We start from the raw sequence: 576,716 nt of genomic DNA, 5'->3' as shown, positions 1-576,716 counted from the left end.
TTCACAAATATGTTAAACTACTTAAAACCTATTAATTTTGTTCATATATAATTTATTTAATATTGTAAATCTGATTCTCGCGAATAACCTTTGGAAAATTAAAGATAAGAAGCTAAGCATATATATTCAGGGATTCTACAGTATTCACTGCCTTCCCTCGCTCAACCGTTTCCATATCTCTCTGTTGTTCCATTCTCCATCGTTTAGGTCTCTCTTACTCATGGCGTCATCTTCGTTCCTCCAGCATTTTCGGGGTCGTCCTCTTTTCCTCCTTCCTATTGGGCTCCATTCAGTTATTCTCTTTATCCATCTGCTGTCGCTAGTTTTTCTTACATGTCCATACCACATTAGTCTTTTTTGTTCTATATATGTTAGAATGTCTGTTTCTATTGATGTTCTTTACTTTATTTCGTCATTAGTTCTCCTATCCATTATTGTTACTCTGCAGCATCTTCGCAGGCATTCCATCTCTGTTGCTACTATCTTACCGCTGTTTTTCTTGTTTATGATCCAATTTTCAGCTCCATATGTCATAATACTTAGCACTAATGTTTTATAAATCTGTGATTTTGTCTTCATATTTAGGTATCTATCCCACCATACTGAGTTAACTTGTCGGATTGCTGTTCTTGTTTGTCCTAATCTTCGTGTAATTTCTTCCTCTGTTGTTGCCTTTTTTGTGATTATAAACCCCAATTATTTGAATTTATCCTTTCCTCTGATTGTTACGTTGTCATTCTTCTTTATGTCTTCTTTACTTGTAGATAGGTACTCTGTTTTCGCGAGGTTAACATCTAGGCCAGCCTTGGTAAATTCTTCTTGTAGTTTCTTCGAGAAGCTAAGCAACGAGTATAAAATAATTCCTGACCACAGTAAAATAAATACCCCACTAGCAGAGGAAGACAAAGAAACTGAGAGAATCTTAGGCAAAACTAGAATCACGGTTTTATACACGCATTTCTGTGGTGTTATTGGTTTTCAGTATCGATGTAAGATTCCGATCGTGAAATGTGTCGTAAGTGGGTTAATAAATAATTTACATAAAAATTATTTTATAACAGGGGAAATCTTTAAAAATACTTGGTCCTGATAAAGAAAAGTCACATGTGGATGCGTCACAAAACAATACACACTACCGAAAAATGAAGAACCCTACCTATCCAACTATAGATAATACAAAAATATTTCAGATGGACCAAAGCACGTAACGGGAAATATCCCATCGGAATAATTCAGCAATAGATCGCCTACAGATGCCTTAAACATGTTAAATACCTTGGTAAAAATAATGTCTTAAATTCATAGAAGGGGTAAATCAACAGAAGAAGAAGGCCCCGATAGGAGACATCAGAAGAAACAGATAAATAAGAAATAACTGTTTTTATTCTTTCAAATTACAAAAAAGGTAAACTGTAATGAATGGGTTGATAATGAAAAGACGCCTATCTTTTACCAGGAGGACTTGCCAAGAAAAAAATCAACAAGCAGAAGACCTACACAACAAACAGAAATGACAAACAAAGTAAAACAGTGAGAGAAAGAACTTACGAGGCACCTCACATGAAAATTGAACACGGAATCTCGGTGCAATGTCTATAGTTTGCCCCACAGGCAAAGCATAGAAGAGAAGAACCTAAAAAGCTGTCAACTTTGTGTAAGGCACTCTTAATGGATACATAGGGATGGGGAGTGTTAATAGATGCCCTATACTAAAATAAAAACTGTGGAAACCAGGTCTAAAGTCTGTGTACATTTACATACAACATTCACTTTTTCAATTTTAAAAAAAATTTTGCATATAATTTTGTAATTCATTCCTAATGTCTTTCGGTTTTTGCATTCTAACTATATTTTGTAAAATACCCTTTATATGATTTTACTGTAAATTTTTAAGATAATTATATTTCTGAGCAGTGATCGAGTAAACTCAAAAAGGAAAAAGGGAATGAATTCGGTTCGTATATCTACCTAATGAGGTATAAAAAAGTTTTAGTAGAGTCATCGAGAAGTATCATCTTCGATTACAGGAAATGTATCTTGCCATTAAATATCGTTTAGATCATTCGCAGAAACAAAGCCGGTGTTTATATTTCCTGATTTTTCAAGGTAATAAAACATTTTTGCTTAATAAAAGATAAAACTTTTGTTTGTATTGTTTTTTAAGTAATATGTTTTAAATTATATATTCGTAAATGTGTAATAAGAACATTGACTACCAAAATTTATTAACTTCACTGTTACCTTCATATACTTCACCCAAAGTGTCAATTCTTTACTCACATCCTTCTTTCAGTTTTTCAGCTAAGATATTCTTCTCTTCCCCATACTTCGTTTGCCTACCATAGCATGTAACATAATTAACAGATATTCTTATGTCAAAAACTAATTTCGCGATGGAATTGACTGTAATTAAGCAAATAGCAGTAAACAATGGACACAAAAAACAAATAATAAACAAAATTTTAACTGCAAACTGTACGACAAAGCCCTAAAATTAGTCTTTGCACCAGCAGAAAAAAACCCAATACCTTTAGATCGATTACATATACAGGCAAGATATCAACAAAAATAGCCAAACACATACAAAAACAAAAGGAAAAATAGTAGCTTTTAGAACAAACCATAACTTAAGCGAATATATTAAGAATAACAAGAGCCCAAAAGATCAAAGAAAAAACACCTACACAGTGGTGTATACAAACTTACAAGTGGTGACTATCCAAAAACTTACGTCGGTCAAACTCGTAGAATCTTTAACAAACGTATAGGAGAACACAAAAGGGTTTTGAGTAATAGAAAAACAGATTTTATGTACGCACTTCATCTTCTAGATCATAATCATTCTTTTAATGACCAATTTTAAAATCTCCATATTCAAAATAAACTTCTTAAGATATCTTTATAAGATGGAAATTAATTAATTTAAAAAATACAGATATACAGGCGCCAATGACTGTTGTGATAGATTGCTCTAAGGAAAAGCTAACCAAACAATACTAAACTATGTAGATGTTTACGGACTAAAGATCTTCACAAGAAAGCAGGGCCGCCGCTACCATGTATGCCAAGTGTGCATCGCACACGCTCGGTCAACAATAGGGGCATCCAAAAGCAGTCCACTGATGATAATACTTTTTTAAAACGAAAATAAATTCAAATAATTAAATAGTAATGATTCAGATAATTCTGTGAACTCTAATATTCCAAACAATAATAATTATTCAGTACGTGATAATACTCAAATGCGTTTCATTTATCATGTATACTTCTTTTTTTCATCCTAATCTAAAAAAAATGTCAGAAAATATTATTTATTGTATGAACTGCCGCCCTTTTGCAGGTACAGTCATAAAGAAGTTTCGGGAATACTTTTTAATTCAAAGCGGCTGGCGGCTTTCGAACTTCAGTTATTTGGGATTTCACACGTAAATACTTTACAAGAATTTAGGCAAGTGGTTATAAAGTTTCTGTTATAATATTGTTCCTATGGTTATGTTTATAGATGGGTTATTATGTCTTATGTTCAGTCTTAGTTAAAAATTCGATGAATTTAGACACGGTTTTGATTTTGTTTGTAAAATATAATAGTGTACCCGTTTCTTTTGCACAGTAGGTACTGTATTTCGAAGTAACGTCGAGAAAAAACATTGGGGCGCTGTTGTTGAAAGATTATTATCAATTGTAAAATTTTTATCTAAACAATGTTTAGCTTTTAGAGGATCATCCAATAAGTTATTTGAACCAAATAATGAAAATTATTTGCAGTTAGTTGAAATGATTTCTAAGTTTGACGCTGTATTATCAGAGCATCTTTGTCGTGTGGAATCCAAGAGTACAAATAAACCACATTATTTAGGATGGCAACATCAAAATGAATTGACTGTTTTATTGGCAAACTCTGTTCAGAGGACGTTATACTAAAACAAATTTGGGAATCTAAATATGTTTCTATCATATTAGAGTGTACCCCAGATATAACGCACGTAGAACAAATAACAATTGTAGTAAGATGTGTTTCAACTTCAACACCAGTTCAGATATTTGAATACTTCTTGGGCTTTGCTCCTGTAACTGACGTACCTGGACAAGGTCTGTTTGAAATTATAGAAAATAAACTGAATGAATTAAATATAAATATTAATAATTTGCGTGGACAGGGTTACGATCGTGGAGCCAATATGCGTGGTAAACACATTGGATTGCAGAAGAAAATCTTAGACAAATATCCTCGAGCATTTTTTATTCCCTGTTCTGCGCATAATTTATATCTGGTGGTGAATGATGCAGTAAAAATAAATTTTGAGTCAGTTGAATTTTTTAATACTGTACAGGAACTATATGTATTTTTTTCTTCTTCCAATATTAGATGGAACATTTTATTAAAGCACTTTCTAAAGTTGACATTAAAATTGTCAGACACGCGATGGGAGACAACAGAGACAGACAAAATGATAACACAAGAGATAAGAATACTAGGACTTTAGCAAAATCCCTTAAAAATAAAATTTGGAAATTCAAATTCATGTGTTCTGTTGTAGTGTGGCAAAATATTGTAAGTAAAATAAACGTGGTTAGCAAAATCCTTCAAAGCCCAAAATTTGACATAAAATCTTCACTTGATGCACTTGATAATTTAAAAAATATTACATAACCAAACGTTCTGATGAACATTTTCAAAATTTTGTAACCGAATCCAAAGAGATATCTACAAAAGCTAACATAGAAGAAGATTTCGCTAGCTTCTCTACCGAACGAATTAGAAGAAGAAAAGTGCATTTTGAGTATGAAGGAGCTGATGAACCTATATTATCTTCGGAATTGTCATTTAAAATAAATTTTTATTTTAAGATATAACAGCAATTGAAGAACGGTTCCAATTACTTCAACAGCACACAGACATTTTTAGTGTAATATATGGCATAACCAAAGTTAAAAACGATGATGAACTTAAAACCAATTATGAGAAAGTGAATCAAGCCCTTACAGACACAAACAGCTCAGAGACTGACATTAGTGCAACCGATTTATATGAAAAAATTAAAGCTATTCAACCATTTTTTTCCGCAAAAAATAGTCCTAGTGATATTCTTGAATATATTTACGAAAATCATCTTGTATCAACATTTCCCAACTTCACTATAATAGTAGGTATATTCCTAACTCTACCTGTTACCGTAGCTACGGGTGAGCGGTCGTTTTCAAAACTTAAGATTATTTAAATCTATTTGCGATCCTCAATGAAGCAAAATAGACTTTCTGCTTTAGCAATGTTATCTATAGAACATGAAGTGTGTGCGACATTGGACATTAAAGATATTGTCAAAAAGTTTTCCGAGACGAAAGCCCGAAAAGTGCGTTTTTAGTTTTTTTATGGGTTTACATATGTTTCTATTCATGGTTTATTTTAATTAAATTAACGTTTAAATTAGGATATTAGGATATACATATTCTGGACGTTGGATTATGGTTATTAAATTAGGATGGGATATTAGGATATTAGGATATACATTAGGATAATATTATTTACGTTGGTTCATGGAGATTAGTCTAAATGTACAAGTAAGTATTTATCTATTTACAAATTATTATTGTTATATTATGCATCTTCTGCACATTTCTTTAAATAATAGTATGTATGTCTAAAGTGTTGGAAGGGGGGCGGCAAATATTAAGTTGCACACGGGCGGCCAATACCTTAGCGGCGGCCCTGCAAGAAAGGATCTAGTACCAACGCCTCATGACCTATCTTTCACTTTTTTAACAACACAGACTTTACTGGCCGAGTTAAATTGAGGCTTTTCGCAGACGGGTGAGGAGGACAAAATAAAAATCAAATAATTCTTGCTAGATGCTCAAAACTTCTCAAACTATTTCAATACATAAAAGAGTATATCTTTTATGTATTGAAATAGTTTTACCAATCCGTGGATATTCGTTCATGTCGCCTGATAGGCAGAAAGAAAGCAAATTGAAAATCCTGACCAATATAAAGTAAAAACAGCAACTGTGTTAAATGCTGGTACTTACTGATTGCAACGTTTAAGATTGGCGAAGTGAGGCGTACAAAGTGTTTGAACCATTAAATCAATGGCATTTACCATTAAACCAATGACAATAACCAGGATTTTCGATTTATCCACGTACAGATCTCTTAAAATACCTAAAGTAACCATAGCAGACTTGAACTCTAACTTGACATCTCCTGATTCCGTTGGTTTGGCGAAGATGTTGATGTAAAACATTCTGGTGTTAAAACACTGCTTGAGATACACCACGAGCCTAATTTGATGAAAAATACTAATAAAAAATATGTTTTGGATCACTACAAATTTTTTTTAAAAAGTATGTGAATGTGAACAAACAGAGGAGTCATCAGAAACTATTGTGTAGAAAAAGACAGTTTTTCATGCTTCCTTTTTATTAAAAATGGTATTTTCTAAACTTTGTATCTTTTCATTAAAGACATTTATATTTTAAATGTTGTGCCTTTTAATTTACTTTTAAACATTAATAGGCATTATTATACAGACATCGCTCAAACTATAGTAAAAGCAAATTAGTTAATAAGTAAGTACTAAAAAATTGAGTGTTTGATAAGAAAAAACTTGCAAAATCTACGTTATAAAATCAACACTAGCAACCTCCAATACAAATAAAAATGGTCTGTCATTTAAAACCACGGTTCTATGCTTGAATTTTTAGCGAATCTTTTATTTTTATTGATTATAAACAGAATAAAAATCATAAACATTGTACATTTGGTTTTACCAACTCAAGTTTTCTTTTCACTATTTAGTAAAATTTTCTGCACATAGGTATCTATTATGTTTTTTGTATCTTTTCGTGATACCTAATAATCCTGGTTCGTTAAAATATACTAAATTATAGTAAAGGAAAGGAAAGATTGTAAAAACGTATATACAAAGAATATGCGTCTATGTTTTTTGGTATATAGAGTTATAGAGAAGAAAAATGTATTTAAGATTTGAATAGTAAAAATGCATAAACTGATTTTAATTTCCCATGAAGTTTTGTAATATCGTTGAAGTACGCTCATATACTGAATATATATCTTAATATGTAACATCCGATATGGTCTAGTGGCTAGGATACCTGGCTTTCACCCAGGAGGCTCGGGTTCGATTCCCGGTATCGGAATTACTTTTTGTTTTTTTAATTACCACTTTTTGTTTGAAAAATAATTGTTTTTACAATATTTTTTTTCACAAGAGAATAAATTTATTTACCCCAAATTTACTAAGAAAAAATATTAGTATTACACACTAATGATGCTTATCACATGTACAACATTAAAAAATTTAAATAAATCCATATTAATTTTGAAGACATTTTATCACTAATTAATATAGATTTTCAAATAATCAGAAAACTAGAAAACCAAAAGTTAATACTAGTTTTAATAGAAAATAATTTTATTACAGCTAGCGACATCTATTAGAAATTATTACAACGATAACCTAAAATTACAGGTTTCTGCAATGTAAAGAGAACACAGCGGACTAGAAAGGCAATCATCGTATTAATAAAAGCAAATGTAGAAATATTTTCTGGAGGAGAACATATTTTAGAAAATCTATTGAAGATGGCGGTGTCAAGACTGAAAAACATTATTTGTTATGAACCTATATTGCTATAAAAAAGGAATATTACTAATTAAATTCCTAGTAAGTTTACTATTTTTTTATTTTGAAGAAATTAATTGATCTGTTAACTCAATCAGAAATACATAGTTTATCCTTACAGACTCTTTAGTATTAGGCATATAATATGATTTTTCTGTAATAGAATATGCTGTGAAAACACAGATAGATGATTGTTAATCAAATGAGAGATTATATAGAGATACTGGAAATAGGATCCTCATTGACGATTAGAGCTAGACATTATATAGATTCTAGTGGAAGCCATTTCACCAATTTCAAAAACTATTTGAAGGGAGATTAAACACAAGGAGGAAAAAGTAAAGAAGGCAATTAAAAAACAGAAAGTTCATATGATTACAATTTTCAAGAGCAGATAGCATTCCTTATCAGCTCCAGAGATCAAATTTAGTACAAAAAGCAGATCTAGAGCACCATTTAAGGACCGAGAGGAAGAGAACTTAATAGTATTGAAAATACGAAACTGAAAAATCAAATTAAAGAAAATCAAAAGTAGTAAGAAATGGAGACTGATTTTGGAACAAGACAAAATCCATCATAATGGGCCGTAGAGCCAAAGTTGAATGATAAAGACGTAGGTATGTATATAGTACATGAAACAATCAAAGTTTCAAAACAATTTTATTTCCTTTCTTAATGTTAATATATTCCTGAACGTTTATGAATATGTAACAATAAAACACTGAAAACTTTGTTTTCAAAATTTCCACAACATTTTTTATAAAATCTTAACACTACAGCTGTTTCGGCTGATTGCCTTTCTCTAGTGATCTATTTTTGGAATGCCTTTACACTTTATAGTCTTTAATGAAATAGGTTGAGGAGGGGAGAACTATTTATCTGAAGTTATTCATTCAGAATTATATCTGTGTTTTTTAATTTGTTAATTTCCATAGATTCTAACAAGGATAGCTTAAGGCCTTTAGTTTGAATGTGAAGAATTTGAAATTCGTCCTTAGAAGAATGATTATGATCTAGAAGGTGAAGTGCGTATGTAGAATCTGTCTTTCTATTATTAAAAGCCCTTTTATGTTCTGCTATTCGTTTATTAAAATTTCTACCAGTTTGACCGATGTAAATTTTTGGGCAGTCGCCACATTTAAGTTTGTATACTGACCATATGACCAACTTGAGACAAACAGTTTTCCCCTCCTCAACTTATTTCATTAAAGACTATAAAGTGTAAACGCATGCCAAAATAGATCACTTGAGAAAGGCAATCAGCCGAAACAGCTGTAGTGTCAAGATTTTATAGTAAATGTTGTGGAAATTTTGAAAACAAAGTTTTTCAGTGTTTATTGTTACATAAAATGAATTTCCATCAAGTAACGGTCGAATCCATCAACTATTTTATGAATATATTTATTAGTGACTGCAGCTGAATATACCAACAATATAGGAGTAATAGGAGGTCGCAGAAACATCACCTACAATCTTATACACAATACATATGCAACACACAATCCACAAACACAAATCGACATGGCACAACTTATGTTACACAACCACAATTACGATACATATTACATAAACATATAACACAAAAAACACACAAAACATTCAGAATGTAATATTCCTAGGGTATAAACACCACCTTAAGATTTTTTCAGTCATATTCATTCTGTTGCCTATAAGATCGAGAGCAAGTATGTCAATTTTGAAAGGACATACATATTTTCGCAGAATTTTTTAAAATAATTTTTTTTTGACAACGATTTCCGAAATGGAAGTCGAAACGTCAAATATTAGTAAGTGGTTAAAAATTTGATTTCGTTAACTATATTATTAGAGAAAGATTTTCTTAATATTTAAGAGCGTAGGCGCAAAATTTCGGGCCAATGCTTTTTAAATGCAATCATTTTTTTTCGAATCCTGAGAAAACTAACAAATATTTTTAAAAAATGTAAACGCCGAATGAAAGATTACATTATTACCGAGGGCCGAAAGTCCCTTAGAATAAACAAAAAGTTTTTTTGAATGAAATATTTGAAATTAAAAATCACCTGTTCTTTTGCTTAGGTCTTGGTCTCTTTTTAGTGCTGTTATTTTTGTGAGAGTGAGAGTTTCTGCTCCGTATGTCATAATAGGAAGAACGCATTGGTCAAATGTCTTCCGTTTCATAGCTATCGGGATGTTGCTCTTAAAAATGTCTCTTAGTGAACCATACGCCGCCTAAGAAAGTGTTATTCGTCGTAGAAATTCACAGGTGTAATTATTATTGCTTATTCTGATTTCATGACCGAGATATATGTACTTTTTTGTTAATTCTGCATTTGGATCCAAATTTACCTAGTGCTGTTTCCTGTTCATCCTGCTTTAGACCAATCTAAAAATCTTGCGTTAAAGTCGGCGCATATAATCGTGTAGTGTGTTGGTGTTTCTTTCAGTGCCGTTGAGGTATCATCGTAGAATTCTTCAATCTGCTCATCGGGATGGTCCGTTGTTGGAGCATATACTTGAATAATCTTTATTTTATACCTTCGGTTTCATCATTCAATCTTCGCTTATTCACTGCTGGACATAGATCTCCCTCATAATTTTCCATCTATTTCGAACTTGTACCTCTTGCATCCAATTCCTATGACAACGTTTTAGATCGTCAGTCCAACGTGTTGGTGGACGACCTCTGCTTCGGTAGGCATCATCTCTTGGTCTCTGTTGCTGTCAACTGCATCAACCACTCCTGTTCTTTGTCATAGCTGGCGATTTTGGGATCTTGTCTCGTAGTGAAACGCCCAACATAGCACGCTCCATCGTCCTTTGACACACACGGATCTTTTGAACTGTTCTCCTTGTCATGGTCAACGTTTCCGCACCGTAAGTTAACACTGGCAAAACACACTGATTAAACGTTTTTCTTTTAAGGCATATTGGTATATCAGACGATTTGAAAATATGGTTCAGCTTGCCGAAGGCTGCCCAAGTCAGTCTTATACGACGGAGAAGCTCAACGGTTTGGTCATCTTTTCCTATGCGAATCTCATGACCTAGGTATTTATAGGCCATTACCTGGTCTATGGATCTTGTTCCTACACATATATCTTCGCTGACTACAAGATTTGTCATCATCTGGGTTTTAGATATATTTATTTTCATTCTCCCTTGTAGCGAGGAAAGGTAACTAATAATAATTACAAGAAGCAACGTTCGGTTTAGCTTAACGATTAAATAGGCTACTCTTGTGGATATGCTTCTTGTAATTATTATGTTATCTGCAAATCTTTTGTGTATAAAGTTAAAGAAACCGAATTTCCCGATTGATTCGGTTTCACTAACTATACTGTAAAATATATGCCCTGATTTTTTATGTTGTCAGGTTTTCTTCATGTCGCGTTACTTCAGTGACTCCAATGATATCCCATTTTACTTTTGACATCTCGATTTCCAATTCGGTGGCTTTTTCTTTAGTAAGAAAGCGTAAGGCGGGTTGGTGAGTTTTTAATTCAGCAGCTCATTGTGAGTACCGATCCTGTTTGAAGCCGCCCGTTCCAGGTCAGACGCTTCTAGGTTTGTGATCTTATACTATCCCTAAAGTATGTCTATTATAATAACTAAGCATATGATAGTTAAATAAAGCAGAGGTGATATGTTATTCGCTAGAGGTTTTCCTAAATGCGAAAAGTATTGATATAATTGATTAAATATGTCTACAGTTTTATTGAATGTGGAATTATGATATTGTAACTGATAAAATTTTACTCTCTTTTTGTATTTTATGAGTAGTTAAACTTTTGTTGTTGTTTTATGCCTTTGCTAATTTATTTAATAAATAATATTTCTTCTTTTTAGTAAAGCTAAATTTAAATATTAACTTTAGTACAAAACTTGAAATTTTATGAAATTTCATTCACAATATGATCTACGCCACTTTTAGTACGTCAGTAGGTATTTGAAACTAATGACACAACTAATTATTGAAATGACAATACCGTCTGTACGTTATTCCAAAAAAGTGCGAGTATTAGAAACTCCAGACTAATGATCAGAAAAGACGAAAGTTGGAGGTATAAAAGTCGATTTGAATGAATAACCTCGAAATAGACGTCTATGTTTAGATGCGGCCGCCATTTAGGCCGGTACATAAAGCTATGCGACTATTTAACAAAGTCTGACATTTACTTATTTTAAAAACTTTTTATGTGAAAGATTTATGTATTTGTTGTTTGTTTCGGTTTTTATGACTGCGGATACTCAATCCATTCGTTAATTTTTATGGCTATAATTATTGGTCATTATTTCCGCGTTAGCGAACATTTGTTTAATTGTTTAAAATTAATACAAGCATTTTTTAACTAGTTTGTTTGTAGATGTTGTAACAGGGATATTGGAGCTGACAAATGTGGCTACTTTTGCGCAAAAATCGACAACAGCACTCAAAATGAAAACTTTTATGATTTTTGTAAAACTTGGACACCGCAACTAGCGCATACGTAGATACAATATATTAACCTGCAGGAGATCGTCTTTCAGAAAACTCACACTTAAAGCAGATATAAATGTGCAGATATAAAGAAGCAATGAATATCAAATAAGGAATATCTCCACAAAACTAGGCCCTCTATTTGCAATGGCATATCCCAAGAAATATGAGAAGCTATCATGTACTGTATAAAAAGACCAAAGAACCTAAAGACAAATAATTCTATAAAGCGCAAACACTCAATAACAGACGAGACATTTGAAATCATTGATAATAAAAGAAATCTTTATCAAACTGGAATGAACAAAGAACGCGAAAAACCAATCTGTGAGACCTCAACAAATAAATGAAACCGGGGATGCATCGATGTGCATAGATGCACTGACTGGACACAAGCAGTTTTCATAAATGTAACAATTAAAAAAACCTTTTCTTTTAACTCACATGTTAGCAAGATAATGCTACAAATTATCAAACACTAAAAGATTTTTCTACAATATCAGAAGAGTAGGCTGGATTTGCTAAATCAGCAGAGTAGGGAAAGGAATCAATTGCCGTACACCTAAGCAACAATTTATTTTTTTTTTCCAAATCACAGAACTATGTCAAAATGGTCGTTCTTTTGGAGGTATTTGTGTAGATTATATGCAAAATCTGATGCTCCCGTGCATTCCAGTAAAGGAAACTTTTTACCTGCAACAATTTACTATCAATGTATTTAATATATACGATATGAAAACTGGAAAATCTTTCTTGTACCTATCAATCATGAAAATCATGAAGGGGTAGGAAGGAAATGTCCGAATGAGTTTTGTTCTTTTATTGTTGATATCATTATGAAACAGAAAATTCTATCTGCAGAGGTAAAACGTCTTCATATTTTCATGAATGGATGTCCGGGTCAAAAAAAAACCACACTACGGTAAGAATGTGTTCTGTTTTTGTTCAACTCTGGTATATTTCACACCGTGGATCAATACTTTCCTGTTCGTGGACATTCATATATGCCATGTGACCGCGATTTTGCTGTTATTAAGCGAAAATTAAAGAAATTTTACCGAATTTATACACCATTTCAGTATGTGGAACTAGTATTGTCATCGAGTCAGAAAAATAATTTTACCGTATTTTTGATTGAAAATAATAGACTCATAAAGGATTTTAAATGATGGTGGCCTAAATATTATAAAAAACGTGCTTATCCGTGGAAACTTCAAGCAGATGTACCAGAAGATCAAAAGCAAGCATTCACCATTGCATCGTTCAATCACTTTTCTTATTATAATACAACAAAAGCATATGTGATCGTACGTGACTTCATAGATGGTTTTACACAACATTCGTTTAAACTTTCAATAACAGATACTGTTTCTGGTTTTCCTGTAGAGAAAGCTTACTCTGACCAAAAAATTTGTATTAAAGACAAGAAAATGATATATTTAAGCAAGTTTAAGCCTTAAGTAGAAAGTGAAGAAGTAGAAGACTGTAAATAGTTTTATTCCGAAATTTTTGACTGGCCTACAACAGCAGTAGAGTACAAAGATGATTAGTAAAATTATTATTTTTTGTATACATTACTCTTTACGACAATTTCTTTCTATTGTTCTATTCAAAGTTTAATATGTAAAATATATTATTAAGTTGACATTGCGAAAATGTAGTTGTATTTTAGAAAATTTTCTAAAAATAGCAGTCATTTTAAAAACCACATATATCCATCGAATTTAATGGTGTTTTATGAAAAAAATATTATGTCAAAATCTGCAACATTTGATAGAAACCATTGCATATATTATGTACATTAGAAGCCAGCCACAATAATTGGTCTCTCAAACAATATATTGCGTTAAAACAGTTTTTTTCGTTTTTCTCAAAAGCACTACTACTGGGTACTGGATATATGTGGTTTTTAAAATGACCGATTCAAATGCATCAAACGCTATAAACTATGTATTGTAAAAATTTCATACAGCTGCATATTTTTAAATAGTCTTGATATCCGATCGCCACATTGATCCGGATGTAGCAGGTTATACTGTATTTGCAACAAGTACTGTATTACACGAAAGTTAAGGGGTATTACTGGACTGTGGTGAGTAGATACCATATACAAAAATAAATCACAAAAAGTGTATAAAAACGTGTAATTTTATGCAACTAATTGGCAATTACTCTATAAAGAACTGCTTACTATCGAAGTAGAAGATCCAAATCAACCACCCCCAGGAGCAAACAACAATACACCATTGGAGCCTCCATCAATTCAGGAAGTACGGTATGCAATAAAACACCTAAAAAATAATAAATCTCCAGGAAGTGATGGTATACCCGCGGAACTCATTAAATGTGGAGGTGCTACTCTGACTAATCATATATATAAAATCATACTGAGAGCCTGGAATGAGGAACAAATCCCAGAAGAGTGGTGTATTGGGATCGTTTGCCCGCTACACAAAAAGGGCGATGAATTAGAATGTAGAAACTATAGGGGAATAACCCTCCTTAATACAGCATACAAAATATTTTCGAGTATTTTATATGGTCGCCTGAGTGAATATTCAGAGGAGCTTCTTGGCGAATATCAAAGTGGTTTTAGGCCTGGTCGATCAACAACAGACCAGATCTTTGTGCTAAGGCAAATAAACCAATGAATTTAATATCGACACATACCATCTTTTCGTAGATTTTAAATCGGCCTATGATAGTGTCCTAAGAAATAAATTGTATGAAGCCATGGATGTATTCCACATCCCCGATAAACTGATAAGATTGGTTAAGGCTACAATGCGTAAAGTTGTTTGCAAAGTCCAAATACAGGGCGAACAATCACAGGCATTTGAAACGCATGTTGGGCTGCGACAGGGAGATGCGCTGGCGTGTCTCCTTTTCAACATAGCTTTAGAAAAGGCGGCCAGGGATGCCCAAATAGACAGCAGAGGAAATATTTTTAATAAATCATCCCAAATTTTGGCATATGCAGATGATGTTGATCTAGGTGCCCGCACAACACGCAAGCTAGAAGAAATGTATACCACCTTGTCGCACGCCTCAAAAAATATGGGCCTGCAAGTAAATGAAAATAAAACTAAGATAATGGCATCAACACCCAACAATAGAGCCAGAAACATCGGCCACCAACTCACGGTTGATAATTCTACCTTTGAAGTGGTGGACAAATTCACATACTTGGGCTCCCTGATCACCAAAGAGAACGTCATGACGGAAGAAATCAAGCGAAGAATAATCCTAGCAAACAAATGCTATTTTGGACTGAGTAGACATATGAGAAGCAGAAGCCAAAAAACAAAAATAACCATATACAAAACCCTTATACAACCAGTGTTGACATATGGGTCAGAGGCATGGACCATTTCCAAGGCAGATGAAAATCTCCTGCTTATATTTGAACGAAGGATCCTGAGAAGAATATTTGGTGGCATCTGTGAAAATGGTGTTTGGAGAAGGAGGTGCAACTACGAGATATATCACAGATATAAACATATATTTGGTGGTAAAGACGTAGTATCCTTTATAAAAATAGGAAGACTAAGATGGGCAGGACATCTGGCAAGATCACAGCAAAACAACCCTCCTAGAAGAATCCTTATGTCACAACCTGTGGGAAGTAGAAAAAGGGGTAGACCAAAACTCAGATGGAGGGATGGTGTAGATGAGGATGGTAGACAAATAGGCGCAGCAAACTGGCAACAGTTGGCAATGGATAGAACTGACTGGCGTAATAGACTTGGGAAGGTCGAGGCTCTTTTATAGGGCTGTAGCATCAATAATGATGATGATGAATTGGCAATTACAACCGTAAATTCCGTAAACAAAGCCCACAAATATAGTTTTTTAGACCGATCAGCACCACTACACAGTGAACATTTGCCATAGTTAACACAACGGAACCAAATTTCATTATTTTTGCCGAATTCTCAACATATCAGACATATCTCATTATTGTAGTTTCCTACCCCTTCCATAAATTCTTCAACATCATCTTCATCATCACAAACTGGTTTCACTTCCTCGTTTGGATCTGTAGAGTCAACAAAAACTTTTCTTTTGTGGGGTAACTTGGTGTTTTTAATTTTTCTACTTTTGTCTGCCTCGGAGGATTATTTTTTAACGACCTTTTTAGTGCCAGATTTTCCATCTCAATCTTCATAGGCGTTAAAATCAATATTTTTGAGTGCTTCTTATTTATCACTTTAGATTTTTGTTTTGACAGGCTAGAAAAAGTCTCTTGAGTAGGAAAGACCGTAGCAAAGTAGCAGAATTTTAAAATGTTTTGCAGGTATAGACAAATTTTCTTTGTCTTCAATAATTGAGGTGTTTTTGCCTATTTTGCTGAGTCCCGATGATCCGGCAATATTTGGAGGGAGTCCTTACAACATTCGTTAAAGGGAATCGTGTACTTGTGTTTTGAACTGTTTTGTGGGAAGTTGCTATTATTTTACTATTTAGTGGATGGGAATCACGTTCAATGCATCAATCGGAGAATATATCAGGGTTTAGAGGCACAATGCCAGCAGCTACAAACCCATTTTTACTGCATTGCCTATCTTCAAAAAATCTTTAGTAAAGAGGCCAGCAATACGAAAAGGCGTTGGTTTTTCATAATTATTAGCTTTCATAAAAAGGCCACATTCTTCGTAATGAGCAATTTCCAATGGCTCGAAAAATGTTAAATTCATCGTTTGAGTATGGTGAGAAGTGTGAGGTGGAGGTAGACAGCATTATAAATCTATTTTGGTGAGAGAAATTAAATATATCCAAAGAGACATGGCTGTAGTGATTGTCAAGGATGATGAAAACAAGATTATCAAATGTTGCTTTTGTGTGAAAGAGGAAGTGTATTAACCAAATGCGGAATAGTTCCTCTGTCATCCACCCAGACTTAGAGCAATTATAAATTAATCTCCCCTTGCTGGCGTCATACGTATTCGGAGAAAGATAAACATTGGAGGGATATACTGTCCAGTGGCACTCATACAGCAGCATACTATTATCGTTTTGCCTTGTTCCCAACTTTACAGCACCAACTTGGATTAGTCCTTTCTGAGCAAGGATTTTTCCTGGCTTATCTACCGTTGTTTTCCCTGTTTAGTCTACTTTAAATATTTAATGTGCAGCAAAAGAATACATCCAGATTAGGAAGTATTTACCTAATTTTGATTGTCATTTTCCTTTTTTTATTTTTTACATGTAGAGCGCATTTTGTTATATGGAAAATCAGTTGAGTTATCTGATTTTCCATGTAGTAATTCTCATCTGGGTTTTGGATATCTTTCGCTTGTCCGTATTTCTTACTCTGGTCGTCTTCACAGTATCCATCCGGTTCCGAGACTACATTGTTTCTTTGAGCAGTATTCGTTTATACTATTGGTAGATTGTTAACCTTATCAAGGTTGGTTAGGGTCTGAGTTCTTATATATATATAAAAGAGCGTAGGTATTTAAACTTTTTAAATTATTTAAATAATTTGTTATTGACTAATATGTTTTTTTGTTTATTCTTTAAAATTACAATAGCCTTTTTAGCTAATTCACGTCAGGACCATATTGTTCACCTTCTTGCTCTAATTTACTTATCAGGAGAAGTGAAGGATAACGACATTTGGAACAGTTTCGAGCTATTTTGAGTATGAGTGCTCCTAAAGAATTATTCAATCCATGAAAATGGCCAAACTATGATAATTAGTTAACACAATGTAGCCTCCAAAGAAGTAACTAGTAAGAACATCAACATAAACGTCCAAATTACAATAAACTATACATTTTTAGAAAGAGTGGAAAACATATACTACCTGTAATGCTATACCTACGAAATAAAAACTCGTATTCTAAAAGCGGGAAACACTTTTACCGATCTTCTCTGGAATCTTAGGGAAGATTCTCTGTAATCTATCTTTAGATGGATCAATGTTGTCGTCAACATCATAATTAAATAGGCATATTTAAAAGAAGTTTTCAAATTTCATATGATACCAAATGCCTTTTAGAAGAAGAAGGTATAGGTAGAAAATATAATTTAAACTTAGACGGAGAAAAACATAAGAACATAACAATAAACGTATGGAAAGCCAAAGAGAAGATAGAAATAAATGAAAACTGATCATGGAATAAACTAATATCCACAAGAGCGAAGACAAGAATGATGATGATGAAAAAAAATGATTTATAATTGTTTGAGCGCATTATTTGTTACCATTATTAATAATTTATATGTATTATAATACGTGTGAAGACACTACATATACATCTAGATCAATAATGCTCTTAAATTAAAGTCTGTCTATAATAAACAATTTTTTGTAAAGATAATAAAGTGAAGAGTTTACTTAGTAATGAAAAAATTACTCAACACATACCCTACACAAAATTAAAGCGGTTTCCTTAACATGATATTGATAAACTATACAATCTACAAATCTACTAAGTCAGATTCTGATCATTTAAACCAAGTCTGTTTCCAAGAAATACACTAAACTTTGCTCTGAAATTAACAGACCAAAAAATTGAACCGCTGACATATTTATATACCGTCTGTATTAAGAGCCGGACTAAATTAAATGAAATCTTATTTATATCGCTAGTGTGAAAAACATTAAACTTAAGAAAAGACGCGGGGAAAACTTCTTTGATCCACAATTTTTGGTATTATTTCTACCGAATAACGGAAAAAACAGAGTTTTGGTAAATACGACAAAAATACTCCTTCCGATAATGTTCGACTTTAGATATGTTTTATAAAAAACCGGTGAACTTATCTACAAACATGACAATTTTTGTTTTATTTGTGGCAGTTCTGAGAAGTTGGATGGAGCTCAAGTTAAACCATTCTCTCAGATTTCGCAACCAAGAGGTTCGCCTTCTTCCTTACTCTCTTTTACCATTTTACCTTCCATATTAACTATAGCAGTCTGTATCTTAATCCTCTCATAAGAAGTCCAAAATATTAGTTTTTTAACAGTTTAATAGTTTGAATTAGGACTTAGGTAAACGAGGAAAAAACCAAATATATGTTGGTTTTTAAAAACCCTCGAAATATCCAAGTTATAATTCAAATTAACAACCTTAATACCTTTTACAAGCCAAAGTCAAAGAGTCAAAGAATTTACATATCTTAGATCGCTAGTAAACGCTACAAACACGATAAGCGACGAAATAAAAAAACGCATAGCAATAGCAAATAGAACTGTTCACGGTCTCCAGAAACATTTGAAAAATAAAAATAAAAAACGTGCACTTAAGCTTAATATATACAGGACCTTAATAAGACCAGTTTGGATATATGGGGCTGAAACGTGGATCTTATCTTAAAATGATAAAAGACTTCTTGGTATTTTTGAGAGAAAAATTCTTAGAAAGATTTTTGAGGCCGTAAATGAAAATGGGCTATGGCGTCGAAGATACAACTTTGAACTATATCAGTTATACACCGATCCAGATATTGTGAAATTCGTTAAAGTGCAGAGACTTAGATTAACATTTTCAAAACCAGAGGGCACAAGAAGCAGAGGACGACCACGAATGAGATGGATTGATGATGTGGAAGAAGACCTACAGATTCTAGGAGTTAGAAGATGGAGGGAAGTTACCAGGAATCGACAGGAGTGGCGACTTCTTTGTGAGTAGGCCAAGATCCACAACGGATTGTCGAACCACTTATGAATAGTTTGAACAACTTCCTCATTTTTATTAACTCTGCAGAGGATTTCATTTATGATAACTCTGTCTATCCACTATACATGCAGTGTTTAAATTTCACATAAAATCGTCGAGTTCCATTTTCTAAAGAGAGATGTTCGTTTTTCTTGGAAGCACAGGTATTGTTCTGTAGATTTTAAGTTTAACGATAAGTTGTAAGTGATTATCGGGTTCTCGAAAACTTTAGTGAATCTATAAGTGTCGAAGCTTTTCCCTCGTAAGAGACAACACGTAAAAGTACTCCGTGAGAAATATTACTTTGGTTAAACTTCACCAATACTCCACCATTGGCTGCTAAAATATTGATCAGCGTTGAAACAAAACTTACCTCTTCGTACTTGGACAACCGAAGCTTCAGAGTTCGAATATTACAAGTCCTATCCGAACTCGGTACTCCGGAGGCTGGAGTGCCGCAGGGAACGGTCCTGTAATCCTTACTGTATACCATATAAGCCACTAATGTTCCAAAAACGTATGGAATACTATTCAGCCTTTATGCAGACGACATAGCGATTGCGGCCAAACACAGAAATGTCGGTATAGCGATCAACAACTTGCAAACAGCACGAAATAGCATTAAAGAATGGAGTATTTAGTGAAAAATTGCCATCAACTCCGAGAAAACGCAAGCGGTGTTCTTCAAAAAGAGAAGGGAGAACCCAGAGGATCAGCTGACAGTGCAAAACAATCCCATCGAATGGAAAAGGGATGCTAAATATCTGGGAGTCATAATAGACCAAGCATTGACGTTCAAAAAACACGTAGATATAGCGTTACAAAAAGCACCAAGAGCTAAAGCAGCAAAAAGAGGACTCTTAGCATCATACTGCCTATATTAACATATGCGTCTCTCTCTTAGGACATATCTGCAACATAAACAAAAAAAATGATACAAGCGGCCCACAACAGCATCCTACGCAAAGCAGTGAATGTAGATACGTCGCTGAACGTTTTTTGTTCACAGAACTTCTACAAGTAAGGTTGATTGACACGATGGTCGAAAAAGCCAGAGTTAAATTCGCTGAGTTGGAAAACCACCCAAGCCTATATTGCTAGAGATAATTAGCTACGCTGCATTCCATCGACGAAAGCACAAAGGTCCAGTGCAACAAACTCTGGCAAATACATAAATACTAGATAAGTTCATAGCTCTATCAACGAAGATATTCATGGAACTGTGTAATGACCACTAATAAGATTTTATTTTTTGAACAGTCTTCAAAAAAAATTATAAAAAACTTACCAATCTATCTATCTATCTATATAGCCCTTCCTGTCCAATTTTGGACATAGGCCTGCCTAATCTTCCTCCTTCCACGTCTCTCTATTGTAGGCAGTTTGTATCCTCTTCGGGCCTGCGTGATTCTTCAAGTCATCTGACCATCTCATTTGTGGCCTTCCTCTTTTTCGTTTGTAACTATATGGTCTTCAGTGTATAATCATCTTATTCCATCTGTCGTCTTTCTGTCTTATGATATGTCCAGCGAACTTCCACTTAAGTTTTGCTATCTGCGTTAATACATCGGTCACTTTTGTTTTGATCCAAGTATTTCTTTTCTTGTCTGATAGCCTGATGTTCAGCATTTGTCTTTCCATGACTCTTTGGGTATTTGCTATTTTTTCCATGTTTTCCTTTTGGGGGACTATACCCGTGTGGGGTATAGTCCCCCATCGGGTGCGTCCCCGGGTGGCCGATAGGGGAATGCCTTTCAGATATGGGTGGTACTGGGGAAATAAAATACCCGGCGTGGACCAAAAACTAGCAAAACAGTAGCGTCTGAGCGGACCTCTACCTGTCTGGCAAGCGAGGTGTTTTAATACCAAAAAACCCTCTTCTGGAAACGTGTCGAATTAAGAAACAAACGGAATAGGACCCCAGGTGGGTAGAGTTACTAACTCGGAATCCCACACCGGGAAACTGGTCCGCCTCAAGGATTCTGGGGGAGGCAAATATTCGACAAAAATAAATGTAGGAACGTATAACATCAGATCCATAAACGAAGACACTAAAATCGGCTACCAAACAAACGACAAAACCCCAAAACATGGACACGAAGGCACATCCTCAAGCATCGACTCGCTGAACTGGGGGTAGCAAAGAGGTACGGGATACACCTCCTAAAAGGTGAAAAAACGATAGAAAGGTATCAGCAGTAGATTAATGATTTCATAACAATGATCGATACTGAGTGCGAACCCATAACAAACCAGAAATGTGATGTATGTCAAGAAATCGTACAGCATGAAACAAATCAGTTTCTTTAAAACAGTGGCCTAAAAGCACACGTTGGTTCAGTGCCGAATGAGAGCAAAACAAAAGAAGAAAGGACATAATGCATATTACGACACTTGCATACGTAACAAAGAAAAATACATACAACGGTTGAATATTATCGGAAGCTTAGAGAAATTACAACACACTTATTTGTTAATAAAGAAATGTAAGAAATTACACTTACAAGAGAAATAAAAACAAGTTTATAATTAAGTATTTAAAGAACTTGAAGCCCTAAGAGAGTGCGATAAGAAACATTTATAGAAATATAAGCAGCTGATGAAAATAATTTACACCCAAATATGAAAAGATCGCGAAAAAGATAGTCCTAGAACCGCAAAAACCTAATGCCAATATGAAGAAGATAAAAAGGAAGTAAAAGATTTTATGGCTTACTCGTATTATCAGATATCAAAAATATTTTGATACCTTAATATACAAATATGATTAAAACAGTTATACTATGAAATGTTTTTATATAAAAATAAACATCTTGCACATGTGTAGTTTATTTTACTGGTATACCTAGTCGTTAAATTTATAATCCATTGGAAACTAGTTTATTTCAGAACCTAATTTACTTTTTTGATCGTAAAACAGCTAAATCAATATCGTTTTTTAATCAAAATTAATATTTCGACCGATCGCAGTTGTTTGGCACCTATTCAATCCATAAAAAATTAAATCGTTACGCCAAAAAATAGTAATAGTAAACAATATCGGAATCATAATAAAAAGTTAGTCTAGACTCACAACGTCGAAAATTCAATACAAATTTCCACTACCTTTTTACTGGCTATTTATAGGTTTTATCACTTTTATAATTAATTGTTTTATTACTCAAGAAGTGTACACTTTTTTCATTATTGTTGAGGTGAATTTCTTTGTGGAGATTGGAAATTTAACTGGGAATAAGCCACAATTAAAGGTTTAAATACGTTTATTGACGTTTCAATTTCCACTTCGGAAATCGTTCTCAAAATACAAACATTAGTGAAATTTAACATAGAAGACCAAACAGAAAAAAATATTTTTAGGTGAAATAGACAGATAAAATAGACTCGTTAATGTAATAATATACAGGTATCATACTCCATTATCCATATTTACCTTCACCCACTGCATTCTCATCCGCATCACCGATCAAATAAATGTCAAAAATATCAAGACATGATAAATACTTTTATTATAAATAAATTTAGCTCCACATAAAGCTACATGTGCTTTATTAATATATAAATATAAACTACGTATAATCATCATCAAAATATGGCTCAAGCATGTAACAGACATGTAAATAACATTAGAGAGAATATTCTATTAAAATATTGTTTCAATATCTCAATAAATAGCTGCAGCAATAACACTTTTTGGCGAAAAAAAGTTTAAAACTACTCTCCTGTAAAGGTATCTCCTGTAAATATTTTGTTTATTCATTCTGTATAAATCTGGTTTACCAAAGAACGTTACCTTCAATAATTCTAAGTCTTATTAACCCTGCACGAATGACAAATGGTGAGGATTATCCTTTCAAAACCAATAACGTAACATTCGAGCTGCGGTCACTTTTGAAATCGGTATTTTGAAGTTTCCGCCCATTGTAGTAATTTGTGAAAGGTGACAAATAGATGTCAAATATTTAAGCTCTTAATTCCTTTAAATAAAAAAACTTCTATTTATAAACTATTCAGGTGTTTAGTTTAGATGTGAATACTCTTTACTCAGGGTGTTATTTCAATTGAATGGTTAAGGCATTGAAAGAATAAATTGTCAATGAGATATTTGTGAATTTTAACAATGAAAGATATATGTGTTAAATCGTTTTCCGGATTTTAGTAAACAATTAATCACATTCACTAAACAGCTATATACAATTATCTCTATAGCGTTATGGTAAATGTTGATCAAACAATAAAGTTAACCAGTTTTATTCCTTTTTATTTGTTAATTTATTGAGTTAATTTGTAAATATCTGAGTTATATTTAGGTATTATCTTCATCTTGATTAAATTTTCAGGGTTCAAATTGCTCTGCATCTGTTTCTTGCATTTTGTTTAATCAACAGCTGGTCTACTTATTCTCAAATTTGTTTCCTGAGTTCATCAAGTATCTTGTCTCCAATAATATTAAACATATCTGGTTGCTTTCCATTAAATAAGTGTAATTTTACCACCAGCGACTTATTTTATTGTTATTATACTGTGTTTCTGTAATGCCATCAAGTCATCTGCTTGAAGCTGATGTAGTGTAATTTTAACCTCCAAAAACTACTGATCCATGTATCGCTTTAGATTCTCTTTAGAATGCTATTCCAACCACTCGTTCTTATAGCTTATACAACTTTCTTTTTAATTTTTCTATCAGCAATTATACCAACTCCATTCCTATTGTTACCTTTCCCAACCTACCAGACTTTCTATCCTTCACTTTAGTTCCTTGACCCATCCTTTCTACTTTCGTCCTAGGAGACAAGAAATTTAAACTTTTTTCTTTCAAGCTCGTTCACCAACTCTATACAAATAAATTTTAGACTTTTACGATTTTAATAGCCCATCGTAATTTTATTAACCGAACACATTAACTGCCGGGAGAAGCCATTGTTCATCTCATACACTGAGCTTACTGACACCACCAGAAGCACCGTTGCGTCTCATGTTACGTAATTTAAGCTACGTGATACACATAGCTTAATAGCATTTTTCGGTAGGTATTTGACGTGTAATTTGTGAATTTTCAATCATAAATAACTCCAAAAATATTGACTTTTCGAAACAACTCTAGCTAAAATTTTTGCCTTAAAATTTACTATTCTAGCGACTAACATGGTTTTTTTTTGATAAAATTTTTCCACCACTTAGTTGGGTGTTAACTCCCCAAAGGAAAAGCACCTATCGCCATAGCGTATAAAAAGAATTCTGAGCAGAAAACTGTTATATCCTGAAGTATATGCATCAATCATACTTTGTCTAATGAGATTACTGTACCATCCTTTGTTCGGTTGTACCTCAGGGTTCTCATTTAAGGCCATTATTATTCAGTTAATTTGTTAAAGATATTATTGGCAGTTTTCATCATGGAGTGGTACTCTTGTTTGTAAACGAGTTGAATATTTTTTTCTGTAATAAAGTCAAGTGAAGACGGTGACAAATTGTAAAATAATTTAAATTCCGAGTATCGGAATTGAACAGTAAAATTATTTTATTTAGATGAATTTAAATGGTTATTGGCATTTTTAATTTATTATATTTTGTCTTTTCTATTTAAGATTGTATCTTGTTCTTATTTTAAAATTTGTTGGTCAATAAATAAATAAATGTACCATAAATCATGTTACCGTATTGTCAAAAAGCTTGTCAGCCCAGTCAATATTTTCCTCTTACTACCAATAAAACTGTAAAGGCAAGAAACTTATATAAAATATCCTTATTTACAAACACTAGATATATTAGAAAGTTTGTCAAAAAGTTCCCATGCAATCAAACAATAGACAGCCCCAGTGATTTACCTATTAATAGAGAAGGTGTGAGAAATCTGAAATACCTGTCGAAAAATATGATTTCGGACAATGGAAATAGTAGATCGTGTTCCAAAAGCAAGGAAGCGGATTATCCTAATATACCTGCCCATTCAGAATTACAAAAAGTTGCTACAAGAGTATTTTGTGGTTCTTTTTATCGGGCACCGACACACAGGACCGGTCTGATCCGTCCGTGTGAATCGATTAATAGGTTACAAAAGATTTTGTTCGGTTCCTAGAAGGTTGACAATATTTATTTAATTATTTAATTACAAGAAGAAAAAAGATGGTAAATATTTATTTAATAAATTAATTACGAAATTCTCGGTAATTGAAACATACAAAAATTAAAATATAAAAAATAAAATTTTATCATTGTGAATATCAAAATGAGAGTACAAGTAGTACGACTTAGTACGATAATCTTCATCTGATCTATCTATTTTTAGATTACATTTAGTATAATATATGTTACTTACAATTTTAGATGCAAATAATTTTATTACAATAGTTCTTAATATACGTCATATAGGACTGATATTGGACCGAATACCTTTATTTGTGTGATATTAATGAGGCAATTAATTGGATACCCTGAAGTTTACATTTTACCTTGATTTGGATTAATTTTTCATATTGGAAGACAAGAAAGGAGAAAAAAGAAAAATTTGGAACCTTAGGAATAATGTGTGCAATAATAGCAATTGAATTATAAGGATTTATCGTTTGAGCTCATCATGTATTTACTGTAGGTATAGATGAAGAATAAAGGTCAATGGAACACCACTTTACAACATTAGATATGCGGACGATACTGTCATAATAGCAGACAACCTACAATATCTCCAAAAGCTAATGAACAAGATAGAACAAAATAATGATGAAAGCCTGACAATTAACGGTAAAACTTTAGAACAAGTTGAAAACTACAATGATCTTGGCACAATAATTAATCACACAAAATATTACTCCAAAGAAATCAAAGTTCGAATAAAGAAAGCACGAACAAACTTCAATAATATGAGAAAGGTATTTTGTGCAAGAGAACTGAAATTAGACTTGAGAGTTAGGCTGGCAAGGTGTAATATTTTCTCGACTCTGCTTTACGGGATAGCGTCGACTACTGAAAAGTTGAAAGCATTTGAGCATGTAATAAACAACGAAGTCATAAGAGGAGTCAACAAAAGAATGGAAATATTGGAAACCATCAAGATACGAAAGCTACAATACCTGGGCATGTTATGCGTAATGAAAGACACAACATACTTCAATTGATTATAAAAGGGAAAATTCAGTGCAGGAAGTGTAGGAAAGAGAAGAATCTCATGGTTGCGTAACTTGAGGGAATGGTACGTAATAACATCAATCGAACTATTCAGAGCGGCAGCATCTATGATCAGAATAGCCATCATGATTGCCAACTTCCGTCACAGAGATGGCACTTAAGAAGAAGGTAGATGAAGAGAGTCGAGCATATTTTACTATCGGAAACAATAATCACCGAATTCCAAATGGAATTAAAGTATTCAGATTTTTAACAACTTCTTATCTTAACTTTAGCTTTACTGAAAATATCAAACACCTTAAGTTGTGAGAATAATACCTCCAATACACGGAGAAAACGGGCTAGTATACAAGATAAGCTAAAGCGATAAAAAACTGCATGGAAAAAGACTTCAGTCTACAATATAACAAACGAGTTAAAACAAAGATATCGACTTCACAGAAAAAGTATAAGTACTAAAAAATAAGTAAATATAGTCACAGACGATTATCGAGAAACCCGTGACATGCAGGAATAGCTCACACTTCCCCAGAAGAAGATAAAAGAATAAAGTATACTAAAGCTGACCATAAAAGCGATTGTATATATAACAAAAATCTAAAATGCAATGCTCAGGTTGAAAAAACCTCCAAAGAGATAAAAGGAAGCCTAAGTAATCATGTATCATCGCTGTGATAAACACGATTGCTTAGACGGTAATATTTATTAGGTTCAAGGCATAGACTAACAGAAAGTGCTTAAAGTAATTAGTATTTTAATGGGAATAAGCCACAATTTTGAGAACGATTTCCGAAGTGAAATTTAGGCTTATTCCCATTAAAATAGTAATTACTTTGAGATGCCACAAGAAAATAGATTTAGAACAATAAACAGATAGTTCAAGGTACATATAGGAAAAGTCCTATCTAAGGGCTGAACAATGAAAGCCGAGTATCACAAGGAGCAGTGCTTCCTCCATTCCTATATACGTTCTACATTGCTGGCATATTATCTTCACCGGAAACCATACTCAGGCATAATGCAGATGACGCAGCAATAGCAGCGAGAAGTCTGAATCCTAACCTTGCAGGAAGATATTTACAAAATGCACTAGATCATCGGAAAGACTGGTGAATATATAGTGGAAAAATGAAGTAAACACGCATAAATCGCAGGATGTCATGTTCCAAAAAATTTCGGCATACCAGATCATTAATTGAGAATATTGGAACGGAAAAATGGAAAATCATTGAACCCACAGAACTAGAATTGAAATGGATATGACAAACTATGACGAGCACTTAGCCACAAGACATAGCTTAACATCAACTCATAGGGTACCAAGCTGCAGAATAGAGACAAAAAAGATCAACATGAGATAGCTACATACTAGGAAAAAAATTCTAAAGAGCGTTGGACTAGTCCTGGTGAAAATTAAACAAAAAACAGAAAAAAAATCAAAACACAAACTCAAAAAATATACACGAGGCATGTAAGGGCTCTCTATACTTGGCAATGCATGTCTCACCCTATTAATTTAACACTGCATCATTTACTAACAAATTTCGTTTACAGATCGTTTCCATTTCTAGACTAGGACTACAGAGGATCGCGATTCCTGACATTAACTGTGCAAGAACCTACTCTCAAAAAATGGAGCAGGAGTAAATGATGGTAACTAGTACGTAGCTGTTATACTATAGTATACTAGAGTGTAAAGTTACTTTTATTTTCTCGCCTGTGGTAAAATATTGAAGCTCAAGAGAAAGTTTTATCTATCGGTTAGCGTTGAGATATCCACTATTATACATATCTATGACACTAGTTCGGATTAAGAAAGGTCTTTGGACAAAAGCATTTGCGACTCAAATTTTAAAAAAATGTCTCGATCGTCAAAAAAAAAGCTTCGTCGACTACCAGAAAGCTGTCCATGCAGTCCAGTATGAAAAATTGTTGAAGGAACTGCTGAAAATAAAACTAGATGGAAAAGAGGTGTTTGACAGCGGTATCTCATGTCTCCATTTGCTGTTCAACTTGCACTTTGAATGCATATTCAAACAAACACTAGACGATGCCGAAATTGGTATAAAAATAAACGGTAAATATATTAACAATATTAGGTATGCAGACGATACCGTTCTGCCACAAAAAAGAATAGGAAACTTAAAAATTTAATACTACAAGTGAAACAATAGGAATGACAATAAATCTTCAAAAAACTAAAGTAGTGGTAACTCGCAAAACCGATGAACACTGTGGCATTGGCCTAAATATCACCCAGTTAGAACAAGTTCACCAATTTGGATACTTAAGATTAGTAATAAATGATAATCTAGATATAGAAATAAACACAAATAAAACAGGCCAGGAATATTTATAAGAAATTAAAGCAAATTATCTATAATCTAAAACTAAGCGTAGACATCCTAATTTGAGTTAGTAAGCCCTACGGTTTGTCAAGTCCTTCTATATGGAGTTGAAGCCTAAACATTAAAATTAAACACCATAAGACGGCTAGAAGCCTTTGAAAGGGAGCTTCACTGCAGAAGGTTTAGAAAAGAAATATTTCGTACCTAGGAGGCCATATCATAAAAAAAACGACAAATATAGCTTGCTACGAATAATAATTGAAGGGAAATAGAACGCAAAAGGGCAGTAAGCAGAAGAACAATGTCATGGTTTCGCAATATCAGAGCCTGGATAGGTATGACCGTTCAACAATATTAATAAGAGCGACCTATAATAGACAAGATTTTGATGTAGTGATCGCAAACCTCTAGAAATGGAGTGAATGAATAACACTATAAGAAGAAGAAGATATAAACTTTCATGCACTTTTTGTAAAAGTGTGTGAAACATTTTTTCTAGTTTTTCTTTGTCTGATATTAAAATAAAAGCATCGTTTGTGTATTTTAGGTGGTTTAACTTATTTTTGCCATTCCAGCATTTAAAAAAATCTTGTGCTATTTTCAGTCTTCTTCAAAGTGATATTTTGGACGTACGAGCCAGACCACTCCTGGAACCAATGTAGACTATATCTCTATTTCTGAAGAAAAAATATTCAGAAAGAATATTTGTAGAAATCATTGTAACTGTTGATATTGTTAAAGAATGTGATTTAGGCCATTGTGTCACGGGATTAAGAAGGTACTACTAGTACTAGTAGTACGACCTCCCTCGCTTAACGGTGAGCTGGGTGGGCCTACCGATCATTAGTTCGGTAGTACTTTGACGAAATCTTTTAAAGTGACATAAATGGAACGTAAATATGATGTTAAAATGGGTTTTTGTCAATGGAATGGTATTAAAAATTTGTGGCCCAAATATTGCAAAACGTAATGGGTTATTTGATAGTAGTGTTGGAATTCATTCGGTTTGTTTTGTTGTTTTTATCAATAACGATATAAAAGATGACTCCATAAGGTAATTATATTAAAAACATTGTTTATCAGATACAATTGACCTTGATAAAAAGTAAAAACAAAACATACTCTACAGCGTAAGATTATGAGGTGACTTTGAAAGAGTCGCTGTCGCGGCGAAAACTCCTTTTAGACAGAAAAGTGTTGACCTATTCTAGTGAAAAATAATTATATATTTTCTAGTATTGAGCGTTAATATCGATAAACATCGATATTAACGATCCGCCATGGGCGTAAAATAAGTTGATTGGGTGCGTGAAAATATAAAATATTCAATTGCAGACTGTCATAAATATTTGGTTTCGATAAATACAAAGAAAACTTGTAAACACGGAATAGACCATGCAAAGACTCCACAAATAAAATTTTAAAACAAATTTGAATGATATAGCTGACTTCATTTAAGAGACAATTTTTGAAACGACAAAATTAAACCAATCCCAAAAAAGCATCACTCATTAAAGAAATTCTAGAAAAGATCTTAAAATCATCATTAATAAGTATATTAAATAACAATGGGCATAAGTGGTATCCCTGAAGTATTCCTGAAATAATTTAAATTTGTCCCGATTGGTAGATTTTGTAACATTATTTTTGTAATTTATGTAGTTGATTAGATTTAATTTGGGTAGTATTTTAGTTTTTGGTAGCCTGAGTTCGACTGAAAATATAGCTCCGCAGTCACTCGACCAAAACACCATGCACGCCCAATACTTTGAGTTTATTTAACAATATATTATGATTCACCTTGTCGAATGTCTTGCAAAAATGAGTGTAAAAGCAATCCATTTAACTATCCGTTACCAAGATACTGGAAAGGAAATCCCCAAAGGGCAAAAAATATAATTTAGTAAACCTACGTCCCAGAACCTAAACTGCCCATCAATAAGAAAACCTGATATAATTAGTGTTAAAAAATCTGTAATAATATTTTCAAATAGTTTAATATTGATATTAATATTAGAAATACGCAGGTGATTGCAGAGATATTCTTGTATAGATTAATAAGAATTTTGCGAAAATAGTTGAAGACAGTACTAGAGGCATAGAAGAACAGTGGAACGAAATGAAGACATCTATTACCACAATTGCACGTGAATATCTAAAATCAAAAAGAGAAAAGGAGCAAGAATGGATGGCAGATAAAATATTGCAGATGATGGAAGAGCGAAGAAAATTAAAAGGTAGAAATGACAACGAAAACAAAAAGTTGCATAAGACTATACTTACTAAAGGAGATAAAAGGAGCAAAAGAAGCATGGCTGACGGAGAAATCTACGGAAGGTGAAACACTACAACGCAAACATAACGATTTCCATATGCACAAAAAAATTAAAGAGGTACAGAATACCAGAAAACAACGCAATACAGGCATAGTTGTAGACATTGAAGGCCAGATTTTGACTACAACTGAAGATAAATTACGAAGGTGGAAAGAATATATGCAAGAATTATTAGAAGATGTAGCACTAAGTCCGACTGCAATAAACAATCCCTACGGCCCAGAAATAACAAACGAAGAAGTAACTATGGCCATTAAGCGGATTAAAGATGGCAAATCACGAGGACCTGCTGAGGTGCATGGTTAAATTTTAAAGCTATTAGAGGCACACCAAATCACAGCTCTTACCAAACTATTCCACAACATCTACGAGACTGGTTACTTACCAAAAGACTGCCTACTATCAATATTCATTCCACTTCCTAAAAAAACAAGCGCTAGAAAATGTGAAGAACGTAGATTAATTAGTTTGATGAACCATGTACTTAAAGTTCTCGTTACTATCATTTACTCGCGCATATACACCAAAACACCTGAGTGAAGTACAATTTGGATTCCGAGCAGGACTCGGAAGAGTCCTGCTTCTTTGGACTTCTCTCCGAGTGCTTCGGAGAGAAGCACTTTTTAGTTTGATACAGAGAGCCAGAGATGCCAACTGCGATATGTATGCATGTTTCATTGATTTTGAGAAGGCATTTGATAAAGTCCCACATGGAAAACTAATCGATATCTAAAAACATCAGGACTCGACGGTAAGGATATAAGAGTGATCTCAAACTTATATCTTCAACAAAAAGCAACAGTACGATTAGAAATTGAACTGATCGAGATCTTCACAGTCGAAAAAGGAGTTAGACAGGGTTGCATATTGTCACCATCATTATTTAACATATACTCTGAAAACATCTTTACAGAGGCCTTGAACGAACCAGAAGATGGGATTGCTGTAAATGGCCAACTTATAAACAATATTAGATAAGCAGACGATATAGTATTGCTGGCAGATGGTGCGCGGGTGCTTTAAATGAAGATGGATATCGTTGTAGAAGCATGTAACAAATACGGGCTAAAACTAAATTGCAAGAAGACAAAAATAATGATCATTAGTAAGAACACCCACATAAACGCCCAAATTACAATAGGCGATACACCGTTAGAAGGAGTGGAAAAAATTGCTATTTAGGCTTCAATATTAAGGATAGTTGGGATCACAGCTACGAAATAAAAACTAGTATTGAAAAAGCCAGAAGCTCTTTCTGGCTGGCCAATCTTAGGAAACGGACTGCTCTAACGTCAACTGATCTATTTTGAGCTGCTGTGAATAGAATAAGATGGGTCAATGTGGTCACCAACATCAGACAGGCACATTTAGAAGAAGAATTGTAATAATGTATAAGTGTGTAATAATGAATAGATTAAGCACGACAGCATATTACTCTATAGTTGAGATGTATGATAAGAAATAAACTCCTTACATATTGAGTGCTTTTTGAAGATAAATGGGGGAGGGGGGAATAAAATAAAAAGGAGGATTAATTCAGTGGTAGTTTTTCACCAATTTTTACTAATTTTACCAAATATTTACCTAAATTTACTAATTTTTAAAATAAAAAGGGGGATTAATTCAGTGGTGGTTTCACCAATTTTTACTAATTTTACCAATTTTTGATAGCGTGCTTTTTATGAGGTTGCCAGTGCAGGCTGATCACCCAACCTTTAACCTTATTATAATCGTATCTCGACTTATTAAAGTGTTGGATGAATTACAACAAAACTTTTGCAGCTTGGAGACGTAAATAGCGGTCTTAAAGGGCCGTGATGATTATTGGTCGTATCTGTCCAGGTCTTCTCTTGTTACTGACTGTTTCGCGAAACCAACCTACCACTATGAATATTGCAGATTGTGTAACAACAATGTGTTATGCTCTGTCAACTCGAGTTACTTTGTTTTATTAGAGTGTACAATCCTTTGTTTTATTAGAGTGTCAACAGAAGCACTTCCCTCGAGTGTACGATGTCTTATTTCTCGTCCCCGGTTGTTAATTTTGTAATAAGCACATTAAACATTTTTATATGGACATTAAATCACCTCATAGTAAAATAAATAACAAAACTTCTTACTGAAATATAGCCCAATTGTATCTGTTTTCGTATTATTTCAAATTTTTACAAATTTTTAGGAGGTTCGAATTCCATGGGACTGGTTGAAATCTACATTTGTGCCTCTTTCCAAGAAATCGAATTCTAAGACGTGTAGTGAATATTGCCTTATAAGTTTAATGAGTCACACGCTTAAGGTATTCTTGCGTATTATCCATTCCAGAATACGAGCAAAATTAGAACACAGCATAAGTAAAACCCAGTTTGGTTTTACAAGCGGTTTTGGAACTCGAGAGCCGCTCTTTGCAATACAAGTCTTGATTCAAAAATGTCTGGATCAACAGAAAGATGTTTACGCCTGTTTTATCGACTATGAGAAAGCATTCGATACTATCGAACATCACAAACTCATAGAAATATTACATATTACAGGACTTGACACTAAGGACATCCAGATTATAAAAAATCTATATTGGAATCAAACAGCCCACATGAAGAATGGACATATGGTGAGTGAAAACGTAACCATTTCGAGAGGGATTAGACACGGCTATATTCTTCCGCCACTGCTTTTCAACCTGTACATGGAACAAATATTTCTAGAGGCACTGGAAGAGTACAACGAGGGCATCAAGATTAATGGCGTACCAATAAGTAATTTTCGGTATGCAGATGATACTGTTATACTGACCGATAACAGCGAAGATTTACAGATGATGATAAATAGAGTAAATACAACTGGCAACAAATTTGGACTGAAGATCAATAGAATGAAAACTAAATTTATGGTGATCAGTAAAAAGAACATTCGACCTGAATATTGAAGCCGAACGTATTGAAAGAGTACACCGATTTAAATATCTGGGATATACAGTAAATGATAAGTGGGACCCAGACGTAGAGATTAAGATCCGAATTGAAATAGCAAGATACAAATTCATCAAAATGAGAAAGCTCTTAAGCAACCGCCACCTAAGCGTTAACCTCCTATGGCGCACCACGAAATGCTACGTACTCTCTACGCTACTTAACGGAGTTGAAGGGTGGACGTTAACAGCAGCAACTATAAAGAAGTTAGCGGCTCTAGAAATGTGGCTGTATCGACGCATACTGAGAATACCTTGGACAGACAGAGTCACCAACACAGAGGTATTAAGACGAATGGGTAAAGAGGTGGAATTGTTAACAACTGTTAGAAGGAGGAAAGCGTCATACCTGGGCAATGTGTTCCGTAATGATAAGTACAGTCTGCTACAGCTTATCGTGGAAGGCAAGATTGAAGGTAGATGAGGTTTGGGCAGAAAAAAGAATTCCTGGCTGAGAAACTTAAGAGAATGGTTTCAAATACCAGAAGCTGAGAACATAATACATGCGGCACAAAACAGACAAACCTATCTTTTGATGGTCGCCAACCTCCGGTAGAATACGGCACATAAAAAAGAAGAAGGAGGTTAGGCAGAAACACTAAAAATATTTTCTTTTCAAATGTTTAATCAATGAAATTTGTAAAAAGTGTATACCTTAATTTTGCGACTCAGTGTATATTTCGAAATAACTAATTTCTAATTTTATTTGTGATTAATTATTAAAAATATATTAATTAAATATTATTGACCTTTTGCCAAAGCATCGATATAAACTTTACCCAGATTTAAAGTGCCATCCTTTCTTCTCACGTCAATTAACCGGAGTGTGATCCAGTGGCCTTTGTCTGGTGTCAACAAAACAAAACGGAGCGGCCGCCGCGACCGCCGCAACGAGGAAAAGAAGTAGAAGAAGCATACAAACACACAGTTTCGATATTCTAGATAGCCAAGTAGAAAATGGTCACGTTCTAATCCCAAAGAAAATATTTGTCCGGTATATTAGTAAGAAAGAGGTAGAGCGCCTTTAAAATTCCGAAAAAAATTGTTTGTATTCGACGAATATGCGTGAGAACTAATGTAAAGGAGCGGCTTCTGGCTCATCGTACAATTGTTTCAACGTTTTATAAAAATTTCGTATGAAATCATGTACAAAGAACTAACTTGACGAACCAGATTTGGAAGACACATAATAAATTGCATTTTTTGGACTTTTTGGGAGCTTGTTATCAGACCTCACATGTGTGAAATTATTTAGTTTTATAGGCTAATGGTTCACTGATATAAAGGTAATTAGCTGTGTACGTAAGGTACCAGTGAGACTGCTTCTTAAAAGACTTAAATCCAGCCCAAGAATTATAAAAGAGAAAAGTGATTTTAACAAATTTATTCTAAAATGGAAACAAAAAGATACGTAAATATATATGAAAGTAAAATAATAAGAAATACTACTAATACTAAAACTAATATAAATGCACGGAAACTAAAACCTCGAATTATTATATCTGATCTGAATCTGATCTTTTCTCTCTTCAGGTCTCTCTTCTTCTTATTGTGCCGTCTTCTAACGAAGATTGGTGATTACTTGTTTAAAGACTTCCCTATTTTTTGAAACGTTGGCATAATGGGTCGTTTTTTTCTTTTTCCACTATTATATGCCGCTTTTTAGGTCCATATTTCTAGAATTTTCTCGTTTGAAAGTACCATTTCCGGTCCATTTCCATTTTATGCCATTCACAGTTAGTTTTTTGTACCCTATCTTCACGTTTTTACCTTCAGATCTTAATTCCTTGCCTTTATTTACAATTTCCTGCCTCATGTGTCTTTCCTTTTCGGTCAGGTCATCGTTGATGATCTTTTCTCCAATAAAAAATCTAAGTTTTCTTTTTTCTTTCATTACTTTAATTTTTTCGCCATAATTCTTCATTGTTTTTTAGCTTCAGTGCAGATTCTATTTCGACATCCTCTTTTAGGTGCTTTTGTATAAAATCTTTTGCGTTATTTTTTAAGAGTGTTTCATCAGTTGCGACTATTGGTAGAACCGTAATTACTATGTAATTTCTTTTCATCTGTTTTTCAAGTCTTTCTACTTTGTTTTCAACCTGGGTTAATTTGTGTTTTGTTTCTTTCAATACTTACTTTATCTTTATATATTCTTTTTTCAGCGCCAGCATCTCTTCTCTATATTTCTTATTTTCAGTTCCCCCATTTCTTTCAGTTCCCCCATCATCTTCTTGAACATACTCATAACGTCGTCATTATGCCGAGAGACCCTAGCTATGAACAGGAAAATGAGTTTGAACATAAATAGCAAAACAAAAAATAAGAATACGTACCTAAATATTGCGACATGGAATGTACGAGGAGTATACGAGGAGGGAACATTAATTAACCTAATAGAAGAAATTAAAAAATATAAAATACACATCATAGCAATTCAAGAAACACATTTGACTGGAAACAACATCAAAAAGATTAGCCCATACACGTTTTATAGAAATGGTGGCGATAATAAGAATTTTGGAGTGGGTTTTCTGGTACATGAAGACGTGGAGCAGGTAAAACGATTTGTAGCAAAATCTGACAGAATTTGTGCAATTAGAATTAAAGGAAAAGAGAACATGACATCGATGATAAATATACATGATCCAACAGAAGAAAAAGGAGAAGAAGTGAAAGATGAATTTTATGAAAAATTAGAGTCATTGTCTGAAGAAATGCCCAGACAAGATATTAAAATTATTATAGGCGACGCCAATTCAAAGGTCGGAAGAGAAGATATATATATAAACCTAACAGGGGGTGTGAAAGCAAACATATGAATACAAATGATAATGGCCAGAGATTGATTACATCCGCAATTGAAAACGGGATGAAAATAATGAGTACGCATTTCAGGAGAAAAAATATATATAAAAGAACGTTGAAAATTCCGGGATCAAGTGGAACTAATTAAATAGACCATATCTTAATACAAGAGAAATTCGCCAATTTAATAACAAATAATGTGAAAACGTGCAGAGGAGCTGAGTTAATCTCATTGGAGTTTCTTATAACTTGTGGTATTCTCTTCCGTACATTACCATCAATTTCTTTCAGTTCCTTATGTAGGTTATGATTGTGTATAGTGTTTTATAATAAATTCTTCTATTTCTTTGCAATTTTTTTCCATCCAAAATTCTCTACCTTCCTTGATCTGCATTTCTCCAAGTTTCCTAAATGCTTGTAGACCCACTCTGACTATAATGAGTATTCCGATTATAACATCGAAGGCATATCTATTATTTAATTGGCACTCTTGGAAACCATATGCCCCAAACACAATTGTGACATTCTATGCATCTAAGAGACTCACTCGAAGAAGACCAAAACTACAGGGTACTGAAAGACCCCAGGCAGTATTGAAGAGTTATTTTGATTAGACTAGATCAATCAGTTCTCTTGGCCTCCTTGACGAATTCCAAAAAAAATCTAGATACTGATTGTAGAGCTAAATCATTGCGCTGTAACATCAATTTACAAACCCCAAGTGCGAGATCAAAATTCAGCTCGTCTAACAACTATAAAAACCGAAAAACTTGTTTATTATTGAGGATTTTAATAGCAACAGCAGTATTTGGGGATATGAAACGGATAATATGAATTAGGAACGATAGCCTATTTCTAAGCGACGCTGTGGCAGCTCAATATCAAAAATCTGCTCTTCTTTAAGTGATTATGATTGCCATTTATTCTGCCTTCGATCATAATTTCATCTTTATGTGATTTCAAAGCTTGTCAAATATTCTTCTTCTTCTTTAAGTTCCATCTTCTATCGAAGGTTGGAAAATCATCATTGCTATGCAGACGCTGTTGACTACTGCTCTAAAAAGTTCTGCACTACTGCATTCAAACCATTCCCTTAAGTTCTTAAGCCAGGATATTCTTCGCCTTCCCACATTTCGCTTTCCTCGGATTTTGCCTTGCATAATAAGTTGTAATAATGCTTATTTTTGTCCTCCCATCACGTCCTAAGTACTCAAGTTTTCGTCTTTTGATAGTAAATATTATTTCCGCCTTATTTCCTATCCTTCTAGTTACTTCCACGTTTGACATTCTTTGAATCCATGATATTCGTAGGATTCTTCTGTAACACCAAAATTCAAAGGCGGCAAACTTATTCAAATGGACTTGTTTTAGTGTCCACGCTTCCAAGCCATAAAGAAGAGTAGAGAACACGTAACATCTAAGCATTCCCAGGCGTAGTTCTAACCTTATATCCCGACAACAAAGAAACTTTTTAAGTTTAATGAATGATGTACGTGCTATTTCAATGCGTGTCCTAATTTCTTTGGTTTGGTCTACATCTGATCTTATCCATGTTCCTAAGTATTTATAGTTATTAACACTCTCAATTGCAGTATCTTCAATATTCAATTGGATATTTGCATGTGCAGATTTAGTCATGATCATGCATTTAGTTTTCTTTAAATTTATCTTCAGTCCGTACTCATGACAGCGTTCATTAAGGCGTTGCTTTACGTTCTGTAAATCATTGTTTTTATTCGTCCTTATTACTGTATCGTCTGCAAAACGTAAGTTATTAAAAACTTCTCCATTGAGAGATATACCTTCTATTGAGTCTGAGAGCCCTTTTTGAAATACCGCTTCACTGTAGACATTGAAAAGTAGTGGGGACAGCACGCAACCCTGGCGGACTCCTCTCTGTATTTTGATATTTTGGGTGTACTGGTTGTCAAAGCTTTTTATGTTGAACCTTATCAAATGTCTTTTCAAAGTCTACAAAACATAAGTACATGTCCTGATTCATGTCCATGCATCTCTGAGCCAGCACATTCAAGCCGAACAAAGCATCTCTTGTACTCATACCATTTCTAAAGCCAAATTGTGTGTCACTGCCAAATATTGTTTCACTATAAATGTTGCTAAAACGGAATGGTGACAGAACAAATTCCATTCTTCTTTTTACTAAGGTTTTCTGTTCCAGTATTTTTTCTATATAAGGCGGATGAAGGCTATTTAAGGGGGATGTAGACATTCAATAAGGTAGATATAGACTCAAAATCCAACCTAACTTACACAGACTACGAACGTCTATGAATCTTTCACTAAACATTTTAACGATTTCTTTAATACAACTCATCCCAACATACTATATATTTTTTTTTATATAAAAGCTTATAGATTTTACCACGGATACTTTTAAAATTACAATGTCTACATTAGAGTTCGAAAATACATAACCATAAAATAAAAAAACGTTAAAGTCTATTAGGGAAATAATAGTCCAATATATTTCAAATAGCTATATAATAAACCGTCTCTCCTATAGCAACCCTATAAAGTCCAAATAAGAGGTCAGTGATTCTTCCATAAAAATATTCTCTTTCCCCCGTTCTGCGCTTTTTCCGGACCAGTGGCCAATATTTAACGCTTTCCGAACGATATTGAGGATAAAAATTATCGCTTATCGTAAAAGTGTTTACCTTTTCCCTATGGAAAAGTCGTTGACCTGGCAAACTCAATTCAAACAGAGAATTGATAAAACCCAAGATGGACGATACGGATGCAAAAAGAATATATAGACAGAGGACAGATGTATAGTCATGGAACGAAGTCGAGTAAATTAAAAATGTTATTCACAGGAAAGAATAAATAATTGAGATATTTGTATTTCAATTATTTTGTTGATTATTATAGATTTAAATCTTGTGTAGGTAATTTTGTGTTAAGGTTTTTATAATTAGTTTAGTCGCCTTCGTTATTTCATTTGTCCAATCCTTCGTTTCATAAACTGTCAAGCAATTTTTTCGATCGCCTTTTGAGACCCACTTTGTAAACTAGGATTTTATTACTTTTGTCTCTAATACATCTAATCTTCTGCTTTTTTTATATATGTTCCCTGGCACCATCCAACACTGGACCAAACCTAATTAGATGGCAAACATTAAGCCACAATGGTTCTTCTCAGAACCAACACTGACTGTAGAGAGCCTAAATATAGAGGGCGTTACTACAACCAAAGAAGATCTCATGTTGGAATTCCAGGAAGACCTAACTGCAGCGAGACCAAACGACTCAGGTATGAAACTGATTACGGAGATAGCATACAATAACCATGGGACCGCGATATTTTTGAGAACTCAAACGATAAAACGAACGTAAACGGTAGAGATTATAACCATTGAGATTGTAAAATGCATTTTAACCTCGGAATATAAAATTCAAAACAAGCCTTTTATATTCTTACCCACACTTAAATTCAAATCACAACCCTGTTAGCTTATACCGGGAGACTTTAAGAGTGACAATTTGCTTTGGGGCTACGCAGATAAAGTCCCACATGAGAAAGTAATCAATATCCTAAAAACATCGGGACTCGATGGTAATGATATAAGACTGATCTCAAACTTATATCTCCAACAAAAAGCAACAGTAGGATTAGAAAATGTACTGTCCGAGATCTTCACAGTCGAAAAAGGAATTAGACAGGGTTGCATATTGTCCCCGCCATTATTTAACATACACTCTGAAAATATCTTTAGAGACCTTGGACGAATCAGAAGATGGGATTGCTGTAAATGGCCAACTTATAAACATAAATGTTAGATATGCAGAGGATACAGTGTTGCTGACAAATAGTGCGCAGGAGCTTTAAAGAATGATTGATAACGTTATAGAAACATGTAACAAATACGGCCTAAAACAAATTGCAAGAAGAACAAAATAATGATCATTAGTAAGAACACCCACATAAACGCCCAAATTATAATAGGCCATACACCGATAGAAAGGGTGGAAAAAATATGCTAGTTGGGCTGCAATATTAAGGATACTTGGGATCACAGCTACGAAATAAAAACTCGTATTGAAAAAGCCTTAGAAAGATTATCTGCAACTTATCTTTAAAGTATCAATATACGCATAAGAATTTTTAGATGTTACGTCTTTAGTGTTCTCCTCTATGGAGTAGAAAGCTGGAGCCTTACAGAAGATGCCATAAAACGATTAGAGGCATTTGAAATGTGGTGCTACCGACGCATATAGGGGGATTTGAACGATCTAGGCGGCCAAAATTATTTTTGTATTCTATTGTGTCTTAAAAAAGACTGTGTTACTAAGCCAAACGAATAACCTTTACGAAAAAAAAAATATTAACAAAAAATACTTTATTTGATTATTATGACTTTTATTACTATTATTTTAAAAATATTCCTACCCGATAAAACTTGGTATTATATAATATGTGTTTGATTGCTATTAATAACAGTATAATCAAACACTATTATCAAAAGGCAAATTTTCTTCTTCGCTTCCAGAAGAGTACCCAGCTGGGTTCGGATCAGCAGGATTCGCAAGATTTCAGATAGAAAACTACTTTTCTTTCTTTTTCTTATTTGCCTCCTACAACTTATCAAAGGGTCAGAACTCAAAAGTCCTCCTCCTCCTCTATCCTATATCCTTAGTAAGGATGTGGTGACATTCTTCTCTCTCCTGGGCGCGGTGTAGTGCCTCAGACAGAAAGTAACCGGTAGCGCACTTTATTTGGTCTGACCATGGGAGTGGCGATCTTCCTTGAGTTTTTTTACCATCTACCTTGCCTTCAACCACCAAACTCTCCATGCCTTCCATTCGTTTGGTAATGTGTCCAAAATACCTCAATATATTTTGGTTGATGATTATGGTAAGCCTAGTATTGATGTCGAGTTCTGTCAATATTGAGACATTTGTGCGATATGCTGTTCAGGGTATGCGCATCATTCTACGATATAACCACATTTCAAAGGCCATTATACGTCGTGAGTCAGACTTTTTAATGGTCCAGGTTTCTGTTTCTGACGCATAGGTAGCGATAGGAAAGATAAGTGTCCGTACTAGGCACAGTTTCGTGTTCCTGGTTATACCCGTATCTTTCCAGATTTTAGTAAGTTTGACCGTTGCTGATCTGGCCATTGTAAGGCGTCGACGTATCTCTTCTTTGCATCCACTATTGTTTGTGATAACAGAACTTAAGTAATTGAAACGGCTTACCACTTCAAACCCCGCTACGTTTCGTATTTCCGGCTGGTTATTTCTAATTAGGTCGATTATCATTATCTTGGTCTTCTGTACATTAATTTTAAGTCCATATTCACGACTAATAGTATCTAGTCTGTTCATGATGTATTCAAGGTAATTTGTTGATGATGCTAGTACTAAAGTGTCGTCAGCATAGCGGCCATTGCTGGTTTTTCGGCCTCCGACTGATATTCCTCCTTGCCATCCGTCGAATACAATGAGCATGATGTGTTCGCTATATATATTGAATAACGTGGTAGAGATGATACATCTTTGACGAACACCGGCTTTTAGTTTAAAATTCTCTGTGTTGCTGAAATACAGTTGTTCCAGTAGGTATATTAGATGTTCGGGGGTACCCATTTCTCTCAGTATTCCCCACATTTTATGCTACTTTACATTACACGACGAAGCATAAATATGTTTCCTCGTGTGCCTCTTTCAGGGACAAATCCACATTGTTCTTGTGGGATCTGTGGTAGAAATATTGATTTGAATATCTCGGTAATTATAGTTAGCAGAAGCTGATTAGCCAGTTTCAACATTACTTCAATTCCTATGACTCCCATTTCTTTAAGAGCTTCCGCCGTGATTCCGTCTTCTCGTTGAGATTTTCCAGTTTTTAATTTTTTTATTGCGGTTTTCTATTTCCGATTTTAAAATATGTGGTTTCCTTTTCGTCATTTATTTCTTCTGGATTCACGTCTTTATGGTCACTATGAAACAACATTTCACAATATTGTTTCCATGTCGCTGCTATGCCCTCTGGATTGGCGATGATCGTCCCCAAGTTATCTTTAATTATCTACGTTTGTGGTTTGAACACTTCAGTTAAGTATTTTACTTTGGCAAACAGTTCTCTGGATTCTTGACGGTCGGCGTGTTCTTGTAGTTGTTTGCATATTTCTTTAATATGATTATTTTTGTCTCTTATACTTGATGAAAAGTAAGCAATTGAAAATATCCATGTTGCAGTTTTCTTTTGAAAATTTTCATGCAAAATATTAGCGATAAGACCGGAAGGGTTTGTTACGCGCTTCTGCGGCTTCTTCGGTGAGCTGCCCAATTGGCAATAATGCATTTTTGATAATGATTGCACCATGCACGAGTATTTTGTGCAATGTAGGCGTCATGGGATGCCATGGGTAGAGATCAGTATATTAACGAGCAGTTTCTTTTGAGTAACTGTCGTATTGTTCATGATCAATTTTGTGGCCGCTTGAAATAGTCTCCAAAATGACTTTTAACCTGTACATTAATTCGTAACTAATACCCGTAATTTTTTATGCAATTTTGGGATCCTCGAAAAATCTTCGACTTGTGTTGTCGTCATTTGTATTACAGAAACTCGTCTTTGGCATGTCCAAGCAATCCAGATTCTTTATGGAACCTATCCTGGATTTTTTGTTTCCTTTCTTTTTCCAATTGTTTTTCAGCTTCTGTTTTTCTTGCTCTAAATTTTTTTTACTGGCAATTATTCGAGCTTAAATTCCAGCAGGCATATCAACGGTAAATAACATATCCATCTTTTGTCAAGTAATCGAAAAAATAGTTGAATGATCACAGGATATTAATCTCTTATTCGTAGTTCTAACTAAGGTTTACGACATAATCCGTTAAGTAAAATGTAAGTAATATCTCTTTATGGAGATATTACTTACATTTTAGAAGACTTTAATGCAAAAATTGGAGTAGGTACAGTTGAAAATAAAGTTGGACAGTTCGGATTAGGAACTGGAAACGAGAGAGGAGAAAGGCTCATAGAATTCTGCCAAAAAAAGAATATCATAATTGCCAATACTTGGTTTCAGCTTCCTAAGAGAAGACTATATACATGGATGTCTCCTTCACATACAGAACACCACACTGTCAGAAACCAGATAGACTTTATACTCGTAAATAGCAGATATAAAAACTCTATAACCGCAGTTAAAACTTATCCTGGAGCAAATGTTAACTCAGACCACAATCCGTTAGCTGCTGACGTGAAAATAAAATTTAAAAGAATTGAAATCAGAAAAGAAAAACCAAAAATTAATGTAAGAATGCTAAAAAACGAAGAAATAAAAACGAAATAAAAAATAATGTGAATGTTAATATGGCAAAAAGACTAACCGACAACAGACAAATTATGGATGTAAATAAAAAGTGGTATAATATAAAAAACACATTACTGAAACCAGCTCAAGAAAGTTTGATACAACATAGGTCAGATGCTAAAAAACACTGGATGACAGAAGAAATACTATATCCGTAGGGAGACGGCACTCTAAGAAGAAGAATTACTTTATAGGTGTAAGTATTAGCCACATTTTTAAATTACCAGTTAAAATAATACCCTTTAGTTTTCATTTTTAAATAATTATACTTATTTGTAGGTTTTTCACTGATGATCTGATAGGATAGAAAAATTTCCCTTTTAAATTTTAGTCTTTTATTTCTCTTTATTCTTATTTAAGTGCCGTCTCCCGATCGGAGATTGGATTCTCTTTATTATAGTCACATAAATAAAAATGTGGAAATGAACTTATCTGGTCTTGTACCTGCCACTTTGTTTTTTAAAGATCTACTCCTAGACTATTTTCAGCTTTCCTACTGATAAAGCTCCAGTCATTTCTGGAACTGTTTGCTGTTCATTTCTACTAGAAAATAGTTTGTGTCCGGTCAAGAAAGCATTATTTGTCAGAAGAGGAAATAGAGTTGTCAAGTTAGGACACTGAACCATATTTTCGGACAACGTGAAGTTAAAAAAAAAGCAACAGGAATAAAAGTAATGAATTGTAATAAATAAGGTTATATACGTATTATTTCATATATGGCATTAGTAAAAGAATATTAGGTCATACTATGTTTTTGTTATAATTGGTTTATTAATTTTATAGAAACTTTTGTATTTATATTTTGTTTCAAATTAGTTTTTTTGCAAAAGTATTCTGGTCAAATGCTGGCCAAGAATGGTGTACTATACTGCTTACTATATTACGAGGAGAAAAAAGAAACAATATTACGGGAAAATTTTTGCAAAAAATAGCGTTGAAATTAAATAAAAGAACACGAAATAAATGATACTGGAAAAAGACAGGAAGGCAATAAAAAATTATTTAGTAATAACCAATTTGACAGATTAAAATAAATTTTGAAATTTCACAAAACTGTATTTATCTTCCATTTTATGTTTTTCAACCAGAACATTCTTCTACGACGATTATTTTGTCTTTCTAGCTTTCTGTGTATTATATTTTGCAAAAATATGTATTATGCCCTTTATCCGAGGTCCAAGTATTTCCAGTCTCTTTTTTGATGCTGTCGCTACATAATACACATACTATTTTACGATAAACCTTAATTTTCGTACGTTTATATTGTTCTACTTAAAGAGTCCACTTCCCAGTCCTGCAGTCAGGTCATAAAATGTCTTCTTCTCATGTCTTTTTGCCTTCTTGAGAATAATAAAGGTTCAACGTGCATTCATTGCTTTAAACAGAAATATTTGACAATCAAATTAAATATCGAAAACAACCAAAATTAAAATCTTTAATAGGTGCATCAAAAGTATACTACTTTACGAGCAGAAACATGGAATAAGGATGAAACTATAACTAAAAAGCTTTTGTAAACAAATTCTTAAGAAAAGTCCTAAAAATATACTGATTCTACAGAATAATTAATACAGAATTATGGAAAAAAATAAAACAAACTAACATTTCTTCCAAACCCAAGGAAATAATGAAAATGGATGAGCCCTATCCTGAGGAAAGATCAAAACAACATAGTACGACAAGAATCTAAATAACAACCTGAGGGGAAAAGAAAGATAGGAAAACCAGACAATAGCTGGAAAAATCTTACCACCAAAAAATACAAAAAATTTGAATTGATGGGGTTAAGTCAACAACAGAGCAAAAAAAATAGAAGAGTGTGAAAGGAACTACTATAGAATTTATCCAAAGAGTGAACAAGAAAGAAGATGCGTCGACCGAGCCAACCAGGCATCTTACAATCTTACAATTTTGGTCAAGAAATTCACAAGTGCTCAATACTTCACAAGGAGGAATGTCACTACAAAAGAGAAATAGAGATAGATAGAGAGAGAGATAGAGAGGGATAGAGAGAGGAAGAAAGATGGCGTCTTATGTTTTGGGCCTATTGAGGTAAAGGAAACCTCCAACACGCTAGACGGATGATAAAGAAAACCTTACAACAAACTGGATACAGCTTGTTGGACACACAATCGTGTGATGATGATTAATCTATATCTCAGTAAGACCAAGTTCTATCTTCGTTCCAAATGCGGTTATGAATGATTTTCAGAAATATTTAAAAAAAAAAAATTATGATATATATACAGGGTGAGTATTCCATTGTTGTAAGACAGCCAAAAAACTTATTTAGAAAAAATGTAGGCAATAATATTTTACATACCTAGAAAATGTGAGATATTCTACAGGGTGATTAATAACTAGATGATATAGCAAACATGTAGTTTTCTAAATGGGACACCCTATATGTTTTTCATGTTTATATTCCTCTCATAATTCTTGTTATCATATTGGGCTTTGAGTATTTAACAAGTTTTAACCATTTTTATTTTGAAATCCCTATGAAATCAACACCATGTACGAGGCATGTTTTTTAAGTAAGTACCGTTTGGAGATTCCGCCGCCGCAGCGCTACGGTCGGCGTTCCGCGCATGAGCGCTGCTTACCTACATCTCTTGTCTACGCACTGACGCCATTACAGTCTGATTCTTCATTGTATACTTGTTTACTCCAGTGTTTAAGATACCTCCAACAATCGTGAGTCACGCTGATTGTGAAGTACGGGCTGTTATACGATGTCTTAGTACTAAAGGCGTAAAACCGATCGATATTCATCGTGAGATCGTTGAAGTTTACGGACAAAACATTATGAGTGATGGAATGGTAAGGAAATGGGTGAGAGCATTTAAAGATGGCCGCACAAATGGGCATGATGAAGAACGGAGTGGGCGTCCTTCGATCGTTAATGAAAATTTGGTGCAGAAAGTGGACGAAAAGGTGAGAGAAAACAGACGCTGTACAATTTCATCATTGTCCGACTGCTTTCCTCAGTATTCTCGTAGTGTTTTGTATCGCATTGTTACCGAGAACTTGAATTACCGGAAATTGTGTTCACGTTGGGTTCCAAAAATGTTGACGAATTTGCACAAAACCTAACGTTTAGGCAGTGCATTGACTTTCCTTGAGCGGTACCACAGTGAAGGTGAAGATTTTTTAGACCAAATTGTTACTGGTGACGAAACCTGGGTGGCCTACGTCACACCAGAATCGAAACAACAATCCATGGAATGGTGACATTAATCATCACCCAAAAGAGTGAAGTTTAAGCAAACAATTTCTGCCCGGAAAATTATGTGCACAGTTTTTTGGGACAGAAAAGGAGTATTACTAGTGGAGTTTCTGCCTCGTAATGAGACAATCAATGCAGCGTCTTATTGTGAGACATTGAAAAATCTGCGTCGTGCAATCCAGAACCAAAGACGTGGCAAGTTGAGTAAGGGTATCGTGTTGCTGCATGACAATGCCCGTCTACATGTGGCTAATCAGACCAAAGATCTCATCAAATCATTTAAATGGGAAACTCTAGATCATCCTCCATACAGCCCGGATCTGGCGCCCAGCGACTACCATTTGTTCCAGCACTTGAAGAAACACCTGGGCTGTCAGCGTCTTCAAGACGATAACGAAGTCAAAATATTTGTGATGCAGTGGTTAACAAGTCAGGCGGCAGAATTTTATCAGGAGGGTATTCAAAAACTGGTGCCACGTTATGACAAGTGCCTCAATATTCACGGAAATTATGTAGAAAAGTAGATTAAGGTACAGGCTTTCATGTAAAAATAAAATTATTGCCATATCTTTGCACGTCTTTTTTTAATTCCAAAACGGTACTTACTTAAAAAACACGCCTCTTATATAAAGAAGTCATACATAAACAATTATTTATTTTATATAATAAGGTAAACAATATATTGTAGTTTGTAAATAAGTTTAATTGAAATCATTGACTAAAATTTGTATACAGAGTGAACTACAAAACGAAATTACGATTTTCTCAATTTTTTTAAAAGGATCATCATGTATTTTATTTTTGGAAATATTGTATTTATGATACTTTTTTATGTTTATATAGAATTTTCTATACCTAAACCCATTATTTTCTGAGATATTTTTAGTTTTCTTCAAATTTCGGAAATACATTCCATTTTATGTAACAATAAAACACTGAAAACTTTGTTTTCAAAAATTTCCACAAAATTTATTATAAAAACTTATTACTACAGCTGTTTCGGCACAGTGCCTTTCTCAAGTGATCTATTTTTGGCATGCGTTTACACTGTATACTCTTTAATGAAATAGGTTGAGGAGAAGAGAACTGTTTGTCTCAAGTTGGTCATTCAGAATTATATCTGTGTTTTTTAATTTGTTAATTTCCATAGATTCTAACAAAGATAGCTTAAGGCCTTTATTTTGAGTGTTTTGAGTTTGAGCATTTTGAGTGAAGAATTTGAAATTCGTCATTAAAAAAATGATTATGATCTAGAAGGTGGAATGCGTAAGTAGAATCTGTTTTTCTATTAGTGAAAACAGTTTTATGTTCTGCTATTCGTTTATTAAAATTTCTACCAGTTTGACTGATGTAAGTTTTTGGACATCGGTCAAATTTATCTTATTTTTACCTTTTTACTTCTACCCGTATAATTCCCTCGAAACTTACACTTTGATTGCTTTTGGCAAATAAAATAATATAAATGTAAAAAGGAATAATAAAACAAAGAACATTCGCTAGTGTGGATTCAAAACGAACCAAAATTCAACCCTTATATTTTATTCATGCGAAATTTCAAACGTCCAAACCGTTGCAACATTCAAATGATCAAATAATCAATTCAAAACTTTATTTTCCACTTTTTATGTGAATAATCGTCAAATGTGACAACGTGCATTGTCCGTTTTTCGATAGAGATGCTAATTTTCGAACAATGTACTGGTATTGGAAAAACCGTAAATTGACGGAAAATGCGGGCGACGCGCCATGCCGGCACGCTTAACTAGTGGCGCCAGCACTGCTAGATACAACTAGACGCCCGACGTCGCGACGTAACATAGCTAGATAAGTATTGAGCGGCGTTGCCATAATGTAAAAAGTTTCTCCCAAATATAGTTATACATATTATGCACCCGTTTTGTAAGGAATAAAAGAGATTTTTAATTTTTTTTAGCTTAACCCTACAAAATTCGTCTGAGCTACTTACATATATCTATTGACGTATCCATTGTGTCCATAGTTTCACGTCCTTGATAATAAATGTTTTATTTATTCTATCGAGTCTCTTCTTTACGATCTCGTATATCTATTGTGACAAAGTTTTCTTTTTTTTTTTCAAATATATCTAGTAATATTAATATTAATTATATCTTACAAAATATATTAACCAATTTTAAATACTTGTATGAGGAAGGAAAAATAGTTAAGTTTGTTTGGGTTAAAGCTCATTGTGGGATCATCCACAATGAAAAAGTAGACATACTGTCATCGAATGCCATAGTCTATGGACTAGTACGCATTTCGATGCGCATCGCCCCGCCTCGAATTTTTCCATTGGCTCTTGACCTGGAAATCCCTATTTATCGCTCGAACAGCGCATATAAATATTGGCGATTTTCAGGTCAGCCAAGTCAGTCCCTCACGAGCTCTCCGAGAGCTTAGTGCTCTCAAGGCTCTGATTCCTGTATTTATTTTCCATACTCTGTGGCTGAGAATTGTTTCAACTTAACTTGATGTTTTTATTTGGACGAAGAAATTGTCATATAAGAAATAACTTGCCTTTTTCAAGGCAAGACACCGAAATATTTACAAGTCCATAACCCGAAAATGGACTTAAGTAGAGGAGCTCCCGAGGTGGTTAGACCCTTATTTGTTCCCCCGAGGTGACATGGCGCCCGACAACGTGGTTAAAATCCAAACACACGACCCAGCTCGAATTCACAGAAGGCAACACACCATTGACTTCAACATGGGTTGAATTCAAGAGAAGAATGGGGAGAACCACGTAGTATTAGAAAGCAATACTCTAACACTCCGACATCAAGGCCTTTTGCAGACCTGATGCCGTCGACGTGCAGATACCTTTGACGAGCCAGGCTTATTCGAAGTTAGAAGCCCCAGATGCCGATGGAAGTCCCGGAGTAGACCCAGTCATCGCCTACTACCGAAAGTGGTTGAACGACCACGTAGGCTTCGGCACACTGGTACTCTACGAAACCCCGTTGGATATGGCAGATGGGATCCGGACGACCGAAAAGAAGACGAGTCCGTTGGAGGAGTTGGCACACCGACCGAGGATGGACCTGTAGGAGCTTGAGATGCCGTCATCACCACCGATCTCCCCCTGTAAGTAGTGCGGTGTTGTGTGAATTTCTTTTTGAATATTTTACTTGTATTTTTATGCATATTTTCTTGTGTATTTTCACATTTGTATTTTTTTATCAATAAATATTTTTCCCAGCCGCAGAGTCTCCAGAGGAGGGGGATGTCATCGAATGCCATAGTCTATGGACTAGTACGCATTTCGATGCACATCGCCCCGCCTCGAATTTTTCCATTGCCTCTTGACCTGGAAATCCCTATTTATCGCTCGAACAGCGCATATAAATATTGGCGATTTTCAGGTCAGCCAAGTCAGTCCCTCACGAGCTCTCCGAGAGCTTAGTGCTCTCAAGGCTCTGATTCCTGTATTTATTTTCCATACTCTGTGGCTGAGAATTGTTTCAACTTAACTTGATGTTTTTATTTGGACGAAGAAATTGTCATATAAGAAATAACTTGCCTTTTTCAAGGCAAGACACCGAAATATTTACAAGTCCATAACCCGAAAATGGACTTAAGTAGAGGAGCTCCCGAGGTGGTTAGACCCTTATTTGTTCCCCCGAGGTGACATGGCGCCCGACAACGTGGTTAAAATCCAAACACACGACCCAGCTCGAATTCACAGAAGGCAACACACCATTGACTTCAACATGGGTTGAATTCAAGAGAAGAATGGGGAGAACCACGTAGTATTAGAAAGCAATACTCTAACACTCCGACATCAAGGCCTTTTGCAGACCTGATGCCGTCGACGTGCAGATACCTTTGACGAGCCAGGCTTATTCGAAGTTAGAAGCCCCAGATGCCGATGGAAGTCCCGGAGTAGACCCAGTCATCGCCTACTACCGAAAGTGGTTGAACGACCACGTAGGCTTCGGCACACTGGTACTCTACGAAACCCCGTTGGATATGGCAGATGGGATCCGGACGACCGAAAAGAAGACGAGTCCGTTGGAGGAGTTGGCACACCGACCGAGGATGGACCTGTAGGAGCTTGAGATGCCGTCATCACCACCGATCTCCCCCTGTAAGTAGTGCGGTGTTGTGTGAATTTCTTTTTGAATATTTTACTTGTATTTTTATGCATATTTTCTTGTGTATTTTCACATTTGTATTTTTTTATCAATAAATATTTTTCCCAGCCGCAGAGTCTCCAGAGGAGGGGGATGTCATCGAATGCCATAGTCTATGGACTAGTACGCATTTCGATGCACATCGCCCCGCCTCGAATTTTTCCATTGCCTCTTGACCTGGAAATCCCTATTTATCGCTCGAACAGCGCTTATAAATATTGGCGATTTTCAGGTCAGTCCCTCACGGGCTCTCCGAGAGCTTAGTGCTCTCAAGGCTCTGATTCCTGTATTTATTTTCCATACTCTGTGGCTGAGAATTGTTTCAACTTAACTTGATGTTTTTATTTCGACGAAGAAATTGTCATGTAAGAAATATCTTGCCTTTTTCAAGGCAAGACACCGAAATATTTACAAGTCCATAACCCGAAAATGGACTTAAGTAGAGGAGCTCCCGACGTATACTCCGAAGCCCTCTACAGAGCACCCGGGGATATCAGAAGGTGGTTAGACCCTTATTTGTTCCCCCGAGGTGACAATACTGGCCAAGGAAGCATTTGATTCCGATACTTTTGTAAATTATTCATTAGTTCCTGAAGACCTTTATATTATTTCAAAAAATATAATTAGGCAGGAATGGATGAATATGAATGATCATTCCACCAAGGAACTTTTTTATAAAGGCATTCAGTCGAAAATTCCTACCAAACCATGGTTCTGTAATTTTATAACAAAAAAAGATGCAATCAGAATTATCTGTAGAATTCGATTCAATCATTCCCTAGCACCATCTCACTTATTTAAATTAAAAATTGTAAATTCCCCAAACTGCGAGTGTGGAGAATATGGCACACTAGACCATATGATATTAAATTGTAGTAAAAATAGAATAAAGACCAAAAATTTTATGGAAACCATTATGAAAATAAAAATCTTAGTAAAACCCATCAACCTTTATGGGTTAATGGTTTCTAACAATTTATAAGTTTATAAGTTGCTGTATCAATACATAAGCAGTTTAAAAATAAGAATATGAAATTACAGTTTATAAAGACCAATGTATACCAAAATTTGTACATAAATGAAAAAAAAAATAATTAAACAATATTAATAAAAAAAAATACACAAAAAATATTGAAAATAATAATAATAAAAAAATAAATAAAAAAAAATAAAAAGAAATATTAAACAATATTAATAAAAAAAGATACACAAAAAATATTAAAAATAAAAAAAAATAAAATAAAAAAAAATAATAAATAAAAAAAAACACTGCTTGCGAATCTGGATAACACTGGAAAAACATAACTACTGGGCACTGGATGCATGGATACGAGACTGGATACCTACTACTAGAAAATTGTATACAAAATTGTATAAAATTAAAATTGTATAAAATTAAAATTGTAAAAAGAAATATATGATTTTTGTAAGTTTACCAATTGTATAATGTAGAATTTTTACTGTAGTTATATTGTTTTTAAAATATTAGTAATGTAAATTTTAAATATTAATAGATTTTATTTTAATCATTGTCAAGAATCACAGTCAAACATGGTTAGGTGAATGAAACCATAGGTTTCGCAGTCAATACCCCAAGCACACACACACAAAGTTTTCTTTTGTTTCACTTTTCTCTCGGATTTTGTTCTTCTTGTCTCATAAACTCTTTTGAACACAAAATAATACTTTGCTAAATCCTGCATATATGCACCATAAATGTTTAATTTAAATAACTTTGATTATAGGTTCTTGGTATAAGTTCTTCTTCTTCTTCTTCTTCTTTTTATATAGACATGTCTCTGTCTGTTTTCCAATGTGCCTCCAGTAAGTTGTCACTCCATCGTTTTCGTGGTCTTCCTACTGATCGTCTTCCTATTGGGGAACCGTCTTTTGCCGTCTTTACTACTCATTTGTTGTCATTCGGCTTATATGATCGTTCCATTCTTCTTTTCTATTTCTTACCCAGTTCTTGATGTTCTCCACCTTGCATCTACGTCGTATATCTGTACTTCTAGCTCTGTCCCATCCTTTTTATCCTCTTTGTGTCAGGGTCTTGTTTCTGCCGCCTATGTCATTATTGGTCTGATGACTCTTTTATAAATTCTGCCTTTCGTTTCTTTCCCGATATTTTTATTTCTCCATATTGTTTCATTCAGGCAGCCTGCGGCTCTGTTTGCTCTATTCACTTGATCTTCGACTTCACTTTCGAGCTTCCCGTAGCTACGTAATGTGATGCCTAGATATTTAAACTTCCTCACTTGTTCTATTATCCGACCTTCCAGCTCCAATCTACATCTTAGTAAATTTGCTGTTGTAACCATGCATTTTGTCTTTTTTGGGGAAATTAACATGTTAAATTTTCTGGCTGTTACATTAAATTGGTACAGCATATGTTGTAAATCATCTTCACTTTGAGAGAGTAGGGTTGCGTGGTCTGCATAGCAGATTATTTTAAGTTGTTTTTCTCATATTTAGTATCCTTTTTCAGTTCTTACTTTTTTTATTATTTCATCCATAATCAGGTTGAATAATAGAGGACTCAGGGAATCTCCCTGTCTTATTTCATTGTCAGCTTCAATAGGGTCGGTTAGTTCTTCTTCTACTTTTACTTTTATTGTGTTGTTTTGGTAGATATTTCCGATCGCTTTGATTATTCCTAGAGGTATTTTTCTTGCGTATAGTAAGTGGATAACGTGTTTTAATTTGACCCGGTCAAATACCTTATTAAGGTCCACGAAACATAGATAAGCCGGTTTTTTTGATTAGTTTTTATAGTTGTTTGGTCAGATCTGGTCCTTCGCACTTTAGATGTTCATTCGGTATTCTGTTCTCTCCTACTGATTTTTTTATTTTTTATGTTTCCTTTACCTCTTCTTCGTCAATATTTATTTCTTTGATGTTGTCATATCTAGTGTTGGTGGTTTATTATCGTCACATTTAGCAAATAGGGATCGAAAGTAGTCTACCCATGTTTCCTTCTGAATGTGTTTCGTTTTTATTAATTCGTTCATCTCTTTTCTTTGTCTTCTGATCATTCTCCATATTTCTTTTTGTGTTCCGTAGAAGTCGTGTACCATCTGTTTTGAGAAGCTCTCTCAGTGTTCCCTTTTTATTTGTCTAACTAAAGTACTCGTTTCATTCCTGATTCGTTTATAGTGGTTGTATGCCTGTTGTGTTTGTTGTGTTCTGTATTGTAAAAAGGCTTTCTTCTTTTCTTCACATTTTGTACATTTTGTCTTCACTTCCTCTCTAAATTCTGTTGCTGCCCTTATTATGTTATTTTTGAGTTTTTCCCAGCTTTCCTCGATGTTTTCGTTTTCAAAGTGGTTATCTGGTATCGTGGTGTAAGTTCTCACTGATTATTCGTTTCTTATCCTGTTTATGTTTTGTCTTTCCTGAAAAACTTTTCCTACTACAACAACAACATCATTGGTGCTACAGCCCTATAAAAGAGCCTCGACCTTCCCAAGTCTATTACGCCAGTCAGTTCTATCCATTGCCAACTGTTGCCAGTTTGCTGCGCCTATTTTTCTACCATTCTCATCTACACCATCCCTCCATCTGAGTTTTGGTCTACCCCTTTTTCTACTTCCCACAGGTTGTGACATAAGGATTCTTCTAGGAGGGTTGTTCTGCTGTGATCTTGCCAGATGTCTTCCCATCTTAGTCTTCCTATTTTTATAAAGGATACTACGTCTTTACTACCAAATATATGTTTATATCTGTGATATATCTCGTAGTTGTACCTCCTTCTCCAAACACCATTTTCACAGATGCCACCAAATATTCTTCTCAGGATCCTTCGTTCAAATATAAGCAGGATATTTTTATCTGCCTTGGAAATGATCCATGCCTCCGACCCATATATCAACACTGGTTGTATAAAGGTTTTTTATATGGTTATTTTTGTTTTTTGGCTTAAGTTTCTGCTTCTCATATGTCTACTCAGTCCAAAATAGCATTTGTTTGCTAGGACTTTTCCTACTGACTTTCCTTAAAAAATTCATTGCATTAGTATTGTATTTAGTATGGTATTTTATTTGTCTCGTTTAAGATTCTCCTGCATACCTTAATATTGACAGTGAGATACATTTGAAAACATGTAATATTAATTTCTTGTTAATTCCTGTTTTGATCAAAATGATTTTGCTAATTTTGCAGTTGACACTATTAATGAAGTTGGTATAATTGCTGATAGAGAAATAAAAGGTAAGTAAATAGTTGTTATAAGAACGAGTGATAAAGTAATGTCAGTGAAATTCCTATTTGATAAAGAAATATTTAATAATGTATACCTGTATACTCTACAAGTATGAAAGAAAACATTTTTATGGTCAATTAGGAGACATATTTAGAAATCTCGTATTTGAGTACAGACTCCTAGAGATGTTCTAAAGAAATACATGGAAGACCAGGCTTTGGAACTAGAAATGAACCTGGAGTTGATATGCTGAAATTAACAACAGATATGTTGATTGTTCACAAATTCTTTTAAAAGACAGAAAGTCATCACAAATAAAAGAAGAAAAAATTAGTCCTTCACAGATCACATCATGACAAGAAAACAAATATACGTGAATGTAAGGATTGCAAGGTAATAGTTGCAATACTGGCATAAAAGGAAGTCCTAATACAATTTGGAGGAATATGGTTATTACTAGAGATACTACTATTCACTCCTAGATCTCTAGTTTGCCCACTTCAGCATAGCTCAGCGTCACATGAGCGAAGTTGGATCTGCTGTGTTGTTTACAGTTTGTATATTTGTTATTCAAATTTTGCTCCCAATTTTGCTTATCCTTTTGCTTAACATTCTAACTGCATTGCTTATTAAAAATTCATACATCTTACTCCTATATTTAGATCTCTACCTGTTCCAGTCTCTCATGATTATTAGCTGTGAGTTTGTCTCTGTTATCTGATCAATTATTTCCTATAATGCTTCTTATAATTCGTCCATTGATTTTTCTTTAGTTTCTTTTACTGGGGCGTACACTAATATTAAGTTAATTATTTCTTAAAAAACCTTGATCACATATTTGGGCATTTCTTCAATTAGTTCAATTTCTTTCCCGTTTAAACAAGGTATGTTCGTATGATCATCTGTGGAGATAATATAAGTATAAAAAGAATAGAGAAAAAATAACCCTTTTATATATAATTCCGGAACGTCCATATGTAAGAATATTAATTCATTAATTGCCGTATCATAACATAAAAGTAGCATAAAAGGTATGTATACACATATCGCCTATATCTCGAAACTAAGTCGAGATGTAGGCGTAATTTAATTTTATTATTTAATATAAATAATAAAAAAAGATAATTTAAAAAGCCGTCCTGTAGGTGAAGATTACAGATATGTTGAATATTATTTAATAATCATTATTTATATTAAAGAAATATTAAAGAAAGACGTAATAAAATCGCCCACCGAAGACAAAACTACACCCCGAAGAAATAAAAATAAGGAAAAGATCTTTTTAATGTACTATGTGATTTCAGAACGTTGGTGACCATCATAGCTATCTTAATATTATTCACTGCCACTCTAAATAGTATGCTTGTATCAATATATTACCAATTTCGCAAGTTCTTTAACCATGAAGTCTTCCTTCGTCTCGTACCGCGTTTGCCTACTATGCCAGCATCAGCTGAAAGTTCAAACGAAAAAATCAATAAAGAAGAATTCAATCCTGATATAGACCAACCTCAATAGTACTCTATATCGACTATTGCGAGAGATGGGGTTTGTTTATAAAAAAAGAGGAAAGAAAGCAGTAATGATGGAACGTCCTGACAATGGAGGCATAAATTTCTTAGAAAAATACAGAATTATCGAAATCAAGGATACAATATTTTCTATTTGGATGAAAGTTGGGTAAATATCGGACATACAGTAAATAAGGTATGGATGGATTCAACCATAACCAGTTATAAGGATGCATTTTTAAAAGGCTTGACTACTGGTCTAAATGATCCAAAACAAAGAGGTCCGAGATTTGTCTTGTTACATTTTGGATCTGATAGAGGTTTTCTACCAAATTCAGAATGTAAATTTTTTAGCAAAAAAAAAGATTTTTTTTGTTAAAAATACACATTTAAAATACACAACAAAATTTCCCAAGAAGCTCCTGGAACAAACAACAAATTCAGGAATAGTTACGATAGGAGGATATATTTTATGAAGAAGATTATTTAAAGTCAGAACTATTGGATGTAGCAAACAGTTATGCAGATATATACGACAAGTATAACATCGAAACTTTGGTCGAGAAATACGGCGTAGAAGTATTATTTTACGATTGCCTCCCTATCACTGTGAGCTTAATACAATAGAGATGGTTTGGAGCCAAGTTAAACATTACGTTGCAGCCCGAAACACTGACTTTAAAAAAGATCGTGTACAACAACTCCATGAAACGTTTGCCAATGTCTCTGCTGAACAGTGACAAAATTATATACAGCATGTCATCAAAATTGAAAAAGAATTGTGGATAGCTGACAACCTACAAGAAGATATCCTACCGGTGATTATCACAGCCAACACCGTCAGTTCCAGTGAGGACGATTTTTCCGAAATGGAGTAGAGACCAGACACTGTTATTGTAAGTCTTATCTTTATTCATTAGGTAGCGTTTAGGCTAGATAAATTGTTATTCTTTTATTAGCGTAATTTTATTCTTTGGTGTATACACACTTTTCTTTGTAATAATTGTTGAGACTGGTAATAGTAATAATTGATCCAAGTTGGTATATATCCTGTCGGTATATAAATTAACAATTTAAATTTGTAGCCACTTCGGAGCTACGAATTTTTTTGTAGCAGTTTCCCTAGTAGACTTCGTTCTGTTGTTACACCCTGTATAATTTAGTAAAAAAGATTTCAAAGAAAATAGTTTTATTAAATTTTGTGTAATTTGCAAAATCTTGAAGTTGTAAATAATGTTATATTTACTTCTAATAAGATGGCATGATTTAATGTTATCGTACAGGAGGGCCAACGCGGTCCTGTATCACACCTGCAGACTATGAACGTGCCTAGCGGCCTAAGCGCCAACGTCGCTTCTCATAAGCACTGTACTGAAATCCTCTCGTGAATTTGGGTAGTCACTTTTAAGTAATTTTTGTTATAAAATTTACAAGCTCTAGATCTAATTGTGCTAATTTTAGTGTTCCGATGGTTCTAAGCTTATTTCTGTATTATTCGCTATTGTTGTTAAATTCCTCTACATTTTGATTCAACGTATTCTTAAATTATCTTATATCCTTGTTGTGATTTATCTTTAATATGGCTATAATCACTCGATGATCACTTTGTAGAAAAATTGTATTAACATCTGAAGATACCTGCAGACTATGGTATTTCATAGAGACTAAAGCTGCAGACTCCGTTGCAGAGAACCTGATACAGTCAACCATATCTTACCTGACTTCGAGGCATTACCAAGATTACCAAGTGACTCCAATACTTATAGAATATGGACAATGTAAAATCCAATAAATTTAATAGACGGACCTGGGACAGTTTGATCCCACGTTTATAATTAAATATTAAATAAAGTAAAACCTGTCGTGCTCGTCGTCTTTAAATATAATATATTAATATAACCCAGCAAAATTTAAATATACTCTAACATTGCATTACGTATTAAAATCCATAAATTGAATAGAACTCTTTATTAAATCTGGCAACGTTGGTCTATAACTCAGATAATTAAAAGAAACTAACGTAGGAAAGAAAAAGGATTACGTAACCTTTTTCATAGTAACAAAACGGCGCTATCGCCCGAAGAAATATGGGTGTCCCGAACCCTTAAAAAGCTTTTATTTGGCAATGAAATGATCATGGAAAAAAAGTTGTTGTTGCTGTCAGATTGAAAATTTTTATGGATACGAATGGGCAGGGAAGGAAATATTTTTCTTTGACTCTTTAATGATCTACCATAAACATTTTTAACGGACAACGGAAATTCTATTTTTTTAAGTTAACTTTAAATTCAAAATTCATAAAATAGTTGTTTTAACAAAAAATTACAAAAATTCAAGATATCTTTGAATTTGGGAATTTTTAAACTATCTTTCTCTATCACATACAGAGCTTTTTCTAGTGCGGGAACTGTTTGAGTCTGGAATAAAGTTTCTTGTGTAATAAGATATCGGATATATATTGCAGAGTTTAGCGACGATTATTACCAGAGAGAAAAATAAATTCAAAGATTACAATAGCTCCATGATGAACTAGAAGAAAATATTGATTTGGAAAGCGAGCCAGAATCAGACCACTGTAAATAAAGTGACCACAACACAGACACAGAAGAAAAATGGGAGACATGAATAAATGGAAACATAATTGGAGGAAGGATTGGGGCAGAACTCTTTTATTATGCAAAGGATGGGGTATCCTGGAGAAAACATGTGCCTCCAAAAAATGTTCAGGCAAGAAGTTCCAATTTAATTTTATACTTACCAGGTTCAAAAGGAAATGCTCGTGCAGTTGATCTTTAGAGTGTTGGAACACAACAGAACACACATTTCTAAACTAAGAAACAATTATGCAGATCCGAATGAAACCAGACCTACAGATACTTTGGAAATGAAGGCGTTAATTGGTCTATTATACCTAGCTCGGATTTTTAAACCAAACCGCCGACACTGCATAGAATTTTGGGCTACTGATAGAAAGGGCGAAGAGGTGTTTCGAGCTACTACGGCTAATAGGCGATTTGTATTCATGCTACGTTGCTTGTATTTTGATGACGTAAATACTAGAGAAGAACCATAGACAAACTTGCACCAATAAGAAACGTTTTTGAGAAATTTAATCAGAAATGAAAACTTAATTACGATCCTAGATCTAACTTAACATTAGACGAGATGCTTTTTGCATTACGTGGACGTTATGTACATTCCGAATAAGCCAGCCAAATATTACGTAAAAGTATTTTTCTTAGTGGACGCCAAATGTTTTTACACGGTAAATATGGAAGTATGAAGCTTAACAACCATTATCTGACAACGCTGTTCTTTGCAGATGATCAAGTACTAATTGCAAGCTGTGAAGAAGATGCAGATTATATGCTTAGAAAGCTCAAAGATGAATACGAAAAATGGGGGATGAGTATGAATATGTCTAAAACAGAATATATGCGAATAGGCAATGAAGACGAAGACCCGGATTTGGAAATTAGACAAATGAAAAGGTGCTACGAATACAAATATTTGGGAAGTATTATCTGCAGTAAAGGAACAACGGAACGAGATATAGACTATAGAGTGCAACAAGGCAGGAAGAGTGTTCAAATTCTGAATTCGATACTTTGGTCCAACAAAGCTACTATGAGAACTAAAATGACTATCTACAAAGTAATTGTAGAGCCCATTCTTACATATGGAGCAGAATGTTGGCAAATTACAGTAAAAGGAAAGAAAAAAGTTGACACGGTTGAAATGGACTACCTAATAAGAGCTTGCCGTATATTAAGAGTAGAACGTATACCTAATTCTGAAATTAGAAGAAAAACAGATAGAGTACATACAACTTCTGAAAGAATAGAAACTAGACAGTTAATATGGTATGGACATGTACAGAGGATGGACGACAACAGATGGCCAAAAAGAGCTATGGAATACAATCCAAGGAATAGAAGGAAACGAGGAAGACCAGCCAAGTCTTGGATACAAGGTGTTATGGAAACCATGAAAGATAGAGCCATTGATGAAGACACCTGGAGAGATAAAAAAAGATGGCGATCGAAATGCGGGAAGCGGCAGAAGCTGTAGGATCCCCGCTTATATATATATATATATATATATATATATATATAAATATGGAAGTATATGTTGGAGCTCAGCTTCCAGGGCTATATCACGTTAGTTCTAAAACGAGCGATTTAGTGGAAAGAATATGTGAGCCTGTGTTGGATCGCCTAGAAATATAACCACGGATAATTGGTTTACAAGTTACAATTACAATTGTTGGAACAATTCGAAAAAATAAAAGGGAGATTCCAAAGCAACTTCTTGATCCCAGAGGCCCACAGTATTGGTCTATATTTGCATTTTCCAAATCCATTACTTTGGTGTCGTATTTCTCAAAGAAAGTCGTGACGCTGTTATCATCTTTTCACTATGATCACTCAATTGATGAAGATTCTGGAGATGTCTGTTAGCCCAATATTATTACTTTTTATAACATTACAAAATAGGACGGTAACTCGGTCGATCAGAAATGTGCGGCTTATAACGTAGGCAGAAAGGCCCGAAGATGGCCAATGGTAATTTTTTATAATTTACTCAACATTTTGGAACGAAGATTGTTTCTAAAATCAATTAGCTTAGCCTTGACAACAGGGAACATGCTAACCAGAGCAAGAGACCCTCATTTACAAAGCAACATCAGAAATATCGCCCAAAAATTAAGTGAAGTACATGCAGATCCAGCGCCTCCGTGTCCAAATACACGAGGTCGTTGAGCCTATTGTCCAAATCGTAAAACGCGATATTTTTGTATCAAATGCCAAAAATGGCTATGCTTAGAGTAGGTTAAACCGATTTGTGAAGAGTGCAATGAAAAGTGAAATTAGGATTAGAATTTTTGTCAGTCAAAATAACTAAAACACTACCTGGAGCCGATGTCCCCTCAGATCATAACTTAATAATCAGTGACATAACACTCAAACTTAAAATAATAAAACGCCAACAACCGACTAACCGAATAAACACTGACTGTATTCAAAATAATAGTCATGAAATTACACAAGAGATAAAAAGGAAGTTCGAAAAATCGAAAGAAACACATAACGTCGAAGACCACTGGAATCATGTCAAAAGCATTGTGCAAGAAACAGCTAAAAAGAGATAAAAAGGAAGTTCGAAAAATCGAAAGAAACACATAACGTCGAAGACCACTGGAATCATGTCAAAAGCATTGTGCAAGAAACAGCTAAAAAGTATAAAACTATTAATAATCGCAACAACAATGGATGACTGATGAAATATTGGGACCAATAGAAAGCAGGCGAAAACAGAAAAATAAAAACACTGAAGAATACAATAAAATTCATAAAAAAAATCAGAAAGAAAATCCGGGATGCAAAGGAAAAATGGTACAGCAACAAATGTCTTAAAATAGAAGAGCTGCAGAAAAAGAATGACACGTTTAATATGTACAAAAAGGTGAAATAAATAACTGGAACATATAGATCAACTGCAAGTAGTTTACTTGATAAACAAGGGAATATTATAGTCAATGAACAAGACAAGATAAAACATAAATTCAAATCAAAAACATATCGACTGGTCCAAACACAACACTCGATGAAATGGAAAGAGCTATAAAGCTATCAAAGAATAGGAAAGCAACCAAGCGAAATAATCAAATTGATAAGGGTAAACATTATCTTCTAAGCCTCTTTAATAAAATATACGAAACAGGACATATACCAACAGACTGGCTACTGTCAACATTTGTAATGATACCGAAAAAATAAATGCCAAACAGCGTGGCGATCATCGCACTATCAGTCTGATGAGTCATGTACTGAAAATTTTTCTAAGAATACTGCACTCGAGAATTTACAACAAAATAGAAGTACAACTAAGTGAAACACAATTTTTTTCAGAAACAACCTCGGAACCAGAGAAGTACTCAATTTGCAGGTCATGGTTCAAATATGTAGGCATATAGAACAATCAGTACATATGTGTTTTATCGACTTCGAAAAGGCCTTTGACCGAGTAAACCATGATAAACTTATAGGTGTCTTGCAACAGGTGGGAATTGATGACCGAGACCTCCGTATTAACAAAAATTTGTATTGGCATCAATGTGTAAACATACGAGCTGGACACAACACGACGGAAGCAGTGGAAATACGACGTGGAGTGAGGCAAGGATGTATTCTATCGCCTATACTTTTTAATATCTACTCCGAATTTATTTTCAAAGAAGCCTTAGTTGAAGGTACAGGCATAAATCAACGGAATTAATGTCAACAATCTCAAATATGCAGACGACACGGTACTTATTGCCTCCAATGAGGAAGACCTGCAACGACTTATAAACAGGGTACCGAAGCATGTCATGAATATGGGCTAAAACTAAAAACCAACGAACATCAGAGCGTATGGAATAGAGTTGGAAAGAATCCACAATATTACCTACTTAAGTGCAAACGTTAACGATGACTGGGATATAAATAAAGAAATAAGAATACGCATTGAAAAAGCCAAAGATGCGTTCTATAAATTAAAGAAAATTCTAATTAATAGAGATATTACGTTAAACCTTAAAGTCAGATGAATACGCTGCTACATATTCTCCACATTGTTGTATGGTATGGAGAGCTGGATCCTTACAGAGACATTAATGAAAAAATTAGAGTATTGCGAAAAAGTTGAATTGATCGAATAAGAAATGAAATACTTTTACATCGAATGAAAAAGAGAAATAACAAAAACGATAAAAATTCCAAAGTTACAATATTTCGGTCATGTAATGAGACATATAAAGAGACTCATCCGAATTATCAACCACATATATGTAGAGGGCAACATCCCGGAAGAATGGCTTAAATCGATATTTTTACCTCTACCAAAAAACAACAATCCCAAATCATGTAATGACTATAGATTGATAAGCCTAATGTGCCACCCTTTAAAGATTCTCTTGAAAATTGTTCAAAACCGAATTTATAAGAAATGTGACGAGCAGATAGATGAAACTCAGTTTGGCTTCAGAGGAGGCATGGGTACAAGAGAGGCATTATTTGCGTTGACGGTACTCTTGCAGAAATGTCGGGAATATAACAAGAGTGCATATGTATGCTTCATAGACTTTGGGAAGGCCTTTGAAGTTAATAAATGAATTAAAAAACATCAATTTAGACAAAAAAGACATTGAGTTTATTAAGGCTATATACTGGAACCAAAAAGCAGTGGTAAAGGTGAACGATATAGAAACAAATAATATACCGATTGCAAGAGGGGTTAGGCAAGGATGCGTCTTGTCTCCGACGCTTTTCAACGTGTACTCACAGGTCATATTCAGAAAAGCCTTATGGGAAAGAAAAGAGGGAATAAGAATTGGTGGAGAAATCATAAACATCATGAGATTTGCAGATGACACGGTAATTATGGCTGAGAGTATAGAAGAACTACAAACTTTACTAGATGCAATAAATAGTGAATGCATTCAAATAGGACTTGACATCAACACAGATAAGACCAAATTTATGATAATATCAAGGAGTCCAATAAATAATGAACAACTAACTCTTGGTGGACAGCAAATAGAGAGAGTGACAAAATATAAATATCTGGGAGCTTACATCAACACAGAATTAGATCCAGACCAAGAGATCCGGGTACGAATAGAAATGGCAAGGGCAGCGTTCTTAAAATTCAAGCAATTGTTCTGTGACAAAAATCTGAATACTGCGCTGAGACTGAGATTTGTTGAATTTTACGTCTAGTCGCAACTATTGTACGGGATAGAAACATGGACACTAAAAGCGCAAATAGTTAAGAAGATTGAAGCCTTTGAACTTTGGATATACCGGAGAATGTTGAGAATTCCATGGACTGCCAGGGTCACCAATGAGGAAGTGCTGAGAAGGATGGGTCGAGACAAAAAATTGTTGAGAACGATAAAAGAACGCAAGACTGCATACCTTGGACACATACTGAGAAATAATAAATATAGTCTTCTACAGGGCATCATGCAGGGTGGAGTCGATGGCAAAAAGGGAATAGGTAGAAAGAGGAAGTCATGGCTGCGAAATATTCGAGACTGGACAAACATGACTGTAGACGAATTATTCCACGTTGCAGAAGACAGAGAAGCTTTTAAAAATGTGGTCGCCAACCTCCCTTAATGGGGACAGCATAGGAAGAAGAAGAATGAGACATCCAGAGAAGAATAACCTTTTAAACCTCATAATAAAGGGTAAGATCGCCGGAAGAAGAGGCCCAGGCCGACGAAGAATATCCTGGCTCTGAAATCTCCGAGAATGGTATCAAGAGACCAGCGCTAATTTATTTAGAGCCGCCGTAAACAAAGTTATTATTGCCAATATGATCGCCAACGTTCGATAATCGGACAGGGTACTGAAAGAAGAAGAATATAATAATATATCAATCGTTCGTTTGTATTTTATATGATATATTGGTTTGAAGTAATATTATCACATGTATATATTATTAATTGCTGTTGGTACATTAAAATTTTATGATAAAGGAAATTACAATAAGAACACAATGTTTTTAATTTTAGCTGGTAGAGATTGTTAAGTTATATTAAATTATCTCATTCTAAATTATGTCATAAAACATTTTTTTTTATTATTACTTTTGCATTGTATTAAAATTATAAATAATTTTTTAATCGAATTCCCACCTTTCAAATTAACACCTTTGGTATAAACGACAAAGCATCGGAGAATTTGGTTTAAATTTAATTTAGTTGCACAATGATTATTGTCTATATTTTGGGAAGTTTTTTGTTAACGATATCGTATACAGCTTGCTACGTCATAAATTCCGTAAGTATTCCTTTTATAAGATTTATTGCTTTTCAAAATACTCTCCATAAAATAGAGTAACACATTTTGTAACCGTCTTTAATCATGGTTCATTACAATATCAGTCATCTTCACAGATGAAGTCTTCTTCGGCCTTTGTCTCCTAATCCTTTCAAAAACTTACAACTTAGCTATTTTTGTATCACGTGACTACGTAACATATGCTCTATATTTTGGTATACATTGGCGATATACAACTTCTTCTTGTGATTCCTTTATCGGAGACTGGTTATCATCATAGATATCCGTACTTTATTTGAAGCTACTCTGAAGAGGTCTTAATGTTTCTTAGCCAGGAGATCCTTCTTCAGCCATTGTTTCCCTTATTTTTGATGTTTCCTTGTATTTCAGTATTACAGTTTTCCCGCTTTGGATTGTTTTAATGACTCCGCACTGTTTTGTAATCCTCTCAGTACTTCGGTTTTACTAACTCTTTAAATCCATTGTATTTTAGGCATCTGTCTATAGCACCACATCTCAAATGCTTCAAACTTCATTATTTGTTCTATTTTTGATGCCCAGCTGTTTATTTCATACAATAATATAATTGAAAAGGTAACATTTTATTTCCCTTATTCTCAATGTTATTCACAAATAAAAGCTTGCCTGGCAATTTCAATATGTTCTTATTTCTCTACTTTGTTCTTTGAACTCATTTACGCAAGAACCTAGATAATTGTAGTTGCCAATCCTTTCGTCTATTTTCCTTTCATTCTTTCCTTGTAGATGTCACTTTGTAATAATCATGAACTTAGTTTGCTTGATGTTCATTTCTAATCCGTACTAAATACTACACTCATTTGTTCTGTTTACTAAATATTGTAGTGTGTCTAGACTACTACTTTTCCGACTTCCAATCACCACTTAGTCCGGTTGTTCCATAGGTCTTCTTCTATGGCCCTTTATCTCAGTTCTTTATTTATTCCTTCGGTCCAACTTTTTCTCGGTCTACCTCGTTTTCTCTTTCCTTCTGTTGCCATTTTAATATTTCTTTGTATTTGTTGTTCATCCATTTTTTGTATGTGTCCGAACCAGATAAGTTGTTTTGTTGTGAGGTCATCTGTAATTGTTCGTTTGATTCCCAATATTTTTCTAATGCGTTTGTTGGTAATCCTTTCTCTTCTAGATCTTCCTGCGGCTCTTCTCCAAAAATCCATTTCCGTTGCTTTCAGCGTTGCCAGTGTTCTTTCTTTCAGTGGCCATACCTCACAGCTGTATAAAGTGATATTTTTTACTATAGTCTCATATATCCTCTTTTTATTTTCTTTGCTGATGGATTGGTTCCATAAAATGTTTAACGTATTATGGTTTTTCTCCCTGACGTATTTCTCTCTCTTATGGCTTTGTCTAATGTTCTATCTTGTGAAATTGTGATACTTATATTTGTAGTCACAGCAGTGCTTTATCGTGGTCTTATCGTCTAATATGAGATCTTTTTGTTCTACTCCAATGCACAGGTATTCGGTTTTCTTTTTATTTACTTCTAGACCCCATATATCATACTCTTCAATTAATTTTCGTGTCATATAGTTTAAATCGTCATAATCTTGAGCCATTATTACTTGATCGTCTGCAAAGTTGAGCGTATATGCCATAGTGTTGGTGAGCGGTATCCCCATTGTCCTGCATTTTTGTTTCCATCTTTTTAAAGCACTTTCGAAGTATATTTTAAATAAAGTGGGGGACAGACAACATCCTTGCTTTAATCTTTTTGATGTTATAAATCCTATTGGAGTTTGTGTCCCAGCTTTTATTTTTGTTATTGGTTGATTGTATGGCAGTGTGACGGCTTTTATTAATTCTATATTAATATTAGTGCTTTCCATTGATTGTCACAGCTTCTTCAGTGGAACGCTGTCGTAGGCTTTCGTAGGTCGACGAACAACATATAAATCTCTTGATTCCGTGCCATCTTTTTCTTCTATTATCTTTTCTTCTATTCTTATCCTTCTCTTTTCTAATATTAGACCTATTTTTTTTGTATTTCACTGTACCTTGTACCTTATAGAATCGCTATTTTTATATGATATGCGAAGGTCCATTAATTTTAGAATGTTTTCGGTTATCCAGCATTTGTTTTTGGTCTTCTCTTTTTTATTTATTATCGGTAACCTCTGCAATAAACGATTTGATTGTTGAATGAATCCTTTTTTGGGTTTTCATTGGTTTATAACAAGAATCTTAATCTATACATTCTTTGCATTTATAGATCACCTGATTCTTCCACGGAACCATTTTTTCAGAACCTGTTAAATTTGTTAGACGATCTGCCCAATAAAAGCAGAACGATTCTATGCGGTACTTGAATATTGAAGAGCGTCCACACAAAACTACACATGTCCAGTTAAAGTAGTTTTAAAATATGTTACAAAAACTGTTTCTTCTTCTTCTTCAAGTGCCCTGTCCGTTGCGAACGTTGGCTATTAACATGGCAATTCTGATCTTGTTTGCGGCGCTTCCCTGTTCCCATTTTTCATTTACGTTGGTGCCAAGGTACACATAAGATTCTACATGGTCAATTAGTATGTTACTTATCCGTAACTGTCGAGCAGGCTGTTGCTTCCTGCTTATCAGCATCCACTTTGTCTTCTTGAAGTTGAGGCTCAGGAGGTATTCCTCACTAACTGAATAAACTCTTTCCATTACCTGCTGTAATTCGGCTATGGTACTGGCATGGATCACCGTGTCGTCGGCATATCTTATATTGTTCGTTAACTCGCCGTTTATTTTTATGCCCTCATTTGCATTTTCCATACATTTGTTAAATATTTCTTCGGAATAAATATTGAATAGGAGTGGGGATAATATACACCTCTGACGGACACCTCTTTTGATCTGCACAATCTCTTTTGAAAACTGTTTGCACAATGGAAAGTAATTTTTACTTGACGAAATTGTCAGTAAGTATACTTACGTGCACACTGATTTGAATACAGTTGTAATTACTTTTTTTGTTTGATAAGGAATGAAAAATAGTTATTTTTAATTTGGACATGTGTGGTTTTGCTCAGACAGTATAGACATGTGCAGTTTTGACTGGACTGAGTGACGGCCATGTGTTATTTTGAACAGTTTATTGGTAAAATACACGAAATTGTTATTAGTATGCAGAAAATCAAAGAAAAATAAATCATTTTGTATTATAAAAATAAACAATAAACTTTATATATGAAGCTTTCCGCAGTCTACTTTCAAGCAATCGCTTGTCTCTTCTTCATCGACCTCTATTGTAGATAATTCTTCAAAATTCTGTATTGAATTTCCATAAACAATGTTTTTAAAAAATGTCAGCTCTGGTAGATCTTCCCATTTAATTTTTTTTTTTCATCGTTATTATACTGTTTTTCCAACAATTGCTGTACGTCTTTTTTTTTCTTTAGCAATTTCGTTTCCAATTGACAGCTGTGTTAAATTAAATGTACTTTCACTTTTGCCTCTTTTTACTAATCATTGATATGGATCTATTTGGATTTGAAATCTATAAAATTCGGAACCCCTGTACTTACCGGTTGTAGTATTGTTTTTTGTAGTAAACTTTTAGAGTTCAATGCGTTTAAAATTTTTTATTCCTGGAATTTTGTTGTACAGATCATCCGTTATGTTTTTTATATGGTATAAAAACCAATCCTTTCCTAACATCATAACATTTCCGATATTAGAGTAAACCTCATTGTATTCTTCCACACTTGTGATCAAGTCTTTGCGTTTCAATAGTTTCTCAACCCTTCCAAATGCGCGGTCTGCTGGAAGGTAGCTATGCCCTCGAATTGAAAAATGTATTATTATAGTTTTGACTAACGCAGGAGATTCTACAAGCCAGCAGGCCAAAATATGCATTATATACGAATTTTTATTTTGCCACCACAACCATCACAAAAAAACCGTATTTGCTCACAATTTGTTAAATCCAAAGAGCGTAAATGGTGTATTAAGGCTAATCCAACTTCAGTGGAACCTCGTTTGGCTGCGACTGGTCCCAGGTATAAAATGATGGATTTTGACTGTTCATTCCAACACAACAAAATGCGTAGAAGTTAATCTGCTGTAAGTAAAACACATCTTGGATTGGAGTTTTCGGAGGTGGATGGACCCGCTGTAAATCAAAAGCGAACGAAATGCTTTTTGGAGGAGATTCTTTCGCTAATTCGTAAAATGCATTAGCACGTAACTTATGAATTCGTAAATCGGTCAACGTTTTTGTTCTTTTTTCACCTGTTTCTTTATGTAAAGTGTGCTTTAAATTAAGACAAGTACCACATACATCGCAAGCTGGGGATTTAAAACCAATATTAAAGTTTTGGTAAAATACGTGTTTAAACATAGTAAGGCTCACTTTATAGTCGTCGTGCGCATTATTGTACAATTGAAAAAGTTTGGTAAAAAGAAGTTATGAAATTGGTAGTGACCACTATCTACTAGAAACCACATTCAAAAGCAAAAGAAAAGAAATAAAAGGAAATGAGAACATAAACAGAAAACACAAAGAAATAATAAAAATTTATAAACTAAGGGAAGAAACAACGAGAATAAGATACTCAGAAGGACTAGAGAAAGAGATGGATAATGAACATGAAATAACAGAAACAATAGAAGAAGAATGGGGAAAATTTAAAAATGCGATGATAAAAACAGCTAAATCAATATGTGGAACCACAAGAAATAACAACAGAGGAAAACGAACATCTTGGTGGAACGATGAAGTGAAAAGAGAAATAAAAGAAAAGAAGAAATTATAGAAAGAATACATCCAAGACAAAACACAACAAAAATATGAAAATTATAAGAGACAAAGAACAAAAGTTAAAGAGATAGTTAAGAAAGAGAAAAATAAAAGTTGGGAAAAATTCGGGGAAAAAATGGAAGAAAACAGCACAGAAAACGTAAAATTATTTTACAGAACACTGAAAAACCTAAGAAGCAACAAAGAAACGAAACTGAAACAAATAATGAACAAGGAAGGAACAATAATAAACGACGATAAGACAATAATGGAAAGATGGAGGGAACATTTTCAGCTGATACTGAATGGAAATCAAGCGAATACAATGGAGAAGGAAAGCCACAACAGGAGAGTATCCATGAGAAACACGGAAAATCCAGAAACTATAGAAAAAGAAGAACTGGAAGAAGCAATAAGAAAGATAAAGATTGGAAAAGCACCAGGAAGCGATGAAGTAGCACCAGAAATGATGAAATATATAGGAGTAAAAGCAAAAGAAAAATTGTTATACATATATAACCTAATATGGAAGAGAAAAGTAATACCCAGAGAATGGACAAATGCAGTAATTATACCTATATACAAGAAAAGAAACACAAGAGACTGTAGGAACTATAGAGGTATATCACTACTATGTGTAGCAGCAAAAGTATACGAAACCATAATAGAAAGGAAAATTAGAAAAGAAATAGAACATAAATTAGAGGATATACAAAGTGGATTCAGGAAAGGACACAACACACAAGACCATATATTCACCATGCAACAAGTAATAGAAAAAGCCTTAAAGAAAAATAAAGAAATACATCTGAGCTTTATAGACATGGAAAAAGCATTCGACTCAGTCAAAAGAAAAGATATATGGGAAAGCCTAAAGAAGAAACAAGTAAATGAAGAACTGATAGAAGCAACAAAGAGTATATACATGAAAACAACAAATACAGTAAGAATGTTAAATATACGGTCAGAACCATTTGAAACAACCCAAGGAGTTAGACAAGGGAGAAGTCTCAGCCCAGTACTATTCATAAATGTAATAGATGAGATAGTGAAAGAATGTAAGAAAACATTCAAGAAATACTGCATCGGTTGGAACAGAATGCAAATGATAAATGCTGAGATGTGTATATTTGCAGACGACATAGTATTAATTGCGGAAACTGCAGAAAAACTGAAATACAACTTAGAGAAATGAAACCTAGAAGCAAGCAAATACAACTTAAACGTAAACAAAGAGAAGACTCAAATAATGAAAATATCAAGGAAACAAGGGACGGAAGATCAAATAGAAGTAATGATAGACCAACAAAAAATAATACAGACAAATTCATACTAATACTTAGGAACAGTAATCAACAACAAAGGAGACATCGAGGATGATCTTAACAACAGAATGGAAAACACAGGAAAACTATTCCAAGCACTAAATAGAGGATTCCTTAATAACAAAGAAATATCAACAAAGACCAAGATGACAATATACAAAACAATATATAGACCTACAGTGACATATGGAGCAGAAAATTGGATATTAAACAAAAGACATCAGAGCAGAATTCAGGCAGCAGAGATGAAATACCTCAGACGAACGATAGGAGTAAAAAGAACTGATAGAATCAGAAATGAAGAAATAAGAGAAAGACTCAAAATCAAACCGATACTCGAGTCAATCAAAGAGAAAAAATTGGCATGGTTCGGACATCTAACCCGGATGGACAATAATAGACAAGTTAAAAGAGTGTGGGACGCCAAACCAATAGGGAAGAACAGAAGAGGAAGACCCATTAAAGAATGGAACAGTGACATCTCGCAGATACTACAGAGTAAGGGTAAGACTTGGCAGGAAGCAACACAGATGGCATCCAATAGGAAGGAATGGAGAAAGTTTGTTAAGAGCTAGGACACCTCAGAAGACTGTCAAATAGTGTAATGTAATGAATTGTATTTTAAACGGCCCAACACCGAAAGGTACAAATGGGTCTACTGATTAAGTAAGTAAGTGAAAAAGTTTGTTGATATTTAAGTCACACGCCAGATAAATTCGTGAAGGTTTCTTACGATTATAATGACTTTCAGTTGCTGGAATTGAAGCTATAAATTCTTTAACTTTGGTTTTTTGTCAACGTTTTTTAGTAAAATTCTATCCACACCACGTCTTTCTTTAGGTATCTGTCCTCTTTCGAGGAATCTGGTAACTGTGCGTAGTCGACCAGTAGAAATATTTAAAGCAGCCATAATAAACTTTTTACTTCACTATCTTACCTTCTGTACGGAAATAATAGAAGGCATGAAATGATTTAGGTTTTACAATATTTTCCTCTGTGTTATCCCTTGTACGTCTTCTCTGGGTGGACACACTGAGATAAAATGGCTCAATTTCTGGTCTTGATCAATTTTATTGGAATATCCATAAAGTTTTTCTCTCTGTATCTTAATTTCTTCTAGCGAAACTAAATTGCACTTTAAGTTTTTCTAGTTATGATTACAAGGACATTCGAATATCTTCATTCCAGTGTTATTGTAATGAAGACGCATATTAAAATTTAGCAATCGAATTGCTACAAATAGTTCTTGCCTTTTAGTCCTTTTCTTCTCTTCTTTTAAAATATCTCGGCTTGAACGTTTTCTAGAGCCAAAGTTAATTTGCCCCACAGTGCCCCTATTAATGCAGGACTAAGAGTATATACCAAGTTCACACTCTTAACAAACAATCCTCGAAAATTCAACGTTTAGGTAGGATTTTTTCTGCTCAGAACTTTCGTAAATTTCAAAATTTGTGCTTGACTTCTGGGTATCATTTTCTCTCTGTGGACGTGGACTATAATTTCAGTAATTTTTTAGATAAGCTTGTCTGTATTTTCAATAAGGCATTTCCTTTAATTACAATTAAGTGAAAACATCAAAAACCCTGGACTACCAAATATATCAGCATATCAGCCAAGAATATGCATATGTACATCAAGAAATTTACCACCAATGTTTTTGTCACTGAATATAGAATATCTTCAAGTACAGAGTAACCTATCTTAAACTTATTAAAACAGTTAAAAAAAATGTACTATGAGAATCGTCTGGAAAGCCCTAAAAATGTTGCAAAAGAAACTTGGTCCATAATAAACGATCTTCGTAATAAAACTAGCACAACTCAAATATTTTTTCTTATAAACCCTGAAAATCTAAATGAATATTTCGTTAATATAAGTAAAAATATAACATCAGCTATTTTGCCACAACGAGGTCCTATTTCCTATCTCCCCAATTCAAAAAAGGTCTCGAATTCATTCTTTATCAGTTGATAAATCTGAACTGATTCAAACAATCAATAGTAATGTGTTGGAAGTCCTGGTCTTACTAATTAACGATTCCTTTGAAAAAGATATAGTTCCAAAGTGCCTAAAGACAGCCATTAATATTTCTCTTCATAAGGGTGGTGAAAAGACTAATGTCTGCAACTATAGACCTATTGCGTTACTACCAGTTCTATCCAAAATTATTGAGAGACTTATAAAAGCCCGACTTATGTCGTTTCTCGTTGAAAACAACATTTTATCACAGAGTCAGTTCAGCGTTTGATCTAATAAATATACCAGCGATGCTATGTTTTCTGTACTCAATGAGGTCTATCAAGCACTAAACAATAATCTTTATACTGCCACCAGTGGCGGCTGGTGTGGTAAAATTTTGGGTAGGCCAAGCCAGCAAATTACATATAGCTATGTGTAATCAGTGGCGGATCCAGAGGGAGGGTTAACGGGGTCATGGGGGTCATGACCCCCCCCCTTAAAAATATTTGAAAACCCACTTATCCTATTGGTGGTATGACTAAAAGTGACCTTGCATCAGAGAAAAGTAATCACCCTCAAGATCCATGAGCTCCCCAAAAAAATTTCTGTAGCCGCCAGTGTGTGTAATACATATTTTTTTGTGTGTGAGAGTGGGAATCTTCTAAAGACCGTACCAGATGAATCGTACCTGGCGTGTGTTGGATTCAAAGTAAACGGAGTACATCTGAACGCAGTTCCCCTGGGGGCCTTGCCTTCGGATACATCCGTGTTACAATGCCTACCAACTAAACTTCAGTTCTTCTAGATAATGACGATTCCAATAGTGAAACAACAATGTCCAAATACTCACTATCAACATTACTATTACTACAACCTGGTAAAGCGTCAGAAAAACTCATTTTTATGTATCACTTATAAAACTATCTCACTATTCCAAGAAAAATTTAAAAAAATCAACCTTGATCGGACAAACAACTAGTGCAACTAGTAATAATAACAGATAACAGTGAAAATTGAACTAATGCTCGGCGACAATGTTGTTACATATAAGTTGGATACAATCAGGCGACATAGAAATCATGCAAATGTGATTTTTCTTTCGAATTTTACGAATTTTTTAAAATTTATTTGGGCAACCGTGCACTTGTTTGTAATTGTGTTGTTTGTTTAAAAATGTATTACAATTACAGATTATGTTACATATTTTTTTATCATAATTTAAAACAAAAATTTATATTACAATTCGATAATTACGTTACAAGTGACAACGATGGTCGACGTAGGCCCGATCGTCTGGTGCCTAAACAGCAAGCATAAACACGACAATATAAATCGTTGTCCGGCAAGCTGCTTAACTTCAAACGCTTTTTGTACGGGGATCTTATGTGAGCTGGGTCGGCCAGTTCCGATCGGGCCTATTAATGATATTTAAAATGCGTGAATACGATTCGATGTTTTCTGTGGGAATATAATAACATAGTTGCTTTAACGGACGCTAATGTATTGAGTGATTTAGTACATTTAAATGTTATTTACATGCAGTAACATAATTTTTGAATATATGTTTTTCAATTTTAAAGCTCTTAAAATTATTGGGTAGGCCCGGCCTATCCTGCCTACCCCCAAAAGCCGCCACTGACTGCCACTGTTTTTTGTGACTATGCCAAAGCTTTTGATTGTGTAAATCACGACATTTTGATAAAAAAAAACTAAACTTCTACGGAATTCGAGGTATTTCTTTGAATTGGTTAAAATCTTACTTGAAGAATAGGAAACAACTAGTTAGAGCAAATGATACTGACTCTAGTCACAAAAGCATTGTATGTGGAGTACCTCAAGGTTCAGTACTGGGTCCTCTAATTTTCTTTATCTTTATAAATGACATCATTAACTTAAAAATTGATGGAAAAATTTTTCTTTTTGCTGATAATACCAGTATTACCTGGGGAAACTCTAATATTGCAACTCTTCATGCAATTACAACTTCTGATCTACTTAAAATAAAAAATTGATCCGACTCTAATTTAATCTCTTTTAACGTGGATAAGATAGTAACATTATCCTATAAAGGAGCTCTTCAACCCTTGCTTCTTAATAACAGCCAGATCAGTATCGTTGAATCTGTAAAATTTCTTGGTATTTTTATAGACAGCTCATATCGATTTGTTAAGTAAGGAACTAGCGTCAGCCTGCTATGCAATAAGATCTGTTTCTAAGGAAATCAATTTAGCATCTTTAAAAATAACATACTTTTCTTTGTTCGATTCTCATCTTCGATATGGCCTTCCTTTTTGGGGTTCTAGTACAGCTGCTGAATCTAGTGTTATTTTTAAATTAAAGAGCAATACGGTTTCTTTTTGGCCGCAGTAGAATAACACATAGCAGAAGCTACTTCAAAAATCACGGGATTTGAACTATTCGCTCTCTATATATTCTAGAAACTGTTTGCTTAATTCTTAAACACCTACCTGTTTTTCCAGCAAAACCTAATCATGACTACTCCACCAGAAATTCAAGCTTTGATGTGTATTTACCAATCCCGTCCATTGAGTTAGTAAAGATATCTAAAAAATCTCCCTTTGCAACTTAAATCTACAACTTCCTTCCTTTCAAAAGCCTATATATCTTAAAGAGCATATTATTTGATGGAAGAGTATCTTAACGAATAACTAACAAATTACACTACATTTAGGTATAAGCTACAAAGTAATTTTATGTAATATATTTGGGTAACACATCTTCTTCTTCAAGTGCCATCTCCGCGGCTGAGGTCGGCAATCATCATAGCTATTCGGACTTTTGAGACGGCTGCTCTGAAAAGTTCATTTGATGTACATCCATACCACTCTCTCAGGTTGCGCAGCCGTGACATTCTACCGGGTAACACATGCAGCAGCTTAAACTTTGTATCTCACAATCTCACAATATCTGAATCGGTGTATAACTGATATAGTTCAAAGTTGTAGTGTGGTCATTTTCATTTACGGCCCCAAAAATCTTTCTAAGAATTTTTCTCTCAAAAATACCAAGAAGTCTTTTTCGTCATTTTGAGATAAGGTCCACGTTTCAGCCCATATATCAAAACCAGTTTTATTAAGGTCTTGTATGTCTTTTCGTTATTTATTATGTAATAAACTCTGTTTTATATAAAAATGTTTGATTTTAGGATCGGTATGGTTTGGGCTATATCAATTCAAACGAAGATGCAGAAACAAGTCCTTACAGCTTTTATGTGGAAAACAACACACCGTCACCTTATTTACTAGTAAACTATATGGTACCTTATGCACCAGTAAACTATGTGGTACCTAGTTATTTTCATAACTATATGTTTACTTCAGATTTGAGCGTGAATAGAAATGAACCCAAAACAAGCGCAGTTGTAGATGATAATAGCCACATTCTAGATGTTGCCAGAATCAACTATGACAAAAACCCAGAAAATCATAAAAAATTATACACGGCAAAAGATGACAATGCAGATAGTTTGAATGGAAAAGAGAAAAGATTTTTTATAAGACATAATCGGGGACCTTTGCTAATCAATGCAGATATATCATTTGTCCCGTCAGAAAATACAAATCATGAAAACTATCAAAAGAATTTAAGCAATGAGGAAGACACAGCAAATGGTATTAATAATACAACTAATGAAGGTATTCTTAAAAACACACCCAAAATTCTAGATAATCAAGCGAATGCTAACGAAGATTTGGCAAAAGATTCTGAAAATTATATAGATAAAGTACAGTCTGGCCTACAGTCCACGCAAGATGCTAAACTGCCCCAAACAATTGAACCTTTAGGCCATACACTCTCAACTAACGGTAAAGCAAGTACCGAGTTAGATAACAAAAACGAATCACAAGAAAAAAACTTTAAAAAAAAATCCGCAGCAAACAAAAGAGGTACTGGAAACATACTTTTAGGAGCACTAAGTTCAGTCGCTAAGTCAGTCCTCGGAGAGGATACATATGACGACATCGAAACTCTGTTTAAAAAGAGAAGTATCAGAAATTTAGTGGGGGTACTAGAAGATATTGAACAAGAATCAACTATAAATACTACACCTGCAGGTACACAACTAGATAATCCAGACAAATCCAAAGAAAGTATCCTTAAAGAAAAAGTTGTGACAAATCCGAGATCTATGGGAACATTAAGTAATCCAATTAAAAAGTTATGGAAAAAAATATTTAAAAAGAGAAGTTTTATTGATTTAATGAGGCAACTCAAAGACTTTGAAGAGAAATCTACTATAGATACCTTTCTACCAGATTCAGAGTTAGATAATCAGGATGAATCTCGAGTAAATAACCTCGAAGAAAAAGTCATGATCAATACAAGGGGTATTGGTTCATTCTTTATGGGCATATTCCAAACAATCGTCGACGCAATTGTAGGTGAAGGTGTACAAACAATATTTAACGATAGAAGTCTTACATATTTACTGAGGTTATTGAAAGACTTCGAAGAGGAATCTATTATAGATACCATTGTATCAGATGCAGATTTAAATAAACACGATAAATCTCATGTAAATAACCTTGAAAAAAATGTCATGATCAATACAAGGGGTATTGGTTCATTCTTTATGGGCATATGGAAATCAATCGTCGACGCAATTGTAGGTGAAGGTGTACAAATGATGAAAGACAGAAGTCTTACAGATTTACTGAGGTTATTGAAAGACTTCGAAGAGGAATCTATTATAGATACCATTGTATCAGATGCAGATTTAAATAAACACGATAAATCTCATGTAAATAACCTTGAAGAAAACGTCATGATCAATACAAGAGGTATTGGTTCATTCTTTATGGGCATATGGAAATCAATCGTCGACGCAATTGTAGGTGAAGGTGTACAAATGATGAAAGACAGAAGTCTTACAGATTTACTGAGGTTATTGAAAGACTTCGAAGAGGAATCTATTATAGATACCATTGTATCAGATGCAGATTTAAATAAACACGATAAATCTCATGTAAATAACCTTGAAAAAAATGTCATGATCAATACAAGGGGTATTGGTTCATTCTTTATGGGCATATGGAAATCAATCGTCGACGCAATTGTAGGTGAAGGTGTACAAATGATGAAAGACAGAAGTCTTACAGATTTACTGAGGTTATTGAAAGACTTTCAAGAGGAATCTATCATAGATACCATTGTATCAGATGCAGAGTTAGATAAACGTGATAAATCTCAAGAAAATAACCTTGAAGAAAAAGTCACGGTCAATACAAGGTTTATTTCACTATTTTCTATACTTCTATCATTCATCGGCTCAGGTGTAAGTGACCTTATAAATGCATTTAAAAAGAGAAGTGCTACAGATTTACTGAGGCTAGTGAAAGACTTCGAAGAAGAATCAACTATAGATAACATTCTATCAGGTACTGAGTTAAATAATCAGGATGAGTCTCAAGAAAATAACCTTGAAGAAAAAGTCACGGTCAATACAAGGTTTATTTCACTATTTTCTATACTTCTATCATTCATCGGCTCAGGTGTAAGTGACCTTATAAATGCATTTAAAAAGAGAAGTGCTATAGATTTACTGAGGCTAGTGAAAGACTTCGAAGAAGAATCCACTATAGATAACATTCTATCAGGTACTGAGTTAAATAATCAGGATGAGTCTCAAGAAAATAACTTTAAAAAAAAATCTACAGAATTGGGTACAAAGTTATATAATCAAGAAAGCACGATGGAAGAAATATCCACGACAGATACAAGGTCGATTCTAGGACTTATAGGTTTCACAGTAGCGAAGTTTTTAGTCGCAACATTCATTTCTGCAGCTGAGTCATATACGGGCAAAATGACGTATGAAGGTATTAAAGAATTAATTACTAAGAGTACACAAAGATCCACTATAAACACGACAAATCTAAGGTCTATTCTAGGAATTATAGGAGGAGCGTTCAAGGAAGTACTTAAGAACACAGCTGAGAGTGCTATCGGTCAGACGATATGGGAAGGGATTAAAAAAATATTTAAGAAAAGAACTCTTAGAACTTTAGTGAGAATATTAGACGACAGCGAAGTGAAACCCACGATAAACACAAGAATAAATAATGTACTTCCCATAGGTTGGATTCTACCACCATCTAGTTTTCTGACTGGAAGACCTGTGAAGTTCATAAAAGACACGAGTGTATATGAAACTAGCAATACTGATGATAACAAAAACTGGGAAGAGTTTGTCCTAAACAAACATTTTATAGATGAAAAAGGTTTATTCAATGTAGAAGTAAACTCGAATTCAAATGAACGCGAACATATGCTAAAGATAAAAGTCATCCATAAGTCCCCAGAAAAAATTTTTTTAGTAGATCTTGATAAATATATATATGATCTCTTCAAAACATTTAAAGATATATATAAACATTCCAAAAAAGAAAAGAAAACTGTTAGAACGAGGCGTAACCTGCAAAACAGAGATTCGGTTGGTCTACGTGACAATTTAGAACAGCTCAATGATCCTAACGATATCGATGATGACTTACAAGCATCTCTACAAAACAATTGTTATTATGGGAATGAAGACAATATTTTAGGAGAACCTTGTTTATATGAACCATTTAAAATTGACAATAATGTGCTACAGCAGATATTTTTTAATATACTGTATTTAAACAAACATATGGAAGAGTTAAATTGGTTTGAACGAAGGGAAATCAAACCATTATTCTTAAAATATATTCAAAGTTTGGCAAATACGTATTTGTCACCAGATATGAAAATCGATTTGCAAAATCTACGTAACTACATAACAGTAGGGTATTTAAATCATTTTTATTTTGGCATAGAAGAACCAACTGTTTTAGAAGTGATCCACGAATTGATGAACACTGTTAACAACATAATTTTCAAACATCAGAATGACAGAGAAATGTTGAAACTAATAAATGAACAGAATGAACAGAATGACAGACATGGGAATATTAATTTCGTTATAGTGAAACGTTTTAAATTCGGGAATAGTTCATTAATATTGAAAATTATATCTAGTTCTAAAGAACAACATACGGTGGATATAGAGCTTATCCATACATCAGCTGAACCACTTTCTACCAGGGAAGTTATAAATAAATATTTAAGACGCACCTTTAAAATATTTAAACACCCAAAAGAGCCTCTTCAAAAAATAAAGCAACTTATGAAAAATTTACTCGACAGTAAAAAACTTGATCAACTTACTAACTTTATAAAAAAGGATCCAGGCAATTCAAAGGCCAAATCTTCCAATAAAAATAAGGATAATGAGTTTAAAGAAAGTTCAAACAATGAAAATGAGGTTAAACCGTTTGAAGACTTTATTGATGACAAATGGCTGGACCTGGAAAGAGAAGAACACAACTTCTTCGGCGAAAACTCCATTGAAAACGAATCGTTTTTTACCACAGAAGATATGTCATATCGTGAAACAAACGTGAAACAAATACTTTCCAAAATACTGCCCACAAACACAATATTGAAGGATATTAATGTGTTCAAGCAAAAATACTTTGAGTCGCCTTTAAATGATAAAAAAAGAAAAAACAGTGTTGACTTATTAGAAAAAATGAAAAAAGCCTTGAAAAAACTACAATTTTATCTTGTTTTCGCGAAACAAAATTTGGTAGGTAAAGGACAACATTTGCTGTTTGAGCAAATCGATCAACTTCTGCGACTTCAAGAAAGTTATGCAGACAGTTTAGAAGATAGCATTGAACCTGACGATCATGAAGAAAATTTGTACAAATATTTACAGCGCTTTCGAAAGCCTCTCCAAGATTCCATACAAAACGATGCTGAACAGATACCAGACAATCTGGAAGATCAAGAACAAGTTGCACTTAGCGTGGACACACTAGATCAACTTCTCCAACTTCAAGGAAATTATCTGAATAGTTTAGACGATAGGTTTCAAGCAGTGGCACTCTTTAACGATAATTCTTTAAAACAACCGTTCCAAGAGGAGGTAAAAGGACCGCAGCACAATATGTTGAAAAATGTACTTTCTAAACTACAGCAAATAAATATGCTAATGAAGATTCTCAATGTAATAAAACAAAAACGTTTTCAATCACATTTAAAGGACGATGTTAGACACCATATTATTGACATATTCGGAAACATGAAGAGAGTTTTATCGGAATTAAAAACATATGTTGGAGAGGATAACTATATACCATTACCGAATGCCGATAACATACAAGACAATCTTGAAGGTAAACCAGAAGATCGAAAAAGTCAACAACAAAATCGAGTTGACGTTAATCAAATAGATAAACTTCTTCGTCTTCAAGAGAGCTATGCAGATAGTTTACAAGGAATATTTGAAGCCGAAGGAATTCATACCGAAAATATAGATAATGAAGATTTAAAAAGATCATTCAAAAATGAGAGCTCTATTGAAAAGCCTTCACAAAACAATAATAACACTCTACAAGATACGGAAGACCAAAAAGACAATCCAATCGACGTAAATATATTAGACCAACTCATTGGAGTCCAAGAACGTTATGTAGATAGGCTGTACGATATGTTTGAAGCCGAACAACTTTATGTTGAGAAACATACGATTAATGATTTAGAACAACAAACTTCCGGTCGAAAAGGAATACTTTCAACAAGAGAAAATATATTGGAACACATAATTCCGAAAGTGATATTCATAAACCATCAGTTAAACGATCTAAACGAGTTAAAACAAAAAGATCTGGTCACACCTATAAATGGAAATAATGCTGACACAATTACTGACTTACTAGAAAATATGAAAAATGTTTTAGAAGAACTAAAACAATACATGGGAGCTACAAAATACTCGTTCGACTCTCTAATAAGAGACAAAACTTTGGCAGATAATAACATAGATAACCAACAAACTCTGGAAGATCAGGCACAAAACCTATTGCAACTAGATAAAATAGACCAATTTATTCGAATTCAACTAAGTTACGCAGACAGTTTAGAAGATCTGATTCATGTCGAAGACCGTCAGAATGACGAAAATATGGACGAGGACTTAACAAAACGCCCCCAAGGAGGAAGTTTTGATAAGAACAATACGAAGTCTTTCGAAAACGATGTTAAATATTTACCATTAAATTTGCAAAATAAAGAAAAACATTTACGTGACCTGAAAGCAATAGATCAACTTCTGAAACTACAACACAGTTACTTAGATAGCTTAGACGATATGTTACAAGATGAAGAACTTGATCATGATAAAGGCAATGTAAAACAATTCTCCCAAAATGCAACCACTTACGATAATAAAATGTCTTTAGAAAAAGATGTTAAACAAAAACCCCGAAATATGGGAATTCAACAACCATATGTACTTGACGTAAATACGATAGATCAATATCTACGACTTCAAGACAACTATAACAGATTAGGTGATATATTCGCAGAAGTAGAATTAGATAATGAACAATATCATGACGATTTAACACAACCAGTTGAAGATATGAGTTCCCATAAAAAGGACGTCAAATTGCTACTTAGTCCTAAAGGAAAAATTTTAGTAAAAGATCAAGTATTAAAACAAATACTTTCAATGCTAACACAAATAAACCAATTACTAAACGATCCTAAATCATTTAAACAAAAAAAAGCTAAGACATCGCAGAAACATACACGATTAAGAAATGTTTTTTTTATATCAGAACACCAGAAAAAATCGACTTTAAAACATAATGCTGAAAAAAAGACACGAAGTTCAAAAGATAAAAAACTAAAAAATAACAAAAACCATAAATCGAAGCTCACAGCAAATAGCAATGACAATAAAACTTTAGAAGATGATGCTGAGAGAAAAACAAAAAGTGCACAAGATGAAAACATAGAAGATAACAGAAAATATAACTTAAAGCTGATTGAAAATCCCGATGACAATAAAACTTTAGAACATGACGCTGAGAAAAAAACACAAGATAAAAAAACAGAAGATAATAATAAAAATAAGTTGACGTTCGCTGCAAATGGCGATGACAATAAAACTTTAGAACATGATGTTGAGAAAAGAACACAAAGTGTAGAAGATGAAAAAATAGAGGATAACAAAAACGATAAACTGGAGCTCACTGCTAATAAAAATGACAATAAAACTTTAGAAGATGAAGCGGGGAGAAAAACACCAAATGCACAAGATGAAAAAATAGAAGACAATAGAAAATATAACTTAAAACTTATTGAAAATCCCGATGACAATAAAACTTTAGAACATGACGCTGAGAAAAAAACAGAAGATGCAGAAGATGAAAAAATTGAAGATAGCAAAAAAGATCAGTTAAAGTTCAGTGCAACAAGCAATGACACAACTTTAGAAGACGATGCTGAAAGGAGAACACAAAATGTAGAAGATGAAAAACTGAAAAATAACAAACAAGATGAAAAAATAGAAGTTAACACAAAACATAACCTGAAGTTAGCTACAAACAGCAATGACAATAAAACTTTCGAAGATGAAGCCGAAAATAAAACACAAAGTTTAGATGATAAAATAATAGAAGATAACGAAAAACATAAATTAAGGCTGATTGAAAATACCAACGACAGTAACACTTTAGAAAATATCGATGGTGGAAAACTGGAAAATCTAAAAAGCAAAGAATTAGAACAGAACAAAAAAGAAGAATTTATGGCAAATACTAATAAAACTAATACTTCTACAAATGGTGACGATGAAAAACAAGAAAATTTGGAAGACGAAGAAATACACCCTGGTGAAAAAGAGAATAATGTCGGTAATGCAAAACCAGAAAATCTAGAAAACGAAGAATTAGAACCCAATGAAAAAGATGAAGTTATACCCGCAACAAGTACCAATGACACTAATACTGCAAATAATGATGAAAATGGAACACAAGAAAGTCTTGACAAGGAAGAACCAGAACACAATGAAAAAGAAGAATTTATTAAAGATACTGATAAGACTAACACTTTTAAAAATGCTGACGATGAAAAACAAGAAAATTTAGAAGACGAAAAAATAGAACCTGAAGAACAGAAAGATAATGATGATGAAGGAACACCAGAAAATTTGGAAAACAAAGAATTAGAACATAATGGAAATGTGACGACTACTAATAACACTAACCCTGTACAGAATAATGATAACGGAGAACTAGGAAAATATGCTCTTAAAGATATTTATGAAAATCATGTAGAACAGCAAAAAGAAGATCAAGTTTTGCCCAAAACAAATAACAACAAAACTAACACTGTAGAGAACGATACTGAGAAAGAAGCTCAAAATGTAGAAGACCAAGAACTAGGAGATAATGAAAAATATAAAGTTGTACCTGAGGTAAACAACAAAGATGATATTGAGAAGAAACCACCAAATGTAGAAGATAAAGAACTAGAAGATAACAAAAGCGATAACTCTGTATCTACAGGAAATATCAATGGCACTGACACTTTAAAATATGATATGGCAAATAAACTACTAAACGACAAAGTAGTAGAAAAAAATATCAATGTTACAGATATTTTAGGAAACGATGCTGAAAAAAACCTTTACAACCTTGGGGACAAAGAACTTAAAGATGATAACCAAGATGAATTATTACAATGGAAAAGCGCAATTGCAGAAGAAATAACACCAAGCTCAAGAACTGCTCTTAAACCAAAAAGTAAAATTAGAAATATGCATGATAAAAAAAAGACTAAAAATAGAAATGGTAAGTTAAACAAAAATAAAAGCAAAGATGAAGATAAAGCCAAAAAAGGAAATGTAAGAAAGGAAAAACAAACGTATAAAGAGAATGGAAGAAAATTAAAAAATAAAAATAATACTAGTGTTCGAAGTAATATCGCTAAAACCAATCGCTTTATTATCCCCGTTAAATATAATGCAGACATAGGTCTTCCACCCCAGGTAGAGATAGAACACGATAACCCTTCCTCGGAACTTACAAATCTAGAAGATTCGGTAAATGTCCAATCGTCGGATGAGAATAAACTATCAGAAACGACAGTACTAAAACCAGAAATCCCAGTTACCCACACTGAGCCGCCACCACCAATCGAAAAAATATCGCAATCGACTGTGGCGCAAGAAAGTCAAACTACGGAGACGCAGAAACCACCTGATACAGTTGATTTCAAAATTTTTCGGGAAACTCAAAATGGGAACGAATCAACAAGTGATCATAAATAAAATAAGTGTTTCTACTAAGATAGAAGGTTATTTAAAAAGATGAACAACAGTGCTCTTTTGTGGTCATTAATTGTAGGAAGTAAACATCTATATATGAAAGAATATGTAAAATAAAGGAAATTACTTAGTTTATCTGACTTTTTTATCCTTTTCACATTCCTTATACCCTATAAGAGCGTCACAGACATATATTCATCTTTTTCCCATTTCTTCCAGTTTTATATCTTACAGCCGTCATTTCCTTCATCAATTGTGAGTAATGGATTTTCTAATTCAGTAAAAAGTCGGCAGATAGAAGAATAGATATTTGTACGTTAATATCTGAAAACAATAGAGGAATTCTTATAAACGATTAATGTAAATAGCCCAAAAATAGCAATTTTAGAACATAAGGTTTAGTTCTTTTGTTTACAAAGAAATTGGAGAAAGAATTAGAAAGTTTTTTTTTATTTCGAAAATATGTGTCTCAACAGCTAATGGTCATTTACACAGGTACAATTTACATTCCTGTTTACATGGTTAATACTTTGCATTGGGTACAAATTAGTTACAATACATTTTTTATAATACATTTTGTTTTAAATTAAATTGTATAACTTTGTGTTTTTTTAAAAATTTAATAAATTTTCATAGTTGCTGCTGTTTGAGATAAGTATGTCTTTTAAGTTGTTACCAAGATTGTATTTTCTTCTGGCCGCTAGGTAGTGTTGACAGTCAAGAAGTACATGTGTTACGGAAGTCGTGTGTAAGGCGTGTGTGTCCTATTCTCAATCTTCGAATGATAGATTTGTCCTTTCTTTTCATTGGTGGGAGCTGGTGGTAGAAAATGTTTGGTTGTAGAACGCTTAACTTGGTATTGCTTCTTTTCCAATGATCATTCCAAAGGTCCACTATTTTATGTTTGATTGTTCTTTTTAGATCTGATCATGTTTGGAAGTCTGTTGTTACGTTAAGAGAACATGCTTGTTTTGCTGCTTGATCAGCTTTTTCGTTACCTGGAATACCAACGTGTGATGGGACCCATAATATTGTTACTGTAATTCCATTAGTTTAAAGGCGATTACATATAGTCTGGATTTCTTGAACTATTGGGTGGATAGAATGTACGTTTCTTATGGACTGCATGGAGGACAGAGAGTCCGTACAGATTGCTATAGTTTTATCATCATTGAGTGGAGTTTTCACCGCTTGTAGTATTCCATATAGTTCAGCAGTATAAATACTGCAATTGCTGGAGAGTCGAAACAAGTTGACGGTGGTTGTAGTCGTTGTAACAGCACAGCCAACACCTTCTTCAGTCTTAGATGCATCTGAGTAAAGGATTTTATCGAAATTGCATTGATGTAGTATTTCATAGAATCTTTGTTTGATAACGGAAGGTGATATTTGATTCTTATTATATTTGGATAATTCGATATTGAAATTTGGAAGTTTACATATCCATGGAGGAGTTTGAGGGACCGTGAAAGGACTGGAATTAACATCTGTATAGTGGACGGTACCATTCTAAGATTATTAGTAATTGGTAATTGTCAGATCGTCAGGAGAAAAATGCTTGGACCTAAAGATTGCCGGTTTTAATTTTGAACGAGTCGGAGATTTGATTGGTGGAGAGAATCTCAACGAGTACTGTTTTGAAACATAGCTGTTGAAGAATTGGGACCGGTGGTTGATAACACAGTCAAGAAGAATTATTGGCGTCTGTTGGAAAACGTAGCAGAGCCCTAAAGGTTGGTCAACTTATTTGCGACATGAGAATGTTTGTTTATAGTGTATACCATATTTATTTTGAAAGCCATATTAATTTGTTAGTATTGGAAGATTATAGGACCATAAGCCTAATTAGCCATCTGCTGAAGCTGTTTTTAAAAGTCATCCACAAAAGAATTTACCGGAAATGCGAGGAACAAATTGCACCCAATCAGTTTGGATTTGTGAAATGCAGAGATGTCAGCTGTAATGTTTTTGAATGCCTGATTGACTACAAGAAGGCTTACGATAGGGTCAGGCATAAACAAATGATGGAAGTGCGGAAGAGGACAGGGATTGACGGAAAATACAACTCTGATATTCAATCCGTACTCGGAGCATATTTTTGAAGAAGCTCTAAAAGATATTGATCAAGGCATCTCAATAAGCGCCTTAATTCAATGTTGGTTAGGCCTATCGATTCCTCTGTGGATACGTTTTTACACAGGTAATGTGTGCCACAAAAAAGTTGGTCATTGGTGCAGTGTACTTTCCTCCACGGTCATTTGGGTCAGTATATAAGGAGCATTCCACCTGTATGTTGGACTTAGCGGATAGATTCAGTGATTGTGAATTCTGTATTTGTGGTGACTATAACCTACCTGAAGCATCCTGGGATAATCTTAGTAATGGTGTTACAGTTGAGTGTCTGCATCACTCTCCAGCAAATATTATTTGTACTTGCTACAATTTTCAAAATATGTCACAAGTAAATGCTTTGCCTAACCTTAATAATAAATTTTTAGATCTAGTTTTCTGTACTCAGAGGGATGCAGTTGTGTCTATTTCAACTGATATTCTATTGAATACTTCGCAACATCATTCAGCTTATACTATATTGTTACATAATATAGTATATATGCAGCCAATTTAAATTTTTCTTAAATATGATGTCTTCTATCATGATTTTAAAAAATGTAATATTCAAGTTTTAAATGAATATTTAGTCTCAATTCCTTGGATAAGGTATTAGATGTATCAGATTGAAATTGCTGCTATTGCTACTAGAAAATTGTTACCATATTTTATATGATGTTTGTTACTATCAGACGGTTTAAATTACTAAACTTTCCAGTTTGTTTTTCGCGAGAATTAATTGAGCTTGTCATACAGAAAAAAATAGCTCACAGGAATTTTAAAGCATCAGGCAACTCATATGAGGAATTTTCGGTGTTAAGGGAAAGATGTAAGAACAGAACATTGACAGAACAGCAAAAGATACTAAGTAGATGGACAGAACATTTTACGGAAAAGCTTGAAGGAGATCGAAGAGAGACGAACCCTGACATACCATTAGACCAAGCAGACAACGGAGAAAAGACTCCACCAACAATAATCGAGATTAGAGCAGCAGTAGACAAATTAAAGAATAATAAAGCACAGGGATCAGATCAAATATCATCGGAGTTACTGAAGAAAGGAGGAGACGCATTACAAAAAAAATACATGAATTGATAATAAAGATATGGTCGAATAAACAGGTACCAGCGGAGTGGAATAGCGGTATTATTGCATCATTACATAAAAAAGGAAATCAGTTAGAATGTGGAAACTACCGTGGAATCACGCTGTTGAACGCAGCATACAAAATAATGTCCAACGTCATTTATGAAAGACTTAGACCACACGCTGAAAAAATAGTTGGCACATACCAAAGTGGCTTCTGTAGACAGAAGTCATAAATAGAACAGATATTTGTTCTGCGACAGATCCTCGAAAAAACAAGTGAATATAACATCGACACACATCATCTCTTCATAGACTTTGAAAGCGCATATGACAATATAAACCGAGAATTCTTAATAAAAGCAATGAAAGAATTGAATATACCAACACAACTAATAGAACTCATAAAAGAATCTCTAAAAGTAGAAAGTAGAATCCGGAAACAAAATGAATTAATGGAAACAATAGATGTGAAAAAGGGACTACGCCTGGGAGACGCTCTATCATGCATCTTGTTCAACATCGTACTCGAGAAAATACCAAGGGAAACAACAGTCAATACACGAGGAACAATCATTAATAAAAGCGTGCAAATACTAGCATTTGCAGATGATGTTGACATAATCGCAAGATCAAGAAGAGAAATGATAGAGGCATACAACCAAATGGAACGAGCTGCACAAAAGTGCATGATCTTAAAGTGATCTTAAAATCAATCAGACCAATGCAAAATATATGCAGGTAAGTAAAAACTCAGAAATAAGGCAGCCACAAAATATAACAATAGGAGAATACAACATTGAGGGGGTAAAAAACTTTATATACTTGGGATCTCTTTGGGAAAAACTTTATATACATATATAAGGGCACAAAAGGACGGCTGCGTTGGATAGGACATGTAGAAAGAATGGAAGAAGGCGAAATACCAAACAACATATTCAAACAGATGCCAGTAGGAAAAAGAACAAGAGAAAGACCGAAGCTGAGATACTGAGAACAAATAGAAAATGATATAACAACCTTAAAAATAAAAAACTGGAGGAAAAAAGCACGAAACAGATCAAAATAGAGAAGAATCCTAGAACAGGCCAAGACTCAAAAAGGGTTGTCGAGTCAGTGATGATGATGAGGATGATGAAGAGAAAGATGTAAATCATTACAAGCAGTATGTTATAAGAACTATTTAGAGAATATTCAAGCAAATTTAATTGTTGTTTTTTTTTTTGTTATTTTCAGGTATGATACCTACCAAGTTTGTAAATTTTGTAAAAATAAATAAACCTTTGTTATTTTCATAGCAACTCAATTTAGTTATAAATACTCCCAATTTTTCGAATTCTATAGTGCTGTAAAAAATAACATATTACATAAATTTACACAAAATTATTGTTAAAATGATATAAAAACAGTAATATTTTACGATGTTTTGAAGACTAGATAATTTTAAGACATTTTTACCAATAACTATTATTAGAAATAATTTAAACATTAAGAAATATAATTTTATTCAAAAATTTTTAAATTGCTTTAAAATATTATTACATTTAGAATATTTGCTTTGATACTTACAATCTTTCTTCCTTAGCAAATATGACACCTTCTTTTTCTTTTTGGTTATTTTAAATTCGGTTCTTCCTCGGCTTCTTCTTCGTTCTGATGATCTTCCAGTTCTTTCAATACCTGGTTGATACTTTCTTTTGTTTTTTTTGGTTAGACGAGATTTAATTGTTGGATCGCTTATTTTTCTTCTTAAGCGTAAGTCTAAAAGCCTTTTGCCTAACATTAACAAAAATGTCTGTCTAAATATTGACATATCCAGTCAGAGTTGAGATGAACCCACATCACGAAAGCATTTACTGCTGCAATGTCAATATTTTTCTTAAACAGGTGTTTAAGGTGTTCTGTTGCAGGTGTATTCGGCAATCATTTGTCCAGTGGATCTACGGAACTATTTGTGGCATTATAATGCGTTATTATATCTGGGTTTTCTTCTGTCTTCGAAAACTGAGGAATGTTGGTGTTTGGAATAAAACTTCGGTTCACTTTTGGAACCTAGTACACCAATGTCACTTGCGACTGAAAACTAAAAACGGAAGAATAAATATCACGATTTCGAGCAGACATAATTTGCATCTCCGGAACGATTCACGTTTTATTTACTACCCTTCTTCCTTGGTTCGGAGTATTTCCTTGTTTCTCTTTGCAAGACACCAGACCAGATCTTCATCCCATATTTTACTGGTTTGATTTTCATGTAGACTATAAAAGGACATTTACTACGAAATTGCGTTTAATAGTTTTGCGTTTAACTTTACAGTAGCTTAACATCTTTATTCTGTACCTATTTCAGTAAACTAATTTTTGTATTGGGCTTTGTCCAAAATTGGGCTTAATTCTTGGAGAATATTTGCTAATACTGGATTGTGGTCAGTGTACATTAGCACTTAGATATGATTCCGTACTATTCTGTCTTTTGTGTGATATTTAAATACATATTATGTGTAACCAGGAAACTTCTCGTTTAACCCTCGTAAGTGGCGACGGGCATACTTGAAAAAATTCGAAATCGAGTTGATTTTTTAACATTAACCGAAGATAGCAAGTCATCGTACGGATGGTTTTATACAGTTGGTAAAAAAACGGTAGTTGTTTCCGTTTTTAGTCGGTGGATGTGTATCCGGTGAGGTGAGATGCACGGTGTCTATGTAGTGGATTTTTAAACAAAATTACGAATAAATCGGTTCAGGTTCAAAGTCGATGACAGCGGCGCTTCTGATGGGTTATATAGGGGATAAGGTGGAATATATTTCAAATATGTACAAATAAAGAAATGTAATCCCGTGTAAAAATGTAAAATTATATTTAAAATAACCATCAAATTTCATTGAAAAATTTTTACATATAAACTCCCTCTCTCTCTGTCTAAATAGCTTAAATTCACATTTCAAATTATTTAATTGTTCCCTCTCCTACTTACGTTTTTTCTAGGTAAATCGGAAAACTATTATAAGTCGGAAAACTATTATAAACCTTAATCAGTATTAATAATATTATGGTGCCTCATTATACATCTAACTATACTATCCTTTAGTCCATCCTATATTGACAAATTTATATCGCCTTACAATCGTTTCAAATAACACCTTAAATATTTTTTTCCTTCTTCTTCTTCGTGTGCATCCTTTAAGGACATTGATGATCACGGCCCATTTTACTCTGTCTGTAGCAGTTCTGAAGAGTTTCTTTCTTGTTTTTCCACTGCACTGCACTTTTAGAATTACAATATTTTTTACAAATGACGATCAAATAATTTTTACACCATAAGTGTCCTCTCCTGTGGGTCTTTCTGACCACTCGCTTATTACTGCTCGCATTCAATTTAGTTTAATACTGCCTTGCAAAAATAACAAGCTATACTGGGACCGCACTGTGCTCACAGACCAACCAGTAGCATAATAGACCGGATCTCATACTAGTTAATAAACTTAGCAGGCAAACAACACTTATTGATGTGGCGATGAGGAGACAATGGAAAATGGAAAGTACCCAGACAGTATCTATTATTCTATCTACTACTGGTGTTATTCCCAAAAATCTCCTAGCGAACGTAAAACAGCTGGGTTTAAATGGACATCTTTATAAGGCCTTTTAATGCAGAAAGCTGTACTACTCGCCGACGTCCAGATGTGTAGGAAAATTTTGGGAGATACTCCAGCAAACCAAGTCACCTAGGACTCGATAACACGGAAAGAGTCCTACCAGAGCTCAATCCTTTTGATACCGTAGGTATCTGGGATGAGTGAATTTTCTCCTTAGAGGCAGTGTGAGCCGTATGGCTAAATCAGGATTCTTTTGATATCGTAGGTATCTGGTATGGCTAAATCTGGATAATAATAATAATAATAATAATAGATGTGTACGAAAATTTTTGGGAGATACTCCAGCGTACCAAGTCACCTACGACTCGATAACATGTAAAGAGTCTCACCAGAACTCTATCGTTTTGATACCGTAGAAATCTGGGATGAGTGAATTTTCCCCTTAGAGGAAGTGTGTGCTGTATTTCTAAATCTAGATTACACAAACGCATAATACACGAGTCAACCCACGAAAACCCTTATAGAACTCAGGCGACAAATGAAAGGAGATAACACTACAAGCAAAGAAGCGATAAATCAAATAAATAAGATGATCACAAAGGCAATAAGAAAAGACATAAGAAACTACAATGTAGAAAAAACAATAGAGCAAAATAAGAACATAACAGTTTTGAAGAGGAGCGTAAAAAAGGGGGAAAATAGAAATTAACAAACTGAGAAACAGAACTGGAGAAGAAACAACGAACAGAGATGAAATATTAAGAATAGTCGAAGAGTTCTACACAGAGTTATATAGATCAAGAAAAAAAGATAACAATACGGAACCTCCAATTACAAAAAAAACTGGGGTATTAAACCAAGGATCAGATTTAATGCCCGATATAACAAAATCAGAAATCAACGAAGCCCTGAAGAAAATGAAAAATAATCGAACCCCGAGTGAAGACGGAATAGTATCAGAAGCACTAAAAATTGGAGGGGATGTATTACTTGAAAAAATTAAACAACTTTTCAATATCTGCCTTCACAGCGCCAATATTCCAACAGACTGGAACAACGCTACTATGATTATATTACACAAAGCAGGAGACAAAGCAAATTTAGACAATTACAGACCGATTAGCCTACTCAGCCATATATATATATATATATATATATATATATATATATATATATATATATATATATATATATATATATAAGTTGTTTACGCGAATACTAGTTAAGAGAATGGAAAGAAAATTAGAGACTTATCAACCAAGGGAACAGGCAGGATTCCGAAAAAGTTACGGAACAAATGACCATCTACAAAGTATAAAAACCCTAATAGAGAAAGCAGTGGAATACAATAAACCTCTAGTTTTAATATTTATCGATTTTCACAAAGCCTTTGACACATATATAGATATACTAAATTATTATACAAAATATACCTGCAGGCAACAACCACTGTCAGATTACATACTAACAGTAATCGCATAAAAATAGAACGGGGGGTTAAACAAGGAGACCCAATGTCACCTAAACTTTTTAATACGGTGCTAGAACATGCTTTTAAGAATTTGGATTGGATGACAAAGGGAATAAAAATAGATGGAGAATATCTAAACAACTTACGTTTCGCCGATGATATACTTATAATAGCTGAAGATCTAGGTATGGCAAGAGAGATGGTACAGGAACTCTTTGTGGCTACAGAAAGTGTAGGTTTAAATATAAATATCTCGAAAACAAAAATCATGACCAATTTGGTACCCAACCAAAACATCAGTATTGGTGGAAAAGAAATGGAACTCGTAGATAGATATAAATACCTGGGACATGAAATTATTATTGGCAGGGGTAACCAGACTCATGAACAGAAGAGAAGAATCGGCCTTGGGTGGACAGCATTTGGAAAACTGAGAGAAACTTTTAAAAGTGAGCTGCCCATATGCCTAAAGAGAAAGGTATTTGATCAGTGCGTCCTCCCAGTCTTGACGTACGGAGCAGAAACACTTACCTTAACAAAAGCAGCAGCTACCAAACTGAGAGTCATGCAGAGAAGAATGGAGTGGTCTATGTTAGGAATAACTCTGCGAGACAGAATAACCAACGAAGACATCAGGAGAAGAACCGGAGTGACTGACATCATCGAGAAGATAGCCAGACTAAAATGGAGATGGGCAGGACACATAGCCAGAATGACAGATGGGCGATGGACAAAGAGGTTATTGGAATGGAGGCCAAGGGAAGGCAAGAGAAGCGTCGGTCGACCACCTACAAGATGGACTGACGATTTAAGAAGACTCAATAAAAACTGGATGAGAGCGGCGCAAGATAGACGGGGTTGGAAATATGAGGAAGAAGCCTATGTTCAGCAGTGGACTCTTGAGGCTTAATGATGATAATACAGCCGATTGATATCCCGATGGTACTTACACCATCCCCATTCAATGTTTTTCAGCCACAAGCATGGCTTGCCTACAAGATGGAGGCCAAATAACTCAAACGTCAATTTTGAAAAAACATAACCTGCTAACAACTAGGCTTATACATTTTTCGCAGAATTTTTTTAAAATAGTCTTTTTCGTAAACGATTTCCGGAATGGAAATCGAAACGTCAAACAGTATCCAAAATGTAATTTTCATTGCAATCAATTTTAGCTTAATGTCATATAAACATAATATTTAAAATCCACAAGGAAACTAAGTTCCTGTAGCTGGCTGTATACCATGTATCACAAAAATTTATTAAAATCCTTTATAAAAGGTATATAATTAAAAAACCCAATCGGGCTATATCATAAAGACAAAACGTTTTCGGAATCCATATTCCATCATCAGTGTCTAGCTGTATATGTTTGAGCCACTAAATATCTGGGTAAAAACCCGTTAAAAGGTATAGGTTATAATATTTAAGATAGGAGAATAAATTCTTAATTGATTCATAATATTTTATTATATTATATAATATTTATTATATTACATTATATCATAACGCGAAATCATAACTCTCCGTCACTGATCGTACGGAGTAGTGGTCGTAGTAGGTGTTGCGTGTGCCAAAATAAAGGAAACCTCTCAGACAAATCATTTGTCGGAAAAAGTGGACCAGGGACTGAAATTACTTCTAATTCTACTTCAAACGGTTTGGATGCACTAAATTTTCTCAACTGATGATGCTTAAACTCGTTATACTACGGGACGCCGTAGAAAATAAACTTAAGATATTCGTTTAAATTTTAGTTGGAGATTTACATTCATAATTTTGATACAGTGGAATAAAACAATACAGATGGTACACAAATCAATCAATATACGCAGACATAAACAATACTTTTGTCTTTGTTGATGAAGGTAATCAACAAAGAAATATCTGAGTTTTGCTAAGTTGCCAACTAAAGTCCGTTTAGAGCCTAAGTATCCGGATCAGTAATCATTTATACAGGAAAATATACTATACAGGAAAATAACAGCCTAAAAGTTCTACGTAGAAAGCTAACGAATGGAAAATGCGAAATTCACAAATTAAGATCACAAATTAACTCTGCCTGGATTGGTGTGGGGTGAATTGAGTAGCTCTATAAGCAGCTCTATATGCAGCCGGTCCCAAACCCGGATAAAAGAGGAGGGATAGAGAAGTAACACCTCTAAAAAAACCAGGGTTCAGCTGACCCGACTGTGAGGCTGTTTCACCTGCCTGGGGTACAGGTGAAAACCGGTCAACGGTCTAGAGAGCAGAGGATGGCTGGAAAAGTCACAATGGTCGAGACGGCGGAAGAACCAACAGCGTCTGATCCAGAATGGGCGGCTGAAGAAAAGATCCTCCAAACGGGGTTTTTAGGAATTAGCAACCTAACACACAGAAAAACATAAGGGTAAGAAGAACGAAAATCACAAGATGAAAAAGCCAAATACGGAAACACATACTTGGGTGGAAATCCACACCTCTGATGAGCCCCAATGGATACGGGGAGGGGGCAATGTTGCGAAGAGTTGAGTTCGGAAGACCCACAAAGCTCAACCAAAAATCAAAACGAAGAAAAGATCATTCATATGTGCAACATGATAGAACATACAAGGATGGAACAAAAAGGCGACAGAAGTGATCAAGGAGTTTAAAAAAAGCAACATCGACATACTAGTAACAACAGAAACTAAAAAGAAAGGAAATGGAACGGAAACAATAGAAGACCATATCCACTGCTGGAGCGGAGTTAATAAAGAATGTATAGCAAAGGCAGGAGTGGGAATACTAATCAAAAATAAATGGAAGAGCAGGGTTAGAACATGGGAACCATTGAACAGGTGTATAGCTATAAATATCTGGGCCACGAAATTAAATTAGGAAGAGATAATCAAACAACGGAGGAGAATAGAACTGGCATGGGCGGCTTACGGAAAACTGAGAGAAGTCTTTAGATCAGATATTCCCATGTGCTTGAAAAGGAAGGTCTTTGATCAATGTGTACTCCCAGTTCTAACGTATGGAGCAGAAACATTGACCCTTACCAGAAAAGTAATCAATAAAATGCAAGTGGCACAAAGAGCGATGGAGAGGTCAATGCTGAATATATCCCTCAGAGACAGAGTATCAAATACAATAATTAGGAGAAAAACTGGTGTTTACTGACGCAGTTCAAAGGATTACAACATTGAAATGGAACTAGGCGGGGCATGTTGTTAGATTAAAAGATGGAAGGTGGACGAAGAAAATTCTGGAATGAAGACTTAGACACGATGCTTATCGTAATCGAGGACGTCCTCCAATAAGGTGGTCAGATGACATCAAGCGCATTCAGCACAACTGGATTCAGGGTGCTGAATGCGCTTGATGTCATCCTATGTCAGCCTATGTCCAGCAGTGGACTCAAAACGGCTGATGATGATACGTAGAAGGAGCTGTCAACCAGCAATGTATTAAACGTCTAATAATCAAGCAGAGTTACTTATAGAGAGGAAGAAGTAGAAGATAAAGTTTATGAACTGAAAAGTATATATTTATTCAGACAAGACAAGACAGACAATTCCGAATTCCAACATCGAAAAGATTATAATACCCATGTTCGTCCGTCTAAAGATCTGCTCTACTGGTAAGGATCGATCCCACCGTAAACCGATAATATCAACGGAAATAAGGGCTCGTGCGACAATCGTAGCGAATTACGATTACCAAGTAAAGTCCAGTGTTTTGAGCCGTTGCCACCTTTGACTAGAAAGGATACTTCCTCAGGGGCGTTCAGGCATAATCCCGCGGATGGTAGCTTCGCACCATTACCCGCTCGAGTAAGTGTCTCGAATGTCCGAACCTGCGGTTCCTCTCGTAATGAGCAGGATAACTATCGATGAGTTATCAGTAGGGTAAAACTAACCTGTCTCACAACGGTCTAAACCCAGCTCACGTTCCCTGTCTTTGGGTGAATAATCCAAAGCTTAGCGAACTCTGTTTTGCAATGATAGGAAGAGCCGACATCGAAGGATCAAAAAGCGACGGCGCTATGAACACTTGGCCCTCACAAGCCAGTTATCCCTGTAGTAACTTTTCTGACACCTCTTGCTGAAAACTCTTTAAGCCAAAAGCTTAAAGCATACTGAACATCAGGATCAAGCCAGCTTTAGCCCTACCTAGCTTTTGTTATTTTGTTCTACGCGAGGTATCTGTCCTCGTTGAGCTGACCTGCGTTATTCTTTGACAGATCTTAGTCAAACTTCCCGCCTGGCAGTGTCCTCGAAACGAATTAGGCTGGAGGTAAGTTGAGGCTCGAAACGAAGCATACGAACGCTAGCCGGATATCCGAAAGGTAAGACTTATTGGAACTACGAAACCGATAAACGGCACAACGCAAAGAAACGTCATTCCATGCCCTTGGCTCAAGAGTATCGTGACAGTCGTCGCATCCCTTTATAAAGGTACATAACCCTTTATAAAGGTACATACTTGACGACAAAACTTTTGTTTATTTAAAACACCGAAAAATCTTTGTGGAAAATTTTTAAAAACAGTAATTTTCAATTGTTTGTATTTTTGGTGCTTTATTTTCAGTAATTCATACCCAATGTAATCATGTACGTATCAGTAAGAGTGTACTAAAAAAGTGAAAATTTCGTGGAAACTAGTAATAACTTATAGCCTATACTAATCAAAAGTTAACGTTTTACGATTGTTTTATATTTAAAATTGGAACAACTGGCAGATTTTTACTGTTAGTAGTAAAATAGGTTTAAATCGTTTTTCACTAGGCCAGAACTTATATGCAACAAAAAGTTTCAATAAAGTCGTCGACAATAATCGTCTATTGATGCCAATTCATACACGGAAAGTTTGACGAATTCTGTTCCTTTCGCTGTTTATTTTTATATAGGTATTTGGCGTCTCAATCCATCAAAGCCATAGGAAAGCTCTTGCTGAAATTTGTAAATCTTTTTCATATATATATTGTTGTGATCTGCTTTATGATGTTTTATTATTAATTAACACTAATTTAATTAATCCAATTATTTAATTAATTAATTCACTAATTTATGCAGAGTCATACAATTACTATTAAAAATTCTCAGGGTGCCTTCCTAATTTTACTTTAATCAGTTTACTTTATATATCTCTTCTAGTGGGTTCAGTATCTCCTAGTTGCTCATAATCGGGATAGAACAGGAAACGAAACTAACATTAAAACAACATAAATATGCACACAAATTATTATTTATTTTCAATAAGCAATACGATGAATATTAATAAATAACTTTTGTGGGCAATTATCTTTCCCAACAAACTCCTATACTCTAAATTTAATTTTAATTACAAACTATCTATTGATCTGTTTTATAATAATATCTACTAAAAATTGACCATATAAAATATAATTTATTCACAAAAAAATAACTCTTTGAAACTTGGAATCTTAGTTCGTATGCTTATATTTGATTTTATCTTTAGAATATCTTTTTTCTAAAATATAGTTTTCTTTCATTCAAATTATTTGACTGACCTTCATTTTTTTACACCAATGATGTCTCCTCTCGATCAAACCACAGTTCCTTCCTTGATTGATTATGTCCGGCTACCATCAAATCTTTCCCGTTCTCAGCATCGATCCAAACCGCATACCAGCAAACTACTCCTCCGAAAACACAAGCCCAAGCCTCTTTTGACCGGTACTCTTTATTCACAAATTCCCCTATTCTTTCTCAATTATATATTATCTCGTGGACTATGCAGACTCAAAAAGAGGTATTAATCTTCTCGATTTTGATCTGCTCTCAGCTTCCACCCTTTTCACTAACAAACGAAAACACTGGTACTCAGATTGACTACACGAAAAAACCGTCTTCTCTTCTGGTCTGCCGGTAACATAATCATCTTTTCAATCCCCCTAGACAAACCTTCTCAACTCTCTCATTCCCATCATTCCTTTTTAACCAATCATAAGCATTCATCTTTCCCACTTATTTTCGATTTTAGAAAATTTCCAACATAATATTTAAAACAAATAAACTACTTTCACTCAAATTACTTTTCAGAAACCATTAACAATTTTGCCTTTTTCAACAGAAATAAGTTTCCAAATTCTTGTTATCTCATATCTAAATCTAATTCTTATTTACTTTCGAAAAATGCCCACCGCAAAATACAATTACAAGTTTATTCTTAAATCTATAAAATTATACGGGTTCCATTGTCCTTTCACTATTCACTCAGTCTTTCAAGGAAAAACTGTTCCGTCACGGAACAATGTCTTCTCTTATTCTAACTATTACAAATAAGTACAGGGTTGTATTTTAACTTATATGCCCGCGGTATATTAAAATAATAAAAAAACTCTTTATTCTATTTCTGATCGATAAACTGATCCATAACAATATATATATATATATATATATATATATATATATATATATATATTATATATATATATATATATGTATATATATATATATATATATATATATATATATATAATATATATATATATATATACAAACAACACAGTTTATTAGGGATGCAGTCAGAAAGTTTGGCCGGGATGTTATAGAAACACTCTTTTGACTTTTGGTCTTTGTCATTGAGTCGTTGAGATTATTTATATAAAGCTATGACACTCAACATTAATAACACACATATAAAATATAACATAAAATAATGAACAAAATACGTTTTAAAATTTCGTTAATGATAGTAAAACTTCGTTTGTGACATCTTTTAATGTTTGTTTTAATGGTGTGTTTTAACTCATCAGCTTCTCCTTCACATATGCAGAGGCCGTTAGAGACTATTTAGCTTTAATTTTTCGTTAACGTGTGATTAGTACACCAGGTACAATAAAATGGCCCGCTTGGCTACCCTACTTAACTCTCCTAGATTTTTGTTTTTGGGGGATGCTAAAGACCAATTTGTACAGGCATAAATTCGAGCGAGCCACTATAACGAATATATCAAAAATTTTGGGACCTACTGTTACCCATGCTTATGATATTTGGATCATCAGGAAAGCTTTTGAAGGCGCCCTAGACTGGTGGAAAAGTGAAATGGATCAAATATAATAGATTCAGAATAAGGGTAAGTCTGTAGAACGAATAAACGAAAGATATATGTGTCTTAAGTATTTTTATTTTTTAACTATGGTATACAACCAACCACTGGGATATGCCATTATAAACATGGGAATAACATGGGATATAACAACATTAAAACCGTCGTTCTGTTTCCCCTTTTACGTTGTCATTTTTAATTCCTTATTTGTATTTTTGTCTTATATAAATTTGAAGCGGTTATATTTTCTATTTATTATTATGTTTTTGGCATTTCAATTGTTTTCCTACAAACAGCAACTAGTCTACGGACCTATCAGGTATCAAAAACGTTGGACGTTTGCCCAAAAATTAACAAGTGCACCTTTACGACTTTTGGCAAGCTGCACGGTTTTTTCTTAATGTGTCGTTTTCGATTTTATGGCATAAAAAATGTAATTCGTTTTCCATAGCGGTCTGGTTGTCGACCAATATAAATTGGTTTTTGTTCAAAGGAAGAAATCCGAAGCCATAGGTTGCGTTCTGTTCACCGCGTTAGAGATGGGAGATTCATTTAATTTTTTAATTGTGTTTACGACTAACAAGTGAATGTCATACTTGCAGGTATTACAATATAATGTCATATATTATTGCCTTAGGAAATAATGACGGGAGATTAATGGTCCTTATTAAACAAACAAACCCAAAGTATCATTATCATACGCATAAAATTTATTGCATAATCATTATGTTGAGATCATGATTAATGTACAATTGTTAAGGCATGCACATATGCGAAATTATTAAAATAATTTTGAAGTTTTTTCTGAACAACAGAAGAAGATATAAACAACAGACTGAGACAAACAAGAAACTGTATAAGACAACTAAACTCAGTGTTGTGGGATAAGAACATTACGATAAAGACAAAAAAGAGAATATATAACACCCTGACAAGAAGTATCCTGACATATGGGTCCGAAAACTGGACAATAAACAAGAGAAATAGAGGTAGAATAAGAGCAGTAGAAATGGAGTTCCTGAGGAGAAGCTGTAGACTTACAAAAAGAGACAGAATTGAAAACGCAGAGATTAAGCGGAGAATGGGAGTGCAATCAGACATAATCGACTATATAGAGGAGAAGAGACTATCCTGGTACGGCCACGTCAGAAGAGCGGACAGAGGACGCTGGATAAACAAAATCACAGAATGGAGCCCGATTGGAAGAAGAAAGAGAGGAAGACCCCGAAGGTCATTCAGAGATGAAATCGACGAGGCTATGGAGAAAAGAACCCTGCGAGATGGAGACTGGAATGACAGGGAAAATTGGAGAAAACGGTTGAGTGAAGGAAGACTGTGAAAACTGTGGAAATCCTTAGTAGTAGTAGTATTTTGAAGTTTTAAGTTTGTATCAATATTGAACCGGATTCTAAGGTTCTTTAACCAAGATGTTCTTCTTCTTCCTGGACCCCGTTTTCCAAATATTTTTCCTTGCAGGATGGCTTGAAGAGAACATATCTGGATTCATTTCGCATAATATGTCCAAAGAATTCTAACTTTCGAGATTTGATGGTGCTCAGTACCTTTCGGTTCCTATTCATTCTTCTAAGGACCTCCTCATTTGTGACTCAGTCAGTCCACAGGGTCTTAAGTATTCTCCGATATAGCCACATCTCAAATGCTTCCAGATTTCTGCACATCTCTTCGTTCAAGGTCCACGATTCAACACCATAAAAAAAGACAGAGAAGACGTAGCATCTCAGCATTCTTATTTTTGTATCAAGAAAGAGGTTGTGACTCTTGAAGATGGCCCACATCCGATTGAAGGTGGATTTTGCTTTTCCGATACATGCTCTAATCTCCTGGTTGTTGGCCCATTCTTCATTTATTATTGTGCCGAAGTAGTTGTATTGCGTCACTCTTTCTACAAGGGATTGGTTGACGTAGAGTTGACATTCTGTTATCCTTTTCTTGCTTAGTATCATAAGCTTTGTCTTCTTAACGTTTATAATATGTCCATATTGTTCACTGTAATACGTGATTTTGTTCATAAGAACTTGTAGGTCTTCTAAGTTGTCCGCAAATACTATGGTGTCATGTGGCCGAAGATCGATTTTTACATGTTGTAAATTTGTTTTTTAATGCCGTCATGGGATGGAAATTTTCATCGATAAAGTAATTTTTATTTTCTAAAAAGAATGCTGTATAAAATGGCAGCACAAGCATTTTAAAAGAAAAAATAAGACGAGGACTCTTTTTATAAACTGTGGCTTGTCATTGGTTTATTTTTTTTTCGCAATATTATACGCAATATTATATTTTAAAAATCGCATTATTATACGCCGATTGGAACACTGCTGTAGAGCCAATGTGTGGTCGGCTTCAACGGCAACACTAGTATTGGCCCCAATCCCTTTGATGTGTATGCAAAAACCGACAGCCCACGGAAAACTCCCAACGTTGGAGCAAGTCATAAAAACGTTGGCGTCAACATTGGTTTCAACACAGTTTTGTCGGTATACACATTGGACAAACGGTGTTGGGGCCAACGTTGGCCTCCATGTGTGGAGCCGGCGTTAGTAGTGATACAATGTTGAGAAGAGTGTACAAGCTAAAAAGCTAAATACAATTATTGTTCTCGGATATGAAGGGATATGCCTTTCCTCATTTTGGTAATAAAAATGGATGTGCGATTTTGGATTTCTTATCGACTCAGCATCTCAATGATCTTAATGTGGAACTTCAAGGCAAAGGACAGTTTATTCACAATTCATTTAATAAAATTCAGGGATTTGAACACTAATTAAAATTGTAGAAACAGCATCTTTTGCAGAATAATGTGTCCCACTTTCTACATTAAAAAAATATTTTACTACGTCAATTTGCATTGGAAGGAGGACGATTTTTATGTAAAATTCATGCCCTCAAATGAAGCCACGTATTACCTCGCATCAACCCCTAGTTTTTTTTTAATAGCAACTGTGGTAGAGAGGCACATCATTTGAAAGGTAGTTTTTTTCTCTACGCGACACTTTATTTTTTTTTTTAATTTATGTAATAACTTTCGTAATTTTCGATTTAACTAATTTATTCGTTGAATATTAATAAAAGCCAGAAAACCATAAAATTTCAACAAATTATCACTTTTCCATATGAATTTTTTTTAAAAGATACTGAATCCTAATTATCTTGTTTAGTATTTACCAGGTTACCTTTTATTCGAGATCTGTCAACTACTGATTAATCAGAGATATTATTGTAAAGGCTTACAAAAATAGGATATTATAGTTGTTACGTTCTGCACATACGATGACCTCAATTTAACAATTGGAGTCATCAGAAAGAGAAGAGAAGACATTCTGTTCAATCCAGAACTGGCTGGTTTCTCCCTTGCGCATTGGGTATGTATATTAAAATAAAAATGAAAGCCAGAGGACAATATAAAACTTTATTTTAAAAAGAAGTAAAAGCAAACATAAATATACATAACAAAACATACAATTATAACTAAACAAGAGTTTATATACAAACTTAAATATAAGTTACTATGAAACGACACCAAAAGATAACCATTTAAGGGATTGAACACTGATGGCTCAAACAAAGCGGCAACTCCGACGTATTTAACAACTAAACGACAAACCTTCCATAGCAGCAAACATACTATACATAAAAAGATAACAGACAAATTTATAATATTACAAAAAAAAACCTGATTACGGATACATATATCAACGTTGTAAAAACAAATAATTAATACAATTATTATTACAAAATTCAGATGAAATATAATTGGTGTTAACAAAATACAAATATATATTATAGTAAAAGACACAAAACAAATGTAAAATGTTCAATTAAAAATGTTCAATCGCGATCGCGGCACAACTTTCTACATCTTCACAATCTTTCACAATTGTTCTAAGCAAATATGAAATCTATATACCAAGTAACGTATTTGATATATGCAGCAACATAGATAAATTATGTATTGTACCTTACCCAATGATATGATAGCACCACCGCTATCGCAAACGACGTCTTCAGTATAGTACACAGAAACCACAAAGTTGATAATGCCCATTCCACCCCAACTGCATTTAACGTCTGTCCCGGTCACAGGACCGATGCGGAGTGTCAGGTACTCTTAACCTAAAACGCATACACATCTGTATAATTTGAGAGATAAAACTCAACTCTGATTTTGTAGATGACGGAATTCCTTATCTCACAGTATCACACACACGTGTTATTTCGCGGATGTCTCGTTCTTGTAAATTAGTTCTTAAAACCGCTGTGCCCTTGTACACGCAATCTCGTTTAAAGATACTACGGGGAAAATCAAAACTAACAAAAACTCTGTTAATATTTAATAAACGTTTATATATCGTTGCGAAACTGCAACAATAGTGAAGACAGAATAGAATTAGTTAAGCTATAATATAGAAATAATCAGTGTGTTAGGGCTACTGCAAGGATGTTAATACGAACCACTCAGAAAAAACGTAAGTCACCAATCCATTAAACATTTAACTGATAAGTTTAAAGCTACAGGTAACGTTAACAAAACAAAGCACGAAGTAGACCGTTGAGAACGAAATGAAGCAGTTGAAGTGGAGGTATTAGGTCATTTACAAATGAATAATCGACAGTCTATCAGACAACTATCTCCTGCATCTGGTGTATCAGCATCTAGTGTTTATTGAATTATAAAATCCAAGACATTTGTCTTCAATTTCACAAAATATCAATAAATTATGCCTGGAAAAATTTTGGAAGTACATATGTTTGCGAACAATTATTTTCAATCATGAAATTAATCAAAAATGTCCACCAATAAAGATATTCAAGTAAATTCGTTTTTCTGTTCTTTTCTTGTTTGATTCTATTTTGCATTAAAATTTGTATATGAAAACTTTAGTTTAAATTTTTAGTTTGCAATAAATTTTGTATTTTTTGTTCTAATATTTATTATAAATAAAGTTTTGTAAAATATTAAAGTGTTACTTTAATTTTTAGAATTTTTAAAATTTAAATTGGCCTGTTTATTAAAAAGATTCCTCATCTTTGGCACAGATCGTTGTTCCTATATTCCTTTTAAGTCGTACAGGGAGTTAAACTTGATACGATTTTCATGTAATATTGCTTATAACTTGTTATAACCCATAAATTTCCAGTACAAAAGGTTACATCTTTACAGTGCTGTGATGGAGAAGTGGAGAAAACTTCAAATTTAAAATAAAATACAGGGTGTTTACATTAAAAGGTATATGCATTTTATCTGGCATGCTGTTATGAAATGGCGTGTAAGATTGTAACTAATTTTAAAATGTGGAGTTTAAAACTGTTTGCAATTTTTGTAAATAAAATATTTTTTTATCTGACTAATTAATTGTAACTCATACTAATTAATCACCCTGTATATTGGAGACAAAAAACAGAGTAAAACCAAGTATGCTTACATAGTTCTAGTCTTTAAAAGTGAAAAATTCTAATACACAAAATAAAACAAAATAAAATCATTCATGTAACCGTTCCATAGAACTTCAAATGTGTAACCGCTCGCGATTCCTTCCCACCTCAGCGGTGTTACCGGTAGTGTTCATAGGAGAATCAAGGAGGCGCCGCCTAATTTAAATTATTTATTGTTGTTACCTTGCCGGCAACGGTGTATTTATATAATCGTTTTAGCCGAAATTAACGAGTTTATAAATTTCTATTTAAAATCAAATATTTACTTTTCACGGAGATGATGTGTGTTCGACGCAGGTTCCAGCACAATGCAGATGAGTGTGCATTGGGTTTTTCGAGTTTCGCAACCCGCTGAAACTAAAATAGGGTTTGATATCATAGTATAATACATGTGTGTGCTCTAGTACAATCCAATATTCTTTGTCTTTGTCAATAATAACTTTGCAAACAAGATATATACCCCTTATTTATTGCTAAAGATTCTTCTTCTTTAAGTGTTGTCTCCCAATCGGAGGTTGGATATCATCATCACTATCTTTACTCTATCTACCGCAGCTCTGAAGAGTTCTATTGAGCTGCATCCCTCCTTCTTCCCACACTCCTTCCTCTTCATATCTTCTTTTTCTGTATTATCAATCTTAGCATTTCATATCGCTGTCTCCTCATTATGTGTCCCAGATATTATATTTTCTTATTTTTATTACCGGTTATTGGTATGGTAACCATTTAGTAGAATACCTTTTTCAGTTTCGTGCAAAGCTTCGATAAATATTCTTGTAAGAGTACAGATTGAAGATTAGAGGAGACAAAATACAGCCTTGCTTCACTCCACGCATGATTTTCACATAGTCAGTATGTTCATGTTCAACTCTCAGATTTGCTGTCTGATTCCAGTAAAGATTTCTAATTATTTTCAGATCTTGGTTAATTCCTGCTTCTTTTAGTATTTGCATCATCTTGGCGTGCTGTACTGGATCAAATGCTTTCTCGTAATCAACCAGACATGCGTATAGTCGCAGTTGACGTCTCTGCATCTCTGGAGTAAGACTTGTAGTGAGAACAAAGCCTCTCTAGTACCAACAGCAATTAGGAACCCGAACTGGTTGGGGTAAATTTGACTTTCACACAGCTTGTAGATTCTCTTATGAATTATCTTTAGGAACAATTTTAGGATGTTGTGTGATGAGCTCTGTGGGCGGGTTGTACGGCAGAATATTAAAGAAGAGGGTTGAAAGACAGATACAAGATATTGAAGAACAAGGCGGCTTTCGTACCGGGAGATCCTGCCTTGATAATATATTTATCCTACGACAAATAATTGAAAAGCGTGTCGAAAGAAGTAGAGAGACCCATTTGGTATTTATAGACCTTGAGAAAGCATATGATAGTGTCCCGTTAAAGAAAATGTTTGAGGTCCTCGAAAGGTCCGGATTGAATTCGACGTATATCCGAGCGATATATAAATTGTACGAAAATGCAGTTAGTTGTGTAAAAATTGGGACCAAAACCTCAAATGAATTTAAAGTCACTAAAGGCCTAAAGCAAGGATGCTGTTTGTCACTGACACTCTTTAAAATATACGTCCAAGAAGCATTGAGGAATTGGAGAAATAAATGTAGATTTATGGGCATCGAAGTGGGACAAGAATCTCTGTATACATTGTTGTTTGCAGATGATCAGGTGGTGGTTGCAACCGATGAGGAAGATATACATTATATGAATCGAAAATTATTTGAGGAATATGCGAAATGGGGGCTTACTGTAAACATAAGCAAAACAGAATATTTAAAAATTGGAGGAAATGCCACAGATCTGAGGCTTGAAAACGCAGTCATAAAAGGCTGCAACCAGTATAAATATCTAGGAAGCATCACATCAGCAGATGGCAGAGTTAAGATAGATGTACAAAACCGAAAAACCCAAGGGAAAAAATGCATCCCAATACTGAATTCATTACTGTGGTCTTCTAATAAAATAAAGATGCATATCAAACTTCGCGTATACAGAGCAATTGTAGAACCAATTACCACATATGGTGCCGAATGTTGGACGATGACAAAGAATGAACGAGATAAAGTAGACGTTGTGGAAATGGATTATTTTAGAAGGTCATGTCGAGTATCGAGAATGGAAAGAATCACGAATGAGGAAATACGAAACCGTACAGGAATTAGAGATACTCTTTCAGATAGAATATAAGGAAGGCAATTACAATGGTATGGTCACGTGATGAGAATGGAGGAGGAGCGGTAGCCAAAGAAAGCCTTAATGAAAGAAGGAAAAGGGGAAGACCACCAAATTCCTGGAGAAGAGAAATTACAAAAACAATGCAATCTAGAGGCTTAGAAGAGGGAGATTGGAGAGATAGGAAGATAGAGGCTGAAATGCGGGAAGCGGCAATCGCCGTAGGACCCACGTTATATGATGATGATGACAATTTTAGGAGATGAATCATGAGGCTTATAGTACGGTAATCTTCGTATTTTTTGGCTCCGGGTTTTTTTGGAAGTGCAATAAACTCAGATTTCAGCCATTCTGTTGGAATTTCTCCAGAGTTGTATATGTTGTTGAATATCTTGGCGATTATTGCTATTGATTCGTTGTCCATTAGTTTTATTAGTTCTGCTTATATATTATCAGGGCCTGCCGCTTTGCCATCCTTTAATTGTGATATTGCTGAACAAACTTCCTGCTGTAATATTCTTGGTCCACCATCTACCTCTTCTTTTAGCTCAAAGGTGTTGTCTCTTTGATCTTCAAATAGTTTTTCTAGATATTCTTTCCACGTTCTTATTTTACTCTGTTTGTCCAAGATCATGTTTTCGTCAGAAACAGTTATATTTTCTTTCTGCCTTTGTCTTAGTCCCCCTGTGAGTTATTTAACTTTCCTATGTACAATATGCGAAATGAATCCAGATATGCTCTCCTTCAAGCCATCCCGCAAGGAAAAATATTTGGAAAACGATGTCCGTGAAGAAGAAGAACATCTTGGTTAAAGAATCTCAGAATCTGGTTCAATACAACATCTGTGCAGCTATTCCGCGCTGCTGAGGATAAGATAAAGATTGCCATGATGATCGCCAACATTCGTAACGGATAGGCAGATCAAGAAGAAGATGTACATTGTGGCTGCAGAGTCTCAGTTTCTTCGCATCTTTCCCTTGCTTCTTTTTCTTTCGCTTCTCTGATTTTCGATCTTATTAATATATTTATGGTTTTATATTTGTCTGGGTCATTTTTGGCTTCTTTTCTCTCGTCCATTAGTTTCAGGATCTCATCTGTCATCCATGATTTTTTCTTCATTAATCTATCTGTCTTTAATTGTTTATCCTTTACATTTTGCACTATTTCTGTAATATGTTTGATCGTTTGTTCTTCGTTCGATTCGTCTCTAATTGCAGTCACTTGCTCGTATAACGTGGCTTGGACAGGGGATTGTGACAGTCTTATATTTTAGATTAAAGAGTTCAACCATTACATCAATAATATCTTTATCAATGAGTTCTAATAATTCGATGGGCACATCATTTGGTCTGGTAGCTTTGCCCTCTTTTGTGTTTTTGATGGCATAGATGTCTTCTTCCCGTAATATTGGTGGTCCGGTATCCTCTGTGGTTTCTAATGCTAGTTCTTTTCTTTCATCATTAAATAGCTTTTGGATGTAATTGGTCCAGTGACATAATCTTTTCTCCATACCAGTAATAATATCTCCTTTATCATTTTTAAGGATATTCGTTCTTGTGCTTTTTCTAGAACCTATCATTTCTTTGATTTTTTTTGTGTAAATTAACCCCTAACTGGTATGGCCGGGTCATTTTAGACCCCAAAAAAATTCGTCTGTGGCGTTGAGTACATTATTTAAACATAGTCGCTGCAGTTGACTTTGTACATTGTTGAGTCTTAGACGTCGATAGGGTCAAAATTGACCCCGCCATACCTTAAAAAGGCCAATTGTCAGTGATTTAGTTTTAAATGATTATGGCTAATTCAAGTGTCAGAACGAGACCCTTGACACAACAGGAGTTAGAAGACATAGCTGAACAGATTGGTGACAGCGATTTCGACATATCTGATGCAGAGACAATTGTTAGTGAGCATGATACTGACTCTGAAGCTGGTGATCAAAGTGACACTGGAAATAATAACGATCAAATCTTAGATACCGAATCGAGTAGTGGGGATGACAGTAGTGATAACGAACAGCAAAGTTACTATTACGGGAGAAATAGAAAAAAATGGTCAAAGCAAGCTCCTGCGTCGAGCCGAACTCGTGCAACAAATATCGTGTCACATGTAAAAAATAACCAGTTTGCAAACAAATTATGGAGATAACGCTTTAGAATACAGTACAATAAACCATGTTGACAAAATTGAAATGTTAGCATTTTTTGGTCTTCTGTATTTGGCAGGCGTGTTCAAATCAAACAATGAAGATATAAATTCTCTCTTTGCAACTGATGGTACTGGTCGTGATATATTCCGTTCCGTAATAACAGCAAAAAGGTTTAGTTTTTTACTGACATCTTTCAGATCTGACGATCCGCAAACTAGAGACCAGCGTATTGTAAATGGAGACAAGCTGGCAGCAATTTCTGAAATTTTTCACCATTTTGTAAATAACTGTCAAACTAATTATTCGTGTGGAGAATAGGTAACAGTGGATGAAATGCTCGTCGGTTTCCGTGGAAAATGTAAATTTAGAATGTATATAAAGAGTAAGCCTGAAAAATACGGACTCTTTGTCTTTTGTTTATACTGGAAAACAAGATGCAATACCTAATCCAAAAAAGCTATACATACCAACATTAAATGTTCTTTCGCTCACTGCACCAATAGTAAATTCCAATCGCAATGTAACTGGTGAGAACTGGTTTTCTTCACTAGAGCTTGTTGAAGAGCTACGCCGTTGTAAACTTACTTACGTTGGTACTATGCGGAAAAATAAAAGAGATTTGCCAACGGAGTTTTTACCGAATAATCAACGTCCGCTCTATTCATCTATTTTTGGATTTACTAAAGACGTGACCCTGGTGTCCTACGTACCGAAAAAAACCGATCCGTTTGTCTAGTGTCCAGTCTCCATCATAACAACAAAATATTGGAGACAACTAAGAAACTACCGGATATTATAGACTTTTACAACATTACCAAAGTTGGGGTGGATGTACTAGATCAAACTTGTGCCAACTACAAAGTAGGACGGCGTACTAGAAGATGGCCACAAGCTATTTGGTTTCGGATCATGGATGTTGCTGGTGTCAATGGACATGTTTTATATAACGCTGCTAATCCAGAATCTGGGTTGACACGGCAAAAATTCTTGATTGATTTAGGTAAACAGCTAATACACAATCACTTAGTTCGGCGTGCTGTTATAGTAAATATTCCCAGAGAATTGAGAAAACTTATTCGTCGAGTTGGCCACATCCCGGTAGACGACCAAAACCAGGCAAGGCAAAGAGCTCCTAAATGTGGGAGATGTTATATTTGCCCACGTAATGATAATAAACCATCACTTAGATGTAATAAGTGTGAAAAACATATATGCAAAAACCATTGTGTTACATCAAATTTTTGTAGTAGGTGTAATATTGAGTAGTTATCATCATGTTCATACTTGTTTGTTAAATTTTTTGTATATAAGTAAATATTTCTCATTTGGTTTTTGATCCTTTATTTCTTCTTCTTCAAGTGCCATCTCCGCGGCGGAGGTCGGCAATCATCATAGCTATTCGAACTTTTGAGACGGCTGCTCTGAAAAGTTCATTTGTACATCCGTACATCATTGGTACATCCGTACCACTCTCTCAGGTTGCGCAGCCATGACATTCTACGCCTCCCTATGCTTCTCTTTCCTTGGATCTTTCCCTGCGTGATCAGTTGGAGCAAGGTGTATTTCTCTCCACGTGTAATATGTCCGAGATATTCCAATTTTTTTGTTTTTATTGAATTTAAAATTTCCATTTCTTTGTTCATCCTTCTCAGAACCTCTTTGTTTGTGACGTGTTCTGTCCATGATATTTTCAGAATTCTTCTGTACACCCACAGCTCAAATGATTCCAGTTTTTTCATTGATGTAGCATTCAAGGTCCAAGATTCCATTCCATAAAATAAGGTCGAAAAAACATAGCACCTCGCCAACCTAACTCTTAGTTCCAGTTTTAAATCCCTGGTACATAGAACCAGGGATCCCCCATCCTTTATTTAAACATTATTTAATAAGAATTTATTACTTTTTGAAAATACACGTGTGTTTTTTCGTTTTTTTTTGAGATTTTTTACTTGGTTCCTTTTTTAAGTCAACCCCATATATTTCTTTCTAGCAGTAAGTGAATTTTTTGGTTTATGCAGTGTTATAATCATTAATATAATACTTTTTTATTATAATTTGCTTAATTTTTTGTTTATTTACACAAAAAAATCCAAAGGTCAAATATGAGCCCGCTATACTATTTTTTCTTGCCATACCAGTTAAGGGTTAAAGCTATTAGAATAAAAAAAATTTAATATTAAAACATCCAGTACAAATTACGACCACAACTACAAATAAATGCGTGATGATACAATTTGTTGTATGAAAACTTTGAAGTAAGTTATGAACTAATTATGTAACTCTAATTTGAATTCAACATTAAAATTATGACATCACACTTTGCATTTACATCGCTATTCAAATTACATGTACCTGTGTGAATTTTCATGCGCTTGTTGACTTCAGAAACTTTAATTGCTTTAAATGAAGTCGACACAGAAGTTTCACGAAAATATAAAATAATTTCTACGCAGACTTATGTGGACCACCCGAAAACATAATAATACTATCTAATAAAAAAAATTAATTAATAAACTCCAATTCGTCACGGTCTGTAAACCACCAAATGAAACTGTTATCGGTATTTTTATTTTAAACAAATCCATCGTTAATTGCTTTATTTGTGTATAAACTTTTGGTAAACCTTGTACACGAAAACGATGATGGCGCATCGCACTAATTAATTGGTCTGGCGCATTTGAAATGGCCTTCGGTTTTACAACATCACTAGAAAAACGTTTAAATTGTATCACACTTAGATTTGTTTCCCTAATGCCAGTACCGTACGCGGAAGATAATATCAACGGGAATAGAAAACATTTCACTTCAATTTCAAAACTCAAATGAATTTGTAAAAATCAAACACGCCTAGTCCAATTTTATCAAATTTGGGATATTTTTCTTTACTCTACTAGGAATGAAGGATTTTATTTGCAAAACTTGTAAGTCCTCTAATTTCTAATTTTGTATAAAAATCTGCCGAGAAAATGTCAGTTTGTTTTAAAATTAAGCCCAAACGTAGTTATTGAACAAGCACGCTTAAGTGCACCTCAACCTTCTTCTTCTTAGAGTGCCATATCCCTACGGAACGTTGGCGACTACCATGCTTATAATATTGTTATACTGATCTCGGTCTTGCGCTACGTGTAGCAATTGGTCCGCTGTCAAATCTGTCCACTGCCGCAAATTCCTCAACCAAGAGAGTTTCTTCCGTCCTATCCATTTCTTTCCTTCGATTTTACCGTTGAGAATTAGCTGAAGGAACTCATATCTTGGTCCTCTGATTATATGTCCAAGATATTCTAGTTTACACCTCTTAATAATATTTAAAAGAGTTCGTGGATGTCCCATTCTTCGAAGAACTTCTTCGTTTCTGGTTCTGCTAGTCCATGGAATTTTTAGTATCCTTCGATACAACCACATCTCAAACGCCTCAATTTTATTCATGATATCGGCGTTTAAAGTCGAAGTTTCACATCCATACAAAAGTACAGACCACACGCAACATCTTGTAAACTTTTCACGGATTTCCAAATTTAATGAGTTATTGGATAATAGAGGCTTGAATTTTTGAAATGAGTTTCTTGCCTGTTCAATTCTACATCGAATTTCGAAGGATGGATCCAGATTTTGGGTAATCCAACATCCAACAAATGGTATTTGAATCTCTGAACTCTCTGCAGCGGTTGTTGGTTTAATATCAGTTGGGTTGCGCCGATATCCACTTTACTGGTCACCATGTATTTAGTTTTATCAATATTTATCGACAGTCCCCAATTTGTGCATTCCATGTCAACTCTATTGATTAGCTCCTGCAGATCGTCGATGTTTTCAGCTAGAATCACAGTATCGTCGGCGTACCGTATATTGTTAATTATTTCTCCTCCTATGATAATTCCTTTTTGATCTTTTAAAGCTTCCCTAAATAGATTCTCAGAATACACGTTAAAGAGGGTGGGAGACAGTACACAGCCCTGTCTTACGCCTCGTTCAATACTGATTGGCTTTGATTCTCTGTTGTTGGTATTAATAATGGCTGTTTGGTTCCAGTAAAGTTTGGCAATAAGTTTGATGTCTTTCTCATCTAGTTGGATGCTCTGTAAGGCGGTAATTAGTCTGGTATACTGAACGCGAATAAATGCTTTTTCGAAATCAATGAAGCACATATATACGGGTTTTCTTACCTCTCAACATCGTTGAAGGAGTGTTTGCATAGAAAATAGTGCTTCTCTGGTTCCAAGGCATCTCCGGAACCCGAACTGATCTTGACTAATTATTTCTTCGCACTTGTTGTTAATTCGGTTTAGAAGAATATGCAACAGTATTTTAACGGCATGGCTCATTAAACTAATGAATCTACAATCGCTACATTTCTTAACGTTTGGTTTCTTAGGTAGAGGAATAAAGATCGATTTTAACCAATTCGATGGAATTTCACTGGTATCATATATTTGATTGAAAAGTACAGTGAGTTCTTTTTAATTGTCATTTGAGAGTAATTTTAGCCATTTGCTGTATATTTGATCTGGTCCACTGGCTTTGTTGTTTTTTCTTGGTGTATGGCTTTTTCCACTTCGGCTTTTAAGATTGATGGTCCTGTATTTGCACTTAAGTTAGGTAGTGATCCTCGATCATCCTTAAATAATGCTTTAATGTAGTTTTCCCATTCCTCCATTACTTCGTCTTCTAGGGATAGTGCATGACCTTCATTATTCGTTAATGTTATGGGTGTATTTCTTTTGTGTACTGTAACTTCTTTTATTTTCTTACCTTAACCAATCAGCGAATAATAATTGCCCTCCAACAAGGTTTCGTGTTTGCGCATCTTCTTCTTCTTCTTCAAGTACCCTCTTCGCTACGGAGTTTGGCAATCATCATTGCTATTCGTAATCAGTACTTTTTCTCTCTCATCACATGACCAAGATATTCCAACTTTCTTCTCTTGGTGGTGATCAACAGCTCCCGTTCTTTGTTCATTCTTCGAAGAACTACACTACCTATTTGTTATTTTGTCTGTCCAAGGTATTTTATCGGTATTGCTCTAGTTTATCGGTATTGCTCTTGTTTAAAGTCCAAGTCTCTACTCCGTACAGCATTATCGAGAAGATGTAGCATCTAACCAATCTCATTTTCAGGTTTAGGTTAATGTCATGACAGAATGTCCTTCATATTAACAAAAGCATTTATTTGCGCATCTACCGCCACATAACCTTTTTATTGCTGTTTACAGTGCCTTGTTTTATAAATAAAACTAATACAACGTTTTTATTAGTTTTCTTTTAAAACTAAAGCAAAAATAGAGAATAAATTAGGTACTGTAATTCCACGACATGCAAAGAAAAGAAGTAACGTAAAATTTAAAATAAAGAATGCACTGAAAATGAAGAAACGGTAAGTAATTTATGTAGTTTATTTTATACCCAATGTTAAAAAGAAGCAGAGTTATATAGACCAGCTATATGAGACATTATACGATGCTCCTACTGTTTTTTTGTTTTAGTTATTTTTATGCCAACCCATTTTCTTCTGCTTTCTGCTTTTTTTCCCCTGTTCAAGTCACCTACTTCCTGTAAGTCACTCTCAATCAACATTACAAGATCAGCCCCACTTCGCAGAATTCCATTGTTTGATCTCATATACTTAATTCTTCTTCTTCTTCTTGATGTGCCTATCCGTGACGAATGTTAGCGATCATCATAGCAATATTTATCTTATCTGCAGCAGCGCGGAAAAGCTGCACAGATGTTGTATTGAACCAGATTCTGAAGTTTTTTAACCAAGATGTTCTTCTTCTTCCTGACCTCGTTTTCCAAATATTTTTCCTTGCAGGATGGCTTGAAGGAGAGCATATCTGGATTCATTTCGCATAATATGTCCGAAGAACTGTAACCTTCGAGATTTGATGGTGGTCAGTACCTCTCGGTTCTTATTCATTCTTCTGAGGACCTCCTCATTTGTGATTCGGTCAGTTCACATGATCTTAAGCGTTCTCCGATATAGCCACATCTCAAATGCTTCCAGTTTTCTGCACATATCTTCGTTCAAGGTCCACGATTCAACACCATAAAAAAGGACAGAGAAGGCGTAGCATCGCAGCATTCTTACTTTTGTATCAAGAGAGAGGTTGTGACTCTTGAAGAAGGCCCCCATCCGATTGAAGGTGGATCTAGCTTTTCCGATGCGGGCTCTAATCTCCTTGTTGTTGGTCCATTCTTCATTTATTATGGTGCAGAGATAGTTGTAGTGTGTCACTCTTTCTACAGGGGATTGGTTGATGTAGAGTTGACCTTCTGTTATTCTTTTCTTGCTAATTCTACTCTGGCTAATCTTTTTTGTCTTCCTTTCTTCGTGGTAAAAAGAGTCAATCTCTTTATTTTAGAACTTTTCTTCGATATCTTCGATTTTTCTTTTATTGTACTATCTTTTTAACGCTCTTTTTAACGCGTTTTCTTTGTAGTTCTATATATCATTATCTTTGTTCTAGTTCGTTCACCTCTAGGCAGCTAGTTACCAATCATTTTTCTTTTGCATTTTAATTTTCTTTCCTATCTGGTTATCCACTGTTTTCTACATAGCCAAGTATCAGTTTCTTAAATAATGTTCTTTTGTCCATCATCTGTAATATTTCTTGGGTCATCCATTATTTATTCCTATTTATTTTTCTTGGGCTTATAACTGATTTTTCCAGCGTGAATCTAATGTTCTTCAAAGTATCCCAACCTGGCTGGTTATTTTTCTTAACAAGGAGTGAGTATCTGGTTTAATAAGTCTTTTTTGTTTGTATAACACCTGTACCGTGTTTGTATACTTCTGGTATACAATGTGTATGTTTGTATAATCTGGTCACAAATGACCAATTATCAGTTATTTTCTGACCTAATTTAATAAAAAGCAAATACTTAAATCTAATTACTTGCCCTATGGCTTACTTTTATTTTATCTATCAACGAATGCACTACAACTAACACGCAATAACACCACAGCACTATACTTTGCTTTTTACACTAAACTGTTACACATTTACACTAACTCAAATGGTTTTGTCCTCATGAGTCTTCTCTTTAGTTCAGTGTTATCAAGAAGCTGGATTGCCTAGACATTCACATAACTATGCAGCCTCTGCTCGTGACTTGCTGCTGTTCTCTTAGTTCTCTTAGTTCGGTCACAGTTTCCATAGCCAGATCCTGGTGGAGTTTGCTGTTACGGATATACCAAAGAGCATCAACAATGTTCCTCAATACTTTGTTTTGAAATCTCTGGATCACATGTAGATTACTAGCTTTGGTACAGCCCCAGAGTTGGCACCCATATACCCATACTGGCCTCAGTACTTGCTTGAATATGGGTAATTTATTATGAATGGATAATGTTGAATTTTTTCCATTCAGCCAATACAATTTCTTATATCTGATATCAAGCTCCCCTCTTTTCTTTTTGACATGGACTTTCTAGTGCAGTCTCGCGTCTAGGGTGATGCTTAAGTATTTTGCTGATGTTGCATAAAGAACTTGGGTATCATCTATTCTAACTGGGAAATGTTGTATTTTTTTATTTGTAAAGTTAATGTGCAGATTTAGTCTCATTTTATTTTATTCGCCATTTTCTGGTCCAGGTATGTATTTTATTTACTAATACTTGCAACTTATCAGTCGCTTTTTATCGCTGTATCATCCGCGAAGGTGGCAATAGTGTTTTGTTCTAGCTCCTCAATGTCACACCTATAAAATAGGTACAGGACCGGACCTAATCACTCCCTTATGGCACGCCAGCTTTGATCTCCCTTAAGTCGGTGTACACTTCTTGTTTTACTCTGAAATATATATTCGCAATGTATGATTCTAAGAGTTCTGAATAATGTTTAGGCATGAACGTTCTTAGTTTATAGTTTAAACCCTCATGCCAGACTTTATCAAACGCCTGTGCTACGTCCAAGAAGATTGTAGAGCAGACTTTCTTTTCTTCTAATGTTTTTTCCATTATATTTGTTATTCTGTGAACTATCTATGATCTATAGTGGAATGTTTATGTCTGAAGCCAAATAGATGATTTGGTATAAGATTTTTTCTTTCTATCATTGGTTTTAATCTTTTCAATAAAAGTTTTTCAAATAGTTTTGACATCGCCGGAAGGAGTAATATTAGTCGATAGGAGGTCACTTCATTAGGAGGTTTACCTGGTTTGGCGATCATAATGACTTCGGCTACTTTCCAGAGTCTGGGAACATATCTCAATCCAAAAGCAGCATTTATTAGGTGTGTCAGCTTAACTTTGGCTTTTCTTGGTAGATTTTTTAATAGTTCTCTTTTTGTGAGATCATATCCTGGAGCTTTCTTAGGATTTATATTCTCTTTTATCTCTATTAATACTTCTCTAAATTATGTCAACGTTATTCTTTCTTCGGTTTGGAATGGTTCTTCCAATCTAAGTTCTTCACCATAATTTTCGTTGGGTTTGAACGTGCTTTCTAAATGATCTGCAAATCGTTCTGCTTTCTGTTCGCCTAGCCCAGCTGCCTTTTTTAAACTTGATAGTAGGAGAATAAATAATTGATCTCTTCATTCGTTTTGTTCTCTGTGAATAAGTCTGTGATCTTAATCTTTTAATTGTTTTAATCGAAAATTTAGATTTCCCGCAACAGGGTTGTGTTCCGAGCCAACGACAGTAGGTACCGGGATATGTCCTTAACACCATAAATTCCATTTTTAAATATGTCTCGTAAAAAGGTTCATACAATAAAATAAGAAAAATGCAATAATTTGATCTTATCTTGAAAGTACTCGAATGCTAGCTACTAGTACTTTTATTAAGTGAAATATCGCAAGAAAACGATCAATTAAATGGACGAATCTTCAATTGAAGTATATATTTTACGCAGTTGCTGATATGGATATGTTACATGATATTGTGACCGCGATGATAGCTGAAGTCTAAAAACAGGTACTTTCAGGTCGACTATTGTAAATAAATACCTTTAATATATAAAGTAAACATAGATAACAATTTCATAACAAGTGCAGTTACACACGAGGTAATCTTTCAAACCAAATCATTTAGTAAAAAAACCGATAAACTAAAGTATTTCCGGGGAATGCCCCAAAAAACCCAATTAATCAGAGAATATATATCAGCTATCAGCTGACTCGATTGCTACGTGTAGTGATATCTCAGTCATCAGATTTGTTTAAAAGTGTATCTCGATTTTTTTATCTCGTCGGCGCCACCTACAACAATGCAAGACAGTGTGTTGATAAAATATATCCACAGTTCTTAGAAACGATTAAATGTAAGCTAAAGGTAAAGATTCCAATTTATAGGAACAATTTAATCTAAATTTAATAGGTACTGACAAGGAAAGCAAGAGTAGAGAACAAGAATAGGGTACATAGTCGGTGAATATGAACATTAGGAAAACCGAAACAAATTTGTATAGAAGAAAAATTAGTAATAACAAATACATGATTCCAATTACCTAAGACTTAATTACTTTATACCTGAAAATCGCTACTAGATAATAAAAACAATGTGATAAGGAAACAAATTGATCTCATTCAAATTAACAATAATACGCGTATAAGGGCACTCACAGGAGTCGATGTTCAATAATGTTTAAAATACAGTTGATTTGCGTTAATGCAAACCTTTGATCATTCGAACCTCTCTATAATTCAAAGTTATCACGAGTTCCCTACAAAATCTCTTTATATTTCGAACTAAATCAATATATTTTTATGCACTTGGTAATTCGAACGAAAAAAATCATTGCTATATAACACAACGACGCGTTAATTCGAACTCATCGGCGTCCAAAACTCGACAATTCAAAGTTGCAGAGAGGCGGAAAGATTGTACGTATCAACGGGCCTTTGTTTTTGTTATGATTAATTTGACTTCATATTTGACACACACTACTTCTCACGAATTAGTTTGTTTAGTTATTAGTTACTCTTTCGTTTGTATATAGATTAAAATTTTGTTAGACATGAGCCCTAGAAAGTATAAATGTTTGATGATTGCTGAAAAGAAGAAATTAATCCAAAAAGTAGAGGAAGGTGAGAAGAAAAGTGAAACCGCGATATTTCAAAGGTGTGCAATCGTTTCCTACGGATTATCGTGCTAACAAAAAAGCTTGGATGATGACAGAATTTTTTAACAATTGGCTTCTAACAGTTAATGGGGACATGAAACAGCAAAAGCGGAAAACTTTACTATTTTTAGACAATTGCACTGTCCACAACAGTCCTCCTACATTATCTAACGTACAACTTCCAAATTGCAACCATTGGACCAATAGATTATCCATAATTTTAAGGCGTTCTATCGCACCATAGCCTTAATGAGTCATGTCTTGAAATTGTTTTTAAAAGTAATTCACAATAGAATACATAAGAAATTAGATAAAGGCATAAGTAATAGACGAATGGGATTTAGAAAAGACTGGAAACAAGAGATGCACTATTTTCAGTAAGTGTTCTTTCGCAAAGATGCTTAGATATAAATCAGGAAGTATATGCCTGTTTTATTGATTTTGAGAAGACATTTGACAGAGTGCAGCATAATCGGCTTAAAGAAATGTTATTAAATAAAAACATAGACAGTAGAGACATTAGAATCATATGTAACCTCTATTGGAACCAAACAGCAAAAGTGAAAGTTGAAAATGAACTAACCGAGGATATCCAGATTCGCCGTGGGGTCCACCAAGGTTGTATTTTATCACCCTTGTTATTTAATTTATACAGTGAAGCCATCTCAGAATTAGTGCTTGCCGAAGTTAGTGAGGGTCTTATAATAAACGGTGAGCTACTTAATAACATAAGATATGCTGACGATACCGTCCTTCTGGCAGGAACACTAGAAGAACTGCAACACCTTGCTGAACAACTAAATATATATTGCAACAATTATGGACTAAAAATAAATTTGAAGAAATCCAAGTTCATGATATTTACAAAAGCACAAAACATCAAAGTTAAGCTAGTACTAGATAATACAGAAATTGAACAAATATCTTCGTACAATACCTTGGAGCATGGATCACAGAAGATACTGATCAGACACAGGAAATAAGATGCCGCATTGAAATTGCACGGTCAACTTTTAATAGAATGAGAAAACTTTTTTGTAATCGCGATATCAATATATCGCTCCGAATAAGAATGCTTCGATGTTATATTTTCTCTACCCTTTTGTATGGGGTTAAAGCTTGGACACTTAAAAAATCCAACATCAAAAACATGGAAGCATTCGAAATGTGGTGTTACCGACGTATTTTGAAAATATCATGGATGGATCGCAAAACAAACGAACAAATTCTCGAACAACTAGGAAAACAATGCGAAGTTTTAAATTCCATAAAAATCAGGAAATTGGAATATTTGGGGCACATCATGAGAGGTGAAAAATACGAACTACTAAGGAATATAATGCAGGATAAAATCAAAGGCAGAAGAAGCGTAGGAAGACGTAAAATCTCATGGCTACGCAATCTCCGTGAATGGTTTGGATGTAGTTTAATTTAACTATTCAGTCGCGTAACCAACAAAATTATAATTGCCAGAATGATTTCCAATCTCCGATAGGAGCGGTACTTGAAGAAGAAGATCGCAAAGAAATTGTTAAGCTTGTTTGAGAATCGCTCGACAAGCAGCAAACTGCAAATACCATGGTTCTGGCAGCTATTTTACTGATTGACATTTCAATGCCTGACAAGGCATTTCAAGTGGATGAAAATGTTGCTGTCTCAGGTTCACTAACCAATGGCGAAATTTTATCAGCGACAGATACGAATGAAAGAAGTAAAGATAAAGATGAGTACGATACATCAGAACCTTTGGCAGAGATGTCAGTTAAGGAAGCAAGATCCTCATTCGATACCTTACAAACCTTCTGTCTACAAAACGAAAGTGATGAAAAAGCATTTCAGGCATTTTTCTCTTAAAAAAAATTATTGAGCAGTCTGAGTAGCAGCAATGTGCTTTGAAGCAAACCAGTATAATACAGTTCTTTCGAAAGATTAATTCATTCACATTATGAATACATACATGTATATACACGAATGTACCTCTAAACTTTTGTTATCGTTATAGAATAGCAGTTAATAAATAATAATTGATCAACACAATAAAACTTTGTAAGTTATAAGTTCTATTTATTTTCTCTCACAAATTTCGAAACATTTGGTATTTCAAACACTCAATAATTCGTAATATTATAAGAGTCCCTGGAGTTTCGAATGAACAAGAGTCGACTGTATTACATAAATCCTTCCCAAACTACTGAAGAACCACTTGAGGACTTTAAAAATACGGAAGAACATGTACTGATAAGTATAATACACATACTAATAGAGGAAAAAGGAGGGAGTGTCTTGTGAAGTATTGACTGAAGAAACGGCTGAACTATATCCAGGATATATTAGAGGACTAAAAAACAGAACCATTAAACACTATCGAAGAGCCACAATAGACCTCTTAGGTCGAGTGGAAGGGTGGTTAAATGCCCAGTCACATTAAACCTAAGCTAACTTAACCCTTCTGAAGTTGAGAAAACTAGTTGAAAATTCTAGATTCAGAAATCAAAAAACTTATAAATAATATGCAATTGGAGAAGCGGCTGGCCCAGATAATATCTATAATGAAATGATCAAATTGCTAAGCGAAAAAAGGAGAATATGTAATACAGAAAATTCTGTCTTTTATCTATACAGTCCTTTTCTATTCAGTTTTAGACAGATGCTTTCTCTTGTCTCTTATCTATATAGTTGTGTTGCCACTCTTGTTGCAGCATTTCAAACGCGTTACCTCATCTCATTTGAGGTCTTCTTCTTCCCCTTTTCTTTGCTCGTGATTTCCAATTAAATATATCTAAATATACCCTATTATTAGCCCATGTTACAAATATAGATATCTTCTTTTCGTTTCCATTTTGGATATCCTTCCATTTTGGATATCCTTCTAGAGAGTGATCAATAGTTATTCTTTTGGTTTTACTCCGTATCCATCCTTTTTCCTTTGTGTCTTCCAATTATTTCCCAACATGGTTTTAGAGTTTTTTATTTTATCTAAATTGGATTTGTATATGCTTCTGCTTTTGCTACTACTACTCTTCCTTTTTGACGACCTTATAAATATGAAGACCAGTGTACAAACTATGCATTGCCACTGTTTATATAGTTTTTTCTTCTGCTTTATTTTTTCTTGAACTCTGACCACCACCAGGTCTCTTTATTCTCTAACTTCTTTACTGAGCTTCTTTATTACAAAACATAAATTATCGGAAATTTTAAATTTAAGAAGAAATTGTAGACAAAGTGATAAACTAATATAATTGTGTCTTTTTACATCGTTTATTACAAAAATAAATTGAATACTACACTAATAAAAATAAACCAACAAATCTAGATAAATTTTTTTTTTATTGTATATTGGCTTTGGCCATTGATTATAAACCACACCACTTTTTTTGATAAAATTCCGCTATAACTTCTCACAACACTAATCACAGATAATACACCTATAGGGTAAGTTCGGCCCTGACACTACTCCTATCTCCTCGCAAGTCAGAGAGAGAATGAGAAATCTCGATACGGTCTTCGAATGGCGCCATCTAGTTGTTGATACGTCTTTCGGTTACCACGAGGTGAGCTATCTAGGGTGTGGTATTTGTAATACAACAAAAATAATAAAAATTAAATTTCTGGAAATGAGATAGTTGCTAGATATGCATTTAAAAACATTCGAGGCACATTGGCAGGTTACAGGTATCGCAATGCGTATTAATTTTTTTCGCATTTTTACGAGCATAAACTGTATTTTGTTGCTGAAACATAGTCTTGTAGCATGGGCTGCACCTTTTTCTGGTAACCCTCTTTTGCCCCTCGTATTCTTTCAAGAAGTGTTTTATCTTGGAACTGGAGGGCCTTGATTGTATTGGAATTGGATTTAAATCTTGATAAACCAGAGCCTCGACGATATTTTCTTTGAATTCTATTATTCCCAATTTTTTGTTATTAATTTTGTTATACAGATGCAGAGCATTTACCATAGCTGTTAAAGTAACAAAATGAAAAACGAGTCGGTTATACCACTTGATGGTTCTTCTCACGTATGGTGCATAAGATGCCATCTGGTCAGATGTGTCGACAAAAGCTCTTCCTTTGTTGTAATCTATAACCATCGCTGGTTTATCAACTTTTTGTCCTCTGTGATTTACTGTAACTATAGAGTCGTCATGTTTGGTACTGAGCATAACAACATCTCTTTTATCTTTCCATTTGCAGACCCTTTCTCAATTTAGCTTTTACCACATCTGGGGGTTTTTTGCATTTTCTGTCTGACCTTAGGGTTCCTACTAAATGTGTTTGTCGTTGAATTAGACTATTAGACAACGAAATACTAGTGTACTAGTTATCGGTATATACAGTTCTACCTGCATCCAAAAGTCCCTCCATCAGTGTTGTGACAATTTTTTCGGCAACTGATATATCGTCCGCTCTTTCTTTGCCGGTGTAGACTTTAAACGACCATGTATAGCCTGCAGCAATACAGAGTTTGAAAACCTTTATCCCATACTTATGTCTTTTATTAGGAATATACTCTCGGAAATAAATACATCCTCGAAATGGTACGTTGCTTTCGTCTATACAAACTTCTTCTTCGGGAATATACGATTCTTTGAATTTCTTTTCTAATACGTTTAAAAATTTAGAGATTTTGTGGAGTCTTTCTTCCGGATCGATTGCTTGCTCATTGTTTGATAGATGAAACATCGCAAGTAACATCTCAAATCTATTTCGACTCACTATTTTTGGAATTCCATTTTCATAAATTCTTTTTTTGCTCCAGTAATCCCTCAATTTTGGCAAATTCATAAGTCCCATCCACAAGACAATGCCCAAAAACTTGCGCTTCTCTGTACGATCAGTGTCAACCCATTTACTAAGTCTTGGAGTTCCACTTCCTGCTGAGGTAGCTTCATTCGCAGTATTTCTTTGTGCAGCAAATCTATTGGTTTCTTCCACAAACAATGAGATAATTTCATCGTCTATGAAGTGTTCAAAGTAACTTATAGGAGAGGCTCCATGAAGTTTCTGGATTATATGTTCGGGTACACCGGTGTAAGCATAAAGAAAATTAAATTTCAATCTGTTCCCTGCCACTGGCTCCCAGTTGGTTTGGGGTATATTATCGGTAAAATGAACTACTTCAGCAACTTCGTTCTCGACACCAAATGCAGCTAATTCATCCTCACTTGAATCGGAGCTTCCTTCATCATATGAGTAATCTCGATCTGCAAAGGAGCCATCCTCGGAATAGTCTGCTGCTTCCACATCAGACAAATTTTCCAACTCCCAAAGTAGTTCTTCTTCTGTAAGTCCTCTTCTTGCCATTATTTTTAAAATCTGCAACCAAAGAAATAATGAAATGCGTGACCACTGGTGTACATTTGGTCCCACAATGTAAAATTACAACCTGGGATCGCGTGACCACCGGTGGGTCCTAAAAAAATCACAAAAAACAAAGCTGAAAAAAAAAGTGTTTAAAATACAATAATAAACATTTAAAAAGCGGGTTCCTAGAAAAAAAAAACACATTTTAAATATTTGGTCCCAGGGAGTAAACAACCAATTACAGCGTGGCGCTAAATGTGTTATGATGAATGATGTGAAATGAGTCGAATCAGTTTTTTTAGAAACCAGCTGTACATAGCTTGAATTAAAAAAATTATTGGGACGATTGGGTGTTTCTAGTCTTTTTCGTCTTTGTGGAGAGTTTCAGTAAACGCACAATATACAGCGTGATGTATTTAAAAAACCAAAGTAATAGCAGAAAAATGGTAAATCTGCCAACGTAACAAACATACAATTTTAAATCTTCATAATATTGCAAAATTGTTATGGTCCACTCTGTATAAACCTAATGGAAGAAGCTTAGGACCTTGGAAAGCTGATTTTGTGTTTTGTAGTAAACAATTAATTTTGCTAAGATGTAAGGATGGAAATGATCACGAAAGAAACAACAGAGACAAAGAATAGATATAGGGAGCAAAGACAAAAAGTAAAGAGGGTGCTGAGAGAAAAGAAGAGAAAACACATAGAAAATAAGCTAAAAGAAATAGAAGAGAATTACAGAAATAAAAAATTAAAAAACCTATATCAAGGTGCTAGAAACGAAAAAAAAGGTTTCCAACAAAAACCCATATTCGTTAAAAACAAAGCAGGAAATAATATAAGCGGGGAAGCAGAAATAGCCGAAAGATGGAAAGAGTATTTTGATGAATTACTAAATGGCAATAATAAGTCAAACCAAAGAGAATGTATGAAAGCAGAAGCAAGAATCGAACACTTAGAAGACATAGAAGATAATTCACTCAGCAAAGAACAAATCGAGGAAATCATAAAAAATCTGAAAAACAACAAATCCCCTGGAAGCGATAACATAACAGCAGAGATGATGAAATATGGTGGAAAACTGCTAAATAATTGGATATACAAGATCATAAAGGAGATATGGATAAAATAACGAATACCAGAAGATTGGAAGGAAGCCATTATTTGCCCATTACACAAAAAAGGAGACAAAACAGAATGCAGTAATTACAGAGGAGTAGCGTTACTAAATACCGTATATAAAATCCTATCAAAATCCATAAAAGATAACCTAGAAAAAGAAGTTGAAAATATAATAGGCGAATATCAGTGCGGATTTAGACGAGGGAGAAGCACAACGGACCAAGTATTCATAATCAGAGAATTACAAGCAGAAAGCTATGAACACAACTTACCAACGATAGCGCTATTCATCGACTTCCAGCAAGCATACGATAGAATAAAAAGGAAAGAATTAAAAGAGACCCTTGAGGAACTGGGAGTTAGCAGAAAGTTGCGTAACATGATACATCTTACTTTAGAGAATACAGAAAACAGAGTCAAAGTAAACAATCATGTATCGGACAAATTTATAGTAAACGAAGGATTAAGGCAGGGCGATCCTTTGTCATCATTACTCTTCAATTTATGCCTAGAAAAAATAATGCGAGAAGCGAAAATCAATAGAGAAGGACTCCTATATCATAAAAGACACCAAGTTTTGGCATTTGCGGATGATATAGTGTTGCTGGCAAGAGGAAAAAAAGAGCTACAGGAGATAGTACAGAGAATAGTAAAAGCAGCAAAGAAAATGGGACTTTACATAAATGAAACTAAAACAAAATGTATGCAGTGGACAGATGATCAGTTCAGGGATGGACAAAAGTTTAAAGTAGAAGTAGAAGAAAGATTATCATACGAATTCGAAATGGTAGAAAGATTTACATACCTAGGTACAATAATATCACGCAAACCTAACATTAAAGAAGAAATACAAGCTAGAATAATGGCAGGCAATAGAAGTGTACATGCTCTTAGTGGAATGTTGAAAAGCAAGTTTTTATCAAGAAAGGCAAAAATACATTTATACAAAACAACTATACAACCAATAGTAACGTACTGCAGTGAGACATGGACAATGACAAAAAATGAACAAAATTTACTGGAGATATGGGAAAGGAAAATCCTGAGGAAGATATATGGAGGAATAATAAGGGACGGTTTATGGATAAGAAGATCAAATGATGAGTTAAAGAAATTATATAATCAACCTAACATAATAGGAGTCATTAAGGCACAGAGACTAAGATGGCGAGGTCATCTAGAAAGGATGCCGAACACGAGGACTCCAAAAAGGGTACTGAACTACACTATAACTTTAAAAAAGAGAAAAGGAAGGCCAAAAAATAGATGGAATCAGGAGGTAGAAAAAGATATGGAAGAAATTGGACTAGAAGGCCAGAAAAGAAAAATGAATAACAAGAAGGAATGGAGAAAAATCACATATCGAGCCAGAGAAGATCTCAGTACATAAAGGAAAGCGAAAATGAAGAAAGAACAAACTTTTTAAGCCATGGGCCTCTAAGGCCTTTAGTGCTATTGTATATAAGATGTAATGTATTGTTCATATTTGTAAAACTCAATAGTTAAATTATTAAATATTAACTTATTATCATTACAAATATTCTTTTGCCCATTATTATAACACTTAACAAATATCGAAAATCATTTACTTTTAAGGTTTATATTATAAAAATACGATTTAATATTCTGCATATTATTTCTGTTGGAAAAGTTTCAGTATTTATTCGAAACACCCTGTATTTGTCAGTTTTATTTAAAACCTCATAATGCATATAGCGTTGCATTGACCGAACCGAACTACAATTATTCCAAAAGCCCAAGAAGCGAAGAAGGAGAAAAGAAGAAAGCATGTCGACGCCAAGCGTCTAGCTTTCCACTCGAGCAGCGGCAGGCAGGCAACGGCATCCGTTGGCGAATACACAGGCGTCGCGCCATCCTCGTAGCTCGTACTAGTCCGCAGCGAGTGGTGGGGCCAATCTCGATATCACAACTTCAGTGCAGCTTGAGCCATCCGACGAGCGACATAGCCATTGCCACACTTACACTAACACCAAATACACAGTTGCCGATTTTATTTCGACGTCGAAGTATTTCAAAGCGTCGCGCGCGTCTGTAGTGCGAGATTTAAATTTAAAAAAAGTGACAGTGTTTCTATTCTTTTCGGGATATGCCTGTGTGCTCTAATTAGTGATGTGATGTACAGAAAAGGATTCGTGAGGATTTTTAATTACTGGAAACATGAAGCAGCTCCGCATTATCTTATATTGGCACCTCGATATCAGATATCACCACAGTACGGACACTGGCTCTTAAACACACCATAAGCCAAAATCAAAACCAATCTAGACATGTACCAAAAATGTGTATGTTTTCTATTTCTAGTGATCCTAGTGGTTTTAAGTTGTTCAGGTTTCCACATAGATAACCTCGCCATGGCCGATTTATCTAAAAAAAGTTTCCGTACCTCAACTCATACTTATTCGAATACAGATGAAAAGAACAGTTACGTGCAAAGACCTCACAAAATACGGCACCATAGGCTATGGAGAACTCAAGTGCACAACCGATACCCTAAGCCCCATATCGACATGTTTGTATATCCCCCACCACCACATTTTTCCTCAAAACCCAACCCCACAACAAACATATTTCCACCCTCACCTAACACGCTCGGCGAATCCAACACCGGCGAAATTTCATATTCCAAATATAGCAATAACAACCCTATCCTACCCCATCGAGGAGTAATTCACCCTAGACTAGGAGAATTCAAACCACCTTGGCTCCGCGCAGACTCTTCAGCGTCAAGCGAAGTCAAGTTTTCCTATGAAGGAAAGTTAAGCGAGAAAAACTCGTCGTTAACTTCACCGACAACCTTCCCCAACGAAAACCTAGCACAGATCCCCCCGACTGACTTCGCCCCTGTCAAATTCGTGGTATCACGGGCGCAAAGATCTCCAGATCACAAGAAAATTAACAAACGTAGGAACAGATGGACTATGAAGCAATCTGAAGACATCTTTACCAAGGCTTACAAAGCGAAGTTCGTAGTTCTAGCGGAGGTCGAATCTAAGCCATACAAAAATGAGTCAAACGGGTCGTGTAATTATTACGTGAAAGTGATCAAGGACTTTAAGGATAACGCAGCTAATTACTTCGGTTCGGTGAACAAACATCTGCGGAAAATGTTAAATACCAAGTGCGAACTAGTCAAAGAGATGACGACTTCTAAGAAGTACGTCTTGATGCTGAATGAGTCTTTCGGGTTGGTGGATACGCCGAAGCCGAAGGAAAAGCTAAGGCCGGCGATGAGGAAGAAAATTAGCAGGATCTGCAAGCATGGGTTTGGTAAGTTTTACTTCATTATACAAAACAAAACAATACGAATAACTTTAATTTTCTCATTAAAATTTAGAAACGGTTTTGACATCTGTTTCAACGCATTTTATATTTTTTTTGACCTAAAAAACACTTCTGTTGATAAGAATTGTCTCAGATTGAACGGATTAGCATGACAACAATAAACTTCTCAATAAGTGTTCCTATTTTGACTTTATTGTACACGGTGTACCAAATATTTTCTGACTTGAGTCACTTGTACGTTTAATAATGCAATTTGTTTTAATAATACTTATCTTCAATTTTATAACCAACGGTAAGTGGCATTGGAAATAAATTATAAAAAATCAAATAATTCGGCGCAAACTATATATTTTTGCATGTAGCTGCATTGGATAACAAACATCACAAAGTTGTTGATTATTGTTAAAATTAATCCTAATTGAGTCAATCATCGTTAAACAATCGATTTCAGTATCTTTCACTGCTGTATCGATAATGTAACGACCTTCCATGGTTCAAACTTTTTTAAGTTATCCCTGTCATTATATTTCCTTGTTTTAACACATCTATGTCTAGTTTTTTTCTTTAAAAATATCGGGATAAACTATAGATTTGTATCTAGAACTTATTTTGCATGTACATGCTGTAAATAGAATAACGAATATTACAACTTTTTTTATTTTATCATCCTTAAATTTAATCTAACTAAATCGATCGTCGTTAAACCATCAAACTTGATTTCAGGATTAATTCACTGTTGAATCGATAACATAAATGACTTAATAGCTCAAACTTTTTTGGATATTCCTGTCATAATATTCTCCTGCACCATGTTTTACTGTATTCTGGTCCGGTTCGTTTTTTGAGGATCATCTGAGCGTTATCCTTAAAGTCCTTGTTCACTTTCACGTAATAATTACACGACCCGTTTGACTCATTTTTGTATGGCTTAGATTCGACCTCCGCTAGAACTACGAACTTGGCTTTGTAAGCCTTGGTGAAGATGTCTTCAGATTGCTTCATAGTCCATCTGTCTTCCTTCTTTCTAAGAAGCTTAATTATAATATTTTTTGTTCATATATTGTTACTTCTTACATTTAACGTATAACTACGTTATCTTCTATAAAGTTCTTCTTTTTATATCAGAACTTAGGTTTGTTCTTGTCTGTTCTTAATACTCTAGTCATATTTGTGACGTTTACTGCCAACTATCTTTTACAGGTCAACTGGAACCTGTTGGTCTTACTATGGGCTCCTGCTATTCAGGCAAGTCTTTTACTTTAATTCTTGGAACAAGATGATTCCATTATCTGTCTTCCCCATCGTACAATATCCAGTATTTTGTACAAATCTCTTATTTTTTTCTATGGTGTCTTTATGTTCTTGCGTTGTAGGATTCTTTTTGTTTCTGCTACATCTTCTCTCATTTCTATCGCTTATATCATTATGGCCTTACACATTATTTATATATATTTAATTTCTAATTTGGAGTCCTTATTCTACGAGTTGGCATCCCTTAGACATTCTGATATGACAGATGATAATGTATTTGTTTTGATTTATTTAATTGTTTCTTACAGTCTCTTCAAAGGTTTCTTTAGCTAGATATTTCAGCTCCTCTGATACTCGAATCACGGGACTTATTTGATCATTTTGTCATTTATGTCCTGGTATGGTAATGCTGGTCTTCCGCTGTTCAAATATATCCTTTTCCGTTGTACTTTAAGAGTTTATTTAGTATGGCATCGGCCCCTAGAGCTCTTCTATTTTTTAATTTACACTGTTTGTTAATTTTTGTGATTTCTATCTTGCCATTATCATCAAATTATTCTATAATATTGTCTACATTGTAAATTTCTTTTATAAAATATTTATTGTTGTGTGTTTTTTGTTTAGATTGCTATACATATTCGCAAGTGGGTCTTTTCTACTTTTCACGGATTTTTCAAACTTTTGTTTGCGCTCAAAAAGGTCGTTTTCCAAGTCTTTACTTTTTTGTTATGCTTCTGTTGGTCTGTCACTGTCTTCATTGGCAAGTTCTTTTATAAAGATTTTTGTTATTCTGTTTTTATTTTGTTTATATTATTATAATCACTAATAGGTTTTTTATACATTTATGGATTTTGAAAACTTATTTTTCTGTTCAGTACAGGTAGTTTTCCATGTCTATGGTGAATCGTGCCCAATCGTCTCTTTTATGATTCTCATCTTCTAATGGATCTTGTTTCTTCTATCGTTTCTTCTATCTTTGTATAGCTGGTAGGTGTGATTTGATTTGTTGCTAGGGATATGTGAAAATTTCCTCTTGTCTTGTGCAACATCTCTGTTTTTGTTGTTGAACCATGGTTTTAATATTTTTTTTATGTTTTGATTCCAATAAAGATCACGTATTATGTTTATAACATTGAAATCGAATATTATTATTTATTAACTAACAACACTAAATGCATTTACCATGTTTGACGTAAGGCGTAACTGACTGACTATATTTCATATTTCGAAAGTTCTTGTTTCTTGAATATATGTGATGTAAAGCTACCCAAGCTTGCAGGAACAACGATGACAAATTAAACTAACGAATTTGAACCATATGTATAAATAAGAATGACCATAGCCGAAAATATTATCCACTCTTGACAACTTCGAAGAAAATCGCTCAAATTAGGACTTCTCGCTCGCCCAGTATATGATCAATTCTACGAATCGACAACTACAATCAGCTTATTTTAATTTCTCCTTTTCTTTCGATCCTTAAAGAAGCAAAGAAAACTTTGGTGATATTTTCACAGCTGTTTAAGATTAGTTTAGAATCCACAGAAAATAAACATAAATATTTAGTGTTAAGTAGCTTAAGATAAGCTAGATTTTGTGAGATAAACAACAAATTCGTATCGAATCGTCATTGATTCTTAAAATTGCAATCTTATCTGAGGTCTGTCGTGTGTTTAGGAATTCACAGAGAGTATTTTATAAAAAAAAATACGAGTGCTTTACTTTTTTTATGCGGTAAACAATTTTCTGTCAAATAATTCAATTTTTCTGTCAATTATAACTTTTTTGCGTCAATTTTTTACTATAGTTTCTGCTCTTTGTACATTGTAAGATACTAATACGTGGGTTGCACCGTTTTGAAATCCACGATTGACTTGGGATCATAAGGAAGTCAACCTTAGCCAAATCTCTTGTTCATTATCACAACGGTAATCATGGAGTTGTCTGAGTGCATATTCAGAGGAGCCTCTTGGCGAGTATCAAAGTGGTTTTAGTCCTGATCGATCAACAACAGACCAGATCTTTGTGCTAAGGCAAATACTGGAAAAAAACAATGAATTCAATATCGACACATACCATCCTTTCGTAGATTTTAAATCGGCCTATGATAGTGTCCTAAGAAATAAATTGTATGAAGCCATGAATGAATTCCACATCCCCGATAAACCGATAAGATTGGTTAAGGCTACAATGCGTAAAATTGTTTGCAAGTCGAAATACAGGGCGAACAATCACAGGCATTTAAAACGAATGTTGGGCTGCGACAGGGAGATGCGCTGGCGTGTCTCCTTTTCAACATAACTCTGGAAAAGACGGTTAGGGATGCCCAAATAGACAACAGAGGAAACATTTTTAATAAATCATCCCAAATTTTGGCATATGCAGATGATGTTAACCTAGTTGCCCGCACAACACGCAAGCTAGAAGAAATGTACACCACCTTGTCAAACGCCTTAAAAAATATGGACCTGCAAGTAAATGAGGAGACAACTAAGATAATCGCATCAACACCCAACAATAGAGCCAGAAACATCGGCCACCAATTCACGGTTCATTTGGTCTACCTTTGAAGTGGTGGACAAATTTACATACTTAGGCTCCCTGATCACCAAGGAGAATGTCATGACGGAAGAAATCAAACGAAGAATAATCCTAGCAAACAAATGCCATTTTGGACTGAGTAGACATATGAGCAGCAGAAACTTAAGCCAAAAAACAAAAATAACCATATACAAAACCCTTGTACAACCAGTGTTGTTATATGGGTCGGAGACATGGACCATTTCCAAGGCAAATGAAAACCTCCTGCTTATATTTGAACGAAGGATCCTGAGAAAAATATTCGGTGGTATCTGTGAAAATGGTGTTTGAAAAAGGAGGTACAACTACGAGATATATCACAGGTATAAACATATATTTGGTGGTAAAGACGTAGTATCGCTTCTAAAAATAGGAAGACTAAGATGGACAGGACATCTGGCAAGATCACAGCAGAACAACCCTCATAGAAGAATCCTTATGTCACAACCTGAGGGAAGTAGAAGTAGGGGTAGGCCAAAACTCAGATGGACGGATGGTGTAGATGAGGATGGTAGAAAAATAGACGCAGCAAACTGGAAACAGTTGGCAATGGATAGAACTGCCTGGCGTAATAGACTTGGGAAGGTCGAGGCTCTTTTATAGGGCTGTAGCACCAATGATGATGATGATGATGAAGCATATTAAATTAAATTTTAAATTTTGTGCAAACATAGTCTAATAATTTTCTGCTAATAAACATTTCTCTATCAATTTTTTACAAATAATTCTGCATTTCTTGTGTCAACTTTTTACTGTGGACAATTTTTTTGTAATTTCTGTTATTTTTGTAGATTTAACGAAATTTGGATTTTTCGTCTTTTTTGTGGTCCTAATCTTTTTTACAAACTTTTGTGCAAAATTTGTCTATTCATTTTCTGTTAATAACTATCAATATTCAGTCATCAGTTTTCTGCTTGTAATTCTGACTTTCTTTAAAGATCTTAATACCTTATTATCTTTACGTTCTTGTTTTAGTTTGCGCTTAAGATAAACAAATTTTTTCATATATTTCTCCATTTTTTTTTAATCTAATTCTTTTGCATGCATTGTGTATCAATTTTTTGTAGCTTCTGGTATCGTTGTAGATTTAATCTTTCCAATTTTTCCAGTTAACGCTCCAGATAATTTAATAAATTCCCAATATTTTTGCATTTTTTGTGTCAATTAAAATATTTATTAAATAATTAAAAAAGTTTACTTCATTACTACAATTAATGTCTACCTAGAGTTTAAATATCTAGTCATCACATTATCTAGCTACGGAAAGCTCGAAACTGAAAGATAGAGCAAACGAATAGAGCAAACAGAGCCGCAGGGTGCTTGAATTAAACAATATGGAGAAATAAAAATATCGGAAAAGAAACGAAAGGCAGAACTTACAAAACAGCCATTAGACCAATAATGACATACGCGGCAGAAACACAACCTGACACAGAGAGGACAAAAATGATGTTAGAAACAGCAGAGATGAAAACACTTGGAAAAATTTTTGGTAAGACACTAAGGGACCTAGCTAGAAGTACAGATATACGATGTAGATGCAAGGTGGAGAACATCCAGAACTGGGTAAGAAATAGAAGAGTAGAACGGAACGATCGTATAAGCCGAATTACAACAAATAGAGTATTACAGACGGCAAGAGACTGTTCCTCAATAGGAAGGCCACGAAAACGATGAAACGACAACTTACTGGAGGCACATTGAAAAACAGACAGAGTCATGTCTATATAAAAAGAATAAGAAGAAGAAGAAGAAAACTTATAACAAGATTTAAAATCACACAGAAACAGATGTAGAGCACGAAGAAGGAGATGCGAAGCTGCTATGCAAAATGTTAAAAACAGATAAGTAGAGAATTTGAAACTTGACGGTTGACATATAATTAAAAAAAAATAGGCCATGTTTGTCTATATATCTATTTATTTTTGCAATAACTGCCACATCAAAACACAAATGAGATATAATTTGGAGCACCTAGTCAGGAAACTTCTCACCTCGTCCTCGTAATCTCCAAGATAGAGATCCTTTTAGTTTCCGGAAGTGGTGAAGTACCAGATTCGTATCCGGAGGCACCAATAACTCGCTGAATTAAAAATACAGTTAAATAATAACTAGTATGGCACGTTTTTAAACTCTCTGCTTTGTTATTAATATTTTCTTACACCAATTCGTTAGTAAAACATATGTCTCGTCGCGAAAACTAAATTGCACATATCAGTTTTTGCCTTCTTTAATCTCGTATAACACAGCTTGAGTTGTGCATAAAAGCTGGCAAATAAAACTGTACTGTAAATGTTTTTGTGAACTCATTTAAGAAATCGATATAAAACATCAAAGAGCTTTTAATGATTTACCAGAATATTAAACGTCTTGACAATACCGTTTACTGTTAGTTTTGCTTGTATTTTGGATAAAAACAAACTGTGATGATCGTCTTTTAAATAGAAACTTATATTTTTCCTTTCAAAATTAACTAGCCAATGAAAATAGAGCAAAAACAAAACTATTGGTTATTTAAATAAAAAACAGTTCCAATAAGGTGCTCAAAATGAGATTCCTTCACTTCTTGGAAATAAGCCAGCCGTACAACTAAACATGCTAATAGACGCAATGAGAGGCTACGGATACAGTGAGGCCATTACGAGACTGATCTCTTCGTACTTGAGCAACCGAAGCTTCAGGGTACGAATTGGACAAGTACTATCCGAGCATGGAGCTCCGGAGGCTGGAGTGCCACAGGGAGAAGTCCTATCACCCCTATTGTATACAATATACACCGCAGATGTTTCAATGCGTTTGAGTATGCTGCAATATATAAAAAACAAACGCCATAAATATGGCGTTAAATTATATAAACTATGTACCGTCAGTGGATATACATATAAAGTGATGGTTTACTGTGGAAAAGAAAACAATATGATAAACAAAAGCCATTCTCAGAAAGTTGTGCTGACCTTAATCAATAGCTTGTTAGATGCTCGACGAACTTTATATGCTGATAACTTTTATTCGGGCATTCCTCTTGCAAAAGATCTATTAGATCGCCAAACTTTTTATTGTGGAACTCTTAGAAGCAATCGGAATGGTATTCCAAAGGGAATAGTTCAAAAGAAACTAAATAAAAATGAAATAATTGGCATGGAAAATAAGGACAATATAAAGGTAATCCGTTGGCAAGACAAGAGATCGGTATTAATGTTATCCAGTAAACTTGAGCATACCCTAACTTTCTTCACTACGGGCAAGAAAAAGAGATCAAAACCAAGGGAGGAACCAGTGGAATATATTTTTAAACCGCAAGTTATCCAAGACTACAACAAAGCTAAAAAAGGTGTAGATTACAGTGACCAAATGGCAGCTTATTATTCTTCCTTGCGAAAAGGTCTTAAGTGGTATCGTAAGGTAGTCTTCGAACTAATCTTTGGTGCTACAATAATCAACAGCTGGATTATCTATAATAAAACAAACATCGAAAAAAAGATACCAATGCTAACATTTTGTGAACAGTTAGCATTACAACTTTCAAATCAAAATGAGTGTATTTCTGAAACCAACTTATCAAAACGAAAACATTGTCTGCAACGAGAAGAAGGTCCTGGTAGAAAACGTAGACGAAATTGCGTTGATTGTTACAAGAAGTTGAGACAGACTATCAAAAATAAGGAAGCTGACAAGAAAGTGACCAAAGTAAACACTTTTTGTGAAAATTGCGAAAAGAAACCGGCTTTGTGCTTAACTTGTTTTAATGATAGACATATCTAATTATTAATTACTATTTTAATTATATATTTTTGTACACTTTAATATTACTTCAAATAAAAATTGATCATTTTATTTATTTTTTAAAAGTAAAATATTTCAAATTGCCACATAAGTATCAGTATATTTTTTATATACCGTAAATACTTTACCGGACATCGGAATCTGGTGCTATGTCTGCCAGAAATGGATTAGAGTGTTTACTATGAGATGGCAGTGTTAGATTCAAGGTAATTTCAAATACAAAGTCACAGAAACCATTTATTTATAGATATGTTTACCAGACCCATAGGTCTGGTATCGTCCGAACAGTAGACAGTGTTACCAGATACAGGGATCTGGTAACGTCAATAAATGTTCCTGACAAATTTAATGCCGTCGTGAACGTGTTAAGTATCTTAGAAAGCTTAGGGAAGTGGCTCAGTAGGCTTATGAGTCGGTATAGCATCTATGAATTCAAAACTAAATCTCTCATAGACTAGTTTTATATTAATAATATTACCTCCCAGATCATAATTTTATATTTTGGCAGTTGTTTTCGTTCGAGAATTGTTGGCAGGCCTGTCCTCTTTTGTAATAGGTTAAAAACATTAAGATCGTGTTTCTAAATACACACATTTCCAATTTTTTGTTTGTTTTTAGCTTGAGAAGACACACCTAATAAACGGCGGGTTAGCATAAACAGTATATGTGCATCAAAAAATAAATAACTCTATATTTGTATGATACCTCAATTTTATACGATTATAAATACTATTCGAGATTAATCTTCATCACTTTTATTCTTTATTTCTGAGATTTGATTGTTTTGTGCCAAACAATTTCTCTAGCCCAGTTGTTGTTTAGCCCATTGATCTAATGCAGTGTTTTCCGAACTTTTTTGTCCTGTAGACCACTTACTTAGTCTACGGGGGAATTACTTTGGTAACTTTATTGTAGAAAAAAGGAGATCCCATGAATTAGAAAATTACAGACCTATAAGTCTTCTTAGTCACCTAAGAAAAACACAAACTCCTTACAAGAATAGTAATGAATCGTCTTGAGAAAACACTTGATTTCTACCAGCCAATAGAGTCAGCCGGATTTCGTACCGGATTTGGAACACATGATCACCTACAGAGCATTAAAACGGTAATAGAAAAGACTATCGAATACAATCGATTACTCGTTCTGGCTTTTGTAGATTTCCATAAAGCCTTTGACACGGTAGAATTTGACAAAATCTTGGAAGCACTACAAGCATGCTGCATTAACTACCGATATACAAGGTTAATTTACAATACATACAAGAACGCAACTATGTCGGTGAAACTACATAAAAACACGGATCACATCCAAATCGGCAGAGGAGTCGGACAAGGTGATACCTTATCGCCTAAACTGTTTGCTGCAGTACTAGAATATGCTTGTAAAAAACTTAAGTGGGAAGAGAAAGGCCTGAACAAATTTTAAATTTGCAGACGACATAGTTTTGTTCTCGGATAACCTCAAGGAGATTTGTACAATGCTACATGAACTTCCGTTAGTGGGGTCTTAAAATAAACATCTCCAAAACAAAATTCATGAAAAACCTGATACCTAGCGAAAATATCAATATTAGAGACAACGAAGTAGAGCTGGTGGAAAAATACATATACCTTGGACACGAAATAAAGATCACAAGAAACAACCAGACATGCGAACTACGAGGAGGAATAAACCTAGCATGAGCAGACTAAGAGGTGCACCAAACGATGGTTAATTTCCAACAAGTTTGGTTCAATTTTTTCAGCATATTTCGTTTTTAAAGGTTTCAAGATTTCGTAAGATGGTCTTGGTATACCATTATAAATCTAATATCAATATAATTTTGTGACTGCATGTCAATCAAATCGATTTGAGCGTGTGAATTAAATTTTGAATGCAAAATTAACTTTTTTGGGTTACTACTCTTTTTCTGCTACTGCACACAAAGTCGTAGATCAACCATTGTTATTTCCTTAGTTACATTACAATAGAGTTTACTTATTTTGGAAACCATACGATTGCGACCGCCATGCCCAATTACTAAGTACGCTGTATGAATTATATCAAAAAATTCAGTAGTTGTAGCATATTATAATTTTTTAGACTTAGCGTTTTCGTCAACTGGCGTAATCAGTAGCTCTTTACTTACCACTTATAGTAATTACATCATATTTGCAAACCATTCTATAATGATTTGTTGTTTTTTTAGCACCTGGTGTTCTTAAAACATTTTTCGCATTTTTAATGTCACTTATATTCGGTTATTGTATTCATCACAGTTTAAAAATGATTTCTTGTCTTCACGTTTTGACCTGACTATTGAGTTTATATAATTATTAAAACGAGTGCGCACATCGTTGATATCCATAACACACATAACCTAGCTTTTAGTCAAAATGTCAACATTGACCGATTAACAACGGGAAATGTTGACATTGGCCAGACAATGATAAAAATGTTGTAAATCAATAATTTAAAATTATCATCAATGTCCAGTTTCTATGGACGATAACGGTAATATCCAGCCATTGTCGACAATGATTAATTCAAAAGCCCATTGTCGATATTGACCGGTTAATAACGTTATTGGCCGGATTTATGTTATTGTCCGTGACATATATTATATATAGCTGTAGGTGCAAATTCAAAGGAAATTCAGGAAGCATTGTAAAACCCATATTGAACGATCTTAGTTTGAGGAAACAAGTGTCTGTCTAGCTATTAGATAAATAATGCTGTCAAGGCTTTTCAATATACAGTGATGAGTGCCTTAAGAACCGGCAAAATAACGCAAAAGATAGAAAACAATACGTTGTGAAATAAAAAGAGATGAAAGTAGTAGAGGTGGGAAATTATCGATAGAAACCTCTAATTTACATTACATTACATTAGGACTATCGATAGTTTCCCACCTTTAGACGTTAGCTTAGGAGCTAGTTGACTTCAGTCATAATATTACAAGTATGACGTCGAACATTAACATTTTTTAAATTTCGCATAAAGTAAAAACTGATTGAAGGCAATAAATCAAATTACAGTTACAAAAACAGTTTAATTAGTAGTAATTTGATAAATACAGAATAACAAGCTATGATAATTATGTATTGAGTATGCGACGTCTCAAATCACAGTTTATTATTGATCAATACTTTAATTTTGGATAAAAATATACTCGTACTTCTGTTTTTACTTACATTACGTGATACGTATTACTATGACTGAAGTCAACCAGCTCATAAGCTAACGTCTAAAGGTGGGAAATTTTTGATAATTCTAATGTAATGTAAAGTAAATTATAGGTTAATATCGATAATTTCTAACCTCTACTACTTGCATCTCTTTTTATTTCACAACGTATTATGTTTTCTATCTTTTGCGATATTTTGCCGGTTCTTAAGGCACTCATCCCTGTATAATAACAACCCAATTTTAAGGAGCATATCGATAACACACAAATACTAACCTTACCTCAACAGAAAACTAATTGGTTGTTTACAATTAGTTGAATCGGTTCGGTTTTTTGTAGACGGGCACACAACATATAATTATGTTGTTAATATCCTTTTACGATAATAATCAATGTTTATTGTCGGAAAATGAAAATAAGCAAATCGGTGCGATGGGTCCTGGACTTCATAAAGCAAATCGAGCAAATGTTTTGTTTTGAGGAAATTTATTGTGGTGATTTATTAATAGAATTCAGGGCAACACCCTCTTAAGATTAAGTCGCAGGGAAATATTCCACCAAAAGTGAGAAACCGAGATATCTGCGGTAAGAGCGAATTTTTTTTATCTTGGAAAATCTTTTGGACATTTAAATTTTTATGGAAAGAGGTAAAAGAAATAAAATAAGACTTATGGACTCACACAAGCAACACATTCATGATTTTATGGAAAGTTATAAACAAAATTTCCAGAGGTGAAAGTTATTTTGAGATTATTGAGACACAACGTTATGAGTCAGGATATATTACATAATGACAAATAGGAGAAACAATACCAAAACAAATTTTCTAGTAATATAAATAATACTGGGCAAATTTCTATAAAAAAACAAAACACTAATCAAGAAAAAACCACTCTAATAATAAAAAAAATCGGTTGCCTGTAAAGTCGGTTTTACGGGCGAAGATTTTACGTGACAACGTCTTTTTCTCGGTAGAATATTTATTGATATGAATATTATTAAATTGCACAATAGTTGTTTGCAGTTGAAACGCGCTGTTTCTTCTCAATCGACTGAATTACGATTGATTGCAGAGTGATTTAAACTAATAATTTACTTAACACTATCAACATTTGTCAATAGTATGACATAACCTATAAACTCAGTTTCTCAACTTTTGTGTCAATCTAACAATTAATCAATCAATCATAGTTTACGATAATGAAATATTAGTGTACAATTATTTACCTTTATTGTTGTAGTTGTTGTAAATGACGAATCTAAGCACTCCACATTTTCACTACAGACACAGCTGACGATACTTTAACCACACGTGTGAACTTGTATTATGACGCTTTCTCGGTTTTCCAACGCCAAGAACGCTCGAGAAAGACAGAGACACAAGCACGCTCCGATTCAACGCGCCTAATTCTCTAGTGCTGCGCGCGCAGCGGACCGATCATGTTTGAGTGGGAGAGAGACGCAATGCATTCGCCGGTCCGGCGGGCCTCTCTCTCGTTCGGTGACTCATCGTAACAGACGTGAGCGGGCGTTACACTTTTTCATGAGTGACTCCGAGCCACAACCTAATTTAAGACGTTGTCACGTCAAAAAACTCCCAGACGGAATGTCCAATTTACAAAAGGAGATCGGGAAAAATGGAGAAAAAATTGACATTGATAAACTAAAAGATCTCGACATTGCAAATGTATACAGACAGCAAATAGAAGACAAATAAGGACAAAAAACTTAGAAAAAGAAGAAGACATTAACCAACTATGGGCAAATATATGAGATATTGTGTTACAAAAATCGGTTGAAATATTGAGCAAAACCAAGTCAAAAAAAAAAGAAATTATTGGTTTGATCATGAGTGCGAAATGGCCACAAATAGAAAGAATGCAGCATATCAAAAAACCATTGACGCAGGTTGTACACGGAGAAAAAAAGAAGAGTATAGACGTCTTAGAAGAGAGAAAAAACGTATCCATCGACGTAAGAACAGAACACTCTCAATGAGATACAAGGTTTATTCGATAAAAATGAAACGAGGAAATAATACAAATCCTTAAATAATAGCCGACGAGAATTTAAATCACGATTAAAAGTCATATGTAGACTTCGGCAAATATGCAAATAAAAATGTAGAAAATATGCGCATAAATATGCACGTGTGTTTAGCCGAAAATATGCAAATATTTTACAAAATATGCATACAAATAAATAAAAAAATCGTAAAATAGTAACAATTTTATTAAAAAAAAAAAAGTGTACATAACTAAATATTTCCTACTATTCATTAAGATTTACATTTATTTTAGGTAACTACATCATTTTTAAGTATGAATAAACTTATTTAGAATTATGGTAACAATAAATGACCAAGTGGTGTTCAAAATTTTCTAACAAAAACTTGTGGCTTCTGTCTGAGTACATATATTTATATATGGAAAAACTTCGTTCAATATCAACTGATGTAACGGGAGCATTTTTCAAACTAACCAAAACATTTGGTTCTAAATTAATTGTTTCCGAAATATTTCCAGCTAGAACACTGACTACTTCAGAAAGAATATGGTAACCTTTATTTTTTTCCATAGTAGCTTCAAATTTTTTTAAAATATCTTTTCCAATATTACCTCTAACGTTCCGACAACATGACGCAAATTCTTTTATTAATGCTGTACTTTCGAACAATGACAGTTTTGGTGATTCTAACTGAGTAATTGTTTTTTGAACAAAACTAAAATTTGATTTTATAAATGAAAGTTCTTGTTGAAGCAAGTTACTCTGAAAAGTTTGTTTAGAATCCAAAAGAGATTGGGAACTTTCATCTGTTAACGTATCAATTATGTTCTTTATTTTAACAAAATGATCTGCATAAAAATTAGCTGCTTCTAACCATGTTCCCCATCGCGTTAAAATAGGTTGTGGTGGAAGAGGAATGTTAGGTAGCATTTCTTTATAAAGTTGAATTCTTATAGGAGATTTAAGAAATACTTTTTTGACACTGGATATCATGGTATTTACAAGAGGAAACTTTTTTCGTATTTCCTCTACAACTCTGTTTAATCCATGCGCTACACAAGTAACATGTATTAAATCTGGGAAAAATATTTTTAAATTTTGTCCTGCTTTCACCATATAAGGAGCAGCATCCGATAAAATAAGCAGTAATTTATTAGAAGGAATAGTTGTCGGAAGAAAAAAAGTTGCTAATGTTTCTTGTATAAAACGCGAAATTGTTAAAGCATTTGTTTTCTCAAGTTGCTGGCATGAAATAAGATGAGATTTTGGTAAGGTATCTTCTTTAAGAACACCAATCAATAAATGAGCAATATACTTTCCTGAGGAATCAGTGGTTTCGTCTACAGATATGTAAAAATAATTATCTGCAATTTCTTCCTTAATATTAATTAACACCGACGAGTATAGCCCGTTCACATTATTTCTTCTTAGAGACCGATCACTTGGAACATTAAGTTTGCAATATTTTTTTAGAAACGAACTAAAATTTACATTTGCTAATTTTGAAAGCGGTATGTTTGCAGACACTAATGCGCGACACAAGTCTTCATTAAAAGTTTCTTGCTCATCTAATTTTTTTGAAGTAGATTGGAAACATTTAGCCATTGAAGTTTGATGTTTTCCTTTTTTTGCAATGTGTGAAGCAGTTCTCACATGTTGGTCTATCTGAAATTTCTTCTCACATGCTATCTATAAATAAAAATAAAAAACTTTATTTTAACCCAACCTTTAAAATATAAAAATATACAAGGTGTTTTTGGTTAATCAAATAACTGGTTTGGAAAAAAAACACTCGCTAAGTGTTTTTAATGCAGTATTAATCCACAAATTAGTTTTTGTTACTAACCATTAGTACATCATATAACTTATTTTAAAATTCAACAAAAGTTTTTTTTTTTGTTAATTCAATTACAATAAAAATAATTGTGTTTTAGAATAGCTGACTTCATAAAAAAAAGTAAAGGTGAAAAATTTTTCTAAATACACACCATTGTATTGTACCATGGACAATTTTTTCTCACTAAAGGAAGCTATTTTTCATTTAAAAACAACCTACGAGTACTAAATTTCAAGTAAATACGTTTATTGGTTTTAAAGTTATTGTTGTTATTAACTAAAAGAATTTAATTTTTTTTATTTTAACACCCTGTATCTCGAAAAGTAAATACGTTTGACCCCTCATTAACTATATCGTTTTGTTCAATTTTTCGAGAAGTATCTACAGTCAAACGTTGTAAGTGTCATTTGGAAACACCCTGTATGTATGAAATATTAGATATTTAATAGAAAATATTAGATACTTACAATTTTGCCACAGACTGAACAGTAGATTTTTCCCATATCCATAGACAGCTCTTTATAAGGTTTAATCCAAGTTGAAGCACTGGTTGTTTTAGGCATTATAAAATCACAATCTTCCTTTTTGTTACGCACAACGAGTGTTTACGCTTTGAATATCAAAACAAAAATGATTTACAAATCTGAGCATCAAATTAGAAATGTTTAGGTACCTAATTCAATAAACTGGGAGATTTTGGAAAATCCCTAAATTAGGAACAAAACTATTAGCCGTTTACCTGCTGTTAAGATACAATAAATTGTAGATATATTTGGGGATTAGATCATAAAATGCAAATGGGCGAACCCTTAGCGATTATCCAATAACTGAATGCCTCAGTGACCGAGACTTTCTAAGAATGTTGAGGGCTACTTAAATTGATCTTCTTTGAAATTGTAAATGTTTTGTACCTGTAGAGATTACGTACTTAGATCATTTCTTGATTAAAATGACTACAAAATTTTATACAAGAATTGAAATAAATTGGTATGTTTAAAAATTTTCAAATACAGTATAAAAATCTGAACTTTTATGCACTTTATGCAAACTTTTATACAAATATGCCAAAATATGAAATATTTGCATAAAATATGCACAATATGCAAAATATGCAATATGCATATTTGCCGAAGTCTAGTCATATGTATGCTGTGTCCAGAAGTAAATAAATGTGAATTAAAAATGTAAACAATATCGGAACAGCCAAAACGTCCAATCTAGAAACCTCTATGAACCCTTGATACATCTAGGATTCACAATGGAGATCACCAGAAGACAAAGACTGCAAACGAAAATCAGCTCCACGGCAGGACCGATTTCTTGTTCTTCCAACCTTGCGTCGTTGTACATCGACCGCTAAAAAACTCTTAAATGATATGATAATGTATGTGGAAACTTTCTCTAAGTGGAGACCGGTACCTTTTACGATATAGGTAAAAAGCCTTTCAAAAAAGTGAACCGATTTTGTGGTGGGTCAATGATAGTTTGGTCCTAAATTCAAAATTTATAAATAACACACTGCTGCTGAAATGTTTTCTGTTTGTGGCATTTTTTAAAAGTATTCAGTCTAAATTTTAAGTACTTATGTTAATAAAGTAAGCATGGCCATAGCTATATCTCGGCAAGGAAAATGGTTGCAACGCCCATCTGGGCGGCATAATTTATTGGTAATTAATTGATGTTGATTGGTGCATTGACCAATCTCCAAAAACACTCTGCTAAGCTGAATATTAGAGAATCTCTTAGAAAGATGATAGTATTATACATGCAAAAACAGCCATTACGATTTAGCCTAAATTGTCTCTATAATAAAGATTGTTTGTACATTTTATTTAAAATGCAAGACATTAACTCGGTATTTGTGCATTCGTTACTGAGACAATTTTATGTAAAAGTGTATCATTTAATTACATTAGACATTAATATATGAAATTATTAGATATTTTACTTGGGTAAACGCCGAAACTTCAGAAATCATCGGCAAATACAATAGAAGAACTTTAAAAAACATAAAACGGAAGAGTTTATATAAAATTCTATAACAATTGTACAATGTTACATTTAAAGTACCCAATTAAAAGAGTTCCCAAGCAATATTACTTATATTTTTTAACAAATTGCCTGTTCTAGCATGTATTACATAAACAAAATATGATAATTTATCCAAATTTATACAAACAGATCAAGACAACAAGTCTTTTTAATCCAGGCGACATCAGAGTTGGCTTAAGTCGTTTCTGCTAATGATTCGACTCCCTGATATTAATTATTAGCTCAGTACCATGGTAAACATAATCATTTTCATCCCAATCCAATATTGTCGTTTACTAAAGGAAGTAAAATCTGTAGGAAGATACTTTACCTTAGTTGCAGACGTTTTTTATTATGATGTAGGTAGCCTTAATTAGGTGGCCTGTAATTTCTTAATTTCCTTTTTTATATTATTACTATGGTCTACGGTTTCGTCTTACGTTACGTTTCGGTTTTTCTACTGAAACTCTATTTACTACCACAAGAGAAATAAGGGACCCAAACAATATTACTGCTTAGAAATTCTAACGATATGATGTACAACATTGCTTCGCAGTTGGACAAAGTGGATACTGAAATGGAGACCAAGAGATGGTACCTACCAAAGAAGAGTTCGTTCACCAATACTTTGGACTGACGATCTAAATCGTTGCCATAGGAATTTGATGCAAGAGGCACAAAATCGAAACAGATGGAAAATTATGAGGTATATCTATGTCTAGCAGTGGACAAGCGAAGATTGACTGATGATAATAACTGAGCAACGAACAGCTCCGGAGAATCATGAAGAATATCCAACAATGGACGAAATGGCGCATCAAAGAAATAATTGTAAGTTCATAATAAATAGCAGTGATAGATGTCCACCAGTAATGCTACACGATCATCAGTTACCTCTACAAAAATATATTAAATACCCGATTAGGCAAAATTCCAAACGCAGACTGAAGCGTTGTGTATCCCATGCGATGTACCTAATACACTTCTTTTTAAATAAACAATTTTATCTATATCTACTCCAATTGGTCAAATCTGGACCGTGATTAGAAGTATATCTGGAAAAAATTCGCATCACTCTATAAAGTACTTAATAAAAGACAATCAGACATTTACGTCCGAATGCAATATATCTGAAAGAATGGCAAATTAATATTGTACCGGTTCTAGTGATGAAAGCTGTTCAAGAGAATTCTAAATAAGAAACGATTCGAAGAAAATAAAGGAATACTATTAATCAATGACACTTTACCAATAAACAATCCTCTAAGCTTAACTGAACTTATTGAAACTCTTTAGTTCGTTAGAAATACTAGTCCAGGACCAGATAACATACCTGTGCTTTTTCTACAGAACCTACCACTAGTAGGCCAAGAACTATTATTGCAACTTTTTAATTTTATTTGGATCAATAAGGTATTCCCACAAATATGGCACTCGTCAATCATAGTTCCAATATACAAACCAGGTAAAAGGTCATTGTCAATCGACTAATGTGGTATATTGAACATAAACATCTTATTATACCTGAACAAAGTGGATTTAGGAAAAATAGATCAACATTAGATATCTTAATATCATTGGAATCAAAAATTCACGAAGCATTTCGATGTAATCAAGAATTTTAACTACGCTCCACAATTGTAAGATTCACGGTAACATGATTGCTTTTATTTCAAACTTTCTACGGCAACGATATTTCCAAGTTCGAATCAATAACCATTTGTCTGAATCTAAGTTACAGAAAAATGGAATTTCACAGGGCTCGAATCTAAGCGTAGCTATTTTTATTTGCTATTAACAATGTTGTGTCGTACTGCAATTGCACAATTAAAACCTTTTTGTACGCTGATGATCTGGTAATTCTAGTAAGAAATAAAAACATATCTGCTCATAATCGTATTGCTCCAGCTCTTAAGTCGATAGAATCATGGTCTAACAATATTGGGCTCCAGTTTTCAAACAAAAACAAAAGCTATACATTTTTCACGAAAATCAAATCCACAAAAGCTCCCAAATCTATTTTTATACAATTCTCCTACAGAATATACAAAAGAAATAAAATTCCTATTGATGCAACTGGACTCAAAATTAAGCTGGACAAGTCATATACACTCGCTAAGACTATCGTGCCAAGCTGGACTAAACACTATGAATTCTGTATCGCATGAAAATTGGGGAGCAGATTTTCCGACTCTAATAAATTAAATTAGATCAAAACTGGACTTCGGATGTGTTCTGTATAACCCCGCAAACTAGGCATTGCTCAAAACTTTGGATACTCTTTAGAGTTTAGCCCTTAGACTTGCTCTTGGAGCATATTGCACCAGTCCTATGGACAGTCCTTTGTGAAGCTGGAGAGCCACTCTTAAATCTAAGCAGAAAATACTTAACTCTATTGTATGTCTCGAATATAAAATCTAACCCAAAAAATCCAGCTCTCCATCATGCTGTTGCTAACGGGTTCCAGAAAGTCTATCAAAAAAGAAATAGGGATCCTGTAATTTCTATGAACGAGCTAATAGATACTTATTAGATTTTAATGTTGAACTACCTCCCATTTATCCTAACTGTGAAATAAATTTATGTTTTCTTTGGATTGTTCCCTCTCCGCTTTGTTACCTTAAGCTTACAGCATATAACATAAGTACCGTGATATCCAATTTTTTTAAAACTCACTTTCTCCATGTTCTCACACACTACAAAAATTACCATCTTATATACACGGACGCATCTAAGACCATAGGAGTACGAGCATGCTTTATGATATCACATGAACATTCCATCTATAAATTGTCTCCTGAGACAAATATTTTTACAAGCAGAAGTATTTGCCATAAAAAAGGTCCTAACCTTTATTCTAGAAAAAAAAACTTCCAAAATCTCTTATTATATCTGATTCACTTAGTTGTCTGACATCAATTTCTTAGATTTATTCCTCTCATCTAACATTACAGCAGATTAAGTTAATTTTATTCCGTATATACCAAAACAATTTGACAGTAGAGTTCCTCTGGGTACCGTCACACTTTATAATATATGGTAACGAAAAGACAGATCTAGCTAGGTCCGCAGTAACCAGTACAGCCGCATCAGTGGAAAATCTAAGGATGTATTTAGATTTAAAACCTTACTTAAAAGCAAAATTGCACGATGTATGGCAAAACCAATGGAATAGAAGCACCACCAAATTGATAGAAATAAAATCTTCCGTCCTTCCATGGAACTTCTGGCCTCCAAAGCGACAACATCAAGTCCTAATAACACGTCTCAGAATATGACACACTTCTACAACACATGAATACTTGTTGAAGAAATAAGACGAACCGATGTATTTTGTTTGTGAATGTAAAGTGACAGTGAAGCACATTTTCATTGACTGTCCAATATACTCAGTTGAAAGACTATTGTATATCACCACATTCCAAAAACATTAAAAGAACTTCTAGAAGAATCTAAATACGTAGCTGACTTGATAGAATTCTTAAAATCTATAAACTTTTTTAATAAAATTTAACATATTACATGAATAATTAAAATATATATATATATATATATATATATATATATATATATATATATATATATATATATATATATATTGTATACCTTATTATGTAATGGATATTTTGTATATGCCTATGTATGTCTTTATTACTTTTTGTATTTTCTTATGCTAATAACCCTGGTTGAGGGTTGAAGCAAAATAAATTAAAAAAAAATTTATCTATAACATTGCTTCCTGCAAGTTTGTTTGATATTAGTTCTCAAATTATTTACTCATTGTATTTATTGGGATATTATGAAACCATCCGTATTCTTCGGAGGCAGTAAATATGAAGAGTTTCCAATCAATAACGTAAGCTGTGACATAAGAAATTGTGTTGTCATCGATGTAACCTGAAAATATGACACGCTAATGGAGCCTATTGAACGATTCGTCCAGAACCGACTCACTCTATCGAGGTGTTCTCTAATCTACACCGTACCGTGGACGGTGTGTTCGTTCGTTTCGTCCTTGCGCCCATCCTATTCGTCATAATCTGACGTACAAAACGACGGCGTGCCCGCTGAACTGTGTCACATTATGTGCAAATTTGATAATTGGGATCATTATCCTAGATTTCGAGCGGTATAGTTAACGTTTTTCGTTCGGCTTGATTCATCTACCGGGACACGGCGAAAAATAATGTTGTTGCCTAAATGAAGATACTCGATGATTGATAAACAATGTTAAAGTTATATAGGCAGTAAATGAAAAACATAATTGTATGTATTAGCGATGTACATAATTATTTGATATTATTTTTTTGAGATATTAGACGAATAAAATATTTCGGGACAACGAGCCTGCTTTTTTAGCTTTGACCTGCCTTGTAAATTTCTCACATAGATTTCTTTTACTGTTGTTACGATTTTATTTAAGCCCTCATCGACATGTTCACCAATATTTTTCCAAAATAAATTTTCGTTCAGTTGTCTTTGAACTGATTCCTTAACTTTCTCGTGTTGTAATTGGGCTGTATCAGTATTTTGCGAGACTTGTTTTTGATCACCTTTTTTAATTTTAATTGGGTTACAGCTACTATGGGATTGTGATCAGACCCAATGTCAGCACCTGGATAAGTTTCTAAATCGATTTTTTATTAGTATGAAGTCGATTTGGTTCCTAATAATTTTGTCCTCTGATATTATACTACGGAGTTGAATCCTGGACATTCACTGAAGCGATGGAGAACTTGAAGCCTTCGAGATGTGGCTATACAGAAGAATTCTAAGGATATCGAGAAGAAGAGTATCATTGATAAAAAACCTGAGGAAATGGTTCTCTACAACAACAACTAATCTATTTAAAACATCAGTTAATAAAATAATTATAGCCAGAATGATCGCCTATATTCGAAACGAATAGGCACCAAAAGAAGAAGAATATTCCGCTGTTTTTTTTTTAATTTCTGTCCGTCATTTCCTTTATTTTTATTGTACGTGCTTTTGCTTATCTGCACGTTCTACGAATAGTTGAGTTCCCCTGTATTTATCTACGTATGGAGACCTATATCCTGCACCTGTGTTTTAAAGACTCATCGTCCTCAGCTAATGTACTGGACTCGATTTTCTGCATTCTTACCACTAAATTTTGCGCGACTGTTATCTTCAACAGCAGGTCCTTCAGTTTGTTTATGTTTTATGTATGGATTGAGATCGCTATTAGCGTGTGCTCCAGGGTATGTTTTTGCTGAACTGACTTATATTATAGTCTATTTTATTTCTAACTTTGATTTCTTTGAATCCTTTGGGCCACAAGATTACTGCCGTGTACTTTTTTATGAAGATCCGTATATGGGTGAACATCGTCATCAACTGTGTGTGCCATTTTTTGTATCTATTGGATTCAATCAGAATCATGCTCTTAGCAACTTCTTGTTATATAGACTAAGTAAAATCATCAATTAACATCTCTTGACCTTTACAATCCGTAACACCATAAGAATCAGCTGCTAACTACCGACAAGTCCAAATATTTTCACAAAAAATCTCTTTGATCTCATTTTATTTGTATAATAACATAATCGTTACGTCCTGGTGGGCAATATAAATATTACGAGTACTTCGCATTACCAAAACATTTCGGAATTTAGTGTAATTTATCGCCTCGAATTTTACACCAACAGAAAAATAATCCCAATAAATTTTCTGGATTCCTATAAACAAATTATGAAGATATTAACCTCTAGCTTTCAGACATCTGGTCGATCATAAAGTTTCGTAATAGAGTTAACTACCTTATTTATGTATTCGTTACATATATTGGCTATAATGAGGTGAATGTACTAATTGTTGAGGCTCCGAACTTTTTATTTCGCATTTGGCACTGGCCTTTCGTACATTATATATTTTGTTTGCATTTGGGATCGGTTTTCCTAAAAAAATGTTTTTGAATGTTGGACAGGAAAATAGAAAAAGAAATAATAAATAAATCTTGCAGAAATTTACATACACTGCATAGTGATACAATTCAAAGGCCTTATAGGCCTATTGCTGGATGGATAATTTCCATCGTTTTCTGTCTTAGCTATCAGCTTCCAATCTCTGATTCCCATCTCTCTGACATTTTCCATCACTACATCTCTCCCCTACTTTCTGAATGTTCCTCTTTTTTTTGCCTTCAGGTACTCTCCAAGCAATATTCTTGACTAGTCTATAACCTTGCATTCTTTCTAGATGTCCGAGCCTTTCTATTCTACGTTTTTTCGCCACTTTTGTTATATTAGGGTTAACATACAAATGGTACACTTCTGCATCAGTTCGCCTTCTCCATTCTCCCTCTACTACTTTTCCACCAAACATTCTGCGAAGTATCTTCCTTTCCCATGCTTCCAATGTGTTCTGTATGGTTTTGTTCATAGTCCATGTCTCGGCAGCGTATAGCATTGTGGGTCTAATTATAGTTTTGTATACTCTTATTATTGTATTACGAGATATATCTTTGGCCTTAATTATTTTGCTATGGCTCTAGGAGAGCTGTTGCTCTTGGTCAGTCTCAGGTTGATTTCAGTTTCTTCCTTACATGTCTGATCAATTAGAGTACCTAAGTACATATATTCATCCACCTTCTCGAATTCTTCAACTGATCCATCCTCCACCTCCAATTTAAGGGATACCCTGGCGTTTATTCCTTTTTGCTCGAGATTTTCATGTACTTCGATTCTTTCTTTTTTCAGTCTTTTTGCTATGTTTGCCACTTCTTTTCCATTTCTTGCAATGAGAACCACATCATCAGCATATGCTAAGCATTGTTGCTTCTTGTATGAAATAGTACCAGACCTATTGATATTGATCCCACTAACTCTTACAATTTTTTCTAGAATTGAATAGCAATGTAGACAACGGGTCTCCTTGGCGAACACCTTTTTTCACTTCGAATTCTTCTAAGTCTGTACCGTTGCATTTCACAGCACAAATGGTTTGTCTTATTGTCATTTTAACCAATCTTACTATTTTTTCTGGCACTTGAAATTCTTTTAGCGTTTATATTAATTTGTTTTTGTCTATTGTATCGGAGGCGCCTTTGCAATTAATGAAAAGTACTTCTGCTGAAATTTTATATTCACAGCAATTGTTCAGGATTTGTTTTAGCATAAAAATTTGATCGGTTGTTGATCTTCCTTTCCGAAATCCTCCGTGGTATTCTCCTAGATTCTTATCGACATATATTTCTAATCGTTTTTTAATTACTATGGCGAACAATTATATATTACCTCTAAAAAGGATATTCCTCTATAGTTTGCTCATTCAGTTCTATCTTCCTTTTTGTGTAGGTATAGGAATTATAATCGACTTATTCCATTCTTGAGTCATTTCTTCGTCATCCCACACTTCTAGTATTAGCTCACTATAATTGGTTTATTAAAGCCTCTCCTCCATATTTTAAGTTCTCTGCCACAATGCCGCTCTCCCCGGGGCTTTTTGATTTTTCATATCTTTTATTATTTCTTCAATTTATTCTCTTGTGGACTTTGGTATTTCTTCTATTACCATTTGAGGTTTAGGAACATTATAATTTTCTTCAGTAGTCACTCCGTCATTCGAAATATTTTTTCCGTCTTTCACATATTTGGTCTTCGTCCACTATCAGGTTTCCTTGCTTATCTTTTACATTCATCGTTTTTCCCTGATACCCAGTTTTAATGTATTTTACCTCTTTGTAAAAATTTTTATTTCATTTTTCTTGTAATTTTTTTCAATACGCTTTACTTTATCATCCATATACTGTCGTTGCCGCTCCCTTAAAGATTCTCTTTACTTTTTATCGTTGTTCGGCCTTTCTAGGTCGTCTTGTTTTTGCGATCGTAAACTTTTTAATCTCGAATCTGATCTTTTTTTAACTCTGTTCTACATTCAGTTATCGAACCAGTGGTTTTTTCTAAATCTTTTTGTTCTTGGTATGTTCTTCGCCGTTGCTTCCTTTATAGTGGTTGTAATTTTCAAGAACTTTTGTTTTATATTATTCACAGTAGTACTATCTTGTTTGGCCTAGGTTTCTTGTATATCCTTTTGATAATAATGCACTACCTCAAATTTTCGCTTTTTAAAATTAAATTTACATTGCACTTTCTTTTTCCGTTTATGCTTTTTAATTATTGCTTCTCTCATATTCTAACCAAAAAATGATCTGAGTCTACGTCAGCTCCTCTGCACGTTTTCACATTTGTTATTAAATTGGCGAATTTCTCTTGTATTAAGATGTGGTCTATTTGATTAGTTTCATTTGATCCCAGAATTTTCCACGTTTCTTTATATATTTTTTTTCTCCTAAAATGCGTACTCATTGTTTTCATCCTGTTTTCAATTGCGAATGTAATCAATCTTTGGCCATTATCATTTGTATTCATAAGATTACTTTCACCCCTTGTTATATTTTTATACATATCTTCTCTTCTAACCTTTGCATGGGCGTCGCCTATAATAATTTTAATATCTTGTCTGGGCATTTCTTTAGACAATTACTCTAATTCTTCATAAAAGTCTTCGTCTTTCACTTCTTTTCCTTTTTCTTCTGTTGGAGCATGTATATTTATCATCGGTATCATGTTCTCTTTTCCTTTAATTTTAATTGCACACATTCTGTCAGGTTTTGCTACGAATCGTTTTACCTGCTCCACGTCTTCATGTACCAGAAAACCCTCTCCAAAATTCCTATTATCGCCTCCACTTGTATAAAACGTGTATGGGCTAATCTTTTCAATGTTGTCTCCAGTCAAATGTTTCTTGTATTGCTATGATGTGTATTTTATATTTTTCTTCTATTAGGTTAATTAATGCTCCCTCCTCGTATACTCCTCGTACATTCCATGTCGCAATATTTAGGTACGTATTCTTATTTTTTGTTTTGCTATTTATGTTCAAACTCAATTTCCTGTTCATCGCTAAGGTCCGTTGGCATAATGGGTCGTCTTTTTCTTTTCCACTACTAACTGCCGTTTTTTGGGTCCATATTTCTAGAATTTTCCCGTTTGAAAGTACCATTTCCAGCCCATTCCCATTTTATGCCATCCACAGTTAGTTTTTTGTACCCTATCTTCACGTTTTTAACTTCAGCTCTTAATATCTTGCTTTTATTTACAATTCCCTGTTAAGGGAAATAAACCATATAAACAATGCAGTCAACATGAGGATAAGTAAAACTGTGTTTCCTTATATTACAAGTAATGAATAAAAAATCAAAGAACACGAATTTATAGATTTTCATTTTCATTGCAAATTTCATTGCAAAATCAAGGAGTTTACAATATCCCGTGTGAGGTCTACGACAAATCGTATATCGGACAGACTAATTGAAAAATACAGACGAGACGAGAGGAACATCGAAATGCCAATGACAGAAGAGAGAAGACGTCATTCTTAGCACAACATTCACAAAAGGACATAAAATAAACTTAAATGAAACAATGATGCATATCATTAAAAATAGAACCAAACGTGTAATCATGGCAGCAATAGACAATGAAAAACTGCATGGAACGCAAGGACGGTGAGGGTCGATCACAAGAAGTGCAGCAAGTCATTTAAGCACAGCACACAACGGACTAGAAATCAGTTATCCTCGAACATCAATGTCAAGAAAACCAAATATTTAATATGGCTACAATACATTTCAAATCGAAGTATGTAAGAAAAAAGGAAATAAATAGAATTCCTGAAAAACCAAATAACCTCTTTAGATTAGCACTTAATAAAATCAAGATAGCTATGATTTATTATCTTCAATCGCAAGAGCAACACAGCAAGAAAAAAAACAGGTTGCCCAATCTATATCTTAAAACTATAATACTTTTTTTATTACTCGCTCATACATAGAGATGAAGTGTAAAGAATTTTTTTTATTTTTCCAAGTGTCTCTAATAATTATTTTATCATTGCTGTTGTAGCTTGAAATACATTGGAGGCCCTTACAGGTGAATATTACAAGTATTCTAACTCATCGTGGATATAATAGATTTATATATGAATTAGGGTTTCTAGATAAATAAAATAAATATCCCAATTACTTGAACTCATCTCGGGTGTTGTTCGAAGCCTACTTGATTTAAATAACAATGACGATGCAATTACTTAATGTTTTTTTATTTTTTGGAGATTTCGCTAGGCGCCGGCTGATTTTATTAATGAAGATAAACCTTTCGATAGTGATAAGTTTATCATATTGTGGGATTTGATGTTCATATTGAACTGATATCGGTGTTAAGTATTCCAAAAATGTTTTGGGTTGGATTTTTAGTGACAAAGTTCCAAAATATGTACTAAATAAAACTAAACAAATAAAAAGTGTTACAGAAGAACATGAATATCGGTGTAAGAGATTGCTTCCTTGGACTATGTTGTTCTTTAATATTTTAGATATATAAACTGTTAATTTATTGGGATGTATACTCAACAGCAACAGGAACAGGTCAACAGCAGCGTTGCTAGGTCATCGAAGTCATCGTTGTTCAATGTATCTTCTGCGGATAGTACGGATTATCGAACTTACTTATATTCTATTAAACAAGAAATTACCAAACGAAGACAAATAAAAAACAAATTATTTAAAACAAAGAAACTTAAAAGTAAAAAAATATTCACTATTCAGTTAATGTGATCTCAACTTCTTGCAGTTTATTATCAGCTTCCTTATTGTATAAATTGGTTGTTTTTATAGTTGTAACCAATATTTCTGACGTTGCAAAATTGGCACAACCCTTTTAAAGGTAAACTGATTAGGATGAATACATAATGCCATAAAAAGTGTTTCTTTTACGATTAAATGAGGTAAAGTTAATACAGACAATGCAAAGTCACTGAAATTAGCCAATCTTCTTTTCATGGCGTCGTCTCCTTTCGAAGGTTGGCGATCCAAATGGCAATTGTAGTTTTGGAAACTGCTGCGCTATAGATCTCTGCGGATGAGCAGTCGAACCATCTCCTCAGGTCTTTCAGCCACGAGTTCTGGCGTCTTCCTACTGATCTTTTGCCCTGTATTTTTAATTAGCTAATAGAGGATTAGGATTACCGTCAAAATGTTTTATTTGTCCCACTTTAAAATAGAATTCATCCAGATTTTCGGATTCTATTTGAAATTCCTGATATTGTTGAAGTTTCCTCCATTCGTCATCGATCTTATGCATCGTTTGTAGGTTTTGAAGATTACAAATTTGGGCCAATTTTGAGATTACTGGTAAAAGTCTTTGACAACTGTTAAAACTACTTTTATTTAGAAGATGTATTTTGTCCATGACTGTATCTACTATATTATTTCTTTTTTTAACTTTCATACAAGCTTTAATCAGAAAACGGATGCAACTTTCGTAAAAATCCTGTTTCAATTCTTAATTTAAATCATTAATATTTTGCATCCTATAAGCTTTACTGAACTAATTGAAACTCTTAACTTCGTTAGAAATACTAGTCCATGACCAGATAAGATATTTGTGTTTTTTCTACAGAACCTAGGAACTATTATTGCAACTTTTCAATTTTATATGGATCAATAAGTTACTCCCACAGATATGTCACTATTTATTATTCAATCATAGTTCCAATATACAAACCAGGTAAACCTAAATTTGAAGCAGAATCCTATAGACCAATCTCTTTCACGAATGCAATATGTAAGTTGCTAAAAAAGGTCATTCGACTCATGTATTATATTGAACATAAACATCTTATTATACTCGAACAAACTGGATTTAGGAAAAATAGATCAACATTAGATATCTTAATATCATTGGAATCAGAAATTATCGAAGCATTTATATGCGGTCAAGTATGTTTAGCCATATTCTATGATGTAAAAAACTTTTAACTACCCTCCACAATTGGAAGATTCACGGTAACATGTTTGCTTTTTTTCAAACTTTCTATGGCAACGATATTTCCAAGTTCGAATCAATAAACATTTGTCTGAATCTAAATTACAGAAAAATATAATTTCACAGGGCTCGAATCTAAGCGTAGCGCTATTTTAATTGTTATTAACAATGTTGTGTCGTACTGCAATGGCACAATTAAAACTTTTTTGTACGCTGATGATCTGGTAATTCTAGCAAGAAAAAAAAACATATTATCTGCTCATAATCGTATTGGTGTAGCTCTTAAGTCGATAGCATCGTGGTCTAACAATATTGGGCTACAGTTTTCCACCACAAAAAGAAAAGCTATACATTTTTTACGAAAATCAAATCCACAAAAGCTCCCAAATCTGTTTTTATACAATTGTCCTATAGAATATACAAAAGAAATAAAATTGCTAGGGATGCAAGTGGATTCAAAATTAAGCTGGACAAGTCATATACACTCGCTCAGACTATCATGCCAAGCTGGATAAACATTATAAAATCTGTATCAAATAAAAATTGGGGAGCTAATAAATTTATATAGAGCTTAATTAGATCAAATTTGGACTACGGATGTGTTGTGTATAACTCCGCAAACCAAGCATTGCTCAAAACTTTGGATACTCTTCAGAGTTCAGCCGTTAGACTTTGTGATATCACATGAACATTCCATCTATAAATTGTCTCTTGATACAAGTATTTTTACAGAACTATTTGCCATAATTAAGGCCCTAACTTTTATTCTAGAAAAAAAAACTTCCCAATTCTCTTATAATTCACTTAGTTGTCTGGCATCAATTTTTCAGATTTATCCCTCTCATCCAACATTATATCAAATTAAGTTAATTTTATACCGTATATACCAAAACAATTTGACAGTAGAGTTCCTCTGGGTACCGTCACACGTTGGAGTAGATGGTAACGAAAAGGCAGATAGTCTAGCTAGGTCCGCAGTAACCAGTACAGCCGCATCAGTGGAAAATCTAACGGTGCATTTAGATTTAAAACCTTAATTAAAAGCAAAATTGCACGATGTTCGGTAAAACCAATGGAATAGATACACCACTAAATTGATAGAAATAAAATCTTCCGTCCTTACATGGAACTTCTGGCCTTCAAAGCGACAACATCAAGTCCTAATAACACGTCTCAGATTAGGACTACAATACATGAATACTTGTTGAAGAGAGAAGAGGAACCAGTGTGTTTTGTTTGTGAATGTAAAGTGACAGTGAAGCACATTTTGATTGACTGTCCAGTATACTCAGTTGAAAGACTATATATTACCACATTCCAAAAAAATTAAATGAACTTCTAGGAGAATCTAAATACGTAGCTGACTTGATAGAATTCTTAAAATCTATAAACTTTTTTAATAAAATTTAACACAATACATCAATAATTAAAATATATATTCTATACCTTATTATGTAATTGATATTTTGTATATTCCTATGTATGACTTTATCACTTTTTGTATGCTAATAACCCTAAGTGGATGAAGCAAAATAAAAAAAAAAATAAAATAAAAAAAGTTATACTTCTAAACACGCGTTCGCCGTTAAAAATTTATATAGGAGTCAATCTGCACAATCATTACATATGTAATGCTATAGGTAAGAGAGAGCAAAAAGAGAAAAAGAATTAGTTATATAGGTATATGGTGCATCGTTTGCTGTATATAAACATTTGACCTGTAATAGGAGTATAGTAAATGAAGGATTGTATCAATATTTTAATAAAAATATATATATTTATTTTTATATATGTATAAAAGGAGTTGAATGCAAAAAAAATTTACACATACTCTGCAGTAAAATTAATTGTTTATTTTGTTATTAATATAAAAATTACAATACAATAAATACACTGCAACATAATTCAATATAATAATACAATATAAATTAAAATGTAATATTCATAAGTATTTAAAACTGCCAATATACATAACTTACTTTACGAAGATAAAAATAAAAAACCAACAACCCGAATTATGTTGTAAATTTTCATTTTATTTTAAAATTTATGTTTTTTGGGTATATTACATATATTTAATAAGATTAACGTGAGGTTTTTAAATAATTTAAAAATAAAAAAGGAAATTCATAATTTGGATTCGAACTCACAACCACCAGTGTATGAACCAAACACGTAAAGGATTTGCCAATTAGACATGACACTAACGGATTTCAAAATTGACAGTTCTCGATAAAATAGTGATTATTTTGTAATACAAAAGCCTAAAATCATTATAAACGTTTAGTTTTAAATAATACAAAACATATCACATAGATAATAATATTAATACATATTATATTATAATATATAATATTATATATATATATATATATATATATATATATATATATATATATATATATCTATATATACAATATTATATATATATATATATATATATATATATATATATATATATATATATATATATATATATAATATTAAATATATATACAAAAGGAACATTTTTATACTCGAGAGAGGAAGAGAGAGAAAATATATATTCTGTCTCTCTCTTACTCATTATCTTACATATGTAATGGTTTCACAGATTCACTCTCATGCAAATTTCCAACGCCGACCGTGCGTATAGAAGTATAACTTCAAAAATAATATTTTGCGTTACCCCAATTCCTAAATACATAATTAACAAACATGTATTGGAATTTTGTACTTGGCAACACCGGTTCCCCATGTGTTTAGTGATTCTGATTGTCAACTGTCAATAATTGTAATACTATTTTTAGAATGTAGCACATGTTTAGTTTTTAGTTCTTCTGTAGAATAAAGCAGTTAAATAATTCACTGCTAACTCTTAATTACCATCACTGGAAACAATAAATTTTAATAGGTTATGGGCCCAGACAGACAAAAAATAAAGAAGCAAAAAGAAAGTGTGAAATATAAAATGGCTAATGCAATTGTGAATGTTCCTCAGCTGACAAATGCTACAAATTTTAACAATTCGAAATTCAGTGTAACTATACTACTGGAAGAAAAACCATTATCAGATGTATTGGAGAAAACAGAGCAAGATTACAGTGAAACAAAAGAGAAAGCAGAGCTTAAACTAAAAGATTCCAAAGGTAAAAGCAGCATAGTACACTGTTTAACAGACAAACACTTGAATTTATTTAAGGATGCAAAAACTATAGTATTTTTCATATAAAAATGCGTGCAGAGCCATTATTTCTTATTCAAAATGATCTATCTTATATGAAAGCTTTTTAAAGACTATTTAGTTGTTTTGACATAGCATAGCATAGTTAACGTTCTGGAAATTTTAACTAAGTGACCTCACTTAAATTGTGACGTGCACGCATTTTTATATGAAAAATACTTCTTTTTCTTAGCCTTCTGTCGTCCATATTTGGACATAGGCATCTCATCTGTTGTCTTCCTCTTGGTCGGTTACTTTCGTAAGGTCTCCAATGTTGTATTTTAGTATTCCAACGTTGGTCTTTTTGTCTAGCAGTGTGGTCCGCGAAGCTCCATTTAAGTTTGGCAATTTTTGTTGCTATGCCCTCTACTTTTGTTTTGGATCTTACCCAGTCGTTCCTCTTTTTATCTGACAGTCGTATACCTAACATTACTCTTTCGATTGTTCTTTCTGTTGTGACTAGTTTATTCATGTTTGCCTTGGTTAGGGTCCAGATTTGACATCCATATGTCATGATAGGAAGGATGCATTGGTTGAACACTTTGCTCCTCAAGTATTGGGGTATTTTGCGGTTCTTAAGTATCCAACTTAGTTTTCCAAATCCTGCCCATGCTAGTCTTGCTCTTCTAGTAATTTCCGCACTTTAGTTCTCTTTGTCAAGTCTCAGGATTTGGCCTAGGTAGATATATTCCTGAATTTGTTCTATCTCACTGCCATTTATAGTTATACGTCTGAAGTCATCTGTGTTTGTCATTAATTTTGTTTTTTTCATATTCATTTTTAGGCCGATGTATTGGGATCTGGCTGCTAGTTCCCCCATCATAATTTGCAGTTCCTCAAATGTGATCGCTATATTCACGATGTCGTCAGCGAATCTGAGGTGGTTTAACTTGTTGCCATTAACGTTAATGCCATAGGTTGACCAATTTGTAGTTTTGAAGACGTCTTCTAGGGCTAGGTTGAAAAGCTTTGGCGATATTACTTCTCCTTGTCTCATTCCTTTCTTAATGGGGATGGGATTTGTATTTTCGTCTAGATGTACTATCATAGTTGCATTTTCATATATATTATGTATTAGTTGCTTATATCTCGAATCTATTCTACAATTATTAATAGCTTGTTCTATGGCCCACATCTCGATACTATCAAACGTCTTTTCATAGTCGACGAAGGCAAGAAATATGGGTAGTTGGTATTCATTTGCCTTCTCTATCAATGTTCTCATTGTCAGTAGATGGTCTGATGTACTATATCCTTTGCGGAAGCCAGCCTGTTCAACCGGTTGGTAATTATCCATTTTGTAGGTTAACCGGTTGTTAATAATCATAAATAGTTTTTATACTTGACTGAGCAACGATATAGGTCTATAATTCTGTAGATCACATTTGTCCCTTTTTTGTGTAAGAGTATTACTAGACTCTCGTTCCAGTTTTTAGGGATCTTGCTATTATGGAGACATCTATTAAATAGCTCTGTTAGTACAGGGATTGTTAATGTCTTGCTTGTTTTCAAGAGCTCGGCAATTACACCGTCGTGTCCTGGAGCTTTATTATTTTTTAGCTCTTTTAAAGCTCTTTCTGTTTCGAATCCCTTTATATTTGGTAGTACTTCTGATCCTACGTTTTTTTATTTTTCTTTTGACGTTCTCCTTAATTGTTTCATTAGGCTGGCCTTGCGAGATAAAAAATGCTATACAAAAGAAATGGTTAAAGCCCTGGAGAACAAATTCTAATAACATGAAATGAAAAAAAAAAAAAAGAAAAAAATCACTAAACGTTTATTTATTTAACAGTTTTATAGAAACTGACTTAATTTGCGGCCAAATTAAATTGCGGAAATTTCTTTTCCGTTTAGGGGAAGCCCGGGGATAGAAGTGACAAGCTTTTTTGCGTCTTTTTTTGGGGTACCAAAATTGACATTCTTATCAAATTCAGCTTGTTCGTCTCGTAGATTATTAAAACAATTTATCAACAATATTTTATCTATTATTAAATATAATAATTAATATTAACAATAATGTATCAATATTTAACAATCATTTCGTTTGTCTAGTTCAACTTTTTATTTGCATCTTTATTATTATTGCCTTCTGAATTGCAAACAACCTTATTATAATAGAGATGCACTATAGAAGTAAATTAATTTTAATATCTACCTTTATCTTTTTATATTTTCACGCTTGACACAAATAAATCTATCAGTCATATCAACCAAACAAGCTGTGACAAGTTTATGCAATTATTGTTTTATTATAATAAAACCGTTCATGGCTTACTAGTGATTCACAAAAGAAGCGAATAGCCAGTCGGTGTGTGTGTGTTTTTTTAATATTCAAATGAGAATGTTTTTGTTTTCGTTTTACCTGAGGTAAAAGGCATCAAACCGTTTATTCAAATAGTTTATTAAATCATTTTTTTCTGGTGTTTTAGTGTTTCGACCTGCTCAATTTACCTTGTAGTTTTTAGGTGTTTTTCAAATAAACGTAACCAAAACGTATAAAAAAAACATCGTTTCCTGTATTTACTGTGTTGTAAGATCACAAGGGAAAATAAATATATATTTAGAATTATATTAATACATGATTGTACTGGGTATTGCTGTTTTACAGGGAGGACCCTATCATAAGAAGTACTCATTAATTGATGAATTTTGATATATCACATGAAGTGTTTTTAGAGACAAAAAAAAGATAAACGTGAATATAAGGACTGCATGGTAATAGCTAGTGAGCCAGTAAGCCAACAACATAAGTTGCTTGTGCTGGACATAAGTAAAAAGCGAAACTAAACCAAACTATCGGAGAGGACCACAATAAATCAAGTGTTGAATGTTAGAAGATAAGAAAGAAGGTCTTCTTTTTCTTGATTTGCCTATCCGTTACGAATGTTGGCGATCATCATGGCTATCTTTATCGTATCTACAGTAGCGTAGAAAAGCTGCACAGATGTTGTATTGAACCACATTCTGAGGTTTTTTAACCAAGATGTTCTTCTTCCCGGACCTCGTTTTCCAAATATTTTTCCTTGCAGGATGGCTTGAAGGAGAGCATATCTGGATTCATTTCGCATAATATGTCCGAAGAATTGTAACTTTCGAGATTTGATGGTGGTCAGTACCTCTCGGTTCTTATTCATTCTTCTGAGGACCTCATCATTTGTGACTCGGTCAGTCCAAGGGATCTTAAGTATTCTCCGATATAGCCTCATCTCAATTGCTTCCAGTTTTCTGCAAATATCTTCGTTTTATGTTCACGATTCAACACAATAAAAAAAAACAGAGAAGACGTAGCATCGCAGCATTCTTACTTTCGTATCAAGAGAGAGGTTGTGACTCTTGAAGAAGACCCCCATCCGATTAAGGTGGATCTAGCTTTTCCGATGCGTAATCTCCTGGTTGTTGGTCCATTCTTCATTTATTATTGTGCCGAGGTAGTTGTAGTGCATCACTCTTTCTACAGGGGATTGGTTGACGTAGAGTTGACCTTCTGTTATCATTTTCTTGCTAATTATCATAAGCTTTGTCTTCTTAACGTTTATATTCAGTCCATATTGTTGACTGTAATACGTGATTTTGTTCATAAGAACTTAACCTAAGAACGGTAACTATTTAGTAGAATATCTTTTTCAGTTTCGTGCAAAGCTTCGATAAATATTCTTTCAGAGGACAGATTGAAGATTAGAGGAGACAAAATACAGCCTTGCCTCACTCCACGCATGATTTTCACGTAGTCAGTGTGTTCACCTTCAACTCTGAGATTTGCTGTCTGATTCCAGTAAAGATTTCTAATTATTTTCAGATCTTGGTTATTAATTTCTGCTTCTTTTTGTATTTGCATCATCTTGGAGTGCTGTACTCGATCAAACGCTTTCTCGTAATCAACCAGACATGCGTATACGTCGCAGTTGACGTCTCTACATCTCTGGAATAAGATTTGTACTGAGAACAAAGTCTCTCTAGTATCAACGGCATTTGTGAACCCGAACTGGTTGGGGGAAATTTGACTTTCACACAGCTTGTAGTTTCTCTTATGAATTATCTTTAGGAACAATTTTAGGAAATGACTCATAAGGCGTATGGTAATCTTCGCATTTTTTGGCTCCTGGTTTTTTTGGAAGTGCAATAAACTCAGATTTCATCCGTTCTGTTGGTATTTTTCCAGAGTTGTGTATGTTGTTGAATATCTTTGCGATTATTGCTATTGATTCGTTGTACATTAGTTTGAATAGTTCTGCTTGTATATTATCAGGGCTTGCCGCGTTGCCATTCTTTAACTGTGTTACTAAATAAACTTCCTGCTGTACTATTTTGGTCCGTCATTTACCTCTTCTTCTAGCTCAAAGGTATCTCTTTGGTCTTTAAATAGTTTTTCTAGATATTCTTTCCACGTTCTTATTTTACTCTGTTTGTCCAAGATGATGTTTCCGTCAAAATCAGTTATATTTCCTTTCTGCCTTCATCTTGGCCCCCTTGTGAGTTCTTTAACTTTCCTAAAGAAGGTCTATTCAGGACAAAAATGTGTTAGAACATGAAAGGAATTTTTAGTATAATTTGGAGGAAAATAGCCAATATTATTAGAGATACTGCTATTAACATACTTTAAAAACCAGGTTACAAAAGAAGTTTGAGAATAAACAAATCTGGTGGTTGTCAAGAAGAACTAAAAGAAAGAGAAAATTGTATAAACAGTTGCAAGAAAATAGGTCGGATATAGATCTTCAAAATTATACAGTCGCCAAAAAGGAAGCGGAAGTAGCAGTAGAAAAGCTAAAGCAGAAGCTTATACAAATATCTATATGATTAACTTTTACTTTTAGTTAAAGAAAAAGAAAATGCATACGAAGATGAATAAGTAAAGAAGAATGCATTTGAGTAATGGTTTGGGGAGGCTATTGCCTATGGTAGCTGATCAACACTTGTGTTTATTGGAAGCAGTATGACAGCTGCACTTTATGTTAATGACATCTTACACATGTCTTTCGACACGTCCTTTTTCAGCAAGACAACGCGCGTCCCCATATGGCTCGTCGATCTATGGACTTCCTCCAAGAAGCTGGCGTTAATGTTTGGTCGTGGCCACCCGATTCACTGGATTTAAATCCTATCGAACATGTGTGAGATATTATGGGAAGGAGACTATCCACTTTGCACCATCTTTTATAGATTCACAGTTGATTCATGAAGTTTAAGTTGCTTGGAACGAGTTGCCACAAGCATTTTGTCAATTTCTAGAATTGTACAGCAGTGTATTCATCTACAGGGTCGCCAAAAACATTATTAATTTTTTTTTTGATTACATGTTAATAGAAATTCTTGCCAACGTTACCGTTTCATTCTTGATGTAAATCTACCATGTTGACAAAAAAGAAAAAAATCAAGAAATTATTCCTTCTGAGTGTAACACTTCTAATGTCACTGAATATACATTTCTCACATATCCTTAATATCTTATTCGCATTTTTGATCCCTTAGTATGGTGTGAAACACTAAGAAAGTGATTATAATTTGATTATCATTAACTAAATTATCAAATTTATCAAATTAAGGTTTCAATTTCCTTAAGTTGCTGCTGTTACTTTCGTTTTTTTCTTTTTGACGATTCCATCCAGCAAATTACCTTACCGAAACATTATATAACCGATGTTGTGTAAAAATGGTCTATCGCATTAAAAAAAATCATAAAAACATCTGAGGAAAGCCGGTCTAAAGAGGCTCGATCACTTTTGTGATTAATGGTATGGGAGACATCTTTATTTTTCTGATAAAATTAGATTTGTCGAGAAAATCTATTTTATTTATCGTTACCGCATGGCATTTCGGGATGCAGGAAGAAAAGTCACCAGAGAAAACCGTATTTCATAATTAATGGTCGACTTTATGAGGCTTCGCTAGATTTAGAAGTGGCTGTGACACCGGTTTTCGTGTCCATATCCAATATAATATCATCTTCCCTCACGGTAATATCACTAATGTACTGTTTATTAGTTTATATATATTCAACAACATTAGTACATTCAATGCTAGTAAATATATATATATATATATATATATATATATATATATATATATATATATATATATATATATATATATATATATATTGATATGATTGGCGTTTAAACAAAATAATTTATAAATTATATACTACATAATATTAGATATGAAAAGTATTTGGTTATTTTAATAAGTTATATACTAGAGAATTTAATTAAAATTATTTATGTGAGGGCATTTTTAAGAAATTAGCATATAATAATTGTAAAAAGTTGTATTTTAATGTTGTAAATATATTTAAGTGAGCCATGTGATTAGGCAACCAGATATACATACTCTCGAAGTGACAGATAGAAATTAAGAATAATTAGGAATATAAAGTGGGGTTATAATAATAATGTTAGTTTAAAATGTTTAATTTATATATATTTAATGATTTAAGTGTATATTCTGATCTGAAAAGCCTAAATGTCAACAAAATTATTAATAGAAAAGTATGGAATTCTCTAGATCACCGGAGATGGCCTTGTTTGCGAAATGGTTTGTTCCAGAAAATTCAGACATGTATTTAATAGAACAAATGGAACATGATTTCTTACCTGATGGTTCTGGAACATCCAAAAAGATATAAATTCCCGGTGATTTGGATTCAGAAGTCAGTCAGTCAGTCAGTCAGAAAGTTTAGTAAGAAAGTCCATTCAGTTAGTTATGAGTTTTTTTAGTATGAAAATTAGTTAGAGGCAGTCAATCAGTTACAATTGTTCAATATAGTGAGTTAAATCAATATTAAGAAACAGTATAAAGAAAATAATATTGAAGATTAAAAATTATGTTATGTATAAATGATAATTGGATAATGGAAGAAGTATTAATTGAATATTAAAATTAAATAATATATTTGGTGATTGGATATTGGTATATAGAAAAGAAGAATAAATATAAATGCTGTTTGCTGGTTTGCTTGGTGATTTATAAATGCTGTGAAGAAAAATTTCTTAAATTGGTGGAAGCTGATAATTGGAAAAAGTAATTTCATAAAAACAAGGATAACCGAAGCTGAGAAGAAGACATTTGAGTGGTGATTATAATTTATATAGTGGAAAACAGTTCATTTAGGCATTCAGTGACAGAAAGGTACAAAAATTTTGTTAATATAATTTAGTTAGTGTCATAACAATTTCAATTTTGAAGATAGTTTGTTTAAATTTTACATTGTCTATAGAATTTAATTAGTTTCATAAGAATGTCAATTTAAAGATAGTTTATTTTAAATTTACATTGGCTCGGTTAGATATATATTTGTGTTTCATAATAGATATAATAAGGATAATTTAAAAAAGTACTTACAAACTAATTCTTTGAGAACCGCAATAAAAAACCTATATATTATATTATTAAAAATACTCATTGCTCATCATTCAAACAAACAATACATCATAACAATATATATATATATATATATATATATATATATATATATATATATATATATATATATATATATATATATATATATATATATATATATATATATATATATATATATATATATATATTTATCCAAATATTTGGATTAGCATCCAAAAGGGCTTTTTGTTTTTTTTGTGGGTAAGAATGCGTATTTTGAACATAATAAGCATACTAAATTTATGCATATGTTTAAATCATTTTTGAAAGGACTTTCATTTCAATCGAGGTTGTTATTTAAGTACAACAAATGAGATTTTAAAGAACCAATTTATTTTTGATACGTAGGAATAAAATAAGTCATTTGGTATTAAATCAGGTCTAAATGAACAATGGCTCAAAAAAATTATCTAAAGAAGTGGTGTGGTCGAATATCTAAATATGCAGGTGTCAGTTTTTCTCTTTTGGTAAAGAATAATATTGGTTTTCTCCCGTCTCCTAGCAGTAGATAGGCGAAAATATGTTGTTCTCATAGTTTAGTGTAGAGATTGCGGCTGTTTCGAAGAAACAGAGGATATTTGCTTCGTAGTAGTTCACCAAATTAAAGTGCAGCCAAATCTTGAATAACCATGAAGATTGAGTAGGTGTATACACTATATTGAAGTTCTCAAACCTATTGAAGACCGAGAGAGGTGTTAGACAAGGATGCGTGTTGTTACCTAACTTATTTAACATTTATGGTGAACATGTCATGAGGATGGCTTTAGATGAATAGGCCGGTGGAGTAACAGTGGCTGGTAGCTTATGGCTAACCTTTACTAGCTGGCTAGTAAAATCTCCAATTTAAGATTTGCTGATGACACTACACTTGAGCAAAAAATGTTTAATCTCCTGCGAAGAGTTGAGTACAAAAACAATAAAGTTAGTCTGAAAATCAATAAAGATAAGACAAAAATAATGATGGTCGACAGATTCCACACTCTTCAACTGACTAACATATTACAGGAATACCAGATAGTGAATACCAATGGAGAAAAATTGTTAGGAATATTGGAAGAAATCACGATCCTCAGTAATGGGGAAACGACAAAAGAGAGAGGGAGATACACTATATGAAAGTATTTTTAATTAACAACACTAGGAATTCTAAGATTTCCTATATGGCCAAACTAAATTCAAATCTTGTAACTGTATATGTTGTTCTGATGAGACCTAAAGAGGTTGAAATACGTATAAGTAGCTTGCAAATGCCCTGCAATAGAAGTTAAATCTTATACCGTCGTTCTGTTTTTATTTTTAATTAACTCTCATATGGTAATGTATTATTTAATGTATGCTTGGGCAATCTTGTTACAACATCGATGCTTTCTGGTACAATAGTCGATTTTTGATGGCGTTCACGACATTAATACTGGAGCAAATTAAAACCACGATTTGTTTGTAATGGGTAGCTCTTTTAGACAGCAAACTCAGTAAAAATCAGGTTTGATTTAAATAAAAATATATTCGAAATAAATAAATAACAAAATAAAATTATATCCTAGATAATATATACAAAATTTAAATGTCAATCCAAGCGACGGTATCGACGGCGCTATACGATGACACACTGTTTAATACCTGCGAAAAATAAAATATAATTAATGTTATAAAAATGTTGGTTCACACACGCTAAAGAGAAGGAATTATGGGTTAGAGATGGGCGGAGTGATCAACACTCGATCCGACAATGAGCGGAAAGTGACTAACCAACACTTAGCCATGGAACAGATCTGTCTCAGATCAACACTCTTAAGATCAGTAAGAAACTCTGATAGAACTCCGGTTGGCATTTGGTCATCACCCAAAGGCCCGGTGAAGTTCCCACTAGATCAGCACTTTGACGGAACCTCCGGCGCCCATCGATAGAAGTGGAATTTAGAGATAAGAGTGCTTGCGTACAAACCGGCAGCGATAGCTAACGATGCACATCGTTGCATGTTTATTTTTAGTAGGACCTTTCTTCTAGCTCCTCATCTCTTTGCACTTTTTTGTATTATCTTTTTCATTATTTGTATTTTTTTGTTCATTATTGGATATACATCTTAATAGAGGTTTTATTATTAAACGAACCTGGAGAACTACAGACCCGTTAGCGTCTTAAGTCATGTGTACAAGCTTTTCACAAGAATAATACTAATGAGATAAAAATTTACATTCATACGAGGTAAGAGTATGTACAGTTCCTTATGACTCACCCTGTATTTTACACACTAGTTTAATACACTAGTTTATGTTATATCAAGATTGAATAATATATGATGAATCAACAGTCTGGCAGATAAGCTTTGATGAAACTGGTAATAGACTATCCTCCTGCAATGTTAATAATCTACAGTCAATAGGTCAATTCGTCTAAGGAATCTAAAATTAAAGACATACTTCTTTTTTTTCTACGGCACTACAGCCCAAACTGAGCCTTGGCCTCATTTTTTTTGGCTCCCCCTTGCTTGTCTGTGGCTGATCTTCTCCATACACGGACTCCTAAAAGGGCTTGTGCGTCGCTGTTTACTGTGTCTACCCAGCGCTTTCTTGGCTTTCTAACCGGTCTCTTTCCCTGCATTCTAGCATTCAGTGCTCTTTTTGGTAGCCTATCCTCTTCCATTCTTATTACATGTCCGGCCCATTGCAATCTTTGTATTCTAATGAAGTCTGACAGTGGTGCTTCCTTATAAAGTTGATCAAGCTCGTGGTTGTATTAACTTCTGAAAATTCCGTTTTCCCTCACAGGTCCTAGTATTCTCCTCAGTACTTTCCTTTCGAATGTGTCGAGTTTGCTCTTGGATGATTCTTTCAGGGTCCATGCTTCACTACCGTAGCATGCTATTAGTCGAATTAATTGTGAATTCTTATATTTGCATTTCGGTGGATATTTTTAGACCGAAAAATGTCTGTATCATTATTTTTGTTTTTTCTGTGGTAATTTCCAGACCTAGCCTTTTTTTTCTCTTTTTTAACTCATATTAATATTAATGTCATCGGCATAAGCGGCCAGTTGAACCATTCGGTTGGTCAGTAGGTTTCCTAGTCCAGTTTGCATTTGCCTAACCGCATACTCCAGTGCCAGGTTAAACAAAGTTGGGGCCTGCCCATCTCCCTGCTTTAGTCCCTGCAATATTTTGAAAAAGTTGGTCCGGTGGTTTTTGTATTAGTACACGTGCCTAAGTTTCATCTATTGTAGCTTTAATGAGTCTAATTAGCTTGTGTGGAATTGCCAATTCAGCCAATATATTGTAGAGTCTGTTCCTTTTGACTGAGCCGTATGCCTGTTTGAAGTCTATAAACATGTTGTAAACATCAATGTCATGTTCCCATGATTTACTCAAGATCTGTTTGACTGTAAATATTTGATCCAGTGTTGATATTTTCCGTCGGAAGCCCGTCTGGTACTCCCCAATAATATTTTCTGCTAGTGATTGGACCCGCTGGTTTATCATATACATAAGGACTTTAGATGCTGTACATAGTAGAGAAATTCCACGGTAGTTTTTGCACTAGAGTTTGTCTTCTTTTTTATAGATCTGCCATACTATACTTTTCTTCCAGTCGTCGAGTATTTTCTCTTCTTGCCATATGTCTTTGATGAGCACGTGGATGTGACTTGCTAGGTGGTCGCCACCTACCCTTAGACAATTCTGCTGGTATTTCGTCAACTCCCGGGGCTATATTGTTTTTCTTGGCCTTAATAGCTTCGAGAACTTCCTCTATGGTTGGAGCTTCTGGTCCATTCTCTACTTTATTCTCTTCTACGTAGTTCTTACCCATTTCATCTTCTATGTCTACTTGTGTACCAAGTAGGATCTTTTAAAAATAATGCTTCCAGGTTTCTATGACTTTCTGTTGGTCACTGATTATTTACCCACTTTCATCTTTATATAAACTTGTTTAAGGTTTATACTCACTTTTTATCTTTTTTTTAAAGACATACTTAATGTTTATCTATTTTGATTTTTTATTATACGTATTTATATTACTCCCCAATTCAGACCAAACTTAGTTTATATATATTTTCTACTACATACCCATTCTATGGCGATATATATGTGAATTATTTCAAACAGATCGTTAATCATTTCTGGTGTTTTTACTCAAAAAGGAAAACTTCCAGCTAAAAACAAACCGCCTGTAAATGGTCTACGACGAGTTGGCAGTCAAGCACGCTGACCCAGCCAGCGAAGCGAAAAGCCACACCATTATTGTCTGGCAGAAGAATATGACATTTACACTAGAAGAGTAATTGATTCGTTTTAGAAAAACAATCGACGGTGAGGGCTGAGCCCATTTTTTAAGGCTGTGTATCTATAACCTAAATAAAATAGTCGAAGAAGAGTAGGACGGAAGGCGATGTTTCAATTATATTCGGTTGTCAGTACATTTGTTATCTACAGGGTGTGAAACGGAAGTCAACTATACATTATGTATGAGTTTTATTAGTTTATATGCATATTGACATAAAAAGAGGACCACAAATCATTGCATGTACCGAAAATTATTATAGAAAACATTAAAATGTTCTAAGAGCAATAACTAACGTGTGAGAAGTATTGTTCTTACATTCTGAATAATGAATCGATGGCATGAATGAATGAAAAGGCAAAAAAGAAAACGTAAGAGATGTTTATTAAACGAACTTTACCATATTATGAAAGTTACATTTGAAAACATCTATTAAAAAGACTTCTTATGAGACTTTAGACAAGAAAATGGTACAATAGTCTGTACTGTAGAATAGCGCGAAGCTTCATACTACGTTTCCCGTATTTTGTCGGAATGTATAACAAAAAGAGGTTTAAATCTTTGTATGTAGCTATATTTAAAAAACCCTTAGAAGTGCTACATCAAAATAACAAACGTTTTTGGAATAATAATTCCATCATCAGGTTAAAAGCCTAAAATAAGTATGAATCATTTAATTAAAGCAAACGTGATTGAAATGTTGACTAAGGTTAAAAAAGCAAAATGGTTATAGTTACAGGTTAACATGTCTGAGCCACCACAATATTAGGGTAAAACCCTTTACAAAAATTAAAGTTACCAAAAAATGTACATGTTGTTGTTAAAAATGAATGATGTTTAATGTTTTATTAGATTTAACTTCAGGCAACATATAACCATGCCTCACGTGAGTACCAGCGTCCGTAGGGTAGACCTCTTTAAACGGACTTCAGCTGGTAACTAATTGACAAGATACCTATGAACGGTGTCGAAAACAGAATGTCAATGCACCATGGAACAGTGTTAGTTATACATAACATTACTGCAGCCAACCGATTCAAAAGCTTTAGTGATGTTAATAATGATAACAGCAATCCAAGTGTTGGGATTTAAACATTTTTTTATTTTTAAATTTTGGATATAAAAGATGTCAAATTACCCATGGAGGTAAAGGTCATGTTTAAGACAATGACGTATGCATTAGGCAGCCCATGTTACTAATTTGTCGTATGGAGTGTGGTCTAAAAGGTGTGACCTTTAAAAGGAGAGTCTTTGTGACTGATATAGCTTAGATATATGATATTGCCATGCAAAGTTCATAAATGTGAATGGACATGTATACATGTTAGACTCCTGTTTATTTGAATCGTCTATAGATTCACTACTTGTTTTTCCAGTACTATCAGCACTGCTGTATTTGTCTTCCACAGGTGACAAATACTGTTCATTGGACATTTTCAAAATTACAAGAAATTAATATTAAGTATGTCATTTATAAAAAGGAATGTTGACATCTTGTAAAACGAACTCGCCTCATCAAATAAATGGACCCTTCCAACTAGTAGCTAATTCTAGTGTAAAAGCTTCGCTTCAAAAAGGGTTACCGCAATGGAAGTAATAAGTTTAAAAGGCAATTATTAAAAAGAAAAATTCAGGAAAAGAAACGGCCAAAGCTAGAAACAATCTAGCCGTACAGCATGGTCGCTTCTAATTAAACTGTGAAGTGAAATACCAGTGATACTACAAACCCATGACACAAATCTCAATAAAATCACGTATAACGTATTTGTCACTTTCAGAGAAGCACACGAAAAACAATTTACCACTACCTACTATAAAAAGGACCTCAAACATTTAAAAGCTACCTGCATTTTACACACAGAGTACTCTCTACCGTTCTCTTCAGAGAAAGTCTCGAATGGTGTCAAATACATTAAATCTGGTAAGGAATTTGACTTAATTCTTAGTCCATTGTCAGATATCTGCAAAAATCTAGTTGTCTAAATTTGATATAGATCTCAAATCAAGTAATTCAAACAAACCCAAATCATAGCTATTTTTAAACCAGAAAAATCAGTGAACAAGCTAGAGAGCTACCGCCCCATTGCCTTATTTAACTCAGCTGACAGACTCACTGATCCTTAACAGAATTTTTACAAAGCCATTAAAAGAAATACCAAGTAAACAAGGATAATTCAGCCACAAAAACTACCACAGACCAAGTTCTCTCTATAACTACTCACATCGATTCTGATTAACAAAGAATGCTGAAGATATCTATCGCATTTGTTGAATTAGCGGCTGCATATGACACGGTTTGGAATTATAGTCTAATATATAAGTTTTTCAAAATAATCCCCTAAAAACCACTGCCTGACTTCTAAATATCATGCTGGACAGCAAAAACTTTCGTGCAACCAAGGGAAATACAATAATCAGATAGATAACCTTAAACAACGACCTCCACTAGTGCTCCGTCCTCACAGTACTTCTATTTAGAATGTATATAGCTGATTTGCCTCCCACAATATCTAAAAAATTTAGATATGCAAACGACTGAGCAGTTGCAACTCAAAATATCAAAGGATATACTAACGAATGATCTAAAAAGACTGATTAAGTATTTCAAATAATGGAGACTAAACCTTGTGATCCAATTAGACCGAGGTTACCTGTTATACTTAAACAACCAAGTATACAACCATATACACTGTGTTAGTTTTCCATTTATCTTTGCCTGTATTCGATTATGGAAGTAGATATTTTCGATGGTTTGTATAATATTGTATAATTGATTGGTATGCTTCTTTTATACAGTAGGTGTAAGACGTCTTCGACTTGGATGCGATCGAAAGCCTTTATCAGGTCTATAAAACATATATATGCTGGTTTATTCTACTCGATGGCCTTTTCTGTGATTTGTCTTAGTACAAATACGGTGTCTACGCAGGATTTTCCGGATCTGAAACCGTGTTGTTAATCTGGTAAAGTTTATTGATTTTGTTGGTCAGGACTTTTGTGGTAAGAATAAAAGCTTAAAAAAATACATAAAAATCGTAATTGCCAATGCACAGAAACATGGCTGACGCCAACTCATATATCGCTTGTGCTCCAGAAAACCACCAACTTGCAATAAACCTCCACCAGGTTATGACTTCATCGAAAAACATGGTCAACTCTGAACAGAATATGTAATGGACATGAAAATTGCACAAACTCCCTTTACAAACGGAAGATGTGAGTTTCACCAGCCTTGATTGAATATTTCAATGATTGAAAGTGCAAGTCAAAACGTGAAATTAAACTATTTTGCATTAAAATTGTTGTTAATTCTCATTAAGTATAGTAGATAAGGAGACTATGTTCATCAACAGTTCATAAATTACGCTCAGGACTAACTGTATAAGGTGCAAGTATAGTAATTTTTTTTTTATTTTTAACTTACATATATCACATTTTTATGCTTCTTACGAGATCACCCCGTATAAAAGTTCTGGTGAGCCATTGCAAAATAAAACAAAGTATTATTTTTATTCGATGTACGAGTACTTATAAGTACAGTCTAAATAAACTCGATGACAGGTCTGGCCGGTAGGTAGACAGATAACAGAAGTGATGATTGAAGGCATTTTGGGAAGTAATCAACCTTCGCGGTATGCATTACAAATCATCATTGAATGCACTTATTGTCCGATGAAGTAGCAGACAGTGGCGCGAATATACTTTAACTGGATCAATGATACCGTACAGCTGGCATTTGAAATATTCATTATCCATGTGGGTATTCGCTGAAAGGATTTTAAAAACAAGAAAAAAATCATATTTACAATAGTACATGTATGAACGAATGACACGCATGGATATGTTGTTGACTGTTTTTGAACTGTAAACAAAACGAAAAGTTTTCGAGATACAAAACCGATTTTTAGGATTTCATTTTTGTTTAAGTGGTATAATTATATATATATATATATATATATATATATATATATATATATATATATATATATATATATATATATATATATATATATATATATATATATATAAACATAATATTTAATTCTATTCCGGTTTCTTCTGTAAGTTTGAGCGTTTCTTCTGTTATCATGGCTTATGTCGCTTTCGTGTAAATCAGGTTATTTTTCTATTTCATCATAGTTCTGGGGATGTCCAGCTGTTTATCATCTTGATATAGCTCCTGGCAGTATGATCTACAAGTCTCTGCTATATCTTCTTTATTTGTTCACAGGGCTGTCGTGTGGTCTTGAACAGCAGAAGTTCTGGCTTTTAAAGTTTCTCGTTATATATCTTATTTTTTGTAACGGACTGGTTGTTTTAATAATTTCCTTGCATATATGCGGTAAATTTAACGTAAGAATGCAACGAAAATACCAAATGGAATACCAAGATAGAGATTGGAGGAGGAAATAGATGGGATTGCCAAAAACCTCCTAAAAATACGTTTTAAAAAATCTGTGGGGAAGGTTGTGTGAATGAGGCCAAGGCCTGACTTGTGCTGTAGTATCATTGGATGAAAATTTTGGTAAGATTGTTGTTTACCAGTCTTATGTTTCAGTTTTATTTCTTATTTGAGGTTTCTCAGAGTAGTTAAATTATAAAATAGAATGCTTTATTGTCACTGAAAATTGTACAATTTTATCGACAAAGCTTACAAAAAGTTAGAAAATGACAATAACAATTCACATTTACTGAAATTACCTAAATCGTCTATATCACAAAATAAAACATAATAAAATAAAGAATCAAATAAAATAAAGTAGTAGAAAGATTAGAATTTTTGTTATAATAAGGTTTGAAAGTGTCACAAAATAGTCAGTTAATAGGTGGTTATTTTTTTACCTGTATTTCTACTTGAATTTCGCTAATCTTTCCTTTGTAAATAGCTTGGTACGATACTGTACAGTAGGATAATACACGGGTATTCCCGAAATCTGTGACGTCAAATACCAACTTTGTTTTTCTGCCCCGAGTCACGTTAAAAACAAAACATTGAAAGATTCTCGCCTGTATAAAATAGTGTACAAATGTGAAATTATGAATATAATTTTAGTGTATGAGGGCTGTATTACATAGTGCTGGTTCAAATAAATTAATATAAGTAGTAAGGGGTTATACAGATAATAGCAAATCAAGTATAAAAAGTCTTACCAATCCTATGCTGCACACACACTCGCGGGATTTACAGGCTTTCACTTGCGGTTGTTCTTCGTAGGGGAAGCTGTATACGATTTAAAAGAGGATTTGTGGTATTTTTTCCGTAACTATAAGCGGGACAGAGAGAGAATGTCTGTTGCTAGCGGCAGTCAACAGTAGAGAGAATACGTCTGTTACTAGCGATAGCCAACAGACAAAAGAGCGTACGTCTGTTGTTAACGACAGTCACCAGGGAAGAGAGAGTACTTCTGCTGCCCAGAAGGAAGAGAGAGTACACCTGCTGAAACTCAGCAGGCGAGAGAGAGTCAGTTTCGTTTGCTATCTTACAACTGTCTGTATTTCTAATGGGGTGGCGTTGAAAACTGAGTGGGAAGTATTATCAAGGGTTGGACTAGGGTAATAATTTTATAATTGACGTGAAAAATGATCGGAATTAATACAGCGAAAAATGAAATGGTTTTTTGCAAGCGAAAAATTGAACATCGCCAATTAGTGGTGCAGAAGGCCCAAATTCTCGCCTGTCTCATCTCTTAGTATATGTACTTACTTGACAAGTATATCGCAATTTAGAAAGTTTAAAGGTTATCGCTACTTATCAATGGTATCCGATACTTGTGAGTGTACGTTATATGTTTTTCGGAAAATTAGTGGAAACTGTAATACCGAAACAAGTTTCATTTATGTTTTATGAGCTCGTATAGTATTTACCGGTATATGCCTTAAGCAAGAAAATATAAGACCAGAACTAAATTATGATGCTACAGAAGGATCCTACCAATATCTTGCATTTAAAGAGTGTCAAATGAAATCAAATGGAAGTAACTAGAAGAATTGGCTATTAAAAGAAGAAAACTTGAACACTTACGGCGAATTAGAGGAAAGCGAAATGTGGAAGGACGAAGAATATAACAGAAGCTTAGACCTCTTTAGACAGACGTTTTAACGATTAATAAGATCTGCGTAGCCATGATTATTTTTAACCTTCCCTAGAAGATTGAAGATTTAGTATATTGGTGATTAGGGGAATATAACTAAGGAAGATTTACATGTTGGAAAAAATAGATGAAACAGGCACTAGTTAGCTACCAACTGAAAAGACAATAGGAAACTTACTTGCAAAAATAGATGAAACAATGCATGACAGAGACATTCATTACTTAAGTAACCTATGTAAATCTCACCTTTCAAGAACGTCAAGTTAAAGTATGCAAAAGATTTCTAATATAGACACAAAGATATTATACATAAGATTAAAAACTACTGACTTGAGTATTCCAGATCAAACGTTTTATTGTTCTTTCTAATTCCTTGTCTCTGTTATTTTTGTTTTTGTTTTTTTTTTTTTTTTCATAGTAAAATAGTATTTATAATAGGAAACAAATGTAGATGCTTTTCTAAATACAAGTTTCGTTTTGAAGGTTCTAATATAAAAAATAATTATGCAAATGATAATAGGATTTAATAATAGCATTAAATCAAAAAGCCTCAGATAAGACGAACGGGAAACCGCAAAAATCTATACTTAACGATAGTAATTCATTTTAACATCTTTATTGCTATTTATACATTGTTGGAAACATATTAAGCAGTGTGAATTATTTCTCTCCAGCTGGTCATGAATGATTTGATCGGATTTTTTAGTTAAGATTTATTTGTTTTGTACTCTTTCTGAGATAATTCACACATCTGGGTTTAGATCTCTCCTTTCTCTTTTAGATAGTATAATATCCCACAATACATTTTGATTATGATACTAATTTCAGATGACGCGTTTTAAGATCGAAAATTTTATTTGTGTGTCAGTAATATCCGATAAAGATTTTCCTTAAAACTAAACATTTCAAATAGTTCGTGATTCACTTGAGCGGAATGCGCTGTCCTACATTCCGACGATTCAAGTTTACCTACATTTTTTGCAAAACTGTTATCTAGTGGAATGCGCCCATAAATTTTTGGAAGTACTTTTGCTGATATCCCTTTTTATCACTTTAAAATACTAGCTCTAGAAAGATTTAATCTCACTACTTTGTTATTATATGACTTTTATTCTTGAATTTCTAACTAAAATACTTCCAAAGATATGCAATATTATACAGGGTGATGCATTATTAAGAAGTTGAGGGGCATTCTTAACGCTTCACTTAAATATTTCAGTACCAAGACTATGTATACAATCTTCCATATATAAAAGGTTTATCCGAACAACTACCGAATCTTTACTACCAAACATAACATAACAGTGGCTCATACAGGCAACAAACTTTTAAATAAATATTTCACCAAATTTAAAGCAAACCTCAATAACTTAAAAAATCAATGTTGGGCAAACCAGTCAACTGCTTTAATCCAGAATTCATTCCCACAAATATGACAAAAACGACACCACTGCGCTCACAAAACATGAGAATGAGACAAAGCATAAATTTGACTTCGAAAGCATCAAAATTTTAAAAACCTAACAAAACAAATAGAAGAGGGAGATACGAATCAACAGAAATAAAAAGAAACACTAACGCAATCAATGACAAAAAAGATACAAAGAACCTAAATAAAATATATTTCAATCTGATTTAAATAATAATGAATATAACATCATAAAAAACTCTTAAAATTGTAACATATATCCACTTTACCTCTTTTAAAAACACCAAAAATACGCCCATATACACAAGTATATATTAATGACAGTAAGCAATGAGATATCAGATGTCAATTTTTACTATGTCAGTTCAATAATGTTAGTGTCTCGCTTTACGTTTGGTAAATTTTTATATGTTTTACAATAACTTTTTGTTCTTAATTTTATACATTTTAGAATCTTGACAAAGGCAAGGATTACCTGCCGATTACATACATACATATTAGGATATTTAAATGGCACAGCGGGAAAATAAAAAGGAAGTTTGAATGTAGAACAATATGGCGAAGAAACTACAACTGGCGCAGGACAATGGCTAACAGATTTATGCGAAAACCTCTTCACAGAGGGCCGGAATGCGGATCAGCCCACCATCTACTAGTAACTAAGGTAATAATCAATCATTATATCCTACAAACATCAAAATTAACAGAACAACAGATGTAAAGAATTAGAAATAAAAGAAGAGAACTTTACCAGTAAAGGGTTAACTCAGGAACCAGAACCAGTGCAGTTTTTATATAAAATTAGATTAGCAATTGCAAAAAATCAACAAATAAATACAAAAGAATTTAACCAACGCCTTAAGAAGTCTATTCCCCAAGTTGCTATAGCACCTGTAGAGTACAGAGAAAAACACAGAAGATATGTAGCATCGTGGAATGGTAACATCAAAGATAAAATTATAGAAAAAAAAGAGCTTATGAGCTTTGGTTGATTACAAATGATAATCAGGATCATAAAGAATATCGAAGGTGTAAAGAAATTTGAAACATATTCTTAACATCTTTACGAGAGTGGAAAGACTATTACACAAGGGTTTTAAAAGAAACAAGAAACGAATACGAAACAGAAGCCAGAGAGATGTAATATGCCGCGGATATATTATTCGAGAAATGCTTATAAGTATTTTAAATAAATGTTTATTTCGAGGATAAAATATACCAGAAGAATGGAATTTGGTATATATTAGCTTAACCCACATATTACTGAAACTATTGTTTTTTTAATTTTATCTTTACTTAAAGGAAATATAGAGAAATGTGTCTTATTGAACGACAAAAAAATACTAAAATAATAATTTTTGCATTAGAAAGTAAAGCTTTATTAATACAAAAATAATTACAAAGTATGGAAATCCTTAAAACATTGTTTAGGGTGTAATGGTATTTTACATTTTTTGCACAAAAATTGAACCCTTTTCTTGCAAAGTCCACAACAAGATTGTTTTTCTTGATAAAAAATTAAATGGTTCATACCATCATATCTTGAATATAAGACCGTGTTGTGCCTCGGTTGGTATCTTTTTTGTAGGTTTCTAGAAGGCTGAAAGCTATTTGCCTTCTAAATTCAAGCTGATCAAGGCTTCCTCCGTCTTTTCGGTCCAATTGCCACGCGTTTTAAATATCCATGTCATTTCCATGTACTATAAGCGGAAAGTACCATCTTTTTCCTCTTATAGAGATCCGGTAAAGACTAATGTATTGGTCACAGCGGTCTACGCCACCCATATAAGAATTGTATTGCTTTATCATATTTGGTTGAGAAACAAAAATGTGTCTCTTCTCCTTATGGGAAAACCGTTTGCTAGGTGATGTGATTTTACTGAACAAAAGTTAGAATTACATGAAGAATTTTCATTATATGGGAAAATCTATCTCTCGATAGAGCTCCATCGACTTTTTCATTCTGACTATCATCACGATTTTCCCAATACACAATACACAAAACACCCAATTTCATTATCTGTAACATCACTAGTCAAGTTTTTTTGTGCTGCGTAGGTATTTGTATATGTTGTTATCATATTGAATAGGTTGTCGTCAAAAAATAGCCTGAAGAGCTGTAATGGCGTGCGATTTTGTTTAGGTCCGATTTCTGGTCTCCAGTAAACATCTTTAGGATGCTGGTACAGATCACCTATAAGCCATTGTGCAGATCCTAGTTTTTTAGGATCAAGGTTTTGTTTCTTCTTTGCGTAGTGTGGCAAGAGGTCCGTCGTCGTCGTCGGAATCCGACTCTTCTGCACTCTGATTTTGATTGTCGAAAATAACCTCCACGTCATACCTGCACGTCATTTCTCATCTGGCTTCCTGGTAAATGGTCTATCGTTGTGACATTCTCGTCTCCTGAATTGCAATCTGTTATATTATCATTTGCATTGTCTGGAGGAAAAATAATTATACCATCAGAAGACGTTGGAATCTCATCTCTCTCAAGTTCTGCAATTCTTTAAATTCAAATTGCAACTCATGCAAATTTAACGGTTTTCTAAAAAAATAACCATTTTGTAGTGCTTATTATTACTGTCCTTTTAAAAGAACAAAACAAAAATGGCCGTACACAAGAAAGTAACAAAAATCTCAAAGCAATATTTCCACTATAATTGCACGTAAGTAAAGCAATGACTAGCAAATCATGTAAAACGCCCACATTTGATTTGTAATTAAAAAAACTTACCTCCAATTAGCAACATCCATGTTTAACTAAAAAACAAAACAAAACAATTCTATGCCGGTACGTAAACACACTTTGAAAGCAAGCAACTGATGAAATATCTTGATCGATATGTTTGACAGTAAACCCCATAGGCGCCATCTTTCAACGGTAAGTTTAAGTTTCAATTTAAGGGAAATAGATGGATTGCCTTTTAAAAGCACAATAGTAGTATGTGGGTTCATGTATAAGAAAGGTGATAAAAACAATAAAAAAATTTTAGGCGTTTAAGTATAACCAGCTCTTTGGGAATGTTTTACGGCAAAATTCTGAAGGAAAGAACAGAAAAGGAGTTGACAGAAATTGAACAACCAAGGTGGTTTTCGTGCTGACGGATCTTGTACGGATAATCTTATAACAGACAACACTCTCATTAAACTCAAGAAGGGATTGTTCTCGGGAGTTGTCTGTATGCCATAATATAGTTTAAAAAACTCGAACATTGAAGTAAAGACAAGTAAACAGTTACTTTTTCTCTGCTAATTATCTTTCATAATTAATGCGTAGAAATAAGTAAAATAGTGTTTTTCTAATCTTTGTAAATCTCAAATATTATTTTCCAAATGACAAAAGTTCAAAAATTGTAGTTTGTATAATGCACGAGCTCAGAATGTTAGCTATGAATAAAGTTATATCTGTTGCATGATAATTGGAAAACAGGTGTGGAACCGTCTTAGAAAGCTTAGGCATAGCGACTGCGATAATTCACCGCACATCATTTGCTAGAATTGAGTTATTGCTCAACTTCTCTCATAATCAGCAATTGCATTTCGCAGAACATTACTAAAAAGTGAGCTGTACGTATTTCCAAAAGTTGAATGTTTCATAAGATGTTTTTCATCTTTTTCGAGTTTTCCGATCTAGAAATAGCCGTTCGCTAACCCAATTTTCAAAAGATATACTGATACATATTATCCGGAAAGCGATTGGTTTTTCAAACATCGGAATAGGATTTCAAAGATGACAAACACTAAATAGATTTTAAAATAGATCATAGTTTCGATGGTGTAATAGTACGCGGCCAAAAACAACTTTATCTACACAAAGATCATTAGATTAATTTCTCATAATTTTTTTCGACTAATTTTTATATTTCGTAAGATTATAAGGATTTATTAAATTTTGTTGATAACGTACACTGTAGTGAAGTAAAAAAATATTTTATACGTTTTTGATACCTTTACATAATTAAATTATTAGTACTTTTAAAGTAATATTACTTTGAATCGGGATCGGTACTTAGTCCTACATTATTTAGTATATATATTCTGCCAATATTCATTCACTTTTCTCTAATTCCATCAAGTGTATCCAACATGCAGACGATATATGTATAAATTCCATTCAAGATACCTATGATGCTTGCATTGTGTCATCGAATGCCATAGTCTGTGGACTAGTGCGCATTTCGATGCGCATCGCCCCGCCTCGAATTTTCCGATTGGCTCTTGACCTGGAAATTCCTATTTATCGCTCGAACAGCGCATATAAATATTGGCGATTTTCAGATCAGCCAGGGCAGTCCCTCATGGGCTCTCCGAGAGCTTAGTGCTCTCAGGGCTCTGCTTCCTGTATTTATTTTCCATACTCTGAGGCTGAGAATTGTTTCAACTTAACTTGGTGTTTTATTTCGACGAAGAAATTGTCATGTAAGAAATATCTTGCCTTTTTCAAGGCAAGACACTGAAGATAAATATTTTCCGAGTCCATAACCCGAAAATGGACTTAAGTAGAGGAGCTCTCGACAGTATATTCGAAGCCCTCTACAGAGCACCCGGGGATATCAGAAGGTGGTTAGACCCTTAATTGTTCCCCCGAGGTGACATGGCGCCCGACAACGTGGTTAAAATCCGAACCCACGACCCAGCTCGAATTCACATAAGGCAACACACCATTGACTTCAACATAGGTTGAAGTCAAGAGAAGAATGGGAGAACCACGTAGTGTTAAAAAGCAATACTCTAACACTCCGACATCGAGGCCTTCTGCAGACCTGACGCCTGACGTGCAGACACCTTATTCGAAGTTAGAAGCCCCAGATGCCGATGGAAGTCCCGGAGTAGACCCAGTCATCGCCCCCTACCAAAAGTGGTTGGACGACCACGTAGGCTTCGACACACTGGTACTCTACTAAACCCCCTTGGATATGGCAGATGGGATCCGGACGACCGAGAAGAAGACGAGTCCGTTGGAGGAGTTGGCACACCGACCGAGGATGGACCTGTAGGAGCTTGAGATGCCGTCATCACCACCGATCTCCCCCTGTAAGTAGTGCAGTGCTGTGTGAAATTCTTTTCGAACATTTTACTTGTATTTTTATGCATATTTTCTTGTGTATTTTCACATTTGTATTTTTAATCAATAAATATTTTTTCCCAGCCGCAGAGTCTCCAGAGGAGGGGGGATGTCATCGAATGCCATAGTCTGTGGACTAGTGCGCATTTCGATGCGCATCGCCCCGCCTCGAATTTTTCCATTGGCTCTTGACCTGGAAATCTCTATTTATCCCTCGAACAGCGCATATAAATATTGGCGATTTTCAGGTCAGCCAGGGCAGTCCCTCGCGGGCTCTCCGAGAGCTTAGTGCTCTCGGGGCTCTGCTTCCTGCATTTATTTTCCATACTCTGAGGCTGAGAATGGTTTCAACTTAACTTGGTGTTTTATTTCGACGAAGAAATTGTCATGTAAGCAATATCTTGCCTTTTTCAAGGCAAGGCACTGAAGATAAATCTTTTCCGAGTCCATAACCCGAAAGTGGACTTAAGTAAAGGATCTCGACAGTATATTCGAAGCCCTCTACAGAGCACCCGGGGATATCAGAAGGTGGTTAGACCCTTAATTGTTCCCCCGAGGTGACAATTGAAGCTCTAAAGACCGTTATGAATACAGTGATTACATGGACAGAAAAAATAGGTATGACCCTCTCTACAGAAAAGTGTTTAATTATGTTTTTTACCCGGCATAGACTACGTTCACCGGAGAACCTTACCCTGTGTGGGCGTACCCTGTACCCTGTGTGGGTGGGTAGTTAACACTTGCACTGCTAACTTTAAATTGCGACATTTGCCAGGAGCGGTAATGTTGTTTGGTGGTTGTGATTAGGGGTTAACGTCACAATTCCATTTTTGTGTGTGACACAAAAAACATGATGACGCTTATGTGTTTTTGCCGCGTGACTCCGATCGGCGTCATGCGCACCTTGTTAAAAATTAATTGCTTAATGCTCAGCGACGCCGATCGGAGTCACATATATTTTAGCATCTTTCAAGAGAAATACAGGTACTTAGTGCTAAGTATGGGATATACCTACCTGTCCGCTGTCAGATAAAGACATAAAAAGCAACAACATGAACAAAATATTTTTATTATAAAAACAAATACAATATCTCTCCTACAAACTGAAATAATATCATTCGCGTCAGTAAAAAAGTATAAAAATAGAAACAAAACTAACTAATTGCAAGTACTACATTCTACACAGAATCCTGGTTTATTAGGACACATTTCGCAATGGTATGTAGTATCTTTTTTGAGAACATGCTTTGCAACGTTTCCTCTTGGTTCTTCTGCCGTCACATTTCGAAGAAATTTTTGTCAGTACGTGCCTTTTCCGTTTCCTTGGTGGATCTGTTTTGGTTCTTCTTTCATTAGAAGACTACCCAAAATTGATAGTCTAAAATCGTATAGAGACATTGTTCGACCAGAGTATTTTTGAAACAATAAATAGGAATTAAGGAGCATCAGCTGCACATAATGGATTCCCAATTTTTTGTACCACCTTAAAGTTTTGCGTTGATTAGGATAATAAGCATTTAACTGATCCTGACGATCAATACCACCCATATGCTTGTTATAGTGAAAAATTGCAGCCGGCTTTGTTCTTTCTCGTCCCCTATTGTCAACATACTCTACCATTTCTGCGTTATGTTCATTTCTAATGAATAATACATTCCGTTTATCACGCCATTTTCCAATTACATTTTTATAATGTGACACGGTAAACTCTCCTTATTTTAATTTTTTTTTTCAAAACATTTACTGGATTATGCCTTCTTTTGACATTCAGGGTACCGCTACAGTATGTTCGACGAATCGTTAGATGCCGAGCCAATTCGAATGAATTGTAAAAACTATCCATATCAATGGAATGGCATGAGTCAAGAAAATTTTTTAATAATTCTAAAACAACTTTGGTCGTATGATCTTTTCCTCCCGGATCATCTAATGCCCCTGTATAAACCTTGTTCTTCTTCTTCTTCGGCTTTTCCCATTATGAGTTCGCCGTTTTCGTCCTCCACAGCACTCTATTCTCCCAGTCACCTTCTCTGAGGTCTCTATCTATCATAGCATTTCCGACGTATGCTCCATCTTGTAGCAGGTCTTCCTCTTCGTCTTCTTCCCGGCGGGTCCCAGTTTAATATTCTTTTCGGCCACCTATGCTCTGGCATTCTTTGTACATACCCGTACCACTGCAGGGCTCTGTTTTCCAACTTTTTTGTAATTGAGCATTTACTTCCATTCTGTTCCATATTTCCTCCGTTCTTATTCTATCCGCTCTTGTGATTTGTAGACATCTTCTCATAAAGTCCAGTTCATCTGTTCTTATTTTATTTCGTATTGTTGTTGTCATTGGCCATACTTCCGCTCCATATAGGGTAATATTCATCACTATGCTTTGAAAGATCCTCTTTTTGTTTTCTTTGGTTAGAGTGTTGTTCCATATCACTCCATGAAGTGCTCTTGTGGCTTGTTTTCCCCGTGCTATTTTCATTTCTATATTTTTCATACAAGTACCATCTCGGCTAATCATTGACCCTAAATACTTAAAAGCCTTACAACTCTTAATAGTCTCTTCTTCTAAACTTACGTTCAAATCTGCAACCTCGGGTCCAATACATAAGTATTCGGTCTTGCACATATTTATCTTGTGTCGCCAAAGTTCATATTCTTCCTTTAATTTCCTTATCATATATTCCATATCCTCCCTGTCTTGTGCAAAAATGACTTGATCATCTGCGAAAAGTAGTGAATGTAATATATTCTCTTGTACTGGTATGCCCATTGTTCCGCATTTTCTATACCATCTTTTCAAAGCCTGATCTATATATATATATATATATATATATATATGTTAAAAAGTGTAGGTGAGAGACCACATCCCTGTTTGAGGCCTTTTGTTGCGGTGATTGTTTTTGTTATTTCATTACCTAACTTTATTTGCACTTGTGTTTCTTTATACAGTCTTTGTGTTCTATTCACCCATTTCTCTCTAACGCGCATTCTTCTCATTGCTTCCCATAGTTGTTTCCTGGGCACGCTATCGTATGCTTTCTCTAAGTCGATAAAGGTCATATGTGTTTCAATGTTTTTTCTTTGTTCTTTTCAATCACCTGTCCCATAATGAATATATTATCTAAACATGATCTGGCTTTTCGGAATCCGGCTTGTTCTTCGCTATAATGGTACATGTGTTGTTCTAGTTTTTCTTTTATAACTGATGAAAAGATTCTTGCTATTGAAGGCATTACACTGATCCCTCTGTAGTTATTTGGTGACCTTTTGTCACCTTTTTTGAAAATGGAAGACATGTATGATAAATTCCACTCATCGGGAATCTTCTCTCCTGCTTCGATTTTATTGAACAACATATAAATAAATAAATAAAATAAATGTATAAACCAAAGATTTCAAAACGAGCCCGTTTTGAAATTCCATACTCAACCTTCGTTAACTTGATATTCTCTTTCATTGCTGTTCCTACACAAACTTAAATTTGTTCAGTAATAAGTTTATAGTGTATGTTGAAATGAAGCGAAGAAATAACACTTGTCAAATTTGCGATTAAATGTGCCGCCACCTCTAGTTTATCGTTCTAAAATTTCAACCACCCACCTCTAATAAACGCTACGCGAAAAATTGCAATTTCGTTCCATTAAATATTAAGTGAATGCGTAAGTGGCAAAAAGTGTAGATAAAACACCAATTCCGCATCTTACCAATGAAGTATTCGAATAATGCAGTGCGCGTGGGCTAATTGCATAAACTTCATTTGTTTTCCGAATTCTCGGGTATCAGTGCCAGTTATTCAGCCTGCACTAGATCACTTGATAATACGGATTATTTATATTAGTCCGTTCAGTACATAAAGGATGTTAGAAAATGCCGTCAATCTTTGGCACTTGGTGAGAATGTAAATATACACGATACAAGGTGTTTCCTGTATTCTGGAAATACCGTTTAGAATGTACAGTTTAAGTAATGAAATGGTATATTTATAAAAAAATATATCGCGGAAATTACAAAGTCAACGCCGAAAAAGTTGCTTCGTTCATTAAAAAATGTTTACCAGTTGTCGTAGCTACTAGACACTTACACATGTTTTCCGTTTCCCATCAGATGTTACCTTCTTCTTCTTATTCTTATTATTACTAATCCAATTAGTGTATGTTAGCGACAATTCTGGCATACTCCTCTCGGTCTTGTGTGGATCTAAAGAGTGTTCAAAGAGTTTTTAAGCCATGAGTATTTCTTTCTTTCGATCCCCCTTTTACTTCTATCTTCCCTTCCATTATAAGCTTTAAGAACTGGTACTTGGAATTTCGAAGCTGTTACCACTTCTGGTTGTATTGGGGTTTTACTAACAACCATCATCTTTATCTTTCTGGTGTTAAGCTTCAGTCCATATTCATCAAACGTTGTGGTAATCCTATTGATCAGATGTTGAAGTTCTTCGTAACTACTTGCAATTTCCACCGTGTCATTTGCATACCTCAAATTATCAATAATGATGCCATTAATTTTGATAACACATTGAACACTATCCGATGCTTTATCGAAAACGAACTCCGAATATTAAATCTTTTATTCCTCTTCATATTTGAAACTATTCAGAATTATCCTGGCCCATCCTGATATTTACTCGTTAATGCCAGTCAAGATATTTAATGATATGTAGGTTTTTATCATCAATACCTACCTGCTGAAAAATCGCTGTCATTTCAGTATTTTTACTCGATCAAAGGCCCTCTCAGTCAATAAAACTCATATAAACTGGATGGCCGACATCTCTGTACCATAACCTGAATACTAAATAGAGCTTTTTTTGGTACCAAGGTTATTGTGGAACCCAAACCGCGTGTCACTAAATTGTTCTTCTATTTTTTAACATCGTTGAGTGCCAAATTCGAAGAAATATTTTTAAAACATGGCTCATCAAGCTGATGGTTTGGTAGTCACTAGATATTTTCGCATTTGCTTTTTTAGGTATCGTCACAAAAGTCTACAACAGCCAATTCCTTGGTATATAGCCAGTTTCATCAATTTTATTAAAAAGATCTTTTACCTAAACTTTCGAAGAGCTTTATAATTTCACTTTGTATTTCATCCTGCCCCGTCGCTTTTCTGTTCTTTGCAAATCTTATTGCTCATTCAATATTGTCCATAGTTATGCCAGGTCCTGTCACTACTTCTTTAACTTCAAGATCGGACCTTTTTTCATTAAGTAAACAGTTCCTCAATGTACTATTTCCATCTGGCTCTTTTATCAAAATCAGTGATAATCAGTTTGCTGTCTTTATCAATAATGTTATTTGTATGTTTGTTGTATTGATCAGTTGCTTCTTTTATATTTTTATACATATTGAATATATCATGTTCTCCTTTAATTCTCTCATTTCAAACCAATTTCCAAACCATCCTCTCCAATCTATATCTAGGAAAGCAAGGGTTTAAATTTTGAAGCGTTATTTGACAGAGTACCATAGAAACACATGAACAGCCTTTACAATAAAATACAACATCTTCATGGAGTACCGAAAATACATAAAATGACGAATTTGATATGACTAGCGTATTTAAAAATGTGCATGTGGACAAAACTTTATAAATAATAAAAATCCAGCTAGAGAATGAGAAACTAGAACATATTTTATGTGTATACGCTTGTGAACATCTGTTTCTGACCTATTTTTTGTCACTGTTTATATTTCTCTTCTCCTTTACTTTTTCTTTAACTTCATTTAACCACCACCAGGTCTCTTTATTCTCAAACTTTTCCTAAGGTTTTTCTATTTCGATAGCAGTATATTAATAGATGCTGAGATATTCCTCCAAATTGTATTAGGACTTCTTTTCATGTTCCAACCCATTTTGTCTATTATATTTGATCTGAATAGAACTTCCTCCTCCTCTATACTACACAGTGGAGAACGAAAGCCAGAAATAGGAATGAATGGAGAAGATTAATTGAAGAAGCCAAGGCCCAATTCTTCCTCATCTTTTAATATCCACAATGATCTTAGGTTGTTGGTTCACAATCTCACAATCACAGGTAATAAATCAGGAGAAATCTCCCATTTACTAAAAAAGACCTCCGTTATAGACATAATAAAACTAGGAAAAGAAAATGATCAGCCCCAAAACTACCGACCGATTGCACTGCTGAGCTGTGTCCATAAATTTTTGGAACGATTAATCTACAACAGAATTAGTAGAAACATATTTGAATTGATACCTATTGAACAAGCAGGGTTCAGACCTAATCGCAGTTGCACAGATCAGATCTTATCCCTAACAACACATATTGAAGCAGGTTCTCAAAGAAAGCAAAAAACATCCGTTGCTTTCATTGACCTATCACCTGTATACCACACTGTCTGTTCTCCAAAGATTTCGCTAATAGACACTGCTTCCAAGACTTTTAATTTTTGCTAAATATTCATCACAAGAACTACACGTATCGGTCCTTAGAAAACCAAAGGAAATATTAAATTTAGTTGAAAAAATACTTCTATATGTTTCGTATGAAGTACGCATGTCTGGAAATTTTTTTACGTACATTGTGTACATTTTGTTAATATTTAAATCCTCAGATAAGTATAATTTCGACGAGTCTTTCAAACTATAATGACTTTTTCTGCCCCTGAAAGACCCTATATGCTGCATTATATAGTTTTTTGTTTCCACAGAAACTTAATGACGATGGTTTCCATATCTTCCTCTAATATCTTTTGGAGCGTTCAGAACTCTTCTTTTAGGTTTAGTAAACAAACATACATAACCTCCAAATACCTCTGAACCGCGTACAAACTAAATGTATTAACCGCTTCGGTCACATTGACATCCCATCTTTTTTCCCTGTGGCGCTAGGACATGCCTCCTTTTTTACTCTGTATAACAAATATAAAAATATGTGTTACATCCTGACTAACCTCTTTCATCAATGTGAATTTTTTACATGAAATAGTATTCAGTTTGTGCCACTATATGGTCCAATTATCTCATTTTCGCCCGTCATTTGACATACCTCCTTTTTTCCCTGTACCTTTCATGTAACGTTTTATATTGATTTTTAATTATGTGTTCCTATTGTATACCGTACGATAAATAAATAAAATAAATATTAATGTAACGCTTTGTTATCAAGTACAAATTTCACTGACATTATTCTCACTTGTTAGCAATTAAACAAACTCCATTCCTAATGATACTTTTCCCCTATATATCACAAAATAAACACGTCTGAACAAAATTAGATCGGTATATTCCCTGTTACTCAAATGCTAAAAGAGTCAAAACGATCTGAATCCACCGCAGTTACTTAACCGTTGGTAATCCGACCACACCCCGTCAACGTTGGAAACACAAAAGACGACGGCAACGTAACATCTCACTCTCTATATACCTCCAATTAAAACTATCCCATTGTTCCTCTCAAATGAGTCATTCGAAAAAAAATCGGATTAAAATAAATTAAATCTATTGTAAGTGAAAACACTCCGGATTATGTATGTCCCACACTTGGAAAATGTAGGTAAATATGCGCTTAACACAGTAATTACTATTAAGGACAATTATCTGTAATTTTTTTATTATTATCTCCTTTTTCGTATCGACTTACATTGAGAACTTGAAGTATTCGGCGCCGAGATGTTTCAATCACTTGTGCAATTCGATGTACAATTTTCTTGAAATTAATTATTTATATATTTATAGTTTTTTCGCTACATTATAAGGCGGACTGTTATCATAAATATATCTAACTAATAAATTTATAATTATATTTGATTGTATTCCATACGATAATTTATGTAGATAACAAAGCTCTACAAATTTTTTTTGTTAAGTTTTCTTCATTTAATGGCCAAAAATATTACTAATTTTGGGTTACAAAAAACAAATATTTTAAGGGAATTGTTCTAGGGTTTATGATATACAATACGTAGGACATGTTATGGTGTCTTATTTTTAATTTTTGACTTATAAACAATATAAACAATTTAAGATCGCTATTTGATATTAAATGTTAAAGACCGGCAAATTATATGGAAAAGTGTCACAATTTTACTGAAAAAGAATTGAAAATCCTTTAAAATGAGAGTTAGTAAAGTTATTTTTGTTAATTTGTTTCTTAATTATTGCAAAAATAGCTTCAAAATTCCATTTTTTTGAAAATTAATAATAACTGTTTTAAAAATTTACAAAAAGTTTTGATTTCGCGTGAGAATAAGGACAATATCACAAATATTCAACTTCGAAAATTTCAAGAAGTTTCAGTGAACAGTTATTGCAAAATTGAAATTGTTTTTCCCAAAATGCTTTTATCTACAACGTTATTATGCGTAAAATTATTGGGTCTACATCAATTCCGAAAGAAAATTGAATAAAAAGGGTTTTTTATCAAATTAAAAAAAAGCGATTAAAAAATTTAAACGGTATAGTATACCAGCGCGAAGCATAGTGCCCTATGACATCTCTTATGTAACTATACTTTTATTAATAATAAAGACACTGTGTAGTGCCCTTTTGGTAGTCGCCTTGTTTGATTCTTTTATCTTAATATATTCGTGATATCATTCCATTTAATTTACCGCATCACACGCTCCAATCGAACCAATAACAAAGGGGATGTTGGTTAATGAAATTCCATGTTTGCTTATTATTGAATTGTTAATATTTTTTTTTACAATAATACCACAAATTTAAGTTCTTTGACGTTTGAAAAATATTAATTTTTCCTTTGAAAAATTTGTTTAATAATTTTAGTAATTTTCAAAATTTGTTAAATATAAAATAGAATTTATTCATCAATTACATTTTCATTATTATTTTTTATTTATGTTTAATTACTTCATTATGATTATCATTATACTTTATTAAAATCGTTTTAAAAAATCAAAAAGTGATATGTTGTAATATGTTCTGATATGTTGTAATTCTGTTCTTATTTTGTTCGATTCGATTTTACTGTATTCAATTTACCTAATTTTACTTAATTTTATTTTATTTTATTATATTTTGTACAGATATTTATACAAATATTTTAAAATCAAAATTACCCAAGTCGATCCGGTATTTCTCGAGTTGTTATAAAAAAGTTTTTTAAATTATTCATTTAAATCGCTATTTTGTGACTCTACCCGTGATGACGCCATCTTGTGGCGCTGGTTCCGTGACGTTCGTCTCATCATTTTACTATAGAAAAAAAAAAAAATACAACGCAAGTATAGAAGCTTCGCTTCGAAAATCTTCTTTTATAAAGATGAAAAAATATAATTGTTACACCTTTCATACAAAATTACTTTTACTTTTTTTCAGGTTTCTACACCCCTAACTCTACTACTTTTTTATATTTAAAATACATGTTCTATTTTGTGTTGTTCATATTATTTTAGACACGCCGCTTTATATTCCACGTGAATCTTCCAATCAACATTTACGTATTTTAAATTTTTCAACAGCATTTCAAAAAAAATTCAGTATTAACTTTTTAAATTTTATATTTTATTTGTTCAATATTATTGTTTCCTACAAATGATAGGGTTGTTAAAAAATTTAGTTATCGCCTTATATGTTGCTTTAGTTTATTTATTAAATTTTTCGATATTATTTTATGTTAAGCTACACCATTTACTTTTATTGTATCACCATTTCTATATCGTGACCTGTGGCTAATTTCACTACAATTACCTAACCTCTCGTTGACTTTGTTGGACACGCGGTGTACATATATTCTTATTTTAGTCAAAAGAGTCGAGGTTTGTCTAGAGGCGAAATTCCACAGCCATCTGCGTTGTTTCCAAAGAGACATTATTTTTTTCGCGCAAGGAGAAATTTCTTGACAAATTTCAAGCAAAAAGGAGATGGAAATGTGCTTCGTCTTCGGCTTGAGAAATTTTAAGAAAGCAGTTTAGAGGCGACCTTACAAGGTCCTTTGATCAAAACTGCTTTTTGCACATAGGCGGGTGTACTGTTAATTTTCAAGGGGTTATAACTTACTGAATTTCGCAATAAGAATATATTATATATGTAATTAGCTAATTAGAATAGGTAAAATTTTCTTATTGGTGATTCACCAAGGATTTTTTTTATTGCGGCAATAATTTTTAATCGACAACTTACAAATTTTTAAATTTGTAGAGATACAACGTACCATTTTATTGAAATAATACAGTGAGTCACTTAATTTGACAAGTGATTAAGTGTAGAACATAGTTTGTCGTTTCATGGAGAGTCCGTTTGCATTGTTTTCGCAAACTAATTGTCTTTATTTGTTTGGTTTTAGTTTCTAAAATATTGCTTATTTACTATTAACAAAATAATAATGAATTCACAGTCAAACACCTGAATTTATGCTTATTGAACATGCTTATTGAACTCAGCAGTCCAATAGTTTGATGAGTCACGTTTTTGCCTGTGACCATCTGATTGCCAAGAAAAGTTATGCAGAAGAGGTGGGAAAGGATCATTTAACTGTATTATCTCTGAACGTACTATCGAAAGTGACTCTTGTTTTACTGTGGCTTTGTTTTGTGAAAAATTATGCTTAAAATGTTAACACTACTACTACTACTAAGGATTTCCACAGTTTTCACTGTCTTCCTTCACTCAACCGTTTTCTCCAATTTTCCCTGTCATTCCAGTCTCCATCTCGCAGGGTTCTTTTCTCCATAGCCTCGTCGATTTCATCTCTGAATGACCTTCGGGGTCTTCCTCTCTTTCTTCTTCCAATCGGGCTCCATTCTGTGATTTTGTTTATCCAGCGTCCTCTGTCCGCTCTTCTGACGTGGCCGTACCAGGATAGTCTCTTCTCCTCTATATAGTCGATTATGTCTGATTGCACTCCCATTCTCCGCTTAATCTCTGCGTTTTCAATTCTGTCTCTTTTTGTAAGTCTACAGCTTCGCCTCAGGAACTCCATTTCTACTGCTCTTATTCTACCTCTATTTCTCTTGTTTATTGTCCAGTTTTCGGACCCATAAGTCAGGATACTTCTTGTCAGGGTGTTATATATTCTCTTTTTTGTCTTTATCGTAATGTTCTTATCCCACAACACTGAGTTTAGTTGTCTTATACAGTTTCTTGTTTGTCTCAGTCTGTTGTTTATATCTTCTTCTGTTGTTTCCTGGTTCGATATTATGGTTCCTAAATACTTGAATTTATCTGTTCCATTTATTTGTCTTCCCTCGTCTATCTCTAGGTTTCTCATATCCTTGTTTTCTGTTGTTAGGTATTCGGTTTTCTCTAAGTTTATTTCCATTCCGTTGTTTTTATATTCTTCTTCTAGATAGAAATAAGCCTGGCAGAAGTTAAGAGAGCAATCAAGACATTGAAGAACAAAAAAGCCAAAGGACCCGGAGGAATACCAAACGAACTAATTAAAAACGGAACGGAAAAGTTATTTCGCATGCTACATAGAATGTTCGAAAGAGGACTAAATGGAGAAGAAATACCTGCGGAATGGACACAAGCATACATCACATCCATACATAAGAAAGGAAACAGGAAAAAATGTGAAAACTATAGAGGAATTAGTATAATATCGTCGGTAGGTAGACTTTACGGGAAAATTATTAAGGAAAAACTAGAAACTGAAATAATAGGAAAAATTGGAGAAGACCAAGCAGGGTTCACAGTAGGAAAATCATGCCTAGATCATACGTACACATTAGAACAACTGATAGAGAAGAAAATGGCAAAAGGTAGACCGGTCCATCTGGCCTTTGTTGATCTAAAGAAAGCATATGACTCAATACCTAGAGTCAAATTATGGGAAGCAATGAATGATCTCGGAATCCGACAAACACTAATAAAAGCAGTTAAAGCACTATACAAAGAAAACAAAGTAGCTATTAAATGTGGAAATAAAGCCTACAATCCATTTAAGACGACAAAAGGACTTCTACAAGGCTGTGCTACGTCCCCTACTCTGTTTAAAATATTCTTGGAAAAGACACTCAAACCATGGAGGAGAAAGTGCGAAGGAATGGGCATACCAGTAAGAGACGAATACCTATACACCTTAAGTTTTGCCGACGATCAAGTAGTCATCACACAAGATGAAGAAGATCTCAGCTTTATGCTCAGAAAACTAGAAGAAGAATATAAAATGTTAACAAACAATGATAATACAAACAAAATTCAACAAAACTGTGCCTCTTTAATATACAAAAGACAAACAGATTCCTAGAACCATTTCAAATACCAACTATGGAAAAGAAATCCACGACTGGAATGACCGGAATAGGACGATGGCACCAATTCATGCCAACAATGCTTTATCAACTCACGGTAATCATGCTATTGTAAATTGCAAAAGAACTGTTACTTAAACCAAGGCAACTTCTCTACGAATGTGCCGATTGAACTGAAATTTTTCCAAATTGTATGGATTTTATATACACTTTAAAGACTTTAAGTCGCATGTTTTAAAGTGGACTCTCTCAGACCAATTTTAAGTTACCAAAAAGTAAAGAGAATTATTTTTTCTATGGACAGGACTTGGTTAAAAGGTCAGAATATCTATCATACTGTATTCAAAGTGAGGAGCTGCAAAAGTGAAGACCTCCCGTAAGTAATTATCAAAGGATTATCTTCTGGTTTTATTAATATTCTAGTTGTAACTGGAGACAAAAAGATAAAAACGTATCTCTTCACTTTTTTTTAACATATTATCCAGAATAACATAAATTGTACAAAAAATCCTTTATCTGAGGTTTGGTCTTTCATATTTTTATTAGCATTTGTAAAATACGTTCCTCAGACGACTCTATTTGAAGATGGTTGCTATAATTATATGAAGTTAATATTAAAATAAGAAATTCTGTTGTGACAAGTTGTGATATATTATGTCCTTATTCATTTATCATTTCTACTTATATTAAACTACCACAGCAGTGAAGGAATTTCCAACACAAATTGTCTTGTCACCGATATTTTTTCCTCAAACTTTCGTCGAACAAAATATAACTACTTAAAGCACTATTCACTTCTAGTGTATTTACAATCATAATAAAGCACTTGGTGATTGATAAGTAATAAAGTCTAGACTAAAGCGTTCTTAAAGTGCAATTCATTAAGAATACCGTTGAGTTGATCAGTAGCTATATGTTGCAATGTTTACAGCATTCCAAACCTACAAAGTAATTCGTGTAAGGATTACTCATGTTATTACAAACAAATCCAGACGTTTATTATAACTATCTATTGCCTAGTAAAGACCCCCGTGACATCATCGGGAATTCTATGGTATTTATTCATTCAGGGCACAAATTGTTAATATTTGATAAATTTGATCAAACAGTATTACGCAGATTTGTTTATATGAAAGATGAGTATATTATTAGATTTTTCCGGATTTTGCACATGATTACAATCTTATTCTATTCTGAACATCTTACCATATATTCAGTGATTTTAGATGTTTTTATGCAATGTTTTTATGTGCTGTTTCTACAGATAGTACTTAGTACACTCCATTTATAAGATTTTCATTTACTTTTTCTTCCTTTCTTCTATATTATCGGTAATGGCCCATTTTTTGGTCGTATAGTCATTTGCAGTACTTCAAGTATTAGATTAAATATCTCCATAGAATACACCTCGCTAAAGATCTTGGTTTATTTCAAATTGATCTGATTTAAATCACTTTGTTGTTTGTTGCGTTTAGTACTAAAAACTGTCAGTTTGCTGTGATTATTTATTCATCATCATAATTGGCTCGACATTTGTTTGTGGATCTTGGCCTGCTGGCAGAGAATTCGCCACTTCCGACGGTTCGGGACCCATCTGGCTTTAAGTGTGTCAATCTCTTCGTGTATTCATTATTTGACATCCCAGATATCTGTGCAGTCCATCTTAGCCTCTGCACTTTATTAAATATCACAATATCTGGATCTGTATATCTTTTTCTTTTTCTTTCTTGATATAAAAGCAATTTTGCTTGTTCATTAGCGGGTTATTGCCTCTATGGAAGATTGGCACTCCATATTTTATGCGGTCGGTCGATGCTTTTTCTACCATGTGCCCACTTGTCTCTTACTATTTTAATGAGCAGAGATATGGAGATAATATTGCCGGGATCTATATAACGATGATCAACGCCAGGAACTTCTACACCAAACCTTTGAAGAAATAGAAGAAGAACCTAAAATACTCGAGAGTGAAATAATACTGGCGAACAATAAACTTACAAAAGTATTACAAAACACCAGGTCCAGATATGATGACTAGACAGCAGAAATGATCAAAGCTATAGTAGAAACCGAAATAAAGTTGCTTCAGTTGCTCTGTAACAAAATTTGTCATTCCAAGCAATAGCCTGATGACTGGACAAAATCTACAATAACTACAATACATAAAAGAAGCAGCTTCCATAAATGCGACAAATATAGAACAACCTCTCTTATCTCACATACCAACAAAATAATGCTGCACATGATCAACGAAAGACTGAAAACTTTCCTACAAAGAGAAATACCCCAAGAGCAAACTGGAGTTACCAAAGGTAGAGATACTCGAGTACACCCTTTGAACCTAAGACAAATAATAGAAAAGTCTAGGGAATTCAATATCCCACTATACAATTTGTTTTATAGATTATCGAAAAGTGTTCCATAAGGTCAAATGGCAAGACTGATGGCAGATACTAAAATAAGTAGGCGTACCACAACACTTAATTTCGCTTATAACTCAAGTATGCGAACACGCTACTGGAACAATTTCCAGTACTAATCTTCAAGAAAAAGATGTCAGACTAGGATGTATACTGTATCCACAATTATTTAATATATATGAGGAGCATATTACGATAAGGGCGTACCTATGTTTTGCAGACGACAAAGCCCTTTTGCAAATAGTCAAGAAGAGTTAATTGATCTCGTACGATTAGTTGAAAATGAAAGTCAAATATTTGGTCTGAAGTTAAACATATCAAAGGCAAAGATCATGATAGTGGATAGACCACATAACAATCATCCGCATATAACCACGATTGACCGGTTTGAAGTTGTGAGCTCATACTTATATCTGTGATTATTTATCACAAACACAGGGTCATTCTAGGAAGAAACAAAACGTAAATGTGATGTAGCAAAATTCGGCGTAGGAAAGATGGCCAAAATATGGAAAGACTCTCAAATTTCACGAACTCTAAAAATGAGGTTAATCAACTGCTTAATTTTTCCAATACTGACATACGGAGGTGAATGTTGTACCCTGCGACAAGTGTAAAATAAAAAAGATAGACTCCAAGACATGTTCTTTTGGAGAAGAGTGTTACTAATTCCGTGGACCATCCACAGAACAAATAATTAAATTTTAAATGAGCTAAAGTCCAATAAACAGCTTTTCACCAAAGTCAATCTCCAACAATTAAATTACTTTGCACATGTTATGAGGGCAGACAGAGGCCAGGAAAGATTATTAGCTTTATTGGTCATTTAAAGGTCATTAGCTTTATTTCACATTGAAACTTGTGGAATGTTTCTTGAGAAATGAGTTGAAATGTAATGCAGCTGAGTAGAACTACTCCGAATATATATGTTATCCGGGGTGGTGTTATATGAGAAAATTAAGTGGAGTCTCCAAATTGGATTTCTTGGTGGGTAAAAACCAAAATTGTTGTGAGGTCAACTTTGTTGCTGTCAAATTATTGTTGGCCAACAAAATACAGGACTCTCTAAAAAGATTATGACACGGATTCTACCAAACCCCAGACCAGGAAGACCTCCAAAATCTCGGAGAGGAGGAATAACTAAGGAAATTACTCATCAGACAACATCGCAAAACGTTTTGTTCAATTTCAAATCTTAATACTCCTACAATATTGTTCTCAAAACACACAGTTAACTTTCAATTCTGAAATGTCCCTCATATTCGTTCATCAAAAACTTTTTATCTAAATTCCTTCCTTTGGTCTGCTTACATGAAATCTAGATCAAACGTCCTAACGATTCTTTTGATATCTTTAGGCTGCCAGAAATCTCCTTGTCTATGGTTCTCCCAATGAATAATAACTGGTTTGTACTTATAATAAATATTGCAAAAATTAAACTGTAACTTCCCCCAATCAGCATTCATAGACCAAAACTGCTACCACGTTTTAATTAACTCTTATTTACAAATTACTTTTACAACCGATCACAACTACTGGCACTTCTCAGAATTCGATGTTCTCCCTTCTAAAGTCAACAACAGATGACTTTAGATTACCTTCTCCTCCTTCTAAAATTCATACAACATTAAAAATCTCCTTCCACACTCTCTTTTAAACCAATCATCTTTAGTATATCAAGAACAAACCAAAATCTCCAATTTCTCAAAATTGACTGTACTTTCTAATTTTGTGTTCGATAAACAAAATAACAATGGACTTCTATACTGCCGTCCTAACATGAAAAGTCCTATCTGCAAAATTTGGTAAAATGACTTTATTGGCTCACGGCATTCGTAAACATATTATCTATGTATGTACAAAATGAAATTGTCCTATAAGCGTCTTAAGTGCCTTATTATATACCTAAATGGTTTGTCCTAACTGACTAAAAAGCCATGTTTACTAATATAAATTGTCCTATCTCACATATACTAAGAAAAATTGTCCGTTTTGACTTTAAAAATGCAGTTAGGACTATTTAAGCTAGTATTTTATACTGAGCGGCATCATTTAGGACAATTTTTGCCTAGTATGATATAAGCATGTGTGTAACATAACTTCAAATAATTAATTAAAAAGGGGATTTTAAGGAAAGGGGAAACAAAAATTTTTTATTGTCAGACATTGGGAATACTCTCATGCTTTTTGGTATTTTAAGTAAATATATTGTGAGAAATGGATGAAGGGTAAGTTTAATAATGTTACCTTAGGTATAAGCAATAACTGATCGTAATTATTGTTTGTAGTAGTAGCAAAAGATATAGACGCACATGCGTCTATATTTTCTGGTTGTAGCAATGCAGCATGTAGTAGCCAGAACAGCGATAGGTGTAAACGTATGGTATTTAGCCAAAAGCGAGAATGATCCAGATTATGCACCTGGGACGTCCAATAAATTCGACAATAATATAAATGGAAATGAGTCGGATTCTAGTTTCGAATCTAACTATTATCATTTATGTTACATATATTAGGATGTAAATTGTGTACTAAGTTTTAAAACTTCTTCTTCTTTTTATATAGACATGACTTTGTCTGTTTTTCAATGTACCTCCAGTAAGTTGCCGTTTCATTGTTTTCGTGGTCTTCCTACTGATCTCATCGATTTCGTGGTCTTCCAACTGATTGTCTTCTTATTGGGGAACCGTCTCTTGCCGTATTTACTACTCTATTTGTTGTCATTCGGCTTGTATGATCGTTCCATTCTACTCTTCTATTTCTTACACAGTTCTTACTTTGTCTGATGTACCTCACCTTGCATATACATTGTATCTCTGTACTCTGTATCTTATCTTAGCTCTATCACATAGTGTTTTGCCATCAATGTTTCTAAGTGTTTTCATCTCTTCTGTTTCTAACATCCTCTTTGTCCTCTCTGTGTCATGTCTTGTTTCTGCTGCGTATGCCATTATTGGTCTGATGACTGTTTTGTAAATTTTGTCGTTCATTTCTTTTCCGATATTTTTATTTCTTCATATTGTTTCATTCAGGCAGCATGCGGCACTGTTTGCTCTATTCACTTGAACTTCCTTTTCAGTTTCGAGCTTTCCGTAGCTAGATAATGTGATGCCTAGATATTTAAACTCCATCACTTCTCCTATTATCTTACCTTCCAGCTCCAATTTACATCTTAGTAAATTTGCTGTTGTAAGCATGCATTTTGTCTTTTTTGGGTAAATTAACATTTTTCTGGCGATTATATTAAATTGGTGCAGCTTAAGTTGTAAATCATCTTCACTTTGAGAGATCAGTATTGCGTCGTCTACATAGTAGATTATTTTAAGTTGTTTTTCTACCATTTGGTATCCTTTTTTAGTTATTTCATCCATAATCAGGTTAAATAATAAAGGACTCATAGAATATCCCTGCCTTATCCCATTGCCAGTTACAATAGGGTCGGTTAGTTCTTCTACTTTTATTGTGTTTTTTTGGTAGATATTTTTGATTGTTTTGATTATTCCTGGAGGTATCTCTCTTGCGTACAGTAAGTGGATAACGTCTTTTAGTTTAACCCAGTCAAATGCCTTCTTAAGGTTCACGAAACATAGATATGCCGGTTTGTTGTATTCTAATGATTTCTCTTGCATTTGCCTCATTATAAATATAGCGTCGATGCATAATCTTCCCGACCTAAATCCTTGTGGTTCTTCTGGCTGTGTTATAATTTCATTCAGTTTATTTGTTATTACTTTGGTTGTTAATTTTAGTGTTGTGTTTCATAAATTAATTCCCATTCCCTTGATCTCCATTCTTGAGGAATACTATTTTTTGTTCTATTATTTTATAAAACTTAGTATAATAAAATTAAAAGTGTTCAGTTAATTTGAATTTTAGTTTTATTTAGGACAATTTTAGTAAAAGTAATACAAAAAAACGTACTTCAGATACACTAAGCTAAATTGTCCTAAGTGGCAATTTAATCAAAAATCGACTAATCTGGAAAGAATAAAACAAAATTCTGACAAGCAATTAAATTCTATTCTCTGACATAATATATAAAATAAAACATAAAGACTTCTTTAAATTACCAAGCGTTATACAATGAAAAGAAACAAAAACTTGATTTTCTCAAAACCTAAATTTTGCAGATAGGACCTTTCATGTTAGGACGGCAGTATAATAAGCGATCAGATTTTTCTGAAACCCCCTATGCAAAAAGACGATAGACACCGTTATTATTGCTTATATCCTGTGTACTTAAACTAGGAAGAAAACAGGTAAACAGCTCCTTCCATGAATTTGAGAACGAAACAATTTTTTTTACATATTTTACGAAACAGATTTTACATATTTTAGACAGTACAGATTGAATAACAATGGGGACAGCACGCAACCCTGTCTAACACCTCTTTTTAATTGCATAGTTTCTGTATCGACATTTTCGATTCTAACCTTTGCTTTTTGATTCCAGTACAGATTGACAATAACCCGTATATCTCGACTATCCACATTCTTTTCTCTTAACAGTTTTAGGACTTTCTGATGTCGTACTCTATCAAAAGCCTTTTGATAATTTATAAAGCAGACATAGAGATCCCGGTTCATATAGAGTCTTCTTTACGTTAACGTTAAAAGCGAACGGAGCCTCTCTCATTCCTAGTCTTTCTCTGGATCCTAACTGGGTGTCATCTATATCTTCTTCTATTTTTGGTATAGTCTTCCATGTAATATTTTGAGAAATATCTTAAGTGTGTGGCTTATTAAGGAAATTATTCTGCACTGGGAGCATTCTGTCCATGTACTGACTTTGGTAGTGTTACAAACGTGGACAGCAACCAATCCTCGGGTATTACTCCTGTTGTATATACTTTGTTGAACAGATCTAAAAGTATATGCAGTGTTTCTTCGTCAATGCATTTAATTAGCTCAGTGGGATAATAACAATATATATTAAAAACTGTGTTGCTGTGCTTATTCAATAAGTATTTTATTACCAGTCGTACTATGTTAGCGCTTTCCGCCAATTTCTTCACAAAATTTGTTAGAGTCGCAAATAGTAATATGATTCAGATTCAGGAGTGATCTACAGACTTGTTTTGTAACTTTTACCAGTAAAAATAATGTTTAATTTTAGTTAAGAAATTCTTTCCGAAATAGTTTTATGAATGAATAGTGAATCAATGAACCATTATTCATTGTATGTTAGTCACCGTACTTCCTTACGTCTACCGCATAGTTTTGAACGAAGTCCAAATATGCGGTTTCTTGTTTGTTTATGTAAAATTAGCCAGATACTACCGAAATTGCTAAAATGTCAGTGGGATATCAGTGTGAGACATATTTTGTTTTCTTTGATTCAGTGTCTGTTTATATAAAAAGTATAACAAAGAAATCCTACAGTGCTTCGAAAAAACGTTGACAACTTTTAAATGACGAGGTAATTAAAATTCCTAATGAAGTAATATGCCAATAGAGATTAATCATTGAAGATACCAATGCTATATTGGAGACATGTAGATAAAACAAAATAGTATATATAGGCCTTTGGATTAGAACAAAGAAAATGCAAAAGAGTATTTTTTATGAACTCCCCGGCCAACTTCTCCTTGTACGTATTCTAAGCTTCTTCTTCTTAGCCTTATCTCGTCCATTTTTGGACATAGGCCTCTCCCAACTCCTTCCTTCGATCTCTATTCTGAGCAATATACTTCTACTTTGTTCCGGCTGTTCTTTTGATGTCGTCCACCCATCTCATCTATGGTCTTCCTCTTGGTTGTCTACCGTTGTAAGGTCTCCAATGTTGTATTCTGACGTTCGAACGTTGGTCTTTTTGTCCAGCAGTGTGACCTGCAAAGCTCCATTTGAGTTTGACAATTTTTGTTGTGATATCCTTAACTTTTGTTTTTGATCTTTTGATCTTCTAAGCTTATCTTATAATTTATTCGTTATGGTATATCGACAAGGATATCTTAAGTCCAATAATTTTCAATCTCCTATTGAATAAGAGTATAAAACAAGTAAAAATGAAAGGAGGGTATTCATCATCATTTACCTATATGCGTCCACTGCTGGACATAGGTCTCCCTCAGCTCTTTCAGAGGGTATTAAATGAAATATAAATAAAAATCAACATTTAACCTTTTTTATTTTGATTCAGCTAGAAAGGTCACCAATTGATATAATGCGAACAGTAGCTAGATAGTTGGGAGAGAGCGAGTCGTGGGTTCAAAACTAGCTTTTGCAGTTGGTATTTGGTTTAACAGAACAAATTACCGCCGGTAAGAAGAACAAGATGGGTGGGAAAAGGGTGCCACTTAACTTTTTGTAAATAGGAGAAAGTTAAGTAACCTTAAGAGTTAAGGGAAACCCTAAACCTAATAATTCAATGTAAATATTATGCTATTATTTATTGAGAATTTCTGGACAATAAAAAAAAAATAAAAAAAATAGTTGTTGCAAAAAAAAATCGACACTTTACTTATCAACTTTAAATTTCGGCATTGTGTATATTGACTTACATTTCGGCACTGTGGTTATCCAGATACAATTACTCTCTTACTCAATAGTTGTTCAACTTGTGAACAAACGTATAATCTTGTATTGGTCAAAGATCCAGCAATTCTCAAAATTTTTGAAGTAACATATAGGTAATATAGTAACTTACATATATGTTGATGATCTGCCTTTTGAATATTCAACACTGACACCACCCTCACCATATAAATTACAGCATATCTCGGGAGATTTATAGCATTACATATGAATAAATCTGTATTAAATTAACTTTGCGATTGATACGATCCTTCTACAAATTTCTTAATAGAAATTATTATTTTAGTAGCAATATTTTTGCACTTCAAACAAATCTACAAATCGCCACGGTACTTGTATTGTTTCTCACAAAACCCGCCAAGAATTAATGTTTTCCTCTTCGAAAAAGTACCAGTTCGAACATATGCCAAACTTTTTGCCAATGGAAACTCATTATTTTAAATAAGGCACTAAAATTTGCGAGAGAAAGTATATGTATGTCCTTTCTGGCCTCTTAATTTTACCTCCTGTGGTTTCAACACGATGCAATTTGTAGTCCTTAACCTAAGGCGGAAGCCCTATTGCGCTTATCGCCAACCTAGCAGTTACAAAATTTCGAGGCTCTATGGACACTCAGTAGCGTTGTATGTTGGGGAAAAAATAAAAAAAGAAAAACTGTTACAATGTTATGGAAATGGCGCAGAAAACGTTACAGAAAATGCTATATCATTTAAACATTCAATACGAAAACATGGTCACAAAAAACAAAAAGAACCAATAAGGTGCAACCTAAAAATGGAAGACAAAATAGAAGAGCAAGTTACAAAATTTAACTACCTCAAAATCAATTTATGAAATGACAAGATCCGGAAAAAAGTGACAAAAGCAAGTAGAACAGCCAACAGCCCAAATTGTATCATGCCTGCATGATACAATTTGGGGAGAAGCCTCTAAATTTAGAAATAAAACCGCGCGTATAGAAATCTATAGTTACGCCTATCATGCCATACACCGCTGAAACGAGAGCAGAAACTGATTCACCAAGAAGATACCTAGAAACAAGTGAAATGAGAATCCTAACAAGAAGAACTGGAAGCACACTGAAGGATAGATCAAAAAGTAATGACCAGAAACATTTTGAGAAAATGGAAGTCACAAATTATTCCAATAGGATAAAACTAGAAGCAGAAAAAGAACTTTAAGTTGGTGTTTCACAAGTTGATATCTCTCTGTAGTTTTCTGGTTGTTTTTTTAACGACGCCTTTGTGGTATGATTGATTCTTCAGCTTTTCAAGCGTTTTTAAACTCCCAGCATGTTTATATTAACTCCGTTTGTGATTATTTCTAGGGTTTCTAATTCTAACGTCTTTTGTTGTCCCTCTGTGTACAGCTTCTTTATGAATTCAATTCTTATATCCTTTCTATATGTTTCGAGTGTATAAATTCCTTCACCTCCGTTCTCTGACCTCTTGTAAAGCATGATATTTACTTTTGTGGACCTCAAATATCATGCTTTAATTATTTTTAAAACCGTTTACAGTGATCATTTTTTATTCCTTTCTTTTCTTTTTCGTTCTTTTTTCTATTCTAACACCATGTGTTTTTCTTATTATCTTCTAATTTTTGGGCGTTCGTTGTGTCTTTTCTTTAAACTGGGTCTTTTCTGACAAATGTTTACATCCAGCTGGTCCAAACCGTTTTGATAATAATTTGGAATACATTCTCTTTCATCCCAAAATACTTACGCTAACTAAAAATGTTTCTGAGAGAGTCGCAGTTGAATGTGTTTCGTTTATCCTTGTTCTAAGACAAACTAAAATTTTCTAAACTGAAATGGGTGGACGACATAAAAAAAATAGTCGGAATAAATTGGAAGTATGTTGCTCAGGATAGAGATCGATTTGAGGAGTTAGGAGAGGACTATGTCCAAAAATGGACGAGAGAAGGCTAACCAGAAGAAGAAGAAAGTCTTACTTCTTAGTTTATCTTTATTTTTTATCAGGCATCACTATTTGCACTAAGATTAACGTGTCCACTACCACACTATGCTTTTGTGATGTCACTTTACTGCATAATTTGTATGGTTTAATTATCTTGAGTTATTTGATCTGATTCGTGTTGTCAAGTTGCTGATGGAGCTTATCTTCGTATTTCAGGCAGGACATGTTTAGAGATAGTCTGTCCAACCGTAGTAATCCCCAGGTCTTTGTGGATGTTGCTGTTTGTAATATACCAAGGAACATCACCAATATTCTTTAGTACCTTGTTATGAAAACCTTGGGTTATCTATATGTTGCTTTCGTCGGCACATAGTTGTATGCCATAGTTTAAACAGGCTTGAGTCACGTCCAAGCAACCAATACATTTTTTTATTTCTGATTTCAGCCCTTTGTTTTTTCTTTTTGACTTGTGCCTTCCACTTCAATTTTGCCCAGATATTTTGCAATATTCTTTTGTGGAACCAGGATCTCAATTATTCTTAATGAATTACGTTGGTTCCTTTTATTAGTGAACTCAATATGAATAGATTTGGTTCCGTTCAGCTTGATTCTATATGTTTTATTTCAATTTTTGATCTGATCTAAAGAGTTCTACAGTTTATACACTGCTTCTTCATTCAATTATTCCAAACTTAAACACCATAAATAGAGAGTTCTTCCTCTTTATTTATGATGTTTAATGCTGTTCAATTTGTAATGTGTTGTGTCGAATCGAACAAGCGAGGAAAACCCTTATGGACCTGAAAATATTTTTTACAAGATCAGACCTTACTCTAGAGCTCAGAATCCGAATGATCAGATGTTACGTTTTATTTGTTTTACTCTATAGCTGTGAAAGTTGGACAATGGACTCTGGAACAGACAAAAGAATAGATTCCTTTGAGATATACATACAAATGGATGCCAAGAATTCAATGGTTACAAAAAGTAACCAACGGTGAGGTACTTCGGCGCATGTGTAAACAAAAATAATTGCTAATCATAATCAAGGAGAGGAAAATACAATATTTGGTTCATATGGTAAGAGGTGAAAGATATGAGTTACTCCAAATCATATTGGAATGTAGAGTATAGGGCAAAACATCAGTTGGACAACATTAGAACTCGTAGCTGAAAGACCTGAGGAGATGGTTCGACCGCTCATCAGCAGAAATTTTTCCTGCCACAGTTTCTAAAGCTACAATTGCCATTTGGATCGCCAACCTTCAACGGCGCAGTTTAATCAATTGGCTGCTTTCAGGATATCTTTACCTTTACTTGTAGTCAATCGAAAACCCCACGGGACATGTTTGGCATTAAAGTCTTCTCCTAGAATGAATCTTTCTTACTAACCTCTTTTAGTAAATGTCGAGGAGGACAATATAATGCCACAATGCTAGCTATATAATGTTTTATGGTTACGATGACAGATGTGGGCTGTGGAATTTCATATAGAACTTGGAACGATATAAGCACTGATTTCAGACTTCACTGACTTCAAATACGCAATGATTTATTTCTCTATTTTATCGTTTTCAAAAAAAAAAGTCTAATCGAGTAAAATACTAACAATATGGTGCAGAGTACACAAATGTGACACCTATTGGAAACAATTGGTCTCCTGGAATCAAGGGTATAAAGTGAACAGGAGATTTGGAAATGTAGGTTTTTTGAAAGACGCTAAAAGTCTCTGCAGCACGTGACTAATCATAAAGTGCTAAGAAGTATTGGTATTGACAGAGAACTCTTTACCGTTGTAAAATACCGAAAAGCATAATTATACATAGATCAGAACAATACAGCTTTCTACGACTCATGATGAAAAATAAGGTTGATAGAAAGGGCATAGGGAATGTTCTTGGTAAAAGAATGTAAGAGACCTGATAGCCATGACGCCCATTTACTATTAATAACAGGACAAAGGGTGAGGAATATGCTAAAATTATCTTCAACCTTCAGTAATCGAAAACACATTATTAAAAATAAGGAGCGTAAGGGAGCCATCATACTATGAGTGTCATGATTTTAGATATGATGCAATGTAAAGTCCAATCACATTGCTTCTTCGATGATTTGATGATAAATATAAGGTTGGTAATACCAAATAAATAATAATAAATAATGATGAATGTCTTATATGGATCCAAAAATTGTAAATGTATTATATAACCGACAACAATATGATTCTGAGTGCGGAAATAAGCAAACGCAAAACTGACTTAAAATAGTTAACATGGTATAGACATGCTTTTATCGAAATATTTTCGGTGAATTATTCAGGTATTAAATATATTATTCAGTAAAATTATTACGAAACATTCTTGATCTATTCTGTTCAAATATATTTATCGATTTCCAACCAGTAGCAGTATTCCCATGGGAATTAAATATATAAATTTCCTTGTGACGAATATAACAGTACCCATTGTGTTTAGAGAGAGTATGATGACAAGGTAGTTGATTAAAAAATTGGAATTCCACATGGTATCTTCTGTTAAAGTCTGCCTTGTGTCGTCGACCAAGTCGACTGTCGACTGTTTGTATACAGGTAGCCATCTCGATTTTCCATTTACAGTGATTCTTTCCATATATGATATACTTGATCTTTATTCTTTTATAGAACTAAAGCTAAATGCGCATTGGATTTCAGCGGCGGGTATACGGGCGAACGTAAAGGTTCAGCTACTGATGTACTAAATGTCGGTATTACTAAGTTTGAGTATTCGATGTATAAAGGAATGAATTAATTACTATTTAAATGGGAATAAGCCACAATCAAAGGTTAAAATACGTTTATTGACGTTTTAATTTCCACTTCGGAAATCGTTCTCAAAATACAAACATTAGTAAATTAAACAAATTTTGTTTTTTGTTACTTAGTGAAAAATTCTTCTAATCATTTAATTTTATCTGACTCATCTATATTGACAATTCAGACATACCTTATACATTTTAAAGTAGACGACTTTAAAGTGATATTGCCAATATTGTTGAGTTGCGTTCCTGGGACGACTTTACTTATAAGATAGTTCATTCGATTACATGAAATCAACTTTAGCTTGAGAATATCCGTCATAAAAGATCATAACATGTAATTCGTCTTTAAAAAGACAAATACATGCCATGATGACAGTAAAATTCTCCCGTTAGTGATTCCATAGTAAATTATGAGGGAAAACCAGGAAAAAAACCTCATAATACTATCCCGACATGGTAAGTATTTGATCGTGCATTTAATTTACCTTCAATAAACACCAAATTCCGATTTTATATGTTTGTTATTTAAAAAACATAAATGATGTATTCTCTATATGTTACTGACTTACCAATACTAAATGATATAAACGATAAAGAAGAGACAATAACATTTACCATGGAAAAGGAATATAATAACACATTACCTTTTCTGGATGTTTTAATCTCTAAGAACGATACTGGATACGAAACTCAGGTGTATAGAAAACCAACACACACCAACAGATATTTAAATTTCAAATCAAATCACAATATTAATATTAAAAAGGGAATTATTAAATCTTTATACGATAGAGCCAAAATTACTTGTTCTAACGAAAATTCGTTCTTGGAGGAAAAACATTTGTTAACATCTGTTTTATTAAAAACTGATTATCCTTTATCGTTTATAAATAAGGAATTTTCAACAATCGATAGAATAGAACAAAACAACTTAGAACGAGATCCTACAGCATATGCAAGGAATAATACGAGGAAAATAACAATACCATACATAAAAGGATTATCGGAAAAGCTTAAAAGGATAGGAAATAAATTCAACATTTCAACAACATTCAAAACAACAAACACGTTGAGATCTATTTTGTCCAAAACCAAACCTAACAATGAACAAGAAAGGACAAAGAATTGCATTTATAAAATACCTTGTGAATGCGATCAGTTTTATTTAGGTGAAACATCAAGACCATTAAATGTTAGAATAAGTGAACATCAATCCTATATTAAAAATAGAGAATTTCATAGATCTCAAATATGTAAACACGCATGGGATAATGAACATAGGGTTCAATGGAATGATTCAAATATAGTCCTAAAAGAAACGGATGGTAAAAAGAGAAAAATCAAAGAAGCGGCTCTAATTATGCTAAATGAGACCAATTGTGTCGCGAATTCCTCGGCAGAATGTAGTAGGATCTGGTTACCCATATTGAAAGAGGAAGTTATTAAAAGGAAAATACCAGTATTGGTAAGTCAGTAACATATAGAGAATACATCATTTATGTTTTTTAAATAACAAACATATAAAATCGGAATTTGGTGTTTATTGAAGGTAAACTAAATGCACGATCAAATACTTACCATGTCGGGATAGTATTATGAGGTTTTTTCCTGGTTTTTCCCTCATAATTTACTATGGAATCACTAACAGGAGAATTTTACTGTCATCGTGGCATGTATTTGTCTTTTTAAAGACGAATTACATGTTATGATCTTTTCTGACGGATATTTTCAAGTTAAAGTTGATTTCATGTAATCGAATGAACTATCTTATAAGTAAAGTCGTCTACTTTAAAATGTATAATGTATGTCTGAATTGTCAATATAGATGAGTCAGATAAAATTAAATTATTAGAAGAATTTTTCACTAAGTAACAAAAAACAAAATTTGTTTAATTTACTAATGTTTGTATTTTGAGAACGATTTCCAAAGTGGAAATTGAAACGTCAATAAACGAATTTTAACCTTTAATTGTGGCTTATTCCCATTTAAATAGTAATTAATTTAAAATGCCACAAGAAAATAGCTTCAGAACAATATTAAAGGAATGAAAAAAAGAAGATCCTTAAAAAAGAATGAATATTTTTCACGAAATATTTCGTATTAGTCCAGTCTACCAAGGCAAAAATGAGGTATAACCTCAGATTTCTTTGAAGACGCATCAATATTTATAAAATTTTTGAAATCAGTTTCTCTTATACTCTACGTCAAAATCTACCCTATGCCGATAAGTGCTTAATGATTTTAAGGGTTTAAATTACCCCTTTAAAAAAAACTAATATAAATAGAAAATTAAGCGTGTAATAATTTGAAAAACATTTGTAGGTCTAAACTTAATGTTTTTTTATACTTCAATATACTATTTATCATTTTTTTTAACTTTTTTGGCTTAATTCATTTAATATAGAATTGAAAAAAATAAGTTAATGACCTTTTATGACAGTAATTATATAGTCCAGTCCTCAGAGACTTGACCCCTAAAAATCATACGAACAAGCTGAATTTTGCAGACAATATTAATTTTTGGGACCCCAAAAAAGATGCAAAGAAGTTTACCACTTTTACCCACGGGCTTCCCCCTAAAACCCCCCTCGTAGGGGGGTAAAAACTCAAAAAAATTAATTTACCAAGAATCTGTACACTGTAGAAAAAAAATGTTTCAAATAAAAAAATTTAGTTTAGAGAGATTTTAGAGATAGATTTGAACAAAAATATTTATAAGCATTTTTTGTCTAGAATGAACCCTTCTCTTAAAAACAACCCTTGAAGGGACCGTCAGTTACTTGCACGAAATTAATGTTCAATAAAATTTGCGGTATTGAAGGTGGATTACCTCTGGATGAGTGTCAACTCAAGAGGTGGATAAACCTTTCAATTTCTTACTATCAACAGGTAGAGGAGAACTATAAAGTTTCGGCAACTCAGTGGAATGAGTTTGAAGTTGACTACGCTTACTTTTTTATTATTGTGATCCATTGACTGGGGGTATAGACAGCACCCTGTCGCTTTTTAGCTATCTCTATTACTGCATGCATACTATCTCCTTCATTCTGAGTATGCCCCTTCTCCAAAAACCTGTATGTTATCTTTGTGTTGAGAGCTTTAGAAGCATATGCAAACATATAAAGATTTAAAGACGATTTAGGAGAAAATAAAACGATTTCTATTTAGCCCCCCACAATTTGTCGGAGTAGAAGATGGCACTTTCAACCCCTTTACTTTTTTGTGTCCTAAGAAAGTCTAACAAGCAACTACTAATTTCATTTGGTCCCCATTTCGCCACCTCTTCATACCAAACGTAACAAAATCCTTTATTGGTATGTCGTACGTATCCTACGTATGTCGTAGACTGTAAAATTTTAGGTTGCAATTTTACTTTTATAATAAATTGTACTTACTTCTGATTGAGGGGTAACTAATACCTTTTGAAGGTCAAAACACGCAACACATAAAGTTTTATCATTGTTAGCTAAGTGTTGATCATATTTTTCTTGCAGTTTCAATTTTATGTCATTAGCAGCATCTGTATCACAGGTGCATAGTTGACACTGATCCTTTTTTGGTTGAAAGAATGCTATATTGAATTCTGAGTTGAAAATTTCACGATGTAGATAGAGAGATCTTTATTTAAATAGAAAAACCTAATATACATACAATATAAAGAAAGTACACTATAAATTTTTGATATACTGTTTAACGTTTTGAAATTATTGAGACTAGTACATTTTTTTAGAGATATAGGTAACTGATTAAATTTAAGAAAGCTTTTAAAAAAGAGCGAATTCATCGTATTTTTATACATAATTCTAGGTACATATATGTCATCTAAACCTCGGGTATTATAAGAATGAATACTTTTGATGAAAGAAATGAATTCTTGGAAATATTCAGGTGATAAGCCATTTACTATTTTGAGCCAAAGACCAAAATCATGGTGAAATAAAACAGTCTATTTTCAACAGATAACCAATTTAGAGTATTTAACATCGTCCCAATTGGGGTACGGCGATTTGTTTTAAGAATTATTCTCATTCCACGGTTCTGTAATTTTTGTAGCATGTAAGTTTCTTAAGGTTAAATAAATATAAGATTAATGAGCAATAGTCAAAATGAGGTTGAATAATTGTTTTATATACTGTTATTTTTTTTTTTGACTCCATTGACAACTTTTGAGATATTCTACTCAGAAAATAAAGTTTTTTTGTACCAAATACCAACGGAAATCCTTAAACTAATAGAAAAAGACTCGATTCATATTTTAGTTAAACTTTTTAATAGCATTATACATCAGGAAAAATACCACAAGAATGGCTTTTATCCACCTTTGTTACTATACCAAAAAAGATAAATGCCAAACAATGCAGTGATTACCGTACAATCAGTCTGATGAGCCATGTACTGAAAATATTTCTTAAAATTATACACTCTAGAGTACACAGAAAACTGGAAATGGACATCAATAATACCCAATTTGGATTCCGAAACGGACTTGGAACAAGAGAGGCGTTGTTTGCACTGAACGTTATGTCTCAAAGATGTCTTGACATAAATCAAGATGTATTCATGTGTTTCATAGATTACAACAAGGCCTTTGATAAAGTGCGGCATGATCACCTAATCAGACTCCTGACAGAAAAGAATTTAGATAAACGAGACATCCGACTAATAGCAAATATGTACTACAATCAAAAAGCAGTAGTGAGAGTAGAGAATAATACCACTGAAGAAATTGAAATAAAGCGAGGTGTGAGACAAGGGTGTATACTGTCACCAACCCTGTTTAATCTCTATTCCGAAGACGTAATGAATACAACACTCTCTGAGCAATCCGTAGGTATTAAAATAAATGGTGTTAGATTAAACAATCTGAGATTTGCCGACGACACCGTTCTGATCGCAGAAACACTTGAAGAGCTACAGACATTGGTGAATAAGATAGCAGACTGCAGCGAAGAATATGGACAAATCTTTGAACATAAAGAAAACTAAATTTATGGTAATATCGAAATCAACACACAATGTCCAAAATTTATATTTACACAATGAAATTATCGATCGAGTTAGCAAATACAAATATTTAGGCACTTTTATAAATGAAGACAACGATAGCTCAGCAGAAATCAAAATAAGAATAGAAAAAGCCAGATCCATATTCACTAAAATGAAGAGAGTGTTCTGCGGAAGAGATTTGAGCCTTGAAATGAAACTTCGCCTGATGAGATGTTACGTACTTTCTGTGCTGTTCTACGGAATGGAGTCATGGACGTTGAAAAAGATTGATACCAAAAAATTAGAGGCATTTGAACTGTTGATGTATCGCAGAATCCTGAGAATATCATGGATCGAGAGAGTCACAAATGTCGAGGTCTTGAGAAGAATGAATAAAGAAAAGGAAGTCATATTTACGATCAAAAAACGAAAACTGCAATACTTGGGACACATTACAAGAGGCGAAAGATATGAACTGCTTCGAATAATTATGCAAGGGAAAATAGCAGGAAAAAGGTCCATAGGAAGAAGACGAAACTCCTGGCTAAAGAATCTACGGGAATGGTATAGCTGTAGCAGCAACGAATTGTTTCGGTCAGCAGTTTCGAAAATACGTATAGCCCTGATGATCGCCAACCTTCGGAACGAAGATGGCACTTGAAGAAGACTCATAAAGAGTATACCGAGATAAAAGGAAAGACAGTTAAGATTTGATTTCACGTACAGTGCGTCTGTATATCCGCTTATACGTATTTCATCCTAAAAGGAATCGACGGAGCGGCTATTTACAAACGCTCTGAATGTGAAAACAATCTTTCCTGAACTAAGAAGTAACACTCAATAATGTTCTTAGATAACTCCAATATACGTTTAATTCTATTCATATTTTACACTTCTACACTCTTCACACAAAGCTCAAGCAAATATTTATGTAGGTGCATAACCTCAAAAAAGTTATTCAGGAAAATGCAAACACGTCAATAATAACTCAAAAAAGACACAGCACTATCTAGACATTTTGCAAAGAAAACTGTAGTAACTCAATGTACGACAAATATTGCTTAAAAAATATGATGATTATGTAGCGAAGATTACAGTAACTCAACTTAGTTATAGTTATAAATGTGGTAGGTTATTTGAGATACTATAAAACTGAATTGTGTATTTTAAGTTGCCTATACAGCCGCTAGAGTTACCACAATATTCTATGTTACAGCTACGTATATAATACTTCAGAAGAAGGTAGTAACTCCAATTATACAAAAATTCAGTTGCTATAGTTTTCGTTGTATGAGTCGATGGGTCGATGTGCTTTCTTTTTTTTCTGTTATATCCACAAACTGTCGTACCCATTTTTCTCTCCATATTTCCGTTTTATTTTGGACAATCTCTAGATTGAATTATTAACTTACCTTATCTTTTGGATTTCCTGTTTTTGTCTTGTCATTATTTTTCTGTGTCTACACAGTTTAATTGAGTTTAAAACCTCTGTATTAAATGATATAATACCTCTTACCTTAAAGAGAGAGAATTTGATAAATTGTAGGTATATCTGCAAAACGTGGAAGATCGTATCTAGAACAAGCAAAAGATTTATCGGTGGTCAAAAAACAAACATAGTAAACAAGAAAAATTCAACCAATTTTATTAAATGAAACAACTTGCCTTACAAACCTCTCCATATAATCTACTAGTGTGATTAAATAAATAAAAAACAATTTTTTAATAGTACTTCGAGACTTTTTTCAAAAAAATATTATTCTTTTGCCACAAAATAGATATAAAATAAATCTAAAAGGAGCTTCCTCCAACACTCGACAATTAAAAATACAAAAAACGACATAAAATAAATCATTTCTTTCTTCATCAGTCGGTGGGATTGCATCCCGTATCCAATCACTTCGCCGTCTAAAAATAGTTCTGGAAAATATCAAAATTGTAATGGTCCCCTTTGGAATTGATGGCACGTGTTCCTGTTTGCCGCCTAGCTCGGTATTTATTTGTTTATGGCAGTGTTAAGTGCCCGCGCTAGGGCGCAGGGGTACGAGAGAGAGAAAAAGGTATTTGGAAATCATTAGGGAGATTAGGGGAACAATCTGTCTGCTTTGAGATATTTCAATGGGTCGTGTTGAGGTTTTTTATTTTGTTTTGTTTTCGTTTTTCTTAAAGGTGTTTTATTGGTTTTGAGATGGGAGAAAAGAATAAAAATAATTTGAAAAATGTGAGAAACGATTTATGATGCAATGATTTAAGCATTTTTATAAAAGGAACTAATATAGGCAATTAAAAAATGCATTTCAGTTCCAACGTCACCATTGGTTTGTCTTATCTATAAACAATGAGTTATAAAAGTTCTTACAAGTGCAGGAATGAACTAAATCGGCAAGAGTATAGTTGCGGTGGTAAGAAATGTAGTAGAACGCTCAGATTTGTAGGTTTTGGTAGTTCTGCTTTGAGATATAGTGCGGCGGCTGGTTGTTTTGGTAATTAAATATATAATTAAAAATATTAATTTTTATTCAGGTATAAGTATACCGTTATAGCACGACATATCGTATGTGCTTAAATGTTGACGATGCTTATTTACATTTCACCTTACTTCACTCTTACCGCATGCTTGCATTGATAACTGGTGCAGAATACTCTTCAGACGTTGGCCGTCATCATTCTTCTACTGTGGAACCACACCATTGTCTAATAGTACGCAGCCATGAAAGTTTCTTTCGACCAATCCATCTCTTTCCTTCCACTTTTACTTGTATTATAAGGCGAAGTAGATGGTATTTAAGTCCTCTAATTATATGACCGAAGTATTCTGTTTTTCTCCTCTTTATGGTGTTTATAGCAGACGTTCTGAATTGATCATTTGAAGAACATCTTCATTGGAAGTGTGCGAAACCCACGATGTCTTTAGGATTCGTCTACATATAGCATCACAATTCGAATGCTTCTAACTTGTTTAGCATTGTGGTGTTTAACGTCCATGTCTCACAACCATACAATAGGATGGACCACACATAACATTTCAGGACCTTCTTACGAATATTCATCGACAAGTTTCTGTTGCATAAAACTGGTTTCCAGGTCATAAAAGCCTTACGTGATATTTCGATCCTGGTTATTATCTCTTCATCAGAGTCACAATTTACATTTAACCAGCTGCCAAGGTATTTGAAATGATTTACCCTTTCGATCTCCTCTCCATTAAGAGAAATTAGACCTTGATCTATATTGATCTTTCCAACTGCCATCCACTTTGTCTTTGAAATGTTGATTTTAAGGCCTCTCCGATAACTTGCCTCACTGACTAGATTTAGTAATGTTTGGAGATCTTGTGAATTTTCTGCCAGAATGGCTGTATCGTCAGCGTATCTAATATTGTTGATTACTAAAATTAATGTAAGTAAGTATAAAGTTCAAAATTTCTAAAATTCAGCAAAAAATGCAAACATGACCCCGCTCTTTATTTATTTATTTCAGAAATACAAAACCTAAAAATCATGTTCGTCCTTTATTAACTGTATCGTGGGTATCATAATAAGTTCCGTCTAAATAGAAAATTCGCCTACTTTCTTGCCTATATTTAGCAAATTTGATCTAACTTCAAATTTTGAAGAATTTGAATGGAATTACACTGTCCAGCTATGTAGACCTGGACAAAGAAGTGGGAGATCAAGTACAAAAAGCAAACAGACTGGTAGGATGTCTTAATAACACTATATGGCGAAACAGACACATCAACACTGAGATGAAGAATTTATAAAGCCAGTGTAAGACCAATAATGACATGCCTCAGAAACAAGACCCGTCAGAGTCACAAATAGGTATTTCATTACTTTTGTAGCAGTCTTAGATTGTGGTTTCCAATAGTTTTATAAGTGAAGCATCTTTAGGTGCTAAAAATTTGTAGTCGAATCTCTTCTTGCAATGATAGGGTTCATTTTGAACTATTTTTTATACATTTGAAAATTAAATTTCTGTTAATTCTGAAATTGCTTGTACCAACAATTTTTCATCGAAGCCGAATCACTTATGTAGATTTTTGTACATGTTCAAACACACTTGCTTACCACATTATCCCACAGACGTCAAATCGCTATTCAAAATAAGTAAATTTTAACAAACAACACTCTACACTCTACTAACGAACTGCTTCTCAACTAAAACGTTTCACACATGTATCTGGACGGATGTAAAAGATAATGGATCAAACGTAGCCGCGTTTAAAGCCTTTTACAATATATGTTACCACGACTATACATCACTTGTTTTTTAATATAGCATAACAATAAAAACATTTCATAATATTCAAACTATATATTACTAGCAGCAGGATGCAAAGAAAAATAATCTTAACTTTAAAAAAATCATGTTTTCAATTTTCTTTGATTTAGAAAGTTTAGAACAGAGGACTTCATAAACATTTTTTAGCACGGCTTTAGGGTCGTCAGAGTGGTACTGAAAATGTCGTTTACGTTTTACTTGGTAATCTTGTAAATATTTCTGTTGATTAGAATTTTCTATTGGTTTTCCCGCTTCATGGATATTGCGGCAAACATTTAAAAATCTCCAAAACACAGAAGTAATGGTAGTCATGTCAGCATCATGTATTTGCACTGATTAGAAGTTATAAAATATTTACATATATACCAATTCGCTCAAATAAATATTCGAGATTAACATAAACTCCTTGTACAGTATGTTTTAAGACTGGTAGATAATCGCCGTCTACACAAATTCTTATGCCATTTAAACTGCAATTATACCAGGCTCGTTCTTAAAAGAAATCGTTGATACCGTTGATAACATCATTGTTGTTAGTAAATTTTTATTATATTGCCTACCTATTGCGTTTTAAAATCAACTTTTAAAAAAAAATCATTGTTGTTTGCTAATATTTTGTTGTTTTATCTAATCGATGTTGTAATGTTTTTTATTCCTGAAACTCCTGCCCTCTGGTTAAATTTCTTACGGAAATTAAATGAGCCATGTTGCTCATGTAACGTTTTTACCTTTTGATATTTTTTTTCTAGTCTCTTTTCTTTTGCTTGTTTTATTTTATTTCACATATACCTGTCTATTATATTATATTGGACTGTGATATATTTTTTTGTTTAGCTATACACCGTTTTTCCATTCGATCAAGTTTCTACTCTGTTTCCAAAAACTATGTGTTTCACTTTTAAGGTTTTCCTTCTTGTAATTTTCCCTCAAAGCCTGTCATATATTTTTATTTTTTTCAAAGAATTGTTTTCACCTAAAATTAAAGTCTTTTCAAAGAAAAATAATTTAATTTAATTATGGAAGTGAAACAAACACAGGCGAATGGAGAAGCAGCATATTTAGAAAAAGAAAGGGGGTGTAAAGAGTAAAGTTCATCGAGAGGTTCTGTGGTGAGCGATCAGTAAAAAAGGAGGCCCCTGTGAGTGAAAATTATGGGAGATGTGTATGAGGGGGTAACAACTAGTGTTAGAACTGGTGTGGGATGAACTGATAAATTTCATGCAAAAGTTGGATTACATCAAAGTTCAGTACTTCGTCCTTATTTATTCTCGTTAGTATTTAATCAGATAACACGAAAAATACAAGATTAAATATTCATGATGGTCTTATGCTTCTCACATTTTTTTCTGCTATGTCCCCTTTTCTGATTTTGCGTGAAACTCTTTCTAATATCTATGGCACGTTGATACTAAAACTATTGTGGTAATGTTCTTATTTATTATATAAAGCGTTTATATAGCGTTATTAAGATTAAATATTCATGATGGTCTTATGCTTCTCACATTTTTTTCTGCTATGTCCCCTTTTCTGATTTTGCGTGAAACTCTTTCTAATATCTATGGCACGTTGATACTAAAACTATTGTGGTAATGTTCTTATTTAATATATAAAGCGTTGTCTACTCCTATCGATTGACTTAATTAGTGGTTCAATAAATTCGTTTTAAGTAATTTGGCGTCATTATAATAGCCTAATTCTCGACTTAAATGTAAATTTTACTTTTTCTTCCGTCATAACTGAATGTGGAACAGTTTAAAACCAATTAATTTTTTTATAAACCCTACAAATACATTTCGACCACTATAAACCTAATAAATCCCCAATAATCCAGAGAGATAATCACATCTTGAATCGAAAAACCCGTTGTAGACTGTTTGGTATTGCAACCGTATCTATTTTCGGGGCGTCTAGTCTCAGTGCTCGCTCTCCCCTCCGTCCCTCGCCGTGCTAAACGTTTGTCTCCCTTTCCCCACTCTCCCCTACGCTCGTCTCTATCACAGCCACTGAAACTTACAACAAAACAACTCCTACAACAACTTCCGAAAGTGACACACTTAGGCGTCTCTTTAAAACGGACGCCCGATGCCGGACGGCGCTGGCTACCACGGGCGTCGGTTAGGGAACTTTTGAATGAGTATTCTGACTAAATAGTTATATCCATCTTCTTGATCTAATTGTAGTGGCTGAATATTGGGCGAGAGCTAGAGAAAAACCATGTTTTAATGTGAATGGATATTGTTTCGTGTATGTGTGAAGAGACAAAGAAGATGGAGTTGTATATTATATATACTTTTACTATATACTTTACTATACACTGCTATTTTTATAGATTGATAATAACTTAATAGTGAAGTGTACAAAACTTATGATTTTCATTACAATGATCTTTTTGGAGGTACAGGATATGGGATTAAATATATTTATATACAAAAACAATATCACTCTGATATTTGGCTTGTTTAATAGACCAAATCCAAGACGGCGTACTTGGCTACAAAAATTGATAACACAAACAATCTCTTTTAATGGCATTAAAATACTTATTCACAGAATGACGAGCCACCCATCAGCTTGTATTGATTCTTCTTCTTAAAGTGCCTATCCGTTCCGGATGTTGGCGATCATCACGGCTATCTTTACTTTATTTATTGCAGCGCGGAACAGTTCAGTGGTAGTCGTGTTATACCACTTTCGTAAATTTTGAAGCCAGGAAATGCGTCTTCTTCCCGGTCCTCTCTTACCATTTACTTTCCCTTGGAGAATCAGCTGGAGAAGGCCGTAACGTTCTTGATTTCTCATTACATGTCCTAGATATTCCAACTTTTTAGTTTTGACGGTCATAAGAATTTCACATTCTTTCCCCATTCTTGTATTGATTATATAACAAAAACCTTCAATTATGGTGCTAAGGAAAAATCGTTTTGGACAAAAAGTTCATCTTGGTTTGACTATACATTAGACAGTCACCTCGGGGAGGTAAATAAGGGTCTATACACCTTCTGATATCCTCGGATGCTCTGTAGAGGGCTTCGGAATAAACGTCGAGAGCCCCTATACTCAAGTCCATTTGCTGGGTATGGACTTGTAAATATTTATTTTCTTCGGTGTCTTGCCTTGATAAAGGCAAGTTATTTCTTACATGACATATTCTTCGTCGAAAATGAACATCAGGTTGTAATCTTCCGATGACTTGTCTTACAAACGACAAGATATTTCCTTACATGCCAAATGATTGTCGAAATAATAACACCAAATTTTAGTTGAATAATAACTCTCAGCCACAGAGTATGGAAAATAGAACAGGAGCAGAGCCCCAAGAGCACTAAGCTCTCGGAGAGCCCGTGAGGGACTGACTTGGCTGTGGCTGACCAGAGTTGCCAGATGCAATTTTCTAAATCCCCCACTTAGAAACTGAAATTCCCCCAAATTTAAGCTTAAATCCCCCAAACTTAAAATTTTGTCGCATAAATACAATTTTTATAGATTTAAAAAGACTGTAGACTAGAACAGACTGTACTATAATTATACTATTTATACTAAAACAATGAATGAGAATAATTTTTCATACTAAAAAAATAAGAATAATTTTACTTCACGATTTATAAAAACTGATGTCACCATTTTTTCTATTTGTCTATTTTCAAAGGCTTTTTTTATTTCGACAAATTGGTATGTTGCAATATCATAACAATTCTACATTCAATAAAGCGATGTCGAAATCCATATAAGTCATACACAAGTCATAAGAAAACTAAAAAACTGAAAATTCTCGAAAGGCTCGATGGCTTTAGTATTAATATTATTAGAGAGTTTGCTGAGGAGTATCGATTATAATCAAATCAATTAACCTCGCGTATCACTGGATCAATCCCAAACTCTATGGATTACCTTTAGTCCAAGGAAATATGATTCTTTCTTGTGACACTGACCTCGATCAGGCAAACGACAGTTATTTTGAGTAATATGAAACTCTATAACAAGAACCTATACCTCTCCGGCAGTCGATTTTTTAGACATAATTAGTTAATAACAATAATTAAGATCAAAAAACGGTTAATTTCCGTTTTTTTTTTGTTTATTAGCAGAAAGTGAAGCATTGAAAACTAATTTGGGAGTAATAATCTTATGCCATATAAAAACCTTTAAAGTGACGTTTTTTAAATGTTTCTATCCTTATTCGGTGCTTAGAAACTTGCAAAATAAGTCAAAAATTATTGTAAATGTTATTTCAAATTTTTTAAAAATGAACTTGAAACCTTCATATTATATGAAATGTTGGATATCATGTTTAAAATATGATCCAAGCGATCAGTCAAATAGTTTAAAAGTTATTTTATTTTTTATCCCAAATTAAATTTTTCTTGCAACAATATAAGTCAGAAAATAATGAAGTTGCAGTAAGTCTACGGATATCTTATGTAAATAGAAGTTTATTCTATCAATATTATTAAAAAAAAATGAAGAAACACTATTTAAATATTGCAAAATAATTTTCCAAAAATATCTCATTTTTTTGCATATAAACAATTAGAATAACTTTTCAATTATTGCCTGCAGGAAAATTATTGTTTCAAGTTTGGAAATTTTGCATTTTAAATATAAAAAAGACAAAGTTGTACTAGGACAATTTGGGACGAAGTTAATCCCTTCTTTTTAAAAATTGGCATCAGCTTTGTTTATAACAATTAAGAGATCTACTTAGCGTCATTTGAAGGAACATACTTTAAAGTTTGAAAATGTCAAATTTCTCTTTTAGATGCAGCCATTGTAATGAAAAACCCTGTTTTTCATTATAGGACTAAATAATCATTTTTATATTATTGTACGAAATGTTTTTGGGTCAAATGGTCACACAATGTTCTTTGAAATGTGTTCTGTTCTTTATAAATACTCTCTTATTTTTATTTTCAAATGATCATCGTATAAATTTGTACGCATAGTATTTATTAAATAGTAAGATATTGTTTTGAATTCTTGGCAGACAGCACGGAGAATCTGTTCGTTGTACAGTCACACTTAGATAGTGCCAAAAAATATACCATACGATGTATGTAACGCACTGAAAAATTATAAAAAAATTAATTTATAATGTGGGATTTGATTGTGGTTTGTGCATGTTCTGGTTGTGGTTTATCGCATTTCAGTTGTGAAGTTAAGCATGATGACTCACCTTTGGTCTATGAAGACTCTCATCACCCAGCTCTTCTAATATCATTTACGGATATATTTGTAAAAGAGCCTAAATTTAGGTATGGTTTGGAGCAGTTAACTTACAACTTTAAAAAAGCCAATTTTCCTGCTTTATATCGAGAACTGTATGAAACGGATTGGAACTCTCTGGATACTTCTAATGACGTTAATGAAACTTTAAATAACTTTTACGATAAGATTTTTTCTGTGTTCAATAAGTATATTCCAGTTTACAAAAACTTTAGCCATAAATACCCACCCTGGTTCGATGCTGATATCATTCACAACATCAAATTAAAAGCAAAGTTTAGAAAAAAGTTTAAACGATTCAAAAATCAGTGTGATTTGCTTGAGTTTCAACGGTTAAGACACCTTGTCAAATCAAAAATCAGTTTGGCCTACAATGTATATGTCGAGAATATACAAATTGCCTTATCCATCAACCCCAAGAAGTTTTGGTCGTACGTAAATTCAAAAAATAAAAGTTCAAGAATTCCTGGTGTGATGAAATATAATGACATTACTACCTCCGACCCACAAAATATTGTGAATATGTTTGCAGAATTTTTCAAGAGTGTTTTTCTGTCATCAGATATTAATTTCAAGGCTAACTCTTCCTCAATCAATGCAGATTACTTAAATTTTTATCCTATTTTAGAGTCTGAGATAATTTTGGCTAGTAAGAAATTGAAAGACAAAATGACGTGTGGACCTGATAATATTCCATCCTTTTTGGTTAAGGATTGCATAGGTGCCTTAACTGTGCCTGTTCCAGAAATGAACATATCATTTTAAAATATAAATTAAAAATATAGTTCTTTACACTTTTCTTAGTGTAGAATAAGTAAAATAGTCACAGCCGACTTGTTGGCACCACCACAGCCTCTTAAATAGTTTTCACACCTAAATACAAGAGGGGTAATCTACACTTCTACCAGAGAACAACCGAACACATGTGTGTGTTCGATTATTCTATGCTTTTACCAACCAAGTATTATTTTAGTTAGTTCTCACTCACACGCCCTTGAGGCAACACTCTCAATTCATATATAAAATATTTCTCTACGCCGAAATCGGGCATTTTTTCTCATAAATACGGTTTTCTATTTTACGTGTGATAAAGAAAGAATTATTTGATACTGTATAGTCAGCTACGTCGTTTTGAACCTCTTTAATCTAAAAATAGTTAATTATAAGTCGATAAACTTAAAGTGCTTTTATTTCTCTGGAGCAATATTTGCTCACATTAACAATCCTTATCCTTCAACGGTCACTGAAGAACCAAACCTATGGAGATACATCCATTCACAAGTCCTTTGAAGTAAGGCTTGGAATCAAAAGATTTCCAACTCTCGAATATAGGGAGCCAGTAACAAGGCTCCCACTCATTCGTGGTCCTATCGAGCACAGATTATTTGATGAAACAGGACTGAAGAAAGAAAAGGATTACACACGCCAGAGAGCAACAGGAAGAAAGAATAATAGTTTCTCGTCCCTAGAAGAAAGATTGCATAAGTTGACCTTCGTTCAAGATTAGACACGTGTGTTTTGTGAAAAGTGCGTTATGTGCTGGTAAGCGACAGCGGTAATTAAATTGGATACTTGAAAAACATTTGGTGAGGTTAAAACTCTTTCTATATTTTCTATAGTTACTGCATGCACGTAATTTATATTGATAGACATTTGTCTCGACTTTTATTTGTTTATTAATATTTATATTAACTAATGGCTTTGATTTGACAACAGATCTTTCTTCTCAATATCGCTAAAGATAGCTGACAATTATTTATTATACAGATTGTCTCACAGCCCGCTCTCAAGAAAAATATTTATTTATCACTCTAGTAAAAATACTCTATTAAAATTAAAATCGCGTCTTAGTTGAAAAAGACATTTACACTAAACAAAATCATTCACTCTTATTTCTCGTTCAGTATATATTTGCAAATAAATTCACTTTATATAAAAAATGGAAGCTTTAAAGAAAAAGCGCAAATCACTTAAAGCATCAATTACACGTATCTCAGAATGGTTTATAGCTAATAAAGACACAGAAAACGAAATACTTGATTTTGAAAATAGGAAAGAAAAACTTTTTAATTTTTTCACACAATATGAACAAATTCAATTAGAAATCGAACAGACTGATGACAGCGACCAACAATCAGCTGATCGAGCAAATGTTGAAGAAAAATACTTCAACACACTCAAAGGTTTGCAAAGAAAAATAATAGAATTAAATTTAACTGTAAATAAAGTACCCAGCTCAAATAATAATGCTGTTTCCAGTGCGAGGCTGCCTGAAATTAGCATGAAAACCTTTACCGGCAATTTCTCAGAATTCAATGAATTTTTTCAACTATTTGAAACTCTGATCACAAACAATTCAAGTTTAAATAATGTACAAAAGTTTATATATTTAAAATCCTTCCTCAAAGGAGAACCTTTAAACTTAATTAGCAGTATCGAAGTAGTAGATGCAAATTTTGCTATCGCTATAAAAACCCTAAAAGAAAGATATGATGACAAATCACGAGTGATTAGTACTCTTATAAAAAAGCTGTTAAAGTCTCAATCTCTAGTTAAATGCACTCCTCAGGTACTAAGAGATTTTCTTGTACACACGAAACAAACGCTTCAAGCTCTTAGTAATCTCGAAGTTCCAATTGAACATTGGGACCTCCTTTTAATAGAAATATTTTTAGAAAAAATAGATTTTGCTTCTCACAAGGCTTTTGAATATGAAGTAGGTTCTAAGAATGTTCCATCACTCAAACAATTTTTTGAATTTTTAGAAAAAAGATGTGATGTTTTAGAGAAACTTAATTACACTGAAACTCAGTCAAAGTTTAATAATAAAGTCACTCAAAAAACTGCTCATATTTCCACTATAAATAATAATAAATCTAGCTATGAAAATTGCATATTTTGTAAACAAACTGGTCATAAAATATATCAGTGTAACTTATTTAAAGACACAAATTCTCGAGAAAGGTTTAATTTTGTAAAGCAAGCACAGCTTTGCAGAAACTGTTTTGGCACTAAGCATTTTACTGATAAATGCATCTCTAAATACACATGTAAAATTTGCAATAAAAAGCACAATACACTTCTGCATGAAGAAAATAATTTTTCTCACACTCATCAAAATAATTTATTCTCTCCCACTCGAAGCAATCCAAGTGCTTCAAATTCACATGATGGTAATCAAAGTCACGCCAATAGGCAACAATCACGCTTTAATGCACCACAAACCTCTCAATCCTCCGCAAGTATACAGGGTGATTCACAAACTCGCCATAGTGCACCACATATCTCTCAAAGTCATTTTCATGTTCCTCAAAGGAGTAATAATGCCCAAGTTACTCAAAGAATTAATTCTCCACATTCATATAATGATTCACCAAACACTTCTACTCACTTAAGCACTCAGACAAATGAAAATTGTCTACTCTCAGACACGCAAAGTCAAAATTCATCTTGCATCTCTTCTCTCTCCACTTTCAATCCAAAAAACGAAGTTTTGCTAGCCACAGCGCTGGTAACAATTTACTCTAAAAGTGGACAACCTGTACACGCAAGATGTCTTCTCGATAATGGATCTCAATCGAGCTTTGCAACAAAAGATTTAGTAAATAAACTAAATTACTCTACCACTAATAAAAGATTACAAATTTCCACAATCTCTCAAAATTGTTCCATCTCAAATGAAATGGTAAACATTGAATTTTTCCCATATAAAAACAATGATATGAAATTTGAAGTATCATGTGCAGTTTTGGATAATATTACGTGTAAAATACCTCAGGTACCTCTAGATCGTAGCAAAATAAAAATACCAGCTGGCATAAAGCTCAGTGATCCCTCTTACTCCTCCCCAGGGATAATCGATCTCTTATTAGGTGCAGAAATTTACTGTGATCTATTAAAGGATGGTTTAATTCATATTGGAGCAGGTCTTCCAGTGCTTCAAAACACTCATTTAGGATATGTCATGTTCGGTAACTTATCTCCACAAGTCTCATCTAAGAAAAAGATGCACTCTCACTCAAACTGTAACTATTCACACTCGAATCATATTTCTTTATTTGTTCAATCTCACACTGAAGAAGAAAATATAAATAATCTTCTCCAAAGGTTTTGGGACATTGAAGAAGTTCCCGAAATAAAGCGTTTAAGTCCTGATGATGAAAAGGCTGAGAAAATATTTAAAGCCACAACACAAATCCTACCGAATGGACAGTTCCAAGTAGATTTACCCCTATGCACGCCTAATGAAAATAATAAATTGGGCGACTCTTTCCAAATGGCGCGAAGGCGATTTCTAAATTTGGAGAACAAATTCTCAAAAAATGATTCTCTTTACAAACAATATAAATCTTTTATAGACGAGTATGTTGAATTAGGACATGCAAAATATGTTCCGTTGTCTCTGCAGAATATACACTCAGAAAACAAATATTTCTTGCCTCACCACAGTGTAGAAAAAGACACTTCTCTCACAACTCGTTTGCGCGTAGTTTTTGACGCATCCATGAAAACCACTTCTGGTTTTAGCCTTAATGATATTATGTTAAAGGGTTATACCACACAACCAGAACTATTTGACACTTTAGTCAACTTTAGACTCTTTAAGTATGTGTTCACATCTGATATAAAAAAGATGTTTAGACAAATCAGAATAAACCCCAACCAAACTTTCTTATTAAATATTTTGTGGCGCAACTCTCCCTCGGAGCCGTTAAAATGTATACAATTGGAAACGGTTACCTATGGAACGAAACCAGCTACCTTCCTTAGCACACGATGTTTAATTGAACTCGCAAACATGCATAAGGAAGAATATCCTCTCGCTCATGATATGCTCATTAATTTTTGCTATATTGATGACATACTATATGGTACAAATAGTATTGAAACACTCACACTTGCTCATGAGCAAATCACTGCACTGCTACAAAAGGCAGGCATATCTCTTCACAAATGGTGTTCAAATTCACCACAATTTTTAGAAAATATTTCACAATTTTCAACTGACTCTACGTATGTTATATCTTCAGAAAATCATTCCAATAAAATATTAGGTCTTTGTTGGGACTCTAAATTAGATAGTTTCTCTATTTCAGTACCAGAAATCGAAATAAAAGATTCCTACACTAAGAGACAAGTGCTCTCGATAATCGCAAGTTTTTTCGACCCCAAGGGATTAATTAATCCTGTAATAGTAACTGCAAAAATAATAATGCAAAAAATTTGGCTTTCAAAAATTCAGTGGAATGAAAGTTTAGACTCTACACTCTTAAATGAATGGTTAAATTTTCTCAAACATATTTCAGCACTAAAACATTTAAAAATTCACAGACCTTTTTTTATTGAAAATTATATATGTACTATACAAATACACGCATTTTCCGACGCTAGTGAAAAGGCATACGCCAGCTGCATATATATTAGAGTTACTTATAGCTCAAGGAATGTCTCTTCCACACTCATCACCTCTAAAAGTAGGGTAGCTCCAATAAAAACATTAACTTTACCTAAGTTAGAACTTATGGGTGCTGTTTTATGCAGCAAACTCACTAAAAGAATAGTTGAAATTCTAAATAATAAATTAACTCAAATAGACTCAATAAACTGCTGGACGGACTCAGAAATCGTACTTGCTTGGTTAGGCTCACATAGCTCGAGATGGTCACAGTTTGTTGCAAATAGAGTTTCTGAAATACAAGGAAACCCACAATTTAAGTGGCGATATATAAAGTCAAAACAAAACCCCGCAGATATTGCGTCAAGAGGCATGTCTGCTCCTGAACTTCTAAACTCAAAATTTTGGTTTCAAGGTCCCGCATTTCTACTTGATTATGACTTAGATTTAACTTCTTATGATTCAAAACCAAATGTTAGTAAAATACCCGAGGAAAAGAAAATAGTTCATCTAGCACAAGAAAGTCCAATAAGTTTCATTGAAAATTTATCTCTCAAATTTTCAAACTTCTCAAAACTACAACGCAGTATCACACTTATTCTCAGGTACATTCACAATTTCAAGTTTCCAAATGAAAAATATGTTGGACCCTTCTCTGTTTCAGAATTAAAAAATGCTGAAAATTTAATAATAAAACTTTTGCAAAAGGCACACTTTTTTCGAGAATTTTCTTGTCTTAAAAATAAGGAGATAATTTCAAATAAAACAATTTTAAAACTCAACCCATTCATAGATAATCAGCAAATGATTCGTGTAGGTGGTCGTCTAAGGTACTCAGACGTCCCATATGAACAGAAGTACCCATTACTTCTACCCTCTCATAATCACATAGTAAAATTAATGCTGCATAGAGAACATATAAGATTATGTCATGCAGGCCCTCAAAATACTCTTTCCAATTTTCGTTTAAGATATTGGTGTCTAAATGGTCTCAAAGAAACTAAAAGGATAATTAATAAATGTCACGATTGTTTTAAATTTAAAGCAAAGACAGCCACACAGTTAATGGCTGATTTACCACGGGAACGTTCATGTTTCTCCCCTCCATTTACCAATGTCGGTCTAGACTTTGGTGGTCCATTTCTTATAAAAAGCTCCAATTTAAGAAAGGCTCCAAAAATAAAATCCTACATAGCGTTGTTTGTATGTATGGTTACTCGTGCAGTGCACATCGAATTAGTCACAGGTCTGTCTACCGAAAGTTTCTTACTTGCTTTAAAAAGATTCATCAGTAGGAGAGGCTGTCCACAAATTATCTACTCAGATAACGCCACTAATTTTCTAGGAGCTAGAAATCAGTTGAGGGAAGTTGCACTATTTCTTAAACAAAAGGAAACCTCTGAGTCCATATTCAATTTTCTCTCCTCTTCTGAAATCCAATGGAAATTTATTGTAGCCCATTCTCCGCATCATGGTGGAATTTGGGAGGCAGCCATAAAAAGTGCCAAATATCACATTTTAAGGCTTTTAGGCAATACCACTTTAACTTTTGAAGCCTTTAGCACAGTTCTCGCACAAATAGAAGCAGTACTAAACTCACGCCCTCTTTGTGCTATGTCAAATGATCCAAATGACTTTAACACATTGTCTCCAGGACATTTCCTAATAGGAAAACCAATTACGTCATTTCCTGAAGAGATAGTGACGGAAATACCTGACAATAAATTAACAATTTGGCAAAACTACATGAAGATTCAGCAATCATTTGCCAAACGCTGGAAAATTGATTACCTTAATCAACTTCAGAATCGCCCCAAGTGGTTAACACCACAGAAGAATCTTGAAGTTAACGACTTAGTTCTATTAAAGGAAGATAAAGTTCCACCCCTACACTGGCCATTGGCAAGAATTGTTGAATTGTTTACTGGTAAGGACGATAAGGTCCGTAGTGTTAAAATAAAGACTAGAGATGGATATTTTAACAGACCCATTACAAAACTCTGTCCTCTTCCTGTGGACAAAGTAGAAAATTAAAATTTTAAATTTTGTCACATTTATATGTATTACTCTAGTTTAGGAATAGTTATTTCTTAAATTACATTTAAGTTAAGTTTGCTTACTTTCTCAAATCACTCTTTCTTTCGTTTTGAAGTAAATACTTCAACGCGGGCAGTCTATGTTCCAGAAATGAACATATCATTTTAAAATATAAATTAAAAATATAGTTCTTTACACTTTTCTTAGTGTAGAATAAGTAAAATAGTCACAGCCGACTTGTTGGCACCACCACAGCCTCTTAAATAGTTTTCACACCTAAATACAAGAGGGGTAATCTACACTTCTACCAGAGAACAACCGAACACATGTGTGTGTTCGATTATTCTATGCTTTTACCAACCAAGTATTATTTTAGTTAGTTCTCACTCACACGCCCTTGAGGCAACACTCTCAATTCATATATAAAATATTTCTCTACGCCGAAATCGGGCATTTTTTCTCATAAATACGGTTTTCTATTTTACGTGTGATAAAGAAAGAATTATTTGATACTGTATAGTCAGCTACGTCGTTTTGAACCTCTTTAATCTAAAAATAGTTAATTATAAGTCGATAAACTTAAAGTGCTTTTATTTCTCTGGAGCAATATTTGCTCACATTAACAATCCTTATCCTTCAACGGTCACTGAAGAACCAAACCTATGGAGATACATCCATTCACAAGTCCTTTGAAGTAAGGCTTGGAATCAAAAGATTTCCAACTCTCGAATATAGGGAGCCAGTAACAAGGCCCCCTCAGTGCCACTATTAAAAATTTTTAATTTATGTCTTCTTAACAAGGAATATCCGAGTCTCTGGAAGGAGTCAAAAGTGTGCCCAATATTCAAAACTGGTGAAAAGGGTCAGGTAGAAAACTACAGACCAATTTCCATTATTTGCAATCTATCGAAAGTCTTTGAAATAGTTTTGTATAATCGTATTTACTCACGCACTCGTAATCAGCTGTCTCAATATCAACATGGTTTTGTCTCCAACCGGTCCACTGTGACAAACTTATTAATGGTCACACAATATATCTCAGCGGCCCTAGATAATAGAAGTCAAGTTGACGTCATATATACTGACTTTACGAAGGCGTTCGACAGAATTCACCACGGCGTATTACTTTCTAAATTATGTCTCTTTGGTCTTTCTGAGGATGCCGTGACTTTTATGAGGTCTTACTTGTCAAATAGAACGCAGTTTGTTGCTTATAATGGTTACAAATCGGAAAAGTACCTAGCTTCTTCAGGGGTTCCACAAGGTTCTAATCTAGGTCCATTATTATTCTTGTTATTTATTAACGATCTGTGTGAATTAATTTCTGCACCATGTTTATGTTATGCCGATGATTTAAAGATTTATTCATTGATAAGTGACCTTAATGATTGTCATTTTTTGCAGAGTGAACTGAATCGTGTACATGAATGGTGTAATGCAAATCATTTGAATCTTAATGCCAATAAGTGCAAAGTAGTTAGTTATTCTAGGAAACAATCTAATTTATACCATCCTTATATTATCAATGGCAATGAACTTGAACGTTTAAATAAAATTAAAGACCTTGGAGTTACATTTGATTATAAACTCACCTTTGTTGAACATGTAAATTTAAAGGTTAAAGAAGCACTTAAATCTTATGGATTCATAATTAGAAATAGTCGAAATCTCACTAATATTAAGGCAATTAAATTACTTTATTACACTTTTGTACGCTGTAAACTGGAATATGCCTCTGTCATTTGGTCACCTTTTTATGATGTACATATCCAACTTATAGAGCAGGTGCAGCGTAAATTTTTAAAATTTTTGTCTTTCAAAATTAACGCCATATATCCCAAGAGGGGCATCAGCAATAGTGAGTTGTGTAGCGGTTTGGACGTAGTATCATTAGAATCTAGACGAATTAATGCCTCCCTAATATTCCTGTACAAGCTACTACATAATCTCATTGACTGCCCTGATATTCTTCGACAAATAAATTTTAACGTTCCATCTTATCCAGTGAGAAATTCAATTACGTTCAGAAATACACAAGCTAGAACTAATCTTATGTTAAATTCTCCTCTATTTCTCATGTGCAACTATTATAATTCCTTAAGTGCTTACTGCGATATATTTCACTGCAGTTTAAAGCAGCTTACTAGGATGGCTGAGATCTACCTAGGTGATTGAGTAGTTTCTTTATGTTAACGTAAAATACTCGAAAAATGTGTTATTTAGTTAGTACTTATGAATTATTAATATATCATTTAATTGTAGTATTGTATTTTGTCCTATAAATGGATTCTGTTGGACAATAAACGCTATTATTATTATTATTATTATTATTATTATTATGTTCTAGCCAGGTGTGTTTCGTCAGTGATTAATCCCACTTCTACGTTTAAAATACTGTCCTACAACTTTTTGATGTGTTGGTTATCGACTCAGTCTTCGCAACAGCTTATAGGCCATTAAGAGTACTTGGCAGTTTATTGACTTCCTCTATCTATTGTTCTCTGGAACACTCTGGGAAAGTGCTAAAAGTTTCAACCAGATTTTTTATCGCGTCTAAACGATTAATGAAAAACAGTTAAATCGTAATCTTAGATACATACTTACAGAAAACTTTCTTGAAAAATTTGGTTCATGAATCTTTAATATTGTTCTTTTCTAGACGGTATCGAGTACTAGATAAAGATTTCATCCAATTAAAAAGATCGCTATCATTTGCTTTGAATCTCCATTAGTTTTGTAATGTAGTTCGAACATCATATATCCACCTTTTTTCAAGCCTACTTCTATATAGTTTTAGAAGTTTCTGGGGACATATTTGGATGCAGGATTAACCTGGTAACAACATATAGTTAATATATCGAAAAAGCTTTCCCGACAACTTTTCCTCTTCAGGTACCTTGTACAAGTGACTTCCAGGGAAACTATTTTAACAGCTTATCATAGTAATTTTTATTCTCATCTGACATATGCTATTCTCTCCTGGAGTCACTCTTGTCATATTGATAAAGTGTTTGCACAACAAAGAAAGTGTGTTCGTATTATTTCTGGGCTCTGTTATAGAGCAGACTGTAGAAACTCCTTTAAAAAATTTTAACTTTACCTTGTGTATACATTATGCAGTGTCTGTTGCTCATTAAACAAAATCTTAGCCAATACAATGCGCATGTAGATTTTCATAATTATCCCACCAGATTTAACAATAATCTTATACCAGAATTTGGCTTGAGAGATCCAGAAATGGTTCAAGGTATTGAGCCATAAAATTCTACAACTACGTGCCAGCTAGAATAAAAGCTCTTAATTTTCATCAGTTTAAGGCAAAAATTAAGAGTTACCTTATAGTGAATGCCTTTTTTACATATGAGGAGTATTTTACTTCTGATTTTAATTTGTTGTAATTGTCAACAGTATAAGTTAAAACACTGTATCTATGTTTTATGTTTTATATTTATATTTTCGTATGTGTATATTAACTATATTGACATATATCTTCCTTTGACTTATAAAAAATACTTTTGTATTCATTTATTACCAATAAATCATCTATCTATCTATATATTTTTGTTTTTCTCTCGGTCTCTACTATGTCAGTTTATGAACCTAGATACTTTTGGCAAGTGCATTTGACATAATAAGCTTTCATTTTTTTGTGATTTGTATTATCACTTTAATTTTTGGTTCTTAAAGATTATAAAGATAAATGGAGACAATGGAGACAATCCACAGACTGGAAAACGAAAGATTACCCCAAAAACACTCAATTTCAATCCAAAACGCAAATGTGATGTAAGACGATCTCGAAAAAGATTTTATAAATATATATGATACAATAGAGTTCTTTCTTACTTCAACGGAAAACTCTACCAACTAACTTTCAAGACTCTAGAACTGTTACCTGTAAAAAAAAGAGAAGACAAGGATTTGACAAGAAAAAAAATTTTCCAATAAAATCCTTTATAAAAAGGTATATAAAAAAACCCATTTGGGCTATGTTAAATTGACAAAACGTTTTCGGAATAAGTATTCCATCATCAGTATCCTAAAAAGTATTTAACCACTTAATTAAGAAGAACATGAAATAAATAAGTTTTGACTAAGGTTAATGTAAAATGTGGTTAATACTTACAGGTGAATACATGGAAATAGCCACTAAATATGGGGGTAAAAACCCTTTAAAAATTGCTAAATGAAATTTAGTTTACATTATGTCTAGTTTATAATTAAGATGGTAAAGTTACCGTTGGATTGGTAACATGGCGACATATGACTTTACATTAAGTGGCAAGTCCTGAGACGGTATGTCTACGAGGACTTTAAAGCAACTGATTGAAATGACAATCTTGACAGGTTATGATGGAAGTTGTGACAGAGCAGTCAGTGTAACTGTATATGTCTATTTAAGACAGAAGCCAACGTTGTTTAACAATTGTGAAAGTTGAAATAAAAATAAAATTATAACAGTATCAACCATCAATGTTATTGTTTTAAATTATGTATGTGAGATGAAATTGTGGTGTGAAAATTATGTGATTATAGTTAGGCAACCAACTATACAGTGTCAAGTGGTGTGATGAAAAGATTCTAATATAAGGCCCTTTATGTTTTAATAACATTTGGTACCTGGAAAATGGAAACTAGACACAGGTGGAAAGTTGGGTTCTTGAAAAAGTATAGGAATTAATATATTTAATATGTGAGAATGTTATTCAATGAATGAAATAAAACTATTGTAATATAAAGTTTATGTAAAAATTGACTTTTAACTCAATTATATTAGGTCCTGTATGTCAAAAAACAACATTTGGTACCTGGTAAATGTAAAACTTCTTGAGTTGTAAGTTCATGAATATAAATATCTGATTGGGTGTTAACAAACTGAGTGATGTAGTTATATTTTGTGTGTTGACAAGTATATGAAATGGACAAAATTTGATGGTTGGAAGTGGTTTTGTAATATATTGATCGTAAAGTACTCAACTTATAACTTGAGAAAAGGCCCTATCTGTTATAAAGCAACAACCTTGTTGTCATATGTCGCCATGTTACCAATCCAACGGTAACTTTACCATCTTAATTATAAACTTGACATAATGTAAACTAAATTTCATTTATCAATTTTTAAAGGGTTTTTACCCCCATATTTAGTGGCTTATTTCCATGTATTAACCTGTAAGTATTAACCACATTTTACATTAACCTTAGTCAAAACTTAATTTATTTCATGTTCTTCTTAATTAAGTGGTTAAATACTTTTTAGGACACTGATGATGGAATACTTATTCCGAAAACGTTTTGTCAATTTAACATAGCCCAAATGGGTTTTTTATATACCTTTTTATAAAGGATTTTATTGGAAATTTTTTTTAATATATGGTATACAGCCAACTACAGGAACTTAGTTTCCTTGTGGATAAGAAAAGAAGACTATTGAATCTAATTTTAATAGGATTCTTTAGCGATTTAAAGCCCATTTTCTTATTATTTCTTTTGCTTCTGTAACAATGGTACATTGTGGTTTTCAATAATTTTTTATAAGTGAAGCATGTATAGGTTTTGAAAATTTGTAACAACATCGCTTCTTTCGATGATAGGGTTCATTTTGAACTATTTTGTATACAGGTGAAAGTGGAATTTCTGTTAAATCAGAAGTTGCTTGTACCATTTCATCGATGCCGACTTTCTTCTGTAGATTTTTGTACACATTGAAACATACTTGCTATGTTTCAGTATTTAAATAAAGTCGAATCTTCTTTACGGTTACCTTTTTTCAGGAATTACATTCGCAGCGGTACTTTCTACAAAATCAGTGTTATTATCGTACGCAATATTTTCAACCACATTCAAAAAAATTAAATTACAGTAAACAACACTCTACACTCGATTAACGAACTGCTACATGACTATTCAAAATACCTAAATTTCAGCAAACTACACTATACACTCTAATAATGAACTGTTTCCCAACTAAAATACTTCGTACAGGCATCTGATCGGTTGTAAAAAAGAAGGGATCAAAGGTCGCCGCATTTAAAGCGTTCTACAATACGTTACCGCGACTATACCAAGTTTGAAGATTCTATTATTTAAAATAAAGACAATTTAAACAAAAAGTTCCACCTGTAGGGTTGAAAATATTGCACCAATGAATAGAGTAACAATCATTTTAATTTGTGCATCCTCTCTTAAAATCCAGAATAACTTGTAATATTTTAGAGATAAGTTCTTAATGGTTCGTAATGTTATAATTTTGCCCGGAACTATCAGCAATCATGATCATTCTATCAAATGAAAGGAAAAGATCATTGAGCCGGTGAAAATGAAAGTGGCATAAGTCAATTTAAGACATGTGAGGAATACAGTGGCCTGTCACAAATCAAACAAAATCATATTGCAATACAAATAACTGAAAAATATCTACGTTTAAGTGGTAAATCTAATTTAAAAATATGAATTCTACATCTTCGATATACAATACAAAAAATTGGACTATATTAACTTTATCCACTTTCACTCTAAACATGTTCAAGCTAAATTCAATTATAATGAATTTAATCAGGAAAAGCAATGAATTTTATAAAATATTTAACGGGAATATTGTTACATTATTAGCACGTTGATTACATTACATTCATTTCAGGGTTTTAAAAGTTTTCTGTTACTGGCTTGCGTCATGTAGTTCTTCATTACTTACCTCTCTCCCTCATTATCAGGTTCATCGATTTTCTCTTCACGGTATGGTAAAGGTCCAATATTATCTTCAATATCATCTGCTATGTTTAGATCCAAGAAAAGTGTGATGCACTGAAGGAACAAACGGTAGCAGATCGATCAAATCTTGCTTTTTCAACTCCTTAACAGGTGTCTTTGATAGTTGGATAAAGGTTTTTCGAATGGCTCATTCTTGAAAACTACGGGTCTTCCTTTTATTTAGGACATTAAACTCCACCAAATTCTGCAATGTTTCTTTGTACAGTATTTCGTAAAGATTATCTTTTTGAAGTTTGATCCATTTGGTCTTCGTACAAATACCTTGGAGCGTGGATCACAAAAGATACTGATCAGATAAAAGAAATAAGATGCCGCATTGAAATTGCACGGTTAACTTTTAACAGAATGAGAAAACTTTCCTATAATTGCAACATCAATATAACACACCGGATAAGAATGTTTCGATGTTATATTTTCCCCATTTTTTTGTATGGGGTTGAGGCCTGGACACTGAAACAATCCAACATGAAAAACCTGGCATATGAATGTGATGTTACCGACGTATTCTGAAAATATCATGAATAGATCGCCAAACAAACGCACAAGTTCTCGAACAACTAGGAAAACAATGCGAAGTTTTAAGTTCCATTAAAATCAGGAAGTAGGAATACTTGGAGAATATCATGAGAGGTGAATAATACGAACCATTAACGAATATAATGCAGGACAAAATAAAAGGCGGAAGATGCGTAGGAAGACGTAAAATCTCGTGGCAATCTCCTTAAATGGTTTAAATGCAGTTCAATTGAACTATTCAGGCGTGTAACTAACAAAAATTTAATTGCCAGAATGATTTCCAATCTCCGATAGGAGCAGAACTTGAAGAAGAGTCTGGTCCATTAAACTTTCAACAAGTTCACAGAATTATTGTCGAGTGTTTTTCTTCCTATTGCTCATATTTTTGTCTAAATTATTAGTTGAAAAAATCTTCATTTGTTATTTTATTTACAATGAACTTCTTTTTATTTCTTTGCCATGATGTCATGCCAGTCTTCTGGAAAATAAATGACCTTTTCTTATGCTTCTGATTCTACACTGAAAAAATCAGCGTCGTTTTCTGGTATTTTACGTGTACGAAAATCTCTTAATCCTCTCAAATCATCTCCTGAAGACTTACCGTCTTCTGTTTTTCTCAAAAGCAAGGGAAACAATTTTTATGTATCAATCCACATAACATGTACTTTTTCTTTTAAAATATCCCAGTTTCCAAAACGACTGAAACAAACTCCCTCTCTTCTAGTACGATTTTGTCATTATATTTCACTTTACAGGAACAAGGAGCATGTTTTACCTTCGACAATTTTTCCCTTCTTTGACACATATTGCTGTCCATAATTTCGGGCTTGCTTCGCTATGGTTTGCTTATGTTGGGAAGGATTTCGAAGTCTTTTCCTACTTTTATACTTTTTAGAAGGCCCCATTTCTGTTGGTTCATAATCAAAAAATATATGCAGATTCTTCGTCTTCTGAACTAGAAGCCCGGATTGATCAGGATCTCTCTACATTGTCAACAAATTCAGGTGAATGTAAACCCTCAAAATAAATATTAATAAATCTAGTATTCACTTATATAACTTCAACTTTTAGTAAGGTAGTTGTAAAGGCACTCTCATAATTTGCAATAATAATAAATAAGAAAGTCTTTGAATTCATTAATAACAGTTAAAACTTTTTCACCTTTTTTCACTATATAAAATTATATTAAGTTTTCCAGTTAATAATGATGGAAACTGCACTTATCTGGGATTTACACAACAACAAATAGTGACTTACTTCACTTTCATTCTCAACATAACAAATGTTTTGTATAGAAAGGAAACTACTGCTGCTCCTAATGGCGAATACGTGTACTAATTAATAATACAACTTTAATTGTGAGTATCAGGTAATGTCAGGGAATTTTAAAAATATATTTGGATCATTTTTTGAAATTTTATGACTTATGCCACTTTCATTCTCACCAGCTCATTTATAAGTTGCAACATCCGTCCAAAAGACATCTTTTGTGATAGTTCTGTTCCATTACATGTTTCTAGAACCGGCATGTAGTTACTTCCTGTGCGCGTTTTATCTACGATTATGGATAATTACGTAGAAAATATTGTACATCTATAAGTAAATCAGTTGCTTCGTTTGTGATGTTATTTTTTTTATTTGTTCCAGACAAATCCCTCCTCCTTTTGACTAGACAGGTTATTGACTATTTGTATGACGAATGTATCATAAAACGGTTTCTTTTATTAAACACACATTTTTTATGTGGTCACGGGTCTATATTCACCTACAAAGCAAATGCTACAAAAGCCTCAACACCCAATATATCTTTTAGCCACGTCGCAGTGACAGTCCGATTGGTAGTAGTTGATTTTTTAAAATTTATTTGTCTAAACCTATTTTGGTTCACGTCAGAAACACTTAATCTCGACGATAGTGACAAGTGACTCAAGCTTTTGGCCGTAGAACTAGACGATCTGTACCAGCTACTTGACAGATATAAGGAGTGGTTAATATTGATAGTCAGGTAGACCATCAATTTCGAAATTTTAATAAAAAATGTGTATGTTGGTTAGTTAGTTCTTTGAAAAACAACTATAAATTTCGGGTTTTATTGTCTTTTCCTCTGTTTTTCGTTACATCAGATAGATGTGTTGAGTGTATCAAGAGGGGACATAAATTCTCGACGAAAATGTGATATTAAAAATATTTTTGTCAAAGGAATGGTTTTTAAAAGCTTTAGTAAAGTTTTTATTTTAAATCGATTTCTAAATTCTTAGCAAAAGCTTCTAAATACAAATTAATGGACAGTTTTCTATATTTTAACAGCTTTACGTATCAAAATAACAGATAAAGTTAAAAATTTTAAAATATAAACAATTTACTTTACTTTTTACACATTTTACAAAATAAATAGAATGGATATTGAAACATTTACAAAGAATTACTCCAGAAATATAAGAATATTAAATAATATATTAGCTAAAAATGAGATAATTCCCGGGAGTTGGCTGTGCCAAAAAACTCGAACATCGAAGTAAAAAAATTAACTTGAAAAATCCAAATTTATTATAATAAAGTTCAGAACGTTTTCGGACTAATAAGTTCATATTCAGTGAACTTTTAAACTACTTGCGTAACTAAACGCAAAACCAAACAGTGATTGGGTTTAGATTAAAGAAAACATACTTGAAAGTAATAAATTATACGGCAAAATGTCGAAGTAATTAGATTACTAACCAGGAACCATAAGTCCCTACTCGAAATAAAATATTTCTACACCCGAACTTTAGAACCAAGTTTACCAACTAACTTCGCTTAATATAATATAGTTAATATTGTTAAAAAAAAGCCTAAAAAAACAGGAAACAAATACAAAATTAGGACAATACTTAGAACAACCAATGCATTAAGATCTCTTTTATCTAAAAGTTAGTTTAACAATGAACAAGACGCGACAAAAAACCTTAAGACCACAAATGATCAAATTATTAAGTCAGTTCAATGTCTGGCTAAACCTCTACTTAATAAATTATCGCATTGCACTCGACAAAGCCAAATAACATTACTTATGGCAGATAGAAAAACACACCACTGGTTCAGTAAAGGGGCTTGACATACTTTAAAATAAATTTTAACCAGAACAAGATGTCTCCACAGCTATTTAACATATATGGTGAACATATTATGAGGAGAGCACTTGAATTATGGGAAAACGGCATTTCACACACATAGCCCTTCTTGTGAACAGTCAAGAGGAGTTGATTAATTTCATAAATCATAGTGGGTGTGGGGGCCTTGTAACTGGCTCCCTACATAAGAGGGTTGGAAATCTTTTGATTCCAAGCCTTACTTCAAAGGACTTGTAAGTGGATGTATCTCCATAGGTTTGGTTCTTCAGTGACCGTTGAAGGATAAGGATTGTTGATGTGAGCAAATATAGCTGCAGAGAAATAAAATCACTTTTAGTTTATCGACTTATAATTAACTATTTTTAGAGTAAAGAAGCCTCAACACGGCCTGACTGTACAATATCAAATAATTCTTTCTTTATCACACGTAAAAGAGAAAACCGTATTTATGAGAAAAATGCCCGATTTCGACGTAGAGAAATATTTTATACGTGAATTGAGAGTGTTTTAAAATGCACATGCCTCAAGGGCGATCTGTGAGAATGAACTAATAAAATACTACTTGATGCGTAAAAGTGAAGATTACCCCTCTTGTATTTAGGTGTGAAAACTATTTAAGAGGCCGTGGCGCCAATAAGTCGGGTATCCCGAGCAAACTTGATGAAATGACTATTTTACTTATTCTACACTAAGAAAAGTCTAAAATTACATTTTTATTTTATATTTTAAAAACAATATGTTCATTTCTGGAACAGTGGGTTTTCTTCTTAACGTGCCCCATCCCTAAGGATATTGGTGATCATCATGGCCCATTTGATCTGTAACCGTTCTGAAAAGTTCTATTGACGTTTTCCCACTCCATTGTCTCAGATTCTTCAGCCAGGACGTGCGTCTTCTCCCCGGTCCTCTTTTGCCTTCCACTTCCCTTATTTTCTCGTTTCTTAGTATGTGACCAAAGTAGCTCATTTTTCTTTTCTTTATAGTGTTAAGTATTTCTTTATCTTTTTTCATTCTTCGTAGCGTTTCCGCATTTGTTATGTGTTGTGTCCAAGATATTTTCCACATTCTTCTATAACACCACATTTCAAAGTAAATGAGTTTTTTCTCTGTCGCCTCTGTAATTGTCCAGGCCTCAACTCCATACAACAAGACAGAGAACACGTAGCATCGCAATACTCTAGTTCTAATTTCCATGTTGAGTTTTCCATTGCATAATATTGCTTTTATCTTATTAAAAGCATTTCAAGCTATCTCAATACGCCGTTTTATTTCCGTACTTCTATCCCATTCTTCATTTAGTTCGCAACCTAAGTACTGATATCTATGCACCCTGCCTAAAAGTTTTCCTTTAGCATAACCACTGTCTTCATCAATCTTTACATTTCTGAAACAATACCTGCACGCTAAATAAAGCTTCCCTCGTACCAACGGCGTTCACAACTCCAAACTGATTGGCCGCATTTTGTTCCTCGCATTTCTGATAAATTCTTTTGTGGATGACTTTTAAAAACAGCTTCAGCAGATGGCTCATTAGGCTTATGGTCTTATAGTCTTCACAAACTTTTGCACCTGGTTGTTTTTTGGGCAATGGTACGAACTCCGATTTGAGCCACTCTACTGGTATTTTTCCTGCCTTCTATATTTCATTAAATATTTCAGTTATTATTTTTATTTGTTCTGCATCTAATAGCTTCAGTAGTTCTGCAGGAATTTCATCAGGTCCCGATGCCTTTCCATCCTTAATTTGTCTGAGGCTGCCGTTATTTCTTCTGGTTTGATGTTGTAAACTCATAAATATATCTGGAATTATTAATCAAAAACACAGATATACTATAGGAAGAGATTCTAGAACCAAAATATGGAAAGACACAAAAATTTAATAACCCCAGAAATATGACTGGTTAACTATTTAATATTCCCAATTAAAGTGGACATTGTAGTGATCAGAATGGAGAGAGATAAACGCTACTGAAATGTTCTATTGGAGAAGAATGCGACGAATTTCATGGAGCGATCATAGAACGAATAATTTGATTTTAAGGAAACTGCAGATTACCAAAAGGCTCTCCGGCAAAGTCAAATACAATAATTAATATACTTTTGAAGTTTGAGGTCAGACCCAAATTGATTGACCATACACGACATCATTAGACCACTACACTTCCTCCGGGGTATAGAGACTGAAGAGAAATGGGTCTATCCTGTAAATCGCATGTTGCTAAAATATGGAAAAATCCTTTTTTGTAAATTATATGCATCAAATCGATAAACTGTCATAATATTTTTTAATAAGACACGTGTTATAATATCTGCACTATCTCATTTTTCTGTGTTACATAATACAAATATTAATGTTTTTTCTTTTTTTTTACAGGTAAGTCTTGAGAAGAATTATTACTATAAATTTGTTCAGTAAGTAGAAATATAATAAATATTTTAGGGTACTTTGTTATATTTGTGCAACTAAGTTGTAAGTTTTAATAGGTATGTAGTTTACAAAATAGTTTTCTACTAATACTGCAACATTAGGAAGGGTAGACCAAAAAGAAAACTAAAGAAAAAAATGTCACACTATTATAAAACCTGTGGTAATATACGACTGCGTAACATGGGTTTTGAGCTGGGATGCAGAGATATAAAAGGAGAAATAAAAATCTATATATATAGGATATATACATAAAAATGCAGAGCTCACTGTACTGTGTGGGGAGCTCATTAGTTCTATATCAGGTAAGAGGAAAATTCCAAGCAGACATTCCTTTGTGCTAAATGAAAGATGTGGTGTTAACAGCAAATGCTTTCAGACAAAGACAGGCTCTTAAAAAAAGTCTAAAACATTTAAGTTCAATCACAGAGCCGTAGGAAAATATATGGAGATGTGTAAAGGAGATTAAGAGCAAGTAGGAGTAGTATGAGATTAACAAACTGTAGAACAAGAGAGAACAGACGAGGAGTAGGCAGATCACTGGGACATTATCAAACAAGTCGCGGGCAAGCAGTGGATGAGAATTGCCAAGAGTAGAAATCAATGGAAGCTAATGGAAGAGGCCTATGTCCAGCAGTGGACGAATACTGAGGCTGAAGAAGAAGAAGAAGAAGAAGGAGTAATATCCTATGCCATAGAAAAAAGAAAGACAACAGAAGCATTTGGGAGAAGTGAAAACATTTAAATGGGAAATGAACTGCCAAAAAAGATAAAATTAAAATGAGTATATTAGAGGATAAATCAACAGAGAAGATAGTTAAAAAAACAGAATCAGCTCAGAATTATAACAATCCTATTAGTAAAGGGACACACAATGAGGTCGTTTCATAGATGCTTAAGCTGCAGACTCTGTGGCATTAAGAACTATATTTTGCTTAACTGTGAGACACTTTAAGGTCCAACACTTTTTGGGGAGATGAACAAGGGACTCCAAAAACATATAATACCCATTCACTAGATCTATACAAGCATGTACAGGGCTTCAGAATTCCGAAATGGGTTACAAATAGATGGAAGATGTACAATAACCCAATTGGCTGCAGTGTATAATAGAACTTACGGAAAAAAGGGAGATTAAGTATACAATCGTTTAAGATAAATAGGCATGTTTAATGCCGAAATAACTGTCAACGACTGCAAATAAATTAGTAAAGAAGTAAGACAAAGAAGACATGGTGGAAGACGTTTAGACAAGATAGGTCTGTGGAGTGGATTAATATTTCTATGTTCAGTTTGTGCAGAAAAAATCCAATAAAAAAAACTTTAGAAAAGAACTTATCATAATCTTCCGAAAATATTTATGTATTTAGCGTATGGTTACATCACAGTTAAGTTTCGTGTTTAAGTAAAGAGGAAAATACATTACAAAGAGTAAAAAAATATTAGCTATTGTAATCTTGCTCATTTTCACAGTTACCTCGTGGATGTTGTTCTTGGTAGAAGTGGAAATTAAGGCTGCATTTTCTATGTTTGTGCGTACATAGCTCTTGCTACACCGGGGCTCTATCGTAGCACCAAGTAGGTCATAGCCTAGGATTTTGCTTCTTGAACTCAATTGGACTTTGTTTTTTCTATGTATTTCTTGTATTGCAATCAGGTCAATATCGTTTTCTTTTAAAAATATGTGTTTGTCTTCTTAAAAGAAGTACTGTTATGGCGCCACCACACTTCGCTATGTGTTATTTTTTATGTGTCATATCGGACGCAGAAAACAAAGTGTAGAGGGTACATTTGTCAATTATTTGCTCGGTTACTATGGTCACTTACACAAGAAGTACTGTTATGGCGGTACCATACTTCGCTATATGGTAAATTTATCAATACTTGCTTTATTCACACTGGTATTCTAAGACTGGTAGAAGACATCAGGTAGCCATAGATTAGTTTTGAATGACCTATGCAAAGTATTTTTATTACTATGAGATCTCGTCTTGAGAGGCCTATAGAGCCAAATGTATATTATGTAAGGCTGAACTGTTAATATCCCAGTGTTGTTGGCATATAGATCTGGTTCTTCTTTTAATATAAGATCATGAATGTGTTGCTTGTGTGAGTCCATTTCAAATAGGTAAAAGAAATAAAATTAGACTTACTCACAATCAATTTAATTTTACTACCAAAACGACTCGCTTTCTACACTTTGCAAAGCATCTTCAGGTCAAACGGTACAGAGTAAATTAAATGCTGAAATTATAAAAAGCCCATATTACCGTACTGTCTTATAAAGATAAAGATCAAAAAAAGGTTATAGTAATTATGCCAATATAACATGTCTGTGTTTATTAATATGCATAAAATTGATTTAGCAGACAAAGTGAAAACCCACAAATTGGTAAGAGATAATCTATTGAATTGTAATAAATTGGAAACAAACAGAATACTACTTACATGCCGGTACCAGAATTTTTAGATAATGATTCGTGATACATAGTTCAAACTATCCTGTATTGCTGATGATCTTCGGTTAATGTTGTAACTGTCTGACAATTAACGAGAAAGTTTCTTGAGGGGAGAGATGTTAACAAATGAAATAGGAGTAAGGTATATGTGATTGTTTGTTAAATGAAAGTGATGTTTTATATTATTTAAATTATTAAAGTTATTTATATTCATTCAAGAGATATATTTTAGAAATGTGTGATAATTTATTGAAATTTTTTACAGTAAGAGGACAGTTATATGACAATGAATAAAATTAGTTGTACTATTTTGTGGGTGTGCAATTCCTTGACTTGTAATTATCAAATTTTTGATAAAAAGCATTTGATTTCTGTTTTGGCAGAAAATTGTGATGTCATTATGGTAAAATTATAAACCTAAAAACAATTAAGGGCAATTAGGGACAAACAGAACACAATTAAAAGGACAAAACAGACATAAAACTTTTAAAAAGGGGGGTCTTATTGGCACTACATCACTTGGTAGGAGAGGAACTGGCAAAATTGAGTTTTTTTGTTGTATTTTAAGAGGTAGATTTGACAAGCTAATGTAGGTTAAAGTGTGACAGTTCTTCTTCTATTTCTTAGTGTTGTAACTAAAGTTAACTAGTTTTTGAAGCAAACAGACCTTACTGAAATAGTAGTTAAACAATTAAATGAAAAATGAAAATTATAAGCTAATATGTATAATATTGGAATACTTTTAACAATCACTAAATGAATTAAATTTAACTTTAAATTTAAATATGACAATCGAAATAATTGAAATAATTTTTTTATTTAAAAATTTGTAAAAATTTTTTTTAAAAAGTCAGAACTACAAAACAAACTTTAGATGAGTATTTGGCAACAAAATAATAATCCAAATATGTAATAAATAATATACAAATTTTTTGAAAACACTTATTGTCGGCGTGGATGAGCCATCTGTAATGGCATGTTTAAAAATTTTTGTGAGAAAAAAGGGACGCAATATACAAAATAATACGTAAATAACATCTCGTTTAACGGACATACTATATACTAAATTTTCTGTATTATCTTTTTTATAAACCACAACTCTTTACAATTTTTTAAACCTTCTGTGTCAATTTTCCAGGATTTTACACATTTCTGTCCACCAAACACTGAACGCGTTAAAATTTAAAATTCATAACCCAACAGGTGTACAAAAATCCTAAAAGCCGAACCGGATAAATAAAAAAACAAAAACATTTCCAAACCCATAATTATTTAACGTACCTTATAGGATCCAACGCAAACAAACCGCACTGAAAAAAATACGAATCAACAAATCACTAAATCCATGTATTCCTAAAATCGTCCCAAAAATAAAGTTTGTCGCTCTTTAACAGTCAAAACATTGTGATTTACATGGCCACAATGATTAATCCGTAATAAAAGGAGAAGTCATTAAGTCAAATGGTCTGTATGAGGAGCGCTCAATAATTTTCCCAAATCGTATAATTCAGTTTAACTTACAGTGTTACTAAAAAATATCTTCAGTCAATATACAATGTAAATATTATAATTGTAGTTTTTGTAGTATACTACCATTTATATTATTCTCTTAGGTAATATGACTATAATGATCTTCATTCTCTATGGCACTTTAATAACAAAATTTTTCAAATTAGGTAAATATTATCATGGAAACATAACAAGACTCAAAATTTCCAATGCCAAATGCGTAGAATATTTAATAATTATTAAATTATCGATTTACTTTCATTCTTTCTATATATAATGAATTTTTTTACGGCTGTCGTCGTCTGTCTCTCCGTTCTCAGTTTCTCTTCTTTTCTATTTAACAACCTCTACCGAATTTCTTGCCTTCAATGTAATTTACCAGTCCTTACATATGGTACAGAAACACTTACTCTGACAAAAGTTATAAGAACAATAAATAAAATATTAGTTACACAACACGTTATGGAAAGATCAACGTTAGATATTACCATTAAAGATAAATTACCAAACCTAGAAATAAGAAGAACAGGAGTCACTGATGCAGTTGAAAAAATAGACATGGCTAAATAGGCTTGAGCCGGACATGTTGCCAGATTGACGGATGATAGATGGACCAGTAAGATTCTGGAATGGTGACCAAGACAAGAGGCATATCGAAACAGAGGACGACCACCGACTAGATGGACGGATGACATAAAGCGAATTACCACAAATTGGATGCAAGAAGCTCAAGATAGACATAGGTAGAACATTTTACGGAGGCTTCAAGAGGCTTTTACGTTCAGCATTGGACAAATATATAGTTACAATGTATCCATTGGAATATTTTCTTAGGCCATCTATCCTCTGCCATTTTCTTAACATGTTTTCCTTCAATCTCATTTTGTATATTTCTGCCCATATCCATTTCGTTTCTAATATGCTCATTTCGAATTCTTTCTTATTCTGTTCTTCGACAACGTCACTCCTTTCGGTTTGCTAAGAGCTTGTTTCTGTTAGCCTTCGTTACATCCCAAACTTCGGAGCTTAGAGAGTAACACTTCTAAACTATGATTGTATAAATATGTTTTTTATATCTCTTTTTATTGGTCTGTCTATGTCACTAAAATCTCTCTGGTAGTGTCCGGATAATCGCTTTATCTTTGTCTACTATGTATTTCATCCTCACTATTTCCTTTTTTATTAAAGATTACTCCTAAATATTTACTTTTCCCTACACTTTTTATTCTTTCCGTATCTAAACTTCTTCTATTTCATTGCTTCCGATATCCAGATATTCACACTAGGATATGTTCATGGTAAGGTTTGCAATTTCGTATTCGTCTTGTTAAAGTGTCATTTTTTCCAAATTATCAAAAATTGAAATGAGCAATACAACGCCTAAAAAAACAAATCTGCAGAGATGGTTAAAAAAATTGCCAAATATTTAAATTTGCCATCCTTAAAGTTATATCGATCGTTTATATCGCAGATCATTTACCATTCTGAACATTGATGTAGGACATGATACAGCTGGATTAAAGCTGAGATCGACACAAGTAGCTGAATGTCTGATGTCTTTGAAGGATGTTAATATTGATATAACCCAAGCTAAAAACAGAGATGGTCTGTTACCGGTATCTTCAGTAGAATATATGGAAAGATTATTCAACATAAATTTGAAGACGAATTTACCGACTGTGATAGCATACCATTTAATATATTATGGAAACAGTAGAGAAAAAAATATACATTAAGAGAATAAAAAACTCTTAAACGACTATACGAGGGAACAACTGCCAAACAAAAAATCAAGATTGCTTTAAGGCTTTGCAGTAAATAATGCACTCAAACTAGGATGTTGTCTGTCGCGAACTCTTTATAAAATTTTTGTGGAACAAGCCCTCAAAACATGTAAAAAATGTAGTGGAATGGGAATAGCCCTAGATAACAATAGCACCCTATATACATTATGCTTTGCAGACATTTTAGAAGAAAATAATCGAAAATGGGGTCTGGAAGTCCAGAAACGCAAGAATAAAAATGTGTATAAGAGGAAGACACGAAAATATAATATTGGAAGATGGAGGAGAAATTGAATGTTGTCCAGAATATAAGTATCTTGGCCTACAAATAACTATAGAAAGAACACTGGACAAGGCCATAATAGAAAGAAATAAGCAGGGCAGACAAGCCATCAATATACTTAATAAGACCCGAAAAGAAGCATGCGCATTTCAAAAGAAAATAAAAAAAGGATATATAACTCCATTGTCAAGCTTATAACATAATGAAAATGAAGAATAGCAGATCAAAGATAAAATGGAAAATATAATTAGAGCTACATGGATGAATTTCTGAAAAAAAAAGGTAGGAAGATCGTGAATAGAAAAGGTTGCAAACGAAAGAATTAGAGAGGTAATGGATGCAAAACACTGATTTTTAGACGATATCAAAACTAAACAACTAATTTTTTACGGGCACGTACGATGCATGAACAAGGGAAGACTACCAAAACAGATTTTGGAATGGTCACCAAGAGGAAGAATGAGGGTAAGACCTAAGAAAAGTTGGAGAGAAGGCATAGATAAAGAAATGGAAAGAAGCGAGTTAGCTGATAATAGTGGACTGATAAAGATCAGTCGCGGTTAGGTGTTGGAAAGCGACGGAGAACGCCATAAACTGATGTATATATTAGTGATGAAAAAATTGAAATAAAGTAGGTTAACTATTTAAAATTTCCAATAAAAATGAAACAACACAGACTCCTGAGCATACAAAAAGAGATACAGAAGGGAAAATACAACTATAATTTAGATAAATAAAAGAAATTGCCTTCTAGGAAGAAAAAATGAAAGTACTGAGTATAATGACACAATGATAACTAAGAATTTTGCCTTTAAAGTTAAAAAGAAGCATACCATACAATAAAAGGGTTTTTTTAATTTTTTTATGTATTCTAACATTTTTGTTTTTAGTTATTGATGTTTATTGCCCCTTTAGCATCGAAGATATAACATATATTAGCAGTACGGAAGTAAAACATATTAAAATGTCCTTGTATATGGTATCACTGGTAGACAATTTGCAATGGGTCAACGGTATGTAGCTCAGATGATGCCATGCTGTCTACTAGTTAGTCGTCCATTTAATTAATCTGTTGTTGAAAAACATTCTTCCATATACAGGGTGAAACACTGCTATGCGGCAAATATATAAAGTATAATATCAACAAAGAAGTTTTATAATTGCAAATGTCAATAGATGATCATATTTATTTAATTTGTTTTGAATGTGGAATTCAATTTCTGTTCTTATAAGTCTTCTCTTGGTTTCTGTTCTATAACTTTCGATATAGCTTTTCTTCAAATCGTTACATTTTCAGCTTCCTCTTTCTGTTCTGTAACTTTCCATGTAGCTCTAATTCAAGTCACTGCATTTTCAAATTCCTCCTATGCTTTCTAGTGCTTTTTATAAAAAATTATTAAAGTAGATTTGCACATTTTTATGACCGAAAATACAAAATTCATCATCAAGTACGGTTAAAAATACATTAAAAATGTATAAATATGTTATATATATAAAAAGTTTACATTTTAAAAGTTATTAAAAATCGAGTCGAGAAATCGAAGATTTAACCTAACTTTGAATCCTCGTGACTTTTGACACGATGTATATTTCTCTAACTCTTGCACATAAATAGAAAATTTGAACCTATTTTGACAATTGAATATTGAAAAAAAAATCGGTTGCCTGTAAAGTCGGTTTTACGGGCGAAGATTTTACGTGACAACGTCTTTTTCTCGGTAGAATATTTATTGATATGAATATTATTAAATTGCACAATAGGAACAAGGAATTGAATGAAAATAAGAATTGCATTACCGATTTATTAGGTATTTTATATATTATTTATATTTTATATATTATATTTTTATATATTATTTTATATATTATTTATTTTATATTATATTATTGATCTTATTATTTTCTACAAAATTTATTTGAAAATTTTTTCGATATATCAATTAGTTGCGGAGATATCGATCATTGAAGTTATTGTTTGCTACCAGTATTTTATATATTTATTTTTTTCAGTTATAAAAAATTACTATTTCCAATTGTGTCTACCAAGTATGGTCACATGTATTTGCCTACATATTAAATAATAATAAGTACAGATAATGTTATGTGACGTTCACTTCTGATTATATTTATTTTAATATTTTTAATTTTAAAGAATCAATTTGAAAATCAAAACACTTATTCAGATCGAAGGTTCAAATTTTTGCTAAATAAGTTTGAAATTAATTAAAATTTGTAAATGTAAATGGTAAGGTTGAAAATTAAAACATTTACTAAAATTGGAATTTGAAATTCTTGCTAAACACAGTTAAATTCTAACTCCGCGCGTGGTGATTGGTCGGTTTAGTTCGTTTGTTTGGTCGCCCTGTTTTGACAGGTTAGAAGTTATAATTTGTTATTTTAAATGTTTGACTAGCAATACGCGCTGTTTCTTCTCAATCGACTGAATTACGATTGATTGCAGAGTGATTTAAACTAATAATTTACTTAACACTATCAACATTTGTCAATAGTATGACATAACCTATAAACTCAGTTTCTCAACTTTTGTGTCAATCTAACAATTAATCAATCAATCATAGTTTACGATAATGAAATATTAGTGTACAATTAATTACCTTTATTGTTGTAGTTGTTGTAAATGACGAATCTAAGCACTCCACATTTTCACTACAGACACAGCTGACGATACTTTCAACGATTTTCAACTTTAGCGATTCAACGCGCCTAATTCTCTAGTGCCGCGCGCAGCGGACCGATCATGTTTGAGTGGGAGAGAGACGCAAGGCATTCGCCGGTCCGGCGGGCCTCTCTCTCGTTCGGCGAGCGTTCACTGTAACAGACGTGAGCGGGCGTTACACTTTTTCTTAAATGACTCCGAGCCACAACCTAATTTAAGACGTTGTCACGTCAAAATGGAAGAAACTTACGTTAACAAGCAATAAACAAATAGCTTTTCTAGTGCGCAGTATGACGTATACACGCATCTATTGAGAGCACTGTTAAGAGAGCGTCTGAAAATACTAAAGCAGCTGGTTCACCAGTGTAGATTATTTGAGGCAGAGGATAAAATCTCTATACATATACTCTTAAACTGCTACACCCTGACCAAGTCTAGAGCACGTTATCTGGCAATGAGATAGAGGAGGATTTGCCTACTACAACTCCTCTAGATATGCCTTCACTTTACGATGGCTCCCAGCAAGGGAAAGGATAAGACTATATCGTTGGAGACAACGATGAGAAGGGATGCCTTTGACAACCAGTTGAAGAAACTGGACACCGTAAACATGCCCAAGCTGTCGCACGGTAAGATCTCCCACCTCCAGCACCTGCCAAGAAGCCCGTAGAGAGGAGTTGGAAACAGACGAGAGCACATCATCGGCGAACTCAAAGAATATCGATAACGAACCACCAGCGGAGAAGATAGGGAATCAAACGACTGATAAATTAGCGAATAAGCTGAAATAATTGACGATGGTATCGACGAACGACGACTTTATCATGGTAAACTTGAAAACGCCCTTTACTAGCACAAGCGAGAAGACTGAACTTAGTAAATTTTATCGAGAATGGCAGAGAGCACCGCAATTGCAGGTCTTCGATGAAATACAACTCATTGACGAATCGATTATCAACAGACAGCTAGAGACTTTGGAGTTCGATTCAACAGAGTACGACATGATGGTTCAGTCGATTTGCCAGTCGTCGACATAATAATTAACTGTATTTTATACTATTTTAATCTGTATTTAACAGTAACATGTATTTGTCCCTTTTATATGCCTACTACACCTTCCTTTGACGAATAAGACTTCGTGATCCGAGATAATCACTGAAAATTCATCAGAGGCGATAAGAAAAACGAGGACCCAATAGATCTTAAAGGGCACGGTCGGCCTTATCCGCTAACATTAGCAACAGTTACAGTAAATGTCATAGTGATGTCAATTTGTGGGTTGAAGAGACACCTTTACTAACTGGAAAACATCTATAATAGTATCAAAAGCATTCGTTAAATGATAAGTCAGGCACCTTTGAGTTTGCAAAAAATCAAGCATATTAAAATGGAATAATAGCACAGCGATATTGATAAGAATTTATTACAGTAACATCGAAGCATGGGAGAGAAACTGGCAAATTAGACATAAAGTTAAGCATTGTGTACAGAAAAATATTAAGTACATATTTTCGAGAATTTGAGTAGTTTAAATTAAGGTATAAAAAGAAAAAATAAATGTATCGTCAATATCTGCACCTGCAGACATACGAAGCATTTATACAACGTTTTTATTGACTCAACTACAAAGCCTAATTAACAATCTACCACATAGTAAACCGCCAATCATAATTTCATCCGTTTTGTAAAATTTTTGATCCTAAATGATTCTATCTAATTCTTACAATTAATAAATCTGAAGCTTTAAACAGTAATGTCTCATTGCTAATTCCTTGTACAAATATTGTATCAAATAAACAATAATCAAGATATAGGTCAAATATTTGCGGACTGCCATAGATGCGATGATAAGACTCACAATTCGGCGGCATTTAAAAATGTCTCAAGATCAGTCTGAGGCAATTAGAGCCGATTAGGTGACCTAGAAATATTAAAAATAAGACCTAGAAAACGCGAAAATGTTTCGGTACATACTGACTCTTAAAAAAATAAATAGATTTATTTTTACATTTTGTTTTAATCTTAAACACTCTTTCTGAGTTACGCGATGTTGCGTACTATGGTCGAGTCATCACAGCGGCGGAACACAAGTTTTCTGTAATATAATAAAAATTTTTAAATATATGTTTATCTGTTTATTTGCACAAAAATGTTTAATCAGAAGTTAAAGTTTCGTGTAGATCTATTCTTTTAAAAAATTAATAAGGCCTTGGGAAAGTCTCATGTAATTTTGAATATATATTATACATAGATTAATACAGATGAAAAAAGTTTTACGTGCGACACTGGTCGATAATAATTCCACTATGGTAAAGAGGATATAAAAAAATTATTTAGAAAAAATGAAAATATGTAGGCAATTATATTTTCCATTCTTGGATAATATACCCAATTCTACAATATTTATTACAAGTAACCATACATAATTTCTCATTTTCGTTCATAATATAATAACATAATATAAAGTTCTAGTTTTCAAATTAAATTGAACAAAAAGAATTCATTTACTAATATTCGTATACAGAATGAATTACAAAAAATACAATTTCTCATATTTTTTAAATGTATAACCATATATTTTTTCCCAAAATATTTCAGGTGTCATATCTTTCATTTTCTAAGCATTCCCTATATTTAAACTCATATATATATATATATATATATATATATATATATATATATATATATATATATATATATATATATATAGATTTATTTTGAAAAAGCGAAAAATAAAATTTTAAATTTGCACTTTAACACCCTGTATCTTTCTTAATATCAACATTTTATTAATACAATTTGGCTTAAATCGTAATATTTTAAAGGGTAGAATCTACTGTTTCTTTTTGTACAATTACTTAAGGACCACCCTGTATATACATACAATAGCACTAAAGGCCTTACAGGCCCATGGCTTGAAAAGTTTGTTCTTTCTTCATTTTCGCTTTTTTTTTATGTACTGAGATCTTCTCTGGCTCGATATGTGATTTTTCTCCATTATTTCTTGTTATTCATTTTTCTTTTCTGGCCTTCTAGTCCAATTTTTTCCATATCTTTTTCTACCTCTTGATTCCATCTATTTTTTGGCCTTCCTTTTATCTTTTTTGAAGCTATAGCGTAGTTTAGTACCCTCTTTGGAGTCCTCGTGTTCGGCATCCATTCTAGGTGACCTCGCCATCTTAGTCTCTGTGCTTTTATGACTCCTATTATATTAGGTTGATTAAATAATTCCTTTAACTCATCATATGATCTTCTTATCCATAAACCGTCCCTTATTATTCCTCCATATATTTTCCCCAGGATTTTCCTTTCCCATTTCTCCAGTAAATTTTGTTCATTTTTTGTCATTGTCCATGTCTCACTGCAGTATGTTACTATTGGTTGTATAGTTGTTTTGTATAACCGTATTTTTGCCTTTCTTGATAAAAGCTTGCTTTTCAACAATCCACTAAGAGCATGTACACTTCTATTGCCTGCCATTATTCTAGCTTGTATTTCTTCTTTAATGTTAGGTTTACGTGATATTATTGCACCTAGGTATGTAAATCTTTCTACCATTTCGAATTCGTATAATGATCTTTCTTCTACTTCTACTTTAAACTTTTGTCCATCCCTGAACTGATCATCTGTCCACTGCATAGATTTTGTTTTAGTTTCATTTATGTAAAGTCCCATTTTCTTTGCTGCTTTTACTATTCTCTTACTATCTCCTGTAGCTCTTTTTTCCTCTTGTCAGCAACACTACATCATCCGCAAATGCCAAAACTTGGTGTCTTTTATGATATAGGAGTCCTTCTCTATTGATTTTCGCTTCTTGCATTATTTTTTAGGCATAAATTGAAGAGTAATGATGACAAAGGGTCACCCAGCCTTAATCCTTCGTTTACTATAAATTTTTCCGATGCATGATTGTTTACTTTGACTCTGTTTTCTGTATTCTCTAAAGTAAGATGTATCATGTTACGCAACTTTCTGCTAACTCCCAGTTCCTCAAGGGTCTCTTTTAATTCCTTCCTCTTTATTCTATCGTATGCTTGCTGGAAGTTGATGAATAGCGCTATCGTTGGTAAGTTGTGTTCATAGCTTTCTGCTTGTAATTCTCTTATTACGAATACTTGATCCGTTGTGCTTCTCCCTCGTCTAAATCCGCACTGATATTCGCCTATTATATTTTCAACTTCTTTTTCTAGCTTATCTTTTATGGATTTTGATAGGATTTTATATACGGTATTTAGTAACGCTCTTCTTCTTAAAGTTCCGGATATTGGCGATCATCACAGCTATCTTTACTTTGTTTATTGAAGCGCGGAACAGTTCAGTGGTAGTCGTGTTTCCACCACTTTCGTACATTTTGAAGCCAGGAAATGCGTCTTCTTCCCGGTCCTCTCTTACCATTTACCTTTCCTTGGAGAATCAGCTGGAGAAGGCTGTAACGTTCTTGATTTCTCATTACATGTCCTAGATATTCGAACTTTTTAGTTTTGACGGTCATGAGAATTTCACATTCTTTCCCCATTCTACGCAGGACCTCCACATTAGTAACTCTGTCAACCCACGATATACGTAAGATGCGCCTATAACACCACATTTCGAAAGCTTCGAGCCGATTCACAACGCTACTCCTCTGTAATTACTGCATTCTGTTTTGTCTCCTTTTTTGTGTAATGGGCAAATAATTGCTTCCTTCCAATCTTCTGGTATTCGTTTTTTTATCCATATATTCTTTATGATCTTCTATATCCAATCATTTAGCAGTTTGCCCCCATATTTCATCATCTCAGCTGTTATGTTATCGCTTCAAAGACATTTGTTGTTTTTCAGATTTGTTATGATTTCCTCAATTTATTCTTAGCTGAGTGAATTATTTTTCTATGTCTTCTATGTCTTCTAAGTGTTCGATTCTTGCTTCTGCTTCCATACATTCTTTTTGGTTTGACTTATTATTGCCATTTAGTAATTCATTAAAATACTCTTTCCATCTTTCGACTATTTCTGCTTTACCGCTTATATTATTTCCTGCTTTGTTTTTAACGAATATGGGTTTTTGTTGGAAACCGGTTTTTTCATTTCTAGCACCTTGATATAGATTTTTTATTTCTTTATTTCTGTAATTCTCTTCTATTTATTTTAGCTTATTTTCTCTTCTTTTCTCTCAGCAACCTCTTTACTTTTTGTTCCATATATCTATTCTTTGTCTCTATTGTTTCTTTCGTGATCATTTCCATCCTTAATGATTTTCTTAGTTCTATTTCTTTTTGGCACTCTATGTCGAACCAGTCTTTCCTCTTTTTATTCCCTTGTTTATTACATTCATTTGTTGCTTTGTTCATTACTTGCTTTATGTTTTCCCATTTGTTCTCAGTTTGCTCTTCTATTTGTATCTTTTTTAGTTCTCTTTCCATTGTTCCCTCGTACATTTCTAGCTCTTTCTTTGGTGGTAATCGAATTGGGTTATTTACGCATTTCTTTTCTTTTATTTTGTTTTTGTTTTCTGGTATCAGTTGCTTAATTTTGATGCCCACCATTTAATGATCTGAGTCAGCGTATGGTCCTCTGTATGTTCTTATCTTCTTTGTACATTGCTGTTCTTCTTTTTCGATGAGCACGTAGTCTATTTGGTTTTTAGTCTTTCTATCTGACGATATCCTTATTATGTTTCTTTGTGTATTTCTTTTCTTTCGAAATATGTGCTCATTATGAGTATATTTTTTTCTCTTGCGAAATCTATCAGGAATTGTCCGTTCTCATTTAAACTCATTACTTTCCGAAATATTCTTCGTTTTCTTCAAATTTTGGGAAAACCTTCAATTTTTGAAAGTAGAAATAACTTAGTCTTATGTAATAGTAAAACAAAATTATTTTTATTCGATAATAGCTAAAACAAAATATAAACTATTACTCCAGTCGTCAGAGACGAAAATGAAACTGAACCTCTAAAAATCATACGAAAAAGCTAAATTTTACTGAGTTTGTCAATTTTGGGACCTCAAAAAGATGCCACTTTACCCCCTATGAAATGCTGGCCAAAACCATAATTTTAAAAACTAACATTTCGGACCGATTGTTGTCCATAAAGTAGGTATATATTTATACCTACCACCTATTTATTTATATTTTTGTACATTTGGTTGCATTGTGTTTAATAACAAATTCATACATTAGGTTGTACTACTCAAGTATTTTTGTTATTTTTTAATTTTGTTAAAACTTTGAAAACTGTTTAGTACTGAAAGTAGATAGTTTAATCTTTACTATGAAATAACCCGTATGCAGTAGCGATGAGTAGAGAATAACTAAAAGTATTCGTTTATATCGATCGGATAGCCAAGCGGGCTGGGCGGCTGGCTTCTCCTTCGCTTTACTGCGAGAGATGTCAGTTCAATCCCCAGCTCGGTGTACAGAAAACAAAAAGGCTAACGCAGCAGTTTAAAATTCTAATTGAATCTGCAGCTTAGTCTAGAATATGCTGGTATCTGATAGGCCTATGGTGGAGCAGTACGGCAAGAGATAAGGGCTTGCGGCTTGGTGATACTCCTCCATAGATCCCTACCGGAAGGGTGTGTGCCGCCTAAACACCGGGTATATATATATATATATATATATATATATATATATATATATTCGTTTACATTGATAATTAAATAAAAAATTGGATTAATTTTGATTGAAGTTCTAAAAGGGTAATGTTTTCAAAAATGGTTCAATATTCAGCACTTACTTTCCTCTGGAATATTTACTTGCCTTTTTACAAAAAATCACTTGGATTATAAAAATAAAGAAATCTCAAATCATACAAAAAAGTGTAATAAAAACTTAAAACTAAACGCAGCCAATACTTGTTAGGAAGTGACAGCTGTCAAATTTGTTTGGTTAGGTTATTCGGGAGGGGATATTGCCAGATGACGTCACATATAACTACCTACTTGAAGGACAAGAATCGGTCAGAAATGCTTGTTTTTGAAATTTTTGTTTTGGCTAGCTTAGCCGCGCGGAATAAAATTTGTATTAACTCGACGAAAACAAAATATAAATAGGACAATACAAATCAAGAAAGACCTGAAAGTTTAAAATGTGAATTTTTTCATGTAATAAAATCAGTCAAATCCAAGAAAGCAACTGGACGAGACAACATCCCAGCTGAACTTTGTATACCTACTATTGGTGAAATATCTGAGGAATGGCTGAAATCTGTTTTTATAACAATTCCGAAGAAACAAAGGCAAAAAGATGCGACGAATACAGATTAATTAGTCTGATGAACCACACATTAAAATTATTTTTTCTTCGCATTATTCCTTGCGATAGACACACTATTTTGATTTGGGAATGCGCTGGGTATCCTTGAGACACTTTTTATCTCAAATGTGCATCTCCAAAAATGCCGCCACCCACGTAAAGATATTTATGTGGCTTTCATCGATTACGAAAAGGCTTTCGATAGGGTGAAGCCTAGAAGAACACTGAGATTATTATTTCTCTTTATACTAACACTGTTCAAACTCTTAAAAGATGCATACTATTTTGTGTATAATTTGGTAACGCCTTTCTGAATATACACAGATAATTGATGTAACTAAATGAACAAGGTTGAGATGCAAAACAAATTTTCGAGCCTTTCCAAGAATTAAGCCTTTAAAAATCGTTATTTTCTTCCATAATATACTTAAATAAATCTTATTACATTAGATTCTTCTAAATATAAATAAAAAATACTGCAATTCCATCAACCCATTCCTATCTCAACGTCGATCTCCGCCATTGATCCAATTAATCCTGGATAAATTTATAGAGAATCATCTAAATAAAGTCCAGAGTTTGTTAACCTCAGTTAAAAAAATTCTCCCGAGGACTAATTCTAAACCTATAATACATACAATTATATATTTTCGGAATCATCGGTTATTTAAAATGTATTTCAAATTAATATTACTTAGCAGGGACGGACTACAACTTAACCAAGAAAAAGATTGATTGAAAATTCGCGTGATTTCTCAACAAATTGACGAACATTTAAGATTTCTTCACGGGCTACTCCTCCTGGGACAAAGCCGGATTATTTTTCCGAAATTTGGGATACACTTTCAGTCTTTCATTAATTATATTAAGGACAACGTTAATGCATGTGATAGAGTCATTGTTCTATAATTACTACAATCTGTTGAGTCCTTTTGTATAGATTGGAATAAACACTGATTTACCAATCGAATGGCCACTTTCCCGTATTCCATAAAACTTCACATTTTGTGTGAATAACGTTGTTTTCGTTTTCACCTCTGACTTTTATTTTTTCAGCTGTTATTTGCTCTTCTTCTCCTGATTTTCCTAATTATAATCTTTCTATGGCAGCTACTGCTTCACTTCTGGAAATATTTGGTTCTTTCGCCCAATCTGCAATTCCTTTAATTTCGTCCTTAGGGTTGGTATTGAGTACAGACGTACACAGTGGTTTTTTCAGTTTTCCAATTTTCCTTTTAAATTGATTATGTTTTTACCTTTCATCTTTAATTATCTGTATTTGTGCCTTGAATTCTCTAGATAGGTACTTTAATTTAGTGAATCGTCCTTGATTCCTGACGTTTCGCGTTTTTTTTTGTATTTCATCGCATACAGCATTGATATATCAATTTTTATCTTCTGTTCTGCAATCGGTTGAATGCAAACGGTGAGATTTTTTGTACAAATCTTTACCTCTCTCCGTTTTTCTACTAGCTTCATCGCTTAGTAGGTCATCTAGTTTTTTGGTGGTTGTAATTTTTCTTTGGGATTCGCGGAATCTTTTGCATTGAAAATTCATCGTTTTGTATCGGTCCAAATTTTTCTGGATACCTGTAGCTTCTGATGACCTGCTATTCATAAGGGCCAATTGGAATTTGCTTGGGTCTTAAGGTACTTTTGTAATTCTGCTTCTAGTAATTTTTGATTTGTCCCACATTCAGCCGTATTCTTGGTTTCTACATCCTTAACTGAAGTGTTTCATCTCTTGTGTACCAGAATATAATCCATTTGGTTTTTATATCTTCCATCCGGTGACGTCCACGTAAATAATCTTTATTCATCTTTCTCCTCAGATGTAGGTTGGTCGACCTGGAATATGTGTAGTTTTCTAGGTGGGTGTTGTATTAAAACATCTTATGATGAAGTGATCATTTATCGGTAGATATTCATATGCGTTCTGGGCTACTTTTTTTGAAACTAGTATTGCTACACTTTTCTGTCCCGTCTTTTCGGACAGAGATATAAATATCTTGTATTCTGTTCTTTCAAAATCTCCCTTGTTTTTCCAACGCGTCTCTGCTATTCCGCATATATTCATTTTTTATTTAATTAACTCTTGTTCTAGTATAAATAGTTTTCCCGTTTGCAACAACCTCTGAACGTTTCATGTGGCAATGCGGTATTGGTATCTTAGAATTAGTTTGTTATTTCTTTTAGTCGCACATTTCGCCATTGATGAATATGACAATTAAAAAAGAAAGATACGAGTTCTCATAAGTCATAAGGGAGTGTAATTACGTGAATTATTATAACAAGTAACGATTGCTTTTTCTTTGAGTATATTATAATGGTCCGCGTCTAAATTCTATTAATTGATAATCTGAATTCGACCCTGTGTAAAGCTCATTATAAGAAAGAAGCTCCGTGGACGTATTATGAATATTCTAAAATAGCCCCTTCAATATTATCAACTGTGTTTACATTAAAAATGAATGTTCACTTCTGATGAAGTGTTTAAAACTCAAAATCCTACGAAGATTAAGTGCTCATTTATCGAGTGGGTGTGGGATTGCAAATTTGATCGTTGATGAGTTGTGTAAATAAACAAAGTACAGGGAAATTTGGAGCCTTTCAAATTAAATTCTGCCGTAAGCACGAATTGATTGGGCTTTTGTTTCGGATTAATTTTTAATGTTTTCTTTTTTGCAAAAAACTCTTATAATTGATTGTAAAGGTAAAGCGAAAATAAAATTCAATTCAGAATATACTTCTTTATATTTGATAGCAATAGCACGCCAAAAATGTTTTTTTTTTATATTATAGTTACTATATAAATACCTGTTCGACATTTTTTCATGGGAAGAAGGTGGTAAATCTTCTAAAGACCATACGACTTTGCGTAAGTTGGATTCAGATAGGTAGGGATCATCTGCACGCAGTCCACCAAAGGGGTTATGTTCACAGATACACATTTGATTTAAACAATATGGAAGGCTAACGCATTCAAACCAATCAAGCCTCCATGGAAGGCTTGATTGGTTTGGAAAGAGAAAAATGAAAGGAAGGTCGGTTCCTTTCATTTTTCTGATGCAAATCTATCTATCGCGATAGATGCAGAGAGAATTGTGATGGTGTATAAAATATAAAACTGAAACAAAAAATAATAATGAACGATCACCAATGAAACCGAAAGTTGATATTTTTGTTCTGTACAGAAAAATATGTTGAAACTCAAGGAAGCAACAATGAAAAGATAAAAGAAAAATATGGATAGGGGATACAAAGGAAAAGATTTAGGTAGAGAAAGAATTAACAAAAAACGGAGAGAGAAAGGGAGATTTAGAAATTATAATATATATAATTCAGTAGAAAAAAAAAGAAAAGAAAGTATTTCTAGAAACTTCTCTAAAGAGAGCAACAAATTAGTTTCATAATTATCCAAAGAAGTGGCAAACGATTAGGATATCTTTTTCTTCTAGTGCCGTCTCCAGTAATGAAGGTTGGTCTGTGTGCTTAACTCGGTCCAGTCGCGAATGTTTTTCATCCAGGATATTTGTCGTCTACCAGGACCCCTTTTTCCTTCGATTTTACCCTTCATAATCAGCTGCAACAACTAGTACTTATCATATCTAAGTATGTGCCCCAAATATGCTGTCTTTTGCCTTTTAATGGTGGTCAAAAGTTCTCTGCCTCTTCCCATTCTGTGCAACACCATTTCGTTCGTAATATGATCGGTCCATGGCCATCATCATCATCATCCAGCCTCAAGAGTCCACTGCTGAACATAGGCCTCTTCCTCATGTTTCCAACCCCGTCTATCTTGCGCCGCTCTTATCCAGTTTTTATTGAGTATTCTTAAATCGTCAGTCCATCTTGTAGGTGGTCGACCGACGCTTCTCTTGTCTTCCCTTGGCCTCCATTCCAATAACCTCTGTCTATCGCCCATCTGTCATTCTGGCTATGTGTCCTGCCCATCTCCATTTTAGTCTGGCTATCTTCTCGATGATGTCAGTCACTCCGGTTCTTCTCCTGATGTCTTCGTTGGTTATTCTGTCTCGCAGAGTTATTCCTAACATGGACCGCTCCATTCTCCTCTGCGTGACTCTCAGTTTGGTAGCTGCTGCTTTTGTTAAGGTAAGTGTTTCTGCTCCGTACGTCAAGACTGGGAGGACGCACTGATCAAATACCTTTCTCTTTAGGCATGTGGGCAGCTCACTTTTAAATGTTTCTCTCAGTTTTCCAAATGCTGCCCACCCAAGGCCGATTCTTCTCTTCAGTTCATGAGTCTGGTTATCCCTGCCAATCATAATTTCATCTCCCAGGTATTTATATCTATCTACGAGTTCTATTTCTTTCCCACCAATACTGATGTTCTGGTTGGATACCAAATTGGTCATGATTTTTGTTTTCGAGATATTTATATTTAAACCTACACTTTCTGTAGCGACAACGAGTTCCTGTACCATCTCTCTTGCCATACCTAGATCTTCAGCTATTATAAGTATATCATCGGCGAAACGTAAGTTGTTTAGATATTCTCCATCTATTTTTATTCCCTTTGTCATCCAATCCAAATTCTTAAAAGCATGTTCTAGCACCGTATTAAAAAGTTTAGGTGACATTGGGTGTCCTTGGCTAACCCCCCGTTCTATTTTTATGCGATTACTGTTAGTATGTAATCTGACAGTGGTTGTTGCCTGCAGGTATGCGGTCCATGGTATCTTCAAAATTCTCCTAAAAAGCCACATCTCAAAAGCTTTCAGTTTTCTCATTAAGTCAACATTAACAGTCCAGGCTTCGACACCATAAAGAAGAATAGAGTGGATATAACATTTGACCATCCGATATCGGATTTGCAGATTGAGTCTTTTGTTACTCAGAAATTTCCTCATTTTCAAAAAAGCTTCTCTTGATTGCTCTATTCTTGAGCGAATTTCTGATAATCCAGACTCCTATGTATCTCATTTTGTCCACTTGCTCAATATCTTCATTTTTTATCTGGATCCTTGTAATGACTTTGCTCCCCTTACTAATAACCATGGGTTTTGTTTTGTTTATGTTTATTGTTAAACCAAACTGTTCCCCATTATCACAAATTGTGTTTGGTAACGTCTGCAGGTCTGTCTCACTTTCAGCGATAATGACTATATCGCCAGCATAACGGATGTTATTTTTATTTTCACCATTTATCTTGATCCCTTCTGTACAGTTTATAAGTGCTTGCTTAAATAACTATTCGGAATACATATTAAATAGTAATGGTGAAAGTACACAGCCCTGTCTCACTCCTCTACTTATCTGTTCCGCATCCGTGCTATTTCCATCTAATGTTACCACAGCCTGTTGGTTCCAATAGAGATTTCTCACTATGTTAATGTCATTTTTGTCAAGTCCTTTTCTCTTTAGAGATTCCATGAGAATGTTATGTTTAACTTTGTCGAAAGCTGTCTCATAGTCTATAAATGCATGAAAAGATCTTTTTGTTGGTCTCGACATTTTTGGGCAAGACTTGTAAAACTATACAGAGCTTCCACTGTTCCGAAGCCGTTACGAAAGCCAAACTGTCTATTACTCATATCCGCTTCACACTTTCTGAATATTCTTGCATGTATAATTTTTAAAAATGTTTTTAATAAGTGTGACATTAAGCTAATTAATCTATAGTCATTACGGTGTTTAGGGTTCTTGGTTTTTGGTAGCGGAACAAAGGTCAATAGCAGCCATTCTGTAGGTATCTCACCAGATTTGTATATGCTGTTAAAGAGTATAGTTATTGCACTTAAACTGTCTTCGTCTATAAGTTTAATCATCTCGATATGAACTTCATCTGGCCCAGGGGCTCTGCCAGATTTTGAGTTGTTTATAGCATGTTGGACTTCGGATTTTAATATTATTGGAGCTTCCTCGTTATCAATTTGTGTTGGTTTCGTTCTTGTGTCCATGAAAAAATCTTTAATATATTTAGTCCATACTTGTTTTATTTCAATTGGGTTACTAATAGGTTTATTGTTTTTGTCAATTAATCGGTTAGGTGTATTTTTTCGTGATTTTCAAGATAATTCTTTCACTTTTTTATATAAATTATAATGATCATGCTTTTTCTGCAATTCTTCTACTTTGATGCATGTTTCCATCATCCACTTCTCCTTAGCCTCTTTTATTTTGTTCCTTATTAATTTATATTTTTCTCTGTACTTATTTGGGTTTTTGTTTCCATATTTTCTTCTTTGTTCCATGAATTCCATTATTTCTTGAGTCATCCAAGGTTTTCGGCTTTCTGTTTTCTTTTGTAGAGTTTCTTTCTGTGTTTTTATAACACACTCCACATAATGTTCACATTCTCAGTGTTTTTCATTTCTGATGTTAATACGTTAATATGTTCACGATTAGGATATAAAAATCGTGAACTGAAAGAAATTCAAAAAAGCTACTGTCAGTTTCATCAATAACTGAATAATAATCTGATAGTTATACATATCTCGCAAAATTAGTCGCATGAAATGTAAACATTGGAAACCAGCTTTGTATAATGCAGTTATTAGACTATTTTTAAACTTTTGAGAAAAAACTGTATAAACATTTTGTTAAAATTTATTATTTTTTAGTAGAATCTTTTGCGTATTTTAAAAATACGTATTGTAGTATTGTTTTCTTTGGTAGTTTCCAGAAAAAAATATAAAGATGAAAATAGATCAAAAGAAAATCGTTGCATAATATTTAGCAAGATTTATTATTAAACTAATTTAAATAAATTTGATTATATTAAAAGTTATTCATAAAATTAATACTTGATTAGGTACGTGGTATAGATAAAATAGGTTGTGGATCTTACACATAAAATGACAGTTGGCAATTCACGTTGGTACGTTATAATTGTCATTATATAATTTATTTGTAAACAGATCAGATAAGATTCCTAAGGTCCAATCGCTCAGCTCGGGCATATTTTGACAGATTCATTGCTGGAAACCTACAACACAAAAATTCCTATTTCACACTATTAAAAGCTTAAATAAACTTTTATTACAGACTTCTTTCATTAAAAAAGAAGAATTATTACAAATCGTGGAAGTGTATACTAAACCCATAAAATTTGGTAGTATATATTTAAAAAATATATTTCAGTTATTATAATTTAACATATTCTAGTAAATATTTGTATTAATCACGTTGTTTATTTTAATAAATGTAGAGTTATTGTATCATAATCATCATCATCACTGGCTCGACAACCCTTTTTGGGTCTTGGCCTGTTCCAGGATTCTTCTCCATTCTGATCTGTTTTGTTTTTTTTTTGCAGTTTTTTATTTTTAAGATTGTTATATCATTTTCTATTTGTTCTAAGTATGTCAGTTTCGGTCTTCCTCTTGTTTTTTTTTCCTACTGTCTTTCTACTTAATGTATCTACACTAAATGTGTACTTTCTACATGTCCTATCCAACTCTGCCGTCCTATTTTAATGAACGTTATAATATCCGGATCCCGGTATATTTTGTATAGTTCAGAGTTGTATCTTCTTCGCCATATTCCGTTTTCTTTTGTGCCCTTATATATGTATTGCAAGATTTTTTTTTTCGAAGGTGGCTAACAACGTTTCCTCTCTTTTAGTGAGTGTCCAGATTTCTGAGCCATATGTGAGTACCGGTCTTATTAGGGTTTTATATATTTGGCATTTTGTTTTTCTAGCAACGTTATCTGATCTTAGTTGCCTAATTAAGCCATGGTAACATTAGAGTTATTGTATATAAAACAGAAATAATAATAATAAATAATTTTTTACTTTTGTACTTACACGCAAGTTTTATGACATGAATACCTAGCATAACTGAATGAATATTGTTGGAAAATTACTAATATTTGCTTTGTTTGTTTAGAGAAGTATACTTGTTTTGTAAAACAATAAAACCACAGTTTATGTTGATTCCATCCTATGAAAATGTCAATAACAAGTAAGTATTCCCTAAGGCTTTTCTAATGGACTGGTGACTGCTTAGTTTTGTGGAATTTATTTTCTCAGATCTGGTCCTTTTATACAGTAGCTGTAAGACGTCTTCGATTTGGATGCGATCGAAAGCCTTTGTCAGGTCTATAAACATAGATATGCTGGTTTATTGTAGTCGATGGCCTTTTCTGTGATTTGTCTTAGTACAAATACGGCGTCTACGCAGTTTCTTCCGGATCTGAATCCTCGTTGTTCATCTGCTAAAGTTGTTAATTTATTGATTTTGTTGGTTAGGACTTTTGTGGTAAGCTTAAGTGCGGTGTTCAGTAGATTTAGACCTCTATAATTGTTAGGGTCTTATTTATCTCCTTTCTTGAACAATGGTATCATTATGCTGTTTCTCCATGAGTCTGGTATCTTGCAGTGCAATATTAGTTTTTGTATAAGTTTTGTTATCTCTAGAGTTATACTTTCTCCTCTGTGTTTTAGAAGCTCGTTGGTTATTCCGTCTGGTCCTGGTGACTTTTTATTTTTGAGTGACTTTACGGCTATCTCTATTTCCTGAAAACTGTTTTCAATTTCGTGTCTTAATTCAGGTACGTTATTGTATTGATTATTATTTTTCTTTCCTTTATAGAGTTTCGTCAGGTATCTTTCCCATTCATATGCTGGTATGTTATTGTATTCCTTCAATTCTGCCATTTCTTTTCGTTGGTTTCTTATTAATCTCCATATTTGTTTTTGTGTATCGTAAAAGTCGCTTTCGATCCTTTTTGTAAACTGTTCCCAGTGTTCATTTTTTATTCTTCTTACCAACTGCTTTGTTTCATTTCGTATTCTTCTATAGGTGTCTCGGATTTCTGGAATATTTGATGTTTTGTACTTCGTGTAGCCCTCTTTTCTGTGCCATGATGTATTGTTGTTGTTTCTCTTGTTTAATATAACTTTGCGTTTTCCTAGAACTTCTGTTGCTGCTTCTTCAATGTTGTTTTTAATTTTCTCCCAGCTCGCGTTTTCTCTTGTAGAGTCGTACCACAGTGATTCTACATTGAATTTTTCCTCGGTGATTTCCCATAGAAAATGTTTTGGTGTTATTTTTATTCTTATTTTTGCTGGTACTAGTTTGTATTCACTTCACAAAAGATTCGCTTCAAAATATTAAAAATCCTTTATAGAAGAATCGTTTTCGAATGGCAGGTCATCTAACAACAAGTGACAGCATTTTATCCCAATTCGTGGGAACAAAATGTACACGGAGACATAAAGATATGACATACATAAGAGAATTCAGAACAGAACCCATTGTTAATAATAAAGTAAAAGTATATATAGAACTTTGTCCTCAAATTGCTTCTAAGCCTAATTTACTTTACTTTTTTATTTCGCGAATCAATTCACAAGGCTACTATTCCATCATATACCCCTTAATAATTATACCCTTTATAATTTAATAATGACCCGTCACTGTTTCTTAATCACTGACTATTAATATAATATCATAATAATAAAATTGCGCGTATATAGTGTAACCTTTGAATAATTTCATGTGCAGTTGCGTTTCCCGATCCGACAAATAATTTATTTTAAGTTAAACAATTTTTTAATTTACAAATAAACACACATGTTAGGATCATGTGGAACTCTGTTTATTAGTTTTAGCGACAAGATATTATACAATGTACATTACGCTTTTCTAGATTTTATCTCCGTAATCGTAGTGGATTACAGGCCGGCCTTATACATTACGTCAACGAAGAGTCAAAGCTAGGATATTGTTACAGTCAATGATGATTGAAGGGATTCCCCATTATATCCAGCACAGTTTGTTATTGTTTAGGCCTACGCGAAATGCAGTTTGTAGATAAATAAGCTATCTTCGATAAATCTCGAATATTTATCGAAACTTTGCACGAAACTGAAAAAGGTATTCTACTAAATGGTTACCGGCTAAACAACATCAAATATGCAGATGACACCATAGTATTTGCGGACAACTTAGAAGTTCTTATGAACAAAATCACGTATTACAGTCAACAATATGGACTCAATATAAACGTTAAGAAGACAAAGCTTATGATAATTAGCAAGAAAAGGATATCAGAAGGTCAACTCTATGTCAACCAATCCCCTGTAGAAAGAGTGACACACTACAACTACCTCGGTACCATAATAAATGAAGAATGGACCAGCAACCAGGAGATTAGAGCACGCATAGGAAAAGCTAGATCCACCTTCAATCGGATGTAGGACATCTTCAAGAGTCACAACCTCTCTCTTGATACAAAAGTAAGAATGCTGCGATGCTACGTCTTCTCTGTCCTTTTTTATGGTGTTGAATCGTGAACCTTGAACGAAGATATGTGCAGAAAACTGGAAGCATTTGAGATGTAGCTAAATCGGAGAATGCTTAAGATCCCGTGGACTGACCGAGTCACAAATGAGGAGGTCTTCAGAAGAATGAATAAGAACCGAGAGGTACTGACCACCATTAAATCTCGAAAGTTACAGTTCTTCGGACATATTATGCGAAATGAATCCAGATATGCTCTCCTTCAAGCCATCATGCAAGGTAAAATATTTGGAAAACGAGGTCCAGGAAGAAGAACATCTTGGTTAAAGAACCTCAGAATCTGGTTCAATACAACATCTGTGCAGCTTTCCCGCGCTGCTGCAGATAAGATAAAGATTGCCATGATGATCGCCAACATTCATAACGGATAGGCACATCAAGAAGAAGAAGAAGCTATCTTCAAATAAGGTTCCTCCCGAAAGTTTTGAGAAAAAATTATTTTAACACCATTCTTTTTGCGTTGATTCCTAGGCCAAGTCGGCTTATTCCATTTCTCCCTATTTCGCCATACCAATATCAATCCACTGCATATTTATGTCTTGTCTAACCTTCACTCCAGGTCTTTTTGAGTCTTCCTCTCCTACACCTCCCCGGAACTTGCAAATCAGCAATTCTTCAATAATACAATTACTATTTAAAGGTTGAGCATGCTTTAAACATCTTAACCAGTGGTGAGCAACCATTTTAATCAACGGGCTAAATTAAATTTTTAATTTTTTTGACGTGCATAAAGTAATACTTATTATTAATTTACAAAACTTGATTTATAATAAACATTTGAATAAAAAAATATAAAATTTAAAAAAAGTAAAGATTTCATATACAAATTTGAATGCAAAATCAAAACAAACAAGAAAAGAACGGAAAAACTAATTTACTTGAAATTTTTAATGTGAAATTTGGCATTGATTTTGAAAAGGGCTAATTAGACAAGGCAAAAGCTCAGGTTCGTTCGGAAAAATATTCCTATGAGTTTTTTTTGCATAAAGAGATAAATCGCGCTTTCATGAGATACCCCAAAATAAAATTCAAGAGGTCGCCCATACGGAAAGTTGTTTAAATTTTTTTAAACAAATTGTAACAACTAATTTTTTTGGCTGATGAATTTTAGTAAGTTTTTTGGCAAGTTACCAGCTGAGGTCCGTTTGAAGAGGTTTACCCTTCGGACGCTGGTACTCACGTGAGGCATGGTTATATGTTTTCCTGAAGTTAAATCTAATAAAATATTAAACATCATTCATTTTTAACAACATGTACATTTTTTGGTAACTTTAATTTTTGTAAAGGGTTGTACAATAATATTTTGGTGGCTCAGGCATGTTAACCTGCTTTTAACCCGATGATGGAATTATTATTCCGAAAATGTTTGTTTTTTTGATGTAACCCTTCTAAGGGCTTTTTAAATATACCTACATACAAAGATTTAAACCTCTTTTTGTGATACGTGGTATACAGCCTATACACTAGCTAGCTTTAATATTTGTCAACTATGAAAAGGCATTCGACACCGTAAATCAACAAAAAATGTTGGAAGCCTTGACAGAATGCCGAATTGACTATCGGTATATAAATATAATTAAACATATATACCAAAACGCAACAGCCAGTGTTAGAGTGGGTGATCGTCAAACCCAGAAATTCCCGATACAACGTGGAGTACGCCAGGGGGACACCATATCGCCGAAACTGTTTACTACGCTTTTGGAATATATATGTAAAAGGGCAAAACTGACCGACAAGGGCATAAACATAAACGGAGAAAAGCTTAGCCATCTAAGGTTTGCAGATGATATTGTACTAATAGCTGATAGGATAGATGAGGCCAAAGGACTTTTAAATCAGCTCTACCTTTCCTCGCTAGAAGGAGGATTGAAAATAAATATATCTAAAACCCAGATGATGACAAATCTTGTAGTCAGCGAAGATATATGCGTAGGAACAAGATCCATAGACCAGGTAATGGCCTATAAATACCTAGGTTATGAGATTCGCATAGGAAAAGATAACCAAACCGTTGAGCTTCTCCGTCGTATAAGACTGACTTGGGCAGCCTTCGGCAAGCTGAACCATATTTTCAAATCGTCTGATATACCAATATGCCTTACAAGAAAAACGTTTAATCAGTGTGTTTTGCCGGTGTTAACTTACGGTGCGGAAACGTTGACCATGACAAGGAGAACAGTTCAAAAGATCCGTGTGTGTCAAAGGGCGATGGAGCGTGCTATGTTGGGCGTTTCACTACGAGACAAGATCCCAAATCGCCAGCTACGACAAAGAACAGGAGTGGCTGATGCAGTAGAGAGAGTAGCAACACTAAAATGGAACTGGGCAGGTCACGTGGCTCGAATGACAGATAATAGATGGACAAAGCGGATACTGGAATGGAGACCAAGATATGATGCCTACCAAAGCAAAGGTCGTCCACCAACACGTTGGACTGATGATCTAAGACGTTGTCACAGGAATTGGATGCAAGAGGCACAAGATCGAAATAGATGGAAAATTATGAGGGAGATCTATGTCCAGCAGTGGATAAGCGAAGATTGAATGATGATGGTATACAGCCAGCTGCAGGAATTTATTTTCCTTGTGGATTTTGAAAAAAGAAAAGCTACAAACGACGACACGCCCCCTCACGCCGAAACCAGTGGAGGGAGGCGAGTAGAAAATATAAATACGGCCTCCGTAGTACAACGCGGCGTCAGTTTCAGCTTACACGCGAAGCAGTAACATCTTTAGAAGATGCCAACCCCTAATGTTGCCGAAACGTCGAGAACTAATCTCAGAAGACAACAGCCTAACAGTCCGAACAAACAGTTTAACAATGACCCTATAGTTTTTACAGTCGCATCTGCTGATGTTTTTGAATAAACAGATGACCTCCGCTGTTTTCCGTGGATCTATAATTTCTTAACCCTGTCAGCACTACTAAAATAGTAGAGAAGTGATCAGTGGCAGAAAGTACCAACTTATTTAATTAATTCTGTATTAATCCCATCTATTCTTGTGTGGAATTGGGCTCCTACTACGGCTAACCCAATTGTTTGATTCTCCATGTTGCACATTATTTGATAACTTAACAAATACATATCTTTTAACCCAGGTCGAGTCGAACATCATAAACAAAAGTCGATGTCTACACTCTATCTCTATGTTAACACATAACTATCTATCTATAATAAGTCGCTAATTTACGCTGGTTATAAAAAGGCGCGTACATCACAAATCTGTGTGTGGATACAGCTTTTTTATTTTTTATATTTTCAAGTGTGATTTGTAATTCATTCGTTGTTATTTCATCGACTTTTGGATGAAATATGAATGAATAAATATCTAATAAGGCATTTAATACTGCATGTGAAATGCCTATTAGTATTTTCTAGAGATCATTCATAAACGCATATATGGAATACTGGAGCATGACCTATCTCATACACAATTTCGTTTTCTAAAGGAATTTATTACGCGTTCAGCATTATTCAGTCTCAACTTACTAATTACGCGTTGCTTTGATGTCAATTACAAAATTTATGCATATTTCGTCTACTTCAAAAACGCTTTTGATATGGTAATAAGATCAACTTTTGAGATACTTAAAAAACAAGATACAAAAGACCTAGACTGGTAAAACAATTTTATTATAATCAAACAACATAAGTACATGAATCGGGAATGAGACAAAACGTATAAAAATAAAGCTAGGTATAGAACTAGAGCATCATCTCTTTTATTTTTATTAGGAAAATATAATTGTACATGAGTAGTAGACATTAAGTATTCTAGTAAATGAATGTCTTATAAAAAATCTTCAAAAATAATTATTAATATGAACTTCTTTCTCTGTTATAAATCGCGACGTACTGAAGCTATGGGGATTATTTGACATCTTCTTATAATCTCAAATAAGCAGGGTTCGCACGCGATGTTTATCTATAACTGATTCCCGGTATTTTTTCACTGTATACACGGTACTGTTTCTTTGTGAGTAATCGTTCACTAAGAGAGGCGGAAAAAGCATCTGTTCGCTACGGGAACCAAAATTAGAGAGAGATGCGAAAAAAGCGTCTGTTATCTACGGAAACCAATAGCCAAGAGATACGAAAAAACACGTCTACTCACTACGGACACCAAACTCACAGAGAGCGATTTTAGTTTTCCTTGTCCAAAAAATTTCTGTGTTTTTCGAGGGTGGGCTTAGAGTCAGGAGTAGGAGCTATTACTATGGTTGACTTAGAGAATGATTTGAAATTAAGGGTGGTAATTTAGGATTTGATACAACGAAAAATATAATATTGTTTTTCTCATGTGAAAAATTGTACAAACTGAAATAATTCGAGAATTTACCTTGCACTGATGATAATAATGCTTTAGATATGTAACTAAACCTTGATGTGTAATTAAATACTCACCAGAATGACCAGAATGAGCAATTTCATGTGGGAAAAATACCTTCTTAAAACTGCGATTGCGGTGCTAAAAAACAAATTCTTAAATACCTGTCGGAGGAATGTCCCGTTAGATTCTACAGCAGCAGCCCTTATCCAATTGTGGCAGATGTAGCTCAGAGGCTAGGTACCGGCTTACCAAGCTGGGTAGTTCGGTTTCGACTAAGGTGCCACTGTGCTTCGAAGAGCACGTAAAGCCGTCCGTTTCACCTACGAAAGTAATCGTTTTTAATACTAAATCTTTTGTAATTTGTTCTAACCTCTTATCTAGTTTAAATAATTATAACTTAGTTGGCGACAGGTGAAGAGCTGACGATTTTTTCTCAGTGTACGTTCGAAACAGTTGATTATTTTGAATACCTTAGTACTTTCCAGCATTTCAAAAATTTGGCTTCGTAATCGTAAGACCCAAGCCGCAAGAGTGCATAAAAACACAAAACAAAAATTTAAAAAAAAATGAATCTTGTCCCCGAGCAAAAAATATATATTGTTTTGAATCGGAGTGTAAACAAAAATGGTCCGCTGAAATTGCTTTAAAACATCTGGTCTGTTGGTAGCATTATTTAGTCTGTGCTATAAATACAACTATCAATTAATTTAATGATGTTCAAAAGTCGCAGGAACTTTTAAAAATGAGGTTATTTCACCGGAACACGTTCAACTTATTTTCGGGGACAATTCACCATATCTATATCCACCGATCGTCTTTCTTCTGAGTGCCGTACAAAAATACCTACACTGAAACAAGTTGTTTCTTCAAAATCGTTTGTTTTTATTTTCATATCGGAAATTTTATACGCTAACAAGAAGGTAAATTTAAAACAAAAAGGAAAACTTGTTAGTAGCGTTGAATTAGATAGGTCCTATTGATATGTTCCAACCAAGTCGTCAGCTTATTATGACACTGGTTGAGGGGGAAGGGGAACATTGGGAAGTTTTATCTTGAAAATTCTTAAATGTTAATTTCTTCCGCAATTTTGTTTACACCATGTGCCAAACATGTTACGTGTTGAACTTGTGAATAAAATAATTAATATGTTGTCGTACTTTGACCATATTATAGGGTGCAGCATCGGTGAAAGAAGAGCAAAAACTTTTCACAAGAAATGGGATCTGGTGGCAAGAAATTCGCTAATTCTTCTTATACGAATGTTGTAATTGCTAAAGCATTCGTTTGCAGGCAATTTGTGCTTTTGAGCAGGACTTCTAGTTAAGAACTGCGTTCAATAAATGAGCTGTATAACGCCCAGCGAGATCCATGCGTTAGTAAAATAATTATTTTTTACTTCTTCTTTTATTTTTCAAGTCGCCGTATAATACAAAGGATTGATGTTATTCGTTCCTAACATCGACTGGCTTGTAATGATATTTTTGCAATATTTCTGAAGAAAAAATTTAATATTGTCATTTGACAACTAAATGCTATGCTGAAACAACGTTGTAACCGCCAATACTTTCATATGTGAAACGTCAATAAACTTACTTTAACCTTTAATTGTGGCTTATTCCCATTTAAATAGTAATTATTTTTTTAAGAGCGTTTCAAAACATCGGAATAAAGAGATTTGCACTTTCTCCTCAGAAGCTTTCAAGAGTTCAATCAACGCATACTGCAGCATTACCACTAGTTCCAAAACAATTTGTTTTAAAATTTGTGTTAATACGATTTTTATTTAAAGAAAATGTGAAATTTTTTACGAGGAAAATCTAGACTATCATTTGTAGGGATTCACGCGGGACAGCGGGACGCAGGACAGGCTCTTATTCTGCAGCTCTATTCGCTGACCCGTCCCGTGTCCAGCTCTACGTCCCAAGCGGCAAAGATAATGACGATTATCCGCGATCATAATCAAGATAAGACAACAACTAAAGCCCTAAATAATAAAAAATATCTAACTATTTCAAATACATCAAATTTACTTCACTAAAGTCATGCACTTCTTTAAAAACTTTTTAATTAAATCTTCAAAATATGATTTTTATTTCTCCAATTCTCTGCTTGTTTTAATACTTTGGAATGAATATTAAAAAATGATGGATGACACCAAAAGCACCATTTAAGAGTTTCCCAGATTTTTTTAAGTTTGAGTATTAACGACCTCATCCGTTGATAAAAGACTTGACAGAGATCAAAAAGTAAACACTTCACCAATGGCGTATCCAAAAGAGAGGCAAGAATATAAATATGTAAATATAAAACAATAGATATCAACTTATTTTTTACAAAGCCGGAGAACGTGGATGGAAACTGTATTTATTTAAATCAGAAGCTTTTTTAAAAAGCTCTGCCAATGTTCCCTTTTTATTTGTCTAATTAAAGTATTCGTTTCATTTCTGATTCGTTTATAGTGGTTGTATGCCTGTTGTGTTTGTTGTATTTTGTATTGTAAAAAGGCGTTATTCTTTTCTTCACATTGTGTCTTGACTTCTTTTCTTAATCATGGTGTTTGATACAAAGAAATCTTCGTGGTTTTGAGAGGAAGAGATTGAACAAAATTGACATTAAGAAAATATTATCCTAAAAAACATAGGGTATTTGTAGGTTATGATATTTTTTGGACTAAGAATTTGTTTTTTAGTTGTTTAACCCTTTTACTCCTATCGGGATATATATATATATATATATATATATATATATATATATATATATATATATATATATATATATATATCCCAACACATGTTTGAAAAATTCTGAATGTTTTAAACTGCGTTGGGACGGGATATTTCAGTAGACTATGGCATTTCTTATAACGTGAAATCGAGTATCCACCCTCGGCATCAAATTTTACCTAAAATTTAGTGTAATGTGAACACGTTGTGAGTGCGATCATATAAAACTGTGTTGATAACATATTTCTGTTGGCGTAAGGACAATTTTGGTTGCTGATTGTTAATTATAAAAGATTAAGATAGGTGAGTACATAATTTAATATTGCTGCTCAGAACGAAATTTATCGTAATGGGCAATAAATCTTGAATGGGATTATATATCCCAACAGGTGTTTTTACTGGGAAATATTATCCCGACAGGTATAAACAACTTCCTTTTTTAAACATGAATCGAAAGAAACAGAAACTTACCGAAGATGAACTCGATTACTATGCTAATAACATTGATGAAATTGAAAGTATAGACTATAGTAGTGATTATAGTATGGTGGATAAGAACTTCATTTTGTCATCAGATGAACTAAGTGAGGCAAGTTTACTTGAAAGTGAAGTGAATATAGGTAATGAAAGTGAGAACGCAGCTCAAATTTCAGATCAGCAATCCTCTGACGACGATGAAGATATTCAAGATGCAGATGAGGTTATGCAACCTTTACCGCCAACTAGTACAGAATTTTCCGCTGTTTGGACTGATGTCAATGCAGAAAATTTTATTCCGAGATATGATCTACCAGCCAGAACAGCCCCAGTTATTACAGATCAATTGAATCGATGCAGTTTTGCATTAGACTATTTTCTAAAAGTATTTCCTAAAAGTTTGTTTATGTATAAGGCCCAATGTACAAACCGTAAGCTTGAAATTTTAGACGAGAAAAAGAAGAAACTTTTGTTAAAACGTGCCAAAAAGAAATGATCCTACTTACTGATGTTATGTTAGTTATGCATTATAATAGAGTTCCTTCTTTCGCAATGTACTGGTCGAATAATAAATCGCTTGGAAACAATTATATTCGTAGTGCAATATCAAGGGATAGGTGCCAACTACTATCATCAAAATTGTATTTTGTCGAACCCAATAAACCTGACACAGCAAATAAAACTTATTATATAGATGATGTTATTTCCTGCTTGAAGACAAGTTTTATGAGAGCTAGAAGTGATTCTACCTATCAAGCAATTGAAGAGTCTATGGCAAAATTCAAAGGGCCATCTACATTGAAACAGTATATGCCCCTCAAACCCATAAAACATAAAGTTATGGACAAGATGCGATTCGGAAACTGGCTATGTTTACGATATAAATGTGTATGCAGTCAAAAATGATAATAAGATGGCAGGTACTTTGGGAAAACGTATCGTAGATCAATTATCTTCAACAATTTCTAATGAAAATGTTGTAATTTGCTTCGACAGATTTTTTACAACTGTTCATCTTATGGATACCATTTTATTTCCTGCTGTCGGTACCCGAACGAAATGAGTACCCGAAAAAATTTACCCAAATTTCATGGCAAGTTAAATCGAGGAGAATCGCAAGTAAAAGGTAATGAAACTGGAACATTAACTATACGATGGAAAAACACAAAAGATTTTATTGTACTAACTAACTGCTATAAGCCACAAGAAACAACTGTGTGTAGAAAACTGAAAGATGGTACAAAAGCCAAGATTTGTTGTCCTGTATAGATTGAATTCTATAACCGTTACATGGGAGGTGTAGATAGATGTGATCAAATGACATCTGTGTACGATCTCAATAGAAAATCCCAAAAATGGTGGAAGAAGGTTTATTACAAAGTTCTAATGATGGCAGTATACAATTGATACATTCCATATACTGAGTTACATACCAGAAATAAGAAAATGCCCTTTCTAAATTATCTGGTTGACTTAGCTGAGATTCTTATCAGCACTGGCCGACAAGGACTCCAAAGAAGAAAAAAAACCAAACATGTTGGAAGCATGTCAGCCACAGTGATAAGTAATGTTGGCGACCATTTACCTATATTAGGAAAATCCAGTCGCTTGAGGTGTATAAGGTGTACACAACATAAGAACGATAAACGTACCAAATTTATTTGTAAAATGTGTGATGTTCCATTATGTAGCGATTGTTTTACCCCATATCATGTATAAACATTTATCGTTCATGTATACTGTTGGAATTATATATTACATACAAAAATACTGTTGGGATATATAATCCCATCCATTTTTTACCAAAAAAAAATAAAAAATAAATTTTTTAAATTAGATACTACCTTCTAGTTGGCTGGCCAATAAGATTGCTAGCTCTCCCGTTGGGTTTTCGACTATGATTTTCATTTCTTCTTTACTTATTTTCCGCAATTTCTTTTATATATTTGAAACAGTAATAAAACAGTTTTTTGAGTTGATTCCTCTTCAGGTAGGATATTATGTATCTACGAAGACCAAAGTTTGCGAAGATTTATTAAAAATTGTTTTTTTCTTAACGTATATTAAAAGGAGCTATGCCAAAGCATATCCTTCTTTGTCTGCGCTTTGCGATATGTAAACTTTTTTAAAGGTATATTGGTTTTATTTGCAACATTAAGATATATCAGATAAGACAACTGCCTTCATAAAACACGAAAATAAGTGGAAATATGGAAGAGATAGATAGATTATACATAATTAGACTTCGGCAAATATGCAAATAAAAATGTAGAAAATATGCGCATAAATATGCACCTGTTTACCCGAAAATATGCAAATATTTTACAAAATATGCATACAAATAAATAAAAAAATCGTAAAATAGTAACAATTTTATTTAAAAAAAAAGTGTACATAACTAAATATTTCCTACTATTCATTAAGATTTACATTTATTTTAAGTAACTACATCATTTTTAAGTATGAATAAACTTATTTAGAATTATGGTAACAATAAATGACCAAGTGGTGTTCAAAATTTTCTAACAAAAACTTGTGGCTTCTGTCTGAGTACATATATTTATATATGGAAAAACTTCGTTCAACATCAACTGATGTAACGGGAGCATTTTTCAAACTAACCAAAACATTTGGTTCTAAATTAATTGTTTCCGAAATATTTCCAGCTAGAACACTGACTACTTCAGAAAGAATATGGTAACCTTTATTTTTTTCCATAGTAGCTTCAAATTTTTTTAAAATATCTTTTCCAATATTACCTCTAACGTTCAGACAACATGACGCAAATTCTTTTATTAATGCTGTACTTTCGAACAATGACAGTTTTGGTGATTCTAACTGAGTAATTGTTTTTTGAACAAAACTAAAATTTGATTTTATAAATGAAAGTTCTTGTTGAAGCAAGTTACTCTGAAAAGTTTGTTTAGAATCCAAAAGAGATTGGGAACTTTCATCTGTTAACGTATCAATTATGTTCTTTATTTTAACAAAACGATCTGCATAAAAATTAGCTGCTTCTAACCATGTTCCCCATCGCGTTAAAATAGGTTGTGGTGGAAGAGGAATGTTAGGTAGCATTTCTTTATAAAGTTGAATTCTTATAGGAGATTTAAGAAATACTTTTTTGACACTGGATATTATGGTATTTACAAGAGAAAACTTTTTTCGTATTTCCTCTGCAACTCTGTTTAATCCATGCGCTACACAAGTAACATGTATTAAATCTGGGAAAAATATTTTTAAATTTTGTCCTGCTTTCACCATATAAGGAGCAGCATCCGATAAAATAAGCAGTAATTTATTAGAAGGAATAGTTGTCGCAAAGAAAAAAAGTTGCTAATGTTTCTTGTATAAAACGCGAAATTGTTAAAGCATTTGTTTTCTCAAGTTGCTGGCATGAAATAAGATGAGATTTTGGTAAGGTATCTTCTTTAAGAACACCAATCAATAAATGAGCAATATACTTTCCTGAGGAATCAGTGGTTTCGTCTACAGATATGTAAAAATAGTTATCTGCAATTTATTCCTTAATATTAATTAACACCGACGAGTATAGCCCGTTCACATTATTTCTTCTTAGAGACCGATCACTTGGAACATTAAGTTTGCAATATTTTTTTAGAAACGAACTAAAATTTACATTTGCTAATTTTGAAAGCGGTATGTTTGCAGACACTAATGCGCGACATAAGTCTTCATTAAAAGTTTCTTGCTCATCTAATTTTTTTGAAGTAGATTGGAAACATTTAGCCATTGAAGTTTGATGTTTTCCTCCTATTTTTCCTTTTTTGCAATGTGTGAAGCAGTTCTCACATATTGGTCTATCTGAAATTTCTTCTCACATGCTATTTATAAATAAAAATAAAAACCTTTATTTTAACCCAACCTTTAAAATATAAAAATATACAAGGTGTTTTTGGTTAATCAAATAACTGGTTTGGAAAAAAAACACTCGCTAAGTGTTTTAAATGCAGTATTAATCCACAAATTAGTTTTTGTTACTAACCATTAGTACATCATATAACTTATTTTAAAATTCAACAAAAGTTTTTTTTTGTTAATTCAATTACAATAAAAATAATTGTGTTTTAGAATAGCTGACTTCATAAAAAAAAGTAAAGGTGAAAAATTTTTCTAAATACACACCATTGTATTGTACCATGGACAATTTTTTCTCACTAAAGGAAGCTATTTTTCATTTAAAAACAACCTACGAGTACTAAATTTCAAGTAAATACGTTTATTGGGTTTAAAGTTATTGTTGTTATTAACTAAAAGAATTTAATTTTTTTTAATTTTAGCACCCTGTATCTCGATAAGTAAATAAGTTTGACCCCTCATTAACTATATCGTTCTGTTCAATTTTTCGAGAAGTATCTACAGTCAAACGTTGTAAGTGTCATTTGGAAACACCCTGTATGTATGAAATATTAGATATTTAATAGAAAATATTAGATACTTACAATTTTGCTACAGACTGAACAGTAGATTTTTCCCATATCCATAGACAGCTCTTTATAAGGTTTAATCCAAGTTGAAGCACTGGTTGTTTTAGGCATTATAAAATCACAATCTTCCTTTTTGTTACGCACAACGAGTGTTTACGCTTTGAATATCAAAACAAAAATGATTTACAAATCTGAGCATCAAATTAGAAATGTTTAGGTACCTAATTCAATAAACTGGGAGATTTTGGAAAATCCCTAAATTAGGAACAAAAATATTAGCCGATTACCTGATGTTAAGATACAATAAATTGTAGATAGATTTGGGGATTAGATCATAAAATGCAAATGAGCGAACCCTTAGCGATTATCCAATAACTGAATGCCTCAGTGACCGAGACTTTCTAAGAATGTTGAGGGCTACTTAAATTGATCTTCTTTGAAATTGTAAATGTTTTGTACCTGTAGAGATTACGTACTTAGATCATTTCTTGATTAAAATGACTACAAAATTTTATACAAGAATTGAAATAAATTGGTATGTTTAAAAATTTTCAAATACAGTATAAAAATCTGAACTTTTATGCACTTTATGCAAACTTTTATACAAATATGCCAAAATATGAAATATTTGCATAAAATATGCACAATATGCAAAATATGCAATATGCATATTTTCCGAAGTCTATACATAATATAATCTTATCTCTTTTTCGTCACACACAAACTTCAATATTATGTAAAATGCTTATATCTAATACTGAAAAATTTAAATTAACCTGTTAAAATTTTTATTAAAAAAGTTTGGCTATGTCACTGACCATACCTACTCATAAAGACATGGAACTTAAAGCATCCCTGGAAGCTGCTAATCGTTTGACATATTACCACCCCAACTATTCAGACATTTATATAAGTGGCTTTCTAAGATGTTCCAGATGTGCTGCTCCTAATTTTCTACGTACAGGGGATGTACTAAGAATTTGAAATCGAATGGATGATATTTGCTGATAAGTTAAACAATTTAAAAATTGAGTAATTAAAAGATATGTAAGACTAATTTAAAATATTGTAGCTAGTTGTTTTTCACGCGGTGTCTTCACTTTGGTATTTTTAAAAAATTAGTTTAAAATATTTAACACTTACAAAATAATCAGCTTCTAGAAATTCTCGAAAATGGCGTTGTACTAGAGAAAGCTTATTTGCCTTAAACGAACTTACTCATAGATGTCTGGATGTTAATCCTTTATGTTTGCTTTTGTTGATTATAAAAAAGCTTTTGATAATATGCGCCACGATCATGGAATGAAAATTATTATAAAGAACAATCTTGACCAGTGAGATATAAGAGTAATTTTAACTTTGTAATATAACCAGCAGGATATTTCGCAGGACGTAGAAATCGAAAGAGAAATATCCTACGAAATAAAAATACAAAGGCTGGTAAGATTGGGATGTATATTGTCGTCTCTACTTTTTAATGTATATTCGGAAAAAATTATCTTCTTCTTCTGCTTCTTCTTCTTCCTCTTTATACGCAATTCTGCTTGTTCATTGGCGGATTAATACTTCTATGAAAGGTTGTCAATCCATCTTTTGCGCGGTCTTCCGATACTTCTTCTGCCGATTAGTGAATTTTCTCTTGATATTTTGACGACATGGGTTTCCTTCATTATGCTTATGTGGTTATTCCCTTCTTTTTTTCTATTTGGTGTCCATTCATTTATACACTGCAGATTACATTTTCTTCTAATGTCTTCACTTTTCTTCGATCTCTCAGCGTATTTCCTGTAATTCTTCTCAGTACTCTCATCTCTGCCGTTTCCAGTAGCCTTTGCGTTGTGGCTGTGTCGGGTCTTATTTCTGAGGCATATGTCATTATTGGTCTTACACTGGCTTTATCAATTCTTGACTTCATCTCAGTGTTAATGTGTCTGTTTCGCTGTATAGTGTTATTAAGGCATCCTGCCAGTCTATTTGTTTTTTGTACTTGATTTCTCATTTCTTTGTCCAGATCTCCATAGCTAGACAGTGTAATTCCCAGGTATTTTATTTCCATTACTTGTTCAATACTGATGCCATCAATTTCTATTTTACATTTGGTTGGTTCTTTGCTGACTACTACTGTTTTAGTTTTCTGAGATGAGATTGTCATATTAAATTCTTTTGCTCTTATGTTAAATCTGTGGACCAGTCTTTACAGACTATTTTCATCTTGGGCTATCAATATTGCGTCGTCTGCGTAACAGAGTATTTTTATTTCTTTATTTCCCATTATGTATCCTCTTTCTTTGTTAACGCTTTTGATGATTTCATCCATGATCAAATTGAAGAGCAATCAATCCCCTCGTCTTATTGCGCTGCCTATTTCTATAGGTTCTGTAAGTTGTCCATCTATTCTGATTTCCATTTTGTTGTTTTGGTAGATGTTTTTGAGAGTTTTTATAATATTTAGGTGAACTTCTCTATTATACAGAAGATGGATTACATATTTTAGTCTTACTCTGTCAAACGCTTTTTTAAAACACAGAAATACTGTTTTATTATACTCAAGTGATTTCTCAGTAATTTGCTTCATAACGAATATTGCATCTGTACACGATCTTCCACTACAAAAACCCTTTTTTTCGTCTGCTAAACTTATAATCTGATTTATTCTAAATTTCGATCTATCAAAAGCGACATAATACCTAGTTGCCCAAATACTAACAAACGCCGCCTACAAACAGTGCTAATCAGACTACGCCTAGGACACTCAAGACTAACACATTCATACCTCTTCACAAACAGTGACCCTACTTGGTACGAACTGTGTAACACTTTAAACATATATTAATACATACTTTAAAAATATATTAATATACTGCCAATATTACTACAACGGAGCTTTGAAGATTATTGGGATACGCAGCGGTGAAATAAGTGTACTCTTTTAACTGAGTTTCAAGCTTTCGAAAATGTTTATTTTCATCGTCAGGAAATAACTGAAATAAAGTGCTAATGTTAGTAAAACATCCTCGAAAAAATTTTTTATTAAAAGATGTAAAAGTTGTTTTTTTACTTACGTTATTGAGATTAGTATTTCTTGGATGTTACACTAACATGTGACAATTATACGCACCACTCATAAAATGAGTTAAAAATTAAAAAATACATGGTGTAAAAAAATTTTTAAATTGACAAATTATATAAACTGACACATAAGAAAAAGACAAAATTAAAAAACTGTTTTAAAGGACAAGTGTGCCAGCCAACTGTGAATTGTGATTAAGAAAAAATGTTATTATGGACATTGCAAATGACACAACTTCTTCTTTTATTATTTTTTCTTATTCTTATGAAGTATTACTATTAATAGAATATAAATCAAAATTTACCAGAAAGTTATTAGAAACCAAAATTGTAAACTAAAAATATTTTTTATATATAAGATAGAAGAATGAAATTTGAAAAGTTACAATAAATCAATTGATGAGACATCATTGGAATAGAGAATGGTTATCCAAATATAATATAAATATGTAATAGTAAATATGTCCGCTCATAGTTCCTTAGAAAACTGATAAACAAAGAAACGGCTAAATATTTCTTATAATAACAGTCGTATTAGACGTAGCAGAAACAGTACACGACATTTTTGTTGTTTACTATCTCATACAACACTTGAATAGTTTTCTTTTACGGTGAGCGTTTAATCCCTCAATAAACTGTGCTCTCCTTTTCAAAACCTCTTATGCCTGCCGTTAAACCGTAGATCAATCTGAAATAATCATTTACAAATGAGTTCCGATTTTTATGAGTTCGTTGGTGGTTGGCGAAACGCAAGGAGGTACAAATAAGAAACAAAGAAAAATGAAAAAGGAAGAACGCACATATTCAAAAAATAAATTAGCTCAGTTTATTGTTCACGCCGTGATTCGTACGCCAAAAAGCCAAAAAACAACAGAACATCGTTTTCTTGTCGGACTTGTTGGCTAACAAAAATTTTATTAGTGCATTTTGGCGGTGTAACGGGTGGTCCTCAGCGGCGTACAATAGTAACGATGACACATACACATTTGGAAGGGTGTATTTATCAAAATAATTTTATTTAGTATATTTATTAACACCTATCCTACTTGTACACTACAAAAAATACTAATAAAAGAAGGTAATAGTTACTGTTAGTCTTCTTCTTGTGATGCATATTTCTTTATGATGTTGATGATCACGGTAGTTTCAAGTTTTTTACAACTGATCGAAACTGGCGAGCGGTCGTCATATTGAACAAAATTCTTAGGTTATGGAGCCAGGAAATATGTCTTCCCTGAGCCTCTCTTACCAAATACTTTCCCTTTAATAACCAACGAAAATAATAATCAACCACATCTCTTATTATTTCTCAAAGTCCAAAGTAGTCTAATTGTGATCAGATCATTAAATTATTTTCCCATTCTGCGGGGAGCTTTAATATTTATCATTCCATGAACTCACAAGATCTGCTGTTTTAGCCTATAACATCATATCACAAAAGCCTCCTGTTTCTTCATAGATGCCTCCCATAGAACCCAATCTTCCGCACCATATAGTAAAACCGCAATTAGGTAGTAAATAAGTAACCGATATTTTGTTTTAGATGTGGGTCTCGACTTTTAAATCTAGTTCATGTTAGTAACAACTGATATAGTCTTTGCTAATCCAGACATTGGTGCCCAGATATGTATCACAGTCGACATTTTCAATTTATGCTTGTTTAAAATTATGCTTTTCATCACATTTTTTTTATAGATTCTACTGTGAGTAAGATCTTTAGTAAATGGTTCACAAGAATTATGGTTATATAGTTGTCACATGTATTTATCCTGGGATGTGCTTGATAAAGTTAAATGTTAATTAAACTATTTGTGGGCAATCTTAACTGTGTTATTTATAAGTGTGCTATTTTTATAAATACATATTAGAGTTACTAATATTGGGACCTTTCGTCTTACAGCCCTTAGTCCCAATCATGGTGTTTCTTACTTTCGCAGGTGTATCTGGAGGACATGCCTTCCCTCGACGAGACATCGTGTAAGCTCTGGCGTTCATCTTTAAAGGTTTTTATACGTTTCTCCTTCAGGTGTCCATTTTCTCTTCGATATTTTTTATTGGCTTTTCTTAATATTCTTTTAGGCACCAAGCTGCAGCATTAACTTTTCTCTGTAGATTAAAAGTATCATGTCTTTCTCTTATGTTTCTCTTTCTCTACAGTTTTTCCTTAGTCATTTTCCTTTGGCATGAATTTTTTATTCGTTTGAGCACAGTGGTGTGCAATTTTTTGTAGCTTTAGTATTGCGTCCTTCTTTCATCATAACTAGAATTTCTTCTGTCATCTATACTTTCCCCTGTGTTCATTTTGGTCGTAAATTTTTAACTCATTAACTTCGTATAGTACTTCAAGTTCTTCTTTGATAATACCCACTTTTGGTACCCAGTTAACGTTTCTGTTTTTGTATTTTGGCGTACAGTCGTCCCATGTCGTATTTGTTAATATTTGTTTGCCGAACTTTTCTGTCTTTATTACAGTTCACATTTTAAAATATAATTTAGAATATGAGTATTTCAGTATTTTGTATTTTAAAATCAACAATTGCACATGAACATATTTTTATGCGATGTGTACCGCTTTCTTCAGGTTATACTCCGAATCTATAGCTGCAAAATAAGATATTCTACTGGCAAAACATTATTAAAACTGTTCGGAGCCGCTATGAACTGAAATTAAGTGAGCCAGAATACGAATCTCCTCTACCTGGTAGATATCTAATTTTGTTGTTAGTCTATAGTCCATAATTACCACACGTATATATTTGTTTGTTGTTATAATTGCTCGTAAAGGTCCATGCATAATATATCTACCTATTTTATTGGAATAAATTGCTACTAAAAATAATAACAAATAAGTTTTTGATCTTTACCCCTTTTTGTTTACGACAGGTCCGTCAATGGCGGTCCTTTGCACGGGTTCACGTGTGAAATAGGAGGCGGCGAGCTGTGCAAAGTCGATTTCCGATCAGAGTAGGCGCTTAGACCGCGCCATATCAAATTATCAAGCGGTCGAGCGGTCCACAACAAAAGACCATCGTTATCGCGGCCACGTTGTTCTCGTGCTGTTTTTGCGACCTGACGTGACGTCATTTTACTATTGTCTACGACAAGCCGAGTCTGAGTGTTTTTGTCAATTGCGAAATTGGTTTATTAGCAGTATGAAAAGGGAAACAGCAATACGATATAATCAGAGTAGAATTTATTTTATATAGGTACTTTGATAAATAGCACTTTTGTTTATATAATATACTAACGGAGTTAGGAGTAGTGTTTGCCAGAAATGTGGCTGATGGTGATTGAGGATTTTGCAGGTCAGAAAAAAGTTTATAAGACGTCGTATACAAAGCTTTTTCAATTTTTTTGTAAGACTTACTTTTGTAAGGTAAAAAAAATGTTTAAACAAATTGCAGAAAAATTGTTAATCGTATTTTAAGTTCAACAAAATGACCGAATATAAATAAACTGATTAAAAAAAAAAAGTACTAAGGTTCCCCATCGTGTTAAAACGGGTTGTGGTGAAAGCAGAATATTGGAAAGAATTTCTCTGTAAAGTTGAGCTTGATGTCTTTATTAAAGCTTTTTGTACGTTTAGATTTTTACAATTATTTTAAAAACGTGTTTTTTTTTGTTGCTCGATGGGATGCGACTCTAACATTTAATCTGTATGAAACGATTATTATAAGGATCAATGACTTTATTCCTGAAAAAGAAAACGGATTACCCTTTACGATTAAATATGTATATCTATGGGCAATAAAAAAAACTAAAAAGGTTCAGAAAGTAAAATTTACAACATATTCTATGAACATTTTTCCCATGAAACCTTCGATAACAAAATAAAATCAGATGAAAAATAATAAGTGTGCAAGAAAAGACTAAATTACGATAAAAATTATAAAATTTGTAAGGAAAATCGTCGAAGAGGCAGTAAAAATTCAGTTCAACCAATGCTTTTACGAAGGAGCAATAACATCGATAGGGTACATCTTTGAAGTAATTATAATCTTCAAAAAAGGCAATAACGCAAACATAGAAAACTGTAGACCGAAATCTTACAATATTTAATTACGTTATAGAAAATAGAAAATACTTTTTAGAAAATTAGAATAAATCCAAAATCCCAAGGTCTGCTTTAATTAGGTTATTTTTCTGTAACTTATTAATTCAATTAAGTACGCCATTCGTATCTGTGAAACACACCTAAATACCACAATAAATTATTCTTAGAACACCTTCAAGAGAAACATGTAGTAAACAGGCTAGATGAAGAAATAAATAAAAGACTGAACAGGAAATATAAATAAGAAGAATGGCAGACCATACAGACAGCCATGTCGTAAGCAGCGGAAAAAAAGGGTTCGATGAAGAATGAAGGAATGCTTTGGTAAGTAGAAAAGGGGCATAATTACAAAGAAACAGAGCAAATACTCAAAATACGATAGAAAACTATGTGGCTAAAAGAAAAAAATTTAAAAGAATTTGCAGAAGATCAATTGAAAAACATAGAAGAAGCTTACATAAATAAAGAGGTAACACATTTCTACCAAGAAATTAAGATTTGCAAGAAGATCAAGATGGGACGTGCGAGAAAACAACTCTGAATGAAGTTAAAGATATAATAAAGAGACTTAAAAAATATCAAAGAGAAGGAGATAATGGTATTCTGCTGAGATTTTTAAGAAAGGCGGCGTAAGACTTAAAGAAAGAATATTCAGCTTGATATTAGCAGTTTGGCAAAAGGAAGAAATGTCGAAACAATGGATTAGCCCTCTTATTTGTCCGATCTATAAATAATGCGACAAAAGGGAGTGCGAAAGCTATTATAGAGATAAGCACTATTAGAAGTAGTGTATAAAATACTTGGAAAAATTATTAGGAAAAGATTGATAAATTTTATGAAAGTTAAGTAAGAAAAAAGGTGTCAAGGATAGCTAACCTGCGAGGTTACGAGACAATAATCACACCCATGGGTGATGTATGCCAGCGAACCGTGGATTGTGAACCTAGGGAAGGAAGGAAGGAAGCTAAGAAAGTAGAGATCTCGGAAAGAAAAGTGCTCAGAAAATTTTTCGGAGGAATACAGACGGCAGAGAATATTTGGAGAAGACCAACAAATAAAAACATAATAAGAATCTATGGAAAACCATTAACTACGGCCAAAAAACGAGCCCAAAGAGCTAGATGGCTTTGTTATATTATAAAAGAATGCCAGAGAACCGAAATATTGGAGGAAAATAACAATAAAGTTATTGTAAGCCAGTGACTTTAAAAAAAGGCCTGCAGCGCTGTTGCCAGATGTTGCGAAATGTCCAGTTTTTCAGTAGATCTGGGGAAATTTTATTTTTGTGGCCCCGAACTGGTGCTGCTCTTTTACTATAATGACAGAAAAATCACTGTATAAGGTTAAATAGAATAGCTGTCAATATTTTTTGTATAAATTCTGTTTATTGTTTAGAGATACATTATTTATATTCTTACTAATATTTCTTTCGTTTCGTTTCAGGTAAGTGGTGGAAAAGAAGTTTGTTCTAAGTTTTTCAAGTAAGTTTTAAATATATATGTATTCTTTATACTCTATTCTATATATGTATTCTCTATTTCGAAGATTGGCGATCCAAATGGCATTTATAGCTTTGGATACTGCTGCACGAAAGATTTCTGTGGATGAGCGGTCAAACCATCTTCTCAGGTCTTTCAGCCACGAGTTCTGGCGTCTTCCAACTGATATTTTGTCCTAAACTTTAGCTTCCAATATGATTTGGAGTAATTCATATCTTTCACCTCTTAACATATGACGTAAGTATTCTATTTTCCTCTCTTTGATTATACCGAGTAATTCTTTTTGTTTACTCATGCGCTGAAGTACCTCACCATTGCTAACTTTTTGTATTCATGGAATTCTCAGCATCCGTCTGTATATATACAATTCAAAAGCATCTATTCTTTTTTCTGTTTCAGAGTCCATTGTTCAACTTTCACAGCCATACAGCTAGTGTTGCCCAAATGCAAGAACAAGACGAGACTTAGACAGTCTTGGTCTTGGTCTTGCGCCAATACACCTGGTCTTGGTCTTGGTCTTGGTATTGCACTCCCGGTCTTGGTCTTGGTCTTGCTCTTGCAGCAAGAGTCTTGCAAGTCTTGCAGTTACCCATTAGCCTATTGCTATTTATTAAACGTTACTAGGGAAGTTTGAAGCCACGATCTAAGCGATCCGTGCCTATGCTCTAACTAACCCAGCAATCTACCATGCCCCATGAAAGTCAATGAAACATGGTTAAAACACAAAAAACCAAATTAATGACATAAACTTGACTGTATTTGCAAGAACATTTTCTGTCTAGAAAGGTATTGATGGACCTCCAACATATATGAAATGGAAATCTTAAAAAAGATTGGTGCGTGGCAAAAATCCAAATACAGGTATCAAGGGCACATATTCTTTAGGTGATAAGATAACAAACTATAATCCACTTATTAAAGCAACATAAATGTTATTAACAATCTTAGCTCTACTTTTATATAAAAAACTAACTTGAAAAAATAACTAATGATAATCAAAAGAAGTTATTTTAAATTAGGGAGATATCTACTTAATAAATACATTAATTAACCAAAATAAAGTAGTAGGAATATTTTTTTAGCAACCAGAATTTTGGTTTTTCAGGAAGAAATATTTGTAATTCTTTTTTGTGAAAAGATATTAGATGCTTCCTTAAACCTTAAGTGTTTCTGTTTTTCATTTTCATTTTAACCTTTCTATGTAGGCACAATTCAAACAAAGCAATTTTTGGATGCATAAGTTATTTCGAAAAACTCATCAAATTTGCTTTTAGGTCTTTTATATCTATAATTCCAACGCTCACTACTCCGACTATTTTAAAACTATTTGAATCTTTGTCCCCCATGTCAAATTGTAAAATGAAGTTTAGTGATGTCGAAAAAGTACCTACTACTATTATAAAAAATGTCCGTTACTATTCAATACCCTAAGTATCTAATAACAAACCGAGAATTATAATATATCGTTACTTCGGTATTTTGTTTACACGGTAAGCTACATTATCTGTTATTAATAAACTTTTGAATATTAGTCGCGCTCTTTCAGCAAATTTGGTTTAACCGAATGATCTCATCGCACACTCAGCAGAAACAATGTTTAGTCTTAGGCCGATAAGATTTGTTTATTTAGATTCCTCCCAACTAAATTATAATGGGAGAAAATTGAATTATTAAGTGGGAAGTGGGTGTCCGTAATAATAAGTGTTAATTTTTTATAGCTAAGCTGACATATTTTTAAAAAATTCCGATACGATATTACTGTCGACGTATCAATGCAAGATTATTTTATGATTAGAGGGCGGCTATAAATCTGGACAATTAATTTCAGAGTGAAGAAGTCGTATGCTGGAAAAGAATGTACAAAATATTTTATTTTTACATTGTAATTATGATCTCTGAGCACGTGTTAAATGTGTTGTTTTTAATGAATATTTTGATTGGTGATTTTGATGTATGTTTATGGTATTGTTCGTAATGCGCATAAGTCCAGTTTTTTAAATTTTTATTACATTTTTTTGCGTTTCATAGAGTATTTAAACATATACCCGAACTACAATACTCGCTAAAACGACACTCCGTCCTAACTGCAAGACGCAAGAGTCTCGCAGGCTTAGTCTTGTTCTTGCGTAAATCTTGCACGGTCAGTCTTGGTCTTGGTCTTGCTAAAATTAGGCGGTCTTGGTCTTGGTCTTGGTCTTGCGAAAACGCAAGAACAAGACCAAGACTGCAAGACCAAGACCGATTTTGGGCAACGCTACATACAGCAAAACGGAGAAAACGTAACATCTGATCATTCGAATTCTGAGCTCTAGGCTAAGGTCTGATCTTGTAAAAAATGTTTTCATGTTCATGTTTTCCTCGCTTGTTCGATTCTTGATAGGATTTCTTTTCTAGATTACACTGGCTGTTGATATTTGCTCCTGAATCTTTTATGGAAGTTACCTGTTCTATTATTTGTCCTTGGCATACAAACGTTTCTGTTTGGTGGAATATATTTATTATAATCACTTTTATATAGTTATTTAAAATGTGTTTGTAAATTGTGTTTTAATAATCTAAGTCACAGTCACTCATTTTTCGTTGATCATTATTTACGAATATATTAATTTCAATAAGCTTTGAATAAAGAAAGGACAGCTCTACTGTAGACCAAATATTCTCATTAAAGGAGATACAAACGACTTGTTATGAAGGTAAAGTTCCCCTGCATGTTTTGTTTGTGGACTTTAATCAAGCATATGGTAGAGTCGATAGAGTCAAAATGTATCAAGCAATTGAACATTTGGATATACCAAAGAAACTGTTTCGGCTAGTTAAAATGACACTAAATAACTCTACGTGTGAAATTGTTTGGCAGGGTCACATATCACATCAATTTACGATTGCAGGAGGCTTGAGACAGGGAGATCTTTTATCTACTACATTATTCAACTAAGTGTTAGAAACTGTAATTAGAAAATGCAGCATGAAGGTGGAAGAAACGATCATGAAAAATGAGCACCCGTGCTTGGCATTTGCTGACGATCTAACGATCCTAGCAAAAACCGAGAAAGAATTAAGAAGAGTTGTGAAGAAATTCATCGAAGAAGCACAGAAATTCGGATTGGAACTAAATGAAGACAAAACCAAATATATGATCATGTGGGAGACAGAAGGGAAAAAGAAGACTTTAGTGTGAGGTCTGTAAGTGGTAAAAGCTATAGTTGTAAAAAGGTCGACAAATTTGAATATCTAGGTGTAGTTTTCGATGAAAATGGAAAAGAGAAATGGGAGCCAGAATAGCAAAAGGGAATAAAAAATTAGGTAGTTTAAGAGGCCTACTGAACTCAAAATACGTTTCTAGACAAGGCAAACTCAGAATATATAAAACAGTAATTCGACCCACAGTAACATATGCCGGTGGGACATGGACATTAAATAGGAAGGAAGAGGATACTCTGGAAAGATGGGAAAGGAAAATATTGAGACGCATATTAGGAGGACGGAAGACAGAAGATGGTTGGGAGAGAAGAACCGACAATGAATTAATGGCTTTATACAAAGAACCTACCATTACCAAGTTCGTCAAGGCACAAAGAATGAGATGGTTGGGACATGTGGAAAGAATGGCAACAAACAGAATGCCTAAACTAGTAATAACCAGAAAATTAATCGGCCCCAAAAGAAGAGGTAGACCCAGAACGAGGTGGATCAGCAAGCACAAAATAGAAGCGAATGAAGAAATATTGTACACCAGGTCCTTCAGAGTAGTTAAGAATATTGTATATACATATTTAAGCTAAAAAAAATGTCCTAGGCCTTAACGGCCTGTTGTGCGTAAAAATAAATAAAGCTTTGAATAAATTCGTACTGTAGTCAAATGTAACGATCATGTTGAAATGAAAATGAAATTAAGTAATGTATGCTGCACTCTTGATTGTTCAAGAGCAAAATCAAAAATCATAAACAGCAAAAGATGGAAGATCTTCTGACAAACCTGACTAAGAACTCTTTTGCTTCAGGATATTTAATTATAAAATAGAGACATAAAAAAAGTGAAAATCAGCGAGAAAAGTTTAAAGAAAGCAACACTGGGAAGGATAAAAATAATATAGTGGGATGGTGTGATAGCGGAACGGGGTTAGAGAGATGTATAAACAGGAAATAAAGAGAAATAAAATTTAATAAATTCATTATTTACCGGATTTACCACAATCTGAAATCCGAAGTTATTTGGAGCCTCTATTGTTACTTTACCTTGAAAGAACTTTGCACTAAACTTTCGGTTGCGGTAAACACAACATCCTAAATAAGTTGTTTCATTATATCATATCTTAAATCAGTTTACTCAACTCTCATAAAAGCTAACTTGTAACACGTTCCACGTTGCCCGTTAATTTTCCTAAAAGTAAAAGCATCCCCGACAAAGATTAACTTTCTTCAGCGATAACAAACACCTAAAACTTCATCAGACTTTCTCGAGACTGGCGCGAAGCAAATAAGGCCTCTTGACGATGCCCATATATCTACTTGAATTTCGGTAACTGATCATTATCCATCTTTCTCTTTCAGCACCTTGTAGCGTATCTAAAGTATTTTAGAGACCCTTCTCTACTATTATAATAGCCCAGTAAAATGTAGTATCTTATGGATGAGATACTTTAAATTTTTAAAGTAAACCGTCGGTGGCACATAAATTCAACTTCAATTGAAATTATAATTTTTATTTAAATTAACGTGCATGTGACATCTATGGTCATTAGCACGAGTTACGATTTACATGGTAATATCATATAAATTACAAAATAATGTAGTTAACATTTCATTTTTCAGTATTTCAGTTTAACCTCTTTATAGAGGAAAATAATGTCAGGATGGCAATTTTCTTAATGTATTATTTTAACTTCGACTAAGGTAACGTAAATGTAGCAAAAACCCAGAAATTATGACATTTAGGTATATTAAACATTACATGAAAAATAAGCACTATTTCAAAGACTTCAAAAGGCAAAAAATATACAGGGTGATATATTTGAAATAAGAAAGTTCATTTAATTTTCAGAAAAACGGAAGATCTGACAACAATGTAAATTATCCACCATAATAATATAACATAATTAAGACAATCCATACTTTAAACTCACTCTGTAGATTAAGAATGAAGAAAAAAGCAAAAGCATTATTTTAAAAGTATAAAACATTCATTTTGTTTTAAAAAAAAAAAAGTGTTTTTACACTCCAAAAGCACTATTGTTTCGCTCATTTAGTTTTTGAAATTTCCCTAAAAAGACATTATTACCCTCGTTCTTGGTGATGGCACTATTTTTTTCTTTTTCATTCACTAAAGAACAAAAAAAATGGATCCCAAGAGTCAAATTTCAAAATCAATGCTTTTGACATAAAGAAGTGGATATTTTCTGTAGAATTCGTCCATTTTTGGCATCATTTTACAACGTGTATGTAGAATTACTAGAAGAACTAGAGTAAATACCGCATATTAACCTCTCGACTTTTTATATCTCCAACGAGATGGCAGACAAACAAAACTAACCATCATTCCTTCGGCTATGTCGGAATCTGGGACGCCACAAACATCTTCACCATCGAAAAGGGTAATAATCCACGTACAAAACTTTCTCAGTCATCAATAACGTATTAAGGAAAGGGGTGGTTCTTCTCTTCAACTTATCAAAAATTGCGGCTACAAAGTAGATGTGGAAAAGGTAGCACCATTCATTAAAAAGTATTTAAAAGCTGCCGTTGCTTCGTTTAGTCGTTGATACAAACGGAAGAAAAAGGATCTCCAGGATCACCCAAGTAAGCATCCATCTTATTGCCGTATTATGGATCTACAAAGCCTAGTTCAGGGCAAAATCTATAAAGAAAGTAAGAAAACCCAAAAAATATGCATCAAATACACAGTAAAACCCGATCAAGATGAAAAAATTTTTTAAAAGAAATCATTAGCTACAGCTAAGAAGAAGAAATTCACTAGTAATATAAATTAATAAATTGAAATTCACGAATAAGTTACCCAAATATAGAGGAAATATTCATTAAATAAGTATTACAAGAACAATCAAGAGACAAGTTACTGATGGAAGGAGAATAACAGAGAAATCACGGAAACATTCTTCAGGCAATTTGTGAAACTAAGGAATAATCTTTAGAGTAAACAGGAAGAAAATAAAGGACGAAGAAGAAAAAGACCTTTCTTCAAAGGTGAAGATATATTTAATTATTATTTTCTTCTAATTTGTTTTTGCAATTTTTAATTGTGTTAGCGTTTGGTGATCTTAATACTATTGGTCTACGCAATTTGTTGAAATGTGCTTTAAAAATGTGTAGATACTTAATATGTTCACTAATCACCTGAACTTCGACTAAACTTTGAAGACATAGATACATCGAGAAATATACAGAAACTGTGTCACTAAACTAAAACATTGAATTTTTGATCCAACGGCCGAATCCTGGCCTATAAGTCCTAACCAAGTCGTAACGACCATCAAGCACTAAAGTAGTTCAAAAGTAGCATCTGGTAGGCCATTCGGCCCGCGCGAGTAGTCGAATCGTTTAAAAATACATCCATCAAGAAGGCTGTGCCGGTGCAGAACCGGACTGGACGCGGGCGTATGTGTGCCAGACAGCGTGGATCCTCACGTTTACCGACGGTTCCGTGTAAAGTTCTATCGAATACGATAAACTTACAAAGAAACGCAGAGAATCCATTATAACAATCATCAAAATCACAACCAAAAAGTTGAGTGATAATATCCACCATTAAGAGATATAAGTAAAAAAAGAGCAAGTTTGAGACTATAGAATAATCCAGGCAGCCAGAAGTTTTTAAGTTAATATTTACCTATTGAGGAAAAGATACTTACTTTCGGTTGAGTTTACCGAAAGTACAAGCTGATTATAGCCGCAAATGTCAAACATGGAACAAAAAATTTCGGTAAAGCAGTGTTGGCATGTTTTTTAATATAGAAGCTGTATGCTTCAAATATAAAAAGATAAAGCTTTAGAAAAGTACATTTTGTTTATATTATGTTATGAATTCTGGAATTTTTGATTTATATAAAATAACAATGAGTAAATATTTGTTTTTTTGTAGATTAATATATAATAGCACTTGATTATTATAAATTTTTTTAGCAATTACCCTTTGATATATTAGGGGATAGATTTGGCAATCGTCAAATCAGCAGTTGCCAGATATTTGCAATTAATCTCGAAAGAGACAAATATTTACTCGCTATTGCTTCATATAAATTAAAAATTGTAGAATTCATAAAATAGTATAATCAACATGTACTTTTTAAAAGCTTTATCTCTATATTTGAAGCATACAACATATGCATTATAAAAACATGCCAACACTGCCAAAAAGAAAAATTTTTGACATTTGCGGCTATATTCAGCTTGTACTTTCGGTAAACTCAACCTTACTTTCTACAGAGGATTCGATGTGGATTTTTAGTTTATGTGTTGTAAACCTCAATAATTGTAAAATTGTGTGCATATACAATAAACGAAAAAAAACGAAGATACAGTAAGTGTAGGAGTAAAAGAAAGGGTAAAGGATTACATCTGAAAACAATGAAAGATTAAACTAAAAATGGAATAACATCGTGAAGGTAGAGCTGGATTTGACATTTGACAAAAAAGTTATACTTTGAATAAGTTATTCAATACCTCTTGCAAAACTTTCACGTGAACTTCAGTATTCTACGTAAAATTCTTCAATCCCATCCTGTTTGGGTCGCCCTCCGAAGTGGCATCGCATCAGATCCGTCTGATTAATTAATTCACTATTAAATTACTTTTATGTTTCTCAAATTGTTGTTAATTGACAAATCTTAAGGTCACAGTCTGAGTTCCTTCAACTTCGGTGTATGTGTGTTGTATGTATACAATTTTTAAGCAGACGACTCATCGTCTGATCGCTCCAGTCTCAATATGTCTGTATTTTTATTACAGGGTGATTTTGAAGTAAGGTCATGAGGTCATCAAAATATTTTTTGCTTAGAACCATGTCAATAAGAGTACCTAGTCGGTAAATAAACAGTCCGTAATTGGTTTTCAAGGTTTCAACCGTAAGATTTGAATCATGCAGTAAATATTTTGACATAATTATAAGTAGATTTATGAAGATTATAGTTTATAATTATAAAATAAATAAACGTTTTAACAGATATTATGTGGCTATGAAAATCACAACGATTCGTGTAATTCTTATTTGAAGGGGTCAGAAGCAAAACCGCCTAAGTAGCCAAATACACATTTTGAGAAATTAAGCACCAAATTTTTTGCTCCTTTAAAAATTGTGGATGTTTAAAATTAAAAATTTTAAAGTATTAAACAATTCAAAATAAGTGTAAAATTTAAAGATACTTCTGGTGAGAAAATTTTTTTTACCTCTTTTGTCAATATGATATCAAGATATATTTGATATCAAGAATTTTAATTTTAAAACTTTACAAAAATTATATATAAAACATTATTTAAATTTTTGATTTATGATTTATATCACATCTTTCAATTTATTTTGTTATGAAATCGTAGGCTTCCACGGCCAGAGTCAGAATTATAGTTTATTCGTCTTCCGGGTTTGGACCGTGTCATTTGTGAGTGACCCAAAAGTGGGTTCATCTCGACGTTTCGCTACAATTGTATGTAGCTTCTTCAGGAGAACAAAAAAAGAAGAAGAAAAAGAAACAAAAGACAAGAAGATGGGTAGTTAGCAACGGTAACTCAGTTACTCAACGCAACCAGAGGCGAATACTAACTACCAAGATGGGCATTTGGTCACAGTAACTCAACTACTCAACGCAGCCAGAGGTGAAAACCAATTGCCAGGACAGGGATTCACGTCCAACAGCTCAGAACACTAACGCGTCGAGAGGCAGGGAGTGAATCCGACGATTACTCCGCTACCGCTCTATTTATAGTCGCGGTGACCTGTCGTGTCGGGACGTATCGGCACACTCCGTGGCGCGAACGTCAAGAAGCGCGCGCTGGCCAATCATGTGGCTGCATCGTGGTAGCGGGACCGGACGGCGGCTCTAGACTGGGATTCCAGATGGGAGACAAGTAGTATCCTTCCTCTCGATTGATATTATGTGGATTTTTTCGGATTTCTAGAGATTCGCGGATTTTCCTGGAATAAAAGAAGGGGCTCTTAGAAATGATATGAGTTTTTTCGAACAATATGGAATGACCGGTTTCTTGGCAGTGTTCTGCAACTGCAGAATGGGAGAAAAGACCTGATCGAATGCATCTTTGATGCTCTTGAATCCGAGTTTTGACGGAACGACCAGTTTCGCCAATATACACTTGTCCACATGAACAAGGAATAGAATAGACACCACAGGAAGATAGGGGCGGTAATGGGTCCTTAGGAGAGGGTAGATATTGTGAGATTTTCTTGGGTGGTCGAAAAGTAGTCCTAATACCTTCCTTGCGAAGAATTTTGCCAATTCTATCAGTGACACTTCGAATATACGGAAGAAAAGCCACAGGAGTATTACCCGAAGATTCTGAATTTGTCGTCCTAGGGTGTAAAGGGGGATGTAGATGTCGGTGTGTAATATTTTGAATTGTGGACTTGGAGTAACCGTTGGCGACAAGGGTTTTTTGCAGATGGCCAAGTTCTTCTCTAAGGTTGTCAGGTTCAGAAATCGAAATGGCCCGATGGATGAGAGAGTTGATCACAGAATTCTTTTGGGCAGGATGGTGGTGTGATGAAGCATGTAGGTAACGATTCGTGTGAGTCTTTTTTCTATAAACAGAGTGACCCAATCGGCCATTGGGCTTGGAGGTGACTAACACATCGAGAAAGGGAAGGGACCGATTATTTTCTACTTCCATTGTGAATTTTATACTCGGATGTTGTGAGTTAAGATGATCTAGGAAGGGAGAAAGGGTATGTTGACCATGGGGCCAGATGATAAATGTATCATCAACGTAGCGGAACCAGACTTTTGGTTTTAAGGGGTAAGATTCTAGGGCTAAAGACTCAAAGGCTTCCATGAAAATGTCAGCAATGACAGGGGAAAGGGGAGAACCCATTGGTGTTCCAGATATTTGTTTGTAGAAATTGCCTCTAAAAGAAAAATATGTTGAAAGGAGGCATTTTTCCGCAAGATCTGCCAAAACCAAAGACTTGTTATCATTGGTCAAGTGATCTCGCAGAACAACTAGAGAGTCATGTATGGGGATATTAGTAAATAGGGATGATACATCGAAACTGACGAGAATGTCTTGGGGATCGACCGTAAGGGAGGAGATTAAGGTGATGAAATGTGTGGAATTTCGGACATAAGAAGAGGTACGACCAGTATAGGTCTTAAACTGATTCGACAAGTACTTTGCGAGTTTGTAGGTAGGAGAGTTAATCGTAGTCACAATGGGACGAAGAGGTACGTTGTCTTTATGGATTTTGGGAAGACCGTAAATTCTGGGGCAGATGGAGTTTTTCGGAACTATGGACTTCTTAACATCATCGGAAAGATCGGATTGTTTGATGGCATGGGAAATTTCGCGTTCGACTCTAGGAGTGGGGTCTCGAGAAATTGTGTTATAACAGGATGTATCCCTAAGTAAGTCGTTTACTTTCTCTATGTAGGAAGGAGTATCCAGGATGACTGTGGCATTACCTTTGTCTGCAGGAAGGATTATTATCTCAGAAAGAGAACGGAGATTTTTGAGAGCTATGAATTCCTCACGAGATATATTGGAAGTAGGGATTTTGGCTGTATCAAGACATTTAGCGACGTCAAAGCGGATACGGTCGGCTGGAATTTTAGGAATTGTGCGGAGTGCCGCTTCCACATTTGAAACTATTTCTTCGGTAGGAATTCTGGAAGGAGTGATAGCAAAATTAAGACCTTTAGATAGAAGACTGCTTTCTGCACTTGTTAATTGGTGAGATGAAAGATTAACGACGGTGTTATTAAGAGGTGAAAGAAAAGTAGAAGTGGTGGAATGTGATTTTTTCTTAGATACAAGGGATTGGAATTTCTTTTTGTGAGTTTCGTTGCTTAGAAGAAGGATTTTATCGGCTTGATGATAGGAAATGCGGTCTAAAAGTGACCAATCATCGACACTAAGAATACTGGAAAGTTCAAGATGCAGCTTAAAAAGTTTTTGGGATTGAAAATTAAGGGTTTTTCGAATATGTTGAATCCGTTCACGAAGTAGAGATAGGCTGGCTCGATGTAGAATTCGGGAAGAAGATGAAGAGGAAATGTGATGTTTTAGAACAAGAAAATTGGGAACCAAGTTATTATCACGACATCTAGAGAGGAAGGTGAGCGAAGAAAGTAGAGATGAAACTTTAGAGCGAAGATTGGAGAACTCTGAGGTTTTGCGGAATATAACCTCCCCGTAAAGGTTGGTCAAATGAAATCGTAGGCTTCCACGGCCAGAGTCAGAATTATAGTTTATTCGTCTTCCGGGTTTGGACCGTGTCATTTGTGAGTGACCCAAAAGTGGGTTCATCTCGACGTTTCGCTACAATTGTATGTAGCTTCTTCAGGAGAACAAAAAAAGAAGAAGAAAAAGAAACAAAAGACAAGAAGATGGGTAGTTAGCAACGGTAACTCAGTTACTCAACGCAACCAGAGGCGAATACTAACTACCAAGATGGGCATTTGGTCACAGTAACTCAACTACTCAACGCAGCCAGAGGTGAAAACCAATTGCCAGGACAGGGATTCACGTCCAACAGCTCAGAACACTAACGCGTCGAGAGGCAGGGAGTGAATCCGACGATTACTCCGCTACCGCTCTATTTATAGTCGCGGTGACCTGTCGTGTCGGGACGTATCGGCACACTCCGTGGCGCGAACGTCAAGAAGCGCGCGCTGGCCAATCATGTGGCTGCATCGTGGTAGCGGGACCGGACGGCGGCTCTAGACTGGGATTCCAGATGGGAGACAAGTAGTATCCTTCCTCTCGATTGATATTATGTGGATTTTTTCGGATTTCTAGAGATTCGCGGATTTTCCTGGAATAAAAGAAGGGGCTCTTAGAAATGATATGAGTTTTTTCGAACAATATGGAATGACCGGTTTCTTGGCAGTGTTCTGCAACTGCAGAATGGGAGAAAAGACCTGATCGAATGCATCTTTGATGCTCTTGAATCCGAGTTTTGACGGAACGACCAGTTTCGCCAATATACACTTGTCCACATGAACAAGGAATAGAATAGACACCACAGGAAGATAGGGGCGGTAATGGGTCCTTAGGAGAGGGTAGATATTGTGAGATTTTCTTGGGTGGTCGAAAAGTAGTCCTAATACCTTCCTTGCGAAGAATTTTGCCAATTCTATCAGTGACACTTCGAATATACGGAAGAAAAGCCACAGGAGTATTACCCGAAGATTCTGAATTTGTCGTCCTAGGGTGTAAAGGGGGATGTAGATGTCGGTGTGTAATATTTTGAATTGTGGACTTGGAGTAACCGTTGGCGACAAGGGTTTTTTGCAGATGGCCAAGTTCTTCTCTAAGGTTGTCAGGTTCAGAAATCGAAATGGCCCGATGGATGAGAGAGTTGATCACAGAATTCTTTTGGGCAGGATGGTGGTGTGATGAAGCATGTAGGTAACGATTCGTGTGAGTCTTTTTTCTATAAACAGAGTGACCCAATCGGCCATTGGGCTTGGAGGTGACTAACACATCGAGAAAGGGAAGGGACCGATTATTTTCTACTTCCATTGTGAATTTTATACTCGGATGTTGTGAGTTAAGATGATCTAGGAAGGGAGAAAGGGTATGTTGACCATGGGGCCAGATGATAAATGTATCATCAACGTAGCGGAACCAGACTTTTGGTTTTAAGGGGTAAGATTCTAGGGCTAAAGACTCAAAGGCTTCCATGAAAATGTCAGCAATGACAGGGGAAAGGGGAGAACCCATTGGTGTTCCAGATATTTGTTTGTAGAAATTGCCTCTAAAAGAAAAATATGTTGAAAGGAGGCATTTTTCCGCAAGATCTGCCAAAACCAAAGACTTGTTATCATTGGTCAAGTGATCTCGCAGAACAACTAGAGAGTCATGTATGGGGATATTAGTAAATAGGGATGATACATCGAAACTGACGAGAATGTCTTGGGGATCGACCGTAAGGGAGGAGATTAAGGTGATGAAATGTGTGGAATTTCGGACATAAGAAGAGGTACGACCAGTATAGGTCTTAAACTGATTCGACAAGTACTTTGCGAGTTTGTAGGTAGGAGAGTTAATCGTAGTCACAATGGGACGAAGAGGTACGTTGTCTTTATGGATTTTGGGAAGACCGTAAATTCTGGGGCAGATGGAGTTTTTCGGAACTATGGACTTCTTAACATCATCGGAAAGATCGGATTGTTTGATGGCATGGGAAATTTCGCGTTCGACTCTAGGAGTGGGGTCTCGAGAAATTGTGTTATAACAGGATGTATCCCTAAGTAAGTCGTTTACTTTCTCTATGTAGGAAGGAGTATCCAGGATGACTGTGGCATTACCTTTGTCTGCAGGAAGGATTATTATCTCAGAAAGAGAACGGAGATTTTTGAGAGCTATGAATTCCTCACGAGATATATTGGAAGTAGGGATTTTGGCTGTATCAAGACATTTAGCGACGTCAAAGCGGATACGGTCGGCTGGAATTTTAGGAATTGTGCGGAGTGCCGCTTCCACATTTGAAACTATTTCTTCGGTAGGAATTCTGGAAGGAGTGATAGCAAAATTAAGACCTTTAGATAGAAGACTGCTATCTGCACTTGTTAATTGGTGAGAAGAAAGATTAACGACGGTGTTATTAAGAGGTGAAAGAGAAGTAGAAGTGGTGGAATGTGATTTTTTCTTAGATACAAGGGATTGGAATTTCTTTTTGTGAGTTTCGTTGCTTAGAAGAAGGATTTTATCGGCTTGATGATAGGAAATGCGGTCTAAAAGTGACCAATCATCGACACTAAGAATACTGGAAAGTTCAAGATGCAGCTTAAAAAGTTTTTGGGATTGAAAATTAAGGGTTTTTCGAATATGTTGAATCCGTTCACGAAGTAGAGATAGGCTGGCTCGATGTAGAATTCGGGAAGAAGATGAAGAGGAAATGTGATGTTTTAGAACAAGAAAATTGGGAACCAAGTTATTATCACGACATCTAGAGAGGAAGGTGAGCGAAGAAAGTAGAGATGAAACTTTAGAGCGAAGATTGGAGAACTCTGAGGTTTTGCGGAATATAACCTCCCCGTAAAGGTTGGTCAAATGAAATCGTAGGCTTCCACGGCCAGAGTCAGAATTATAGTTTATTCGTCTTCCGGGTTTGGACCGTGTCATTTGTGAGTGACCCAAAAGTGGGTTCATCTCGACGTTTCGCTACAATTGTATGTAGCTTCTTCAGGAGAACAAAAAAAGAAGAAGAAAAAGAAACAAAAGACAAGAAGATGGGTAGTTAGCAACGGTAACTCAGTTACTCAACGCAACCAGAGGCGAATACTAACTACCAAGATGGGCATTTGGTCACAGTAACTCAACTACTCAACGCAGCCAGAGGTGAAAACCAATTGCCAGGACAGGGATTCACGTCCAACAGCTCAGAACACTAACGCGTCGAGAGGCAGGGAGTGAATCCGACGATTACTCCGCTACCGCTCTATTTATAGTCGCGGTGACCTGTCGTGTCGGGACGTATCGGCACACTCCGTGGCGCGAACGTCAAGAAGCGCGCGCTGGCCAATCATGTGGCTGCATCGTGGTAGCGGGACCGGACGGCGGCTCTAGACTGGGATTCCAGATGGGAGACAAGTAGTATCCTTCCTCTCGATTGATATTATGTGGATTTTTTCGGATTTCTAGAGATTCGCGGATTTTCCTGGAATAAAAGAAGGGGCTCTTAGAAATGATATGAGTTTTTTCGAACAATATGGAATGACCGGTTTCTTGGCAGTGTTCTGCAACTGCAGAATGGGAGAAAAGACCTGATCGAATGCATCTTTGATGCTCTTGAATCCGAGTTTTGACGGAACGACCAGTTTCGCCAATATACACTTGTCCACATGAACAAGGAATAGAATAGACACCACAGGAAGATAGGGGCGGTAATGGGTCCTTAGGAGAGGGTAGATATTGTGAGATTTTCTTGGGTGGTCGAAAAGTAGTCCTAATACCTTCCTTGCGAAGAATTTTGCCAATTCTATCAGTGACACTTCGAATATACGGAAGAAAAGCCACAGGAGTATTACCCGAAGATTCTGAATTTGTCGTCCTAGGGTGTAAAGGGGGATGTAGATGTCGGTGTGTAATATTTTGAATTGTGGACTTGGAGTAACCGTTGGCGACAAGGGTTTTTTGCAGATGGCCAAGTTCTTCTCTAAGGTTGTCAGGTTCAGAAATCGAAATGGCCCGATGGATGAGAGAGTTGATCACAGAATTCTTTTGGGCAGGATGGTGGTGTGATGAAGCATGTAGGTAACGATTCGTGTGAGTCTTTTTTCTATAAACAGAGTGACCCAATCGGCCATTGGGCTTGGAGGTGACTAACACATCGAGAAAGGGAAGGGACCGATTATTTTCTACTTCCATTGTGAATTTTATACTCGGATGTTGTGAGTTAAGATGATCTAGGAAGGGAGAAAGGGTATGTTGACCATGGGGCCAGATGATAAATGTATCATCAACGTAGCGGAACCAGACTTTTGGTTTTAAGGGGTAAGATTCTAGGGCTAAAGACTCAAAGGCTTCCATGAAAATGTCAGCAATGACAGGGGAAAGGGGAGAACCCATTGGTGTTCCAGATATTTGTTTGTAGAAATTGCCTCTAAAAGAAAAATATGTTGAAAGGAGGCATTTTTCCGCAAGATCTGCCAAAACCAAAGACTTGTTATCATTGGTCAAGTGATCTCGCAGAACAACTAGAGAGTCATGTATGGGGATATTAGTAAATAGGGATGATACATCGAAACTGACGAGAATGTCTTGGGGATCGACCGTAAGGGAGGAGATTAAGGTGATGAAATGTGTGGAATTTCGGACATAAGAAGAGGTACGACCAGTATAGGTCTTAAACTGATTCGACAAGTACTTTGCGAGTTTGTAGGTAGGAGAGTTAATCGTAGTCACAATGGGACGAAGAGGTACGTTGTCTTTATGGATTTTGGGAAGACCGTAAATTCTGGGGCAGATGGAGTTTTTCGGAACTATGGACTTCTTAACATCATCGGAAAGATCGGATTGTTTGATGGCATGGGAAATTTCGCGTTCGACTCTAGGAGTGGGGTCTCGAGAAATTGTGTTATAACAGGATGTATCCCTAAGTAAGTCGTTTACTTTCTCTATGTAGGAAGGAGTATCCAGGATGACTGTGGCATTACCTTTGTCTGCAGGAAGGATTATTATCTCAGAAAGAGAACGGAGATTTTTGAGAGCTATGAATTCCTCACGAGATATATTGGAAGTAGGGATTTTGGCTGTATCAAGACATTTAGCGACGTCAAAGCGGATACGGTCGGCTGGAATTTTAGGAATTGTGCGGAGTGCCGCTTCCACATTTGAAACTATTTCTTCGGTAGGAATTCTGGAAGGAGTGATAGCAAAATTAAGACCTTTAGATAGAAGACTGCTTTCTGCACTTGTTAATTGGTGAGAAGAAAGATTAACGACGGTGTTATTAAGAGGTGAAAGAGAAGTAGAAGTGGTGGAATGTGATTTTTTCTTAGATACAAGGGATTGGAATTTCTTTTTGTGAGTTTCGTTGCTTAGAAGAAGGATTTTATCGGCTTGATGATAGGAAATGCGGTCTAAAAGTGACCAATCATCGACACTAAGAATACTGGAAAGTTCAAGATGCAGCTTAAAAAGTTTTTGGGATTGAAAATTAAGGGTTTTTCGAATATGTTGAATCCGTTCACGAAGTAGAGATAGGCTGGCTCGATGTAGAATTCGGGAAGAAGATGAAGAGGAAATGTGATGTTTTAGAACAAGAAAATTGGGAACCAAGTTATTATCACGACATCTAGAGAGGAAGGTGAGCGAAGAAAGTAGAGATGAAACTTTAGAGCGAAGATTGGAGAACTCTGAGGTTTTGCGGAATATAACCTCCCCGTAAAGGTTGGTCAAATGAAATCGTAGGCTTCCACGGCCAGAGTCAGAATTATAGTTTATTCGTCTTCCGGGTTTGGACCGTGTCATTTGTGAGTGACCCAAAAGTGGGTTCATCTCGACGTTTCGCTACAATTGTATGTAGCTTCTTCAGGAGAACAAAAAAAGAAGAAGAAAAAGAAACAAAAGACAAGAAGATGGGTAGTTAGCAACGGTAACTCAGTTACTCAACGCAACCAGAGGCGAATACTAACTACCAAGATGGGCATTTGGTCACAGTAACTCAACTACTCAACGCAGCCAGAGGTGAAAACCAATTGCCAGGACAGGGATTCACGTCCAACAGCTCAGAACACTAACGCGTCGAGAGGCAGGGAGTGAATCCGACGATTACTCCGCTACCGCTCTATTTATAGTCGCGGTGACCTGTCGTGTCGGGACGTATCGGCACACTCCGTGGCGCGAACGTCAAGAAGCGCGCGCTGGCCAATCATATTAGCATACAATGTTTATCAAACAAAATTCGTTCTACGTACGTGAACCTTCAATAATGCATGGATAATATAATACAATTACAATCTAAAATCCAGCTTATTATTCTACATAAACAAATCAAATAATATTCAGTGTCCTTCCTAATGCAATTTTGATATATCGATTGTACCAAGAAAAATTTGTATGAATTATCCAATTCTCTCCACAGCTCCGTGTCCCCTCTCAGAACAAATTTGATCTCCTTCGACTATCGACAACTTATTCACACGTTGCTAATATGATATAATATTATTTGACCCAAAATTCTCAAATTGAATATATTATGAATGTTTCTCCCGTTGAAACGCTTCCTCTGCCTTGAGTTGTCCAATTCCTCGTTCTATGCAAAATTAACTATCAGTTCTCAGCAGCCTCCTATGTAATTTGCAATATTAAACAAGATATTGCAATTTAGTGTCTTCAATGCTCTCCTTCGAATGCACGTACCTTTCCAATGATGCCAGCCTTTTTTCCTCTTGCCAAACTTAATCTCTCGTTTCGAAATAAACAGCGATACGTAGAATACAAGTAGGAAAAGTTTACTTACAAATTTGTACCAGATCAACTATCGTCGGACACATTTACTTCACCAACTCACAACTTATTCTTTATCACTTACTACCCTTGAAGACCAACTCGAAAACCAACCATTCACTTTAAGAAACTGAAACTAACTAACTCTCTCATCTCATCTATCCATCCATCCAACCTCTCATTATACACACCCATATCACCACTTTCCAAATTTTTGGCTAATCAGAAATTTGCATACCACTCCCACATAAAATCAGAAATACCTACAAACTTTCCTAATTCATATTATTTCTACAAGGACACTTAATTTCTACTGGGTATTTACATATTCCGAAAAATCATTTACTTATTAACTATTTTTATTGTCCTGTTCATGGCGCAAACCCGGATTACGGAACACTTTATGGCTTATGGGGAAAAACCATCGTTAACTTATATTCGTTGTACCCGCACTATCCACTTGTTATATTTATACAAAAGATTATTTATGACTAAAATTACCTTTGGATGATTCCAGGCAGCTCGGAGTATTTTTATTTTCTATAATCTCTGAAATATTGATTTCATCGTACATTTAATATTTTTACCCTTCAATTCTAAATACCACAACAATATATATATATATATATATATATATATATATATATATATATATATATATATATATATATATATATATATATATATATAATTTTCTGTGTTTACCATTCCCTGACCTTTTTTCATAGTTTCGGTTTTTGTCGGTATATCTAGCCCTGTTTCTCCAATCTCCATCTCCAGTTCTTTTCTTTGCCTTGTATACTTCTAATATTCCTAGTTCCCAACTTCCACATTTCTTTTCTTCTTCGCGTGCCATATCAGAATTATCCGACGTTGGCGATCACCATTGCGAAGGCTTCTCGATCTTCTGCAATATGGAATAATTTCTTTTCTATTCTCCTTTTTCCTTCCTGCTATACACTACGAAAAGAAGTCATTAAATCTTAACCAACTTGTTCAAAATAGAGAACGTAAAATCGAGTTTTTTGCCTGTCGTAAAATTTTCTACAAAACTTGAACTCTCATACAAACAATGTGATAATTGCAGGAAATAAAAAATATAGCAAACTTCAGTCCAGTAGTATATATTATTCCACTGTCAATCATTCAATACTGGCCTATTAACTCATTACGTACTGACTTTCATAATCCTAAAGTGTAAACTGAAAACTGCTAGAAAAAACCTGAAAACGGGAAGAGAGTAATGTACTGAAACAGCCTTCGAAACACATGGTTTGCGAATCTAGAAAATTAATAAATTTTCTGCCAAGAAATCCAGATGCAATTATTTGTGTAAGTCCAGAACAGTGACTTGACAGTGATGTCATAATTAGATGATTTCGCTTCGCAAAATGAGGCGAGACTTTTTTCCATCGAAAAAAATGGGAATGATTTTAATCCCGGATCCGGGATCCCGACCAGCAGCTACCAAATATTTATTTTAAATATTACAAGCCGTCCACCCACTTAGATTAGAAAGTATATTTTTAATAAGAGGTCAGCGGCGGAGTAAGGGTTGAAGGTAAAAGGATTAAAATCCAAATCACACAATTTGTAAGTTCATTTTAATTCTAAAAAGAAAACTATTTATGAATCATAAAACAATTATTCTTAGTAATAACAGTATATTCATAGTAGAAATAAGTACAAATAAAGTTACACCAGGGCGGATCTGTTTTGAGGTGGATGCGAAAGATGACATTATGATTTTTGTAGAAAAAATTGTGTGATAACTTCAGTAATCATAAATGACTTATCCTACCTCTAAAGTAAGTCATGAGACATTAGATAATTAAAAAATTCAAAAATTTAAAAATGATTAAAAACATCGTTGCTTTTTCTACTTTCCTTGATTATAACTTGAAAACAATTGATTGTGGGGCAAATTACCTTTACACACCCACCACTACTGTTATTTCAGCTTTTCTTTTACATTCAGGTAAATTATTTAAACCGTGTTTAATAAAAATTTATAAATATAGTTGTCATTAGTAGTTAGCTTTTTTGTAATCGTGATATTAGTATTCAGCTACGAACTAGAATGTTAAAATGCTATGTATTCAGTACTTTGCTTTACGGTGTTGAGGCATGGACTCTTAAACAGAGGAATGTTAAAAATCTTGAAAGCTTTGAGATGTGGTGCTACCGCCGTGTACTAAAAATAAGTTGGGTGGATAAAATTACAAATGAAGAGGTAATACGCAGAATAATAACGATCCAGAAGTTATACTGAATATAAAAATGAGAAAACTTGAACACTTAGGCCACCTGATGAGAGGACAAAAGTACACATTCCTACAAAATATAATGCAAGGAAAAATCCAAGGACGCAGAAATCCAGGCCGTAGAAGAATGTCCTGGATGAGAAATTTAAGAAAGTGGTTTGGCTGTACCACTAATGAATTACTCAAAACAGCAGTAAATAAAATTAGAATCGCCCTAATGATATCCAATCTCCGATAGGAGAGGCGCTCAAAGAAGAAGAAGTAGTTGGCTTTTTATTTTAGTTTCTATTAACCAGTATATTATTGCAATACAAGGTAAATACTGTTTTTTTAAGTAATTCCAGGGTTTTTTGTTATTGGCTTTAGAGTAAATACCCACACAGCCAGACACAAATTTTTAAAAACAGATACAATACAAGGATTACACTGGGATTACACTAATTCCAGGTTATTGTATTAGGTGTACCTCTTTCTTGTTTTTTCCTCATTTCTAAATTCTCAAGCTAGTCTTGAGTGGCACCCACATTCAGTACCTTCGTACCTAACTTCGTATATTTACTTATAGTGCCCTCAATCCAAGATTAAATTCCAAGTTGTTCTATCTAATTTTATTGTTTGTGTTATAAGGTCTCATTTTCTCTCTTATTTATATAATTGTTTATATAATTTTATTATCCCATATATTGGTTTTTTATCCCAAAGCCAATCCTAAGTGTAGAAAAGCTAGTCCGAATTTTCTCTCTTGAGATTTGGTGTCTCTCTGGCTCTTTAAATTTATTCCTCTGAGCATTATTTATTAGTACATTCAATAACTTCACTCCCAATTCTCCTTCTTGAAAATTCTTATTCCTAAATTAATATAATATACATCCTTAATTATTAATATTATACCTTTTCTCACAAATTTCTTCATAACGTGGGTGTACTAGATTCTCAGAATTTGTGGCTAATAGGAAAAAGGTTTGTTCCTGTATAAGCTCGTTACGTTCGTTCCACATTCTGCCACTCTGTAAACTTTGACATCGTACATATACTCTGATATATTGTACTATGACAAGAAATTATTTTGGAATATCGGTCTTGCACCCCTGATATACATCTGTATTACAAAATATTGCTTCATAATATTTGACATTATTTCTTTCATAGAATTTTTATAATCGGTATCTCTTTTTAGGCCCGATATGACACGTTATTTTCTGTTTTCTCTTTTTTCAAACCATTCGTGCTCTCTTTGTATCTTATAAATTTCTTTTGGCATTTCTATATTTTCTTTAATTGCCCTCTCATAACACAGCCCAACAATGAATTTGATGTTTTAAAATAAACACCCTTGTAAGGTAATTTTGACCTCCTGAATCCGAAACTGACATTAGTTTTATTCTATCACCTTCCAATTTTTCGCAAATCGAGATCTTATAAAAATACCTTGATTATACGAAAAGTTTACATATAAAATTAGAAAAACGGTTTTTAGTGTAAATATATAAGGCACAAACAGTTGTCCAAAAATATTTTAATAAAACTCTGAATTGTGGCAACACTGTAAAATTAGTGAGCTAGTGCAATACCGCGGCTGCACCTATCCCTCCCAGTTGTAAATAAACGCATCAAATTCAGTTGTTTGTTTTTAGCAGTTCGAGGAGGTTTATCGCTGTGCTTCGAATTAGTGCTATTTATTTGTTATTCTATTCTTTTTTCGAGCTATGGTATTTCGAGGTACATGGCCCTGATGTACCCATACCTGTTCCACCAAAGGAGTTAGAGAATGTTTTATCGTCTGATTCGGAACAGTCTGCATTTGAGTCCACAGATCCCGACGTTACTTTTGAAGCAGGAGAAGGACCACAACTATTTGCTGCCTTTTATGAAAAGGAAGAATGGCGACTATTTATTGACTCTAGCAAATATAGTCTAAAAGGTGTTTTACTGCACAATTGTAATACACTGGCTTCTGTTCCGGTCGCTCATTCTGTTCACCTTAAAGAAAAGACAAAATTTATAGAAACATTTCTACCAAACGCAGTTTTTTGACAAAAAGGCAAAGATTTGATTAAGTTGTGGTTGTGCATACAAAATATGTAGTTTTCTTTTTTTTTGAGCATTACTCTTATTTTTAAAATATATTAATAAATGTATTTATAAGCACATTAAGTGTTTTTTTTTATTTTTTAATTTGCTAAAATATCTTACGCGATAGAAAAAATTGGTTTGCAGATTTGGAGCGCACCAAAATTATATAAAATCACTTGTCAAATTTAAAACATCTTTCAAAAAGTTTTTTTTGTAGACCTGTGAATTATTTCTTGGCTTAATCTTTTCCTGTTTAAGTAGTTCGACTTTCGGACTTTTGTCTAAATTATTATTGTTGTCTTCTCATTTCTTTTATTTCCAATTTTATACCCTTTATTTCTTTGTAAGGGGCTAAAGTACCCCCATAAAACAAACAATTGTCACCACCTAGTCGAACTGCGATTATGCTCAACAGGTCGTAATAACTCATCTCTTTTGTTAGTTTGTTGTGAAACAATCTTAAACCTTCGCGGTCATCGCATTTTTAATGCACACTCTCACTGAACCTCCAAGAAGGATAAATTCATAAACTCTTACAGATACATTTAAGGAAAGTCTGTATAAGGAACAGCTCAAAGGAAACCACCTCATTTTCATACAGGTGCAAATTTAAAAAATGCGGTGCAGAGATTCACACAAGTTACAAGCGAATGCTTTCGTCATGAGACAGCAAAATAAGACATAAATCACAAAGAACAAAGTGAATTAAAACATCGTTTAGGAATTAAACCATAGTTAAACCATAGTTTAATAGTACCTTGAGAATTGGAATGTTTTCAATAGATAGAAGACTGCATTGGCGGATCTACAAGAAAAATCAGTATGTGGGAAGTGTTTGAGAGTTCCATTTTGTTTATTGTGTTCAGTCGTCTCTATAATTCCCTTATATTTACAAAAAACTTATTAGACACAAAAAATTATATTTGTTATGAAATAAGTTAGATTATTTTGGATTGATTGAGTAACAAAATGATGAATGGGCTAATTGCGGAATTAGAATAGCTCTACATTCACGTCAGGTGCATGAAGAAATAAATTCAAATTTAAACAACTTAATTAGCAAAACGACAAATTATTTCTACCACTCTAGGTACTGTCTGTCTCACAGCGCAATGTAGTGTTTCTTGTTTATTATCTAAAATCGGTAAGAGCGACTAAGTTTTTCGCCACACTGCGTAAAACGCCTGTCCTATTAGGAACGCCAATGACGTAGAGTAACTTATAGCGAAGTAAAAATATTTTTAGTAAATAATCACATATAGATATATTATTAATTAGTGAAACCCATTTTACCCTAAAATGAAATTTCAAAATACCAAATTATAGTACATATAACACCAATCGTCCTGACAGGACGATACATGGAGACACAGCAGTTCTTATCAACAGTTCAGTCAAATAATATGAATTATCAAAATATCAAAAAGATTTGTTACAATCGAGATGTCAAGTTAAATATTATGTTCATATGTGGTTAGGCTACAAATGATTGTAATGAAAATTACGTTTTTAACTAACGTTTCACGTTTCCAAAAAATCGTTTTTAAAAAAAGATTATTTAAAAATTCTGCGAAGAGTTTGATACTAGTTTTTTTTTAATAGATAGTTGACTTATTGGGCTTTGATCTTGTATGAAATATCATGCTTCTGGTTTGAAAAAAATTCGAGGGTGGTGTTTTACCTTCGCAATATCAAATTCTGACTGTTTTTTGTATTTTTTTTATTATTTGTGTAATGTGTGTTGCATATGTATTATGTATAATTGTAGATGTATCAACTTCATTTAATCTGCTATTGTTAATATGTTCTTTGTTGACATCTTTTAGTATTGCCAACCAAAGCCTGCTACATTCTGCTGGTGGGTATGCTAAACATCTTTCTTTATTATGTAGATGCTGACATTAGTATGTTTGGAATGGAAACTGGTCCATTTGCACAGATTTTTGAATGATTTGTTATATTTAAGAATTGAAACTTGATTATAACAAATTTATATTATATATCCGGATGCATATAAGTGATTACATACATACGAGTTCGTATATTGATTTCTGATTGGGTGACAGTAGGTGGATTATATTTACTGGAAGCTGCACATTATTTTTAACCAGAAAAAATGTAGCTAAAAGTGCTTACTTACGTAATTTTTAATACATCCAAACAGGATATGATGAATATCACACTGGGAAATATTATCGAATGAGCACTTTTCTGATTCTATAATATTTAACCTAGCCAGGTGAGCAGGAACAGCACTGCGGTTAGTTTTTAATCTTGTTATAGTTGCGACTGATCGTTTGGGTATGTTATAATGGAATATGTGTTGTAATTCTGTTAGGGATGGTAACGTAGGATAACGGAAGGATAACGTAGGGTAACGTACGTAGGTAACGTAGGTAATAATGATTATTTGATGTATTCGCAAATATTCTCCATCTCTCTTGCCAGTTCAAATTTATTTTTTGATTATAAAATTTCATTAGATCTGTTACTGTGTAAATCTATTTTTGTATAGCAGAACGAGTAGAATCCCTAGCAAGCTCGTCATTCTTTTATCCCAGTGTGACTTTTTGCCCAAATAAATCTTGATTTCTCGGTTTTTTTGTTTAATGTCACATATCAGCACATTTTATGGCAAATTTTCATGCTCTAGCCAATCCAGAGCTTTCCTAATAGCATTGACAAAACTTATTGTTAATGTAATCGGTAAATCATTGGTTTCAAAGAGTTTTCAATCATTGTTTTCTAGATTTTGTATTTATAATACTAATTCAGAAAAGACACAAGCAATCATATTCAAAAAGAAAAGAGAACCCCCAGAGGAACAGCTGTTAGTGCAAGATAATCCCATCGAATGGAAAAGAGAAGCAAAATACCTAGGAGTCACTATGGACCAAGGCTTAACCTTCACACAACACGTGGACAAAACCATCCAAAAAACAGCAACAGCCAGAGCAGCAATAAGAGAACTCATAGGTAGAAAAAGCAAACTGCGCATAAAGATGAAAATGAGATTGATAAACAGCATCATTTTTCCAATAATCACATATGCATCTTTCGCGTTGGGACACATAAGCAATTCAAATAAAAATAAAAAATAAAAACAGCCCACAATAACATCCTCAGAGAAGCGGCAAATGTACCCAGATACGTCGCTTCTCTGAGGATGAGGATGTACGTAGGGTGATAGATAAAATGGTAGAAAAAGCCAGAATTAGGTTTGCAGAATTAGAGAATCATTCAAGCCCGATCCTGCGAGAGATAATAAGATATGACTCGTTCCATCGATGGAAGCACAAAAGACCAAAACAGCAAATCCTGGCAAACACATAAAGTCTATATAATTAGTAGCTCTACCAACAGAAGAAACCCCAGCACGTAGCACTGCGTGCTGGGGCTTCTTCGGCACTATCGCACTATCTTCTGCACTGTAGCACTATCAAGCTACAATTTCGAAATTTTGGTGCAAGGTGTATCACGTCTAATGCAAGGACAAGGTATCGAACCTGAAAAACCCGATTTTTCACATTCGATAGATCACTTGAGAAAGGCACTCTGGTCGAAACAGCCAGTTATAGTGATATATAGTTATGTAGTGATAATAATTTAAAATAAAAAACGGGTGTGGCAGTCCAGTGGGACTGAGGGTAGAAGTTATACTTCTATACACGCGTTCGCCGTTACAAATTTATATGGGAGTCAATCTGCACAATCATTACATATTTAATGCTATTGGTAAGAGAGAGCAGAAAGAGAAAAAGAATTAGGTATATAGGTATATGGTGCATCGTTTGCTGTATATAAACATTTGACCTGTAATAGGAGTATAGTAAATGAAGGATTGTATCAATATTTTAATGAAAATATATATTTTTATTTTCATATATGTATAAAAGGAGTTGAATGCAAAAAAAATTGTTTGCACATACTCTGCAGTAAAATTCATTGTTTATTTTTTTATTAATATAAAAATTACTATACAATACATTGCAACATAATTCAATATAATAATACAATACAAATTAAAATGCAATATACATAAGTATTTAAAACTGCCAATATACATAACTTACTTTACGAAGATAAAAATAAAAAACCAACAACTCGGATTATGTTGTAAATTTTCATTTTATTTTAAAATTTAGCATTTTTGCGTATATTACATATATTTAATAACATTAACGTGAGGTTTTTAAATATTTCAAAAATAAAAAAGGAAATTCATATTGGGATTCGAACTCACGTACACCAGCGTATGAACCAAACACGTAAAAGATTTGCCAATTAGACATGATAGTAACGGATTTCAAAATTGACAGTTGTCTGTCATACAGTGATTATTTAGAAATAAAAAAGAGTAAAATAATTATTATGAACATTTAATAAATATTACAAAACATATCACATAAATAATAATATTATTATATATTATATTATATATATATGTATATATATATATATATATATATTATATATAATATAATATATTTATAATATTAAATATATATACAAAAGGAACATTTTTATTCTCGAGAGAGGAAGAGAGAGAAAATATATCTTATGTCTCTCTCTTACTCATTATCTTACATATGTATAGTTCGTCCCAAACCCTTCTTTCAGTGCGTCATAGTTGATCGAATTCTCTCTAACACATTAAGCTAGAAGTGACAGAGAAAAACGTGAGTCTGTGATTATTATACATAGAACTTAGAAAATTATTTATCGTAAAGCTAATTCTACTTACGGATGTATAATTGGTTGGAGTTTAGAATACGCTAAATAGATATCCAATGAATGATGCGCATAAATATAATTTGACGCAGAAGGTCTCGATCTTGACAGTACTTTCACAACGTCAACTGATAAAATAATTGTCATTCCAGGTTAGTATTATCAGACATTTTACAGTGAAAATTTAATTTTGTATTTATTGTCATAAAAATATTTTAAATAATATGCCGAGATATATCGAGAAAGAACAAAGACTAATATTAAAATTATTAAATTATTTTCAATTAGAAAAAGAGGGATTACGATCCTGCAACTGTCAAATTTAACTAAAATGCGCAAGTGCAATAATTCTCGACATTCTTCAAATCCTATATTATGTCAAAATTAGTGACGCACTGAAAGAAGGGTTTGGGACAGACTGTAATGGTTTCACAGATTCACTCCCGTGCAAATTTCCAACGCCGACCGTGCGTATAGAAGTATAACTTCAATAAATAAACAAAAAAATTGAAAACTATAAATAAAAGTAGCTTTCAGAAACCCATCTGTTCATCTCCTATTATATTTTCGGTGACATTTCTGGTTTTATTATTTAATATAACTGAATATATTTTAAAATTAAATAAAAATAACCAAAATATTTTGTATTTTATTTGTTTATATCTCCCACCAAAATACACGCCCATGTAAAAGTTCATTACCAATAACAACTCTCCTAGCAATTCTATTTTCTATTGAAAATGCTTTAATTGTCCAAATAGAGTACAAGTCCTTTTCTTTATACGATACCGTGAGAAAATAATTTTACACTATAGAACGCTGCAAATGGTTTATTTACTATCTTTTTCGATACGTCATACCAATTTACAGTTGGAATATGGCTAGAAAATAATGACTATATAAATAAGGAAAGTGTTTTACATGAATTGGTTATATTTCACAGAGAAATATTAGTTTGTCTTAGGTCACTAACTGGTTTTGTACTCTACATTAAAAAAATTATACAATTTTGGTATTATTAGTTAAATTATTCAAAATGAGGACAAAATATATGTACAATCCACAGGAAATGTAAGTAGATAATAGTTATTTATTGTACAAGACGATAAAATTGTACTTTATCTTCGAGAGCGTTTTTTAGCGTCGAGACGTCAGTCAAGACGCTAATTATGCTCGAGAAGATAATGCGATTTTATCGTCGTGTGCAATACAACATTTTTTTCTATAGCAAGACTTCAAGTTCAGGTGAAAAATAGAATTTCAAAGAAAATTGTAATTTTTAGCACAAAAATCGCAATTGTGTTGCTCCGTTGCTAGGGATATGAATTACTCTGTCAACAAATGTTACGTTTTGATTTTTGCGGAGAATATTGTTGCGTTTTGTGTACAAAGTGAATAAATACGAAATGGACGGAAAATAATTGACACAATAAAAGAAAAACCTGCCATCAGATGTAGAAAATGCAGCGTTGGAAGCAGAAAGTTTATTGTTGCCACAAAAATCTAGGATGCTGTATGAAAAAGAATACCAGTCTTTTAAAAAGTGGAAAAGCATTAAGAATATCAATATCGTGAGTGAAAAAATACTTCTGGCGTATTTTTCTGAAAAGTCGAAGAAAGCGATGCCATCGTCATTATTGTCGTATTATTCGATGCTGAAGCGTACGTTGTTGGTGAATGAAAATTGTTACATTTCTAAATTCAGCAAGTTAACCACCTTACTAAAAAACCTGAGTGGAGGATACAAAGCTAAAAAGTCCAAAATCCTGAAGTCAGATGACGTTATTAAATTTTTGACAGAAGCTCCTGATGACGTCTATTTGTTGATGAAGGTTATTGCTATTCTTGGTGTGCATGGAGCGATTAGGTCAGATAAATTGTACAAGTTAGAAGTGTTTAACGTGGACGACAGAAAATCGGTGATAATCGTTTCATTATCCGATACAAAAACCAAGCAGGAAAGGTCGTTTTATATTACTGACAAGAAAAATGGACTGAGTTTCTTGGAAATTGTGAGAAAGTATATTGCCTTGCGCCCCAAAAACGTACCTCACAGTAAGTTTTTTATAAATTACCGACAGCTAAAGTGCACTACTCAACCAGTGGGGATTAACACTATATATAATATCCCCAAGAAGATTGCAGATTTTTTAAACTTGCAAATTCAGAAATATACACGGGGCATTGTTTCCGTCGTTCTTCAGCTACTATGTTCGCAAATTCTGGAGCTGATCTAGTAAAAGTTAAACGTTTAGGTGTATGGAAATCGTCATCTGTTGCAGAATCTTACATTGAAGAATCAATAAGCAATAATATTGCTGTATCCAAGTGTATACTTGGCGGACCAGAAAATCAATCCAGTACCTCGAATCAAGTGTTTAAGCAAACGAGTACAAGTTGTGATGCTCCAAAAATAGATATTTCTAATAATGTTAATTGTAAAATTTCAGTTGTTTTTAATCCTTAATGTGTTTGAATTTGTAAATTTTATTAAATAAAAAAAAGTTAAAATATTTTATCTAGTGTTTCTGTTAAAGTGTCACTTTATCTACCCTTGCGTTTAATTAGCTATGGAAAAATAATAATAATACAATTAATTAATACTACAAATTCGTATTTTTGTAAATGTGTGTAGAGAATAAATATTATTTTATATGGGTTAAACCACAATTTTTATTTTTAAGCAATAAAGGTGTTATAAAATGTCTTATAAAATAACGAATGTCGCATAAAACGCCGTAAAAAACGTCGAACGAATCACAAAACGTAGTAAAAAACGTCGAACGAAAAAACGTTGTAAAAAACGTCGTATGACGCATAAAACGTCGTACGTCGAATGTCACATAAATGTCATACATTTGTACATTTGCTTGAGTTCTATGTCTAGCGGAAATACAGCAGGTCTATGTTTATCAATGGACGTTGCCACGTGCAGCGAGCCTGACCCTTTTTATATAGTCTAGTAGCTTCAAGACTGTACCTTTCATGTAGCTATTTGCCGGTGGATTTTCTTCTCCTAATGCAAAGAATCGCACATTTGCCAGACTGTCACACTGACATAAAATGTGCTCTGCTGTTTCTTCTTCGAGGTTACAGAATCTGAACAGGTCATCATCTGATAATCCCATATATTCAAATGCCTATTCAGCTTACAGTGCCCTGTTAGAAGACATACTATGGCTTTGACTGCTTTCCTGTCTTTGCTTATTAGGTCTGCCGTAAATTTTGGCAAATGTTCTCTAATGAACTGTTTCGCCTGTCTTTGTCCTGGTGAATTCCTCCACCATTCCAGAGATTTGTGAGCTACCCACTTCCTTGTAGCCGTTCTTGTTACTGACTTTGCAACGCCGCAGAACGGTTACGGTCCAATGAATGGCGTTGATGAGCCTTGTTTGGTCATTTCATCTGCTTTTTCATTGCCCTTATGACCCTCGTGCCCCGGTACCCAGGCTGCCGTAAACTTGCTACGGTCTCCTAGTTTATTTAGGGCATGAACGCAATCTCTTACTAGCTTAGAATTGACCTCTACAGAATTAAGTGCCTTAAACGCTGCCTGACTATCTATGAAGATGGCAACTGAACAGAAAGTTCTTTCCTGCCTTTCTATTTCTTCCACGCAGTGATGGATTGCAGTTATTTTTGCTGAAAAACTAGCACATCTTTAGATAGACTTACCGGAAAATGTATCCCTTGATTTGTCAAAATTATGCCGGCTGCCACACCCTCCGAGCCATTCGTGTACCAGGTAGCAGCAGCTTGTATGGATACACCTTTATTCCAGTCTTCATTGCCTGGTATCTTAATTGTGAACTTAGCTATATCTTTAATAAGGTATTTTGTTTCTTTGGCAAATGAAATCTCTGTTCTTCCCAGCACCGGTGGTTTTAGGCCTAGTAGTGCTGTTTTTTTGGTGAAGTTGACGATTTGTGTTTTCTGAGCATTGACTTTCAGTCTGTTTACGCCAGTCGTCAGCTATATTTAGGGCTTCTTGCATTCTCTCAGACACTACCTGAGCAAACCTGCCCCTGACAACGAGTGCTATATCGTCAGCATGTCCTAGACAATAAAAGCCTTCTGTGGACAGATTTCTGAGAAGATCATCTACCAAGGTTGCCAAAGTAGAGGGGAAAGAACTCCTCTTGTGGACAGCCTCCACCTACTTTTGCTTTGATGGTTGCTTTATCCAGAGTGGACATTACAGTCCTATTCTCCATGAATGCCCTTATCCATCTGCATATTACCGCAGGTGCGACTCATAGCTCCTATCAAAAAGCTGGAGGTAACATTATTAAATGCCCCTTTTATATCTAAAAATGCGGCCATTGCTATCTCTTTATCTTCCATTGACTTTGAGATAAGCCTATTTAGATCATCCAACGCAGAGTCAGTAGAGGAGGATAAGGAATATCTGATTTCAATATTTGAGAAATTTAAAGACAGTACTGAAAACAAAAAAATAGACAGGGTTTGGTCCAAACACAAACATGCGACATGGAAGAAAATTACTAGTTCTCAAAATACAGTATTTTGAGAAGGATTTATATATATACACCGGTATTTAGGCGCCTCGCCCTTCCGGTAGGGATCTATGGAGGAGTATCACTGAGCCGCAAGCCCTTATCTCTTGCCGTACTGCTCCACCATAGGCCGATCAGACACCAACATATTCTAGTCTAAGCCGCAGATTCATTTAGAATTTTAAACTGCTGCGTTAGCCTTTTTGTTTTCTGTACACCGAGCTGGGAATCGAACCACTGAACCACTCGCAGTGAAGCGAATGAGAACCGGCCGCCCAGCCCGCTTGGCTATCTGACCGACTTGAGAACGATTTCCGAAGTGGAAATCGAAATGTCAAAATATACTTATTTTAAAGTAAAATTTTGGCTCATTCCTAATAAAAATAATAAACTGTATTAAGATACCTCAAGAAAATAGCCTCAGAATAATATTATTGAGTCATGTATGGTACAGAGCCTTGTACTTTTATATATGTGCAATCTATCGCTCCAAGGACTTTAGGAAATTTAGTAGAAATTATTTTGCATCTTATTCAATTCACTGCGGTTCTGGGGCATTTGTATAAGCTGAGGACGTAATAGAGCAATGTAATGAGATCTTTTTCTTACTAAGAGCTTCTGCCTTCGAAAGATTTAAGTGTTCACCAGTACATATTTGAAATGATCCTGTAGCGTAGAAATGAAGAGCTATTGATAATTGATTCCGCACATCGATTGGTCTGTTACTTTGAGGATGCAATTGCAATAATAGAGTTTCTTCTTTGGAGCAAAAAGCGTAGTTTACTTCCTCACTGCACATATCCGTTTTCATCAGGGAATTCTGATGATGATAATAATCTAAATTAATTATATATGTATACAAAATTCTCATCATCTAATATAATTACGTTTACTTGCACCATTTTGATAATTTTAGGATTTACTGACGAATTTTCTTTATTATAGATATTTAAAGTTAGGTTAACTTGTAAATTTATTCATAAAATAAGCCTTATTTCACGGTGATACGTAGATGTGTCAGTTTTATTGTTCGAATAACTTTATTCATCGAATAGACTACTATTATGTAGTTGCTGAAACCGACCATCGATGTGTCATTTTTTAAAACACAATTTAAATTGGTGAATATACGAAGAAAAAACTTCGTGTTCTTTCTTTTGTTATTTTTAAATGTTTATTGGATATGTTCGATAAAAGCCAATAAATAATTATGTTTTGTGGTCCGTCGGATGGTTTTTTATAATATAATTGGTCCACCGTGTAGAAAATACCTTCAAATGCGGTCTGTATGCATCACGTGACCTCAATAATAACATAAAAGTCTCATGAATACGTATTTGTCCTTTCCACTTCGGCTCATATGGTCAGGACGGGTTCAGAGCACAAATTCAGGACTAAATCTTAGAAAAAAATTCTTCTTTCTGCTCGCGACTGCTCTTGAACTGCTAACTGTATACTTATACTGGATGATATTGATGCATATACGCACCGGCCGACGATGAAACTATACTAAGAAGAAGAATTATCTTAAACGAGTCTTGTTCTACATCAAATACAACTGAAATACTTGTATGTTACATTAATTTGAGATGAGGATCGTGAAAGGAATCGGCAAAGTAAGGATTGAGCGAAGATTACTACCGTAATAAAGATAAAAACAGAAATTTTAGTAGTAGGAATGTATGTAAAAGAAATAAAATAAGTATTAAAAGCATAAAAAGTCATAAATAATCTAAATATACAAATTTATTATCAATAATAAATGTGAAAATTACAAAAATAACAATTCACAGTGGTCTATTTGGTTTATTCATTGTACGTGTTAGTTATTATATTTTCTGAATATTAACCACAAATCTTTTATATTATTTGACGTATTTATTTCCCCATAACTTTTTATCTGTAGTCATACTAATATTAATCTCCATCACAGAATTTTTCTGCCTAAGGGTCTTCAACCAGGTCTTCTTTAGAATTCCACTCCAGCTACTTTTATTGGAAAAGTAAAGGTTTTCAGTTTGTTGTTCTTTCTTTTTAACTACTCAACATTTAGTTCCGTAGATCTGTAACGACCAAAAACAAAAGGTAGCAGTGGGAGCCGGTTAATTGTGTATCGTAGAAACAGCTACCACGGTTAGACGGTGGACGAAGGACGAGTATGCCTAATGGAAAATGGTAAACGCTATGGGGCGCTATTCTTGACCACTCTCAAGTACAAATATCATTCTCAAGATCGAACGATGCAAACGAAATACTGTTTTTCGTATTCTTGAGCGCTCTCAATAATTGCGAACGTTCGAAAATCACTACAAGTGGTTGTAATCATTCGCATCGTCTTCGCAAGTGAAGATTGTAACGTTTTATGTTAGAACATATTGTGGTTATGTTTATTGTTATTCTAAATCAAAACCTCTTAAAGGGTTATCACCAAATAATGATTGTATTGTATTTTAAAATGAACCTATGTCGCTTCAAGAAAAACTATACGTAAACAATCAAACTTTAAATATTGCTCCAATAAACAAACGTACTATAAAAAAATACAAACAAAATCTTTTAAAAAAATTTAAAAACTCATCAAGCTTATTAGATACCTCTTCTAATATAGCTACAATGCGTTCTTTTGCAACTGCGCTTCTTTCTTTTGCAACTGTGCTTTGTTCTTTTGCAACCTTTGTTCTTTTTTGTATTTAAAAATTTTGCACCCAGCAAGTTAAGATTTTTTTTCATGAATTACAGCAATCATTTTTTTGCTGGTCTGAGGCATTGGTTGATCGTTTTACTTTAGCTGTTGGAGTTTCCATTTTCAAATAACCTAACCCTATTCCGACAGCAGTGAAGCCAGGCGTTTTAGACATTACAGTGTTGCTAAATGTATTTAGACGTCAACAATGCGAACGGTCGCGTGTTTGTGCGAACGGTGGTCAAGAATACCATTTTTAGGAAATCGCAAATCAAACCTTCGCAACGTGCGTATACGCGCTAATTGCGAGAGATGTCGAGAATAGGGACCCTGATCATTGACAACACGGTTACACAAATAACGATACTAAGGTCCGGACTTCAGTCTGGTAGAGGTGTTTTGGACGGTGTTCGTCAGAGCTAGGTTATAAGAGGTTCGCGAGTGAGATTGACGAGAGAACACGAAAGAGAAGGAAATTTTGGTCATCATCCTATTTTTGAAAGGAATAGGGAAAGTTAGTAAATAAGAGAAAGAAAAGGAAGTAAAAAGAGAACAATAACGGGAAAGATACAAAATGTCTTACGGATGGCCGATGGAATAAAGAAATCGGGAATTGGCGGCCATATGAAGCCAAAAGACCACGAGAAAGACCGCAAATGCGATGGAGCGACGATATTAAAAGAACTGCAGGGCCAATGTGGAAACAAAAACAAAAAAAAAGAGTAGAGAGGGGTACGTATACACTATACATAAAAATAATAAAATGAATAACCAGATATATACGTGATATATGAAATAAAAGAAATAAATGTTGCATTTACAGCTAATACATTTCATAATTTCAAATTAATTAATACTGTGAAAAATTCGTTATATACTTAACAAAAAAAAAAATGATTTAAATGAACAAAGTCAGGAAAGTTATTATTAACAAACAACAATTAGTACTCGTATATCCCTAATGTCACAATAGAAATACTGGGCAACAAAAAAAATTTAGACTCACCTAGGCGAAAAGTAATTTTAAAATTAGTATTCTCAAAAAGCTAGAGAAAATTATATTTCGAAAATTGATTGTCAATTATGTCAACAGAGCAACGGTAAATAGAATTGACATGAAAGTCTATTTTAATAATAATAGATAATTTAAATTAGCGGGACAGTTACATGATAGATATTATGAGTAAATACACTTACCGGCCAAATCGTACCTTCTTGAGTAAGAATTAAGACGAAAGTGAACTAATCTGGAGTTAGTTAAATAGTTGGGGCTCAGATTGCTATTAAGAATGGTTCTTATGCGAAAATAGCCCTAAATATGAGTTATGCATAGAGAACCATTTCGATTCATCGCGACTTTCTTTTTTTAAATACTCTACATTTGACTAGACAAAACATAGTGAATAGGAATTAGGAAATTTGTGTTTTGCATATTGCCAAAGTAGTGAAAAAAATCTATAGCAAAAGAAATGGAGGATACTAGAGCATCCAACCTATAGGTCCGATTTATTGCTTTGCGATTCTCACATCTGTGACCTACTGCAAAAAGCGTTACACGATAAGTCGAACAAAAAAGTAGAAAATGCCGAAAAAGAAAGCTTTAAACAATTGCCACAAGAATTCTTTAAGCAGGGTATGGGACATGTGATAATTATTTGTAGATATTTTTGCCAATAAACGTTTTTGGACTAAAGGTAGGTTTTACTTTTCCCTACATACCACCCTTACTCTTGATCTAGTTCTTTTACACTTTGTCCTTTCCAGCTCCGAAATCATTTTGAAAATACCTCTTGTTTGAATATATTAATTAAAGAAACCTTAAATTACATATGTTACGGACAACCAACGTTAACGCAAATAAAGTGTAAATTGGAAAAAATTGAAGAGGTCAATCATTAAATCATTATGGTCTTGAAAATCATAATAAACTAGGAAAAAACCATTCGAACTTTGAGAAGAAACAGGAGGAGATTATTACAAACACCTATTATAAACCAATGACTACCAAAATCACTCCTAGAGACTTAGAAAGCCTTATTTTTAGATGACAGAAATCCTGAGTCCTAAAAAAACTATTACAGTAAGATAGAATCTTACATACTCTAAATTTTACTATAATACACAAAAGAAGTTTAGTCTAACAGATAGAGCAATTAAAGCATTTATCTCATAATATTCTCAAAATTTGAGAAAACTCAATGTTTTAGGTGAGATAATTAAATATCGGAATGTTACAATATTTAATTAGAAAAAGATGCTCAGTTATTAAAATGCTTTCTCCTACCAGCAATAACAAAAATATCTATCTTCCATAACATTTTCCCAAATAATAACAACAATAACTCACATCAAAAGCTACGCATCATTGCCATACTTTAAAATTAAATTTCGAAAACGCTTTCTAGATCTAACATCAATGTTGTATATCGTAATCATATGTTTTTTATAAAGTAAATTCAACATATATTGGTCAGACATATCAATATATTTCTAAAATAATTATTGGTCACAAAAACAGCCTAAGAAACAATAGACCAAATAGTCTTCGATTTGGAAAGTGTACAACTTTAGAAAGAGCGTCAAATTCTATTAAAAGATGTTAATTGGAGATGATTCATATTAAAAAATATCTAAACTATGTTAACAATAAATCAGCTATAATAAAAGATATCTTACTACGATGCATATGCTACGACATTGGTACACTGAAAATCTCGGTTAAAGTTCTTACAAACCAATCATATTTTTGTTTTAAATCATATTATTTTGACCATTCTTCGGCATTCTATTCGTCTTTATTTCTAAATAGTTGTAATGACGAAATATCTATACACTGACGAGTATACAGGGCAGTATTAAATCTCTAAAATTGGTCATTAGATATCAGTACGATAGTTATTCTACCAGACAGCAAAGAGTGCCTTCAAATTCTGCTGAACCGTATCCACGAAGTAGGCGCGGAAATGGAGATCAAAATAATCCAAAATAAAAGACGTTTTGCCTTTTTAAAATAGAGAACATTTCTTTGTAATATCTCAACCTTGAACTAAGACAGATAATGATCAAATGCTGTAGACCGTGTCGTTATGTCAAGTGGCTGTCGGCGTTAAAAAGGTTATTTGGTACAGAACAATAAACAACGAACAAGCTCATCTATTCTGCCGGTTGGACCCGAACCTGTGATTGCCCTTCAGTACTGGTCGGGGTAGTTTCAAAGAGAGTTTTCTGCAGAGATTCCATGGCAGTTGTGGACGTATGGGACAAACTAGGGTCAATACAGTTAGGCCATCCAAAAGTCTTACAGCTTAACTTCTCGTTCTAGACCGTAGATGATGCTATCTGGTTACTTTGCTTACCGGCCACTGTAGACTTAGGCCGTACTTTCATCTGCTTGGGTTGGTGGATGACTCACGGTGCCATCTTTGTAATGAGAAGGAGGAAACCTCCTTACATGTCCTCTGGAAGTGCCCGGACGGAGGAAACCTGCTCACAGGTCCTTTGGAAGTGCCCAGACGAAGGAAACCACCTCACATATCCTTTGGAAGTGCCTTGCAGTGGCCTATCAGAGGTGGCAGATATTGCGTTCGGGCTTTATGGAACCGAGCCAAATGAGGGAGTTACCCTTAAAGAGATTGTGGCTTTCTGCAGAACCGAGTAAAGTCGCAGAAAGAATTCTTGACGGAATATATGGACCAGTTAGGGATAACACATAATACATAGTAGTGCAGAATGAACTAACCGAGAATTGGTAGAATTATATAACCAGCCAGATATATTAAAAAGAATAAAGTCAGAAAGGTTAAAATTTGATGAGCATATGCAGAGACAAGATCAGCGTGTCGTCAAGTTGGTCTGGGTAAAGAATCTGAAAGGAAAGCGACTACAAGGGGCACCAAGGATCTGGTGAAGAGATATTATTGGAGCAGATTTACGAGCTACAAATATTCAACAAGAAGAGAAACTCATGACAGTCCGTTGCAATTGGGGGCAGATTGTTAAATCAACGAAGACTAACCCCAGGTTGTAGTGCTATCTGAACAGCTAATATTTGTTGCTGAATAGTTACTAAATTGTTTAAGGCTTCTTATGTGAGCTTTCATGCACTTATTTGTCAATTTTATTGCTACTTCCATCAACAAATTTTGGGCCAGATAAACATTTTTGTAACCTTTATACTAATTACATCTATTTTGTAATAAGCTTGTTTACTTTGTTCTTGTGAATGTCCCTATACAAACATTACGCAATTTTGTTTTTGGATTAGATCTCCAGGCCCTATCAGATATCAAGTAAGTTCATTCTCAAAGGTAGTCAGCGTTTCACCACAAACACCAATGGTACACTGGAATTCTCGATTAATTCTCAAGTATTTAATTTTATTTGTTAGCTCATTTAGCAGTATTTCATTGGTATAAGAACTTTAGAAAATACTTAAGAAATACCAAACACAGGCAAATTATTTATAAATAATTTCATTACATTCCTGACAAAGAACTCTATTGTATCTGTTATGCACAAAATACGAGTACTTAAAAAGGAATTTTTTTTATTATCTTATTTATATCCACAAGTCAGATCATGTTATAATTTTTTTGAATTTCTTGTGTGGAGAGTAACCTTCCAACTGAAGGAAAACTTATTTCAAGGCTTGCTCTAATTACAATTTGTGCGACGGCTTTGCATTTGAGTTAATCTGCTTAATCAAATTTGTCACTTTTCAGTAATTTTATTCCTTTCAGGTCCTTTCCTTACATTAAATTTAACAAAATATTATACTATAGACGTAATAATTTATGTGTTATGCTACAGATAACTTTTTATCAACGAAAACAGAAAAAGTCTAAAAATATATCGTCATGCGATAGGTGGTCTAAAATCAAAATTAATGACACAAAAAAAACCGTATCCCCTGTATATAGATTAAAGAGAAGCGAGTTTATATAGTTTTAGGTAATGCGTCGCAAAAACTGGCACAAGTACGAAATCGCCAGAGATGTATCGGGTGAGGTCTCTCTTCTAGCCTCTTCCTTCTCTTTTCAACTTACGGTACTGTCCGAGTCTAACATTCCACGGTGACTTTGATTGTTGGTACTCGAAGATTCTGCGTGAGCTGCATACTAACTACACGAAATTGTGTTTTGTTATTGTTTTCGATATTTTTGTAGGTTGTTTTAAGGATGTTATCAAAAAAGAGGATTTTACGAAATTCTTTAAATGGTTTTTTCAAAGATTGTTTTAAATTTTAAGTTACAATGAATCATTAATAATAGTTAAATTTGTATTTAATAGAGAAGTAACTACTATAATTGTGTGTATTCACCTAAAGTCGAATTTGGGTGAAGAAGAAGGAAAGCTCTCTACGATGAAATAGGAGACATATTTAGAGGTACCTGAAAGATGAAAGAAATAAATGTTTGGAAGAATACTAATAATAACGAGGAAAGGCTAGTTACAGTATAAGAACAAAGTGAATTAAAGATTCCTTTCGCATTCTTATAGTATCGTTCGATACACTGCATAGCACAATCTTCACGAAATTTAAAATCGGTCATAAAGTACAATGTAAGTCAAAGATGTAACAATGTATGTCAGTGATCATTATACCCTAGAATCTGAAGTAGTATTTTTAAGATGCTAAGGTTGAGAGGATTAAACGAAAGGACAATAAGGAACTCAATAATTTGCTTACCGCTGACGGCAATGGCCTAGCTAACATCGTTCTTAAAGAAATATTTATGGCGACGATGCCGACAGCCCAAAATCCACACCAAACAGTGTTTTTTTCGGGATGTAATTGACGCTCTGGATCTCATCCGGATTAGTCTCGTTCCAAATTTGATAATTCTGTTTAATGTTAATGTATCCATTAACCCAAAATGGGCCTCAGAGCTGAAGATCATTTTTCGATGAAAATTAGGGTCAGTTTCCAACTGTTCCACAGCCTATTCAGCCAACACAAGTTTTCCTTCAGCTCCTGCATCAGTTCAATTTTATATGGGTGCAAGTAAAAGTTACGACCAATTAAATTCTCCAAAGTTAAAGACAATTGTTGCTGTGGCTGGTTCCTTATTTCGTTAACCATCTTTTCCAAATTGTCAATTTTATTGATAAACTTAGGAAGGTTTCAATCATTTTTAACAATTATTTAAATACAATATAAGCGTTCTTCAACATTTTAAATGTTTAACCTGAACCGTATATATTTCGACTATTTTTGATTAGGGATGAAAGTTTTAACTTAAACTGTCTGCTTTGCTAATAAAGTTTATAGCAAATTCTCTCAATTTTTGAAGCACTGTCAAAGACAAGCAAAAATACGGTGACGTACGGAAGCGTGTTGTTTTTTAAAATTATTTTTTGTTTTGTAAAATTATAGTTCCTTTAAAAATTCGATTCCTCTGTAGGCGACCCTAGCTCATTCACATAAGACTTTTCTATTGTCCTCGATTTGATCTTAAACCCAATCTGTGAAAACCCTCCAGAGGCTTACCCTCGAATTTTCGAACGTATTTCTGTATTTTAATTTTTTTAACACTGTCTCTACGGAAACATGTTCTTTCTTTTCACGCATTATATAATATAATGTTTTTAATTTCAAACGTACAGCCCTCAGGAAGATCTTTAGTCTCAACCTTATAGGCACCCAATATGTATAGCTGTATAAATAAAAATAAATCCTGTGGCTAAGAGATTATGTCAGAAGCCATCCCCTTTCTCTACACACACACATCTTTAGTCTTAGTGTGTGGTCTAGGTTTATATCTTGTGTCCTCTAATTCAATATTTAAACTTTTTCTGTTTTTCAAAACTTACTTGAGTTTTGTCTCACCAATACACAATGCATCACACACACGTTAATGTACGAATTGAACTGGTCGCAAAGGAGCTCCATTGGCTTTTTCAGCAGTAAAATAAGCGTGTATTTAAATATTACTTGATTTATATCTAAAAGAAATCTCGTCATTTTCGTTGTTAATACACAAATAAACTCCACAAGGAATCTACGTTCCTGTATTTGGCTGTATACCATATATTAAAAAATTAATTAAAATCCTTTGTAAAAGGTATATATTTAAAAACCCAAACGGGCTGTGTTAGACAGAACGTTTTCGGAATACATCATTCCATCATCGGTGCCTAGGAGTACATGAATGCAGCCACTAAATATATGGGTAAAAACCCGTTAACAAATAATTAGTTACATTTGTTCGACATTATATCTTATAAATACTTATGATGTTAAAGTTACCGTTGGATTAGGTAACATGGCGACATATGACTCCACGTTGAAGTTGCAAGTCCTGAGACGGTGTGTCTACGAGGACTTTACGGAAGCAACTCAAAAAAGTCCTCAAAAAGTCCTTATAGTTGCTTTTTACAAATTACAATCCATTTTAAAACTTTTAACCACGCCACTGGTATATTTCTAATTTTCTCCATTTTTTCGCCATTTTTAATTCCTTATCAATCAGCTTTTTCTTGATCACTGTTTATATTTTTAAATTTTGTCGATAAAAAGAAAGGGTGAAAAATAATGAAATATTAATAATAACAATAATGTTTATTTACATTAAAATATACAAAATAGTAGTAAAATAATTAATATTATTACATTGATTTAATAGTTTTAAATAAACATAAACATGTAATTGGTTCAAAGTAAATAAACAACAGTTTTCATTAAAACAATGAAGTTGAGCATGGGACATTTTTTTATATTGTTTAATATGTTGTGTTTACATAAAAGCGAGTTTGAATAATTTTATAGTAATTATATTAAGATAAAAATAACAAAAATCAACAAGTGAGAGACAATTCATGCATCAGTCAATTGATGCTATCAATTTTATTTATTAATTTACTTCAAAAAGCTGGCTAAACATTTGCCTGTGATTTTGTTTCAAATACCTAGAAAATAAGTAGGGAGCACGGGGCACAATGAAACACAAATTTGTTTTTTATTTATCAGTTTGAAATGTGGTTTAAAAGATGCCGTTCGGTACTATTAACAGACTTATAGTAGCATCAACAACCTTAATACAGTATTGCCCAAAATAAACAGTACTGAAATTGAAATATAGATGTCTCCTTGTGCTGGCGGTCGTATTCAAATTAGCTAGTATAGACCTGTCAAGTAATCATTAAACAATTAATTATTAAGGCCTAATTGTTAAAAATGGTGTTAAGTACAGAAGAGAAAGTGTTTCTTGTGGAGCATTATTTTTGCTCAAACGGAATCGCTTACGTAATAAAGCAAGTCTGAATACGTGTGTGATCAATTCACACGGCGGTTTAATAACCGTTCTCCAAGTAATTCTATAATTTTAAAGGTTGTTGAAAAGTTGGGCGAGCAAAATTATACATTGGAGGCTAAGAGCAGACAAACGTAATAGAGGAAAACCACCTACACCTTGGGGTGACGACATCAAGCGTATCACGAAAAATCGCAAAGAATGGATGAGTTTAAGGGAGGTCTATGTTCAGCAATGGACGTGATAAATGAAGGCTGGATGATGATGATGGAAAGTTTAGAAATACGGGTAATGTATTGTGCCAACGAAAAGAAAACTCAGGGCTTCCCAGGACAAATAACAACAACGATAAGCATGAACGTGTAGGTTCATATAAATTTTAACACGCTTTATCCCTGATCTCGTCAATTTTATCATGCACGTAATTTGGCACGTAACTTGTCATACTGCTGTCGCAGTTCGTCAATTTCTTCAGGGACATTTTCCAAATAAATTCATTTCACGATTTACGACTTCCCCTATCCTGCACATTCTCCAGACTTAACATCTCCAGACGCATACATTCGAGGCATGACTAAAACTGTCGTTTTTAAACGGGCACCACAAACCATCAATGAGTTCAAGGATGCCGTTCTTCGCGGACTTGAGACAACCTTTATTCCAATATCACGAGAAATCTGGAATATCGATTTGAAGTCTGTCTTGAGAGAGAAGGAGCTCATTTAGAACATGTTATAAAGTGTCAATAATATGTATTTTTTAAAACAATAAAATAAATACAAGTTTAGTACTGTTTATTTTGGGCTATACTGTATTAACTATTTTGAGTAATAATCCAAGTTTCATCAAATTCGATCAAAAATATGTTTCATTGTGCCCCACTACTGGGGCACAATATAACATACATAGGGGTACAATGTAACATATATAAAAACGACCAAGTTGTACAATAAACCAATGAGATTGCTTTAGAAGCATGCCCAATAAAAGTGCTATGCTATCGTTTTATTCCAATAATAATAAAAATAATATAAAATCAAAGGAAAAATAATTCAAACGATTATTGATACATCTGGAACTGGTGGCTCTACAAAGGAATTATGTCCTTTTTTTTCTAAAAAAACTTCACTTCGAAATCTCCGCTCGTATTCTTTTCTTTCATAACAAATCCAACGTAGAACTTACTATTATGGCTATTTAATTTATATTCCACCAGTACATAATTATTTTTAATGGGTGACCTATCCAGATCTATAAATTTGTATTCATTAAGAATGAAAATGTCTTCAATGGCGTCCAAGTCGTCATTAGTCTCAATATAATTGACTAAATCTTCTTGTTCAGATGAAGACTGAACCTCTTCGATTTTTTTAGATTTCTTCCTAGTGTTCTTATTAAAATGTGTTGTCTTCCGTTTGATCATTTCTTTTTTTGCTATTGATACCGCTGTTTTATTGGCAATTGCAGTCATTTCTGGAGTACTGGTTGCTATCATACCTTTTCGTCTTGTTCGACCGTTTCTATTGTTTTTCCTACTCCCTGCCTTGGGAAATCCTCTAAAATCTTCAGGTCCGCATAAGGAAATTTTTACATTACTGATGGTAGTAAAAGTACTGTGGCTTTGAGAGTTGTTATTGAAACTTAAGGAGATGGCATCTGCATCGATTTTTATTGTTGAGTTGTTTATTTTTTCAGCAGGAGCATCACCTGTCGATGGATCCTCTTTTACCTGACAAGTAGCTGACAAGTCTGCCAGTGGTCGATCGGTAACGTAACTACATAAATAATCGACATCGGTGAAAACAAGTCTATCATATGGGTAAATCCCTGTTTTCTTAAAAGCAGCAGTGATGTTTGATGGAGTCATTCCTCTCTCGTAAGCAATCTTTACAAAACCAGCAACATTGTAAATATTTGCTGTTTGTCCAGGATGCTGCATCATCCAAGTATCTATTGCAGCATTGTAATATGTTTTGAATGGCTTAAACACTCCAACGTCTAACGGTTGCATTTTATTGGTGGAATGTGGTGGAAAAGTTAACCTAGTCACTCCATTTTATTTGCACAAATTAAGTGCCTCCAATGATAAATGCCTTTCGTGATTGTCGCATAATTTCAGACTGGGCGATTGCATGCTGCTTTTTGAGTGGTGGATGAAATGTTTAATAACTTTAAGAAAATAATACAAGGCTTTGAAAAGACGGTATAGAAAATGTGGAACAATGGGCATACCAGTACAAGAGAATATATTACATTCACTACTTTTCGCAGATGATCAAGTCATTTTTGCACAAGACAGGGAGGATATGGAATATATGATAAGGAAATTAAAGGAAGAATATGAACTTTGGGGACTCAAGATAAATAATGTGCAAGACCGAATACTTATGTATTGGACCCGAGGTTGCAGATTTGAACTTAAGTTTAGAAGACGAGACTATTAAGAGTTGTAAGGCTTCTAAGTATTTAGGGTCAATGATTAGCCGAGATGGTACTTATATGAAAGATATAGAAATGAAAATAGCACGGGGAAAACAAGCCACAAGAGCACTTCATGGAGTGATATGGAACAACACTCTAACCAAAGAAAACGAAAAGAGGATCTTTCAAAGCATAGTGATGAATATTACCCTATATGGAGCGGAAGTATGGCCAATGACAACAACAATACGAAATAAAATAAGAACAATTGAACTGGACTTTATGAGAAGATGTCTACAAATCACAAGAGCGGATAGAATAAGAACGGAGGAAATATGGAACAGAATGGAAGTAAAATGCTCATTTACAAAAAAGTTGGAAAACAGAGCCCTGCAGTGGTACGGGCATGTACAAAGAATGCCAGAGCATAGGTGGCCGAAAAGAATATTAAACTGGGACCCGCCGGGAAGAAAACGGAGAGGAAGACCTGCTACAAGATGGAAAACATACGTCGGAAATGCTGTGATAGATAGAGGCCTCAGAGAAGGTGACTGGGAGAATAGAGTGCTGTGGAGGACGAAAACGGCGAACTCATAATGGGAAAAGCCGAAGAAGAAGAAGAAGAAAATAATACAGAAGTCATCCAGCCTGATGGATTTGCCAAACTAAGAATACCAGTGGAGGCTTCCTGCACCATGAGAGGCTTAAAGTGTACACGTGGAAATATCATGACCGAGGGATACAGTTGCTGCTCGCTGAGATGAAACAACAGATTGTCACATTAGTACCCTTCTCAGCACTAGTGCACTTGCTGACCTGCTTACCTCCTTTTTCGGCAATTATTTTTTGAACCTTCTGAACTGTGCATGTGCCTGTTTCGTCCAGATTAAATACTCGTGTTCCATCTGCAAAGTAAGGATTTTTGTACACTGCTTGCAAATTGTCAAACACTTCTACATTTGCCCTTGTGAAAGAAGTAGCTCGGGACAAACTACATCCCTCAGGCGTTCTTTGACTGAGCGATGGATTTCTTTTCCAAAACCCATAGAACCAATCTTGTCCTGCCGATGCTGCAACTTTCTTGCATTCCTCCACTGGAAGACCATTAAACATTTTGGAACATATTAGCAAATACTCTCTCAGTTTATTTTCTTGTTCTACATTAAACACTTGTCGGACATTGTAGTGCGGAACATACTTTAAATTTGTATTACACTCATTGTCTTTTTCCTTTTTTACATATCTAGATAATGTTACATAGTTTATATTTTTTAATTCTGCTGCCGGCCTGACGGAGTGACCTTGACCACCGAGCTCTATTGCATCTTTCATGTCAGTCTCGAGAAACAAACCTTCATTGGTTTTTCTCTGACGATTTCGAACCATACTGGAACAAAAATAAAAATATTATTTTGATTAAATATTAATGGGGCACCTTGAAACGTTTCAAAGTGTCCCGCCGAGTTATGTTTCACTGTACCCCAAACGTCCGTATTTTCTATTTTATGCCAAATTCACAAAAAACATAACTACATAACTCAACTACATAAAATATTGCAGTTTTTACCTTAAGATCAAACGATGTCCGCACGTAACAATTTAGTTTTGTCACACAGGAACACAATTTCCTCAGCCGCGTCCAAACGACTACAACTGAGACTGAGATTATAACGAAACAAACATGACTAGTTCTGGTGTCGACCGAAGCGCCACTGACAGTAACAGGTTCTCATTTACCCGCCAGAATTTGAAATACGAACAATGTTTCAAGGTGCCCCGTGTTTCAACGTGCCTCGTGCTCCCCTACTTAATCATTTTCAGGGAATTCATAGTGATAATATACATAATGATATGTTTTGTAAATTTTAGGGAGCAAATTGTAGATTCTTCCTTGTAAATACTCGTTTTTTTCTTGTAAATTTCGTTTCCCAACTGTTGTTTTTGCAACATTCAATCGAAAGTTAATGCACTCAATAAGTTCTTATTGTACATTTATTGTATTAAATACATCATCAATAAATATTAATTCTTGTACTACTAGAAAAGTAAATTTTTGAAGAAACCTAAAAAACATAACCTTTCACTCAATCTTCACCTAATTATTTCGACATAAAGTCAATATATTTGTTGTTTTTTCTTGAATGCAGCTGTCTTTAGCTGAGACAAAATATTTGGTTAAGTTCTCTAATAGTATTGCAATCTTCAATTTCAGTATCACGGTTAAACTTCTTCTAATTGTGTTATTGATTAAGTTTTTATTACTTCTTAACTACTCCATTAATTTCCTTTGTACAACAGCCGTGTGTTCATGTACCGAGCCACCGCGTTATTTTTAAAACCCTCTGTATAAGCGTGACGTGTAGTGACCTCTTAGTCAGAATTCACAGACTTCGACAGACGTCTGGAGTGAAATTTTGTCGTTTTATTGGAAATTATTATGAAACATGATTTCCCAGTTGAAGTGAAAACGGTTTTCGCCGGCTGGTGATGCCATCTATTTTTAGATCTCTGGAAATATCTCAAGACAGTCAAGAATCTAGAGATGCGTGGTTTTGTAACGGGCTAGCCACCGTTAGTGACTGGTCTTTAAAGTGAATCAATGAATGTATTCGATGATATTGAATTTAACAGGTAATTTTGTAAATACTCTTCAAAAAAATTCTAGAAATCTAGACGGGTAAAAATATTTCCTCTACTAGTTGATTACGAAAATAAATGAATAACTTCAGAATATCATGTGAGAAGTAGTAGGTACATAAATTTAATTACAAACAAAAATACTCTGATTGGAACTTACATAAGAAACAACAACTCAAATTACCAAAGAAAATATAAGGCAGAAAATGTAAGCTATTATATTATACCAAAGTATACAGTAGTTCCAAAAAAATTCTGGAAGTTGGAACATTAAGAGAAGAAAAAAAAAAGAACTATATGCATTAAGCCAGTTATCAGAGAAGAAAATGCCACTGAATCTCTAAAAATCATACAAACAAGCTGAATTTTGCTGAGAACGTCAATTTTGGGACCCCAAAAAAGATGTAAAAAAGTTTGCCAATAGCACTTTTTCTGTATAACAAACCGTTCTCTTAAAAACAACGCTTGAAGCGACCGTAAAATTTATCACTTGTATTGAGCGATCACTATGTAATTTTCATTGTCATAAATCACATATCAGATGTCATTTATGACATCTGATAAATTAAATGTGTGGCTTGTTGTGTTGGAATGGTTGGAATGGAATGGTCGAGAATAATTTTCTCCGTTTTGCAATCACTTTTGTGTTGCGGTATTCTTTGTTTTAACCACTGTGATATTTGCCCTATATACTGCCCATCACATTCGAGACAATAAGTTGTTAAACAAGATGACTCTGATTTAGAAGCGGTGTCTGGTCTCTAAGCTTCCAGAATAAGCTGTAATTGGATATGCTGTTATATTTAGCTATTTTGATTTTAGGAATTCCACTCAGCAGTTTAATTATATTGTTAGTTTAAGCACAGGGTAACTTTTGGTAAATAACGGGAACTGTTGGTCTGTTATCACATTGCCTGTCATATAAGTCTGTTTAATATGTTTTATGCTTTTAAATTCTTTTATGTGAAAATATTGTTATTTGACTTTTCGAGTGCTGAGAGAAATAATTTATAAATCTTCCAAAGCCGGTAAGTTTCTGTTACCAATACAAAATGATACTCTCTAATGTTCTTCTTACCTTAGTGTCTAAAATTGAACACAGGAACAAATTCTTGCTCATCCCCAACGGTAAATTGTAGGTGTTTGTGAAATCCACTGAAGATGTCCAGTTTAGCTTGAATGTGGTCCTCGGGGATCGCACCTATCACATCATCTAGCTCTTTGTATATGACTGGTAGGTAGTTGTGGAATATACTGAATAGATAATCTAAAACTATGGTGGCTAGAATGGGACTGATTGGAGAGCCTATGGGAGTGCCAAAGATTTGAGAGTAAAAAGTTTCACCAAAGGAAAAGTATATATTAGAAAAAATAAAGTCGATCAGCTTGAAGAACATTTTTATCTGGTGTGGTATTTGGTTTTACTAACTATATTGTTCTAACATTATAATGATTAGCTTAAGATAAAGGGTTAAGATTGTAACATTCCTCGATTTGTACGATTTGTTGACATACGAAAATATATCTTTCACATTGTAGTTGATTTGATCTTTAGAAGTAACGGGTATTATGTTAGCCAAATATTTGGAGAGATTGTAAGTAGTGGAGTTGATTAAGCTGACGATAAGGCGAAGAGTATTAGTATAGAGCTCCAAAGTTATACCGTCTAATTTTGGAAAATGGTTTCAGAATATAAATTCAACACGAGTAGCGACAGTATACACCGTTGGCATATTTTCGACTTTTATGTGAGCTGACTGGTTCTAATACAACTCTTGATAATCCTTGATTTCTTCACCGTCCAATCCAATTGGTTGATCAGATTTATAAGTTTAGAATACTTCATATTATCGAACGCCCTCTTATAATCTATAAAACGTGTGAAGACATTCCTCTAATGATCGAGATTTTTTTTGGATCAATATTTGCAATGCGAATAAAGCATCTCTGCCATACCATTTCTGAATCCAAATTGGCTTTCATTTAGGATTTAATGTATAATAGCACTTACCTAAATGAGAAGAAGTCTATAAAGTACTATAAAATTGCTACAAAAAAAAGTGGAAGAGGTCTGTAACAAGGTTTAAATCGATATCTAGAACAACAAAGTAAGAAGCCAGATATGCCTTAAATCATGTATTCAAAAGTAGCTTAGTGGAGGAAGAAAATAAGAAGAAGAAAACTATCACGTCACTGGAATTAACTAGGACAATACTTAAAATAATATCAGCTGTCAATAATGACATATGACACATAATAAAGAAAAAGAAATTAGTCAAAATATTGTGACAAAAATTAAAAAGAGAAATTCAAAAAATTAAAAACGAATCGGTTAGCATCTACCTAAGTGAACTATCAAATGATAGCGCTACTGATTACTCATTGTGGAAGGCTACCAAACGACTAAAAAGGCCAATCTTACAAAATCCATCAGTTAGAAATACTAATGGTAGCTGGGCAAGAAGCAATATACAAAAGGCCAACAGTTTGCTGACCACCTAGAAAATACTTTTCAACCAAATGAAGAACAAGAAATAATTAACTGAGAGCTCCCTGATCAAGATGAAATGGAGATTAGCCCTGTAACTCCAAAAGAAGTATATTTAGAAATAAAAGAAAATATAAATCCAAATAAAGCTCCTGGATTTGATCTAATTACTGGGAAAGTGTTAAAGCAACTTCCAAGGAAAGCTATAATAAAATTAAGCACATCTTATAAAAGCTTCCTTTAGGCTAAGGTACGTACCAAAGTTATGGAAGGTGGCAGAAATTATAATGACACTAAAACCAGGAAAACCTCCACAAGAAGCTTCTTCATATAGGCCTATTTCACTGTTACCTGTCATGTCTAAATTATACGAAAAATTACTCCTGAAAAGACTAAAACCGATTATAGAGGAAAAAAATCTTAATTCCTAATCATCATTTTGGGTTTAGAGCAAGCCACTCAAACGATAGATCAGGTACATAGAATAACAGATATACTAGAAAAAGTTCTAGAAGAAGGAAAAGTCTTTCCGCAATTTTCTTCGATGTAGCGCAGGCTTTTGACAAAGTGTGGCATAACGGATTATATCATAAAATGAGATGCTACTTACCAAAACAATATTCTGAACTACTAGAATCATATATATCTGACAGATACTTTCGAGTTAAATATGAGGAAGCACACTCAGAATTAAGAGAAGTTAAAGCTGGAGTTCCACAATAAAGTGTCCTGGGGCCAGTGCTATTCCATCATTAGAACCTAACACAATTGGGACATTTGCAGACGACACATGCATTTTAGCAGTCGGACAAAACCACGAGGATGCATCAACCATGCTACAGAACTCTGTTGAACAAATTAACATCTGGACCAGGCGATGGCGTATCAAATTGAATGAAACAAAATCTGTTCATGTCAATTTTACTAACAAAAGAGAACAACATATTCCAGTTAGTATAAATAGAAACCAAATACCTTATGCAAATACTGCAAAATATTTGGGTATGACATTAGATTCCAAGCTACGTTGGAAAGCACATATTAAGAAAAAAAAGAGGAATTAGAAATTTAGAATGTACTGGTTGATGGGAAAAAAATCCACTCTGTCTACTTATAACAAATTGTTATTGTATAAGCAAGTCCTTAAACCGATATGAACATATGGGATACAGCTATAGGGCTGTACAAAAGAAAGTAACATCCAAATTATACAACGATATCAGAATAAATTATTAAGGAACATCGTTAACGCTCCATGGTACTTCAGAAACTGTGATCTTCATCGAGATTTCCAGATTGATACGGTTATCCAGACAATAAGTAAGTTTGCCAAGAGTCATGAGCAAAGGCTCTCCAACCACGTGAAAGTCGAGGCCATCAGAGTCCTAGACAACGCCAACCAGATAAGAAGACTTAAGAGAACGAAGCCGTTTGAGTTAGTGCTATAAGTGAGTGAAAGTGAAAAAGCAGAGCAAAGTGGGCTAAAGTGTACACGTTAGCTAGTAGTACTATAATGTATTAGAGCCTAAGGAATATTGCTGAATGTAACCTTAGATAAGTGTTTTGTAATATTTTGTATATATAGAACTAACTTGCTTATTGATCAGAGTGAATGATCAGATAGCAATAATCATAAGATTCCTGTTTTATTCAATAAAAAAAAATATTGTGACTGAAATAATTTGTTTTGATTTTTTGTCTTCTAAACTTAAAGCGGGAATTTTAAAAATTCAGTATATTGAGTGATCCGTCCGATGACTCGAAAGATCCGGATCATTATTTGGTTTCGATGCACTACATCTCTATATCAAATTCAAGACACCCTACATTCTAATTTACTGGCGCGTTCCCTCTAGTCTTCGTTTTATTTCTCTAATATTTTCCTCTTAGACTTCAATGAACGGGCTACATTCAGCACATAACGTTCACAATAAAACAGTTTTTATTGCCTTTAATAATTATGATATAGAGAAGAAGCTATAAATTATAAATAGAGAAAACTCAGACAAGCTTGAAGACGAATACAAAACCGGCTAATATCATCAAAAAATAATAGAGCCGATAAGAAATGATCAAGAGAGCATACAATTTTTGAACCTGTAAAAAACAATATTATGTATTCAAAAATACATCAATTGGAGTTTTCACGCCTCGGTCATTTAATCGCTATATATCGCATATTAGGTTTGTTGATATTGCCAACGAGATGGCACGTATAATACACATAACTGTCAGCCGCTTCAGCTACATCGGCATCTGGAACGCCACAAACATCTACACAATATAGTAAATGCGGAACAATTCAAATAATATTAAAATAATATTATAATAACACAAGAAACTAAACAATGTTAAGACTTTAAATGAAAGTTGCCACATCTAGTCTATTATATTGACGTAAAACAACATATTAACAGAATGGATAAAAATCATAATGGAGCAAAAAATATTCCATTTCTGCACGAAAATCTTCGAACACTCTATATACACTCCCTGACCTCTTTATTAAACCCATGTAGCCGGAACTTATTACGGAACATAAAGCGGCAAAAACGAGACGAGTACTTTGGAAAATGAGGTTTCGTCAACGGAAGATCATTCCAGAAACAATAGACGTTATAAAACGGGATTGAAATGTCCCGAGACAGCTTTCCGCAGGAAAAACTGCAAGAATTCCAGGCTGTGTTTACTTACTTTTGAAATTGAAGGGTCCGCAAGAATGCCCATAAAATGTTGAAAAGATTCCTTGGCCGGGAGCGGATTTGTCGATGACCTTTTTGAAAATCCTGCTGGGATTAGTTATTGTTTATAAAGAGTATTAAAATATATTAAAATACGAGTAAAAAAGAATATGATACGAAATCAGTAATTTTTTAAGATAAGCTTTACATACTTTTTATTGTTTCAAGTTGTAGAATAAAAGTTTCAAGTAATACAATTAAAAATATGGAAGACATGGTGCAAAGATCTTTATGACAATGATAATATAGAGGACTAAATTTGATTAACAAGACGTAAAAAATAAACAAAGAAAATTACTGAAGTAAAACTGCCTTGATCTAGCTAAGATTTTAACTACTGACTAAGAATACATAACAATACCCTTCTTTAAAGGGGAACAAAAATATTAAACCAGAGAAGTACAGAAAAACAATGTTCCTAAATGGAACTATGAAGAAATTCTCTTCACTTGCCATTCTATTTGCCTTTTTCCCTATGCGTACTCGCCTTACTAAATATTTTCGTGATTTTTTATCTTAGTTCATGCCTATTTCTATCCCCTTCAGCGACATGTTCTGTTTAAGCGTCTCCCACCAGGCCGTCTTTGGGTATTCTCTCTTACTCCTTCCAGCAACTTGCAAATCTTCATATTAAGTGAGTAACATTTTAAGCCTAATCCAGGCATTTCGTATCAGTTGGTGTCATCCCTAATATGTCCATTTTAAGTTTAATCCTTTTCTGTAATTCCACTCATCCATCTAAGCAATTATATTTTCGCCACATGCATTCGTTGTTCCTCTTTGTTTTTAACTACCCAACATTCTATTCCGTATATCATATTTGATATTATGCAAGATTTATAAAATATTTTTCAGTTTTTTTTATAATCTTTCTGACACACAATAAAACACTCCCCTACTTCCATTTTTATCTATTCCGTTCTAACTCTACTGCATTATAACAATGTGTAACCTTATTATTTTGAAGTAGCTAGAAAGGTCACCAATTGATATAATGCAAACGGCAGCTAGATGGTTGCTGGAGAGCGAGCTGTGATTTCGACGTTCTCTTATTCCATCTAAATTCATTACTTTAAAAAAGGATACTAAAATTTATTTATTTACTAAAAAAAATTTATTTATTAGGGGTAGCGGGTGGATACTTTTCTGCAATCCCGGCAGGGGATAGATCTACTTCAGGAATGGCACACCTGCTCACGTAAGCTCATCGGTTTCCCCAGCCTCCCAACCCCGGGGAAACCATATCCAAACTCAAAGCATTCCCATCTCCACCTCTTTCCTCCCCCCATTTCCAAACCAACTCGCCAACACACACTAGCCAAGCGTGGCGTTTTAATGGCTTAAAACCCCAAAAGTTATTTTAAATGAAAGACGAAACTACTGAACGGCTCTCAGTCTCCGGCGGCTCCAATACATCCAACCAAGGTAGCGGTTGGAATAGGTTTCTAGCAGAGGGTGCTAAGAATCCCCGAAAAAATCAGGCTACTACAAAGAGCGACAAATGCATATTACTTCATACAATGTTAGAACTCTTATATCAGACCAGAAGATGATGGAACTGGAAGAAGAGTTGAAAAACATAAAATGGGACATCATCGGCCTCCGTGAAATAAGACGAAGAGGAGAAGCCCAAATTACTCTTAAATTAGGACACGTATTTTATTCTAGAGGTGAAGATTTCCCAAGTATCCTTAATATTGCAGCCCAAATAGCATATTTTTTCCACTTTTTCTAACGGTGTATCGTTAATTGTAATTTGGGCGTTTATGCCGGTGTTCTTAACTAATGATCATTATTTTTGTCTTCTTGCAATTTAGTTTTAGGCAGTATTTATTACATGCTTCTACAACGTTATCCATCATCCTATCTACCAGCAACACTGTATCGTCTGCATATCTAATGTTTATAAGTTGGCCATTTACAGCAATCCCATCTTCTGATTCGTCCAAGGCCTCTCTAAAGATGTTTTCAGAGTATATGTTAAATAATGCCGGTAACAATATGCAACCCTGTCTAACTCCCTTTTCGACTGTAAAGATCTCGGACAGTTCATTTTCTGTAAGTACTGTTGCTTTTTGTTGGGGATATAAGTTTGAGATCAGTCTTATATCCTTATCATCGAGTCCTGATATTTTTAGGATATCGATTAGTTTTCCATGTGGGACTTTATCAAATGCCTTCTCAAAATCAATGAAACATGCATGCACATCGCAGTTGACATCTCTGGCTCTCTGTAATAGAACTTGCAAACTAAAAAGTGGTTCCCTCGTTCCGAGTCCTACTCTGAATTCAAATTGAACTTCACTCAGGTGTTCTTCTAATTTGGTGTATATGCGCGAGTGAATGATAGTAAGGAGTACTTTAAGTACATGGCTCATCAAACTAATTAATCTATCTAATCTAATCTAATTTCCTTGTTAATTAATCTATGTTCATCTTCGAATAATTCTTGCATATATTCTTTCCCTTTTCATTCTTTCTTCGTAATTTATCTTCAATGGTAGTCAAAATTTGGCCGTCAATGTCTACAACTATGCCTGTTATGCCTTGTTCTCTCGTATTCTGTACCTCTTTAATTTTTTTGTGCATATGGAAATCTTCATGTTTGCGTTGTAGTGTGTCAACTTCCATACATTTCTCCGTCAGCCATGCTTCTTTTCTTCTTTTGCTCCTTTTATCTCCTTTAGTATAGTCTTATGCAACTCTTTGTATTCGTTGTCATTTCTACCTTTTAATTTTCTTCGCTCTTCCATCATCTGCAATATTTTATCTGTCATCCATTCTTGCCTCTTTTCTCTTTTTGATTTTAGATATTCATCGCTACACTAACATAATCAAATATGTATATCTACCAAAATGCCACAGCTAGTAAAAGCACTTGTAAAATCATGAGGGTCACCGTGTATAAGAGATAACGATTTGTTGTTTAATTATCATAAGGGAACTGTTCTGTCAATCATTAAAAACTACACTGAAATATACTGATTCATATAGCTTATATGTTTTTGATTTTATTATATCACATTTAAATTTATGGTATTCTAAGTTGTCTGTTAAATAGTATACAATTAACAGACAATACTCTTCTTACTTTTATGAATCAATTCTTAATGACAACATCGCCATTCACGATGACTCACTTTTTTTCACCTAAGTCAAAAACCTGGACACCCGCCAATCTCTTTTTAACATCAACTACCAGTTTATATTGAATTTATGTCAAAACTTACGGCATCTCGGACTAGGTGATACAATTTTTAATAGTTTATTTTTGCCAAAAAGCACGAATCATATCGTTCTGATATTTATTTATGGTATACGATGTGTGTATCTAATGAAAAATGCTACAGAAATAGAACCGAAGTCGAATGTGTGTGACCAAGGGCGTATGATCGTGTTTACTATCAACATTGTAAGACATGAATAATTCTGTTCCGAATCTAAATTCATCTGGCATTTTACTTTTTTTATTAATATATAAATATGTTAGAGGTTTTAGCCACCAAGGCGGAAGTTATTTTCATAATATAAGTTATTTTAGTATTTTTTAATATTATTTTCTAAATTAAGACGTATCATCGGCGATTTAATATTTAACAACAAAACTAATTGATCGAATAAACTCTATTATAAAATTTATATTGTAGATAAAGTGACCGCTTGACTTCATAGAACTTTATATAATGCCACTTCGAAGACCTTTTGTGTATAGTCTACATTTATGTTTCACAAAAGCTTTAGAACATAATGTTGAGCCTTTTTGGGTCAAAAGGTCATCGTTTTTCTACTTTGGCAGATATCTGCTCTACACGGGTGATATTTGCCTAGATACTGTATCTTGTTCTTGTATTAAGTCCACGTCGAGCTTTCTCATAGCACGTTAGTTCTAGTACTGAATCTGCATCACTGTGATGAAGGTTAGCCTACGGGACCCTAATTTAGTTTATTAAGACCTATTTGGCATAGAGACAGACCGCACCGGGCAGCCTTTCTAATCGTTGGATGCCCCTTTTATTTTTAATCTCAAGAGTTACTCATTTCTAAGTGTCCCGTGTCCATCATGTCGGAGATGAGACCTTCCTCATTCAGTCTGTTTTGTATGGAACCTTACTCGGTTTTAAGCTCTCTTCTGGATAGCCGACCAGCCACCAGCATGGCTGTGTCTCTTCATACTCACTGAACCTATTTCGGTACTGAGCTTCATCGCGGTTTTTGTCTGTTCCTTGGTCATTTTTATTGCACGGGAAGGAAGAAAATGGACGCTCACTGTTGATATACCCGCACATGCATCAAGAAGGCTAATAAATCCTAGGTTTTGCTTTATACTCGACTTACATTGTCCTGTCTGAGTATGAAGAACCCCTCCATCACGACATCGCGAGTCTCAAAATCAAAATTAAAATAAATCAAAACCGAGTAAAAATTTTTTCAAAGATTTAAATAAAAATTCTTTTAGACTAAAATCATTAATTAAAGCCGATAAAATATCATTTATTAAAGAACCATAAATCATTAATATCATAATTTTGATCTAGAGGTCCAAGTATTTTAACCTCCACGTGGTATATGAAGGAATAGTGGTGGTATATGAAGGAATAATAAACAGATTCATAACGCTTTAACGCTACAACCTTAGTAGAGCCTTGTATGCTATGATTTCCCCCTTTTTCCCCAAACGCCTTGGATCTGACGCTACTACACTCTGACACCCAGCATTCGTCAACTAAGTCTTCGAATCATCCTTTCGTGGCCTTGGATCAAAAATCGGGATCATTCTCGGCCTTTTTAGTTTCTTATATCAAAGATTTTTATCATACAGTCCATTGTTTATAAATACACTATTACCGCTGGAGCATCACTGAGCTGTTTATTGCCTCATTTTTCTTCCCTCCATAAAGATTCTTGTATAAAAATACTTCAATAAATGGTGAATGCGGTAGAACAATAATCCCTTCCACCATAGTTTTAAATATTTTTTTAATATTGTTAAAATCACTTTTTTAAATAGTTTTAGTTAAAAATATTTTCGTTAAAATTGTTAAAAAACAGGAACATGTCAGTTTCTTTTGAAATACAAACAATAACAGCTGTTGGAAATAAATACACATTGCAGAATATTATTATCTAAAATAAATGGAATATATTTTAATATTATAGAAAATTCAGTCTAGTTTTGACAGCAAACCATTAGTATAAGAAAGTTATCCAAATAAGTAAAGTAAAATATAATAATAATAAAATCAAAACGCGCTAAAGAAGTCAAAAATATTTTATATGTAGACCTTAGAAAGATTTTTTTGAAGGTACTTGATTGGAAGCTTCACTTACCTAACTCCAAATATGGTCTTCCTGATGTTTTGGTGCGTGTTAGTCTTAAATCACTTTTTATCTCTTCTCTTTACATCCAATGCCATCGGAATATTTCTGATAACTCACCAAAATATGGAGGGGATTACTGAATGAGTATAAGGCCCAAGATCGATCAGATGAAGATTTTAGAGCTTTTTCTGATTGTCATAAAGCGAACATTCTATAAGAGTCACTAGAATTAAATACGCAATAATTGAAAACTTAAAATATGCACATGGAATATAAAAACGGCATAGAAAGCTCTAATACAGGAAATGGATAGACTCCATATCTCTGTATTAGAAGTCTGTCCAACAAGATGACCAAACAACGAACGCTACTAATCTCAAGACAACCATATTTCTCTGGGATAAACGACGAGTCATATCAAAACGGCTTAAAGGTCATGTTCAAAAACTCTTTTTCAGAATATATCTTTAAATGTGTCGCCTTATCAGATCTAATATTATTAAAATTAGCTACATGCTCATATAAATGTAATAGCATAGAATTCTACTGCAGACAAAAAAGATACCGTCAGGGACCAGCCGGCCTAAATCAAGAAAAAAATTAATGAGATGCGTTAGCGTCGGACCTCCCGAATTATTCCCTCTCTACACCCAGAGCCACTACAAGGAATAAACATGGATTGGAGAACCTGGCGGACACTCAACCGCATACGCATTAGCATTGTTCCTGTAAAACAAAACCTAATTAACTCTGGTATAAAGACAGACATCGCTGCACTCTATGAATGCGCGGAAATACAGAATGCGGAACACTTGAGAGTAAGGAGACTTCGTCCATCGCAGTGTACCCTCGATGATAACCCGATACAGAAAAATTGTTTCGGATTCATACTCGAAAAAGTAAAAAAATGATTTAATAAACGAAGTATTTCTCCTTTGTCTCCTAAAATTTTTATCACCGAAGCTGTATGGACATTTTCTTATCTATATATCCAATTCGACTCTTGCTCAAACATCTTTACTAGATCTATCAAACAAAAATGAAGATTTGTATAATAATAATGTCAATATATATATTAGTTATTTACTATTTCATTTTCCCTCGTAGAGGCCAAGCTCCAAGACACGAAGTTCACCTATTTTTATAAAATGACCCATATCCAAATATCAACACGTTCAGTCACGTGGTCTCTGAATTCTGAAACCACTTTGAAATAAGTCATATTGTGTTCCCGCCCTCTCATTCCATAATACTTTCGTCTCGAATTTTAGGAACCACTCTGCCAGAGTTTATTTAACCGTTGACTGTTTATTTTTATTTATGATTTTGTCTATGTGCGTGTGTGACTGCGACTGGACCGCCTTCGTCACGTTTACTACTTACTTCTTTATAGGAAGGCTTACGCGAGTCAAAGGAGTTCGTGACGTAGGGATACCGTGAAATTTTGCTAAATTATTGAATAGACATTTTATAATTTGTAACGTTAAAGTTTCTTCTTTATCCAGTGTCTGTTATTTGTTTTGAATTTGCTCTTATTGGAGCCTAAGCATTTGCATGAAAGCCAAAGTTCCTAAAACGATTTAATCAAATTCAATTAAACCATGAACGCATAGTCTTTAACTACCGCTTATAAAGAGCAAGACTTGTTATTGAGAAAACATTTGAGATATGGGCCAATAGAGAATCTTCCATACTTCTATATATTTGAGAAACATGGAAAATGTTGATATTGTTGTCTTGGCTTGTTGCTATTTGCACAATTTTTTAAGACAAATGGCAAGCGCCATTTATATTCCAAGTGAATTAAAGAGTTCAGATAGAGACCCAGTTCTGGAGGTGCGAGGGCTAGTAGACTTTCAAGTGACTGCAAATCGGAACAATGCTAGTAAAGTAGCAAAAAATATGAGAAATAAGTACATACAATATTTACTAAACAAAGGAAAAGTTGACTGACAAGATGAAGTAGTTCGCACTACACGTAGGGCATAATTTTCTGTACTTTTTGTTGAATTTTTGTACCATACTTAAATTTACAAAACAATAAAACAATACGCTATACATTAATGTAGTATTTACTTACTATATTCTCTTGATCTTTATCATCACCATCCGTTGTGTTATCCATAGTATTTTTACCACCACGAAGATCTTGTGTATCATTAAGAAATCTAAACAAATCGTAGTACCACAAAGATCATCATCATAATTGTTACCACTTTCGGCTCCGCTGTTAGTAGTCTCCTTAACCTTTTTTCGTTCTTTATTATAAGCTGATCGTAAATTGTTTATTTTCGCTTTTACTGTTTTTATAGTTTCACTGTTATCTTGCTCTTTGAGTTTTTCAACCAAAACACTATACGCAGCTTATCTTTTGTTTATGTTGTAGTATTGTGGATAATTATTGTTCCACAGACATGGGTGTTGCTGATAAAGTTCGATAAATTCAGTAATAAAGTCATCGTTTGCCATGGCGCCAGGTACACACTACACCTAACGATAATTTTATATGACTGAGACCTCAGCGGACAAGTTTGTTTATACATCAGTTTAACTGACAGCTGATGCGATAACTTTTAGTATACGCATCGAGCCACAGCTCAGTATCAGTTTCAGTTTTTCTTGCAGTTTTTTGTGTTTACATATACATATAACTCTTTCGAAGGTTGAGGCAACTCTTTCGAAAGTTGAGTGTAAAGTCAAGGTACAAAATAGAGTGTCAAGGTCAAACACATACTGGATTACGCCAGGGAGATAGTCTATCGTGCCTATTGTTTAACATCGCGCTAGAAAGAGCCATAGAGAAATTGGGCATAACAACCAGAAGTACGATCATCAATAGAAGTGTACAGATATTGGCCTAAGAAGATGACATTGACATAGTAACACGGACAAAAAGAGACCTGATACAAGCTTTTAAAATATTAGCAAAAGCCGCGAAGGTAATGGGACTTCAGGTCAACGTAAAACAAAATACGTGAATATGCGAAAATTTCGAATATGCGAAATTTTCGAATATGCGAAAATACGTGAATATGCGAAATACACATTTAACTTCAAAATACGTGAAGGTCACGAACAGCACACAAATAGCGGCACCACAAGATCTGGTGACAGAAGCACACACATTCGAAGGGGTCTCGGAGTTTATATATCTTGGAACACAACTAAATAACAGCAACCTAGTAAGCGTAGAAATTAAGAGAAGAATATACCTAGCCAACAGAGCTTACTTTGGACTAAAACAGCTCTTAACATCACATATAATTAGCAGAAAACCCAAGATACTAATATATGAAACTCTTATTAAACCTGTCCTGACATACGCGTCAGAGACATGGACTATGGTAAAAAGCGACGAAGAACTGTTAGGCCGCTTTGAAAGAAGAATACTTAGGCACATATATGGAGGAGTACAAGAAAGCGGGATATGGCGCAGGCGCTACACGAGTTGTATTAATGCTATGAAAAATGCAACATCGTCCGGTCTATTAAAATTAAAAGACTAAGGTGGCTAGGACACCTTGAAGGAATGGACACTGGAGACCCCCAAAGACAGATATTATATCAAGAGCCAGTAGGAACCAGGAAGGGAGGCAGGCCAAGATCTAGATTTAAAACTCAAGTCGAAGATGACTTGAGGAATCTAGGGGTCAGAAATTGGAAATCCAGGGCGAAAGATAGGGGGAATTGGAGACTAATTCTTGAACATGCCAAGATCCACACAGGGTTGTAGAGCCAAAGATGATGATACATACAACTGACAGTTCAACTGAAACTGACACTGAACGGAGAACTGATCTGACCGTCTAAAAGTACCTTTACAGTTAATCTATTTGCCCAGACATCTGGAGTGTTGTATTCTTTCTAGTGTTTTGTCGTTTAATTATAGCATTGATTGTCCAATAATAATTTTTCCGACGACCATCCATTTCGTTTTCTTTCGATTCTTTCTTCATCAATTTTAATCTCTTCAGTACGATTATTCAACGCTACTTCATACGCCTATTCAGAGTAGATATTAAATAGTATCGGCGACACAACACATTCATCTTTGACGCCACGCTTAACAGGAACTTCATCTACCTCCCGATCCCCCTTAAGACTAGCACTTTGATTGTAATAGTATACATGTTTCGGGAAATCTGATGTCATACGTGTCTAGACCAACCAATTCTAGGTATTAAAATACTAATATTTGAGAGTTTGAGGTACTCTATCAGACTTTTTCGAAGTCTATTAAGCGTAAAGTAAATATTGTCTTCTTGTAACCAGTAGATCTAAGATGTAATAATGTGTAGTCCACTTGTGTTAAACTATTTGTTGCTTCAGAAAAATTTCTCGTGATAATTTCTGAAGAGATTTTACTAAAAACCTAGAACTTCTGATAAAACTTCTGAATATCCTATTCAAATAATAGGACAACTTAAATGAATCAGAGTAATTTTGTAAATATTTTTAATTGGTGATTAAAAAAATTGTTAAAATAAATTAATTTTGTAAATCAATGATTGTAAATAAAATCGAAAAATAAAAAAAATAGTAAATTAATAATAAAATTACCTTATTCAATTTTAAAAATCTTATTTAAAATTTAAAAATACAGAAAACAGTGTAAAGCTTCTCACTAGTTTAGATTACCGCCCACTGTAATACTTTTATTTAAATTTATTCACAGATACATGTTAATTTATAATTGGCGGGTGTTGGAGAAGAGTGGTATAAGTCTAAATTTTAAGTTTCGAGAAAAACGCAATTATAGTTTTTTCAAATTTAATATTGTTGTTACGGATACAAATAAGGTATTTTCGTTAAACAATTTTTGGAAATGGCTTTGAATTTGTTGGATTAAAATAGATCTACTAGTAAAAAGGACCTAGTTGTACAATTTTTTTTTAAAAATATAACTTATATCACTTTTCACAATTATTAACAAAAAAAATGTGAAACTGAAAAGTTTTATGTTTACTTAAGGGGGTACATTTATGGTCAAATACAACGTAAAAGTTTAAATCTCAAATTAAATTTTAAAAATTTCAATTTCTGTGTGTACACTCTCCTCGTCACTACTATTTTCATCCTCGGGTAACATATTTGGTATATCCTCCTTCGTAGTTAAATTTCTATAAAAATCATGAAATGTTTCTGAAATATAAGGCAATAGCTCTACCAAGTTCTTTTTTTTATCGATATTTATTGGATTGGGACCTTTATATGACAGAGGAATTTTTATGTTTTTAGGCCGCGTATTACCTTTTCTTAAAAACATACTCTTTTAAATGGTTCGTCTACATTTAAGCTACTTTTGTATTCAAGGACACCAGGATTCTGTGAAAATCTCAACCATTTCATTTGTTTCCACATGACTTTTTCTCCTAAGTTGTAAATTTTTCTTTGTTGAAGGACATTCTTATACAAAAAAGAAAACTCAAGAAAATCCGATCTGCACATTTCAGTAACTAAAAAAGTTCGCTTATTTCCACATAATCTTACCAAATTCATCCAGTCTCTTGGGTGTTCTATCGAACATGGATATCTTTTCTTTTTTTTTCTCTATGATTGCGTGATCTGAATCACACTCCATGTGGGTATGACCAAGAACGAGAAATTTGTGGTTAATGTATGATAGAATGGGATTCTCTTTTAAAACCATCATGAACATTGCAGGTAGAAAAGAGTTCTTGTTTTGTCCTGCAAACGTATCAGAATATAAGGTGATTTCTTTTATTTCAGGTAAAATATGTGAAATCTGCTTGTATAAGCATGACGCAATCTGATTTGCACCCCGTCCAGCTACGCCCTCATGCCACATAAAACACATTGCTTGATTATCATTAAATCTATGTAATGTTAAATTAAAGGTCCACAACTGCCTTTTATAGAATGCTATTGAAGTCTAAAGATCAGGTGTGGGGAGACACTGTTGCAAATCAAACGTATAAATGATTTTTGATTCATTTTCTAACGCAGTATTTTTATCTATACGCTTAGCCTCATAAGCGTTTGATGCTTCTTGTTGGTGATTATCAAGAAGATTTTGAATTTATTGCATTTTTTGTGCATCTTTAGTTGTTTTCAGGAGCATATGATATTTATCGCATGTAGCGCAGGTATCCTTTTTAGGCTGTTTGATTTTTATTTCCATGGAATCGAATACTTCTTGATATTTGAATTTGGATACTGGGGTTTTCTCGTGAGGTAGCCATTTTTTGTATTCTTCAGAAGCCTATTTTTATGTTTTTTGTTTTCTAATTTACGTTTTGTGGTTTTCTTTCCGTCTGTTGTTATAAGCCTAGCTATAAAAGACACGCGTTTGTTAAAGCTCGCTAAAGACCAATATTCTTTGAAAATTTCCTGTCGTTTTTCTTCAGTTATCCTGTCTTTGCATTTTAAGCGGCAACTTAATAGCTCCTGACATGTACGTGCTTTTATAACCTTCCCACTGTTCGTGGTGTACGATAACCCAAGGTTTCTGTTCTGCTTTTGTTCCTCACGAATTAGCCTAGTTTCATTTTTTAGCGATTTTCGTCAAGGTTTATTTTTTAAGCTTTCTCTTCATGACTCATGTGCAATAAGTGCTGTTGTATTTTTTGCAGCTTTTTCTTTGGGATGTCATTATCGGAGTCGATATCACTCGAATATCGATACTATCGATATATACAAGAATATAATCTGGGTCCGCGTCACTATCATCAAACGCCTCCTCATTACCTGGATATTCCAGATAACCTTTGTCGTCGTCATCAATCCCACATACTTGATCAATAACTTCTTCCAAAGTCTTTCGAACATTCGGTTCACAGAAGGACAGTGAAGGTGCAGGACTTGATATATTATCTTCATCTGCTAAGACAGGTTCTTCAAGGAAAACACCCGCATTGCCCATCATGGAATTTTCATCTAAAAACCCAGATTAATATCTAATTTTTGAAAAACTAATAAATTTTGTCAATTTTTTTTCCAGAAAAATGAAATTGTCACGCCAAAATTGGTTTTTACTTTTTATGGAAATTCGGTTCCCTCTAGAAAAAACCGAAAATATATTATTTTATGTATAAAATGATAAGAAATCTGAAATTGGAATTGAGTATGTAAGTTAAGCATCAACTTTTACGTACATTAATTTTTAAAATTTTTAGGGATACAAATTAAAGTAACGCCACTGGTTAAAGTTAACCAAAAACAATAGGCATATTCACCAAGTTATAGTTGAGTTGCATCTAGAAAACTTTTACGCAAAAATAAATGTTGTTAATCTAGTATGTCGTATAAAAAATAATGATATTACTGTTTTAATTATTATTGTACAGATAAATAAACAATTATTACCTTGGAGGTCTCCAGTATTTACATTATCTTCTTCCAACAGTTTGAAAATCAATTTGCTTCTTTGAGATGCCATAACCTCTAATTTTTATTTCTCACGGCTATTACTAAATAATCTCAAATTATTGATGTTATATTACAACTAGGTGAGGTATACTATCACTACACTACTTATTACATTTCTCTCGAATTCTTAAAGCTCATTTAAAAGGTCAAAACAAAAGTGGATAAAACCAACAGTAACACACGTGTAGTACTAAACCACAAATGACAGACAAGTCGATTGAGCGGGAACAAAGCGGTCATTATTTTAATAGGGAAAAGCGAGGTAAGTCGACCTAAAACTGCACAGTTTGAATTTATATTGCCGTAACTTCTAGTATATCTCAACATATATCATCAGTTGTAAATTTTGGAGTTAAAACATTTGTGATATGTCAACATATAATGTGTTTCCCTATATTTTTTAATGAGAATAGTGATATATTTTTACATATACCTTTATTCACAATCATATTTTACCAATAACTTTTGATATATTTGCACTTGTATCACTATTCACAAATATTAATCATAAAATTATATAGGGAAGACTATTATAACTAGACTTATTTCAGTTTTCTCTATAATTCTTTGTCTGTCTGGCAGATGGAGGCAAAACAAATAGTACTAGAATATTTATAACATTTTTCACTATATTAAATGATATTAAAAATACTTATATCATGTAACGCAAACAAATAACACCTGCTTGCCTATTAAATTGACTTATATCACTTCACCCTATCAAAAATACATGCATTTGAAAGTGGTATCTATGTTACATTACTCATGGTAACTCATTTGTTACATTTTTCCTCAACACCGGCCAATTATTTTGGTTTTTCTATCTTCATAACATTTTGTTTGAATTTTATTTGTACCGAACAAAAATGATCCATACCTACTAACATAACTATTTCTTTCATGCATTACTTTCAGCACACTTTTACACGTTTACTAGCAGAACACACAAAGGTCTTATCTTCCTATTATAGGAAACTATTTACTTATTTTTATAACGTTATAAAAGCAGTGCAATTTATTAAATTACAAATAAACAAACTCGCTTTTTCGGCGTTTTAAAGAAGAATAAATGTTTATGTTTATATTTGATAACGATCATTTGTTTGCTTTTAAAACCGGAATGTAAACATAGCGGCTAATCTTTAAATATTTGTATTTGCTACCTATATTCACTCTATACTATGTGTAGTGAGGATTAGCGTTTTTAAATAGACGTCTTAACCACAAATCAATACACTTAGTATACAGTGTGGGCCAAAATTAATATAAAATTGGAACAGTATTCATAAATTTGAAAAAATTGGCTATATAAATGGAAAATTCGTCGTAATGAAATGATCCAGCCAGAAGAAAATTAGAGAAATAAAACTGAAGTAATGCTGTACAACTAACAGTAAGGAGAAAAAAGAGACAACATTTACAACAACAAATTGAAAAAGTAGAACGTGAACACAGAAGCAAGCAAAATAAAAAATTCTACAAAGAAGTAAGACAACATAAGAAAGGTGCATATATAAGAACACCGAACTTTGTGAGAGATAAAAATGAGCAAATGATTACGGCTGAAAATAAAATAATCGAAAGATGGGCTGAATACTTTGAAAGTCTTCTAAATGTCCAGGTAGACGCGGATGGAAATAAAGCAAATTGTGAGTACCAAACGGCCGAGATAGAAGTACCCCCGCCAAGCCTGGAAGAAATTATCACGGCGATAGAAACCCTAAAAAATGACAAATCCCCGGGACTAGACAATATTGATGCAGAACTGATTAAAAAAGGAGGGCATGAACTTAGAACTAAAATACACCAATTAATGAAAGAAGCCTGGGAACAAGAAATAATGCCAAAAGAATGGATTGGCTGTATTATCGTGCCAATACATAAAAAAGGCAGAAAGGATACATGTGGCAACTACAGGGGAATCTCACTAATCGGTACTACATATAAGATATTAGCTTTAATTGTACTAAAACGATTACTGCCATATACAGAGGAAATTATTGGCGATTACCAATGCGGCTTTAGGCCTGGAAGATCAACAATCGACCAAATATTTACTATCAGACAAATGCTTGAAAAGTATTGGGAATATAATAAAGAAGTACACCAGATCTTCATAGATTTCAAACAAGCATATGATTCCATAGATCGCTTAAAACTGTGGAGTGCAATGATGGAGTTAGGCGTACCAAAGAAGCTGACCATGATTGCGCGAATGTGTGTCAACAATTCCTTTGCACAAATTAGAATAGGAGGCAAAACTTCAAAGGCTTTCGGCATAAGCACCGGACTCAGACAGGGAGACCCGCTGTCCCCATTACTATTTAACCTAGCATTGGAATATGCAATGCGAAAAATCTATACCAGAGTCAAACCAGATATAACTGCCAGAGGAGCAAAGATTATTCTCGCATTTGCAGATGATGTAGATGCAGTAGCGCAGACAACACTGGAAGTTAAGGATATAGTATCGAACTTTGAAGAAGCAACACTAAGCGTAGGCCTGAAAATAAACGAAGAAAAAACTAAATACATGGTCGTATCAAAAAAGGAACGACAGCGAATAAGACAAAACATTACCATAAACGATCATAATTTTGAGGTGGTCAAAGAATTCAAATACCTAGGAGCAACAATTACCAGTGAAAACACAGGAGAACGGGAGGTTGAAATATGAATACTGGCGGGGAATAAATCATTCTTTGCCATTCAACATCTAATGAGGTCAAAGCTTCTCTCAAGGCGTGCCAAAATCCAAATGTACAAAACCATAATACGACCAGCAGTGACATATGGAAGTGAAACATGGACATTGAGAAAGAAAGAAATCAATAAGCTATTAGTATGGGAACGCAAAATCCTGCGAATTATATATGGTCCTTGCAGGGACAGCGTGACAAATGAATGGAGGAGCAGATACAACAATGAAATAGAGACTCTCTTCGGGAAAGGAAATATCGTAAGATACATAAAAGCCAATAGATTAAGATGGGCAGGCCACGTGGTACGGAGTGATGACGACAGACTGATTAGCAATGTGTTTTGGGAAAGACCAGATGGTAGAAGATCGACAGGAAGGCCTAGAAAAAGGTGGAAAGACGCAGTCAGGGAAGACCTGGAGAAGATGGAAGTAAGGCCATGGGAAATAATAGCACAGGATCGGAATCAATGGAAGGCAATAGTAAACGCGGCAAAAACTCACGAAGAGTTGTAAAAGCCAATGATTATGATGAATGCTGTACAAGTATCCTCCGTCTCACGTTCTTCATTTAGTACAGGCTTTTATGGATTATACACCTCTTTTGCCATTATTAGCATTTTTCAATGATTTTATCCTTATTAACCATTGTGTTATCTGCGCTTGTGTTATTACACATTGTGGAATCTGCGTTCGATAATCGACTATGTAATCCAACGTCAAACTTCCCAGCTGACAACAACTGACGTAAGGGTATACTGTGGATCAGAATGTGGATCCGACCATCGTTTACTTATGGCGAACGTAATAGTTAACTATCGCAAAAACAATAACACTCAGGTACAGAATATAGAAAAGGGACAAGAAGTAACATCCCCTAAATATAACCTAGAATGCTTAAAAGAAGATTCAACGAAAATTCTTTACAAATTACTTACTTACTCCGTGGCGTTACAACCCTTCGTGGGTTTTAGCCGACTCGACAACACGCCTCCACTGTTTTCTGTCTTGAGCAACCTCCATCCAATTCTCCACGCCCATAGTGCTTAGGTCTCTTGATATATAATATCTCGCCACCGGAGACGAGGGCGTCCGCGTGGTCTCCTTCCAGTTGGGACTTCCTCCCACACCAGTCTTACTGCTCGTTCGTCAGAATGTCTTCTGAGGTGTCCTGCCCATTGGAGTCTTCTGGACTATTTCTTTTATGATGTTGGCGTCTGGGTAAAGTTCTTCGAGCTCTTTGTTAGTTCTTATCCTATATTGTCCTGATGCTTCATCCAGCACAGGGCCAAAGATCTTCCTTATAATTTTTCTTTCTCAAACACATATTTTTCGCTTCCATACATCACAACGGGTCGTATGATTGTTTTATAGACCTGTATCTTCGTACGTCTTGTTAGTTGTTTCGATTTTATAAGGTTTTGGTGGGCAAAAAGACATCTGTTGCCGGCCTGGATCCTGTTGTTTATTTCTTGTGATCCGTTATTGTCTTCAATTATTGTTGTTCCAAGATACTTGAATTCTCTTACGCGCTTAAAGTTAAAGTCATCGATGGTGATGTTCTGACATTTACAAATTACGACTGGCCACAAAATTACAAAATGTGGATCGAGAAAATATATCAGCGGAAGAATTATACCAGCAACTTAAAACATGCTTTCATGAGGCGGCAAGTAAAGCTTTGGGACAAAAGTGGCGCTATAGTTTCTTACAAGTTTAGATACCCCGGTGTCATAGACCAGGTGGGTCTAAAAATAGGAATAACAGGATTTTTCTTTTTTATTTTGCAAAAATTTAGAATAGGTGAATATATCAAGACGTTTTAGTAGAAAAAATAATTTAAACTTTATTAAACTAAACAGAACAAGGATTTGAATAGTTATTGAAAAAAAATTCATGTATATTAATCATTTTTTTTTCTCGTACAATAAAAATAAAAAACGTAAAGCAACAGAAATACTTAAAAAAATGTTAAATAAACATAAACGCAACAAGTAGCTACAAAAACCAAAACGATATACTTTTATTGTAGTTTCTTAGGGTTCTGACATACTCTTGTGATATGCTCTAAACACATAAATGCATTGCATTTGTAGCAGTTTTTCTATTATTTCTCTAGCCGCAGTAAGTAGATGCACCTTCCAGCAGGTAATGGTATTTCTTGGTTTTCCGGTGCATCCCTTGGAGTTACTTTCATAAGTCTCAGCTTCAGCGTCCTCGGAAGATTACTAAGAGCTGTTCTCCTTTTCAAATGGGAATGAGCCAATGCGTTTACTAAATCTCTTAAAAAATATTTGGATCTCCCTTATTTGCTTTATATATTACCTGAGTATTGATTCCTGCAACTTTTAATAAAATGTGAATATCACCATGGGCCATCTTCTGCTATTCTAGGAGCAGCTATCTGTTCTGTTTAAGTAACTAGCGCACAACTTTGACACCCCCTTTTGTAAAATTATAAGTAGTGACTATTACTATTTGTTTTGTATAAAACTTAAGAGGTCGCTGGTTAAATGATATTAGATAAATAATTATAAAGTAAAAATGTAATATTTTGTTTGTGAATAAATTAGCGACAAATAGCAAACACAACTGTCAGTAAATTAAGAAATTAACTGGTCTTACTCATTATTGATGTTTGTACAAAGAATATAGACTTACCCTTTGAAATATTGATGTATTCTTAGCCAGTGGAATATCGTTGGTACCGCGTCGGGGCGCCCGCCGACGCTCGATGGCAAGAACCTATCACACACTAGGTCCGTTTGGTTCGCTGTCTTGAGATGAAGTGTCTTGAGATTGCAGGTCAGAAAAGAATCTTTTGGCCGTTGGGTGGAAGAGGGTACATCAATAAATCACCCTATTGTATTGTGATTTTGAATGCAATAATTTAAGTTAATTGTGACCGTACACTTGTGGGTATTGGCAAAACAAGACAAAAATAACAAAGGAAGTCAAATTCTCCGTACAAAACATAATAAATGAGACAACCAGTTTAGCAATTTTACAGGAAGCAATATATTTTACCAACGTCGTTAGAACAGTATTGAATTAGATAATATTACAGTACCGTAACAGAAAAATATTAAATGTAAAAATATGAAAACAAATAGTACATACTTTCCCAAACATTATGTGAGTATCATCATGCTGGTGCATGTTTGATATTAATATCACATTTTTGCTTTGCTTTTGGATATAAGAAACGATTGTGATATCCTCTATAAAGCTAAACATGCTTCTATGGATTGGAAGATTGGTAGGGTTTGAAAACTCGACTGGCAGTTCTGTTTTATTTTTTCCTAGCGTTCCAATTATAGTTATTTTGTAATCGCTAAGCAACTTTTTAACAAATGGAACTGATGTAAACCAGTTATACATTGTCAAGTTAACGCGTGAATCAGAAATGTGTTTGCACAATCTCAAAATCACATCATTAGGATTGTTAGAAAATTTATATGGGTAATCGTCTTGGGATCCCACGTAGACTTCCATTTTTGAAGTGCACTAAAATACTTTTGAATCACAAACTGCAAATTTCCAAGAAACTAATAAATTTGTGAAAAAAAATTTTATTAATTTTTATTGCTTCACAATGACCGATGAGACAACAGTGTATTTTAGTCTAATCATTTAGAATTTTAAACTACTATGTTAGCCTTTTTATTTTTCTTTAGTCTGTGACATACGTCCGGGATTAGAACGCACTCCCACTAGAGCATTTCGCTTTGCCTGCACTGGGCTGTCGCTGACGACTATAATATATATATATATATATATATATATATATATATATATATATATATATATATATATATATATATACAGCTCCTCAAAAACCTCAAAAACTTGTTCCACTAAACTCGTCGATAATTGTATTTCGAAATTTATAAAAATCCCGGTTTACTCGAAATACTAAACTTGGCAACCGTGTTTTCCCTTTTACCTACAAATTCAGGAATTGGTCGTAAATCGGGGCGATCGTAGTAAGCCGGTAGTGAAGTGTGGGTGAAAAATTCGTTCTCACGAGACAAAAATTCTCTCGTACACATGGAATCACTTAAAATAGGAAGCGATCTTATGCAATCGTCAAAGTTGGCTTACCTTAATGTCTCATTTATGACTTAGTGTATTTTTCAAATGCTTTTACGATGATGCATCTGTAGCATGCCGTGACATTGCGTTGGTGCAATTCGCGATCCTGCCAAAATGTTACTCAGACGTGCTATTTTTCAACAGAAGATGCTATAAATGTAAACAATAATAAAACCATTTTTTAATTCATCTTCCTCGTTTGGATCGTGTGCTTTGTGGCTTTTTAATTTGAATGTTTTAAAGAACATTTCTCTACATTTATCAGTAAAGGAGTCTCGATTGTGTAACTAAACGCCAAACGAGTAGATACAACATATTCTAGTATAAGATCAGAATATTATCACAGAATGAAGAAAGTAAATTTATGTTTAAGTAAGAACGTGTAAGAAATCTTTACCAAAAATACTTAAATCATTATTTGGAACAACAATATACGAAAGCAGATAAAAATGATGAATCGAAAACATCGAAAAGATGTACTGACAAAGCAGTTTATGAGACTCTAGGCAAGATAAAGAAAACTGAAGCAGGAAAGTAACTTACAATAACGCAATCAAGAATTGAAGAATGCATTTTATTGAAAAGATGAATAGATATTCATGTGGTCATTTTTTATGATAGTTCCAGATGACAAGGGTAAAAATATTTTTATCTACTAAATTCAGTTCCGCAACGAAACCTCAGTTCAAATCCAAACAGCCTATGGTGGCGAACGCGGTGTTGAGTAATGAGTAAATATTTTACAACTTACGTATTCCCGTTTACGTATTTACGTCTACGATAAATTATAAATTATGGATAAGTTTTTAAAAAGAAGTGCAGAACCATCTACGTCTGAAAGTGTCAGTAGCAGCAATAAAAAGAAAAACAGATTCTACATTGATGAATATCTTAAATATGGTTTTATCGTTATTTCCAATAAACCACAATGTGTTATTTGTGGACAAGTCTTGTCAAAAGAAAGCATGAAGCCATCAAAGTTACTTCGACATTTAAATAGCAAACATCCAGATAAAAAAGACAAGCCCGTAGAATTCTTTGAAAGAAAGCTGAACGTCCTTCACAAACAGTAAGACAGTTTTCCCTTGGCAACCACTACTAATGAAAAAGCATTATTAGCAAGTTATAAAGTTGCTTATCGTGTTGCCAAAACTAGTAATCCGCACACAATTGCTGAAAATCTGATTTTTCCAGCAGCTGTTGAAATGGTACATATAATGTGTGGGTAAAGAGAGGCTGCAAAATTAAATACAATACCTCTGTCAAATAATACTATCCAAAGAAGAATTAGTGATATGGCAGAAGATATTCAAGCGCAAGTTGTGGAAAATCTTAATAAATGCACGTACTTCTCTCTTCAAATGGACGAATCCACATATATATCTAACTGTGCCCAATTCATTACGTTTGTAAGATATGATGCAAATAATGGCATTCAAAAAGATATCTTATTTTGTTCCCCATTGGAGACCAATACCACTGGAAAATGTTTACTCGACACTTTTGTGAAACGTACAAGTAAATATAATATTGACTGGGGTAAATGTATTGCTATATGCACAGATGGCACTAAAGCTATGACAGGACATAAATCTGGTCTTGTCGTCAAATTACAAGAAATAATGCCTAATGCCAAATGAAGACATTGTTTTTTACATCGAGAAGCTCTTGCGTCCAAAGCTTTACCTCCTGAAATGGACTGTGTTATGAAAACCATCATTAAAGTTGTAAATTCCATTAAAGGAAAAGCTTTGCAGACCCGTATTTTTAGAAAAATTTGCGAAGACATGTGTGCTTTATTTGAAAATCTTCTCTGTCACACCGAAGTAAGGTGGCTTTCAAGGGGCAACGTCTTAAAAAGAGTATTTCACTTAAGAGCAGAGCTTTTAATGTATTTGAAAGATGAGAAGTCCCCATATGAAAATCAATTTTCCGATCCTATTTGGCTTTTGAAACTAGGTTTCCTTGCTGATATTTTCGAGCAATTAAATATTTTGAACAGTAATTTACAAGGTCGCGACATTAATATAATTACAGCCACAGATAAAATTAAGGCGTTTCTAAGAAAAATCGATTTATGGTCGACCTCACTTGGCAAAAAACAACTCGATTCGTTCCAGTGCCTTCAGGAAATTATAGAAAATGTATCCAATTACAGTGCTACAAATTTTGAACAAGTTTTTGCTAACATGCATGTTACTTTGCTCAATTTAAAACAACAACTCTGTGATTATTTCCCCGAAGAAATTCAAAACAGTTACGACAGTTGCAGATGGATACTAAATCCGTTTTTAGCCGATTCCTTTCAGCATGTTGAAATACCAATAAACATGAAAGAAAAACTTATTGAAATATCAAGTGATGGAATGTTGAAGCTTCAATTTTTTTCCCAGAACTCGGACCAATTTTGGACCGAAAAGATGCAGGAATACCCCCAGTTGGCGAGTGAAGCTGTAAAATGTTTGGTCCCATTTATAACCTCATATTTGTGTGAGTTAAGTTTCTCGTCTATGACTGCCATTAAAACAAGAGTTAGAAATTGTCTCGTACTTGAAAATGATATAATTGTGTGTGTCTCAAATACACAGCCTAGATTTGAAAGATTAGTTTCATAGAAACAGGCGCATAGCTCTCATTAAGATTATAATATTTGACTTTGTTTTACTGTTTTATTTTTACGGACTTTAATATTTAGTTTTATATTTCGTCTGATAATTAATTGTTAATTTCTATTTACGGCGTTGTTAAAATAAAAATACATGATCTAAAAAAATGGTGCTTTTGTTGTATTTTGAAATGTTCGGCGGCCCCCCTAGTACCTCATGGCGACCCCCCAGGGAGTCCCTGGGGGTCGCCATGAGGTACTCCTCATGAGTTCCCCCTCACTTTGGGAAACACTGTCCTAAAGAAATAAGACGAGGGACATCAAAAGCAAATGCAATTAATGCTGCATTAAATCTGGAGAAGCCAGAAATCAGTGTGGGAACCAAAATTGGTCTGGTCAGATGCCTAGTGTTTCCAGTTTTTCATTACTGCTACTTCTTTTTTGAAAAAATTGCCTGTATACAAGTATAAATCAAGTTATCTATTTAATTTTTACTCATGTACATGTGTTTATGTTTAGGTTTATTAGAAAAACAAGTTTTTCTGACAGATTAATTAGTTTATGTCTCAGTCATTTTTGTTTCCTTATCCACAGACCATAATATCCCACTTCGATCTCATCATGTAACTTTTTTAACGTTTTACGTAGTTTACTTTATTTTCCTAATATTGTTTCAATCAACTCAATTATTTTAAAAGCGCCAAGGAAAACCCACGCGCACAGATTAATCAAATAAGTTTATCAAACCGTTCGAAATCAATTAAACAAAGTTGCACTTAGTTAATATGCCCCCATCATTCTCTAAATGTGAACTTTAAACGAATCGGGGTCTATTTCAAGCTTTCTGTTTCGCTATTAGGTTGATTCGGTACATTTCGTTCCGATATGCTCTATTTATTTGTTGAAAGTTCGGCTCCAGGCTACCTGGATTTATTATAGGTGTGTGTATATGTGTGTATTTACATACACACAACAAAGATGTTCAAATGTTCTATATCTGAAATGTTGTTTCACGCCTCCATCGATCCTATAAAGTAGTTGCAAACGTAAAAGGTGAAAAGAGTTAGTGATTATTGTTCCTGGAAACGTATAGGATTTTTTTATTTGAGCTGTGATTGTCTTCATGCTATAATAAAAAAAGTTTCTTGGACAGTGGTAATTTAGGGATTAAAAGTGTTTTTTGACAACCCTATGATGATGGAAAATCATATAGCTGTAAATCTTTATTTAACATTGGCGACTACTAACAATGCTTCAAAGATTTATACGTTATTATCAGACATGGATTTACAGGCAACAAAAAGTCACATATAAGGCTAAAATTTTTATTAGAAAAGGCAGAAATCGTAACCTATACGCAACAAATAGGCAATATAAGCAAATAACTTATTATTTACAGCTTACTTCAAATCGAGTGGCGAGCCCTTCCACGAAATAGTTAATCGCGCAGGCAATAGAATATCTATGATCAGACCCATGCAGTGGCATTGCAATATTAAAGAAATTAATTTATTTTAAATCGCACTAATTACAAAATTATTACTCACATAAATAATAAATGACAAAGATATGTGCAGAAAACTGGAAGTATTTAAGATGTGGCTATATCGGAGAACGCTTAAGATCCCGTGGACTGACTGAGTCACAAATGAGGAGGTCCTCAGAAGAATGAATAAGAACCGAGAGGTACTGACCACCATCATATCTCAAAAGTTACAGTTCTTACATTACATTAAAGGCCAGTCAAATTATTTTAGGTCAGCCCTTTATATCGCCGAAAATGAATGAGTTGAAATAATAAAAAAGGGAAAATTCAACGTTGCCAAACTTATTGGTTTTATTTGACCTGTTGTCTTTTTAGCATTTGACCAATGTTCTAAGATAATCAAATTTGGGCGAAATGGATTTAAATGGCAGCTTACTGTTTTTTATTGGGAATATGCCACAATTTTACTTTACAATAAGTGTAATATAACATTTTGATTTCCACTTCGGAAATCGTTTTATATAAATAAAATTTATTAATGCTTCGTATTTTAAGTACGATTTCCGAATTAAAAATCTAAACATCAAAATAAGCTTATTTTAAAGTCACATTGTGCCTTATTCCCATTAAGAATAATAAACTGAATATGATGCCACAATAAAATATTCTTCATACAAAATTATTTGACAACGTCTCGTTTCCGATCTCTCGATTCGTCAAAGCACCGAATCAAAGTAAGGACAGAGGTAACGAGTAGAGGTGGGTCTTTAAAGTTTTTATTGTAAACCGATTTTCGTAAACAAGTTACTATGATTGTTTAACAGTAGTTTCAAGTAAGAGAGTACCTACATAAACAAACATAATGGCTATTATCGTTTATACACAATATTTATTGAAGTGAAAGAAACTAATGAAGGATATATTTATTATAACTTGAAAAATAAACTAAACAATACAACCCGATATAAGTAATTATACTACGTCGGATACTATGGATGTAAGGTTACCGTTTGCTAAAATTTTATTGCAAGATTCTTGCAGGCAGCGTACCATAACAATCACTGAACTACCCTTCAAGTATTTTTGGCCACTCATTGTACTTGTTATTTCTTTAAAAGGCCGTAAAATTTGGGAAAGTTGAGAACAAATAATCCAGTCTTCATTATTTAGATGTGGTCTAAGTCTAAGTCTGTATTAACTAATACCAATGTGGAACGGATTGCCCCTTCTAACTCTGTCATTCTTTTTAACATGTAATAGGTGAAGTTCTACCTAGTTTCCTCGTCTTGGATTGGCCGTTTGGTCACTTCGTTATGTTGTAATTGATACTTTAAAAGCCTTTCTGAAGATAAGATACTTTTTTTGAAAAAAAGACTTTTTATTTTATCTATTTCTACACGACAGCATTTGAGTGCGTCCTCCACCAATAAATTTAACGTATGAGCAAAACAATTTAAATGTTTTCATTCCAAAACATCTTTAATAGCTTTGACCATATTTGAGGCATTATCAATTACTGCAAAATTTACTTTTCGTTTTAGACCCCACTGATTAATAATTTCACTAATTTCAAAAGCGATGTTTTCTGAATTATGGTTTCCAGAAAAATGGCAGCAGCCTAATAAAACCGTTGTAAATTCAAAATTTTTGGTTAAATATTGTCGTGTCTGCAAACTTTTTAAAAGCTCGTTCTTCAACTATGGAAAACGGATGAAACGAGTCTTTGCATAGGTTTAGTAAATCCATATCTGTTTGTTTCTTTTGTTCTAAACTAATATTTTTAATAATGGAAGTATCCATCACCTTTTGACGCTTGGGTGGCGGTGGCAGTATGTCAGTACTTGTAGTAGAAGTAGTCGCAGTTATTGGGACACAAACTCTTCATTAAATTCTTAGAGTTATAAATTCATTGATTTAAAGAACAGAATTTCACAGGTAAAATAAAATCAGTTAAAAGTAAAATTAAAATCAGATAAAATGAAAAATACAGCAAAGATTTGATTTCACGTACAAAGCGTCTATGTATCTGTTGATACGTATTTCGACTTAATAAGTCTCATCAGAACAGTTATTCATAGCCATTCATAGCAATTCAGATAATTGACACAGAATTTGTTTTTTTTTTAAGAAATAATAAGAACAATTTTTACATTAAATTAAATAGATTTGTAGTACAGTCACTGAAGGTTTTCACTCCGATTTCGTTGAACCTTAATCGATTTTCATGAAAATTGGTGAGTAGTTAGAGGATACCTTAAGAAACAAAAGTGACATGGTGTCAACTTGCGCTTTTACCCTGGGGGTGGATGCCACCCTTTCTCGGAGGGTGGCATCTTTAAAATAAATCAATACTTTTTGAGTTATTGAAGATCAAAGATTTTGATTTTTCGTGAAAAAAAAATGCATGTTTTAAAGGGGTTTTTCATAAATAACTCAAAAACTATAAGTTTTTATAAAAAAGTTGTCATTACCAAAATTAAAGCTAATAAAAAATTTAATAAATTACTTGCTTGAAATACGTTTTAATATTAACTCGAAGTGAGTTATAGGTAATTAAATGTATTTTTTTTTTTTTTCGGCTAGTACTCAAATCTAAATATTAAAGCTTAAATAACGGGAAAACAATGCATTTTATAAAATATACTTATTGAACAATTTTCAAAGTACTAAAAAAGTACCTATAAAATGAGCTCTAGAAAAAGTTGATAGCATCAAAATTCAGCAAGTTATAATAAAAATAAGAGACTCTTTCGAATTTTTTTGGAAAAAGTGAAAAATAAAACATACGCCATTTACACAAAAATTAAAATTTATAGTAATCCCTATAAGACTTTCTTTATTTTAGCATAAGTAATGACCTCAAAAATTTTGACCGGTTTAAAATGCATATTTAAAAAAAAATTGATTTAAAAAAATCAGAATTTTTCAAATTTTTATAAATTTCATTTTTTTTTTTGAGAATAACTCCATATATACTCAATATACTTAAAAACGGATACAGAACAAAATTTGAGGTTTTTTTAACAAAGATTTTCCTTTTTTTATATTTTCGTAGGATAAAAAATAACAGATAAAAACATTTAAAACCTAAATTTTACTGCGAGAACTATGTAACCGGGGCCCTTTAACCTTTTATCTTTTAAAAAATAAGTGATTTAAAAGATTAAATTTAATACTACTTTATAACCCTTGAAATTATCTTTCAAATGTTTTTTAAATGAACCTGATATCATAAAAATTAACGGAGTTATTGTAAAAAAATCAATAACATTTTTTTAGAAACATTTTTGGAGTAGAGATTTTGTATGTTTATATAGGAAAAAATATAGGTAATAAGAAGTAGACGTGTCGATATTTTAGAAGCTGGCAGGTACTGCACAATATTATTGTACAGAAGTGCAAAAGATGTGAATATTAGTAAACTACAACGCATCGAAGACCTATCAGCTTATCTGGAACAGATGCGTAGCGAGTCCTTTATTAAGGCTACCACTAAAAATAGTGCAGTAAAGTTTTCATCGCTGGTCCCAACGGTTGCTGCATTGGATGAATATATCAAAAGAGTTTATATACAAACCCAGATATGGCTTGGTAACAAAGACATTCGTCCAGTTGACTGGGGATGGTGTAAAATTGAAGAGTCTTTGTTTCCAACTAAAAATCCCAATCCACCTGCTCCAGAAGAATTGTTAAAAATGATTTTTTGCAACTGCAAAAAAGGATACTGGGCTTCTTGCGGGTGTCGAAGAGTAGGGTTATTTTGCAATGCAGTCTGCGCATCATGCAGTGGCGACAATTGCCAAAATAGCCCTCTAATTAATGAAAAAGGAGAAATTGGTGAAGACAGCTCTGATGAAGAGTGAAAAATTAACAATTAAAGTACTATTAATATTTGATTAATTTATGAAACATTACTTAAATAAAAAATGAATGAACTTTTCATATATTTTAATATTTACTTTAATACGTTTTCCTCTTAACAAATTAAATTTTTATAAGTCACATAAGCACTGAAAAAATTGTTTAGGTAATGTGGAAAGAATAATATTAATAAAGTTTGGAATATATTAATAAAGTTTATGATAACCAATAAAAAAGTTTCTAAATGACTAAAGCTATTAATAGTTATTTAACCAACAAGTGTATTAATAAGGGCGATTAACAATTGAGATATTTTAACGCGTAAGCGGAGGGAGTGCGTTAATGTTCGAGATTGTTAATCGCCATTTTAATTCATGAGTTAGTTACAAATCTTTTCCGTGGACCGTACTTTTTAGAAATAAAGATATCTTAGTTTAAATATTTATTTACTTAACGATAAACAACAATTTTTTCAGCTTTCATTGACTTTATTCAAAGTTTCCTTAGTGGTAGTTTTATTATAGTAAACATTAATATTCGAAATGGTACAATTACAGAAATTAAAGGAAGATATTGATAAATAATTATCTGCTGTATAGCATTTTGACAAATTTATATTTAAGTCTTCTTGGACCTCTGTAAATTCTGTGATAGAAGAAGTTAAATTCTGGTGGAGTTAAATTAAACTCTTCGTCAATATCCATCCTTTGATTTTTCAAATACACAGAATTTTAAACAATAAAGTAAATAATGACATACAATGACAGATAGTACTAACATCGGCTACTTCATTTTAAATTAATTTTTTAGTGGGTTTATAAATAGGTATATGTTTGGTTGCCTACACCACAGGTCACTGCCAATCTCAGAGCGTTTAATTAATTCATGCAAGCAATGTATGTTGTGTTGCCTATAATAAAATCGTTCATTAATAGAAAATCATTCATTAATAGGGGTCATTAATCAATGATTTTGAGGGTGTTAAAATTGATCATAAATGGACGGTCAACGGAAAAGCTAATAAAACATTTTCCATTATTTTTATGACAAGGGGTAGTTTTTAAGGGTTCGAAATTACGCAATAAATAAATAAATACTTTAATACTCAGTAAATGAGATTTCAATTCAGTAATGTATTATTCAAATAAAGTTTCTTGAAATTAATTTTTTCAATGATCCTGCTTTAAGGGGGTGGTTTTTAAGGGTTGAAATTTCACAGTCAATCAAAAATTATATCATAAACATTAAAGAAACTATTTGGGTAATATTAATATTCGATTTGATATTTCAGAAATATAAAAAATGATTCTTTCATGATTTTCGATTTAAGGGATAGTTGCTAAAAGGGTTGAAAAATTAATTAAAATCATAAATCATGCTTATAAATGTTGCAAAATATTTATTTTATTTAATTAATCGAGATTACTTATGCCAAAATGCTTAAGTCCGCATTTTTTACCATTTTTAACAAAAGGGGTGGATTTCACCCCTACAATGCAAAAAGCGCAAGTTGAGCATATGTCACTTTTAAAGTTGAGGGTAAAATATACTTAATCGCAAATTTTCATGCAAATCGATGGAGGTTCAACGAAATCGGAGGTAATAGTTGATTTTTACCTTCATTCACTGTACTATTGGTTAAAAAGGGAATAACTAAATTAAGGTTTCTTCTGTTTGAAAATGAGATAATAAATTATACACGATCTTTATACGTTTTATCTGGTATAATAAATAAATGGTATTTAAAATTTTATAAAATTTGTATTGGTTATGCTGAAGAAAGCAATCAACAAAGAAATACTAGAAGCTACGAATTAAAGGTAAATTTTATGCAGTAAAGTAACCCTGACAAATTTGATTTAAGCAGATGATGAATATTTATATTTATATATTAAAATATGCAGCTTCCTAATTTCAAGGCCTCTGTCACTATAAATTTCTTAAAATATATGTGTATTTTATTTATCTGCAAAAATTTAAGCTTACCACATATTTCATCCTAAAACGAAAACGTTAATACGAGTACAGTCTTAAAAATGATCCTAATTTATATCTATCAAATTTACCTGTGCACGTCACTGGTCTGTGGTTAATGGGTGTTAAATTTGGCACACAGCCCAACACACACAGCATTTTGTGATTCATCTTGGCACAATGCCACAATGTCAGAGTCGAACTTGAGGGGTTTTGCAGGTATAAATTGTCTTCTTATAGTCTTAAAGTAATAGCAGGTTTTTTTACACTATTTTCCAGGAATTTGCGTCTTTTTTGGATTAGGAATGAAAGCTTTGACTTAAATAATTCGGTGTGCTGAGAAAGTTAATAGCAAATTCTACCAATATTTAAAGCACTGTCAAAGACAAGCAAAAATACCGTTTTAACTTATTAACACTCAAAATTTTTCTTAATGAGAAAATATAAACATATTTTACAGTGTAATCAGAAATTAGATCCATACTAATAATGACTGTCTTTAGTATCTTCGTTTGGATTGTAAATGATCTTCTTCTTTTTCTTCTTTTATGTAGACATGACTGTCTGTTTTTCAGTGTGCCTCCACTAAGTTGTCGTTCCATCGTTTTCGTGGTCTTACTACTGATCGTCTTCCTATTAGGGAACCGTCTCTTGCCATCTTTACTACTTTATTTGCTGTCATTCGGCTTATATAATCGTTTCATTCTACTCTTTTATTTCTTACCCAGTCCTTGATGTTCTCTACCTTACATCTACGTCGTAGGTCTGTACTTCCAGCTCTGTGCCATAGTGTTTTACTATAAATTATTCTAAGTGTTTTCATCTAAAAAAGCTTCTTTTTTAGATTTAAGAAGTTCTATGGGCTCTGGGAAGCTAAAAATTTGTATGAAGTCATGTTTTTATATGCTTTATTGAAAACACAAGTCGCGGTGCTGATTGGTGCGAGGGCAGTTTTGACCATCTTATCCCGCTATAGCCTTTGCAGTAAAAATTGCTCTATAAAAAGCCCGCTATAATATTGCTTGATGCCATTTTATTGTAAAATGGCCAAAAAAAAGTTGTAAGGCCCAAAAGGAAATTTATTCAAAAATGTTTAGTTATTTTTGTTTATAACATTTTTATTTTCAATTTTACGAATAAAGTAAGACGAATAAAATTGTAGAAAATTTTATTTCCTACAAATTATGTTTTATAAAATTTTATGTAGGATTGCTAATTTACAAGATACAGAACGAAAACCCTTTGCCCACCCTGGACAAGGGTGGCGACCTCACAAACTTGAACTTAATCTTCTACTAACCATTCCCGCACATAAAAAAAATTGCTTCGTCTTAAAAATGTAACTTTTTAATGGACTATTAGCGTAGTATAGTATAGTACACAGAATGATTACTATATTTTAAATGTCATTAATAAAATAAACTTTATTTTGTGTAATAAATTATATAGAAATATTATATTCAGTTAATTTGCCTTTAATAGAACAAAATCCAACATTCTTGCTAAACATAAAATTTAGAAAATTAAATCCATTTATTTTTCAAGTGATTGGGATTATTAAATTTTAAAGCCACTGTTTGAGGCCCACTGATCATCGGTTAATTAGTTATCGGTCTTCATAAATGGCTTTTAGTTTAGCAAAAACATTCTGTAGAACCGAAAGGGAATCATTATAGAAATAGAACAAAAATTACGCTGAGGGATGGAATACATAAAGAAATTATTACTCTATGAAACTAAAGCAGAGATTATTTATGAAATTAGGTGGATAAAAACCAATAAATGTGTTGGTCCAGACCAAGCTGTAAGGTCAGATTTTATTTTTTCAGTAGATTTGATTTCATAGTAGATTGATTTTTGACTAGTTAAAGTATAAAAAAAAATCTTTGATTTATTCTAGAAAATATACGGTAATGTTAATATCCAATTTTTTATACTCTTCTCCTTCATTATTTTTTTAGAATTTCGTTTTTCTCTTCTATTTTCACATTAAGTCATTAAAAAGAAACATATTCCTATTGTTCTACAGCTAAACTGTATACCGACGTATAGTAAACAGAGTTTAATTGAGTAATCATTAACAAATTTATCTTACCATCCGTAACAAAAGCATAAACTAAGTGGAAGGAACACTCATCACAAGGAGGTCATGGTGTCAAAGTCGTAAATATTAAACTCATATAGTTGCTTATTGTAAGATTCCGATAATTAGATAAAGTTCTTTAAGGTGCGGTTGGTTATTAGTTCCTGCTAAAAATGATATACGAGAAAGATAAAGATTTTAAAACAACAAATGGTAAATGTGCGACAGCTTATTCATAGTGTATCAAAAATGTTTAGCACACGGTATATACCAAAATAAATTAAATTTTTCGGTAAACTAGTAAAACAAATTCAAAGAATCAGACAAGATAAATATTATTGCAATAGTAATGAAGTACAATTGACACTAAAAATTCTAGAGTCATCGACTTTATAAAGATATTAATTATTTAGAGTTACTTTAGTGATATTGTGCAGGTACATTTCATCCTCAAAAGCTTGCGTCCAAGTCCACCAGAAGCTCCTGTAATGCCCCACGCAGTAGTGAAGTATAGCAGGCTATTATATAATTTCTATCGGGCATTTCAAAACTTTAAAGATCTCCTGAGGTTCTCAAGAATATTGTAAAACATTTTAAATTCTCCAGACAACATTGAAATATTATTATAAAAGGTATTTTCTTTAAAGGTATAGAAATGTAATGTAGCACTTTTTTAACTGGTGGCCATTTTGACAGCTGTCAATTGATTTATGTTTAGTTTGGTTTGGCATTTTAGCAGGAATAGACTGATCAACGCTTGCAAATTGTGCAAATTTATTTTGAAAATGTTTATTCTATTTAATGATAATACACATCCACAGAGACATCGTAGAAGTTTTTTTTGCTGCAGAGCGTAGCATATGTCTGCCATAGTGCACGGCAGTGTCCATGAACTTTATGGAAGATTTTGCGAAAAAATCTTGGTTTTCGTGCTTACATAATCCAATTCGTGCAAGCATTCAAGCTACACGATAAGCTAGCAAGGCGTAGATTCGGTAAATGGGCCCAAAACGAGATTATCGTTGATTCTAATTTTTATAAGTGAATTTTGTTTAGCGAAGAAGCTCACTTTTGGTTGAATGGTTACGTCTATAAACGAAACTGCCGTATTTAGAGTGAAGATAATCCTTAAGTAAATGTTGAGAAAGGATTACATCCAGAAAAACTAAGTGTTTGGTGTGTTTTATGGCATGGTCTGTGGCGCACCCAGGGGGGGGGGGTTTGGGGGTTAAAACCCCCCCCAGGACATATAAAGTAAACAATATATAAAGAATAGTAGAAAAATATAACTTGTCTTTCACACACAATACAAAAAATCCAAAACGCTGATTGAATAATTAAATTACCACTTTAAATATGTAGAACACAATAATTATTGTATAAATACGCAATAATTAATAATATTTTTCATTATATTTAGATATAGATACCTAATATTAGGCTTATAAAAAATTAGACAGAACGAGTCTGTTGCGAGTAGCATGCGCCTACAGGACTGTATCTGCGGCGGCCTTGTGGACTATCACGGGTTGTGTTCCTCTGCATGTGTTAGAGCAGTAGAAAAGAAAAGAGACATCTCTATGGGAGAAGAAAGCATTTGACAACAGCTATAAAAAAAAAGGGAAAGATCAATGGAAAAATGGTAAGAAGAGTGGAACAACAAGGAAGATGTTGCTCAGTGGACAAAGGGTAGATTGTCTGTTTTAGGGCGTATCTTCATAGGTTCAGAAAGACAGAAGACAGATAAATGCCTATACTGCGAATATTCTGACACTGTTACTCACACAATGCTGGAGTGTAATAGATGTACAGTGGAGAGAAACAGAATGTATAAAGAAATAGGTATGAACCCTGTGACTGTAAGAGATGATCGTAAAGATGACGGGAAATACGGAGGGATGGAATAGTGTTCACAATTACATCCAAGCAGTCATTAAAAAGAAAGAAGAAGAAGAGAAATACCAACCGGGCTAATGACAGAGATAAGATCTAATTACTATTTTAATGGGAATAAGTCGCAATTGAAGGTTAAAATAAGTTTATTGACGTTTGAATTTTTGATCTTTGATCTTGCACTGATAACTTGTTTATACTCCAACAATTAATATAAAAAAGAATAGCGGTTGGTACAGAAGTACATCTAGCCTTCATCGACCTAGAAAAGGCGTATAATACAGTTCCAAGACTTAAATTGTGGCAAGCTTAACAACAACTCGACATTAGTCCATACCTTTTAGGAATAATCACAGAAGTATACAGGGATAACACTACTTACCTAAAAATCGGATATAGACTCTCAGAGCCAATAAAAGAAGTTAAAGGACTAAAACAAGGATGCACTATGTCACCCTTACTGTTTAATTTATATATTGAGGCAGCCCTCCAAAATTGGAAAAACCACTGCCAGGGAATGGGAATCCCCATAGGAAATGACGTACTGTTCTCCCTAAACTTTGCGGATGACCAAGTCATCCTAGCTCAAGATTCTTATGATCTAGAATTTATGATAAAGTGTCTATAGACAGAATATTTAAAATGGGGGTTACAAGTCAGCATGAAGAAAACAGAATATTTACTTAATTATCAGTTCAGATGCAAGGTTTGAAGTGTTGATAGACGAGGACGTGGAAATCAAACAAGTGAAAAAATTTTAATATTTAGATCCACTCATTGCTAAGAACGGCTTGGGAGAAACCGAAATTAAATACGAAGTAATCAGAGACGTAAAATTGTAGGATGTCTGAACTCCTTATGGTGGGATCACCACATTTCCAAAAGGAACAAAAAAAGAATAGGGCAAACCATGGTTGAATCAGTTCTTTGTTCTATGGCTCTGAAGTATGGACAATTAATGCAGACCTGAAGAGAAGATTGTTGACAGTTGAAATGGATTATTTGAGAAGAAGTGCTAGAATATCAAGACAGGAAAGGAAGACTAACGAATCTATAAGAAATAACATGAATGCTACAGAAACGCTCATTGACAGAATAGAAAGAAGAGGTTCAAAATGGTTTGGACATCAATTGAGAATGTCTGACAAACGTTGGCCCCAAAAACTTCACAAATCGAAGCCCCCTGGAAGAAAAAAAGAGGTAGACCTCGACGCTCTTGAAATGAAGGAATTAGAAGAGCGATGGAATCGACAGGTTTGGAGGAGGAGCATGCCTTGCACCGGGAGGATTCCCGGAGGAGAACGGGAATACGGCGATAGCCGTCTTCAAAATGTTTTGTATTTACAAGTTCGATTAATGTCAAACGTCAATAACCTTATTTTAACCTTCAATTTTGGCTTATTCCCATTAAAATAGTAATTACTTTAAAATGCCACAAGAAAATAGCTTCAGAACAATAGATACGATCTAGATAAGAGAAGGGAGTGTTCCAAAAATGTCGTCAGCCTTACAGTGGCCATCCCACTTTCGGAGTACGGTACGTGCGACAGTCAACTGCGCATAAGTAAGAGAGGGTGGTTTTAGTTGGTAGGCAGGATAATAGATACCTGAATCTTTGGAACTGCTATCTTTAGTACTTTAAATTAAACTAAAACCCAAATTGTAGGGACTCAACATGGAGGTAGCATAAAAAAATTTCAAACCCCCCCCCCTAAGACAAATTCTGGGTGCGCCACTGGGCATGGTGGAATCATTGGTCCGTACTCCAAAACGTTGCTGGCCAGAACGTTACTGTCAATGGTGACTGCTATAGAGGCATTAATCAATAATCATGATAAATGACTTTCTCATTTCTTAAGTGAACAACCATGATGTGCAGGAGCTGTAGTTTCAAGAAGATGATACACAGCTCGTGCCAAAATTGATTTACTGTATTAAACTTTTGGTAACCGAATAGTTTTTCGTTTCGGATTCGTGAATTGGCCTATAAAATCGTTCGATTTAACACCGCTATACTATTCTTTGTGGGGATATCTGAAGTTGCTAGTCTACGCTGATAAGCCTGAAAAGATTAATCACTCAAAGGACACTATTCGCCGCCATATATGGCCACAAATATAGGAAAAAGTCATCGAAAATTGTACCGCTAGATTAGACTACATCAGAGCCAGCAGTGGCGGTTATATGCCAGAAATCATATTTAAATTATGATGCCAAAAGATTATCTTTAGAATAGTCAATTTTATGCCAATTTAAAAAAATCGTCCTTGTTTTATTCCATTTTAAATTTCTATAGCCCTAAAAACACACTTTATTATATCATCAATCAGCCAATCCCGTCCACTGCTGGACATAGGCCTCCCTCAGTTCTTTCCAGTGTTCTCTACACTGGGCCGCTTGTAGCCAGTTTCCCGCTACTCTTTTTATGTCGTCGGTCCATCTAGTCGGTGGTCGTCCTCGGCTTCTTTTATAATTTCTGGGCCTCCATTCCATAATCCGCCTTGTCCATCGTCCATCTTGTGTTCTGGCTAAGTGTCCTGCCCAGTTCCACTTAAGTCTCGTGGTTCTTTCGATGACGTCTTGAACTCCTGATCTTTGCCTGATTTGTCGGTTTGTTATGTGGTCTCGGAGGCTCACATTCAGCATTGCACGTTCCATGGCTCGTTGTGTAACTCTTAGTTTATTCGCAGATTTCTGCGTGAGTGTTAAAGTCTCTGCTCCATAAGTTTGTACAGGCAAAACACATTGGTTATAAACTTTTCGCTTGAGACACATGGGAATTGAACTTTTTAGAATATGGCTTAGTTTGCCAAATGCTGCCCATGTCAGGCCTATTCGCCTCTGTATTTCATTTGTTTGATTGTCTCTGTTTATTTTGATCTCGTGTCCCAGATATTTGTAAGTGTCTGTTTGTTGTATGGTATTATTGTCGATAGTTATATTTCCACTCATTACGAGATTTGTCATAAGTTTAGTTTTCTCAAAGTTTATCTTTAATCCTGCTCTTTCAGACAGACTTTTAAGCGAATGTAGCATAGAAACCGTATCCTGTAAGTTATCTGCGATTAATACGACATCATCTGCAAACCTCAGATGATTTAATCTTTCTCCATCTATATTGATGCCCATATCTTGCCATTGGGTGTTCTTAAATATTGACTCTAGAGCTGCCGTGAACAATTTTGGTGAAATATTGTCTCCTTGTCTTACTCCTCGACCTAAGCTGAATTTTTCTGTGTCTTCGTGTAGTCGTATACTTGATGTAGCGTTCTCGTAGATGTTTTTGATTAGTGACGTGTACCTGTAATCTATTCGGCTTTGATTTAGGGCTTCCAGTACGGTTTCAAACTCTACAGTATCAAAAGCCTTCTCGTAATCGACAAATGCAAGAACCAGTGGTATGTTGTACTCGATGCATTTTTAAATTAAGATCTTTATGGTGTGCAAATGGTCATTTGTGCCATATCCTCTCCTAAAGCCTGCCTGTTCTTTGGGCTGATAGAAATCTAGTTTAGGTGTTAGTCTCTTTGTTAAGATTTTCATAAAGAGTTTTTACATATGTGTCAAGAGGCTGATGGGTCTATAATTTTCTAATTTAGTAATATCACCTTTTTTGTGTAACAAGACTATCACTGCATTGTTCCAGTCTTTAGGAATCGTACCCGCATGTAAGCATTTATTAAACAGTTCGCTTACTGATTTTAATAGAATTTCTCCTCCTGCTTTTATTGCCTCAATAACGAGTCCATCGTCACCAGGCGATCGATGGTTCTTCATTTCCTTTAAAGCTGATCTTACTTCTGACACAGTAATGGGTAAAAGTATTTCCGATCCCTGATTTATGAGAGTCTTTACTCGTGTCGGTAAATTTTCTTGTGATCTTTGGCTGGTATAGAGGTCTTTATAAAACTCTCTAGTTATTTTCAGAATGTTTTGTTTATCTGTTGTTGCCTTTCCGTCTTTATCTTCTAGCTTGTATATTTCTTTTTTACTTTGTGTGAGTTCTCTTTTCATTATCTTTAAACCTTTGTTCTTTTCTACTGTTTGAGTAATTACATTAGTATTATATCTTCTTATATCTCTTCTAATATCCGCTGAAATTCTTTTATTTAGTTTTCTATATTCTTCTTTGTTTCCCTTTTCTTTCTCGCTTAGGTTTCGTCGTATTTCCATGAGAGCTTTTGTGTCTTTGCTAATCTTTTCACTTTTGGTGTAATTTTTCTTGCAGAATTTGAGTTGTGCGTTTCTAACCGAGTCTGTAATTAATTTATTATGATCGTCGATACTTAGAGGTTTGGGATTATTACTCTGTAAAGTTTCTGCTATATTTTTTATGTACGCTTCTGGCTGATTTGGTGAATTCCAAACTATGCGTTTGCCACTGTTTATCATCTTTGCTCTTTCTTTTTGTAGGTTTATCGTTATTCTAGCTCTTACTGGTCTGTGGTCGCTTCCTACTGATAGTTTATTAAGTACAGTGACATCTTGAATAATTTGCTTTTTGTCTGTTATTATATAATCATATTCGGTCTTAGTTCTTCCATCTGGACTAACCCACGTCCATTTTCTACTCTGTTTCTTCTTAAAAAAGGTGTTCATTGCATACAGTTTGTGTTGCAGTAGAAAGTTGGTAAGTATTTCGCCTCTTTCGTTTCTTACCCCGATTCCAAAATCTCCGATTACTACTTCTTGTTCGTCCTTTTTCCTTCCGAGTTTCCCGTTAAAATCTCCCATTATCAGATTGTAATGGGCCGGTTCCTGCTTTTTTGCTCTTTCGATTTCCTCATAGAAGGCTTCAACAATCTAATCTTCGTAATCGCTGGTGGGGGCGTATACCTGGATTATTTTCAGATTGTATCTCTTATTTAGTCTTAGATTTATATATATATATCACATAAAGGGCACAAAGCAATTATTGGCTATTTCGTAATAATTTGAAAAGAGAAGATACAACCTATTGAAGGTGACAGCTTTCCCGTTGTCGGTGAAAGGTGGCAATAGTGTTAGTTGTCGCTCCCAAGATACTTGCAGTAGATTACAACACGTTACATTATTTTGAAGATATACCATCTGCAAGATAGCAGAATATAAGATATGGGAAACCAGTTCGTTGAAACTGAGCACACCGAATCCTTGGCTAGTCATTCTCTTAGAGAGGTGTATTTAGACATTCTATGCTACGGCTCTCGATCTCAGCATATAATAAGTCAAACGTGTTTAACTTTCAGCGAGATGCATAGCAAATCGAGGAGCCCGGGCAACGTAGATGGTAGGGGAGAGGAATTGTTGTCAAACATACTATTTGACGCAGAGCGAGTAGACCAAGAATACCCGGGCATGTGTGGTAAACCATTGGTACCCATTATTGGATTATTTATATAACAACGGAAATGGCAACGATTCTTAATGAAACATTCATCGTCACTATGTAAAAAATAGTAATATGTTTGCCCAATTCAAAGTGAATTGAGGAACAACACAACCAAATTCTCTGCGGCGAACCCCATCCGGTTCCTCAACACTTAGCCCAACTAAACTTAATTCCTATGTGACCATCCCACTAAAGGCAACAGCATGTAGTGGAATTAGATTTGAACTAGACAAATGCTTTGTTTCATACACTCAATGTGAATACGATAGACCTGTTAGAAGTGGGAGAGATAAGCAAGTGGGATAAGCGTTCAAAAACTTAGTCTCTTAGTTAATTATTTAAAACATACACATTATTCATATTATTCACTATTTAACACCACACAGATAATACCTTATAACCGAGGTTCGTTGAAAGAAAATTTTAAGGAGAAGCTGAATCGTTGTATATTTCGTTGCAATCAGAAAATTGTTTTTCTTTATAATTAATTGTCTTTCCTTTGCTTTTACTACAACGTAAAATTTTAGAATCACCTGTATACTATCAGCTCTGTGTACTATAAATCTCTAAACACTTCAATATTTTTCCGTGATTTATATATTTTTTGACGAATCAATGACCGTTGGCACGAAACAGTTTTCGCGAAAATAGAAAATCGCAACGATTAACCCAATTAACCTAGTGAGCTAGAATGGCTGTTGTAAAATAGAGAGAAAGAGGATACAAGTGCAAAAGTGCATGCTTAAAAGCATTTTTTGTTACAAGGTAAAAAGTGACACTGTTGGTAATTCTAGAATTTTTTTTACAAAAAAACTAGTCCGAAAAAATAGCTAACTACACGAATATTGATAAAATGGGAAATAAATTCTTGTAGAAAAAGTAGTGTTTATCTGTAACCTCCGATGTCTTTGAACTGTATAAAAAGTTTAGAGAAAGAGTAGCTGTTTCTATAAATACAATATTAACAAATATAACTAATGTTGCTCTGAAACTATATCAGAGCATCTTAAGTTTCTATGAATTATATAAGTATAAAATTTAATAAAAAATCTTTTCATTTTGACGTTTGGGTTCCTGGAGACCGAGATCTGGCCTTGACAGGGCTGGCCGAAACAATGAGAAAGTCACTCAGATTTAAGCAGTCACTCACATTAGATTGACACGAAATTTTGATCTTTCTATGCCTATTATTGTTCCTGATATATGCTACTTTCTCATTAGTGTTGGTATTTTCTTACTGTTAATTTTTTCTTTCACTATCGGTAATCAGATTTGGCTGCTTTCTATTAATTTCTATTGAGTTTTCTACGAAATTTTCTTCCATTATTAGGATGGAAAGCTACTTTCCTAATTTTTCTCGTTATCCTATCCTCTTTCAAAACTCTCATCTCATAAGAACTTAGCCTTAGTGATCTAAACACAAGCACAGTATAATCTCCATTTTTTGCACAAAAGCTAGAACCATGCCGGTCCTAGTTTGCGTGGAGGAGTAGCTCTGAACGGAACTTTTCAGTACTTCAGGAATACGGACTGGCTGGAGGAAGTCCTCAATCCAGACATTGCACGAGCCAATGGCTGATAGAGAACGTTGCTGTATATATGCAGGATAGGTACGAATAAGTTTCAACCAAGTAAGTACCCGCGGATCAACTGAGGGCATGCTATAGGGCAGAAGCTATGTCATTGTCGCACTGGGGCTATATAATCCATACAGGTTTGGTGTCAAGTACTCACAGGCGGCAACCACATCGTAGTTCAACCGGCGGTGATACTGCGATCAGGTAGGCAACGGGGAATCAGCATATTTCCAGAGAGCGTTATGAACTAAAGACTGAGCAAGGAAATCCTATGCTCTGCAGTTTGGCTAGCAACTGACGCCTTATCGATTCCGAGTAGAATGGTGTAAAATGCCAATAAAAAATTTTATGCCAAAAACATTGAGCAAAATATGTACATGAATAACTTCCAGTAAATGATCGAATAATGCACAATATACAGGTGCATAAGCCAACATTCGAAGCAGTAGAAGATATAATAGAAGAAACATACCACCTGATACATGAAACCATCTTAAACATTCCTGAGAATGGACCAATGATAATAGTGGGAGATTGTAGGGCAAAAAAAAAGTTTTATAGTTTGATTTTGAAGCCACTTGGCCCCCTTGGAACAAGAAAAGATACATTGAGTAGATGGACATACTTTAACCAGACATTTAATATGGAAGAAAAAGAAGAAAACCTGAAAGACGAAAGAGATGAGGTAAGGGGAGCAGATGAGAGGGAAGAGGAACCACCAACGATTCTTGAAGTTACAGATGCAGTTAAAAAACTTGCCAGAAACAAATCACCTAGAATAGATAATCTCCCAGCTGAACTATATAAAAAAGGTGGTCATGATACCATTATGGCATTACAGCAGCTTATAAAAGAAATATGGACACAGAAATCCCTCACCAATGATTGGAATATTGGAATACTATGTACCATACACAAAAAAGGAGATATCTTTGAACGCTCTAACCACAGAGGAATTAGACTTCTAAATGCAGCGTATGAAATATTTTCCAGAGTACTATGTCACCGTATGGCACCATATGCGGAACGGATAGTAGGAAAATACCAGGCTGGTTTCAGAGGTGGTAAATCTATAATTCATCAGATTGCAACCCTGTAATAAATCAGTGCAAATCCTGGCCTATGCTGATGATATCAATATTGTCGGAAGAACGAAAAACGCTGTACGAGAGGCGTATTAAAAGAATCAGCTACAAAACATAGGTTTAATAATAAACACCAACAAAACGAAGTATATGAAAATAAGCACGCAACCACAAATCCTACGACCACTCGTTATAGAAAACGACGTCATTGAGCAGTGAACGAATTTGTATACCTGGGAGCGCTTCTTAACACTGAAAATAATACTACCGCAGAGATAAACCGCGGAATTTGCACGGCCAACAGATGCTATTTTGGGCTCAATCTCCTCCTTAAATCTACAATTATATCGAGGAGTACAAAAATAAAACTCTAAAACAATACTACGCCTGATTCAGAGACCTGGGCTCTAACAAAAAATAATGAAAACATGTTATGATATTTCGAAAGAAAAGTACTAAGGCGAATCTATGGAGCAGTGTATGACAATGGAGTGTGGAGAAGACGATACAACTTCGAACTTTACAGAATATATTATCAGGAACCAGATATCGTAAAACATAGTAAGATAGGACGTCTGAGGTGGATAGGACATGTAATGCGGATGGAACAAAATGACCCAGCTAGAAAAACTCTCCTTGATAGACCTATTGGTCAGAGAAAAAGAGGAAGACCCAGAACAAGGTTCTTCGATAACATCGATGAAGATATGAGAAATATGGGAATACGTGCTTGGAAGAGGAAGGCGATGGATAGGGACGACTGGAGAGATATTCTTGAGGAGGCTAGGACCCACGCAGGGTTGTAAAGCCAGAATGATTATGATGATGGCCCCTTCAATCTGGAAAGAGCAGAAAGGAGAAAGTTTTCCAACTTTGGTAAAGTAGCTCCTGACTTCTCAGCGTAACTGTGAAGATAACTGATCCGTTTTTTCACCAGTTATTACTTTCAAAAGAAAAAACCGGTTAGAACCAGAATAAGAAATAATCGGAAAAACCAGTTATTGCGTAGTAAAAAAACTGGTTTTGGGTTATAACCGGTAGGTTTTTCCCAGCACTAATATGATTACCTTCAACCATAGTCTTAGCGATATCTATATACATTTGTTTATATGTGTTACGTTAATCATTAACCAGTACACGTACGATCACATTTTAAGTTTTCTGTCCAATTTTTCATTGTTGATAATTAAGGTTCAAAACTCTATGTAATTTTAAATGAATTTCTATGGAGTAAATCAAGCACTTTTTACATTGTCCTTGTACATAAATACCAACTATATTAGGGTCATCCTCCCACGACATAATAATTTTTACGATCAATTTTGCGAGCATTAGCCAAATGCACTAAAAATTATGACACTGGCGCTCCATTAACGCCTCACTATAATTTTCAATTATGCAACAACTTTAATTTAAAACTTTTATCCCAAAACCTCGTTCATTGCCATCAAAAGTATTTAAGTTGTACGACGATTGCGTCAGAACTTTTCCAAAATCGTTTCATTCATAATTTGGAACTCGTCATTTCAACAGTTTTAAAAAGTACTTAGCGGATCGGGGATATTTTTACCTCGTGTTAAAAAACGTTTACGTCCATTGTGATTTTTTGTATTTTTTGTGAACATGCCCACATCGAAAGACGGGAAGTTTGTAGTCCCGACAGGAAATTGTCTAGAAATTAAATAATAATAGGTGGACGATTATACACTTGGCATCTTCTTAAAAAATGTTAAGAAGAGATTGGAACATGCTGATTTGGCGAGACATTGTCGTTTTTTTTTTGTATTGATCATGCGATAACTTAAAAGTCAGTAACTTAAACATTAACATTAGGAGTTTAACCATTACGAGAGTTTCTATCGAAATAGGAATCAAATTTTTATCAACTTGACAGTAAAAATTCGATATGTTTTGGTCAGAGCGTATGGACAAATTAAATGCATTTTAAAGGTGAAAAGTGCAGCTTTCGTACGCAGTATTTGTTTGTACATGAAATTTTGATTTTAGTTTTGGCAATAAATCTGAGTCATTTGAAATATGCCGAAAAAACGCAGAATTTAATCTTTTAAAGTGCAACCGACCAAACATTACGGGAAAGGCCTCCACGAAGGCGGTATTGGGTGGAATTTGTAGCTGAAGTTCTGTGGTTTCGATAAACTTACTTGTGCAATCAAAAAGAAGCAGATTTAAAAGTTTTAGATCGTTTGTAGGCCTTCGCGTAGGCCTTTCCCGTGTCGTGTAATTGTTTATACTTTAAAAGTTTACATTTGTAGAAGAAATGATCAGACAAAAATAGAAACATTAGGAATAACGGAAACGAAAATGAACGGGAGAGGTTTTAAGAAGATACACAAAGGATATTGGTTATTTTGGGTAGGAGCTGATGCAAAGGAGCGAGCAAAAGAAGGCGTAGGGATAATAATTGCATGGAAGAGACTACAATACTACGTTATAGAAGAAACATATTATGTCAACCAGAGAATATTATCGCTGAAAATGAAACTGATAGACGAGGAAATATGGACAATATCAACAGCCTACGGAGTAAATGCAGATGCAAAAAAAGGAAGAGAAGGAAAAATTTTTCGAGGAGCTCCAAATGCAAATTGACAATGGGGAAGAAAATATAATTGTAATGGGAGATCTAGAATAGAGTCGGAAATAATAACAATGAAATTGAGGAATGCATGGGAAAAGAAGGAGAAGAAATACTACACAAAAATGGTGAAAGAATAATAAAAATATGTATGGAGAATAAACTTGTTATATCAAATTTAAAATTTAAACATAAAAAAGTACACAAATACACGAAAGTATAAGAAAGCAGAAATGAAAAATCAATCATAGATTACTTTTTGGTAAGTAGCAATAAATGGAAAAGAGTACAAGACACGAAAGTGAAAAGAGGCTCAGAGATTGGCAGTGATCATCATCTAGTAATAATGAGAATGAGAAAAGCAAAAGAAAAGGAAGAAAAGAGGAGAAAGGTAGTAAATGAAAAAGTAAAAAGCTACAAATTAAAAGAAGAAAGATATAAGAAGATATTCCAAGAAAAATTAGACAATATTTTGAAAGGTAGGGCAAAAACTGCAAGTATAGAAGAAAAGTGGGAAAATCTCAAGACCAACTTAATCATAGCTGCTGAGGAAACTTGCGGGAAGACAAAAATAGCAAACAATAGCATGAGGAGAACTGAATGGTAGACGGACGAAATACGAAGGAAAGTAAAGAACAAAAAAGAAAAATGGAAGAGATATCTAAGTACAAAGCGCCCTGAAGATTATGAGGCATATAAACAAAAAAGAAAAGAGGTTAAAATAGCTGTGAAAGCAGAAAAAGAAAGGTCGTGGGAAAAGTTTGGACTAAAAATGACAAATAATTATAGAGAAAACCAAAAACTCTTCTATGGCGCATTAAAACAGCTCAGACAAAAGAAAGAACACATGATGCCGAATATAAAAGACAAGAATGGAAAGGTAATAACAGAAGAAAACCAAATAATGGAAAGATGGAGAGAACATTTCAAAGAGCTAACTCATACAGACGTAGATAACATAGTGGAGATACAAGAAATAAATGAAGAACAAAAAGTAGAACCCATAACAACAGAGGAACTAGAAAAGGAAATTGAAAGAGTTAAATTAGGCAAAGCACCAGGCAAGGATCATATCACCCCGGAAATGATAAAATATAGGGAATAGAGGAAGTGCACAGCATGAAAGAACTAATGAATGATATCATAAAGAGAGCAGAAATACCACAGGACTGGAAGAAAGATATTATACTACCAATAAACAAAAAGGGCGACACTGTAATAAAGAGAAACTGTAATAATTATCGAGGTATTACTATATCAAATATTCCTGGGAAAGTATTCGCAAGAATAATAGAAACAAGAATAAAAACCCAAATAGAACCAAGTATGGAAGATACACAATGTGGATTCAGGAAGGACAGAAGTACGCAAGACCACATATTCACAATAAGACAAGTAAGTGAGAAAGTAATCAATAAAAATAGAGAAATACATATATGCTTTATTGATCTGGAAAAGGCGTATTAAAGGAGGTTTAATGGTTTAACCTCAAAAGATATTCGTCGTTTAGCCTTTAGTTGGCTTTGGCCAACAATTTGCCACATCCATTTTCTATCTCGAAGGCTCCTGCAGGAAGAAAATGGCTAAGGAATTTTTTAAACCGTAACAAGATTATTTCATTTCGAACGCCACAAGGTGTATCTGCTGCTAGAATCAAAGGATTTACTAAAGAAAAGCTTAAGAAACTTTATGATATTTTGGAACCAGAAAAGATAAAATTTAATCCAAGCAGGATTTATAATGTTGACGAGTCCGGGATAACAGCTGTTCAACACAAGCATACTAAATTTATAGGCTTAAAAAGAAAAAAACAAATTGGAGCTTTAACAACTTCGGAAAGAGGTTCATTTGTTACAGTTGTTATACGTATAAATACAAATAGGCATTATATTCCCCCAATGATGATCTCCCCGAGAGAAAGTTTTAAAGCAGAATTGATGGATGGAGCCCCTCCTGGAGCAATTGGCAGCAATTGGAAGATTGCTTTTGGGTGGATTCAATCCTACTTATTTACGCAGTGTTTGGATCATTTTATTTCTTATACTAAGCCATCCGCCGAAGATCCTGTCGTTTTAATTTTAGACGGTCACAACTCGCATACAAGAAACTTGGAGGTTACTAATAAAGCTCGAGAAAATAATATCATTGTAATATGCCCACCTCCACACTCAACTCATAAGATACAACCTTTAGATGTAGCCTTTATGGGACCTTTAAATACATATTATTGCCAACAACTCGAAAACTAGTTAAGAAATAATCCTGGTAGAAAAATTTCCCCGTACTAGATTGCTGGTTTGTTTGGAAAAGCTTATTTAAGGACAGCATCAATGGAACTCTTGTTGCATGGTTTTCGAAAATGTGGCATTATACCATTTGATAGAGATTTGTTTCGTGACCAAGATTTTGCAATCCATGAAAAGTTAGAAACTTCTCTTGTTGATGACAATAATTTTGTAAAACCAACTGACTTAAAACCTTTGCCTATTTTACCTGGTCCATCAGGAATTAAACGAAAGAATTCTGGTGCAGCTGCTTTAATTAGTGGATCGCCTGATAAAAAAGCTCTTGAAGAAGCACTATCGCCTAAAACTGCAAGCGGTGTTAAGAAAGTGGTACACTTTGACTCTAATACATGCAGAAAGAAAACATAAACGCTGATACTAATTTACGCAAAGAACGTGGAGCCGAAGGCAACATTAATTTCATTTGCGAATTTTGTATGGATGGATAGTCACCATTAACTTGTCTTTTTTGTACCTTTCAGAATAATAAATATCATTTACTGAAATGAAATTGATATTTTGTAATCAGCAAAATAACAAATATATTGTTTACATTGTACATGTACATGACATAAGCTTTTCCCTAATACCAGATCCTATCCAATATTAGACGATTATTTTGTAAACTGTCGAATTTGGGTTTTTTTTATTAACATTTTATTATCGCCTACTGGTATCTTTTAGAGTTATTTCAATCCTACCAGAACATAATAGATAGTTATACCAAATAAATTAATAAAAACCAAACAAAATTAGAATTATTTTTTTGTAAAAAGTAGCGGTTGAAAAAAATGTATCCAATATTAGGCCACTTTCCTCTATTATCAAATTTCTTTGCTAGTGTTCAATCATAAATTAAACCCTTACATTAATCTTATTTATCTTATATATATATATATATATATATATATATATATATATATATATATATATATTTTGTTATGATATGTAAAATCGAGAAAAATATTGGTTTGTTTAAAAATATTTCAAAGTTCAAAAACATTAAAATAATTCAGATAAGTAGGATAATATCCAACAAACATTTCGAAGAAGGAAAGTTATTAAATTCTTGGATTACCTGTACTAAACAAAATGTAAGCTTTGCATAAATTATTTCTTTGTTATACTTGAGTGACCCGCATAATTTTAAGTGAAATCCAAAGACAATTGAACGGGGTTTTCCAAAATACATTAATGCAGTGATTAGAGACAAATAGAAGAGATTTTAGAAAGAGGTTTTTGTTAGTTTTTAAGAATTATAGAAAATATTATTTGTAAATAAGTTTTAGGAAATTTTATAATTATAGGTAAAAATTTGTTTGTTATCGAAATGAAAAAATTGGGGAATTGTGACGAGTTTTGATTGGCGGAGATTGAAAAAGGCGGGATAAGTATGTAGGAAAAAGTTTAGCGAGATTGAGGAGAGAGAAAAGATAATCAGTTGGTTTTCCAAGTCTGTAAGACGAACAGTGATTGTTCTCTGGTGGTTCCCAAGAAGTAACAAGCAGTAGTGTTGAATGTTAGTGAGTTTTTGTGGAGTTAGTGTATCTGACAGAAGCTGAAGCAGCAAAATATTGTAAGTCATATTTTCCTACTTATATTCCAAGAGTCACTGTTCAGGCCAACGAGAGATTCAGTTTATCGTAAAGAGAAGATATTCCAAGAGTCATTTTTCACTCGGGCCAACGAGAGATTCAGTTTATCGAGAGGAGAAAGGCTATCATAATTTGAATGATTGTTGCTTTTGAAGGAGATCATTAAGGACGATATACTTGCAACAATCTGTTGTAAGATTGCTGATTACATAGGGAGCGGTTGAGAGGAGATAATACAGTCTACAAGGAACAAGGATTTGGACCACTCATCATCAGAGAGAGATATTTTTGTTTTCTGCAGTTTTTTTCTTTTATTGATAACACAATTTTTACACGTAATTTAGAAAGGATATAAATATTTTGATTAGGAGAGTTAGAATAGTTTGGGATTTTGAGTTTTCAATTAATATTGTTTGTACCATTAATTTTGATTGTTCACGTACGGAGAACAAAATTTTGAGAATCCTTATATGAGATTTGTTTATTGAAAACTTTTGAGTGTGAATTATTTCATTATTTTTATTTCAATATATAGTGTTAGATCATATGTGTTTTTTATTATTCCGGTATTCTCTGGACCTTACCTTTCACATGTAATAGCATAGATATTGAAGCACGAATTTAACCCTGAGATAAAAGAATTAAAAATTGTGATAGAGTCATAATCATATCATTTAAATAATTTTAATTAATCAAAAAAATTAATTAGCTAATTATTGCTTGGCGCACCAAGACTTTAAATATCACAATAATATATATATATATATATATATATATATATATATATATATATATATATATATATATATATATATATATATATCGAATACATCGTATACATCGAATTTATGTAGCCAGTATTAGTTGTTTGAAATATTTAAGTGCCAGATAATAGATGAAAATTTGCGAATGTAATTGACGAAAAACATACCAACTGCTCCCCGTAATTTAGAATCCTGAATATTGTCGCACGCTCCCCATACATACTTCGCGGTTGTCAACAATTTTCGAAGCAGTATATAACAACGTTTTTGATGGTTTTTTAATAACAAATTCATCCGATGATAGGGACAGAAATCAAGCGAACGCATCGCAGTCAACTCTGAGACATTTGAAGAATCTTCGGTGTCATGATTTATTTATGAAGATCACGTCGTTTGCGGCCTCGTAGACTATGCCCAGACGATTTACAGTTAGTTGATTAACTAAAAGCTAAGAAATTCGCCTTCGGTTGGGGAATTACAACAAAAATGTCCAATTTATTTATATCCAAGACGTGTTGCGAAAACTAAATCAAATTATAAATAAAGTAAACAGCAAAATGTATTAGAGAGGTCGGGTATAATGGAATTTTTCTTTTAAAATGAGTTGACTGAACTGAAATGCAAGTAAGCAAGCAAGCAATTTAATTAAACCCAGCCTGTGGGATATGTTCAACCCTAAGAATTACGTTCGGGTGTAACAATTCATTGGAGCGAGGTGTATTAGCTCGAGTAAAAACAGGAGTCACTCCACCGCGCTCCAATGCTCCAGACCATCCCTTTCCCCCTATAGCACTCTGATGCACGATAAGGGCACAACTATCAGCCAAATGCTCTTCATGTGGGAGTCCTGGGTAATAAAACTTTAACGTGGTTTCCTAACAGAATCAAATCAAAACAGTAAATTCGCACCCTTTTTGGATGAAGATTATAAGTAATTGGATTCTTCAACAAAGGTAACCAACCGATTATGAGTAAAATTATTTTCTATCAATAAATTAAATTGTTTCCTCAAAGCATGTCCTTTGACAAAAAAAACTTTTTGCCCAAGAAAAAAGCTTCATTTACAGATGAACAGTATGAACTGAACAAAATAATAAATCGAAATCTTTCTTAAATTTTACATCAAAATATTGAACCACTCTATCTAAAATACTAATTGTTTTTAGACCCGTACCCACGTACATTTATATTTAATATAACAAAACAACTCGATTTAAGACAATGCAGATGTCAGAATGGGATAAGTATAGTATAGAACCACATCAAAATAGTGATATAGTTCGTCTCACTCACCTGAATCCTTGGGAGGGCTATTTTTATCCCACCTTACCCTATTTTTGCGGCCGTCAGTTGTGTACGGTTGCGGTTTACCTGCAACTATTGCAAAACATCCTCTACGCCATCCTTCAATGATTTTGCGGTATATTTTCGGAGGTTCCAATAGTAAAGAGAAGGAAAATTAGTGGATTTTGTATTGTTTGTGAAATGTCTAAGTAGGTTACGTCGGCATTGTCGATTTATTAAAGTGGGTTTTAATACATAGTTGACATTAATTAGAATTTAAATTTTATAAGTTAATTCGCTAACTTAAGAACTGTTTATTTTAGTTTTACTAGTGAGGTTTTTACAATGAGTGAAACTTCTTTTTCTTATTCATTCCAGAGTTGATTGTACTACTTGAAGATATCTCGTTGCAGTATTATCCGGCTTTCATATCCATATAACAGAGGAGTTTTGGCTATTTTGTCTTATAAAGTTTTATCATTGCATTGTTTCTTGTCTTGTTCTTTAATGTTCTGTGGATTGCTTCGAAAGAAATCTGAAACCTGTTAATTCTGTGATCAATATCTCTATTTTTTCGAAACCGGTCAAAACCCTAGGTAACTGGTATTATTTATTTGTTCTAGTGAATGATTATCAGGTGGTAAGAATACTTTCTATTCTATCATTTTTTTTTTCACAGATAGTTTTTGTTTATTGACGACAACTGTACGAGAAAAAAAAACACGATTTGAGGTTTGCGATATGAAATATTCGTACCTTGTATAGTTTAGGAGCTCTCCAAAGTTTTAAAAACGAACTAGATAGATACAAAATAGACATAATTGCCATACAAGAAATAAGGTAAATTGAAAACTAATGAACAAAAGAAACCATACGATTTTCTACTTCTGCGGTCCTAAAAGTCACTTCTTGAGCAGTATATTCATATTAAACAAGAGAGTAAAACATATAATAAGAGATTTCAGTGCCACTGGACTCAAAATGTGTATTTTGAGATATAAACGACGTTTCTTTAACTACATCCCAATTAATGCGCAACCCTGACAAAGTAAAAAGAAGATGAAGGTAGAAAGTTTTATGATGAAATACAGTCAGCATATCAGTCATGCTCAAAAATAATCTATAGTTAATGACCTTATAAAGACCTAAACACAAAAGTTAAGATAACGGCACTTAAAACTTACAATAGGTAAGTACACTATCCATGAACAATCAAATGAAAACGGTAATAGCTTAATAATTCTATCAAAATCACTTAACATGGTGATTGTCAGCAGGCACTCCGCTCGAAAAGATATGATAGACTCAAGACACCAATCGAATATAATCCTCCATTTGCTCCTCACCTGGTGCGGATGTTTATCCGCACCAGGACAGAAAGAAATGCTGACCATAGTTAAGTTAGCTTAGTAGTAGTAGTTAGTATAAAAAACAAAAAAAATCGCTCTATGTCTAAACCAAACCAACGTCTCAACCCAACATCGAATATCATGTGAATACTGTTTCCTCATAAAAAATTCAACTCAAAATATATAAAAAAACTCGTCAGGCTTTTATACCAGCCGTATAGGCTTAGGCTCTTCAGGCAGATCGTATGCAGATCATATCGCGACTTCCGAGCACCGAAGTCATGTGCGGCATACATGGGTTCGGTGGGCGGACCCCACTTGGATGCTTAGCAGGCAAAAAGAACACAATTTATTTTGCCAAATCGGCAGCTGAGTGGCCGAGCACACACTTTTTCGGACTGAGAGTCATCAGCTCAGGCTGGTGGCTCTCTGTTCGAAACACACACTTTTTCTTTTAGGGACACCAGTCCCGAAGTCAAGTTAGAGTAACTTCAATAGAGTCAGTAAAGTAAATAGGGAGAAAAGCCGATATGTGTAATACCCCTACAGGTAGGTGGCCTAACCACAGTCAATAAAAACAGAGAATGTTCCATTACCCAAGGCATCCAAAGTAACTTTCAGATCATAAGCCTCCTCACCTAAGTCACACGATGAGGAGGAGTGGAAGAAATCCCTGGGGAAATACTGATTTAAATCACTGTCTGATCGAAAGTAGGGTAAGGACCAAAATTTCAAACATCAAAAGGAAAGAGTTTCTAAACATAATTGATACAATGTAGAAGGACTTAAAGTTACGAACAAACATAGAGAATATAAAGAAAATATTCAATCAAACAGAAAAATAGACTAAAACATGAGAACATAAATGAAGATTGGGAAGAGTGTGACATCTTAAAAGAAGCAGCTGAAGAAGTACTAGGCATGGAAAGTAAAGAAAGAAGAACATGAACGAATGACTGGTTTGACTAAAAATTTCAGATTGTAACAGCACACAACATTTACTGGTGCAACAGGGGCAACTACATAAATAAGAAAAGAAAATCCGTAGAAGAAAGAAAATATCAACAAAGAACTTCAAGAACCAGAAGAACTCAGTAAGCCAACAGAGACAAGAAAGTTTTACAAGAAACCGAATATCACCGTTATTTAGAAAAAGCTAAAGTCCATCCTCGATGGTGCTTTAAAAGTCCATCAACGGGAGGAATCCTACGTAATGTAGTCCAGACCGATGTGGTTGGATCTGACATTAAGTCATCCATCTAATATTGTCATAAAATCCATATCTATTCTATTTCCATTTATATTCCATTATTAAAGTATTTAAAATATATTTATTATCATTGTTATTTATTTACTATTATTTTCAAGTTATATTCGACGAGTACATTCTCACAATGTGAGTGCCGACATCAAGCTATTATCCATTACTTCTTCTTCGACGGAGGAAGGGTAAATAGTAATAAAACACAGTAATTTTCGTAGACAACGATAACTCGGCAAAAAGGAATCTGTTTCTCGAGGCTACAAGGCTATGAAGGGAAATGAAAATCGAGTAGCACTACGAACAAGCAGAACCCCAAAAGGTAGCCATCTAGGTTGCCATCAATGCGCATTGGGTTCAATCTAACAGCAAACGGTGACATGAACGAAAGCAGAAAGGAATTTAAACCGAGAACAACGATTGTAATGCGATAATCACCCCTGTATTCAATTCACGTTGCAGTTTTTTGTTATCCCACATTCATTCACTATTAGTTTGTACATAGTAATTAATAAGGTATTTACGCATTCTTTCATTACATCTGCACTAAAGTTGTCTAATTCGGATGCCGGGAGAAAGTGGTTTGAGATGCTTAGATTAACACATGAAACTAAATAGAAGAAGGAACCTTAACGAAGAAGAATTTCGTAGTTCAAGAGACTTGGATCAATTAAGTTCAATAGAATATTTTCCAACTGCTCTTGGTAGATAACTACTCTCCATTGTTTTTTTTAATTGAAAAAAAATCACAAAATATTTACAGAATAGTAAAATATTCATCCGTTTTTTCTGTTATAGAAAAATCCTCATGTAAAACCAATCATCTATTTTTATATAAAATCAAAAACCTTTTGCAGCTCTGCAGTAAAAAAACTATTAAAGAATTCCCATGCAAGCTAAGAATGCAAAAACCCTCAATCGCATACCTCAGAGTGAAAAATACATCCTCTACCCAATTAGAAACATTTGTTTATGAGGATTCTATTGTAGAGACAGTCACTTATCGACTAGTGCTGTCATTTGCAGCGATTTACGGCTTCGCGGCCACTTTTTTGAGTCTGAGAATTTCCGAAAATTTGAGAAGAGGGAATATTTGTGTGGAAAGGAGTCGACTGTCGGTCGTCTTTCGAGTTTGGTCCGTAGCCGACGCGTGCGGAATATTAAACTTTAAAACAATGCTGTGGAATCCACTAATAGTTCTGGCCAAATATGTACTCGGCCTGACAAAACATGTCCTGCATCCAGAGCAGTGGCGCGACCGCACATTCCTTCGGTGTTTCCTATGCATTCTCCTGAAATTCATCTCTAAAAATTTAACAGCAGGTATTATAATATACATTTGCTGCACTATGCAGTGGTTAATATACGAAAAGTGATCGATATGTCGTTCACTAAGATTATTTCACGCTACAAATTGTTGCTGTGAATTGGTAAGTTGCTGAAAATCGCAATTTTAAAATTACTATTAAAAATCCTGTAGTTTTATAGTTCTTTCTCGGCCATAAGCAAAAAATTTTTTAAGGATTTTTAACATCAAATTAAAAGAATGATGTTCAACACAGAGCAAAAAAAACTTATCGAATGTTACTTCCATTTTGGCGTGGAAGCAATATTCCGGAATAGATGACCGATTTTTCTGAAGAATATCTTGAATTAAAATACTTTTTACAATGTTTTGACAAATTGAGTGCAATTGCATATAGTGCAGCTGAGAATATTGAAACTATTCAACGTGTCGTAGACAAGAACCAAAAACATGCAGTTCAGTAATGGCTCAACAAACAGATTTTTCATATGACATATGCCAACATATTTTAAAAAAATGTGTACTACTGATAACATTTTGAAGAACCTTACAAAGAACATATATTTATTATTATTATTTATTAATACCAAGCAAAAAGCAGTAATGCTTTTGCTCACCAGGTCATCTAAGGCTCTCAGACAAGTTTAGTTCTGGGACGTTTTTACTGCGGAAATTTATAGATATTCTTTTTAATTAAATAGCTTAAAAATTATAAGAAAAACACGAAAATAAAGGTCATTTAACGCGTCTGACGACACGAACATATCGGAAAAACGACTATAACGAAATCCATAGATAACCAGCTAATTTTTTCAGGATACTTTCATTAACAGCTGCACAAAAAACTTATTATATTGTCTGACTGAACTTGTTTTCCGATTTTCCTTATCTTATTCGAAATTTGATTTCAACAAAACGGCTGTCTTTCAAGTAATGAACGTGATGAAACGTGCGATTAGTACATAAGGTACAATAAAATGGCATCGGTCACCAATTTCTACAGCATAAATTCGATAGCCACCAACTTAGAGCAACTAAGACAACAGATAGTCGAACTTAGCCAAAACATATCGGCAAATGAACTCAACGCCATGAGAAAGGCGTTGTATAATAGATTTGGTTTTTGTTTGGCACAAGGTGGTGGTTGGTTTGAACATTTAATTCGGTGAGACTTTTACTTCGTTTATAGTTCCTTTTGGAATTATTTTTAAATTAAATAGTAGTTTTGGAGTTAATGTTTATTTTATTTCATATTTATATAACTAATTTTATTTTCACATCCACTATTAGCTAAACAAAAATATGTTTTCAAAGATATTGTTTGGAAAATATCAAATAATGTCTTCTTTTTAATTAAACGACGTAAATTTTTGTCCATTTTAATCTTAACCGACTATATTCTCCTGTAACATTGATATTAAAATTAATTTTACTCTTAAGAAACCTATGAATCAAACCTATGAATCAAAAAATTAAATAAATGAATTGAAGGACCTGACATCAAATTAAAAAGTAAACAACTTGTTTTAACCTACAGAACAATTTACACGACAAAAAGGCAACTATCAATACTTAAATATAAACATTTTATTTGTTAAGAGATAGAAAACCCTCAAAATTGGGTATTCAAAAATTTTTTCATTAGTTCCAAAATCTTTTCTATTGGTTTTGCCAGGACTTATTGATTTGGGACCTGAAAAGTAGTTTTAGATCTGATGCTAGTTGAAAGGATTTGATGTCTGATTTGATTGTAATGGCTTCCTTTGCAGCAGTATCAGCAGTCTCATTGCCTAAAATGCTAACGTGTGAAGGAATACAGATTAATGTTATTTTGATTAATTCGTTTGGTGGCCCCGCCTACGTTCATTGTACTGCTAGGCTGTTATACTCCATTCGCTTAGCTGGGGCATATTTTGACAGATTCATTGTCGGAAACCTACAACACAACAATTCCTACTTCTCAGTATTAATAGTCCAAGTATCCTACTATTGCAGACTTCTTTCTTTAAAAAAAGAAAAATTATTCTAAATAGTGGAAGTGTATACTAAACCCATTAAATTTTGGGTAGTATGTATTAAAAAAATATATTTTAGTTGTTATAATTTAACATAACTATTTATTATATGGTGCAGATAAATAAATATTGAATGTCGGTAATTCGCAAAGTTCTATTTTATTTACTATTTAATTTGTTTACTAATAATATTGGCTATGAGTACGTGTGCTTGGTTTTATAGTAATTTCCAGCCACTTTTAGTCTGTCAAAAAGTAACTAACTTCGCAAAAAAATAATTACTAAATTCACTAGACAGTTCGGACTGGGAATAGCGAACCGAGTATATTTAAATCAACTCCAAATTTATACTACTAAAAGTCATACATAACCGAATATATCACAAACTGGACATAGACGTTAATAATACCCAATTTTGTTTTCGCAAAGGACTAGGAACGCGTGAAGCTCTTTTTTCATTTAATATACTGATACAAAGATGCCTGGACGTCAATTAAGATATATACGCATGTTTTATTGACTATAATAAAGCATTCGATAAAGTACGACATAAACAATTATTAATGAATGTCTCGAAATCAAGGAAGATTGACTACAACGACCTCAGGATCATATCAAAGTTATACTATAAACAGCGAGCAAAAGTACGTGTTAACGAACAGCTGTCAGAAGAAATTGAAATTAGATGTCGAATGAGACAGGGATGCGTATTGTCGCCAATTCTTTTTAATGCCTACTCCGAAGAGATCCTGAAAAACGCTCTTAAGGGTGAAACAGCTGGAATATAGGTAAATGGAGTTCCCATTAACAATATTAGATATGCGGACGGTACTGTAATCTTAGCCGAAAATATTGAAGATCTTCAGAGATTGGTGACCAGAATAGTGGAGTATGGAAAAGAGTATGGTCTAACAATGAATGTCAAAAAGACGAAATAAATGAGAATATCGAAAATTCAAAGAAATAACGAGAATAACATTTGATCGTGTTAATCACTGTATATTGATCAAAGCTCTAAAAGACATTGGCTTGGACGGCAGAGATGTTCAAATAATTGCAAATTTATATTGGAATCAAACAACATCCGTTTGAGTAAATAATGTGGAATCACAGGCTCTTAATATTAAAAGAGGAGTACGGAGGGGATGCCTCTTGTCACCCCTGTTTTCAACGTTTACTCCGAAAAAAATTTCAGAAAAGCTCTTTCTGAAAAACAAGAAGGAATACGTGTGAACGGTGAAGTCATCAATAATTTTCGGTATGCGGACGATACGGTACGCCTAGCTTCTAGTCAAGAAGATCTGCAAACACTACTTGATAGTGTCGTTAAGAGTTGTAGGGAGGCAGGTCTGGATCTGAACATACGGAAAACCAAAATACTCGTAATAAATAAACAACAGCAATAAAACCGTCTATCTATGTAAATAATACCAAACTTGAGCAAGTTGATAAAATCGTTTACCTTGGACAGCAATTAAATTGTAACGTAGAAAGTCACGGCGAAATTAGGTCTAGGATAGAGCAGGCTAAAGTAGCTTTTAGAAGGATGTCCAAGGTGTTATGTAACAGAGACGTAAAATTGGCATTGAGGATACGCCTACTTCGCTGCTACGTTTTCTCGGTCTTACTTTATGGTGTCGAGTCCTGGACTGTGAATAAAATCGATCTAAATCGCCTTGAGGTTTTCGAAATGTGGTACTATAGAAGAATTTTAAAAGTTTCCTGGATGGAGAAAATTCGAAACTCCACAATAATAAAACGTCTCAGCAAGACTATTGAGATCATAAAAAGCATCAAGCAGAGAAAGCTGGAGTATTTCGGACATGTAATGAGAGGTCCCAAATATAGGTTGCTACAAAATATCATGCAAGGAAAAATAGCAGGCAAACGCAGTCCAGGACGAAGAAGAACCTCATGGTTGAAGAACTTGCGAGATTGGTATGGTGTTGATACAAGCATGCTATTTAGAGTGGCAGTGAATAAAATTAAGATAGCTATGATGGTAACTAACGTTCTGAAAGGACATGGTACATGAAGAAGAATAATAACATCATACAGTGGCCCACAACAGAAGAAGAGTGTAATTGTATAATCTATTCCATTTATATTATTGTTTCTTGATCATAATAATAAAATAAGTTCATTAAATTGTTATTTATTTTATTTAAAAGCACGTCCTGTTCTAAAATTGAAAGAAATTTCCTCAAAAATATATTTTTTTTCAATTTTTTTTCAGAAACCCATCAAGTGTAAAAAATTATTAATTTTTTTTTATTTAATTGGAAATAATTAAAATATAATGGACTATGTCATCTGTTTTAGAAAGGTATTAAGTAATATACATAAAAAATTAAAGAACAAATTTTCAGATTTGTGAGAGATAATCAGTTTTTCTTCATTTGTCGAAAATATGAAAAACTGCACTTGTCGGGTTTCTGAAATAAACGATTCAATTACAAATGACAAACAGACAGTCAAATTACTTTGAATATGTTTTATTTCAATAGGAATAATCCTTGGAAAAAAGATCTGAATAAACATTTATAAGATTGGTACTCGGAATAGGTACCGCCGCTGTTTGAAAATGTACTGCTAGCATCGAGTGAGGTTCTCAAGCGCCCCGGCAATGGCCCCGGCCCCATTATGCAGAATTGTATTTTAATTTTGTCGCGATCTCTCATAAACATAAAAGGCACGATGACGCCCTTTTAACATTTCAAAACAACATTTTTACATAAATCAGTGCTAGTTTATTTGAAAAAAACTATGCCGATCCCGGCAAAAAACTGCTGCAAGAGCTGCCGACAGGTACGTTTGAAAAAGGAACCGCTCCATGCGATGATAGCCTTTGGATTTTTTTGTTTAAGTCGCTTTTCTCGAATTTTAAACAGATATGGGGATGGGTACTTCGGACTTTTGGCAAGTTTTGTGTTTATTGCAGAGCACTTGACGAGTCAGCATAAAAACATTTTAAGTAGGGTTTTAACCAAAAATGAAGAAATAGTCTACATAGGAAAATTTATCGTTTATATTATTTTTCTTACATTATCATTACTCTGATATTTCGTTAAAACACATGATTAGGCATTTTTCAATATACCTATCTATCAGTTAAATATATTTTTTTTTACTATTTTACTTTTACTAAAAATATAAATCTTGATCTGTTAAATCGTAACTCTTATCTATATTGTTATTTTTTGTTTCAGTGCCAAAGAAACCACACATACTCGACATAAAAGAAGTTTCGCCGAAATCGCGAAGAAAAATTGAATTGAGAAATCGAATACTCATTTGTACTGTACGAGGGTTTCCCCTACCGAAGATTACGTGGAGGCGGAAAAACCAAGAACTGCATCATAGCAGGGCTTATAATGTGCTGTATAAAAGGTAGGCTTTACTAGTTTATTAAAGACAAATTAATTATACTCAATTTGAAAATGCACGATAACATAGTTTCTATGGCAAAATATAAACGAAATCTAATTCATGAAATTTTTTTTACAATTTTATCTCCTGTTATGTGTGGCAGTGATTCGTCACTATTAATGTCTACTAAAAGTTTATCCAATGTAGGTTATCTTATCTTAAAAATAAAACGAATGCACTTTTTTCGAATTTTTTGTGTTGCAATATCGTCTATTTTGCTTTGATTTTCTACCTGTTTATGTTTCTGGTGCTTCTGAAATAGTGCCTTTCTTTCCTTGTTTCATAACTCTATAAAATCGTAATGCTTCTCTAATACCCATCGTAATATGTGATATATTACATTTATTTTTGTACATTCTTCTACATTCTTTATTAACTCCGCTCCAGCAGTGGATATGGCCTTCTATTGTTTCCGTTCCATTTCCTTTCTTTTTGGTTTCTGTTATTACTAGTATGTCGATGTTGCTTACTCTAAACTCCTTGATCACTTCCGTCGTCTTTTTGTTCTATCCTTGTATATTCCATGTTGCACATATGAATGTTCTATCTTTTCTTCGTTTTGATTTTTGGTTGAGCTTTGATAAGACTGGGTCTTCCGAACTCTTCGCAACATTGCCTCCCTCCCCGTATCCGATGGGGCTCCCTCTACCAGAGGTGTGGATTTCCACCCGGGGATGTGTTTTCGTATTTGGCTTTTTCATCTTGCGATTTTCGTTTTCTTACTCTTATGTTTTTCTGTGTGTTAGGTTGCTAATTCCTAACGCTACAACCCCCGTTTGGAGGACCTTTTCTTATTTTATATATAAAAATTTTAGTATATCTTTGGATATTTCTTGAGTGGAATGTTTTTTGGAGTCCATATCATGCCCTATTTGTAAGGTATATTCGTCTTTTATTTTCTTCGCTTGATTTATTGGTAGTAGTCACTAGCGGACCAAGGTATGTAAAGCTGTCAACACGTTCAAAGATATGTCTTCCAAAGGCTGTATCCCGTTCCTCATTTACTATAGGATCCTTAGTGACCAACATGTACTTTGTCTTCGTTGATGACTAGACCGACCTGTTTCGCCACCGTTTCCAATTCTAAAAAATATTGCTCAACATCTCGCTTGCTACGTCCTATTATGTCAATGTCATCAGCTTATGCTAAATTTGTATCGATCTATTGTAAATAGTACCGCCGTCTCTAATTCGTGTGTCTCGGATTGCCTTTTATAAGGCAATTTTAAATAGAAGGCAAGCTAGGGCATCCCCTTGTCTGAGTCCATCCTTTATCTCAATGGATCGAGAATTTTCTCCCTGTATCCTAACGTTGGCTTTAGACATTGCCATTCTCGTTAATCGGATAAGCTTTTCTGGTATACCAAACTCACGCATTTATTGGTATAGTACTGTTCTCTCTTGACACTGTCATATGCGGCCTTGAAGTCGACGAGTAGGTGATGGGTTTCAATGTTAAATTCTAATGTTTTCTTGAGGATGTGTCTTATTGAATGAATCTGGTCAATTGTTGTTTTTCTGGAGTAAATCAGGCGTGGTATTTTCCAACTATACCAACTGTGTGTCTGTTTTTATTGGTCTGTAGAAAGTAATCAACAGTTTAACGCTTTTTTACAGAAAGAAACGATGTGTAAAGGTGGGAACTAATATATTTTTGTAGAGGCTTCTTAACTGAAACAATACATTTTTATTTAGGTGAAACATCAATACCATTAAATCTTAAACTAGGTGAACATCAATCTTATATCAAAAGTATAAAATTTGATACACCACATGTAAACCCGCATGCGAAAATAAATATCTAATTCGATGAAAAGTCGTCCCAGGAACGCAAAACGCAAACGCAAAAATATTGAAAATTTAATAATTTAATTTGTATTTTGGTAACGATTTCTGAGGTGGAAATCGATACAACAAAATATACGTATTTAAACTAAAATCTTTTTTAAATTCCCATTAAATACAGTACATAATAATAAAATCCCACAAGAAATAACTTCAGAACCATATAACTTCATATAACTGTCCCCGAAAATAGTGAGTTCCTGATTGGTATAGGTAGAAGCCACGATTTAGAGCAAAAAAGTCTTGTAACATTTTTTTTCTAAATTCGACCGTTTGGTTAAAAACGAAAATACAATTTGGTATGCAAAAAGAAATCTTCAACTACGTGCAGTACGAATATCTAAACGTAGACTGTCACAACTTTAGTAAACAGATATTTTGGAACACGGCGAAAATATTTTCGATTCGTACCAAGCGCAGCGTAAGAGTACTTTAGCTGTCTAAATTTATGCCGGGAATTTATGTATATTGCAATATCAAAGAACGTTCATAGAACATTTAGGATACAACTTCTACATCCGTATCAAAGAGTACAAGATTTACAACAAGGTGATCTTCCTCTAAAATTAACATTTTGTATGTGTGCGGATAAAGCACGTTTCACGAGAAACAGCGTGTATAATGTTCATAATTGCCACATATGGGGTGACGAGAACTTTTATTTAATAGGTAGGATAAATATTCAATGAAAATTTAGCATAAATTTGAGGGCTGGAATAATTAACAATCGTTTGATAGGACCATATGAATTACCCAGAACACTAAACGGAAAGGCCTACTATAATTTCTTACAAAATGTTTTGCCGGTACTTCTTGCAGCCGTGCCTTTGCAAACACGCCGTGAAATGTGGTTTTTTTACGACGGAGCCCTAGCACATTTTACCTGAACTGTTAAAAATCTTCTTGATACCAATTATCCTCGTCGTTGATTGGTAGGAATGGACCCATTCCATGGCCACCACGAAGTCTCGAATGCAATGTACTGGATTTTTATTTTTGGTGACATCTGAAATCATAGTTTATGGCAACCGAGACGAAATGGAAACAGAAGTTGAATTACGGGAACGTTAATTATGGCATTACCAACAATTGGATTCGTCGTATCAATGCAAGGTGGAATTCACTTTAAACATATAGATTAGAATTATTAAACATTGTCTGTTGTATTTAATTTCCACTGTAAACTATGTAATTCAGATAATCCCCCGGCATTCAACACCTTTAAAGCTTAATAAATACATAATACTAGTTCAGATGGAGACATGAGAAATATGGGAATAAGTGCTGGTAGAATTAAATGTTCAACAAATTAGGATGGCGATCTTGCTACCATTTAGAGCGTACTAAGTATTGTCATTACTTCCAACTTGAAGGACCACCCACTGGCGTGGGAAATAATAACATAATCAGTTTAAACAATATGTACGTAGTTTAATAATTGAATATTACTACAAATAAATTAATATCTAGGCAAAGTTTTAGCGCAAGTTCTCTTATTGAAAACATCCGATCACTGTCCACACTAGTCCGTGACACACTACACTAGCACTGATTCAGATTAAAATGTTACTAATAATTATCACTTCAACTAAGGACGTTTTCTTCTATATGAATATACTTGATTAATAATGAGCGTTCAGCTTTTAACTATAAGCTATGTAACGATAACTAAAATGCGAGAGATAAAACTCCAAAACAAGAAGAGACCAGCTCAGCTGGGATACAATTTGAGACTTACGCGAGAGTCTAAACTCTTAAACCAGAAATGCATCGAATTTAATCGAATACAAAACTAAACACTAATATGCGAGAGCGACCAGCTAAGCTGGGATACAATGTTATACTGACTAAAATTCCGATTTTCAATACCTGACTATTGCAAGGGATTTGTGGGGGTAGGGGGACAACTTCGATATTTCTATACAGAGGTAGGTAAAACCAACCTTTTGAATTCTTGTCTAACAGGGTCACGCAGGGTTGTAAAGTCAGAATGATGATGATGATGACTATTTCAGTTAAAAGATAAACTGTTTTTTATTGTAAATAATTGACATTTTAACAATTCGTTCAAAATAATGCCATATTTCAATACGTTTTAGAAAAACATTCCAAATAATTCTTCTTGGTTGCACAAATTACTTTTTAGGAATTAATCCATAGTACTTATTTACTTAAGTAAAAATACCTACATTTCCTCAGATGTCAACAACCTTGAATAGTAATTAAGGGTTGGTTTGTTAAATATCCTAAGTCACAAACGAGTTTTTATTCAGAACCGCTTTCACTGAGTATGACGTTGCCAGATTATTTAATTTTCTAAAAATAAAAATTTACGTATATGGAAAACAATTTTTTTTTGGAAACGGTTAAGTTTAGAAAAAATATTAAGAGACTTTTTTTGTTCCAAATTCTGTATTATATCCATACCTTAAAAAAGGAACGCATTATTTTCGGGGACACTCTGTATAATATCATCTCTGAATATAACTGAGGTACAAAAATCAATCAATGTACATGTCCCGAAAGAACTAAATACATTAACATTCTTACCTTAATAACAAAACAAATATACATTGTATATTCGTTTTATTACACATTATTTGTTTTATTATTTGTTGCCTATAGACAACTTATTGAAATAAAGTACAGAATATCTATCCACATTTTGAGGCATCCTTTACATATAACTCTATATTTATTTCTTACAAAATATATTTTTGAATGTAAGTACTTACTGAATGAGTTAACTAATGTTTTTGTATGTTTCTTTTTTTGCATACCAGTGATGAAGACTGGTAAGTCTTTTTTATTTTTTTGGGCAAAAAGCTAACAACTTAGAATTGGCATTTTTAATTGGCTGCTTTTTTAAAATGTAATGCACTTTTGTTCAAATATGTATTCCGTACATATTTGAATTTGACTACTTTAAAGGAGTAAAATCCTAATTTTTTTATGTAATAAATAAAATAAATCTCAAATCTTTTGTTAATATTGTTTATTAACTTACAATGGTACAACATTTTACAACAACAACGCCATTTTATTTCCATCAATGTTTTTTTAACTAAAATTAAATTTATATACATAGTTTTTAATTTTACTTAAGATATACGAATAGAGAAACTGAAGACAAGAAGTAAATATCTACTCCATATAATATTTTCTTCTATATTTAGCTCGCTTATGTTTGTAGAATATTTAACCTAACAAAATGTGAAGCGAAAGAAGCATGTGCATGTGTGAAGCACTTTTAGAAGTTTTAAAGCCAAACTACATCCACGGTTTTTAATTTATGTAATTTTACAATACATTTAGCGAATCTTCATCCCCTTATAAATATTTAATTTCTTATTTTTGTTTTTTTGTTGATTTTAGGAGGCAGAGCAAGTTAGTGATCAAGAAGCCTGATGCAGAGTATCTGGGCCAGTACGAGTGCGTAGCTGAGACGGTGAACGGACTGAAGGCCTCAAAAAACTTCACCCTTTTGCCTCAACCTAGTGAGAGCTTTTCTAGCGGTATATCTTGCATCTACATTCTTTTCTGTCGTCTTTTGTTGGTACTACAGTCAACCGTTTAATTTTAACAGTTCCTTTAAATGTACTAATACTATAATAAGACACAAAATATGCTACCCGGCAAATTTGGTGAACATTTTTTGTATATAAAGCTTTAAACGGTTATACATACAATAATTTATTTACAATTTGTTTTAAAGATTCATAGAATATATATAAACTCCTGGACAAAATTAACGCACCACTTTAAATAATCTAAATATTTACAATATGAACACAAAATAAAACTAAGTTACATTGAAAAAATAATAAACACCTACAAATAAGTCAAACATGACTTTATCATAACCTTAATTTGCCTTATTGTTTCTTTAAAAATTTGTTTTTGCCGGAAATGCGTAAATAAGCTAGCATAACTCCAAATTGCAAAAAGGAAAAAAATCAGTAAAGTAACACAATGAAATGCATCTGGATCAACACTAATACCGTGTGGGCCCTCTTCTTCTTAGGACTGCATTTATGCGCCGAGGCATGTTTGATATCAAATGTTCAACAAAAACTTGCGGAATATTCTCCCATTCTTCAATAACGGCCCCAATGAGTTGGTTGTGGTTGGCAATAGGGGGTCTACGACTTCGAATCTTTTTTTTGAGATAGTCCCATAGATGCTCTATAGGATTCATGTCCGGACTGCTAGGTGGCCACTCTAATAATGGAATATCAACATCATTTAGGTAGCCAATAACCTGTCGAGAAACATAAGGACGAGCGTTGTCTTGCATGAATAAAAAATTAGGTCCAAGAAACGGAGCAAAAGGCACTACATGTTCGACAATAATGTTGTCTAAGTAATAATGGGCATTCATAGACCTCGTACGTATGGGGACCAACTCCGTACGAGCTTCAAAACAAATTTACCCCAAAACATTTTAGAGCCACCACCACAAGGTACTTTAGGAGAGATATGGCAGCTTGTAAACCTTTCTCCTCGCCTTCGCCAGACACGCTCACGACCATCTGGAGCTTTAAGGTTTACTTTAGTCTCATCGGAGAAAAGAACTCGTTTCCAATCATCGATGGTCCAATTTTGATGCAACCTTGCAAAATTCAATCTCTGAACCCTGAGTTCTCTGGTAAGCAAGGGTTTTTTGGCCGGTCTCCTGTTGCTCAATTCTGCTTCATGTAAACGTCTTTTAACTATTCGAGATAATATCGCGACATTTCGAACATCTGCTAGTTCATTTTTTAGCAAATTGCTGGTGACTCTCCTATCTCCGAGAGCACGTTGTCTCAAAAAACGATCATCAATTTGATTAGTGCAACGTTTTTGCCCTTGACCTGGTCTTCGATGGTACGACCCTGTTTCATTATATCACCTCACCTTGCGACTGATGCTGGAATGTTGTCTTCCTAACAAACCTGCAACGTAGCTCATTGAATATCCTTCATCTACGAGAGTCGATGCTCGCACTGCCTCCTCCATTGACAAATTTCTTTGTCGGTTCATTTTTTTATTTGATTTTTATGCAAATGAACTTCCAAACATGCATGTAATAAAAAATATCACAATAAAAAGCATGTTTCTCACAAGCACTTTGCTTTAATCGGCACTTTTAAGCATCTTTTAAGCAACGAACACTTTTATCGGTAGTTTAACTCACTTTTAGTCTAAAACGAAGTTTAATACAAATTATTGTAAAATCAAGACTATTATTAGCTTACGTAACAACTGTCATTGTCAAACAAGGTCCATAGGCAACTTTTTGCACAGTAAATTATCAATAAATAAAGATTATTGAGAAAAATATGAGTGGTGCGTTAATTTTGACCAGGAGTTTATATATATATATATATATATATATATATATATATATATATATATATATATATATATATATTTAAAAATTTAAAAATAGATAAAACAACAGCCGTTAGCTATTAGTAGATATATTTTTAAAAAATGGTACAATGGTTATTATCAAGAAAATTAGTATTTGGTGGGAAAACCTTCGTTTTTTAGGACAGACTCGATTCTGCAAGGCATGAAGGTCACGAGACGAGCCAAATCTTCTGGCGTAATAACTCTAAACCAGTTTTGAACAATGGCTTCTATCAGTTCTCTATTGTCACTTGGGTGACACACTTTCAGCCTTGACCACAAATGTTCTATTGGATTTAGATCAGGACTATTTCCAGGCCAATGCAGGACAGTAATGTCATGGTTTCTGAACCAATCCATAGAAATCTTAGCCGTATGACAAGGCGCTCCATCCTGCTGGAAGATGCATTGTTGCGCATTTCATTCAAAGAAATCTCTGATCGTCGGCAACAATTTGGCTTGCAGTATCTCTTCTTGATTTTTTTTTTAATTAATATTGCTCTCTATTACTGCTAAACGTCCAAATCCATCAGTAGTCATACAAGCCTAAACCATGACACCCACAGGACGCTTCATAGTGGCCGTAGTACACTGAGAGAAAAGGTCTTCCCCCGGTCGCCGGCGAACAAACTTCACTCCATCACTCCCAAAGATCGAGATTGTGGTTTCATCACTCCAAATTACCTTACATCACTGTTCCTCTTTTCACCCTCTGCGTGCCAAACCACAATCTATGCGTCTCTGCCTATGTTTTTTGTTCAGGAATAGCTTCTTTTTAGGAGTTCCAAGTTCATAAAAACCAATATTTCCAACTTCTTATGGGACAAATAAATACAAATTAGAGATGTAAAGGTCTTTATAAATTACTCAGATTCTCAAGCTGGAAACAAATCTAGAGAAGAATAAGATCAAAAAATATATTACGATAATAAAAATAAATTAATAACGTTAATCACACATGGATAATGACACTCAGAACATAAAATCAATGTACACAAAAAACACAAAACCACAAAAACAGACAAAAACGTCTGCTCGTCTCGTTCGCTACCAATAAAAAAATTGGTTAAGTGGGAAACAGTGGTTTTGCACCAAAACATTCACTCAAATGAGCTAGACAATTAAACAGCTACGTATTAAAAAAGAATAAGTAAAATGGAAGGCAAGATTAACAGATAAAAGAGTTCTTCGGGAAAATGGTCACATGATTTAAAGCAGAAATGTAATCTCTTTCAACATGTGACCACAACAAAAATGTTACAAATAATAGTTTTACATACATTGTGCTATGCAATGCCTAATATTATTATTATCAATTTTTACTAACATCTGCTGTTCAATTTTTATTTGTTTGCCACAAAAATTTCATGTTATCTCCTGTTTTTTATTGTACATAACAAATTTTATATCACGGTTGACTGTAGGGGTTGTGTCTTTCATTTTTCATCCAGAAAAAGATCAAACTTTAGAATATTGTTATAATTTTATCAAATAATCACAATAAAGCTGGTAATTCCAATAAAGGAATTATGAAACTCGGCAAATACATTTAATTTTGACTATAACAAAGCTTAAATTATATTCCAAACATATTCAAAATACCGAAAAACCGCATCTATATAGTTTTCGAACAATACATCAACTACTGTATGCTATTTCAATTCCAATTACGCCAAAATATGAATCGAAAATAGGAAGATAGTTTATCATGCACAATTTGCTTGTTTTAATATGATATACTGCGATCTAATTTTAGACAAAGTTATTTCGCATTTGCCGCACTCTCCATGCATTTCCTGAAGACCACTACATTATTTTGTATGTTCGAATCAAATTAACTCGAATAAATTTATTATGTACTTTGTTTCTGTTCCGTTTTACGATCAGTTTATAGTACAGGGTGTCCGTAGTTAGAATTTACTGCCAAGCCCATACAGTTTAAGCAAATTTATATATCTGCTGTAAATTAGTAATTAACACAGACAACAGGTTTTGATACTTTTTCTATTTGTATATAAGTGTGTGCAATATTTGTCAACTTATAACATGTAAAAAAGTGGACAAAAGCACTCTCAAACAACACAGGTCGATAAGACTGAGATCCAGAAAACAAATTATACTTTTTCCAAATGTTTTTGGTACGCTGCATACGAATCTGAGCACCAAATTGCTGAATTTGCTCTGGTTTCTGCATAGACATATAATACAAATATACTGATCGCTGCAATGCATCACCGTTCCCCCAGTGCGACAGAAAAACTGACGCAAAGCAGTCCCTGCGTCTTTTTGTAATGGGCCGTATTTATCGATCAGGTGACCTTCCTATTGGTCATTTAGGTTACGTGGTCAAAAATCTGGTCCAATTAGAAAGAGATGCAGGAACTGCTTTACGTCAGTTTTCTCTATCGGAACGACACCGTATTGCAACAGTTAGTCTATTTGTATTATATATCTACGGGTTTCTGGGATATATTAACCTAAAAGTGCAAAAATAGCGGTTTTTGGCCATTTTTGAGGTTATGTAAACGCGTTAACTTTTCTATCCTGAAATAACCTAACTTCTAACCTCCTCCTTGAACATTTAGGTCACGTGATCGATAAACCTGGCAAATTACGCCTGAGAGGTCTATTTGTATTATATTTCTATGCCAAAAACCAATATTTTTGCACTTTTAGGTTGGGATATCTCAAACAAGAGCAAATTTGGGAATTTGTAACTCAGATTCTAAAAAGTATAATCTGATTTCTGGGTCCGGATATTGGTTAAATTTTAATTATAATCATATGGTTTGTAGGTTTATTAAAACTAAGAAATTGTAAAATGCTATATCTCAGCGAAAAAGAAGATATCTAAGTAAACTCAGTCAATCCTGCTGTCATTCAATGCTTCTATAAGGCTATCAAAGTGAGGTTTGTTGTATTCTATAGATTTTTCAATGAAGGTCTTTACTGTATGATTATTGGTACCATAATTTGATCGGAATCCTGCCTGCTCTCTCGGTTGGTAGAAATCTAATTTTTTCTCCAATCTTGATATCACTAACCTAGTAAGGACCTTGTATATGTGGTTCAATAGGCTAATAGGTCTATAATTTTCTAGGTCCGTTCTATCTTCTTTTTTATGCAAAGGGATGGTTATAGCATTGTTCCATTCTTTGGGCACCTCTCTTTGCTGCAAACATAGATTAAACAGTTTCCTTAATTGATTTAATAGCATATTTTCTCCATTTACGATAGCTTCTATTACAATTCCATCCTCTCCTGGGGCATTGTTATTTTTCATTTTTCTTAACGCTTGTCGAATCTCATCTACCTATTTCTAGCATTAGTTCTGAAACTTGATTCATGATTTTCTTTGAAATGGTTGTCTCGTCTACTTTGATATAATTCCTTGTAATACTCTTCGACGACCAGTATTAACTAGTATCTACGTGATAGTAAACTCAACGTTATTTAAAAAATTGAGACCTATACTTTAAGATGGTTATGACAGTTTTTGGGAGAAAAATTATTATATTACCACGCTACATAACTTTAAAAAAAGGTCAAAATCCACTATTTTTGCTTTTTAGGTTAGGATATCTCGGAAACCAGGGCCAATTTGGCAATTTTGAGCTCAGACTCGAATTCAGCGCACAAAAACCTATTGAAAAGTATATTGGGATCTCTGGTTCCCAATGTTGGTTAAATTTTGTCGGCTTCTTTAATATTATTTTATGATAAGAAAAAAAATAACGTTAATGTAATAGTTAGTGACACTGTTACCTAACAACATAAATTAAATGTACTAGATACCGAAATAAAACGCGAAACAAAATAAAAATATAGAAGAGAATCACAAAAAATCCAAATATAGATGTTAAAAAATAAGAGAGAGGGTCGATTTAGGGCAAAAATAGTAATAGAAAAATAAGCTGGAATATTAAAAGAAATTCTAGTACAATTTGGAGGATGATAGCTAATGTCAATAGATATACTGCTATTGAAATACTTGGAAAAATGTCAGAAAAAAATATGGCAACAACACCAAATATGGTGGATGATATTGAAAAGTCATGGACCAAATAAAAGAATCATTTGATGATGTGAACAATACTTTTCTTCTCCAAAATAAAACAACAACTGGTACACAGATTTATCAAAAGAGTAAAATAATTTAATATGACAATCTCATCTCAGAAAACTAAAACAATAGTAGTCAGCAAAAAACCAACCAGATGTAAAATAGAAATTGATGGCATCAACATCGAACAAGTAATGGAAATAAAATACTGGGAATTACACTGTCTAGCTATGGAGACCTGGACAAATAAGTGAGAGATCAAGTACAAAAAGCAAATAGACTAGCAGGATGCCTTAATAACACTTATGACGAAAGAGACACATTAAGAAGTCAAGAATTTGAGTCATTGAGGTGAAGTCAAGAATTTGTAAAGCCAGTGTAAGACCAATAATGACATATGCCTCAAAAACAGGACCCGACACAGCCACAACGCAAAAACTACTGGAAACTGCAGAGATGAGAGTACTGAAAAGAATTACAGGAAATACGCTGAGAATTCGAAAGAGAAGTGAAGACATTAGAAGAAAATGAAACGTACAATGTATAAATGAATGGACACAAAATAGAAAAAAGAATGGAATAACCACATAAGCAGAATGGAGGAGATGCGTGTCGCCAAAATAACAAGAAATAAGTCACCAATCGGCAGAAAAAGTAACTGACGACCGCGCAAAAAATGAAGTTCTATATACAAAATATTGGATACAAAATACAAAAAATGGAGTGACAACCTTCCATAGATGTATTAATCTACCAATAAACAAGCAGAATTACTTATAAAGAGGAAGAAGAAGAAGAAGAAGAAAACAAAACAACTACCAAGAACGAGTGGATGACCGAAGAAATATTAGAGATGATGGAACAACGCAGACATTGTAAGATGAGGCAGCTTCAAGTAGGGTACCGAAATATACACAGCAAAATTCTTAAAAAAATTATAGCGGCGAAGTAGAACTAGATGACTACACTGCAGCTGTAAAGAAGTTGAAAATCTATATAAACTAAAGAAGAAGGAAGAAGAAAGAGAGCACAGCAGTAGCAAAAGCTAAAGCAGAAGTGGATACAAATATACAGAAATGGTTCCAAACGAGGCAGCTATTCCAGAATTTCAAGGTGAAGCAGTTGGACCAGATGATGTCACCAGGAGAGTTTGTACAGCTTTAGGAAAGACAGAAACAAGTTGTCTAAATAGAAATAGGAAAGTGGGACAAAAAAAGTCACATTATGAAAATATGGGAGAGTGAGTAATAATTATTAAACGGAAAATAAGTTTATGCACGATGTTATGCAGGATTTATGCACGATAGATCAACAACAGATGCAATTTTGATTGAAAGGCAGTCGACGGAAAATGCAGGCATAAAGAAACAATCGCTCATATGGTATTCATTGATCTTGAGAGAGCATATGACATAGTTTCTCGAGAAGTTCTGTAATGGACGCTCAAAAAGACAGAAGTTTCCAGTGAGTATATGAATATTGTGAACGACATATATATGTGAGTAACAACCAGTGTTAGGGACAGATGTGGAAAAGACTGATTCATATAAAAGCTGGTGCTGTGATATACATATTTGATTTGATTTTTTACAATATGATCTGTACTTTCTACCGGTGATTATGAACTAGAGCAATTAACAAAATACATATGAATAATAAACTCTCCACCTCGCCAATTAATATCGATATCAAGTCAAATCTTCACTTAATTAGTCATAAAATGAACGGTGCATTTAGCATTTGGGTCCCGTGTACAAAAAAATAAAAACAATATTAATCACGAAGGCGCCTAATTAGTTTCATAATACTTTTGGCTTGTTAGTAGCCGAAAGTGGCTGCCAAAACGTGAAAAAAACTCGAAATATTTCTGTGAATGATCACTGAACTTTACATCACGAGATGAAAGATCATCGCAACGAAAGATGGAGTGTGGTTCGAAGCAAAATTATATTAAAATTAAAAAAAGGAATACTATTTTAAGGCTCTATAAACTATTTCTTCATGAAACGTGCTATAAATTAAAATGTATTTTCTCTAATAGCTTTTCTATTTATGTATATTTGTTATTAAGGGTTTACTTTTTAAGTATTAGGAGAACGGTGTTTTCCTAAATTTTTGATTCTGCTTTCGCAGCTTCTTTTCCACAATCTTTATAATTTTTGTATTTTTCCTCTTCTTTTTTCGTATAATAATATAAGAGAGAAAATTTTGCCTGCAATTTTTTCGACTGGGATAAAAGTTTGTTGCCTGGCAATTTTCGCGAATTAAATTTTAAGTTAAATCACGAGATGTCAGTCGAGTGATTTTGTCAAAATTTTATAAGCGAAGCGTGGTTACATTATCATCCCATGTCTTCATTGGCCAGCCCCTTGGTCTCTTGGTTTGTCTTCTGGCTTCCCATACTTTTTTAACTGGTCTTTCTTGATTCATTCTAACCATGTGGCCATACCATCTCAGTTGGGCCTCTTCAATTTTCTTAATAATTGATTGGACCTTAAGATGTTCTCTGACTGCCTCATTTCTAATCCTGTCTAACCTGGTTATACCCAATATTCTTCTGAGAAATTTCATTTCTATGCTCTGTATGTTCGATTTTAATTTATCGGTAAGCGTCCAACTTTCACTACCAAAAGTTAAAATCGGTACAAACACCGTCTTGTGTATGGTCACTTTGGCATTTTCGGATACTTCTTTTTTCGACAAAAACGTACTTTTAATTGCGTGGTACATCCGAGCAGCACTTTCTATTCTGGAACTTATTTCAGTTTCTTCAGTTCCTCTGTTCTCTATTTGTACTCTCAAGTATTTGTAAGTATCGACTTGTTTAAGTGTATTTCCGTTAAGTGTTATCTTCGTTTGTTTTCTATTTTTTCCACATACCATTACTTTCGTCTTCTCATTATTGATCCTTAAATTTCGTTTAATTAGTGCAGCGTTCCATACTTGTAAATTTCGATTGAGTGCTTCTTCATTTATCCCAAATATCACTAGATCGTCTGCGTATGCACACTCTGAGATCTACATTTCATCTAGATTTCTATGTCCGGCATATAATTTCAATGTTTCTGCTCTAGTTTCTTTAATTATGTCATCCAAGACAATGTTAAACAGTATGGGACCTAGGACTCCTCCTTGACATAGACCCTCATTTACTATGAACCCTTTTCTAAGTCTATAAAGGCTTGGTATAACTCAGTGCTTGAGTTCCGTGCGTTTTGTATTAGTTTCTTGATAGTAAAAGTGTGATCTTGGATACTTCTGCCTTTTTTAAATCCACTCTGTGATTGTTCCATTTTAGAATTAACTTTTTGTAAAAGACGTTTTTCTACTATTCTCTCATATACTTTGGATGGGATCAGTAGTGTTATTCCTCTATAGTTACTACATTTGCGTTTGTCTCCCTTTTTGAAAATGGGTAGAATAACTCCCACTTCCCAATTAGAGTAAGATCCCAGAGCGATCAGACATAACTTATTTTCACACAGATGAAACCTTAGAGTCTGAGTAGCGTCTCGTGAGCTTTGAATACCTGCGTATTTATGAAACTTGCTGAGTGACACCTGGCCAGGTACCAGGTGAGAAAGGTAACTAAAAATAAGAGCTATTTAACTTAAATTTACATAACTGATTTTTATACATATTTTGTAGACTATTATTTTGAAAATACTGTAATAAGTGTCAGACACTTGTCATTGACCAAAACTTTTGTCAGGCGCTTTAAAGCTCCACTAAAATTAAATGAACTTTACTTACTTGTACATGTCTGATTTTTAAATAGAGATGCAAAAATATTTAATCGGATCGAAAACAGTAAGTATTCTTAATGTATTTGAATTTTTTACTCTGAGGCTCATGCGCACAGCACTCTCGCGCTCATACTTCTGGTTAACTAATTTTTGTGTTTGAAGGATGTTTGGTCATTATAATTTGTCTGACTAATTAAATATAACTTTATTATAGTTCCATTAATAACATATTTAAAAATCAGACATGTAAAAGTAAGTAAAGTTCATTTAATTTTAGTGGAGCTTTAAAGCGCCTGACAAAAGTTTTGGTCAATGACAAGTGTCTGACACTTATTACAGTATTTTCAAAATAATAGTCTACAAAATATGTATAAAAATCAGTTATGTAAATTTAAGTTAAATAGCTCTTATTTTTAGTTACCTTTCTCACCTGGTACCTGCCCAGGTGTCACTCAGCAAGTTTCATAAATACGCAGGTATTCAAAGCACACGAGACGCTACTCAGACTATAAGGTTTCATCTGTGTGAAAATAAGTTATGTCTGATCGCTCTGGGATCTTGGTCTAAATCTTTTGGTACTTGTCTCTCATTCCATGCCCTATTACATACTTTTGTTAGCAGTTCAATGACCTTGTCGCCCATGTTTTTAAGTATTTCTGCTGTGATTTTATCAAATCCAGTCGCCTTACCATTCTTAAGCTTTTGTATGATTTTTTTTGTTTCTGTTATAGTTATTTCATCTTAAATTTGGTCTTCTTGCTCTACCTTTTCTGGTTCTTCTTTGATAATGTCTACATCGTATTGGATATTCAGTAGATCCTCGAAATATTGCTTCCATCTATCTAGGATGTGGTCATTGTCATGCAGTAAGTGTCCTTCATTGTCCCTTATTTGCTTTGGTGTTTGTGGAGCCTTTTCGGTTTTTAAATTCTTCAGGGTTTTAAAGAATAACTTTTCGTTAGAGTGGTAGAATTCCTCCATCTTGTTTCCGAATTCTTCCCAACTTTTCCGCTTCGCTGCTAGTACCATATCTTTGACTTTGATTCTTTGCAGTTTATATATTTGGTAGTTGTCTGCAGTTCCGTTCCTTAAATCATTTCTTGGACTTCACTTCTGCTTTTATTTCATTGTTCCACCAGTTTGTACACTTTTTGCTTCTGTTTTATATTATATTTATTTATTAACGATATTAAATGTACAATTATTATAAGCTATAGTAGTTTGTCCATTCTTTTCTACCAAAGCATGATTTTGTGTATTATTGACCTGTAGCATTTGGAAACTCGAAGGTCCAGCTTCATTTGTTGTTCTGAGATTTTCGATCAACTTGTGGTGGTAACTGAAATCGAGCTGCAGATATGGTTTTAGAGAGCTTGCATTTGAGTGACCCGTTAATTTAATTAACTCCTGTTCAGAAACACCTCCCGTCCACTGGGTCCGAAAAGCTGCGAACTGCGAAGGTGCGAATTCGGACGAAGGTCGTTATAACGAAATCGTGCGATCGTCTATTGCCTCAGTATTCGTCCGAACTCTATGGTGTAGTTATGGCTCTATGGAACGATATTTCTGATTCTGATGTAGAATTTTTCTTTTTGAAACAACCTTCTTTGATTCATCGACGTGTCAGGCAATATAGACGAAAAAAAGAAGTGTGGGTAAATCCAATTACGCAAAAAGAAACGAGTTTGGAGAATTTGCTCATTTGTGGTACGATTTTCTAAATCAACGATGACCACCACTTCTCATATTTTCGAATAAAAAAGGATATATTCCAATACACTCAACAAAATTCATGCTAAACTCGAAAAATTAACCGTTCATAGTCCATTGTGTCAATCTCGCGTGATCTAAGTTTCGCACTATTTCGAAATTAGATCCCAACATGCTGGCAAAGAATATAGACGCATATGCGTCTATATTCTTTGATTTGATGCTGGCATCGGATGCGGCATCATCCGAATTCGGACGAAAACGTACGAACGGTACGGGCCCAGTGGACCCGGTCCTCTTCAAACCACGTGTTTGGATCTTTCGTCCGTTTTCGATCGAATTCGGACAAATTGAGTTCGCAGCTTTCCGGATCCAGTGGACGGGAGGCCTAACAGGAGAAACCAAATAAGTTTTAATCTAGTCTAATTTAAAGGGTATTTATTGAGAAAACAGTCTTCGAAAAGTGGCTGGGTTGCCAACGTCATAGGAAACATCACAAACTACACAGTTAATAATCAAAAACATTTAATAATAGGTTAATAAAATGACCAAAAACGTCCAATTGTTCTCATATGGGTGCATTTTTGAAAAGAGAATTTTACTTTTTGAAAAAATTAAGACATGAAAAAAAGTTTGATCTTTGTCACATTTTTCTTTAGTTTAAGGCATGTCGCGCTAGAGTAGTATGTGCAAAAATAAAACCTCAAAAACAAGTCATAAATTTCTGTAGTTATTAATACTAGTGATTTAAATTATAACTAATAGTGATGATGATATTGTTATTTTTTAAAAAGGATACCAAGAATGAAGTTTCCTAAATTTTTAATCCAAATACAATCACATTTTATGATATAAATGCGGAATCGGTTAGAATCGATTTTTATTGATCAGTCAAAGCTTTCTACTGATAGAATAAACACTTTTCTCCAGTCGTCAGAGGCCAAAATGCCACTAAACCTCTAAAGATCATATGGCTAAGCTGAATTTTGCTGAGAATGTCAGTTTTGGGACCCTAAAAAAGATGCAACAAGTTTGCCACACCTACCCCCTGGCTTCCCTATTAGTTTGACCATAAATGCAAGAATGCAACAAAAGAAAAAAATGAAGCCTACAGAAAGATGATTATCCGACGAACTAGAACAAGTGTAGAGATCTACCAGACAAAGAGAAGTGAAGAAAAAAGACAACACAAAAAAACCGAAATCACGTAAACAAGGAACTTAAATATATAGAAAACCCCAACAGAGAAAAAGTTCTGTAAGAAAGTTAACATCAACTCAGAAAAGAATTCAATGCAACCACAAGCCAATGCAGAATTTAGAATGGTGACCTATTAACGACAAGAAAAGATGTATTGAATAGATGGGTGGAATATTTTAACCAGACACTTAATATAGCGGAAGAAAACCTAGAAGACGAAAGAGATAAGGTAAGCGTAATAGACGAGAGTGAAGAGGAACCACCAACGATTCTTGAAGTTAAAGATTCAGTTAAAAAACTAATCACCCGGAATAGATAATCTCCCGGCTAAACTAAAGAAGGTGGCAACGATATCATGACACTACAGCAGTTCAGACAAAAAGATGGGCACAGAAATCCCTCCCTAGTAATTGGATTGGAATACTTTGCACCATACCCAAAAAAGGAGATATCTTTGAATGCTCTAACCACAGAGGAATTACGCTTCTAACAGTGGAATATACATATTTATAGACTATAAAGCACTTAGAGTCACTCAACACGCGATGGAAAGAACAATGCTAGGTATATCACTTAAGGACAAGAAAACAAACACATGGATAAGACAGAAAACCAAAGTCACCGATGTGGTGCAAAAATCATTAAAGTTGAAATGGGAATACGCTGGACATCTAGCTAGGAGCGATCTAAACAAATGGCACAGATCAATTTTAACCTGGAGACCATACCAACACAAAAGACCCAGAGGCAGACCTCCTATGAGATGGACATGTGATCTGAAAAAGACTGCCGGGAAAAATTGGCTACAAGTAGCGTACAATAAAAAACAATAGAAAGGAAGACTTGAAGAGGCTTATGTTCAGATGTGGACGTGAATGGCTAGACGAAGAAGAAGAAGAAGAAAGCAGCCTACTACTCTGTAAATAGAAGAGAAATTTTGAAACCAATGAAAGAGCTAGAAATACCAAATCAGTTGGTAAATTTAACAAAACTAACTCTTGAAAAAGTTGAATGTAGAGTAGGAATCCATGGAGAACTGTCTGAACCTTTTAAAAAAAAACACGGGCTGCGCCAAGGAGACCCTCTCTCCTGTATACAGTTCAATCTAGCTCTGGAATAAGTAACACGTACATCACAAATCACAACCAATGGTTCAATAAATAAATCAGTGCAAATCCTTGCCTATGCTGATGATATCAATATTGTTGGGAGAACGGAAAACGCTTTACAAGAGGCGTATGTAGCACTAAAAAATCAGCTACAAAAATGGGTTTAATAATGAACTACAACAAAACGAAGTATATGAAAATAAGCACGCAACTACAAATCCTACGATAACTTGTTATAGAAAACGACGTTATCGTAAATAGTAACCACAAAATAATATATCAAGAAGTACAAAAGCAAAACTCTAAAAAACAATAATACGCTCAGTCCTGCTCAGAGACCTGGACTCTGACAAAAAATAATAAAAACATGTTAGGATGTTTTCCATATACCAGATATTGTAAAACATATTGAGATAGGATGTCTGAGGGGGATAGGGCATGTAATGCAGATGGAACAAAATGACCCAGCTAGAACAACGCTCCTTACTAGACCCATTGGTCAGAGAAGAAGAGGAAGACCCAGAACAAGGTTCCTTGTGTAACAAACGCTAGAATGATGATGATGATGAGTGACTGAAAACATTCATTGCATGTTATTATGGTTTAATTTTGTATTAATTATTTATTGAATAAAAATGAGTTTGATATATTATTACACAAGACAAGTTACTACAAAGTACAAACTGAAAGTTTACTTACAAAAATTTAAGATATTCCCGAAATTTGAAGAAAACTAAAAATATCTAGGAAAGTAATGAGTTTAGGTATAGCGAATACCTCATAAAAATGAAAGGGTTTTCTTTTGTAATTTACCCTTTAATATTTTTATTGAACAACTTTTATTTTGCACATACTAATTTTAAGCGCTTTGGGTCACGTATTTATATAAAACTTTTTTGTATTATAGAGGTTAATAGACAAAATTTAAAAGGGGTTATGTTACTAGAAAGTTTTTTACAGGATGAGATAATTTTTAATGGCAATTTTATACCATTATTATTTACATAGATTCTTGATTCTTTCGATAGAAATCGTAATTGATGGAGCAAGTGCTTCTTAGAGTGGTAGTTTTTTCACTAATGGGAAAATTTTACGGCACGAGCTCTCAGAATTTTACGCCACGGACTCTCAGGTTAAACCGGTAATTTTAGGAGAGAAAAAATAAAATAATTTTACTACAAGCGAGTGGAACTAAATTTAAAAATTTAAAAGCAACAACTATAGTTGGCAACAAAAAGAAATAACTAATTGGAATTAGAATTTCTTGAATAGTAACAGTGCTGCCATCTTACCAAGTATTGTTAAAGTCTCTTGCATTACATTATATTGTTAGAGAACGAACCTGTACAGATATTATTAATGTTTGTGACAGTGTAAACAAGGAATATGGACGCATATGCCATATTCGTAATTTTAAGGTTTATTTTGTATAGATTATGTAATATAACAGTTATTTATTATGATTACATGTTTCTAAAATCAATTTACTTATTTTGAGGAGTTTTATAATAAGATATGCTAGTGGGAAAAATACTTCCCACTGCCCAAAATATTCAGGTCTAAATTTTTAGCGAAAAATACATTTTTCACTGTAACTGTTTCTGTCATCTAATGAGCCAATTTCTTGCAGTTAGGTGGAATTTGAATAATCCTCAACATATGGAGGCTACTATAAACCACTTGTACAACCTACCTGACGATGAAATCATTTCCGATCAAGACTGTGATGATCACGCCGAATAAGAAATGGAATTTCCGAATTGCACTGCAAACTTTAAAAAACTTGATGATGTTGCGCATATAGTGGTGATATGGCAAATAAAATTGTACTGCCTAATGTTTCCTATGCGATGTAGGAGGATTCTTTCGTATACTTTAAAGAGATGGCATAAGCAGAAGACTGGTGGGTTATTTTTGGGCGAGTATGGATTTTTCTCGGCTTTAAAAGCGTTTCACACATATATTATCCACCCCTGATGCCTTGCCGTTTTCCATTGAGTGGATGGCTTCTGTAAGTGTTAAAAGTATCTCGAGGCAATTTCTTTTGGATTGGGGGCTTCTATTTATTTTTGAATTTTATTAGTCTTAAGCTGGACTTTCCGTTTAATAGAAGCTGGTAGGTTACTTGGTCTGGTGCTGTTTTATAGGGTTGCCTGGTTTCAGTGGAGGTACAGCTGAGCTTTTTAGTAAGGTTCCATACCATATTACTACTGTGTGTCGTATCTATTCGGTCCAAACTGTCAATGCACTTTGTTTGCCTTACTTCGCTAAATATTTCCATCAGTGCTGTTCCACATTTCTAATTATTTCTTTGTTGAATGGATTTTGACTGTATAGTCTTTTTTATTTGATCAGAATGGTTTTTGACTCATCGGAAAGACCCGGTATGTGTAGTCTTGATATTCTCTTAATTTTCTCTACAAGGATGTAGTATTCTGGGGTAGGGTTCAGATTATTGATGGACATGTCTATGTCTTTTACGAAGTTTATCCACTTGACATTTTTAAAATTGAATTTTTGTTTTGATTGCTGCGTAAACCTGTATTCCTATAGATTTATATTGGGTCTTTGGGATTGGTTCATAGAACCTTTTGATGCAGGAATCCTTGATGTTGGAGCTTATTAACAATTGTCTGGGGTATAACTGCACATCCAGATTTGTTGTTTTCTTTTGTCCTATTTTGTATGTAGTCGTGACATGTCCATTTCTTTCAATTCATGCATTTTTGATTTGTTGATTCCATTGTGGTTAGTAATCCTTCCTGCCTGTTATTGTGTCTTTCTTGCGTAGCGCTGCTTTTTCAATACATGTTTTCAAATTTCCCTATTTATCATTTATATCTGCGTTCGTAGATTGTTGTTCGCGTGAATATATCGACGGGCTTACGCGTGTTTGTGTAGATCTCTAACATTTTCTTTTTGTAGCAAATGCCCTAAATACTTCTTCCCTCAATGATAATAAATTGTTTGTCTTATTCCAACGTCTCATTATTCGAATTGTTTCAATTGCTAAATAGTGGTCACAATATGTATCACTTCATATTTATAAATATTGCAAGTAAATGTACATATCAAGTTATGGTAAACGAACAAAAATACGAACGACAAAAGGAAAAAGATAATTTTTTTTATAAAAGGTGAAAAAAGACGTTAGTCAATCTCCGAATCTAATTAAATTTTTTCTTCTATAAGGGGAAGGTGTTTTGAGATTAATTACTCATAATTATTATCCAACGTCTTATAATATATAGTCTTAAATAATATAATATTAATTATTAATAACTCAGGTAAACCGAAAGGGTATTGGCATTGACCTCAACAAGTAAATAAACAAACGACTAGCAAAGTTAAAAAAATATACGTGGCTACAGACCTCATAGTATTGTGAAAGACACAGTTGTTTTTATAAATAGTTAATTATTATTGTTAACGTTGTAATCTTGATCTATAGTTGAGTTCGTTTTATCCCTTTAACAAGTTAATATAGTACTTTGTGAAACAATTGCCTTTTATTACCAAATGAAATGCTAAACAAACGATCTAAGGACCACAATATCATGGCAATACTTATAACAACGCAGTACTTATAACAACACAACCGGTATACTCGAGTATCTTCTACTTGGTGGAGTATCTTCTCTAATTTTTATTGGAGTTCTAATAACTGAATGACAAAGGAATTTAAAAAGTTTATAAGAAAGCAACTATTTTCCTATTTAAAAAACTTTGTACTCGTACTATTATATTTTCCCAGATTCCTCGTCTCGTACTCATCGAAAAATATCTCACCCTGTAAATAAATGTATATAATCTAGTTAAAATTTTAAACTAGCTTTGAAATAAAATTAACAAAATAAAAGTTGGGTCTGGGTGTGATACAAATATTATGGTTACGTTTAATGTTGAAGTTGTCGATAAATCTAACTAATATTTTTTGCTTTCAGATAAAAAATGTTCAGAAAACTTTGACAAAGATTTTTGCCAAAACGGGGGAACATGCTTCCATGAAGCATCGATGAACTACTATGGGTGTTTGTAAGTATTCTTCTTTTTATTATTAACTTAAGGTATAAACTCTAAAAGTTAATCAATTTTTTTGACAATTATAAACAATAGTCTGATCAAAATATACCAAAATATGATATAATATAAACCTTAATAAGTCTTTAGAGACATCACGATTATTATGGGCGATTTGAACTCAAAAGTAGAAAAAATAATAGAAAATATTGTTGGGCAATATGGACTTGGATTAAGAAATGAGAGGAGAATTGAGGGTGAAGTTCCGTCAAGAGAATAGACTGGTAGTCGCAACACTAACTTTAAATTACCCAATCGTAAAGCCTAAACCTAGAGATCGTTTGCAGATAGTGATAGCAAATAATAAAAAGGTTTCGAAACGCCATCAAATCGACAAAACATACCATGAGGCTAATGCAGCAATCCAGTTGTAAAATTTGATCTCCAATTCAAAAAGATAACTCAAAGTTGTAATAACAATCAAATACAACGTTCATTCTTGAAGTACTCGGTTGTAAGAGCTCAGTTGTCCAAAAAACTTAACGCGGAAATAAAGAGAAATATTATCGATCCAAAGGAAGACTCAAACCAAAAATGGAAAAGCTTTAAAATGATAATATTGAATCCAATGCGAAGATTCTCAAGAGAAAACAAAACACTAATAAAGCGAAATCACAACATCATGGATGTCTGATAAGATACTGAAATTGATGGAAGAGAGAACATTATATAAGAACATACATTGAACACTACAACGGCATCTATGTATAATATAATTAAAAGGAAAATAAAAGAAGCAAAAGTATGAGGAAATAGAAGTATTACCGGAAAGACGTGACAACTTTCGAATGCAGTGACTATCGTACCATCAGCCACTCTAAAAGATATTCTTGAAAACTATACATCGAAGAATTTTCAGAAAACTTAAGCAATATATTGATAATACTCAACTTAATACATACTTACCTTAATACATACATACTCTTCTTCTTCTTCCTCTTTATAAACAATTCTGCTCGTTTATTGGTGGAATAATACCTCTATAGTAGGTCGTCACTCCATCTTTTGCGTGGTCGTCCGATACTTCTTCTGCCGATTGGTGACTTATCTCTTGCTATTTTGACGACACGGGTCTCCTCGATTCTGCTTATGTGCTTATTCCATTTTTTTTTCTATCTTATGTCCATTCATTTATGCACTGTACGTTACATTTTCTTCTAATGTCTTCACTTCTCTTTCGATCTCTCAGCCTATTTCCTGTAATTCTTCTCAGTACTCTCATCTCTGCCGTTTCCAGTAGCCTTTGCCTTGTGGCTGTGTTGGGTCTTGTTTCTGAGGCATATGTCATTATTGGTCTTGCACAGGCTTTATAAATTCTTGACTTCATCTCAGTGTTAATGTGTCTGTTTCGCCATATAGTGTTATTAAGGCATCCTGCCTTTTGTACTTGATCTCTCACTTCTTTGTCCATTCTCCATAGCTAGACAGTGTAATTCCCAGTTACAAAGTACAGCTGTTTCGGAATAGTGCCTTTATCAAGTAATCTATTTTTGATATACATTTACACTTTATAGTCTTCAACTGAATAAGTTGAGGAGGGGAGAACTGTTTGTCTTAAGTTGGCCATTCAGAATTATGTCTGTATTTTTTAATTTGTTAATTTCCATAGATTCTAACAAAGATAGCTTAATGCCTTTATTCCGAATGTGAATAATTCTTAATAAATCTTTCTTCAATTGTTGAAAGTCCTCTTCTGTTTTGCTATACGCTTGATAAAAGTTCTACCAGTTTGGCCGATGTAAGTTTTTGTGCAGTAGCCACAATCAGATCCTGAAGAAGGCACCAATCATACTCCGCTAGGAGTTAGAATGTTAAGATAAGAATATGAGTGCATATATGTTTCATACCTAAAAGTTATGGTACACTTTTCCTCCGGAATTGTTTAATTTTTCGCAAAAAATCTTCTTAACGGTTAAATATCTTCATCCAACCATTTTTTACTTAGATAAAGAATTTTATTTGCTCTGTAGAAATCACAATTTCGTTATTTCACACATCTTATAATCTACAATATAATTTGAATTGTATTAACATTTATTTTTAGTAATTAATTTTTTTTATATTCCAGTTGTCCAGACAATTACAGCGGAGAAAAATGCGAAGTGAAAAAGCCCAGCAACACTAGTATGTATCCCCAACCAGATTTATACGCTTGTAATTTAGGCCTATCGACAAAATACAATTGTTAGACAAAATTTAAAAAAAAATGAATCGAGTGATGGACTTTTTTCGAAAAGACGAATGGGAAAATTGTATAAATTTGTTACCGATGTACATATACAATTGTGTATATTTGTAAACTATCCTAATTGTATAAGACTGTTTTAAAAAATGAAGAAGAAGAGTTGAGACAGATATGGTTCAAAGCCAGTACAGTCATTTATATAAGGCGAGCTTTTACCAGCTTCTAATGCTATGTGTACTAGTACCCCTGTAGGTAGAAGTGATACCCTTTTGATCTATACCCGTAACACACACGTAATATTGTACAAATAAAAAATCCAAACTTGTATTTTAAAGAATGGTTAGTACTTTTTTTAGTAGCGTTTTGGAATGATAACTGACTTATCTTACCTTTCGAAAAAGGTAATAACACTCGTTACACTGACTCGATTTTAAGTTGCGTTATAAACAAATTTATTTAAAACTTGTTCTTGGTCTTTAACGAATATATCACCGAAAAACTTAGGCCTTCTTTATTAATCTGCAAATGTGTCTTATCGTGTTTTACTCGACAAAAACAGTATGGTCGACTGTTTTTGTCTTTTGTGAGTGTTTAAGATTTCTATTGAGTCAACCCTGTTTCATAGCAGTACAAACATGCGCCGAATGTGACAGGAGCTTTAAACTGTGGCAGCAGAGGGAGTCTGAACTACAGGAGTACCAAGAAAAGACATTACAATACTATATGTTTTGCATTGCCTTTTTGGTACATAGTAACTGGATTCACACTCCCTCTGCTGACACAGTTTAATGCTCGTGTCAAATTGGCGCGTATGTGCACAGCTATGGAACAGGGTTGGCACGAAAGGAATCTCAAACATTTGGTGTTTATTTTAACAATATTTGCATCAAAAAGATAATTCTTTACGTCTCCATCTACCATGATTGTGATCTCTCCCTTACAATATCCAATGGTTATACCAGCATTAATATTTTCGTCCATATTACATTCCCTATTGCGTACAATTATCTTTGGTTTGGTACGTACTTCCTTAGTCCTATCTTACCGCATGGACATTGTACACAATACTCAGATAATTAATGCTAGCAAAATAAATGAGTATACTATATATATAGATCTGTTATATAGACATGTATCAACTAGAATAACATTGTACGAAGTAGCGAAATCAATTAAGACGACGACGATTTTAACAAGGAAGCCGTTCAAAAACATGCAATCAGCATGTCGTCAAGAAAATATGTTAGGGGGTTCCTCCTAAGACAATCTTCCGTTATATTTGAAAAATCTGCACATCTAGAGGTGAACACTGATTCAACCGAAAATTAAAGTAACAAATGTGAGACACGCTACAGAGCAATATATTCTTGATAAGCCACTTATTGCAAATTTTCAGTTTACATTCGACAAAAAAAACATTGAAGTGATTATGTATACCTGGAACCAGATGGATAGCAGTGGCGCTAGATAAGTATCAGTAGAGAAAACAAGGGAAATACTATGTTCAAAATAGATTAGCATAGTTTTTAAAAAACGTTATATAGAAGAGAATTAAAAAGCGTGGGTGAAAAGAAGGACATATATGGCCTTTATCATTTTTCAATTTCTCTCCATGTTGTACAAGCTGATGGAAGTTTTTGCTTATTAATGTATTTGTTATTTTTCATATCAGTAATATCTGTTGTGTGGTTATCTTGCCTTTTATTTTGCTCATGAAATTGTAGTGATCATCAACTTTCTTCCTCTACGAATAACTGTTGAAGTATTTTCCGAAAAACACAAAAAATTTAGTTAAACCAATTTATTTTTATTATTTTTTCAGTTCATTTGTACATAATTATTGTTGTTATTAAAACCTAAATTGTGGAATATATAAATAAAAATACCTAGTATAAAATAAGGTAAAGTAAAATTTTTATAATTACAAGGTATTTTCAAAAAATACCTCTAGCTAGAACAGCTTTAAAATTCTACGGGGATCAGTCAAAAGTTCCGCGGTCTTAGAAGCTGGTAAAAACAACTTATCAAATATCAGGGACCGATATTTTACAATTTTGTATAAAGTCTTGTAGATATATTATTTATTTATTACATCTTTTACTCACAACAAAGATAATGATCACAGAATCTTATAACAAAACCTAAGATAGCTGTAAAATTAATAATAAACAAATAAAAATATAAAAAACAATAATAAAAACGTTGTGTTATTTCGGTATAAACCTTGAAGTTTGGGAAAGTGAGATTTAGGTAACAATATTAGGGAAATACACAATAAAAAAATAGGAAAATACAAAATATATAGCAGGATTTAATAATTTTAAAATTCTTTTGAAATATTTACCGTATTCAATAAGAACCAACGCAAAATTTAAGATACGAGGATATCAATTAAATTGTCAAGAAAAGATAGGAAGTTGTCTTCGAGACAAACTTGATGACAAAAATATATCTGAAAATATATAACGTCTATTATTTTTAATAATGTATAAATAACTGAAATCTAAACGTCCAATAACAAATGAAAATTAGAAACATTTTTCCTCAAACGTATTTCACTTTGTCTAAATTATTTCTTTTTCACAATCATTTACAATTACTTGCTTTAATTATAAACCGTGTGTAAATGGCTTATTAAAACGTCCGGTTTCAGGTGCGAAATCGTTTTTCCAACTCATGTGTCTCTTTCTGAGTTATCTGTTTTGAAGCAAAAACTTCTATAGGTAGTGTCTCACTAGATATTTATGTTCTATTCCTTTTAAGGTTTCATCAATATATTCAGTTTTCATTTTATCGTTTTTTGTCGCGCAATTGAAACAACAAGGCTTAATTATCTGCATCATCTGTTACCATCACTATAAACTTTAAACATTAAGAAATATTTTCGCGAAACCCTCTCTGCCTCTTTTTCTGTTCATGTTAATATAAGTGCAATTTTTTATGAGCTTTATTTTGAAGGTGTATTTACTATCATTCAAGTTTTTTTTTTGATAACCATCAACGGTCTCTCTCTTGTGGAGTTTAGTAATGTTGGTTTCTAAACTCGATGGACGAGAGTTTAATTACAGCTAAGTTTACTTACTTAAATTCATCATCATCATTCTGAGTTTGCAAGCATTTAAGCCTCCTCAAGAAACTTCCTTCAGTCTTTCCTACCCAAGCACGTTCTACTTTGATGTTGTCAATGAATCTTTTTTTCTGGGTCTTCCTCTTCTTTGTCAGATTCTATCAGGGAGTGTTTTTCTTACTAGATTATTTTTCTCCATCCGTATTACTTGTTCTACCCACCTTAAACGTCCTATTTTAATTCCAAAATGCCCTAAACCGTTTTCATTGCTTTTTATTATAGTATAAATCTTTAAGCCGTATGTTAGGACTGGGCATATTATTGTTTTGTACAGCTTAACAATAAAATAACACCTAATGGCCATACAAATTTTGTGGCTAATCCCTGCGGTATACCAATTCGTTAATTGCCTGGGTGGCGTCATCTTCTATAACGAGTGGATATACAATTGGCGCTTATTGTAATGTATTTTATTTTCTTCTCCTTCTTCTTCCTTTTTATAAGCAATTTTGCTTGTTCATTGGCGAATTAATACCTCTATTATATATATATATATATATATATATATATATATATATATATATATATATATATATATATATATATATATATATATATATATATATATATATATATATATATATATATATATATATATATATTTTGTGTCCATTCATTTATGCACTGTACATTACATTTTCTTCTAATGTCTTCACTTCTCTTTTGATCTCTCAGCGTATTTCCTGTAATTCTTCTCAGTACTCTCGTCTCTGCCTTTTCCAGTAGCTTTTGCGTTGTGACTGTGTTGGGTCTTATTTATGAGGCATATGTCATTATTGGTCTTACACTTGCTTTATAAATTCTTGACGTTAATCTCAGTGTTAATGTGTCTGTTTCGCCATATAGTGTTAGTAAGGCATCCTGTCAGTCTATTTGCTTTTTGTACTTGATCTCTCACTTCTTTTATTTGGCGTCTCATACGTCAAAATTACACCAATAGTAACAAGGATACAATACAGTGCCGTTTTGGCAATGTCTTTCCATCTGTTTTTTTGTGTTAACGTATTGGATATCCCCTCCTCTTTCATTTAACGTGTTACACGTAGTAATCTGACTAATAACAACAGAGAACGTTGAGCCATTTAGACATTACAAGCTTAGTGTCCTTTTGGCAATGCCGCCATCTTTGTTTTTTATGTTAACGTATTCGCTACCGCTTTCCAGTCCATCGATACCTTGCACGTTGTTGTACGTTGAGCCGTTTAGTCGTTACAAGCTTAGTATCCTTTTGGCAATGCCGCCTTCTTTGTTTTTTGTGTTAACGTATTCGTTACCCCCTCTTCTTTCCGATGATACCTCTTACGTCACGATCGGACGAGCCGTTTTACCTCCACCACAAAATGAGCGAAAAACGAGCAGAATGGACCTTAGCGATTTCTTATGGGATTTAACATGGGAAAATACGCCGAATCCGTATAGCCCCTTTACTGATTAAACAGTATACATAAGAGAGGATCACTATGGCGTGGACCATGTTAGGTGTAAACGACAATTCTCTCAGTATCTGTACACTGCACTCAACTTTTTGAAGGTTTATTCTTGTTAACATTACCAACTGATTTGGTAACCCAGGTCTCTCATTATCCTGTTTCTCGAGACGTAGGTTGCCTTGTAGTGATTGAGTACAAATATATGGTGAGTATATATGCTATACTCGAATGGTTTTTCTAAAATTTGTCTGAGGGTAAAAATCTGATGAATTGTCACCTTGGTATTTTTCTGCGTATGGTACCATAAGGTGGCGAAGTAAATTGGAAAATATATACGCTGAATTGAAAAGCATAATTCCTCTCTAGTTAAAGCATTCGAAAATATCACCTTCATTATTTATTGTGTAGATTATTTCAATATTCCAATCACTAGGGAAAGATCTGAGTCTATGTTGGCGTCTCTATAATTTCTGCAGTTCATTACGTCCGTTTAGAGTCTTGAATCTATTAATATGTGTATTCTGATTTGTTTCTTCTACAAGATCTTTTAATCTGTTAATATCGATTCGCCGCTGTAATAGTTCTTGGCAAATAAACAGACAAATATCCTACAACCCTTCGGCGATTTTCCTTGGGTGCACTTTTCAACTGGTTTTCACACTAATGCAACACTCGTTGGTGTATCCAATGACCGATTGGCGTCATCTTTGTCTTCCCTTTATCTTTAGAATCCATCCATCTCTTTGCTGATTTTTCTTACTTGTTTTCCAACCCTACATCTCGATGGCCATTTGCCTTGATTATACTCTTTAAATGGTTTTCACTCCAGCTCTATTCTCGGTGGTCTCTCTGTCTGATTGACATCGACTTCGTCTTTCTTATCATGAAGAACTGCTAGCTTCTTAATACGCATGCCAGCTTTATTATTGATCTTTTCTGTAGTCTTACTCTCTCATATATCTGTTAAACATCTTGACCCAACCGATTCTTTCTCAATAAGATTCTCAAATCTTTTTCCACTGGAGTTGTCACTTCTTAGGAATGTGATATTTGTTCTACAGTTTTGTTATTAACCACAAGGTCTCAAGTTCTTCACTCCCAAGCAGTATCTATTTATTTGATGGAATTTATGAATTTGTCTATATTATTTCTGTTTTTATTTATATCCATGGATATATATTTAAAATAAATTTACACGAAAGCTTTTTGTTGTTTGTCAGAGACGATATATAAGATATTAGAAAAGAGAGAAAGCTCTGCAATTAATTAAAAGTAAAGATAATAAAAAATATTAGTTGAGAAAGTTGCGGAACTTCCATCGTAAGTACACACATAAATTTTGTGACAATTAAAAAAACAACAACAGTTTACGATGATTTATATATAAATTTATTTATTAAACCTGTTGTTTTGCTTATCTGCTTTTAACACTAAACTTCTCTGAACCAAATAAGTATTGCTTGATATTGTTACCTAAAGCCTGAAAAGTGACATGGAAAATCTGGAAAATTTGCTGTAAATACGTTATATAGGTATGTAATTTGAGTTTTTTCTCCTTAATATTAACAAATCTAGTTTTTCTGATTACCTAACTCACTAATTTTTCTACTAGATGCCTACTTTTAGATTTGTTGTGAGTTCCAGATGTATTTTTGTTTCCTAACACATTGTTTTGCATGCTTAGAACCGCAGTAATGGACTAAAAAAGTTTATCTCCTGTATTACTATATAAACTGGAGGGAAAACAGTCAAAAATTTGTTTTCTTTTCGGATTTGGACCTATTTATTTTAAGATTGTAGTTGCTTTTAATTTTTATCACAATATCCTGTCAGGTATAGCTATAACATATTTTAAATAATATTTAAGTGTACAAATTAGAATATTAATGCTTATATTAGACGTTTTCACTTCCAGTTCGAAAGTCGCTTTAAAAAAAACAGGCAAAATTGTGTTGACACGTTGGAAACATTTATTTGATGGACATTTGTGTTAACTAAGAGACAAATCGGACCCGGAAAATTACAGAGAAAATAATTTATTAAATACAACACTAAAATTAACAACCAAAGTGATAATAAATAAACTGAATGAAATTATAGGTCGGGAAGATCATGCACCGACGCTATATTTATAATGAGGCAAGTGCAAGAGAAATTATTAGAATATAACACACCGGTATATCTATGATTCGTGGACCTTAAGAAGGCATTTGACCATGTCAAATTAAGGGAAGTTATCCACTTATTGTACACAAGAGAGATAACTCTAGGAATAATCAAAACGATCGAATATATCTATCAAAATAACACAATAAAAGTAAAAGTGGAAGAAGAACTATCCGCCCTATTGAAGCTGGCAATGGGATAAGACAGGGAGATTCCCTGAGTCCTCTATGTTCAACTTGATTATGGATAAAATAATAAAAAAAGTGAGAACTAAAAAAGAATACCAAATGGGAGAAAAATAACTTAAAATAGTGTGCCATGTACACGATGCAATACTACTCTCTCAAAGTGAAGACGATTTACAACGTATGCTGCACCAATGTAATATAACTGCCAGAAAATTGAACATGTTAGTCTCCCCAAAAAAGACAAAAGGTATGGTTACAACAGCAAATTCACTAAGATGTAAATTGGAGCTGAAAGGTCAGATAATAGAACAACTGATGGAGTTTAAATATCTAGGCATCACATTATCTAACTACGGAAAGCTCGAAACTGAAAAGTTGCCTATGGACCTTGTCTGACAGTGACAATGTTATGTAAGCTAATAATAGTCTTGTTATTACTATTTAAATGGGAATAAGCCACAATTAAAGGTTAAAGTACGTTTATTGACGTTTAAACAAAAAAAAATTGTTTAATTTACTAATGTTTGTATTTTGAGAACGATTTCCGAAGTGGAAATTGAAACGTCAATAAACATACTTTAACCTTTAATTGTGGCTTATTTCAATTTAAATAGTAATTACTTCAACATGCCACAAGAAAATAGCTTCAGAACAATAATAGTCTTGTTTTAACAATAATTTGTATTAAACATCGTTTTAGACTAAAAGTGAGTTAAACTTTTCATAAAAAAGTGCCGATTAAAGCAAAGTGCTTGTGAGAAACAAGCTTTTTATTGTGATGCATGTTTGGAAGTTCATTTGCATAAATATCAAATAAAAAAAAATGAACCGCCAAAGAAATGTGTCAATGGAAAAGGCAGTGCGAGCATCGACTCTCCTAGATGAAGGATATTCGATTCGATACGTTGCAGGTTTGTTAGGAAGACATCATTCCAGCATCAGTCGCAAGGTGAGGCGATATAATGAAACAGGGTCGTACCATCGAAAACCAGAGCAAGGGCGAAAACGTTGCACTAATCAAATTGATGATCGTTTTTTGAGAGAACGTGCTCTCAGAGATAGGAGAGTCACCAGCAACTTGCTAAAAAATGAACTAGCAGATGTTCGAAATATGTCGCGATATCGTCTCAAACAGTTAGAAGACGTTTACATGAAGCAGAATTGAGCAACAGGAAATCGGCCAAAAAACCCTTGCTTACCAGAAAAACACAGGGTTCAGAGATTGAATTTTGCAAGATTGCATCAAAATTGGACCATCGAAAGGTTTGCCAGCTGCAATATCTCTCCTAAAGTACCTTTTGGTGGTGGCTCTAAAATGTTTTTGGGGAAATTTGTTTTGAAGCTCGTACGGAGTTGGTCCCCATACGTATGAGGTCTACGAGTGCCCATTATTACTTAGACAACATTATTGTCGAACATGTAATGCCTTTTGCTCAGTTTCTTGGACCTTCTTTTTATTCATGCAAGACAACGCTCGTCCTCATGTGGCTCGACAGGTTATTGGCTACCTATATGATGCTGATATTCCATTATGAGTGTGGCCACCTAAAAGTCCGGACATGAATCCTATAGAGCATCTATGGGACTATCTCAAAAAAAAAGATTCGAAGTTGTAGACCCCCTATTGCCAATCGCAACCATCTCATTGAGACCGTTATTGAAGAATGGGAGAATATTCGGCAAGCTTTTGTAGAACATTTGATATCAAGCATGCCTCAACGCATAAATGCAGGCATAAGAAGTACAGGAGGGCCTACACGGTATTAGTGTTGACCCAGATGCATTTTATTGTGTTATTTTACTGATTTTTTTCTTTTTGCAATTTGAAGTTATGCTAGCTTATTTACGCATTTCCGGCAAAAATAATTTTTTAAAGAAACAATGAGGGAAATAATTAAGGTCATGATAAAGTCATGTTGGACTTATTTGTATGTGTTTATTATTATTTCAATGCAACTTAGTTTTATTTTGTGTTCATATTGTAAATAATTAGATTAATTAAAGTGGTGCGTTAATTTTGTCCAGGAGTTTATTTATTTTTAAAAACTCTGGATCTATCTTTCGAAGTGTGCTCTGGTTCGCGAGAGTTTATTGAGGCCTTACACTTTAATAATATTAGAAGTATTTTAATCTTCCAGAAGTAATAAATTTCGACAATTTACTTTATAAAGCACTAAGTATTATCTAAAACGCCTGAGGACCTATTTGGAGTTCATTATATAGTGGTAGTTCGAAGACAAACTCGACATGGACATTTTTGTTTCTGTTTTTAAGTTTGTCTTCGAGTCACCACTATTTAATAAGCTCCAAATAGGAACGCATTATACTTTATCTGGCGCACGAATATATTTTTCGAATAATTTCACTTAACGAGAACTTAAAACTTTTGGCCTACACAAGATGTAAATGCTAAAATGATATTTTTTTTATTTTTCACCACCTGCAGTAACAACATGGTCTTGTAGAAAATAGTTCGGTCCAAATCTGAAAAAGTGTTTGAAATATTGGAGATATTACTTTTAAGTAGTAGCAGTATATTAACTAGTTTAATAGCCATTAAACTGAAAAACTTAAATAAATAATAATCGTTTTATCATTAGAAAAAGTAGAAGTAGTTTTAAATGTCTTTGAAAAATTAGACCCATTGCTTCTCTTTTTTGTATTTTATGAATAACTTGAATTTTTTCTATTTTATGAACTTATTTTTATTTTAACACAAAGCCAGAAATGAAATCTTTTCAATACGACCTTTTAATTGGAGTATCCTTCTACAATTAAGTGAATTAAAATTACTCGACGAATAGAAGAAACAGAGTTAGTCTAAGTAGATACGTTTTATATAGTATCAATCTTTTTTAATACTTCCGCATGAGTTCTAGAGCTACAACAAGAAATATGAGTGATTTTTTGAGCCACATGGTAAACAGAAAACGTGTTACCAAAGCTATTCAGCAAAGACATTTAAAAAAGAAGAAATATTTAGTCTTTTGGTCCTTATCCATGTGTTCTACACATCTTTTCAGGAATTAGTAGTTTCATTCATTTTATTAATTTAAAAAGATGTTTATTAGTAGAGTTGAACTAGTCCTGCAGACTTGTTAACTACAGAATATATTGATGTTTTTATATACTTTTAATATTTTCCTGTATAGTTCTCAGGAGCTGTTCACAAATGGCTTACGTCGGTTATATATTTATGCTCTTCACCAACACCAGATGAACGTTTTATTTGGTACAAGGCTCTTCGATATCAAGACGATATCGAAATCTCCCATTGAAACAGTAAGTTATGCGAAAGCTAGGTTACTGTGTTGAAGGTTCACTTGTAGGACCCTGAGACTTATTTGGAGCGGAAACGACATATTACCGTTCGAAGTTCGGTATATTACCTAAAGAATGGCTTCTATCAACATTCGTGACTATACCGAAAAAGAAAAACGCCAGACAATGTTGCAATCACCGTACCATCAGTCTAGTGCGCCATATACTCAAAGTATTCCTAAAGATTATTCATCGTAGAAAATAGAAAAAGTTAGAACAAGACATTAGACAAACTCAGTTCAGATTTAGAAATGCTCAAGGAACCAGAGAAGCTTTATATGCAGTAAACGTGCTAATACAGAGATGTTTAGATCTAAACCAGGACATCTATGTCTGCTTCCTAGATTATAACAAGGCATTCGATACAGTGAAATATAATCCGTTAATAAAACAGAACAAAGAACATCGACACAAGGGATATAAGAATAATAAATAATCTGTATTATTAACAGGAAGCTGTCATAAGAATAAATAATTTAAAAACTAATAAAATAAAAATCAAAAGAAGTGTTAGACAGGGCTGTGTCTTGTCGCCATCACTGTTTAATGTATAGAGGATATATTCAAAAAAGCATTAGAGGATGAAGTAGCAGGCATAAAAATAAATGGTCTTCCCTACGTGAAATTAGATATGATAATGATAGAATGCTAATAGCAGAAAATATTACAGATCTACAAAGACTTTTAGATAAGGTTGTTGCAGCGAGTGAAGAATTTGGTCTGTCACTAAACATAAAGACAACAAAATTCATGGTTATATCAAAGAAATTAGAGTTAGAATAGAAAAGGCTTAGAAGTACATTCAATAATATGAAACAAATAGTATGTAGAGACCTCAGCCTAAATCTTAGAAAACGAGTACTAAAGTGTTATGTATTTTTTGTTCTTTTGTATGGTGTGGAGACATGGACTTTAAATAAACAATGTCTCAATAAATTGAAAGCATTGGAAATGTGGACATATCGAAAAATGTTGAGAATCTCCTGGATAGACAGAATAACCGATGAAGAAGTACTAAGAAGAATACAGAACAACATGGAGATACTGGATTCCATCAAAATAAGAAAACTACAATATCTGGGTCATATAACACGTGGTGACAGATATAAATTCCTAAAACTAATAATGCAGGGAAATATTCAAGGAAAGCGCAGCATAGGTAGAAGAAGAATGCCCTTGCCTGAGAAACCTCCGAGAATGGTTTGGATGCAGCTCAACTGAACTCTTTCGGGCTGTAGTGTCGAAAGTTAGAATAGCAGTGATGATGGCCAACCTTCGTCGCGGAGATATTGAATTACCAGAAAGTAATCATTGTAATCATTAGCCATTATTTTTCGAAATCCTCAACGTTATGTGCGAGATTAATACAGTAGAGTATCAAAAAGATCACAATAAAACTGAAACGAAAATTTTATAAAACTGCTATAAGACCAGCTATGATGTATGGCATTGATTATTGGGTAGTTAAAAGAAAGAAGAATAAATAGTGCACATTCCGGAAATGGAAGAAGGATACCGCATGAAGATGAAGTCAAATATAATGATGATTGAGGATTTCTTGGTTGGAATTAATAACGATTATGGACACATATTATATATTATATATTATTAATAACGAGATATGGACACAGAAATCCCTCTCCAATGATTAAATATTGGAATACTTTGCACCATACACAAAAAAGAGATATCTTTAAATGCTCTAACCAAAGAGGAATTATGCTTCTAAATGCAGCTTTTAAATTATTATCCATAGTACTATGTCACCGTATGGTACCATATGCAAAACAGATAGTAGGAAAATACCAGGCTGGTTTCAGATGTGGTAAATTGACCAATTTATCAGATTGCAACCCTAAAACAAATTTTAGAAAAAATACTGGAATATGACATTGATACTCATCACATATTTCTAGACTACAAAGCAGCCTACGACTCTGTGAATAGAAGAGAAATGTTCAAAGCAATAAAAGAGCTGGAAATACCAAATCTTCTTTTTCTTCTTGATGTGCCTATCCGTTACGAATGTTGGCGATCATAATGGCAATCTTTATCTTATCTGCAGCAACGCGGAAAAGCTGCACATATGTTGTATTGAACCAGATTCTGAGGTTCTTTATCCAAGATGTTCTTCTTCTTTCTGGACCTCGTTTTCCAAATATTTTTCCAGAGCATATCTGGATTCATTTCGCATATGTCCGAAGAATTGTAATTTTCGAGATTTAATGGAATCAGTACCTCTCGGTTCTTATTCATTCTTCTGAGGACCTCCTCATTTGTGACTCGGTCAGTCCACGGGATCTTAAGTATTCTCCGATATAGCCAAATCTTAAATGTTTTCAGTTTTCTGCACATATCTTCGTTCAAGGTCCACAGTTCAACACCATAAAAAAGGACAGAGACGTAGCATCGCAGCATTCTTACTTTTGTTAGAAGAGAGAGGTTGTGACTCTTGAAGAAGGTGGATCTAGCTTTTCCGATGCATGCCCCAATCTCCTGGTTGTTTGTCCATTCTTCATTTATTATGGTGCCCAGGTTGTTGTAGTGCGTGTCTCTTTCTACAGGGGATTGGTTGACGTAGAGTTGACCTTCTGTTATCCTTTTCTTGCTAATTATCATAAGCTTTATCATAATTGCAAATCAGTTGGTAAATTTAACAAGACGAAATCTTGAAAAAGTTGAATGTAGAGTACAAATTCAGGGGGAACTGGCTGAACCTTTTAAAACTAAATAACGGGCTACGTCAGGGAGACACTCTCTCGTGTATACTGTTCAATCTGGCTCTAGAAAAAGTAACACGTATGTTACAAATCACAACCTTCGGTTCATATACATAACAAATCAGTGCAAATCCTATGCTGGTGATATCAACATTGTTGGGAGAACGGAAAACGCTGTACGAGAAGCATATGTATCATTAAAAGAATCAGCTACAAAAATGGGTTTAATAATAAACACCAACAAAACGACGTATATGAAAAAAAGCACGAACCGCAAATCCTACGACCAATTTTTATAAAAAACGATGTCATCGAAGCAGTGAACGAATTTGTATGCCTGGGAGCGCTAATTAACACTGAGAATAATACTACCGCAGAGATAAACGGCAGAATTTGCACGGTTAACAGATGTTATTTTGGGCTCAATCTCTTTCTTAAATCCACAATTATATCGAGAAATAAAATAATAATACGCCCGGTCCTAACATATGGTTCAGAGACTTGGACTCTAACAAAAAGTAATGAAAACATGTTAGGATGTTTGGAAAGAAAAGTACGAAGGCGAATCTATGGAGCAATGAATGACAATGCGGACGTCGTATTAAGATAGGACGTCTGACGTGGATAGGGCATGTAATGCGGATGGAACAAGTTGGATAGGGCATGCAATGTAGGGTAGCTAGGAAAACGCTCCTTGATAGACCCATTGGTCAGAGAAGAGGGAAACCCAGCAAGGTTCCTTGATAAAATCGATGAAGACATGGGAAATATGGGAATACGTGCTTGGCGTAGGAAGGCGATGGATAGGGACGACTGGAGAGAAATTCTTGGGGAGGCTAAGTCCCACGCAAGGTTATAAAGTCAGAATGATGATGATGATGATGAAGTTTTAAATAAATTAAGAAATATTGTATTGGTTATTAAAACACAAACGCTGTTCTATCTGGGACTAATTAGGAGGTAAAAATATAAATTACTTTAACTTATAGTGCAGTTACGGCTTCGAAATTGAGAGTGGCACAGAGACGAATGGAACGGTCTATACTGGGAGTGACGTGACGTTGCGGGACCGAATAAGAAACGAAGATCTGCGAACAAGGACTAGTATTGTTGATGTTGTGTAACCTATAGCGAAGCTAAAATGAAATTGGGCAGGCCATGTAGCGAGAAGGCATGACTCACGATGGGCGAGCAGACAAACGTAGTAGAGGAAGACCACCTACACATTGGGCTGACGACATCAGACGTATCACCAAAAATTGGCAACAAAGAGCACAATATCGCAAAGAATGAAGGAGTTTAAGTGAGCCCTATGTCCAGCGGTGGACGTGATAAATGAAGGCTGGATGATAGTGCAGTAAAGGATGAGTTGAAGAAAATAAACAGAAAGAAGTGATTAGAAATCTTAGAAATTTTCAGCTCTGGTAAAAAAGGGTAATTCGAACCCTAACTGACGAATTGTTTGCATAGCAATATGCGAATTGTATTGTCCTGCAAAAACAAAATACCTCCGGAGAACTTTTCGCGTCTTTTGTTTATAAGTTGGCATATTATTCGTTGGCAATCCTAAAACCAAGAACTTATTTTTGAACACAAAATTTCTTGGGCTTTGGGAAACCAGAGCATATCTGTCGATGGCTGAATACTTTGTGGTATCCATTTGGTAATCCAAAAAATAAATAAAAAACTGGCTGTGTTAAAATAAAATATTATTTAACCACAACATTCAAGCATGATTTTTGAAATATTGTTTTTAATGAGTTCTTGAATCTTGACCGATTTTTTTAGTTTGCCCTTATTAGAAAGTAGACACCCACTGAAATTTTTATTATTCTAGACTGAGATTACTTTTTCTTCCCTGTTTCAGATTCAGAATATACTACAGTGAGTTTTCATAGTTAATTATTTTGGTAAGAACTTCAAAAAATACCTTAAAAACAAAAAAAAATCAAAGCTCTGAATCAAACTGAAAATAAAAACTTTCTTAAAAACACAAATTTTAAAAAGCGGATAATTAAATAGGAAAAACTGTAAATAAAACAGTATTAACTGTAAATAATATACTAATAATGTGTATATTTTGTAACTATGTTGTGGTTTCTAACAAAAAATGCACTATAAATAGTATTCGCATCTTAAGAAAGAATTTCATTAATTGGTCTTATTTTGTGTCATTTCCTTATTGTATTTTATATAAAAAAAAGAACCATCAAGAGAACAATGATTAGAAACCTTGTAAACTTATAGGTACTCCAGTCATCAGAAAATCAAATACCACTGCACCTCTATGAGCTGAATTTTGCTGAGAATGTTAATTTTGAAACTCCACAAAAGATGCAAAAACTTGCACCCCTACCCCCAGGCTTCCATCAAAAAAATGTTGCAAACAAAAAATTACATTTTTACATTCTTCATCGATCCAGTCTTGTCGTCTTTTTATATGCTCTCTTTCTAGACACTATTCCGCTGCTTCCAACATGGCTGTCTGTATGGTCTGCCACTCTTCATCTATATCCTGTTTTACTGGATTCTCTAGTTTTTTAATTATTTTTTCCTCTAGTCTGTTTACAACATGTTTCTCTTGAAGGCGCTCTAATTCGTAATTTAATCTATCTCTAACAGGTTTTGGTGTTATTGGTAGTTCTTGTTTTAGTTTTGCTATTATTAGTGTATGGTCAACGTTTACAAAAAGAGCCTGAAGTCTTGAAATCCATTAAAGAAAGAAAGTTGGCATACTTCGGACATATAGTGAGAAACGAAAATAAATACAGAATCCTACTATTGATATTAGAAGGGAAAATAGAAGGAAATAGAGGAACAGGACGCCGCCGAATATCCTGGCTTAAGAATTTGAGACAGTGGACAGGTATGACCACCACAACAGACCTATTTCGAACAGCTGCTAATAAAATACGATGTGCCATTGTGGTAGCCAACATCCATAGAGGATAGGCACTAGCAGAAGAAGAAGAAGTGTATGGTCGCTGTTGGTATCTGCCTCTCTGTAACTCCTACAATCGATTATTGCCTTATCATGTTAGCTTTCAATTAGGACATGATATATCTTGCTAGCTATCTTCATTTATTAACATTTTCCCGTTTTCATTTGATTCCTTATGTAAACTTCATCCCCCTGTTATTCTTCTATATATTTCCTCTTTTTCGACTTTCGCATTCATGTCAACAATAATTATCTTTATATCGTATTTCTGTATATTCCCTATTCGGGTGCTTAGCTTTTCGTAGAACTCTGTTTTGGTTCCTAAGTCTTTATCGTCAGTAGGAGCATGTATATTAATAATACTTATCTTCCTATACTTTAATCTTACTCTCAAGTAAAATATTCTGTCTTCCATGGTCGTATTCCTCTGTCTTGCCGTTTCGGTATCAAAACTTCCCTGTTGTTTTTCTTCTACTAGTTTTTTGACATTTTTTCTTTGGTATTTTCTTTTAGTTGTTGTTTTTCTTCATCCCATATCCATTCTTTCCCTTTCACGAACAACTTCTTAAAGCCTATTTTTGTCTGTTTTCCTTTACTTTTTTCCTCGTTTGCTATTTTAACTATTTCTTTCTGTATTTCTTTTTCTTTTGCTGTCAGAATTTAAACATATAAAGTACAAATCATTTTGAAGTTATAAAATAACAATTATTTTGTCAAAATATTATTATATATTAAATCAATTATTATTCTAATTGGGAATAAGCCGCAATTTAAGTTTAAAATAAGTTTATTGACGTTTCAATTAAGATGCTTCAGAACAATACAAATATTAAATAGCATCTACAACTATACGAACAAAGTATCTTATGAAAATGAAATTCTTTCTTACATATTTTTCTTAACAGCACTCTTACACTAATGGTTTTGTTTGTTTAGGGATTCTGATGATGCAATCGCCTAAGAAAAAGGTGGAAAAGAAGAAGAGGAAGAAAAAAGAACGGCACTAATCTTGTTCTAAAGCCTTTGGAAGCTCTATCAAAAACAAAATGACAAAATAGAAACAATACCAAAGATGTTTTGCATTAATGAAACGAATTTTAGTCGATAAAATATTGTTTTGGAAGTAATGTATTGAATTTTAAATAAAGTAAATCCCAGTATCTACTATTGGTACATCACAGTGACCATTGAATGCTTAAAGTTTATAAAAACTTTACTATACATTCAAAAACAGTCTAAATTTACTTTCTCACTTTAAGTCTAATGTTCGACAGTGGCTCCGAATTTTTTGACTAAACCTTTTACACCTTGCTAACCATTTTTAAACTATAAGTCGGAAATACCAACTACTTTCAATTATATCATGTAAAATTTCATTATTAAACACTATGTTAAATGTTAATAAATGCCAGAACATCCATTTGCTTTACCATTAACATCGCCCTTAACGATCGTAACCTATCTAGCCATTTTGCACTCTTTAACTTGTTTGTTTACTGTAAAATGCTAAAAATTACAAATTCTATTAGGTTTTATAAGATATATTATAAATTATGAAAATATTACGTATGCTTGGTCTTAAAGAGTATATAACTTGTACTTACATGCCGATACAAGGAATGTAGATATAAAAAAGCATACTGAGGTCATTGGATAAATAAGAACAGGAAAATCATAGAAACATTTCAAACACACATTAAAATAATTAATATTGATGTACCACATTTGGAATTGTAAAAGTTGGGAGAAGTGACTTTAAGATGACATTTCTAACTGGTTTTGTTAAAACTTGACAATTAACAATGTCAATATGAACTGACAGTTCTTCTTCTTTTAGAGAATTCACGATGTAGTCGTAGTCATCATCTTATGTAAGGTTAAACCTTATCTAGGCGATGTAAGTCCTTTCTAGCATCTTCCCCATGCGCTCCCACATTAACATAATTTTGTGCGAATTAGGGATGATACCTTAAAGATTTAAATGCTTAAAATTATACAAGATTGGAGAGAATATATAATAAATCGAAATTGATAGAGACAAATCGTAAATGCAGCAAAGACCAACACAGAGTTGTGAATCTAGAGAGAGAGAGAGAAAGAGAGATAGAGTGCTAGAGATATAAGACACATAAATAGATCTATCATTGCTCTGTAAAGCCAATTCTGCGGAAAATGCTTGTGGTATAAAGCAAATAGATGAAGTTCCTGTTGGTTTTGGAGGCAGCTTCATATGAAATTTCGATGTTAATACAAATGCTTCTTTAATAAATAAAGTATATTTTGTCGACTAATTTTCGTTGGTAACGATGATGTAAATACTCAAAAAAATATATATTTATTTGTCAGTATTTATGCACGATGTATATGTGCACTTGATGTATAAAATAGTACAGCCAGCTGATAGAAACTCCAAGCTAATCTTTTAGACTACGCAGACTTGTCAAATGTCAGCGCAAAAATGTAGATTAAAGTGAATTATATTCAAAAAGTATTTCCGCTGAGTTATATTGTATATTAAGTATAGTAGTAAACGGTATTTAAAATATTAAAGAACGGTCCAGATAACCTAGAGACGAAACAGTCGAAAAAATTGAAATATATTGTACAATTAGTATGGAATGCTCCTGTACATTTTCTACGAGTCGCAAGTAAGAAAAAATAAACATTATATTAGACTTGTACACTATATTCTTTTCGTGACTACACAGTTTGTTTTTAAAATATAAAATATATGAATATGAGAAGTCAATATTTTTATTCAACAACTCCGCATTTTGAACTTTTAATCAAAAAAAATCTTTGTACTTTTTAATTATTGATGTGTGCTTTAATTTCGTTGGACACTTCTTTTAGAGTAACCAGTTTAATTTTACCTTCTTCCTGTGTGACGTTTTCCCACTTAAGTGTATTATTACCTTCATTTCTGAGTTTTCTTTTCTCCACGATAACTTTTCTAATTTCTTTTGGTAATTTCTACCTTTAACTTTTTAACTATGGATCAGTTCAGATAAGTTATTCCACGCAACTTGCTCGTGTTTAGTTTTTAATAAAACTTTCAAATTTATTCAAAATCAATATGTAAATAATTAACAGAAATATTTCTAGTTATAAAGAAATTAGCCAGTCTGGAATTTCGTTGGGATCAGTAGGCCAATATATCGGTTTACCTGTTGAAAGTTTTTCACATTTTAATTGCTGAACTACCTGCCGCAGGTTCTGTTCCTTTGTTATGATTAACCTAGAACCCCAATGGGTATGCTTGGCATTCAAATCACCACCAATTATAAATCTTTTGCCATGCCTATTCAAAAATTCTAGATAATAAACTTTTTTGAGGTTATGTTTTGGTGGAGAGTAGACATACACAGTTAAAAGCACTAACGAGACCTCAAAAGATTTTGTTTTAAAACTTAATGAATATGCTTGGAACATTTCTATTTTCTAGCTTATTTTTTGATGTTGTCTGATAGTTTCTTTTTTATGACAGCACTACCACCTTTGGTTGTATTATCAGGATGTGTATGGTATACTTTATATCCTTTAATTTAAACGTAATGTAAGTTTCATTTGTAAAGCGTGTTTCAGAAGTGGGATAAATCTCAATATATAGGATAGTCTACAATAAATTCTTTTTGATGTTTCAGTGATTCATTTGCATTCCATTCTATTATCCTTGGGCTGTCTGGCATTTAAGTTCTTGGGGCAGATCTTATTATCTATTTATTTATACTATCTTTTTTTTTTCATTAACGTTTGAACCATATATTTTGACTTTTCTACAAAATTATATAATGTCTTCTAGAATTCTTTCAACTGAATTTCCAATTCAAATTCAACAAATTCGTTGGCAACGGATGCTCTATCCAGACATCTTTTGCATATGAACTCATTTGAGCAGCTTTTCTCGAGCAAAATTGTATTGTTTATTTTGTTATTTGTTTTAACTAGTTTTATTGTCAATATTTCCAATGCCCTATATAACTTTTCAAGATGCATGGAGTCATATGCTTGTTAAAAATCGATTAAAAGTAGTACATATAGATCTTATGTCCATAACTGCTGTTCTGTAATATTTTCAATGCAAATCTGCTCTAAATTCTCCCTGATAAACTACAACTACTTCTTTAGATACTTTTTGTCGAACCAGAGACTCAAATGTAATCTTCCACCATACGCCAGTTTGGAGTCCACGACTGCCTAGGATTTGTAGCAAGATGCGTTTGTTTTTACCTTAATAGGCTGTCCAATAAGTTGTGCGGTTCGATAGGAAAAATACAATTTAATGGTTTGAAACACACTTTATTATTCAGTAGAGTCTCTATGAACATAAATACACTTGTTCCAATGAGATTATAATGTTTGCTTTCCACGCATGAATTTTTTAGGTATTGAAACAGATGGACGTCGCTAGGGGCCAAATCCGGTGAACACGGTGGATGCACGGACAATTCATAGATTTTACCCATTCTCAAAATGCTCATTTGACACGACTCAATTTTTTCCTTCATCTGGTCTAAAAGGTTACAATATTATTCAGAATTTATTGTTTTACCCGTTTGCAAGTAATCCACATACAACATTCCTTTCGTATCCCAAAAAACACCTTCTTAGCTGATTTCTGGACACGAACCCGTTTCGGAGCCCAAGAACCAAGTTTCACAAAAATTACACTTGTGATTCAGGAACATGGTGATAGACCCAAGTCTCATCCATAGTGGTTAATCGACGCACAAAATCCATTTTATCCTTTCGAAAACGCTCTAAATCGTGCTGAGGGAGTCGCATTCGAATATGTTTTTGTTCCATTGTTAGTGAATGCGGCACCTATTGTGAACACGGCTTTCGGAAACTCAATACTTTATTCAAAATATTGCTTACACTGCCCAATGAGATGCCTAGAGCTTCTACTAAATCTCTTTCTGTCACTCAAAACTTCATACGAAATGAATGGTGCGATATGGCACTGCTGCTATATCATCACGTTAGTATTAAATCGACGGTAAATGAAATTCTTGTGACGTCTTAAATTATTTATTTACACAGATAAACTTGATAATATATAGTTCAAAGTAGATCCTCCATTCTACTAGTTCTTACTTTAGTCCATTAAAATTGGCAATCTTGTATTCCAAAAGATTAGCATGGAAGCTTAACTCAAAATTTATTATATTCTATTTTAAATTGCAATAATTCATTTGGTTTGTACTATTAGCGCGGTAGAAAAGGATTTTATGGGATTCTCCTTACTAAATCCGTTTCACGTCATCGATCAGATGTTTAATTTTATTTTATCGTGGCCATACAGCAACTAATTCTTGGAATGATAAAGAAGTGTAAAGTCTAACAAACATATATTGAAATGAGTCATCCAAAATCACGCGGTTGAACTGAGCAAAACTAATTGGAATAATGGTGTATTCATGTTATAAAAAATTTTACAACCTAAAGTATTTATTTACGATTTTAAATATTTTTGGTATTTTATCAAATTATATGTAATCAGTTTTTATCGTTTATTACAAACTGGAAACCCTGGCAAACATTTCAATTCCCTGTGTTAGTTTCCAGTATAATTCCAATAAGCAAAACATTCAGGTATGGATCTCTTCAAATCATTTGAATACCAAATAACAAGCCACAAACGGCCTAAAAGGTGCACTAGTAAAAAAAATTGTTGGAAATATTTTTAATACAAGTCAGCGGTCTCAGTCAAACAAACCAATGCAATGACCAATCTTGAACTTTTCACTATTCACTTTTTTGTTAATTTTCTTAATAAGTGTCCACTTATTTATAAACTAACTAACTCTCGGTATATATACAGACACTTATGTACCTATTTTACTAAATAAGAAAACTTACAGAAAGTAACGAATGTTCTAGGTTCTCCAAAGTTCCAACAAGAGCTTCTTCATTGGCAATATTTTCCAGATAATTCCAGTGAGTTTCAGAAGATCTCGATAATCTTTCAGAGCCTATTCATGGCATATTTTTTAGGATATTTTGCATTCTGGAATTTTCAGATAATTCTGGCAACCTAACAATTTTAAATAAAGATTACTCAAAAACAGCAGAAGTGAGGTCTGAACAGCACAAAAGCTTTCTAATTGACGGACAATTCTGGATATAGAGAATGACAAGACGATAAGACAATATCATATTTACATAACGAATTGGTGATTCCGTCTGAGACAACGTCTTTGCCAAATAATTATACATGATTTTGGATACACTCCTTGTATATTTGTAAACTTACATACAAACAAAATACACACGCACATAAACACACACAATGGAAGTGTTACTGACACTAGTACCTACATATAAAGTAATATAAAATAAAAGCTGGGCCCTTTAAATTCCTATGCTACTGATCCGTCATGAAACCTGTTTGGCGAACATCGACATTAACCGATCATGCGCAAGACTAATTTCATTATTTGTCTGTTAGACTTTCAAAAATTTTATTCGGCTTACATTTATTTATAAAAATTATATTTTTGTTCATAATTTTGTGCAGTCAAATTTTGTGTTATTTTCGATTTCTAAATTGAGATATTTAAACATTGTCTCCTACATTTGACATACTGTATATTTCTGAACATTAAAATTGTTAATTGAGGCTGTTTCTTTAATGTCACATTGGATATAGAAATATTTTTTATTTATTTTTCTGAATAATAATTGGTTCCTTTATTATCAACAGCAAAATTACAATGACTTGATTGTTTGTTAACGACGTATATTTTTGTCATTAATAACGTGGAACGGAATTAGTAAGAAAAAGATATGTAAATATTTTCGTGTTTTAAGGATACTCGCGAATTGTGATAGCGACTGACGGCCTTCACTTTTATTTAATTTGTATTATTGAAATTTTCATTTTCGGAATCTCTCTTTACTTCGGCCGTGGGTCGTGTTATAGTTAAGTTTTTTAATTTGCTTGTAAAATTTATTTATTAGTAACCTATAGAGAAGATTAATGTAAAGGGTGGTCCATAAAAATAGGTTTGGTTTCATTGTGGTATGTTCCAGAGAGGGGTGCGGAAATATTACAGTTTATCGAACTATTTTTTAAATTTGCAATAATTTAATACTGTGAAATATTTATAATCTTAGAATTTTCCTGTGGGGGGGAGGGGTTTTGGTTAGGCACCAAATTTTTTTTTATAATACCTTTATTTTGAGTCCTTAAAATTTGTGAGTAAAGTAACAGTGCCAGAATAGTGCCCTATGTGGGGGTTTAACCCCTAAAACCCCCCTGGGCCCACTGACGCGGTTGTAACTCACTGAAAAGTTGAAAAAAAAACTTGTCGAGGTTAAGGTTAAAAAAATAACCTTCTATGACCAATAGAAACCAAGGTAGCATTTTTTTCTTAAAATCATATTTCCAATATTTACAAAAACTAAGCGCCGAAAATTGAACGGATTAGAAGTGAAGATCTAGATGTTATTATCCAATTTATAGATGGCATATATAGATAAGTTGTAAAAAGTTATAACCCGTTAAGGTGATCGTACTCCTAAAATACCGTCTCGTTAAAATTGAAGGGAGGATTTTCTGAGTTCTGTTTTTTTTTTTTAAATTGAGCTTCAATTGAATCGCGCTTTTATCGTGCTACCGCAATTTAAAAAAACACGCTTACTGAAAACATGATTTTGAAAACAAAGATTGTGTTTTTTCATCATCTTTTCAGTGAGCCCACTTTAAAAACATCAAAGATATTGTCAATGCTTATAAGCTCTAAAAAATCAGCCCTTTTTCAAATGGATTTTTTAATAACATTTTTTATAAAATGTTAAAATTTTTTTAATGTATCTTTAAACTGAAGCCTCAAAGAATCGATTGCGATTTACAAAATACCTCTAGAGCCATTGTTTCGTTAATTGTTTAAACAATCGCTCTCCGGGATAAACAAATTGAATAACTTACAAACTATTTGGTTAATTTAGCTGAGATTTAGCTAAATACTACAATAATTCATTAACCCATTAGCGCAGAGAAAAGAAAATTCTTTTTATATGCAATAATTTTATTTAAAACCATGTGAAAACAACTTATTTTTCTTAAATTTAAGCTGAATTTAAAAAAATCTTTGATTTTTGGAAAAAAGTGTGGTCCCATATGGTCGTTTGGCAATATCAAATATGGAAAAAATTCATTAATTTGTCCCATTTGTATGAAATACTTTAAAACATGAAATACAAAGCCACGCGTTTCATTTTTTAAAAGTCCAAGTATTTTAGGGAGCTGCGTCAATGAGGTGTCTACGTAAATATTGTCCAGTACCATTTTTTGGAACGTAAACCGACTCGACAACTAAATAAAATTACCCATAATTTTCGTTTTTAGAAATATTGCTCGTTTTTTCTTACCAAGATATCTTACTGTCCATGAGATCAGTTCCTCCCATGATGGTATTATACTGCAAAATGTTTTTCTCTGATAGACTGTTTCCATGGTGCCCAAAGTAGCATATCATCGATTCATCGTAAGCTGCATTTTCTTTTGGGACAAAATGCTCTATGAACGATTTTTTAACATATCTCCAAATCGTTATCATATTTTGTTTCTATGTCTGATTGTACATCTTCTAGACGTTCAGAGTCTGCAAATACAACTTTCGCACCTGAACAAAGTTGACGAGCACTAAAGTTATCTGGGTAACCACCTTTGTCTTCGTCACTTAAATCTTCATCCGTAAGGAATTTTGATTTTGATATACTACTACTACTAGTCGGTTTATAACGTTCTCCGCCGTTTTCCGACTTCCAATCGCCACTTAGTCCGGTTGTTTCATATGTCGTCTTCTATGGCCCTCTCTCTGTTCTTTATTTATTCCTTCGCTAAAACTTTTTCTCGGTTTACCTCGTTTTTTCTTTCCTTCTGGTTGCCATTTTAATATTTTAGTCTTTTGGTATTCGTTGTTCATCCATTCTTTGTATTTGTCCGAACCAGATAAGTTGTTTTGTTGTTAGGTCATCTGTGATTGTTCTTTTAATTCCCATTATTTTTCTAATTCCTTCGTTGGTAATTCTTTCTCTTCTAGATATTCGTGCGGCTCTTCTCCAAAAATCCATTTCCGTCGCTTTTAGCGTTGCCAGTGTTCCTTCTTTCAGTGGCCATACCTCACAGCTGTATAAAGTGATACTTTTTACTATACTCTCATATATCCTCTTTTTATTTTCTTTGCTGATCGATTGGTCCCATAAAATGCTGTTTAACATTGTGACGCCTTTTCTCCTTGACGTATTTCTCTCTCTTAAGGCTTTGTCTAATGTTCCATCTTGTGATATAGTAATACCTAGATATTTGTAGTCACAGCAGTGCTTTATCGTGGTGTTATCGTCTAATATAAGATCTTTTTGTTCTACTCCAATGCACAGGAATTCGGTTTTCTTTTTATTTACTTCTAGACCCCATATATGATATTCTTCAATTAATTTTCGTGCCATATAGTTTAAATCGTCATAATCTTGAGCCATTACTTGATCGTCTGCAAAGTTGAGCGTATATACCATAGTGTTGGTGAGCGGTATCCCCATAGTCCTGCATTTTTGTTTCCATCTTTTTAAACCATTTTAGAGGTATATTTTAGATAAAGTGGGGGACAGACAACATCCTTGCTTTAATCCTTTTGATGTTATAAATCCTGATGTTATTTGTGTCCCTGCTTTTATTTTTGTTATTGGTTGGTTGTATAGCACTTTGACGGCTTTTATTAATTCTATATTAATATTCGTGCTTTCCATTGATTGCCACAGCTTCTTCAGTGGAACGCTGTCGTAGGCTTTCCGTAGGTCGACGAACAACATATGAATCTCTTGATTCCGTGCCATCTTTTTTTCTATTATCTGGGTTAACGAGAAAATGTGGTCAATAGTGGATCGACCCATACGAAATCCTGCTTGTTCTTCTGCTTCATAATCTAAGTATTGTCTCTCGATTCGGTTCTTTAAAACATTTCTATATATTCGACTCATAGATCAGGTTACAGCTATTCCTCGGTAATTTTCACAATTATTTTTATCACCATTTTTATGTATAGTACTGAGGTATGATATCTTCCATTCCGTAGGGATTTCGCTTGTGTTTATGCATTATTGAAATAGTTGTCGAAGATATTCGTACAATTTGTTCGTTCCGTACTTAAACAATTCTCCGGGTATATTACTTGGTCCGGGTGCTTTGTTCCTTTTCAGCTGTTTACATACATTTTTAATTTCATCTGTTGTTAATCTTATTGGCGAGCCGACTATTGAAATTCTATCTTGGTTTTGATGATAAAATATAAGTTTTGAAAACATAACTGCCTAGTGGGTCCATATGGGTACAGCAATATTTACATGAATTTTTAACTGTCGTTTTGTATTCTTGATACAAAAATATGTACACTACGTGATACGTGATATCTTTTAAAATATGTAAAATTAATTTGATCCTAGTATTCCCAAAAAAAGGTACTAAAAATATACTTACATAAATTGGATGTCCATTATCAAACACGATATAACACAATTTTCTAACTTCCTTCACTTGAGAAATCTAATAAAACACTGATGAGTATTCATCAACGCAGGTTCAGACAATTCTAAATAAAGTATTTATGCGGTAAACCTAATGTTGGTTGCTTATTTTATTATAATTTTATTGTGTTAACGATACCTTTAGAGTTGGGTACATATCTATTCAGAAAACAAAGTTATTAACACTTATAAATTACTGCAAAAATAAAGCTCTTTGAAATTATCTCAGTCAATAATCGTTTATGTATTCTAATTTAAAAACTCGAAAATCAAAGAACTTTTTAACATCTACAAATTTTATTTGAATCATTTATCTCTAAACTGCATAACAAACGTTTTATTTAAAATTTTGTTTGTTGTTTAAAAAGACAAAGCAATATCAGCTTTTCGTCTTGAGATTTGCCATCAGGTATCCCTTTTAGAACGTTCAAAAAACTGTATAAGATTTTTACGTGAAATCTTTGATTTTTTCACATATAGACTGGCTTATAATGATCATGTGCTTTTAGCTGAACTATTGAAAAACCATATCAGCCTTATATACTTCCGTTCATACTGTTCAATATTATATAAAAAATTTTCAATAAAACAAAACGGTCATAGCAATAGACACACATATTTTTATTGGACCACCCTGTATAAATATTTAACAGTTAGCATTTAAAGATTTTGAAAGTGTTGTTACGTATATTGGAAAAGTATTAATATTGTTTTCCTAAATTTTTGTTACTTCCCTTACAAAAAAAAATTTGTTAATGATCTTTGTAATTGTTAAAACTATGCACACTTTTTTTATGTATTTCTGTAGGTATTTCAACAATTCGTCGTTTTTGGCTGTTTATACGATGTAAAAGAGATATTGACTAATAGGAATATTATAAATATTAAAGATCTATTAAAAGGTAATCACCAATTAAATTATAAACAATATTTCATATAAAAGATGAGTCAGCTTAAAATCTTAATAATAAAATTTGCTTTAGATATTAGTGGCTGAAACATTGATGGCACATACATAGTGTTATTCCTTCTCTCCAATATTTTTGGAATCTTCCTCAATTTCCGTTGTGTGATGGTATCTATTCCGTAATTTTTTTATCTATACTCCATAGTATACTATTCAGACAGTCTAATGTTTTCCTCTCTTGTATAATGCTTCTCCTATTGATTATACAAGAGAAGGTAAATAGCAAAACGGGACCAAGAAGAAAACGTTTTTTCTTGCTGCAAAATTTACAGAAATGATATAACATTGAGCTGTTTCCCGATGCGGAAAACAAAGTAAAGATAATCATTATATGATGGCCAACATCTGTAAAGGATAGACAACTTAAATTATTCTTTTTATTTATTGCTCATATTTTTCCGTTTTTCCACATAAGGTATGCGCACCGATTACAGGGACAGCGTCATCAATCAATGACCAAACTATCGTCAGATCCACGTTAACACATTATTTAACCACTAAGATAGAAAAAAGAGAATGTTCCAATTAATATAGATTGGTAAAGTATGCATTAAATCACTACATCTTCTTCTTAGAGTGCCATATCCCTACGGAACGTCGGCGACTACCATGCTTATAATATTGTTATACTGATCTCGGCCTTGCGCTACGTGTAGCAAATCAATACATAGACTGTAACAAAAAAAATAATATAATTTAAGTATAGTACAAATATACTTACTTGCCCATAAACCACTGGCATGAGTGATATTGGCTTCAGGGGCTGCTATGGTATATGGCTTATTCACATAGATCTGCGAGTTAAAAAAACCCACAAGAAAAAGTCTAACGGATTAAATCGTACGTTCTCGTGACCAGTTCACATCATCTCCACGTGAGTTGACCATACTGGTGAGACGTAGCACAGTATTGTTAAATCTACATGTCTTTAATGTCAAAAGAAGTTGGTAATTATTGACCTATAGTGTTCGCCGTTGACTGTGATGGCCTGACCAACATTGTCTCGAAGAAACATGGACCGTTGACACTTCTTCTTCATGTACCATGTCATTTCAGAACGTTGGTTGCCATCATAGCTTTCATAATTTTCGGTTTCTATCGGAGACGTTCAAGAATTGTGAAGATTCGATCTTCTCCATCCAAGGAACTTTTAAAATTCTTCTATAGCACCACATTTCGAAAGCCTCAAGGCGATTTAGATCACTTTTATTCACAAAGTAAGACCGAGAACACGTAGAAGCGAGAAAAGCGGATCCACAATGGTAATTTTAGGTCTCTGTTACATAATATCTTGGACATCCTTTTAAAAGCGGCTCTGATCTGCTCAGTTCTGGATCTAATTTCACCGTCACTCTCTGCGTTACCATTTTCGTGTTCCGTATGTTCAGACAAAGACTGGCTTCTTTACAGCTCTCAACGACACTGTTGATATAATCTAGATGTACAGATCTTCTTGAATAGAAGCTAAGAGTACTGTGTCGTCCGCAACAGCAAGAGCCTTTGATTCCAAACCATCTACTAAAACTGATGTTGTTTGATTCCAATACAAGTTTGCAATTATGCAAACGTCTCTGCCATCCAAAATCCATACCAAAAGTGATCTTTCCAGATGCATTGGACGCTTTTGGATATCTGGATTGGTATCGTACCAAATTTGATAATTCTGTTTGTTGAGGTACGCATTTATCCAAAAATGGGTCTCATAGCTGAAAATATAATTTTTCGACCAATATTAGTGTCAGTTTAAAATTACTTCGTCGAGTAAAAATCGACTGCGTCGGATCTTCCTGCACACACTCACAGTGGCGATATTTTTGGCAAATATTGCGTTTCGTCGACGTGATAATTGATTTTTTACTGTACCCGTGGACCCAAATTTATCCTCTCATCGGCGCATTGTCCTGACGGTAGGACGATTATGGCGAACATTATAAGTATTTGAGAATGTGTATAACAATGATCAAATAAAAAAAATAGAACAAGAATCGAAACAACCAGAAATTTTTTGAATGAAATGCGAAAGGTTCATTGCGGCTGCGATTTTTTAAAAGCAATTGAGAACACAAAACGCTGTTCTGAATTGCTTGTTCTCGAACAAAAGTATCAGTCGTAGGAGAAAGAAATGAATTAGCAAGAATATTAGAGAATTAGCCAAAATACTGATATGTTCCGGTTTGTTTCGAATTCAGCTCGACTCGGCTTTGGTTCGGCTGGAAAAAATTTGGTTCGGCTCCAAGCTCGGCTAGCAAGAAACAAACCAGCTTGAGCTCGAACTAAGCTGAGCTAAGCTCGAATTTGTGACCATCCCTAATCCCAAACAACGGAATTAAAAAAATTACGTAGAAAAAAAAAGAATTAAATGTTATCAAAGCGCAAATGCTGGAATTGCTAATATTAAATTTAGATTCGCAAACTAAAACCGCCTTTTCTATTTTTTTCCTGTGAAAAAATTGTATAAAGGGTTTTTATGAAGTTGAAAATTGAGTTTCACGTTTAAAATGCAGATTGGAGTTAATATATATACAGGGTGGTCCTTAAGTAATTGTACAAAAAGAAACCGTAGATTCTACATTTTAAAATTGTTTTAATAAAATGTTGATATTAAGAAAGATACAGGGTGTTAAAGTGGAAATTTAAAATTTTAATTTTCGCTATAACTTTTATGTTTGTAAACATTTATGTACCAAAATTCATAACTGGGTCTTATTGAACATCATAAATTATAATTTGATGCATGCTTTAATGTAGCTGATAGAGGGCGCCACATATGCCACAGATGTGGCATACATTTGCACTTAACTTTTTTGCTCTTTAAGTTACCGGTGTTTGTGATATAAAATATTAAAGATACATTATTTTAACAAAAAAAAAGGTATACTTGTTAATAATTTCAAAACTCAACAGTTTTCGAGATAATCGCATTTTACAAATCCACTACATAATTCAGATTTAACGCAATTACTCCAAGCAACGAAAGAAAATTAGACAAAAACATCAATACTTCTGAATTTTTGTATAAAATGCCTTCATTAAAGTTAATAGTTAACGAACTATTAAATGAAATAAATATATTAGCAGGATAGAATAGTAGGATTTGACAAAATAACAGAATGATTGGATTTTACATCAAACATTTTACGTTTTGTATTAAATTAAAGTCATAATCAAAATATTTTATTTATAAACCAAATTAAGAAATAGTTAAACTAAATAACATTAAACTTTTTGTCAAAGTAAGTGTTCGATATGTCTCATATCAAATAGCATCGTTGGTTCTAAAGAAACTGCTGCAGTATTTATAATAAGTATTATAAGTATAATAATAAGTACTCTTTTGGGATTTTTATTCATTAAGTAATTATATTAATATCTCACCACATGGCCAAGGAATATGATTACCAGGAACAATCCAACGTTCAGGAAAGTTGTATTTAAGTACGTTCTCACTGCCCTCTCTCTATAATGTGGTGGTGTACCATCTTGCATAAACCACATATTTCGCCTTAAGTTTGATGACAATTCTTCCAATAAATCAAATAAAATCATTTTATAAAAAATGTAAATAAATATCACCATTCAAATTACAAGGTAATTCGCATGTCCGTAAAAAATAATTACCAATTGTTTCAAACCATACGTTTATTTAAAATTCATGTTTAAAATACATATCGTATGGTTTGGTACCATTTGTAATTATTTTTTATGGACATGCGAATTACCTTGTAATTTGAATGGTGAGATTTATTTACATTTTTTATAAAATAATTTTATTGATTGGTACACCACCACATTATGGAGAAAAGTGCAGTGAGAACATAATTAAATACAACTTTCCTGAACATTGGATTGTTCGTGGTAGTCATATTCCTTGGTAATGTGGTGAGATATTAATATACTTATTTAATTCATAAAATTCTCAAACGAATACTTTATTATTATATTATGTTTATTGTTATACTTATAATACTTATTATAAATACTGCAGCAGTTTCTTTAGAACCAATGATGCTACTTAATATGAGACAATCTTTTGTGGAATGTATTGACAAATGAATTGAAGAAAATGGTGGACATATCGAACACTTACTTTGACAAAAAATTTAATGTTATTAAGTTTAACTATTTCTTAATTTGGTTTATTAATAAAATATTTTGATTATGACTTTAATTTAATGGAAAACGTAAAATGTTTGATGTAAAATCCAATTATTCTGTTATTTTGTCAAATCCTACTATTCTATCTTGCTAATATATTCATTTTATTTAATATTTCGTTAACTATTAACTTTATTGAAAACATTTTATACCAAAATTCAGAAGTATTGATGTTTATGTCTAATTTTCTTTTGTTGTCTGGAGTAATTACGTTAAATCTGAATTATGTAGTTGATTTGTAAAATGCGATTATCTCGAAAACTGTTGAGTTTTGAAGTTATTAACAAGTATATCTTTTTTTTGGTAAAATAATGTATCTTTAATATTTTTTATCACAAACACCGATAACTTAAAAAGCAAAAAAGTTAAGTGCAAATGTATGCCACATATGTGGCATATGTGGCGCCCTCTATCAGCTACATTAAAGTATGTATCAGATTATAATTTCTAATGATCAATAGTATACAGTTATGAATTTTTATACATAAATATTCACAAACATGAAAGTTATAGTGAAAATTAAAATTTTTAACTTCCACTTTAACACCCTGTACCTTTCTTAATATCAACATTTTATTAAAGCAATTTGACTTAAATCGCAATATTTTAAAGTGTAGAATCTATGGTTTCTTTTTGTACAATTACTTAAGGACCACCCTGTATAACAAGAAAACCTTCAAAAATGTTCTTGATCTCCAAGTCTATCAACTTGTGTATCTATTAAATACTAAGAAAGTGTTTTTAGTCAAAACATTTTTGTCATATAATGAGCGATTTAGATAAAAAGATTGTGGATTGATAATCCAAGGGAGTTTGGAGTTTTTTCTTCAAAAAACGTATTTGAAAATATTCTATACAAATCAATTGATGAAAGCACCTTTGAAGGTCGGTAATTTGTCTGATAAAAGATCTTTTTTATATACATACTATAGGCACTGAAACTTGTTTGTCTCGTTTTTCTTCACGACAACCCTATCCTTCTGGGTAGTGACAAGTGGTTGCCTTTTTCTTGGTATTTCTATATTTTACTTGACTTTTGGATTTTTGTTTTTGGATAGTCTTTCGTTATCCGAACATGTTTGTCAAGTAGTTCGTCTGATACTTATATGTATAGCCATCTTCATGTACGACTTATAATATGTTAAAGATATGTTTAAATTAATAGTAAAAGTTGAATAGCTATTGTAAAATACAGCCAAGGCTATCTTGCTCTTCTAAAAGCGTCGTGCATTTTTACGTCCACTGCCAAAAACTATATTTCTATATATTTTTACTAAAATTATACACTTTCTATGTAACATAAATTAAGAACATAGTTTCTCATCATGGGAGATAAGCCAACTATAGTTTGAAAATAATTTTGAATGTGCAACAGTCAGTAATAAATGTCAACAGAGAAAACATGATCTTAACGTCAAATACTTAGCGAAATGCGCGCCAAAGTATTTAACAATTTATTACCTATTCAAACATATTAATGTGTCTTGTTACATCTTGCTTTTTTTTTAATATACAATATACCTGTACTGTTATCTTTACATTCATGTACCAAGCTTAAAGCTTTTATAAACCGTAACGTGTTTCGTTAGCATCGACCAAGTAATAGCTTACAAATATCTAGGGCATGAGATTTGCTTAGGCCGAGATAATTATATATATATATATATATATATATATATATATATATATATATATATATATATATATATATATATACGTACAATACATTTTGGAGACGGCTATCCTTTTCTCCTCCGCCAATCCTCCCGGTCCAAGGCTCAAACCTCTCGATTCCATCGCTCTTCTCATTCCTTCAATCCATGAGCGTCGAGGTCTACCTCTTTTTCTTCTTACAGGGGCTTCCATCTGTGAAGTTTTTCGGGCCAACATTCGTCAGGCATTCTCAATAGGTGTCCAAACCATTTTAAACCTCTTCTTTCCATTGTGTCAATGACCGTTTCTGTAACATTCATGTTATTTCTTATAAATTCGTTGGTCTTCCTTTCTAGCCATGATGTTCTAGCACTGCTTCTCAAATAATCCATTTCAACTGCCAACAATATTCTCTTCAGGTCTGCATTAATTGTCCATACTTATTACAGCCATAACAAAGAACTTATTCAACCATGGTTTGCCCTATTCTTTTTTTGTTCCTTTTGGAAATGTTACGATCCCACCATAAAGAGTTCAGACATCCTACAATTTTACGTCCCTGATTAATTCGGTGTTTAATTTCGGTTTCTTCCAAGCCATTCTTATCAATGAGTGCACCTAAATATTTAAATTTTTTCACTTGTTTCATTTCCACATCCTCGTCTATCAACACTATAAACAACTAAATATTCTGTTTTCTTCATGCTGACTTGTAACCCTCATTTTATATATTCTCTCTATAGACGCTTTATCATAAATTCTAGATCATAAGAATCTTGAGCTAGGACGACTTGGTCATCCGCAAAGTTCAGGTAGAACAGTACGTCATTTCCTAAGGGGATTCCCATTCCCTGGCAGTGGTTTTTCCAATTTTGGAAGGCTGCCTCAATATATAAATTAAACAGTAAGGGTGACATACTGCATCCTTGCTTTAGTCCTTTAGTTACTTTTATTGGCTCTGATAGTCTATTTCCGATTTTTAGGTAAGTAGTGTTATCTCTGTATACTTCTGTGATTATTCCTAAAAGGTATGGACTAATACCGAGTTGTTGCAAAGCTTGCCACAATTTAAGTCTTGGAACTGTATCATACGCCTTTTCTAGGTCGATGAAGGCTAGATATACTTCGGTACCAACCGCTATTCTTTTTTCTATTAATTGTTGGATTATAAACGAGTTATCAGTGCAAGATCTACCAGGCGTAAATCCACTTTGGTCTTCGCTATACATGTCCTACATCATCTTGTATTTTTAAATTTAATATCTTTCCAAACAATCTCCCGAAAGTAGGTAGGACACTTAATCCTCTATAGCGGTTAGGATCTTTTCGATTACCCTTTTTAAAGATGGACACTTGGTGAGCGGTTTTCCATTCAGATGGTACTTTAATTTGTTGGCAGCATTGATTCATTAGAACAGTTATTCATTCTATTAGAGTGGACCTCCTGCTTTAAGTAACTCTACAGCTATATTGCCAGGTCCTGCAGATCGCCCGTTTTTTATTTTAATTAACGCAGTACGGACCTCGTTGTTAATAGTATTAATGTTACTATTTGTTTGTCTCTCCATACTGTATTCCTCTCCCATATATTCCAATCTGGACTCTTAGAGTAAATTTTTATAGTGATTTTCCCACTTTGCTGTACGAATTAAGTTGCTTAAGGAGTTATGGGTATTTTTATTTAGATAAGTGAGATTTATGCATGCTTCCGTAGTCTGAGAACCACCAATTAAATTTTCAACTTGGACACATTTTTTTAAGGATTTTGGCTTATACTTACCTTATAAATGGTAACATACATTCTTCTTAATGGTGTTATATTTTAATTAAATTGGGATACTATTCTTAAAGATCAATCTTAGTTTTCATTATGCTGCCTAATCCAAGTATTGTGATATTATGGAGACATCTGATGTAGATGTGTGGTTAGAACATTTTAATTTATTCCTTCCTAAATAGACTTAACATATTGTTGAAATGATACGTCTATGGGTAATAAAACTACATTATTCGTTACAAAATATGGATATCAGTGTCGATCTGGCACTAAAAGTATAAATATAGCAGTTCTAACCACACATCCGCCTCAGATGTTTCCCTCCATAACTCTTGTACCAACATCACCATCAACAGGATCGCCATGTAACGTGAGGGCGGTTGTAGGTAAGGTTCTTTTCAATGTTAAGTAGTTAAAAGAGAATAAATTGGGGTTTTGGAACAGTAAAGATGCGTTTCATTCTCCCTTAGCTACTTAACGTTGAAAAGAACCTTAGCTTACAGTATATTCTTCTGTGAAGTTTTCAGGTTTGATTGAAATATTAGGCAGGTATGAAATCATATAATATTGTTTTTCTTTACTTTAAAAGCTAGCCTTCATGCCAAATTGTTTCGAACACCCTATTAATATTAGACAATAGTGCAAATCAAGGATTTGTTTTTGATATAATGGAAACTACACAACTGGAAAATGATACAGCATGCATTTTAATTTTTTTAATTGATCTTCTTTACATGCCATCTCCGAGACGAAGGTTGGTAATCATCACTGCTATTCTAACTTTTTGACACTACAGCCCGAAAGAGTTCAGTTAAGCTGCATCCAAATCATTCTCTGAGGTTTCTCAGCCAAGACATTCTTCTTCTACCTATGCTGCGCTTTCCTTGAATCTTTCCCTGCATTATTAGTTTTAGCAATTCATATCTGTCACCACGTGTTATATGACCCAGATATTGTAGTTTTCTTATTTTGATGGAATCCAGTATCTTCCTGCTGTTTTCTATTCTTCTTAGTACTTCTTCATTGGTTATTCTGTCTGTCCAGGAGATTCTCAGCATTTTTAATTGATGATACCTACAGCATAAATTTCATATCCACAGGTACAGCTGAGATACTTCTACACCCAAAAATTGGTTATGGTACGTTATAAAGACAAATATCTTTAGTTATTAAGTAATATATCACATGGTTGTTGACAATAGATATTTGACGATATAACCATTCATCTGATCAAAATAAAATTATTCAAGTGTAATATTTTTGAAAATTACATTTTGGACGAAATCCCAAACACATGAAAAAAGAGAAACTATTTTCTTATCACTTTTTAATACTACAACAATACCTACTTCCGTGTGCAGATTTTAAAACTCTCTTTACTATTTAAAGCAATAGATTTGCAGAATTTCTACAATATATAGCATTTTCCACTGTAGTAGAAAATAAATGCCAAATCTGTTTTCTTATTTTTGTAGCTAATGTATACATTTAGAGGGAATTTGGGAAAAGTCGAAAAGACGAAATCTTTTTCAATCAATTTCAACTATCAGAACTATCTTACAATTTTATAATAACTTTATATAAAAAATAATGTCCAAAACGCATAAGTACATGTTGATTCTGAACAAATACAAGTAAATGGATTCATTTTAAACAATGTTTTTAAATTAAGCAGTAATATTTTAATATAGGTAATAAGTAATAAATTATTAATACGATTTTCGACAAGGAAAGCCAAAAATGCCACCCATTTATTTACGCCATGTTTTATGTGACGTATAAACTGACGTATGACGTGTTGTATTAATTCTAGTAAACTAAACTGTATGCTATTTCACAAAGTTCATCCATTTAAAGTTTTATAAACAGTTTTGGTTATTTAAAGTATTATAAACATAGACATAATAATAAGACTGACTGCTGCAATACAGTGGGGTTCCCGCAGTGTGACAGATAAAACTGACGCATCTCTGTCTAATGGACCAGATTTTTTGACCAAAAAATGTGACCTTCTCATTGGTCATTTGGTCCATAAACCTGGCAAATTAGAAAGAGATGCAGAGACTGCTTTGCGTCAGTTTTCTCTGTCGCACTGGGAGAATGGGCTGGTATTGCAACGAGCAGTCTATCTTGTATTATTTATGTCTATGGTCATAAAAAGCTTTTGTGATCATTATTTAGAAGATATTGTTCCAAAACTTTTGTATCTGCCACCAAAATAATCTTAAAAAACAAATTTGTATGGTATTGCAATAACATCACATCAGCATGGCATCTACACTCCCGCCGAGTGATAGCCACTCTCTTTGGACTCTTGCGATTCATTTGAAGAGGGGAATTAGTCCACATTAACTTTTTGGTTTACATTTGGTTGTATAGCTTGGCTTTCTCCACTCTTTCCTCGTTTTGCATAAATGTATTTCCATTCTCTAACTCCTTGCAATATCATATTCCAAATAAATTCGGGAAAAGTTTAGGCACGTAATAAAAAATAATTAGAAGGTAAACCCACAATTGCCGAATTTGATCTTTTTAAATTTTTAACACAAGCTCACTTGACCATCGGCTATATTGTTGGTGATACTTATCTTCAGTCCTGACCCCTGGCGGGAGTGTATTAGTCGTCGTGATGTCCTTTATGGTCTATATCTGGTTACTTTTTTTAATTCATGCATTTATCTTTTGCATATTCCTGTAATTTGGTCGATCTTCCTCTTGATCTTCAGCTTTCTACTTTTCCTTTGATGAATTTCTCCACGTTTTCTGTGTCTGATCCCGTAATTATTATTTCAGACCATTTACTGATATGCCCATCCTTCAAGCACTTTTTGCATAATATGATCGCCATATATATTACATATCCGTGGAGACGGTAATATACATCCTTGTCAGACACTTTGTTCTGAATAAAATTACTTGGAAAATGTCGTGCACTTTTACTGATCCAGTAGTGTGTTTGTATAGTTCAGTTATCATTGAAATCAGTTGTAGTACAGCTACTTCTTTTAGTATCCGCCATAAGTTCTGTCATTTGAACCTGCCATGAAACCTAAAGCTAAGCTTAAGATTACATATTATCAAATTGACTTAAAGTAGCTGGCATAATGACAATCCATTTTGAAAAGCTTGACAAATCTGGCTAATTACTTTTAGCAATCGAGTTAATTTTACATTGGAGAAAAGTGAACCAGTTTTATAAGATGGGCAGTGTACATAAAACTATTACTTTTCATAATCATTTGACCATCCAAAGGACTGTCGTCTTGGAATCATGCATCAATCTTGAAAAAAACATTATAGATACATGTATTTTGTCTGCTGATCGATTTTGTACTATAATTTCATTTTAGTCTTTCTTATATTTACCTTTAAAATCCTTGTTGAACCTTGGCATCCCTTAAAAGACCTTCCATATTCAAGACCAATATTCTCCATGCGCTTATTTCCAGTACCTGTAGATCTGCTTCTATATCTGTCAAGAACCTTTTTGTCTTCCTCTTTTATTCTTAAGACATGCCCTAACAGTCTCAATCTGTTGATTTTAATTCTTTTTGATATTTAGTTTGGTTTGGTTGATTTTATTGTTCATATAATTTTTTTGTATCGACAAAAGAACCAACATGTACACATTCTGGAATAGCTTAAATGATTGATCCATTTGTCTTTGGAAAATTGCTGATACTGTCAAATATATTGTTTTTGAAAAATGCTTCTTTATCTGCAGATACACTTCATCCTATATCTATGTCAGCTGCATATGCTCTTACTAAATATTGAAGTTTACCAAGCATTCCTGGAATTCCAAAAATCTGCGTTGTATTGTAAAGGGCCTTCCTTTTATGCTACCACAAACAACTTTAAAATCAATAAAGAAATGGCATGTGGCAATACCACATTTCTTTGTCTTTTCGAGTATTTGTCTTGGTGTTTTATTCTTAAGTGAATATATTCCTTAAAATTTATTGCTAAACCTTTTTCTGGGAAAAATAAATGCAGGTAGTACAAAAGCACCAATTGCATTCATTGAACATACAACTGTTAAATGCTGACCTCATTCCGCACTGCTCAGTGCTCCAACTTGTTTCCGTCCCTTGGTTGCAAACACTTGTTGAGGCCTTGTTTGAACAGTACTAAGACCTGATTCATCAACGTTGAATATATTTTCGGATTCAAAATTATATGTATCTAAAACTTTTGCTAAAGAGATAAATTATGCTTTAATATTGTTCTTATTAAATGCTTGTACTCGCGTGAGAGATGTATTTTCTGGTGTTCTGAGTAAAATGGTACTATTTCTTTTTAAAAAACCCCTCACCCACTTCCATCCAGCAAGACGAATCGTTTTGTTGAATTTGTGTTTGATGTTATTTCTCTCAGCAAGTTCGAAAATTAATCGTCTCAAATTTAGCGTTGTTAGACCAAAAAATCTTGTTTCCTGGTTGTTAGTTACATGAGTAACTAACTCTTGCTCAAGATGAGGAGGTATCGTAATTCTTCGACCACCCAAATCTCCTTTTCTTCCACGGGAGTTGTTTGCAAAACGTCTACGGAGTGTCGTAGCCGGAACATTAAAAGATTTTTTATATCACTAATGTAGTCCCAAGAACAGAATATGTAAAGGAACATTCAAATTAAGAGGGAATGGCGGCATTTTAAGAAAAATCTAGAATATCTTGTAGATTGTTTACAACATAAGAATAATTCTTTCTAGGATGTTAATAAATCTTAAATATGTTCTTGATAGTAGTCTTTACTTTCGACTTTTTCCCATCTTCAGTATTTAGGAAAGCTAGATGTGATAAAAGAATTAAAACAATAATTTTGCTATGTATAACATGTAGAACATAACCGACTTAATTTTCAAAGCAAAATACCAAGATGTAAATGTTTATTATAAAACAGTATTTTTGTCGTAGACGTACACTGAAATAAAAGAATCTTTGATGTACTGCCTTGGTTTTTATTTATCATCCATTTATTTTGTAACGATAAGACTACCAAAGAGAATTGAAATACTATTATAAAAATAATACCTCAATCAATCATGGGAGCTTATCGTCTATGCTTCGCCTAGCCCAGTATCTCAAGTGTGAGTTCGTCTTGTCTTAAACTAGGAATTAAACCATGAACCCTTAGTTGATAGCAAATAAAACAATTATTTAACTAATCATATTTGTTAAAAATGTGACGAAAAAACAATTAACTCTGCCAAGGCTTTACAATAAATAAATTTGGCGATACTTATGGCATCGATGGGTGATTGTGTGGCCTCCCAATTAAATGGTTAGGACCTCCTTAATTTACTGAATGTAATATAAAGTAATAACTGGTTTATTAGAGACAGACTAACAATATATACAGAACGAAGCATAGGGGATTACCAGTACCGTTTTAGAAAAGGAAGATCCACGATAGATACTATACATACGCTAATTCAAGTTATAGAGAAAACATACGAGTACGACGGAGAAACACATATACTTTTCCTAGACCACAGGAATTATAAACAAGAATGCAGTACAAATAATAGGATATGCGGACGACATAACCATAGTAGCAACAGATTCGGTTCGGACCACAATCCTGTTATCGGTAAAATCTCAATTAAACTGAAGAAAATCAAACACAGAGAGAAGATAAAACCTAGCCTCGAAAAACTTAAGATCCAGTAGTACAGACAGAGATAGAGAAAATAATCAATGATACACTTAAAGAAAAATTCAGTGAAGCACTTGCGGTAACAGAAGAATCAATAGAAAGTATTTGGCACACCTTCAAAACAACAATCACAACTATACAAACAGAACAACTATAAGACAACACAAGAAAAACAAAGAATACATGGATGACAGAATAAATCCTAGAACTGATGGACGTAAGATCTTACAAAAATCTCAATGAAGTAAAATATAAAGAAACCCAGAGAACCAGCCCAGAAAATGTAGGAAATATATGGGAAAATACATCGAAGAACTGTTTGATGACGAGAGAACAGAACCATAAATGAATATAGTACAATACACAATACTTGATATATTAAATCGTATGACAGCAGAAATGTCAATAAAAAGAGGAGTTCTCCAGAGCTGTGTACTTTCTCCACTATTGTTTAATATATATTCCGAAAAGATCTTTCAAAATGCCCTCGAAAATATTGAAGAAGGAATAAAAATCAACGGAAATATGTAAACAACTAAGATATGCGGACGACACCGTTAGTATTGCGGACATGCTGAGGGTTTGCAACGACTTTTGAATGCCATAACCATAGAGGGTGATAGCTTGGGGCTGAATATAAACACAAATAAAACAAAAGTAATGACCGTTACACGTGCACCAAATGCCGACATTAATATTCGTATCTACAACAAACAGATAGAACCCGTACAAAAAATCCAGTATCTTGATTGCTGAATAGCAAACGATCTTGACTACGAAGTTGAAATACGTGCTTGTATATATATTACAGGTATATTATGCTAGGTCCGCTTTTCAAAGAATGAAAAAATTCCTAATAAACTCTACCTTATTGTTGGATATCCGAAAAAAATTTATAAAAATATTCATTCATTCCATATTGCTATACGGAGTGGAATCGTGGAGTCTTGGAATCATAAGTATGAGACGTGTAGAAGTCTTTGAGATGTGGGTTTTTCGAAGGATGAAGATCTTTTGGACAGAGAATGGGGACTGAGAGAGAACTCCTAAATTCAAACTCCAACTACCTACGACTGATAATGGAGGGGAAAGTGGAAGGAAGAAGAAAATGCTCCTGGCTGAAAAATGTAAGAGACAGGACAGGCATAGACACACATTCGATACTAAGAACAGCTCAAGATACAGAGCAATTTGCTGTAGTTATAGCCAACATTCATTAATGAAGAGGGCACCTTAACAAGAAGCAACAGATAAAAAGGCATTAAAGATAATCTTCAAAGAAATAGAAAACGAAGGACTGGAAATAAATAAAAATAAAACAAAATACATGAAAGTAAGAAAAAGAAGAAACAATAAGAAAGAACTGATAATAAATAAAGCGGGAAAATAAAGAGTTCTATACACAAAAATGAAAATCTACAAAACGACAATAAGACCAATAGTAGTATATCCAGCAGAAACATTTACAGTAACAGCAAGAGAAGATGAGCAATTGAAAGTTTTTGAGAGAACGATTATCAAGTCCTAATTTGTCATAAAGTTATGAAGACTGCCAAAATTTTTCAATGTTTTCCCAAATAATGTATCTACTACCAGTTTGTTTCTTTTTGTAAGAGATTTAATATATTTTAAATAGATAAAAATTAATGTTCTGAAACAATTCTGTTACAAGCTATGAAAAATCCAAATTATTTGATCAAATCATTGTTTTGCAAATTTCACTGTAGAATGTGCACTTGCAGTAAAAGGAACATATTTAAGTCATCAATGCCTAGAATACATCTCAAAAAATGACTGAAAATACCATTTCTTAATTTTTTAGTAGCAAATTGTGTAACAGCATATCCAAATATTATTACAAGTAAGATAGTTAATGGTAAATTATGAAAGATAATGAATTTGTCCCATTTTAAGTTTTATTTAACCAAATATTTTAATTTAAAAAATGTATTTTGCAGGTGACTTGTGATTTGGAAATAAAAAAAAACTAAAACACAAAGTTTATTTTACTATTCGAAGTACATTTTTAATAAGACAATTAATAATGAGTAAAAAAGTAAATAAAATAATTCAAATAAATTTGTTTTAATCAGTTTCCAGATGAAATGTTTCAAAAAAATCATAAAAACTTCCAATGTGTAAAATTCACAAAGGTTTAAGTTTATTTAAACATCATAACCAAAAATATTAATATAATATTCTAAAAAATGTTTTTAATGCTTAATAAATAGTTTACGGAACATCACTAAATAGAAAACACTTTAGTCCAGAGCTAAGAAAATTGGCACATTTACTAAATAATTCTAACAATCATCAATCTTCATTCTTATAAGTAACAACGGTTTCCATTTTGTGAATATTCGTAGAAAACGATCTCATCTTAACACTTTGTGCATTCTTAATATTAGCTGGCTCCGCTTCGGCCCATTCTTTTGGTAACTCCACGTCAGGTTTAGTGTAGACCTGTATATCAAAGCTACATAAACAGTCCAATAGAGGTAAGTAGGCCACCGAAGACGCTATTTGTTTAAGTACATCACGGATTTCATTTTTAATTTGTTTTAGAGGTTTTTCGGATATTTTATCTGGGTTCGTAAGAGTGTCTTCTTCATATTCAACTTTAAAATCCCATCGCTCCATCACATCTAGTGTTTTTACATTTGTTACCACTAGTGCTATTTTGTTGACTGTCCTATCTACTAACCAACCTAAAATGAACATTTTGATATGCTAAATAACATATAAATACTTCAAAGTTTGCTGTTAAACTCTAATTAGCTAATAGTGTATTTATCTTACAAATATTATATTGAAATTATAAATAAAACTACACTAATAAAACGCTGATATAACTAAATAAAACCTCATGCTGACTTACCTTTTAGTTGATCCAAAGTCGTTGACAAAAATTCCTTAATCTTGTTGTCAGTGGACATAAGAATAGTAAGTCCATAATTCTCTTCAGATTTAAAATTTTCGGGTGGATACAGTCCTCGTTGAAATAAAATAGAATTTATCCCATAATCTACAAAAAAACCACTATACATAACCTTAAAAATTTCTGAAATAATTACTTACTTAGATAATCGCAGACTATATCAGCTGATCCCTTTACGGTGATAGCAGATTTACTTTTCTGCGCGGCAGCAGTCATTTCTAGTTTCTATTTGACTTTTTATTATGTAAAATATGAAAAAACCAGAGGGTATTAACAAATTTTTAGAATTCAAAATTTTACCGTTTTTCCTCAACACATCAAATCAAATCAATACTAAATGACAGCTGACATGAAAAAGTGGACTGTGACTCGAAATGAATAGAATCATAAAATTGGTAGTAAAAACATTATAGATTTTTGATGAAAGTAAATAAATACTAATATGATAGATAGGAAGTTGATTGTAGATTATTATAAAATTAAGTAGTTGTTTGTAGGGTCAAATAATTAAAAAAACAATTTAATTATTCTGAGCGTGGCGCCACCTAATAGCCAACTGCCAGATGATGCATTACCCTAGAATAACAGAGACACATAGAAGCGACACAGCGGTCCAAAAGCGGGTACCATTTTTGTATACGCATGCCCGATTCTGGTTGTATTACTGTCAAAAACACGTGCTTATTCTTTAATTCTGGTTGTATTCGATAGTCCGTAGGCGTCTATGGTAAATACTCGACGCAACAAGTGCATTTGACCATTTATATAATTTATTTATAGTTAAAAGGTTATAGTTATAGTTTATAGTTAAATATATAAGTTTATAGTTATAGTTTATAGTTAAAAGTTTAATTTATATTTAAAATGGCTGGATATATTTGTGCGATTCGCGGATGTTCATCTGTGACAGGAAAAGGAATAAGTTTATTTAGATTTCCTAAGAATAATAACAGGTAATTACTATTGCTTTGTAATTATTATTAGTTATTACTAATTACATAATAGTATTGGTTTGACTTTCGAACAGTAAGCCGACGCCGACGTGTCTGTCCGAGCTATAAAAAAATAAACTTTGGTCTGCCAAGGGATACCTAGTTCAAACTGAAAACATTAAATTTGGTGACAGTGCTTTTTCTTTTATTGAAAGACGCAAGTCTCCGAAGGCTAGGTCAAAAAATCAACAGATGGTGGCCAAATGTCGGCGCGCTCGAAGACAATAACAATACGAATATAGTATTTTTAAGAAATAAAAATATATAGAGGGTTTTATACACGGGAATATTTGATTTAAGAGCGTAGGCGCAAAATTTGGGGCAAATGTTTTTTAAATGTATTCATTTTTTTCGAATCCTGAAAAAACTAATAAGTATTTTTGAAAAATTTAAAAGCAGAATGAAAGACCACATTATTACTGAGGGCCAAAAGTCCCCGAAAACTTTTATAATGTTTATTTTAATAAGTTACAGGGGTGAAAAAAAAGAGAAAATTTAGTGTGATTTTTAATTTTAAATATCTCATTCAAAAAAACTTTTTGTTTATTCTAAGGGACTTTCGGCCCTCGGTAATAATGTAATCTTTCATTCTGTGTTTAAATTTTACAAAAATATTTGTTAGTTTTCTCAGGATTCCAAAAAAATGTTAAAAAGCATTGGCCTGAAATTTTGCGTCTACGCTCTTAAACGAAACAAAGAAATTACTAAAATGCTCAAACTAAAAATTGTTGGAAACATAATTAGACCGATAATTGGGAAAATCTTAAAATTCCAACAGAACAAGACTTCAAAATTGCAAAAACATGGTTGCAAATAAACAAACTTACATTAAATTATGAAAAAACTAAATAGGTACTCATCTACTTTTTGCTATATACAAAAGTTTTCTGCCAATTTTTAATTCGTTAAATATAAATAAAAAAGATCAAATATATGGATCGAAATACATAAAATATTTAGGAGTTTTAAATGGGAATTACAAATAAAAAATATTAAAACTTTATTTGTTGTATATCTCAATATTTAGTGACACTTTTGTGACTTCATCAGGAGAAAACTGAAAATTTATTAAGATTAGATATTGACAAAAGTTAAATATTTCATTACTTACAATATACTTAGAATATACTAATACCATAGAATAACAGTGCTAATACTCTTATAATTGTAAGTAATAAAGTATTATTTATAAATACAGACAAAGTTCTTTGTTTAAAATTTGTTCTGTTAAAAATTTGTAGTGCCAAAGTGTGGATAGAAGCTTGCAGACGAGAAGATTTGTTATTCAAAATGGATTCACTTTATAATAATTATAGGATTTGTGAACTGCATTTTGAAGATAATGTTATTGTAAAAGGAAATAGAAGAAAAACATTGGCGCATGACGCAGTACCTTCAATATTTTCATATAATACGATTCATAACGATAATTAAATGCAATCATTTTTTTTTTCAATCAGTTTTTTTGAATGAGATATTTCAAATTAAAAATCACACTAAATTTTCTCTTTTTCTTTCACCCCTGTAACTTATTAAAATAAATATTATAGAAGTTTTCAGGGACTTTCGGCCCTCAGTAATAATGTAGTCTTTCACTCTGCGTTTAAATTTTTCAAAAATACTTATTAGTTTTTTCAGGATTCGGAAAAAATGAATGCATTTAAAAAACATTGGCCCGAAATTTTGCGCCTACGCTCGAAGAATTTATATTGTGTGATATGCCCACTGACTATTAATTTTCTGGTTGTTAGCTGTCATTGGCGGCTTGGCCACGTAACTTCAAAGAGCTGTCGCTTCTCTGTGTTGGGTTTTTCTCTGGCATTACTTTCTCCTTGGAAACGCTTCAAACGAAACGTCACTTTAACAGGGTTGCCATATCAATTACTTTGTACAACACTTTATCAGATTACAACAAAATTTAATAAGAATGTTTGAATTTTGAACTGACCATGCTGAAACTTACAGAATAGTAGATATAACTGTATCTTTTGTTTTGAAAGTACGAAGTCATAAAATTTACAATTTACAAGTAATATATCTATAATAAACCTATTTAGTTTTTAAAAACCTATTTACACGTTGTTAGTTAATTATTTTAGTATTTATAAAGAATAGTGTTCCTTGCATAACGTATTAGTGGTAATTTTTATATAATGATTCATATTTAATATTATTTTTGTAGAATTTATTGACTATATCAGGATTAAGAAAAGATCTAGTGGGATTTTCATCCCACTAAATGTTGGAAGGTTGTAATTGTAATGTATGGAAGCTTTCTTTTGTCAGCATAGGAATGCAATTCTAGTAGGTTTCCTCTTTTTCTTCTTGAAATCTTTGAAAATTTACATCTCCTTCCTCATATTCTTGGCTTTCTTGTTCATAGTAAGCGTAATCTGGGTATGTGTCATATATACTTCATCTAATTTACTTACCGTTACACGTCATCCGCGTCATAGCCCTTGAGGTCACATGATACCAGCATGAAATATATAGGCGGTAGGTGTGTTCTTTTTTAGAATCACTTTGCCGAGTACAGTGGCATTACAGCCACTAGACATATTTTATTATATAGGCGTAGAAATAATATTTAAAGATTTCTATTAATGTTAACTTAAAGAAATACACAATAATATGTTCTATTTAATTTGTATAAATGTATTATAAAGCGTTTTTATGAAGAACATTTGTTCGGAATACACTGTAACTGACGCTGTATCTTTATATGACACATACAAGCGACTCAAATTGTTGTTAACAAGATTATTTTTTAACTCTTGTTTTGTTTCTATTGACTTACATTAAATATTAATTTGTTTTGTTGTATAATCCACTTTTGCAATAATTATGTGACCTATTTGATTTAAAATGGATTCAGGATTTTTTTATACTTTGGCAACTATGTCAACTTTGATCTCTGTCAACGATAATGACGTGCAACGGTATGTAAATTAGATGGACTGTACCTTCATCGTAATTACTTTCCTCTTGTTGTTTGATGTTAAAGAGCTCTTCTACGGTGAATTGGGGGCTGGCTGTTTGTTTGGCGCGTGGATACGCTTATGGGTGTTGGCTACCCAAGTACCCGCCTACACTCTCGTACTCGCTTAACTTCGATCAACTTCGCGAGTAGTATAGTGGCGGCTTTAGATAATGAATCATTTTTTCAAAGGCGTAACTTTGATTATTTGGTATATTATATTCCGATTGACACAGCAGAGCAGTAAAATATTGTACACAAGATACCTTCGCTTTCTTGGTCTTCTGGTAATAAGATTAGCTGCATTAAATGGTTAAGAGTATTTGATAAAATTACTCTCTACACAATTTGGCAACTCAGCCAATGGATTTAACGATAGAAAACTGTAATTTATGTTAGGGTTTGAAAATATTACAGAGTCATCAAGTAGAAATCTACAATTAAGTTGAATATTTAACCACAGCAACATGCCGCAGTAGAGACATCTCTAGGATCAGAAACAAATTAATTGAGGGTGATCAACCAATCATTCAATTCCAAAACGCTGATATGAATCGTGAAAAGAAACCTTTTAACAAGCTCACGGTAGCGGTCGACTTGCTCGGTCTCTCGGTGCCTAACGAAGTGAATTACGAATGTCACTGATGCTCAATTGTTTTTATCCAATATTTACTTTTATTTTTATAGTTTTTTTGAAGATGCATTTTTATATTTTTTGGGTCGGTTTAAGGGAATTTAATATCATAGTACATTCATAAAATATTTGCACGAAAGATAGATGGCACTTGAATTTGTAGGTATGCAAATATACAAAATAATAAAATAATAACAAATTCAGTTTGTTTTTTAGATTTTGTTTCGTAATTAAAAACGTAATAAAGGTAAATAAATATAAAAAATTAATAATAATTATTTAAGAATTATTCTTAAAACAGAAATGTTTCTGTTTTAAGAAAGAAAAAAATCCTGAGAAAACTAATATTTATATTTGAAAAATTTAAAGGATGAAATGAAATATTACATTATTACCGAGGCTGAAAGTCCCTGAAAACTTCTATAATGTTTATTTTAATAATTTGCAGGGGTGAAAAGACAAGAGAAAATTTAGTATGACTTTTAATTTCAAATATCTCATTCAAAAGAAAGTTTTTGGTTATTCTTAGGAACTGTCGGTCCTCGGTAACAATGCAATCTTTCATTCTGCATTTAAGTTTTAAAAAAATACTTATTAGTTTTCTCAGTATTCGAAAAAAGTGAACATATTTAAAATACATTGAACATTTTGACAGGCGGCATTTTGCGCCTATGCCCTTAAGAAAGACTAAAGGGCTTCGCAGAAGAAAATGTAACACGTTTCTTTAGTTTGCTTGAACCCGCTCTGTAGAACATTAAATTTAATCCAGCGAGACCCTACAACGTTGATGAAACGGGAATAACAGTTAGATGGTGCTCCTCTCGGATTCATAGCATCAGTCTGGATTCAACAACATATTTATATTCACATAGTGGACTAAACATTTTATTTCGCATGTGAAACCTACCGAAGATGATCCTGTAGTGCTTGCTTCGAATGGACATTACAGCCATACAAGAAATTTTGAACTGTGATGGTTGAAACAGCTAGGTCTAATCATTTGACGATTGTCTGCCTTTGTCCTTTGTCCTCATAGTTCACATAGGTTACAGACTTTGATTTAGTATTGATGTTCCATTTCAAAACATCACTTTCATTCCAAAACAGAATATTGCAGTGAATCTTATAATGTTTAAATTTTTTTACATTAATGACTGTATCAGATGGTTTGATTGTTCTAGAAGGAAGCAATATCAGAAAGTTTGGATTTGGAATAACAACAGAAAGGTAAGGTTTTAGTAGTAGAAAACACAAGAAAGAAATTAATACTTTATTATTTGGTAAAATGCTAATACTCTTTAATCCAAATTCTTTGGTGTGGTCACTGTATGTCTTCCTCGAAATTCTTCATAAAATATTTTGTATTGTACCCAATTTTCCCATTAAATTTTCATCCATTTATCTATAGAATACTCTAATGCGGCTATCCATCTGAAAATTGTAAAAATTTAAAATGAAAATTTAATATTCATGATTATAATTTGCTTTTTAATATTTAAGTTATAGATAATTAGAATAGAGTACCGTAGATTTGGACGTTTCTTTATTTTCTTTCTATAAGAAGTGAGTAGTACACACAGCTCATCTCACATACCCTTTTTTATTTGAATTAAAAGAAAGGAACCGCGAAGTACAGAAAATCGTTTACATAAATTAATTTAATCTTTATAAATGTTTTTATCTTACCTCTTTTTGTCAGCATCAGAATCTGTATGAAAATAATAGTGTTTCTTGTTAGAGTCTGGTGGTACAATTTCAAAAGCATACTTTTTAGTTCCTGATAAGTATTGTTGTACTCTGTATCCATGTAAATAAGCAACCCCTGCAACAAATAAAGACAATAGTTATTGATACCAACAAGTATTTAAAAATATATTCTCGAATAAACTGTTTAAACATACTTCATTATTTTAGAAAGTGTCTGCTGAATGGTAAGTCGTATCGTTTATTGGGTTTTACCTGTATGTAGAGCGAAAAAAGCTGAGAATTTTGGTATACTTAACTCAATATTTTAAAATTTGTCATTTAGAGGAGAGGTAGGTACAGTGAGACGGTCGGAACACTGAGACAAACGCGGTAGAGCTTACCACGTTCGGTATTATAAGGTAGAACTAAACGAACATGCCTATTACCACCTTAAAGTGAAGCAGACAAGAAACCCAAGATTCAACAAGAAATGTTTTAGTTATCGCTGGTCATTTGAAGTGAGTGCATCGTAGTAAATATACCGTATCCACGTGGCCGCTGTTTTCACGAAAATTGAAGTTTCTTAGACAAGGTAGGTTATTCTAACTACAAAGTAAACCATTTTACGAAACAATTAAATTAAAACAAACGATTTTTGTACATATTTTATTAGTTTTTTCATATATTTTTATTAACGATTTTTTAAGGAACAGTGAGACAACACAGCAGATGGAACAGTGAGACGCGTCTCACTGTTCCTTTACTGTCTCACTGTTCCGTTATAGTTGTATAAGCCAGGTCATTTGCAAAATAATTTCTCTTACAGAACGAAGATGCCAAGAAAAAATAAAACAGATCGGAAAATAGGAAGATTCTCTGAAGATATGATGAGACAGGCTGTTGAATTAGTACAAGGTGGCACTTCTATACGGCAAGCAGCACGAATAAAAGGAGTATCTTTCCAAACAGTCCACAGATATGTTAAAAAATATCAACAAGATGAGAACGTCCGTTTATGTCCTAATTACAAAGTAAAACAAATTTTTACTATCGAACAGGAGAACGACTTGTGCGAATATATAATTAAATGTTCTAAAATGTTTTATGGCCTATCAAGAGAAGATACCCGAAAACTGTCATATGAAGCCGCAGTCTACAATAACATAGTGGTTCCAGCAAACTGGCATACTTCAAAAATCGCTTCACTTGCCTGGATGAAAGGATTTCAGAAACGTCATTCCAATAATTTATCCCTCCGGACCCCAGAAGGTTGTAGTCTTGCAAGGGCAACCGGTTTCAATAAATTTAATGTTGAAATGTTTTTCAGTAAACTTGAAACCGTTTTACAGCGTTTCCCTGTGTTTGGAGATGGTAGTCGCATCTTTAATTTAGATGAGACAGGAACCGTTACCGTTCAAAAGTCCCAAAAAGTGTTTGCAGAAAGAGGTATACGACAGGTTAGTAAAGCCACAAGTGGCGAACGTGGAACACTCGTTACAACATGCTGTATTGTTGGAGCATCTGGAGTAGCTATTCCTCCTGCTCTGGTATTCCCAAGAGTACACTTTAAAGATTTTATGATAAATGGGTCGCCTCCTGGAACTTTAGGACTAGCTTCAAAAACAGGTTGGATGAATACAGAGTGCTTTGTGCAAGTTGTTAGGCATTTTATTAAGCACACTGGTAGTACTAGAGAAAACCCTTCTTTATTGCTAATGGATAATCATCAAAGTCATTTATCGATTGAGGCAATCGATTTATGTAAAAATAATGGCGTTACAATCCTGACTATACCGCCACACTGCACGAACAGATTACAGCCGTTGGACGTAGGTTTATTTAAGCCATTTCAGACTTTCTACAATGCTGCAGTAGATGCATGGATGATGAACCATCCCGGTCAAACATTTACAATTTACAACGTAGCAGCCTGTGTGGGCACAGCATATCCACGAGCAATGACGCCAGTTAACATCGCAAGCGCTTTTCGAAAATCTGGAATATTTCCATTCGATCGGCATGTCTTCGCTGAAGAAGATTTTTTGTCAAGTTTTGTGACAGATAGGCCGCTTGTTGCAGTTGAAGCTGCTGCTGAAAAGATAAGTGAATCTCCAGATGTAGAAAATCCAGGTCCAAGTCATACTGCTACTACTACTAAAACCTTTGTTAGTCCAACAGTTTTTAAGGGTTATCCTAAAGCTCCGACAAGAAAATCTGTAGAGGGCAACAAAAGACGCAAAGGAAGGACGATGATAGGAAATGGAGCTGATTAAATCTAAAGAAAAAACACCAAAACAGAAAAAAGTAGCGCGTATTAGATAGTGATTCTGACGAGCAAGACGAAAATGAGATGGAACTACAAGATTTCAGCGGAGGGGAGGATTTTATTGGTGAAGATCCAGAACCAATTATTTTCGAAGATCTTGATCGCTGTCCAAATGATGGGAATTATGTGCTCGTTGAATTCAACTCTAAGCAAAAGACATATTATGTAGGCAAAGTCTTGTCCCAAATAAAAGAAAATGATTTTAAAATATCGTTTTTGCGAAAAAGCGCTAAATGTGAAAATAGGTTCTTCTTTCCAGTTGTCCCAGATGTCTCACATGTATTAAAAAGAGACATTAAAATGATTTTGCCGCCCCCTTTAATGCAAGGGTTAACCAAGCGCCAAAGTTCGCTTTTAAAATTTGAATTAAACTTTGATAGTCTTAACGTCAAATAATGTTAATTGTTACGTCTCAGTGTTCCCACATTGAAAGGAACAGTGAGACATTTACTAATTTTTAATTTTTATATTTTTGAGGTTTTAACATTAATTTTTATGAGAAAACGACATGATTTTTCAGTTCTTATTTATATACCAAATATCATTGTACAATATAAGTTTAAAGTAGCATTTAATAAAAAAGTTATTGGCATTGAAATTTTTTCGTCTCAGTGTTCCTACCACTCCCCTACCTGGTTTTCGCAGTATACCGACGATACATTTTACTATAAGGTGTGAAAGATGTTGAAAACGAATGTCATAATACAAAAAGAACTGGATAGACTTGAGCGCTCGAATAAATTTCAAATATTTGAAATATAGTTATAGGTATATGATGTAGAGGGCAAAAAGATTTGGGAAGCACTGTTGTAAATTGTAGTATTAAAAATTATTATAAATGTCAAGAATTTGTAAAATTAAATAGGATATAATGCGTTGGATGCTGGATTGGAGGAAGTATAATGTATGTTTACTTACCAAAAGCATTTTTTGCATTAGCATCCTGATAAAAATATAAACACGCATCCTTTAGAATACAATATCTCCGACTCCAGCTCTTCCACTGTGTGCCTAATTTTACCAAATAACCAAAACAATCTGGTTCTTTAATCGAACAGGGAGGTAACATCAAATTACTTTTCGTCCTATCAAGGAAACTGTCTAAAAGCTGTTTGTTGTCTATCATCAGTTTGTTCATCTCTTCTACCCATTTTTCTTGCATACTCGAGGATTCTGCGGCTAAGTACAAGGGAACACCGTCATGTTTTTGGACTATGAACACGTGGGATTTGGAAAAGTTTTCTTGGTCGTCTACCGTTTGGATTTCTTGATCGTGTAACATTGTTACATCTACAGGGTGTTTATCCTAGAAGAAAGAAAACTATAGCACGTAGTATTCAGAAAAATGTAATATCTAATTCAAATGAGTAGACTAAAATTCACAAACAAATAGAATTATTTAAGTATTTGGGAGTACAGTAGACTCGCGATTATCCGAGCTAATTGGAACCGCGCCTATCTCGGATACCGAAATGCTCGGATAACGCGAAGATCGGGTATTTGCTTAAAATAAACGAAAAATTCAAAAGTACTGACCTATGTAATTAGTTTATTATGTACAATTAAAGTATGTAAACCTGTATACAGAGTTCATAGTTAAAATATATAGATAGGAAAACATTTACGTACTGGATTATCTTCATGTTTTACAAAAATCTTTGATCGATTTCTGCGTCAAGTTCTGGCATCTTTTTGACGCTGTTATGTTGTGCCAACGCTGAAGATGAAGGACATCGGTAGGGCTTAACTCTTTCTGTTGCTCAATATAGGCGAGGATAGTTCCAATCGCCTTCAATCCTTCGGAGTGAGATATCTTCTCGATTATCTCATCTGTGTCATCCTCAGTGACATTGTGTGGGTTGATAACCATGTCGGCGATTATATCATCAGTCAGTTCCATTCTTCATCATTTATCTACAGTTCCGTTGGTAACTGATTAGCGAGTTCTACCATTTCAGCAATACAGTTATTGTTATCTTTTCCATCACTTTTAGCTTCAATTTGCAAAAGCTTTCGCCATGGCCCATGACTTTTGCAAAGTTGTTACTCTCACATCATCCCACGCTGAAGCTATCCAATAAGACACATCCTTAACGGTGATCTTTTTAAGGGCCGCTGCCACCGTCATCCCTTATCCAACCAGGTCAATAAGACTTGGAGAAGCCTTCGACGATCTTTCCGTTTCATACCCTCTAAAACTCCTTGGTACAGAGGTTGAATGAGAGATGTGACGTTTGGTGGCAAGAAAACAGTTGTATAAAAAAAGAATAGCTTTTCATGGTAGGTTTTTCTTTTTTAAGTAGGCCTCAACAACGCAAACCAACTCGTCAAAAAACCAATCATTAAAAATTTGGAAATCCATCCACGTACTACGTTGATATCTGTACATGGTGGGTAGTTGGATTCTTTGATTTTCCAATAAGTAGAGGTCTTAATTTTAAGGATCCAGAAGAGTTGCTACACATCAAAAGAGTTACCCGGTCTTTGCTTTTTTGTATCCAGGCGCAGTTTTTCACTTTGAGCTGCCAGTGTTTTGGTTGGAAGCATTCTGAGATTGACACCCGTTTCATCACAATCGAAGATTTGATCTGACGTGAGGCCATGCTCTAAAATGAGATCTCTCAATTTAAATATTGTTCTGAAGCTATTTTCTTGTGGCATGTTAAAGTAATTACTATTTAAATGGGAATAAGCCACAATTAAAGGATCAAGTAAGTTTATTGACGTTTTAAATTCCACTGTGCAAATCGTTCTCAAAATACAAACATTAGTTTTTATAGAGATATTGTATTCTAAAGGATGCTTGTTTATATTTTTATCAGGATGCAAAAAAAAACAAAAACTAATGTTCGTATTTTAGAGTATAGGCGCAAAATTTCGTGCCAATGCTTTTTAAATGCATTCATTTTTTTCGAATCCTGAGAAAACTAATAAGTATTTTTGAAAAATTTAAACGCAGAAAGTAAGATTACATTATTACCGAGGGCATAAAGTCCCTGAAAACTTTTATAATGTTTATTTTAGTAAGTTACAGGGGTAAAAAAAAAGAAAATTAAGTGTGATTTTTAATTTCAAATATCTCATTCAAAAGAAACTTTTTGTTTATTCTAAGGGACTTTCGGCTCTCGGTAATAATGTAGTCTTTCATTCTGCGTTTAAATTTCTCAAAAATATTCATTAGTTTTCTCAGGATTCAAAAAAAATGAATGCATTTAAAAAGCATTGTCCCGAAATTTTGCGCCTACGCTCTTAAGAACGATTTCCGAAGTGGAATTTGAAATGGCAAATAACTTACTTTAACCTTTAATTGTGGCTTATTCCCATTTAAATAGTGATTACTCTCAATTTTAAATTAAACGGCTCAATTTCAAAAAAATTTTTACCCGAAATGTTCAGTTGTTGAATGCCATACCTCTTCTTCCATCTGTCGAGCCAACCATTACTTGCAGTAAAATTTTCCTCGCCATCCTTAAACCGTTTGTGAAACTCAACAACCTTAGCTTGAAGCATGAGGTAACTAACTGGACTTGGCAACCCTCGAAGATTAGAAAACTATAAAAATAAGGTTGTTTCTATTCCCCTTTCTTCAGTTTTCCGCAACAAATCACTTCCACCACTCACACTGATATTAACCCTTTGTTCAATATCTCTTCGTTTCCGTCTCCAATCTCCCACAGTCACTTCTCTAACACCTAGGTCAGCAGAAACCTTCTTTACTGACTCACACTTATCCAAGCGTTTTACAGCACTCAATTTTGTTTTGTAAGAGCATGGTACAATGTGTATTCATTGTACCATGTTGTAAGAGCTTACAGTGGAACGAACCGAACAACTAGCTATGATGACTGAAACTGATGGGTAGGGGAGTGGGTGGGGAGGCAGCCAGGAGAAGCATAGTGGCTTAAACAATAACACTCGCTAATAGTGACTCATCTCTTCAGCGTACCAACAGTCAGTGCGCACGCTTTCACTTAATCTCGCCCTCCAAAACAAAATTAAGGAAGAATGGCAAATATCATCTGCGCGGTAACCTAATGTGTAATATTCTTCTTCGCGATCTTACATAGTCTTTAACCCCTTCGTATATCTTTAGTAGTATTTTCAACTTCCATATTTCAATCTTGTTTTATTTTCTGGCCTGAATTTTTGTTAGTATCCACAATTCACATTCGTACAATTCGGCCGGTCTTATGACAATTTTATAGAGCCTTTCTTTCATTTTCCTTGAGACAGCTTTAGATTTTGATATTTTGTTTAGCGATCACGCACTTTTACTTCCCGTTTGCGCCTGTGCTTATGTTATTTTTAAGATGTTAAATATCTTCTTTTAATTTATGTCTTGTCAATGCTTCTTCTTTTTGGTTTTTGGCTACCACTAAATTTAAATTTTCTGCTGTCAGGTAAGTTGCAATTTTTAAAATGTTCTCCCCATTTGATTGTTATTTCTGCTGCTCTCCAAACCGATTCTCTCCTTTGTTTAAAAAAATAAAGGGTTGATTTACTTCTTCATTAATTAATTAATTTGGGTTATTTATTAATTAAAATAATACTAGAGTAGCAAAATTATAAATGATAAGCAATGGTTTAAGAAGAGCAAAAATAAGTACATTTCTTAAATCTTTAATTCTTACCATGTCCGTTTTGTAGCAGTACAAACATCCGTTTTGCTTTAAACAGAACCATCGCCTCATCCATCTGTTACTAGAATTCCCACTGGCGTATCCGCTAAGTTTCCAAAGATATCCACTAAACAAAATTTTGGAAGGTTCCTCTTCTTGTTGCGGACTGAGCGCGTAACACGTCCTGGCCACCTAAAAAAGAACAAATTCCGTATAAATTGAGAATAGGTAGATACTATAGTTTATTTTTAGCTATAGACAACAACAAAGATTCCAAAATAATAACAATGGGAGACTTTAACGCCAAAATTGGAGACTCTGGAAGCAAGATTGGAAATTTTGCATTCGGCACAAGAAACACAAGAGGAGAAAAACTCATGGAATTCCTGGAACAAGAAAACATGTATGTTATGAATACCTTCTACAAAAAGAAACCTAACAGAAAGTGGACATGGGTCGCACCTAAGGGAACTACCAAAAATGAAATAGACTATTTTCTCTCAAACAACAAAGGAATATTTGAAGACGTCACAACAATAAACAACGTAACAACGGGTAGTGACCATCGTATAGTTAGAGCAAAATTAAATATTAACATGAAAGAAGAGAGAAAAAGGATTTTTAAAAAAACAACGAGGATAGATGCCTTTAAGCTAAGAACAAATGAAGAGCAATTCCGAGAGGTCTTAGCGGATAGTTCGAATCTAATCCTTCACATAATCAAGATCAAATTGACGAGATTAATAAAAACATAAATAAAAACCTTCTCGCAGCAGGACTACAGGTCACAAAGAAAACAAGGACTAAAGAAGACAAAATAAGAAATGAAACTACACAGCTAATGACGGAAAGAAGACAACTACTAGCGCAAAACAAACGCTATACGCAAGAATACAGAGAACTTAATAAAACAATTAGAAAAGAACTAAAACGCGACATACAAAAATGGAACGAGAACTTAATAGAGCGAGTCATTGAAAACAACAGAGGCTTAAAATGTCTAAGACCACTGGAAGTTCAAAAAATCATCAAAATTAAAGACGCCAACAATAAGGAAGAGAAGAACAAATCTAAAATAACAAATATTGTCGAAGACTTCTACACATCCTTGTACAGCTCGCAAGGCCAGCCTAATGAAAGAACAAAGGAGAGCGTCAAAAGAAAAATAAAAAACGTGGGATCAGAAGTACTACCAAATATAAAGGGATTCGAAATAGAAAGAGCTTTAAAAGAGCTAAAAAAATAATAAAGCTCCAGGACACGACGGTATAATTGCCGAGCTCTTGAAAACAAGCAAGACATTAACAATAAGGCAAATGAATACCAACTACCCGTATTTCTTGTCTTCGTCGACTATAAAAAGGCGTTTGATAGTATCAAGATGTGGGCCATAGAACAAGCTATTATTAATTGTAGAATAGATTCGAGATATAGGCAACTAAGACATAATATATATGAAAATGCAACTATTATAGTGCAACTAGACGAAAATACAAAGCCCATCCCCATTAAGAAAGGAGTGAGACAAGGAGACGTAATATCGCTAAAGCTTTTCAACCTAGCCCTAGAAGACGTCTTCAAAACTACAAATTGGTCAACCTATGGCATTAACGTTAATGGCAACAAGTTAAACCACCTCAGATTCGCTAACGACGTAGTGATTATAGCAAGCACATTCGTGGAACTGCAAATTATGATGGGGAAACTAGCAGCCAGCTCCCAATACGTCAGTCTAAAAATGAATATGAAAAAAAAAAGACAAACACAGATGACCCCAGACGTATAACTATAAATGGCAGTGAGATAGAACAAATCCAGGAATATATCTACCTAGGCCAAATCCTGAGACTTGACAAAGAGAACCAAAGTGCGAAAATTACTAGAAGAGCAAGACTAGCATGGGCAGGATTTGGAAAACTTAGTTGGATACTTAAGAACCGCAAAATAACCCAATACTTGAGGAGCAAAGTGTTCAACCAATGCATCCTTCCTATCATGACATATGGATGTCAAACCTGGACCCTAACCAAGGCAAACATGAATAAACTAACCACAACAGAAAGAACAATGGAAAGAGCAATGTTAGGTATACGAGTGTATAAAAAGAGGAACGACTGGGTAAAATCCAAAACAAAAGTCGAGAACATAGCAACAAAAATTGCCAAACTTAAATGGAGCTTCGCGGGCCACACTGCTAGACAAAAAGACCAACGTTGGAATACTACAATACATTGGAGACCTTACGAAAGTAAACGACCAAGAGGAAGACCACAGATGAGATTTGTGGTTGATGACATTAAAAGAATAGACGGAACAAATTGGAAATATGTTGCTCAGGATAGAGACCGATGGAAGGAGTTGGAAGAGGTCTATCTCCAAACATGGACGACAGAAGGCTAAGAAGAAGTTTATTTTTTGTCAAATTTCCAATTCATATTTTAGGAATAGTATAAAAAAATATATTATCTCCTAACATATTTTCATACCACATGACTTTATGACCGTAAATAAGGGTTCCAACAAATATTACCATATCAATTTGGTGCTTACCTCCATTTTCAATGTGTCACTTCCAGCATGGGCAATTTTAACAATCTCCGAATGATTCTTATCGAGCACACTGACTCCGTTAACCGAAAGAACAATGTCTCCCACCTCCAAACCAGACGTTTCTGCCGGAGTTCCTGGTTCTATGGCGGATACAACAACTGGTTTCGACCCGTGGATCCGAAACCCAAATTCGCCCGATTCTCGGCGAACTATTACGGTTTTGTCGCAATCTGAAAATCATTGGTAAATTAAATATTTTGGAATATAATATGACTAAAACTAATTTTGTATTAAATGTATATACAGCGTGGCCCAAAAATGTTGCACACCGGCTATGGTTCTTATCAAAGTAATCATTCAGTAATTTGGAATTCAGAGCGTTTTTAAATTTAGTTTAAAAAATAACTTTTTTCTTCAAACGTCAAATAATGATGACATTACTTATCTTGATCCTGTCAAAGTTTGATGTCTCCGCCGGCAGCAGTTTTTTTTTCCCCATTTCTTTACGGCGGAGGGAAAAATGTTGTCATGGCAACAATATGAAACATGTCATAAAGCAACAATACAAATGTCATTAACAACAATTAAACCAGGGAGACGCAAATCCCACCGACGACTTAATTATTTTAATTTTTAACATCTAGACGACTTTGATAGTTGTCACAGTTAATTTCGAGTAAACATAGCGTATGAATTGTACTATTTATGGTTGAAAATTGCTACGTTTGAAGAAAAAATAGTATACTTTATTCGGCAAAGAAGCGACTTTTCTTGACTTGCCCTCTATTACGCGCCTCACTTCGTTCGGCGCGTAATATCGGGCGCGTCAAGAAAAGTCATGCTTCTCCGCCTCATAAAGTAATATACTATTAACTACCTACATTTTCAGTTTCTGATTGGACCGGCCACCCTGTATATAAAAGCCCAACAAGAAGCATTTGCTTTTTAAAATGTTACACGTCTACAAGAACTCAGTTTACCAGTTATTTACTATGTTACAGGCGTAACAGAAAGACACAATTTTGCTTTTTCTTTATTAATAAAAAAGTTTAAGGATTTTTTTGTTCAATAAACTGGAAAATTTGTCTATATAACATATTTCAAAGGTAGATAGCTTTTTTAGTAGTATTTTATGATAGTCTATTGTTTTACAACGTTCAGAAAAATCGGGAATATGCAATTTTTTAGCAATCTGATAGGTACGAACACTTAAAAAAAAAATAAAAAAAACATCTGGGCCACATACTTTGAAACGGTAAATACTCTCTGCTACACATCAGGATGCAAGGAAGAAAACGCTTGGGAAGAAAGAAGAAATCTTGGCTAAGGAATATCAGAGATTGGACTAACCTCAATGTTGAACAGATATTTCAGGTTGCAAAAGATAGAGAAGCGTTTAAATAAGTGATCGCCAATCTTCGTTAGAAAACGGCACAATAAGAAGAAGAAGAAGAAGAAGAAGAAAAAGAAGAAGAAGAAGAAGAAGAAGAAGAAGAAGAAGAAGAAGAAGAAGAAGAAATATAGACAAAAAAAGAAAAGAACCTTAGAAAAAACAAATAGAAATAATAGAAAAATCTTTAGAAGTAAACCTAATAAAAAAAGACAAAAGGGACATCGAAGAGGTATACACATTTTTGTATAAATAAAAGTAGTTTTGAGAATATAGCATATGAACTGGACATATGGCCAAAGAATTGCAAAGATTTGATAATACCAGACCCATCAAAAGAAGTTATAAAAGTAGTATTAAAGGAATTAGAAAATATTCAACTCAAAGCACAAGATAAATTGTCATCACACATACTGAAAGAAAAAGTAAAATTAATAAAAATATTAGCTGGACTTAAAATGATTGGGGCACGTGTTGCAGATGCTAAAGGAAAAAAAGGCTTAAGAATATCAAAGGCGGAAAACAGGTAGAATAGAAGGGGGAGCCAAATCATATGATAAATATAAGATCTGTTTGTTTATCGCCAGAAACTGTTGGATGACCTTCCTGATAAAGCACAATAAAGACATACGAACAGATATTTCTTAACTGCGCATAATCAGGATGATCCAAGAACAGTCCTTGACCACAAACGAATATGCCTCTAACTTTCAGACACTCTACAGTTAGCAGTTAGTCGACTGGTTAGTTAGAACAAACACAAAGTTAATACGTATCGTTTACAAACCATGTAACGCTTCTTTTTTTCGACACCAAACCAGTAACATAATCTTTAATATCTCTTCTAATTTTGCCTTTAACTCTACAGATTGTATATCTGCATCGAGTTCGTTTTGTGTATCGGTGAAATGTCGTTGTAATGCTGGAATTTAATAGAAAAGTAAAGTATTAATCACACTTTGCAACTAAAATTATAAAATCAAGCCCTCAACTATAGAAATAGATATTTTATAAAGAATTTCTTAATGTTCGGCAGTATATTACAGCTGCACTATAAGGTAGAAACAATAAATTCTAGCCAGTGATCCCTAAAAATCATAAAAACAAGCTGAATTTTGCATTTTGAATTTTGAACATATCGGCAACAAAAGGTTTAACAATGTTGTAAAGAAAAAACTGCTGATGGAATTCCCCTACCAGATGAGAGAGGACATCACAGTCCAGATAATAAAAATTTCACTAGACAAAATAGCATTTGTTAAACGCCACATTCAGTTCTTTCCAAAGTTTAAGAGCCACTACTCGAGAAAGAGTAACCCTAATAGACAGTATTTGTGTTCATCTTAAGTGTAAACAAGATGTATGAACTCTCTAAAGAGGTGTGTATAGAAGAGAGTAAAGTTTCGGTTGAGCTTCACTTCTACAGAAAAATATTCAACACACAGTTCAATTTAAGCTTTTAAAAACCCTACAGTGACACATGCAAAACATGTGACAAGCTTAATGTCACCATAAAACACACTAGTAATGAGGCCTCCATAAATGAAGCTGTAGTAATAAAAGAAATTTATTTGAGAAATTCACACGCAGCCAAAGACGAAAAAAAGAAAACTGCAGAAATTGCTAAGAATGATCTATAACCTTTGATTTACAAAAGACTCTCGGGAGTTGAACTTGGGAGAGAACTTGGGAGTTCACAATCTAGCAAACAAATCAGCTACCATGTTTATGTGGTCAGAGGAAACAGATTCTAAGGGATCACAGGAAATTATGTCAATACATTAAGGAACTTCCGAAATCTGTTACTCATTTTGAAGCTTTCAGTAATAATGCAGGAGGCCAAAATAAAAACAATAATATGGTTAAAACTTGTTAAGTATTATGTTACGAAACACACGATAACACATATCTTTCATTGCAAGATATTTATATAAATAAAAACTACTCCAGAATTTTCAATAAACAAAAAACTTTGAAGTTTTCAGAAAAGTATGCAAACGTCATTTGGACCCCTTTGCATCTAGGCCCCTCAATTGAACAATGCACATGAACCAGAAAAACCAAATGGAAGACTGCGCTGGATAGGTCACGTAGAACGGTTGCAGAAAGATCTAGCTCCCAAGAAAATCAAAAGGCAGGTACCAACGGGAAGAAGAGCAGAAGGAAGTCGAAGGCTTTGATATATAAAGCATGCAGAACAAGACCAAAAATCCTAGAAACCTTAAACACCATCAACTGGAAAAGTAAAGCCTATATAAGTAATATATCGTAATAGCGGAAGATCTTAAAGGCCAAGATCCTATCCCAGAAAGATAAAGAAAAAAAGAAAATTTTAATTTTTGAGCCATTATAACGAACAACAAATTTGGGTTGGAGGCAAGGGTTGGCGAGGTACAAAAAAATCATCGTGGCTAAAGAAGTTACATCAATAGTAGATGTGAGTAACATATCACTGCTCTGAGCAAAAGTAGATATAAGTTGAAAATCATAAAATTAGTTGTCGCCATTCTAAGAGAATACGGACACTTTGGTATATTACCTTTGATTTAATATCAATAAAAGTAAAATCTATAAATAAATGCAAAGATACAAATGTTCTACGATCAATTTAATAAACTCCCAATAAATATAACTTTGATTTAAAAAATAAACTTACCCAACATTTTGAAAAATCGCAATCAAAACTTAAGACATATGTAGCTAAACAGACCACCGTAGGCTATTTTTTGAAAAGTGGGTATCAATTCCCAAAATAGATCGCATAAATAATATTAAATGGGATGCCGCCGCCCGAAAGTGTGTTAGAACAACACAAAAATCGAATTCTTACCGGCAAAACGTGCGAGAAACAATATTTTTAACCGGGAAGGGATACAAATCATTAAATATAGAATTTGAAAAGCGCATTATCAAATAAATATTTAGAGATTACGTGATGGGAGAAAACGATTTGGCATGAATTGAGAGTGTTTTGAAAGGTTTGCATTTTGATCAAATAAACAATGAGGATGTAAGTACACACATATTTTACAGTCTGGTACGTATAACAATCATTCTTAAAGTGTTTTGGCAAGGAGTAAAAATACTGTGCCGTGCCGTAGATCCATGGTGACCGACCTACGGTAAACTGAGAAAAGTTTGAACCGACAAAACATTTTACTATTTGTTGTTTACCATTCAATTATAAAGCAGCAATGACAGAACAATTAACAATATTAATTAACATAATTATAAAACACAATAAATTACTAGAAGAATGCAGAACTAGCGAACTAATTCTAATATAAAAAAAAAGAGAAAAACAGCCAGAAAAATAAAACTTACTAAAATTTTACAAGGACTAATGAATCAGAGAGGATAAATTTACAGATGAACACCAGGGTTTTCGTACTGGAAGATCGTGTTCAGATGCAATATTCGTCATAAAGAAAATTACTGAGAAATCACTAGAGTATAATAGAAACGCATTTATGTATCTGATTGACTTAAAGAAAGCATTTGACCGAGTAAGACTCCAAGATATAATCCATCTTCTGTATAATAGAGAAGTTCCCCTAGATATGATAAAAACTATTGAAAACATCTACCAAAACAACAAAATGGAAGTCAGAATAGATGAATAACTTACAGAACCTATAGACATAGGCTGCGGAATAAGACAGAGAGACTCATTGAGCTCTATGATTTTTAATTTAATCATGGAGAAAATCATAAAAAGTGCCAACCAAGGAAGAGGATACAGAGTGGAAAACAAAGAACTTAAAATGCTCTGTTACACAGACGATGCAATATTGATTTCCACAGATTCCAAATCCACAGATTTAACGTAAGATCAAAAGAATTTAATATGACAATCTCAACTCAAAAATCTAAAACAATAGTAATGGGCAAAGAAATACTAACCACTATTACCCTGTCTCACTCCCATTTTCTCCAGATCCTCCCTGACTACATCTTTCCACGTTTTTCCAGGCCATCCAAGATCTTCCATCTAATCTTTCCCAAAACACGTTGTTTATGAGGCGATTGCCATTACTGTGCATCACATGTCCTGCCCATTTTGGTCTATTGGTCTTTTTGGTCTCTTTACTTATACCAACCTTTCTAATTCTGTTGAACGGGATTCATCACAAAATTTAATTTCTTATTTCCTAAGTCGTTTTTAGATTTATTATGTTTCTTGGTAAGATGCAGTAGCTGTCAGTAACTAACGCTTTCATTTACTGATTTGCTTCGTGGTCCTCTTGTATGGAAGACCAGGAAGCAAGGCAAAGGAGGAAATGGCGCGGAGTTGAGACCCATCTCCTTGAGCCAACGTTTTCCCTTATTGCTAAATTTTGCCTTTCTTTTTAGTCTTCTTCTACCAGGGGGCAAGACAAAGAAGAAAATGAGTCAGATTTAGGATCCATCTCCTTAAGCGTTTCAATTTAGGACATATCTAAAGCATCTTTTTAACCCCTGTCTATGCGAGTGTATGTTTCATCCTTTTGGACTTCTTGACCCGGATTTTCCTATTTCATTGGAGTCTGCTGTATCTGTCAAATGTTGATTGAACATTGATTTCAACATGTGAAAGATTACATTAAAAAAAACAACGACACTTGGAGCCTACAGGACCATATGTATGTAGAAGCTGATGAACCACCTCTTTCAATTGAAGACGCAGACTAAGCCTACAATATGCAGCTAAAATTGGAGCAAACTCTAATAACCCTGCTTATTCCTACACATTTTCTGACAATTTTCATTTAATTTTTGAACAAAAACTCTTTCTCTCTGCATCATTTAGTAAAAGAATCACAGGTTTCAATTTTTTCGAAAGCTATTTCCAATGAAATAAACCACCCTCCTCCTTGGATCATAAAACTCCCCAAATGTAATACAAATCTTCTACTGTATCCTAAATCTGATACTTCATCACATATAATTCTACAACAGTTTCAAGCGATTAAAGACAAGTACAAAAGATATTACCAAATATATACAGATGCGTTAAAAACTTCTAAAATGGAAACGGTAGGCGCAGCTTTCGTTGACGAAACAATTAAACATCAGTTCCAGCTACCTAAGGACTACTCCATATATTCCGCCGAATTGTATGCCGTATCTAAAGCCCTACAAAATATATCAAACCAGCCCAAATCGGAAGCAGTCATTTTCACAGAATCTTTAAGCGCAGTACAAGGAATATTAAGGGTTTACCCAAACCACCCAATACTATGCCAAATTAAAATTGATCTAGAAGAACTTTACAGTAAGAATAAAAGGGTAGAATTTGTTTGGATTCCATCTCATGTAGGCATAATAGGTAATGAAAAAGCTGATCGGGAAGCTAAAGAAGCCTGCTGTACGAATAGACCAGATAAAGAGCTCCTAGAAATTCTTCATTCCGACATTCAAAACACCATCAAAGAATTTTCAATGAGAATATGGCTCGAAAGATGGAAAAAACTTGACGACAACAAACTACAACGCATCTACCGAAATTTGTCACCAAAAGGGATAATGCCACAAAAACGACGAGATCAAGTCATACAACACCGCTTGAGAATAGGACATACCAGGTTAACCCACCAGTACCTAATAAAGAAAGAACAACAAAAACTGTGCTATGTTTGTGATATTTATCTGACAATCGCACACCTTATTGTTAGTTGCCCACTACATCACCTGGGACGACTTCAAAGTGATTTAGCAAGTGATCTGAAAAGTGCTCTGAACTATAGTAAATGTGATAAAGTGACTAAGTTTCTAAAACTAAGTAAATGTACAATATAATATAGTTCTCAATTGAAATTGGTTGTTATAAGCAAACATCTGATTTTATGTACAACTCTTCCCCGCCAATAACCTTTCATGGTTGACGCGGTTTACTTAATAAAAAAAAACGACATAACTTACCAAAGGATTTGTTGTTCTGCCTTTTATACATTTCTAAACAAGATTTTCGATGCACCATTCGATGTGTTACAGCTTGAAACTTCTTTCTGAACTCCTGTTCAGATTCGGTACTCGATATTGAATCTTTTCGGGAAGATGGCTTGTCTATAACAGAAAAATTTAACATATATGTCCTTCAGTTTCTTAAATCGTTCTATCAAACAACACACCACTCTCTTTTTTTCACTTAATCCATTCCAACCTAATTCTACGAGATGTATCTTCATCTTATTTTATTACTACATTTCTCCATTACTCTATAATACCTGTCATAGGTACATTAATATTATTTAACTAAATTTTGACTACAAAAATTTACATCTTCAAGCTAGAAAAATAATTTCAATCTTCTTACTTACCACTTGGACTTGAGCAGGATGTCCTCGCGATAACTTCGTCCCTTTCGTCAATGTGTATCCAGCAACCTTCCATGTAAGGCACATCGTAAATACCGGTATCGTCCTCGTTTTCTGGTGCCCCAGGCAGAACACTTGGACTGGAATCAGTCGCTTTCAGCTGTTCCTGACTGCCGGTGGTAGATTTAGCCATCGGTCGCAGTTTGCTTTTGTATGTGCTGGCTCCACGTTCTTCTGACTAAAAAAAAATTATATCAACATACTCTAAAATAATAGAAAAGAGTACTTCTTTCTAATTCTATTCCAGCGGTACTGAAAAACTATCAAGTACTAAGTATTGTAGCATCAAACAGAAACCAAAAAAGAAAATTTCAAAACTGTAAATAGATTTCATCATAATTATAATCATCGTCATTATCGTTGTCATCGTTATCGTCCTAGTCTCGTCATCTTCATCATCACCAGCATCATCAAGAATACGAAAGTCTATCATTTTAGTCTCAAATAAAACTTCTCATTTTTTTGTCATTTTTTTTAACATTTTTATGTTAAATGAAAAGACTGATAGTTTTTATGACAAATCAAAGAATGAAAAATAAAAGTATTTTTAAGTGTTTTTACACGCTTCAAAAATACTTTTTTTTCCCATTCTTTGATTTTTATTTTTAATTATTTTTACAGTTCCTGTTAATTTTGGAATTAACCAATAAAAGAGAAAAATACGTACTATAATAAAGATGGCCTAAATATCTGGCATTTATCACAAAGAAATTTATTTTTAACTTAATAACTAACCTTTGCTCTAACTTCTGATTTATACCGATTCTTCTTATTCTCCAAATAGTTCCTTTCTTCAGATCGAATTCTTCTTTCGAGCTTCTTGAACAATCTACCACTTGATTTAATTCTCGGTGAATCTTCAAACCCCGCTGGTGGTTGAACGATCTCTTCGGGATTTTCTAGACTGGATATACTTTTATCTGGGTCATCGGTGGTGACAATATCCACTTCTTTTCCACAATGCAGACAATGGACTTGATGATCTGCTGTCTGACTACTCGGGTCGCTGTAGAAAACGCTGTCACTGCCTGAAAAAGAGTCAAAAATTAACATAACTGTTTGCAATTTTGACTTTGGCAACATTCGTCAAATTGAGCTTGCTTTCATGTTACTATTTTGTACTTATTTATTTGATATATTCTATAAACTTGAAAGAAAATATATATCTTTATGATTAATATTAATTATTAGTTCAAACTTACCTGGACTCACAGATCTTAGTGATTCAGCACTTAGTGCTTTCAATTTTGTAGAGTCTTCAACCTTCTTTGGACTTTGGCGAGTTAATGATAATGGGGAACTTACTGAACTAAAAAAAACTTTATTAAAAACAAATATTCATTCGCAAACTAAATTATACAGGTCTAAAAGGGAGGAAAATCGGGATATAAACAAGGCAGCAAAGAGGACAGCGAAACGAGCTGTAACTACTGCTAAGGAACGATCGCCTGCACAACTGTATGAAGAGTTGGAAACACCCGAATGGATCAAAAGGATGTTAAAGCAAGGGACATCAAAGGATTTGACTTACGTGCAGCAGATTAAGAGTGCGGATGGAAGAGTGTTAAGAAGCGATGTATAAAGATAAAGGACATCTAGGACTGTAAGAACTATAGAAGGATAAAGTTAATGTCTCACACAATGAAAATTTGGGAGAGAACTGTAGAGCTAAGGTTAAGGATAGAGATATCGATAGGTGAACAATTTGGCTTTATGCCAGAAGGAGGACAACGAACGCCTTGTTTGCTTTAAGACAGATAATAGAGAAATACGGCGAGAAGAAATGAGAGCTACATTTGATATTTATAAATGTTGAGAAGGTACTACAAAGTTCCTAGACAGGAGCCATGAAGATGTATGAGAGAGAAACGGGTTTACGAGAAGTACATAAGGCTTGTAAAAGATATGTATGATAGAGCGTATAGCAAAGTAAAGATTACTGTAGGATTGACCGAAAGTTTTTCCTTATCTGTTTAATCTTACTATGGATGTACTGATAGAGAAAGTAAGGGAGGGAGCTTCCTGGTCAATGTTCTTCGCTGATGATATCGTGTTAGTAGAGGAGAGCAAAGATATGTTGAAAATGGGACACTAGATCGATAAATTAAAAATATTGTCTATTTCCATTAAATATATGTGCATTAAATAATAAGAAAGATGGATTAGTTACGAAAGGTGTTGAAAGACATTTCTTTCATGTATACTGACGATGTGGTGTTCGTAAGACCTATCGAAAAAGATCTAGAGAAGTCTATAAAAGGTAAGAGAGAAGACAAAATCTTGAATGAAAATGGCTTGTAAGATTTTATCAAAAGATTTTTACTTTTTTCGTTCACTCGATCCACTTTCAGGAGCTAAATTGTGACACTGCTTCGAGGACTTCTTTCTTGATAAACTTCCCGGTAAACTAGAAGATTTCTTTTCCTGAGCACTTCTTTGGCTAACAGGTGATCTGGGTATTCCTTTCTTTTTGCTGTTTTCTTTAGTTTTCTTTCCCCTTCTCGGAGAGTTTTGATTACTGAGATGTTTGACTGCGATGTCGCAACTAGATTCGTCGGAAGTTGCTTTGTTCTCTTTTTCTGAAAGAATAAAATTTTAATTATAAATGTAAAAAATATAGTTGAGCCCTATAAGACATATAACAAGTTACGTGTTCAAATAATGTTTGAACAAAAAAAAAACGTAAACATATTGTTAGAATATAATGGATACATTATATTAATATATTTTAGTGTAAGTGATACCCTCTATTGTGAAGTACTGACATTATGACAGTGTACATTAGTAGGTATTTAAGTACTCGTATATGAGATATTATTATTAATTATTATTGTAGCATATCGATGGTCTAATTCTAATACTCCGTATCTGCAAAGGATTCAAATTTTACTTTTTCGCGCCATTCAGTTGTATGTTTTACCATAGAATAACCGAACACACATAGAAGCGACACAACGGTCCAAAAGCGTGTATCATTTTTGTATACGCATGCCCGATTCTGGTTGTTTAACTGTCAAAAACACGTGCTTATTCTTTAATTCTGGTTGTTTTCTATAGTCCGTAGGCGTCTATGGTAAATAATCGACACAACAAGTGCATTTGACCATTTATATAATTTATTTATAGTTAAAAGGTTATAGTTATAGTTAAATATATAAGTTTATAGTTATAGTTAAATATATAAGTTTATAGTTATAGTTTATAGTTAAAAGTTTAATTTATATTTAAAATGTCTGGATATATTTGTGCGATTCGCGGATGTTCATCTGTGACAGGAAAAGGAATAAGTTTATTTAGATTTCCTAAGAATAATAACAGGTAATTACTATTGCTTTGTAATTATTATTAGTTATTACATAATAGTATTGGTTTGACTTTCGAACAGTAAGCCGACGCCAACGTGTCTGTCCGAGCTATAAAAAATAAACTTTGGTCTGCCAAGGGATAGTTCAAAATGAAAACATTAAATTTGGTGTCAGTGCTATTTCTTTTATTGAAAGACGCAAGTCTCCGAAGGCTCAGGTCAAAAAATCAACAGGTGGTGGCCGGGTGCGCTCGAAGACAACAATACGAATATAGTATTTTTAGGAAATAAAAATATATAGAGGGTTTTATACACGAGAATATTTGATTTAAGAGCGTAGGCGCAAAATTTCGGGCAAATGTTTTTTAAATGTATTCATTTTTTTCGAATCCTGAAAAAACTAATAAGTATTTTTGAAAAATTTAAACGCAGAATGAAAGACCACATTATTACTGAGGGCCAAAAGTCCCCGAAAACTTCTATAATGTTTATTTTAATAAGTTACAGGGGTGAAAAAAAAAAAAGAGAAAACTTAGTGTGACTTTTAATTTCAAATATCTCATTCAAAAAAAAATTTTTGTTTATTCTAAGGGACTTTCGGGCCTCGGTAATAATGTAATCTTTCATTCTGTGTTTAAATTTTTCAAAAATTTTTTGTTAGTTTTCTCAGAATTCCAAAAAAATGTTAAAAAGCATTGGCTCGAAATTTTGCGCCTACGCTCTTAAACGAAACAAAGAAATTACTAAAATGCTCAAACTAAAAATTGTTGGAAACATAATTAGACCGATAATTGGGAAAATCTTAGAATTACAACAGAACAAGACTTCAAAATTGCAAAAACATGGTTGCAAATAAACAAACTTACATTAAATTATGAAAAAACTAAATAGGTACTCATCTACTTTTTGCTATATACAAAAGTTGTCTGCCAATTTTTAATTCGTTAAATATAAATAAAAAAGATCAAATATATGGATCAAAGTACATAAAATATTTAGGAGTTTTAAATGGGAATTACAAATAAAAAATATTAAAACTTTATTTGTTGCATATCTCAATATTTAGTGACATTTTTGTGACTTAGTCAGGAGAAAACTGTAAATTTATTAAGATTAGATACCTATTGACAAAAGTTAAATATTTCATTACTTACAATATACTTAGAATATACTAATACTCTTATAGTTGTAAGTAATAAAGTATTATTTATAAATACAGAAAAAGTTCTTTGTTTAAAATTTGTTCTGTTAAAAATTTGTAGTGCCAAAGTGTGGATAGAAGCTTGCAGACGAGAAGATTTGTTATTCAAAATGGATTCACTTTATAATAATTATAGGATTTGTGAACTGCATTTTGAAGATAATGTTATTGTAAAAGGAAATAGAAGAAAAACATTGGCGCATGACGCAGTACCTTCAATGATCTTTGTTATTTATATTTAACGAATTAAAAATTGGCAGACAACTTTTGTATATAGCAAAAAGTAGATGAGTACCTATTTAGTTTTTTCATAATTTAATGTAAGTTTGTTTATTTGCAACCATGTTTTTGCAATTTTTAAGTCTTGTTCTGTTGTAATTTTAAGATTTTTAGTAATTTCTTTGTTTCGCTTAAGAGCGTAGGCGCAAAATTTCGGGCCAATGCTTTTTAAATACAATCATTTTTTTCGAATCCTGAGAAAACTAACAAATATTTTTGAAAAATTTAAACACAGAATGAAAGATTACATTATTACCGAGGGCCGAAAGTCCCTTAGAATAAACAAAAAGTTTTTTTGAATGAGATATTTGAAATTAAAAATCACATTTAAATTTTTCAAAAATACTTATTAGTTTTTTCAGGATTCGAAAAAAATTAATGCATTTAAAAAACATTGGCCCGAAATTTTGCGCCTACGTTCTTAAGAATTTATATTGTGTGATATGCCCACTGACTATTAATTTTCTGGTTGTTAGCTGTCATTAACGGCTTGGCCACGTAACTTCAAAGGACTGACGCTTCTCTATGTTCGGTTGTTCTATGATAAAACTGCATGTTTTTAGCAATGCCTGATAGCATTGTGTCGTTCGTACATCGACGTCACTAAATGATTACGTCAGGTCCACGACACTATGAATTATCTTTACTCGTATATGGGAGAACTGAGATATTTTTAATAATTATTATTGTAGTAGATGTTAAGTTTATGAGGTCTCGAACACGTTGTATTCTTCTGTATAAGATGTAATGTTCAAGTAAATTTCCGCGGTCAGGTAAATGAAAGCTAGGGAAGAACCGCGAAGAACCGTATAAAATTTCAAGAGACCGATTCACTTATTTACATTTTATTAATTTACCTTGTATATGAGCTTGTTTTTTGAGCTGCGAGTTTTTTCTACTACCCTGCATGGGGCTCCTCATTCGCGGTTTAGATCTTTTCGGTTTTTCGGCGGATGGCGAAGCTTTGATATTCCTCTTATTGGGTTTGGGGTTCAAGATGGAGTATGTTTCGAGATATGACTTGTTGGGGTTATTTGATAAGTCTAGGGTAAAGTCTTTGCAGCGACGATGGTGGTTGTTCTTCGGCGACGTCCAGGTTGTGCTGAAATCAAGAAGAAAGTATTCATTTTAGGATTCGCAATTTAAATTTTTTTCGTTATAATGGTAAATCGTCCATTTGGTTGTTACTTTTTTATTTTTGATAGTCTCATAGCATTGTATTAATTTACTTTTAATTAACGGATTCGTCAAAAATAACATTCAAAAATTATGGAATCAGCTAAATTCCACGTGCAGACTGTCTTACATAGGTCAAACCAAATAAATAGTTAAAAAATAATATCTGAACATTTCATTTCAGCCCTAATTCTAATTAACCTGGCACAGTATTATCTTCAAACAAGTCATAAAATAGATTTTTCAAATTTTATAACCATAGCGGCTATCTTTTTGTATAATTAATGAATTATCCTAAAAGCCATTAATATCCAAAAACACCATGATTGTTTCAATCAAAGCAATGATGACAGCTGGTTATCTTGAACATGATAACACCTCCCCCTTTACGAAAAATTACTTTCTCAGTCATATCATAAATATGCTCGTATGCTTAAGATCCCTTGGACTGACCGAGTCACAAATGAGGAAGTCCTTAGAAGAATGAATAAGAATCGAGAAGTACTGACCACGATCGATCAAATCTCGAAAGTTACAGTTCTTCGGACATATTATGCGAAATTAATCCAGATATGCTGTCCTTCAAGCCATCCTGCAAGGAAAAATATTTGGAAAACGAGGTCCAGGAAGAAGAAGAACATGTTGGTTAAAGAACCTCAGAATCTGGTTCAATACAACATCTGTGCAGCTTTTTCGCGCTGCTGCAGAGAAGATAAAGATTGCCATGATGATCGCCAACATTCGTAACGGATAGGCAAATCAAGAAGAAGAAGAGCCATATCTTATATCTAGATAGCACGTTAGCGGGCCTAATCACCATCAGCTGTATAAAAGGGTATAAGAACAGAAGTATATTATGTAATTTAACTAGATTTTTAAAATTGATCTTTCTACTTCTTTCTGTTTTCTTTAGTTTAGAATGTTCAACTTTCCAGTGCAGTCTTTCCATAGACACCTTGGTCTTCCTCGAGGTCTCGAGTTTGTTGGCATCTTTTTTATGAGTTAATCTTCTTCTTGCTTTGATAGGAGCTAACAATCTCAGCCTTTTCCCCTTACTATATATTAGATACTTAGTTTAATAGTAACTACTAGTAAACTGGGCTTAACATTTCTAATAATCAAGCAATTTTTTAGATTTGACAATAATTGAAACTAAATGGCAGTAATGGCTTCTTAGAGCTTTTTTGAAATAATTGTAAACAGAGTTTTACATTTTATTTTTATAAGTGCCAACATATACTTTATATACTTACTCATCTTCCATGGGTGATTCATAATACCCAGACGATGAATACCTAACGCTTCTTTCATCGTCAGATACATTAGGGGGGCAGACTTTTTTATTTCTTGAAGGCACTGTTTCCGTAAATCTATCTAGCAAATCCGGAGTGGATCCCACGCTGTAACTTCCACAAGAGGAGCTGCTGTCCTCGGACGGAGTCGATCGGCCGGTGCGAATATTAGGCACTGGAGTATTGCAGAGGCTGTGGGAGGAATCACCAACTGTTGAAGCGCTGGTGGTAGGAGGAGGGGAGAAGGATGGGACTACCATGTCGTCGCTGATAGCGTCCAAGCCTCGAGCGCTTTCCAGGCTTGAGCCGTCGGTAATGTGGGCTTGTTGAAGGTTGTTATATAATTCGGGACCCTAAACAAAAACGGTATGTTTAAAATAAATATATATAAAAAAATAAATAATTTACCTTAATAGACCCACTTTTTCTTGAGCTGTCCGTACCAGAATTGGCAGTGATATAGTCGTCAGTAGTAGTACTTTCTGATACATCTGTATTAGTTCTACAAGAATCAGTTCTAGACAGCAGAAGATCAGGAACTACAGCAGGAAGAGGCGAGCCGACGGGTGTTTCTGGCGTGAATTTTTTTCTTATCGGTAAAATATTCTCTACGGATAAGTATTGTCTTGGAAATAACGATGCCGGAGATTCCACAGTCTTCGCCGGAGATACTTTTCTTAAATATGTTACATTTTGGTCCACAGTTTCTTCGTCGAGGTTCTCGGTGTCCATGGAAGATCTTTGTTGGTGTTGAATCATGAGCATGTGTTTTCTTTTGGATGATGGAGTTAGAGCGATGGATGCAGAAACGGGTGATGTGGCTGAATTAAACTCTGAGCTGCTTAAGATTGTTCCGTTGTCAGTTCCTGAGTCCACTTGTAGTACTGTTGCTTGAGATTCATTCCAAATTCCGTCAGACTGATCCCTTGAACGTAAAACTTTTATTATTAAACACAAGATTGACCTAATTTATCCCGTACACTAAGTAGGTGACCAAGGAGGCTATGGACGCAGAAATGATGTCATGAAGCTGATAACGCCGAACTAGAACGCCGAAAAGACAAAGGTTTGTGACCAGAGGATGAATTGTCAAAAGAACGTTAGGCTTATAGCTGAAAAAGTTAATCTACAGGGATCTATGAGAAGTTTCGTTATAGTATTGTAAAAAAAATCAAACAACGCGTCATGCCAAAGGAGCCTTTTGCAGTAAGATGCAATGAGGGACATAAGATTTCACTAATCGAATACAACGACGTAATATGTCTTTAAAAACATGGCATTAAACGGCATGTTGGAATATGTCGTTGGGACATATACAGGACGTCGCATATACAGGGACATGCAATATGTCGTTGGAATGCAGAGAGTCAAAAAATATACACAGATCAAACATGGTCTCATTCTTTACACATGAAGAGAACTCAAACTTTCTCATTAACAAATTTACATGTGGAAAATTCTTCTTTGCTGCAAATATAATAGATTTTTTTCTGGAAAAACAGTACGGAATGGAGGTCAGGGACATTACTACACTAATATAGAAATATTGGTATTATGTATTAGGAGTAAAATGATAGTTACTTACATTGTATGACGAAATATTTTAACACAAATAAAAAAATAGATTTACCTGGTCTCGTTAGCTAAAGAATCATTCGAAGTGAAGGGAGAAAGTTTTGCGTGCGGTAGAAAACTTATGGAAGGTACAATCGAATCGTCCTTTAGCCAATTTTCCATGTTGATGTGTTGTTCACCATTAAATTCGTGAGTGTCCAAGTATGTTCTGCTGTAAATTAAATGTTCGTGAAAATCCTCGTCGATCGAGTCCTGCGTGTACATTCCGTTGTCCAGTGAAGAATAGACGTTTTCTTCCAGGGGTTTACAAACACCTTAAATATAAAAAGATGCAGATTAATAAATTATAGTGTAAATTATAATTTTAGTGGTATCCCTATTTGGGGGTTCAAAGGGGTAGTGAAGCGCAATATAAGATGTTTTTTCCAGTTACCATTCTCTACCATTCTCTCCTACTCAATCCCTATCCTTACCTCCACGAAGTGCGGCTTGGGCTGCACGGGTGAACCCTGGAAACCTGCGCAACCTTGCTGGAGATTGGGTAACCAACCTCAATGGAAGGCAGGGTCAGAGCTGACGACGAAGGGAGAAATGATCCTCCGAAAAGGGAGTTGGTGAGCAAGGTTAGCTCTGTCAAAAAAATCAATGCTCAGAAAACCGAGCAGAAGCCTCGGAATTGGATGAATACACAAATGACGAACCACGCAAGAAAAAGGACAAAGAGACCAAATAATCTACGAATTGGCACTTGGAACATCGCATCGTGGAACAAACGGGAACAGGGAGTTGTGTAGGAATTGGAGCTCCATAAAATTGATATATGTGCCCTGAACGAAACAAAAAAGAAAGGGAAAGGAAGTGCCAATAGAAATAAATATTTATATTCCTGTACAGCGGAGTAGATAAAAGTAAACGAGCTCAGGCAGGAGTAGGCCTCTTAATGCACAATAAATATAGTAACAATATTTAAGAAATAAGATACATCAACGAACACATGATGCTGGTTTGCTTTAATCTTCACCAGACGATACTTAATATTATCCCCGTATATGCACCGGATAACAGCAAAAACAACGAAGACAAAGATGCTTTTTATGGACAGCTCCAAGATCTACTGGACACCACAATAGCCGGTATTAAAACGATAATTCTCGGTGACCTAAACACCAGAGCAGGCAACATACCTGTGGCTGGAGTTACACAAAGATTTAACGAAGAAACGCTCAACGACAACGGAGAAAGACTTCTAGAACTTTGTTTAATGAATAACCTCCAAATTAACAACACATACTTTGACCACCCAATACAACATAAGATCACCTGGTCAGATACAAGAGGACGTAACTCTATGATTGACTACATTATAACAAACAGACAAATACACCCCAAGAATTTACAATTACCACACAAGGCAAGCGAAATACAAAAGTAGAAGAAAAGTTAAACACAGAAAGCTTAGAAGAAGAAGGGACACAGAACTTGTATAGAACAGACTAACAGAAAAGCTAAACAGCCATAACCTAGAGACTAAAAAGAATATAGAAGAAACCTGGATAATTATTAAAAAATGTATCCTACAAGAAGCGGAAGAAGCTTTGGGTAAAAGAAAAGTTATCAGAAATAAACGGGAATACAAAACACCATGGTACGACGAAAGGGTGAAAGCACTAGCAAATGAAAAGAAACAAGCTTTCCTAACATATAAAGGAGGGAAGACACCGGAAGCACGAGAAGACTACGTGAGAATCAGGAATAGAGTAAACCAAGAAATATGTTTACTATTTCGGAACATATAAGTTCCGAGCTTGTTTAGATATTAAAGGGTGTTCAATTTTGAAAAACAAACCATAATTTGGAGAGTGGAATATTATTAGTTTAGTCTTTTGGACGTATAGGTCCATTATATACGAAAAACCTTGTTAAAAAGTTAATTTAATACTTTAAAATTCAAAACGTGTACCTTCATTTTGAATCGGCATTTTCTGGAAATACGGCGTGAATATCCTTTCCTCGTCTTCATTATAAACATCCTCATGGCTAACGGAATGCACCGGCTTTTCAGGAACAACACAGTCGTCAGATATTTTTACTCGTCTTTGTTCCAGCAAAATTTCGCCATCTGACAGAGCCTTCATCAGGGTTCTTTTTGACATTTTGCTTGAAGGGGAAAGTTGCGGCTATAATAAAAAAAACTTTTAATAACTTTAACTTTCGTATAATTTGCTCTAAAGTATTTGTATTTTAATAATTATATCCAACAAGTCTAATCCATGTGGCTGAATGAGATTTGTTTCGAAATTTATCGCAAATAGATTTTCTAAAACAATGCCGTGTTTAAAAACAATTTAATAAGGAGAAATGAATATACAATAAAGAGTTTTTCCTCCAAGATAACGTTTTTTATCAGAAAAAACTTATTTCCTTATTAAGCAACCGAGTTATCGAAAATGTTTATAGTCTGAAAAATCAGAAACTTGGAATATATATACAGTAAAGTATAAATAGAAAATCTTTTAGACCACAGTGATGAAATACCTTAGGCGCCTAACAACTGTTTTGAAAACTACAATCTGCAATTTATGCCCAGTTTGATTCTGATTGTTCAGATTTCTGTTTAAAACATTCTAGTCTGTCATCAAGAGGATACCCAGATATTCTGTTTAAATGTTTTTACTATAAGTAAATTACAGTCTTACCTTAAAATCTATAAAAATCTCTTTTTTGGATTCAGCAGAATCTTCAGACTCGTGCTCGTCAGATTTGGTTAAAGAAGAGGTTTCACTGTCGGCGCCTGGGCCGTTACGATCGGGTAAAGAAAAAGTCGGTGCCTTATCTACGATGAACGGAGATCTAGGAGGTTCGTCAGATTGGGTTCTTTGTAAAGGTTCATGATCGGGAATCGTATCAAAAGGAATAATTTCTCCGTTCATCGGCGATATTCCGAATTTGCTGCCGGCTTCCGAGTAGGATTTGATCAGTTTTCGGCCGTTTGTGGCGATGCCGTTGGTTTGGGCGCCTTGGGATACCATCTTGACCTGTAAATATAAAATTAAAGGAATTTATTAAGATAAAAATAGAAAAATGATGTTGGGTACCTTTTGTATAGTTCTTGGACTTAAATTTATGTGGGGAGGTAATGGTTTCCTTCCTAGACCTACTTCGGTTTGAGTGGCCTGTGTCTTCATCGGCACTCTTTTGATTTTATCTTAAAAATAAAGACAATGCATAATATTGAATAAACATAACAATGAATTATTAGCCGAACGGCTATTTATTTGCCGATAAGAGAATTTGAACTTATACGAGTATTACTTCGGTGTGAGTACTTTATTATTTTATGGATCGAGCCACACAACAGCCAGACATTTTTTACCGAAGCCACATTAAATTCAAAGTGAATCTGGGTGTTTGAATTTAATGAATTGTTTTAACTGAAAAACTTTTTTAATCAATGGTGATAAACTGAGAAAACGGGGCATTTTCCTGTACGCTAAGTAAAGATATAGTCCTTTTCCATCATATTGATAGCACATTATGTATGCAAATCCTCAACAGGTCAAAAAACCATAGGCGTCACCCTATACTTGTTTTGAAATAAATAAAAAAAATTAATATTTTAAGATGCCGTCAACAATTCATTATCTTTTAAAAAATCTTCTGTAAAATAAGTGTCCACTAATCTCACTATACCTTTTTTGTGCGTAAAAAACGTCGGTATATATGCCACACGATTATTGTTAATTATACACGGGTGATTAACGAGAGAATTCAATGTTTCACGAAATAAATTAATGTAAACAGTAATTTAAAGGCGAATATTGTTTTCTATACAAGTTATCGCCTGACACAAAAAGAATACCTTCTTTGAACAATTACCTGAAATTACTGATAAGGCTTCACTAATGATAGTTTAAGTAGTTTTTATGCCACATTACAGCTTATGCCTATAATATAAATTAGAAATTGTTTGCATCTTCCATTTAGTTTGTAGATGTATATTGTTCATGTCTTACCTACCTACGTTTTTGGTGTCGATATTTTGTTATTTGCATTTAAAAAATGACGTCGACAACAGGTTTTATCCCGGTTAAGTGTAGTTTTAAAGGTGCCCTCAGTCTAAGAGAGAAAAATATAATATTAAATGTACACGATGCACTTGTACATCAACGACCTTTAAGTAATGTTCGTGAAATCGTTAACATGTGTTCAAATATGACAGGGGTTGGAGAAGCAACATTTTATAGATTCCTAAAAAAAGAAAAGGAGGAACTGTTTCATCTCCCAAGAAGAGTGGATGGAGTAAATCCTTGGAAATTGAAGAAATACATAAAAAATGATAAGACGCAGCGTCCACTCATTTTTCTTTAACAAAGAATTTCCAACATTGGACAAAATCCAAACATTAATTAGAGAAAACGAAGAGTTATCAATCATAAGCAACAGGAAATTATGGGGACTATTGAGAGAGAGATCGGATTTCGTTGGCAAAAGAATAGAAGAAAATCCGTTTTATTTGAAAAAGATTACATTGTATGTTGGAGACGAGATTATCTAAGAACTATTAAAAAGTACCGAGAAGAAGGGAAAACAATTTTTTATTTGGACGAGACTTTGCTAAATGAAGGTCATACTGTACCATATCTATGGGTTGATACAAATGTGAAAAGTTCCCGTCAGGCATTCATCGAAGGTGTATCTACTGGAATAAACAATATTTCCGTTGGAAAAGGACGCAGACTCATAATAACCCATATTGGAAACGAATACGGTTTTGTCAATGGTGGATTATTAAGTTTTGCCTCAAAATCAACCAAAGATTACCACGAGGAAATGACTGCTGACGTTTTTGAAGAATATTTTGAGCAAATGTTGGATTTAATTCCAAAAAATTCTGTCATAGTCATGGATAATGCTAGTTACCATTCAAGACTAGCAGAAAAATTGCCAACAACGGCATGGAAAAAAGGAGAGATAATCGAATGATTGAATAAACACGCAATTGAGTACAAGGGAATTCGACAAAAAGGAATTATTACCTATTGTAGGGCAACATAAAGCAGCTTATAAAAAATATATAATTGATGAAATGGCATTAAACCGTGATGTAATTATTTTACGTTTACCCCCATACCACTGTGATCTGAATCCGATAGAAAATATATGGTCTCAAGTAAACGGTGAAGTCGGACGCAACAACAAAACATTTAAATTAGAAGACTTACACCAATTATTAGAACATTCCTTATCAAAAGTAACTCCAGAAAATTGGAAAAATGCTGTTAGTCATGCTCACAAGGAAGAAAATAAAATGTGGAATTTGGATAATATGACTGATGCAATGCAATGCAAAGCAGTGAATCTGAAATGGAATTTGATTAAAATAATATTCATTTTTTTACAAATCGGCCCCTGTAACGGCCACAAAATTATTTTATATATAACCAATAAAATAAACATCTTACATTTCTTGCAAATTCATTAGTACATGTTAATCTCCATCACTCCGACACTGGCAACTTTATTTAGGGATTAGTAAGCCTCAAAACTATTGTATTCTATTCTGCTTCAACCTTTATACCTGGTGGTCATACTCAATTTAAAATTGTTTTCCTATATACTTCTGTAAACTTGTTGACAAATATCTATTTTTCATTGAGTCATCCGTATCAACAGTTTAGGGATTTGCATACATAATGTGCTATCAATATGATGGAAATGGACTATAGATAAATAGATAGTATATAATTCTAGGTAGCGTTAATTCATCAGATATTAAATTGTAAAAGAGACCGTTACCAGAATACATACACAGACCATTTTCGCGGAAATATTTATATATTGCTGTTACTTACCACAAAAGACCTCCTGCTCAGGTTGTTTAGTAATGATAGGCGTCAACTCAGGTTTCCTAACGTCCAGTAACCTCTCCTGACTTGTAGCTATGTGATTCAAATGCCCAGTAGAATAACTAAGAGTAGATAGAGCATTGTCAAAAGACGCTAGAGTATGAGATCTAGCGAAACTAACATGCTTTTTCCTGAAAATAACGACCAAATAAATAAAAAAACTTGCACACTGGTCAATATCCTTACCCTGGCAACATAACAGAAGAAGAATTAGTAACCCTATCATGGCAGTTTTCAATGATAGACCTAGGTTTCTCCATTCTGACTGACTCATCGTCGGAAGGCATCCAAGTGTAGCGGCTTGGATCTATGATTGGTTTTCTTCTAAAGTATGACGATTTTAAATCTTCATCATAGCGGTAGATATCAGATACTACCGGACCCCATGGATATCTAAAACAGTTTTAATGTTTTAAGCTTTTGAAGATTATACGATACGTACAATATCAACAGTAGCAATATCCTACCCAATAGCATGAGTAGTTTTATGAAAACAACTTTCATAAATAATGAACCTCTCATAAATACCTTTTCGCGTCGAATTGTTTATTTTAATGTTAATTGCATAGTACTCCAGTTTTTTCGGTCTGCATTCATTGCTCTCAATTATTTGATCATCTCTCCTAGTTTTTGTCTAATTTTGTTTACTCGATCTATCTATTTTTACTTTCCACGTCATTTTGTTATATGTAGCTCCATTTTTCCATCGATTTAAATTATGATCCTAGGTTATATGTTTCTTTCTGCCAAACATCCAACTCTTTTAGGCTTGTATAAGCCTGCAGCTTCTTTAACTTTTTTGTGTATATTGAATGAATCGTGTTTCTGTTGTAATAGCTGTATTTCCTCACATTGTTTTCTCAGCTTTGTGTCCGTATCCATTCTCCTTGCTTTTTTTATCTCTTTGTCTATTCTTTTGTATAGTGTCTTGTCCTGATCTTTGACCTCTCGTCTCTCTTCCATCATATATAGAATCTCATTTGACATCCACGATTTTTTCTTAATTGGTGATCTGAGGAATTTTTCTTGTATGTCTTGTGAAACTCTATGGAATTTTTCAAGCTCCTGGTCTATTAAATCAGTTTGAATAACGGTAATTAAATTGCTATGTTTATACTGTTTTACACTCTGTTGTGGTCTGACTTGACATCTTGGCTCCTGGGTATGTCTTGACTGATGAAATGCTGTTACGGAATCTTTTATTAATCATAATGTAATCTATTTTATTTCTGACTATGTGGCCTGAAGTATTTTGAGGTGATTTCCACGTGTATAATCTTCTGTATGGGAATTTAAAGTAAGTGTTAGTAATTACAAACTCACCCAATCGGTCTCCTCGCTCATTTCTTTCTCCAAGCCTAAATTGTCCTATGAATTCTCCCGATTGTCCCCTACCAATCTTGGCATTTAAATCACCCATAATCAAGGTAAGATCCTTTTTGGGAAGGTGTTTCAAGGTGTTGGATAATTCATTCTAGAATGATTCACTTATGCCGTCTGGTTTGTCAGCGGTAGTGGCATATACCTGAATAATGTTAGTTGTTATTGGGTAGGTAACAAGTTGAAGGAGGAGCATTATTTCCAATATGGGTACAAAGTTTTTAAGATGTCTGGCAGTTTCTTGATTTAAAATTATACCTACTCCGTTTTCGTGTCTTCCGTTGGGGTTACCTGAATAATATATGGGATGATTGTTAATTGCACATTGCCCAGAGTTCGTCTATCTCATTTCGCTTATTCCCATGAGTCTATCCATCTCCTTGATTGCATTATAAGTCTTACCGGCCTCGTATAATGTTTTTGATTGTTCCACTCTGTGTTTTATTTTTATCATTATATTTTTCTTGTCTTCATTTTTTCCATCTTCATATTGTTATCTTTTTTGTCCAAATCTCTATCAATCTCTTCAGTTGCGCTTAGCTATCTGCTAAAAGAACTAGGTTGTCTCCGTAAATTATTGCGTCTACCTATATTAGTTTTATTCTATTGTACCATATTCTTTGTAGAGTTTTTGTTAGTCTTGTGATCCTTAACCTTTTCAAAAAAACTTTTAGATCTTATTATATCTTCCAATCTAAATATATAGATCTGGTCATATGGAGTTAGAAAACATAAATCCTAAATTTGAAAATTTTGCACATACTAGTTCTTGAAAAAAAAGTTCTGGGACATATTTATCCCAACAGTAATAAATAAGGGAGCAAATATGTCGTGGCAGAAATAAAGTAGCAGTATGGTATGAAGGGAAAAATTTTATTTTTATGAACTGGAAAACATTCTATGTATGATAGGGAGTAAAAGAGCTTAAGATTTTTACAGCGAATACATCTATTCCTCCCAACTTTTTTTATTTGAATATGATCACCAATATTAGTGCAATACTTTAATCTCCCAAGGAAAAATCTCGGGAAAGAGAAATGTGGGACGTAGGAGGATTTCCTGGTTGCGAAATTTAAGGGAGTGGTATGGGTGCACTTCAATACAGTTGTTCAGAGCTGCAGCCAACAAAGTAAAGATTGCTGTGATGGTAGCCAACCTCCGATAGGAGACGGTACTACAAGAAGAAGACTTTAATCTCTTTGAAATTGTTTCCTTGTTCTTTTGTGCGATGATTCTAATCTACCTCCACTAATTAGCGATTCTGCCAATTCAATAAAAAAATCAATGAATATTATTTTTATATTTGAAGATTAAAGGTAAATAATGAAGTTATTGAAGACGGCCGTCATCAGTAGTCGAAAAGAAAATCCCTTTATCCACCATTTGGTACTCATTCGATTTAAGTCATAGACAGTAATTACACAATATTACAATTATACAATACAATTAATATAATATTTTAGTATTTTTTTCCCATTTCCAATTTGTTATAAGTGAAAATACAGTTTACACTTTTATTGGATTGTTGGTATGAAATCATTATTACCTGCTTCTTCTTGGATATGGAGCATACTCCGACGGATGCCTTCTATAAAGATCGTACAAATTCTCGTCCGAAGGTACTTTCTGTCTCACGCAAGCTGTAAGGAGAGATGTACGGTTTGAGCAAGAGCCTTGATGAGACGAAAGACATCCGAACAAGCTTTGTTTGGTTTCCAAGGCACCTAAACCGCGTTCGGTAATGCAATATTGTTCCCTAATATCTTCTCTGTTGTAGTGTGGTGTGCCCTTTCTGTCGCGGCTCATCCGGCTCATCATCTCGTCCTCCGACTCGTAGCTCAGCGCACTATGTTGAATATTGGCCTGAAAATTAAAAATAAATTTATGTATTTTATAACCAATATAAACCTATTTAAAATATAGTTAAAATATATGACACGGAAACTGCCTAAGAATAAAAAGTATTCTCAAGAAAAAATGTGGGGTTAAAACCAGACATGGTAGATTGAACAAAAAATTATATAAGCATCATTATTAGTATGGTATCCAAAGGTGCAGCAATAACGTGCTAGTCTTAAACTAAGCGAAGAGCAAAGACTTACTTGCCTCGGAATCACAGGGGCCATGAGAGGCACACCAACAGCAGCAGTGGAAGCCCCCTACTGGACCTTCTTCCTTTATTTATATTTATAAACGGGAGGCAATGTATTTGGTGTATGGCATTTCGACACATTTATGAGATTACAATAAACAATAAACAAGTTAAATAAAAGTTGAGTCTATATTCAATAATAATGAGACCTAAATTATGTTAAATAAGAACTATCATGAAAAACTTCACATCTATACTACACATCCTTCGTATAACTAATGGATGAAAAGAGGAATACAAAAACAGTATTTAAAAAAGAACTAAACGGGAAGAGGCCGAGAGGTAGGCCCAGAAGGAGATGGATTGATGGTATTAACCAGGATTTAAAAGAACTAGGAATACAAGAATGGGAAAAACAGGCAAAGAAAAAAAAAACATGGTCAACTATAGTCAAGAAAGCAAAATATACATGACACTGGAATGATCTCCTCTAAGAAGAAAGTACCAATTTTAAATATAAAACGCTGGACTTTTTGAAGAGCTATGCGTGTGGCTGGTCTCCACACCATAAGGCAAAGATAAACAGAAAACCAACACAGTGTATACATTATACAAGTACGACACTGACACATCTAAAATGAAACGGGAGAGAAGAGAAAACATAAGAGAGCATGCAATATAGAAGATGTAAATGAATGGGTGAGAAAACGGAAACAAGAGTGGAACGAACACATTAGTAGAATGGCGGATAGAATAGAAGATAGGATAGTACGAATAGCACGAGATAAATCACCAAATGGACGAAGAAGTATTGGCAGACCAAGAAAAAGATGGTGAGATAATTTAATCAATTTACGAGGGTAATATTGAAGAAGAAACAGGCTTTAAAGCCTACATACAAGTATAAAGAAGAAGTAGAAAAAGAAGGCACCCATATATAGGCATAAAGTACTTTTCCAATTAAATCATATTATTTGTTTATATATAAAATCCAAATAGGAGCTTTAGTATCCATAAACTTAAGACAAAAATTGTTTTCCCGTTTTATTTTTTCTCCCAAGTCTACTTCTCAATATATAAACATTAAGAGCTAATTTTATCAAACTCTTAAAAATTTCATTAGATAAAAAGCTTTTAAAAAATTATTATTGTTGATCCATGAAATTTTACTACCAAATGGACACTTAAACGGAACAAACGACATTGGCTATCTCAGCTCTCTGTATATTTTAACTTATACAATTTCATACGAGTATAAAATAAACAACATGCATACAAACAATCTTTAATTACGAGGTGGTATAAAATTTACTCGCTGGAGGAACTCTCGCGTTATCTACGGAAAGAACTGTGACCTCATTTAACTTATCTAATAAGCAAACTTTCTGCAAAGCACATAAAACAACAAGAAACGAGCTTTCCTGAAATAAAACTAATATATTTCGCGCAACTGCTCTCGGCAAACTCATACAAACTAAACAGTTCTGTAGCATTAAACATCGAAGGGAAAATTGTTACTGAATTTTGGTACAGTATCAAAAGTTATGTTTATTTTTTAGAATATTCGATACTACATATAAGATTGCTAGACAAGTTTTGAGATATGGAAATTCCGATGTAAGGACGACTACCAATGTTTCTTTTCTTTTCCTTTTTCCTCAAAGCCAAACATAAACTTATACATTCAAAATTTAAAAATATTTACCTGTGTAGAGACATCCAGGTGATTAAGAACCACTCGAGTGCTTCCCGGTAATCCTGAAAAAAATTATAATATTTTATTGCAATAATAATGTTACTAATGTTTTGTTGAGTAAATATACTTGTGTTAAGTTAATAATAAGTTATTTGTTTATATTGCCTATATGTTGCCTATATCTTTAGATTTCTGCCTTTTTTAATTAAAATCTTTGCCTATATATAGGCGCATTTTTCTTCAATGTTTGTTGCCTATAAATCCAAGCTCTGCTTATTAAACTAATCGCACAAACTTCTGAAAAATGATAACCTTTTTTTAGGTGTACATTTTCTAAAAACCGTACCAGGTTTAACCCATCTCTGGGGATGGCTGGCGTGTGTTGGAGTTAGGGTAAAGGAGTACATCCGACCCATTTTTCCCTAAAAGGAGATCCTGGAAGCGGATACCTTCCTGTTATCCTACCTACTAACTAAAACCAGCCTCTCCTACCTATGCTCAGTTGACTGTACTGTCTCACGTCTGGTACTCCGAAAGTGGGATGGCTGCTGTAAGGCTGACGAAAGTTTCAGAGCACTTCCTTGTCTTATCTAGACCTTATCTTTGTCATTGTTCCGTCTGGTATTTCTCTTCTTCTTTCTTCTTAATGACTGTTCGGATGTAATTGGGTACACTATTCCACCCTTCCTTACTTCCCGTCATCTTCACGATTATATCGATTATCTCTCTTATAGTCACAGGGTTCATACCTGTTTCTCTATACTTCTCTTCACTGTCCATCTAGTCTTCAGTCCCTTAGGCTCGGGATCAGTATCTTACTCCACTGGGCAACATCTTCCGTGCTGTTCCACACTTCTTGCCATCTTTCCATTGATATTTCCCTTTCTTATTTTTATGGTTGTAGTCAAAACTTCTCTTCTTTCATAGAGATGTCTACTTTCTACTGCTGACATATGCAGAAGAACTCATATAGCCCTGTAGGCGCATGCTACTCGAAACAGACTTGTTCTGTCTACTCGTATCATGAGTCCCATGTAAGTTAGTATCTCTACCGCTCACTCCAGACTGGTGCTGTGTAAAGGATAATTGACAGCACAACACCGTGTAGGGGCCTCTTCCTTTCTGATATGAGTCTTCCAATGTTAGACATCACCCTCCCTAGCGCAGATGCACTCTTCGCTGCCTTCCTGACTACTACTCGTATATGCTTCCCCAACGACCATATTGGTGTAGCGTCACTCACAGATATTTAACGCATTTCTATGATATTAGCTATGCCCCTGCACATTGGCGTTCCATCCCTTGTCTTTTTCGTTTACCCTTCAGAATGATGGCTTTGGTCTTCTCTACCGCGAGTTCCAGTCCGTGATCTGCCATCCAGTCTTTCACGAGGTTGTCCATATGTCTTACCCGAATTCGGAGACGAAGGGACTTCCCCATATTCCCCATATCTTCCCCATATTCCTGTGGAAGTTCAGCTGTTACGTAAACGAGCGTGCTCTTCTCAACCGTGATCCTTCTCTCAAAAAGATATTCCACCATCACATTTATCAGATAGCTGGGACACTCCCTCTCCTCCAATGCCCGCATCACCTCTTTCCACTGCAGAGTGTTGAATGCATTTCTAACATCGAAGAGCAGGAGAGCCGCCCACCGTTATTCGTCCAAAATGTTATGCAATGCCTCGAGTACACTCAAAATTGCGACAACTGTGCTCTTCCCCTTGCAGAGTCCGAATTGTCTCAGGGATAGCACTCCCGATCTCTCAATCTTGTCGTCGTCGATCCGTCCTCCTCGCAGCACCTCTCGTACAACTTCCCAATGCATGGGAGGAGGCATATGGGGCAATACTTCAATATTTTTCATATGGGAAAAAAGATAACCTGCTCATTTACTTTTGTTCAAAAGTGATTTGACTGTTGGATACAATTGATTGTTAATTTCACATCTCCAATTTTAATTTGAAAAAAAGCATTTTATTAAAAAGTCTATACTTTGGAACAAACTTATTTCTTATGAATAATTTTGCATACTTCAAACTTTTTTGTATTAACTTTTATAAACTTTTTTTTAAAAACCCATTTCCATTTCGTCGTTGTGCTCGCCATTTCAAAATATAAAAGAACAAATTTCCCGGGAAATTTTTGCTGCTATAAAATCCATCGCAGGTGTTTGCCATTAATTTCCCACACAAAACTCGCCTTTATGGAATTTTTAATACACCCACACCTTCCGTTGGCGTCGGAAAATGCACTTTTATACCTTAAATGTTGAGAGGGATCCCGCTGGGAGATAAAGAATGACCTGATGACCTGTAAAGCACTAATAAAACGTGGGACGTTCCATATTCCACTCTAGAAATATTTCTTTTAAAGATGTAATTTTACTTTATTTAAAATAATAAAAAATTGTTTAAAATATTAAAATGGAAAATTTACAACACATGTAGTCCATGTAACAAATAGTTCTCAGATATTCCTTTTAATTTTAGGATGTCGATATATATATATATATATATATATATATATATATATATATATATATATATATATATATATATATATATATATATATACTGTATCAAGTGGCTTCAAATATGTACATCCAGTAAGTATTACCCACACTTTTTGTAATCTTTTCCAAAATGTTAACTTTCACGTTTGATTTAATTAAAGTGGTTATACTTATTTTAGGATAGCACTGATGATGAAATAATTATTCCGAAAACGTTCTGTGATGAATCCCGATAGGGTTTTTATTATTATACCTTTTATAAGGGAATGTTTTAAATACTTTTTTTTACCACATACACTTCCAAGAAAACGTGAAGCTTTTGAAATCTGGTTGTATTGGAGCATTCTGAAAATAAGCTAGGTAGATAGAGTTCGTAAGGAGGTTGTTGTGCAGCGGATGAAAGAAGTTACGGAAATGGTCAATGGCTCAATCGTCATGGCTTAAAAATTTAAGAGAATGATCCAAGAGATCCTCCGCATCCCCTTTCCGTAAATAAATGAGATCTAGAACTTTTCTGTGCGACTATTACATTACGTTTGCCCTTTATTGGTAATTGGAGTTCGGATTTCGGATACTCGATTATTCTTTTCATCGTAATGAAAACTCATTCCGAGCAATCAGGTCCAAATCTGCTACAAATTAACGCTATATCGGCCGAACGGAACTACGGACTTCATGGACCCCGAAATGTATTTAGTCGCAGTTAATTCTCGAGAGGAAAGAGCCCGCAGGATGAAATATGGCACGTCCCATATTTCGTAATACGTAACGGGTCATTAGGTCACACTTTATGGCCTGCGTGCAAATTATTTACCAACTTTTCAGAAAAGTGGGTGTTTTATATGTAGTTAAAAATTCGCGATTAGTAACGTTTACTGCCGAACGGAAATAATGGAAAAGCTCTGGGAGAAAACGAGAAAATTGTATACGTTGAATAATTTCTAATAAAACTCTCTAAAAGTGACTAAGAAGATTGCTTTTATGAAAATACTACAGTTAATTTGAATTTGTTGTTAAGTTTTTTCGTTAATATATAAAAATATTTCTATTATCGTTGTTACTTTTTAAAATAATTATTATTATACTAATTACTTCTTAATAATACTCCCCTTTATCTCCAATTCCATTCTTGTCGGTAATAGGATCTGCCACGTCTGATAGGCCAGTGTCGGGTACTTCCACAGGACAAGTAAGGAAGTTTTCCTCCTCCTTATTACAAAGACGGCACCGTGGGCCATCTGCCAATCTAAGCAGATGAAGGTGTCGCATGAGTCTAGAGTGGCCTGTAAGCATACTGACCACCAGATGGCATCTTCTACGGTCTAAAAGGAGAAGTTGAGCTGTAGGACTTTTGAATGGCACCACTACTTAGCCTAGCCTGTCTCATACATCCACAACTGGCTCCACTGGAGGTTCCAGGATTCCTGGAACCTCCACAGAAGAAGCTCTTTTAGACTATCCCTACCAGTACTGAATGGCATTCCAATCACAGGTTTGGGTCCCACCGGAAGAGTGGATGAGCCTTGTTTTGCCAGGGCGTCAGCCCGTTTAGCGCTGCTTGACTGTCAGAGCAGATAGAGATTGTCCTGTCTGGGCAAGCCTTATCTATTATCTCCTGAGCACATACCAGGATCTCAAAGATCTCGGCCTAAAGAACTGATGCATGGGAACCGAAAGCCTGGGTGGATTTAAATCCGATTCCGCTCCCATATACTTCAGCACCTGCCCACTCATCCATTCTGGACCCATTCGTGAACCACGTGAGCCCGGTTTGACGGATCAGTACAGGCTCTCGTTTCATTCACTCATCCCGGTCAGGAAATTTAACCAAGGAGAATGAAAACTTAAATTGTATGTATGTCTTGTATCTATTTCATGGCGTTTAGAAACCTGACCATATATCTAGTATTGACGTTACTTACGTACCTATAACATAACTGGACCACATCAACTAAAAGACGAAAAACTATAGAAAACCAGGTATGTTGCAAAGTTCCAAAGTGACATCCCCATTGTAATACTTCCTAGCATCTTTGTACGCGAGTTTTTAGTCTCTCTGGAATGCCATATTTAATTATAGAGAAGGTGAAGTAATTTCATTTAGGTTTCTTCAAGAGCCTTGAGAATTTCTACTGTTATCATATCTGTACCAGGTGCCTTGTTAAGGTTGAGTCTATTAATCACCAGTCCCACTTAGTTTTCAAGTACATCAGGTTCTTCTTCTATTTTAACATAATTCTGGTGGATATATTACAAGTGTTGGTCGTCTGTATATAGATTGATTGTTATATTGACATTGATATAATTAAATAATATTGGCATAAGACAGAGAAGATTGTAGCAAAGATTTAGTGATTGAAAAGATACCAAAAAGAAAAAAATTTTAATTAAATTATTTTAAGTCCTAGTCCTTCTTCCTTAACGCAAAATTTATTTATTGTACAATTTTTAAAATATACACCCAGTATACCGTCGACATATTTGTATTTCATTAAACATGACAGATTCTGCCTCTCTTGTACAAAGGGCTTATAAAGGATATTCAATTTTCCTGAAATTTGTGTGTTATCATCGATCTCATTATACCGTGACGTGTTTCCTGGACTAAACGTTTTGACTGACTCGGTTTTAATATAGATAAAATGTTTCCGGTTGAGCGTAACTCACCCCAGTATTCCCGCTTTTGGGATCTGGTTTTGGCCTTATCGGTGATTTTTTACGTTTGCTGGAAGCTTTGCTAGAGTTTCCGTCGCGTATTTTATGCAAATTAGACCTATTTATATTGGCAAAATCCGTTTAAACTTTCATGGAGCCGAAATGTGTTTAGCTACAGCTAATTCTCTGGACGAAAATACCCGTGAATAAAATATGGTTTGAGTTAAACAAAAGATCGGTATTAAACAATGTTACAGGTCTTATAGAACAACGCTTGAGTGGCATTTACCGCACCTTTTTTATGTTTTTTTTTTGTTTCTCTTCCCGTTTTCAACACTTTGAAGTGTTATATATGACTCTATGTAACTTGTAGAGCTTTTAGTTTTGTACTACTAGCGCCAAAAAAATATTAAATGAATTTGTGAAGTTAAATGTACATGATGCTCTTGTACTTGATATTACGCGAACACCTCATCAATCATCAATTATTCGTTAATCGTACTAATATAAAACACTAGTAAATCTAAACTATTAGGCCTGAAATAACGAATGCTCTGAAAAGGGCTTAAAAATCAACGCAAAAAAAACAAAATGAAGGGTGGTCGGAAAAATTAATATCGAAGACTTAAGTTACAAAATCCTGGATGGATTGGATGGAATCACACGTCTAAGAGTATTAAAGTGATCTTGTGATGTCTGGTCTGCTTTTTTTATGTTCTTAGTCTCTCTTTGTATTTTCTGCTGAACTTGGAGATTTCTTCCTTAATAGTAGGAACTTTTAGGTTTCTTGCTATCATTTCATTTGCCATGTACCAAGAAGTTTTACTATCATTCATAGAACTTTACTTTGAAATCCTTGAAGAATTTTACTAAGTTACTAAGTAGGTTATAATTACTGGCTGCACCCTCATAATTGTATTCCATAAGTCCACACAGGTTTTATTATAGATTTGGAGATAAGAATTTTGTTTTCTGTTGTTAGTTGCGATTTTTGTCAATCGTCCAGTAGAGGTTATGTCTGATTGTGGAAGCGAAGCTTCTATAGAAGCAGCCGAACAGGCTTGATAGCTCGTCGTCTTTCAGGGTTTGTGGGATGCGTTTAACCAATCATAGTAATCCAAACCGCGGCAATTAATGAAAATTTCCAGCGAAGGCGTCTTCTGCTGATAGCGGGCTTTGTTTCGGCGCTGGAGCTAATAGTTTTAGCCCAGAATTTTAAATTTACGTAGACAAATAAACCTATTTCTATTAGATCTTATCGTTTTAACAATTACTGGAATAATGCAATATTTTATCTGGCGACAAAATTTAGTTTCTATTCACTGTTTAGCATTTAAAGGAGTTTTAAAGGTAAACTTTTAAATGTCTTAATTGTCACTTAACTACTTTTCATTGAAAACAGTCTCAATCTTCACATCAATTACAATAGTGCATTAACTATAGCCTTATTAGCCCTGCTATCACAAGAATATATATAATATATAAAAACATTCACGCGTCTATTCTATTTTTGGAATAGGAGGAAATCAGAAATAAAAAAATTGTAAAAAACTCCTTCTCTCTTTTGTCCTTCATGTCCCGATGCTGGATTAAAAAGAAAGACATATCACCCGACTATTTAAATTCCTCATTCATCATATTTTAAAAATAATTTCGAAAAAAGGTTTAAATCATATTAAAATGAACAGCCACTATCTACCGAACACATTTTTGACGGGAAATAATAAAAGTGCACTTTCCAGTTCGAACTGCAACTGTATAATCCTTCCTTTTGCATTTAAAATTCCATAACGGATATTCCTTTGATATGAAATGAATTGCAAACAGATCGTGATAGTTTTCCTGCTTTTATGTTAAAATTTATCCTCGAGCAATTTCTTTCACGCTTTTTTTAAAGGGAAAACTGGAAAGATAAATTTTTACGCGAATTTGCACTTAGGTGCAGACAATAGATGAGGGGCGGATACCAATCGAGAATTCACAAATGGTTTAGTAGAACAGAAAGATTTCTGTTAATGGAGTATCAAATTCAGATCAATTACAATTCGTTCTTAGAGCAATTTCCTTTTCACATTTTCCGGTAAATGGTACGGATCAGGAATTTCTGTCCAAATTTGTAATGTATGTAGCTGGTAACAAACGCACGTGAATTAAGTAACAAAGGGTGTAGTATCGATAATTGATTATTGCTAAACCAGATAGGATTTCCAAACAAAATATTTAAGGTTATTGTGAATCATCTTTTATTTTTTTAATCAAATAAAAGACAGATATCGAGCACAGTTTATTTATTAAATCTTGCCCAAGTACTTTCGCTCCTAGAGCAACTTTAGGGGCATTTCGTCAAATTTGGGCTATCCAATAATATATGGACAATGTCATAAACATTAAATGAGACATTAACACAAGGACAAAAAGAGCTCTTAAACAACTTAAAGCAAATACTCCCGCAACATCAGAATACTCACGTGCCTTCTCATTGGATGAAATAAACGAAGCGCTTAATCAAACTAAAACAGGAAAAGCAGCAGGCTTCGATGGAATGTATCCTGAGTTTATAGTCCACACTGGTACAAAAACACGACAGTGGCTCAAAAAATTCTTTAGCGACATTGTGAATACAGCTGTGCTACCCCCAGAATTCAAAAGAACAAAAATTATCGCAATCCAGAAGCCTGGCAAAGACAACAAGCTGCCTGAAAGTTACCGGCCTATTGCCTTACTCAGTTGCTGTTATAAATTACTAGAACGACTTTTATATAACCGAATATGTGACACCATTGAGGATGCGATACCAATTGAACAAGCTGGATTTAGAAGAGGACGAAGTTGCTGTGACCAAGTGCTGTCCTTAACTACATTTATTGAAGCTGGCTTTGAAAGACGCGAAAAATCTGCCATAATATTTATAGATCTCACGGCTGCGTATGACACTGTGTGGAGAGAGGGCCTTATTTATAAGCTGATGAAAATCATACCTTGCCTCAAAACTTGTCAGCTGATAAACAATCTACTCACTAACAGACTGTTTCAGGTATATATGAATGATGCACAGAGTAACGTTAGAAAACTTAACAATGGCTTACCTCAAGGCTCAGTGCTAGCTCCTTTATTATTTAACCTTTATACAGCAGATTTACCTGAAACAAAATCAAGAAAATTTGCTTATGCTGACGACCTGGCCATTGGCTTCCAAGATAATGGTAAAGAAGCAGGAGAACGAGCTCTAAACGAGGACTTAACTACACTAAGTAACTATTTTAAGAACTGGCGCTTACGTCCTAACACAAGCAAAACTGAAACCTGTCTCTTTCACCTGTCGAATCAACTTGCGGGCGATACTCTCAATGTAACTCTAAATGATACAGTTATCAAACATAACAACAACCCCAAATATCTAGGCGTCACACTTGATAGAACACTCACCTTCAAAAGTCATCTTACAAACACAGCCGGTAAACTAAGAACAAGAAATAACTTAATATCAAAACTTGCCGGAACAACTTGGGGTGCTTCTGCAGATACTCTTCGGACCTCTCCTCTAGCTTTGCTTTTTTCAGTGGCAGAATATTGTGCACCAGTATGGCTAAATAGTGCACATACAAGCAAAATCGATGTCCAACTTAACCAAACCATGAGAATAATCACTGGAACAATAAAACCAACGCCAGTGAGATGGCTGCCTACTCTGAGCAATATTGCTCCACCAGATCTACGCCATACAGCAGCATTAGTGAGAGAGTACCAGAAAATTGTAGCCAACGTACAATTACCAATACATCAAGATATCCCAGCCATCTCAAAAGAGCACCAGCGACTGAGATCTAGAAATCTTCCAATACGATCTGCCCGAAAAATTGGTAATTCCTATGATATACATAGGCAATGGACAACAAAATGGATGCCAACAGTAGAATCGGACTATATTAAGATATCCACCCCAACTCAGGGTTTCATCGGATCAAATCTGCCCCGGTCCACTTGGGCAAGGCTTAATCGTATATGTACCGGATATGGTAAATGTGCTGATTCGCTGTTCAGGTGGGGTTGTGCAGAAAGTCCACAGTGCGATTGCGGACAATCTAGACAGACCATAAGCCATTGTGTTTCAGACTGCTTGAATCGTGCCTACCGTGGAAACCTCCAGGATTTGCGGAATGTTCCCCAGAAGCAATTGAATGGCTATGTAAATTGGACATTAATATTTAGTGTCATTCATTCTGTCATCGTTAGTGTTTAAATAATATATTTAATATATATGTATATATTATTGTATTTGTATATTTATCGTACTGTGAAAGTCCATACGCTAAATAAATAAATAAACAAAAGGACAAACAGTTTAAAAAAAATTTCAAAATCGACGAAGCTACATATTGGATGGCATCAGAAGAGAGAATGGCTCCTGGTCTTAACCAGGACCAGATAACTTGGGCAAGATTTAATAAATAAACTGTGCTCGATATCTGCCTTTATTTGATTAAAATTCATTTATTCGAGCATTCAACCTTATATCACTTCATCTTTTATTTGTTCAACATGCTATTAATATGAGCCAATACTAGACTTATCTGGTGTTTAAATCCTCAGTAAACAAAAAAATTCGTCTAAGGCACAACAATTAGCATTATCATTAGATTCTTACACGTCCGGCACGTCCGGTTTCTCTCAATAAATTGACTGATATTAGCAATTGCGACTAAACCTATCATCACTCTTTTAATTATACACATTATTGATATATTGACCCTTGTTTTCATTGTTGGTATAACCTTCTTGTAGTTCCTTCTCCTATCGGAGGTTGGCTATCATCACAGCTATCCGTACATTATTGGCGGCTGCTCTGAAAAGATCTACTGAGCTGCAACTATACTACTCTCTTAGGTTTCTTAGCCAGGAAATTCTTCGTCTTCCTATGGATCTTTTACCCTTGATTTTACCTTGCATTATAAGCCTTAATATCTCATATTTCGCACCTCTGGTAATGTGGCCTAAATATTCCAGCTTTCTTGTTTTGATGAGATTTATGACCTCGCTATCCTTTTGTAGCCTTCTTAACACTTCTGCATTTGTAACTTGTTGGGTCCATGGTATTTTCAAAATCCTTCGATAGCACCACATTTTAAATGATTTCAACTTCTTTATATTATCCACTTTTAGTGCCCAGCTTTCCATTCCATAAAAAAAAAATCGAGAACACGTAGCATCTTAAGGCTCTTATCTTCAGCTCCAGAGGAAGGTCTCGATTAACAAACATTGTTTTCATTTTTATAAATGCTTGTCTTGCAATTTCAATACGTGTCCTTATTTCTCTACCTTGGTCATTGTTTTCGTTTACCCAGGTTCCCAGATATTTGTAGTTATTCACTCTTTCTACTTGTTTGCCCTCGAGATCTAGCCTACTGTATGTTGCTTAGAAATAATAATGCACTTTATTTTCTTAACGTTCATTTATTGTCCATATTTTATACTGACTTGATGTTATCTATTTACTAAGCGTTGCAGTACTTCTAGACTGTCTGCAAAAACAGCCGTGTCGTCTGTGAATGTTATGATGTTCAAGATTTTTCCGTTTATTGATATACCCTGTTGTTCCTCTGATATTGCTTCCTTAAAAATAGCTTCGCTGTACAGATTGAATAACAATGGAGACAGCACGCAAGCCTGAAACAATTAAACAGATCTATAAGTATATGCAGTGTTTCTTCGTTAATGCATTTAATTAGATCAGTGGGTATCTGATCTGGGCCTACTCATTTTGCGGTCATTGGATTTATCATTGCCTGTTCTAATTCGCACATTATTATTTTCGGTCTGCTTGTTTCTGTGGTTCTTCTTGTATCATTCTATCATCGTGGACTAGTTTCATTATGTATTCTTGCCAAAATCTTAGTTTATCTTTGATGTCTGCAATGAGTTTACCATTATCATATGTGAGTATCCCATAGTGTGCTCGCTTTTTGGTATTTGTTAGTTCTTTTTTTTATGCATATTGAAGCTGTCGTATTTTCTGTCATACTCTTCTATTTCTATGCATTGAGTTGACATCTGCTGCGGGGTATGGTTTTACTGCTTTAGTTGAATTTTGTATCTATTTTTGACTAATATATAGTCTATTTCATTTCTGACTATGCGGTCTTTGTTGTCTGCAGGAGATCTCCAAGTGTATAATCTTCTGTCGGGTAGTTGTCCATTTTGACAAAAATCCATAAGTCTATCCCCTCTTTCGTTTCTGTCATCTACTAAAAATTCCCCTACATATTCGTCAACTTTTCCTCTCCCGACTTTAGCATTAAACACCCCCATTACTATTTTAATGTCTTCTTTTTTAATAGATCTTAAAATTGTATCTAACTCCATGTAAAAATGTTCTATCTCCTCTTCATCCTTATCCGCTGTTGGTGCATATACTTGAATTTAGTTAACTTGTATGTTTAGCAAGATTGCGACTCCATAGCGATGAGCCGGATCTTTCTTTCCAGCATAATACATCATGCCGTTTTTGGTTATAAGTTTGCCGGTGTCTGGCCATTGTACGTCACTTATACCCAGTATATTGTAACCTACAATTAGATAAACACTTTGTTTTTCTACAGTTAAGTGGGAGATTATAATATTCTTATTAGTTGAGAAAAAAATTGGCTGAACCTACTTCTCTTATTAAGTTATTTTTTATAGTCATCGTTTTTGTTAATTAAAAAGTAAAAAGCATTTACTAAATCTTAGGAAAACTATTTAAAAATGAACAAATTTGTGCTTACCTTGAGGATGGTAATCCATGTCGTTGGCATTAGCTCGATATCTTTTACCTTGTCCTGTAAATCTGTAAAAGAATTACTTGTTTAATATCAAAACCTAAATATATTAAGAATTAACCAAGCTCTAGAATACATTACAAAGCTGTAGTGCTAAAAACATGCATTTCGAAATATAAACTATGAGCATTTTATGTTGTGTAGGTTATAACGCTCGATGTTTTGTAATGGTACATTGTGTACGGGGTTTATAGTTCATGATCTGTAATTTTTGGTCCCTGTCGTTACGTCTGCAACTGCGACAAATATTATAAAAGCTGATGCAGCCCGCTGTCGCTCTTGTTACTCCACTGATTTTAGGAGATCACGTCAACTCCTTTCTGAATAATACATGTGGTATTTTGAAATTCTCAGAAGAATAATTTTGATAAAAACACAGATTTTGTTTTAAAAATTATAAATTTTTCATCGGTTATGAAAAATCAGCTTACCAAATAAATACCCAATGGCAGCTAGGATCCTCCACTGAGATAGTTGTCAACCTTCTATAGAAGATGATACTGTAAGAAAAGGAAAAAAAGGAAACAATAGCCTGGCAGAACACACAAGATCTACAAACAATTATAGACAGTATAAAAACAAGTGGAGGAATGATATCTAAACAACGTCTCAACGTAAAACCTCAAACGTCGTCGCTAAATACAGGGTCAGATCCTAAATGTGATCATTTCTAATTAAAGTACTTCTAATAAAGACCAATTCATATGTTACCTATAGGGGAGGAGGGAAAGTCATAGAGATTTTGTGCTGTGTAGAAGAAGTCAGCTAAAAGGAGTTACCAACTGCAAAGTGATAAAGAGTGAGTATGTAGCTAGTCAAAACACCAATCGGTGATAGTGGATACGGAGATAAAGGTGAGGCGGAAAGAAAAGCAAGTAGGACACCAGAAAGTAAAGTGGTCGAAGTTATAGGATAAGGATTTGGCAAGAGTCTTTAAGAGTAGAGTGGTGGAAGCGCTTGAGGAAAAAGATAGGGTAAATGACTAGTGAAAAGCCAACAGTAACATTGTGGTGCGAGTGGGAGAGAAAGTGCTAGAAAAACCATTTGGTAAAGGGCCTCCTAAGGACAAAGAAACTTAGTGGTGGAACGACGAAGTGCAACAGAAGGGTAGGGAGAAGAAAGAGGCTAGAAAGAGGTATGACAGATCTAAAAGAGAGGAAGAGTAACTAATGCTAAGGAAAGATCGTCTGCACAGTTAAAAAACCCGAGGCAATGAAAACGTTATACAGCATCGCTAAAGCAAGGAATAAATCATTAAAGGACTTGACCCACGTGTCGCAGATTAAAAGTGCAGATGGAAGAGTGTTAGAAACCGATGTTGAAATAAAGCAAAGATGGTATTAGTACTTTAAAAAATTGCTAAAAGAAGAACACCAGAGGAGAGACAGAGATGCGGTATCTCCAGTGGGAATGTAATACCGGGGATAGCGAGAGATAAGGTTGTCAAGTCGTTAAATAGGACGAAGAATGGTAAGACAGTAGGACCTGATGGAATACCTGTGGAGGTTTGGAAGGCTCTGGAAGAGGAAAGGATTGATATTTTGTGGCAAATAATGAGTAGGATATATGAGAAAGAAAGGATGACCAATGCATGGAAAGAGTGTGATAATATCATTATATAAAGATAAAGGGGACATTCAGGACTGTAAGAACTGTAGAGGAATAAAGTTATTGTCGAACACAATAAAAATTTGGGAGAGAACCATAGAAGAACAGTTTGGGTTTATACCAGGTAGGAGGAAAACGGATACCTTGTTTGTTTTAAAACAATTAATAGAGAAAAACGGTGAGAAAAAAAGAGAACTATATTTGGTACTTATAGATCTTGAGAAGGCGTACGATACAGCCCCTAGACAAGAAGTACCTAAGACTTATGATAGATTTGTATGAGAGAGCGTACACCAAAGTAAGGACTTGTGTTGGATTGACCGAAAGTTTTCCGGTGACGGTTGGGTTCTACCTGTTTAATTTTGTTATGGATGTACTGACAAAGAAAGTAAGGGAGTGAGCTCCTTGGTCAATGCTTTGTTTGGACTATAGACTAAACTAATAACAGCGCTCCTTATACACAAAAATACTAATTCTAGAATCTTCTGGAGTAGTCCATCTCTATTCGTTACCATACGTATTCGTTGTACAACCGCTTCATCGTATCTCGCTTGCTATCACTAACTTCGAAAAGATTTTCTTATAGTCATCCTTCTGAGAATTGAGACACATTATGCGAGATACATTGAAAATACGCTATTTCGTTACAATATATAAGTGAAAGAAGAACTAGAACGTGATGATGACTTTAAAAAATACGATTACGTTCTTAAGATCAAACAGGAATAGCCCCAATGCCTAATATAAGAAGAAAAATAATCTTTGATGATTTAGTATGAAACGTTTTGTTAAAAAATAGATTAAGATTAGTAATTAATTCAATTTTTTCGAGTATTACTTCATTTTAAAGATTCGAAAATGTTTCGAAAAGGAATCGTGTTTTTGCAAAATACTTTATAAAAATATAAGCATTGATGGGTAAAGCGTGCTGGAAGTATTGAAAAAAAAAACTAATTTCAAGCCACCATCTTCAAAGAGCTCTACCTCTCTTAGGAAGCATTTTCAGACTAGGTGAATTGGCTTAAATTCTCTTAAAATTATCTGAGGAATCTTCAGTCGTCATTTGTCAGGAGAGTTTCTGGATACCCTGTATACGATATATTTCGTAAATAATTGGATTCTTGTCTTACAATTAGGTGATAGTTGATGGTAATTTAACGAAATTTACGAGTCTGTTTTCCTTTGACGAAGATACAAGAGTTACAAAGTACTTTATACATTATCATATTAAATTTTCACCGCACCTCCATTATTAAAGTAATGCATAAACACCTTCTCAAATATCGTATAAAGTCACCGCGTAACCGAGCGAATCACCTCCTGTAGACATCGAAAATAACATCCTTTTGTCAAATTTTAATACGAAACTTCTTTCTCCTGTCGAGCTGTAATTATCTAGCGCCTTTATTAAATGAATAATAGAGAATAAGAGCAAAAGGACGGCTGGTGGCTCCGCTGCTTAATTCTCAATTTTCCATCCCTTACGGATATTCTAGGTGGGCCCTTTCATCTCGGAATGAAGTTAAATAAATTGTTTTATTGGTGTTAAGAGAATCGGACGAAATACACAAACGAAATTTATGTACCGACTGGGAGAGGTGTATAATTCAAAAGTCGGGTTAAAATTTTCATATTCGCGTACGGAAACAACACCAACAACTTTTTGCGCTAAAAAGTTTTAGCAGAAGGTGGTATGGGAGTCGTAAATTTCTACTGTTGATTTTTAACTTTTTAAAGTAGAAAAGTGAGGTGTTTGATATATTTTTGATTCGATTCCGGGATAAAACTTTTTAAAAATTGCTATGAAATATGTATCTAATATTTATGTATCAGGTAGCAAGTAAATAAAACAAATTTTCGGTTTTGAACCTCAGCTAGCGTGTTAAGTGTTGCTAATCATGTGAAATTTGGTTGTTCTGATGTTATGTCTATTTATAGTCTATGGCTTTTCTAACTATTTTATTTTATGCTTTTCTGCTAATGTGACTATTTCATTCTTTCTTTCAAAATTGCATTCAATCATTTATGCTGTCTATCCTTCATGTGTTTTTGATATCATTACTTTTTGATCTGTTTATTTGTCTTTTCATTCAGGGTGTTAAGGGGTGTTATTCCATTCGGGGTGTAGAGTTGTGTTATAGACATAGCACCTTTTATCGGAACGACCATATCAAGCGTCATAGACGGGAGATGGTTCTTGATAACTGGTCCTCATAAGACAACTAACTTTCACTTATGGCTCCATGTGACACACTTCAAGCAACTGCGTTGGTCTGCAGGCTAAACTAAGTGACGGTAGTCAGATATATCGAAAATTCCACCGAGCGATTGCCCGGTGCGGCGCCCCTTTGTCCTGGAGTTGGGAAACTGGAGTTGGAGTTTGAAACAAAGGCGAAACAACCGTGAAAGCGGTCAATAACATAGAGACGAGGAAGAAAGATTGGTACAAGACACCTCAATAAAGATCCGGATTGGATAAGTCCTAGTAGAATCAAATGGCTATGCTTGCTCAATCGGATCTCCGAGAGGAGCAGTTACAAGCATAACAAAAATATTAAAATGCAAAGAAGACATCAGAATAGGCACATGAAACGTGAAAACCATGGCACAGGAACCATATTGTAATACAAGAAATGGTACACATGAAATTAAATATTATATTGACAAAAGAAATGGTAAAATCTATTGTCAAATTCTTTCCAATCTTAGTAAAAGTGATGCTCATACAACTGAAAGCAAGACCAATCGACATCAATATAATTCAAGTATATGCACCTACAACAGAACGAACAGAAGAAGAGGTAGAAAAACTATACCATAACATTAATCAAGTCGTGAACAGGTTGAAAAAGCAAGACCTAATAATTGTCATGGGTGACTTCAACGCCAAAGTTGGGGCCAGCAAAACATCATCTGCAGTTTGATCATTTATTCTAGGAAACCGGAACGATCGGTAAGATACATTGGAGATACATGTAAAAGAAAATCAATTAGTAATAATGAACACCTGGTTTAAGCTACACCCAAGAAAATTGTACATCTGGAAATCTCCACAGGATTCTGTGGGAAGGATTGTAAGAAATCAGATTGATTACATGCTAGTAAATAAGAGGTATAGGAACAGCTGTACATATGTCAAAACATACCCGGGGACAGACCTAAATTTTGATCATGTACCAGTTGTAGGTAATTTCAGAAGGTTACAAGTAAGTCGATGAAGAAGTATGATGTTAGAAAACTGAAAGATCCCAATATTCGACTGAAGGTGAGTGCAAACCTCAGCACAATGATTCTAAAATGCAGGAATGCAGGAACTATAGAGGAAAGTCTAACCATCATACAAGAAACACAAACTTGTTTGTGTCTTGTTGTCTTGTTTGATGCCATACCGAAAAAACCAAAAGCAAAGTCTTGTGATCAACATCGGATGATAAGTCTAATTAACCACATTTCGAAGGCATACACCAAGGTTATTTACAACAGAATAAGCAAAAAATGCGAGGATAACATTGGAGATTCGCAGTTTGGGTTTCGGAATTCTCTTGGGACAAGAGAAGCACTTTTTAGTCTACAGGTACTCATCCAGCGCTGCAGAGATATGAACAAAGACGTGTACATATGCTTTATAGACTACGCAAAAGCATTCGATAACGTAAAGCACGAAAAGATAATTGAAGTTCTCCATAAGATCGGAGTCGACTACAGAGACATTTGAACAATCTTCTTCTTCAAGTGCCATCTCCGCGGCGGAGGTCGGCAATCATCATAGCTATTCGAACTTTTGAGACGGCTGCTCTGAAAAGTTCACTTGATGTACATCCGTACCACTCTCTCAGGTTGCGCAGCCATGACATTCTACGCCTCCCTATGCTTCTCTTTCCTTGGATCTTTCCCTGCATGATCAGTTGGAGCAAGGTGTATTTCTCTCCACGTGTAATATGTCCGAGATATTCCAATTTTTTTGTTTTTATTGAATTTAAAATTTCCATTTCTTTGTTCATCCTTCTCAGAACCTCTTTGTTTGTGACGTGTTCTGTCCATGATATTTTCAGAATTCTTCTGTACACCCACAGCTCAAATGATTCCAGTTTTTTCATTGATGTAGCATTCAAGGTCCAAGATTCCATTCCATAAAATAAGGTCGAAAAAACATAGCACCTCGCCAACCTAACTCTTAGTTCCAGTTTTAAATCCCTGGTACATAGAACTCTTCTCATTTTGTTGAAATTTGCTCTAGCCTTTTCTATTCTCTTTTCCTTTTCGAACAATAGCGAGTCTCTATTGGGGTCAAACAGCTAAAGTGAAAGTAGGATCTACATTGACCAATAAAATTGAGATCAAGAAAGGGGTACGACAGGGCTGTATCTTGTCTCCTATTCTCTTTAATATATACTCAGAAGAAGTATTTAAGACAGCGCTGGAGGAAAGCACAGAAGGCATAAAGATAAATGGAGAAATAATTAATAACATAAGGTATGCTGATGACACTGTGATTCTAGCAAGTAGCATGGAGGAACTGAGTTGCCTAATGAGTAAGATACAAAAAACAAGTGCACAATACGGACTCAGACTAAATATCACAAAAACCAAATGGATGTTAGTAAGCAAAACCCAACAACCACCACAGCAACTGATATTAGACAATGAAAGAATTGAACACGTGGATTCGTACATCTACTTGGGAACAATAGTTAACTCAAATTGGGATCAAGCGAAGGAAATACGTATAAGAGTAGAAAAGGCAAGAGCATCGTTCACTAGCATGAAGTAAATTTTCACCTCTAAAAGCCTCACCCTACCTCTCAAAATTCGACTTCTGAAATGTTATGTATTCCCGGTTTTGTTATATGGAATGGAGGCGTGCACAATGACCGCAACATTGATGAAAAAAGTAGAGGCCTTCGAAATGTGGGCTTACCGACGTATATTACGTATATCCTGGACTGAGCACGTGACCAACGAAGAGGTACTACGCCGGATAGGTAAAGAGAGAGAGGTAGGAATAAGTATAAAGAAAAGAAAGTTGGAATACTTGGGTCACGTTATGAGACATAATAAATATAGAGTACTACAACTGATCGTTCAAGGGAAAATAGACAGCAGAAGGGGTCCAGGGAGGAGAAGACACTCGTGGCTCCAAAACTTGCGGCAATGGTTCGGATTGTCATCTGCTGAACTATTCAGATCTGCCGTAAACAAAGTCAGAGTAGCCATATAGATTGCCAAAGTTCGGAACGGACAGGGCACATGAAGAAGAAATGATTAACAAAATAATAAATGGATTTCTATAGCTTGATATATTCTATTTATGTTGGCTCGTTTTAATTTGGACGCACTGTATATTACTGAATAACCCAAGTGTGTAGAATATAAAATGTAATTAAATATATTGAACAAACATAGGAATATTCATCAAATGAAAGAGAACATTGTGGTTTATGTGATCTTTGAATGCCGTTTTACGCCTCAATGCCGACATATAGGCCGTTAGGTTGATAGTAGTCTTGGCAACGATCCCAGCGACGACGAAATGAAATATTTAGACTGAATATTGTATCTAATGGCAGGTGTATCAACAGGAATGTTTTATGCTCCATTTAAATTTAAAAATATATGTACTTGTATGTATTATTGGGTGTGTGTGTGTGTGTGTGTGTGTGTGTGTGTGTGTGTGTGTGTGTGTGTATGTGTTTTTACTCGTTTCGGTATTGAAAAATTGGGGAAAGTGTTTGAAAGGACTCTGTGACCCAGATGTAATATAATACGTTAGAGAATAAGGAACTTCATTTAAAAAACGCATTGAAAAAAATAATACTAAAGGAAATAAATACATTAAGGATTACTTTCACTATTTAGAGCGAAAATGTGGTATTAAAAATAGCAGAGAATTCACTAAATCTTTTTCTTTAATTCCATTAAAATATGGAACTGAAAAATATATTTAATGATCTTTTTCTTACAGTTCTTTCTTCTATCAAAGGTTGCATATTAGTAACTTTGCTTTGAATACCTTGAATGAGCTGCAATAAAACAACTTTTTAAGATGTGAGGACAACCAGTAAATGCATCTGCTTCCATTCCCCTAATTCTACTTCCTTTTATGATGATCGTAAACTTTTTAATGCAGTACATATACAACACCTGAGTCATTCCTTCAGACAGTTCACCAGAGTTTTGAAGATTACTTTACAGTACTTAAATCAAACTGTAGATATTATAGAGGCGAAAGGTCAAAGATAAGGACAAAACATTATACAAAAGAATAGACAATGAGATTAAAAAGACAATCAGAATGGCTAAGGACACACAGATGAGAAAACAATGTGCGGAAATACAGCTATTACAACAGAAACACGATTCATTCAATATGCACAAAAAAGTTAAAGAAGCTGTAGGCTTATACAAGCCTAGAAAAGTTGGATCTTTGGCAGACAACCAAGGTAATCCACTACTAAGTGTGGAAGAAAGACCAGACACTTGGAAGAAATATGTGGAAGTAACATTTGCAGATAAAAGGCAGATTGCCATTGAAGACATAGAATGCCAAACAGGACCCCCCATTACCATTGAAGAAGTCACGGCAGCTATTAGAAAAACTAAAAATGGTAAAGCTGTAGGGCCTGACAAATTTTATACAGAATTCCTGAAACTTATGGACGAACAAGGAATAAAATGGATAACGATTATATTTAACAAAATATATATAACTAGAAATATTCCCCAAAGCTGGTTAAAGCCAACCTTCGTAACTATACCAAAAAAATTAAATGCAAAAACATGCGAAGACTACAGAATAATTAGCTTAATGAGTCACTTACTTAAAATAGCTGCAAGTAAAGTTAGGATAGCTATGCCGATCGTTAACATCCGGAACGGATAAGCACCTTAAAAGAAGAAGAATCAAATTGCTAACGAAAAATTGGAAATAATATACCCGACGAAATATCTATATCTTTGGGTTTACTTAAGGGTCGCGACCCTGCCTACGTGAACCGTGGTTCACTCTAAGTCCCTTTAATCGAGAGGGTTAAAGATTGATAGTAGGCTCAACAGGGTACAGCGTCCCAACCTATCACCTATCAGCACAACTGGATTTAAGGTGCTACAGACCAGAATGGAATTATTTACGGAAGGTCTATATTTAGCAGTTGACTCAAAACGACTATTAATGATGGTTAAAAGAACATGACAAAATAAACGAGGAAGACGATAAATAGTAGAGAAAACGCCACTTCGACAAGTAGATCAAAGTCCAATTCTGACGCCACTGGCATCAATGTCGGAAACAAAAAGAAAACTTTAAGGAACTAAAAATTTGGGCGATTACAGAATAATTAATAGATAGATAGAATAGATAAAAAAAAAGAATCGAATAATACTCAGAATAGAAGCAATATTTAGAACCACACATATATGTTTTTTTATATAATTTGTCGTACATTAAGTTCTTATTTACATTTAATAATTCTCTAGTTCAAATTTATGGGACTAAATTTGCCGACCGCTTATTTTATGTATAAAGTTAATCCCCTAGTTAAATATTTACCATAGAGTTATAATAGCAAAGGAATCGGCGCGCCGAGTGGGATTTCACAAGCAGATCCCTTCCTTTTTGCCCAACTTAATGGTTATTAGCGACTACATTCGAAACACGTATGCCCCAAATGACCATTCCCCCAGGAACGACCCTCCTGCCACGCTCGTGTCTTGTTAGGTCAATTTGCAGTCCCAAATTGACTAAAGAGACTTATTTTACAAATCGCGATAGTCCTTCATCCTCACACCGTTTGTTAATTCGGGGCTTTCGTGTCCTTTAGGGAATTAGAGCAGATCTGGCGAACAACATTCTCCATTTCTCTAGTACAAGGTTATGAATTTTGATAAATCCTCTTAAAGTTGGTGTTCGTGTAACACGTCTTGATTGGTTAATGCTAATCCTTGTTCTCTATTCAACAGTTTGCTTCATTGCCGATGATTACATAAGATTCTGTCCCTTGGTATTACTCGGAATTTGATAAATGAAATCTACAAGATTAATTATTAAAGTAATCATCATAAAATTAGCTTAAAAGCTACGAAACATAAGATAATTTGCTGTTGAATTAAATTTTAATAATTTTCGTACATAAATTAGGATACAAAGTCTCTTTCGGTAGTTTACGCTAGCAACTTTAAGAGAATATTAGTTACAAAAGCCACAAAATAATTATGTTAAGTCTCAGCCTATATAATATATATTGGTATATATATATATATATATATATATATATATATTCTTATTCAGAAAAATCCACCTCACAGTTTTTCCTATTCCGTGTACCGGAAACCCACTCATACAAACCGCTATCTCAATGCCCAGTCACATCATCACCCCGCCCAACTTAATTCAGTCATCAACACTCTTATTTCCCGTTCCATAAGACTTAACGACAACAATCACAGGTCATCCGAAATCAATTCAATAAGACAAACATTCCTACAAAACGGCTACCACAAAACCCAAATCAATAGAAGCATTCAAAAACTTCTAAACCCCATTCCATCCAAAAAAGAAACCTTGCCGCCGGATCAACCCAAAATCTTTCTACCTTTCATTAAAGGTGTCACTGATAAGATCAGTAGAACTCTTATCCCTCTTAATATCAAAACCATCTTCACCGCTCACTCCAAATTGTCCAATCTCGTCAGATCCGTAAAAGACCAAATCCCCAATGAAGACCATGGTGTCTACGAGATACCTTGTTCCAGTTGCCCACGTACATACGTAGGACAGACAAACCGACGAATCCATAACCGTATTTACGAACATTCTCTATCAGTCAAGCATTCCGATACCACTTCAGCCCTAGCCCAACATCATATTCAGACAGGCCACAAAATAGATTTCGAAAAAGCAAAAACCATCGCTCCCATCCGCTCATTAAAAGCGAGAATCATTCGTAAAGCTATCGAAATCAAAAAACGGCCTAACAGCTTGAACACGCGCGATGACGCGAAAGGATTGCCGGCAACATGGCGACCCCTGCTTCAGTGACCTCCCGCCCACACCGCTCAGGCCACGTCAGTTCAGACCACGTCAGCGCATACCGTTCCCGTGCATACAGCGAGTATAAAAGCAGTCACACAGGGTAAGACCGGTTGTCACTCGACACTAAGGAGTAAGCAGATTGAGACCTCAATGCCGAGAGACAGTTCTTGCAATATAGAACACGATACTGGTACGTCTCGAGTGAGGGGAGTAGGCAGATTGAGACCCCGAACTCGAACCGAACTGTATCACTCTTGATAATGGCTCCAAAATGGGTGCCGAAACGTCGAGTTTTAAATTCTCAACGCGGTTCTTCCCGAGAACTCAGTAATTTTCATATATATGTATATATATATATATATATATATATATATATATATATATATATATATAAAAGTACAGCAAATACTTCTGGTAATCCAAACTTGTGAAACTAGAGAAAGAAACGAAAAATATAAAATGCGACGTCATAAAAATTAGCAAGTAAGGCGGAAAGCAAACCGTTGCTCTACAAACGAAAACACCAGAATTACAGTCAGAAATAAAATAATACAACTTATGACAACTATACAAAGCCACTGAAACATTTAAGAAGCAATCAGTAACCAAGAAGATGTACCAGACATCCTTCCGGAAGAAGTAACATCAACAAATACAAAAATGAACTGCTTAAATACGCTGGCAAAAAAAACTGGCAAATCTTTTCAGACATATTTACGAATTGCCAAAGATCAGGATGCATACCAGACCACTAGAATACAGCAAACATAATTATCATTTATAAGAAAGGTAGAAATGAGGATATTAAAAACTACAGACCTATAAGTCTTCTTCTTCTTTACGTGCCATCTCCCCAACGAAAGTTGACAATCATCACTGCTATTCTAACTTTTGACACTACAGCCCGAAAGAGTTCAGTTGAGCTGCATCCAAACCATTCTCTGAGATTTGTCAGCCAGGACATTCTTCTTCTACTTATGCTGCGCTTTCCTTGAATCTTTCCCTGCATTATTAGTTTTAGGAATTCATATCTGTCACCACGTGTTATATGATCCAGATATTGTAGTTTTATTATTTTGATGGAATCCAGTATCTCCCTGCTGTTCTCTATTCTTCTTAGTACTTCTTCATTGGTAATTCTGTCTGCCCAGAAGATTCTCAGCATTTTTCGATATGTTTACATTTTAAATGCTTTAAATTTATTGAGACATTGTTTATTTAAAGTCCATGTCTCCACACCATACAAAAGAACAGAAAATACATAATACTTTAGTACTCATTTTCTAAGATTTAGGCTGAGGTCTCTACAACATAATATTTGTTTCATATTATTGAATACACTTCTAGCCTTTTCTATTCTAACTTTAATTTTTTTGGTATAATCGTTTGTTTCGTAAATGTTTGCTCGTAAATATTTATAATTCTGAACTCGTTCTATCGTCTAATTATTTACGTGTAGATTGATGTCTCTAATATTTTTCTTTGATATAACTATGGATTTTGATTTTGTTTTCTTTATGTTTAGTGACTGACCAAATTCTTCACCCGCTGCAACAACCTAAAATTCTTTGTGGATCTTTAATATCTTTTGCTATTAGTATTGTATCATCAGCATATCTAATTTCACGTATGGGTAGGCCATTTATTTTTATGCCCGCTGCTTCATCTTCTAATGCTTTTTTAAATATTTCCTCTGAGTATGCATTAAACAGTGATGGCGACAAGACACAGCACTAACACCTCTTTTGTGTAATATTAATAAATAATACAGATTATTTATTATTCTTATATCCCGTGTGTCGATGTTCTTCATTCTTGGTAGTTTTATTAACGGATTATGTTTTACTGTATCGAATGTCTTACTATAATCGAGGAGACAGACATAGATGTCCTGGTTAAAATCTAAACATATCTGTATTAGCACATTTACTGCATATAATGCTTCTCTGGTTCCTTGAGCATTTCTAAATCTGAACTGAGTTCGTCCAATGTCTTGTTCCAACTTTTTGTATATTCTGAATAATATTTAGGAATACTTTAAGTATGTGGCCTGATGGTAGGGTGATCGCAACATTGTGTGGCGTTTTTCTTCTTCGGTATAGTCACGAATGTTGATAAAAGCCATGTAGATAATTTACCTGTTGTGTATACAAAATAAAATGATTCGATACACGAACTAATAGTGAACATATGGAATAATAAACAACTACCACAAGACTGGAATACCGGAGTAATTATAACACTACATAAAAAGGGAGATCAGCTTCAATGTAAAAACTACCGGGCAATAACGCTACTAACTGTGGCATATAAAATACTGTCAAATATTGTGTATGACCGAGACCATATGCGGAACAAATAGTTGGGGGATATTAATGTGGTTTCTGCAGACAGAAGTCCACAATAGATCGGATCTTCGTCTTGAGGCAAATCTTGGAAAAGACTAGTGAATTTAATAGACACACATTATCTTTTCATTGATTTTGAGAGTGCCTATGATAGCATCCATCGAGAATTTCTGATCCATGTACTGAAAGAGTTTAATATTCCAACTCAACTCATTGATATAGTAAAAGAAACACTTAAAGTACAAAGCAAAATTCGAATTCAAAACGTACTAACAGATACAATCCATGCGAGAACGGGCTTACGACAGGAAAATGCCCTATCCTGTATTCTATTCAACATCACATTAAAAAAAATATTTAGAGAGTCAAAAGTCAATATCCGAGGAACAATAATCACAAAGAGTATACAAATATTGGCATTTGCAGATGATGTTGATATCATAGCTAGAAGCGAAAGAGAGATGATAGAAGCATTTAATGCGATAGAAAGAGCGCCACAAAACAGTGGCCTAAACATTAACGAAATAAAAACCAAATACATGAAGGCCAGCAAATCGACAGGCCAAAGAAACCTACAGAATCTGACAATAGGAGACTATAACATCGAAAGCGTGAAAAATTAAAATAAAACATATAATGGACTAATTAAACATCTAAGATCTAACAACATCACAAGAAAAACCAAATGCATAATATACAAGACCCTGATAAAACCGGTCCTTGTATATGGATCAGAAACATGGACACTGTCGAAAAGCGATGAGAACCTATTAGGTACGTTTGAATGAAAAATCCTTAGACACATATATAAGGAGGTGAAAGAAAATGACATATGGCGCAGAAGATATAATTTTGAACTGTACACAGCATACAATGAACCCGAGGTCATAACATCCATAAAGATCGGACGTCTGCGCTGGATGGGCCATGTTGAACAGATGTTGGAGACTGAAACACCATAACATATAATGAGGCAAACATCAGTAGGGAGAAGGTCAAAGGGAAGACCCAAACTTAGATACATGGAACAAGTGGAACAAGATCTGAAAACACTTAAGATTACCAACTGGAAAACAAAGCAAGGAACAGAACACAATGGCGGAAAATCCTAGAACATGCCAGGCCCAAAAAGGGTTGTCGAACTACTGATTAGCAATCAACATTATTAATCAATTAAGCGACAAATATTAGGCAAACTTGTTAACTTTTGTTATATCTACGTTTGTCCAAGGCTTGTAAATAGGAATAAATTTCACTCAAATGCTTAATGTCTTGTTAATACCATCACACTCTGCTAATGAAAGCCATATCTATAAAGATTCTCTTACTACAGTTGTTTTCCACACCTAAGATTTTAAAAAAACTATAGTTCATCACGTGATTATTATCATGCACATGCATGGCTAGAGTCTTTCTGGGTGTAATCTACAGTCACTTTTATAGGAAGTAATCCGATCTTTTATGGATCGTGAACTTTGTCCTGCATATTATTTACTACAATCTCTACAAGGGATAGTGTAGATTACATTTGTTATTAAGTCGTTAGGATGTTTGTCCTTCAATTTTAAAAACACTTTTTTATGCTCAATACTGTTTTATTTTTACATCTGTGACATTCTTAAATATTCTGGTTATAGCTGGAGTGGATTCTCGCTTCAATCCGATTTAAGCGGAGCTTAATTAGAGAGTATAAAAGGTTACAAGATTCTCTCATCAAAATAGAATACAACCGGCTCTCGTCAAAAAGGAGGCGTGCGATCTTTGGTCTTGACTACCGAGACGGTGGAAAATTCTGGTACAAGTTCAAAGTAATAACCAGAAAAAATTCAGCCTCACTCACATTTAATAATTAACAACGTCATCTTAAATAACCATCAAGACAAGGCCAGGACTTTTAATAATACACTCCAAGCCACATTCCTAATAACCAGAAAGCGACTAAGACAGAAGACTTACATTACTACCTCTACTTCTACGTACCTGTCAACTATTACCCAATAGTTGCCCTGGTAGACAAAGACATTGTCAGAAAGCTGCGTACTTACAGAAAACAACAGCTCCTGGACAAGATGGCATCCGCAGAAGAATCCACAGATGCTGCAAACACCTTTCACAGAGATTATTCCATTCATGCTTTTTCCTAGAATATTTTGGTATTTTCTGAAAAAAAGCCAGCCCAATCATGATCCACAAACTAGAGGGGAACCCCTCACTGGCAGAGAATCCTACAGACAAATTTTACCCCTAAACTTCTAGGTAAGATCTATGAGGATCTCGAGAAGATCCTTAAGAAAAGACTCGTAGAATTCCTAGACAAATTTCACATTTACATTTCAAATAATTTAAAGCAGAAACATTATTATCCACAAGAAATAATTTTGTGGGTCTATAAAAGCCTTCATGATAAAATAATAACAACATTAACACAGAAAGTATAAATAAAAAAAAATAAAGCAAGAATCAATTTACAATGAACTATGTTATCGAAAAAAAAAAAGATAGCAAATACCAACATTGATACTCAATTTAAAAAAGAGAAATAAAAACTTCAAGCTTGAAATATTACCATTTTGGGAATTGAAAAAACAAAGTCGTAAATAAGAATATAATAACATGTATTCAGGGTTGTCTAGAATTCGCATAAAAAGAGTATATATACATATAGGGTGGAAATCACTCATGGAATAAAATTGTTTGTGTCCTTATTTTAGAAAATTGTGAAAAATGCTGGGATACGTCAATGTTTAAATGCAAATGTACGCTTTATAAACCCGCAAGTCTAGCATAGTCCATTGTCTTTATTTTTAATTGAACATCCTGTATATTTTTATGTTTTTGATATCAAATTAACAACCTTAACAAACTATATTATGTATAGTCTGTAATTTTACCATGTATTATTCATAATAGACCCTATATGGTATACATAACAACCCCTAGGGCTTTTTTTCATAAGGTTTCGGAGCCATGAGTATTTCTTTCTACCTATTCCTCTTTTTCCGTCGATTTTTCCGTTAAGTAATAACTGCATTATCCTGTATCTGCTTTCTCTCATTATATGCTCCTGATATTCGAGTTTTCTCCTTTTTATCATCCTTATTAAGTTGCCTTTACCTTGACCTACTCTGTTCAAGACTTCTTTGTTTGAAATGTGTTGAACCCATGATATTCTGAGCATTCTACGATATAACCACATATCGAAGGCTTCTAAATACTTTCAGCCATGATCGCGGTATCATTTACATATCTGATGTTGTTAATAGTTTCTCCCCCGATTCGAACTCCACATTGCCCTTCCAAGGCTTCGTTAAAAATTATTTCTGAGTAAACGTTAAACAAAGTTGGGGACAACACACAACCCTGTCTAACACCTCTTTGAATACAAATTTTGTCTGTTTCTTTGCCGTCTACCAGAATAGAAGCTTCCTGATTCCAATATAGATGTTGAAAAAGTCTCATTTATCATCTATTCCAATCATTTCTAGATATTTGAACAGCCTACCATGTTAAACCCTATCAAACGCCTTCTCAAAATCTATAAAACAGACGTAAATTGGTTTCTGTACTTCCCATGATCGTTGAAGCATTGAGAACAAAGCTTCCCTTGTTCCCAATCCTTCTCCAAAACCGAATTGTTTATTTCCCATTGTGTCTTCACATTTCTGCTTGATTCTATTAAGAATTATCCTAAGAAGTAGCTTGAGAGAGTGACTCATGAGACTAATTAGTCTAAAGTCTTTACATGATGATGTATTAGGTTTTTTTGGAAGTGGGATAAATGTAGACTCCAACCATCATATTCCTGGCAGTGTTCCAGTTTCGTATATGTGGTTATAAATGTTTGTTAGTTCTGAAACATTATCCTCGTCTAGAAATTTGAGCCAGTCTGATGGTATTTAGTCAGGGCCTGGAGAATTCCCATTTTTGCTTTGTTTGATGGCTTTCTCTACTTCTGCTTTTAAAATACTAGGAGCAGTATTCGTATACTTTGTGGCGTTAAGTGGTGGCCTCGTATCCAGGAAGAGCTCTTTTATGTAGTTGGTCCATTCTTCCTTTTTTTCGTTTAAGTCGAGAATAATTTTACCTTTGGAGTTTCTCATAAAGTAAGGAGTTCTTTTTCTCTGGGTGTAGGCAATTTCTTTAAGTTTTTTGTGTATATTAAACTCGTCATGTTTTCTTTGTAGTTCTTCCTTCTAGAGTCCTACTGGACCAGAATAAAGGAAGACGTTGAAGCAACAGCGAAATAGGAAATAGGAACAGAAATTTGTGCCTGTAAAATAAAAATCATTGGTTTGACGATGAATGCAAAATGCGAGAAAAGAAAAAAAATAAAGCCTACAGAAAGATGCTTACCCGATGAACTAGAATAACTGTAGACAATTACCAGACAGAGAGAAGAGAAGAAAAGAGGATACACAAAAGAAAAAAAAAACGAAACGACTTAAATAAGGAACTGAAATATATAGAAAATCTCAACAGAGAGAAATAATTCAAAGCATTCTATATGAAAGTTAACATCAACAGAAAATAATTCAAGGCAACCACAAGACAATACAGAAGTCAGAATGCCGACCTATTAACAACAAGGAAAGATGTATTGAATAGATGAGTGGAATACCTTAACCAGACACTTAATATAGAGAAAGAAGAAGAAAACCTGGAAGACGAAAGAGATGAGATAAGAGGAACAAACGAGAGGGAAGAGAAACCACCAACGATCTTTGAATCCTCTAACCACAGAAGAATTACCCTTCTAAATGCAGCGTATAAAATATTTTCCACGGTATTATGTTGTAAGCGACAAATTTTAATAAAGTGATTTTTCAGTGTAAAAACGTTCTTTATGCAAACTAGTGACACCATCTATTAGCAGCAATTTTAATCCAATACCCTCCTTACAGAACTACGAAACACGTGGCGAGAGGAAAAACGTTACTAGTGCATTAAACATGGCGGAGCGTGGAGAGTTATCGTCTACAACACGTGTCTTAAATTATCTAAATAAAGGTAAAAAACGATAAATAAATTTTGAAAACTGGGTGAAAGAAAAGCGTAAGCTCTTAAAAAATAGTGGACAACTTTAAAATAATTATAAAAATGTTCCTGTTCCAGAAAAATTGCCTCCTAATGTGGTAAGTGGACACACCAGTTCATTAACACTAGGTACACATGCAATATTTTTCTTCTCCAAAAAATTACTTTTTGGTTTTCTGCACTTATTAGTCTTTTGTTTTGTGCTATTTATATTTAACATCATTACCATTATTACTTTACTAATAATACACACATCTGACAAATTTTATTTTGTTTTTCCAGGCACAACGTTTTTCCAGGCAGGTCTTCATATGCAGAACGGATAGTAGAAAAATACCAGAGGCTGGTTTCAGAGGTGGTAAATCGACAATTCATCAGATTGCAACCCTGAAACAAATTTTGGAAAAACACTGGAATATGGCATTCAGACTCATCACATATTTATAGACTAGAAAACAGCCTACGACTCTGTGAATAGAAGAGAAATGTTCAAATCAATGAAAGAGCTAGGAATACCAAATCAGTTGGTAAATAACTCTTGAAAAAGTTGAATTTAGAGTACGAATTCAGGGGGAACTGTCTGAACCTTTTAAAACAAATAACGGGCTGCGCCAGAGAGACCCTCTCTCCTATATACTGTATAATTTGGCTCTGGAAAAAGTAAAACGTATGTCACAAATCACAACCACTGGTTCAATATATAATAAATCAGTTCAAATCCTGGTTTATGCTGATGATATCAATATTGTTAGGATAACGGAAAACGCTGTACGATAGGCGTATGTAGCATTAAAAGAATCAGCTACAAAAATGGGTTTAATAATAAACACCAACAAAATGAAGTACATGAAAATAAGCACGCAACTACAAATACTACGACCACTTGTTATAGAAAACAATATCATCGATGCAGTGAACGAATTTGTATACCTGGGAGCGCTCCTTAACACTGAAAATAATACTACCGCAGAGATAAACCGCGGAATTTGCATGGCTAACAGATGCTATTTTGATATCAATCTCCTTAAACTTACAATTATATCGAGAAATACAATGAAATGTTCCAAAAGAAAAGTACTAACGCGAATTTACGGAACAGTGAATGACAATGGAATGAGGAGAAGACGATACATCTTCGAACTTTATAGAATATACCAGGAACCTGATATCGTAAAACATATTAAGATAGAACGTCTGAGGTGGATTGGGCATATAACGTGGATGGAACAAAATGACCCATCTAGAAAAACGCTCCTTGATAGACTCAGTGGTCAGAGAAGAAGAGGAAGACCTAGGACAAGGTTCCTTGATAACATCGATAAAGACATGAGAAATCTGGGAATACGTGCTTGGCGGAGAAAGGCGATGGATAGGGACGACTGGAGAGAAATTCTTGAGGAGGTTAGGACCCTCGTAGGGTTGTAAAGCCAGAATGATGATGATAAATGTCCATTAAGTAACTACCAATTCCATATATGTAAAGTAACAGTGTGTAAGTGTCAAGTTTTTATTACTTTTGAAGTCGAATTCTCTCAAATGATATTTGTACGTAAGTGTGTCTATCCGAGATCCCATAAACTTTACCAAAACTTTTTATTTAGCTTCAATGAAATCATGCCGAAAGTTTGGTGTAATTAATCGTTATAATTACACTTACCATCACCCAGTAACAATCAGTTACATAAAGTTTACAAGTACATAAACCAACAACTGTGTACTGCATCACAGTGTCAAATGCAATTTAATTAAAAGCAACCTCTCTATCTCTCTCCCCCTGTTGTTATTACAATACATTGGATATAAACTCTAACAGAATTACACATTTACTGTATTTTCCGATTAGTTTCTACGAGAAATTCCTTGGAACTTCGAAATCAGTATTAGAAAAAAGCAAGTTGTTATACAGTAGACGTGACGTTTGCCCCTGAGGAATAAATTCATTGATTATATTTTTATATAAAAAGAAAACTTTATGTTGTTTCTTTTATTTATGAGAAAAATAGTCTCCTAATTTTTTGTGTATGCTTTTTTTCATTGTGGATTGCCAGTTATGTATTCTTCTCTTTGTAGAATGGTCTTCATATTTGTTGAGAGAATTATCGATGTTATTAAGTGTGGTAACATATATTCTCTCTTTGTCAACCATTTTCCATCCACTCCTGAATGTAGGTCTCTCCCAATTGCTTCCATCTTTCTCCATCTTGCGCCAATCTAATCCACTGTTTACCTGCCACTGCTCTTATGTCATCTACCCATCTTTTTGAGGTCTTCCCATGCTTCTTGTTGTCGTCCTTGGTCTCCACTCTAGAATTCTAGACCTGTTGTCACTATATCGGGCTACGTGACCTGCCCGGCGCCATTTCATTTTTGTAACTTCTTCCACAATATCCCTAATCTCCATTCTACGTCTTATCTCGGTGTTTCTAATCTTGTCTCTCAGTGATATTCCAAGTATGATTCGTTCCATTGTTCTTTGCGTTGTTTCTAATTTTTTAGCAGATTTTTTGGTAAGAGCTACTGTTTCCAAGCCGTAGGTACAAACTGGTAGTATGCATGTATTATACACCTTTTTCTTTAAGTTTACAGGAATGTTTCAAGATATATGCTAGTTTGCCGAAAGCGCACCATGCCAGTTGTGTTCTTTTAATTTCAGCATCTTGATTTGGTTTTCCCAGTTTGATGACATGACCTAGATATACATAATCTCCAACATTTTCTATGGTATGATTTTGTATTGGTATATTTGTCTGGTCTCGGCTCAATATTTTTGTTTTGTTGTATTTCATTTTTAAGCATACCGCTCCTGAAACTGCATTCAATTGGTGTAACATATCATTTAGTTCCTGGATATTATCGGCTATTAAAACTATGTCATCTGTGAATCTCAAGTGGTTTAAGTATTATCCGTCGACGTTGATACCCTTGTTGTTCCATTCTAGTTTCTTAAAAATGTCTTCTAGAGCAAAGGTAAATAGTTTGGGAGAGATGGTGTCTCCTTGTCTTACTCCCCGTTGTAGTCTTATGGGATTAGTTTTTGTGCTTTCGTCCAGCTTTATCTGCATGGTGGCATTTTCATATATATTTTTAATTATGTTAGTGTATCTTGAATCTATACGTGCATTTTCTAGAGATTCAAGCACTGCCCATAATTCGATGGAATCGAATGCTTTATGGAAATCGACGAACGCCATATGAATTGGAACATTATACTCTGTGCATTTTTCTATCAGTGTTCTTACGGTGTGCAAGTGGTCTATGGTACTAAAATGTTTTCTGAATCCAGCCTGCTCGATAGGTTGATAGAAATCGAGCTTAGGTGTTCGATGGTTGGTTATGATTTTAGTTAGTAATTTATACAGATGTGACAGCAAGGATATTGGTCGGTAATTCTCGATGTTTGCTTTGTCTCCGTTCTTGAATAGTAGAATGACTTCGGAGTTGTACCATTCTTGAGAAATCTTTCCTTCATCAATTACTTTATTTTATTTAATAAAGTAAAAAAAAACATATATTCTAGAACGCTTTAAATGCTTGATTGTTTGATCCCTTTTTTTTTAAATCGACCGGATGCCTGTACAGAAGCACACCAGAAAAATTATAATTGGGAAGCAGTTCCTTAGTAGAGTGTAGAAAGTTGTTTTCTGAAATTTAATCATTTTGAATTGTGATGTGGCGTCCGTGGGACAATGTGGTTGAAAATATTGCGCCCGGTAATTTTTTAGTATCTTTCTGTTTGTCCTGGCCTCTATTTAGTAATTTGTTCCAGGCATATTCTACGTCTGTTGATTATTCTTTGGCTGCTCTCCATAACTGCTTTACATTTATTTATTGTTTTAAATTTAAACTAAATTTAAATTTAGAGCCTATTTTCTTTATCCAATTTTAAAGTGTTTTCTCACAGCAATTCATGTTACGACCGGTTTTACAATTTCTTTTTATTATTTCTATTGTAGATATTCTGTAGGAATCGTATATTGTGGTTTATAATAGTTTTATAAGTAATATCCCTAGGTTTTAAAAATTTGTAGTCACATCGCTTCTTGCATTGATAGGGTTTATTTTGAACTATTTTGTATCCAATTAAAAGTGAAATTTCTGTTAAATCAGAAGTTGCTTGTACCAACAGTTTTTCACCGAAGCTGATATTTTATGTAGATTTTTGTACACACTGAAACATATTTGCTGCATTTCAGCATTTATATGCATTCAAATTTTCTTTACAAGTACTTTTTTTTCAGGAAATACATTTACACTGGCAATGGCAATTTCTACAAAATCAGTGCTGTTATAATATTATAAAGTAATATTATTAACATTGTCCCACGGACACCACATCACCATTCAAAATAATTAAATTACAGCAAACATATATACTTCTATACTCTACTAACGAACTGATTCCCAACTTCTAAAACGCTTCGAACAGTCATACGGTCTGTCGTAACAGAGAAGTGATCAAAAGTCGCCCCATTTAACCCTTTCGAGTCTGACGGGACGTATGTATCCCAGTCATGAAATCATCAAGTATTTTGGACTAAATCTGAACCGATTTACATGAATTTTTATCGTAACCAACATTTTAAGGACCTAATAATAATTTATAAAAGAATAATTTGTGTTAGCGGCAATATTGCGAACCACAGAAACAGTTGTGCGCTGTTACTGTTATTGCTAATCTGTTTTTGTGAGTGAAGCTACCTACAAAAAAAGGGAAATGTATTTATTAAAATTAGTATTTTTTTATAGGTGAAATATGTTCCAACAGACATTTATGGTGGGTAATATATTTCCCAATAGTCTTGTTTTGTTCTAGATGAGTAGAAAGATATTGACGCAGCTAGAGAAGGAGGCAGAAGTCATTTTTGCCAGCGATACAGAATCAGAAGTCTAGTGGCTCCGATGATGAAGACTACAATCCATGAGGATGCGAAGGAGAAGTAGAACCAGAGCATCACGAAATACATTTAGGTTACGAGGGCAATAATATGGATGAAGAGAATCAGATGATAAGTGACGAAAGTGAAGAAGAAAGAAGTAGTGACGAAAAGGATGTCTTATCTTATCCAACGATAGAAACAATATTTGCAACGAGAGTAAATGTACCTAAATTTGTTGGAAAGTTGAATCGTGGTGACTCAGCATTCAGAGTAAATAACCACGGCACCATAGTTTGCAGATGGCAAGATACTAAGGACTTGTTAGCAGTAAGCAATTGTTTTGGAGATAAGCAAGTAGAACTGAAACGAAAAATGAAGAATAGCTCTAAAATGAATGTGCGACGTCTTGAACTTCTCGACAAATTGTTCAACAAGAAAATGGGTTGCGTGGACCTAACAGATCGTATTTTGAGCTTGTATGACTTTGATAGGAAGTCTACCAAATGATAGAAGAAAGTATTTTTTCAAAAAATACAAAAAATATATGATGATGACTGAAGGAAATTCTCATGTAGTACACAATGATTTAAAAAGGAAAGAAAAAACACTATTCTTGCCTTTTCCAATTACTGTAGCAGAGGGACTTATTTCATTGGGAAGAAGCCATGCCGCTGTTAAAAAAGAACCATCGACTTTACTTGGACGTCCTTCAGCAAAGAAACAAAAAAAATTTTCAACGGGAGATCATTTACCTATCGAAGAAAAAACCCATAAATGATGTCAATGATGTTCTTCTCAGAAAAACGAACCAGCACACTATTTCAGAGTTGCAATGTACCCTTGGGCAAAACATGTTTCACACCTTTTCATTTACATTAAATACTGATCTTAGTTTTAGTCCTTTTGTTTTCAAAATATGAGATTTTATTTGTATTTCTGATTTTTTTACTAAAGTAAAGTAATAATTTGGTGTCTGATGAGTTATTATAGTCCCACATATATGTTCCAAAAAAATCTGACTGGGACATATATGTCCCGGACAAAATGGCGGATCTCAAGGATAAAATGAACCTCAAACACTTTTATTTTTGCATAATTATACGCTTTAAACAAAAAAGTTCTAAATTCCATACCAATCCTGAAACAAACCGACTCGAAAGAATTAAGTTACAATATAATATGTTAGCGGCTATAACTTTCAGTCAAAGTCGAAATTTGTCCAACGTAGCAAAAAATGAATTACTAAATATACAAGAAAGGAACCGAGTGTTTTGATATTTTATCTAGCAATGTTTTTTTAGAAGTAATTAATAATAATTTTGATTCGAGTTTTAAAACCGCGGAAAACCATACCAAAGTTTGTAAATTTAATAATTAATCTGAACTCTGAGCATATTATAACTTTTCGTAACTTTAATAAGTAGTCCGAACGTAGCTATAAATCTCAATTTAATAAAATACGTTAACTAGCTAAATTGTTGAGTGGACGTTTATCTTAAAAGTTTTAAAAATCACTTTTGTCCGTTGTTTTCTCTGGTATCGCTACTACACCAGTCTTTTTAACGAAAAAAAAATGCTAGACGAAATGTTATGTTACGAACATTGAAGATTAGTTTTTTCTTTTGGTATTTTTTTTTTTTTTCAAAATGTATGCCTCCTGATAGAGTATTTGGACATTTTGAAAAAATATTTAGAAGAAAAGAAACAATAGTTAAAACAGAGGAGTACTACAAAGTGTTTGCATCTTCAGCTACAGTTAAGATTTTAGGAAAAGACTGTGGGGACTTTTTAATTTCATGGATGCTGTAAAACGAGTTTTATTGAAGAAGTTCCCTTTTTTGATGCGTGAACAACGAGTTTTTTCATTTTCAAATAAAAGTAATAAAGACATTGAAGCTAAAAACACCTACTGGGGTGATTCCAGTACTTTTAAAGTTATAAAAAAGGATGCAATTCGCTGGGAGTGTACAGTACAGTGAAGTCTATGCTATTAGTGAATCATGTAAGTGAAAAGAAGAAAAAAAATGTGGAAAATCTTCTCCAATTTATTTCATTATTATAAAAGTTCAAAAGACTTTTATAATACTGCACTTACCAATGTGCAAACTGGTTCCAAAGATAATAATACTGTAGTATATGATGAACTAGAGCCATTAATTTGAAAGGTTTTTCAACTTTACTTTTCAAATTTTGACAAAAATGTGAATTATTGATTTTGATGGATTAAAATTAATTTTTAATTATGTACTTAGATAGTTATTAAACCTTTGCTGACATCTTAAACATAAGCTCTGATTATCAATAAACTTACAAATGAATAATAATATGAAGTTGTCTCCCAGGTGAATTTTCAAAAAGTGGTTAAGTCACTGTCTTAAGGTCATTTAAAAAAAAAACAAATGTTTAACTTCTTAATAGCCTTGATTTTGTGTTCAAATCTTACTTTCAGTTGTCCTGAAACAAGAATTTGAATCTGGAAATGACATCACTGATTCTATTCCAAAGTAACATTTAATTATATTCTTAAACATAGAAAAAATGCGTTCCTGAAAAATTTACTTTTTTGACTTAAGACCTTTTGAAATCCACCTCTTCAATTATAAACCTATTAAAATCCGATTATTCAGTATGGCAGTCATTAAATAGAAATTGCTGACTATCCAACTATCCATGTAATTACTAAAATTCCATTTCTTCTCTTCTTCTTCTTCTTAGTCGTTAACCTGATGCAGGTATCGTGATATCATGAAGCTATTAGCTAAATTTCCCAATGTTCCTCCACGTTTTTCTATCTTCTGCCATTCTAGCACATTCTGACAATGGAGCACCAATGGTAGCAACAATATGGTCCGTGTATCGTGTGGGAGATCTACCTCTATTTCTTTTGCCTTCTACTTTTCCCTGGATGGTAAGTTTTTCAAGACCACTTCTTCGACGCACATGTCCAAAATAGCTTATTATTTGTTCTGATATTTGTGTTCTTAGTGTTTTCTTTATGTTTAGCTGGTCCAGTATGGATTCATTTGTTCTTCGGGCCACCCATGGTATTCTCAGCATTCGTCTCCAGCAGTACATCTCAAATACATCTATGTTCTTTTTGTCTTTCTCAGTAAGGGTCCAGCATTCCGATGCATAAGTAAAAACTGGAAAAACTAGACTTCTTACTAGTCTCATTTTTGTATCGGTAGTTATTTCATGACTTTTCCAAATTTTTGTTAATTTTGCCATAGCGCTTTTTGCGATTGCTGACCGCCGCTTTATTTCTTCAGTACAGCCTCCTTTGTTGGTTATTAATGAGCCCAGATACACAAATTTATCTACAACAGCGATATTGTTTATCATGACCAGATGATTTTGATTGTTGTTAGCTCTGTCAATTATCATGATTCTCGTTTTATCTCTGTTTATTCTAAGGCCCATCGTTAAGCTTACGTCTTCTATCCGTTGTAGTAGGTGAATCAATTCAGCTTCAGAACTAGCGAGGATAGTAGTATCATCTGCATATCTCAAGTTGCAAATCTTCTTACAGCCAATGGTGATGCCACCGTTCCAGTCCTCAGTAGCTTTCCACATTATCCATTCACCACAGATGTTAAATATAATTGGGCTTATATGCAGCATTGTCTCACGCCCTTTGTGACCCTGAAACTATCGGTTAGTTCCCCATTTATTCTAACTCTGGCATAATTGTTATTGTACAGGCTTTTAATTAGCAGTATCAGATGATTGGGGACTCCCATTTCAGACAAAACTTGCCACATTTTACTCTAGTTGACCAAATCGAAAGTTTTACTATAATCTATGAAGCACAAATATGTTGTGATGTTGAATTCTCTGGATTTTTCTACAATCTACCGTACGTTTAAAATTTGTTCTCTAGTACCACGTCCGGGGACGAAACCTGCTTGTTCCTCCGCAATATTAGGTAGTAAAAAGGGCTTTATCCTCTCGAGAATTATGTGTAAGAGTATCTTACTGCAATGCGCAATTAGAGCAATTGTGCGAGAGTTGCTACATAAATCTTTCGCTCCCTTTTTATGTATGGGAATGGGAATATATAGTGATTGTGTCCAGTCCTCAGGCCATTTACCTGTCTCCCACACTCTTTGACAAATTTGATGTATTATATCCACTTCAACGTTATCTAGGGCCCAAATCATTTCAATAGGTATGTTATCTGGACCGGCAGCTTTCTGACTTTTTTACCTCATAATTGCTGCTTCAACTTCACTTTTGAGTACGTCAGGTTCCGTCGCCAAACTGGCATCTTCTTGTTGTGATGGGGCGTCTGTGCTTTCCTCCATCATCAGTCGTCCACAGTATTCTTTCCATCTGTGTAAAATATCTTTTTTAGAAGTGGGTAGAGTTCCATTATCATCTTTGATAGCAAGGTAGTTTGGTGTAAAGGAACGTGTTATCTGCTATATTTTTTTAAACATGTCTCTGGTCTCAGTTTTGGTTTTATGCCCTTCTATTTCCATGCAGATTTTGTTCAAGTGTGTGTTCTTGTCCTTTTTGCAGAGTCGTTTTATTTGACCGTTCAGCGCTTTATAGGCCTTTTTATCACTTTCACTGTTCAGTCCTGTGACTTTTAAGCACTTCCTCTGCTGTATTTTAGTCCACGTGGAGTCTGTTATCCATTGTTTCCTTCTTTCTTCTCTATCACTCTTAATGTATTTCGCAGCATTATGCAATATGGATTTTGTTTTTGTCCATATGCTGAGGACTCTTCTGGATTTAATGATTGTTTGAGGTCACATAGCTTTTGCGTTGCGGCTTTTTTGTACGTTATATCTTAGATGCCATTTATTTGTTGTATTTCCTGTTTTTGGACCGTTTCTTAACTTCATGCGGAATTCAGCTGATAAAAATTGATGGTCGCTATTACAATCTTTTCCTAGGTAGGTCTTAACATCCTTAACAGCGCTCCTCCAACGGGTTTTTACCAGTATAAAATCTATCTGATTTCTGTATCTATTTCCTGGTTATATCCAAGTGTATAGTCGTCTTGGGTGATGTTGAAAGCATGTATTAGTAACAAACAGGTTGTTGTCTATACAAAAGTGTAGCAAGCGTTCTCCTCTGTCATTTCTTTGGCCAAGTCCATATAATCCGACGGTCTCTCGCAAGTAATGATCTTCTGTAGTTACACCAATTTTAGCGTTGAAATCGCCTACGACTGCTGTGATTTCTCTATTTGGAAGCTTCCTAAGCGTCTGCTCCAACGTACTATTTCTTCTAATATACACTAAAAATCTAATTTTGTAACGGAGTTGTGGAGAATCTCTGATTGTATGTTGTTCGTACGGTTGCTGTCGTGAAGAGCCGCATTGTCAAGAAAATTCTCTTTTAGTTTACATGGCCCTATCCTTCGTACACTGTATCGCATGTCTGAAACACGCAATAGGTCCAAAATCATACTTACGAAAATAACTATAATATTTTTTATTCTAACTGCTATTTGTATTCAAATCGACAAACAAAAATGTAAAGTGTGAAACAGTAAATACAAGGCATGTTTTTTAAGTAAGTACCGTTTTGCGATTCCACCGCCGCACCGCTACTGTCGGCGTTCCGCGCATGAGCGCTGGTTACCTACATCTCTTGTCTACGCACTGACGCCATTACAGTCTGATTCTTCATTGTATACTTGTTTACTCCAGTGTTTAAGATGCCTCCAACAATCGTGAGTCACGCTGATTGTGAAGTACGGGCTGTTATACGATTTCTTAGTGCTAAAGGCGTAAAACCGATCGATATTCATCGTGAGATCGTTGAAGTTTACGGACAAAACATTATGAGTGATGGAATGGTAAGGAAATGGGTGAGAGCATTTAAAGATGGCCGCACAAATGTGCATGATGAAGAACGGAGTGGGCGTCCTTCGGTCGTTAATGAAAATTTGGTTCAGAAAGTGGACGAAAAGGTGAGAGAAAACAGACGCTTTACAATTTCATCATTGTTCGACTGCTTTCCTCATTATTCTCGTAGTGTTTTATATCGCATTGTTACCGAGAACTTGAATTACCGGAAATTGTGTTCACGTTGGGTTCCAAAAATGTTGACGGATTTGCACAAAACCCAACGTTTAGGCAGTGCATTGACTTTCCTTGAGCGGTACCACAGTGAAGGTGAAGATATTTTAGACCAAATTGTTACTGGTGACGAAACATGGGTGGCCTACGTCACACCAGAATCGAAACAACAATCCATGGAATGGCGACATTCATCATCACCCAAAAGAGTGAAGTTTAAGCAAACATTTCTGCCCGGAAGATCATGTGCACAGTTTTTTGGGACAGAAAAGGAGTATTGCTAGTGGAGTTTCTGCCTCGTAATGAGACAATCAATGCAGCGTCTTATTGTGAGACATTGAAAAATCTGCGTCGTGCAATCCAGAACAAAAGACGTGGCAAGTTGAGTAAGGGTATCGTTTTGCTGCATGACAATGCCCGTCCACATGTGGCTAATCAGACCAAAGATCTCATCAAATCATTTAAATGGGAAACTCTAGATCATCCTCCATACAGCCCTGATCTGGCGCCCAGCGACTACCATTTGTTCCAGCACTTGAAGAAACACCTGGGCGGTCAGCGTCTTCAAGACGATAACGAAGTCAAAACATTTGTGATGCAGTGGTTAACAAGTCAGGCGGCAGAATTTTATCAGGAGGGTATTCAAAAACTGGTGCCACGTTATAAAAAGTGCCTCAATATTCACGGAAATTATGTAGAAAAGTAGAGTAAGGTACAGGCTTTCATGTAAAAATAAAATTATTGCCATATCTTTGCACGTCTTTTTTTAATTCCAAAACGGTACTTACTTAAAAAACACGCCTCGTATATGCACATGGAAAATATATGTAAAAAATAAGAATTCTTTTATCTACCAACATGAACTACGTTGTCTTTTTGGGGTTTGGTAAAATATATCATACAACACGCAATATTACTTTTTAGTGGATAACATATCTCCGAAAATTGAATAAACAAGTAGAGTCCCAGTCTAAAATAAGCTCAAAATAGAGTTTCATGCAGATAAAGGGGTGAATATTGTCGAAATTATGTGGGCATATATGTGTATCTCGTATGGTTATTTTCAGTATCTTCTTTTATCTAACGAGGTGTCGGTTCTGCGATATTTTCATAAACACGATAAAAATGGTGTGTACTGTTTCATATTATGTATTTTGACTAACAAAAAAGATATTTCTTTAAAAATGTGGTGAGAATACAACATATTAAGCATAATATTCAAAGTAGAATAAAGCATTTACTGAGAAATTTGTTGTAGCAAAATCAGTAGGAAAATAAAAAATATTTGTTTGTCTCTTTCAATTATTATTAATTTTAAAATTTTTATATCAAGTTTGGTAGGTATCGGAATGAAATTATTGACCAAAATTATGACTCTGAATGTATCGTAGGTAAGATTATACACCTATAACATCTCTTCAAAACGCTACTATAGTCCGGTAAAATAAGGATGCAACCTCGGAATGAAAGATAATAAGCTGAAAATTTACATACGTCTTTATTTTGATAGTGTAAAACTTACCTCAAAAGTCTCATATAATCACGTGTCCGCGACTTAAGATATAAAGGTCAAAGGTCACGAAAATGAGTTTTCTGCAAATATCTCGTTTCCCTTACACTTTATGACATTTAAGGTGGTAAGAAAAATTGTAGAATGGAAAATTCTCTTCAATTTTTGTCTGAAGTACTTTTATGTACCTTCAACCCTTCTTAAGATATAGCGCAAAGAGTGGGGGACCGCGTACCTGTGTATACGGTAACGCGAAGTCAGCCAGTAGGATTCAATAAATAATAAGTTATATAGTTAATTATTCACTTAAAAGACTATTATTATCATTACATTTTTATTATTTATTATTTAATAAACTATATTTGTAGATATTAATTATAAAATATATATTTTTTATATAATACATATTTATTTTAATTTTAACAAACATACAATATTAAATGAAATATTTCAAATGAACTTTAATGATATTTTTAACAGCTATATATACGATAAATTAAGATCAAGTACAGAATTCAACAATAATCATTTTTATATTTAACTAAATACTGAAAAAATCATATTTATTATTTTTTTAAATTATATATTTATTTATTAATCCAATAATCGATTTATTAAAGTTACAAATATAATATATATTCTTTTATTATGTATGGTAATAATTTTTGTATTAATTTTCTTCTTCATCGTCTTCTTCTTCTTCTTCTTCCTCTGACTGCTCAATATCGGATTCATCATCATCATTCTCGTTTATTAAAGTATCAGAATAAAAATATTCAAGAATATCAGGTGCATATTCACTTTCTTCATTGAAATCATCTGAAGTTGATGAAGCGTTTAGACATGATTGTCCATTACACTGCCCACAAATTAAAGTACATTGCAATCCTGATTTCCTGCATCCGCAATTAGAACCACAACCTTTCTTGCAATTGCAAAATATTGTATTCAGCAGTTCTTCTGGTGCTGGCGGTAATAATGTTGTTATTGGTTCCAGAAATTCATTTTGCATTACCCAGCCGAATTCTTGGCCTAAATCATTTCCCAACCAGATTTGGGTCTGATAATAGACACGAATGATATGCTGACGAGCTGTTGCACTTGAAGGTGGAAGACTTGATAACTGCACTGGTTTGTTGAGTCTTGTTGATTTGATGAACTGGGTGTATCGAAAAGAGTCTATATCGTCTTCTGATGTTGGAGCATTATACGCTGCTAAGAAAATACGTACTCCATTTTCAACTAATTCTTATACAGAGCAGTTTTTTTGTTGAAATAGTTGAGGTGACTGATGTAAATAGTGATTTTTTTCGAACATTTTAATAAACGATATTTTACCTTTCCTATAAATCGCAGAAGTCGTATCACATCCACAAAACGCGTGTTAAAATAAGATGTGTTTCTTAGAATGAGGGTATTTATCAAAACTTTTCGATGAATATAATTTTGTCTACGCATTACCCTTACCAATTAAAAAAAAAAAAAATTTATTGAATGCTACTGGCTGACTTCGCGTTACCGTATACACAGGTAAGCGGTCCCCCACTCTTTGCGCTCTATCTTAAAGACAAAAATTGAAGACAAAAATTGAACACAAAAATTGAATAGAATTTTCCATTCTACAATTTTTCTTACTACCTTAAATGTCATAAAGTGTAAGGGAAACAAGATATTTGCAGAAAACTCATTTTTGTGACCTTTGACCTTTAATATCTTAAGTCGCGGACACGTGATTATATGAGACTTTTGAGGTAAGTTTTATACCATCAAAATAAAGACGTATGCAAATTTTCAGCTTATTATCTTTCATTCCGAGGTTTGCCCTTCTTTTTTGACTTATTTTACTGGATTAACTACTAAACCTTTAGAGCTGTGAACTTCTATGTGGAACATTTTACGATTCTCTCTGCAAAGAAGACACCACGAATGGCTTATTTGTGCAATACTAAAGCAAGCAGTACCACCTTAGTGGTAGCTGTAATCAACTGTACGGTCAATCTCTGTATGTTCCAATCCTAGTGACATTCCATCAAAAATGTATGTAAAGTAAACTTTACTTCAAGCACCAACAAGAAGCGTTACTACCTGACTTGAGATCGATAAGTGCGACTTTGCCGAAACGTTGTCAAAACAATGGTTTTGGTCAAAACCAAAATTATTCAACGCGGAGTCAAACGTGGACAATCACATAAAGTATATATATACAGAATTGGATTCGAAATCCCTCGTAATTATCGACCGGAGAGACGTAATTATTATTGTGTCAGTTACAAAGGTAAAATAGTAAGCTTTAAAAAATTTACAGTGGTCATATTATTAAACTGTAAACGGTAGGCTTTGAAAATGACAGTTTTCATATCATTACCTTTTTCATCGGTCTGTGTGGCTTGTCTTTACTGTTAAAAATGAATTTTTCTGTAGAAGAGTCAACAGATATTATCTGGGTATTAGAAGAGAGTTCGAGAAATTGCTTACAAGAGAACCAAAACTGTTATAAGTGAAGAAAAGGAATATGATGTATACTTCATTCACAATTATAAGAACTGACTTATGCAGAATTTAAAAGTATCCCGCTGATAAAGTCGAAGCCATAAAGGGATTTGCCTCTTCAGGTAAATAGTAAAAAGGGCCGGCTTAACGAATTTTATATTTTATTTGTCATTTACATTACATATTTAATTTAAATAAATATCTAGATAATTAAGGGAAAAAATATATAAACTGATGGAGTATTAAAATTAATTAATTATTATATTTTCTGTCTCGATTCTTTATTAAATATATTAAATATATCCAAATTTTGAAAGTCATAAACAATTTTTGTTTTGTTAAAAAAATTGCAAGTGAAATAATAAAATGGTGAAGTGAAAATTAAAATGAATTAATGTAGATGTATACATATAGCTAAATATGATTATATTTTATACTTCATGTAAGGAAAGAAGTGTTTTAATTGTTAGTAAGGTATAAAGCATATCTGAAAAAGTTGGCAAAAATGGGAAATTTCTTTATTATTAATTTCATGAAAAAAACTATTCTTCATAAACATTTCTGCATTTCATAGAAATCAATAATCAATAATCAAATTTATAAAAGTTTAAGTGGTATACACCGAAAATCAAAAATATTGATTTATGCTTAAAAGTGAAGTGCTTTTAAATTTAGGTGCAGCATAAAATGTTATTTTAATTTGGTTGTAGGATTTAAAAATTATTTGTAAATTTAGATTCATGGCCTTTTAATGATGTATCAGTAGGTGCATTAATTTTTAATTTTATTTCTAGTTTACCTTATTCAATATAGAAAATCAACAAATGCAAAAGTATTTTTTTATTTACTTTTTACTTTAAATGTATTATTTAATTATTAGAAGGCCATGAATCTAAACTTGGACATAATTTTTAATAGCTACAAACATTTTAAAATTACATTTTCTTGCATATCTAAATTTAAAATCACTTTCCTCTTCAGTATTAATTAATAATTTTAATTTTTCCTATCTACCACTTAATATTTTATAAGATTATCTGTTAATGATTTCTATGTGATGCATAACCTCTAATGAAGAATAATTTTTTTTTGTAAAATTATTAATAAAGGATATTTCCCATTTTTTGCCAACTTTTTCAGACATGAAACGGAAAACTTAAACATAAGTCAACATGAATAAATATGAACCTTTTAAAACGAGTAAATCGGTACTCACCGAAGGGACCTCAGACGTTCAGATACAATTAGCGTCTCTTTGTAAAGTCAATGAAGTCGACTTTACTAAAGTAACAAGACATTTACTTAACACAGACACTACACAGTACTCCCCTGAGTTAGTGATAAGTTATAGTCTAAAAAAATCATTATGAAATTGACTGGCCAGTGTGAAAACTAGTGCCAATAAAACACAAAACACACACAAAACATTTTCTTCGTTGAGACTTAAAATAATGATTAATAACAATAATTATGGGAAATTTGTATGTTTATAAAAAGAGTTTTTTGACATTATGATTGAATGATAATATTTGATCTGATTATATATACCTATATACAGTTGTTCTATGCTTGGCTATTATGCCGGTCCTGGCAGCTTTGGTAGCTGTGATAATTATACAACAATAGAGTATTTACAAGGGATTATTCAGTTTTACAGCTGTTATTAAAATAACTTTTATAATGAGACACTAAATTTCTGGATACAGTATACTTATAGCTACTTCTGAAGATCCCCACATAGGCACTCGTGAAATTTCACGTTAAGATGACAATCGTCAAACTTCGGTGGCAAAAATCTTTCATCAACATAAACTGCATCCTTACCGCATACAGTTACATCAAGAATTGATAGTCGATGATTATCAACGCAGATTAGCTTTTTGTCAATGGATTCAGCAGCAAGTGCAAAGAAGACCGATTTTTTTCGATTATGTGCTTTTTGGAGATGAGATCAAAATCCCTATTTTGTTAACACTCATAGTCAAACTAGATGGTCTATAAATGTTTGGGGTGGTATTGTTGGCGATTATGTGATTGGTCCACATTTTTTTGTGGTCGTATGAATGGTGCCATATATCAGGATTTTCTAAATATTCATTTGCTAATACTACTGCAAAATGTACCACTTAATATTCGACAACGAATTTGGTTTTTCGACCAACTGTTTGGCCACCCCGATCACCGGAATTCTCCAAAATTGATTTTTTTATGTGGGGCTATATAAAAGACCTTGTATACCAGAAGCCTCTAACAAAGCCAGATAATATGAAAAATAGAATAAGAGAAGCTTTTAATAAAATTGACTTACAATTGTGGCTCGATCATTTGAATATAGGTTAAAAACTTGTATAGACGTTGAAGGTGGACATTTTGAACATTTACTTTAGACTTATTTCCTTAATATCACATTAACTGCTATATTCATTACATATTATTATAGTTTATATTTTTTGTAAGTTACTTGTACTGGCATCAAACGGCACAGTTAAAAATAGACAATTCTATATCCAAACCCATACATATAAGAAGGGGCGTTCGACAGGGATGTGTGCTTTCTCCTCTTTTATTTAACATTTATTCGGAAGCCATATTTCAAGAGTCTTTGGAGGATGCAAAGATGGGAATCAAAGTGAATGGAGTATTGATCAACAACATACGATATGCTGATGATGGTGTCTTAATTTGTGACAACATAGTCGATCTTCAACAACTTGTCACTATAATCGGAGAATACAGTAAGCGAATGGGATTAGAGATTAACACCAAAAAAACCAAATTTATGATCATCTCCAGAAACTTGGATGCACTTGAAAACTCCACCATAATACTGAATACTAAGTCCATTGAAAGAGTGAGTAAATTTAAATACCTGGGATCGTGGCTTTTTAAAGACTGGGCATCGGACAGGGAAGTAAAATGTCGCATTGAGCAAGCTCGACAAGCTTTCGTAAAATTCAAGAAGGTACTGACTTGTTCAGAATTCGATTTTTAACTGAGACTAAGGTTTACTAAGTGCTACGTGTGGTCAGTGCTGCTATATGGCGTAGAGGGCTGGACACTCAAAACGAGGGATATAAACAGATTAGAAGCTTTCGAAATGTGGCTCTATCGCCGTATCCTAAAAATACCATGGACAGCGAAAATCACAAATATAGATGTCCTTAAAAGAATAAACCAAGAACGCCAACTTTTCGAAACCATCAAGAAAAGGAAAATGGCGTATCTAGGTCACATCATGCGAAATGAAAAATACCAGTTCCTTTAACTAACCTAACCGAGGGTAAAATTGAAGGCAAGAGATGAATGGGACGCAAGAAAATGTCCTGGCTCCGAAACATAAGGCAATGGACAGAGATTAACGACATACAATCTCTGATACATATTGCAAGAAATAGAGAATTAATGGACAATATGATCGCTAACATCCATTAGTGGATTTGCATCTGAAGAAGAAGAAGTAAGTTACTTATTGAATAAAAATAATTTTGTTATATTATCACTCAATACTCAATACTTATTTCTACTTACAAAAATTGAATATTTTTCCGAAATTTGAAGAAAACTAAAAATATCTCGGAAAAAAATGAGTTTAGGTATAGGAAATACTATATAAAAATAAAAGAGTATCATAAATACAATATTTCTGCGAAATAAAATACAGGGTGATCCATTTAAAAAATTGAGAAAATCGTAATTTAGTTTTGTAGTTCACCCTGTATACAAATTTTAGTCAATGATTTCAATGAAACTTAATTTAAAAACTACAATATATTGTTCACCTTATTATATAAGATAAATAATTGCTTAATTAAAACTTCTTTATGTAGGGGACGAAGGGGGAGGTCAGGGACAAGGGAGGTGTGGGACATTTCAAATTTCCCACCTTTATATGTGAACTATCAGTTCTGTACTTTCTCACCCGATGTATTACTGGTTGTAGCATTTCCTATTCGTTTAGTGTTGTAGAAGCACATGTGTAGTGATAAAGAGAGAATATTATTGATTTTCATTTTTGAAAGGTAAGAATTTAACTTGTTTATAAATTATTTTTTCTGATTATTATAATATTTCAAGGCAATATAGAAACCAATTTAATGATAAGCTTTTATTAAAGTTTGTAAATTATATAATACAAAACGCTGGGACATCTTGAGCTTATGTTGTCAACTGATTTATTGTAAAATGCTCCACTGGGAGGACTGGGACATAGCATACGTCGCAGGTCTAGGACATTGTCCCAGACCTCCCCTGTTGTATTATTTTTAATTTGATAGTATTTAGATTCTTTTAATAGTATATTTTTCCTTTGTTATAGTGTAAGATGCCTCATAAGTGGAAAAAGAAAAATTCTAAGAGGACTGCTCCATTAAAGTCTCGCATTGTGGAGGCCATTCAGCAGATTAAAGAAGGGAACAGTATAAGGCAAGTGGCAAAGACTTATAGTATTTTAAAATCGGCTCTTCAACGCAATTTGAAGAAATATGATGAAGCTCCTAACAAGAAATGCGTTGTTTTTTATTCTAATTTGATATGTGGTATGGTATTCTCCGAAGAGCAAGAATTGGCTCTAATAGAATACATCCTGGCTGCAAGAAGAATGCATCATGGTTTAACATCAGTTCAGGTCAGAATTCTAGCATGGCAATATGCAAGTGCCCTGACATGTAAAGTAGGCAATTCATGGAAAGTTAACCAAATGGCAGGATATGACTGGTTCAAAAGCTTCATGGAACGCCACAAACAACTGTCGCTACGTTCTCCAGAAGCTACAAGTCTAGGAATGGCAACAGTTTCAACAAAACCAATGTTGATATATTCCTAAATAACTTAAAAACTATCTATAAAAAGTATAATCTCACCCCAGATCGTATATTCAACTGTAACGAAACAGGAATAAGTACAGTCAATATTCCACCCAAGGTTGTGACTAAGCGTGGTGAAAAGCAAGTAGGACAAGTGACATCGGCTTAAAGGGGGGAGCAAATCACTGGCCTTTTTATAGTAAATGCAATAGGAAACGCTTTACCACCTGTACTTGTGTTTCCCAGAATCAGATATAAGGAGTTTTTCTTAAATGGTGCTCCTCCAGGCAGCATTGCACTAACTAGCACCACAGGTTGGATGTCAAGTGATCTTTTTAAACAGAGTCTAGAACACATAATTCATCACACAAAATGCACTAAAGATCTTTTTAAACAGAGTCTAGAACACATAATTCATCACAAAAAATGCACTAAAGAACAACCAATATTGTTAATTTAAGACAATCACGAGAGCCATGTGGGTTTAGAAGTGATAATGACAGCAAAAGAAAAGGGAGTTATACTTTTAACGTTTCCACCACATTGTAGTCACAAACTACAGCCCCTCGATGTATCTGTTTTTGCCCCATTTAAAAGTCAATATAACAGAGTTTGTAATGATTGGCTACTGAATCACCCAGGCAAAACCATATCCATCTACTACATAGGTGATCTCGTGATACAAGCTTAACCTTTGACTGTAACGCAGAAGAACATTATTGCTGGTTTTCGAAAGACTGGCATCTACCCTTTCAACAGTGAGCCATTCACCGCAGCAGAATTTCTAATGTCTTCAGTAACTGACCGGCCTCCTCCATCTGTACAAGCTAATGGTACTTCTTCCTCAGCAGAACAAGAATATCCTGAAATTGACCATACAGCCAGTTCACATCATTCCTCAAAAGATCCTTTTACATCTTTTGAAAAACCATCAACTTCTGAAGACTATATATATATATATATATATATATATATATATATATATATATATATATATATATATATATATATATATATATATATATATATATATACATCGGTTTAGAACGTATTTCGACGTTGTCTGATACCTAAACACCATCTCTTCCTATCTTCGCAGTCGTTTGTTGTTAAATTTCTTTCGCTCATGGACTTGTTTACGCCGTGTTGCCATTCTAATCTGGGTCTTCCTCTTTTCCGTCGACCTATCGGTCGTCATTCTATTACTTTTTTGGGGAGTCTTGATGCTGGCATCCGTTGAACATGCTCATACCACCTTAATTGTTTCTTCTCTATATCTTGAGTTATATTTCCTTCTATTCCCATACGTTGTTTAATTACATCATTTCTGATTCGGTCTCGTCTGCAAATACCTAAAGATCTTCTCATTGCATCCATCTCTACTGCTTCTATTCGCTTTTTGTTCTTTTTACTAATTCTCCATGTTTCAGCGCCATAAAGAAGAGTAGTTTTAATCATGGTCTCATATATATTAAATTTCCTTCCTTTCGTTATCTCCTGAAGACTCTAACGGCACTCAAAAACTTATAATGCCAATGAAAATCCTGATTAAACCTGAGCAAATCCGACCATTTCCTAAAGCTGCACAACGCAAAGAAGCTCAAAGAGGAAGGAAGAGGGGCAGAAGTCGTATTTTAACTAGTACACCAGAGAAAGCAGAGGCCGAAAGATTAGCTCTCGAGAGAGAAAGGAAGAAGTCTGGTAAATTATCTGTAGCCATCCGAAATATATCTAATAAAAAGAAAGTTTGTGAAGATTCTGAGTCTTCGTCCGAGGAAGAACAAATTCCATATCGAGATACAGATGATGATCTAGAAATATCTCTGAGTTCAGAGGAGGATGAAATGGAAGAAATAGATTGGAATAATAGTTCTGTGAATCTTAAGACTGACGATTTTGTGCTTGTTAAATTTTGTACTAAAAAGTCTGTTGTTTATTATGTTGGGAAAGTATTGAAGTGTGATTCATTAGATGAAGTTGAAGTTTAATTCATGCGTAAAAAAGGAGGAATCTGGAAATTTTATTTTCCAAATGTGGGGGACAATAGCGTTATTGAGAAACAGGATATATTGCTTAAATTGCCTGCACCAATATCATCTGGAGGCACAGAGAGAGTAAAATCATTGTTTGTATTTCCGGTTAAATTGTCAAAATACAATGTACAATAAAGAAAAGTTTCTATTGTGTTGAAAAAAACATTTATTACATCCTATCCCGGACCTCCCTACTAGTGTCCCACTCCTCCCAGTGGTATGGGTGGTATGGGACATTTGCAGCTCCTCACACTATCCATTATACTTCATTTTAAAGAATACTTATATCAGCCATTTTTTTAAAATTGAGTAGGCCAAAGGGCTATCTAACATATCCTAGCATTATTATTTCACGAGGAGCTAATAAATAATTAAAAAAATATATTATTCAAAAAGTGTCCCATACCTCCCACTTCTCCCCTACATGGTGTTGATTTCATAGGGATTTCGAAATAAAAATGGTCATAACTTGTTTAATACTCTGTATGGTAATGAAAAGCTTAATATTATAAAAACAAGAATTATGAGAGGAATATAAATATGAAAAAATATATAGGGTGTCCCATTTAAAAAATTGTATGTTTGCAGCACGTAGTTATTAATCACCCTTTAGAATTCTACATATTTTCCAAGTATGGAGAATATCATTCAAATATCAAAAAGTTCATATACATATAACTAAATAATGACTTATTTATAGTAAGGAAATAGTTACTTCCGAATTTAAAAAAGCCAAATCTTAATCAAATTGTCCATATTCTCCATTATAACAGTTTAATTAATAAATGCATGCTGAATACTAATGAAAATGCCTAAAAAATATGCTGTAAATTTAATAAATGTTTGGAATATATAAGCAGAAAGATATATGTCAAATAAATCAACTGCATATACTGACAAATTCGAATATCCGCAAGCTATTAAAAGAACAAACCTTTTACTTACTACAGTTTCAAGAAGTTGTAAAAGAAAAAACATTACATAACCATACTTTACTCACCTTAAAAAATGTTGGTGTTACAACCCTCTAGACATATATTATTAACAAAGACATATAAATGTTGCTATCTTATCCATAAAAATATTCAATCACTTCGTTGGCCCCACAATCTTTTAAATATTCGTTAAAAAATTTCTCAGTGCAAAAAATATCTCAAATAATCTAATAAACTATTGGCTAAATAGGCACCTATGATCGCTCTCTAAGTTAACAAAAAACTTACATGTCCATAGCAGCACAAAGTTTGGTCTTTAAGAAGACTCTTTCATGTCTTTGCTCTAGCCAAAAAAAAATTTATTACGTTTTTTATATGTTATATATTTATTATTCGATTATTGATTTATCTACGATGTATTTATCTCAAAAAATTATTTAGTTTGGTGTATAAATGTCTTAAATTTTAGATTTAGTCTCAGTTTTTGTTTAGAAATAGGTAGTTATCTTTGTTAAATAAATACAAAAATTGTTAGCACCAATTTAGTCGATATAAAGTGGGAATTCGTGGATCACGATCAACTCTGAAAAAACGACTATCCAGACTCCAGAGTCTGGATGCAGCGATCCCGCGCAGGCTCTCTGCGACGAGCCCCTGCACGTTTTGCCCATACATGACCTGATTATTCGCAGTCGACAGCGGCGTGCTGGGGAAGATTGAAGCCCTAGAGGAGTTTATTTAGGCTATCGCCAACTCCAAACACTACACGTGTAGGGCTGTCTAAAACAAAACTTTATTTAGGGGGAAGGTTACAAGATACTACACTACGACTACTACGACTTTAAAAAAAAATCCTAACACTCATAAATAGTAGTACAATTAAAAAGAAATTTTTTATGCTATTTTTTTGCATTATTTTGTTGCGAATTTAGAAACAGCTCTTGGATAGTACACAAACCTAAGTGGGCTTAGGTTTGTAGTAAATTTCTAATAAAATAATGTCACTGCTATTGTACTATTTTAACATATTAAAGTATCACATTGTTAAAATTTAGTAGCACCCACGTTCCAACGAATTTTCCAATTCAATAATGAGGAATGCTAGACGAGAGCCGAAGCGTTTGAAAATGGTAAAAAGTGAAAAAAAATCATCATCATCGTTCTGGCTTTACAACTCTGCGTGGATCCTAGCCTCCTCAAGAATTTCTCTCCAGTCGTCCCTATCCATCGCCTTCCTCCGCCAAGCACGTATTTCCATATTTCTCATGTCTTCATCGATGTTATCAAGGAACCTTGTTCTGGGTCTTCCTCTTCTTCTCTGACCAAAGGGTCTATCAAGAAGGGTTTTTCTAGCTGGGTCATTTTGTTCCATCCGCATTTCATGTCCTATTCACCTCAGACGTCCTATCTTAATACGACGTGCTCATTGTCATTCACTGCTCCATAGATTCGCCTTAGTACTTTTCTTTCAAAACATCCTAACATGTTTTCATTATTTTTTGTTAAGAGTCCAGGTCTCTAAACCATATGTTAGGACCGGACGTATTATTGTTTTGTAGAATTTTATTTTTGTATTTCTCGATATAATTGTGGATTTAAGGAGGAGATTGAGCCCAAAATAGCATCTGCTGACCGTGCAAATTCTGCGGTTTATCTCTGCGGTAGAATTATTTTCAGTGTTAAGGCGCATCCACATTATGTCATACCTTGCCGATCGGCAAAACCGATCGGTGTCGCTGGTGTCCACACAATATTTGTAGTGTGTACGTAGCAGTTGTACAGTGTTGCGTGTCAATAATGAGTTCAGAAGAGGATGATATGATTCTTGCGGCTGCAGCTGTTGTAATAATTGCCTCTACTTCATATAAACGTCCCAAGAGGTTTTGGGTTCGCCCAAGCCTCAGAAGTCGTAATAGGTACAGTGTCACGGATCTTATGAAAGATTTGATTTCTGACGACGCAGATGAATTAAATTTGGAATATAGATGTGACGCAGGATTCAGAAATTTTTTTCGAATGACCAAAACAGATTACCAAACATTGTTAGATTTGATTGGACCTGTTATTTCAAAAAAAGATACGTCATTTAGAGCAGCAATTCCTGCCTCTGAACGACTTGCAGTTACGCTACGTTTTTTTGCCAGTGGAGATTCCTACCATTCTCTCATGTATACCTTCAAAATATCTAAGCAAACTATTTCAAAATGTGTTGCAGAGGTATGCAAAGCGCTCATAGATGCTCTTCTAGATTACGTAAAGGTAAGAAAAAATAACTATTCATCGTAGTTTGTTATATATTTAAAAATATAAGAAATTACAACTGCAATAAGAGAGTGTGAATGTCCTCATCTTGATTAATAGTAGAAGTTGATGTGGAACTCCGACCACTTAATGTATTGGGGTAATGTCCTGGAGATGGTATTGAATTGTGGGCAACATTGAATGATTGCAGTGGATATGCTTGTGGAGTAGATGGATGAGAATGATTTATGAAATGAGGATTATCGTAGTTGCCCATTTCTGCTTCAAATAGAACAGTATTAATTATATTCTGAACGGAAAATCTAGCAAATGGCGACACAATTTTTCGAAGCTTCATTGCAACTTGTTCACCAAACAATGAAAATTCATCCTTTTCAGCCCTTTTAGTAGTAATAGATCGCATAAGATTCACTGCCTCGTTTACAATTGGTAAATTAGTAGCCATACTTTTTCGGCCACTGGACTTCACAATGTTAATTGAGTTTGATTTAGATTGAGATTGAGCTGTTGTTCCAACATCATTTTCGGAACCATCAATGCTCTGTTCCAATACTTGTAGCGACTCTTCTCCATCGTTTGTTTCTACTTCTTGTGAATCTTCTTCCTTTCGTTTTCGTTTACCCTGAAACAAAATATTAATTTCTAAATTAATCCACTTTTTTGCTTTGCAATTTATAGTTCGTTCGTCTGTTTATGGTATGTAACTTCTATTTTCAGATGACTAAAACTAACGAAAGTTGGTACTTTATAGCCAAGCAGTTCAACGACAAATGGAATTTTCCAAATTGTGTCGGAGCTATGGACGGCAAACATATATCAATACAAGCTCCTATAAATTCAGGAACCGAGTTTTTCAACTACAAGAGCTTCTTTAGCATTGTCTTGTTCGCTGTTGTAGACGCAAATTATAATTTTATATATGCAAACGTGGGATGTCAGGGACGAATATCGGACGGGGGCGTATTCAACGATTCATATTTCAAAGAGTGCCTTGAAGAAAATACCCCAAACCTTCCACCTGCTTGTTCATTACTAGGACGAAGCACTGATGTTCCATTTGTTTTTGTGGCGGATGACGCATTCCCACTATCAGCAAACATAATGAAGCCATTCGCAGGACATCAGGAACAAGGTTAAAAAAATAGAATATTCAACTATCGATTGAGCCGCACAAGAAGAGTGTCAGAAAATGCTTTTGGCATTTTAAGTGCTGTTTTCCGAGTGCTTCGTAGGCCCATGTTGTTGGAACCAGAAACTGCAACGAACGTAGTTTTGGCCTTAATTCACCTACACAATTTCTTGCGAAAAAACACTTCAAGAAATCTTTACACTCCACCTGGAATGATTGATGTAGAATGTTCGGATACTGGAGCAATTAATCCTGGGCTTTGGAAACGAAATGCTTCCTCTAATGAATTGCTCAGTTCTGGCAGAAGGGCAAGAAGGAGTGGAGCTGCGGCACAAAATGTGAGAAACGAATTGGCCGAATTCTTCATTTCTCAAGAAGGAGCATTGCCTTTTCAATATGATAAATGAAATACGATATACCAATATGATTATATCAATATTTTCAAATTTATGTATAAATATGAACTCAATTATTAAGAATGAATAAAGTATCTACTACAGTGTAAATATGATATACATACCTCTGAACCTTGCGTTACAATAGGTTTATTCTTATCCTTCAGAAATTCCATTAACTTATACGCAAACCATTTACTTTTGTAAGTTTCTTCGGTTCCATTACCACTTTTTTCTGAATCTTTCTCTTTTTTTACTTCCCGTGCAAAGTGACTTAAGAGATATCTAATCTTTTTTTCGATTTCCTCTTTCTCCACTCCAAAAGATACGCTTATTTCCAACAATGCATCACGACGTTTGTTTCGGTCTTTATAATCTGCCAATCGGCTGTTCCACAGAACGGGGCGCTCATGATACATTTCAAGTAGGTTTTGTGTATTTTCTTCATTCCACTCCATTTCCCGAATAACAATAAAGCACGCAATTATTGTGAATCGACAGGCCACGAGATGTCTTCGTGATCAATTGCACTGATCCCTCACTGAATGCCGACGAGGATTGCCTACATA

At 33.8% G+C, this 576,716-nt stretch overlaps 5 protein-coding genes across 7 annotated transcripts; 2 read left to right on the top strand and 3 right to left on the bottom strand.

Moving 5' to 3' along the window:
- The first annotated feature begins 66,462 nt into the window (after positions 1–66,462).
- Positions 66,463–86,959, top strand: LOC140437787 (uncharacterized). Its single transcript, XM_072527513.1, has 2 exons — positions 66,463–66,620; positions 77,830–86,959. Exons 1-2 carry the CDS (start codon positions 66,549–66,551, stop codon positions 86,827–86,829), a joined length of 9,072 nt encoding a protein of 3,023 aa, XP_072383614.1. The 5' UTR covers positions 66,463–66,548; the 3' UTR covers positions 86,830–86,959.
- A 43,278-nt stretch (positions 86,960–130,237) lies between these two features.
- Positions 130,238–434,885, top strand: vn (membrane-bound neuregulin protein vein). 2 transcript variants are annotated; one of them, XM_072527512.1, is made up of 5 exons: positions 130,238–131,693; positions 407,127–407,307; positions 412,567–412,688; positions 430,358–430,448; positions 432,562–434,885. In XM_072527512.1, the coding sequence occupies exons 1-5, from the start codon at positions 130,694–130,696 to the stop codon at positions 432,680–432,682; spliced, it is 1,515 nt and encodes a 504-aa protein (XP_072383613.1). In that variant the 5' UTR covers positions 130,238–130,693; the 3' UTR covers positions 432,683–434,885. The 2 variants fall into 2 exon arrangements, with proteins under 2 accessions (XP_072383613.1, XP_072383612.1); XM_072527511.1 differs by having other exon boundaries at positions 130,240–131,693; positions 412,567–412,706; positions 432,562–434,884.
- LOC140436288 (uncharacterized) lies at positions 359,898–360,776 on the bottom strand. The gene is made up of 2 exons (XM_072524994.1): positions 360,672–360,776; positions 359,898–360,242 (listed from the first exon to the last, which is right to left on the bottom strand). Exons 1-2 carry the CDS (start codon positions 360,742–360,744, stop codon positions 359,905–359,907), a joined length of 411 nt encoding a protein of 136 aa, XP_072381095.1. The 5' UTR covers positions 360,745–360,776; the 3' UTR covers positions 359,898–359,904.
- A 40,438-nt stretch (positions 434,886–475,323) lies between the features above and the next one.
- Positions 475,324–476,750, bottom strand: mad2 (mitotic arrest deficient 2). Its single transcript, XM_072524993.1, has 3 exons — positions 476,387–476,750; positions 476,187–476,333; positions 475,324–476,016 (listed from the first exon to the last, which is right to left on the bottom strand). Exons 1-3 carry the CDS (start codon positions 476,460–476,462, stop codon positions 475,622–475,624), a joined length of 618 nt encoding a protein of 205 aa, XP_072381094.1. The 5' UTR covers positions 476,463–476,750; the 3' UTR covers positions 475,324–475,621.
- A 5,356-nt stretch (positions 476,751–482,106) lies between these two features.
- On the bottom strand, positions 482,107–572,952 carry LOC140437785 (uncharacterized). 2 transcript variants are annotated; one of them, XM_072527509.1, is made up of 23 exons: positions 572,427–572,952; positions 531,608–531,669; positions 519,687–519,739; positions 517,436–517,752; positions 514,696–514,902; positions 514,456–514,640; positions 511,699–511,808; positions 511,300–511,638; positions 510,564–510,780; positions 508,659–508,917; positions 507,437–507,953; positions 506,990–507,381; positions 505,418–505,662; positions 502,100–502,355; positions 500,979–501,085; positions 500,512–500,804; positions 499,720–499,954; positions 499,322–499,465; positions 492,031–492,260; positions 489,493–489,672; positions 485,780–486,167; positions 482,536–482,671; positions 482,107–482,280 (listed from the first exon to the last, which is right to left on the bottom strand). In XM_072527509.1, exons 2-23 carry the CDS (start codon positions 531,624–531,626, stop codon positions 482,232–482,234), a joined length of 4,878 nt encoding a protein of 1,625 aa, XP_072383610.1. In that variant the 5' UTR covers positions 531,627–531,669; positions 572,427–572,952; the 3' UTR covers positions 482,107–482,231. The 2 variants fall into 2 exon arrangements, with proteins under 2 accessions (XP_072383610.1, XP_072383609.1); XM_072527508.1 differs by having other exon boundaries at positions 572,650–572,952.
- Positions 572,953–576,716: the final 3,764 nt, after the last annotated feature.

Source organism: Diabrotica undecimpunctata, chromosome 3, assembly GCF_040954645.1.
Source record: "Diabrotica undecimpunctata isolate CICGRU chromosome 3, icDiaUnde3, whole genome shotgun sequence".
NCBI lineage: Eukaryota > Metazoa > Arthropoda > Insecta > Coleoptera > Chrysomelidae > Diabrotica > Diabrotica undecimpunctata.
Note: the sequence above shows the minus strand (reverse complement) of the source record. Positions and strands in the feature narration are given on the sequence as shown.

Excerpts from the sequence above, each read along its gene's own strand:
- LOC140437787 (XM_072527513.1), top strand. The coding sequence starts at position 66,549 with ATGATTATTGTCTATATTTTGGGAAGTTTTTTGTTAACGATATCGTAT. Across the intron at positions 66,621-77,829 it reads CTTGCTACGTCATAAATTCC|GATCGGTATGGTTTGGGCTA; the intron begins GTAAGTATTCCT and ends GTTTGATTTTAG.
- vn (XM_072527511.1), top strand. The coding sequence starts at position 130,694 with ATGTACCAAAAATGTGTATGTTTTCTATTTCTAGTGATCCTAGTGGTT. Across the intron at positions 131,694-407,126 it reads GATCTGCAAGCATGGGTTTG|TGCCAAAGAAACCACACATA; the intron begins GTAAGTTTTACT and ends TTTTTGTTTCAG. Across the intron at positions 430,449-432,561 it reads ATGAACTACTATGGGTGTTT|TTGTCCAGACAATTACAGCG; the intron begins GTAAGTATTCTT and ends TTTATATTCCAG.
- LOC140436288 (XM_072524994.1), bottom strand. The coding sequence starts at position 360,744 with ATGGCATCTCAAAGAAGCAAATTGATTTTCAAACTGTTGGAAGAAGAT. Across the intron at positions 360,243-360,671 it reads AAATACTGGAGACCTCCAAG|ATGAAAATTCCATGATGGGC; the intron begins GTAATAATTGTT and ends CTGGGTTTTTAG.
- mad2 (XM_072524993.1), bottom strand. The coding sequence starts at position 476,462 with ATGACTGCTGCCGCGCAGAAAAGTAAATCTGCTATCACCGTAAAGGGA. Across the intron at positions 476,334-476,386 it reads TATAGTCTGCGATTATCTAA|ATTATGGGATAAATTCTATT; the intron begins GTAAGTAATTAT and ends GTTTTTTTGTAG. Across the intron at positions 476,017-476,186 it reads GACTTTGGATCAACTAAAAG|GTTGGTTAGTAGATAGGACA; the intron begins GTAAGTCAGCAT and ends TGTTCATTTTAG.
- LOC140437785 (XM_072527508.1), bottom strand. Across the intron at positions 507,954-508,658 it reads TCTTTAGCTAACGAGACCAG|GGATCAGTCTGACGGAATTT; the intron begins GTAAATCTATTT and ends TTTACGTTCAAG. Across the intron at positions 486,168-489,492 it reads ACTGCTACAAAACGGACATG|GATAAACACCCTGTAGATGT; the intron begins GTAAGAATTAAA and ends TCTTTCTTCTAG.